The sequence below is a fragment of the Ictidomys tridecemlineatus genome, chromosome 10 (assembly GCF_052094955.1).
Source record: "Ictidomys tridecemlineatus isolate mIctTri1 chromosome 10, mIctTri1.hap1, whole genome shotgun sequence".
Taxonomy (NCBI): Eukaryota; Metazoa; Chordata; class Mammalia; order Rodentia; family Sciuridae; genus Ictidomys; species Ictidomys tridecemlineatus.
In genome coordinates, this window is record NC_135486.1 from 50018819 (window position 1) to 50595534 (window position 576716).

Here is a 576716-nt window from a genome sequence, read left to right on the forward strand (position 1 = left end):
CCTCTCTGAAACTTTAGTGACGCCTCACAAATCTTGGCCTTTCCTGGCCAGATAACGACCCTCTCTGAGGCTCTAATGACCTTCATAAATTCTGATGTTGGGGCCAGCAAAAATGTAAACTACCATTAGTGTTGTGCTCCTCAGAGTTCTGTTATCTGTAACCCCTCTTTGTGTAACTTTCTGGGCTATAAAGCTGGGCTGCAGGAAAGCTGCAGCTGCTGTCTTGTTCCTGTGGTTTGGGGTGGGAGAGGCAGCCCGGCCAGTCGAAATAATAAGCTTGCTTTAATTTGATTTTAATTGGAGTCAGTGGTCTTTTCTTGCATCCTGGTCTAACACTTCAGCCCTACTTTGTACTTTATTTAGAGACAAGGTCTCACTGAGTTGCTTAGTGCCTCTTTTTTGCTGAGGCTGGCTTTGAACTTTCAATCCTCCTGCCTCAGCCTCCAGAGCTGCTGGGATTACAAGCATGCACCACCATGCCCGGCCTTATTTTAAATTTTGAGATAGGCCCTCTCTAAGTTGCCCTGGCTGGACTCAAACTTGGAATCCCCCTGCCTCAGCCTCCTGAGTAGCTGGGATTACAAGTGTGTGCCACCCACCACACCCAGCTGGCCCCATTCTTTAAAATTCTTTACCGGGCATTTCATCCTTATTGATTTCTTTGGAATCTGTTGCTAGAAAACTGCATTATTTTGGAGACATTATATTACCTGATACCTGACTCTCTTCACTTTTTTGATGGTATCATTTACAACAGAAGAGATTTTGATACACTTTATCTACTTTTCTATTTCATCACTTGTGTTTTTGATATAATATATAAGAAACCATGAAAGCAATGAAGATGTACTTCAATGTTTTCTTTAGAGATTTATAGCTTTCTTCAGTTTAGGTCTATGATTCATTTTGAGTAATTGTTTCATATGATCTAAGGAAGACATCCAACTTCATTCTCTTGCAATGTTCATAACCAGTTATTCCAGCATCATTTGCTGAAAAGATTGTTCTTTCTCCATTTCATTATAATGGCTTCCTTGTACTACTGACTTTTATATACTGTTATTGCTTGTGAAATTTCACCACAGAATTGCTTGGGGTGAGACGTGATTCTGCAATCTGCATTTGGGGTAAAATTGGGAGTTCATAACCCACTTCAACTAATGTATGAAATATGATATGTCAAGAGCTTTGTAATGTTGTGAACAACCAATAAAAAAATAAAAAATTAAAAAAAAAAGAAATGATGGGGTTATAGCCTTAATCTAATCAGTGAATTAATCCTGCTAGGAATTAAGTGAGTGGTAACTGAAGTGATAGGGTGTGGCTGGAGGAGACAGGAATTGAAGCATGGCTTTGATGAATAGATTTGAATATATATTCTGCCCAGTGAAGTCTCTGTCTCAGCTTTCTGATCATGATGAAAATCTCTTCTCTTCACCATGATGTTCTGCCTCACCTTGAGCTGGGAGGAATGGAGCCTGCTGTTTATGGATTGAGACCTCTGAAACCATGAGCCCTCAAATAAACTTTTCCTCCTTTAAAAAAAAAAAAGAATTGCTTGGGGTGATTTGTCTGAGAGAATATAAAAATATAAGTTTCATAGTCTTAAAAATACCTGTAGAATATATATTGTGTTCTATCCTTTGTCACATGTGTTGATTTAATCATGTTTTACATAAGATAAATATGCTGGAGATATAACCAAAGGTAAGACATGTTTTAATACATGAGAATGTAGCACTTCTATATTTGGGGGCTAATTTTTCTTGCATGAATATCAAGTTGTGATGACATAGTATTTTACACACTTTACTATCAGAATACAATCCTTCCCTGTAGTAGGTAAACATTTGGTAAAGTCTTGAATAGAGGGAATATTATCATTTGGAGATGAAAAAGCCTAGTTAATGTGTTAATTATAATTCATTAGTAACTAGGTACTTTTCTACATTCCTGATTTTTTTTTATAGCAAAGTATCCAGAGATAAAATCTTTGATGAAACCTGATTCCAACTTGATATGGATTATAATTATAATGGTTCTCACCCAGCTGGTTGCATTTTACTTAGTAAAAGACTTGGATTGGAAATGGGTCATATTTTGGGCCTACATCTTTGGCAGCTGCATTAACCATTCAATGACTCTGGCTATTCATGAGATTTCCCACAATTTTGCCTTTGGCCACATAAGGCACTGTGGAATCGCTGGTTTGGAATGTTTGCCAATCTTCCTATTGGGGTTCCATATTTGATTTCCTTTAAGAGGTATCACATGGATCATCATCGATATCTTGGAGCTGACGGCATCGATGTGGATATTCCTACTGATTTTGAGAGCTGGTTCTTCTGTACCACTTTCAGAAAGTTTCTATGGGTTATTCTTCAGCCTCTCTTTTATGCTTTCGACCTCTGCTCATCAACCCCAAACCAATTTCTCATCTGAAAATTATCAATACTGTGGCCCAGATCATTTTTGACATTATAGTTTACTATGTTTTGGAAATTAAATCTTTAGTCTACATGTTGGCAGCATCCCTGCTTGGTCTGGGTTTGCACCCAATTTCTGGACATTTCATAGCTGAACATTACATGTTCTTAAAGGGGCATGAAACTTACTCATATTATGGGCCTCTGAATTCACTCACCTTCAATGTGGGTTACCACAATGAACACCATGACTTCCCCAATGTTCCTGGAAAAATCCTCCCACCATCAAATCCAAAAGGGATTTGATGCATATTTTGATTTCTGATGGGTATATAAGAAAATTAGTTTTGACTGACTCATTTTAAAGAATCTAGTATATTTTGTCAGTTTAAACTACTGGTCTACAAAAAAGAAAAAAGGGGAGTTGGGCTGGTATGTAGCTCAGTGGCAGATTACTTCCCTAGCATGTGTGAGAGCCTAGGTTCAATCCACACTACTGCAAAGATAAACAAATAAAAAGTAAAAACATAAATCCTGTGTCTGGGGCTGGGGTTGTGGCTCACTGGCAGAGAGCTTGCCTAGAATGTGTGAGGCACTGGATTCGATCCTCAGCACCACATATAAATAAATAAAATAAATATCCATTGATAACTAAAAAGAAAAAATATTTTTAAAAATCCTGTGTTTGAGCTGGGCATAGTGGCACACACCTGCAATCCCAGAGGCTTGGGAGGCTGAGGCAGGAGGATTACAAGTTCAAAGCCAGCCTCAGCAATGGTGAGGCACTAAGTAACTCAGTGAGACCCTGTCTCTAAATGAAATACAAAAAAGGCTGGAGATGTGGCTCAGTGGTTGCGTGTCCCTGAGTTCAATCCCTGGTACACAACCCCCCAAAAAAATCCTGGGTCTGCCAGCCTAATTTTTTTTTTTAACATTTGTTAGTTGGTCACAATATCTTTGTTTTATTTATCTTTTTTTATATGGTGCTAAGGATAGAACCCAGTGCCCCATGCATGCAAGGCAAGCGCCAACCACTGAGCTACAACCCCAGTCCTGCCAGCCTAATTTTGCAAAGGCTTCACTCTCATGGATCCTTAAAATTCATGGTACAAAAGTGTTGAAGGATATATTTAAATCTGTTGTCTGGTAAAATGATTCAGAAAAACTCTGCAAAGTAGGCACAGTTCATGGAACCTTCATTGCTATTAATCCTATATGCTTTGCTAAGAGTTATATATTGGTTTATGATAAAGTACAGAAACCTGTCCGGCATGGTTGCACATGCCTATAATCCCAGCAGCTCAGGAGGCTGAGGCAGGAGAATCGTGAGTTTAAAGCCAGCCTCAACAACTTAGCGAGGTCCTAAGCAACTCAGGGAGACTCTAATAAAAAGGGTTGGGGATGTGGCTCAGTGGTTGAGAGCCCCTGGATTAAAACCCCAGTACCAAAGGAAAAACAAAAGTACAGCTATTCTGCATAATTGATCTACAAAATTAATCGACAGCAGTTTCCAATACCATAAATTTCCCTAGGCAGGGACTATCTCTTTACCTTGACAACATACTTAGTATATTGTACTTTTACTGTAATGGTGTTTGTTGTGCTTTTTTTGGAGAATGCTGTTAGGAATACATGTTGAAATATTTAGGGGTGAAATATTAGAGGTAAGTTGTCACATAATGTCTGCAATTTATCTTCAAAAGATTTAGAAAGGAGAAAAAGTGTGTGTGTTTATTATAAATGATATAGTATACATAGAGAGAAAGCATGTCACCGGGTTAATCATTAGTAAAATGGGTTAGGGCATATGAGTTCATTATACTATTCTTTAAACTTTTCAGTAGGTTTTATATTTTCAGAATAAAAATGGGAAAAAACAGCACACTACTGTCTGAAATGATGATGCTAGCTCCCAGCTACTGGTTATCATATTGCCCTGAAGTGAAAATGTAGCCTTTGTTTGCCACCTCTGTGACTGGAGAAGTGAATTTTTTATCATTGTTTCGGGGGATATGGGTTAAAGAGAAGACCAGTAACCCTTAAAACAAAACAAAACTTTTCCATTATAAACCACATACTCTTACTCGTAATTTTCTGGAACATTCCCAATAGCGAAAACTTAGTTCCATCCACATCACTTGGCTTAAGTTCCATGGTACATCAATGAAGACTTCTCCCGCTCTTCCATGGTCTCTTATTCCTTTGTTAGTTTATAACAAACAGTGGTAAAGTTGCTAGTTCTGCCTTTCCAGATCGTTCTGTGCAATGTTTCAAGGAACATCTTGTTTTGTTTCCTCAGTTACTACCCTATGTTTATTGCATAGTTAAATTATAGTAGTCACCTTGTATATAGCTATTACATCATTAATAGATACACATAATAAAGTGGTTTCTTAACAGGTATACTGAATTATAGCTCATATACAATCTACCCATTAATAGTATATAATTCAGTGGGTTTTAGCATATGCAGAGTTACACAAATATTACTTATCAATTGTGGAACATTTTTATCACTGTCTTTCATTTAATATACTCATTTTTTAAAGTTAATTTTTTGCTTATTTTTACTGAGCATTGCTATTCACAAAACATTCTAAGTGTTTATCTTCCCATTTTCTCACAATTTTGTGACATATAGAAATATCAGGAATTTATTATCAATGTTTAAATTCTATACATGGCAGATAAATTCCTTAGGGTTTCTAACTCTTAGTATTTATTGATTTTTCACTTCATGTCTTTGAAATACTTACAGACTATCAAATTTTAATTTTATTATGATCATAGAACCACAGTATGATTTTAGTGTAAAGGGGTATCTCGACTACTGTTTATTCAGGGTCTAAACTGTCACTGTCATTTTACATTTTTGGAAAAATGGTATCTTTCTGTTCTAGCAGTTAAACTGATCACTTATGGCTTTGACATAAGTTCACTATGGATTATGATCAAAGTGATCTTATATGTGTATGGACTGTAGATCATCCTTATTTATAAAAGAATTTTAGGAAGTTTGGAAAGAATAGGATCAAAGTTACCTCCCCTTGGAGGGGGATTTGATATTTCATCCTTTTCTGTTTGTGTCAGACATTCACCAATCATCCTTGATAAGCCCTAGTGAAACACTTGCTATCATCTTGCTGTATTTTGTCCCTTCCAGGTGAGGAAAATAGCAGCTGAATACTATGACAACCTCCCCCAGTACAATTCCTTGGTGAGAGTACTGTACAAAAGGGAAGGAGGTACTGGAGTAAATATCCCCACAGCCAAAGGAATTCCTCTCTGAAGCTTTAAAATAGCTGACAAAGTGGAATTTTTGCGTTATTAAACTGAAGATCAGTGATGCTGAGAAGCTATCATGACACAATTTCAAACTAGGATCTTCTATTGTTAAGAAACGAAACTGGGGCTAGGGATGTATCTCAGTGATGGAGCACTTTCCTGCAGCATGCCTGAGGCCCTGGGTTCAGTCCCTGCCAAAAAGAGACAAAAGCAGCAGCAGCAGCAGCAGCTACTCAGGCTTCAACAGGCAGCCTTACCCCTTCACGCTTAGCTTTACTCACTCACTGTATTGTCATACCTGGAGGGTCTTCACCCACTTCTGTCATTTGTAAACATATCATAAAGAGTATTTCTAGTATGTTATTTTCACTATAAAGTTTTACTTTATTAAAACATCTAATGAACTGAGCTATTAATCACAATATATTCGTATTTGTTGCATTTTTGTATTTAAGTGTCTTTATAATATGGTTACCTGGGTATTAGGGGAAACTTTCTTTAAAATTTCACTCCAGAGATATTATACCCCAATTGATTCAAATGTATGAATTGCCAAGATCATTGTAATGTCATGTGTAGCTAATAAAAAAAATTTTCACTCCAAAAAGAAAAAAGCAATAATTTCAGAAAGGCCCAAGTTAATATAGTATAAAAGATTGAGATGGAAATGTCTTAAGCAATAAGATGAGCTACTTATTTTTTTATTGATTTTTTAAAAATGACAGCAGAATGCATTACAATTACATTACAATGTATGCAGCACAATTTTCATATCTCTCTATATAAAGTATGTTGAAACTAATTCGTGTCTTCATACATGTACTTTGGATAATGATGTCTATCATATTCCACCTCCTTGCTAATCCCCTTCTCCCTCCCTTTCCCTCCCACCCCTCTGCTCTGTCTAGAATTCATCTATTCCTTTCTGCTCCCCCTCCCTACCCCACTATGAGTCAGCCTCCTTATATCAGAGAAAACATTTGGCATTTGTTTTTTGGGGATTGGCTAACTTCACTTAGCATTATCTTCTCCAATGCCATCCATTTACCTGAAAATGCCATGATTTTATTCTCTTTTATTGCTGAGTAAAATTCCATTGTGTATTATGCCACACTTTTTTTAATCCATTCACCCACTGAAGGACCTGAACAGACACTTCTCAGAAAAGGATATACAATCAATCAACAAATATATGAAAAAGTGTTCATCATCTCTAGCAATTAGAGAAACGCAAATCAAAACCACTCTAAGATATCATCTCACTCCAGTCAGAATGGCAGTTATTATGAAGACAAACAATAATAAGTGTTGGCGAGGATGTGGGGGGAAAAAGGCACACTTATACATTGCTGGTTGGACTGCAAATTGATGCAGCCAATATGGAAAGCAGTATGGAGATTCCTTGGAAATCTGGGAATAGAACCACCATTTAACCCAGCTATCCCACTCTTCGGTCTATACCCAAAGGACTTAAAAACAGCATACTACAGGGACACAGTCACATCAAGGTTTATAGCAGCACAATTCACAATAGCTAAACTGTGGAGCCAACCTAGACGAGCTACTTATTTTATTTTTTTTAAAAGAGAGAGAGAGAGAGAGAGAGAGAGAGAGAGAGAGTTTTAATATTTATTTTTTAGTTTTCGGTGGACACAACATCTTTGTTTGTATGTGGTGCTGAGAATCAAACCCGGGCCGCATGCATGCCAGGCGAGCTGCTACCGCTTGAGCCACATCCCCAGCCCCATGAGCTACTTATTTTAAAATTTCCCTGTTGTACATGAGACCTAAGTTAGATTCTGCTGAATTCTGTACAGTCTAACTCATGAATAAAGTACTTACTGAACTTAATCATGGCCAGCATCCAACTTTCTTTCAGATGTACCTACACTCTCACACATTAGTAACGGCTTAACTGATAGAATTCCATGATCTTCATTCCAGGGGAGACTGATTGTAGGCTGATTGATGGCAGGTATTTAGTTTAAGGAGCCAGTATCATGGGCTATTAGACCAGCAGTCCTGGTTTTCTCAGATGGGTCACTTGGGTAAATATAGTATAATATGGGAAACTATTGTTAAAGTATATCAGCTAGGGCTGAGGTACTGTGGCTCATGATAGAGCACTTACCTAGCATGTGCAAGGCCCTGGGTTCAATCCTCAACACGACATAAAAGTAAATAAAATAAAGGTATTTTGTCCAACTACAACTAAAAAATAAATATTAAGAAAATATATATATATATATATCAGCTAATTGTGGTTTCCTGTAGTGGCAGGCAACTCCCAGGCAGCTAAGTGGGAAGAGTAGAATCCTCCAGAGACTAGCAAACCTGCTTTACATGACCAGTTTCAGCCCAAGTGCTTTGCTTTCCTTTCCTGACTCCCTAGCCTAGGGAAATTCCTAGCAACATTGAGTCTTAAATAACCATTGATCTAAAGTATAGAAGGCTAATAGAACCAACTTTGCAATTCAGATTTACTCTGTCACTAAAAAGGTATCTGTGAAACATATCCATGGATTTACTACTACATTTAAACAGATCGTATTCTCCCCTACCCCTCCATTCCCCTCACCTATAAAATTCTAGTCAATGGCAACAACTACCGTATCTCTGTGTGCTGAAAACTCCCAAATTTCTCTGAATTCCACCACCTGCTAGGTACATAGTATACGTTAGCATACCTGCCCATAATTTCTTTTCCCCTTACATTATCACTCTTGATGGGTGGAAGTTTCAGAGTTTCTTCCAGGTCTAACTAGTTTGGATCCCATGCCAACTCAAGTCTGCCAGTTGGGGCAGTAAGAAGGCTGGGCCCTGACACCTTTAAGGAACAAGGCTTGAGAAATCATGCAGTGGCTGTACACTAGTGCTCCCTTCTGTCTCAGCTTCATTCCCCATTTCTGGTTTGATTATCTTGTCTCAAGCCTCAAGGCCTTCCCTGGTCCATCTCCACCATACAGCAGGTGCCACATTTTTGGACCCTGAGGACAATGTTTACATCCCTTTTGTCTTGTCTTCAACCATACTTTCTGTAAATAGACATTGTTTGTTTTCCCCTGAGGTTGTAACTCCTCAAGGGCAGAAAGGATCTTCTGTTTCTCTATTTTGAAACCTTACAAGGTCAGTGCTGGACTTGGAGTAATTGCTTGATAAATGATTGAGACCACCAGAGAGAGTCCTTGAACTTGAGAAGCTCTATCTAAAACAGTCCAAACAGAGGGTATATGTATATATTAAAAACAACAGAGATTTCTGGAGAATCCATACTTTTCACCTATACCAAGTGATTACCTGCATAATCTTATTGAAGTCTCAACAATTCTATGATGAATTAATATTTTCATTTTGTAGATGAGAAAACCAAGGCTAAGAGAGATTAAGTAACTGGTCCAAGGTCACACTGAGTACATCAGATTCTGCAGAAACAGAATCTGAAAATCACACTGAAACTCCAGTATCAAAACTCTTGACCAGGCTCCCCATGGCTTGTCTGGTTAGCCCAGGGAATGGCAAAGAGAATCAAAACCTCATGTTCTGTTACTAAATAGGTGCTCACTCCCACTGCCTTGCTGACCACTGTAATCCCAGCGAGTATGATAGGAAGATCAAATTTTCGAGGCCAGCCTCAGTGACTTAGCCATGTTCTAAAATAAAAAAAATCTGAGGATGTAGCTCAGTGATAGAGAACCCCTGGGTTCAATTCCAAGCCCCAAACAAAATAGAAAGACAATCAAACACATGCCCCACTATCAAACAGGTACTCAGTCCACTGACTTCCCATAGAAAAACATTTCTGTATAGATGTCTGTTTTTTTCCCCAATGCTTAACAATGTTGTAAGCAAAAATAACCAAAACCGTTTCGATACCATAATGAAAGCACAAATAACCAGGACAGGAACAGACTTCATGGATCAGCAATGCCTTTTGTTCATCAGCAGAGTCAGACATCAGAGGGGCTCACTTTCTGGGTAGAAAATGGCCCCTGGTTACAGAAGGGGTCTGAGTTTTCATAGGTTACACTGAGAGTTAATCTTAGCAGATTTAGTTACACTAAACAGTGTAAATTAATCATTGGAGACTGCAGACATGCAATTAGGCAGTCAGGAATAGTTCTACAGATTAAAAATTTAATTCAGGAAAACAAGTATAAAAGCTTGAAACTTATTGTCACTGGGGTAAAAATTTAGAGTCCAGAGTTCATTTGTTTGCCTTCCCTTCAGGACTCAATGTTACTGGGAAAGAATAAAAGCCCAGAGCATGAAGCTCACGGCTTATCTTCTTCCTTTGGGATCCATTGTTACCCAGAGCTTCATTATTTGGTTTTCTCCTTCCAGGACTCATCAGCAATGGGAAAGGGTGAGAGTTCAGGGCCCAGTGTTCAATATTCACCTCCTTCCTTCAGGACTCGTCAATGGGAAGGGATGAATATTTGTGTTAATCCCCCCCCTCCTCCCAGGCCACAATGTTCTCCTTTCTCTCTGGGAGTTGTGTTTGGGGATGTTATTTTAATATCCTTCAAATATAAAATTCAACTATGAAATAGTCATGTTTGAATCCATAGTAAAAGCACATCCATTCATTCGTTCATTTTGTACATTCCTCACCAAATATTGCACTAGAGAATGAGAACATAAAGGGGGGTGCCAAACAAAGGAGCTGAGGCTTTAGTGCTGGGAAATGCATGTCCTGTTCAGAATTCAGCAATAAGGGACTTCATGAAAAAGGGAGAGATGATATGCGGCTATGATGGGGTGGAGGGTGCATATCTGGACCTAGTTCTCTGCCAGACAGTACATACAGATTAGCATTCTAACTCCTGTCAGACTAATAAACTAGCTCCACACTTTCCATTTAAAGAAACTGAAGCTCTATGGACAGGTGATTAGCCTGAGGACACAGGATGGGAGCCAGGGCCAAAACCCATGTTCGTCAAACCTTATGCTCCTCTTCTATGCTACCTGCCCTGCTGACTTGGAAGGACTTTCATTGTACAAGGAAATGTGCTATTTCTTGTTAGGCAAATCTTCCTGGAGCTTCAATAATTTGCAATAAAGCAAGAACAGTCTGATGACCTAAGGCTGGGAAGAAACCCAAAAGTGTTACGATCACCTTAGATCCTTTCTGTATTCAGTTCTGAGACTAAGGACCAGCCTGCAGAAGCCTGTAGAGGGAAGAGAGGGCACTGAACCATCTGGAGGTGAGGCTTGAGGCTGATTAGCTAAGAGCCCTGCAGTGGCTATAGTGTCAGCAGTGGGTGGGGAGCATTAGCAATGGAAAATTAGGACAGCTGGGGATTCCAGACTAGGGAATAGGTGTAGGATTGGACAATATGTGGATATACAGGTCAGATCAGGGAGGTACTGTTTGCTTGGAAAACTACTAATAATACAGGAACAAGAATTGGCAGTATCATCCAAAAAAGGGACAGCTTTAATTCTGCCAAGTTTCAGCTGTATTGACAGATGGCTCAGGAAGCCAGTAACTGGACTCCACCAAGGGGAGGTTTAAGGTGGCACTGAGTGGTCACCTCACTGTATTTCTGAAGGCAGTGGCTCTCACAAATGTGAATTGGTGACAAGACCCAGTGCAAAGTACAATTTGGAGATCCTTGGGAACTGTGGCCGGGTGGGGCTGCTAGTATAAACAGCACCTTCTGGGAAGGAAGGTGGAACCCAAGGAAACACAAGGTGCCCTACATCACAAGCAGACCTTTGGTTAGCAGGCACACATCTCTATCCTTGCAGTTCCTGGGGGAAAGGACTGAATGGACGCTGTGTGAAAGATGGAGGAATCCAACTGTCAACAGTGAGATGATAAATCCTTGTGGAGCAGCAATCTCCAATCCAAGCAGGGCCTCTGTAATCCCCTCCCCTGTGAGCTTATTCTCAAAGGCTACCCCAACAAACCTTTGGGGAGTTTCATAAGACCCAGAATGACCCTTCATTTGTCCAGGTAGTGGTGTGAGCCTCAATGAGCAGCCGAGAATTCTTTTAGCATAAGAGGGTGTCACACTCTCCACCCAACCCCCTTTTTCCTTCCCATGCTGAATAGTAATCCCCCACTTGGCCATAACCACACACTGAGAAACCTGTTTCCCCTCCAGGCTGGGCATTCCATATGCCAGAAAGTGAGTTCCTTTCTATCTTCTTCAGAAGAAACACACTCGTGTGATCTCTCCTATTTTTAAGCTCATGTCTGCTTCAGAACCAACAAGGAGAAGGCCCTGCCTACTCACACAGCCTATTAGAGGCCTCCCTGTCCACACTCACTGAACTCTGAATCCCCACCTCTCAGGGCGGAGTTCTTCCCTCTGCACCCACCTCTGCTTCCCAGAGTGGAGTCCCTGGGGAATCTTCCTTACACTTCACTATCCAAGGATTCTCCTCAACCCAAGGGGTCAGAGGTCCCAGGGAAGCACCCCAGATCATGAGGGGATTACTTTACAGAGACATGATCATACATCAGTCTGGCATCTCCTCACAATCCCCGCCACAAACACTTTGAGAACTCTTTTTGAGTGAAAAGAACAACTTCAGATTCTAATTTAATTCTAACACCCTTCAATTTTGTAATAGCAATTCTTTATTTCCTGTTACCTTCTCAAAAATACATATATGAAAACAAGTCAGGTTATCGAAATCACGTGAATATTGCCCCTCAGGCCTCATATCCCTGCTGCATGATGTTTTCTGTGTGCCCGGGTATGCTTTCCCTCAGAGCACCTGCTTCTGTCATTCCTCAGCTCCAGCCCAGCCCTGGGACCATCAGGGGAGATTTTGACTGCTTAAAGCAGTCTGCAGCCCTTTGTTTCCACTACGAGTTGGGGCTGGGCAGAGGAGAGGGTTATAGGAAAATCTCAGAAACATCAGTCCTTTGGGAAGTGAGTTGGCTCTTAGCAAATCAGCTTGGAGTTACCTGACTATGTTTCTGGATACACTCAGGCCATAATCCCCTGGACACTTTGGAGAAGCACCCTGAGTTGACCATAGGAGAACCGTATGGATGCATCCCTTTGATTCCTCTGTTGTCTCCTTTTTCACAGATTCAGACAGGTGTAATCATATACAGGAAAATGATCATCCTATTTCAATCCAATTTAGCACCATTATGTCCTTTTAATTTATATAATAGAAAATAAATTATCTTATCCCCTTTTAAAGAAAGAATCAAAGAATTTGCTACTTGCCAAAAGGTGAGTAGTTTGATCTGATGCTGGAGGCAGAATCCAAACATGAAGTGAACCACCCTGTTCTAAGCCCAAGCTCTTGCCAATACCCTCTTACATCACCCTTCAATTGCATCTACAAAGAACCTCTGTCTGTTCATGTATGCAGTGAGGAGTTGGGCAATAATGTATCCATGTGGGAATCGAGAAATTTCAGTCAGAAATGGTACAATTGGGAGAATATTCTGTGGTGAGGGCTGGGCCCCTTCACTCCTGTTTGTCTTCCCACAGTCCAGGAGATACAGTGAGCTATTCCCTGTAACCAGCTCAAGCCCATGGCTGCAATGGAGGAAAAACAGTGACATTGCTCCAGGCCTGTTTGGACTTGGTGCCCTGAAGGTTACCTTGGCTTTGGAAAAGTTTGCTGAGTAAATTCATACATAAACAAGGGTGTAGAGAGAACTTTAGCCTACCTCACAGAATTATATATTAAGGATCCAAACTATTTTAACTAAAGCACGAGGTACAGAAATGTGCAGCTTATCTTCAAAGAACTTTAACTGGGAACTCAAGTACCTTACTTCTACCCTGTGCCAACCACTGTGTCAGTCTACCTATGGTCTGTTTAACCCTCACACAGGTATTGTCCTCATTATGCAGCTAAAGAAAATAATAGGAAAGAATAAGCAACCTGTCTAAAGCCAAATAGCTATAATTCAAATCCAGGGTCGAAATTCAAACTATTAATTTGCAGAAAGGATCTGACAATGAACATTTTCCTCAAATTCAGAGTATTCTTCCTAAAGACTCCAGCACATGTGAGTTTTGTAGTCATAGTATCAGTTCCACCATCCCCAGGAATAAGGGAAGCAGGCAAGCCATGGCTCTCAGCAAGGGTGAGAGTGTGTCACGGGGTGTGCAGTCAACTCCCCAAGCTCTTTCCACACTCAACTGCTCAGAAAATGCTGAATCAGAAGCTAGGTCAGGAGCTTGTGGCTTGGAGCTCACACTTAACCAAACATTTTTCAGATCTAGCCTAGACACATGGGTCGTCCAAACCCCACAGGTCTGTAAAGCCAAGTTTCCGTCATCCAATTGCCATGCTAGGAAAAGGCCAAACCAGGGAGGCCCAGGTTGTCAACAAGAAAGAAAGGTGGACATCTGTACACTGTGAGATCCTAAACCAGATGACTCCTCATGACCAGGAGGATGATTAGCTGCTGTTTAACAAGCCTCAGCAGTCAAACCCAGTCACAGGGCACAGGAAGAGCTCTGGTCTGTGAGTGCAGTTGGAGGCAGAGCAGCCATGGGGATGAAAGACGGGATCTGCATGGCCTGTGTGACTGGAGCAGGTAGGTTCTCTGAGCTTATCTGCCAGCCTACTCCCAGGCTGTGTCCTGGCTTGGTGATCACAGGAGAAAGACACAGCTCTTTCTCCCCTGGGTGGACTTTAATGTGCTGGTTCTCATTGCCAGGGGATATTGGAGCTGTCATTTGGGACAGGTCCAGCAGCAAGTGGTTAGGTCACAATGGTTCCAAACTACAGCAGTTAATGCTTGATGTCCAAACTTTGGTCTGAATAATTTTGGAAGTTTTTTTCTTTTTTATAATATTGTGGTGAAATACATGAAACATAAATTATACCATTGCTACACTTTACTTATTTTCACTTTTTTAAAAGATATAGATGACAATAGAGTGCATTTTGATACATTATTGATATATGGAGTATAACTTGTTCTAATTAGAATCCCATTCTTGTGATTGTACATGATGTGGAGTTTCACTGGTCATGTATTCATATATAAACATATATATATATATATATATATATATATATATATATATCTCCAAATCATTCTATTGTCATTCCTATTCTCATTCCCCCTCCTTCCCTTTGACTAATTCAATTAACTTCTATTCTTCCCTTCCCTACCCCCATTGTATGCTAGCATCCACATATCAGAAAGAACATTTGGCAATCAGGTTTTTGGGACTGGCTTATTTCACTTAGCATGATAGTCCCCAGTTCCATCCATTTACAGGCAAATGGCATAATTTCATTCTTCTTTATGGATGAGTAATATTCCATTTGTATATATACCACATTTTCTATACCCATTCATCTGTTGATGGGCATCTAGGTTGCTTTCATAGTTTACCTAACGTGAATTGAGCTGTTATAAACATTGATGTGGAAGCAATGTTGTAGTATGCTGCTTTTAAGTCCCTTGGGTGGGGCTAGGGCTCTAGCTCAGCGGTAGAATGCTTACCTAGGACATGTAAGGCCCTGGGTTTGATCCTCAGCACCACATACAAATGAATAAATAGAATAAAGGTATTTTTTTAAAAAGTCTCTTGAGTATATACCAAGGAGTGCAATAAATGGGTAAAATAGTGGTTCCATTCCAAGTTTTCTGAGGAATTTCCATATTTCTTTCCAGAGTGGTTGTACCAATTTGCAGACCCAGCAGAAATATATGAGTGTGCCTTTTCCCTGACATACTCTCCAACATTTATTGTTACTTGTATTCTTTTTTAAGTATGTATATTTTTTTAGTTGTGGAAGAACCTTATTTTTAATTACTTATTTGTATGTGATGCTGAGAATCGAACCCAGTGCCTCACACATGACAGGCAAGCGCTCTACCACTGAGCCACAACCCCAAGTCTGTTACTTGTATTCTTGATAACTTCCATTCTGACTGGAGTGTGATGAAATCTCAGTGTAGTTTCCATTTGCATTTCTCTAATTGCTAGATATTGAAATTTTTTTCACATATTTCTCGACCATTTGTATCTCTTCTGTGAAGTGTCTGTTCAGTTTCTTTTGCCTATATATTGGTTGGGCTATTTGGATTTTTTTGGTATTAAATTTTTTTATTTGTTTATATATCTTGGAGATTAATGCTTTATGTGAGGTGAAGGCAGCAAAGATTTTCTCCCATTCTGTAGACTTTCTCTTCACGTTCATGACTGTTTCCTTTGCTGTGAAGAAGCTTTTTAGTTTGATACCATCCTATGTATTGAGTCTTGATTTTACTTCTTGCACTTTAGGAGTCTTATTGAAAAAGTCAGTTCCCAAGCCAATATGATAAAGAGTTGGGCCTATATTTTCTTCTAGTAGGCACAGGGTCTCTGGTTTAATGCCTAGATCCTAGACCCACTTTGAATTTTGTACAGAGTGAGAGATATGGGTTCAATTTAATTCATATGGATTTCCACTTTTCCCAGCATCATTTGTTAAAGAGGGATCTTTTCTCCAATGTATTTTCACGGCACCTTTGTCTAGTATGATACCTGTGTTTATGTGTTTGTCTCGGTGTCTTCTATTTTGTTCCATTAGTCTTCATGTCTTTTTATGCCAATAGCATGCCATTTCTGTTACAATAGCTCTGTAGTATAATTTAAGTGGATGCCTCCTGCTCCACTTTTCTCACTGAGGATTTCTTTAGCTATTCTGGGCCTCTTGTTTTTCCAAATGAATTTCATGACAGCTTTTTTATTTCCATGAAGAATGACATCAGAATTCCACTAGAAATTGCATTATATCTGCATAGTGCTTTTGGCAGTATGGCCATTTGGACAATATTAATTCTGCCCACCCAAGAACATGGGAGTCTTTCCATTTTCTAAGATCTTCTTCAATTTCTTTCTTTAGTGTTCTGTAGCTTTTATTATAGAGGTCTTTCACCTCTTCAGTTAGATTGATTCCCAAGTATTTTATTTTTTGAGGCTACCGTGAATGGGATAGTTTTCCTAATTTCTTTTTCAGTTGCTTCATCATTAGCATATCAGAATATAACTGATTTACTGGTGTTGATTTTATATCCTGCTACTCTGCCATTGCTACAGTTTATAGTGTACAGCTCAGGTATTAAATGTATTCACACTATTGTACAACCAATCACTGACTTTTTCATGCTGTAAATCTGAAACTTTGTACCCATTAAATACTTCTCCATTCCCTCCCCCAGCACCTAGAAAACATTTCACTTTTTTCTTTTACATTTACAGAAATGTATTTCCCATAAATTCGACTAGAGGATTTTTAATACAGTAAAACTCTCTAATTTTTCCTATTAATATACACAACAAACAGTCCATAGAAGTCACACACACATAGTAGCAAAGACAAATATTATTCATGGTTGGAGGCACAGCCTCCCCTGCCTTAGACAGGCTCAGGTTCAACACCTTGATTCACTGTCTGCTGGCAGCTGGAGAGACCTGTGGGCTGGCTGCAGGTGCTGCTGAGGGGGCTGGCAGGAGGCGCTCAGCTCACAAGGCCCTACTCTGCAGCTACCCCCACCCTCCTCATGCCTCCCCCTCAGCGGAGCTTCAGGCCATGAGCTTTGGCAATGGGAGCTGGGCTTCCATGATCAGCCAACACGACAGACATTAGAGCTGGATCCAGGCAATTCACACCTGCGCATTTCCTGAAGCCCATGTGGACAAGATTTGGTCTTTTCACTGCTTGATCTGCACAGACACTTGTCCAGGACTGGAATGGCCACATGAAATGGGTTTTCAAAACTGAACCTTCTGGGTGGTGAGAAGGAAAGAGGAAGAGAGGCCTTTCCTGCCACAGGATGCACACATCCCACAGGATGGGAAGCCCCAAGGACCTGGCTCCTGCCTGCCTCTCCCATGTGCCTGCCCCTCCCCACACAGTGTCCTAGCAAGGCAAGCTTCTTTTCTGTTGTGTACACACTCAAGGCCACTGAGAGTCAGGAACTCCACAGCTCCCTCCATGTGGACCCCTGCACAGCAGCTCCATCCCCACACTCAGCTCTCAACACCTATCTTTGTCCTCAGCAACTGGCTGAATTTCAGCTTTACCAGAAAGTGTTCACTGAGACAACCACTGGGTACAGTGACTTCTTTGGAAGATATCCCAAGACAAGGGTTAGGGAGTGGGAAGAAGTCAGAAGAGGTGGGTCAGTAAAGGAGCAAGTAACCATGGGGCAACCAGTCATCTAGACACCAAGTCCTGGAACAAGACACCCTGTCGGCAAGGGGGGACACTGAGGGGAATGCACCTCACAACAGTCCCACCAATGGTTATGCAAGTGTCACCTTAGAGTACTTCATGGGGCTGCACATTTGTGTATTATCATGTATCAGCACTTTACAAGATTCTTAAAATTAAGTCCTGAGGAGTGAGGAAGGCTAGGTGCACACTCACCAACTCCTGTCCATCTTTGTTGAGAGCCACTTATGGGGACACTTCTGGCAGGGAAAGTCCTTAGGCAACAAGACCCAGGAAGGCCTCTGCACAAGGGTCACTATCCAATGAGGAGAGGAGGCCCTGCAGATCTGCTGTGCCACTCCCTGATGTCACACCCACCTCTCTTGTGCCTTTCTGAGATTCCTAGGGGCCTAAACTTCAGGGTCCCTCACTGTCTCAGGGACGGAGGTGACACTAACCTCCTGTTTGCCCACTGACAAAGTGACATATAAGCAGTGAAAGGAACCTGTCCAGAGCTAGAGAGGCAGAGTAGGGCTAGTCCTACCACTGAAGCCCTTTAAGGAAACAGAGCACAATGTTGAAAAGGTTAGAGGTTTAAGTCTTACACAATAACCCCTGTGTGGCCCAAGGCAGAAGTGGGTGACCCTTGAAAGGAGAGAGGATTTAAATGCATATATAAAATATATATATATCTTTATTTTATTTATCTATGTGGTGCTCAGTATTGAACTCAGGGCCTCTCACATTTGAGTTGAGCACTCTACTGCTGAGCCACAACCTCAGCCCCCCAGACTTAAATGCTCTTAATGACAGGTTTTGGTTAGTACAGGAAGAAGTGCAAGGAACCAGGGACAGGTTGCCAATTTAGGTTCCAGAGAACAGTCTGCCGCAACCCAGCTGGGCACAGAATCATAAGCCGCTTGAGCAGAAACAAAGTTTTATTTTAAAAAGGCCGCCAGTGACCCGTGTGCGTCCCGCTAGCAAGCCGGTCCATACACGTGTGTGTTTCTACCGGAACCAGGGGCCCGGACCTCCCCCGGAAATTCCCTCCTACTATCCTTCCCCAACCAATGGGAACTCTCCGGGAGTCCCGTAACATGAGTCCCGTAGCAGGCTAGGTGAACAGCAGGAGTCCAATTTCCATATGAATGTAAATCTTAACATAATCATATCATCTCAATGGCTAGCTGGCAGTCACCTAAAACAAAGGTGCCATGTATCATAATACTTTTGCTGTGGCTCCTAGCACAGTCTGTTAGCCTGCTAGGGAGCAAGGGTTCACTTCATTTTTAAGTTACTAAAGTAACTCATCATATTCACAGAAAAGTAGCAAACAGGTGTACAAGTCATTGAGAATCCCACGGCTGCAAGACCACGACTCAAAACAAAAGAAAAACAAAAAACAAACAAAACAAAACAAAAAAACACATGGCTGCCCAGTCTGGCCCTCTATATCTGGACTCAAGCCATCTTCCCGCCTGAGCCTGCCAATTAGCTATGCCCCACTGCACTCTGCTCAGCTGGGGTGACTTTTGTCTGTCATCAAAGTTGGCGGTGAAGGAGGTCTTTCTGGAACCTCTCTTGTCCCCCCAGGTGCTCACTCTGATTGTAAAATCACTACCTCATGAGGAGAAAGGGCACCAAGGTGGAAAGTTCTGCACAGATGACAATGGCTGGATCCCTTCCCAGCTGTGCCACTTTCCCTTAGCCTTCCCACCAGCTGCTTCATCAGAACCACATAAAAAATACTGGTACCTGGCCTGCCCCCACCTTGTGCAAGGGTGACGTGCAGCTCCCTGACCTTCCTTTCAAGCCTGTCACAGGCCAGCATGGTGGTCTATAACTGCAGCTCTGTCCTTCTCACTGTACTGGAGACATCTCCCTGGTGGGACCTTGCCACTCACTGCCCAGCATTCAAGTTCTTGGCTCCTGTGGGTCACAGTGAAGGGCAGATGAGGGGTGGTGGTTGAATGATACTGCATGTGTCAGTCACCTAGGTGATACTGTAAATGAAGGGAAAAAAATCAGAAAATTCTTAAGCTTCATTTGCTTTTAGTTATTTGCTTTGTTGTCAAGTTTAGAGGTAACAGTCATGCAACATAGTCCCACTGCTTTACTACAGACAATATCTTTCATGGGTCAAGATGGTAACAGTTGTCCAACTTTTTATCAGGAACTTGGAAGTATCTCAAACTGGCTGAAACCACCCACCTCTCACACAGGTGTCCAAAGGGTCACTTTTGAAGTTAGAAACTGAATATTCCACCCTGAGAACACATAAACACACCATTTTCTGTGGATGTGTCCCAGGAAGATGCCCACACTTGATTACTCATATGCAGAACACTGATTACATCACTTTCCCCTACTGCCAATCACTTCTCTCCACAACTCACCCTGCTGCTTTATATCACAAATACCTGAAACTGTATCCTTGGAAGGTGTTTTGGAAACCTGGGACTACCATCTTCTAACATTTGACCACCTTGTGGATAAATATTCTATTCTTACTGTTTCAGGGTAGATCATACATCATACAAAAGGGATTCCATTCCTTAATAGTATAACAAATATCTAAGATATAGCAATTTGAAAAGAGGAAAGGTAGTTTTTTTGCTTGTTTTGCCCTGTTGCTTTCAGTCTGTGGAGGCTCAGTACATCATAGGTTGAGTTGACATACATCCATTTACTCCATGGCCGATATGAAAGGAAAGAGGAAGGGGTAGGATCCCAAATCCCTTTTAAGGACCTCCCCTATGATCTAACTTTTTCCAGGTAGGCCCACATCTTAAAGGTTTTACCATTTCCTAATAGCCACACATATGTACATTTGTGTATATATTACATACATATATATATAGACTGTACATGCTGAGGCAATTTATGTGACTAACACAGAAGAAATTCTTAGTGTGCTGACTCAACAAACAGCCAGCTAATTGGACTTGACTACAGGGGAAGAAGGAAACATGCAAAGCATGGGGACAAAAGGTATCAGTTTTTAGTTTTTCTTTTGTACTTCTTACATTTACCATGTGTATTTCATATTGAAATTGAGGTGAGCACAAATGCTTGTCTGAACTGCACTTGGGGGTGCGGGCCGGGGTACTGAGGATTGAATCCAGGGGATACATTACCACTGAGCTACATCTTCAGACCTCTTTTTCTTTCTTTCTCTCTCTCTTTTTCTTTTAATTAAGACAGGGTCTTGCTAAATTGCTGAAGCTGGCCTCAAACTTGTGATCCTCTTGCCTCGGCCTCCAAGGTGTGTGCCATGCTTGACTAAACTGCACATATTCCTGAAGGCAGATTCATTTGCTCAGTGAGTCAACGGTAGCAGAAATCCAAGGCTTACAGGCCCGACGATTGCTTTCTGCTAGTTGAGCTGAGTTAAAGCTGTCAGCGGCTCACATGAAACCATCTACACAATTGAATCACTTCTGACTCAGTCAATTATTTCAGTAGAAATAATTACTTGTATTTATTCTTCCAAAAGCAATATGCAACTTTTAAAAATTGCTTTTATTATGAGACATAAATACAAAAGAGTACAAAATACAAATGTACAGCTTAGAGAAGTAAACCCCATTTGCTTACACAGGTTCAGAAAAAGAACATTTCTTTAAATATTATTGTATTTTTTATACCTTTATTTATCTTTATGTCGTGCTGAGGATCGAACCAGTGCCTCACACATGCTAGGTAAGCACTCTACCACTAGGCTACAACCTCAGCCTCAAGAACAATCACTTTTAAAGAAAAAATCGCATGCCTCTTCCCACTGACCACTATCCAGATGTTACTTTCTTGCATTTCTTCTTAATTATCTTCCTTATAAGCAAATCTTAAAAACACTGTTGAGTTTTGAGAAGCTGAGCAGCAATCACAGACCTGGCTTGGTCAAGGAAGGGCAATTATGCTCTAGTGAGGTACAAGCTTCCAGAAGACAAGCTGAGCACAGGTGCGGGCTTCAGCTCTTCTCAGGTCTCTGGAGACCTTCTGGGAGTGCCAATATCCAGGGTGTGATGAGGTATTGCTTATCCAGCAAAAATGTGGTCAAAGGTCAGTGGCCACTGTGGATTTTTTGCCTGGAAGGAATATCAATGTCCCCAGGTACTCTTTGAGAAGCAGGGTATGTAGTGGACTTGGTACACCTGGGCATTTTGTCTTCAAATACCAAAGCAGTTGGATCCTCCATGGTCATAATCTTAAATGAGTCTGTCTCCTGAGACAGCACAGCCTGGAATGGTGGTCCTCCGGGGAAAATACTGCTATCCTCTGTCAATCTTCCTTATCATCTCCATCTCTCTGGAGATGTCTTTCTTTTCCCTTCACTGACTTTCTCATTTTAGTGGAGGCACTTCCTCCCATAGTTTCCTGGGGATGGTGGAAGGAGGTAGATAGACGAGGCTACCTGTATGCCTTGGATGGAGGGCTTCAACTACTTCAGACCACTTTTCTAAGGGCCTCTTGACTCCACAGAACCCATCAAAATGAATGAATTCTCAGAAAAGTAGGAAGGGCCGAAAATTAGGTGAGTCAAGGGTTAACTTAGGTTAGCACTTCCCTACTCTGGGGTAAGAGTAGAAAGACAGAAATGGAAAACCTAGGCTTTGCAGTGCAGATGCAAAAAAGTGGAATTTGGTGCAGCAAAAGTTTCCAGGCTAAGGATCTGGACATTAGGCCTGAGTTCCAGGAAAATAGAAGGAAAAATTTAATAAGTCCTTCAGTCTCACTTGATTCCAGGTTCTTGCTTCTATTGTCAATTTTACAGATCATACAGCTAACCAACATCTAACTTTAGGCATGCTATAGGTTAATACCTCTGATATATGGGTCTCAGTAATAATAAGTGCCTAAGTTCCTTTTCAAGAACTTCAAGGTTGCTTTTGTCTCTCTTAAAGTACCTGAAAGAACCAAATCCTCACTTGGGCCTGTGTGGGTATCTGGTAGGTTACTCTTAGAATTCAGAGGACCAGTACACCCCATTATCAAAGTACACTAATACTGTTCCCCACCCCCTTTGTTACTGGGGATTGAACCCAGAGGTGCTCTACTATTGAGCTACATCCATACCTTTTTAAATTTTGAGACAGAGTCTCATTAAGTTGCTTAAGGCCTTGCTAAGTTACTGAAGCTGGCCTCCTGGCAATCCTCCTGCCTCAACTCCTGAGAGCCATAGCAGGAATCTTGAAAGGTAATGACAGCCTATGTTAGGGTGGTGCTGTGAAAACCAATGGGATGGATTTCAGGAACATTTCTAAGTAATCAGTTTCTGAGGACAATTAGAGAAGCACTGAAGCTTTCCACTGGATGGATGTGGGAGGAGGATGTGGGAGAAGAGCCGCTGTGCAGATGAAGGTGGAGAGAAGCTCCTGAAAGTCCACTTACTTTTCCCATCCTGACATTTACCTTGGTCTTGGAAGACTGTCTGTAATATAACATGGGCATCCACTTCTAGGTCAGTGATGGAGCATGTGCTTAAAATGTATGAAGTCCAAATAAAGAAAATAGGTATGTGGGGGTGAGTGTGTATGCAAATGTCAAGGCAGAGGAATGTTTCCACATTATAAGACCAGAGAGACTCAACAACTCACTAAGATAGCTAGAGAAACTTGAGTAGGGCCTGAAGATTAGATGGCAGCAAACTGCTAATACTAATATCCTGATTTTGATGGTTGATTATGTAGAATATCCTAGTGTTTAGGAAGTCTACATGAATGTACTTGGCGAGAAGGGGCATTGGGCTGGACATGTACTTTCAGAGAATTCAGGGGAAAAAATGTGTAGCTTTTGGGTATACCGATTCAAAATAAAAATTCCATTTGAATAAAGTTTTATTTTGGCAGTTTTAAAAAAATTTGTCTTAAAGAGAAAATAGAGAATATTCCCACAAGGATTTGGAACAGATGAGAACAATCTTCAGCTCTAGCTTCAGTTCATTAATTTGAAAAATGTTTACATGAGACCACATCTGGGTCAAACTGAAAGTGGGTACTTCAGAGCAGGTATTTTTCTCTGCTAGCTTGATGTCTGGACTCCTGCAAGCAACTGCTTAATATGTCACCGGCTGAGGGAGTGATGAAGAGCTTCATACATCATTTGATCCTGAGAAGAGGAGAGAAACAGAATATACAGCTGATCACAAATATGCTGAATGGTAAACCCCTCAAATTCACAGGTTCAAGCCCTAACACTTAGGACCTCAGAATGTATCTGTATTTGACATGACTCTCATCACTGTCTACTAAGCTTTGCCTTGAAAAATCAATCAAGAGGGGCTGGGGTTGTGGCTGGGTGGTAGAGTGCTTGCCTAGTAGCACTTGTAAGGCACTGGGTTTGATCCTCAGCACCACATAAAAACAAATTTAAAATAAAGCTAAAATAAACAAACAAAGAGATTCTTATGCCCATATCTAATTAGTAAAGCAGGTATAATTCTAAAGTATCACAAATCCAGATGGAAACACAAGGCAAAAGTAGAAAATTCTTAAAGTGTAATTTACATTTCCAAGAAAGTACGAATGTTTTTCAACGTTGTTGAACCATTTTATGTTTATAAGTAACAATCTAGTTGCCTAACATCTTGGTACTGTTTGGTGCTGCCAATCTATAAAATTTTATTTCACTCTGAAAGGTGTGTGATGTAATCTCTTAATCTCTTAAGCTGGGTGGTAATTCTACTCCTATATATTTATCTGAAAGAAACACTTGCTGCATGTTTTTGTTTGTATCCTGGCCCTTTAAAATCTATTTTAAAAGTCAACTATGTTAAAGTTTTCATCTGGATAAGTATATAATATTTATAAGATTTAAAAATATATAAAAATATGAATGGAAAAAGACTCTCCTATACTTCCCTCCCCTACAACCAATGTAATTTATCTTTTCAGATTCTCCTTCTACATATATAAGCAAATGTCATAATTTATTATTTTATTTTTTTGGTACAAAAAATACTACAGTATTTTCTAAATACAATTCCTAAATTTTTTATTTAATGATATATTTGGGAGATATTCTTTAGGTTTTAGAAAAGTTATATCATAATTCATAATACAAATACTTAAAGTTTTAATCTTTACTATATTTTCTTGAGGATAAATTAAAGGAAAACTGGGTCATGCATTGTTATAATTGTGATTTTGGCAGACAAGCCAAACTGCTATCCATAAGGGCTGGAATGATGGATAACCCACCAACTGAGTAAGAGTATGTCTATTTCCTTATACCATGGCCAAATGCTTGTTGTTTATAAGCCAACAAGTTTATGGTATTTTTGAGACAGCAGCACTGACAGCCTGAGACACAGACAGAGTAAATATTTCATTCAAAATAGAAAAACATTTCCTGAAAGAAGTAAAATTTTCAAGTAACTTTCAAATTGTTTCAGAGGGAACTAAGAAAATACTGATTTAACTCTTAAATAGGACTAAAGGGCCTTTGTTTCTCAACATCACCACTAAATAACATAGTAAAGTTATCTTAAGCATCTTTTGTTTAATCAGACTAAAAAAAAATCCTTTTTTACAAGTAACTTTATTACAAAACTATATATCTATGCTGGGTGTGGTGGTGCACGTCTATAATCCCAGCAGTTCGGGAGGCTGAGACAGGAGAATTGTCAGTTCAAAGTCAGCCACAGCAACAGCGAGGTGCTAAGCAACTCAGTGAGACCTGTCTCTAAATAAAATACAAACTAGGGCTGGGGGTGTGGTTCAATAGTCAAGTGCCCATGAGTTCAGTCCCTGATCCACCCCAATCCCCCAAATCTATTACAAACATATTAGAAAATACAAAACAACAGAAATAAAAATAATCTTTCCCAGAAATAACTCTCATTACCTTGGTCTCCTTCAACTTACAACTGTGATTTTTAAAATATTTTAAAATTGTGATTTTAAAATATGAAATGTCATCCTCCACTCACTCAGTCTCCCTCCCCATGAGCAACCATTATGACTACTCTGAGAAGAATCTTTAAGATTAGTTAAGTAAGCCAAACAAGGAAAGAAGACTCTTGACCTTGATGATATTTCTTATTTTTAAAGGTTCAAATAATAATAATCCATTTAAGTTATCTTCTTTACATTATTCACTCAAAATTAATACTATGCCTTTTTCTAAATAAATAAATAGATAAATAGTAGATCCTTACTCACTTGATGCTTTCCAAAACAATATGTAAAGTGTAAGACATATTCACCAAAGATAGCGAAAAAACAACAGAAAGTCACATTTTACTAGAACATACATATACCCTTCCAAGGGATGTTCCTAAGTTCTTGCAACTGATCTACAGATTCGATAAAATGTCATTCAATATCCCATAAGGTTTTTTTTCTATAAAAATTGATAGGCCAACTGTCAACATTATATGGAAATTCAAAGGACCTAAAATAGATAAGGAAAAAAGGTGGGAGTACAAACTTGGGGCATGTACTCAACCTACTTTCAAGACTTATTATGAATCTGTAATGACTTAGACAATGGCAAAAAGACCTAGTGGTATAGAGATGAAGATCAATGAATAGAGAAACAGTGCCAAAATAAATTCATACATATACATATGTGATTAATAAATAGACAGCATGATAGTTCACTGAAGGACAGAATCATCTTTTAACCAGAGCCAGAGTAGATAGCTATGTGGGAAAAAGTAACTACCATCCCTACCTGACATCAAATACAAATATTATATCTCACCCCGCAAAAAAAGGAGTCTGTATGACATATGAACATATAAGTTCCTTAACTATACACTGCAATATCTATTTACATAGCATTTTGTAATATAAATGATCTAGATTTGATTTACAATATATGGAAGGGTGGTGCACAGTTTACAAACAATGTCATTTTATATAACAAACTTGATTTTGGTACCTATGGGGGTCTTGGAACAGGACCCCACACATACTGATGGATGAATGTAATTTGAAATGGAAATACATACAAACGTAAAGCTAAAACTATATTATTTCTTTTTTTTTCCACAATACCTTTATTTATTTATTTTTATGTGGTGCGAGGATCAAACCCAGGGCCTCACACTTGTTAGGAGAGCACTCTACCGCTGAGGCACAACCCCGCCCCTAAAACTATAGTATTTCTAAAGGAAAAAAATACAGGATTAAAAATTTTAACCATTTGGGATACCAGATTTTTTATGGCATAAGAGATTTCTTAATACATAAGCCATGCAAAACAAATAAAAATTGGACAGCATTCAAACAATAAAAATCCTGTTCTTCAAAGGTACCTTTAAAGAATAAAGATAAACCACACATTAGGAAAAAATGTCCTCAATGTGTATTTGATAAGACTTCAACCTGGGAAAAATTAAGAATCTATCTACAATTCATTAAGAAAAAAAATCTAATTTTTTAAAAAGAGCAAAAGATGAGAATACAAAATAAGATATACAAATGATCAATAAGCATGAAAATATGCTCCACAATTTAAATGAAAATGGAAATTTAAATCACAATTTGATACTAGATATTTCCATTCAGTAGAATGGCTAATGAGCTAAAATTAAAGATTCACTGTATCCAACTCTTAGTGAGAAAGGAGAGCAAAAATATAAAATGGAACAGCCACTGTGAAAAACAGGCTGATGTTTACTTTAAAGTGTATGTATAAAAACACACACTTACTACATACCCCAGCAATTCCATCTAGTTTTTTTACTTTAAGGAAATAAAAACAAATATTCATGTAAATAGGTGTGTGTGTGTAGGTATGTGTGTGCGCAGAATATCCACAGCTGTTTTATTTATAAAGGCCACATCTGGAAACAACCCAAGTGTCCACTAATAGGTGAAAGGATAGGAAAACTTGTGACATATTTATACAAAGGCATATTGCTCAGAAGAATGGACTCAACTACTGAAAAACAGAACAACAGAGAAGAATCTCAGAACATCACACTGAGTGAAAGAAGCTAGATAGGACTATTGGTTTTACCATTCCATCTAAAAAATGTTCTAAGACAGGCAAAGTGAGACTATGGTGGCAGAATCAGATCAGTGGTTGGCTATGGAGTTGGTTTTGACTACAAAAGAACACAGAAGTTTCTGAACGGATAGAAATGTTCTGTACTTTGACAGCAGTGCTGGTGACAAAGTCCAAGACTCAAGGAATGGTACAATTAAGCTTGTACAATTTCAATGTAGAAAGTAAGGCTAGAGCTGAAGAGTGACAAATGTGGAGCTAAGTCATATGTTCTAACAATGTGACAACTAAAATGCAGGATCAAAGTAAAAAATAATTTTCTTTTAAAAAAAAATGTACACCATCAAATCTTTGCAAGAAAAATTGTGACCTACTCTCTTGTAGATCAGAATGAAAAGGGCCAACAATATCCCCTACAAAACTGATTCTAATTAGTAAGACTATATTTTACTGAAGGATTTTCAGTAAAAGAAAAACATTTTCTCTAGTACCCAAGATGCTGAGAATTCAAAGCAGACTGTTGTTTTCTAGCCATGGTGAAAGTCTCAGTCCAGGTGAGGTCAGTTCTTACTCCAGCTGAAAAAGTCATATGCCCACAAGATACCACACCAGCGCAAATCCTTAACAGGTTACTCACTTCAGTTAAAGCCATAAGATGGTCAACTAAGATAACACGTAGAACATGGGGCATGAAACACAGCACCTCAATTCATACAATTGTTTTGAACCCTGATGTAAAAAGAGTTTCAATCAACAATCATAATGAGAATTGCTGAATCTGGGGTGATAAATGGCCAATGATTTAAGGGGAGTTTTAATACAGTCAAGAAACAGGTCCTCATGACTAAAGCAGATTCTGGAAACTTATGAATCCCAAGTGAACAAATAAAACATCACAACTGTGTCCAATTCAGACATTTCTTAGGGTTAGACATTTTTATTCCAACCTTCTATAATCACCACAATAACCTAATTTCACTTATAGCAACTATTTTAGTCTACTGCAGATAGAAAACCTGAATATAGGACAAAACATGTAAAACCTGGCACTTTATGGAAGAAGTCAGAGTGATTTTTTTTAACACTTTTTCTCCTTGTGGTGAATGTATTTCCACCTCCCTGAAATATAAGGGTACTCTCTAAGGGTTACTTTGGGTACAGTCCATCTCCAAGAAGATAAAAAACTATTTGTCAAAAATGGTGGGGTAACTGGGCACGGTGACATATGCCTGTAATCCCACTGACTCCGGAGGCTGAGGAAGGAGGATCTTAAGTTCAAAGACACCCTCAGCAATTTAGTGAGGTCCTAAGCAATTCAGTAAGACCCTAATAAAACATTAAAAAAAAAAAAAGGACCGAGGATGTGGCTCAGTGGTAAGTGCCCCTGGTTTTTTTTTTTTTTTTAAAGGGGGAAGGTGGGTAGATCAAATAATATTTGAATATCAATGAGTAAGAATTATGAGACTGTGGGAGCATACATGAGTACTTATTATCTCTGAAATAAACAGGGGCTGAACATCTAATGTGTAGAACTATGATTCGGTAAAAATTAAAATTTCCCCAAACATAAAGGTCATTATTTAGCTTGTTTCCAAGTCAAAATTTAACATGCAATTTCTTTCAGAAGAAATGATCTACAAAATATTTTATGAATCACGAGTTCAGGTCTACTGCTTTGACCTCAAATCTTTTTTTAAGATACAGAAGAATGTTTCTTACCTTTACTGATATAGATGGTTTCACTTTCTTGAAAGCTTCTTCAAAGTGTGTATGATTAATCTTGAGCTCACCTGTGAAGCAAATGCACAAATATATACTTCTCAGTAGAGAATACTAACTGTGAGTTATAACTTAGTTTCTCTTGGAAAATGTCAGCTTTCAAAGAAAATTGAGGACACTGAATGAGATGGGTTCTATTCTTTACCCAAAGAGTATTCAAGCAAGAAATATTCCACTCATCAGTTTATAATGCAGTGCCAACCAAAGAGACTAATTACTCATAAATAATCCTTTGTAGGCCATCCTTGCTCTGCTTAACTCAACTCAATGTTGACATTTATAAAGAAGGAGCAAAACTGTTCTCTTTCAGGATGATTCAAATATATTTGACTAGAAAAGGAAAGTAGAATGTCATAATATTTAAGAGTGTAGGGCTGGGGATGTGGCTCAAGCGGTAACATGCTCGCCTGGCATGCACGGGGCACTGGGTTTGATCCTCAGTACCACGTAAAATAAAATAAAGATGTTGTGTCCACCAAAAACTGAAAAATAAATATTTAAAAATCTCCCTCCTCTCTCTCTCTTTAAAAAAATTTTAAAAAGTGTACAACATAGTATGAGGTGACTTGGAAAATCATTTACATTTAATATACATATACCAAAGTATCAAAATACTGAATTACACACATTAAATAAGTAAATGAAATAAAATACATAATGTTAAAATACAGTTTGGTTTCTAATGTTAATATAACTCGTGTGACAATTTATAATTAGAAATAACAAGTTTTCTCCATAGAATTAGAATAGAATTATTACCTAAACAGAAAATAAAATGTGTTGCTGAGGGGCTGGGGTTGTGGCTCAGGGGTAGAGCTCTCGCCTAGCGCGTGCGAGGTCCTGGGTTTGATTCTCAGCACCATATAAAAATAAATAAATAAAATAAAGGTATTGTGTCTGACTACAACTAAAAAAAATTTTTTTAAATTTTCATAAACATATATAAAATAAGATACAAAAAAATTAATACTAGCAACACCAATATATGTGCTAGGGTCTGTTAGTCTTTAGTGACCAAATACACACTAAGAAAATGATCAGATTCATTTTTCAGATGGAATACTGATTTTTCATGTTACAAAATATTCTAATTAGCTGGGCGTGGTGGTTCATAGCTGTAATCCTACCAGCTCAGGAGGCTAAGGCAGAAGAATCACAAATTCTGCTAAGCAATTCAGTGAGACCCTGTCTCTAAATAAAATAACAAATAGGGCTGGGATGTGGCTCAGTTCAATCCCTGAAAACTCCCCCCACCCCCCTCCCAAAATTCTAATTTTGCTCACTGATATATTATCTATTTCCAAAAAGAAATTTAAAAATTCAGGGGCTGGGATTGTGGCTCAGCGGTAGAGCGCTCGCCTCACATGTGCGAGGCCTCAGGTCCGATCGTCAGCACCACATAAAAATAAATAAATAAAAGTATTATGTCCAACTACAACTAAAAAATAAACACTTTAAAAAAAGAAATTCAGATAAATCGTTTTTTTCCTTTTCTTTTTTATGGGGGTGGGGAGGTGGTACACCGGGTAATGAACACCGAGATGCTCTACCACAAAGCTGCACCCTCAGTCCTTATTTAATTTTGAGACAGGGTGTTGGTATGTTGTTAAGGCTGGTCTTGAACCTGCCTCAGCCCTCTGAGTACCTGGGTATACAGGTGTGTGCCACTATACATGACTAGATAATTTCATCTTAATGAAGATATGTGTGTTGTCAAATCTAATCTAAGTATGTGCTGCTTCAGCCATAAAAAGAATTCAGCTTTGAGATTCTTGCAATGCAAGAAAAAAAGAAAAATCAATATAAATGCATAAAGACATTTTTTAAAAATCTACAGTCAGGCATGCAATACACACTGGACATTCCCATGAAAGTACAAGTACAGAGGACAAAATACCTCTCGTGAACAAAGGTATTCTGCAAAATTGCAGAAACACTCATAAACTGCAACTGGCCAAACTACTATTCACAGCAGACCAGCAAAGTAAAGAGTACATGGCATGGCTGGAATGAAGGTCACAAAAATTTTCATCCATAACACACTTTTGTCAAAAGTGAAGGATGCTGCAAAGCTGTTGAAATGTTCCCAAATGAATGCATAGTGGACTACATGGATTGATTAGTAACAGTAGGTTTTCATTTTGTTTTGTTTTTTTGATGCTGGGATATAGTGCTGGATGAAATGTAGGGTCTACGTGCAAGCTAGACAAGGGCTCTGCCCTGAGCTATACGCCCAGCCCACCTTGTATTTTGAAAGGAAAGTCCCAATATGGAAAGGTCTCTAATTTCCACAACTTACATATATTTCTAACCTTTGCAATTCAGGCTGCATTTTTTTTTCTTTCCTACATTGTATTTTAACAGAAAAGGAGATGATACTTCAGCAAAAGGATGAGGGCTTCTAGAATTGATAAGTGAAACACTCATAATGGAGAGAATGAATAGATTTGCTTCTACTTAATCACTTGTGTATGATGATAAAATATAATTCTACTGATTTTAGAGACAATGATTAATTTATCATTATTATATTATCAAAGACAGAGGTTATATAATATTACAGAACAGCTTCTAAAGGTTCATTAGAGAATATAAGCATTATTGTAACAGAAAATAGATACTAAAAGCTGGTCATTTTCCAGGGCAACAGTGGTTTTAACTATTCAGTGATAAATTGAAATATTGTGGTGAAAATCATACATTTTCCATTTCCACTCTTCTGTCTTGCCATTTCCTGTCTCAAGGCACAGAGAGAAGCTTCTCGTACCAAAGCAGAGAGATCTGCACCCCTGTAATAAAAGAAGTGTTCTTATTTATTTATTCTTAGATACTCCAAAAACCCCTAAAGGAAAAGGTGACAATTTTCTAAGGCCACATATTAAGCAATTAGGAAAGACACTGTTTTTATAACTGTATGGAGTAAGCAATCCAATGAGAAATAATCATTCCTAACAGCCACAAGCAAATATTAATATAAAAGACCTTGTCAGAAGAAATTCACATGTATTTACCATAGTATTTTTACTTATAAGGGCTATGTAACTAGCCCTTATAAACTCATATATTATATAATATCTAAAGTAAGCTTGTATAAAAAGTCACTTATGAGCCAGGAATGGTAGTGCAAGCCTATAATCCCAACTACTTGGAAAGCAAAGACAGAAGGATCCCAAATTGAAGGCCAGCTTGAACAACTTAACCAAACCCTATCTCAACAATAAAAAATAAAAGGACTCTAGATACAGCTCAATGGTAGAGCAACCTTGGGGTTCAATCTCTAGTAGTGCAAAAAAATAAAGAAAGAAAAAAGAAAAAAAAATCCATGATTCCAAGTTGAAAAGGGGGAAACACAAAGCCTAGTCTTTCATGTAATTCAATGTCAAGCTGAGTGAAAACATCATAACAATACCTCATTTATGTGATTATTCTGTGGAATAACATGCTTACTTAGCACATTTACAGGATAAAAAGCATTGGTGTTAGAATTTTACCACGTTAAAAGCTTCCTTTCTTTGTGTTTTGTTTTGGTACTGAACATTGAACTCAGAGGCACTTTATCACAGAGCTACATCCTCAGTCCTTTTTATTTTTTGAGACAGGATTTCACTAAATTGCCAAGGTTGGTCTGAAACTTACAATTGTCCTGCATCAGATTCCTGAGTCACTGGGATGATAGGCATATACCATGGCCCATGGCCCATTATAGCATTAAAATAATTTATAAAGAATCTTTGAGAAAAAGCATAAATTTCATAATTTAAAACCTCATTTCCAGACATAATCTTTATTTATTATATGATACACAGAACACATAAACCTAAAGACCACCAGAGGTTAAATCACTAACCATATACAATGTGTTGCTTGGCTAAGTGTGAGGTTTTAACATTATTTGAGAATAATATATATCCTGGAGTATACATTCCTGTCCTCTAATGTTAAATCTACATTGGTCAACTAATGCAAACAGATAACTGGAGGCAATAGTAGTCTCTTTCAAAAAGTGATAATTATTATAATACCAGGTGTGGTGGCACATGCCTGTAATCAAAGGCCGAAGCAGGAGGATTGTAAATTTAAAAAAAAAAAAAAACAAACAAACAAACAAACAAAAAACTCAGTAGTTAAGCAGCCCTAGAATTAATCTCCAGTATCAAAAAACAAAACTAAATAAATAAATTAATAGATAAGTAACAAATAAATAAGCAACAAAGAAAAAGTGATGCTAGGGGGCTGGGGTTGTGACTCAGCTATAGAGCGCTCGCCTACCACGTGCGAGGTCCTGGGTTCGATCCTCAGCTACCACATAAAAACAAACAAACAAAATAAAAGTAATGTGTACAACTAAAAAATAAATTTAAAAAAATATTTTAAAAAATAGAAAAAAGAAAAAGTAATGATAGACCACGAAAATCTAAAATGTTAACTCATGAAAACCAGCCTCTTTATAACCTGATACCCTATTTGATGTTAATCCACAAGACCTTTCTGGGGTAAATTCTGCCATGAAAACTGTGTTTATCATTCACTACTTGTTTAAATCTTTTCTCCTCTCAAAGAAGCAACATCATGTACTAAAACAACATTATAGGTATGATTGTAATTAGACGGTGAGATGCATCCTACCTCAGTGGAGGGAGACCATTTATAACCCCACACAACCCCTGCCTGAGACTCTTACCATTTCCCTTCACTGAGAATCATTGTCTTTTGCTGGCAGCAAACTTCCAGCTGCCAGCAGTCTTTCACTCTATGAGACATGATTGCTGGCCACCATGTATTATGTCTCTTAGGATCACTGGGTTGGCAGAATCACTGAGATTCCCTGTCCTAGATGACCATACATGAAAAAACTGGAGATTAAATTGTGTATCCTAACCACACTCCCCAAAATCATCAGCATAATCTCAAGTAGAAATATCTGAATAAGAGAAGATTACATGAAATTCCACAATTAGAATTAGAAACAACTGGGCACAATAATCACTACTAGTGGATATGCTATTAGACATAAATTTACACTGCTGAATAACAGATCCCAGAAATCTTCGAAGATGAAGACACAGCTTGCCTTACATGGCTGGGAAAACTCCACATTTTGACCATGCCTTAGAGACATGTCCTAAAACCAAGCATATCAGGGACAATCAACGGGCTAACAGGTGGAGGCAATGTCTCTGTTAAAACATGTGTGCCATTTCCTTCCCAATTGGGAAAGTTAACAAATTTACTTTAAAAATATGAAGATCAGGCTGGGCACAGTGGTGCACACTAGCAATATCAGCAGCTCAGGAGGCTGAGGCAGATGGATCAGAAGTTCAAAGCCAGACCTAGCAACTTAGTGAGGCCCCAGGCAACTTAGCAAGATCCTGTCTCAAAATAAAACAAAAAAGAGATGGGGATGTGGCTCACTGCTAGCCCCTCTGGGTTCAATCACTGGTACCAAAAGAAAATGAAAAGAAAAACCTCAAAATTACCAAAACCATAAGTATATGAAAGCTGAGGCAGAAATGTCACGATTTTCCTTTTTATTTATTTATTATTGGTTGTTCAAAACCTTACAAAGCTCTTGACATATCATATTTCATTCATCAAATTCAATTGGGTTATGAACTCCCATTTTTACCCCAAATGCAGAATCACATTGGTTACACATCCACATTTTTACAAAATGCCATATTAGTAACTGTTGTATTCTGCTACCTTTCCTGTCAAGATTTTCTGATGGTATGGTAGGCTATGTAGCTATGAAGAGGTAGTGACAAGATGCTTTCTGTGGTTCTGCAGCATGAAGAATGTGGCACTTGTATATTAGTCACTTCCAAAGGTGCCTGGATAATTTGGCAGTCAATCATGAGTATAATATCTGCTCAAATAGTCTTAAAGCACAATGTGTGACAGACAGCAATATGGTTGGCACTGAAACTTGCCAAAAGGCAACATATGACCTGATTCCCCATTCCCAGGAATTCTATGAAGAAGAAGCAAGGACCAGCCAGACCCTACATTAGAAGCTTCATAGGACATCTCATTAACTTTCCCAATAACTGGGAGATGGACATCATTCCCCTCCTTCTGCAGGTGAAGAAACTGAGCCCCACAGAGTCTACTGACTTGAGATTTAAATACTTACGTATAGCAATCACAGCGAAGATCACCAGCAATTGCTTCCAAATTGACATTTGCATCCAGGGGAGGTTTGGTGCCATTCTGAAGAAGACAGAAACACGAGCTTTCATTGGGGCTTTAAAGACCCTTATGCATCCACATCACAGGCTCTTATGGAAGAGGAGTGGCTGCTAAACTCAGTGAAGAGAATCAACTCCCAAACCAGTGTGCCACAAGTTTCAATTCTGAGAAATGAAGGTAAGGAGCAGACTCCAAATGTGGGAAAGCTAGAGGAAAGCCATTTATGCTTATGAAGTTTCAAGAGTTCATGTGCAATCCTAGGAAAACCACCTCCCAAATAAGAACAACAAAACCCAGCAACACAACCTCTCCACAGGTAAAGCAACACCCATTCCATAGGTGAAGCAGTACTTCCACTTCCAGTCACTGGAGAAGTGCTGACTTCCGATCTGAGGCTGGCTGTAATGGGAGAATAATACTGAACCCAGGCAGGTGGGAATGATCACTAACCCACCTGCTCTCCACTGAAAGCCCCAAGGCCTCTGTGTACAATATGTTCTCTCTTCCTATATGGAAAACAACCCTGACTTTGAAACCAATTCCCATTCAGCTCATATCAAGAGATGCTAGAAATGACAAGGATCAGAATATCTCAGCATTAACACTTAGCAAAGTACCATGTTCACAATAGTACATATTCAAAAATATTTTTGTAGGTTACATGACAAAGTAAACAAAACACAATTTTAAATGATTTATAATGTATGGCAGCTAGACAGTATGCTCCTCAGTGTTGGCTCATTGTTCTGATTCATAACTAACATTTATATTGTACACATTCTTTCCTTTGTAGCATATATCAACTTGTGAAATAACTATTGTGAGAAGAATCAAGCATACATTTAAGTGCATAAAACATGCCATTAAGGTTATCTTAGTGTGAAGTGTGAAATATCAGCCCTGCAGATGCTCCCAATGTGGAGGCATCACCTTGTGCATTCACCAGTCACTCTGCCCACGCACATACAGGATCTCAGGGTTTCTGAGCAGGGCCTGTTCATGACTTGCAAAATCCATAGCTCTGGTAGTTGCTGTGATCTGATAAAACATGAAGCGTCTTGTATATCTACAATGGTGGGCAATCAACATTCTACATTTCCAGAACTTTTTCATGTCTTCCCAAAATGAAACTTTGCCTCCATTAGACATTAGTTCACCGTCCCTCCTGCTCTGGCCCCTGTCAACTACCATTCTAATGTCTCCCTCCATTAACACGAAGGGCAATGTTCTTTCCTGATATGAAGGCTTTCTTTGTAACAAATCGTGGAGCTATACACTTAATGATATGTCCACTTTTCCATATTTCCATTGTGCCTCAATAAAGAAGATCAAAACCACAGAGATAGCATTGGACCAGGCATCAGAAACCTGAGTTCCAAGGTTCAAATTTGCAACTGAATGCATCCTTGGGAAGTTCCTTAATCTCTATTATTTTTCAAAAGTTTTGATCATCTAATTTCATGCTACACATGGGAAGGGAGGGGGAAATGGTTTAAATAGTGATGGTGAACATATCACAGGGGAACTGCAATGGAGAAGAACTGGGACTTTCCCAACAGTTACTGAGCTAGAAAGGTCTTGCTAGAACACATCTCGTTGAGCATCTCTAGCCACCACTAGAGGAGGTATGGGGTGAAGGGTGGGTGCTATCAAGGAAGGCATGAGCTATTATGAAGGATTTAATGTTCTTTCCTGGACTATCACATAGCACATTGTTCTTCTAATGTATATGCTATGTGCTGTTGGAGATATTTCCCTCAAACTATCTACTGCCTTGTTTAATCATAAGGCCAATCAAAAGAAATAAATTCACGAAGGATTACCTGAGCACAATTCACTTATTCTTCTCAACATCTAAATGAACTATCACATCCTCATAGCTTACATAAGAGAATGATCTGGTTCATTCTGGCTCAATCTGAAAGGATTCTATGTTTACTTCAGGGATTCTGTTGAAGACCTAGTCATCACATGTTTGTGAGCTCTCCATGAGAACTCAGAGAAGGAATTTTTTACCATCTGCATATTGAGAACAGCTATAAGCTTTCAATAATTAGGGTCTTTTTAAAGTAAACTCTTTTATGAAAGAAAGCTCAATAGACAATGAGTCATAATAACTAAATGAGATGGTTTATGAACTTTTTAGAAAATCAACTATTATCTATTTAAACACAAGCTTTCTAATTCTTAGCAAATTAACCTTTAAAAGAATATCCTCACAAAGTAATAAACTGCCTTTTTCTAGGACCATGAGATGTGGTCTACATAGTATGCCTCCAAAAGTTTCCGAAGTAACATTATTTTCCCATTATAAGAAAAAAGGGCTGATGAATCATGTTTTATAATGACTTATATGAGCTATTTAGAGTAGGCAAATTCAGAAAAACAAAGTAGAATGATGGTTGCCATGAATTGCCATGGGGAGTCCAGTTTCAGTTTGGGAGGATGAGATGGTCCATGGATGGTGGTGATGGTTGCACAACAACATGGATGTGTTCAATGCCACAGAACCACATATTAGAAAACAGTAAATTTTATGTATATTGTACAATTTAGAGAAAAAGAATTAGTTAATTTCCACTAATACTTTCTATAATTCTGAATAAAGCAATGTGTTATGGAATCACATGTACAAAAAGTAATTAAAGATATAATACTACTTTTATACTTTTATCATTTTTAATTTGGTCACACAAATCTACTCTTAGTTACAGAGAATCTAGAATCAGTGATTAATTTTATTTACATAGCAGACTAAAAAACTGAAGAAGAAAAAATTAACAGGTCACATCTTCATAACATAATAATAGTAATTTTGCATTTTCTTCAGCCTTTGAACATATACATAAAACACAATTTTGTATCCTATTTTTTTGGCTATAGTTTGCCTCTCAGTAAAATATTTAAGTATTTAAACACTTCAAAGGGTACAAAGTGTAAACATATTCATAGATTAAAGCAGAAACAATACCAAAAGAAGAGTAAATACTTAATAAATGCTAGTTAATATTACATCAGGTTTTTAATAAGAAACTATTGCACCAGTCATAAGAATTTAATAGATAACATTTAGGTGAAATGTTAATACATGTTCTAGTCTTGAGATGATGGAGTTTTTTCTATTCATTGAGACAGGGTCTCCCCAAAGGCTGGCCTTGAACTCCTTGGCTCAAGGAATTTTCCTCCCTCAACTTTCGGGGTAGGTGGAACTATAAGAGAATGCCACTACCTCCAGCAGAAGTATGTTTAAAAAATACATCATTTTGTGAATACGGCTTTTTAGTGGTATTTTTATCATGACTTTAAAGCCTATATGCTTTCTCTCAAAGTATTTGCAGACATTAAATAACCTTTGTGAACGTGAACAACATGAAAAAACAAGGGAAAAAAGGATTACAGATAATGCAGGACAACTTACATCTATAGGAGGACCTAGAAGCATCAGAAACATGGACAGGGAAAGAAATCAAGGCATACCTAACTCAGATGGAACGGAATATTAGAGAAGACATGAGACAGCAAGTCCAAGCATTGAAAGTATATTTTGAAAACGAACTAAACAAATTCAAACTGCAAAGAATGAGCTTTACCAGGAGATAGAGATCTTGAAAAAAAAACAAACAGTAATCCTAGAAATGCAAGAAACCATAAACCAGATTAAAACTCTAAGGAGAATATTACAAATAGACTAGATCAAGTAGAAGTCAGAACATCAGATAATGAAGACAAAGTTTATCAACTTGAAAAGAATATAGTCAACACAGAAAAGATGCTTAAATCTCACGAGCAAGCTATCCAAGAGATATGGGATCTCATCAAAAAACCAAATTTGAGAGTCATTGGGATAGAAGAAGGCACAGAGGTTCAAACCAAAGGAATGGACAACTTACTAAATGAAATAATCCTAGAAAACGTCCCAGAGATGAAAGATGGAATGGATTGACAAGTCCTGGAAGCCTACAGGACCCCAAACATCCAAAACCGTAATAGACCAACTCCAAGACATATAATTATGAAGATAGCCAACATACAAAACAAGGAGAGAATATTAAAACCTATGAGGGAAAGGAGGCAGATTACATTCAGGGGTAAACCAACTAGGTAAACGACTGATTTTTCATCACAGACTTTGAAAGCGAGAAGATCCTGGAACAATATATTTCAAATGCTGAAAACTAATGGATTCCAACCAAGAATACTGTATCCAGAAAAATTAAGCTTCAGATTTGACAATGAAATTAAAATCATTCACGATAAACAAAAGTTAAAAGAATTCGCAGCCAGAAAACCAGCACTGCAAAGCATTTTGGGCAAAATTCTACAAGAAGAGGAATGGAAAAATAGTGCCCAAAACTAACAGTGGGAGGTATCTCAGTAAAGGAGGAGAAAAATAACCAAAAAGTAAAAACTAGCCAAACTAAAATAAATAAATAAATAAACATGACTGGAAGTACAAATCATATTTCAATTGTAACCTTAAATGTTAATAGACTAAACTCACCAATCAAGAGACACAAGCTAGTAACCTGGATCAAAAAAACAAATCCAACAATATGCTGCCTTCAGGAGACTCATATGATAGGAAAAGACATACACAGGCTGAAGGTAAAAGGTTGGGAAAAATCATACCACTCACATGGCCCTCGGAAGCAAGCAGGAGTGGCCATACTCATATCGAATAAAATCAACTTCAAACCTAAGTTAATCAAAAGGGATAAAGAAGGACACTATATCCTGTTAAAAGGAACCATCCACCAACAAGACATAACAATTATCAATTTGTATGCACCAAACAATGGTGCGGCAACGTTCATAAAACAAACTCTCCTCAAGTTCAAGAGTCAAATAGACCACAACACAATAATTATGGGTGACTTCAACACACCACTCTCGCCATTAGACAGATCCTCCAGACAAAAGATGAATAAAGAAGCTATAGAACTCAATGATATAATCAATAACCTAGACTTAACTGACATATATAGAATATATCAACCATCATCAAGTGGATATACGTTCTTCTCAGCAACACATGGATTTTACTCAAAGATAGATCATATATTATGCCATAGGGCAACTCTTAGTAAATATAAAGGTGTGGAGATAATACCATGATAATACTGATCATAATGGAATGAAACTGGAAATCAATGATAAAAGAAGGAAGGAAAAATCCTGCATCACATGGAAAATAAACAATATGTTACTGAATGATCAATGGGTTACAGAAGACATAAAGGAGGAAATAAAAAAATTCTTAGAGATAAACGACAATTCAGACACAACATACCGGAATCTATGGGACACAATGAAAGCAGTTTTAAGAGGGAAATTCATTTCCTAGAGTTCATTCCTCAAAAAAAGAAAAAAACCAACAAATAAATGAACTCACACTACATATCAAAACCCTAGAAAAGGAAGAGCAAAACAACAGCAAATATAGCAGAAGACAAGAAATAATTAAAATCAGAGCAGAAATCAACGAAATTGAAACAAAACAAAAAAAACATTGAAAAAATTGATAAAACTAAAAGTTGGTTCTTTGAAAAAATAAATAAGATCGACAGACCCTTAGCCATGCTAACGAAGAGAAGAAGAGAGACAACTCAAATTACTAACATACGGGATGAAAAAGGCAATATCACAACAGACACTACAGAAATACAGAAGATAATAAGAAATTATTTTGAAACCCTATATTCTAATAAAATAGAAGACAGTGAAGATATCGATAAATTTCTTAAGTCATATGATCTGCCCAAATTGAGTCAGGAAGACACACACAATTTAAACAGACCAATAACAAAGGAAGAAATAGAAGAAGCCATCAAAAGACTACCAACCACGAAAAGCCCTGGAGCAGATGGGTATACAGCGGAGTTTTACAAAACCTTCAAAGAAGAATTAATACCAATACTTTTCAAGCTATTTCAAGAAAGAGAAAAAGAAGGAGCTCTTCCAAATTCATTCTATGAGGTCAACATCACCCTGATCCCGAAACCAAAGACACTTCAAAGAAAGAAAACTACAGACCAATATCTCTAATGAACTTGGATGCAAAAATACTCAATAAAATCCTGGCCAATCGAAAACAAAAGCATATCAAAAAAATTGTGCACCATGATCAAGTAGGATTCATCCCTGGGATGCAAGGTTGGTTCGATATACGTATCAATAAATGTTATTCACCACATCAATAGACTTAAATATATTTAAGAACCATATGATCATCTCAATAGATGCAGAAAAAGCATTCGACAAAGTACAGCATCCCTTTATGTTCAAAACACTAGAAAAACTAGGGATAACAGGAACTTACCTCAACATTGTAAAAGCTATATATGCTAAGCCTCAGGCTAGCATCATTCTGAATGGAGAAAAACTGAAGGCATTCCCGCTAAAATCTGGAACAAGATAGGGATGCCCTCTCTCACCACTTCTTCTTTTTTTAAATTTAGTCCTTGAAATACTAGCCAGAGCAATTAGACAGACAAAAGAAATTAAAGGCATAAAAATAGGAAAAAGAACTTAAAATATCACTATTTGCGGAAAACATGATCCTATACCTAGAAGACCCAAAAGGGTCTACAAAGAAACTACTAGAACTAATAAATGAATTCAGCAAAGTGGCAGGATATAAAATCAACACGCATAAATCAAAGGCATTCCTGTATATCAGCAACAAAACTTCTGAAATGGAAATGAGGAAAACCACCCCATTCACAATATCCTCAAAAAAAATAAAATACTTGGGAATCAACCCAACAAAAGAGGTGAAAAATTTATACAATGAAAACTACAGAACCCTAAAGAGAGAGATAGAAGAAGATCATAGAAGATGGAAAAATGTACCCTGTTCATGGATAGGCAGAACCAACATCATCAAAATGGTGATATTACCCAAAGTTCTCTACAGGTTCAACGCAATGCCAATCAAAATCCCAAAGGCATTTCTTGTAGAAATAGATAAAGCTATCATGAAATTCATATGGAAAAACAAAAGACCCAGAATAGCAAAAGCAATTCTAAGCAGGAAGTGTGAATCTGGAGGTGTAGCGATACCAGATTTCAAACTGTATTACAGAGCAATAGTGACAAAAACAGCATGGTACTGGTACCAAAACAGGCAGGTGGACCAATGGTACAGAATAGAGGACACAGAGACCAATCCACAAAATTACAACTTTCTTATATTTGATAAAGGGGTTAAAAGCATGCAATGGAGGAAGGATAACATCTTCAACAAATTGTGCTGGGAAAAGTGGAAATCCATATGCAACAAAATGAAGCTGAACCCCTTTCTCTCGCCATGCACAAAAGTTAATTCAAAATGGATCAAAGAGCTTGATATCAAATCAGAGACTCTGCGCCTGATAGAAGAAAAAGTTGGCTCCGATCTACATATTGTGGGGTCGGGCTCCAAATTCCTTAATAGGACAACCATGGCCCAAGAGTTAAATACAAGAATAAACAAATGGGACTTACTTAAACTAAAAAGTTTTTTCTCAGCAAGAGAAACAATGAGAGAGGTAAATAGGGAACCTACATCCTGGGAAGAAATTTTTACTCCTCACACTTCAGATAGAGCCCTAATATCCAGAATATACAAAGAACTCAAAAAATTAAACAATAAGATAACAAATAACCCTATCAACAAATGGGCCAAGGACCTGAACAGACACTTCTCAGAGGAGGACATACAATCAATCAATAAGGACATGAAAAAATGCTCACCATCTCTAGCAGTTAGAGAAATGCAAATCAAAACCACCCTAAGATACCATCTCACTCCAGTAAGATTGGCAGCCATTATGAAGTCAAACAACAATAAGTGCTGGTGAGGATGTGGGGAAAAGGGTACACTTTGTACATTGCTGGTGGGACTGCAAATTGGTGCGGCCAATATGGAAAGCAGTATGGAGATTCCTGGGAAAGCTGGGAATGGAACCACCATTTGACCCAGCTATCGCCCTTCTCGGTCTATTCCCTGAGGACCTTAAAAGAGCATACTATAGGGATACTGCCACATCAATGATCATAGCAGCACAATTCACAATAGCTAGACTCTGGAATCAACCTAGATGCCCTTCAATAGATGAATGGATAAAAAAAAAAAAGTGGCATTTATACACAATGGAGTATTACGCAGCACTAAAAAACGACAAAATCATGGAATTTGCAGGGAAATGGATGGCATTAGAGCAGATTATGCTAAGTGAAGCTAGCCAATCCTTAAAAAACAAATGCCAAATGTCTTCTTTGAAATAAAGGGAGAAACTAAGAACAGAACAGGGAGGAAGAGCATGTGGAAAAGATTAATGTTAAACAGAGATGAGTGGGGGGAGAAAAAGGGAGAGAGAAGGGAAACTGTATGGAAATGGAAGGAGACCCTTATTGTTACACAAAATTACATATAAGAGTTTGTGAGGGGAAAGGGGAAAAAAAGACAAGGGAGAGAATTGAATAACAGCAGATGGGGTAGAGAAGGAAGATGAGAGGAAAGGGGAGGGGGAATAGTAGGGGATAGGAAAGGTAGCAGAATACAACAGTCACTAATATGGCATTATGTAAAAATGTGGATGTGTAACCGATGTGATTCTGCAACTTGTATTTGGGGTAAAAATGGGAGTTCATAACCTACTTGAATCAAATGTATGAAAGATGATATGTCATGAGCTTTGTAATGTTTTGAACAACCAATAAAAAAAAATAACCTTTGTGGTTTTATGAAATAAGAGTTAAGTTTTAGGGGCTGGGGTTGTAGTTCAGTGGTAGAGCGCTTGCCTCACATGCATGAGACCCTAGGTTCAATCCCTAGCACCACAAAAAAAAATAAACAAATAAAAATAAAGGTATTGTGTCCATCTACAACTAAAAGAATATTTTTTAAAAAGAATAAGTTTTAATGACACTTAAAATGAAAAAATAAAAGTTGTGGAAAAGGGGCTGGGGATGTGGCTCAAGCGGTAGGACATTCGCCTGGCATGCGTGCGGCCCAAGTTTGATCCTCAGCACCACACACAAAACAAAGATGTTGTGTCCGCCAAAAACTAAAAAATATTTTTTTAAAAAAATTCTCTCTCTCTCTTTCTTTAAAAAAAAAAAAAAAAACGTTGTGGAAAAATCTACTTGTCTAGAGTTGGGGTTGTGACCCAGAGGTAGAGTGTTTGCCTAGTATGTGTGAGGCACTGGGTTCGATCCTTAGCACCACATAAATATAAAATAAAGATATTGTTTCCACCTATATTATATATGTATGTGTGTGTGTATGTGTGTATATATGTATGTGTGTGTATATATATATATATATATATATATATATATATATGAAATCTACTTGTCCAAGGTGGTTTTCAACAACATGCCTCTTATTAAACATAACATTATGGCCAAAAAAATGACTGTGAATTAGGGAGAAATGAATATTGAACTGCATTTAACATATATTATTTTATACTTGAGGTAAAATTGCATATGTATATGGTCTTCTTTAAGAATTAAAATAACCCACATAATTCACTTCTCTAGTGGAATCTATGAAGCTATGGTAAAAATTCTTATAATTCTTTCATTTCAACATGGAGGAAAAAAGTGATTCTTATTTTTATGAATAGTCTTTACTTTTTAACACTTTCCATTTAAAAGTATGTTCAAACTTCCCTTTACTGTATGTCTAATACAAATCTTATGTGAAAAAAAACCAAAATCATCACCAGAAAATATCTACAAAGACTAGAATGTCATCCTTGTCCTTCCTAAAGAAACTCAGATTCTAAAAGATACCAAGAAGTTGATCCAATCCACAAATCATTTCATATTTTTAAGACTACACAATTTTAGTCCACTCTCTCAAATATTAATAGAGAAAAAACTACATACGATAATCTAGAGAATTAAAGTCAAAAGTCAGCAACTTTGAAACAGATTAAGCACTGAAAGGTGTTTTAAAAAATGATATTGCTTTTTCTCTCACTTTCACAAACACAAACATGCACATACACACATTTATTTATTTTGTGATGCTGGTGATCAAACCTGCAGCCTTGCACATACAAGGCTAGTGTGTTAACTAAGCTACATGTTCGGTCCATGAAAAACCAATCTGTATCACTTTCTGTTGATTTACTGAGAATATATGTGGACCTCTGTCCACATATGAATTATCCCTCTGGATGAGATATCTTTCTTCCTCTACTTGTGCCCTGCTTTTAGCTATCATCACATTCTTGGTGGGGTGGGGAGTACTGGGAATTGAACTGAGGGGCACTCAACCACTAAGGCACATCCCCAGCCCTTTTTTGTATTTTATTTAGAGACAAGGACTCACTGAGTTGCTTAGCGCCTCACCATTGCTGAGTCTGGCTTGAACTCGCAATTCTCCTGCCTCAGCCTCAGCCTCCTGAGCTGCTAGGTCAACATATTCTTTAAATAAACTCAATCATGAACTCTGGAGGGAGGAGGGAAGATGGGAATGTGGAGCCATTCTCCTTAGAGGCACCAGGAGGATGGGAGCCATCAGGGCAAAAAGGATGGCTGGATGAGGCTACTGCTCCTCCTGAGCAGGTCTGTTCAGCAAGGTTCCAAGGCTGAGAACAGAACACACCCAGGAAGTAAGTAAAAATACACTCTAAAGTAAAAGAGAATAAACTCCCCCAACCCAGCCTATGTTTAGCACACACATATGCTGAAACTGAGAAGGGCCTAAGCCACAATGCTATAAAAGTTGCTTTCAAAGTCAAATTGTTTTTCTATAAAAATGTCTCTTTTGGATTTTTCCTTCCTTCCATATTCACAACTCTGTGCTCAGAGGCTGTAGGCCTTTTCCATCTAATTCTCAGCTCCTCTCTAACCTCCACATTTATATCAGATGATTCTTCTTGCAAACAGACAGAATATACACATACACGGTCAAGATGGAAAAATCTACAAATGTAAAGCAGGTGACAAAGAGAAAAGGAGACCCTAACATGCAGCATGTGGCCTGAGATAATTAGGTGGACCCTGCTGGTGCTCTAGGCTGGCTGGGCCCTCACAGGAAAGCTGTGGCATTCCTTACAGGGAAGCTGCTGCTAAACAGAAATATTCTCTTAGAACGTGGACTTCAGACAAGGACACTATGTGACCCTGATGGATCAAGACAAAAAGCCTACTCTGTAAAGTCCGAGCACGGATAGAGCATGAACACTGTCCAAGAGAGAAATGATCAAATAATCCCCCACCCTAGCCAACAGAAAGAACTGCTGTTTCTTTACCAATCACAGGTCTTTCTCCCTTCTAGGTAATTTAAGAGGATACCAACCCACAGAATGACAGCTGCTTTCTAACAACAATTGAGAGCAAGGCTCCATAATAAACCTTTCCCAAATCTAACATAAACCCCAAACATTTAGTCCTTTCTTATACCCTCTTACTTAAATGCCCCCTTCCCCTGTTATCTTGGAGTGCATTCTCCCTAACAACAGGCCTCACCTGTTCAACTATATTCCTGGGGCTCATTGGCTAGACTACACTAACATAGCCAAAAAAAACTCTATAATCCCACCTCCACAGCAAGCACAATTAATATTTCAGTGTATTTTCTTCTTTTTTTGAGAGCGGGAATTTTAATATATTTTTTTTAGTTTTCGGCAGACACAACATCTTTGTTTGTATGTGGTGCTGAGGATGGAACCCGGGCCACACGCATGCCAGGCAAGCGCGCTACCGCTTGAGCCACATCCCCAGCCCTTCTTTTTTCTTTATACTTCTATGACAGAATTGGAATTGCTAGGGTACTTACTTTCCTTTTTTCCCCCTCCTCAGGAGTGGATTAATATGTCTGTTGTTTCATAAACATTCATATGATCTTTCATCTGAAGGCAAGCTCCTTACTGCTAAAGACTGGGTCTTATGTTTCTTGGTCTGCTCAATAGTACACACAGAATCAAGGATAGAATTAATTTTTGGTGAGTACTTGTTGACTAAGTAAAAGAGTGCTGGGGGCTGAGGCTGTAGCTCAGTGGAAGAGCACATGTGAGGCACTCAGTTCGATTCCCAGCACGAGTTCAATTCTCAGCACCACATAAAAATAAATAAAATAAAGGCATGCTGTCCATCTACAACTAAAAACACAAATTTAAAAAAAGAGTGCTAATTTTAGGTAAATATTGAATTACATTATTTCCATTATCATTTTATTCTTGAAGCAGATATGTAGAAACATTCGAACCTTAGTATGAGGGTTCATAATTTTTGGAATGGTGATGAAATTCTAGAAAAAGAAAGTGTAAAGTTGCTCCAAGTTGTGGGTATCATTATGGGAATGAACCAGTATCTGAAATGATGAGGTGATCATTCTTTTGGATCCAAATTTGTAAGGCTCCAAACAAATTTGTAAGCCTCTCATCTAGAAATGGACAGCACTCTATTCATTTCCTTTGATATCCACATGCAAGTGTGTCATTTTCATTTGTTACCATGACTACAGGAAATTCATATGGAGAAACTAGGAGTGTGTATATAGATTTACTTATATATACATGTATCTAAATACATACTAACCAAAATGAACAAAATCTCATTACTGAAGTTCTTAATGATGGAGCCAAGGAAATGGAAGGAAAATGCCATTAAATTTGCTTGGTAGAGATAACAAGTATATACGAATAAAGCAAGCTTTGTTAGCCTTGAGATATTGGCATTTTGTGTCAGATAAATCTTTGGGTAGTGTGTTTGGTTTTCCTGTTTGCTATAGGATATTTGACAGCAGCAACACTCCCTTTCCTGAAGATAAACATCTCATAGACAATTAAAAAATGTGGAGTGGGGTGGCGGTAAAACTGTCCTGACAAACAGTGAGCTAAGCAATGCGTTTTCACAGCTTTCAGCAGTAATATGACGATGACAGACAAAGCTATAACTCAACCAGAGGACTCTTCTGAACTCCCAGCCATGAATCCAACTTCCTGTTAGACATCACCACTTGGGTAATGCTCATGCAGAAAATTTACCTGCCTTCATGTTCTCCCTCAACTCTACAGTAATCCAATGTCCCATTAATTAAAAACTTTAAACAATTTCCATCTGAGTCCCTTTTGCTATTCTCTGATATTGCCTTAGTTCTGGTATGCTGAATTTCAGTTTTTGGTTGAACTATCTTGTCTTCCACCCCGTCCTTCATTAGTGGGAGCTTTTTAACCCACAAAGCCCGATCAGCCTTTTTTTCTCATCTGTTCCTCCCTCCTTTTGGAGATAGTTATGAATATTAGCCAATGCAGTTTTAAGTTATGATGGCCTGTGAAAGTTGGATCATGGTCTTCCTTTGTCATCATCCAAAGAATCTATTTTAAAAAGTTAAAAGTTTAAAAATCTACTCAAAGCAACCAAATAAAGAAAGGAGAAAACCTGCATCTTGCAAATGGTGAAAGTGGAGGGGAATGGAAAGAGAAACTTTTGGGGTAGCTCATAATCAAGCCTACATTGCCAGGAAGGAGCACTGAGGAAAGGTAAGGTGACAAAATCTTATGATGTCCACTGATACTCAAATATTAAGAGAAGTAGCCTGTGGAGAGGATATCCTTAGAGAATGTTAAAGAAAGTCCTCAGACACACTAATCAAGGGATTTCAGCAGAATCAGGAGGAATTACAAAGTTACACCATTTCTCATGGTGCTCTGTATTCCTGGAACATGGCACCAGGTGAGTGAGATCAACGGAGAGGCCTCAAACATCTTTACAGACACATTCAGAATTAAAAAAAAAAAAAACAAAACAAAAAACACACTGCAATATTTACAAAGACAATAGGGAAAACTGTGACCAATAAAAAATTATTTCCAGCTAACCTGTTATCCAGATATAAAGACAACAGACAGATATATTTTATCATGGAAAGAATTCAAGGAATAAAGTAGAATATACTTAATAAACAGAATAAAAGAATAAAGCTAATAAGGAAATACAGACAAAAAGATGAATCAAATTAAATAGAAAAAACTTGTGAAATTGCTGTTGTGAGTTCTAGATTTATTTAAATATTAAGCTAAGATTATGACTACTGGACATAATGTAAGTGTTATAAAACTGGCCACAGACATATATACACGCAACAAAAACTGTGCAGTTGTGGAAGGGAAGATAAGAATGTTGTAAATTACCTTTTTAACTGATTTGTCTAAAATGAAATCTGTACTTCAAAAATAATAACTTGGGCTAGGGTTGTAGCTCAGTGGCAGAGCACTTGCCTCACACATGTGCGGTGCTGGGTTCGATCTTTAGCACCACATAAAAAAATAAATAAACAAAATAAAGATATTGTGTCCATCTGTAACAATAATAATAATAATAATGACTTCCTCTGCTTTCTCAGTTTTCTAATCATTTTTTCCTTTTAACTCTCAGAGCAATGTTAGGAAAGAAAATCTTTTATAACAAAGAAATATTTATAAGAAGTTAATCTCTTTCAATTTGTTCTTTTTAATTCTCAAATAAAATTAACTTTCTTTAAATAATGTATTACGTTTATTCCCCCTTTTTCATTCACTCTATCACCTATCAACCCTACTGCATAGAGAGGTTTGCAATGTCTGCACTAAATGTCAATATACATCATTTGGCCATAGTACAACCTGGGATGACTTGCCTCCTCCTTTTTATTTTGTGTCCAATTCTTATTAGTTGTTTTTTTTTTTTTAAACAGAAAAATCAATTCTGTATAGGCATCTTTTTTCTTTTTTAGGATCCTGAGGATTGAACTCAGGGGCACTCAATCACTGAGCCATGTCCCTAGCCCTACTTTGTATTTTATTTAGAGACAGGTCTCATTAGTTGCTTAGCGCCTCGTTTCTGTTGAGGCATTTTGAACTTGCAATCCTCCTGCCTCAGTCTCCCCAGGCACTGGTGTGTGCCACCTTGCCTACTCTGTACAGGCATCTTAAAAGCTGGAAAACATATATAGCAACAGTTTTTTACTGGATGTGTTTATACTTACATTTGGGTCAAAAGTCAAGCCACTGTAATTTATGATTAAAATAATTCTTAAATATTGTACAGAGAAAAACTTTGGAGGATATTGCTCCCTAACTTACTGAAAAATATTATATTCTGCTAAAAATATTGTGAGTAAAAATGCATGTTATTTAATTTGAAAAATCACTGAGGAAATAGGTCCAAATAAGTCATTGATACCTATAATTCTGAGGGAAACTTGAGGAGAATGTGGGAAAATTGTACTCTCATTCATTGTTTGTGAGTCTGCAAATTAGTAAAATCGCTTTGGGAATCAGTATGGATTCTATTAGGAATGGAACTACCATGTGACCCAGCTATTGCATTTCTTGGTATTTATCCAAAAGAACTAAAGTCAGCATTCTATAGGGATACATGCAGGGCTGGGGATGTAGCTCAAGTGGTAGTGCGCTCGCCTGGCATGCGTGCAGCCTGGGTTCCATCCTCAACACCACATACAAATAAAGATGTTGTGTCTGCTGAAAACTAAAAAATAAATATTAAAATTCTCTCTCTCTTTAAAAAAAAAAAATTCCTTATGATAGGGATACATGCAGGCCAAGGTTTATAACAGCACATTTCACAACAGCCAAGTTATGGAACAAGTCTAGGAGCCCGTCAACAGATGAATAGATGAAGAAATTATGGTATTTACTCAGCAATAAAGAAGAATGAAACATATAAATTGCAGGTGAATGGGTAGAACTGGTACAGCACATCTTGCTAAGGAAAATAAGCCAGACTCAAAAGGCAAAGACCCAAAAGTTTTCTCTCATATGCAGAAAGTGGAGAGAAGTAAGGATTTTAAAAATCAAAAAAAAAAAAAACTCATGAAAATGGGAGAACAGTGGAACAGAGGAAGGGGACTGAGGAAAGGGGTAAGGATGAGAAAGGAAAGAAACCATAGAATAAAATTATAGTATGTGCAGGTATGAATAACAGTTACAACGAATTTAACTTTTACAAAACTATAATACACAAATTAATAAAATGATAAATACATAGAAGACAGAGCAGAGGAAGAGGATCTAGGGGAGGGGAAAGGGGAAGAACTAGGGATTGAATTGGAACAAACTAAGTTATATGTGGTTATAAATATGTCAAAATGAACCCGCTATTTTGTATAACTATAGTACATTAATACAATTTTTTTAAGTTGAAAATACATAAACGTGGAGGACAAAATTCAACATGGTATTATCAAACCTGAATTTTTCTCTGGAAGTTTACTTTGGACCTACATCTATTTACTTTTCAGCTCCAAATGTTTCTATTCCATTTCAAACATGAACTAATGTTAATTCTTCTAAAAGTAACAATCACACATCTAAAAAAATGGAAAATGTGATTTCAGTGATATGTCTAATATTAATTGAACAATATCTCCAAATATCCCTCTGCTTTTTCAGTTTTCTAATCTATTTAAGTTGCCTTCACTTTAAGCAAATAAAAATAAAAATGGAGAGGATTTTCAATGATAAAATAAAAGTTCATCTTCCTTTTTGGGAAATCTAGACTGGACAAATATTTAGAGTAAAGAAAGTATTCAGGCATCCTGAATTAATACCCATTGTAACTATAGTTATTGAGAGAAACATATCCAAAAATATTCCATTTCCTTTACTCACTTTTGTGATAGTTTTTAAGATGGCAAGACGGTCTGCTGGGGGTGGCAAACCCACAAAGAGTGTTTTGTCCAGCCGACCTGGGCGCAGAATGGCAGGGTCGATGATATCTGGAGAAGGGAGAACAAGTCTTAAATAAATGAAACAGAATAGATTTTTTAAAAAATTGAAAAGTCCATCCCACCTTCTAGCCCCAAACCTGCTCTTTCTCCAGGATTCCCAATCACACATAATAAACCCCCACCCCAAAACACCAGACTGGTTTCTCCCCTTCCCTCTAAACAGGTACAAGTTCCATCAAGTCTGTCTCTGATTACCTTAACCATCAGTTCAAGAAAACATAAGCCCTTAACTGATCCAGCTTGTAAACCTCCCCTTATAATGCTGCCAAGGTTATCTGCCTAAAACACAAGTCCATTTTTTCAACTCCTGCGCCTTCCTGCAAAATGGATGCTACAATTCTAACCATGGCAGGAAAGCCCTTAGGACCTCACCATCTTTCTTTCTAGTTTGATTTCTCCCAGCCCCCAAAACACTAGTTATCAGATGTCTTGCTGTTCCCTAAAAGATTCAGAAGCTTCAAGCCTCCTTCTCTGTGCTCTCAGCACTGTCTTCCTCTGAAATGCTCTCCCCCATTCATATCTATTGCAGTTCTCAAAGGACATTGCCTTCTTTCCTGAGTCTCCTCAAAGAAAGTCTCCTGCCTTCTTTTGTGCTTGGTCTCTGGGTGCCAGCAGCACTGCAAGCCTCACACCCATGCCTGACAGGAGGCTCCTTATGAGCATTCCTGACTTCTCTACAGAGTCTCCATTTTTTAGCTAAATCATTTCCAACAGTTAATTTAAGCGTGAAATTGAGAGCTCTTATAAGACACAAAGGTAAGACCACTGTTCATATACAAACCTAACTAGAAATAATGAAATTCATGTTTCTAATAAATATATTGCAACTTAAACAATATTTTCCTCCTCCACAAAGAGGCACAATTAGTCCTCTTTGTAGCTGACATTCCATCTGTTAGTATTACTGTTGAACCACCAAATGGAAACTATATCTTTATTCAATGCTTTTATGAATATTCAACTACTGCTGGAATTTCTCTTGGGATGATAAAATGTACCATTTGAAAATAAGTTAAAATGTGTGTGTGTGTGTGTGTGTGTGTGTGTGTGTGTGTGTGTATACACACAAACCTGCCTAGTGGTCATCTTGTCTATAGTATAGAAGTTCTTAAACATTTTGGTCTCAGCATCCCTTTGCATTCTTAAAAATTACTGAGGTTCCCTTCCTAAGCTTCCTTAGTTACACTTCCCATTCCTAGGTATGTATCTCAAGAGAAATTAAACCAAATTAAACCAAAAACTTGCACATGAATATTCATAGCAGTATTATTCATAATGTCCATCAATTGGTAAATAAAAAAACTTGAATAACTATAAAATGAATTATTATCTGGAAATAAAAAGGGATGACATACTGAGACATTCTATAGCATGGATGAACCTTGAGAATCTTATATTAAGTAAAAGAACAGACAAAAAGGCCCTCATTATATGACTTCTTTTATGTAAAATATATATAATAGGCAAATTTATAGATATAGTAAGTTAGTGGTTACCTAGAACTAAACATGAGGTAAGGAGAATGAATGCTAAGAAGTATAAGATTTCTTTTTAAGAATGGAAATATTTCTAAAATTAAATTGTGACGGCTGCATAACTCTGCAAATATACTAAAAATCATTAGAATGAAGGCCTAAAATGGGTAAAATTTTTAAAAACTTAAACAAAGATGGAAAACAGAATGAGGTATCTTCTTATGATTGATTAAACAATTATGAGTCTACTACATACCAGCTTACCTACAAATCAGGGCCCAAGTTAATTTTTAAAAAAGTAGTGCTCTGTCAAAGGGCAAGGTATACAGGCCTGACCACAGCATGTGTTCAACTGCCTCCAAGAAGCATTCAACCTTGATACAAGACCAGTCAGAATAAAAGTGAGGGAACAGGTCTGTTTAACTTAGACCTTAAGTGTCTAAATATCTTACTGTAAGAAAATAAACAGCTTCTTTGTTAGTCCTCTATTCTTTTATCTGCTAAATAATTATTTAAGGCTTAGAATGAACAAAAGACTCTGAACCAGAAAGTCTCAAATATAAAAGTGCAGACTAATTCTTGTCCAGGTGGAAGCTTATTTGCTTGTTTATTTTTTCAGCTGTGCCGTATCTAGAGGGCAGAAACTTTTTTCTGCTACAGGTAGGAAACAGACACCATCAAGTAGAAGAGAATGTTAAGAAGCTGGTTTGGCTATATGGGTTTCAAAGTCTACATACTCTGCGCAGGAGTATCTTTTTTTATTTTTTTTTTAAACAAGTTACACAGTGCACTGAGTGAGAACAGGTAATTCTCCTACTGAGAATTAGGAGGGCTAGCATTTGAAGAAAGAAATGCAAGTGTGCAGAATAGACTCAAACTAGGGTATCTGTGGCCTAGCAGTACAAGGAGCTGCATCTTCTCTAGCTAAGTACAGGCAGCTGGTTTAACTGTAGCTATACCACACATGAGAAGAGGGTTCAGAATAATCCGAGATGGAACAGTGGATAGTACTTTCAAAAAACTAATAGCTGAGGGATTGGGATTATGGATCAGTGGTAGAGTTCTTGCCTAGCATGTGTGAGGCTTTGGGTTCAATTCTCAGCACCATATAACAATAAATAAATATAGATCCAAGATGGTGGGCCAAGAGAGGCAGCATTCTGTGTCACTCCATGACCTAGGACTCAAGTAGTGAGAATACTGCTTCTCTGTAGTGATATTCCTGCTCCTGGGCAGGAATCACGATTACTGTGCCCGTCCAGGGCTCCAGGCCTCAGTGTCAGGATGCTGCTCCCATGCATGACATCTGGCAGCTTCCCACATGCAGGAACTCTAGCTGCCATTCCCTTGTAGACCCCCATCTACCAACATGGGGATCCCCTGGTCGCTGCCATCTTGGGACGCTGCAGCAGCAGATAGTCCCTTACACAGAGTAGCCTGCCTACACCAGGGAACTTCACATAGGCTCTGAAGTAAGCTGACAGCCACATACTGCAAGCCAGAGCTCGTCTCTGACCTCCTTGTCCAATGCCATCACTCGGCTCCCCCCACTGACCCGACACCCAAACAATGAAAGCAGGCACCTCCATCTTGGGTCACCTTCGTCACTTTCAGTGGGAGCAAATCCCAACTTGGAACTATGGCTGGCCAGGTACTCAGTTTCTAACTACCCCCTCTCCCCAGCACCCGCTACCCTGGCACAGTGACACCCTGGTTACCTTCACCATCCTGAGGGCAGAGATACTATCTAATATCTAACAACAAGATGACCTCACATAATAGATAAGAAGGAAAGCAGGAAAGATACTGATCTCCAACTAAAACAATCCCTAACCTTTCGTCCTTCAAGTTCTTTTTTTCCTCTCCCTCTCTATTCTCTCGCACTCACATCCATATGTGAAACCAAGTACTTTGCATGAATTAGGATTTTGAAGACTGGAACTTCTGAATAGTATATTACAGTTGTGTTGTATATTCTTTTTTTTAAAAAATTTTTTCCCAGCAATTTCTACTATTTTAACATTTTTTATTTTTCTTAATATATATTTATATTTGTTTTATGTGCTCTACTGTCTTCCCACTTACTTGTCTACTCAAAATTACTTTCTCTCCCTTCTCCTGCTACTAACCTTCCTTGTTAGATTTCTCTTCCACGCTTCCTAAGAAGTGTGAAATACAGATCTAAGATCGTGGGCCTCGTACCTCCTCAGCATATCATCCTACTCCTCACCTCTGGTTCTTTGTCCACCATTAGAAACTGTAAACACTTTTATAAACCTACTGAGTATATTGTAGATAATAACTGAATTCACCATTTCTGTACATTTTGACCAAACTATAAAAGTCTTAACAGCAAACATTTGTTTTTAGGGTGTATATTGGTTATATTGGAATCTGTTACCATTGTCCTTCACCTCAAAGGAGAGGTATTAGATCCCTACAGGGGCACTATCAGACTCGGATCCACAGTGCTAGAAGGGAAGACACACAAGCAATATGAAAAGACAAGGGAAGACAGTGCCCCAAACATATCAAGATATCACATTATTAGAATCCATGGCCAGCACAGCAGAAGAAATGACAGAGAAGGAGTTCAGGATGTATATGATTAAAATGTTCTGTGAATTAAAGAATGATATAAGAGAGCAACTACAGGCAGCAAAAGATCATTTTGACAGAGCTACATAAACAAATAAAGGAAGCAAAAGATTACTTCAATAGAGACAGAGGTTCTAAAAAAACAAAAACAAACAGAAATCCTTGAAATGAAAGAATAAACCAAATTAAAAGTTCAATTGAAAGCATCACAGACAGATTAAACCACTTGGAAGAAAGGACCTCAGACAATGAAGACAAAATATATAATCTTGAATAGAACGTAGCCCAAACAGTGAAGATGGTAAGAAACCATGAGCAAAACATTCAAGAAATATGGGATAGCATAAAAACTCTAAATTTAAGAGTTACTGGGAAAAAGGAAAGCATAGAACCCAAACTAAAGGAATGAGCAATCTACTCAACGAAATAATATCAGAAAAATTTCCAAACACGAAGAATGAATTGGAAAACCAAATTCAGGAGGGTAACAGGGTGCCAAATGTACAAAATCACAACAGATCCACACCAAGATACATAATAAAAATGGCTAACATACAGAATAAAGAGAGAATATTAAAAGCCATGAGAGAAAGGAATCAAATTACATTTAGAGGGAAATCAATTAGATATGCAGATTTTTCAACCCAGACTCTGAAAGCTGGAAGATACTGGATCAATACATATCAAGCTCTGAAAGAAAACAGATGCCAACCAAGTATCTTATGTCCAGCAAAATTAAGCTTGCACTATACAATATCCTCAGCAAAATACTCCATAAAGAGGAATTGAAAAACAACAATGAAAATCAGTAAAGGGAGGTGTTACAGTAAAGGAAAAACTACTAATGAAAGGAGAAACCAAGTTAGTTTAATACAAAAAATAAACAAAAATGCTGGGAATAAAAATCATGTTTCAATAATAACCCTGAATGTTAATGGCCTAAACTCACCAATCAAAAGATACACACAGGCAGATTGGATAAAAACAAAAACAAACAAAAAAAACAGACCCAACAATATGCTGCCTCCAAGAGACTCATCTCATAGAAAAAGACATCCACAGACTGAAGGTGAAAGGTTGGGAAAAATCAAAACACTCATATGGGCTGAGGAAGCAAGCCGGGGTTTCTATCCTCATATCAAATAAAGTAGACTTCAAGCCAAAGTTAATCAAAAGGGATAAAGAAGGATATTTCATACTGCTTAACGGAACCATTCATCAATAAGACATATCAATGAAAAATGTATATGCCCCAAACAATGGAGCATCTACGTTCATCAAACTCTTCTCAAGTTCAAGAGTCAAATAGACTACAACCTAATAATTCTGGGTGACTTTAACACACTTCTATCACCACTGGATAGATCATCCAAACAAAAGCTGAACAAAGAAATTATAGAACTCGATAATACAATCAATAGGGCTGGGGTTGTGGCTCAGTGGTAGAGCACTTGCCTTGCATGTGTGAAGGTCTGGGTTTGATTCCCAGCAACACATAAAAGTAAATAAATTAAATAAAGGTATTGTGTCCATCTACAACTAAAAAAAATTTAAGAAAAAAAACCTAATACAATCAATAACATAGACTTAACTGACATATATAGAATATTTCATCCTTCAATTAATGAATCCACTTTCTTCTCACAGCACGTGGATCCTTCTCTAAAATAGACCATATATTATGCCACAAAGCAACTCTTAGCAAACATAAAAAAGTAGAGATACTACCCTGCATTCTATCAGATCGTAATGGAATAAAATTAGAAATCAATGATAAAATAAAAAATAAAAGCTACTCCAAAACCTGGAGACTAAACAATGCGGTACTGAATGAACAATGGGTTGCAAAAGACATCAAGGAGGAGATTAAAAATTCTTAGAGGTGAATGAGAACACAGAGAGTATGTATTGAAATCTCTGGGGCACTATGAAGGCAGTACTACCAGAAAAGTTTACTGCATGGAGTTCATTCCTTAAAAGAAGAAAAAGTCAACAAATAAATGACATAACATTATATCTAAAAGCCCTAGGAAAAAAAGAACAAATTAACACCAAAAGTAGAAGACAAGAAATAATTGAAATCAGAGCTGAAATCAATGAAATTGAAACAAAAGAAATAATTGAAAAAATTGACAGAACAAAAAGTTGGTTCTTTGAAAAAATAAATAAAATTGACAAACCCTTAGTCATGCTAACAGACAGAAGAAAACCCAAACTACTAACGTATGTGATAAAAAAGGAAATATCACAACAGACCCTACAGAAATACAGAAGATAATTAGAAATTATTTTGAAAACTTGTACTCCAATAAAATGGAAAATATCGAAGGCACTGACAAATTTCTAGAGTCATAGGACTTGCCCAAATTGAATTCGGATGATATACACAATTTAAACAGATCAATTTCAAGTAATGAAATAGAAGACGCCATCAGAAGCCTACCAACCAAGAAAAGCCCAGAACCAGATGGATACATAGCCAAGTTCGACAAGACCTTTAAAGAACTAATACTAATACTCTACAATTATTTCAGGAAATGGAAAAAGAGGGAGCACTTCCAAACTCATTCTATGAGGCCAATATCACCCTGATTCCAAAACCAGGAAGAAGAAACCACATCAAAGAAAGAAAACTTCAGACCAATATCTCTAATGAACACAGATGTAAAACTTCTCAATAAAATTCTGGCAAATCAAATACAATTAGATTAGGCCCCTACTTCCTTAATAAGACTCCTAAAGCACAGAATTAATAAATGTGATGGGTTCAAACTAAAAGCTTCTTTTCAGCAAAAGAAACAAGCAGTGAGGTGAATAGAGAGCCTATAGCTTGGGAGCAAATTTTTACAACTTGCACTTCAGATAAAGCACTAATCTCTAGGGTATATAAAGAACTCAAAAAGCTATAACACCAAAAAATCAAATAACCCAATCAATAAATGATTCTAAAACTGAACACTTCTCAAAAGAGGGTATACAATCAATCAACAAATATATTTTAAAAAAATGTTCATCTCTAGCAATTAGAGAAATGCAAATTAAAACTACTCTAAGATTGGGCCTGGGGATGTGGCTCAAGCGGTAGCGAGCTCGCCTGGCATGTGTGCAGCCTGGGTTCAATCCTCAGCACCACATACAAATAAAGATGTTGTGTCCACCGAAAACTGAAAAATAAATATTAAAAAAAAAAACTACTCTAAGATATCATCTTACTCCAGTCAGAATGGCAGCTATTAAGAATACAAACAACAATAAGTGTTGGCAAGAATGTGGGGAAAAAGGCACAGTCCTACACTACTGGTAGGACTGCAATTTGGCACAGCCAATAAGGAAAGGAGTATGTAGATTCCTTGGAAAACTGAGAATGGAACCACCTTTACCCACCTATCCTATCTCACTCCTCAGTCTATACCCAAAGGACTTAAAAACAGCATACTACAGGGACACAGCCACATCAATTCACAATTGCTGAACAGTAGAATCAATTCAAATGTCCTTCAGTAGATGAATGGATAAAGAAAATGTGGTATATATACACAGTACAATACTACTCAGCAATAAAAGAGAATAAACTCATGGCATTTGCAGGTAAATGGAGTTACAGAAGATAATGATAGGGGCCAGGGTTATGGCTCAGTGGTAGAGCACTTGCCTAGCATGCGTGAGGCATTGGGCTCGATCCCTAGCACCACATGAAAATAAACAAATAAAATGAAGGTTTTGTGTCCATCTACAACTAAAAAAATAATTTTTAAAGAAAGAGAAGATAATGCTAAATGAAGTTAGCCAATCCCAAAAATCCAAATGCCAAATGTTTTCTCTGATATAAGGAGGCTGATTCATAATGGGGTTGGGAGGCGGGAGTATGAGAAGATTAGATGAACTCTAGATAGGGCAAAGGGGTGGGAAGGAAAGGGGCATGGGGGTAGAAAAGATGGTGGAATGAGATGGCCATCATTACCCTAAGTATATGTATGAAGACATAAATGGTGTGAATATACTTGGTATATAACCAGACATATGAATAATTATGTACTATATGTGTAATATAAATTGTAATGCAGTCTGGTGTCTACAAATTAGAATTAAAAAAATTAAAATAAATAAATGAATAAAAATAATCATTCATTCACAACCAAAAAATAGCTGAAAAATTAGGGAGGAAAAAATTGAAGAGAAAAGGTGGAAAATGGGAGAAAAAATTCTGAGGTAAGCACATAAATAAACCAAAAATCCACATAAAAAGGTTCAGAATGACACAGAACTTTTAAAAGAAAAATACAACTCTGGGGCTGGGGTTGTGGTTCAGTGATAGAGTGCTTGCCTAGCACATGTAAGGCAATGGGTTCAATCTCCAGCACCACATAAAAAACTAAAGAAACAAAATAAAGGTATTGTGTCCATCTATAACTCAAAAAATGCAACATCTGCAAATTATTAAAAAAAAAACTAATTTTCAACTCAAAATTCTATAGCTAGCCAAGCTCGCAATCAAAATGACTGTGGAATTAAGGGCATTTTCAAGTATATAAAAAATATCAAACAAGTAAAAAACCCCACAAAAACAAACCACCACCCATGTGATCTTTCTTGTAAAGCTTTCAAAAAACAAGCTTTAGCAGGGTACAGTGGCACACTCATGTAATCCCAGTGGTTTGGGAGGCTGAGACAAGAGAATCTCAAGTTCAAAGCCAGCGTTGGCAATGGCAAGGCGCTAGGTAACTCAGTGAGACCCTGTCTCTAAATAAAATACAAAATAGGGCTAGGGATGTGACTCAGTGGAGTGCCTGAGTGCAATCCCTGGTTAAAAAAAAAAAAAAAAAAAGCTTTAAAAATAAGTGAGTAAATGTGGAATGGTGGGGGGCATAAGATTAGTAACAAGAGGGTAAACAGTAAAAGAAAGCCCTGAAATAAGAACTATTTATAGCACAGGCCTAGACCAAGAAATCCAATTTGGGGTAGGCTGGAAAGCCCTAGAAGGAATGTCCCAAGACACAATCAATAGCTGGGTGAGATATAACCCTGCCTACTTGGCAGACTGAGACAGGAGGCTCACAAGTAAAGATTTAAATCTCTGAGATCATTCTGGGCAACTTGGTGAGACCCTGTCTCAAAAATAATTTAAAAAATTATATTGTGTATTTTGAGCACGTAATAAAAAATCCAATCAATGTAAAACTATAATGCATCAATTTTAAAAAGTGGGAAAAAATAAAAAGGGTTGGGGATGTAACTCATTGGTAGACTGTACTTGGGCTCAACTAAAAGGATAAGAAAGGACAAAAAGAAAGAGAAAAGGACAGAAGGAGAAAGAAAGAGTGAGAATAATAGAGAAAGAGATAAAGAAAAATCCAACCAAACAAATAACCAAAAGGAATGAATACATCATCTGGATAAATAATATTGATAGTTCTACAGCATACGTGAGAACATGAGCATGGAAAACAAAGAAAAAGATTAAAAAAAGAAAGAAAGAAAGAAAAAGTTATTGAATTCAAGTCTAAAAAGTTATATGAAAAAGGAAACCTAATCAGTGTCATGCTTGGGTATCCAGAGAGAAACACTTATAGTAATGTGGACACTTGGCTTTATCAAAAGTTCTGATAAAACTACAATATTGGGAGGATGGAGAAGAGGACAGACAGTGTGGGTGAGACAGTGAGGGTGAATGTGGAGTCAGGGTGCATGTGAGACACCAAATCTTCATCTTCCTTCAAAGGAAGTCAGCTAAAACTGAAAAGAAATATCATTATGAATATATATTACTTGATAATGTAGAGGAGACAAAGGGCAAAATAGTTCAGGAATTGATTGTGGTTGCCTCTGGGGCAGAAGATGAAAAACTACAGTTTTTGTTATAAGCTTTTCATGCTCTCTCATTTTTAAAATGATGTCTCCCTCTATGAGTTTCCCTTTTTCATACAATTTACTAATCAGATCTACAAACATGGAGACTTGATTCTGACCACTCTCTTATGCAGTTTGTCAATTTATAGAACCCAAGCAATAAAAAACAGATACTGCTCAAAAGTGAACACATAACAAATTCCATTATGTGAAGGAGACTATGGTATAGAATATCAAGGAAATGAACACATGCCTTTGAGCAAGTTCAATTCAGGAGATTCCTGGGGCAACCTGATAATGGCAAATTACTTAACTCCTCTGTGGGGCAAAGCAATTAGAACCTATTTCAGAATTTTTCTGTGAGGATTAAATGATATAACATGGGAAGTACTTATTGTAGTAGTTAGAACATTGGAGTCAGACAGATTGAGATTCAAATCTCTGCTCCACCACTTATCAGTTATGTACCTTTCCTTGGCAAATTATTTAATCTAACTGATCTTTAATTTCTGCAACACTAATGTTAATATGAACCTTTCTCACAGAATTGCTGTGAGGTTAACATGGTAAAGTACTTAACAAAACATATAACATTCAGTAGGTGCTCTAAGAACCTTGTTCTCACTATTGATGAGTTTTTAATATGAGTTTGCAAAGAAAATTGAATAGCATCTCCTTGAAGTTATTTTTATAGCTAAAAATAAACTTATCCCTTGTCAAGTCTTTCCCATCTCAGTGACAAAACTTTTTACCAGTTTTGTTGGCCAAAAATCTAACTGTAAGTACTACTTATTTACTTCCTTTTCATATCTCACATCTAATTCTAGTAACTGTTATTAATTTAGCCTTCAAAATATATGCAAATTTTACCCCTTCTGACTTTTTTTTGGAGGTATTGGGGATCGAACCCACAGGCATTTTACCAATGAACTACATCTCCAGTCCTTTTGTTTTCTATTTTGAGACCAGGTCTCATTAAGTTGCTGAGGCTGGCCTCGAACTTGTGATCCTCTTGACCAGCCTCCCACGGTGCTGGGATTATAGGTGAGGGACATCACACCCAGCACCACTTCTTACTTCTTCCACCAAGCCCCCACCAATTCTTCTCTGGACCATTTTTCTTCTAATTCGGGATCTTTTTAAGAAGACTTCTTTTAAAATAGTAAAGTTTATGAAATATTTTTAAATATATAAAAGGAAAATATGTACAAATGGTATAATATCTACTGTATCCAAAGAAAAGCTACAAAGACATATACTTAAACATACAGATACATCAAAATAGTATTCTAAAAGCTGTTCCAATAATCCACACTGAAACAGATAAAAGAAAAATGAGGATGAAAAACTGAACAGGAAACAAAATGACAATCTAAAGCCCTAATATATCATATGTACAATAAATGTACTGGTATAAACAAACCAGTTAAGAATAAGAATAAGCCTGGCCATTTCCCATTTCTATGACTTTCTCTCTTGTGATGTGATTTCTCCCTTTTCTACATGCTTTCACCACTGTAATGCCATCCACAATGCAGCCCTCGACAGTGTCATACATAAACTGATGCCATGCTCTTGAACTCCAGATCGCTGAACTAAATAAATCTCTCTTCTTTTTTAAAGTTTAAAAAAAAAAAATGGTACAGGGGATTAAAATAAATGACAAAAAAAAAAAAAACCAAAAAATTTATTTACAAAGAAAATCAATTCTATATAATTTTGTAAGTGTAGGTTGAAATAAGAGAATGAAAAAAGATATACCATATAAACATTTATCAAAAGAAAGCATGTGTGGCTATATTAAAAGCAGATAAAATGTACTTTAGAGGAATGAAAGACATTCAGGAACAGAAAGAGATATGAATAATCAATCCACCAGGAAGACAACAATTCTAAACAGGTATGTACAACAAAACAGAAAATGTATGAAGCAAAACTGACAGAAATGAAAAAAGGAACTGAAAAATTCACAATTATAGTTGGAGACTATATGATAAAAATTTGTTTAGTTTTGTTTGAAAAATCTGACACACTGTCTTCCAAAGTAGCTGAAACATTTTGCATCTCTACCAGCAACGAAAGGGAAGTTCCTGTTGCTCCACAGTCTTGCATTCTGAGTCATCTGTATTTTGGAAATTGAGCCATTCTAGTAGTTATATAATGCTATCTCTTGTTTTAATTTGCAATTTCCTAATGACATATGATATTGATCATTAGCATAAGCTTATTTACTATCCATCTTCTTGGGTGAGGTTAGAATTTTGGCCCATTTTTAAACTGGTTTTAGAGATCTTTGTATATTTTGACTTTTTAAAAAAATATTTTTAGATGGACACAGTATCTTTATTTTTTTATGTGGTGTGAGAATGGAAACCCAGAACCTCACACATGCTAGGCAAGAGCTCTACCACTGAACCACAACTGCAGCCCTATTTTGACATTTATAGATGCTTTGCATATATTTCCTCCCAGTTGGTGGCTTTTTTTTTTAATTCTCCTAATCATGTCTTTTGTAGAGCATAAGTTAACTAACTGTAATGAAGTCCAATGTATCAATATTTTCATTCACAAACTTCATTTCTAGTGTTGCATCTAAAAGTTATTAACAAAGCCAATGTCACTTAGGTTAGCCCATGTTACCTTCTAAGAGATTTATTGTTTTTCATTGTACACTTAGGTCTATGATCCATTTGGAGTTAGTTTTTGTGAAAGGTATAAGGTCTGTGTGTAGATTATTACGTTTCTTTTGCATGTGGGTGTGCAGTTGCTCCAGCACCATAAAATTATCCTTTCTCCACTGAATTGCTTTTGTTCCTTTGCCAAAGATCAGTTGACTATATTTGTGTGGGTCTATATCTGGCCTCTATTCTTTTCTTCATCTGTTTTTCCACACTGTCTTGATTACAGTACCTTATATACTAAGTCTTAAAGTTGGGTAACATCAATCTTCCAACTTTGTACTACTTAAACAATATGTTGACTATCCTAGGTCTCTTACCTTTCCACATAACTTTAGAATGTTTGTCAATACCACAAAATAACTTATTGGAACTTTGGTTAGGATTGTTTTCAATCTATAGATTAAGTTGGGAAGTACTGATATCTTGACATTACCGAGTCTTCCCACCCAAGAACACTGAATATCTTATCATTTATTTGTCTCCTCTGATCTCTTTCATCAGTTTTATAGATTTTCTCATACAGATGGGTATATATTTTGCTAGATATATGCCTAAATTTTTCTCTTTCCCTCCTTCTCTAGCCTTCACTCAAACTACTGCTAATGCAAATGGAATTGTACCTTGAACTTCAATTATTCATTGCTGGTATATACCAAGTGCTTTTTGACAAAGGTATAAAAATAGTATGTTGAAGGAAGAATAGTCTTTTAAACAAACGATGATGGAATAGTTGAATAATCATAGGCCCCAAAATAAACTTTAAACCTAAACCTCACATAAGTCAACTAAAGTACACCACAGATTTAAAAATATTAAGATGTAAAACCAGGGGCTGGGCTTGTGCTCAGTGGTAGAACGCTTGCCTAGCACATGTGAGGCACTGAGTTAGAACCTCAGCACCACATAAATAAATAAATGAATAAATAAAATAAAGGTGTTCATCTACAACTAAAAATATATTTTTTAAAAAATGCAAATCATGAAATTTGTAGAAGAAAACACTGGAGAAAAACCACTGAGACATAAGGTTTGGTGAACCATTCTTCAACATGAAACTAAAAGCATGATATATAAAAGAAAAACCTCAAAAATTGGATCTGTTCGGTCAACAGGATGAAAAGATGAGCTATATACTGGGATAAAATATTGCAAATCACATATGTGACATAGGACTTATATCTAAAATGTATATAAAAAACTCTCAAGGGGCTGGAGTGGTAGCTCAGTGGTAGAGTGCTCACCTAGCATGTGTGAGGCATGGGGTTTGATCCTCAGTACCACATAAAAATAAAAAAAAGGTACTGCGTCCATCTACAACTAGAAAATATTAAAATTAAAGAACTCTCAAAACTCAGTGACTCCAGCATATAGCCACAGTAACAACTTTCTCAACAGGACCCTTCAAAGTTCCGGAAATAATGCCAGGCGTTAATAAATGGAATGACACCAAATTAAATAGCTTTTGCACAGCAAATGAAACAATGAAGAATGTAAAGAGAGAACATACAGAATGGGAGGAAATTTTGCTAGCTACTCTTCTGACAGAATTGATATCTAAAATATATAAAGAACTCAAAAACCTTACAAAAAAACTTAAAAACCCACTTAATAAGTGGGCAAATGAACAAAATAGATATTTTCCCAAAAGAAATAATACAAATTGCCAACAAATAAATGAAAAATGTTCAACATCATTAGCAATTAGGGAGATGCAAGTCAAAACTACACTGAGGGCTGGGGTTGTGGCTCAGTGGTAGAGTGCTCACCTAGCGCTTATGAAGCCTTGGGTTCGATCCTCAGCACCACATAAAAATAAATAAAGGTACTGTGTCCAACTACAAAAATAAAAAATAAATATTAAAAAAAACTACACTGAGATTTCATCTCATAACTAGTCAGAATGACATTCATCAAGAATACAATAATAATAAACGCTGGAGAGGACATGGAGAAAAGAACATTTTTACACTGTTCATAGGATTATAAATGAGTACAAAATAGGGCTGACGATGTGACTCAGTGTCGACTATCCCTGAGTTTAATCCCTAGTACCAAAAAAAAAAAAAAGAAAAGAAAGAAAGAAAAAAACAAATAAGCAAAAAAATGTGGGGTAAAAAAACGAAACAACTGTAAAGGGTTGGTGGCACCCACCTATGATTCCAGCAACTCAGGAGACTGAAGCAGGAGGATTCCAAGTTCATGAAGTTCAAGGCCAGAATCAGCAATTTAGCAAAGCCTTGTCTCAAAAAATAAAAAGAGGTGGGAATGTAGATCAGTTATAAAGTATTCCTGGGTTCAATACCCAGTACCAAATCAAAAACACAACAACAAAAAACCTCAACAGTGAAAAATATATGCAGTTTAATTTTAGAAAGTAAGTAAAGGATATTAAGTGACTTTCACCAAAGAGAACATAAAGATGGCAAATAAATACATGAAAGAATTCAATCTCATTACCCACTAGAGAGAGAGAAATTAAAACTAGGATGTTTTTATTCACTATACAGCTTTTAAAACAGCTAAGGTAAAATACAGTGATGACATAAAACACCGGTGAAGATGCAAAGAAACTGGAGTTCTTATACCATTACTAATAGGAAATGTAAAATGGCACGGCCACTTTGCTAACCTCTTTTTAAAATTAAACATAATTATCATACAATCTAGTAATTATGCTCCTGAGTATTTACCTCAGAGAAATGAACTGCAGGTCTACATAAGAACTATCCACAGATGTCCTAGTAGCTTTATTTGTAAGTCAAAACCTGAAGGGGGAAAAAAAAAACCCACTATGGTTTAACAAACTATGGTACATCCACACAAAAGAATTCAACTCCCTAATAAAAAGGAGCAAATACCAATGCACATAAGAACTTGGATGGAAGGCAAGGGAATTATGCTAAGTGAATAAAGATAATCTAAAAGGTCATATTTTGTATCATCACTTTTATATAAAAATTTTTACATCAGTGTTTGTTCTGAGTTGGGGATGGCAAAGGATAGAGAGATAGTCATTAATATAAAGAAAGAGCATAAGGGAAATCCTTTGATGATGGGATAGTTCTGCATCTTGAATATTGTGGTGACTACATAAATCTATACATGTGCTAAAAAGGCACAGAAAGAGCAATATATAAAATACAAATATCTATTTCCTGATTGTTATACTGTATAATAGTTACATAATAGTCACATAATGTAACAATTGAGGCAAACTATTATATAGGACCTCCAAACACTATTTTTATAAATTCCTGTGGACCTATAATTGTTTCAAAAAGAGTTAAAGAAGTCACACTATTTCTTTCTGCATTTTTTAAATTAGTTATATATGACAGTAGAATGCATTTATGCTCTTTGATATTCTTACATAGATGGGATATAATTTCTCATTTTTATGAGTATACATGATGTAGAATCATATTAGTCACGCAGTCACATATATACATAAAGTAATAATGTCTGTTTCTTTCTACTATCTTTCCTATCCCCACATCCCCTCTCTTCCCCTCCCTTCACTTCCCTCTACCTAATCTAAGGTAATGCTATTCTTCTCTAGTGTCCCCTGCCTATTGTGAATTAGCATCCACATATTAAAGAAAACATTCGGCCTTTGGTTTTCTGGGATTGGCTTATTTTGCTTAGCATGATATTCTCCAACTCCATCTATTTACTGGCAAATGTCATAATTTCTCTCTTCTTTAAAGTTAAGTAATTTGATTGAGTATATACACCACATTTTCTTCATCCATTCATCTATTGAAGGACATCTAGATTGGTTCCACAGTTTAGCTATTGTGAATTGAGCTGCCATAAACATTGATATGGCTGCTTTACTCTAGTATGCTGATTTTAAGTCTTTTGGGTATAAACCAAGAAGTGGGATGGTTCCATTTCCAGTTTTCCAAGGAATCTCCGTACTGCTTTCCATAATGGTGGCACCAATTTGCAGTCCCACCAGCAATGTATGACTGTACTTTTTTCCCCAGAATCTCGTCAATATTTTTTGTTGCCTGTATTCTTGATGATTACTATTTTTTTTAATATGAAAACAAAAAATAAAACCAGCTCTATCACTCATCTGCTTTCAACACCCTCTGATGGCTTCTTATCACACCAGAAGCAAATCCACATCTCTTGCTGTGGCCTATACATCCCTTGCATTTGTCTCTTCATAACTTTTCCCCTCACCTACTTCACTTTGGGCACACTGGTTTACTTCCTGATAAGAAACCCACAAGCAAAGATAATGTATATATGTATTTTGAAGGAGAGGATTTAGGGAAAATCTAGTGACAATCAAGAATCTATTCTCTAATCTACTGAGATTAAATTAAAAGACAAAGTTCTTTACAATAAATAAACATGAAAAATTGTGAACACTGTTCACAATTCATAATCGGGTATATAGGAAACCAGACAATCTTTTTGAAATCTGTTAGAAGAAACATGTCTGCTCAGGAAAAGACAGACGTCATTCAGAACAAATTTGAGAGCTCTTCAATGTTTCTTTAGGATAAGTGTGATTTTAGGACCTAATGACTATTTCCATTATTATTATCAAAACTGCTCAACACTGTGATAATTATTGTATTTACCTGCTATCTACTATCAATGTAGTAGATACATTACCAACATCACTTAACCTTTGTGACAAAGCTGCCAATTAGACAGTATTACCCTTAAAATGATCAGCAAGATTAAGTAATATATGCCCAGTATTGAGTTCAATCCCTGGTACTGAAAAACAAACAAAAATCTGGCTGGTCATGGTACCCCAACACCTAGGGAGGCTAAGACAAGAGAATAGAAAGTCTGGGGGGGGCTGGGGATGTGGCTCAAGCGGTAGCGCGCTCGCCTAGCATGTGTGCGGCCCGGGTTCGATCCTCAGCAGCACCACATACCAACAAAGATGTTGTGTCCGCCAAGAACTAAGAAAAAAATAAATAAATGTTAAAATTCTCTCTCTCTCTGTCCCCCTCTCTAAAAAAAAAAAAAAAAAAAAAAAAAAGAAAGTCTGGGGACAGCCTCAGCAACTTCATGAGACCGTTTCAAAATAAAAGAAAAAAACAGTCCTGGGAATATAGCACACAGGTACAGTGCCCCTGGGTTAAACCTCTAGCACCATTAAAGAAAGAAAAAAAAAAGAAGAATACATCTGCTCTTTACTCTGGTTTCTGACATGGAGCTCCAAACATCCCTGCAATTTTCAAGTGTCCTTATGCTAATGAGATGACTCATGATGGAATTCTAAATAGCTTTGGAAAAAATACTGGTCAGAAGAAAGACCAAGTATATGATTAGAGGGTTGGAACTCTGAACTTCCTCTGACCTCTGGGGAAAACTGAGTTCAATCATGTTGCCAAAGAGTTAATCAATCATATCTACATAACGAAACCCCAATAAAAACTCGGGTTACCAAAGCTTGATTACACTTCCCAGTAGGTGAATACACTGATTTACAGGGAGGGTAACACACATTCTGATGCCATAGGGTGGAACATGGAAGTTCAATGCTCCTTTCAGACAACACCTTATATATATGCTTTATAATAAAACTATAACTGTAAATATAGCTCTTTCATGAGATCTATAAGTTTTTCTAGGGAATTATTGAAACTACGAGAGTCATGGGAATCTCCAAACTTGGAGTAGACTGATCAGAATTGCAGGTATCCCGAGAAGACCACTGGTACGTAAAGTCTTCCAAAGGATTCTCATTAACTGATGAATCTGACACAACTCCACTAGTGTCAGAATTCAACTGTAGACTACCTAGTTGGTGTTAGACCAGTTGGGGTTGAAATAGAACAGTTAATAAGATATTAAATGGGGGGCCAGGGTTGTGGCTCAGGGGTAGAGTGCTTGCCTTGCATATATGAGGCACTGGGTTCCATCCCCAGCACCAAATACATAAATAAATAAATAAAATAAAGGTATTGTGTTATGTACAAAAAAAAAAAGATATAAAATGCTATAGCCAGGACTAAAACTCTGTTCTGTCAGATCCAAAGACAGTTTTTCATTATTACCAGGGTCAAACTATTCCAACTCTCAATTTTTCATCATAAAATGAAATGGTAGCAAATTCATGAGTTTCTATAGTAATTTACAGGAGAGGAAAATATTACACCAGCTTGACAACTGGTGTTGTTTAAATCCATTTAAACAACTAATGTACCTTATCATTACTAACAGACTTGTTTACTACAAACATCATAGTATGAACAGCTATGAAAGAGTGGCTTATACCAAGGGCAAAGCATTAAGAAACATGAAGAGTATTTAGGATAAAAATAAAACCTATATTTGGCACTTTTGAAGTCTTGAACATTGTTCTTTTTCCCTCACAGAATGCTAAAGATTGAAAACAACTTTAAATCATAATTCAGGATAAGTATAGAAACATGGCTTCAGTTTAAAATCTTAAAAACCTATTTTCAACTTTACAGTGAGTGTGTGGTTCTGATTTTCTATAAGCTTGAGAGAAACCACAGGACAAACTTTTAGAATGCTTTTGGGGTCAAAAATGTGTTTCAAGAAACAATAATAAATGCTGGAGAGGATGTGAGAAAAAAAGTATACTCATAAATTGTTGGGAGGTCTGCAAATTAGTATAACCACTATGGCAAGCAGTGTGGCGATCCCTCAAAAAACTAGGACAGAAACCCAGCTATCCCACTCCTCAGTATTTATCCAAAAGAACTAAAATCATCACATAATACATATGAAGCCACTTCAATATTTATAGCAGCACAATTCACAATAACCAAATTATGAGATAAACCCAGATGCCCATCAATAGATGAATGGCTCAAGAAAATGTGCTGTGTGCATACACAAACACACACACACAACAGAGTTTTACTCAACCCTAAAGAAGAATGAAATAATGATAATTGCTAGTAAATGGATGGAGATGAAGAAAATCATTCTAAGTGAATTAAGCCAGACTGAGAAAATCAAAAGCCAAATGTTTTCTCTCATGTGTGGAAGCTACAGCAAAATGAGGGAAAATGTTGCAGAGAAGACTGAATACATAAAGATATAAGGCAGATCAGTAGAGTAGAAGAACAACAAGAGGTGGGGAGGAAGAAGGGAAAGGGATTGAAATATGGAATGAATTTAACAACAGCATGTCATATACATATATAAATGTACCAAAATGAATTTCACCTGTTTATATATAATAGAAAATATCAATAAAAAATAAATAAATAGTTGGGCATGGTGGCACACACCTATAATCCCAGTGACTCAAGAGGCTGAGGCAGAAGGACTGCAAGTTCAAAGCCAGCATCAGCAATTTAGTGAGGCCCTTAGCAACGTAGTGAGACCCCGTCTCAAAATAAAACTAAAAAATGGACTGGAGATATAGCTCAGTGGTTAAGCACCCCTGGATTCAATCTCTGGCACCAAAAATAAATCAATGAATGAATGAATAAATAAAATATTAATAGAGAAGAGGAGAGAGATTAGGGGGATGGAGGAGGGATGCAAAGGGGCAGATGGGAATTAAAATCAAATTCCTGGTGGTGGAATGTGATGGACATCATTATCCAAAGTACATGTATAAAGAATTGAATTGGGTGTCAACATACTTTATATATAAACAGAGATATGAAAAATTGTGGTGTATTTGTGTAATAAAAATTGTAATGCAAAAAAAAGTACGTGTATGAAGGCATGAATTGGCACGAACATATTCTATACAAAGATATGAAAAACTGTACTCTATGTGTAGCAAGAATTGTAATGCATTCCACTGTCGTGTATTTAAAAAAAAATAATAAAATCAATAAAACGAAAAAAAAAATCAAATTCCTTCCTTGTATGTATTTTGTCAAAATGAACTCAAATACTATGTATAATTATAAAGCTCTAATTTAAAAAAAAAAAGTGTATTTCAAGTGTTCTGCCAGCAAAACAACTTTCTGAGCACTAACAGAGAAAAACAATCTCATAGAATCTAGGCAATAATACTGTGGTTTACTGTAGCTTATAAAAAAGCTTTCTAAGGTTTTATTTCAACCTATGAACCAAAAAGGAATTGCTAAAATTTAAATATTCCTTTACTAAGATGTACATAAACTAAACTATAAACAAATGCTGTGAGTTTTTAGACTCATCTGTGTGATGTTCTTCTTTCTTACCTGGCCTATTAGTGGCTGCCATAATAAAAACCTGCTGACGTGCTTCCAGACCATCCATCTCTGTAAGCAGCTGATTCACCACCCGAACACTTGCACCTGTCTAAAAAATAAATAAATAAATAAAGTCCCTCTGTTTCCTGATTATCATATCATGAGCTGCTTTCCTCATGACACAATATACCCCTTATGTCATGACGTTCTGCCTCACCTGGGGCCCAGAGTAATGGAGTTGGCTGTCTACAGACTGAGATCTCTGAAACCCTGCCCTAGGGCACACCTCTCATATACTGATGAATAATGTCAGAGATTGTGGATATTTGGCTGTGTTCCTGATCTTATTGAAAATGCCTCTATTGTTTCCTCATGGAATAAAACACTGGCTTTAGAACTAAGATGAACAGTGTGATTTACTTACTATTGACACTCTCACATTGAATCCCATCAGAGAGACCAAGGCTTTATGACCTTGGAAATAACACGAGCCATCAATGTAGTACTTCTAGCCTCAAACCAAGGAATGTATATTTTGGGGTTTACCAGCAGCATAAGACAGAATTGTTCTTAGACGTATTTCTAAGCATATCTCTTTTCATAACCCTCAAAATTCCCACTGCAAAAAGCACAGAAATATCCAAATAGAAGGAAAAAAATTTAATTAGCCAACCAACCATTTAAACATTGTGGTAACTGAAATATGAACTCTCATAATATAAAAGAATAACTTTGTTGGGAAGCTTATAGAAGAAGATTCATAAGACTTCATCATAAAATTATTTCTATTTTCCTGTGCCTTTTCTCTGTCTCTAGGGAGGATAGACCATTTTCTGCATGGAGATAGGATGGTGGGAGAACAATGGATGGTGGGAAATCCTAGAACATCCTAACTTCTGAGATGTAAATCATACAGCTGATACAATTCCAGAGATAATTCCTGCCATACAGATACTGTTTGCAAAATCTCTACTAATACAAAAGCCATGCTTTCTATCCAAAGACTATACCAATAAAAGTGTAGCTGTAAGTAAAGTTAGTTTTCAACTTTAAAAAAGAAAGAATAGTTTCATTGGCCCTCAATACAAAGAAAGAACAACAAATGCTGAGGGCCATTGCCAAGTAGGAATGACGCATCGAAATTTCCTTGCCAGCGTACCCCATGTTAAATGGACTTGCCTTGGAAATTTGCTGTGACATTGCATGTGTCTTTGAGAAAGGTGACCCTGCTCAAGGACCAGGGTGGATCCAGGTTTAGGGTGTATCCTGCAGGTTTTAGGAAGTGTCCCGGTTTAGGATAATTTGGGTTTAAGGCGTCTGGTTTAAGACAATCTGGGTTTTAGGGAAGTTCCAGGTTGAAGGTTATTCCTGCTGGGAATGGGGCGTTCCTGCTGCCTGAGTTCCCAGTTCAGTTCTCGTGGAATTCAGAAAGTATTTTTGGAATGTGAATTGGCGGGCAGAACTTGAGTGAACGGGCAGAACTTGAGTGAACGTGTGTATAGAAGCCCGTGTGAGTTCCGGAATAAAGAATTGCTGTTTGAATCTACAAGGTGTGTGGTGGCTCCTGATTCTGTGCCCAGCCAAGACTGCGGCAAACAACTTTTCTGTACAAAATAATACATTTGCTAATCTGAATGAAGGCTTTTGCTACATATAATAATGGCTGGGCACAGTGGCATGTGCCTATAGTCCCAGCTATGCTGGGGGCAGGAAGACCACTTGAGACCAAGAGTTGGGGCCAGCCTGGGCAATATATTGAGACTTTTTCTCCTTAATTGGACGCAATAGTTTATGCTCACCTGGAATATCAGCTGTAATCCCAGATACTAGGGAAGCTAAAGCAGGAAGATGGCAACTTCAGAGTCAGCTTGGGCAACTTAGTGAGACCCTGTCTCACAATGAAAAATAAAAAGGGCTGGGATGTAGCTCAATCCTCAGTTTCAAGACAGAAAGAGAACAATGACCACTTCCTCAGGAGTCAATATATGGCAACACTGTATAAAACAGGTTGTAATCAGTGGACTCCCTAGCAATCTTGTTATTATTCACAGGCTAGATGAGGAAACAGAAGCTTAGAGAATTTGTTCAAAGTCTCATCACTAGATAAGGGGAGAGACAAAACTTATTCAAAGATCTAACAGGCACAATAAATATATTTGGGCAAAAGTAAACTCAGCTTCTGAATTCCAGATTCCCCAGTACCTCACATGTTCTAAATCTTTCAACACAATACAGAGAGGAGCATATAGGGCACTAAAGTTTTTTCCTCTTTTTCTTGAAGCAAACAGCAGTAAGGCTACTCAGGGCAATAATCCAAGAGAAAGGTTAAGGGAAAAATCACCTAAACATAGAAACAAATAAACAACAATAACAACAACAACAAAAAAAAACATGTACAATGAGGAAATGAGAAAAAATGGTGTTGTTTCATTTTGTCAGTACTGCTTTTTTTCAATATAACTTATGCACACAGGTGGTAGCTGGTTTAACCACTGATTATTCTAGAAGGAAATATTTGGTAAGCCTGCTTTTCATTCATTCCTTGGTGACATAATAATTAAAATATTAATAGAGTCATAGTCCAGACTCAAAAATATTAAGTGGTACTAGGTAAGAATAAGACCTAACATTGTCCTTTTTAAAAAATTTTCTCTATTTTTTTATTGGTGCATTATGACTATACATAATGGTGAGATTTGTTGTTACATATTCATAGGTACACACAATATAACTTGGCTAGTATCATTCCCTAGTATTTTCCTTTTCCCTCTCTTCTTCCCTCCCAACATTGTTCTTCTTAAGCAAGAGAAAAATATCAGAATCAATATACAATGGGGCTGGGGTTGTAACTCGGTGGTAGAGCACTTGTCTAGCACATGTGAGGCACTGAGTTCTATCCTCAGCACCACATAAATTTTTTAAAAATATAGGTATTGTGTCCATCTACAACTAAAAAAAAAAAAAACCCTTAAAAAAGAATCAATATAAAAATGGTTGATAGTTTATTAAAATTATTATATTTTATAGAAAAAAAATAAGATAAATGAAAAGACTGGGGTAAATGGTATCAGTACACATAACTGGACAAAGGACTAACACCATTATACATAAAAAGCTCCAATAAATTGCCAGGTACCAGTGGCAAATAGCTATAATCCTAGCGACACAAGGTTACAGCAAGAGGATCACAAGTTTGAGGCCAGCCCAGCTTCAGCAATTTAATGAGACCCTAAGTAAATTATAAAGACCATCTCAAAATAAAAAGTAGAAAGAGCTCAGGATGTAACTCAGTGGTAAATTGCCACTGGGTTCAATGTTTAATACCAAAACAAAAAGCTCTAATAAATCAATTTTTAAAAATTCCAGGGCTGAGGTAGTAGCTCAGTGGTAGAGCACTTGCCTACCACTAGGTATGTGAGGTACTGGGTTCGATTCTCAGCACCACATATAAATAAGTAAAAATAAATAAATAAAATTCCATCAACAACTAAAAAATAATTCCAATAGCAAAAGGGTCAAAAGATATAATAATAAGATTCATTTATAGAAGATGAAATACAAATTTATTGAAAATTATTAACCTCCCTGGTAATCAGGGACATGCATACTAAAGTTTAGTGTTTTGCCAATAAAACTGACAAAAAAATAAAGATCCTTTGTTGAAAAAAGTATGGGGAATGGTTATTTTCACGCAACAGTTGGTTGGCATATGTGACTGTAGTTTTGTGAAAGATGACAAAATATTTGTTATATTTTAAAATTTAACTCATATACATCTTCAACCATGATTTACACTTCTCAAACTCCATCACACATATTCATACATGTATACACAAATATATAACACAAACATTTAATAGTTCTATCTGTAAAAGAAACAACTACCCATGTAAATGTCTAAAATAATTAAGTAAATTCTATAATAAAGTTATTAAGTACATAGGAAAATAATCAAGATAGAATAACTACATTTACACAAAAAGTGAATTTATGGAAAAGGTTCTAGTTAAGGATATGTTTACCCTTAACACTGTATAATTAGCAGTAGCAACCTCCAAGAAAAGCAATAAGGAGAACAGAAAGAAAGGACTTCTTCCCTGCTCCCCACTTCTGTTTTTGGTACTGGGGATCAAACCATGGGGCACTTTACCATGGAGCTAGCTCTCCAGCCCTTTTTATTTTATTTTGAGACAGGGTCTTGCTAAGTTGTTAAGCTGGCCTCAAACTTGCCCTCCTCATGCTTTAGCCCCTTGAGTTGCTGATATTACAGGCATGCACCACTGGCATCTATCTGACTTTTACTCTCCAGACAAGGTTGTTACAAGTATGTATTCATGTATAATTAATAAAATTAAAAAGGAATACATTCAAACTTGAAATGTTTTTAGAATCCCTTCAGGGGGAAATGTTGAAAAAGCAACCATATACATCAGTGTACAGAAATGTATGACAGCAGATATCCAAGAGATAACCTAGAAATTAGAAATCCTAATTTACACTTTATGTGGCTACAGAACTCTTTTAAGAATAGTAATTGCCAATAAATCTTTCCAAATTTAGATATACCAGCTGGTAATAGCTGCAAACCATTGAAAGGCAATGGACAAATGAAATATTTATTTACACTAAAAGAGCAAAGAATAAACAGGAGCAAAATCCAGAGCAAGTCAAGCCCTAACCAGCTGGACAGATAACAGGGAACCATGAAAAAACTATAAGATGACCTGTTATGGTACTGATGATTATTGAATGAGGAGACAAAATTGTTACATGAGTCAAAATCATATTAGTCAACTTTTGTTTTTCCAACTTTTGAATGCTTTTGAAGATTTTTAGTGAAATGAGGTATTCAATGTTTCACAATCTAAAAATACACAGAATAACTATTTGAAATTAAATCACAAAGATGTCCCAGGTTTTAGAAGGGCAGTCACCTCCTCAGTGATCATGAAATACATGTACTTATTAATAGTTGTTTGCTATGTTTCAAAAGGTTATATATTCTTATTCTATGTTTTACGAAGCTTCAAATTCTTAAATTATAGTACTCCTGATAACAAGTGTTTCCTCTACTCTCTGTAGCAAAGTGTGTAAGAACTGTGATTCAGTGTGGTTTACCCAAGTAGTATTCAATGCAGGTCACTTATCTTCCCCCGATGGTAATGGTGTTCAGTCTTAAAAATTAATAATGAGGGGGCTGGGGATGTGGCTCAAGCATGCGTGCGGCCCGGGTTCAATCCTCTGCACCACATATAAACAAAGATGTTGTGTCCGCCAAAAAAACTAAAAAATAAATATTAAAAAAAAATTCTCTCTTTCTCTAAAAAAAAAAATAAATAAAAGAACTATTGCCTTTTCTTTAAAAAAAATTAATAATGAGACACTATTTTAAGTGTATGACGTCTTAAATTATATGTTGTCTCAAGAACCAATATAACTGAAGAGTACCATAATTACAAGATTCAAGGCAAAGTATCCAAGGCTACTATCACTTCCATTCCCAACTACTCATTTGTGTGAATTGGGATTACTATACACTGTGCAACCAAAAGAACATACATCATAGGGAAAAAAATTATTATGGAATATAACTGTTATCTCTAAGCTCTGATTTCAAATTACTACGTTTCTTCATTTAAAGAATTGTAATGTTCCCAAGAAATGACTTCATAAAAAGTACCTGACTTGGAAACTAAAAAATATTTATGGTATGTAAAAGAAAAAATCTGCAAACCAACAATCTATGATACTTACCTCTTGGTCTGATCTTCGAGGACATAAAGCATCTACTTCATCAAAGAATATCACACAGGGTGCTGAGTTCTTAGCACGCTGAAAAACCTGTCGTACAGCACGTTCACTCTCACCAACATACTAAACATACACAAAAAGAAAATAAAATGCAGCACTGTTCAACTTGGGGTTTGGGCCAAAATAGTAAAAGTAGTTACAAATGACATTGCTCCAAAAAAATTGTCCAAAAAAATTATTAGACTAAACATATGCAAATGTTGATATTAAACCACTGTTGACCTATAAAAATAACCAAATTCATAAAGTTCAACTTCTTACTAAAATTAAGGGTTATTTAAGTTTATTAGGAATTTCCTCATTCATAAAATGAAGACTAGGAAGGATGCAAAGTTTTCTCTAGCTCAAAAAATCCTTTGTATTCTACTGAACTTTAGAAGTGATTTCCTATGCTTTGCGCATATAAAATACCCAGCAATAATTTTCATTAATTCAACAGGATTTTAAATACAAGTCAATTACTGTTCTATTCTTAAAAAAAGAAATAAAGATATTGTGTCCAACTGAAATATATATATATATATATTTCAGTTGGACACAATATCTTTATTTATTTATTTTTATGTGGTGCTGAAGATCGAACCCAGGGACTCGCATGTGCAAGGCAAGTGCTCTACCCCTGAGACACGACCCCAGCCCTCTATTCTTTCTTTTTAGACAGAGAGAGAGAGAGAATTTTAATATTTATTCTTTAGTTTTCGGCGGACACAACATCTTTTTTTTTTTTTTTTTTTTTTGTATGTGGTGCTGAGGATGGAACCCGGGCCACAAGCATGCCGGGCGAGCACGCTACCACTTGAGCCACATCCCCAGACCTCTATTCTTATTTCTATACATCTTGCTAAAAAAAGGGAAAAGATGTCCTATAGCAACAGAGGAGTCAGTGAATCAGCTAGGCTTCTCACAGGTTTCACAATGTCTTAGTGTATGTTAAAACTAAATCAAAATATAAAGGTAAAGAAATAAGGCTGGGGATATGGCTCAAGCAGTAGTGCACTCGCCTGGCATGCGTGCGGCCTGGGTTCCATCCTCAGCACCACATACAAAGATGTTGTGTCCGCCGAAAAAACTAAAAAATAAATATTAAAATTCTCTCTCTTAAAAAAAAAAAAAAAAAAAAGACATAGAGCAATTCACAAGTAGCAATAATATTTGGACTAATTAATATACAAGTTATACATAAGTATATGATTTCAGTTTTTAGTTAGACATAAGAACTTGTTCTTATACAACCACAAGAATGGGAAGTTATACTCCAATCTATGTATGATATGTCAAAATACACTCTACGTTATGTATAACTAAAAAGAACAAATAAAAAAGTAAGAGGAAAATAAAGAACTTGTTCTCATAGGGCTACGAGGTACCTCAGTGGTAGAGTACTTGGGTTCAGTCCCCAGGATCATTATTAAAAAAAAAAAAAAGCAGCAGCAGCCTATAAGTCAAATACCATTAATTTCTTCTTTGTATATATTACAAACATTGAATGAGAGTTTTATACTTACATAGGAATGGACTAGAAATAGCAAATTCAAAGTCTCTTAAATTTGAGGCATAAACTGCTTAAATGTAGAAAGAAGATGTCACTTTAGTGACTTCTTTCCCCTGAAGTACTTTTATTTACTAATACTTATTTGAGTCACACAAGAACAGGATAAGGAAGCATATCAGGAACCAGACAACCTGGGTTCAAATCTCAGTTCTACTATCGTCCTTCCTAGCTGCCACCCTTTGGCAAGATACATAGCATCAGCATACCGAGGTTTCCTTATTCAGAAAAAAGAATAATTCATCTCACAGGATTTTTCAAGAATGATAAATGTGAAGCATATGACAAATACTTGGTGCTAGGTAAACACATGAAAATGTCAATAAACTGTAATAAATTATTTCTCTCTGTAGGTATGAGGATTCAGGGTCAGAGAGGTTATCAGATTCAATCAAGAAAGCATTTATGGGTTGACGTTGTGGCTCAGTGGTAGGGTGCTCACCTAGCACATGCAAGGCATTGGGTTCGAGTTTTAGTACCACATAAAGAATAAATAAGTAAAATAAAGATTTTTTTAAAAAAATCATTAAAAAAAAAAAAAAGCATTTATACACTCCTAGTAGTGAGCAAAGCTAAATCATCTCATTCCTTTAGCAGTGATTAAGATCTGAGGGGATTTCATACTGTAATTTTCCCAATTAAAATAATGGCTAATGCCAATGACTTACCATATTTAGTAATTCAGGGCCTTTGACTGATATAAAATTCAGTCCAGACTCATTTGCCACAGCCTAGAAGAGGAAACAAAAAGACATCACCAAAAAGACAAAAACTCAAAAGAGTAATAATAATTTGGCTTTAACTGTATTTCTTCCTTTTTATAGTTGCTTATTTCTCATCAGAAGGAAAAGAGAAAAATGGGAAAAGGAAAAATACAAAAGGAAAACCAAAGAAAGTAAATGTTAACCTACAACTTTCTAAGAAGTGCTAAGACAACTACAAATCAAATGGGAATAACAAAAATATTTATGTATATATTGTTTGTATAAACATGCTTTACGACACTGTAAATAAAAGTATTTAGAGTCCTAGCTTAGAATGTCAGTGAGATCTCAAGCTTTGCACTTAAGAAATGCCTTGTGCAATGAAAGCAATCACCCATGAATCTACAAACCAAAATATAGAAAAACTTCAGTATGATCCCAGCTACTCAAGGGACTGAGAAAGTAACATCACAAGCTCTATGTCAGACTTGGCAACTTGGCAAGATCCTGTCTCAAAATAAAAATAAAAGGGTTGGGGGCATAGCAGAGTGGTACATCCCTGAGTTCAATCCCCTGTATCATGATTAAAAACAAAAACAAACAAACACACAAAACAAAAGAAAAAAACCCTTAGAATCAGTCTTTACTGAGAAACACATATGTGTAGAAGAATCTAAGAATAAATAAGATAAAACTGGAATAAATCACTCACTGCAACTTCAAAATGACCACGAAACAGTTCTTTTCTATTCCTAGATCCTGGACTCTAAAATCTGAGCTCCAGATCTATATTAAACATATTCAGCATCTCTACTCGAATCACACAAGTATTCAAACCTATCATTTACACAACAGAAATCCTGGTTTTTTTCTCTCCCAATTTCCTCCAAAACTCACCTGCAAACTCTTATACCTCATCTTAGTAAATACAATTTTTGGGCCAAACCCTTGGTATTCCCCTGGTCTCATGTCGTGCTTGTCATGTTACTCCAACTATCTGTTAGTTCTATTAGCTATAATGCTAAAATATACGTGGGTCTGATACATTTTCTACATCTCTACATCACCACTCTCATCTAGACCACCCACCATCCTTTCTTGCTGGAACAGATTAGAAAACCCTTAACTGGTTTTCTTTCATTCTTGCTTTCCTCTAATCTATTTACTACACAGCAGTTAAAAGTACTCTGGTAAAGAGCTGGGCTTGATGGTGCATGCCTGTAATCCCAGCAGCTCATGAGACTGAGGCAAGAAGATCCTGACTTCAAAGTCAGCCTCAGCGCCTCAGCAACTCAGCAAGGCCCTAAGCAACTCAGTGAGACTCTGTCTCTAAATAAAATATAAAAAAGAGCTGGAGATGTGGCTCAGTGCCCCTGGGTTTAATTCCTGGTACCAAAAAAAAAAAAAGAAAGAAAAGAAAAAAAGAGTACTCTAGTAAAAATGCAAATGAGATCATATTATTTTACTACATGCCCCATTCATCTTCAATTACAATTTGAAATATTTACCATGGCTCCTGAGCTTGCATCTCGGGACATGACATCTCCTTAGTCTAACTACTTATTCCTTCCCTGTTTCTCAAACTCATCAAGTCCTTAACCATCTTACGGTTTCTATAACTGTTCTTCCTTCTATCTGAAAAATTATTCCCCTACTTTGCCTGCCTCTTCATGCTGGTTCTTTCACGCTGTTAAATGTCACCATTTATTGAACACCATTATCTAAAGTAGCTACCAATCATTATATAACAACACTATTTCCATAATAACTGAGTGAACCTGAAATTTTATTGCTCTACTTGTTTACTGTTATTCTCTTCCAAGTAGACAGCAATTTTCATTAGAAAAGTCATCTTAACTAGTTTATCCCTAGTACCTCAAACAATTTCTGACAAAGAACAGGATTAACAGATTCCTGGTGAACCAATGACAGGCATGAATGCTTTGCTATACAAATGCTGTTCAATACATGGATTATCTACATCTCTCAATCCTTCTCTTGTCTTCTGCCAGTTTCATAACTTTCCTATCTCTTGCTCAAAACCATAAGTAAAACAGGATACACAGCTAGCAACTCATGCATAGTAGGTTTTCAACATCTATATGTCAGCTAACTTGGGTTAAAACCATTGAAACCCCAAATAGTTCCTGATATTGGTGGAAATCTGTTCTAAATGAAATATAGTGAACAAAAATGTTTTTCACTATGATGAATTCTGCACATAATGAATCCTGCACTATGGTGTCAGCAGGTCTTTGCTTCCATGTTATATATCTCCAGACAACTAAATGGTTCGTACTATTTATTCTCTTTTCTATCTCCCTTTCATCACTCATTAATTTCCAGGGTGCTGGCTCCAGCAATTGCATGCCTTTACTTTATGCTATTTACTTACTTATACATGCTGATGCTTTGGAAAATTGTATCATTTTATTGTTAAGACTATCCAAGCACTAAAAATGTAGAACAGGCTTGGTGGCACATACCTATACTCCCAGTGGCTTGGGTGGGTGAGGCAGGAGGATTGCAAATTCAAAGCCAGCCTCAGCAAATTAGTGAGGCCCTAAGCAACTCAGCAAGACCCTATCTCTAAATAAAATATAAAAAAGGGCTGGGAACATGGCTCAGTGATTAAGCACCCCTGGATTCAATCCCTGGTACCAACAAAAATAATAATAATAATAATGATATGTAACTATATTGACATGGGAAGATGTTCAGAAAATATTGCTAAATGAGAAAAGCATATCTAAAAAACTTCTATTTGTAAAAAACAATATATATTATCTTTTATACACTCTTTAGATATGTATGTATAAAAAAATATGTGGAAGGACTGATACCAAAAGGAAACAGTAGTTGGTAGTAGGTATTAGTGGAAGAACTAACTATAAACAATGCTTTTCCCGTTTGTTTATTTATATTTCCTTCTATGAATAAAAATTTTAAAAATAACTTATAAGATACATACAGGATTATAGTAAAATACTTACCTACAGCATAGTAGAAAACAAGGTTGGCTATAAACTACAGTTATGTAAAAATACTTACTAAAAAGCTAGAATAGATGAGGTTCAATGGCACACACCTATAATTCTGCCATTGGGGAGGCTGAACAGGAGGACTGCAAGTTAGAGGCTAGCCTAGACAACACGGTGAGACCGTCTCAAAATAAATGATAAGGATATAGTACACGCAATATCCCCCTGCAAAATACTAGAATATTATACACAGAAATATGATAAATGATGTATGAAAACTGGTGAGGTTATAATTGATTTAAACATTTTCTTTCTTTTATTAAAAAATATTTATATTTTAGTTTTAGGTGGACACAATATCTTTATTTTATTTTTATGTGGTGCTGAGAATCGAATCTAGTGCCTTATGCATGCTAGGCATGCACACTACCACTTGAGCCCCAACATTTTTCATAGATTTAACTTTTGTAAAACTTCCCTGAGAAAAGTTACCATCTTTGCTAAAATGAATTTCTAATAGAAATTATGCAAAAGATTTATCTCATGGTAACATTTAAAGTTAAATTCATACCGTACCTTTGCCAGCAGAGTTTTCCCACAGCCAGGAGGACCAGCAAGAAGGACTCCTGCTGGAGTCACCAATCCAAGAGCTTTGAACTGGTCTGGGTTACGTACTGGTGCCTGGAAAGAGTAATGCAGAGACCCATGACAGCTTTCCCTTTAATATTACATGTTCAAATTCACCTCCAGACATGTATTTTCTTCAACAATGACTATGAGGCCTGAAGATAAGAGCAATATCTGGCTTAACTGTTTCAAACATGAGTTTCATGATGATAAACAGAAAAGTTATTACTCTTGAGAAATTTTCACTTAAGTATTACATTCTAAGAACATTTTATAAATAAAGATACAATATTTCAACTGGCTCACGCCTATAATCATAGCTACTCAGAAGGCCAACACAGAAGGATCTTAAACTCAAGGCCAGCCTGGGCAAATTAGTGAGATCCTATCTCAAATTAAAAAGAAAAAGTGCTGGGGATATAAATTAGTAGTAGAGTGCCCGTCTAGAGTGTGCCAAGGGCAGAGCACCATGGCAGAAGACATCAAGAATGTGCCTTTTTACGCATAAAGTTGAACATCTTTTTATGTTACCAGTCACTGTTTTTTCCTCTTCTATGAAATGTATATTCATTTTCCTATTGGTTCATGTGTCTTTTTATTATTGTTTTAAAATTATACAAAATACTAACTTTTTTTTGTTTTAACCAATGTGTTAGAAATCTATATTCTTCTTGTTTGTAAATGCCCCTTCTGACCTAGGCACAGTGGTACACACATGTAATCCCAGGTACTCAGAAGAGGCTAAAGCCAGAAGATCAGAAGTTTGAGGTCAGTCTCAACAGCTTAGCAAGATTTCTCTCATAAAAAGGGTTGAGGATGTAGCTCACAAATAGAAAACTATTGGGTTCAATCCCAATACTCAGAAAACACAGAAAATGAATACCCCTTGTGACAGCTACTTCCCCGCACAGAACCTCACCAGGAACTGCTGGCAGAACTACCTGAATTTCTACTGCCGTGATAAGGGAGTGATAGTATGATTTCTGTATGAGTGGTACCAAAACTTGTGCAAGTCCCTCTGCCCTCCTGGGGTCTCAACCTGAGATAACTGCCAGACACAAAGTTGTTTCCTGGGAAAATATGAACTGGCTCCATCCCACTGCCCCATCCTCTTACCTTTACAGGTGGTAAAGGTGTTCATGGTGATCCCTATCCTGGGACCATGAATCAGAATTTAACTAATAATAAAACTCATTGGAAAAGTAGGAAAAAAGAAAGAGAACATATAATCCAAGTCACTTTAGACATACAACCTGGTTAACATGCATGTAGCTTTATTTCCTTCAACTTATCAAACATACCAATAGCATTTAGCAGCTGATATACCTACCAATATTGCCATCGTGAGCTCTTCTCTAATATCTTCTAGGGCACCAATATCTGCCCATGTCACATTTGGGACAGTGACAAAGCCTTCTCTTTTGGCAGAGGGTTGGACTGAAGCTAGAGCCACAATGAAATCATTCAATTCAATGCATAGTCCTTGCATTTGCTCCTTTGAAAGGGGATCTTGGTCTCTTAATAACCCCAGAAGCCTTTGCAATTCATCCTTAAAAGGAACAACAGGGGTGGGGGATGGAGGGGATATGTTATAAGGTTTTGTCACAGTTTGTTAAAAAGTTACAAATTATACTTTTAAAAATTATTATTCCAATATTCTGTAACAAAGTCATAAATAACTTTCTCGCTTTGACAGAAGACATGTTCATTTATTCTAAACAGATCAAGTAAAGGTAAATCAACTATAATCAAATATAAGAATAATTTCCATGTACTATACTAGGGTTAGATATAACAATCACAAGCAGTTGGCAAATATCCATTTCACCAATCATGATATTCCCCATTCCATTTATAAATATTCATGAAGCAACTAAATTTTGATGAAATTAAAGCAAAGTTATTTACTCTGGTGACAGTATAATTTCATTATATAGTTCCCTGATGTTTTATCAACTAAATATAGAGCAGACTATTTTCCTAGTATTATGAATCTTGAACTTCAATGGCAGGATTCTTGATTTAGAAAAGTACATGAAAGGATAAATGTAAAAAAAAATGAGGAAATCTAAGGAATTCAATTTTTAAAATTCTAACTTTGAGTGGGGTGCAGTGGTGCACACCTGTAATCCCAATGGCTTAGGAGGATGAAGCAAGAGGATCATGAATTTGAAGTCAGCCTCAGCAACTTAATGATGCCTTGAGCAACTTAGAGAGATCCTATCTCAAAACAAACAAACAAACAAACAAACAAAAAAGAGCTGGAGATGTGGTTCAATCCAGGGTACAAAAAAAACTAAATTCTAACTTTGAGATAAAAAATCCTAACTAATATGCAATATTATAAAAAGAATGAACTTGTTGTGATTTTTAACAAAAACAATGTTAATTTCAAATATGCAAGGGAAAAAACAAATGATTTAAATAGGAAAGGCCTGGATTTAAGTCTCTGCTTTACAAAGCAGAGGCTATGTAGCCTGGGGCAAGTCATAACATATCAAGCTTAGTGTCTTGGATGATAAAATAAGGAAAATAATATTTTCTTCACAAGATTATACAGATCAAATTATATGTAGAAGTCATCTGTGCAAAGTATAAAAATGATATATATATATATTACACTAAGATTTTACTCAAAAGTGTAACACTGATCTTGGACTGATAAATATTCCTCTCATATTCACAAAATTGGTCTCCAGTGCTGAGAGCAGCTAGAAACAAGGATTTGGTTATGTCAGAAAACTATCATTTCCACCTACCGAAAAGGTAACTAGAAAATATATGCCAATGTCCTAACATAAGCTGGCAAACTTTTTCTGCAAAGAACTAAATCTCATCTATACTAGCACGTACTTGAATTTAATATAACACAAACATTTATAAGTACCTGAGTTTCAGATGTGGGTTCAGTTCCCAATCTTTCTTCTTGGCCTCCTTCAGATGACAAACATTCAATCTCAGTATCTTTCTTCTGCTGTTCATGTAGCTTCATCAAGACCCTGTTGACTGCACACATAGCTGCCTCCCGGCAGAGTGCCATCAGATCAGCACCAACAAAGCCTGGCGTTAAGTGTGCTAAGTGACAAAAGTTAAAAGTCTCAGGAAGTCTTAGTTTTCGGCACAAAGTTTGAAGTATCCTATAGAAAGGACAAAGAACAAATTTCAGATTCATAACCTAACAGAAAAAAAATTAATCAAATGTATTTATTTGAAGTCCTTTATCATGTTAAATTGGGTAAATAGTATCATAACAAGTAGTAAGATCAAGTAATTCCTTCATTTAACAAATGCTAAACCACTACTGCATGTCTGATATTATTCCAGAAAGAATTATAGTAGATATCTACTTGCTAAGAACTATCCTAAGTGTTGTGAGGAAATCAAAGACTTTTAGAACATTTTTCTTTTAGAATTTTACATTATAACAGAGGGAATAAGATAAATAACTTCTGGTGATACTTATAGAGTAGACTAAATGGGCATCTACCAGATATAAAAGCCTCCACACTCCAATAAAACATTTCTTCTATTTATCAATAAAAGTTATCTTTTTTTAAATTATTTTTTTTAGTTGTAGGTGAAAACAAATACCTTTATTTTATTTATTTATATGTGGTGCTGAGGATCTAACCCAGGGCCTCACGTGTACTAGGCAAGCTCTCTACCACTAAGCCACAACCCCAAACTATAAAATAATATATATATTACAACTAAAAGTCATCTTTTTTTTTTTTTTTAAGTTATAGGTGGAAATAATGTCTTTGTTTTACTTTATGTGGTGCTGAGGACTGAACCAGAGCCTCGCATGCCAGGCAAGCACTCTACCTCTGAACCACAACCCAGTCCCTAAAAGCTATCTTTTTTTTTTTTTAATATTTATTTTTTTAGGTGTAGATGGACACAACACAATGCCTTTATTTTTATGTGGTGCTGAGGATCGAACCCGGGTCCTACCCATGCTAGGCGAGGGCTCTACTGCTGAGCCACAATCCCAGCCCCTTTAAAAGTTATCTTAACATATACTTTAACATCCAGTTTTACATTAAAACAGTTACTTTTCCAATTTTACCTTTATCAACTGTTCATTTCTTGTATTCACGTGTTAAAATTTTTGTTCAACCCAAGTGGCAAGATGGTATGTGTTAAATAATATCTAGACTCCTAGATAATTATTATTAAAAGAATATCTTGAACAATTTCTGATAAGACATACTAGATAAGAATTTAAAACCAGTAAAGACTCTCAGGATGATAGATCTAAAGCCAGCTGCATGAGCTTGATACCAGTTCTGTCACTCTATATAACCTGGATCACTTTTTGCCTCTGTGCCTTGATTTTCTCATTTGTTAAATATGCATTAATCATAGCACTTTCTCATAAGATTATTGATATAAATGCATACATGCAAAATACTTAGAAGAATGGTTGATTAACACTGTCCGATGTTAATTATTAATTATACACTGATGTTATATATTAAGTGGGATAAGTAAATGTAATGAAAAATTTTGAAACTTGTATGGGACACTATTATTTTCAAATGTTAAGCTAATAGAGAATTATAAAAAATTATTTGGGATCATGCAAATAAACAAAATAGAAGCAGAAAAACATTACTGACAAATGAAAAATAATTTACTTAGATACTCTAAAAGACAGGAACCAAAAAGATTCCATTATATACCTATTTCCAAAAGACATAAACCCAATTTGCTATTGGATAGGAGTACTAAGAAAATTTTACATGATATAAAAAAATGGCTAACAATATAAATAGCATCTTTTCTTAGTTATAATCTAAAGAAACAAGAACAAGGAAAGAAGCATAAACTCCACAGATAATCTATAGCCTTTACTTCCCCTAGTCTATTCTGGAACTACTACAGAATATGTACGTCAAGAAGAGTGAAACAGGTGACATCACTATACCAGACCTTAAACTATACTACAGAGTAATAGTAACAAAAACAGCCTGGTATTGGCACAAAAACAGACTGGTAGACCAATGGTACAGAATAGAGGACACAGAAATTAACGTACAAAATTACAGTTACCTTATATTAGACAAAGGTGCCAAAAACATGCACTGGAGAAAAGATAGCATTTTCAATAAGTGGTGCTGGGAAAACTGGAAATCCAGATGCAATTAAATGAAATTAAACCCCTATCTCTCACCATGCACAAAACTTAACTCAAAATGAATCAAGGACCTAGGAATTAAACCAGAGACTCTTTCATCTAATAGAAGAAAAAGTAGGCCCTAATCTTCATCATGTGAGATTAGGCCCCAACTTCCTTAATAAGACTCCTATGGCACAAGAATCAATAAATGAGATGGCATCAAACTAAAAAGTTTCTTCTCAGCAAAAGAAACAATCTGTGAGGTGAACAGAGAGCCTACATCCTGGGAATAAATCTTTACCCTTCACACATCATATAGAGCATTAATCTCTAGGGTATATAAAGAACTCAAAAAGCTAAGCACCGAAAAAAACAAATAACCCAGTCAACAAATGGGCCAAGGACTTGAAACAGACACTTCTCAGAAGGAAAAAATGTTCATCATCTCTAGCAATTGGAGAAATGCAAATCAAAACCACTCTAAGATATCATCTCACTCTAGTCAGATTGGCAGCTATAATGAAGACAAACAACAATAAGTGTTGGCAAGGATGTGGGGGGAAAGGTACACTCATACATTGCTGGTGGGACTGCAAACTGGTGTAGCCAATATAAAAAGCAGTTTGGAGATTCCTTGGAAAGCTGGGAATGGAACCACCATTTGACACAGCTATCCCTGTCCTCAGTCTACACCCAAAGACTTAAAAACAGCATACTACAGGGACACAGCCACATTAATGTTTATAGCAGCACAATTCACAATAGCTAAACTGTGGAGCCAACTTAGATGCCCCTCAATGGGATGAATGGATTAAAAAAATGTGGCATATATACACAGTGGAATTTTACTCAGCAATGAAAGAGAATAAAATCATGTCATTTGTAGGTAAATGGATGGCGTTGGAGAAGATAATGCTAAGTGAAATTATTCAATCCCAAAAAAACAAATGTCAAATGTTTTCTTTGATATAAGGAGGCTGATTCATAGTGGGGTGGGGTAGGGTGGGGGGGAATGGGAGGAATAGATGAATTCTAGATAGGGCAGAGAGGTAGGAGGTAAAGGGAGGGGGCAAGGGATTAGCAAGGATGGTGGAATGTGATGGACATCATTATCCAAAGTACATGTATGAAGACACGAATTGTGTGTCAACCTACTGTATATACAGAGATATGAAAAATTGTGGTATATATGTGTAATAAGAATTGTAATGCAAAAAAAAACCAACTACATGTATAAAGACATGAATCGGCGTGAACATACTTTATATAAAGATATGAAAAACTACTCTATATGTGTATAAGAATTGTAATACATTCCGTTGTCGTGTATTTTAAAAAAATTAATTAAAAAAAAGCTATGTAGGGCTGGGGATGTGGCTCAGGCGGTAGCGCGCTCGCCTGGCATGCGTGCGGCCCGGGTTCGATCCTCAGCACCACATACCAACAAAGATGTTGTGTCCACCAAGAACTAAAAAATAAATATTAAAAAATTCTCTCTCTCTCTCTCTCTCTCTGTCTCCTCTCTCACTCTCTCTTTAAAAAAAAAAAAAGGCTATGTATATATGCATTATTTGTAAAGATATAGATATATATGTCTTGCTAAGTCACCCAGGTTGTTCCGTAATTCCTGGACTCAAGCAATTCTCTAGCCTTAACCTCCTGAGTTAAGTTGGCACCATTGTGCCAAGCTTCTAATCTTTAGTTTTTGAGACAGGCTCTTGCTATTTTGTCCCAGGCTGGCTAGTCCATAATATTAAGAGGTCTTTAAGCTACTAACATTATCTCAGATGGCACTAAATAGAGAGGTGTTTTATACTGATATCAGATACTCCAGGAAACACATATTATGAGGGTCCTCGTATATGCACATTTTACTTTGACCTTCAGTCTTTTCATGTCGGCTCTAGCTGATGTGCTAAATACTAGAAACACCAAGAAAAGTTCAAAATATATGGATTTCTCAGCCTAGATGTCCATTAACAATAAATGAATAAAGAAAATGTGCTATATGGAATAATGGAGTTGTATTCAGCCTTAAAGTATGAAATTATGTCATTTATAGAAAAATAGAACTAGAGAATATCATATTAAGTAAAATAAGCAAGACTCAGAAAGTCAACGGTCTTGTGTTTTCTCTCAGATGTGGAAGCTAAAAAGGGGAAAAAGAAAACCTCAAAAAAAAAAAAAAAAAACCCAGAAGATCAGTACAGTAGAGCAAGGGAAGCAGAGAGAAAAAGAGGAAGAAAAGGGGACATATTGTAGAATGAAACTGACCACATTATGCTATGTACATTTACGAATATATCACAATAAAACCCACTATTATGTATATTTATAATAAATCAAAAAATTTTAATTAGGTTTCCCAAATTAAATAATTGGTTTTATAACTTATTTAACAAGATGAATTTTAACTATATTTTTTAATAAACTTTTAGTTTACAAACTTATTGTAAAGACAGTACAGAAAATTCTGTACACCCCAAACTCCTCTTTTATTACTAAGGATAGTTTTTAGGATTATTGGTCTAATATTTTATAGAATGTCCTTCAACTGGGATTTGTCTGATATTTTTCTCATGACTAGACTAGGCTAAGGTATTTTGGGAAGAAGACCACAGAGGTCAAGTGGCATTCTTATAATATCACATTAAGAACACATACTGATTTATCATTGTGGATGTAACTGCCTGGTTTGAGATAATGTTTGAAAGGTTTTCTGACTGATGGGCCTGGCAGCACATGCCAATAACCCCAGCAACTCCAGAGGTTGAGGCAGGAGGATCACAAGTTTAAGGGCAACCTCAGCCACTTTCAAAATAAAAAATAAAAAGGGCTGTGATGTAGCTCAGTAGTAGAGTGCTCCTAGGTTCAATCCTCAGTTGGAGGAGTGGGGAGGATGAGAAGAGTAGAGAAGAGGTAAGGAGAGGCAAAGAAAGGCAAGGCAAAACAAGGCAAAAGGAAGCAAAGCAAAGGCAGGCCACTATAAAGTTACTCTTCCCTCCCAACCTTCCCAAACTATACTCTTTAAAAAGAAGTCACTATGAATAGCTTATAGTTAATAAGAAAGGAGTTATAAACCACATACTCCAAAGAGATGAATCTACAAAATTTATTTTAAATTCTTCTTCTTCTTCTTCTTCTTCTTTGAGAGAGAAAGAGAGAGAGATAATTTTAATATTTATTTTTTAGTTTTCAGTAGTCACAACATCTTTGTTTGTATGTGGTGCTGAGGATCAAACTCGGGCTACATGCATGCCAGGTGAGCGAGCTACTTACTGCTTGAGCCACATCCCCAGCCCCTATTTTAAATTCTTCTGAACCAGATATTCTCAATCACTTATTTATTTACTTATATAACTACAAACTAACAGACATTTGATTAACTATAATCCTGAACCACAAATTATAAAAGAGTATGGAGAGGGGTAAATGACCTAGCAGAGGGAACCAAGTGAAAATTAACCTTCCACAAAGAGATGCACTAATAAGACACAGATATTTGCTTGATGTAACTTCAAAGACTCAGAACAAGAGAAATCAATGTTAAACTACAGAAAGAAAAACCAAGGAAAGGAAACAAAAACACAAAAATTATCTGAAAATTGCAAAAGAAGTACCAAAGTGGCTAGGGATATAGCACAGTTGGAAAAGTGCTTGCCTTGCATGCACAAGGCTATGGGTTCAATCCCCAGCACCACAAATAGATAGATATCTATCTTTCAAATAGACAGACAGACAGACAGACGGATAGATAAACTGTTCTCGAAAAGAAAAATTCATTAAGAAAAAAAATTAAGATCCCACATGCTCTGCACACTTTCAACCAACAGAACACCAGAAATTTGCTCTTGGATATAACTTAACCAGTTAAGGGATGCTCCAGGTTTGTGGACAATAAAATCAACTCCATCAGGAAAATAGGTCTAAGTCTAATGTATCATGTGTATAACTCTTTAGCCTCCTTCCCTTGCACATATCAGAAGACCAGTAGTTAGATTTATAGTCCCATAGTATTGTCTGAAGATACTTTTCTGAAAAATTCTGAACCAACCTAACACAAAATGTCTACAGAAACTGATATTTTAAGCTTTCCATCTAAAAGTTAGCTGGTTATCAGACTGCTTTATAATAACATTCACCCTACAACAAAGTAGCTTGTATTACAGATGTCTAATCAGCCTTTTACAATATGGAGAGCAAGGACTGCCAACATGAGGAAAGCCACCAAAAAGATGTAACAATAATCATAACAGTGGTAAATTATCAAGACTTATTACACACCAAGTAATGCAGTTTGACTTTACATTTTGTCTCTCACTGCTTCTCAATAGAATGAAATATACAAGACAGACCAAAACAAACATACACACATGGAGTGGGGGAAAAAAGAAACTCAGGAAATTAAGAGAATGCAGAAAACAAAAAGCAACAGAAATACAAATTTATAAACATGGAAAAGACAAAAAAAACTAGAGAAAACAAAGTTCAGAATTGGAATAAGAGGAATTTCCAAAAGAGCAAATAGAAAAAAGAGTATGGAGAAAATTATTAAGGCCCTGTGTTTGATCCCCAGGACTGTAAAAAACAAACCAAAATAATAGTAATTAAAAGAAAAAATTAGGATTAAAAACAATCTGAAAAACTCCCAGAAGGGAAATCACATTATTACACAGTAGGACACTGGACTTCTCAATATTGACAATGAAGCAATGAAACTTTGCTGTCAAAATGATTAAAGGAAATTATGACAGTTTTTCTAGGCAGGGAATTCTACATTAAGCAAGTAAAAATAAAGGGAGAAAGAAAGGAGAGAAGGAAAGAAGGGGGAAAAAAAGAAAGAACAGAACTTTTTGCACAAAAAAAGTCCCACAATTTGGGCTGGGGCTGTAGCTCAGTGGTAGCGCACTTGCCTAGCTTGTGAGAGGCACTGGGTTTGATCCTCAGCACCACAAATAAATAAATAAAGGTACTGTGAAAAAAATTATTAAGAAAAGTCCCACATTTTATCTTCACACATCATATCTCATTAATAAAGATGTACTCTGGCAAAAAAAAATGGAATAAACTAGAAAAAAAAAAGATTAATATGGGTTGTAGGAAATAAGTAAACCAAGATAGAAAACAGACCAGTGGAATTCCCTGAATGACAGCCAGATATCAGGACAATTACTGAGCAGCAGGTCCAGTGAGCTATCACTCCAGATTGAACACAAAAACAAAAGCATTCTCCTAGGGGATGTCTCCAAGAGGGAAAAATGGAACCTGTAGTGGGTTAGTCAGCTTTCTGTCACTAAAACAAACACTTGAGATAATTAGCTGATAAAAAAAGAAAAAGTTATTTTAGTTCACAGTTTCAGTCTATGATTAGGTGGACAAAGTGCTTTCAGGCCTTTGATGTGTGACAGAGCACATCATGGCAAGAGCATGTAGTACAGAAAAACTGCTTCCCTAGGGCCATGAAACAAAAACTAGGAAGAAAGGGGAAAAGACCAGGATCCCACAATCCCATGTGAAGGCACTCTCCTTCAATGACCTTTAGACTTCAAACTAGCCCCCACCTCTTAAAGTTTCTACAACCTCCCAAAAGCACCAAGCTAGGGAGCAAGCATTTAACAAATGGGCCTCTGGGGAACATTCCATATCCAAATTGTATCACTGAAAATTATGATAAGTTTGACCAGGCAAAAAATAAAATGAATTGATATTTAATAGCAGAACAAGAACATCAGAGAATAAAATAAACAAAGGACAATCATGAATTCTAAAAAAAAGGTGAAGAGAGGGAATGTGGTCAGAATATTTTACTTGAATCTTTAGTAAACAATTACATAGATAAGAAAAGAAAATGCAAAATGTGGGTATAGTCAAAATTCATAATATATTTGAAAAAGGGGGGGAGGCTATATTTTGAAAAGGTAAGCTATTCACGTACCCTAACGGAAAATCAATGGGAAACAGCTAATGTTACTGGACAACAAGAAAAATGACAAGAAGGTATAACTTTGAAATGATTAATTCTGTGGTATAATAATAGAAGAAGGAAGCATGTAGGGAATTACTGTGTTTTGTTAAAAGTTTATTTTAACTGTTTGGCTTTTGACTATGTAAAAAAAGTACCTTCATTTTCCAAACAGTAAGTGTTGGCGAGGATGTGGGGGAAAAGGCACACTCATACACTGCTGGTGGGACTGCAAATTGGTGCAGCCAATATGGAAAGCAGGATGGAGATTCCTTGAAAAACTGTGAATGGAACCATCATTTGACCCAGCTATCCCACTCTTGGTCTATACCCAAAGGACTTAAAAACAGCATACTACAAGGTATACCACCACATCAATGTTTACAGCAGCACAATTCAGAACAGCTAAACTGTGGAACCAACCTAGATGTCCTTCAGTAGATGAACATATTACGAAAATGTGGTATATACACACAATGGAATACTACTGCTGAATAGTATTAAAAGAGAATAAAACACGAAATTTGCAGATAAATGGATGGAGTTAGAGAATATAATGCTAAGTAAAGTTAGGCAATCCCAAAAAACCAAATGCTGAATGTTTTCTCTGATATAAGGATGCTGATTCATAATGGGGTTAGGGCAGAGGAGCATGGGAGGATTAGACAAACTCTAATGGTGGAATGAGATGGACATCATTACCCTAAGTACATGTATGAAGATACAAATGATATGACTCTACTTTGTGTATAAACCAGAGATATGAAAAATTGTGCTCTATATGTGTAATATGAACTGCAATGCATTCTGCTGTCATACATAACAAATTAGAATAAAATTTTTTTAAGAAGTACCTTCATTTACAAAAAATCAATTAAGAAAAAAATTGTAAGAAAAAATATATTTTTATATGAAGCCAGGTTGAAAAATAACAATCCTTGTCCCTAATTCAATAAATATGAAACAAGAATTAACCGTGTGCTAAATGTTGGGCCAAGTGAATCTACAAAGGTGAGAAAAGCATGGTTTCTATATGAGACTCACATTCTAGGTCCACTGTAAAAGAGGGAATGGTAAATTTTGCATTAAATGTTAATATTAGCTTAATACTAAGGAAATAATACAAACACAAACTTTAAAACCTCTTCAAACTTAAGGAACATGAAAATATTACCCTCTCTTAAACTAATTGAACATTGCCAAGAATGAGCCAAGTGATTCTTTACCATATTACATAGTCTACAAAGTTCAGGGAAAATAAACTCAAACCAGATTATAAATACATTAGGAGTAATTTTTAAGTGTAAGTGTGGAGTATCAGCTTATCTTGAACCACTATTGGTCTAGGGTCTCAAAATATCCAGCTCCAGAAATGAGAATTTCTCAGATTTCCAAAATGTGGCTTGAAATAAGATCCATCAGAAAGGAATTCCAAGACTTCTTTACATTTTTCAAAGCCAGTTATCATCTTTATTTTTTTAATCAACCTACAAAAGACTGGTTAACGAAAAAGAAACCAAAGGACTCACATATTTAAAACCATAACCCAAACTAAGGTCACCAAATGCATGAGAACAGACTACTTCTGACATGATTCACAGGAAATACCAGTAGCACCTAAGGAAGAATGTTGCTAAAAGAACAAAGCTTCATCTAACCAAACCCTTGTATTTAACGTCCAGTTTGTAGGAAATACAAGAACAGAAGAAGAGGTTAAATGACATATTAACGATACAATGAGGGGCTGGCTGGCATTGTGGCTCCATGGTAAAGCGCTGGCCTAGCACATTCGAGGCCCTGTGTTTGATCCTCAGCACCACATAAAAATAAATAAGTAAAATAAAGGTATAAAAAATATTTTTAAAAAAAGGATACAATGAGCCAAATCCAGAAAATAGGAAATTCTATAGAACAATGACCTGTTTCTTCTATAAATAAAATGGTAAGGAAAATAGAAAGGGAGAAGAGAGAGAGAGAGAGAGAGAGAGAGAGAGAGAGAGAGAGAGAGAGAGAGAGATAAGGCTACATAGTATTTCTCAACCCTTACTTTCCAAGAATTTAATATGTAGATGACATAGTGGCATACAAACTTTGTTCTATAAGAATATACCTTTCTCTGGATGCTTCATCAGGGATACCTAGGCATATTTCTCGGTCGAACCTTCCTGCACGTCTCAAAGCAGGGTCTAACGAATCTGGTCGATTAGTAGCTCCAATAACCAGGACTTGAGCTGTAGCGGCCACATTATTCAAATCTAATAAGAACCAGACACAAAATAGTGGTGACAAAGACATCTATCACATTACACAAATCATTTAATGGTTAGAGATGAAGTATTACACACTTTAACTAAAAACTAACATTAAATGTCTCATAGAGACAGACATTATTATCCAATATACACGTATGATTACATTACTGGAGTAACTCTGCACCACGTACAGCCAGAGGAATGAGAAGTTGTGCTCTATTTGTGTACAATATGTCAAAATGTATTCTACTGTCATATATAGTAAATAAAAAACTTTTTTAAATTAAAAAAAAGTTTAGAGATAAAAAATGTCTTATATATAAAAAGTATCTTAGCAATTCATAATGTATTCAGAAATATTAAGTGTATAATTAAGAATACAGGCTGTAAGCCAAGTTTTATGAAATATAATTATTGGTAGTATAAATGAAACACCACAGCAAAACAAAAAAGATATTGTGAATTCCAACTGAGGAATAAGGGAGGGTTCGTGAAAGAGGTAATATTTCAGGAAATACCAGAGGTGAATATGATGTTAAATTTAAAAGCAGAGATAGATGCTAATTAAATTCTACGGAGAAGAAAAAGCTTGAGTGACAACACAGAATTGGAAATTGCATGGTACATTTAGGCAAGGTCATCAATCTAACCACAGGGAGTCTGGGGAGGACAGTAACATGGATTTCTGGGGATGAACAGAATGTAGGCCTTAAAGTTTATCATTCCTAAGTTTATTTCTCTTAATTGAACCAGGATTGAACAGCAAGGAGTCAGGTTATACTCCTTCACAAGAAATAAGAAGGTAGTAAGATACTAATTAAATCATGAGTTTATGCAGTATATTCTTTAGCTAGCAGAAAAGTAGTGAAGGACTTTCCTCAGAACCCAAACCTCAAAAACACAGCAGAAAAATTTTAGATATATATAAAATATAATAATAAGCAACTTGCAACCTAGAATGGCAAGAAACACAAAACATGTACTACTTCAAATTTTCTTGTGTACACAAAACGTGCTGTTTCAAAGTAGGCAGACTCTACTTTCAAAAGCTCTAGTTGATTCTTATGTAATGCTAGTGGAAATAAAAATTGCAAAGTCTTATGGAATGTAATGTGCATGAAAAACTGAAAATGTATAATTTTCAATTACCAATTCTACTTCTAGTATTTATCATGGAAACCTACATGTGCACCAAAAAGACTCTTTTAATGATATTCTCCCTTACTGCAAAAAATTGAAAACAAACATTCATTAATGTGGAAATGTTTAAGTACAATATAATAAATCTATCTTAAGAATATCATGACATGAGTTAAAAAAAGATTAAAATGGGAACATTTCTTAAGATGAACTGTAAAGGAACAAATGGTAAGTTGAACAATGTCTATGGTGCAATCTCAGAATTATAAAAAGCAAAATATGCTAGCATATACCTGTAAACACATTAAAAATAACGATAACATATACTTCAAGTTAAATTAATGCTATAATCTTTTGTGATAAAGATTTCTTAATTTACACTACGAGATTTATGGTTTAAATATTTTATCTTTGTGTATGACTTAAACTATTTTAAGAAATTTATTATCTTAAAATGAATTCATTATTTCAAACTGACCATCCATGCAGGTTAGGAGCTGGGCTACAATTCTTCGTTCCATATCTTTTGAAGCAACTTCTCTTTTGGGAGTAATAGCATCAATTTCATCGATGAAAACAATACAGGGTGCATTTGACTAGAAATAAAAATATCATAAAAAGATGACTATGAATACATTTCCTATATTGATGCATAGTTAAATACATACATCTTTTCTTTTTTTTTTTTTTTTGAAGTACTGGGGATTGAATTCAGAGGCATTCTACCACTAAGCTACATTCCCAAGGCTTATTTGTTTTGTAGTACTAGGGATTAAACTCAGGGGTGCTCTACCACTAAGTTACATTCCAGTTCTTTTTTGTTTGTTTTTTAATTTGGAGACAGGGTTTCACTAGACTAGGCTAGCCTAGAACTTGTAATCCTTCTACTTTAGACCCCAAATAGGCAGGATTATAGGCATGCATCTATATACAATTTTTAAAATCTTAGAGTTCAAGGACCATTCACCAAATGAATAACCACCCCTCAAGAAGGCAGTTCACAGTGTTATTTCTGACTTATCTATCTGAAGAAAAACACAATGTTTAAAAGAGGACAATAAATGACTACAGATCTGGTAGCACATTTATAGTCTTCATCAATTCATGTTATGTTTTGTGCTAAATTTACTGAAATTCTTTTATAAATCAGACATGTGTGCTATGCTATGAAACATAAACAGTAAGTCTAAAAGATTTAAATTAGAAAACCCAACTTTATTAAGTGTTTTATGTTTCTACCAATATAAAAATGTCCAAGCTTTTCTTTCAAATCTGCTATAAGAGGAAGTTGAGAAGCAGCAGAGCCAGGTGGCACATGCCTGAAATCCCAGCTATTTGGGAGGCTAAAGTAGTAGAAGAATCAAATTCAAGGCCAACTTAGGTAACTTAGTGAGATCCTGTCTCAAAATTAAGGAGTAAAAAAAAAAAAAAAAGGCTGGGGATGCAACTCAATGGTAAAGTGCCCCCAGGTTGAATCCCAAGTACCACCAAAATCTAAAACCAACCAAACATACAAAACACCCAGATAGGGTACAGACTGAATAATTTAGGAAATAAGCTAGTTACCGAATGTCAAATTCATTAAGGCCTAAGTTAGAATGTTTGTAGAATTGCAGTAGCAGTGGAATGGGGAATTATTGTTTATCAGATACAGCATTTCAGTTTGGAAAGATGAAAAAGTTCTGGAGGTAGATACTAGTGACGATTTACACAAAAATATAAATGTACTTCATGCCACTGAATTGTACACTTAAAAACAGCTAAAATGATAAATTTTGTTATATTTATCTTAACACAAAAAAGGAGACATAAATATTAGTTAAAATGAAAAATTTAAAGAAAAATATCTAGATGTTCAATCTAAATCATTCTCAATTATTTAATCCTGAGGGGTAACATTGACTATGCTCAATCAGTCTGGCTAAGACATCTCAAAACCACATGCTAGAATCATTCCTAGCTGGCTCTCTTCCCCAATCCCTGTCATGACAATGTCTGCAAAACATCATCTAAGACAACTGGAAACGTTACCCAGTTACAAAAGAGTAAAGTTACAGAGAGCAAAATTCTCAGAAAATAAACACATAAGTATTTGCCAGTGACCTAGAAGATTGGGAGAAAAGGAAGAATATGAGAAGGTCATCAGAATTAGCCTTTAAAGAAGCATATAGTTTTCTGCAAAGAACCATCTGATGTGATTTGAATCTGTTCTCTAAACCACATACTTTATTGTACTCACTTTCACTATGAAAGAGGAGACCAGGGAAAGGTGGTATGTATAGTGTTACACCATACATTCACTGAACACATACTGTCAGACATCATACTGGTTCAATACTGGTTTACAAAGAAACTTTTAACACAACAATCTACATGCAATTTACTACTGTCCTCTGGCTCTACGTAACAAATCAAAAACTGAATCAGACAGGTTTTGGAAAGCAGGTGACATCTGAAAGAATTAGCTGTGCACAATGCCTTTCTATCCTTTCTTTGCATCTTCCTTGTGTTGCCCACACCTTTTTCATTGTCAGTTAACAAACCAAGCAAACAGCCTCTGCATTCTTGCCATTTTAAAATACTTTTCTCAATGACTATTGAAATACAATTTTTCTTCTAATTTCACATCAGCATCTAGTAGTTGTATTGGTCACGTTCATCAGCCATCATATACTTTGAATATAAATAAAGACATAAAATTAAACCTTTCATCACTTTTTAGTTTTAACTACAGTGACTTATGTTTGCTCCAGTATACATAGTAGCATGTCTAATATTTACAGGGCTCTTGTGTATGTGCACAAGGCATTACATTAAAGGTTTTAAAAGAATTTTCAAGTGGACAGTGGTGGCTTATATCTATAATCCCTGTGACTCAGGAGGCTGGAGCAGGAGGATCACAAGTTCAAAGCCAGCCTCAGCAATTTAGCAAAGTTATGAGCAACTTAGAAAGACCCTGTCTCAAAATAAAAAGGGCTGGGGATGTGGTAAAACACTCCTGGGCTTAATCTTTAGTACCAAAAAAAAGAAAGAGGGGGTGGCAAAGAAGAATTCTCTCATTTAATACTCTCAACAATACATTTAATACTCCATGAAATTAAGGTATTATTATTACCCTATTTTACTAGTAAATAAATTGATGGTAGAGTGGTTAAAGCTCTAGTTCAATATCACATATAATAGCACAGGACTTGAAGTCATCTTCCTCACTGAAAGTACAGACATATAACTACTATCACATCTGAAAATAAAGCTTTAATAGGATGTAAATATCATCATCCAAATTTTAATAACACAAATTACACTTCAGAAAAAAAAATCAAATCTGAAATTTCTCTCTCTGGTAAAATAATTTTTTTTTCACAGCTTTCATATACAAATAGAGAGGAGTTTATCCTGCCATGTTTATGGCTGCTTTTATAATACAGTAATCCTAAATATAACAATTTTTATATTTCTTAGTAATTGTTTGGTATAACCAAAGTTGGGAAAAGTATGTTAATGAAAATATCATAAAGATAATATATTTTCAATAAATGACTACTGAGTATGAAAGCCCAAAACTTCCCATCAATTATCTTTATTTAATTTCAGATGAAATAGATTTTTTATCCAAGAGTCTGTATCATTAAATCCATTTCAAATATTTAGCCAACATGGATAACAAATTTCTAAGCTTATAAAATAATAGCAAGTGAATGAGTAACAAGTACCAGCATCAGAAAAGCAGGATCTTTAAATATAAGTTTATAAGATCTGACAATGATGTTAGTCATTAGCTGACTCACCACAGCTTGCTCAAATAAATCTCTGAGCTTCTGCTCGGACTCCCCAGAAACTCCCGACACAATCTCTGGAGCAGCTACTTTCAAAATTGGCAGGTCAAGTTCCTGTGCACAAACACATAAAAGAATAACCAAAGGCAAAGGGCTGGAGATGAGGTTCAATGGTCAAGTGCCCCTGAGTTCAATCCCTGATACCAAAAAAATAGAATAAACAAATATTCACATTGTAACCTCCCAACTTTTTCCTCATGTTCTCTACTTCATCAAAATCACATTTTCAAAATAACCATTTTCCTGAGGAACTTCATCTTTGTGTGTGAGCCTTATAAAAAGCACTATTGAAAAATCTATGGATTTATGCAAGCACATTAAGCAGATATTTTCTACTTGTTTTCACTTTACAGATGTCAGTATAAAACTCTTTTCTCTCTTGAATCAAGCCCTCCCCACCTTAGGGTTGAATCAAAACAATTGTATCTATCATTTACCTACTGGACAGGAAATAGCAAGAGCTGTAACACAGTTGCTTTCCATATATTCACCTAGCATTCCTCTACTTGCTAACCCAAGAGAACCACTTACTACTAGTCAGAAGAGGCAGACGTTTTAAGAAACAGAAGAGAAACTATTGTTGTTCCATCGATATGATTGACAACAAATCTGGCAAACTTGTACTCTTTCTTCTGGCTATGAAAATTTTACTTCTTCAACAGTATATTCTTTGACTCCAGTTATAACTTAGGTATCCCAATGGTCTACACAACATTCTGCACTTCTTTCTACCACTTTTTAGAATTGTTACTATGTACAACATTTATTCATCCGAATAACTTTAATGTCTCTCTCATATTAAAACTAGATTTGTGATACTTATCACTATATAACAAAGTCTGCCATGCAGGAATTATACAAAAGAAATATTCAACAAAAATGAGGCAAACAATCAAGTTCCCCTCTAAAAATGATTTTGTTTCACAAAGTATAAATTTGTTAATGATTAGTATGCTATTCTATTAACTGAAGTTACCTGGATATTTTGCATTTTACTACCCAATATAGTTTCTGAAATATCTGACAGGGCTAAAATAAGATTGCTAACTTTTATTTTGCAAAGCAAGTGTCTTTCATGACCATCAGAAAGAATATTTTAATACCACAAATCATATAAGAACATGACTCAATGGAAATTTTGAATTAAATGTACCTCTATTAAAAAAAAAATCAAAAATATGCTTAGCTGTTCTTTTTTTGTTGTTGTTATTGGAGATTGAACTCAGAGGCACGCAAACACTGAGCCACATCCTCAGCCCTATTTTTTTTAATATTAATGTTTTTAGTTGTTGATAGACCTTTATTTTATTTATTTATATGTGGTGCTGAGAATCAAACCCAGTGCCTCACACATGTCAGGCAAGTACACTATGGCTAAGCCACAGATCCAGACTGAGCCCTATTTTTGTACATTCTATTTAGAAACAGGGTCTCACTGAGGTGCTAAGTGCCTCATCAGTGCTGAGGCTGGCTTTGAACTCTGGATCCTCCTGCCTCAGCCTCCTGAGCCACTGGGATTACAGGCATGTATCACCACACCTGGCTATTTTACTGTTCTTAAGAACCATCAAGTTAAAGTGAAGAAGAAACAACTAAAGCCTAAATGACATATTTAAAAAGGGGGTTTATTTGCTTCCGACCCAACTTTTATCACATATACAATAAATGTATTCACTTATCTACATTTTAGTTTTAGTTATAGATGAACACAATACCTTTATTTGTGTTATTATTTGGGTTCAATACCCAGTACCACAAAAAAAGTGGGGGGGTATCATTTTTCATTGATCATATTCTCTTTCAAAGAGATACCAGGCCTGGCTAAAGTTGATCAAAGAGGAAAAAACAAATAATAACAAAAACAGCAAAAGCAAACGAGTGTCAGAAACCTCACCCCAGCAATTGCATGTGCAAGCAATGTCTTCCCACAGCCTGGTGGTCCATGAAGAAGAACTCCACGTGGGGGCACAACACCCAAGTGCTGGTACACTTCTGGATGACGCATGTGAATGAGCATCTTGCAGACTTCCTAGCAAGGAAAAAGAACAAAAGATGTCTTCTTCTGCCCAAGACAGAAAGAATCAAAGTACAATGAAATATCATAGTCTGCAGACCAGCAAAATACAGTAGGTAAGAGTACAAGTTTTAGGTCTTTACATTTGAATCCTGGCTCTGATACATACTGAATGACTTCAGCAATGGCCTCTTGGGCCACTATTTCCTAAGCTTTAAAAATACTTACCTTTAAGATATAACAAAAAGAAATTAGCATAGTAACTGGAAAAAAGAAGACACTAAAACAGTAAACCTAATTATTAGTACTATTAAAGAATATTATTTATAAAGCATGACTCTTAGGTACAATCTAATTTTAAAAGGTGAAAAGATAAAGGATAGTGTGCTTCTTTTCTCTCTCAATACCCTAAAAGGTGTAAGCCATGTCTGCCATTCTCACCTTTCCAATCTCCTTTTCTATTCCCAGTTCATATCAGAAACAAAGAGGTAGGCTTTATTTGTATAAGTAATTAGTAATATACCCACTTGAGGTAAAATTCTGAATTTGACCTAACTTTTAATGTAGTATCATTGCCTCCAACATCTTCAAACTTCACACTGGATATCTGCAGTTCTAGCGCCCTGGCTTTGGCTGGTAAACAAAAAGAGAGGAGATGAAAAGATTAATGATTGAATATAAACTAATAATTAAAGGTCAATTAGACAAATATTTTCCAATAAGTGTTTCTGTATACAGAAGGTCTCCTAAGCAAAACAGCTTGGGGAGAAGAGTGATGACTCTCTCAAAGCAAACATAACTTCTGCTACCCACAAAATATGCATTTCACCTTTCTTTTGCAGGACAGCTTCTATTTCTCCATCCACTTCCTGAAGATCTTCCTTCTTTCTTTTGTTTCCTTTGCCTTTTAGCCTACCCTTCCTTTTATTATCACTCTCCAGAAAAGAAAACTCTTTTGAATCCTAGAGAGAAAATAAATTTAAATATGCCACACTTTCAATCACCATGCATATATATAATTTTTTTGTGAGAAGGGATTTAAGGCTAGTGGTAGCTTGGTGGTACAACACTTGCCTAGCATGAGCAGGTCTCTGTGTTTGATTCCCAGGACCACAAAAAAGTCCATTCCTGCCTTCATGATGTAGTACTTTTCTGTTAATGATTCCCAATCTCACTGCTTAAGGATGCTATCTGCTGGTGATGGCCTTCTTTCCCATAACCTTACAGATAGGTTTAAATTCTAACATTGGAAAACCTTCTTTCCATATTCTTTTAATTACATTTAATCTCTTCCTTACATTCCCAGAATATGGTGTTTGTAACTATATTACAGGCTACCATAATCAGTTTTGTATTTGAGTGATTAATTTGTCTATGACTTGTTCCTGAATTATGAGCTCCTTGTTTTGACACTAAAATCATCTTTTATTCTCACTGAGTCTCCTTATAGTTGTAAGCCATGTCTGCCACTCTTACCTTCCCAAAAAAGTCCATTCCTGCCTTCATGATGTAGCATTGATTCATCCATCAATGGATAAAGTGAAAACATTTGGAAAAGGCATATTAATAAGTCAAAGTGAAATGTTTTCCCAAAATCAGTGGCTGTGTGTTTGGAAACCAATTAATGCAACATTGTCCAAAAGAAATATAAAGCAAGCCACATACATAATTTTATATAATTTAGTAGCCACATTAAAAATGGAGCTAGGTGGGGCAGTGCATGCCTGTAATCCCAGTGACTCACGAGGCTGAGGCAAGACAACTGACTGCAAGTTTGCAGCCATCCCCGGCAACTTAGTGAGACCCTGTCTCAAAATTACATAAAGGAAAATAGAACTATGTCAAATTCACTTAATAATCTTTTTTTTTTTTTTTTTTTGGTGCTAAGGATGGAATCCAAGGCCTTGTACATACAAAGCACTGGCTCTATCACTGAGCTATACCCCCCAGACAATAATCTATTTTATTTAACTCAGTATATACCAAATAATCTCATTTCAACACAGACTTAACATAAAAAATTATTAATGAGATGTTTTACATTCTGTTTTATAGTAAGCAACAAAATATAATGTGTACTTTTATGGCACATCTCAACTTTTGATACTAAATTTTCATAGGAAACACTTGATTTGTACTTTATAAAATTTACCCCTAAAATAGATTGAAATACCTACATTGTTTCAAAAATATTTAGAGACTTCCCAAAAACCAATTAACTATAATTTTAACTTTAAATTTACATTTAAATTAAAAATTCACTTCCTCATTTGTACTAGTCATGCCTCAAGGGCTCAATAGCCACATGTGGCTACTAGTACTACTTATACACTCAGTCACTGTATCATGGGATAGTTACTTTAAACCCTCTCTCATTCTACTATGCTTTAAAATAATCTTTAAGAAAGGAAGAAAGGGAGTTGGGGTTGTAGCTCAGTGGTAGAGCACCTGCATCACATGAGTGAGACACTGGGTTCAATCCTCAGCACCACATAAAAAGTAAATAAATAAAAAAGAAAGGAAGAAAGGTACCCAATGTGTTCATTTTGTGATAATTATGCTTTTTTTAAGTTTCATTTCAAAACTTTTAAAAAAGATATCTGCCTACCAGATGCAGTGGCATATGCTTCTAATCCCAGCCACTGAAAAGGTTAAGGCAGCAGGATCTCAAGTTCAAGATCAGCCTGGGCAACTTAGCATGACCCTGCCTCAAAATAAAAAATAAAAAGGGCTAGATATGTAGTTCAGTGGTAGAGTGCCTATGGATTAAGACAGAAATAAAAATGAACAAACAAACAAAAAAAAACAAAAACAAAATAAAGGCACCTGCCTAGTCTACATATTTTCACATACATCTATTTATTAGGATTTAAGGTGTTATCCTGAATTGAACATAAATCACATTGCTGTTTCAGCAGCAATCATCCCTTCTTCCTAAATTTATCACCTGTGCAACACATAACCAAAACACTTATTTTTAAACTCTCACTAGTAAATGTATGTTGGGAAGTTCAATTGGCACTATTAATTCAATAAACTGACTGGCTATCATATGATAAACATAATTTAGCCAGGGGTGCAGAACTAAACAAAACAAAGTCCTTGCTCTCCAAGAACTTATATTCTAGTGAAGGAAAACAAAAGGGTGAGTTAAGGAAAAAAAAAAAATCAGGGCTGGGGACGTGGCTCAAGCGGTAGCGCGCTCACCTGGTATGCGTGCGACCGGGTTCGATCCTCAGCACAATATACCAACAAAGATGTTGTGTCCGCCGAGAACTAAAAAATAAATATTAAAAATTCTCTCTTTCTCTCTCTCTCCTCTCTCTCACTCTCTCTTTAAAAAAAAAAATCAAACAAGCTAAAATAACTTTGACTTTAGGTAGGTAGTTAGTAAATAAATAAATAAATAAATAAATAAATAAATAAATAAATAAGTAAATAAATAAATAAATGGAGTAGGAAACAGAGTACCTAACAATGAGCTATCTCCTGTGTGAAAAAAGACCTCTCTACAAAGATTACATGAGAAAAGAGATGTGAAGAAGTGATGAAGTGAACCATAGAAATCTGAAAGTGTTTGATAGAAAGTTCAAATGCTAATGCTCCAAACAGGAGATGACTTAGTGTGCTATAGAACCAACAAGAGGTCACTGCTGCCAAAGTAAAGCAGGGAAGTGAGGGAAGACAATGGTAGAAGATGAGATTAAGAGACAGCAGGACATCCCAATACAGGGCTTTATTTTGGGGTTTGAGACTAAAAGAAGCAACTGAAGGGTTGTAAAAGAAAAGGGCAATGACCTGACTTAACTCAAAGAAGGTTATCTCTGCGTGAAGAATAAACCAAGGTGAACAAGAATGGATGGATTTCAGTTGCCTGTGCAATATATAACCAAAGCATTTATTTCAATACTTAAGGCAAGAAAGAGGCTCAGGCTAAGAGGGCAATGACAGCAGTAGTGCAAAGTATACTCCGTGCATTACAAAGTTCCTAAGACCCATAAAACACAAGTGTCTCCTTAATAATTCAATGAAAAGACTGTAACAAATTCCCAACTACATAGGGCTAAAAAGTTCACTATGAAAATACCTGGATATCAGATACTGGCTTCTTACGGTTACTTTTATTATCTGATAGGTCCAAGAAAAAACTGTCTCTTTTTCCATATGGGGTTTTATCAATAAACCATCCTCCCTCAGATTCTCTTGCAGGAGTCTTCAAAGGAATGGAACTTGTTTTAGTTAGTTGTGGTGCTGAAGTAGTAGTTTCTCTTTGCTCCACCTCTGGAGTATTTGAGACAGAATCAGGATTTCCTTTCCGATATAAAGAGAGCAGCGAACTGTTCATGTGATTTGCTGACTGGCAGAAACATTAATTTTACCATTAATTACTCAGGTATTCATGAAAAGTTCCATTAACCATACTAATAAGGTTTCTACATTTTGCTTTCACCAACTTCTGATATTTATAGTCAGAATATATGGGTGTTCACAATAAGATGATTCACAAACAAGCATTTAATATTCAAAAATATGTACACCCACCACCACTCCAAGTTAATGGAGGGCCAGTTCATATTTGATGATTAAATAAAATAAGCAAGGTTACTTTTAAAAATATAACAGAACCAAGTATGGAAATGAACAGGTAGTCACTGGGAGTCACTACTATTCCATCAATTCAAAGAAAGATCAAATATAATTGTGTGTCATCATTACTTGGTTAATATATCCAAAAACTGATTTATCAAGGGAAAAAACAGAAGGCAAATTATGAGTAACTTGATGTATTACCTTCATATCGCCTTAGTCAAGCCCATTCATTGGTAAATCCTAGACAGAAAATATATTCTTTGCTCCAATTTTATGATTAATTCTATTTCTATCTGTTTGCCCTTATTTCTGGCCACTCCCTTCTTTTTCTCTTTATAACTAACCATAAACACAAACACTGGTACGATGGGTTAATCCATCATCAAAAGAATATGTAGCAAGTATTCTATTATTTATTGATAAAAATGTCCAAAATCTCTTTTTCCACTTTTTTAATCATTATTTTTTCCTTAAAAAGTCTCATAATTTTAAGGAAAAAGAATCACAGTGAGTCTATTAAATGTCTGGCTTACCTGTGGATCTGGGTAATCTTCCACAATTGAATCATCCTCAGAATAGCTTTCAGTATACCTCAGTAAAAAGAGGGAAAATGCTTTAAATGCTTTTCTCCTAAAAAATTACTACGCAAAGCAAGTTAAATATACTATGATAACATATTATGGTGGTAAAGAGTTCAAGTTTTTAGGCTGGGTTGCGGCTCAGTGGTAGAGCACTTGCCTAGCATGCATGAGACACTGGGTTCAATCCTCAGCATCACATTAAAAAAAAGGGGGGGGGGCTGGGATGTGGCTCAAGCAGTTAACGTGTTTTCCTGGCATGAGTGGGGCGCTGGGTTCGATCCTCAGCACCACATAAAAATAAAATAAAGTTGTTGTGTTTGCCGAAAACTGAAAAATAAATATTAAAGAAAAAACCCTAAATAAACAAAATAAAGGTATTGTGTCCATCTACAACTAAAAAAAAATTAAAAAAAAAAGAGTTCAAGTTTTAAAATCAGAGAAACTGGGATACAAAAATCTAGAATAACCAGTTAGTGACTATATGTACCTAATGTCTCTGAGGATCAGTTTATCTATAAAATAATAAATAACATCCATCTCAAAGTTCTTAGTACATAGTAAAGGCTAAATAAATTGCAGTTATCTTTATTCCAGTAACAAATAAAAGTGAAATACAAATTCCCATCAGACCCAAGGGCCTCTTTTAAGAATATCAAACTCAGCAAGCTAATTAAGCACTTTGAATAATAAATTCACAATTCAAGCCATGTAACCAATTGCAACTTTGTGTTTGTTCAGAAGGGAAGTCGTGAAGAAATTCTTCATGTAATATATCAAACTAGTTTAGCTCCTAATAACTACAAACTGAGAATATAGTCTCAGTTCATTATAACTGAAAATTGATATCTAACAGTTTCTGTTTCTATTTAATGGTTTCTCTTTTTAAAAATATTTTTAGTTATAGATGGACACAATACCTTTATTTTATTCATTTATTTTTATGTGGTGCTGAGGATCGAACTCAGTGCCTCACATATGCTAGGCAAGCGCTCTACCACTAAGCTACAACCCCAGAATGGTTTCTTTCTTTCTTTCTTTTAATTTTTTTTTTAGTTGTAGTTGGACATAGTACCTCTATTTTGTTTATTTTTATGTGGTGCAGAGGATGGAACCCAGGCCCTACACGTGGGAGGCAAGTGCTCTACTGCTGAGCCACAACGCCAGCCTCCTCAGCATGGTTTCTTTAGATGATATTTAAATTAACAAAAAGACTATTCCTACTGGGCATGGTGGCCACATCTGTAATTCCAGTGACCATGAAGGCCGAAATGCGAGGATCGCAAGTTTAAAGCCAAGCTCAGCAACTCAGGAAGACCCTCAGCAACTTAGTGAGACCCTAATAAAAACAAAAAGGTCCAGGGATGTAGTCCAATGGTAAAGCGCCCCTGGATTCAATCCCTAGTACCAAAAGAAAAGGAGTTCAGAGCCAGCCTCAGCAACTTGGCAAGGCCCTAATCAACTCAATGAAATCCTGTCCTTAAATAAATACAAAAAAGGGCTGGGAATGTGGCTCAGTGGTTGAGTGCATCTGGGTTCAATCCCTGGTACCAAAAAAATAAGGCTGAGTGGTAAAGTGTTTACCTAGTATGCACAGGCTATAGGTGGTATTTCCAGCACCAAGAAAAGAGAGAGAATAAGAATAAACTGCAAAACATTATACCAATAAATTCCACACTTCGGATAAAAGGACAAATTTATTTAAAAACACAACTCACAGGGTATGGTAGTGCCTGCCATTATCTCAGCTACTTGGGAGGTTGAGGTGAGAGGACTGCAAGTGTTAGGTTAGCCTCAGCAATTTAGTGAGACCCCGTCTCACAATAAAAAATAAAAAAGCCTGGGGATATAGCTCAGTGGTAGAACATTTCTGGGTTCAATCCTCAATACCACTCAAAAAAAAAAAAAATCATCAAAATTGACATTTAAGAAAAAAAAGGTGGCTGGGGTTATGGCTCAGCGGTGGAGCACTCAGCAAGCACGTGCGAGGCACTGGGTTTGATCCTTAGCACCACATAAAAATAAATAAATAAAATAAAGGTATTGTGTCCAACCACGACTAGAAAAAATTTTTTAATTTTTTTAATGTAAATTTTTAAAAATTTATGACAGCAGAATGCATTACAATTCTTATTACATATATAGAGCACAATTTTTCATATCTCTGGTTGTATACATAGTATACTCACACCACTTCGTGTCTTCATACCTGTACTTTGGATAATACTGTCCATCACATTCCACCATCATTTCTAATCCCCCGCCACCTCCCTTTCCCTCCAACCTCTCTGCCCCATCTAGAGTTGTCTCCCATGCTCCCCCTCCCTATCCCACTATGAATCAGCCTCCTTATATCAGAGAAAACATTCAGCATTTGGTTTTTGGGGATTGGCTAACTTCACTTAGCATTATCTTCTCTAACTCCATCTACTTACCCGCAAATGCCATGATTTTATTTTCTTTTATTGCTGAGTAATATTCCATTATGTGTGTGTGTGTATATATATATATATAATATATATATATCACATTTTAATCCATTCATCTATTGAAAGACATTTAGGTTGGTCCCACAGTTTAGCTATTGTGAATTGTGCTGCTATAAACACTGATGTGGCTGTGTCCCTGTAGTATGTTGTTTTTAAGTCCTTTGGGTATAGAGCGAGGAGAGGGATAGTTGGGTCAAATGGTGGTTCCATTCCCAATATTCCAAGAAAACTTCATAATGCTTTCCATATTGGCTGTACCAATTTGCAGTTCCACCATCAGTATAAGAGTGTACCTTTTTCCCCACATCCTCACCAATACTTATTGTTGTTTGTATGCATAATAGCTGCCATTCTGACTGGAGTGAGTGAAATCTTAGAGTGGTTTTGATTTGTATTTCTCTAATTACTAGTAGTGATGAAAAAAAGTCACCAAAATTGACATTTAAGAGGAAAAGGGGTCTGGGGTTGTGGCTCAGCAATAGGGCATTCATCTAGCACATGCGAGGCACTGGGTTTGATCCTTAGCACCACATAAAAATAAATAAGTAAAATAAAGGTACTAGGTCCAACCACAACTAAGAAAAAAAATTTTATAATAAAAAAAAGAATAAGATTTGAGAAACCATATCTATTAAAATTTATAAAAATTCTTCATAAAAGGAAAACTCTAAGCCTAGATGAATTCTAACATTCAAGAAAATAATTTTCATAGTTCTTTTTCATAAAACCGAGAAAAACAGAACAGTTTCCAATTAATATCATGCACAGACAGGAAACAAATCAGTAGCTGCTTGGAAACAGGAATGGAAGGAAAAGTGAATTATAAATGAGGAGCCAGAAAACTTTTGAAGTTGATGGGAAATTTTGGCATCTTGCTTATGGTGATGGTTTAGTGAGACAAACATATGTCAAAACAAAACAAACACTTTTAAAATATACAGCTTATTCTATCTCAATGATAACTTAAATTACTTTAAAGCCCTCAACATTATTTCTTCCTTCTTTTTATTTATTTATTGATTGATTGCAGTAAAGGGGTTTGAACTCAGGGGCCACACTAAAACTGAGCAACAAGCTGGGCATGGTGGTGCACATCTATAATCCCAACAGCATGGGAAGCTGAGGCAGGAGGATTGTAAAAGCCAGGTCCTAAGCAACTCAGTGAGACCCTGTCTCTAAATAAAATACAAAATAAGGCTGGGGATGTGGCTCAGTGATCAAGTGTCCCTAAGTTCAATCCCAGGTACCCAAAAAAATATAAAAACAAACAAACAAACAACAATAACAAAAAAATTGGGCAACATCCCCAGACCTTTTCTTACTTTATTTTGAGATAGGGTCTGGCTAAGCTGCCCAGGCTGATCTTGAACTAGGCAATCCTCCTACTTCAGCCTTCTAAGTCACTGGAATCATAAGCATACCCACATGCATGGTCTTGACATTATTTCTTAAGCGATAAAATTAACTGACAACTTTTAATATATCTGGCATTATATTTGGGCAGAGAGAAGCAAAAGTAACAAATGACAGCTCTGTTGATAATGCTAAAAGGTACACAAATAATTTGAATGCAATACGATATACTAATGATTATAATAAGTATCTATAACCAGGAGATAAGGAAACACTAAACAGTGTTTAAGAACGCCAGGCATAGTGGCACACAACTGTAATCCCAGAAACTTGGGAGGCCAAGACAGAAAAATCACAAGGATAGCCTGGGCAACTTAATAAGACCCTATCACAGAATTTAAAAAATAAATAAAAAGGACTATGGGTGTAGATCAGTGATAAAGTACCCCTGGGTTCAATCTCTAGAACCCTCCCAAAAAAGAGTGTTTTAAGAACATCTTGCTGGGTATGGTGGCACACCCCTATAATCCCAGCAACTTGGGAGGCTGAGGCAGGAGAATCATGAGTTCCAAGCCAGCAAAAGCGAGGCGCTAAGCAACTCTCTGTCTCTAAATAAAAATACAAAATAGGGTTGGGAATGTGACTCAGTGGTCAAAGCCAGGACTTCACATATATTAGGCAAGTGCTCTACCACAAAGCTACATCCCCAGTCTCCCTTATAAAGATGATAAGACAGACTTGACAAATTGCCATGGCTAGCCTCAAACTTGTGATCCTCCTTCTCAACCTTCAGAACAGCTGGGATTACAGTTGTGTACCATTGCACCTAGCTTCAACTGACTCTTCAAGCTGAATAGGAACTTATGAAAGGAAAATGAATACCACACAGAAAATCACCCTAAAAAAGCACAAAGAAGATATGTGAAGTCTTTGGGGAGCTGTAAGCGTCCAATAAAACTAGAAGACAAGGTATGAAGAGATAAGTTAAGTATTATGCAAGGCCAGACTGGCAATGAAGTGCCAATGAAAGTTTTACAAGTATGAATATGACAATTCAGGGGGAAAACAATCCTCCATTTTATAATACATACTCCTTATCCTCTTCACCTTGCCTTGCTCTTTTTGCCAGATGTTCATCTTCGAATTCTGCCAGATTCTTCACTTCTTTCTCACTACTAATTATGCTAAATACTGAAAGAAAAAAAAAATGCCATTAGCCAAAACAGTTCTAATAACTATTGATTTAGCTCTAACAAGAAAAGACTCACCTTTTTCTACCTGAATCCTAAAAGCATTTCTTTTTCTTCGACCATAGTCTATACTAAAAAAAAAAAAAAAAAAAAAAGTTTAGTAAAGTGGTCTCCATCAATATATTTTTCATTAAGCTCAATCTAAATGGCCACATGATTTTTCATAAATATTTAATCATGCCACTCTTCACATTGCCATGAACCAATTTTTAAAGAATTTTTAAGTTCATATTTATACACTGCATTCTCTCAGTATTATTCCGTACTTAACTAGTTGATTTTGTTTGAATATTTTTAGTTTGCGATTTCAAATATCCCAAAATTTTGAAAGAACGTAATGAATATCCATATAATCTTTACCTAAAGTAAATCTTCACTTTGCTACATTTACTTTATTTCTCTCTGCACTGACAGAATCATTTGAAAATTAATTACTGGCATTTCACCTCAAAAATCAGCATGCCTCTTTGTAAAAAAGGATATTTAACTATATAACCATAGTAAAATTAGCACACACAAGAAATATTGGGACTGGTTATAGCTCAGTGGTATATCGTTTGCCTTGCATGCGTAAGCCACTGGGTTCAAATCTCAGCACCACAAAAATTAAATAAATAAAAATATTGTGTCCATCTACAACTAAAAAAATATTTTAAAAAGAAATTTAATACTGATAAAATATTATTTAATAGAGTCTATATTAAAATTTTTCAAACTGTTCCCCCAAGATGTTCTTAGATGGCTGGGTGCAGTGGTGCATGCCTGTAATCCCAGAGGTTCAGGAGGCTGAGGCAGGAGTATTGCAAGTTCAAAGCCAGCCTCAGCAAAGATGAGGCACTAAGCAACTCAGTAAGACCCTGTCTCTAAATAAAAGTAGGGCTAGAGATGTGGCTCAGTGGTTAAGTGCCCCTGAGTTCAATCCCTGGTACCAAAACCAAAAACAAGCTTTTCTTAGATTTTTATTTTCTTTTAATTAGAGTCTAATCAAGGTTCATGCATTCACTTTGTTCTCTTTAGACTCATTTAAATTATAATCATCTTTTCTTTGACAGATGTTTTTATTATTTTTTTTCTTTCACTTTTTTTATTGGTACATTATACTTGTACATATAATGAAATTGTTACATGCCTATACATGCATACAATATAACAATGTTATTTGGAATCACTCACTCCTCAGCACTTCCCCTACTTCTTCCCTACCTCCCACCCCCTATCTTTTTTCCCTACTGATGTCCCTTTTATCTTCATGAGATCACCTTTCTTTTTCTTTTTCCTCTAGCTTCTACATATGAAAGAAAACATATGACCCCTGACTTCTGAGTTTGACTTATTATGCTTAACATAATGGTCTCCAGTTCTATTCATTTTCCCGCAAATGACATAATTTCATTTTTCTTTATGACTAAATAAAACTCTATTATCTATATATATACACCACATTTTCTTTATCCATTCATCCACTGATGGAATACCCAGGCTGGTTACATAGTTTGGCTATCATAAATTGTGCTGCTATAAACATAGGTAAGCATGTATCACTGTAGTATGACCGCTTTAATTCTTCAGGATAAATATTGAGGAGTAGGAAAACAAGGTCATGTGGTGGTTCCATGCCTAGTCTTTTGAGGAACCTCTGAACTAATTTCCAACAGTGGTTATACTCATTTACAATCCAACCTATAGTGTAAAATGATCCTTTTTCTCCAACATTTATTATTATTTGAATTCTTAATGACTGCCATTCTGATAGGTATGAGATGAAATCTCTATAAAGTTTTGATTTGCAATTCCCTAATTGCTAATGATGTTCAACATTTTCTCATATATTTGTTGGACATTTGTATTTTTTCTTTTGAAAAGTGTCTGTTTAATTCATTTGCCCATTCATTAATTGGGTTACTTAATTTTTTGGTGAAAAAAAAAACTGAGTTCTTCATATGTTCTAGATATTAATCCTCTGCCAGAAGAGTAGCTAGATTTTCTTCCATTCTGTAGGCTTTCTCTTCACATTCTTAATTATTTCCTTTGCTGTGCCGAAGCTATTTAATTGGATGCCATCCCATTTATTAACTCTTGACATTATTTCCTGAGCTTTAGGGATTCTATTGAGAAAGTTGTTGACTATGCATATATGCTGCAGTGTTGACCCTACACTTTCTTTGATCCATTTTGAGTTGACTTTTATGCAGGATGAGAGATAGGGATCAAGTTTCATTCTTCTACATATGGATAACCAGTTTTCCCAGCACCATTTGTTAAAAGGGTTAAAAGGGCTGTCTTTTCTCCAATGTGTTTTTAGCACCTTTGTCAACAGATCAGATGACTTTAGATGGGTAGGGTTTTTATCTCTGTGTCTTCTATTCTTTACCACTGGTCTATATGTCTGTTTTTATGCCCATTCATGCAGTTTTTGTTACCATAGCCCTAAAATATAATTTGAAGTCTGGTATTATGATGCCTCTAGCATTGCTATGTTGGCTTAGAATTGCTTTATCTATTCTGGGTATTCTTCCAAATTAATTTCAGGATTGTTTTCTAGTTCTGTGAAGAATGTCATTGATATTTTGATGGGGACTACATTGAATCTGTATGTTGCTTTTGGTAGTATGGTCATTTTAATAATATTAATTCTGTCTATCCATGAACATGGGAGGTTTTTCCATCTTCTGAGGTCTTCAATTTCTTTCTTCAGGATTTTATAGTTTTCACTATAGAGGTTTTTCACCTCCTTGGTTAGATTCATTCCTAGGGGGTTTTTTTGTTTGTTTGTTTGTTTGTTTGTCTGTTTTGTTTTTATTTTGAGGCTATTATCAATGAAATGGTTTCTTGATTTATTTTTTAGCAGATTCATTGTTGGTATATAGGAAATATGTTGCCTACTACCTTGCCAAATTTGTTTATTAGCTCTAGCAGTTTTTTGGTGGACTTTTTTTGATCTTCTACAAACAGACGCTGACATTTTTGAAAGGCTCAGACCAGTTAATTCATAAAATTTCCTGTAATCTAGATCTATTTTGTATTTCCTCACTATTAAATTCAAGCTAAGCATTTCTAGCAAGATCATATAGTAAAAATGACAGATGAAAGCTTGATAAGGAAAAGAATATTTATATAACTTCAGAGTAAATTCTTAAAAATTATACACACACATATATATATGCATGCGCTGGGGGAAAGGGAAATGCAGAAAAAATCCAAATGTAGGGATTTAATATATAAAAACTATGTTGTAATCTTCAAGTGTCAAAATCATGAAAAACAAGGAAAAGCTGAGCAACCAGTACAGATTAAAGGAGACTAAAAAGACAAAACAACCAAATATGATCTTGGATTGTATTTTGGTGTAGGGAAAAAACCCACAAAACAATAAAGGACATTAATGGGACAATAGGCAAAATATGAATACAAATTAGATAATATTATCATATAACCATTATTTTTTCTAGTTTTAATTAATGAACTACAGTTATGTAATAGAAAGTCTTTGTACTGTGGTAGTAGAAGCCAATGTGACTCCATTTTGTTTTATGACTTCATCCTATAAAACAACCATGCCAAGTAAAAGAGTCATGACTGGGGCAAGATGTTCTTTTCCTTTTGCTATAGAAACCTTTAAGAACACGGAACTACCTAATGGGATATTGTTTCTGTAACTAGAGTAACAGGGCTCTGTTTCTCTAACTGGGGTGACTGGGATAACTGGGATTGGTTAGGCTTCCCTCCGCTTGACTGCACTGTCCCGCTTCCGTAACCTGGCTTGCTTGCATTGGCTAGACCCCCCACCCGCCACACCACCACCCGAAAACATCCCTTTTGCGGTTTTCAGGCTTATAAGGAGTGCCCTTGCAATTGTTCGGGGCTAATCAGGGAACACCTTTATGTTCTGGTCAGCCGACACCAGTGTGCTTCAATAAAGGCTTGATTCGATTATACATGAGTGGTCTGGAAGTCAGTTTATGAAACCCTGGGATGAAGCTTTAACTATAACAGTTCTACTAGAGGCACAGACCAGCTACTTAGCTGGTTGAAACAGGAGGATCCACATTTGAGGCTAGCAATTTAGCGAGACTACGTCTCAAAAAATTTTAAAAAGTCTACAAAGTGTAGGTCATTAATGTGTTTGCCTAGCAAAATGGAGGTCCTGGATTCAATTCCATATTACCCCCCCCAACCCCGAGCACACACACACACAAATCTTTGTTCTTTTGAAAACAGACAATAGGTAAGGAATACATGGGTTTTCTTTGTATATGCTATTCTTTCAACTTTAAGTTTACTATTCTTTCAATTTTTCCTCAAGTTTGAAAATATATCAAAATAAAAAGCTTTAAATAAAGCAAATATTGTACTAAATCATGGCCATTTAAAAAAGCAATTTTTGGCAGGGAGCAGTAGTGTACACCTTTATTCCCAGAAGCTGGGAAGGCTGAGGCAGGAGGTTTGCAAGTTCAAGACCAGCCTCAGCAACTTACAGGGCCCTAAGCAACTTAGACTGTCAAAAAATATATATAAATAAAAAGGATTGGGCATGTGGTTAAGGGATCCTGAGTTCAATCCCTGATGTAAAAAAAAAAAAAAGGCAATTTATCGGTTAGATTAAAACTCAGCAGTACAGCACCTACATACCATGTATGAGCATGTATGAAGCCCTAGGTTCAATCTGGAGAAATGCAAAAATAAATTAATTAATTTTAAAAGCAAGTTAATTGGGAGGCTGAGGCAGAAAAACCACAAATCTGAAAGCCTGGATAACTCAGTGAGACCATATCTCAGAAAATAAAAAACTCAATGGAAAAGGAACTTGAGCAAATTATGTTCAAGTAATATGAATATATCAATACAAAGTTTTTCCTTCCAAACAGGTTTATGCTTTTAAAAATCAATTAACTAATTTAAATGGGGAATGGGCTATAAACCAGTAAGTTGAAATACTTCTATTAGCAGCAAATCATATGAAAATTTGAGAAAACTGAAAACACAAACCTTAAGACAATAAAAAAGGCTAATAATAGTCACCTACTAAACCTTATATTAAGGAAGAAACACCTACCAAATGACAATCAATATTCAGAACACTAATCCTTACCTTTTTCAACAGAATTACTCTTCTGAACTGAACTTAATAAAACTCAATCAAAAGCATCTAGCAATCAACATATACCTAACACTAAAAAGAGAACTGGAAAATGATTGTAACTAAAAACACAAGGTACAACCATGAATCTAAAACAAAAGATCTAAAACAAAACCATTTTACTAACCTAATTTAAAAAAACAACTAAGAATATATATAGATAGCATAATTTATAGCACTGCTTATGTGATATTCAAATATCAAAAACTAAGGATTACATATTGATACACAAAGTTTTCTTTCCCTTCAATCCCCAAGACCAAAAAAAAAAAAAAAAAAAAAGTCTCCTCCATGCTGTCATGTAACTTAATCCATGGACCTAACCTTTGTTTTATAGTTACTGGTGACTGTTTATCTTCCTCCACTTCTGGACTGTGAATTTCTGATTTACATTTATTTTCATATCTACTATAGCATATGAAACTGCCCTTATATAAAATAGGCACTTAATAAGTATCTGTTATAATATGAAAAATCAAAAGCTCCCGATATCTGATAGGAATGCTACAGTATAAAATGGGAAAAATCTGCCTGACACACGATCTGGTATAAATCATATTATTCTGCTATATTTCACTAAATATAATCACTAACATGAGACAAAGCAATTTCAATGTCTCTGAAAATGAGCTACATTATTCTGCTTCTAAATGAAGATCCAAGAATCTACTTCTATTTTTGGCACACATTTTTCAACCTATCAGAATAAAATCTTGGTATGATTTGAATGACAAAGACGAAAGAGAAAGCCCTTTCCAGGGGCTGGGGATGTGGCTCAAGCGGTAGCGCACTCGCCTGGCATGCGTGCGGCCCGGGTTCGATCCTCAGCACCACATATCAACAAAGATGTTGTGTCCGCCGAGAACTTAAAAATAAATATTAAAAATCTCTCTCAAAAAAAAAAAAAAAAAAAAAAAAAAGCCCTTTCCATACTGAAATTAGCAATAATGGCTCTAATTTCTTTGAGATCCCATTTTTGAAAAGCCGTAAATCAAGCATGTAATTCTGCACCCTGCTGGCTCAGCAAATTTTTACTTATAAATTATTCATAGTAGGTGAGCATAATTTCAGAACTATGTAAATATATTATCTGGTAATAAAAAAAGGAAAGAAATGAAAGTACTAAAGAAAAACTTAAATGACTAAGTAAGGGCACAAGAATTCCTTATAAATGAGCACTTCAAATGCTCTCACCAAAGCCACTGTGCTATCTTACAATATTAACATGAAGTTCCTCAATAAACCCCTCCATCTGACCCCGTACCATTCTCTGAAAAGAACTAATCTTGTCCCCTCTTTTGATAATTTCACTTTGATAATTAAGCTGTCTAGGAACTGACAGTTATTTATTCACTTAGTCACTTATTCAGTCAACTCCTCTGATTTTATCAAATGAGTGTTGACCTCCCTTGGATAACTAGCCAAGAGCCTGGAATCCAAAGAAGATACTATTCAGGCACTATAAAAACTCTGCCTTTATGCAGGGCACTATGGTGTGCATACCTGTCAACATATCCTAGCAACTCTACAGGCTGAGGCAAGAAGATCTCAATCTGGCAACTTTGTAAGACCTTATCGCAAAACACAAAATTTAAAAAAGAAAGGACTGGGGATGTAGCTGAGTGGTAAAGCACCAAAAATAAAAATAACTCTTCCTAGTTGGACAAACATTTTACACACACATATTATGGTGACATGCAATAACAGATAGCAATCATGACAGTTATGGAGTATGTATATAAGAAAGAGAGGAGAGACAGAGAGAATGTGTATGTGTGTGTGTTTGTGTGTGTGTGTTTGTAGAGAAAAAGAGAGAGATTACAAATTGTTATTAGCTATTACATGTAATACAAGGCAGGCAGACAGGAAGAACTAGATCATGAGACCTTTTGTTTTTTCTTTCTCTTTTTTGGTACCGGGGATTGAACTCAGGGGCACTCGACAACTGAGCCACATCCCCACCCCTGTTTTGTATTTTATTTAGAGACAGGGTCTCATTGAGTTACTTAGTGCCTCAGTGTTGCTCAGACTAGCTCTGAACCCCCAATTCTCCCGTCTCAGCCTCCCTAGCTGCTAGGATTACAGGTATGTGCCACCATGCCCAGCCAGATCCTGAGACCTTTAAGCAGTTGAGAAAAAAAAAAAAAATCACTGATACATACAAAAGACAAGTGAAGGCTTATAAAATAGGGGCATAACAAGGTTGAATAAGCACTCTAAAGAGATTACTTTGAGACCAATGTGATTTTGCAACCTATACACTCAGAAAAATGAGAAATTATATCCCATCTGATTTAAATGTATGATATGTCAAGGTCATTGTACTGTCATGTGTAACTAATTAAAACAAATAAAATTTTTTTAAAAAAATTAAAAAATTTTAAAAAAGAGATTACTTTGATAGCTGTGGTGTGGCTGGTTTAGAAGAGTAGTTTTCAGTGGAGGTGGTAATACATCTAGAAGACATTTTGAAAATTAGAGGGATGATTTGAGGTGTAACATGTTGGGGAATAGTATGGCAATTTAGTGAGTGTGGTCATTAATTACTGGATACTCTATGTGCTAGACAACCCCACCCTTCTTCATGACTTTCAGTTGTTCTACCAAATATTTGTGATGGTGCAAAACTTGTTTATATGGTTCACTGAGACCACCAAGAACATTGTGGTCATGGTATCTAAGATGCCCACAGAACACATTTATATCAGTCTGCACTTGTTGTTATCATAGTCATACTTATTCTATCAATAAACTCAATGTTCTGACTGCCATTATATTTTCTATTGTCGCAATAGGCCTGAGCACTTATGGATTTGAGAACCAGTGTATTAAAGCAGGGGTCAGCAAACTCTGTAAAAGGGCCAGATGGCAAATATTTAGGCTTTAAAGGCCATATTGTCTCTGATGAAACTATTGAACTTACTTTTATAACACAAAAGCAAAAACATAAATAAACAAAACCACTTAATTTAATGGACACAATTTTCATGTATCCCAAAATATTCTGAAACATTTTTTCAACCATTTAAAAATGTAAAACTGGGCTGGGGATGTGGCTCAAGCGGTAGTGCGCTCGCCTGGCATGCGTGCAGCCCGGGTTCGATCCTAAGCGCCACATACAAACAAAGATGTTGTGTCTGCCAAATACTAAAAAATAAATATTAAAAAAAATATATATTCTCTCTCTCTCTCACTCACTAAAAATAAATAAAAATGTAAAACCAAATCCAAATGCAGTTACACATGCCTATAATACCAATTACTCAGAAGCTGAGGCAGGAGGATCACAGTTATAAGGCCAAACTCAGCAACTTAGCAGGACCCTATCTCAAAATACGAAATGAAAAGGGGTAAGGATGTGGTTCAGTTGTAAAGAGTCCCTGAGTTCAATCTCTCGTACAGTAAAAAAAATTTAAAATAAATACAGTAAAACCATTCTTAGTGCATTAAAAACATGGTAGGCTGGTCTGGCATAAGGGCCACAGTTTGGTAACTATGAATTAAAGAGGAAGGCAAGCTAAATGCATAAGAAATTGAAAACAGGCACATGCTGGTAATCCCAGTAACTCGGGAGGCTAAGGAGGTGGATCACGACTTCAAACTCAGCTTCAGCAACTTAGCAAGGCCCTAAGCAACTTAGAGACACACTGTCTCAAAATGAAACACAAAAAGGGCTGGGGATGTGGATCAGTGGTTAAGTGCCCCTGGGTTCAATCCCTGGCATAAAAAAAAACAAAAAAAAAAGCATGAGAGGTTGAAACGAAGTCTAAACAAGAAATATAGGGCTGGGGATGTGGCTCAAGCGGTAGCACGCTCGCCTGGCATGCGTGCAGCCTGGGTTCGATCCTCAGTACCACATACAAAGATGTTGTGTCCGCCAAAAACTAAAAAACTAAATAAATAAATACTCTTTCTCTCTCTCTCTCTCTAAAAAAAAAAAAGAAAGAAAGAAAAGAAAAGAAAAGAAAAAACATAGAAGCTCTGAATTAAACCAATAATGAGTGGAGAAGAGGGAGAAAAGCCACCACCAAATATTTAAAAGATAATAGAGCAAGGCTTGGTGACTTACTGTGTAGATGTGCACGTAAGAGGATGGCTAGGTAGAAACAGGAAGACAAAACAAGGTATTTAACCTGAGTGATTAAGTGAGTAACTGTACTATCAACTAAGGAAAAAGAAAAAAAAAAGAGTTACCTGGGAGTGAAGGTAACATTCATGATCTGCTCTCTTTTGCTGATACCCCAAACTCTGCCCTTTATGTTCTCTCCCAGTGACACCACCTGCTATTTTAGATCCACTCCCTCACTCCCATCTCTAGTTAAAAAAAAAAAATCTTTGTTTAAAAAAAAAAACACCAAGTGGCAAAGCAATTCATACATTTCATTGAATGAATGGTGGAAACAGCAGCAAGCTTAAACCACTCATGAAATAAATTTTGATGAAAAAAAGAAGAAATATTGAGCAAAAGCAAAAGTGGAGTATATAAATTTTTTAAAAAGTCTTTTTAGTTATCTTCTTTTCATACTTCTTAAAACAAGAGTTGGTACTGGGAAGCCTGCCTTCCTCTCTAATTCAGTTACCAAACTATGGCCCTTATGCCAAACCAGCCTATCACATTTGTAATGCACTAAGAATGGTTTTACTGTATTTATTTTTTAATTTTTTTTATTATACTAGGGATTGAATTCAGGGGCACTTTACTACTGAGCCACATCCTCACCTCTTTTCATTTTGTACTTTGAGATAGGGTCCTGCTAACTTGCTACTGTCAACAAATATCTAAAAACGTAGAAATGGCTTTGGGACCGGGCAAGGATAGATGCTACAAGAATTTTGAGGCATATGTTAGGGAAAAAAACCTAGAATGCTGACCAGGCACAGTGGCACATGCTTGTAATCCCAGCTACTCAGGAGGCTGAGGCAGAAGGATCACAAATTCAAGGCCAGCATGGGCAACTTAGTGAGACCCAGTATCAAAATAAAATTGCAAAAGAGCTGGGGATGTAGCTCAGTGATAAAGCAGCCCTGGGGTCAATCCATAGCATCAAAAGAAAGCCCAGAAGAACAGAATTTGGGGAATAACATGAAGAACTTGTGCAATGAGTTGAATGGGTTTCTCCTACAAACTCATACGTTGAAGTTCTAATCCCCAGTACTTGAGAACATAACTGTACTGGAGACAGAGCATTTAGAAGTGATCAAGATAACATGAGGTCACATGGATGGGCTACAATTCATTTTGATTGGTGTGCTTATAAGAAAAGATTAGGACACAGATAGGTATTCACAGAGGAAAGTCCATGTGAAGACAAACAAACTCTACTGATGTCTTCATCTTGGACTTCTAGCCTCCAGAACTGTGAGCAATTAAACTCATTATTTAAGTCATCCAGTCAATATACTTTGTTACAGCAGCCTATAGCAAACAAATTCATAGACTAAGGAAGAAAAGAAAATAAAGACACTGAAAACAAACCAGAGTCAATGAAAAATAAGAAAGAGAAGATGTGGAATTAAAAACAAAAAAAAAATTTAATCTTCAGTGGAAAGTCTGAGTGAGTGATATATTTCTAGATTAAAACATTGAAGGAGGGTTGGGGTTGTGGCTCAGAGGTACAGTGCTTTCCTAGAACACTTGAGGCACTGGCTTCAATCCCCAGAACCACTTAAAAAAACTAACTAAATAAAGATACTGTGAACATTTGCAACTAAAAATATTTTTAAAAACCAACAACAACAACAACAACAAAAAAAAAAACTGAAGGAGATCATTACTGACAGTTTTGCTTTTCTAATGAAGCCTGAAAGAAAGTAATATCTCTATCTCCTGATCAGACAGTGTGAGAGGCTGAAAGGTAAAAAGTAGCCATCACCCCTAGTGAAAAGGACAGCTCACTGCATATAATAGATGCTTACAGACATCATATAACATGAATTGAATTCCAAAGCATATGGATTGAAGAGGTAATGCTAGCCGTCATTGATGTCAACTGGAAATTTAAGCTGGATGAAAACTTTTACAATGGTAGAAGTGGGGAAGCAAGGATCTAGAAACTACATTTTTACCTGTACATTCTTTGCAAATCAGATGCTAAGATTCCAGTGTCCACATATTTGCCACATCTATTACTGGTGAGGTACTAAAACAGAAAATATGAAAAACATAAAACACTCAATATTTCAAACTCTGTAATTATCAAGAAACAAGAGACCAAGCTATTAAAACATTATACTTTAAATTCTTCATTAATAAAGTATACCAAAATAATTTTTAAAAATCACCAAATAATTGTCAATTTGAAATCAGAATTTAATCAACAATATTAATCACCATTACAACACAAGAATATTAATAACTAGACAGCTTTATAGTAGTGAGTCTGGGCTTACTATAACCAATGTTCCCAAATACAACTGAATACAGAAGTAAACTATTGGGAATGAGAAAGACAGTAGAATGAATCAGACACAACTTTCCTATGTTCATATATGAATACACAACCATTGTAACTCCATATTATGAACAAACAACAAGAATGGGAAGTTATACTCCATGTATATATGATATGCCAAATACATTCTACTGTAAAGTATAACTTAAAAGAATAAATTTTAAAAAAAGATTTTTTTTTAAGCCAGCCTCAGTTGCTAGGCAACTCAGCAAGACCTTGTTTCTAAATAAAATATTAAAAAGGGCTGGGAATATGGCTTAGTGGTTAAGTGTTCCTGGGTTCAATTCCAAGGCTCCTCCCTCCCCCAAAAAAATAACTGATTATTTAAGAATGAAATACATTAATTTTCATTTGATTTTTGTATATTGTTTTTCAAAAAGTTACTAAAGTTATTTGGACTAACTTCTTACTAACTTACTTGAACATCACTAATTAACAGACAGATTACCTATTATTGGTGACCTAGAGGTACTATGAAAAAACTACTGAGACCCTAAAGTCCCTGTGAACCAAAAGAGTTTGGGAACCTCTATCTTAGGCACTGTTCTCAGGCCTTTTATTTTCTCTTAAAACACTCTTATGAGGTAGATATTAGCCTCCACATTTTATAGGTAAAATAATTTAAATGAGGCTTAAAAAGTTGTCAAGCAGCATATAATACATCGAAGGGGCAGAATTTAAGTTAGACTATCAGCCTATGTATTTCAATATAATATCCAGTCTGACTTTCTTACTTCATACAACTTTTTTTCCAAGCACAGGGCATCAGATTCAGTACCCCAAACTGGATCATTCTAGCTCATCTTCTCCTTCTCTGGCCTCCTACAGCATGTTGCCATTTGCTACAGTTATTTTAAATTATACTTAATTGTGTGTATCTCATAGCTGCTGTTAAAAAAAAAAAAAAAAAAGCTGGGTATGTAGCTCAGTGTACAGCATTTGCCTACAACGTGAGAGGACCTGGATTTGATCCCTAGCACCACAAAATATAAGTCTAATTTCCATTTTAAAAAAAAGAGAGAGAGAAAGAAAGAAAAAAGAAACAGAGGGGCTGGGGTTGTGGCTCAGCGGTAGAGCTCACTCATCTAGCATGAGCAGGGCACTGGGTTTGATCCTCATCAGCACATAAAAATAAATAAATAAATAAATAAAGGTATTGTGTCCAACTACAACTAAAACAAAAATATTTTTTTAAAAAAGGAAAGAAACAGGGCTGGGGATGTGGCTCAAGCGGTAGCGCGCTCGCCTGGCACACATGCGGCCCGGGTTCGATCCTCAGCACCACATACCAACAAAGATGTTGTGTCTGCCGAGAACTAAAAAATAAATATTAAAAATTCTCTCTTTCTCCCTCTCTCTCCCCCCTCTCTCACTCTCTCTTTAAAAAAAAAAAAGGAAAGAAACAGAATAGAAAGATGTCTAAAATATGCCACTAAGTGGAAAAAAAATCAAGCAGAAGAAAATGTCTTATTAAAAAAAGAATATATAAGTATGTATAGGCATACAAAATCTTTAGAAAATATAATAGAAACTCTCCATGGTCACCACTAGAAAGAACAAAGATGATAGGACTTCTTTTCATTTTAAGTCCATCTGTCCCTTTTTTGTTTTGTTTAAAAGATGGAATCTCACTACATTGCCCAGTCTGGCCCAAAACTCCTAGGTTCAAATGATCTTCCTGCCTCAACCTGGTGAGTGGCTGCTACTACAGGCCTGGACCACTACACCCAGCTTTGTCCCTTTCATTTTAAGCTATAAGACCTATTATTTTTACAATGAACCAAAGTGAAAACTATAAATTTGATAATGTCAAGAATTAAAAAGCAGTCAACTGTGGGCAGGACTGAGAAAAGACCACTTGATTCAACAGTGTTCAGCGACCTGAATACAGTGAAGTAGTAAGTTGTGGGACTATCTATAGAAAGAGTAATTCAAGAGTGAGTAAACAGCAAGAACAAAGGTCCTGTGCTTGGCATCTATAAGAAACTCAATGTGGTTAGGACTGAGTAAATAAGGGAGAGAGCAAATGGAAACTACTGGGACAGGAAAAATAGAGGCACTTTTCTAGATTAGATTTTACTCCAGGTGTCCCAAACCCCATTAAAGCATTTTGTTTTGTTTTGTTTTTGGTACCAGGGATTGAACCCAGGGGCACTTAACCACTGAGCTACATCCCCAGTCCTTTTTTATATTTTATGTAGAGACAGGATCTCTCTAAGTTGCTTAGGCCCTTGCTAAATTGCAGAGGCTGGCTTTGAACTCACAATCCTCATGCCTCAGTCTCCTGAGCTGCTGGGATTACAGGTATACACCATTGCACATGGCTTATTGAATGGTTTTCAGCAGAGCTCTGACAAGCTCCAATTTAGCCTTTAAAACAATCTCTGGCTGCTCTGTGGGGAATAGATTTTAGGTAAAAGAAGAATCAAAGACATCAGTTAGATGGCTATTGCAATTATATAACAAGGAGATTGGTGGTTTGGAATTGCATGGTTGGAGGAAGAGACTGTAAGTGCTTGGATATGGAATATACACTAATTTAAAGGTAAAGCCAACCAAATTGTTGATGAATTGGATATGGGAGTGAAAGAAAGTTAGAATGATCCTTAAGGTTTTTGTTAACAAATGGGATGGAGGGTGGAGTCATTTCCTGAAATCCAGAACACTAACATACATTTGGAGGAAAAATCAAAAGATTGGTTTAGACATGTTAAGTTAGAGATAGCTATTAGACAAACATTCAAGAAAACAATCAACTAGGCAGCTGGATATACCAATCTGGAATCCAAGATAAAACCTGGACTGTAGATACAAATTTAAGAATCATGAATATGTAGATAATAAAACTGGATGAGGTAACCACGTAGTAGAGAAAGATAAGTGAGGAGAATGTGGAAAGAGGAGGAAAGAGGGGTAAGAAACCAGAGTGCAATGAGAAGCTGAGGAAGGAGGTCAGAGGTTCAAGGAACCAGAGGCTGGGGCCACTTCCAACATTTCGAGGGCAGTAGAAAAGGATCCAAAAAGGAGATTGCAGAGTGACTGATGAGGTAAAGGCAAAACAAATTAAGTATATAGATCACAAACTCTGATGTGAAAGAATATCTCTCCCTTCTTTTAACTCAGATTGTTTGCTGACCATACCATTTGCCACATATTGCTTTCGACTAATGGTTATAAAAATGAAAAAAAGTGGGAAGGGAAGGGAAGAGAGGCGGCATGGGGTTTGAAAGGATAGTGGAATGTGATGGACATTATTATCCAAAGTACATGTGTGAAGACACGAATTGGTCTGAATGTACTTTGTAACAACCAGACATATGAAAAATTGTGCTCTATATGTGTAATAAGAATTGCAATGAATTCCGCTGTCACATGAACAAAAATTAATTTAAAAAGTAAATAAAAATAAAAATAAAAAAGCAAGTAAGGAACCTATTATAATCGTCTAACCCGTGCTTCCTTTTTTACTGTTTCACAATTTGACAGCTACCTCTCTGAGAACCGCTCATTAACGTTTTCTTTATGACCCTCTGAGGCCGTCAGAAGAAAGTTTGTGTACAAGACGTGTGGTTATCACTGTCAGGCGAATTCCACTCTTCGCCCTACCGTAGTGAGAGAAAGCCGTGTCTCACCCTCAAAGGAGTAGAGCTGTCGACAGACCCCATGCCCGAACCCAAACTAGGAGGGAATAAGGCAGGAAGCTAGTCGGGTTCGCCCTTAAAAAGAAAAGCAACGCCCTGGGGTGGAGACTAGAGACCGCTGCGAGGCAGAAACAAGCAAAATACATACCTGGATAATTCGCTGCTTGAGTTTATTATCCACGAACGCTGCGGGTCTGGGCTTCATTACGTCTACCTCGAGGCCTCAGTTCCGGCCGCCAGTACCACATGAACCGGGGGCCTTCTCGAGGCTGTCCGCAGCAATCGCCACTCTCGCCGCACCCGAAATGTTCCCCGCCCGGCCTAAACTGCGTCGTTTTCCTCAAGACAAGAGTACTACGAGTGAGGTGGATGAGGACTACTATGGAGAAGAAAACGAAAACCTCAGGGAGTTCGTAATATTATTTTTTTCAGGCTTATCCAACATGCCTTGGACGATTAGGCCCCCTTTGAATATGCTCAACTTTATTGGTTCCCACCTAGGTGGACAAAGACCCGCGGCAGCGGAGGAGTGATTCCATCCTAGGCAGCTCGTGGTTAATTTGGTTTCTTTTGTCACATCCAGCCTTCCCAGCCACACTCTTTTCGAATACAGAATTAGTCTTAGGGGAGAACTCGAACAAAACCAAAGATACCATGGATGGTTAAGTTAGGATGAAAGAGTCTGGGTGTAAAAAGGAAAGGCGCTGGGGCGTGGTGGTGTACCCCTGTAATCCCAAATGTTTCAGGTCTTATTTGATTTAAGCAATATTAAGTGCCGCCTATTATGTTTGTCACTAGGGAAGCTGAGACCGGAGTATCGAAAGTTTGCGGGACCTCTCCGAGTTCGAGACTAGCCTCAGCAGTTAAAGAGATCCTGCCTCAAAATCTAAAAAATAAAAAGAGATTGGGATGTATCTCCATTGGTAAAGCTCCTCTGAGATGAATCTCCACTACCAAAAAAGGAAAGGACTAGTTTACCAAAATAACTAGGGATTTGGCTTTGGTGGTTTTAAAATTAGATAGATAGATAGCTAGATAGATGATATAGATTTTGTAGTTGAACACAATATCTTTATTTTACTTATGTTTATGTGGTGCTGAGTATCGAACCCAGGGCCTACACGTGCTAGGCGAGCATTCTACCCCTGAGCCACAATCCCAGGCTCCCTCCCCCCCACCCCGGCTTTTAAATTTACTTTTAGAACTCATTTGATCTGACGCTATTGTTAACAGATAATTTATTAAGCACAAGTCTCTCAGAATTTTCCTAAATGTACACATCTTCCCCAAGAAGTTTATCGCAAGGTTATGGAGACACAGAAATATGGGACAGTTATCATTTATGAAAAAGAAAAAACGTTGCAGGTTTTAGTTTCTATTTCTAAAATCTTTTCAATATTGTTTCAGGTCTTACTTGATTTAAGCAATACTAAGTGCTTCCTGTTATGTTTGTCACAGAAAAGCAGGGAGCTGAAACTCCAAACCTCCATTCTTATGGTATAACTGACAAAAAAATTAAAGTCATGAAAATGTAAAGAGAAAATGAGGTGAAAGTAAAGTAAAAGCAAAGTGAGGCTTAAGCAGAGAGCACTCTCAAGAGAGAGTGGGCCCTCTCTGAGCAGGGAATTGACAAAGGAGACAATAGCTGTTTCCAAATTTATTACTCTTTGATGTTCACTAGGAGAACTGGGGTCCACCCGCTGCACTCATTGCCAATCAGGTAGGTGTTCAATTCCTCCTTCTTGTTGGGACAGTGCAGTTGGGTTTTGTTGTTGCTGTTTTTGGTACTGAGGACTGAACTCAGGGGCACTCGGCCACTGAGCCACAGCCACAGCCCTATTTTGTATTTTATTTAGAGAAAGGGTCTCACTCAGTTGCTTAGAGCTTCCTGGCCACTGAGATGGGCTTTGAATTCTTGATCCTTCTGTCTCAGCTGCCGTAGCCATTGGGTTTACAGGTGTGCTCTGTGCCACCTGGCCAGTTTTTGACCTTAGTTGGTCCTCTCTGGAACTGTCATGATGGCCATCCTATTTAGGGGGACTTTATTCCAAATCAATCCCATATTAATGTGAGCATAGGGTCAATAACTGGTCAGAAGTTACCTTAGAGTAGCTGTGCTACTAAAGTAGCTGTGCTACTTTCTTTTCAGATGGAGACCTTTATATCTATGATTCCTAACTTCACATTAACCTCGGTGGACCCTGTCAAGAGTTAGTCCCATTAATCCTGTTCTCTTCTTGTGATTTCCAACTAGCTCTCTTGCTTTCATTTAGTTTCTACAGATTAACTGCCACCATTTGATTTCTCGTCCACTCTTAAAATAGTTTAAAGAAGGACCTTAAAGTAATTTAAAGAACACTTTGGGCCTGGTGTTGTGGCTCAGTAATAGAGTGCTTGCCTAGCATGCTTGAGGCACTGGAATCATCCCCAGCACCACATAAAAATAAAACAAAATAAAGGTACTGTGTCCATCTACTAATAAAAATAAAATATATTTTTTTAAAAGAATTTTGTGACCTTACCATGATTTCACTGCTTGCTCATTGCTAGCTACTACTTAACATATTGAAGAATACCAGATGTGAAACCATGTTAATAGATAATTTTATCTTCTCTCACAAGTCATTCATGACTTATCCTTCAAAACGAGTTCAGATCATATCCCTGCTCATTTCAATGGCTCTAAGCTGAACACTGAATTAAGTATAGATTTTTCCACTCTGATATTAAAATTATTGGTCCACTCATCTCCAACTTCATTTCCCACTTCTTCATTATCTGTTCTCTGTCTTATGGTGGTTTAACTCCTCATTCCTTTCTTACTCTTGACCCCTGGCAAACACCATTCTATTTTGTATCTCTATGATTTTGACTACGCCAAGTATCTCACATAAATGGAATCATGTAGTATGAAATTTTGATGGCTTATGTCACTTAACATGCTTGAGGTTCAGCCATGTCAAAGACTATATCAGAATTTCCTTTCTTGTTAAGACTGAATGATATTCCATTGTATGTGTATGCTACATTTTGTATATTTATTTGTCCATCCATGGACACTTGGGTTTTAGCAACTGTGAAGAATTCTACCGTAGGGGCTGGGGATGTGGCTCAAGCGGTAGCGCGCTTGCCTGGCATGCGTGCGGCCCGGGTTCGATCCTCAGCACCACATACCAACAAAGATGTTGTCTCCGCCGAGAACTAAGAAATAAATATCAAAAATTCTCTCTCTCTCTCCTCTCTCTCTCTCTCTTAAAAAAAATAAATAAATAAATCTATAAAAAAAAAAAAAGAATTCTACTATAAACATGAATAGACAAATATTTCTTTGCGATTCTGGGTTCAATTCTTTTGTATATATACTCAGGAGTAGAAATGCTGAATCATGTGAATTCTATTTTTAATTTTTTGAGGAACAGCCATACTGTTCCCATCAATAGCATTTTACATTCCCACCAACAGTGCATAAGAATTCCAATTACTCAATATCCTTGCCAACACTGGTTATTTTCTGGGGTTTTTTTTTTTTAATACTAGTCAACCTAAGTCGTATAAAATGTTATCTCATAGATTTTATTTTCATTTCCCTAATGATTATCAATATTGAACAACTTGTCATGTTCTTATGGGCCATTTGTGTATCTTTGGAGAAAAGTCTATTCAAGTTTTTATCTATGTTTGAATTAGCTGTTTTCATTATTGTTGAGTTTGGGAGTTCACTGTATGTTGAAAGGACTGTCTTTCCCCCATTGAATGGTCTTGGCATTCTTGTCAAAATCATTTGACTAACTAGACATAGTGGTGCACACCTGTAATCCCAGCTACTCAGGAGACTGAGGCAGGGAGTCCCATTAAGTTCAAGGGCAGCCTCAGCAACTTAGCCTTGTCACAAGAGCATATCTCCAAAGAAGCATCCAAGGAGTTTCCAGAGAGGGGTGGAGAACTTGACTCAGGATGGACCAGCTTATGTGACTGAAAGAACTTCAGCAAGTGTCCGTCAAAGACATTATTAGAAGTTTATTTAGGAAGTAAATACCTGTTTAAAGAAGAAAGGGGACAATCTCAAGAGAGAGGCCTTTGGGGTTAAAAGAAGAATGTAGGGCTGAGGCTGTAGCTCAGTGGTAGAGCACTCACTTTGCATGTGTGAGGTGCTGGGTTCAATCCTCAGTACCACATAAAAATAAAGTAAAGGTATTGTTTCCATCTACAACTAAAAAAAATTTAAGAAGAAGGAGAAGGAGAAAGAAAAGAAGGATAATAATAATAATAATAATAATAATGAGAATAATAATAATAATTAGGGTTATCTCCAGAGGAAGAGACAGCAACCCCTCCGGTGTGGGGTGTTAATGCTTACTGGGCTAGAGGTGGAAGCAGTGTGAAGCTACACACTTCATGCCAGTTTCCTTGTGCTTGCACTTTGCCCACAAGGGCATGGGTCAAGGGAACTGGCCTAGGTCCTGTAACTCAGGAGTTATAATTATTTTTGGATGCTTTCTACATTTCAGTCACTTATGGGCACTTCCTTTGAGACTTAGTATCTTTCCCTTTATTCTCAAATTCCTATCTCAACCCTGTCTCAAAAAATAAAATACCACTGTGTGTAGTACCCCATTATCACAAAACCAAACAATCTTTTGACTATATACGTAAGGGAACTTTTCTAGGCTCTTTATTCTTTTCCATTGGTCTATATATTTTTATTTATTATAGTATCATACTGTTTTAATTATTGTAGCTTTGTAATAAGCTAAAAATCAACAACTGAATCCTCCAGGGTTTTTTTCTGTTTCAAGATTGGTTTGACTATTCAGGGTCCCTTGAGAATTTTAAGATGGTTTTTTTCTATTTATACAAAAAAAACTGTGATTTTTGATAAGTTATGCATTGAATATATAGAAAACTTTAGGTAATATTGATATCCTAACAACATAAAGTCTTCCAATCCAAGAATATGGGATTTGTTTACATTTAGTTATATCTTTCAACAATATTTTGTAGTTTTCATAGTACAAATTTTGGCCTCCTTGGCTAATTCCTAAGTATTTTTATGCTATTCTAAATAGAATTGTTTTCAGATTGTTCATTGTTGGTGTATAGAAATGCAATTGATTTTCATGTGTTGACTTTAAATCCTGCGATTTTGATGAATTCATTTATGAGGTCTAATGTTTGTTATGGAATCTTTAGAGTTTTCTTTATATAGTAAAGCACAGTGGTACATGTATGTGATTCCAGCAACTCTGGATGCTAAGGCAGGGGTATTGCAAGTCTGAGGCCAGCCTCAGCCACATAGTGAGACCCTGTCTAAAATTAAAAAAAGAAAAGGGCTGGGGATATAGTTCAGAGGCAGAGTGCCTCTGGATTCAATCCCCAGTAACTGAAAAAGAAAATCATACATGAACAGAGATATTTTTATTCCTTCTTTTCTAATTTTAATGCCTTTTACTTATTTTTCCTTGCCAACCACTGCAGCTAAAACTTCCACTCTTATATTGAATAAAAGTGATGAAAGTGGGAATAGTTGGCTTGTTCCTGATTTTAGAGAAGTTAACTTTTCATCATTGAATTTGATAGTTGCTGTGATTTTTTCATATCTAACTTTTTTAATTGTTGTTTTGCAGATTGAACCCAGGAGCACTTAACCACTGAGCCACATCCCCATGCTTTTTATTTTATTTTGTTTTTGGTTTTGGTACTGGAGATTAAACTCGGGCACTCAACCACTGAGCCACATCCCCAGCCCTATTTTGTATTTTATTTAGAGACAGGGTCTCACTGAGTTGCTTAGCACCTCACCGTTGCTGAGGCTGACTTTGAACTTGCAATCTTCCTACCTCAACTTCCTGAGCTGCTGGGATTATAGGCCTGAGCCACTGCACCTGGCTTTATTTTGTATTTTGAGACCTTGTCTTGATAAATTGCTTAGGGCCTTGCTAAATTGCTGAGGCTGGCTTTAAACTTGCAATCCTCCTTTCTTAACCTCCCCAGTTGCAGGGATTACAGTCATGTACTACCACACTTGGCTCATATCTGACTTTTACTGTGTTGATGCCATTTCTTTCTGGTCCTAATTTGTTGAATATCTTTATTGTGAAAGGATGTTGAATTTGTCAAATGCTTTTCTCCATTAATTGAGATGATAATGAAAATTTTCCCCCATTCATCCTATCATATGGTATATTACATTGGTCAAGTTTTATATCTCAAACCATACTTGCATTCCAGGAATAAGTTCTATTGCTGTATAATTTTTTTCAATATCCATTTTAGTTGTAGTTGGACAAATATCTTTATTTATTTATTTTTTTTAATGTGGTGCTGAGGATCAAACCCAGCATCCCGCGTGTGCTAGGCGAGCACTCTATCACTGAGCCACAACCCCAGTCCCTTTTTTTTTTTTTTAGTTGTAGTTGTACACAATACATTTATTTTTATTTATTTTTTTGTGATGCTAAGGATCCAATATAGTCCCTCACACGTGCTGAGTGCTCTACCACTGAGCCACAACCCAAGCCCTTTAATCTTTTTAATATGCTGCTAAATTCATTTTGCTAATTTTTTGAAGACCTTTTTTGACCAGAGAGATTGAACTCAGGTGTGTCACTGAGCCACATTACCAGCCCTTTTTATATATACAAACACACACACACACACACACACATATAAAGAATATATATATACATATATATGGACTTTATTTATTTGTATGTGGTGCTGAGAATCAAACCCAGTGCCTCACACATACTAAGGCAAGCACTCTACTACTGAGCCAGCCCTTTATTTTTTATTTTGAGACAGGGTCTTGTTAAGTTGCTTAAGGCCTCACTAAGTTGCTGAGCCTGGCTTTGAACTTGTGATCCTCCTTCCTTAGCCTACTGAGCCCCTGGATTACAGCATGCTCCACTGCTCCAGGCTAAATATAGTATTCTAGATTGAAAGGTTTTTAAAAATTTTTTTAGTTGTTGACGTTTATTTATTTTATTTATTGTTTGTGGTGCTGAGAATTGAACCCAGTGCCTCATACATGCCAGGCAAATGTGCTACCACTGAGCCCCAGCCTCAGCCCTAGATGGAAAGTTTTTGTGTGTATATGTATGTGGTTCTAGAGATTGAACCCAAGGATGCTCTACCACTGAGCTATATCCTCAACCTTTTTATTTTCTTTTTTTAAATATTAAGAAAATAGCTTGCCACATTACTAAGACTGCTCTTGAACTTGCAGTCCTCCTGCCTCAACCCCCTGAGTTGCTGATGTTTACTTCTACCCTTAACTAGGCTATTTTTCCCACAACACTTTGAATATATAAACCTAGTATCTTCTGACTTCCATAGTTTCTGATAAGAAATTTGTTAAATATTTTTTTAAATATTTTTTGTTGGAGAGTGACACAATACCTTCATTTTATTTATTTATATGTGGTGCTGAGGATTGAACCCAATACTAGGCAAGTGCTCTACCACTGAGCCAAAACCTCAGCCAGAAATCTGCTAAATATCTTATTGAGGATCCCTTGAGTGTGATGAGTCTATTCTCTATTGCCACTCTTTTTCTTTTGAAAGTTTGACTACAATGTTTTTTGGTGTGGGTCTTATTGGAATTCCTTGAGCTTCTTGGTTGTGTGTATTCATGTGTTTAATCATAACTGAAGAAATTTCAGCCATTATTTTTAAAAATATTTCCTCTGCGCCTTTCTCCTCTGCCCCTCTTTTTCCTCCAGGATTCCCACAAAGAATATGATGATTTGTTCAGTGCTGTTACATGGATGAGTTCCTTAGGCTTTTTCACTTGTTTCAATCTTTTTTCTTTCTATTCCTCACACTCAGCAATTTCCATTGTCTTAGTTTCAACTTCTCTTATTCTTTTTTCTGCTTGCATGAATCCACCTGTGTATTCCTTAAGTAAATTTTCATTCGGTGGTTGTACTTTTTAGCTCCTTTTTGGAGTCTTTTGAGTATTTATATCTGTTGATATTTTCATTTTGCTCATACATAATTTTGACTTTCTCTAATCCTTTGAGTCCTTTGAACATGTTTTACACAGTTGTAGGTCTATTCCTGATAGATAAGCTATGAGATCTTATTCAGGGACAGTTTCTGTTTATTTACTTTGTTTCCTTTGAATGGGTCATACTTTCCTATTTCTTTGTGACTTTGATTAAAAACTGGATGTTTTAACCTAATAATGTGGTAACTGTGGAAATCAAAATTTTTTGCTCCCCAGTTTGCTGGTATTTGGTTTTTGTTTGCTTGTGTATTTTGTTTTTAATTGTTGTAGGCTGTCTACATGCCCAGAATCATTTGAGATGTACAAGTAAGGTCTTCTCAAGTCTATTCTGAGGTTACAGCATGTGTAGTCACTTTCTACTTTTCTCCATATATAATTGCTTTTAGATGTCCTATTTTAATTTCTGGCTCCCAAAAGGGGAGAAAAAGAAGTAGGGGGAACAAAAAGGGACACTGGCCCTTTAAATTTCCTGGAAGTCACTTGATGATGAGTAGTGGCTATTGTACTAAGAACTGAAATTGACATAAATTTCAAAATTTATTGCGCAAGTCTTCCCCTGGAAGTGCAATCCTTCAATAGACTCCAGTGTTCCAAAATATTGGTAGTGTGAGTGTGGTCTAGGTGGGGAGACAGTCCTGGTACTTCCTATTCTTTCATCTTCCCCGAATCCTCCTCCATATGTCCTCTGCTTTTAGCTTGGAAGCATTACCTGCATTGTGTCAACAGGTATTTATTAAAGGCCTATTGTGCCATAGGCACTAGGAAGAGCTATAAAGAAAGAGAACAGACTCCAGTACTCATTGGGCTTATGGTTTTATTGGAAGATAATCATAGTAAATAATTTTTTAAAAAATACACAACACTTTAATTTACTGATATTTCTTTTTGACTATAGTGCCCTTCCTGATCATCCTATGACATTCAGAATCTTAGCTAGCCATATCCCTTTCAACATTTCCTGATGTTTTCCTTTGATAAAAATCTCTGCCTATTGAACATTCCTTATACTCATTTGAAGAGTATCTATTGAGTACTTACCAATTCCATTTCCTGCCTTGCCCTTTAGTCTTGTGAGGAAAAGCAGAATAATTGAGAATAACTATAATTGTGCCTTGTGTGTGTGTGTTTGTGTGTGTGGTACTGGAAATTGATCCCAAGGCCTTGCACATGCTAGGCATATGCTCTACCACTGAGAAATATCTCTAGCTTCTCTAATTGTAACTTAGTAAAACATCATTTTTATTAGCTTATATATTATGTTCTTAACTATATTATACATTAGAAAAGATTCCCTTCAGCAAAAAGCACAAATATAACAAATACCTAGTAATTTTTTAAAATGTAATTTAATTTTGTGCATTTCAAAGTACCATATAGGGGCTGGGGATGTGGCTCAAGAAGTAGCGCGTTCTCCTAGCGTGCGTGCAGCCCGGGTTCGATCCTCAGCACCACATACAAACGAAGATGTTGTGTCCGCTGAGAACTAAGAAAAAATAAATAAATGTTAAAATTCTCTCTCTCTCTGTCCCACTCTCTCTTTAAAAAAAAAATCAAAGTACCATATAGATAAAAACACAGGTAAGAGGCTGATACCATCACAACTATATGCCAAGCAATAGTTTCTACCATTTTTCATTGGCTACTATCCTACACTTTGAATTGACTTCATGGATATGTGACCTAGGCATTCACACTGGGACATATGCCCAGAAAGGCATACACTTGGTTTAAGACTATCAACATCTTAAAATACTTAGTACTTTTTGAACAAGAGGCCGCCTCTTAATTTCATTTTTCACTTGTAAATTTTGTAATGACTCCTTCCCGCATGGACTTGAAATTCTCTGGAGTGCCTGCTTCTCAAAGGCAGGAGAGTGGGGTTTTTGTTTGTTTTTATCTTGTAACTCCATTAAGAGCAGTAGGCAACAATTAAGAGTGATTTAAAAATAGATACCAAAAAAGCTGGGTGCAGTGGTGTAGCATGCCTATAATCCCAGTGACATGAAAGACTGTCAGACTGAGGGTAAGGCTTAGGCCTGGGAAGCAAGGATCAGGGATCCAGAATTTGAAAGAATATGCAAGGCACAGGTTAGAATATTGGTCATCCTTTATTCAGAGGCAGCAATAGCCCATAGCCAATCCCCAGCCATTTCCCTAGGTCTTTTTTATATGCAGGCCAAACAAAGGAGGCACAGTGCCAACAGGTTACATAAGTGGGCATATGCTCGCAAGCAAACATTTATAACCTTGAGTACATATGTGGAATCCCGGTGTTCATTACATTACTACACACTGACCATAACATGGCGAATTCATGGCTTCAGTCACACGCTAAAAACATAACACAGCCTCAGCAAAGGAACTTAGCTATGGACATTTGGGACCTGCCCCAATAGAGGCTGAAGCAGGAGGCACACAAGTTCAAAGCCAGCCTCAGCAACTTAGCGAGACTTTCTCAAAAAATACAAAGGATTAGCTGGGTGCAGTGGCTCATGCCTATAATCCCAGCAGCTCAGGATGCTGAGGCAGGAGAACTGCAAGTTCAAAGCCAGCCTCAGCAAAGGCTTAGCAACTCAGTGAGACCCTGTCTCTAAGTAAGATACAATATAAGGCTCTTGTCAAGCGTCCCTGGGTTCAATCCCCAGTACCGACCCCACCAAAAAAATACAAAGGACTGGGGGGCTGGGGATGTGGCTCAAGCAGTAGCGCGCTCGCCTGGCATGCGTGCGGCCCGGGTTTGATCCTCAGCACCACATACCAACAAAGATGTTGTGTCCGCCGAGAACTAAAAAATAAATATTAAAAAAAGTTCTCTCTCTCTCTCTCTCCCCTCTCTAACTCTCACTTTAAAAAAAAAAATACAAAGGACTGGGATGTGGCTGTATAGTTAAGTGCTCCTGGGTTCAACCCCTGGTATCAATAAATAATAATAGATACCAGCAATAAAATGCTTTAACATTTAATATTGAAATTATTTCTAGCAATTATTGCCCTGAAGATAATTTCACATTATTTCCAATGTTCAGATTTACAGTACCATACATCTAAACCAGAAAGGTTATTGAATTGTAACCTATACACCTCACTTACTACAGTCATTGAAATGGTGTTGGTTCTTTAATAGTGCAACCCCACCTAGTGGTAGTGGCACATTTCACCTTCTATTCATACTTCTAAACTTTGTAATTACTAGCAAACTGCCTTTTGTTTAGTTGTATTTTTTAATTGGGATGATCTATGTCCCAATTTTCTCAGGAAAGTCCTGATTTTTGCCTTATTTTACACCCAGCATAATTATTAGTAGTATACTCTTTGTGGAAATAAATGAAAAACAACCAGATGGGAACAGGCACAGATAGAAAAGTTACAATTATAATTGTTCTGCTTTCCCCCATAAGACTATTTTCTATAATAATAAAGTCAGTTATCATCACTTGGATTTTGGCAGTGACTCAAAAGCAGGCAGAGAAATGGGAATGCTTTATAGGGAAAAAATGAAAGTTTTCAGGTGTCTGTAGTTGAAGAATATTGGCTAGATGTGGATTAACTAGAAGCAAGACACCCTAGGTTTTTGGTTAGGGATGAATACTTGCTCATATGTTTGGAACAGGGACAAAAATTAAGGAAACTATCAGTTATTAATGGAGTCTAGGCCCTTTTGGGCCAATGGATATAAGGGATACTGTTTGGCCTGTTATCAGTGATAGTGGTCTGACTTCAACATGTCTGATAGTAGTTTGGCTTTGCAGGCTGGTTACTACAGATAACAGGTTGGTTTGCTGGGATGGCTACTGCAGATTGTGAGTCTGAATTCTGTTTTTAACATATGGTCTGGCTTTTATTCACTTATATATTCAGTATCTTGCCTTTCTTTCTCAAGAGTTTCCAGTTTGGGCAAATAAATTATATGGCCACCCTATGTATAAAAGGAATCTGAGGAAAAAAAAGAGGAGAGTGTACAAGCCAGAGGTACTGAAGTTTAAAAGCAAGGTTGCCTCCTTGCTGGAAGGTAGATACAGAGTCATTGTCATAATCTTCTTCCTGTTAATTCTATTCAGGGATCCTCTCTCACTTAGGTATATTCCCAATCCTTTCAATTTTTTGTGTGAGATAGGATCTTGCTAATTGCCCAAGTGATACTCCTGTCTCAGCCTCTTGAGTAGCTGGGATTATAGGCATGTGCCATCTCACCCAGCTAGAGATATGAGTTTTCTTTTTTTTTAAAAAAAAAATTAGTTGTAGATGGACACACAATATCTTTGTTTATTAATTTATTTTTTTATATGGTGCTGAGGCTTGAACCCAGTGCCTCATACCACCAAGCCATATTCCCAGCCCAAGATATGAGTTTTCTAAGGTTAAGAAAGAATCTTTGAGGGCTGGGGTTGTGGCTCAGTGGTAGAGAGCTTGCCTTGAGTCACTGGGTTCAATTCTCAACACCACATATAAATAAAAAATAAAGGTCCATCAACAATGAAAAATAAATAATTTTTTTAAAAAAAATCTTTGATTTATTTAACTTGTTAAAGGGCACCAATTTCTTTTTCTTATCAAATTTGTTATTTGTGAGGCTTGCCTTATTCACATCCCTTTCCTAAATAGAATTAAAATTATATTTCTATCTTAGCATGTTATACACTCATTCTACAAATATTTATTGTCTGTCATGTGCCAGTTACTATGCTGAAGTCAGGAAACAGAAAGTGATCAAAACATATGGTCTTGGAATTTATATTCTAGTGACAGGAATACGACTGATGAGGCAATAAACATTTATTATAATTATGAGAATAAATGGGCTGGGGGTGTAGTCCAGTGGTAGAACCCAGTGGGGTTCTGAATTCTATCCCAAGCACCACAGTAACCAGAAGAAGGAATTAAGATTTCATTGCCCAGAGAATAGAATCTTTCACATAGAAGATTTTCAGTAGGTAATTATTAAGAAAATGAGTGAAAATTATGAAGTGAATTATCTGGGTACTCCGGTTGAAAATAACAAAGGGAAGGCTGGGGATGTGGTTCAAGTGGTAGCGTGCTCGCCTGGCATGCATGCGGCCCGGGTTCGATCCTCAGCACCACATACAGACAAAGATGTTGTGTCCACCAAAAACTAAAAAATAAATATTAAAAAAAATTCTCTCTCTCTCTCTCTTTAAAAAAACATTAAAAAAAAAAGAAAGAAAATAACAAAGGGAACCTACCTCAGCCCAAATGGACAGGGGAGGTCTGTCTGAGAATGTGATGGTAAGGACCATCAGGACAGCAGAAGAGAGAAAGGAAGAGGGTTTCTGCTGCAGTCTGGCTGGGCACAATTCAGGAGCCACTTGTCAAAAGAAACTAACTTTATTTTTAGAACTACAAACACCAAACAAAACAGCTCCTCAGGAAAAAACCCTCAGAGCCCAACTGCCACCACTGGCTTCCCACAAGCCTCTCACCCCCACCCCAGCCTCTCCACCTCCCACAATCCTCCTGCTCTTGAGGCCGATTGGCTGGGTGGTGTGGGCGGAGCCAAAGAAGTCCCCCAATGAGCAGCTCCCTGGTCTGAAAGGGCAGGAAAACAGCCCAATGAACATCACCGCAGAGGAGCCAATCAGCTAGATGTTGCTGGGCCGCTGTGAGCCAATTATCAGCCGGCAGCTGGAAGTTTGCTGGCAGCTGGAAGTTTGCTGGGGCCCCTTTGGCTGTGGCTCTCAACAGGTTTCAGGTATAGAAAGAAGCACATGTGCAAAGATCATAATGCAAGGGGAAAAATTGACCTATTCTAGGAACAGAAAAAGATAAAAAGGAATTCTTTGTTTTTATTTTGTTTTTGCTGTGCTGGGGATTAAACCCAGGACCTTACACATACTAGGCAAACACTCTATCATGAGCTACCTCCCAAATGTTTTTATTTTATTTCGAGACCTTATCTCACCAAGTTGCCCAGACTGCCTTGAACTTGAATCCTCCTTCCTTAGCCTTCTGAGTAGCTGGCTGTACAGACATGAGCCACCATGCCAGCTTATTTGTTGTTTAAAACATTATTTGAGGCCAGGTGCTTGTTGCACACCTGTTATTCAAACACCTTGGGAGGCTGAGAGAGGAGGATGGCAAGTTCAAAGCCAGCCTCTGCAAGGTAAGGTGCAAAGCAACCCAGTGAGACCCTGTCTCTAAATAAAATACAAAATAGGGCTGGGGTTGTGGTCAAGTGCCCTAACTTCAATCCCCTGTACCCAAAAAATAAAACAAAAACATTATTTGAGATCTCTGTCACTAAAACAATATAAATTGAACAAATTTAGGTTATTTGGAAGAATTTCAATATGTGAGCCTGAGAAAGGAAAGGGACAAGAGCCCAAGTATTCGTAAATACGAACCTTATGTTTTTACTATTTTTTTAAACTATGGAGGTGTAATTTATCTCTATTAAAAGGCATCCTTTTTAATTGTATAATTAAATAATAATTTTATTTATTTATTTATTTATTCATTCATTCATTTTTGTTACCAGACATTGAACCCAGGGGTGCTTAATCACTGAGCCACATCCACAGTGCTTTTTATTTACTTTTAAAATTTTGAGACAGAGTCTCACTAAATTGCTTAAGCCTTGCTAAATTGCTGAGGCTAGCTTTGAGCTTGTAGTCCTTTTGCCACAGCCTCCCAAGCCACTGGGATTATAGGTGTGCACCACCCTGCCTGGCAATTATTATTTTAAATTGATGAAAAGTTTATATATAAAATTCTCCATTTTAATCATTTTAAAATATAAAGTTCAGTGACTTTCAGTGCACTTACAGTGTTGTATATAAAGCTCCAGGACATTTCACTTGTATCTGTGGTCCTAAGAGTGGGAGTGCTATTACAAGTTCCCAAATACCAGATCTACCATCTCACTGGCTTCAGTGCTGAAAAGGTCCTCACACATTTCATGGGGTGGCTTCCAGAGTGGCTTCCTGCCGCCTTGCTAAGGTTATTACATTGATGAAGCTGGCTTCAAACTTGAGATCCTCTAATTTTTCTAAAAGTCTACATTTTTTTGTCTTGTTTGGCCACTGCCTCCATCTCCTGTCTTGCTGGAATTACAGGCATGTGCCACCACATCTGGCCTTTCTAACCCTTTCTTTCTTCTCCTTTTTTTTTCTTAGATTCCTATTATACACATGTGGCTACTTTGTGTCCCAAAAGCCTCATATACTCTGATCTTTTTTTTTTTTTTTTGGTACTAGAGATTACCCAGATATTTACCACTGTACTATATCCCAATCCTTTTTTTTTTTTTTTTTGAGACAAGATTTTGCTAAATTGCTTAGGGCATCACCAAATTGTTGAGGTTGAAATTGAACTTGCAATTCTCCATCTTAGTCTCTTAAGTCACTGGAATTGCAGGACTATACGACTGGACCTGATTCTGGACATTTTTATTCATTCTTTTTTCTTTCTGCTTGTTAGACTAGAAAATTGATCTATTTTCAGGTTTGCAGATTCTTTTGCCAGATCTCATCTACGGTTGAAATCCTCTAGTGAATTTTTAATCTTAGTCATGCTTTTTACATCCTGCGTTTCTATCAGATTCCTTCTTATAATTTTTCTTTATTAATTTATCTGTTTGGTGGGGCATTATTCTCACAATGTCCTTTATTTCTTTGCACATGGTCTTCTTTAGCTCTTTGAGCATATTTAAAATAGTTGATTTAGATTTTTTTGTCCAACAAGTCCATTATCTGGGATTCCTTAGGGACAGTTTATATTACTTTCTTTTCATCCTGTGAATGAGCCATGCTTTCTTATTTCTTTGCATTTTTTTTGTTGTTATGGAAAACTAGTCATTTTGAATATTGTAATATGATAACTCCCTCCACAGTTTCTAATGTCAATGCTAGTTATAGTTATCAATTCTTTTTGGTTACTTTTCTGAACTAATTTTCAAAAAGTCTACAGTTTTTGTCTTGTTTGGCCACTGAAGTCTCTGTTCCTTTAACTGGGCAGCTAGTGTTTCTAGATTTCCTTGAATGTTGAGATTCAGCTATTTTTCTCCATTAAGCATTTGCCTTGGTGCTGTAATCTTTTGATTCATTTCCAAAGCTCTGATAAAGTTGATTCTGATGGTTGTTCCTAGCTTGTTGTAAAGAAAAATTCTTGGAATTCTTTACTCCACCATCTTCAATGATATCAGTTCAATCTCATTAGTTTTTATAATACATATAATCCTGCAAAAGCAACACCAAGATGTAGAACATTTCCATTAACTCTGAAATATTGTCTTGTGCCATTTCCCGGTCTATCTACCATCCTCTATGCTTAGGCAACAATTGACAAACTTTCACTTACTATATATATGATTTTAAATTGTCAGTTTTTGTGTAATATGATCAGATAATACGTTCTCTTTTATTTCTAGTTTCTTTTGCTCAATTCAATATCTTTTGGATATATCCTTGTTTTGCACATATCAGAAGTTTATTTTTCTATTGCCAGGTAGTATTTCATTGCATGGTTATATCATAATGTGTTTACTCTATTTGCCTGTTCGTAATTGTTGGGTAAATTCCAGTTGAGATTTTCTCCACTGTTTTTATTTTATTATTTATGGTGCTGGGAAATGAAACCAGGTATATAGAATGCTAGGCAAGTGTTCTACCACTGAACTACATCACTAACCCTTTTTATTTTACTTTGAGACAGGGTCTCACTAAATTGCCTAGTATAACCTCAAATCTGTAGTCCTGATTATACTGGGATTATAGTCGTGCACTACCATGCCTTGCCTGATTATTGTAGCTTTTAGTACATCGTGAAATCAGGGAATGTGAGTCTTTCAACTTTTGTTTTTTATTTTTAAAATTGTCTTGTTTTAATTCCTTTGCATTTTCTATAAATTTTATCTTACTTTATTTATATTTTTGGTGTTTGGGATTGAATTCTTAGCCTTGCCTATTCTAGGTACATGCTTTATCACTGTAATATACCTCAGCAATGGGGGGTAGATGCCAGGGTCTCATGAGGGGTTCTTCTTCCTGCCAAGGGAATCTAAGCCATCCTAAAACTTAAGATCTTAAATAATTAGTGAATAACAAAACATAAATACTTGGAAACATATTTACAAAAAGCAAAGCCCCTGATCTAGTCTACTTGGGTTCTGGAACTAGATAGAGATGGCTCCAGTTGTTTATTTAAGAGGGTACATCAAAGGCAGGGGATAAAGTTTCAAGGGCAGAGTGTTGCTTTGTGTTGATTTGCAGTCAGCAGATTGATTGACATCTGGTCAGGTCACACCCATCTCAGGTGCTGTGTGGGATCTTTGGCAGAGCTTGAGAGGGATGTTCACCTGCATCAGGCAGTTAATCCCTGTGTGTATGGGGTGCCATGGGAAGTTCCCCATGCCAGACTTATTCCCTCATGAGGTTACTATATACAACAGTCCACACACAGTCCATGGACAGCTTGTGACACTCAGCCTCCATATAAAATTTAGAATAAACTTCAGAGTTCTTAAAAAAAAGATGCTACTATGGATTTGGATTGCATGAAACCTAAAGATCAGTTTGGGAAGAACTGATATTTTAACAATATCGAGTTTTCTAACCTGCAAACATAGCATAGCTCTCCTTGTTATTTAGGTTTTTGATTTATTTCATCAGTGTTTTGTAATTATCACATACATATCCTGAAGATTTTTTATTCAATTTATTCACAGGTATTTCATGATTACTGGGGATATTATTAGTGGCACTGTGGTTTTAAAATTTTGATTTCTGCCAGATGCCATGATGTACCTGTAGTTCCAGCTGCTTGGGAGACTGAGGTGGGAGGATTACTTGAGCTCAGAAATTTGAGACTAGCCTGGGCATCAGGCTAGTCTTTTTTTTTTTTTTTTAAATAAGCACTCTACTGACTAAGCTATATTCTCAGCCCTGATCTGTAATCTTTTTTTAAAATATTTTATTTACATTTTACTTTTTGGCAGACACAACATCTTTGTATGTGGTGCTGAGGATCGAACCCGGGTCGCACCCATGCCAGAGGAGCCCGCTACCGCTTGAGCCACATCCCCAGCCCTGCAAGATCACATCTTAAAACTAATTAACCAATTCATTCATTCATTTTCCTTTTTTTTTCCTTTTTTTCCCCTGATATGGGGCCTGAACCCAGGGAAACTCTACCACTAAGCTACATCCCCAGTCCCTTTTATTTTTTAAGACAGGATCTCTCTAAATTGCCAAGGCTGGCCTTGAACTTGTGATAGCCTTGATGACAAACTTGCTCCTAATTTAATTCTCCAAACCATCAGAATGATATTTTCAAGATGTAAATCAACTACGTATAATGGCACATGTCTGTAATCCAAGTGACTCTCAAGGCTAAGGCAGGAGGGTTGCAAGTTCAAGGGCAGCCTCAGCAATTTAGTCTCAGCAAAGTACTTTAAAAAGTAAATCAGATCAAGGTCTTTTCTTGCTTAAAATTCTCCAGTAATTCCTCATCATATTAGAAGAAAATTTAAACTCTTTGCTAAGGGTCTATATGCCCCCACCGTATGACCTTGCCCTACCTACTGCTGACTTCTCAAAATTCTCTTACCACTATTCATTGTGTTTTAGCCACAATGACTTTTTTTTTTTTTTTACTGTTTAAGGATATCAAACTTCTACTGTAATTGGTCCTTTGCAATCATTGTCTGAAACACTACATTCAAATCTTCAAATTGCTCTTATTCAGATTTCTGTGTAAATGTGTTTCTCAGCTTGGCCTTCTCCTAAGTATTTCCCCATCCCCTTCAATCAATCTTCTTCAAGGTACTTATAACTGCTTTTTCCCTTCTCCTCCTCCTCTTCCTCCTCCTCCTCCTCTCTTTCTCTCTCTCTCTCTCTTTTTTTGGTACCAGGTCTGAATCCTGGCACTCAACCACTGAGTCATATCCCTAGACTTTTTTATTTTTTTGAGACAGGGTCTCCCTAAATTGTTTAGGGCCTTGCTAAGTTGCTGAGATTGGTCTTGAATTTGCAGTCCCTGCCTCAGCTGAAATTACAGGCTGTGACACTGTGGATGGCCTTATAACTGCTTTTTTAAAAAAATATATATATTTTAATTGTAAATGGATCTTTTATTTATTTTTTTATTTATATGTGGTGCTGAGGATCGAACCCAGGGCCTCATACATAACAGGCAAGTGCTTTACCACTGAGCTACAACTCTAGCCCCATAACTGCTTTTAATTAATAGATTTGTTTTGTCTTCTGCCTCCCCCACTGTTATGCAAGATATAGACTTGTAGAGATTTTTCTTCTGTTGTTCATTTGTATTCCTAAGGTTTAAAATATGTAAGAGCTGTTCAGAAAATATTGGTTGAGACTCAGGAGTCTGAGGCAGGATCACAAGTTCAAAGTCAGCCTCAGCAATTTAGGGAGACCTTGACTGAAAATAAAAAATCAAAAGGGCTGTGGGTGTAGCTCAGTGGTAAAGCATCCCTGGATTCTGATACCAAAAAGAAAGAAAAAAAAAAAAGGAAAGAAAGAAAAATAAAATACTGGTTGAATGAATGAGTGGACGAGTGAATTTATTTATTTGTTTTTTTTGGTACTGTGAATTGAACCCAGGTGCAATACCACTGAGCTACAGCCCTATGTCTCTCCCTTTTCATACCTTGGGATTAAATATAGGGGTGCTTAACCACTAAGCTACATCCCCAGTCCTTTTGATTTTTTATTTTCAGACAGGATCTCGATAATTTGCTTAGGGTCTTGCTAAATTGCTGAGGCTGGCTTTGAATTTTCTATCCTCCTTGCCTCATCCTGCCGAGTGGCTGGGATTACAGGTGTGTGTGACCACCACCGTGCCCAGCCTGATTCCTTTTTAAAATTTCATTTTGAGACAGGGTCTCACTTAGTTGCCCAGGCTGGCCTCAAACTTGTGATCTTGAGCACATGCCTGTAAACTCAGGGACTCTGGAAACCGAGTCGGTTGCTTCGCAAATTCCAGGCTAACCTCAGGAAATTAGCGAGGCCCTAAGCAATTTAGGGTGACCCTGTCAGAAAATAAAATAAATAGGGGCTGGGGATGGAACTCAGTGGTAAAGCACCTTTGGGTTCAATCTCCAATAAAAAAAAAAAAAAAAAAAAACAGAACAAAACAAACTTTGTGATCCTTTTGCCTCATTCTCATCAGTAGCTGGGATTACTGGTTGGGCTAGCACTATCTCTCTATAAAGAATGACTGATTTTTCTGTAATTAGCTCATGGAGTTTATCACTGGCCATCTACCCCCGCCCCCATTTAGTTGCTATTATATATCCAACTCAATACTACTACAGAGGCATCTTGTTTGCCCTACTAATTTCTATATCTCTGGAGCCTAGATCTATTCTTGGCCTATAGTTAAGGTGTTGTCAGTAACTATTTGTTAAATAAATGAAAGGCTGAGACAACGAATTCAGTTTTTAAAGATCTTAACATCTAGAGAGGAGAGAAACACTACTATAAAGAGAATAAGCAAGCAACTGTGAAAGTTCCAGAGTAATTGAGATCAGGAACTGACTGATGGTTCTCAATTTTTAAGCCAGGCACTTTAAGGTTGAAACTGTGCTTTGAGGCATGCGAGTGGGTTGAGAGCAGACACTAAAGAAAATTTCATATATGGCACATAACTGAGTATCCAGCAGTTTACAGGCGTTCGGTAAATTCTCAAAGACTAATTGCTTGGCACTATTTCTGGAAATAATCAGATTGATGCTAGAGTTTCCGCTAACCTCTTCGGTTGTATACGAACCACTGGACTACATTTCCCAGCATGCATTAACACCACTGTGGTTGCGTTGAAAAGTGGACTACAACTCCCGGCATGCCGTGCAGGCGAGGACTACACGCCCCAGCAAGCCGGGAAAAGGGCCTATCAGGGGCGGGAGGGGCTCGGGAGCCGGTTTGACGGAAGGAGCGGCGGCGACCGAGGAGGCGGAGGAGGTGGAGGAGGAGGAGGAGGAGGAGGAGGATGGAGGCAGTAGTGTTCGTCTTCTCGCTCCTCGATTGTTGCGCGCTCATTTTCCTCTCAGTCTACTTCGTATCCTTGCCTGAGGCGGGTGGAGGGGGACCTGGGGCCCGCTGCCTGAGGGACGGGGCTGAGGGTGGGCCCGGTGGGCACCAGGGCAGGTCTGTGAGGGAGGTGCCCGGCGGCGGTCTCGGGTTCTCGGGACACTGGCCTGGCCAGAATGAGGCGTGGGCTCCCAGGACCGGGAAGGGAGCCCCGCTGCCGTTCGGTGCCCTGACCCCACCTTCTGCCCTCCCTGGGGATCCGAGCGGGCCTTGCTCCTGGCGCAACCCGGCCTGGCCATCGCGCCCTCCCACTGCAATACCCGCGACCGGCCCTGCCCTGAGCGACGGCTGGCTCTTGGCTTCCCTTTTGGCCCTCGGGAGAAAAAGGTTCCCTTTTTCTTGGGGAGCCCCGGCGCCATTCCCTTTTTTAGTATGTCGGAGGCCCAGGGGCGGTCTCTCGCGGACAGTCGGGCTCTGGGACGATCCGCGGCGATTTGCCGCCTCTTGTTTTTCCCAGGGCTACTGCCCGGCTGCCCGCCCCTTTGTTCTTGCTGGCTTGAGTGCTTGTGGGGACCTTGTACTTCCAGGAGTTAACTCCTTCTGAAACTGGCGACGTGCTTCATTCACAATGCCGTTTTTTATTGAGTGTTGGGAAGGAGTATTTAAAAAACCATATGTAGGGTGCAGTTGTGACTCTGGTAGAGCGCTCGCCTAGCACGAGTGAGGCATTGGGTTCCATCCTCAGCACCACATAAAAATAAAATAAAGATATCGTGTGGACTCACAACTTAAAAAAAAAAAAAGAAAAGAAAGAAATCTGCAGTGAATATTTTGGTTGACCCTGACAGTTGAAGATTGTAAATTCAGTGACTACATGTGATGTAGTTTCCAGTAGTTTCTCAACTTTACATTTTTTCAGTCAGTCCATGTTAAACTCCAGTATGTTACACTATTTAAATTGTGCATTCCAACCAGTAAATGGTTGTTCAGCAGCATAGCACTGTACTATTTGTGTAGGGTACAGTGCTTCCCTGTTCTTAAAGAAAACTTTTTATTTTCACTTTTTAAATAATAATAATTATTATTATGGTGATTGAACCCAGGGGTGCTTTACCACGGAGTTACATCCCCAGTCCTTTTTATTTTTTTTAAGAAGGGCTCACCAAGTTGCTGAGAGTTAATTTTCAATTCTTCTGCCTCAGCCTGGGATTACAGGTGTGCGCTACCATGCCAGACAAAATGCTTCCATTCTTTTTGGGGGGATGGGGTGGGGGGAGGATTGAACCCAGGGATTTGTACATGCAAGACAAGCATGCTACCAACTGAGCTATATCCCCAGTCATTTTTTATTTTGAAACAGGTCTTGCTATATTGCCAAGGGCTAGCCTTGAATTTGTGATCCTTCTGCCTCAGCCTCCTGAGTAACTGAGATTAAAATGTGGGTCATTGCTCCTGGCTGTAATCCAAATTTTTTTGTTTTTAATACTTAAAAAAATTTAAAAAAATTTTTTTTAGTTGTAGTTGAACACAATACCTTTATTTTATTTATTTTTGTGTGGTGCTAAGAATCAAACCCAGGGCCTCGAATGTGCTAGGTGAGCGTTCTACTGCTAGGCCACAACCCCAGCTCCTAAAAAAATTTTTTTAAAGATATATTTATTTTTTAGTTGTAGATGGACACAATACTTTTATTTTTATTTACCTTTATATGGTGCTGAGGATCAAAACCAGTGCCTCATATGTGTTAGGCAAGCTGTCTACCACTGAGCTACAACCCCAGTCCTGTAATCCAATTTTTGATACATATTCATTGCCAGCATGTGACCATGGGGTGTTTATAGTTTTTGTATCTTGTTTTCTTTATTTACATTTTAAGTCATCAAAGACATTTTCTTGATATATCATAAATAAACACTACTTTTCTAGTGGAAATTTATATTTTAACTTTTTTTTTAAGCTTAGACTCAAACTCAGGGCCATGTGCAGCTGTAACACTGAGATACATCCTTTTCCTTGCAACTAGGATTGCTTTCTGAAACTAAATGCATAATTTTTATAAAAAAGTATAATTCCTTATCTTGATTATCAGATAATTACATTGTCTGATTTAGAATGTGATTACATTAATGCTAGATCATGTTGCTCGAAATTAAACAAGGTAAGACATTTTCTTGCTCACTTTTTGCTATTGAAGTCAGTTCTTCATTTTCCATTTTAAAGATTTTTATAATCAACATGCATTTTTTATTTTAGAATGCATGTTGGTTTTAGAGTTCATTTTAGAGTATATATTCATTAGACTGGTATAACTGCTGCTTTGCAATATTTTAGATCATAAAATTATGCTATAAGATTTGACTTGAAATTTCACTTCTTTATTCTGTGTATTCCTGTCTACAGTAGGCAGCTTCATTATTCAGTCCAGGCTCAGGTTCATTATGAAGATAATTATTTTTGTTTTCTGTGTCTAAACCTCTTCCTCCCACTTATGGATAAAATTCTCAGTTTGTCTTTTTTTGGATGAAAGAAGACCTTCTTTGTGTGGCTTGCATAGAAGTAAATTGATTAGATTTGTTTTAAGGCCATTTACTTTTAGTATAGTCAGAAATTTATATTGGCACAATATTCTGAACTGCAGAACTCATCTAGATATAGGGAAACCAGTTGTCCCTAATTCATTTTACAATGAGTAGACAAACACTTTCTGGATGAGAGTTCAAATACAAATAGGATACTTGAGAGGTGTTTTTGGCTTGACCTAAAAACAATTTTCATGGGTCTTACATTTTCTGTATACTTTAGTTTCTCTGACCCATGAAGAAAATAAAGTTATATGTATTTTTTGAAAAGTGTATCTCTGAAAAGTTAAAATTAACATGTATTAATTTTACAGATTAATGGGTTTCACTGTGATATTTCCAAACATGGATGTGTTGTATGTTGATCGTATCTACCTTTCCATCTGCTCTCTCTTGCCCTCCCTTTCCTCCAACCCTCTTCCCAGCCCTCTTTGTAATGATTTCTCTTCTACTTTTAAGATTACTATATTCTTCTACTGACAAAGTTGCTCCTTGGATTTGAAGTTTAAGTAGTTTTTTAATGTTAATTTTTATGAAAGTTGTACATATGCATGACTAAGTCGGTGGTATTGCAAAGTTTATAGTGAAAAATAGTGGTCTCTTCCTGACCCCTTTAAGTCCTGTCTTGCTAAAAGGGTAACTGATTTTAATACTTGGACAGTTTATTTTTTTTCTGGTATTTATATTTCTGTTTCTTTTTCATTTGTTTGCTCTATTTCTGGATTTGTCAGTTTTAAATATTGACTTCACAATATGGAAGAAAAGATTTAATTGTTCTGTACTCCTTTACTTAAACATCTATTTTCCTATTATTTCATTTTCCTTTTTGGAAATATTCCATGTTTATATCATAATGTACTGTTATAAAACATAGATATTTTTTATTGCTGAACCTCAGTTGATAGTGATAGTATTTTTCTTTCTTTCTTTTTTTTCTGGGTATCTTTTCCAGAAAAATTACTTTTCTTTTATTTACCTGTAACTTAGTCTTCAGATACATCTCCAAACCCTTCAGTACTATTTTCTATATGGTAAAATGAATTAAAATAACCTCTGAGTTAAATTTTTCCCATGGGACCTGTCTGTTCAAGGCTTCCAGACTCTTACTGTCCCCTGGACTGATTTCTCTCTAGGTGTGTTTCACAGTTTCATTCTGAGACTCCTGTTTTGTATTCCCTGATTCTTGTTATCTTATGTATTCCTTTTTCTTGGCCCTTCTACCACATTTTGCTAGAATAGCTTCTTGACACACAATACTTGGGATATTTTTTAAATATCCATGTTTGAAAATATCTTACCCATACCCTTGATAGTTTATCTGAGTATAGGGTTCTAGGTTAGAGAAGACTTTAATTTCAGAATTTTAAAGACATTGCTGGTGGTTTTCTAGTGTTGTTCAAGTTGGAAAATCTAAAGCCATTTAAGCCATTTGCTTTCTTTGCTTTTTTTTTTTTTTTGATACCCGGGATTGAACTCAGAGGCTCTTAACTACTGAGCCACACCCCAGCCCTTTTTATGTTTTATTATTTAAAAAAAAAAATTTTTTTATAGTTGTATATGGACAGCATGCCTTTATTTGTTTCATTTTTATGTGGCACTCAGGATTTAACCCAGAGCCTCTCACATGCTCGGCAAGTGCTCTGCAACTGAGCTTAGCCTCAACCCCTTATGTTTTATTTTGAGACAGTATCTCACTAAGTTGCTTAAGGCCTCAATAAATTGCTGAGGCTGGCTTTGATCTTGCTATCCTCCTACCTTAACCTTCTGAGCTGCTGGGATTACACCATTTGATTTCTTATTTATTTATTTATCTATTTATTTATTTATTTTCTTTTCCTTTTTTTGCTATGCTATGGACTGAACTCAGGGCCTCATACATGGTAGGCAAGCATTTTACCACTGAAATGCATTCTCAGGCCTTTTATTCTTTTAAGTTTTTTTTTTTAATTTTAATTTTAATATTTATTTTTTAGCTTTCGGCAGACACAACATCTTTGTTTGTATGTGGTGCTGAGGATCGAACCCGGGCTGCACACATGCCAGGCAAGCGTGCTACCGCTTGAGCCACATCCCCAGCCCCCCTTTTATTCTTTTAATATGATCACTTTTTTTACCCACTGTCCTCTCCACAGAAGTTTTAGAATCTTTATCCTTAGTGTTTTCAAAGTTTGCAGTGGTATGTCTTTAGATATCTTTGTTTAGTCCCTTTTCATAGTTTTGGACATGTAATAGACTCTTTCAACAGGGAAATTTTTCTGTAGTCTTTTCTTTTTCCTTTGGTGCTGGATATTGAATACAGGGTTTGTGCACACTGAATTTGTGTTCTACTACTGAGTTATACTCTCAGCCTCTCTTGTATTTTTTCTTTGATGCTATCACTCTTTCTTTCTTTCTTTATTTATTTATATTAGGGATTGAACCCAGGGGTACTCTACCCCTGAGCTACATTTTTATTTTTCATTGTGACTCAAGGCCTCACTAAGTGACTGACTTTGAACTTGTCACTGGGATTAGAGGCATGTACTGCTGCTCTAAGGTGTTTTTTTCCTTGATCTATTAAATTACTCCAGAGAAGAATCTTTCAAGCTCCTACCTGGAGAATATAATCCTGGTATTAGTATTTTCTTATTCTTAGAACAAGTGAGGTGTAAGGCATACTCTTTTTTTTTTTCTTTTTAGAGAGAGAGAATTTTTTTAATATTTATTTTTTAGTTTTCGGTGGACACAACATTTTTATTCTATTTGTATATGGTGCTGAGGATTGAACCCAGAGCCGCATGCATGCCAGGCGAGTGTGCTATCGCTTGAGCCACATCTCCAGCCCCAGTAAGGCATACTCTTGAGGGAAGAGACAAAACAGAGGACTTAGTTAAAAGTCAGTAAACCAAACATAATAAGGTTAAATCTTAGTGCCTAAATCTTGTTTCAAGTAAGTGTTTGTGTGTAAAACAAAGATGAGTGCAGCCCACTGAAAGAAATCTAGAGTTTAAGCTTGAAGCAGGGGCACATACCTGTAATCCCAGTGACTTGGAAGGCTGAGACAGGCAGATTGCAAGTGTGAGTCCAGCCTGGATAAGTTAGCAAAACCCTGTCATTAAAAAATTTAAAAGGGATGGGGATATGGCTCCGTGATAAAGTGCCCCTGGGTTGAATCAAAAATACCACAAAAGTACCAAAAAAAATAAATGAATGAATGAAAGAAAGGAAGAAAAGAAAAAGAAATCCAGAGTTTGAAAACTACTTCTGTAGGGGTCTGATATTGTAATCTTTTAAAGGATTCTGGAGATAGGAAATTGTTTCAAGATTGATGTTCTGACTTAGAAGCAACCTGAAAATGCATATTAACCATCCCAAATTAGAATAAGAGGCTTTAGCATAGATATTGGAATAGAAAATAAATAATACTCTCTATTTTTGCTCTAGTTAGCATTTAAACCTTCTTAGTGATTGACTTTAAGCCTTTGCTTAGGACAAAACACAATTGAAATTTAAGTGCTTTATTTTTAAGCTGCTCCCTGATGCATTTGCATGGGGTCAACACTATGCAAATCTGGGACATCTGAGTCTAAAAATAATCTTGAAACAGTAGCTTGTAAACTTTCTTTGAACATTCATTGATTTAGTTTCAAATAACATGTATAGTCAGGAAAGACATGGTGGTGGGCATAATATTGTATTCTTTTTTCTTTTTTTTTTTTTTTTTAAGAGAGAGTGAGGGGGGTGGACAGAGAGAGAGAGAATTTTAATATTTATTTATTTTTTCTTAGTTCTTGGCAGACACAACATCTTTGTTTGTATGTGGTGCTGAGGATTGAACCCGGGCCGCACGCATGCTAGGCCAGTGCGCTACCGCTTGAGCCACATCCCCAGCCCATAATATTGTATTCTTTCCTTGCAGTGGGTAATTCCAGAATTGATTGGCCATACTGTTGTCACTGTATTAATGCTTGTTTCATTGCACTGGTTCATATTCCTTCTCAACTTACCTGTTGCTACTTGGAATATATATCGGTAAGTATAATTTGTTTACTATTTTGTCAGGGCAGTTAAACTTTTTTCTTTCTTTTTTTTTTTTTTTTTTTTTTTTAAGTGAACAGCCTTCTTTTCTCCATGAAAATGCTTTATTAAATCAGTATAAATTTTGTTGTTTCACTTTGGAATATTGGGCAAATGGTAATTGCATGTCTCAATCTTGTGGTTAAAGCACAAATTTACATGTCATGTTTATTTGTAATGTCTAAAGACTTGTGAAATGTTTTTTCATTGCTTTGAGTATAATTTTCTTTTAAGTATAGTCAAAAGTCTGAAAATGTAAGCCCTTTTTGTTTGTAGATAGTTTTTTTTTTAATTTTTTTAGTTGAAAATGGACACAATACCTTTATCTTATTTATTTATTTTTATGTAGTGCTAAGGATTGAACACAGAACCTCACACGTGCCAGGCAAGCGCTCCACCACTGAGCCATAATCCTAGCCTCTGTAGATACAGTTTTTAATTAGAGTGTACTATACTTAGAATACTCCAAGGAAAATTACATTTTTAAAACCTGCAAATTAGGTAACTTATCAGAATTTTTGACAATAAATTTAGGAAGTTTGTTAAAAAATAATAGAAACAGTGATTGGATATAATTTTATAGTTGTACTATTATGAAGCATATTGTCTTGTGAATAATTGTGGAAAAATCTTGACAAGCTTAGAGTGTTACTAAGTTGCTGAAGTTGGCTTTGAACTTGCCATCCTCTTGTCTTACTCTCCCAAGTTACTGAGATTACAGGCTTGCACTCTTGTGCCCAGCCTCTATATTTTTAGGTTTTATTTTATTTGTATCTATTTTTTTTTTAGTGTAAAACCATTCATTGCCAATACTTAAGCATGATATAAAGTACAATTATAATAAAAAGGACATAGAAAAGAACAAAGTGTTGGAGGAACATAAGAAGAATGTGAAAAGATAGTGGAAGGTAGTAGAGGTAAGTAAGGGGTAGATTTGCAGGAATGATCTTAAAAAGATAGTGAAACTAGAACCTGAGCTAGGGAAATGTGTCTCAGTCTGTATGGCTTTTCTATTTAGCAACAACATGCCCAACTACATGAAGTTTTAAGGACAAACAAAAAAAGAAAGAAAAAAGAGTGACACTCTTGGGGCTGGAGATGTGGCTCAAGTGGTAGCGTGCTCACCTGGCATGCGCGGGGCATTGGGTTCCATCCTCAGCACCACATAAAAATAAAATAGAGATATTGTGTCCACCTAAAACTAAAATATAAATATTTAAAAAAAAAAGAGTGACACTTTTCTTAGATAACTTGGAAGTCAGAGAACAATAAGACTCTTTGAGACTTCTCTGGATATATAAGTATAGGTGTGCTACTAGGATTTGGGAGAGAATTTAAGATTTGTGGAGCTCAGAAGGGCCTTTGCATTTCACAGAGGTGGTAATTCATTGTAGCAAGAATGAGGAAACCAGATTGTCCTAGAAACTTGGACATGAAAGCTAGAAGAGATCATATACAGTGCTGAGTTAAAACATGTATGTTACACAAACAGCACAGTCTGGATGTTGAAACCCAGACATATACAAAGTAATCCAGTTTTCTTAATTCTCCATATCCAATAAAGAAGTTTCTAAGAACTTGATGAAATTAGTTTGGTTTTAGAGCCTCCATTAACCTTTGTATATTGGAAAAGAGCTGTAGGGATGGATGACTGGATTGGTAGTTTTCTACAGGAGATGGATAAAAGGTTCTCAGTGCATAAAACATCCCTTTTTAGAATGTTACTGTATTTGTTTCAGAGGACAAAAAAATTACACTAAAAATTAACAGTATTATAATTTCCAGAGGAAGACTAAGTGGTAGCCCACAACACCATTTCTGTCTATATTTGATTTGAATTAAAAGCTGCAATGATGGGTTCACATTTAAAGGTTGATTATTATTAGTTATTTTTTTTTCAATATTTATGCTAACAGTTTGAATTTCTTTTTAATGTGTACATCCTTTAATTTATCAGTTTTATTATGGTACCAAGTGGCAACATGGGAGTGTTTGATCCAACGGAAATACACAATCGAGGGCAACTGAAGTCACACATGAAAGAAGCCATGATCAAGCTTGGTTTCCACTTGCTCTGTTTCTTCATGTATCTTTATAGGTGAGTTTAAAGTTCTCTTGGCATCATTTTTGATGCCATGTCTGCTTTTGATGGATAAGTTATTACTATAGTAGAAGATTTTGCATTGATATTGCATAACTTTGGGGGTTTTATGTGAATTTCTTATGTGGCTGTGTAGATTCTTTTATGTGTGTTATCGAATCAGCATTCTATTTAGTCTATAGTAGAGTTACTCTGTAGTTATTCCTTAGTCATTGAGGCTATCAACATGCTTAAAACTATCTTGGCTTTTTTTTAAAAAAATATTTTTTTAGATATTAATGGACCTTTATTTAATTTATTTATTTATATGTGGTGCTGAGAATTGAACCCAGTGCCTCACACATGCTAGGCAAGTGCTGTACCACTGAGCCACAACTCTAGCCCCTGTCTTGGCTATTCTTTTCCTGCCCTAGTGTTTAGCTGTGAGGGATTACTTGTAGCAGGTTTCACCTATCACAAGCATTAATATATGTACCCCTAGAGACCATCCCTCTTATGGGTTTCTGGGGAGTTAAACTGCTGGCAGCGGATCTCAACAACTTACATCAAATTGGGCTGATCTGGGCTGGGGATGTGGCTCAAGCGGTAGCGCGCTCGCCTGGCATGCGTGCGGCCCGGGTTCGATCCTCAGCACCACATACCAACAAAGATGTTGTGTCCGCCGAGAACTAAATAAATAAATAAATAAATATTAAAAAAAAAATTCTCTCTCTCTCTCTCCCCTCTCTCACTCTCTCTTTTAAAAAAAAAAAAAAAAAAAAAAAAATTGGGCTGATCTTTCTTGGCAGTAAGGAATTTAGATGTGATGCTGATTTTCCTTGGTTCTAAATGGTCTAATTGTATGTCTTCTGGTTATAATATATGCAAGTAAGAATTAATATGAAGAATTGACTGTCACACACTGAAAGCCTTGTGTAGTCTTGTTTAAAACTTAAATTTATTCCCTTATGTTTTAGAGATGAACATACCACATTTTCCTTTATCTATCATAGACTTATAGTACAGAGCAAAGGGGAGGGAAAAAAATGCCACTGTATGATTTGATTAAGCCTGTAGGAAGTTAGAAATCAGGCTTAACTTTAGTATCAAATCTTTAATTAGATGATTTCTACTTTTCTCCTTTTTAAAAAATTTTCATTTTTTTTTGTGGTGCTGGGTCTTGAACACATGGTCTTATGTGTGCTAAGCAAGTGTTCTACCACTGAACTATACCTCTTGCCCTTGAAATTTTAATGTTTTGCACAAGCATAAGAACGATTTAGGAAAAATTTATACTACTAAGCTTTTACCCTTGCAAGATTCTTAATAGCAATTATATGGAGATAATGCTTTTTTATCTGAAATAGTTTAAAGTCATAAACTTTGTCAGGCATCTGCCTGACAAAGCTGCCTTATGGACCTCCTTTACTGGGTTGAATCTACCCACTAGCAAAGAATAAATTAAAATTAGAGTTTAGGGCTGCGCCTGGTGGTAAGTGCCTGTAATCCCAGTGATTTGGGAGGTTGAGACAGGAGGATTGAAAGTTTGAGTCCAACCTTAGCAACTTAGTGAGACCCTGTCTCAGTATAAAAAAATCAAAAAGACTGGGGTATACCTCAGAGGGATAGTGCCCTGGGTTCAACTCCTAGCCCCTCCTTCCCCAATTCAAAAAAAGTTTAGGACGGGGATATAGTTCAGTATTAGTGTTTGCATAGCATGCATGAAGCCCTGGGTTTGATCCCCAGTACTGAAGAAAAAGAAAAAAGAGTTCAGTCCCTTTTCACCATTCATTTTATTTGCTTTTTTTGGAGTTTTATTTTGAAAATTAGGGCAAAAGAAATCACTGCTATCAGTTTCTGGTTCTTGTGCCCTACCTTAGTGCTAATAGGCTTAATTTTTAATCTAGGTATTAAAGATGAAATTAAAGGTCAAACAGTTTTAATATTAAGAACACAAGCTGGGTGTGGTGGTATGTGCCTGTAGTTCAAACTATTCCAGAAGCTAAGGCAGGAGTTTGAGCCCAGCCTGGGCAACATGTGAGACCCCCATCTCAAAAAAGAAAATAAACAAAAGAATACAATGATGCATATATTTTCATTTTTTTTAGGTCAAACTATGGGAAGGTATCTTTACTGTCATATGTTTCTTTGTATTTGTTTCTGAAGTAACAGAAACAAAAAAACTAGGTGGAATTGGTATAGCTAAGTTTATCCTTTTTCATTCTCCCCTGAAGGTTTCACACTGTTGGAGAGTAAACTTGAGCAGACATTCCCTGCATCTTGGTAGTGTGAGCTTTCTTGGATTCATGTTATAGACAGGCTTTTTGAGAATAAACATAGAATTGAGGAGCAGTCTTATGGCTTAGTAGACCTGAAGTGTTGAGATTCAAAAATGCACAAGAGTTTCTTTGTCTTGGTCACTGAATTTAAAGCAATGGGAAAACAGGCTGGAGGAATTGGGAAGCCATTAGGGGGACTGTAGCTCGGTGATACAACACTCAGTAGAATTGTAGCATGTGAAAGGTCTGGGTTGAATCCCCAGCACCAGGAAAGTAGTAGTAGTTTTAAGATATGGCTTTTTACAACTAAATGAAGGATAAGCAAACTGTATAACTGGTGTACCTGGTAGCTGCTCCTTTCCTTGTTTCTCTCTCTTTTCTTCCTTTCTTCTTCCCTCTCAGCTTGTCATTTTCAGTCACTTTGCTATTACCCATCCCTTAGTGTCACTCATAGTTACAGGGATCAGGATGAAAGAGAATAGTTTTAGAATATGACCTTGTAGCACTTTTTTTCTTGGTTTTGGTTGCTATTTTTTTAAGTGATTTTATTATCAAATTACCAGCTTTTATTGCAGAGTTTTTATGCTGCTCCTATTCTGATTCTGTTGTCTGCCACACCTGGCATGTTGTTCAATAGAACTAAAGTTTTGGAAAGAAGAAAAAAAATGTTCATCTTTCTTAAAGAATGGTGAAATTAATGCCTTTGAGTTTCGGTTAGGTGCTAACCAAGTAGAAGCTGGGCTTTACCACTTCCTGTGTGACTTGGGGCAGGTATATTTACTTCTGTGTGCCTCAGTTTTTCATTGGAAAATGGAATCTTATACCTTCCTCATTGAATTGTAGTGTTGACTAAATGAGATGGTGCATGTAGAGCACTTTGATTTATATTGATGTGTATAGTAAATGCTCAAAAGTCTTTCAAAAATACCAGCTACTACCATTAATCTGTGCTGTTCATTGTGTATATTTAATATTGTTAAATTTAGAGAACTAATCATTTATACCATTAGTATCATAAGGGTTTTTTTGTGCATGTTAGTCATTTGATCTCAGCAGAGCAAATCTGATCCCTGATAAATAAAAGGAAAGGATCGTTTTTTATTATTGTTCAACTGAGGTGATTTCATAAGATTATTTATTGGATGATTGCTATGGGTCAGACATTGTAAAGCACTGCGAGTTACACAAAGGAGCAATGCAGAATCCCTGCAGTGGAGAGCTCTGAGCTTCACAATTGCTGTCCTAGGGTGTCACATAGGACGTGAAAGTGCAGGTGTTGGGCTCGTGCTCTCATTTTGGAGGAGCTCATAGATCAGATCATGCAAGATGATGAGCTATGGAAGGAGCCATGCAACTGCTCTGGTCTGAGGCTGGCCTCCTCAGGAGGTGCTTCAGAGCACCTTCCTGATCATGGAAGCCCAAGTGTGTGTGTGGAGGGGTGGTGGGGGAGTAGGGCAGAGGGATTCCAGGCATACCAATAGCTTGTGCAAAGACCTGGTGAGATAATTAAAGGTTGTTCCCCGCCCTGCATATAGGCTCCTTTTTTTTTTTTTAAAAAAAAACATATACTCCCATATTGTTTTTAGGTTGTACTCCCACTTTCACCCCTAATTACTTATTATTTAGTGAAGAATTAGGCCATCAAGAATCCCTAGTATAAATATTCTTCCTTTTGGGTAAAAAATGATTGTCTTCTACTCAAATGAATGTTCTTTGATGACCCTCAGTGATGGAAGTCTGGACAGACCAGACTGTAGGAACATTTCTAAAAAGGCAACATTAGTAATATTAATTTCTTCTTTTCACAGTATGATTTTAGCTTTGATAAATGACTGAAACCGGAGAAGCTGTGGTTGGAGTTAACCTACAGAACAGTGCACAGTTGAGGAGCCAGAGACTACTTACATCATCCTTAGAACCGTGACCATAGCAGTATATATTTTCGTCTTTGAACAAGATACTATTTTTGCTGTATTTTTACCATATAAAGTATTTAAAAAACATGAATTGAGTTTTTGTAGATTTCTGGTTCTCAACATTAGCCTGAACCCCAACACATGAAAGTGTTTTTTATCATCTGAATGTTGAAGAAGGTTATTTATATGTAGAAGTAGGACTGTCCTGTCAGCCTTGCATGCCAAAGAAATAAAGGACACACCTTAAAAGGGAATACTTGATAAGCCAGATTGTCTTCAAGTCTACTGAAGAGTCAGAATATAAAACAACACTGTTAATCTGGACAAAAGAAAAAAAGAAAGTTACCTACCTTTTTGCCTATATTGTGGCAACTTAATAATAGTATGTCTTAAAGATTTATGGGATTGTCAGCTAAAAGTCTTTCTATAAGAATATTAATAGAAAATGACATTTCAAAAATTTATATTTCTTTGCAGAATATGTGAAATATTATAAGCCATTTGCCCAGATACAATGTAATTCTTGCTTATAGAAAGGGAAAATAAATTTAAAAAACCAAGATTTTTATCAGGAGCTTTCATTTAAAAGCTACTGTCTCCACAATCACCCCCAAACTCATACACTTTCTTTGGTGCTTGCAGGGTCTTATTTTTGTATTGCAATTGATTCAACTGTTTTTGATCTCTTTTTATTTAATGGGATTGGAGAAGTGATTTGGTAGAAGAATCTTCTATAAGATTATAAGCAGGCAGAATTGTTCTTTGTCAGTGAAATCGAGCCTACTAGTGCTCTGCTTGGTGCCGGGATTAACTGCATTTCTTCTGTTCTTATTGCACTGACTATTTTGTGAACTGAGAATCAATACAAGCCATTTTGTGCTCATAGCAATATCTAACAGAACTCAATTTCTTGGCGCTATTTGTAAACCCTGCCACATTGAGATCAGTTGCCCCCAGCTGTCTCTCAGTTTTCATGATGTCAAATGAGCCTGGTGGGTCATTCAGGCCTAGCTTATGCTTTAATATTGCTATCTTAAGCGTTGGCATTTAGGCAAACCATGATTGTTCTATGACAGAGTCCAAAGGGATTATTTATTCTGGCATGACAGAATTGGATGGCTGACACACCTTGGTGTCCCCAAAAGATTTAATGTTGCATAGACTTTTGGCTTTAGCTTTGGTTGAAATAGAAGCAAGGGAGCCACTAAGCTAAATTCCCATGCAAACAGACCATGTTTCAGGGATAGAAGTGGTGCTCTGGAAACAAACACATTTAAGGAAGAAGGAAGTGGAGGCAAAGTAAATTTGATCCTGCTGGCCTCTGAAGAGTCACAGAAATTCTCCTTATGGTAATCTTATTTCTGCTAGGCAAAGGGCCAAGAAGCTGTAACAGAAATTACTTTGCTTGCATCTCTTTCTTAATTTTTTCCCTTGGAAGCACATTCTGTTTAAAACATAATCCTCCCTAACTGCCAGTGCCTCTCAGTGTTCTGCCCAAGTTTTTAAAACAATGAAACTGTTGGAAAATTTAAATCCTGGAAACTGAGAGAAAATGGTTTACTTAAAGTAGCTCAAAGGAGTGGAGAACTTTTGACCAAAATCTTTCACCTTTTCATTCAAGTATTCTTAATAGCCCAAACTGAAACCCACATGGCTGAGAACTTTGGGGCTGCAATTCTACATGTGGCACAAGGTGCTGGGGCTGAGTGAATAGGTGCCTATTCAAAGAACCAGGAATGATTTACTTCTGAAGCATTAACTAGTTAAAAAAATAAAAACTCTCCCTTTCTTGTATTGCTTGTCTGTATCAAAGTCAAGAAAGGGGTGGAGGAGATCTAGCTTTTATTTTTTCAGGGGCTTTTCTATGAGAGATGAAAAAGAGGGGACAATAGCACTGACTTTAAAATAGCTATGGCTAAAATGCTAAAGGTTAGTTTATATTTTTTGATTTGAGAGTTCCAGAGAACCTTGGAGATCATTTGTTTTAATGTCTTAAAACTTGAGGCCTAAATATTGCCCAATATCTCATTAAGTATGAGCATCTGAAATCCTGATGTTTAGTCCAGTGCTCTCCCTTACTCACTCTACCATGTCCCTCTATAAAGGCAGTACTGAGGACCCAGCCAGTGCACACTACCATGAGGAGTTCCTGTGTGTATTTTAATTCGTGTATTGTCATTTTTCTCTTGGCATTCTTTCAGTGATAGCAGGCACCATTGCTAAATCACTGGAACCTCAGCTGAGAGAACTGGGGAACCAAAATCCAAGATGCAGTTCAGTTCATCAGAACTTAGCAGGTACTTTCAGCTGCCTTTTCATGCCTGCCACACAGATGACGGTGGAATTAAGAGTCCAAATCAGTTTCCTGTGACCTGGTCTTAACTTTGAAGTTGAGAACTAAGAAAGCTTCCTGCTGTACTTTATCTCCTGTGGTACTTTCTGTCTCTGTCTGGTATTAGTTATTCACCTGCAAATAATCTCACCTACTAGATTGTACGCTCCTGGAGGGCAGAGTCCACTTTTATTTGTATTTTCATCTTTTCTCTCCTGGCACCTAACTCAGTGCCTTGAACACAGAAACAATAAATGATTGTTGAGTAACTGATTGTGTTGTTCTATTGCTTTTCCAGCAAGAAGTCTAACTGATGTCTTTAAGTCAGGGAAAGTAAGAAGCAATGGAGCAACATAATCAAAGTCCACTGCCCTCTTTGTTTTCAAGGCAGTCATTTGCAAAATAGAAAATTCTAAGGCTTGCTGGGCTAGGAAAGAAAACTGCTATATCTGGTCCACTTGAGACTGTTGAAATCAGTTTTACTCTGACTGTAATACTTTGTCAGAAGTGGTTGTGAAAAGTACATGCACTTGATGCAATTAGTTGTCCCCAAAAATGTAAACTAATTTCAAATGTATAAAACTAGATAGCAAGATTGAGAAGCTTAATTTTAAATTCTGTACTTATCATCTAGATCTCTGCCACCTGAGTTTTTGTACTTTAAACCAAATATACTGTTTTTGCTATGCAGTGAAATAGATTGAAATATTTTGGGGGGCTGGGGATGTGGCTCAAGTGGTAGCGTGCTCGCCTGGCATGCGTGCGGCCTGGGTTTGATCCTCACCACCACATACAAAGATGTTGTGTCCGCTGAAAACTAAAAAATAAATAATAAAAAATTCTCTTAAAAAAAAAAAGAAAGAAATATTTTGGTATAATGAAGCTTCAGAAGGCCATTCAAAGAATGTCTGTTCAGGTTTTCTAAGGGTTTGTAAGTGAAGTCTTGGGTTTAAGCCACACTTTCAATGAATATTTTGAAAGGCAGAAACCAGTTTTCTGCTAATGACTGAGGCTCATTCAGAACCTTAGCATTATCATTCTGAACTGCGACTATCGCAATAATGATCAGAAAGGTAACTTGGTACTGCTCTTTAGAAAAAACTTTGGTAAAAGCTTATATTTTCAATTGCTTTCCTCTTGAGGATAGGTGGGAAAGTCTGTGGGTGGGTGGTCAAAATCAGCTAGCTGAGATCTTCAAGGTTTGATTGGCTTCCTTTATATTTGCTTTGCTACATCTGCTGTGAAATAATCTCGGTTTCATATATATCAATTCCCATTAAACATTACAATCAGGGCTGGGGTGTGGCTCAGCAATAGAATGCTCGCCTAGCACGTGTGAGGCCCTGGGTTCAATCCTCAGTACCACATAAAAATAAATTAATAAAAAATAGGTACTGTGTCCAACTACAAAAAAAAATTTACAATCTAGTCAAGATGTTGAATTCCTATTTTCTAATGGAGCACCTTGTGTGTCAAATACAGAAAATAAGAAAGATGTACTCCACCACTGTGCTATACACCCCCAGGCCTGACACGGTTAAGATTCTGAGTTACACACTAGTAGACCATCACTCTCCAGTCATCTTTTATTTCAGGTTTATGTTTCAGGACCCTGTGCTTGATCAGAATCTCCACTTTGTTGCTGACTCTGGATTTAATCTCACCTAACTATCCATTATTTTGAGAACCATGCACTCTTGATGTAAGAAACTGGCATGAAAACAGGAGCTTGAATCCTTGGTTCATTCCCACAGCTCAGTTCACTCAAATTTATAATCTTGGAAGGAGAGGAGGATATAACATGGAATTAAATTAGATGAAGTTTCTCTCTAGAGCCAAATGTCTCATCTTGATTTGATCAGCAACTTGTTTCAGAGACTAGACACATAATGAGTAGGAGCTAAACTTAATACACAACTGAAGGCTGAACGTTTGGCTGTACTATTATCTCCAACAAAGAGACCAGTGGGGCAAGGCTAGTAATCCTTTGGTTTTACAGTAGCTCTGAATAAATTTACTAACTTTTGGGAAGAGATAAACAGGTCTAAACCATGTTAATTGGTAATTTTGTATTTACCAGTTGCAATAATCAACTCATTATATGCATAACTTATTAAGTTCTCTGCCCCATCCTGCTTTGAAGCAAATTCCAGACATTACACCTGTAATATTTTCATATGTATCTGTAAGATGTAGGTTCTTAAAACACTTAACCAAGGGGCTGGGAATGTGGCTCAGGCGGTATCGCGCTCGTCTGGCATGCGTGCGGCCCGGGTTCAATCCTCAGCACCACATACCAACAAAGATATTGTGTCCGCTGAGAACTAAGAAATAAATATTAAAAAAATTCTCTCTCTCTCTCTCTCCTCTCTCACTCTCTCTTTAAAAAACAAACAAACAAAAAACCACTTAACCAAGACAGTAGAATAAATTGGATGTAACTTTCCTATGTTTATATGAATACATGACCAGTGTAACTCCATATCATGTATAAACCCCAAAACAGGAAGTTATACTCCATTTTATGTATGTCAAAATACATTCTACTGTCATGTATAACTAAAAAGAACTACAACAATGAAAAAACATAACCATAGTACCAATGTTGTACATAACCAATTTCTTTTTTTTAATATTTATTTTTTAGTTGGACACCATATATTTATTTATTTTTATGTGGGGCTGAGGATCAAACCCAGGGCCTCACATGTGCTAGGTGAGCGCTCTACTGCTGAGCCACACCCCAGCACCCCCATAAACAATTTCTTAGTATCAAATATCCAATCGATGCTCAGGGTTCCCCAGTGGCTCAAAAATTCTACAGTTGTTGTTCCCACTTAAATCCAACAAAGTCTGTTCATTTGGTTAATGTTGCAAGTCTTAACCTTTTTAGATTCCCCCCCCTTTTTTTCAATTTGTTTAAGGAACTGGGTTACCCAACATAAGTAATCAAATTATTTGTTGTGTAGAACCTGTAACATTCCAGATTTTGCTAACTGCATCCCCACTGGTACTTTTAAACCACTCTTACAAAAACCGTAGTTTGACTAGGTGCATTCTCACACAATACAATGCTGTTTGGTAGATACTGTTAGGCTTTTTTATAGATGAGGGAACTAATCTTTGACAGGTTAACTTGTCTTAAGACACACATTAAGTGATAGGATTTATATTCAGGTCTGATGACTACAAAACCTATGATTTCAATATGTAAAGATATTCAGTGTAAAGATTCAAGTTTCTTTTGGAGGTTTTCCTCTATAAAATTCTATTGTTTTAATAATGTGGAGAAAAGTCCCTTGAATTTCAAGTGCCATTGAAATGAGCAGTTAACTAGAATCAGTAAAGGGGGGCCTTAAATTTTCCAACTATCATTGACAAGTTTTAAGTCAAAATTTCCAGGCATCTCGTTTCTGCTCTCACAGCTATTGTGGTACACTGAGCTCCATAGAGACAGTGCCAGGGCAAATGAGACCCTGATGGTCACTGGGTGACTCTGTGCCTTGCTGAGGAAAATCGACTTAACGTGGGCAAAGGAGATGCTAAGAAACCAAGAGGCAAAAGGTCATCATATGCATTCCTTGTGCAAACTTGCTGGGAGGAGCACAGAAGCACCCAGATGCTTCACTCAACTTCTCAGAGTTTTCTAAGTACTCAGAGAGGTAGAAGAACATATCTGCTAAAAAGAAAGGAAATTTGAAGACATGACAAAGGCTGACAAGGCCCATTATGAAAGAGAAATGAAAACCTATCTATCTCCCTCCTAAAGGGGAAACAAAAAAGTTCAAGGATGCCAATGCACCCAAAAGGCCTCCACAGCCTTCTTGTTCTCTTCCTTGTATTGCCCCCAAATCAAAGGAGAACATCCTGGCCTAACCATTGGTAATGTTGCAAAGAAACTGGGAAAGATGTGGACTAACATTGCTGCAGATGACAAGAAGCCTTACGAAAAGTAAGCTGCTGAGCTGAAGGAAAAATATGAAAAGGATATTGCTGCCTACTGAGTTAAAGGAAAACCTGATGCAGCAAAAAAGGGAGATGTCAAGGCTGAAAAAAGCAAGAAAAAGAAGGAAGAGGAGGAAGATGAAGAGGATGATACTGAATAAGTTGGTTCTAGTGCAGTTTATTTGTATTGTCTATAAAGCATTTACACCCCACCACTCCTTTTAAAGAAAAAAATTGCAATGTAAGATTTGCTTTTAAACTATACAGTGTCTTTTTTTTTTTTTTTTGTATAATTAACACACTACCAAATGTGTCTTTAGAGAGCCCTCTCCTGGTGGTATTTTCAGTAGCTCCAACTTTGCCTGATACAGTATGGGGTTGTGAATTGGCATGGAAATTTAAAGCAGGTTCTTGGTGCACGGCCAAATTAGTTATATATGGGGACAGTAGTTTTTCATCTTCAGTTGCTTCTGATGAAAGTTATACAAAATAATTATTGTTCTGTTAACTGAATACCACTCTGTAATTGCAAAAAAAAAAAAAAAAAGAAAGAAAAAAAGTTGCAGTTGTTGACATTATGAATGCTTCTAAGTAAATACAATTTTTTTTTTTATCAGTTAAAAACAATGCCAAGTGGTGATCTCTAGACCAAGGAAACAATGGATGGCGCAGTATTAAAAACATGAGCTCAGAGGCACTTCAATTTGAATCCCAGCTTCTTCATACCAGTTAGTTTTTTAAATCCAATTTCCCTCATTTGTTAAAATGGGAATTAGAGTATCTGCCCCCAAAGCTTCTCTGTTATTCATATGACAGAACATATAAAGTGGCTCGTTCATTGTGACTGAACTACAGGTAAGTACCCAGCATATCAGCTCAAATGAATACCTGTCACATATTCACATTGTACAATATGTGTATGTATGAAATTAATGTGGGTGAGCCCCTTTCAATATATTTTTTGCTACTGCTATTAATTTGTGGCCTCATCACCAAAGTAATATAGCATAGTGTTATGGTGTTTAGACAACAATAAGTGGACTGGTGCTGATAGCATAAAATTACCTGGGGTATTAAAACAATTCCTTATCTCCCTTTAGACTCAAGATCTGAAAGGGCCAGGTGTGGTAATGCATGCTTGTAGTCCCAGTGACCTGGGAGGTTGAGGCAGGAGGACTGCAGGTTGGAGGCCAGCCTCAAGAACTCAGCACAGGGCTGGGGATGTGGCTCAAGAGGTAGTGCGCTCGCCTGGCATGCGTGCTGCCTGGGTTCGATCCTCAGCACCACATACCAACAAAGATGTTGTGTCCGCCAAGAACTAAAAAATAAATATTAAAAAAATTCTCTCTCTCTCTCTCCTCTCTCACTCTTTAATAAAAAAAAAAAAACTCAGCACAGCCCTGTTTAAAAAAAAAAAAAAAAAGATGGAAATGTGGTTCAGTGGTTAAATGCTCCAGGGTTCATTCCCTGGCACTCCTCCCCTCCTCGCCCCCCCCCCCCAAAAAAATCTGAAATGTGGCTTAGAAATCTGAAACTTAAAAGCCCTCAGTTGAGTTAGATGTACTTTGATTTAGGGGTTAAAGGCACAGGTTTTGGCATCAAATAGGGGTTATTTCTTTAAGCTTGAGTTTATCATCTGAAAAAAAGTAGGCAGTAAGCTTACAGAGGCACTCTACCACTCTACCACTGAGCTATATCCCCAATCCTTTTTGACTAAGTTGGCCAGGCTGGGACTCCTGCCACAGCCTCCCAAGTAGCTGGGATTATAGGTGTGTACCACAGTGACTGGCCTAAGGTAACAGTTTACATTAAATACTGTACATAAAATGCTTAGCACTGTGCCTGGCACTAGTAAGTCCCCTAACTGAATACTTTTACTAAAATATTAGTAAGTAGCAGGGCATGAAGCTCAGGGGAGAGAACTTGCCTACCTTGTATGAGGCCCTGGGTTCGATTCCCAGCACTTCAAAAATAAATAAATTAAAACCAAGTTAGTTGGAGCTGGGGATGTGGCTCAAGTGGTAGCGCCCTCGCCTGACATGCGTGCTGCCCGGGTTCGATCCCCAGACCACATACAAAGATGTTGTGTCTGCTGAAAACTTAAATAAATAGATATTTAAAAAAAAAAAACCAAGTTAGTTGCTCTCTACTTTTTTTTTTAAAGGAGAGAGAGAGTGAGAGAGAGAATTTTAATATTTATTTATTGGTTTTTCGGTGGACACAACATCTTTGTTGGTATGTGGTGCTAAGGATCGAACCCCGGCCGCATGCATGCCGGCGAGCGCGCTACCGCTTGAGCCACATCCCCAGCCCTCTATCTTCTTTGTGGACAAGTTAACAGACACTTATTGAAAAGGTCTTTTTATTTAAGTCCATTACTGGGGCAAGAGTCCAATTAAACATACTTATCAGGGAAATTTTCAGGCATGTTAAAGTCTCCTCCCTACTTTTCAAGCCATAGCATTAAGAACCAATATATTTTGTTTTCTATTAGAAGTGCATCTGTTTCTGATATGCAGATGCTAATTTACAATAAAGTGGGGGCAGTAGGGAAGAATAGTGTTACCTTAAATTAGGTAGAGGGGAGTGAAGGTAGGGAAGGGGCGAGGATATGTGGATAGGAAGGATAGTAGAATGAAACAGACATTAGTACCTTATGTACATATATGACTGTGTGACTGATGTGATTCTACAACATGTACAATCAGAAAAATGAGATATCATACCTCATCTACGTATGACATCAAAGTGCATAAATGCATTCTACTGTCATGTATAACTAATTAAAACACATTAAAAAAAGAAGTGCATCTGTTCTGTTCTCGTAAAAGGGCTTTCAGAGTTTTAAAAGCTGTTGATAACTAGGGATCATTGGTATTTTTCAGCTATAAGGGAAATTATTCAATATTTGGAAATCGTATAGAATACAACTTTCAATTCAATGTATAGTTCCATTTTATTTTTTAATACCATCGTGCTGGGGATCAAACCCAAGGCCTTCTTGCACATTCTAGGCAAGTGTTCTACTCGAGTCACATACCTGCTCAATTCATTTCTTAACTATATTCAAAACAGGCAGGAAAGGACTTAAATGAAGAACATTTTGCTTATTTGTTAATTTGAATTCAGAACACGATCTATCACCACACACCATAGCCAACTATGTTTCTTTTAATAATTATTTTTTAATTGTAGTTGGATACAAGGCCCTTATTTATTTTTATGTGGTGCTGAGAATGGAACCCAGGGCGTCGCATGTGCTAGGCAAGCGGCTCTACCACTGAGCCACAATCCCAGCCCACCTACTATGTTTTGAGGAAGATTTTTTTTTTTTAATAAATGCTTTTCTTTTCTTTTTTTTTTTTTTGAGAGAGAAAGAGAGAGAGGGAATTTTTTAATATTTATTTTTTAGTATTTGGCGGACACAACATCTTTGTTTGTATATGGTGCTGAGGATTGAACCCGGGAGAGAGAGAGAGAGAGAGAGAGAGAGGGAATTTTTTAATATTTATTTTTTAGTATTCGGCGGACACAACATCTTTGTTTGTATGTGGTGCTGAGGATTGCACCCGGGCTGCACGCGTGCCAGGCGAGCACGCTACTGCTTGAGCCACATCTCCAGCCCGGAAGATTTTTCTTAAGGCTGCAGAAAGTTTTATGTTGTATGTGAGGAATTCATGTACAGAGTTGTATCTTTTGTGTGTGTGTGTGTGTGTGTGTGTGTGTGTGTGGTGGGGATCAAAGCCAGGGCCTTATTCATGCAAGGCAAGCACTCTACCAACTGAATTATATCCCCAGGCCAAATAAATTTTTCATAGTGATGAAAGAAGCTACTAATTCTCACATAGGAAATTAAAACTTGTCCTTTTCTGTTTCCTACATCAAGCTCTAATTACATACTGATTTAATAATTTAAACTACAGGATTAGAATACGGTTTCATATATTGCAAGTTCACTTTAGGTTAATTCAAGTTTGAGGGAAAAGAAACAGACAAGATAAATCCAACAGACAAAAGACTACTGGAAGTAGTGTTTAGATGATGGAATCATTTGGTTTCACTGAATCTTCCTCAACATTTTTTCCTGATGAAAAATTTTTCCTGGAACCCTACCCCCTCCCCGCCTCCACCGGGGATGGACCTTGTTCATATTTTGATGTTTTAAACTTGCGTGGAATTCCTACTGGTGCCTTAAACTCACCCATGCCTGGCTTACCTTGACCAGATAACAACCCTTTCTAAAACTTTAGTGGCACCTTATAAATTCTGATGTTGGGAGCTTATTTTCTATCTTGAAATGTTAAGCCAGGTAGATCATTAATCTGCTATCTGCCATTGCATTATGCTTGTCAAAATCTTGTTAGCTGTAAGTCCCCAAGATACCCCACTTTGGTAACTTTTTGTGCTATAAAATTTTTTCCTGGAGAACAGGGGATCTGATCTCTAGCTCGAGGTTTTTGGGAGAGACAGTCCTAGCCAGCTTCAGTGTACACAAATACAAGCTTGTTTTAATTAAATTTAAAATTGGAGTCCGTGGCCTTTTCTTTCTTTCTTTTTTTTTTTTTTAGAAGATAGCAGCTCACATGGTGATAAGAGAGAGAGAGAGAGAAAAAAAAAGTGAAAGAGACAGAAAAGTGAGGGGAGGGGTAGGGAGGTAGGGAAGGAGGGAAAGAGAGAGAGGGAGAGACAGAGGGAAAGGGAGAGGGAGGAAGAGGAAGAGGAGGAAGGGAGGGAGGGAGAGGGAGATAGAGATCCCGTGGCCTTTTCTTTGTGTCATGGTTCAACACTTACTAGGAAAGGATCAGTGTTTGCCCTCTTCCCAGGGACTGCCACTTTAGGATTGATGTGCCTCCTTCCCAGGAATTGTCTTGTCATTTACTTTAACTGGGCCACAAACATGTTAACACTACCTATTTCTACAAGAGTTGATTTAGTGATTTAATTGTGAACATAATAAAAAATGGGAAAGGATTTAAAAAATTCAAGTATAAATCATTACATGATATGACTGTACATTTTTCATTTACATACTTAGAAGGGAATCAGTTTGTTGTTGCTGTTTGTACCTGGGATTGAACCCAGGGGTGGTTAATAACTGAGCCACATCTCCCATCCTTTTAAATATTTTTTGAGACAAAGTTTCCCCAAATTGCTTAGAGCTTGCTAAATTGCTGAGGCTAGCTTTGAACTTGCAATTCTCCTACCACAGTGTGTCACTGCATCCTGCTAGATTTTTTTTTTTTAATTGTAGATAGACCTTTTATTTTGATGTAGTGCTGAGGATCGAACCCAGTGCCTCACACATGCCAGGCAAGCATGCTACAACTCTAGCCCCTAGATTATGCTTTTAGTAAAAAAGTCTGCTCAGGTTTGTTAAGACAGGGACAATTTCTATACCTGGTGCTGGGACCTGACATTAAACTTTAAATGTTGTGTGAATAATTCAACTAAACTAGCTAAATCTGTCATTGAAGTAAATATATTTGAAGAAAAAAGCAGAAAACTTCCTTCTCTTGCCTGTTCAGGAGAAGCTGCAAACTATGATTTCCCCAACAGTGAGCAGGACTACAGAGGCACCACTGCTCACTGCTCCATCAGTGGATCTGCTATCCTTAGCAGACTCGCCATTACTTGACTGCCAAGTACTGTTTTTTTTTTTAATTTGTTCTAATTAGTTATACATGTCAGTATAATACAATTTGACACATTGTGCACAAATGGAGCATAACTTCTCATTCCTCTGTAGATGGTGCTGAGCCACACCAGTAGTGTAACAAAGGGTAATAATGTCTCATTCTACCGTCCTCCCCATCCCTACAGTCCCACCCCTCCCCTCACTCCCCTCTGCAAATTTCCTTCATTCTTCCCTAACCCCTGGGCCCCATAGGGATCAGCATCTGCTTATCAGAGAAAACATTTGGCCTTTGTTTTTTTGGGATTGGATTATTTTACTTAGCATGATATTCTTGAGTTCTATCCATTTACCTGCAAATGACATAATTTCATTCTTTTAAGGCTGAGTAATATTCCACTGTGTATATGTACCACATTTTCTTTATCATCTGTTGAAGGGCATCTAGGTTGGTTCCATAGCTTAGCTATTGTGAATCGAGCGGCTATAAATATTAAAAGCATCACTACAGTATGATGTCCTTTGGGTATAAACTGAGGAGTTGGGATGGCTGGGTCAAATGGTGGTTCCATTCCAAGTTTTCTGAAGAATCTGCATCCTGCTTTCCAGAGTGGTTGCACCAATTTGTAGTCCCACCAGCAATGTATGAGTGCCTTTTCCCCCATATCCTTGCCAACAAAATTATTGCTTGTATTCTTGACAATTGCCATTCTGACTGGAGTGAAATGTAATCTTAGTTGAATTTCTCTAATTGCTAGACATGAACATTTTTCCATTTGTGGATCAATTGTATTTCTTCTATTAAGCATCTGTTCAGTTCCTTAGCCCATTTATTTATTTATTTGGTGTTTTTTTTGAGTTCTTTGTATATCTTGGAGGTTAGTGCTCTGAAGTGCATGTGATAAAGATATTTTTTCCCATTCAGGAGGCTCTCTTCACATTGTTTACGTTGCTGAGAATCAGCTTTTTAGTTTGAATCCATCCTATTTATTAATTCTTAATTTTTCTTCTTGCGCCTTAGGAGTCTTATTAAGGAAGTGGGTCCTAAGCTGACATGATGAAGATTTGGGCCTACTTTTTCTTCTATTAGGCACAAGGTCTCTGTTCTAGTGCCTAAGTCTTTGATTTTTGTGCAGGGTGATAGAGGTTTAATTTCATTTTGCTACATGTGTATTTCCAGTTTCCCAGCACCATTTGTTGACTAGGCTATCTTTTCTCCAATGTATGTTTTTGGCACCTTTGGGTTCGTCTCTGCCTTCTATTTTGTATCATTGGTCTACATTTCTATTTTGGTGCCAATACCATGCTGTTTGTTACTATAGCTCTATAGTATAGTTTAAGTTCTGTATTGTGATGCCTCCTGCACTCTTCTTGCTAAAGATTGCTTTGGCTACTCTGTGTCTCTTATTTTTCCAAATGAATTTCATGTTTGCTTTTGCTAGTTCTGCAAATAATGTAATTGGGATTTTAATAGGCCAAAGTACTAATTCTTACATTTGAACTTCCTTTTATTATATAGAACTCTCTGCCCTTAGCTATAAAAAGTCTGAAATCTCTCTTCTGTAATAATTCACCCGGATGGTAGAACTGGCTTTTCCTTTTTTCATATATACAAATCTACCATGTCTCTACACATTGAATGCTTTCTCCAAGAAAGTCTCTGGGAGGGGCTGGGGATGTGGCTCAAGCGGTAGCGCGCTCACCTGGCATGCGTGCGGCCCAGGTTCGATCCTCAGCACCACATACCAACAGAGATGTTGTGTCCGCCGAGAACTAAAAAAATAAATAAATATTAAAAAAATTCTCTCTCTCTCTCTCTCTCCCCTCTCACTCTCTCTTTAAAAAAAAAAAAAAAAAAAAAAGAAAGTCTCTGGGAGAACATTTCCAAGGAAATCTTTAGAAAACTATATAATTCTATTAATTAGGAAATTAGTTTCCAAATAGAACTAATCAACATATTCACTGCTTAAATGCAGAAATTCAGATGTAGGTTTTTTTTAAAATAAGGCATATAATTCCTTTAAGATGCAATGCTTCTAAAATTCTTCTATATTTATCCATAATTGCACAATGGTCTTAAAAAGATACCCCAGCGCAGCTGTGTATGTGATGGTGGACACCTATTATCCCAGTGATTTAGGAAGCTGAAGGAAAGTTTGAGGCAGCCTCAGGAACTTAGCAAAACCTTGTCAATAAATAAATAAATAAATAGATAGGGTTGAAGATGTGGCTCAGTGGTAAAGTCTGGGTTTAATCCCCAGTTCCAACAACAACAACAACAAACTATCCCTGCAGATCCATTCATAAACCCTAGTTAAACACATGGAAGTCAAGTTCTGCAAACCAGTTATTTCAGGTAAACATAATACTATTTAATCACTCAGATTAATGGATATTAGGAGATTACACCAAGAATTAGTTACTCATTCTATTTATTAGATTGAAAGAAAGGAATACAAATGACTGGTTAAGTGCTGTGCACTGACATGAAAAAAGTGTATTAAAAAAAAAAAAAGTCCCAGTAAGGCAAATCAAAGTTAATGTAGTTTCAATGGAACAGAAATCCTGAAGACGTTTAATATATCACACATTTATAAAATAAAAGTCAACAAAAGGGTGTTTTGTAAATAATTAGTAGAACACATGAAAATAAATATCAGAGACCTGTTTTTATACTTTAATGAAATAATAAAGCAAAGAAATTGAAACTACTAAATATAATCTGAGGCAGTTAAAAAACCAAAAACACCCCTCCCCCTAAATTTAAGAACACAATCCTTTGAAACATTTAATCAGTCCATAGCAAATAGTTATTACATACCAAAATCTCTAAGTGTTAACTAATTCCATCACAATGCCATGTAAATCTTGACAATTTAGAAATCTTGAGATCAACACTGAAGTTCTTCTCTTGATCTCTACAGCTTGGTTTGTAAGTACATACATGCTTTTGTGGATCTATTCCCCTCGCCACACACACACATTTTCAAGGAGCCAAAAACATTTCTTTCCATCTGTGCCTAAAAATGTTAGGATTCAATTCTAATACATTGACCCTGATAATGAAAATGGGGGCACAATTTCAATCTTATAAAAATATACCAGTATTAACCAAACTTTAAACTCATTGAGAGAGCACTTCACATGTGCACGTGACTTTTAGTAAAATTGACAAGAACCTAGAATGGCATTTTCCGGACTTTTTATGAATTAAGTACTCTCTCTCCCACACATACATACCACACACACATACACACACATTTTTATACTATTAGCTTTATTAAATCCAGGTTATCTGGATTAAGTAAATATGAGGATGGGTTTTTATAGTTTTTGCTTTTGCAACTATAGAGCAGCTACTATAACAATAGCTTAACAACACTGAAAATTTTCAATTAAGTTCACCCTGTTTTTAGAAAGTGTCTAAGTGTAAATGCAAATTTACCTCTTCTTAAAGTTAGCAGTTTGTATTAAATTAGATATGGTTTCCGAAATGGAAGTAATGTTTTGGGCAGCAACTCAAGAGGAGAGTTGTTAAAGTTGAGAAATTAAAACTAAATTAAAATATTTATACATTTTAGAGATGGGACAAAAAGGATATTAAGACAAATGTCTTCTTTCCTCCCCATTCAAAAGCAGCCATTCTTCTGCTGTGAAAGAAACTGACATAGATATTTTCCCTTTCAAGAGATGTACGATATAGTTACCCACTGTGAGGCAGAGGTGATAGGGTCAGTTCTTGTTTGCAGGAACCAACATCCTAAAAAAGAAAATTTCAAGATGGGGAGGGGTGGGAAAGAAGGATTTTCTATTAATTTCATGGAATGCCACTCTAGAGGCAGAACACTCCTAATAATAAAACTCACCATATAACTACTTGTGTCTTTGCAGATTAAGAAAATATTGACAAAATTGATTTCTTTTTCCCTCTCAACTAGCAGTTATTTTAATTACTTAAAGTTAGGGAATCCCTTTTTGTTTTCCCACCCAGTAAAATGGGCCAATTTGTGGGGATATTTGCAAATAAAATTTCCTCTGCTTCAACTACTTACCTGGATTAATAAAACATATTTATCTGGCCAATTGAGCAACAGAAATGTAGCTGTCATGAATACTAATACAGAAACCAAAACTGAAGCTGTCATCCCTCCCAACTAACTCCCAATCTCTTTATCACCACCCACACCAATCTCAGTAACTCCCAAATCCAACATTTTACCATTAATAGCCACTTATTTGGAGGAAAAAGACATTTAATTTCATTCTTGCTCTAGCCCTTAATCAATGTATAACAAAAACATTTTTAAGCACGTGGAAATGAGCCTACTAACCTGATTTTAGGAGTCAAAATTCTCCACTCTATTTTGATCTATATGCAAAAAGTATTGGTACTTTTCAATTTGTTTTTACCTTGTGGCTGGCTTGATAGTATTCTCATTCTTAAGCGTATTAGAGTCTATAATATTATCAGAAATTTTCAGTTAACAGCTATAGATTAGAAAATCCTGTCATCAGTTATTTAAACCATATAATCCTAGGTTTCACCACCTTTCTAGCACAATCACTGCATGGCATATGTATGAAACAGATGTTTACAGCAAATTGGCACAGCAAAGTACCAGTATGTATAGGAAGCCGCCAGTTACAACAGATCTGGAAAACAAACTCACCTAGCTGCTGGAGAAACCTTTGCATAGTTGTTACTCCGTTTTAATAGGAGTTATGTTCTTGTAAAATGTGCCTCACTTTACTCCACTTTTTAAAAGTGTTTTGAAACTGCACTTCAGAAGTACTCTGAAGACTCAGATCTGGGGTGGCTGGGTGCAGTAGTAGAATCTGAGTGCTAAATTGCTCCTGAATGGGGACAAATCTCAGCAAGTGTTACAGACATACCATAGTACACTGTAACCAAATTTGTAAACAGCTGTGGAGTTTCCATGCCCACATTTTGTTAGTAATGTTACTGTGGAGACTGGGGTGTATTAATGGCTTCAGGGTATACATGAATCACTTAAAATATGATTTTAACTGTACTGAGGTAAAGAGAAGTTGCCACTTAATTATATACAGTTACCAATGAAGATTTTTATTCAAGCTTGAAGTAAAAATTAATTTTAGTCAAGAAAAATGAAGTACCAGATAAACTGTAACATAGTTATTTTAACTTAGAAGTATCAAAACAGGAATTCTTTGATTTCCTAAGTGGTGATCTCTGCAAAATGGAGCTTAAAGAAATCTTTTACATACCAATTTGAAAAAATAATCTGCTAACCACAATCTGTCATTTTCTCTTACTATGGGCTTTTGGGAGAATGCATGCTATTTTTAAGGCCAAATGTGTTTTTCTTTCTTCTCCCCTTCCCTGACTTTCTCCTTTCTGTCTGCTGCCATCTCTTCCTTGCCACCCCAATTAAAGAATTCCTGAATCCAAGCCTTTCTCTTCTTTTGTGGGTCCTGAAGGAATAGTCATGGTAATAATATATTATAGACCTGACTAGGCCTTAAAGGGGAACTTGAGTATAAGTTGCTTCTTTCTTCATCAGAATCTTACTTTGGGGGGTTTTCCCACTCCTCTTCCCAACATAACAGCTGTGGTCACCCTATTTATCCTCTAATGAAAAACAGGGAATTTTAAGGGATTCTAAGCATGTTGTATTTAGCTGTTATGAGGTGTAAAAACACAATGTGAACATCAGGCTTTTGGCTTATTTTAAATGTGAAAGTCTCAAAAATTAGAAGTTCTTTTCCATGAAGGAAACCTTTCCTTAAACTAAAAGGGGAGGGAAGAGGGAAAGACTATCCACAGCACCAATTTAGAATGAGGTTCAGTATGGCAATATCTGAAAAACTGTGAAGGAATATTCATTTTAATTTATGTCTCCCTATATGTCAAAATATCAAGGGCAATTGAGAGAAATAACTATGAGGTTTTAATCCCATTTATGTTTGTAATGGGCTGAATTCTTTTTATGGTCTCAATTATACTTAACACTTCCAAAGTGGTTATATCTGCCGATTTTTACTCTTTTGCTAGATCACACCAAAGTGACTTCTGAAGTTGAAAACAACTTGGAACAAGCTTTGTTGAAAACCTAGACTGACCTAACTGATCTCTCATGTTGGTATATTTAAAGTTCTTTTGAATCTTGAATTTCTTCAACATCAGGTACTAATATTCCTTCAGGAATAAAGCAAATGTGTGTGTGTGGGGGACACTTCAAAGTATTACTCTGAATATCCTGTGTAAAATGTCCTTCCAAGCACTGTTTCTGACCATGTCTCATGTCTCATGTGGTATTCCAGAAGAGCATCAGTTATACTGCGAATCTAAGTCATAGAGGAAACTGTTTTTAAGCTGGTTTAGATTCCAAATGTATACAAATGAAGTCACTTTAATCCTATAAATACTTCTTAATTTATTTTTAAAAAATTGTGCTGTTAACCCTTTTACGGGGCAACAAGCTATGTGAAAAGTACAAAACTTTTTGTCAAATGTAATATTGAGAGTGCTTTTGACATAGTTCACTGGTTTATCATCTGGATCAGTATATACTGCGCAACGGGCAAGGCTAGAATCCATGAACCAAGCTGCAAAGATCTCAAGCTAAATAAGGCGGAAAGATTTGGAGAAACAAAAGAAGGAAATTCTTTCCTATCCAATGTATACTCTTCAGACTAATGCACTCTTTCTATCAAGCCTTCTAAACTGTTAAATAAAGTTTTCCAAACAAGCATTTAAACTTCATTACACAGAAGAGCAACAAGAATGGTATCCTGCCAAACAAAAGGCAGGAGGGAAAAAAATATATATACTGAGTTCAATGGGTAAGCCTGAATGTAGCACAGTTCTTCACAACCGATGGGGGAATAATTCAACATGGTGTCCAACAACGTTCTAACGACGTGCTTCATCTCAACTGGTTACTATGAAGCAAGGTGTAAATGTTTGGCCCCAATCGGGCTTCAGAAATGGTTCGTTTTTTCATGACGAGCATGTCTGTCCAGCTATCAATCATGTTTGTTTGCACCAAATCCCAAGCCATTAAAATACGACTAATTTTAAGTTAAACAGAAGTCGTCTGCTCCAAATTCGCCATCAACTATCCATGCTACTGCATTCCTCTGAATGAAGAGAAGATGAAATGTATAAGGAAGAAAGAGAAAGAAGAAGGGAGGGAGAGAAAAAAGTGACTGATTAGAAAGTTTAAAAATCAGCATCATGACAGAACATAATATAGTGACAATATAAAATTCTTGATACTTTAATTACCATAATCATTAAAACAATATGTCTAACTCATTTCTTAGGCTATATATTTCTAATGTAAAGTCATAATTATTTTGAATACTGGAGAAACTCAAGTGAAGTAATTTTGTTGGAATTTCATACTTTAATTTAGACCATTGTGTCTGGCATCTTTCACTTTAATGTTTTCAAGGTTTTGTTCATATTGGACAGCATATTAGTACTTCATATCCCATTTCATTTAAACATTCCTCAAAACACAGAACAAAACCAAAATAAAACAAATCAGTCTTATAACTGTTATAAAATGTCAACAAATTATCTTTTGAAATAGAGTTGTCAAGTGACATACTTTAATACTTATAATACTTTACTCTGGTTTCTGAATATCATCTTCTTTAACTTCATCTATTTTTCAAAATTTTTATTACAAACAGGTATTACTTTAATAAGAAAAAAGTGTTTTCAAGGTAAGAGGAAAAGACCCCCAGACATCAGCAAAAAAGGCATATAACCAATTATCTGGTTAGAGAACTGGGGGAGTAGCTTAATGGTAGAGCATTTGCCTAGTATACTCAAAGGCCCCAGGTTCAATCCCCAGCACAATTAAAACAGCAAACAAAAATCACCCCCCAGATATCTGGTTATATAGAGGTTGTTTTTTCACTTCAGGTGACAACAAAAATATTTTTTAGAGCCATGCTGGAAAGTGCTGAATTGAGCTCAGATCTTACAACTAAGCCAAAATTTGGCTCACCCATCACATTAATCAGATTTCTCAAACAGAAATGAAATTCTTATTCATTTCACTGGAGTGAAGACACACATATCCTTGTCTGGGGTAAATCTGCTACTACTACACAGTTAAATATTTTCCTACTTCTTCAAATCAATCTGTTTACTTGAACAAATAGCTTCTGAATGACTAATAAAATTAGAAAAGCCAGACAATCACAGATGTAAATCTATCCAGACTATATCTTAGAAAGCAGGTCTTGAAATCTAAATAGGACAAGAAGATAAGGCCTTTTGGTCCTAGCTGACTTTTCCAGAGGATTGTTATTCTATTACATAGTGACCTACAAATATAAAAAGGCCCTTCAAGGTTCAGAGTAACTCAATAGTAGTTCTCCATTCCCACTGCTGCCTGCCCTTTTGGTGGCACTGCAGATTGAATCCACTCACTTTACCAATAAGCTACTTCCCAAACCCCTTTTCTTTTTATACTGAGACAGGGTCTCACTAAGTGTCCAGGATGGCCTTGAACTTATGATCTTACTACCTCACTTCCCAAGTCACTGAGATTGTAAGTGTATGCCACTGCATCCAGCTCTCAAACTTTATGATCCAAGGACTTTTAATACTTTTTTTACTTTGCATATCCTTATACCCCCATCTGGCAGTAAATGTGGCCAAGCCTTCTGCAGTTTGTACCACAAGATCAAAAGAAGAGATTATACTTTTTCAAACCATAAGCGCTACCTTGATAATCCTCCTCCTCTAGGAATCACTTAATTGAGAGCAGTCAGTCACCTTTCTTAGTATAACATTTGAACAAAAAAGCTCTGTTCATCTGTTTTTAGGTAAATTACTTCTAAGTAAATTAAACACTTGTTCTATTTGGACAAAAAAGATCAGTCATTTACATAAAGTTTCTCATTACCTCTCTTTTCTAGTACTGATATTATGTTCAATTAAGCTTTTGTCCTTAACTGCTTTATATTGTGGGCTTTCTTTATCTCCAAGCATCTCCAAGTGATGAGTAAAAACTTTTCAGACCTAAATCTGAAGACCCAGAAGCACTCAACAAGTCAATTAGCCTGCTGTGCTTTAGTTTCCTTACCTATAAAAATTAGGATAAAAATTCTTTTCTGATAGGATTATGAAGGTGTTATGCAAGATAGTGTATATAATAAAGGGCTTATTAGCATGCCATTGGTACATAGGTGCATGCTGAATTTTAGTTCCTTTCTCTTTTCCTATGCTTCTTATGTAGTATTAAATTACTATATTTATTTTTGTATTTTTTTAAATATTTATTTTTTAGTTATAGGTGGGCACAATATCTTTATTTTATTATTTTTATGTGGTACTGAGGATTGAACTCAGTGCCTCACGCATGCTAGGCGAGCGCTCTACCACTAAGCCCTAGCCCCAGCCCACTACATTTATTTTTACTAGTAAAATGCACAATCAAGATCATTTAAGGGGCTGGGATTGTGGCTCAGTGGTAGAGTACTCGCCTAGCATGGGCGGGGACCTGGGTTTGATCCTCAGCACCACATAAAAATAAAGGCATTGTATTGTGTCCATATACACCTAAAAAATAAATATAAAATAAATAAATAAATAAATATTATTATTATTATTTTTTTTTTAAAAAAAGATAATTTAAACCAGGGCTAGGATTGTGGCTCAGTTGTAGAGCGCTTGTCTAGCATGTGTGATGCACTGGATTTTATCCTCAGCACCACATAAAAATAAAGAAACTGTATCCATCTATTAAAAAAATGTAAAAATGTTTTAAAGAAAGATCATTTAACCATCTGAAGTTTTTCAAATTTTGTATACTGGCTAGTTCTCAAGTTCATAAAACACTTCCTGCAATAATAAAGCCAGATTTTCAATAAGGTTTTTACAGTGACAATACTGATTAGATAACTGAATATGAGGTCACATATTCCACCTTATTCTCTTCCCAGTGACCCTCTCTCTAAGACAAAAATCACCCTGAATCTTAGATTTCTTATGAGATAGGGTATAATAAAAGAGAAAAATTAGGTTTTCCTTTCCTTTCCTTTCTTTTCTTCTTAAACTTTTCAGTACTGGGAAATAAACCTAAGGTCTTGTGCATGGAGAGAGAAACTAAAGCATACTCCACATTTTAAATTACTGGTTCAAAGTGCTGCATCTTCACAGTAAGCAGGAAAATGTTTCATTTGGAGAAAACACAGAAACACTGTACAATGATATTACCTTCAATATTCTGGTGGTCTATAAAAGGTGCTGGTCCCCATATTCTAACAGTGCCATCATCTGAGGCGCTGGCCATCATGGATGGAATCTGTGGGTTCCAGCTCACACAGTTTACTGTACGCGTGTGCCCTGTCAGCTCCGCAATTGGCAGTTCACTACGTTTGTGCCAGATGTAAACCTTGTGATCTGAATGTACAGTAATTCGAAGGAAGAGTTAGGGAGTTGCTTAACATCAACAACATCACTGTTAAATTTATTAATTCACTACACATAGAACATGACTCTTCATTGCTAGAATTTAAAAGGGAGAACAAATATAATATGAATAGTTTAACAAATTACCTTATGAAAAGCCACGTTAATTAAAAAATACACATTTTCCCTATTAAAGGTGATCAGTTCTCATTAAGCTACAAAACCAAAATTATCTGCAATATTCTGTGAATATATGATTAATAAATAATTATAATCAATGTCTTTGAACATAAACAAGTCCTTGTGAGAGAGAATTTCTGTGGAAATGTGAGATGACAAAAAAAATCAATGTATTCATATACAAAAATAGTAACAATGAAGATGACAGCTATACCTTTACTGAGTGCTTACAAAATACTTAGGGACCAAATACTTTATATATATAAAATTTAATATTCACTACCATCTCATGACATGGGTACTATGTTTATCCTATATGCTTTTATGAATAATGATTGAAGTACTGAGAGGATAAGTGACCTGATCATGGTTAACAGCTAGTAAATGGTGAAGTTGGGATTCAAATTCAGGCAGTCAAGAGCTTCCTAACAAGTTCAGACAATATCTCCTCTTTGTACCATCTGCACGGCTATGTAAAAAACTATAATCTTGTGAATTGACCACAAAAAACAAAACCCTCTATAGCTTTGTTTCATTGTTATAAACTATTCTTGACACAAAAACAACCAAACTGTATAGAGTGGAAGTTTAAAGTATGGACTCTGGAATCAAGACTACCCAAGATCAGATCCTTCCTCCATCACCGACTAGCTGTGTAACTCTGGGAAAGTTACTCACTCTTTGCAACTCTTCATCTGTAAATGGGGATACTTACCTCCTCTTGTTGTTATGAGGACTGAATACATTTGTATATGAAAAAGTTTTCTGAACAGAATTGAACACCTTATATTACTGTGAAGAGATTAAGTTTAGGTGATGGTTCTAAATAGAAACAGAATCCCAGGGTAAATGAGAAAGGTGTTTAATCTGATAATCAATATGTGGTCAATGTGGAAACTCTCATAAATGTGCTGAGAGCAGAGGAAACTTTAGAGAATGTGTCCTGGTTTCAAAACTTTAGACATAAAGGCAAGAAGTCAGCATGGTATTTGATCTTTTTTTTCTCTAAGTCACTCAGGCTAGTCTTAAACTGTGATCTTCCTGTCTCAGTCTCCAAGTCGATGGCATTACAGGTGTGTGTCACCACACAAGGCATGAATGAATAATATCCCTAGTGATATCAAGCATTTTTAAGAGCAACTGAAACCTAAGCCTAAAGAATAATAAAATTAAGTCATTATATTCTGGTTAGGACTAAAAAATGAGAACTGTAAAGTAAAGAAATTGGTTTTCTTTCTCATTACTCAAGTGATTCACAAGATTCTAAAAATGTTTTGAACACCAATTGAATATAGTGAATATATTGTCTCCCAAGATGATCACAGTAATCATTAGCCATTTATTTGCAAGGAACATATTTTAAAGACCCACCAAAACTCCAAATATATATAAGCCAGTAAAAAAGAGCAATGAGTAAACCTTTCCTCCCAAAATTGCATCAGTACTCAAGCTTTTTCACTGTACTGGCAATATATAGAAAAACTACAATTATTTTTTACTGTTGTATAAGTAGTAGATTTCTAAGACCGATAGAGCAAGCAGAACTTAATCTTAAAGCTTGTCATTCTGACCTTACCCACTTGAAATCCTGTTTTCCCTATGTCTTCAGTAAATATTTTCTTGCAGTACGTTTACAAAAAGATTTTTTTTCTTCCAAATACAGAAATATTTCAGATAAGTTCAAACTTTTCAAGCCTATTCTCATTCTATTTTGTGGGCTTTTTAATTTTAGGAGGAACATAGCTAAACTTTTTTTTTTTTTTTCCTTTTCCTAATTTCCTTTTATACAAGGGGAAAAAAAATAATGTTTTCAAGGCCAGGCATGGTGGTGCATGACTGACTGACTTGGGAGATTAAGGTGGAAAGATCACAAGTTCAAGGCCAGTCTCAGCAATTTAGCAAGATGCCGTTTCAACAAAACAAAACAAAAAAAGGATTGGGGATGTAACTCAGTGGTTTGAAGCCCCTGAGTTCAATCCCTAGTACCGACTACCCCCAAATAAATTGTTCAACCTGTACTACAAAAACGTAGCCATTCTTATCTTTAAGCACCTCTAGGTTACATGTTTTCAGAAAAGGCATGGAAAATTCTGAGGCATAATTATTAGGGGAAAAACAAAACAAAAACCCCAAACACAAAAACCATCATAAACAGGATTGAATGGAGCATGGTGGGGAAGGGGGTGTGGGAAGAGATCTTAGAAAAGGAGGAACTAAAAGGTAAGTAAAGGGGCTGGGGCTCAGTGGTAATACACTTGCCTGTCATGTGTGAGGTACTGCGTTCAATTCTCAGAACCACATACAAATAAAAATAATAATTAAAAAAAGGTCTATCAACAACTAAAAAAATATTAAAAAAAAAAAGTAAGTGAAGACTTCATGTATTTAGACCATAGAAAAAGTCAACTGAAATCAATGAAGAATCCGGAAGTCTAAAGAAAAAAACCTCATGTGTCACTTTATGATTTTTTTATCTACTGAGGTCATGTTTTTATGTTGTCAAAATAGGGAAACATAAACATATAATAAATGAAATATAATCAAATATTCATAGGGCTATCTCATAAAGCTTGAATATTTAAGAAAGTGATTTGAATAAGTTACTGTTGCAGTACTTAGAATAGTATGGTGAGAATTAAAGAAAACATGTTGAATTAAAATTTGCAATAATATGCCACTAGTTATAATGTTATCTATCACCTTTAAAAGTACATTCAATTTTAATTGTGCTTACATATTTTAAACAATTCTATTTTATATTAGTCTGCATTTAGGCACAAGCTTGCCTAGAATACAGATACTTATATGGGAGAACAAGTTCATTCAAAAGAACATTAGGGACGATTCTGTTAATTTCAGCTTTTTGGAAGTCGCAAGAATTAAAAATTATTATTATTTAAAAAAATTTTTTTAGTTGTAGAAGAACAACAAAATTTTGAACAACAAATACATTTATTTATTTTTATGTGGTGCTAAGGATTGAACACAGTGTCTTACATGTGCTAAGCAAGCACTCTACCACTGAGCCACAACCCTAGGCCTAAAAATTATTTTTGATGGCCATGTAAGATACAGAGAAGATCTAATAACAATTAATTCTGTTCAAGTAGTAGGTAAGACATCATAATTAACCTTGACGTTTTAGATACTATCAACCTTTGAAAACTATCAGTCTCATGAAAAAAAAAAACAAGTCAACATTTGAAAGTATAATGATTTCAAAGTATAATGATTTGATTCATGCATGGGCCAAAAATGTTTCTGCAAGGTCAGAATAGGTACTACTGACTTGTGACAATAAGGAGGGCTTGGAACCAGGAGTGTGGTGCACATCTGTAATCCCAGAAACTCGGGAGGCAGGAGAATCACAAGTTCAAGGTCAGCCTTGGTGGGCTGGGGTTGTAGCTCAGTGGTAGAGCACTTGCCTTGCATGAGTGAGGTACTGGGTTCAATCCTCAGCACCACATAAAAATAAAGTTATTTAAAACAAAACAAAACAAAACAAAACAAAAAGGTCAGCTTTGGCAACTTAGTGGGACTCTCTCTCAAAATAAAATAAAAATAAAAATAAAAAGGGGATTGGAGATACAGCTCAGTTGGTCGAGTGCTGGCCTTGCATGCAATAAGGCCCTGGGTTCAATCCCCAGCACCACAAAAAACAAACAAATAAAAACAGGAGATTTAAAAAAAATAAATAAAAAGGGCTGGCAATGTAGCAGCAGAACACTTGCTTAGCATGTGAAGGCCCTAGGTTTGATGCCCAGAACTGGGGCAGGGGAGGGAAGGAAATAAAAGTGTATTAAATAAATAGCTCCAGAGACATGACTACTTTCATAAATTGAGACAGAATTACAAAACTTTAAACTCATCAATATATGCAAATTGACAATAACACAAACAATTTACCTTCACTGCCACTAGCGATGAAGTCTTCATTATGGCCTCCAAAACATGAATGAATTGTATAAAACCCTTGTGTAACACCTTGATACTTTCTTACTAAAACTCTGTCTTGCAAGTCCCATAAATGAACTCCCTGTAGGCAGAAGAGAACACAGGTGTTCATTCCATCTCAATTCAAAGAAATTTTTAAAAGTAAACTTTGCCTGGTGGAATATTTTCATTTTCTATTTATGCAGAATGCTATCATTCTTAGAGTTTATGATTGATTTCGCACATTTTAAGGATCAAACATATGCACTCCAATTTAAGAATAAGTAAAAAATTTTTAACATTCATACAAAGAAAAATCAATTAAAATTTTTACTGAGCTAAATTTTTCTGAAAGTTTTAGTAACATACCTGAGTTGCTACATTTAACAAAGCTAATCGGCCATTTTTTGAAATAGTAAAAGACATAATAGGATGATCTTCTTGTACTCTGTAATCAGAAAATGTTGGAAACAACAAATTAAGTCAAGATATTCAAATTATCAGAATATAAAATGTTCTAGCTTAAATACAACAACTTTGTCTACAATCACTTTTTTGGTGGTGCTGGGAATTGAACACAGGGCCTTGTGCAGCCAGACAAGCACTCTACCAACTGAGCTATACCCCCAGCCCTACAATCACTCTTATACACTATATTTCAATTAAGAATTTGAGTTAAGATGAAGTACCACCAAACCATCAATCCAAATTACCAATGAAATGAAAAGCAAAAAAACTAATAAAAACAAAAAAATAAAAATTGTTCTTTCTATCACATACATATTTTAATATCAAATAATTATTACTTAATGGAAAAAAATAGTTACATGTTCCTATCTGTAAGGTCCTCGAAGTTATATCCCCGAATTCGCTGGTGTGTATCTGATGCCAGAACAGTCTTCCCGTCACTCAAGCACCAAAGGCATTGCACTCTCACTCCTTCCCAAGAGTCAAGGAGATTACCATCTAAATCCTGGGCAGGAGAAAACCATTATTAACTCCATGACTGAACAGCACTCAGAAAGCAAAGAGCTGAAAGAATCTTTTGGCAGTATTTCTCTTAGAAATATGTCCCTCCCTGCCCACCCCCAGACTGACTTCAATTTAATTATTCTGTGTTTTAACCATAAGAACTGGAATACAAATCAAATTTCAAAACAATAATATTTAAAAGAGGGTGGGAAGTCTATCTTCTTTTCAATAACCCACCATGCATAAATAAATACTATTAAAATAAGCAAAGTAACAATCTCTAAGCTGTATGTAAGAATTTTAGTTTTAGTAAAAAAGAATTCAAACATGCCTTTAAAACTCACTTTACAGTCAGTCCTCCTAATCCTGCACCCAAAGGATTAAAAATATTTGAAGAAAACAAACACCCCAATAAACCCCAAACTGCGCCTGTTCTAAAGATGTATAGACTTTTCCTCCTTGTCATTAGTCCTAAACAATATCGTACAAGTATTTAGGTACCATTTATATTGTATTAGGTATTACAAGTAATCTAAAGAAGATTTATAACATATGGGAATGAGAGTATGTGTGTAGGTTATAATGCAAATATCAGGCCATTTTATGTAAGGGACCTGAGCAACCAAACAGTCTGGTATCTGTAGGGATTGCTTGAACCAAAACCCCTACAGATACCGAGGGATGACTATATTAGGATTTGTTTTATAATATTCAGAAATTGTGATTGGAAAAAGATTACTAAAACATCTTATAGCTTTATATAGAACTCAGGAATCTTTTATGACCTTTTTCTTCTTCTTTCCCACATTTTTTAATAGGTGCATAAAATGTTACTTATAATAATGGGACTTGTTGTTACATATTTGTACATAAACATGATGTAACGATATAATTTGGCTACTTTCACTACCTTGTTTTTATGACATTTTCCAAAATGTCACCAAATTTGTAATAGGCTTTACAGATCAAAGCTCTTACAGACATTATCTCACTGACTAGTCATAGCTCTAAGAATTATCATTTCCATTTTTCAGATTAGAGAACCAGGAAGTCTATATTCTGAAGATTTAAACATCATATGGGGTAGCAAAATCAGTGAAACTTACATGGTTATCCTTTGCCTAGAGAACTAAGATCTAATGATTAACAGCCATATGTAGATAATACTATATCCTATTAGTTTCAAGCCATCTCTGTGTTTGTGTGCTTACACACACATGTTGCTGGGGATTAAATCCAGGGCCTCCCAAATACAGGGCAAGTGTTCTACCACTGAGCTATCAAGCAACTTTAATAACTTGTCATGGTACATAAAAATCTTTGTAATAACTGATCTTTAGGTACATTAAGTACATTTACTATCTTGTTTGAGTCTTAAAAATAAATCTACTGAAATCATGAAAGGCAATGATATGAAACACAGAATCCATACAGAATGGTAAGACATGGCAATTCTATCATAGGTTACTGTGTCATAGAACTTTTAACCTGCTACTTCTTTTCATCATTCTAATAATTCAAGATAATCATCAGAATACACCTCAAATACTGACAAATTCTCCAGTAGTACTTATCACCCCTTTTACTCTCCAAATGTTTATGATTGTTATAATTTGGATTTGGAATGTCCAAAGGCTATGTTTTGAAGGCTTGATCCTCAAAGCAACAATATTTAGAGGTAGGGATTTTGGAAGTGATTGATCATGAGGGCTATGACTTTTCAATGAGTTAACCCAATTAACAGGGATTCATAGCTAGTTTATCAGGAGATGGTGGAAAATGTAGTGGGTGGAATCTAGTTGAAGAAAGAACGGTCTTAAAAGGCATGACCAAGGGGACTGACTACATCATGTTCCTGGCTCCTTTTACTGCCCTCCTCTCTCTGTTTCCTGGCTGCCATGATATGAGAAGCTTTCCCCTGCCATGCCCTTCCACCATGATCTTCCATCTTCCCTTAGACCCAAAGTAAGAGAGCCAGCTGATTATGGAATAACACCTCTGAAAATATGAGCCAAATAAGTCTTTCCTCCTCCAAGGTTTTTCTTCTCAGGTATTTTATCCTGGCAATGGAAAAGTGACTAACAAGTGACTTAACACACATGAAATTCAGCAAATTTTTATTACAAAATTTCAAAAGGCTGAAAAGCTCAAAAGAAATTAAATCCTAAATCTGTCATTCCAAAATATTAGAAACTTTGTTCTTAAAACAAAAATGTTTAGCAAAACTTTTTTTTTTTATTATTTTTAAATATTTTGCTAAACTCAAGGTCTACACTTTTACAAAATTGGCATGGTAATGCATGCCTATAATCCCAGATACTGGGGAGGCCAAAGCAGGAGGATCCAAGATTGAGGCCACTCATACCAACTCAGTGAAACCCTGTCTCAAAAAACAAAAAGGGTTGGGGATTAATGAGTGGTAAACCCCTTGGGGGTTCAATCCCCAGTATTGAATAAACAAACAAAACTCAACAACAACAAAAGAATGAAAGAGCAATAATATACATAATTGTTGATGGACCTTTATTTTATTTATTTTATTTTATATGCAGTGCTGTAAATCAAACCCAGTGTCTCATATATGCTAGGCAAGTGCTCTACCATTGAGCCAGAACCTCAGCCCAATAAATTCTATTGGATAGTGCTTATTTAGGAGGATGGCAAAGTAGATCTTCGTTTAGCATATTTTATAAAAGAAAAGGAGTAAAGTAAATTATTTATTTAAACAGAACTAAATTAGCTTTTAAACAAGTAGACACTGGAAAGGGGGCACTGAATACTCACACACTGATAGAACTGCCCGCGCTGACCTCCAGTCACAAAGCGTTTTCCATCTGGATTCCAAGCCACACTTGTTAAACTGTCCTCATGAGACTGGCTCATTTTTGTCCTTAGTTCTCCTGTCTACAAGGAAATAAAACTGTGGATAAGACCTTCAAGATACCTCTCTAAACAGAAATGTAAAGAAAAAAATGCCCTTAAACTATATATCATAGTCAAATGCTTACAATACAGTAAGGAAACAGAAATGAAAATTGTTTTTCTGATACGTAACCTTATTCCAATTAAAAGTTGCAGAAATAAAGAGGAATCTCTGTTCTTTTAGGCATAGTCATGCTACATTTGTTTCCAACTAAGTAAACATATTTAGTGATTGTAACCTTCAGATATTTTCCTGCTATAATTTTATAAATTATTCAACTTAGAAGGTATTCACATACCATTTAATCTAGTCCTGGTTCCGTTTTGTTCAGGGATTAGAAACAGGATCTGAGAGATAATAGCTGCCCTTGGTATAATAAAAGTACATGGGCATAAATTTCCTGTGAGAAATGGGCAATCAAAAGTAAAAATAAAAGGGTGAAAACAAAGGGTAAGATTAGGAACTGGGGCCAACTAATAAAGGCAGAGGGCACAAAAACAAGAAAACCAGATGTTTTCCTTACACTAAAGGGAAAAAAAGTTCAGCAATCTTAAATCCTTTCCCCCAAATTGTTCAGCTGTTCTCTTTTTTGATTACGCTCAAAACAGTTAAGTATTATGAGGTTATCAGATTATTAGAAACCTTCCTAAAAACACAAAGAATAATTGAGAAAGTGATTAAAAGACTACTCTTTTAGAACAAAAGTAAAAAGTATAAAGTAGTGCACACAGTAAAACAGACTAGAACACAGTTTGTCCAGAATTCAAAATTGACTCCAAGGAAATCTATATAGTTGCTATAAATGATGTTCCTATTATAGAATTAAAGTTACATATTTCCTATCTTCGAAGAGGAAAAAAAAAGAAATTTTAAAGGGAAAAAATTTCTTTCTTTTGTCTAATCAGATTTATTTACAGCTCTGTTTTATGGGGAGAAAATCATCTATTTTCTTCTCTGTTTTTCCAACTTCCCTGAACTCAAATCACAAATATACCACTGACTAATTGCTACCTTGCTAAAAATAACACGATTATACATTTAGGGAACTGGAGATTTTGATGAAATGAATATTAGATATAGTTAATGTCAGCTATCATAGTATTTAATTATGTAGGATAATGCTAGTTTTTAGGAGATACATACTTCAATATTTAGGAGTAAAATATATCTGCATTTTCAAATGCTTTCTACATGGACATATTTGAAGGTATTTATATATATATGTACATATAAAACAAAAAAGTGAGAACTATCAAACCTACGATGGTGGGCATATGGGTCATCATTATGTTATTCTTTCAACTTTATTAACATTTGAGAATTCTCTGAATGAGCATAAGGAAACCTTACTATTAAAACAATAGAATTAGAATTATGTCATTTCATCTAAGATGCAGGTGCATCTTAGTATTCATTCTGTTCTCTATACCATCTTCATTATTTGAATTATCTGTGTGGTTTTATTTTCACACTCATTAAAAGTTCCTGCATTCAAAATCCTGTCCCAAGTTATACTTTTTTTTTTTGATACTGGGGATTGAACCCATGAACACACTGAACTCATGGTTGCTTTACCACAGAGCTACACCTCCAGACATTTTGTTTTTTATCTGACAGAATCTTGCTAAGTTGCTTAGGGCCTAAGTTGCTGAGGCTGGCCTGAAAATCCAACCTCCCAAGTTGCTGGGATTACAGGCATGTACCATCAGGCCTGGCCAGGTTATTCTTTTATACTCAAACCATATTCTGGACCATTCATTTCCTGAGATGTTAAACAAACAAAAATCACTTTATCAGTCAGCTTATACATAAAAAAAAATTTTAAACTATCACCACAGGTATTCTAAAACATATAAATAATGGAGCAAATCTAATGCTGAGTTTTTCTAAAATGGGACCCTGGATAAAGTTCAAGTTTTTAATTTAGAAATAATAAAGCCTTTATAAAAATAAGTACTGAAAATATTATTCAGTTTTGCTAAACCAGCTCAGAATATTAAGTGTAGGTACAGAGATGAGGTAATTGCCATTAAAATGGAAAATTTTATTTAATGCTGATATTTTACACTTAGAAGTTAAGTTTTGTGTACAACTGTGAAAATATGCAACAAATGTAAAATCTTTTCTGAGGCACCACAGTAGTAGTGTTCCATGGAACAAAAAGAAAAACATTCTGAAAGTGCTTACTGATCCATTCTTCCCAAAACTCTATCATTCAGCATATTTAAATTTATAAATCGGACACTTAAGTTTCACTTTCAGAACTATCCTTTGTAAGATACACTATAGTAATTTAGGTTGAATGGCTTTGTTCTATAAATCCAGAATGAAGTTTTTTCAAGAATATGTTTATAAGGAGGATGCTGTACTTAAGCTAAATAAAGAAAGAATGGAGCTTGCTCACTTGTACATTCCAAAGCCAAAGCTCAGAGCAGTCATCAGGACCACAGGCAACAAGATAGTTGTCATCTGGACTCCACGCGATATAAGAAACACCATAAGCATGTCCTTCTAACGTTTTAAGCAGTTTTAGCAGGTGTGTATCCTAGAATGGAAGACATACAACTCAGTTAAATCCCATCCCTATAAGAACTTAAACAGCTATAAAGATGTGCTTTGAAAATATTATTTAATCTAAAGAACTTTTTATATCAATACTTCCCCCTCATCAAATAGCTTGTTTCCTAAAAAATTGTTCAAATTTCCACATCCCACTATATACAGTGGGTATATAAGATACTGTGTACTAGATGAGAAATATGAAGATGACACAGAATTTGTCCAAGGGAACTAAAAACATATGGGCAGAACAAGAACTCACTCTTAATTTAATAGCTTGAGATATAATTTAGCACAAATTAATCTTTAGAAAGTGAGCAATTTATGGGCTTAATATATTCACAGAGTTGTGCAATCATTACTATAATTTTATAATACTTTTACCATCCCCAAAAGAAGTCCCTTAACCATTAGCAGTTACTCATTTCCCTTCTTAAAGGTTTCTGAAAACTACTATATCCTATTTCTATGGATTTGCCTATTCCAGACATTTCATATAAATGAAACAATATGTAATCCAGTCTCTTGCAATTGGCTTCTTTCATTTTCAGGGTTTATCCATGATATAGAATGTATTATCATTTTTACTGCTGAATAACATTCCATTTTACAGATACAGTACGCTTTGTTTAACCATTCATCAGTTGATGAACATTTAATTTATATTTTTTGACTACTATGAATAATATGACCAAGAAGATATATGAGTTTTCATATGCATCTGTTCTTCTTTCTCTTTGTTATATAAATGGCAGTGAAATTCCTGGGTTATATGATAACTCTATGCTTATCATTTTGAGAAACTGCCCAGCTATTTTCCAAGTGTCTATACCATATTTTATTTCCATCAGCAAGTTACCACTTATTTAGCATTAATATTAACATTTAATACTAACCCATAAACAATATTTCATTTAATCCTCACAAGTATAGGAGAGGCTCTTACCCCTCCCTCATAACATTAAAATGAGAAATTTTATTTAATGCCATTAAAATGGGAAATTTTATTTTTGGGAAGGAAATGAGGCTTTATAAAGGTTAGAAACTTGCCTGTTTATAGCATACAAGAAGAATTTGAATCTGGGCTGCCCAACTTTAAGACCCATACTCTAAAGCTCTGTAAGCTGCATGGACATGAAAGTGGCAAATAACAAGGCTGGAAGGGTTGATATGTTCATTTTAGAAAAAGGTTCAATTTTATCCAGTGAGTGAAGAATCACTCAAAAATGTCAAGGTAGAAAATATATAATAAGATATTAGGTTTTAAGGAAAGGACTGGGACAACAAAATGGAAGGTAAATTGGAATGAAGAGACAGGATAAAGAAACCTATAAAGAGCCAACACAACAGTAACAGTTCCCTAAAAATGAGGCTCTCATAATGTAATCAGGACTATATGTCAGATGAAAAGATACTTTGGAGATAAAAATGACATGACAGAAAGTAACAAGAAAGTTCAAAGACAACCTCCAGATGTCTGGTTTAGGGAAAGTGGATGAATATTGGCAGGGGGAGGGAAGGAGGAAGGGGGGGAGGGAAGGAAGGAAGGAGGGAAGGAAGGAAGGAAGGAAGGATGGATTGATTTGGCTAAAGGTGAAAAGAAATGAGTTAAGTTTTAGACTTTGATGTAAAGACTGATTGAGCTTATTTTTGAGCCTGGTACCCAGAATGGGTGGTGGTGGAAGTGGTATTGCAATACCAATGACATCCAAGCAGTTACAAATGGGTCTGAAATAATCTGATAAAGTTAGGTGGTTCCCTTGTTTAAATGTCACTGAGAAGTGGTTATGTTTATTACGTTCTGTTTCTTCACCGGTGGGACTTTAATTTTATCATTCATATAATTGTCTAGTCCAAATATCCACTATTTTGACATAATTAAATAATTAATAATGCAACTACTTCTGATTCTTGGGAAGGAGACAATGGGCACGAGGTATTTCTATTAGATGGACAGTATTAGGTCAAAGTGATATGCAACATTTACTATTTCTGACTAGCTTAACATCTTCCAAGAACAAACTCTGAGTTATAGTAATGGTTTGGAGCAATAAAAAAATTTGCTTCTAAATTGACTTAACTACTTTAGAAATATTTAACTCAAAGCCTTTTTTTCAGGGCTGGGGCTATAGCTCAGTGGCAGAACGCTTGCCTAGCATATGTGAGGCTCTGGGTTCAATCCTTAGTACTACATAAAAATAAACAAATAAAAAATAAAGGTATTCTGTCCATCTACGACTACAAAAAACAAAAACAAATCACAAAAAGCCCACCTTATTTATTTCATGTACCTTAATGAAAAAAATCATCCTATTAAAGATGAAGTGGAAAACAAGAATATACCTTCACAAGTACAATGTCTTTATACTAACTTATTCACATGGAATTCATATGATTTTGCTTGAATTTTGTGGGGAATGGGGAAATTCTTTTTTTTTTTTTTGGTACCAGGGATTGAACTCAGGAGCACTCAACCACTGAGCTACATCCCCAATCCTATTTTGTATTTTATATAGAGACAGGGTCTCACTGAGTTGCTTAGCCCTTCACCATTGCTGAGGCTGGTTTTGAACTCACAATCCTCCTATCTCAGCCTCCCAACCTACTGGGATTACAGGTGTGCGCCAACATAACCAGCTGTGAAATTAATTTTTTGGACAAAATTAAGAAAAACTGTTAGAAGAAACTAGGCACTGGAATAACATAAGATTAAATCTCATGGTTCTCTTTTTTTCTATCCATTAAAAAAATAAAACACCAGCCAGGCATACTGGCATATATCTGTAACCCCAGCTATTAAGGAGACAAAGGCAAGAGTATTATAAGTTTGAGGCCAGTCTAGGCAACTGAGACAGACCCTCAGCAACTTAGCAAGATTCTATCTCAAAACAAAAAACAAAAAGGACTGGGGATGTAGCTCAGCAGTAGAGTGCCTCTGGGTTCAATCCCCAGTAACACAACAAAACAAAAACAATAACAAAAAAACTCCTTAGGAATGATACATTAGAGATCTTTCTTGATCTGCTGCTACTTGCTTCATGAATCTCAGTCTACACAAAATTCTTCCACCAAGCTGCCCAAATGCTAAGTCATATTTTCTTTCACCCAAGGGCCACTCCTAACTACTTTTGCTTAAACAGTTCTTTATCCCGTACTTCATTTAAGATTTAGTTTTCTTACTTTCCTCAGCTGCCCAGTTTCTAGAGAATTAATTCTATGAGCTATTAAACAATTATGGTTTATCATCATATACTTAGTCTGTCTAAAGCAAAAGTACAGTAGGCACTCATTTTATGATGCTAAATGAAGGGGGACTTTCATATATATAGCCACCAGGAAAAAAGTTAAAAAAGCACCCTTTTGATATTGTTGCCTTCCTTTTCAGATACCTTGTAAACAACTAAGTGAAAACAGAACTCCTTAGAACAGAATTCCAAGGCCATGATTTGATCCCACTTCTCCGTTTTATTTCCCATTCTTTGACATTATCGATTCTATACTTTTTTGGAGTGGGAGAAAATAAGAGATGTTCCTTCTCTTCCTAGAACGTTTTCTTTTTTTCTCTACCTATGTGATATACAGTCAGGCTTTAATGAGGTACTACCACCTATGAAGCTCCTTTTTTTTTCATAATACTTCATATGTATTTAGTATGATGCTTACTTCACTGCATTTTATTTCCCTTTCTAAACTTATATCCCCCCTTTACTGGGGTTCTTATGCTAGGATGTATGAGGAAGAGTCTAGGGATACCTCAGGGGTCTTTGAACACTTAAATGGGAAAAAGACAAATCTCTATTTTCATTTAACACCCTGAAATTCACCATTTTCTTCAATCTTAATGAGGGCAATTAACAAAATAGTGTTAGTATATTATATTAGGTAGCAGAGGGAGTACTAATATATAATATAGTACTAATTTACTGTATTAGGTAATAGAGTAAATTAGGTAATATTATGTGGTTCTTTTTAATATTTATTTTTTTAGAAGTAGTTGGACACAATACTTTTATTTTGTTTATTTATTTTTATGTGGTGCTAAGGATGGAACCCAGTGCCTTGCATGTGGCTAGACGATCGCTCTGCCGCTGAGCCATAATCCCAGCACCTATGTAGTTCTTATCATTAAAGAAAACAAATACTCTCATATAATAGTTACAAGTATTTATAATATTATTTTCATATAATATTATAGTTACATATATTTATGATATTATTTATGCCCATCACTAATTTAAAATTCTGGCAGTTTTTAGATCTGCTGCTCTTATTGTGTTAATATATTGCTTCTTTCTCTACATAATGATAACTATCTTTCAGCATAATTGGGTTTCCTAAGAAATCTGAGTCTGTAGGCTTGCTGGACTACCAAAAGGGTATATGGTAACAACAAAAAACCCAAACCAAACCAACAAACAACACCCCCGCCCCAATTCCTGCTTCACATTAAAGAATGTACCTTACCTCCCATCATTCATTGCATATCACAGGTATAAGAATTGCTCTCAAATTTGATTCTTTTTAAAATTATTTCCCTTGTGGCTTTTATCCAGTTTTTCAACATAGGAGTGATCCCAAAACTTAATCCTGAGCTAATATCATATTTTAATTCTAAACTTTAAAATGAGTTTATTTACTTCATGATTTTAGATGAACAGTTCCTAAATCAAGTATAGCTCCTCAATCATGTACTTCTCTGATTACTCAGTAAATGTGAGGTTGAAAGAAAAGAAAATCTGTATGTCACCTGGTAAAAAGATAAATCTGATATTTTATTTATTTATTTTTAAGTTCCGGGGGATTGACTCCAGTGGTGCTTTACTACAAAGCTACATTCCCAACCCTTTTTATTTTGAGTCAGGGTCTTGGCTAACTCACCAAGCTTAGCTTTAAACCTATTATCCTCCTTCTACCTTAGCCTCCCCGTTTTGTACAGGAGTACAGAGGTGCACACTGTGCTTGGCTGTAGATCTAATGTTAGTGAGAACTCAGAATTTTAAATTCAGTATCCAATATTTTCATGTATACCACTGGGAAAAGGGGGAAAAGGTTTTACACAACAAGATCCATGAATTCTGCAAGATAATGAAGGATTTTAAAAGGCAAAGCAGTAATTAAGTCTTTTCTAACTTATAACAGAACGTACACTGTATTAATCTATAAAAAGTACTGCTAACACACAAATTAGCAGATATTCTCAGTTTCCTGAAAACAGGAGATATTAGCACCTCACAGAGTTATTCAGGGAATTGAATAATGTATACAGAGTTACCTATCACTAGTACCTAATACTCAACAATTTAAAGAATATTAATTTACACATTATCGAAACAACACAGGAAGAGGTAAGAAGTAATAAATATAATAAAAAATGCACTTGGAAAAGAATATTATCTATACCTGCACACTTTAAAATAGGTAACCAATGAGTTATATTCAAAATTATCTACTTTTATAATCTAACCATTCATACTGGAATACATACCGGATCAACTTGCCATATGATAACTGTTGTATCTTTTGATCCTGTTGCTAGTTTTGTGCCATCATTAGAGAATTTACAGAACCATACTTCATTACAATGCTCCGTAAGTATCTGCTGAGTATAACAGGGGAACTGTCTCCTAAAACAAAGAAGTCCACACACAAACATTATTTCAAAACATTTCTGGAGATCACATCATAAACTTTAAAAATATAATATGAATGCACTTGCACATCTTAAGAATCAAGTTTACACTGGCACATTAAAATACAGAAACCTTTTAGTCAAGGAAACCTTAGTGGAAGTCAGTAATCTAAATCTGCTTCAACTTAAAATTTAGTTCTTCCCACCTCTTTTGATAATTATTTAATCTGATTTAAGTCAGTTCATAAAAGCAATAATAAGGTATCATGTAACTTGAATGGCATTAGCTGTTGTTCCAGAAATGAATAAGGAATAACATAACATCTTCAATTATAAAATCCCAGTTAAGCTTATTTAGAAAAGCAACTTGGTATCATGAAAAGAGAACAGGCATGACAAAGAGTTTGGGTCCCTTCTTAGTCACAAGCTTTAATATCTTTAGCAAGTCATGTAACTCCTTCCTCTGAGCCTCAGTTCTCTCATTTATGAAAGGAGATTAATATCCATCTGACAAGGTTCTTAGGATTCTTGTAAGAATTAGAAAAAACACCTAAAATTCCTGGAATATTGGATACTAAAGTGAGATAAATGGCATTATTTTGGAGGAGCACAGAAGTACAATATATGCAGGGGCTGCCATAGTTTAAATAAAGCATTAAGAATAGGGGAAGGAATCTGACATATGCTCAAAACTAGCTCAGCCACTTACTAGCTATGATTCCTTAATTTTTATTTAATTTCTCAACCCAATTTTCCAACAATAAAGATAATGGTGCCTGCCTTACAGAATTCCTTATATAAAGAGGATATAAGAGGATGAGATAATGAATATAAAGCATGTAGATTGAGTCTGATACTTAGCTAGTACTTCATAAATGGCAGCTATTATTATATGGTAAGAGCAAAGAATTCTGACTTATGATTAAGTCTAACAAGTTAAAAAGGCAAAGTTTTAGTATAAGAATGACTATTCCCATTAACTACTCACTTTAAAAAATCATTTCATCCTTTTTCAATCTGCCCATTAGCAATGTCCAATAGAACTTTCTGTGACAGTGAAAATGCTATATACTTGTGCTGCCCAACAAAGCTACATATAGATATTAAACAATTTGAAATATGGGTAGTAACTTCAAAGAACTTAATTTGAATTATTTTACACTTAAAGTTAAATGGTCACATACAATTAGTTGCTACTGTTTGGATAGCATAACTCCGTATATAATCCATAAACCTGAAATGTTCCAAAATCTGAAACTTTTTGAACATTAACATGACAACACAAGTGGAAACTTCCATCCCTGACCTCAATATTGTACAGAATTACCTTTAGGATAGATACATGAAAAATTCAAATCTAAAACACTCTTGGGTCCCAAGTATTTTGGATAAGGGACATTCAAACTATATTATAAATTCTCTGTATTATTAAAAAATTACTTAAATATTAGTATCTAAAATTTTAAGTTTATCTTAAAAAATGTTCTTCCCTATTTTTTCTCCAACTACTAAATCATTTAGAGGCCTCACATGGTGATATGCACTTAGAGTCCCAGAATTTAGGAGGAGGTTGAGGCTGGAGGATTGCTTGAATCCACAAGTTTGAGCCTGGCAACATAGCAAGCAAGACCCTATCTCAAAATAAACAACAAACCCCCACAAAACACACACACATATTTAAAAAATATATTTATTTATATGTTGATATACTTAGTCAATTCATCAACCTGATAGGTAATAATATATTTAAAAATATATTACTATTCTTTACCTGGCACATATGACAATGACAATCTGCCTCAATGGCTGCCTATTTGGAAGCTGCTTTAACCTTTCAGATTAACTACAAATTGCTTCAATATTAAATGAACTATTATTCTACTCTAACCTTAATCAATATGAAATGAACTATTCTTCTACACTAACCTGAATCATAAGCAATATAAGCTGGTATTATTAAGCACATACTAGGTGCCAAACACTGTGTAAGATGCTCTACATACAACATTTCTAGTTCTCAAAACTACCTTGTAAGAGAAATTCTATCATCCTGGTTTTCGTGAGGCTCGAAGAAGCAAATAGTTCATCAGATACCATAAAAATGATAAAGGAAGTGAAACAGTTTTTCTGGGGGGGCACATAGGGGGGACAATTGCGGATTGAACTCAGGGGTGCTTTACCACTGAGCTATATACCAGGCCCTTTTTATTTTATTTTGAGATTGTCTTACCAAATTGCTGAGGCTGGTCTTGAACTTGTGATCCTCCAGCCTCAGCCACCGAGTTGCTGTGATTACCGGTATGCACTACCATGTTTGACCTGAAATAGGGTTTGAACCTATGGCAAGGCTTTCTTTGCATTTGTTCCTTTCAAATAATATTTTTCAGACTGGATAAAATTCCAATCAAGTAATTCAAATGGCTTAAACTGATCATGACTAAAAAGTATCTGAATCAGGGTAGTAAAATATCTTTAAGGAAGGACTGATTCATAATCAAAATTATAGGCACAAGTCATCTAATCTGACAATCAGTTATACCTGAGTAACACTGAAGTGGCATTTAAATAATCATTATTATCATTATTTAAACAATCTTTTAAAAAGACTAATAACAGCCCAATTTACTACAAGCCTATTTTTAGGTATATACAAGTGATAGTTAATATTCTATTGCTATCAAATATACTTAAGATGATGTTAAAAGCAGTACTTTCTGATATAAGACTGATTAAAATGTATCATTTTAACCAAATGAATCTTCAAAATGTACCTATATTTTATAACAATCCTTTACTAAAAAATTAATACTTATAAAAACTATCTACAGACATCCTTCCATTGGTTGTTGGTAAAAAAAAAAAAAATCCACAGAATTATTTTTTTAGGTAAATGACTGTTTACTGGTCAAATTCAGCCTCAAGTATGTGTATACTAACGATGTGAAGAACAGAAATTATATGCAATATCTAAAGAAAACCTTTTAATGTTGATCAGGATTTTTAAAACATCCTAACTGGTTACTCATAATCAATTCTTTATATACCAGAGAGAAGAGAAAAAAGCTGGTGGTTAGGTTTCAGTACTAAAATTTCACTTCAGAAAATAGTTTTCTAATTTCAATGCTAAAATCTAGTTTCTAGAAGAATGTAAAGCAGATAAATATTATCAGCTCTTCTTTTGAATCTCTAACTGAATATTAGGAATTAAATCAAATTCAGGTTCTATTTTCCTAGTTCAGCAATGAAGGGTATAATTCATTCTCAAGACTGCAGATACTGACTTAATGCCTTAGGTCACCCCCTCAGCATCTTGAAAAATTGAACTTGAGTGAACAGTTAAGACTGACTCCTGCATTTCAGGTATGGGGAAATTGGGTAGATCCTCACAGAGGATTCAAGAAAGGAAGTTCGATTTTGAAAATGCTGTGCTTAAAATATTTGAGCAACAAGTATTTGTTATTACAAATTGTTGTATTAAGTCTAAAACTTAGGAGGATTCTGTAGCTCTAGTCTATTTCTATGAGTCACTGGATCCACACAAGTATAACTTAAGTAATAGAGAAAGATGAGAAAAGAAACAACTCTGGAATACACACTAACTAAAGAAAGAGGTAAAGAGGAGGAACCTGAGGAGGAGTCAGGAATACAACCAAGAGTCTGGAATATGAATCAAAGAAGAAAAAGGTTCAAAGCAAAATGGTCAAATGCTATAGAAAGCTCAAGATACAGCTTAGAAGTATCCAATGAATTTGATAAAGAGGTTGTTTTGCATCAACATCAGCATCTGTTCTGATGTGTTAGCTGTTACAGAAATCTGGAGTGAAGAAAAAGTAAAGAAGTGAACTCTGTAATGCACAGTTGGGCAATGATTTCAAGAATTTAGCTCTGAAGGAGGGAGATACAGTGGTAGTAACTATGAGGAGCAAAAAGTTTTTGTTTGTTTTAAGATTACAAAAAAAAAAAAAAAAAAAAGACTGTCCAGGGGCTGTAGCTTAGTGGTGGAGCACTTGCCTCGCATGTGTGAGGCACTGGGTTCGATTCTCAGCACTGCATATAAATAAATAAATGACTCCATCAATAACTAAAAAAAAGAGACTGTCCTACCAATGGTTCTTTCTTTCTTTCTTTTTTTCCATTTTAGATGGACACAATACTTCATTTATTTTTTGGTACCAGGGATTGAACTCAGGGGCACTCAATCACTGAGCCACATCTCCAGCTCTATTTTGCATTTTATAAGAGACAGGGTCTCACTGAGTTGCTTAGCACCTCACAGTTGCTGAGGCTGGCTTTGAACTCACAATCCTCCTATATCAGCCTCCCAAGTGGCTGGGATTACAGGCATGCGTCACCAAGCCCCGCTACCAATGGTTATTTCTGAAGAACAACTCTTTCAGTTCTATGTAAAACCTTGGAATGTTTTCTACATTGGATTATGAGAACCTGACCCAATTTTGGAAGACAGAAAAAAATTAAACTAAGTATTTACTATCATTTAGTTTCACAGGAACTGATAGAAAAATTAAAGTAATTGGGAAAAATGCACACCACATTCCCATACATTTCAGTCTCCAAACAGGAAGGTGAGCTCTTAACCTTCTGATGCCTCTAGCTATCACAGCAATACATTTATGAACCACGAAAATGATATGAGGCCACAATTGCTTTCATTTTATGTTGTTCTCAAAACCCCTAAAAGAACTATGAAACATGAAACTATAGCTTTTTAATCAATTATCTTCTTATTTTTCAATTTAAATGAAAAGATTTAAAAATTCTCAAACAAGTCAAAGAATAATATTTAAAAAGAGTGAAAAGGATCTCTAGTCACATTGTTAGAATACTTCAGAGATGTACCAAGTAATAATCTAATACTTTAAGATGACTAATACTTTTAAGTAATTTAAGACCAACAGTTCAGATAATTTTATTTTTTAAATTTTAAGTGGGGAGACTAGGGTCAAAATGACATCCTCAACTGGGTTGTGTGGCTTAGGTTTAGCTTAATGGGAGAGTCCTTACCTAGCATTCATGAGGTCTTGGGTTTCACCCCTATATCAATCACCCTACAAAAACAGTAGTTTATACATACCTAAAATATTATTTTATGGTTATTCAGAAGTTCTTTGTGTTTATCCAAAGCTGTCACACATGGCTTTTTTTTTTTTTTTTAATTAGTTTTGGAGATTGAAACTCAGGGTTACTCTACCAGTGAGCTACCCCTCTAACCCTCTTCATTTAAAATTTTTAACACAAGGTCTATATTGTGTAGGCTGGCCTTAAACTTGCCATCCTCCTGCCTCAGCCTCTGGAGTAGTTAGAATTACCTGTGTTTGCTACCACATGTGGCACATGTACACCTTTGTCCTTTTTAGTCATGTTACTTTCACTAGGTCTTTGATTAAGCTTTACTAAAAGCAATGTAGCATGTGTACTACAGCTGTTCACCTTTCTGTCTGGTTTCATAAGAACCAAAGTAATTTCCTTCCTAGTTTGATAGACTTTCAATTTGTTTTTCAGTATTTTAAAATTAAAGCTCTGCTTTAATTTTGGAGATCATTATTAAAATACAAGGAAGACTTTTACCAAAATACTCCTGATATTGGAAGACAAGCCTGCATTCTTATAAATTTGGTTATATATGTAGGTAAGTATAATACCAAAATGCACACTAGAAAATTAATAACCATTATTCTAATTATTTTGAGAATATCTCTTGTCTAAACAAAACTTTAAGCCAGAAAATAATGGGTCAAAGTTAAACTGTTAGATACAGAAAATGACTAACCAAACCCATAGATAAGAGGAGAAAAAAAAAATGGCTAATTTCTGATCTTGAATATAGTTTACTATATAGGCATGTACAAATTTTTCTTAATTTTCAATTTTAGTAGTTTTAGCTTTACTTATGAACAAATGCTAAATCAATTTGTTATATAGCTACAGGGTAAAATTCTAAAAAAGAATACATTCTATTGAAAAGTTCAAAACTGTGTTTGTAAAAATATTAGCATTTTCCAGAATATAGGAAGTTTTTCTCTTACCTACTACAAACATGATCTATAAGTAGAGACACAGAATCTAGATTATTATCAAGTTTGGTATTGTGATATAGGCACCGATCCCTTTGTAGTTCCACCGCCTGCCGCAGGAGAGTCTGTAAACGCCGTGGGGGAAGCATCACTGATGGTGGTAAATAGGCTTTAATAAAAGATATTTTAAAAAAGAGAAATAAAAATAATAATAAACCGTAAACTTTAATTTAGACATTTACTCATCATCTGCTGTACTTGTCCCTATCTCAATGATATTGTGTTTCTTAAACAGACAAGTTCTAGAGGGTGTGATATAATGTGAATTCTAAGAATATTTATCAAAAGTTACAGTGATGATGCCTCTAGATGGGCATATACTTGGGTAGGAGGGCTTTATTTTGTAGGTGAATCTTCTGAAAACCCCAACAAAAACAAAGAAAAGTATAAGATGATCAAAAGAAAATCTAATGATGATTGTGTATTAGTGGGAAGTCAGTTACACAAAAACACTCCAATTAGCAAGTCAAACTGCTGGAACAGGTTAAGTTCTAGTTCCCATCAAATGGCTCCTAATGCCAAGGATACTGTGGTAATTCAGATAATAACTGGTAATACTTTTTTCCCCCCTTTTTTGGTACTGGGGATTGAACCTGGTGGTGGTGCTTTATATTCATATCCCTTTTCGAGAAGGTTTCCTGGATTGCCCCACTAACTTCAAACACAGTCCTCCCGTCTCAGCCACTGGGAATACAGGCATGCACCACCAAGCCCCCAGCTGAGGTGTTTTGAAATCAATAACAACCTATTCCTTCAATACCTTATGCCTTTCCAAACTCACAGTTTTCTGATTCTCAGGATTTCTACCCCTACTTCAACATAAAAACTACATAATAATACATAATAATTTAAGCAAAGAGAAGGTCTTTTACTACAATTTGTAAATTATGTAACACAGTGGGGTAAGAATAAAACAATGTACCTAAAAAAATTCCAGACCTCAGTATTGAAATTAACAAAATTTGAAAATGCTTGTGGCTTAAGGCTATGGTTTACATACTTTTCTCTAACCACTGTACTTTTCCTCCAAAGAAAACTTAAGAAAAGCATCACTATATAATACAAATAAAAGGAAAACTGTTATGGGTCAAGCACCCTCTCACTGACTCCTGAGGTTAGATATGGCAATTTGAAAATCTTTGGTTTAAAGGTCTTCTCAATGGATTCTCATCATCTTCTATAACCACTCAAAAAAGTATGTCTAGATATAGATCTTCCTAATTAATCTATAATATCTATTTCTAATCTTAGAAAAAACAAAAAAGCAGCGAATATTAAGATTCTTACTCTGGAGTTTGTCCAACAGTTTGGATCGGGAAGCTGTCCCTTTGCCTTCCCATTCTGCTTTTGCACGTAGGTCTTCTGCATGACTACACATCAGATACCTAAAAATCAAAAGAGAAAGCAACAAATATCAAACCCTTTTCTTTGGAATATAATTAAAAAATACTGACTATATTTTGGTTATCCAGTTCTTATTAATACATATCAAGAATGAATTTCTACAGTGGACCCAACTCATTCATATAACCTGGAATCTATATATAATTACTAAAATGTAATGCAATAATTATAGCTAAATATACAATACTGCTGTTATCCATTAGATTTTACTCTTATAAATTATGTATATGTAGCTCTTATTGTGTGCCAGGCTCTATTCTGAGCCCTCGACATGTTTCACTGAATGTTCAAAACAATCCTGTATGAAATAAGCACCATTATTATTCTACTTCTATAAATGAAGAAATCTAGGTACAAAACTAGCCTGGGGGGAGGTTGGGTATCTTTACCCAAACCTGACAAACTGTAATGTAGAAACCTAGGCATTCTCATGGCAGGCCTTACTTTTAACCACTGCTAACTTCATGGCTTCTGAACAATAAATCAAAACAAAACATAACTACAACAAAAAAAACCCTTAAATGATATTTACATTAATTAAACAAAAACCAACATACCTTCAAGGGTTTATAACAAATAATCACTTAAGAAATGGTATAAATAGATAACATCCTTGTCATCCTGTGAAAGGCACTGAAATCCTAGAGCACAAAATCTGGGATTTTTTGACTCACTCTATGTACAAAGTGGCATAACCACTGGAGTTCATGGATTCTGGAGAATACATAAGAGTCCCCTGCTATGTGGCTCTAACTTGGTTCTGGCTCTTCTAAGAATGGAATTTAAGAATAAAAGCAGTGAAGGCACTTGATTCAAACATGGAAATTAGACCTGGCAACTAACTCTCTTGCTGTTTTGTCTGGTATTCTGCCAAACAAATCTGACTTGTAAAAAGGTTATTCAACAGGGCTGTTAGGATTAAGATGAAGTATATGAAATACTTGCTCTACTACCTGCTGTATGGGCAAAGCTCAATAAATGATAGGTATCAGAAACCTCTCAGTTAATATGAGCACTGTTACTTCCTTTACTTTCTGTATTCCTTCCCCACCCTGATAATGGAAATTGAACCCAGGGATGTTCTACCACTCAACTACATCCCAGCTCTTCTAAATTTTTATTTTGAGACCGGTTCTTGCTAAATTGTCAAGGCTGGCCTAGAATTTGTGACCTTTTTGCCTTAGCCTCTTGAGTAACTGGGATTACAAACACGAGCCACGATGCCAGGGTGCTCCCTTCTCAACTGCAAAACACTTATCTCACTTAAGAGTACAAATAATTTAATGGCTTCTTACCCAACAGAATTATCTATTCTCTTGCTATATAGTATATAAATAGTGACTTAGATGATGAAAAGATCTTACTTTAAACAAAACAAAGTGCTACATATACATGTACAAAAAAAAAAAAAAAAAAAAGCCCAAAACAAAACAAAAAAAACACCCAATCAGAAGTTTTATAAGTAAAAATTTTGTTTCTAAAATAACTTTCTGGGCTAATTCACTATTCACTATCAATAATTGTATGAGGTGGGGGTGGGGTGGGAGCTGGCTGGGGTTGTAGCTCAGTGGTAGAGTGCTTACCTAGCATGTGAGAGGCACTGGGTTCAATCATCAGCACCACATTAAAAAAAAAAAAATTATATACACACACACACATATATATGCACGCGCACACACACACACACACACACACACACACACACACACACACATATATAATTTTTTAAAGGTATAAAAAAATTGCATGGGAAAATCACTAACTTTTTAAACTTTGCAAAAGTGACTTGTGGTTGCTTCTGTGCCCTTTGGAAAACATAAAGTAAACCTGAGGTTTTAAATGAATGTCTGTTTATGTAAAGTCACACAGTATAAATGAAAAGACAAAAAGAAATCAAGAATTCTGATCCCAGCTCCACATCTTGTCATCCCTTGGTCAAAAATTCAGGGAATAAACTTGACACTGAAGTCTACTTTAGAATAAAAGCTAAATACTAAATTATAAATTCTGTTATCAGAGCAGACAAGATAAATCCATTATGTGAATGATATTTAGGTGACAAAGATATCAGATACCTTATAAAAAAGATAATCAGAACAAAGTAATTTGTAAACCACAATATCAAAATATCTAGCAGAATTTTTTTGTTTCAAGACTTATGACTTTGGAATAAGTTAAACCAGGTTTTGAGAATTGGCTCTTTGATTTATTAGTTTTATTTTGGGCTGATACTTCTATAAGACTTGGCTTTCTTATTTGTAAAATAACGATCTGCTTCCTTGGCCCATTTTTTGGTCTAAAAATTTGTTATGTATATTCTCTAGATGTTGGGGCCAGACGGTATAGTGAAATATGCTATAAAGAAAAACATTTCAAGCCAGGCATGGTGGCACATGTCTAAAATCCCAGCTAATTGGGAGACTAAGGCAGGAGGATCACAAACTGGAGGGCAGACTCAGCAACTCAGCAAGACCATGTCTCAAAAAATACCAAGGGTTGGGGCTGGAGCTGTGGCTCAGTAGTAGCACACTTGCCTGGCATGCATGAGGCCCTGGGTTCAATTCTTAGCACCAATATAAATAAATAAAATAAATGAATAAAGGTCTATCAACTTAAAAAAAATAGATACGTATATATAAAACACAAAGGGCTAGAGGTACAGCTCAGTGATAGAATGCCCCTGGGTTCAATCCCTAGTATTGCAAAACAACAACAAACAACAGTGGACAGTTGCAAGAGAGGACATTTGGGCTGGGACCTGAGGAACTAGTAGCCAAAGCTTAGGGAAAATGCATTTAAGACAGAGGGACAGGCTGTGCAAATGACTTAAGGTTTGGCAAGTTAAGGAAAATAATTAGTGTCACTAGAAAGTAATGAATAAAGAAAAAGCAAGAAAGGATGGGGGTGTGGATTTTGTGTGCTTAAATAGAGATTCTGGGTTTTATTTTAAATGTTCCAGAAAGCTAGGGGAAGGTTTTAACCAAGGGAGTGAAATGGCTTAATTTATGTTTTATTATGTATTTTTCTGGCTGCTATGTGAAATATGCATGGTTAAGGGCTTAAGGAATGCAATAAGGTAGGAAGTTACTATAATATTTTAGGAGACTTGAATCTTAAGGATTAACCATGATAGAAATTGTGGAGCTGAAGAGAAATGGACATATTTAGAATGTTTTTGAAGTAAGGCCATATGTGTCAAAGTTAAGAGACAAAGAAAAAGCAAAGATAAGGCTTAAGATTTTTGTTTGAGCAACTAGGTCTTCCGTTTACTAGAGGCAACATGAACTAGGTCTGTAGGGGCATGGGTGGAAGGTAAAACTGCAATCAAGAATTCTGTTTTGAATATATAACTTTGAGATTCATATTAAAATCCAAGTGGAGACTGTTAAGTAGGCTATTAAGAGTTCAGATGACAGGGTATATTTAAGAGCCGTTAGCATTTAGATGGTACATGAAAGCATATAATAGAAAGATTACTTTTTCTAAGTTTATAGACCAAGAAAAGAAGAGGGACCCAGAACCAAGACTTTGGGTATTCTAACATTTAAAGGATTATCCAGGCATGGTGGTATACACCTGTAATACTAGAGGCTTAGGAGGCTGAGGCTGGAGGATTGCAAGTTCAAAGCCAGCCTCAGCAACTTAGCAAGACCCTGTCTCAAAATAAAAAGTAAAAAAAAAAAAGGGCTGGGGATGTAGCTCAGAGGTAGGATGATCCTGGGTTCAATACCAAAAAATCTGCAAAAAATGTTGTATGCACTTCATTGTTTACTGTGATCCAAGCCACAGAGTTTGTAAAAATTTTGAAATAGCATTTCACAGGCATTACTTATTTCTTTTATTCTCTCACCCATTTATATATCTTCCTTTCTAGGATGATAAAAATAGGTTGTACACACATCAATGAATTTATCCACCGAATTTCCAGGTGTTCACATGAAAAAATGTTACTACTTTGGCCAATGGTAACTTTTGTAAAAATAGCTTCTTCGTCAACCTGGAGTCTTAAACTCAGCTTCCTTACCCACTAAGAACATGAATGCGTTCTGTATTGTATTTCAGTGGCGTCAATTCACAGCGTAGAACTTGAAGTGCCTCCAGGACCTTGCCATCCTCCAGGTATTCCAGGTACTTCTGCTGCAGCAGCAAAAACTTCATCCTCTGACATGACAGAAAGCAGCAGTCAGGGGAAAAAAGTTGATGGAAGTTTCAGAAAATGTTTGTGCCTAAACAGAACAGTAGAAACCATTCTACTATGCCCTTTGAAAGTATTTTTATAAAGCTTCAAGATGACTCAAAATATGTGGCTTAATAGAGTCATAGCAGATTAAATCTGATTTTGCTCAATTTTACATCTTAGGAAAATTGCCTTGACTCTTAAACCAGACAAGACCATTAGTGACCAAGGCTTCATCAACACAGGAAAAAAATGAATTCTGCCCTACATGTTCCTTCAGAATTTTATTTCTTGTATTAAAATTTTTAACTATTCCAAGAATTCCAAATTTGCTTTTTAAAAATGTCTGACTTTTATAATAAGGTACTGAAGGGTTTTATGCAACAAGTTTCGAAAACACTGGAGAGAAACCAATTAACAGAAGAATGATTTAAAAGCCATGACGTGGTAAGCTAAAGGTGTAGCTTAGTGTAGAGCACTTGCCTAGTATGCCTGAAGCCCTCAGTTTGATTCCTCATACCACAAAAACAAAAATTATTAACACAACAACAAAAAACCCAAAACAATGTAAAAGATGAATTAAGCAGTTCAGAAAGTAAGAAACAATATCTAACATATGAACTAGAGGTTGGTATATGAAATACTGAGCTTCCTATGACTAAAGCAGGCAAGTACAAAAGCTCATTCTCACTCTCTTTGTAGGCAGCTATAAAGGGATGCCTACCTTGAACTTAAAGGTTTTTAAAAATGTTCAATATTTATATTTGTGTATTTGTAACAATCTGATCACTGATCAAAGTACAATTATTATCAGCTCTTTTCTTCCAAAAGGCTAAATCACTTTTTTTTTTTTTTTTAGCTTGCTGTGAGGCACTTTCACATTTAGTTTTTTTCTGAAATGTGTTTTACTTTTAACACCCTCCCCCAGAACCAATCATGTCATTTTTTTTTGGTGGGGGGGAGTTGTTTACTTGTGATTGAATCCAGTGGCGATTTACCACACTGAGTTACACCCCTAACCCTTTTTATTTTTAGACAGGGTCTCACTAAGTTAGTTAGGGCCTCCCTAAGTTGCTGAGGCTGGTCTCGAACTTGCAATTCTCCTACACTCAGTCTTCCAAGTCACTGAGATTACAGTCATGTACCACCATGCCCAGCTATTTTTTTTGTTTTAATTCTTTTAATGTTATTTTATCATTTAATGTTTTACTTGAAAGTGATTATCATCACAATTTTAGCAGCTTTTAACTAGAGAGGAGAGATAGTTGTGAATATCATATCTGTGAATTCCACATTAAAACTTCTTTTAAACTTCATAATTAGGGACTACTGCTAGGAGGGACCCTTTCATCATATTTGTTACTTGTGATACTTGAGCAAGCCAATCAATGTAAGCAGAAAAGTCAGAAGATAGACAATGTTCATTGTTTAGAGACTCCAAAGGGTATAGTTCTAAAGATCTTAAGTCCATTTAAAATAAAAACCTAAGTTAGAGGTTTTTTTTTTAAGATGTTTACTTCAAACTCATTTTTTAAAAAAATGCTGTCACAAAATAGTATAGAGAAATTACCATATATTTACAGAATTAAGAGTATAATAAATTGGTTTTATAAGATTTTCTATTAAAAAGTATTTAAAGGCATAAACTATAAGCTTCTAAAATTGTTTTAGAGAAAGCAAACAAAAATAAAACCTTTTATATATGTTAGGTAAACATTTAAATACATTCTTCATAAGACAAGTTGCTTATGTTTGAGAATGATCTAACCTTACATCTATAGTTAAAGTACAGAAAAAATTTCAAACTGAGACAAGATCCAAAACCCCAAGAAAATTACACATAAAATTTTACACATAAAGATAGATTAATGAATCTGACTAATCACCAAGGTTCCTTGAAAAGTATGATGCTGTACATGTACTCTGAAGTTAACCTTTATATGTTAAACAAAAAATACTCTGAAGTTCATCAGGTGAGAAAAACAAAAAACTAGACAAAAAACAACAAAAAAGGATTTTATATTTGAAGTTATTGTGGATATTCTCACCATTTTATCTTCTGGAAAAAAATTCAACTTTTTTCTAAATGAAGAGCTCATATATTTCCATATATCAATACAATATCAAAAGTTTAGTGTATTTCTGATTTAAACATGAGAATCATCTATTTGCAAAATTTTTTCATTCAAATGTCATGTGGAACTGGCCAGCATGTGATTGAATTTCTTCACTAAATTTTCTTAGTAACTAAGAATTTGAGGTGACTTCTTTCTTTCTTTTAATTCAGGACAAATCCTTCCCCCATTCCAATGTGTGTAGGGTAAGTACTCCAAATGCTATTTCCCCCTTATTTTCCCACTAAGAGCTTTGACTGAACATGTTATTTTCATTCTATGGGGCAGAAGAGAAGCAAACGGCAGACTAAAACTTTGACAGAAGCTGATATAAACACCTATTTATGTATGTACAAGGAATAGTAGTAGTGCAAGAGCATTTCTCTCCGAGTCATTTTTCCAGATTAGATAAAGAATACCCTCAATAGACATCAGATTTTGGTACTATGCAATTGACATGTTGCTAGTAAAATATAGCTGGAGATCTGATTGAAAGAGAAAATGATTTTTCTCTTAAAAATCAGTTCAACTTAAGTATTTGATACATAATAAGCATAGAGAGCAAATCTGTATTTTATCTCCCCAAACTTAAAGCATAAAAACATAAGTATAATCAAGAAAATAAGGGAGCTGGAGTTGTGGCTCAGTGGTAGAGCTGGCATTTGTGAGGCACTGGGTTCACTCCTCAGCACCACACAAAAATAAATAAAAATAAAGATATTGTGTCCATCTACAACAAAAAATTATTTAAAAAACAAGAAAAGTAAAGACCTTTTAGTTCACAAATAATATTAATTATTTACTGAGAAAGTTTTTAAAATGAGGTAAAATAAGAGCTTGCTTAGATGGAGACAGGACCCTACTAACTTATAAACTTTATTTTTAAGATCACTAGCTTCTTGAAGAATAAAAGAACAAATGAGAAAAAGAGGGTTAAATAAGTCTTTTTTATATCTTTTCCAACTTCGAATTAGACCTCTAAGAGATTATTTCTGTTCTTAAATGATTTTTCAACACCTTTGGGCCTGGCAATATTTCTTTCTCTTAACATCTAATAAAATCCGGAAACTGATAAATGACTAGGATATAGATTGACAGCTTCACATTGCAAATTCTGCTGTTGCCTCACACATTTCATAACCCATGCTTGGACTCTTTATTCTTTTCTCTCCTATTGTCAGAATGAATTTTAATGTGGAAGAAAAGGTCAAAAATGATATACAGAAAGTCAAGTTATGGAGGGCAGTTTCCTAACTTTGTAATGGTCCTAATTCTGGGATAAAGTTCTAAGCAAGTTATATCAATTAAATCAAGACTCTGAGGAAATGAGAAATGAATTATATTTAAGTCATGGCTCTTAAAACTCCTCTTTTTTGACTTTAAATTATACTAGTTAATTTTTGTACATCAAGTCAACATTTAAACATTTTTGTTAGGCATATTCCTGTTATATTAAAAAATTAAAAAAATCAACCTTTTTAAATATACAGAAATTTTCTGTTATTGGTCTCAAATATCCATTCAAATTCCTCAGACATGGCTAAGCATATTTGAATCCAAACTAAAAACTTGATTCATAACATCAGCTTCCAGAAAATCCAGAGCAACTTCTACTATTCCTAGTATATCACATGACTGAAAACCATTTAAAAATGAGGATGAGGTGAGTAGTTTGGGTCAATAAAAACATTCAGGTTTAAAAAATAAAGTGCAAACTTAGTCTAGACTGTCATCAAATGTGTCTGAGTATACAATTAAAATAATTATATTAAAAAATCCAAATAGTTATCTTCTAGGTATTATTACAAATTTAAGCTTACATTAGATTATTTTCTGGAGATGAGGTGGGGGAGAGGAGTAAGTGTGAATACAATTAGAAGGGTGAAGAGCAACTTCAAAAACTGCTGAATTGAATTTTTAAAAGCAATTGATTCATCAATGCTGAAAGTGAGATAAAAGTTGGAACCCCTTTCTTTGTATAAATACCTAAACAGTTTGATGGTGTGAGGCTCAGCCAGAGATTTAATCTTCATCTTTTATTAGATCCTAGAATGTTCTACAGACTGAACAGGCTGTAAAAAGAAAGGATTCCTCCTTATTATCTACAACTATCTTTCCTCAGTTTACATGTTGCTTCTAATGAAGGTTTCTAATGAGAGTCATAATCTAAATCCAATATAGAAGTCTCAAATTACTATAAACAAATTAAAAAAAAAACAGGAAGTGAGTCCATTAAAATTTTAACTACTAAATTACAAGTATAATCTGGGTAAGGAAAACAACCTCTAAAAAATCATATACACTTATTTTTAAAACAGTCCACAGGCAAGTTCTTTATGATCATCAAGTAAGTAGTGCTAACTTGCCTATGGGAAGGGAACCCCAAATCTTATTTTGGCCCTTTTACTGTTTGAGTTTAGCTTATTCAGTTAGAGCCAAAAATGTATGAAAAACTGCTCAATTAAAATATCATTAAGTTTTAAATCACAAAAACACTGGTTGGGAAAACTAATTTGGTTACTAAAAAACCTGTAATCCTTTTGAATATATTTAACTATTTTAACTTCTATTTTTAAATATTATTGCAGAATTGATTATTCCCTAAGTTATCAATCATCTGACTTGATAGGTGGTTTAAATTTTTTAATCTTTGGGTATTTTGCAAGAATAGAATGTACTTGATCAATTTAAATGAATCCGTGTTTGTTCATATGTGTTTGCATCTTTAATTCATCTGAAGCCTATTTTCTAGGATCATATTATTGTAAAGAATGATATTAAGAATTTGAAAACTCTTTTGTAATAAGGTCTTTGAAAAAAGAAAACAACAACAACAAAAAAACAACCCATCAGGTTCTATTAAGTTTATAGAAAAAGGTTAATGTTTGACCCAATTAAAAAAAAACACACCCAAATGTTAACAGTCATTTACTAATATTTAACAAACAGCTGGTTTCCCTACTTCACTTCCTATTCCCCTTATTTCCCTCCCCCACCGGACAGGAAACTGCTTTTGACAACAAATGAATCAGCTAGAAGTTAAAAAGCCAGCAGCCACCAGCTAGCAGCTGATTCTTCAGGGTTTCCAATCACCAGTACTTAGAAAAAACTTCTTCCCTCCTCTCTCTCACCAACATCTACTGAAGAATTAAAGCCCATTAGTATAAAAGATTTGTCAAAATTTATGGAAGAGGCGAACAGGTTAAACTACTAAATTGATCTTGTCAGGAAAATAAGGACAGTAAGCAAGGCCCAATGGTCAAATCTACATACAAACCCTCTACCAGAGTGATACATATTTATATAAACTTTGACACTGTCAATTCACATCACTCAGAATGGAAGGACAGAAAATGGTGAGTACACCAATGGTGTTGAATTAAATTAACTATAATTCCCAAAAATTTAAAAAAAAAAAGACATTACTAACTTTATAAGGCTGTATGGATATATATACACTCCCAAACACATTTTCTCTTTAACCAGAACATTCAATATTTTGAGTAGTTATAAACGTATACTTTATCCTTAACTCTATAAATGTAAAATTCCTACTAGTAGCACTGAAAGCATGAAGGTCTTTCAATATAATTTTCATAAACCTTAACTAATAAACTAGGTTCAAATGACACATTTATTCATACTTAAAAAATCTTAGTCAACTCATCCTATTTACAAATTTAATTATACGAAATTTTTACTTTCAAGCCTTATCTTTTATAAGAGGCAGATGCCTAGAGTTATCAATAACCTACTAAAATAAGCATAAATGTGAAACTAAGAACAAAAGTGTATTTACCACAATTATTCCCAACAACGTTTGAGAGATTTCAAGTGCGCCTCTTACCACAATAGCATGAGGAGAATGCACTAAAGGCTTTAGTTCATTCAGGTCATTTTCTGCCTGCAAAAATTGGTATAAAAGAAAAACAGAAATGTCATAAAATGCACATCAAATATATAATTTTAGCAGCAGTCACACAGCTCTATATGCCCTACTTTACCTTATCCCAGTCTCCTTCCATGACATGATTTCGGAATTTGGTAGCAGAAGGATGTTCTAAACGACATCCTGACTCTTGCATGAGGAGATCAACAGTCTGGCTGCAGGAGAGATACAGTGTAAAAAAGACCTGACCAACTTCAGGGTTTTACTCTTCCAAATAAGCTAATGTCTATGAAAACAGTTGCAAAGTTTTTAAGCTAACTTCACTGTGAAGGGGAAAAAAAAAAAATGTGCTTGGTTGAACAAACTTGATTTTAAAACTGCAACCTAAAATTTATTTCTAATAAAGTTAAAAATTTTGAAGCCAGAATTAAGTTCTTTCTACTTTTGCTATTTAATGTAATGTATCAGAATCTTAATGAAATAGATAAACTTTCTAAAAATGCATTCTAACCAACTGGTCAAATAAATGAAGCAAAACAAATCAACAAAATCCCAGGAGCGAGATACTACAGATGGTTCTACATTTTGAAAAATAAAATCTTTAGTACCATACAGGTAATAGATGACCTGTCAGGCAGAGTCTTCCGCCCAGATATTATGGTCACACAGAAATTCTACTAGGTCAATCTCTAAAATTAAAATAAATCCAGCATCAAAAAACATTTCCTTTCTCTCTATACTAAAAATAGCAAATTTACTATGGTGTAGGTTCCAAAGAGTCACGAGTTATTTCCTCCTGCTGCTGTCAGCTTGCTTCTTGTCTCAGTAATATGTTCTGTTAGCATTTACAAAATCTGTTTTCATACTAATCCTTTTCCTTGGGGAATAAAGTGAAATCTTCCTACAATATATTTCTCTTTGAGAGCTTAAAAGATTTATCAAATGTAATTTCTCCTATCACATACTTTGAAATCTAAGAACTCCATTTATCCGTCTTATATATTTTGTTTCAATGCAATGCTTTCTTCAGTTCTACTTATTTTTCAACCCAATAGTGCAACGATCTGCCTGAGAATCAAAATACTTGAATCATTTTCAGAAAGTGTGGTCTTCTCCCACTCGCCAACAAATCCATAAGTACAAAACTACTTATTGGCTAACCTAAGAGTTTATTTTAATCTATGCTTTGAAGCTAGGAAACTGTTGCATGGTTTCCCCTTCATATCATTCAGATTCTGGCTCCTCCATTAGGCTTCAGGGCACTCCCACCAATCCTACCTTCCACCCTCTTAATTTTTCTTTGTGTGTATACAGAATGGTGGGATTTGGTAAAACCTCATGTCTATCTTCATCCTATGTTAGTTACACAAGGCCCCTTAAACTGTATTTGGAAACAAATGATTCACCAGTTCAGATGTTCCTTTTTCAGAGGCAATCATCTTGATTTTTACACTGGGATTTCAGCCTAGTGCTAGGCCTCTTGTACACACACATATGGGTCTTTAAATGACATCAACACAATATCTTACTTCATTATTCCCATCAGATTTATTCAACCTCTTTCCAAATTATTCCAGCCCCCCAGTTTCCATAAACACTTGTCGGTGATTGTCTTTCCTGATTGGTAGTTTGCCTGGGTTGTTGTCATGGTTGGGGGTGGGGAGGTGTCCCACAAAGATGCCTCTGAGATATACTTGAAAAACAAATCCTCCAAGGTTCATTATTTCCACCAGCTCTAATCCACCCCTCCCCCAACACATACAGAGACACACTCCCGCATCTGTCTTTATTGACAGACAATTAAGCTCTGAAGGTGCGTGGAAAGGGATCGTTATTTGGTTGCTACTACAGCTCCCCAACCCCTCAAATGCCCGGCTAGTCTCACAATTTGTCAGACTGACTGATATTCCTCGATTTCCCTTCAGTTCTGCTCCTCCTCCCCGGGTGGGCCTGTCTGGGCCGTGTCCTCCTCTGTACTGGGCTCTGCGTGTCCAGCGGCATTCTCTTTGAGCAAGCTCTTTCCAGCCTTCCTCTCCCACTCCCCCCTCCCCTGTGGCCTCAGTCCCTCGGTCTGTCCATCACCAGCTGCCGGCAAGTGATACTTACTTGAGCCCTAAGCCATTCAAGTGCTGTCCTATTAGCCTAATGACATCCTCATCTGACTGGGAGAGCCGCTTCTTCTTCTTGAGGCTGCTGCCCAGTTCTGGGGTGGCCAGGGAAGAGGAGGCGGCGGTGGTGGCGGAGGCAGCTGCGACGGTGGCGGAGGCTGCGGCGGCCGCCCCGCCGGGAACCCCGTTATTGACATTCAGGCTGTTGCTATTGTTGCTGGCGGCGGAGGGGGCGGAAGGCAGGAGCCCATTGGCGTGGGCCAGGTCCCCCGCGGACGACGACGACGAGGGGGACGACTCTCCGTTCTGGGCCGACAAGCAGGCGAGTTCCTGGGTCTGTCCCTGGCCCCCGCCGCCCCCTCCTCCTCCACCGCCGCTGCCACCACCTCCTCCTCCTCCTCCTGCCCCGTTGGCCTGCATGATGCTGCCGCTGACCAGGCTGTGGCCGCTACTTCGGTGGGAGACGGCGGCGGCGGAAGGGGCAGCAGCCGGGGGGAGTCCCACCACTACCACCACGGAGGAGGAGGAGGAGGAGGAGGACGACGACGACGAGGAAGAGGACGACGAGGACGGAGGAGAGAGGCCTGCTCTGCCTGCCGAAGCCCCGGGCTCTCCTGCTCCCTCCGCCGCCGAGGCTCGGGGTTTCTTCCGCGGGGGCGGGGAGGCTCCGCCGGTGTCCGAGTCGGAGGAGGAGGAAGCGGAGGCCAGAGTTTCCTCGCCGAGAGAGGCCGTGGTGGGAAGCCGGTGGGGCGAGGCGGGGGAGGGGAGACGGGGGCCGGGACGAGGGTCGGGGTGAGGGGGGGCCGGGGAGGTGGGGAGGGGGTCAGGACAGGAGGGTGGGGGTGAGTGGAGGGGAGGAGGAGGGGGAGAAGGAGGATCCGGGCCCTTTCCCCCCCCCCTCCCGGAGGCAGCTCAGGGTGCGCGGCCCGGGGGTCGCGCCGGGGGGCGCCGCGGGGCAGCTGCGGGGGCGCGGGGCCCGCCGCTGGGCTGAGCCCCGACGGTGGCGGCGGCGGCGGCGGGCGGCAGTGGAGGCAGCTGCCGCCTCTGTCCTCGGGTCCGCTCCGCTCTGCTCCCTGGTGTGTTGATTCTTCCCCCAGCTGCTGCCTAATGGAGTCCAGGCGCTCGCGTCACAGGAAATGCCTATACTGCCCTCCTCACTCACTTCCGGTGGCAGGTATGGAACCTATAGGGGGCCTGTCACTCGGCACGTGTGCCGGGGGCTGGCCCGGGGGTGAGGAGAGGGATACCTGCGGGTCGCCAGGGTCCGACCCGACCCCGACCCTTACCTCGGCTTGCCGCTGGTTTCGGCCCCGGCCCCGCTCGGGCCTCTCCTCCGGCGCCCTGGCGGGGCCGGCTCGGCGAGCAGTAAGTTCGTGGCCGCCCTCCGAGGCCGGGCGTACACAGGATGGCAGAGTTCGCGTGCGTGCGTGCTTGTGTACACCAGTGTGACCTAGAAATGTAAGATGTGCGGTGGGACTGCAGTTTCACTGTCACAGGCCGAAGGTGTGGGTCGAGCAGATGGCCAGGTTTGGTAGCAGAAACTTCCAGGCACCGGGATGTGGTAGGCCTCTGCCGACTGGCTTAATGCATTATATCCAGGACTGAAACCAGGATTAACCAAGTTTTTCATAAGAGGATGGGAAAACTTGAATTTACACAGACAAGTGCTACTACACACAGTTGCTTTACCCGCTGCCATCCCAGGAGGTTTGAGATGTTGAGCAAAGTAGACTCTGCTCCACCGTTGGAAGATAAAATCTTTAGGAGCCTAACTGATGGCAGAAAAAGTCACAGAAAGGCAGAGAGTGTATGGAGTAGGGGAGGGACTTTGCTTTATTCTCCACTCTTTGTTAGCATTTTCCCAAGCACCACCTCCTCCCTTCTAGCTACCTCTTATTGAGTCATTGCCCAGTTCAGGGAGCAGTATCACAGACCAAGCAGGTAGTACCTCCAAAATATGCGTTTAGATCCAAGCTTGAAATTTTCAAGTGACCGGTGAGGCTTCTTTGCCCCTGTGACTTACTAAAATGGAATGTAGAAATGAAGTAACATATGGCTGAATCTTAATAATTGGTGAATAGATGGTCTATATGACCCCCAGTTTACATGTATGTTGTTATACATTGTATAAAATTTCCCGGAAGTTTGAAAAATCTTTCTTTAAAGTGGTTTCCCTGTGGAAAAGACTGACTGAAGTAATACATCTTATATCCCCAAATTTACAATATCAACTTTAATTTGGAGGTCTTTGGAAGTAGTTCTTTTTAAATTTAGAGGTATAATTCAAATGATGCTGATGAGAAATTAGTAAAGAATTCTTAGCTCTCTCGGACCTTTAGATTGAAAGAAGGGAGAAGACAACAAGGCAGGATCTTACAGAGATTTAGCTTTGCAGTTCTCATCTCTTAAATATTCTTCCAGGTGGCAACTTTAATTGCAAGGTGACTCATGTACAATATTTATATTCACCTGAGACAGACCTGAGTTCTAGTCAAGGTTCACAGGGCACTGTCACAGTATCCAGCAAAGCCAGAATTACTAGAGAGTTAACACATTTAGAGATCTCTGTTTGTATATTAACTGTAGAGGCCTTATTATTAAAAGGTTGTTATTGTTTAGGCAAAATATATTTTTTGCAGAATGGTTTGTAGTAATTTATTAGACCCCTAGCAACACTGAGAATGAATAAAGTCTGTAGATTTATTCTGAATAGTCTATAGCTTTCCTATAAAGGAAATAATCACTTAGCTACATACCAGGCCAACACTTCATTAGCAAAAGAAAGAGGAAAGGAAGAAGAAACTGGATTCTGTTGCTATCTAAACTCAATTTGTATATCCCGCTTTTCTTACTTTTAGATAATAAGATTGCTTTTATTAGAATTTTGAATTTCTCAAGTCCATGTGTGCTTATATTTTTCTTTAGACAAAAACAGACTGGGAACTTTTTGTCTGAATTCTAGGTCTTTTCAGAGCCAGGTTTCAGGTCTACTTGCAAATGGATAATTTTGAAATACCATTCTACACACTCAGAAACTTTCAGTAATACTGTATTCCTGCAAGATAAAATCCAAATTCTGTCTTGCTCTCCACAGATTGATTTCAACTTTAGTCTTTTTGACTAAAAAAAGACTCTTTAAAGACTTCCATTATTTTTTCTTTTTAATTAACACATGATGATGGTACATATTTATGGAGAAGTTTTATCTCTTATTGATCTTCTTTATGAACCTTTCATTACTGTTCCCCAAATATGCTGGGCTTATTCTTCTGAATCTTTGGTTCCACCTTCCCATCTTTTCTCCACTGTCTGATTCCAGTTAATCTTTCAAAACTCAGCTCATTTCAGACCTCTTCTGAGAAGCCTTTCCTGACTTCCAGCCTCCATCCGTCATTGAGAGTATCATATTAGGAACCACAATCATGAAGACTGCTTGTAATGTAACTTGCTGAGACCTATTCTCCAAGCCATCAGAACCTTTGGATACCTTTGTTCCCCTGACTTGCTTTCCCCTTTTTATTCTCCTCCTGGAAAAGATTAAGTTGGGTTTGGGAATAAAGGTAAAATTGTCTTGTAGGAAAAAGAAATTTAAGATATATTTAGATATTTGATTAAATTCATTTCTGTACTGTTTTAACAGAACTCTATCTGACCAACCCTATGCTGGTTTCAAATAAGAACCTAAATATCCAAAAATATTTAGGCAAAGGCTTTCAGGTGTATCACCCTCCTCCAGGGATGCAGTATCCAATTGAATTCTGTTGCTTTTCTACCTCTAAAATATCTGTGAACTATGTGTATATGAGATTCCCAAGTAGTGTATAAATTCCGTGAATGCAGGATCTGTGTACTCATCCAAGCCAGTATTTTTCAGACTGTGGGTTATGACCCATTTGTGAGTCATAAAATCAATTTTTATTTTAAGAAGTAAAATGGAAAAGTATAAAACATAGAAAATATTCAAATAAACCACCCATAGGAGGGATGATTATTATTTTGTGAAACTTTTTTCAATATATGTCTATGCTTTACAAGGTAAAATATGTTTCTTTTGTAGGTCATTCTCAAAGTTTGAAAAACACTCATCTACAGTCAGTCCTGATTGACTCAAAGACAGCTCAAGAAATAGGTGTTAGATATATACATGACACTTCATTGGACTGTTCATTGTAAAAAGTAAAAGCTATTAGATTTTAAAAAGTGAAGATAGTGTGGGTGTTTATAATAAAACGTGAAGCCAAATTTTCACAAACCTTTGTAAAACTTATAGAGAGTTATTTTTCTGTTAAGATATAAGTTTAAAGCCTGGGAATATATACCTTAGTGATAGAGCACTTGCCTAGCATGGGGGAGTCCCTGGGTTTAATCCCCAGCACTGCAAAACAAATAAATTAATTAAAAATAAATATAATTATATATAAAATAAATATATATAAAATATTTAAGTGTATACCTCAGCCTAGCATTTAGTACCAATTTATTTAATTTCTGTTAGGAAGAGATGTTTTTCAGAAACTCAGGTATCCTGAGAAGGGATATATTTATATATAGTTTCATTTCTAGTTTTTCTTTAAGGTAAAATTGGCAAGCTAGACTTGTTGGACTTGGTGGATTTGGAAGTATTAGGGAATGGATTTGAGAGCATTCTTAGAGTCAGAATACTTAGTCAGCTGATTGTCCTTTGGCAAATCATTTAACTTTGTTGCTCCTCAGACACATCATGTTTTACATAGGGACAATGACACTGGGTAGCTTGTCTGATAGTTGATGTGGGGGTCAAGTGAAATCACAAATAGAACAAATACTTGTAATATTTCACTATGTTGAATTGTTTCAAGATAAATTTAAGTCCTTCAAAATTTAAAAAGAATTTGAGAGGGCTGAGGATGTAACTCAGTGGTAGAGTGCTTTCCTGCATGCTTAAGGCCCTGGGTTCAAGCCCAACTGTGCAGTCAACCAGTCAATCAATACATGATTCGACACAGCTAAGTGCAAAGGTATGAGATAGTTTTAATATTATCAGTATTTCTGAGCTGTGGACTGTAGTCACTTTCCTATTCTGTTACTTAGCTGTGTTCTTATGTAGCTTTAGGCAGACAACTCTGAATGTCATGCTTCATATTGGTCTTCCATGAGGGGATAAAGGCACAGTAACCTGGCAATTTTACCTACTGTTCCATGCATCTCTCTTGCTCTTTCTTACCTCCCAAAAACATTTGATTCATGCCATGAGCATTCAGTGTACTCCTATACTCAGTAGTTGGGGTGGCAAACCAGGTAATCTCTGTGCAAACCCAGGACAAATTTCTGCTTTACAGTCAGAAGTGAACAGGTATTCACCTCCCTCTCATCTGAAAATGGTCCTTTTCTCAATAGCCATCTCAAGCTGTTCCTGAGATCCACTTGGCATAAATAACAATGTCTTGGGAAGTTTTTTGAAGGAATCAAAATGGACCATAGAAATAAGATTCATTTTTTCCTACCATACTGCTGGTATAGACTGCTTGGAGTAGTTTGTAATTGCTGGACTGACTTTGTGGTAGGGTTACACTAAAAAAACACATGTAACATTAACCTCTGGGTACAAAGATATTCACTGAAGCATTGTTTGTTTGTAAGAGCAAAAAGAAAATGGTAATCACCATGTGCTGATAAGTACATAGTGGCAAGATATGTTATTAAGTAAAAAATGCATGTTACAAAACATTGTGTATAATATGATGCATTTTGGTGACTGAATAAATACATATGCCCATATTTTTTCCTGGTAGGACAGAAAAGCATAAACAGTGGTTTACCTTTGGGTAAAGGACTGGGATAACAAAGTTCTTATTTTTCATTTTATACTTTTCCTCAGTGTTTGTATTTTCCACTATATAAATGTATTTTTAAAAATTGTCAACAGAGTTTATTTGAGTTATGAAGATTACAGATAATTTTACTTTCTTTTTTGTATTAATGTTATGCTTTTAAAGCCCTCACCTTTTTAAAAGAACACTCAAAAAACCATCCAAATATTCATGAAAACTTATTCATAATAAAAACACGTCAGATAAAGCAATGCTGTGCATATTTTATTGACATTAAGTGTATTTGTTTTTTAAAAAAAATCTCCTTTTTATCACCTGTACCTCCTATATTCTCAGACTGCTGTCTCTATACATATATAACCCATCTCTCATTTGGTTAAATTCATCTGGGGAATAAAGGGCAAAAAGACATTCCTATTTATTAACTGAAAAGTAGGTAAATAATTAATAGCCCTGGGAGTCTCTGCATAGACTGTAGACAACAGGCCCTTTGGGCAGTCATCCTCATTCTTATTTTCAAATGTACTAGTTATCCCTCTGGAATTATGATAATCATAAATAATAATGGAAAAATGCAATTATGAATATTAAGTTCTAATTATTATGAAGAAAATATGTATACACAGGCCATATAGAGACGACAGACCAATGATTAGACACTTTTTGAAAAAATTTAAAGACTGTAGTAGATAGTTACATATAAAAAATTATTGAAAGGATATCTGGATTTCTTCAGTTCAGCCTTTTTATCTTGTTAGGGGTGTAACTCAATGGTAGAGTGCATGCATAGCATTCTAAAAGTTCTGGAGTTCAATCCCCAGCACCTACATAAATTAATCATTTTAAATTGTGCTCTTTAGTAAGTAATAGTAAATATATAGGCAAGTATGAACTATAATAGCCTAAATTTGAAAAAAAAATTGTTGAATGAAAGGCCACGAATGCCAATATTAACAACATAAAAGTAAAACAATACTATGCTTCCTGAGGCAAGTAGAACAGTGTTGGGCTAAATCAGACGTGGAATTTTAGCGACTTTTAATACTAGTGGAGTTTACCTCTTTACACATAAAAGCCAGCTTTCTCCTTACATTTCTGAAAGATGAGGATGTCCATTTTTTGTTATCCCTTTGACCTCTTATCTCAGAATGTCTTTTTCTCATATCCCCAACTTATCAACAAATGCTATGGCATAGAAATAGTTGTGTTCATAAGGTTTAGCCAGAGTTTCTACACTGTGCTTGTCACTTTGTGTTTTAGTGGCCATTTGTACCATTCTTATCCTTTCCTGTGATGATAGATATCCACAGTGGAGCTTCTTAGTATAAAATAATACTAAGAGCTAACACTCTGGGGCAGGCATTATTCTACGTGTTTTATACATATTGTACTATTTTAATTTTCCATCAATCTTGAGGGTTCTACAATATCTTAACCTCTACAGATGATAAGTTGAAGCACAGAAAATTTGAGGTCGTATAACTGGTTGTGTGGCAGAATTGGGTGCACAGGCTTCAAAACAGGTGCTCAACCCCTCCAATACATTACTTTTCAGAGATGGCTGGTGGTAGACTCTGAAAGGAAGCTGTTATTTAGTTCTGTAGGTGTTAAAAGAAGAAATGGAACAAATTTTGTAAGTTAAATTTTGAACTTAGCCCTTTTGTGTGCATGAAGCCTTATCCCCTTACCTTTGAAGCCTGAATCATTTCATCAGCCTAATTAGTAGTAGATAAGTTAACCCCTAAGGGATACTAAAAGGTTTTCTTTCCTTCAGAAGCTATCACATGGGGGTGCCTTATCAAAGATATAGTTTATTTCTCCAAGAAGTCCTTGTTGAAATGCAGACATTCTGCCTAACAGGGGTAGTAGAGCAAGTTAGGTATAACCTGGAGATTTGTTGATTTAGGACACTACATCCAGATGTGGCAAATGACAGCAAGAAGGAATAAGTGAATTTTCTTTCCTTGTGAGTTAGGAAAGCACCCAAAACTGGAGTTCCTGAGAGACACATTACATCCCGAGGCCCTAGCCAGGTTTATTTTTTGCAACCACTTTCATCTATCTAATGAGGATTTCTAAACTATAATAGTCGAGGATCCTGGAATAAGAGCCAGACTTGATTTATTCAGGGATTTCATACTTGGTTATTTTACTCTGCCAGGTCCATTGTCAGGGGAAGCCACCAATACCTAACTGAGATGAGGCTAGATAGTATGAGCTTGATATATAGGGACATGACAGTAAAGGTCAGCTTAGGGAGGCTGTAGGAGTCTACTGCTTGCTGGGGGGAGGGCGTGAAAACTAGGCTACAAGGTATTATTTTAATTATAACATACTTCTATTTCAATATGCAGCTCTAAAAGATAATAACTCTTTAAAAACATTGTTGCAATACCCTTGTAACCCCTAAAAAATTAATAATCCCTTAATTATCAAATATGCAGTTACTGCTCAAATTTCTCCAACTGTCTCACAATTTTTTTTTAACAGTTGGCTTGTATGAAGTAGGAGCCAAACAAGGCCCACACATTTCATTTAGTTGAAGTGTTTAAGTCTCTTTCTTTTTTAAGTTAAAGTAACATACATAGAGAGGAGTATATAAATTTGTAAGTGTACAACTCAGTTTCCTGTGAAATCAGCACTCAGGTCATGAAATAGAATGCTGCCAGGATCCAGTGGCATCTTATTGTAGTTTGCGATGACTAATGATGTTGAGCATGTGTGTGTGTGTGTGTGTGTGTGTGTGTGTGTGTAGACACACATATACTTAATTTTTTCCATTTGTATGCTCTCTTTTATGAAGTTCTTTTTCAAGTCTTTAGTCTCTCATCATTTTTTTTTTTTTGGTACCAGTGATTGAACTCAGGGGTGCTTATCTACTGACCCACATCCCCAACCCTTTTTTTGTATTTTATTTAGAGACAAGGTCTCACTGAGTGGCTTAGCGCCTCACCATTGCTGAGGCTGGCTTTAAACTGGCCATTCTCCTGCCTCAGCCTCCTGAGCCACTGGGATCACAGGTGTGTGCCACCACACCCAGCTCCACTCATCCACTTTTAAGATTTCATTGATTTGTGGAATTCAGTGGGGATATGAGTCCTTGGTTAGATGTGTATACTGCAAATTTATTCTCCCACTGTGTGGTTTGCTTTCATTCTTAATGGTATCTTGATGAGCAGAAGTTCTCTAATGAAATCCAATTTATCAATTGTTCCCTTTATGGTTTGTGCTTTTTGTATCTTACTTTAGAAGTCATTCCTTGTCCTCAAGGGCATGAAGGTATTCTCCTATGTTATCCTCTAGAAGTTTCAGTGTTTTGCCTTTTACTTTATGTCTGCAGTCCTGAGTTTTGTGACCAATGTAAGGTAGGGGTCACTCTGCATTGTTTATCCATAATGGATATCCAGTTGATACACCTCACAGTAAAAAACAAAACAAAACAAAAACACTCATTCTGTCTCTGTTCTGTAGTGAGGTCATTAGAGGACTGTACAGTATACTTTTATTTCTAACCTCTCTGCTTTATTCCATGGGTCTATTCAAGAATCTATATGCATAAGTAAGGAAAAATGTGTGCTAATTCCATGCTGACCTCATTACTGTAATTTTGTAACTTTTACTATCTGGTAGTATAAGTAACTTTTTCTTTAAGATTGTCTTGGCCCTTTCTTTGTGTTTCTTTCAAATGTAGAATCATCTTATTGATTTCCACAAAAAAAAATTGCTGTGAATTTTATTGGAATTGCAATAAATTTGTAGCTCAATTTGGGAAGAACAAACATCTTTGTTTTTTATCTAGGAGTTTTTGTATCTGGGAGTAAGGTATATTTCTCTACTTTGATAGGTCTCCCATAATGTCATATTTAATTTTTCTCAGTGATGTTTCATGGTTTTCTGTGTAGAAATCTCACACAATTTTCTAGATTTATTCCTAGGTATTGGGATTTTTTTATACTAATGTAAATGTTATCATGTTTGAAATTTTATTTTCCTCTTCCTGTTCTAATGCTAAGGCAATTGACAAGTAATTTCATCATCAAAGGCAAACTAAAAGCTCATAGCAGGGCTATTCTTTAGTTTTGAATTTAGTATGTTTTGACAAATTATATTTGCTTTTCACCTCCAAATAACAATACAGCTGATATCTCATTCTTTGTAAGTATTAGACTTAAACTCTCTCTTTGGCAGAATTGGGAAGAGGGGGCTCCAGAAATCCATTTAGAAGGAATGAAGGAGTCTCCTGGGCAGAGCTCATCCTCTGGGAGCTAGAGCCAAGCTGGACCCACTTGACCTTGTAACAAAGCCCTAAAGGAGAGAGCTCTAGAGACCGTGTGGTGTCTGTCACTCATTTGTCTTCCAGTCTGGGTATCTATGGACTCATGTCTCATTGCAGTCCTTGGAGGCTGATCTTATAAGAAGTGTGGGGAGGGGGCTTTGAGTAGAAATGTAAAGAACTACTTGAGCAGTAATTTCAGAAAACACTGGATATAAGCTTTACTGCTTTGTTACCCTTTGATATCGTATCGCAGAAGGAGGGAAGACATTGTCCTTTACTTTGTACAGAACTCTTATAGTTTTGACACCTTATTGCAGGACTTACCAAAGCCACCGCCAGGGCCAGCAGCAATAGTGATTATGGGAATCTATTTATTGAGTGATTGCTAGGTACCAGTCATTATTCTAACTGCTCTATAAATATTAACTCATTTAATCATCATAACTACCCCCATGATGAGGTTAGATAATGTTATATAGAAAAAATAAAAGCAGAAATTGAGGCACAGAGAGGCTAAATAGCTTGCCCAAGGTTACAGAGCCCATATGTGGAAAAGCTGGGATTCGAACCTAAACTGGCAGGTTACAGAGTCTGTGCTTTTTACATTATATAGCCTTTTAGGTGATCACAGCAAGTGAGGGCCACAGGAGAAAGAACGGGATAAAGTGGGGGGTCCTTGCAGAATGCCTTGCTAGGTAGCCAGTTGTATTTGATCTTCAGCACCTTTGAGATATCCTTTGAGGACAGAAATATCTTGAGATAGGGATGGGGCTACTTTAGAAGGGGCTGGGGGCTACATTAGCAGTTAAGATCCAGAGAAGTGAAACACAGGTGAGATAATCATAACTTGATCTTAGAGCAGATTTATGGACTTAAGAAATGTAACATCCATTGATTTTTCAATTTTATCACCTTAAAATTTCCTTAGAGTAAGTGGAGTCATGACTTCTTGTCTGTTCTTTCTCTGAGGCGACAGGCACATCTATATTTAGACGGATAGTCATGCTTCTGTGGCGATGGACCAGTGTGTGTCTCCAAAAATGGCCGTGCGTTGAAACAACGAGTATCTCCCTGGACAGAAAAATTATCAACATTGTAGATTGGATGTACACACAGCAGAAGGATTTCTACACAAATTTACTTATGAAGCAGATAAACTAGCATTTGTGCTAGGAACATAGATGACCACTTAGGCCACTGTCCATGAGTTTATGGAAGCAAACAAGCTCAGATTTGGCTGCATCACAAATAGAATGAATCTAGGGCTTCAGAGGCCTGATGCACCAGAACCATTTGTTCTGATGAAGAACATCAAAATTTTCCCCACTGACATGAACCAGAAACTTGGATTTTTTTAACCCCATCTTTTCTTTCCCTCCCACATCTCATTTGTCACCAAGCTCTATTGATTCTATCCTTTAAATAGCTTTTAAATCTGGCTCCTCTTTTCTACCTCTGTTGCTACTAATAGTTCGTATCCTTTACATTTTTTTTTCACCTGCATTAGACAACAGCCTCCTAAATTCTTTGTTCTTTTCTATAATTAGTTACTTTCACTGCCACCAAGATTATCTTCATAAGGCATATATCCATTATGTCACTTCCCTACTTAAAACTGTTTTGATGGCTCTCATTGTTGACAGGATAAAAACAAATGTCCAGGGGTTTAAGAGCTATCCATGCCTCACTTTCATCACCCCCATCTTTTCCACTTCCTCTAACCAGTTATTCTAGACCTCTGGGGCTCTGGGAACCCAGGGACCACTTTCAGACTTGGTGCCTCTGTTGTGATTTTCCTCAGTGCCTTGTCTGCCATCCCTGCCTCACTCTTGTCCTTTTGGCCAACTCTGCCTTTCCTTGGAGATTGTCCTCACACTCTCTTGGGGAGAAGTCTCGATACCCTTCCACAAGCATTCTCACCCTTGTACCCTGAGAAGGTCTGGCTTCCCTCGTAGACTGTGGGGCTCTTGAGGAATATCTTACTCCTCGTCATATTCTCAGTTTGCTGTGGGCACTTTGTGGATATTTGCTGAATGGTTTCTCCATCCATCCAACCCTCCAACCATTATTTCAACCAATATTTTTGAGTACTTCCTGTATTCAAGGCACTGTTCTAGTAGGTGCTGCAAATATGCGGTGGACAAGAAACATTCTTAATTCCATGGAGCTTATATTCTTAGAAATTCATCCAAGTTTATATTCTAATCTTATATTTTGTCTTCTAGGGAACACAGGCAATAAAGAAAGAAATAGGAACTATTTCAGGTGGTGTGGGGTAATAGGCAGAGGATTAAGGTAGGGTCATAGGACATAGTGTGTGGATAGGCACTTTATTTTAGAAAGTCAGGGAGAACCTCTCTAAGGGGGATTTTTGAGCCTGAGTTCTGAATGAATTATTCTTGTGAAGATCAGGATGATCTGCATTTCAGGCAGAAGAAACAGATAATGCAAAGGCCTTATGATAAGGACAAGCTGACTTTTGGAATAAGCACTCTAGTTAACTAAAGTTAGGACAGGAATAGAGCACAGTGAAGAAAATGCCTGTAAGGGAGATGGAACCAAACAGATAGATAGTAGCTGGTTTGGGGGCCAAAGGTAATTTACTGTTTAAAACATACTAGATATTTATTGGCAGCTGTCAGTAGCAAAATAAAAAGGCCCTGTTGTTCATAACTGATACACAAAAACACTTAGGAATGTAGGTGCCAAATACCTTTTTCAGTGTCACTTGGAGCCAAGCTCTCTGTGTCAAGATGGCCTGTGTGAAGAAATCACCTGCTTTTAATTTGCTTGGGTTTCCATTGTTCTTTGGGCCTTCACTTTGTTTAAGCCACAGGGTTGATAAAGCCACAAGAATGTGAACACTTTCATTTGTTCTGAAATGTGCTCACTTTAACCTTTTAATTTACCCATCCTTCAGTATTTGCCTGCTTAATATTTTTATTTCCTTTCTTTGCTTCCTGAAGCACATGTGCCAATCAGAAATCCTGTGTACTCTTGTGCAGGGCAAGCCATGTGCTTGTGTACACACAGGCCATAGTGGGGTATCATATCAGAAAAGCTGTTCCTAGTATAGTTGGCTCAAGTGGGAGGCCACTATGTGGCAACTGCAAAGCTCATCACAGGTAGGCTGAACATTGAACTTGCCAAGCAGGAGTTGTGGCTTGGGACAACCTGTTGATCAACTTTGTTCTGACCCACAATGTTCCCTTGAAACCCTGGGGTTGAGTTCAGAAGACCCAAAAGAGTTCTGTTTCATAGAGAGGTTCTCCTTGCTACAGAGGTAATGTATGGGAGATACACAATTTTTATTTCCTCCAGTGGAAGTGTGGGTGTCATATGGGAAAGCTGGTCTGATAAAAATGTTCATATTATTGTGGTTATATTAATCAAGTAGCTTGGCCATACCAAGACCATATCTAGACAGCATAATAGAACCCACCATGGCTCAACTGTCTGTTTTTTTTTTTTAAATTTTATTTTCCATTGTATTATATTCTTGGTTATTTTTGTGGGAATTGACCATCTAGAAAAGTTATTTAGTCATATGTTATAGTAATTTAGGATTAAAGGGAATTTTGAATCTCTAAACTTTTATACAAGGTAAATGAGGCCCAGAATGATTGAGTATCTTGCTCAAGGGAAGAGATTGGGTTGCTGTCACAGCTGGCTCTACTAGTCTGGGGTTCCTGACTTCCAGGATGGTTTGTCTATCCCTAGTCATGTTGCCTCCAATTAATACAGGGAGGTAGAAAAGTGGACCAGATGAAAAAATATTTAAAGCTCATAGTCCATGTTTAAAAATTCAGAGATTAAGGGCTCGGGTTGTGTGGCTCAGCGGTGGAGCACTAGCCTTGCTTGCATGTGCAAGGCGCTGGGTTCAATCCTCAGCACTGCGTAAAAATAAATTAATAAAATAAATATTTTGTGTCCAACTACAACTGAAAGAGAAATATTTTTTAAAAATCTAGAGATTACACAAAAGAATCTGAATTTCTAGTTTTTTCTTTTCAAAGATTTGGGTCCAGACTTTCGCAAGACAAACTGTTGATATTGACAGTAGCTTCTGATTTTAGGCAGAATGTGCACACTCCAGTTTATCATAGTCTCCACTACTTACTCCGTATTGCTTCCTAGATATGGAGGTTGACTGCCAGTTACCACTACTTAATGGTCAAACGTGCACTGTAGAGTTTCTGATAGAATTAAGAAAAAAGTGAAGTATTTCTCATACCCATGTAGGCAGTATTTCAAGAAGAAATGAATGTTTTAAAAAGTAAAGTATTTCAGGGCCAAAGAATACAGCTCAAGACAATATTATGAAACAAATCTATTTAGCACCTGTAGGCATTAAAAGTTGCAGCTTTTGTCAAAATCTTAACAACATAATCAGAAGAAATTTGGGTACATCTTTTTACTGTGAGATTGTGGTACACCTTTGACAAAATTTGAAAGTACATTTTTCATAGTGTGGAGAGGAAACAGTGGAAGAAACAGAAGAAATAGGACTCTTGTCTGTTTTTCCCCTTATCCTAGAACTATTAAGACATGTGATCAGTTTGCTTAGACACTGAATCAAGTTACCCAAAAAGTTGTGTAGTAAGAATCTTTTCATGTTAACTACTTTCAATGGGGTCATCTTGAAATGTTCTGATAATCATGGCAGCACAGCTACTGGCAAAGTCAGAACTGAGAGCTAGCTCTGTGCCGTTTGCTGAAGTAACAGTGAAATAGCTTGAAGGAAATGCACCATATTACTCTAGAAATAAAGTACAAATAACGTCCCACAAACAGCTCCTTGAATAAAAGGTGTCATTCTTTCCCCACCCCACTATTGTGAAAAATATACCATTTATAGACCCATTTCTATTCATGAGTTTTGGGTTTTTTTTTTTTTTTTGTCTCCAATTCTGCCTATACTTAACCCCCACCAACTAATATTTCTGTTGCAAAGCCAGAAGTCTCTGTAAGGTTAAAAATAATTTTGCTATATTGTGTTGAACATAATTGAAATGTCATGAGCCATCTAGAGAGCAGAAGAACCAGTTCTCTCTTGTTGCCATTGGTGTAGTCTGTTTGCTTTTCTCTGCCCTCACTGAAGCTTGAGCTGAGAAACCTGGTGAGGAATGTTTCCTCTGGCGTTTCGACAGGCACAGCTATTTGTCACTGCCTCAGAAGCTGCTTGGCTGCAGGTGACGAAGGCTGCCCTTATGGGAGGGATAATTATGGTCAAGGACCTGTCTGAACTTTCAGCTGGCCTTGCTCTGTGCCCAGACTGATATCTGATGCAGGAAGTCTTCTCTTAAATTCATATTCATGTTCATATTCATGATTTTCTTACTCTCTAGAAGGGACATTATCTCAGGTCCTGGTGAAGAGACTGGATATTCTGAAGCAGGCCTTTGGCTTGGCTTAATGCAGGGTTGGGAGGTGGTGTCTCTTGTGGAAGAAGGATTAAGTAGAGGGAGGAGTCATTGTCATTAGGATACCCATACACAAAACTGAACATGACTGCTCATCTCTGACTCACTATCTGAAGCATGATTAACCTGGAAGGGGAGGGGCAAGCAGATATTTGATTCAGTGGAGTGGGTACCAGAATTCCTTCCCTTTCCACCCCCACACCCTATTGATTACTCCTTTTCCAGAGGACCTGGAGGCCTAGAAATCCTGACTGGTAAAGTCGGTCTTGGCCTGGTGAAACCCTTGTCATTTGGTCCCACAGAGTAGAACTTGTGATTGAGAACAAGAGGTCTGGATGCTCTTTGACTTAGCAGGAACCTGGTAAACAGTGACTAAACAATGACTTCAGTGCCCAGAGGGGAGGCCCGTCATTAACTTGGCCTCTTTGAGAAACTCAAAGATGGATTAGGGTGCTATTGGATTGGCTTAGTGTAACCTTCATCAAGAAGAGCATGTCCAAGGAATTGGTCAGGGATAGAATATGGATAGCATTATGAGAGATTATTTTTTTTGTTCTATACTTTGTATATCATAAATAATCAGATAATTGCCATATCTGTATTGGCCACATCGAAGCAACAGTTATTATTCCAGTCATGGTAAATTAATGTAGATCCCAATATAAACATTGTTTTACCCCCTTTTTATTTTTATATGAGGCATTTGGCTTGTACATTATGTTTGAAACATCAAACATCATGTGTAGTCATTTGAATATGAATACCACTTATGTTTTAATAATAATTGGCATTTTTAATATGTGTATGGCAGCACCACAGGTGTGTCATTTTAAATTATGGTATAGCATTTAAAGCGTGTAGTGACTAAAATAATTACTGTTGCTTTATGTGGCCTATATAGGATATACCAGTTTAGCAGATGTGGTCATTTAGCACACATAAAAAGGTTACCTTAATTTGCCTGTCAAAAACCATGGAGATCACAAGTCTCAAGTAGAATTAAAATTTCCTTAACATTGTCCATAAAGTCTTTTATCTCTTCCTGTCTCCTTACACCACATCCTTCCCTTTTCTGCAAGGGTGGTGTTTCTACACAGTAAAGTTCCATCCATGAAAAGCCCCAACACGTAGTGGGTCTGAATCCTATCTAATCCTTTTCCCAGCCCTGTGGCCCAGAAGTGGGATGTCGTCCAGGGAACAGCCTAGATAAGTGCCAGCTGTGACATGGTGCAAGAATTCTCTTTTCTTTTTGATATTCTTCTGTTATGCCATCCCAAGGAAGAGGTTTGCTCATTCTTGAGCCCCTCCTTGCAAGAGGCTGTGTTGTAACCACCTCCCATCCCCCTCTCTCCTGGGATGGAGGTTGGTGATCCTAGAAGATACAGGATGAGGCTTTTCCAGGAGTCTCCTGGCGTCCTCCACAGTGTGTTGACTCCAGAGGAGTTTTGGGTGCAGGGAGTCAACCAGAGTGAGCAGCAAGGGAAGAAAGCAATGTAACTCACCCTGGGCGACAGCCTGTGAAGGGAACATCTCTTCCCTGTGCTCTAGTGTAGAGATTGGATGCTTCTAGGTCAGCAGCTTGTCAGGCCTGGTAAAGAAAGTATGTGAGGAGTCAATAGGAAGTGAGCAAGAGGCGTGGCGTTTCAGGTTAAATAGGAAGAGCTTCTACACATAGAACTGGATTTTTAAAACAAAGATGGCTGTAGCTGAACCTCCTATTGTTTGTGTCCCACTCATCTGATCTCCCAGCTTGGTATAAGAGAAATGGCTCTGGCTTCCATAAGTTGCCTTGCAGCTAGCTGTAGGAGGACTGACCATGCATAGCCATTTTTATATTTCCCATGTAAAATTTAACAGTGTTTTAACAGAGCTTTTCTTAAGATCAAAGAGTACCTGACTGAATAAGATTCCATGTGTGGTCTGAGAATTTAATATTTGTTTCCTGTGGCTCCTTTTATACTCTCCCCACAGTTCCAAGTAAGTGAAATATTGGGCCAAAGGGCCAAAGAATCCTGTTTAGGGAGGAATCTTGCCTTCCTCTCAAGCCACGCACTTTTCCCTTCTTGTAACTTTCCAGTCATCATTTGGGTAATACTGTTGGTAATTCTGACACCTGGTGGTCGTTTAAAAAACTGCTCTCTGGAAGAGCTGAATGTTTACTTTTATTGTTTTTAGTTGTTTTAGTTTTCTGCTTCCAAATTCAATGTAAGACACATTTTATAAATTAGAGAGTATTATTATTAATTAAATTACTTATAAGTAAATAAATACATTCCATGGTATACATTTGGATAGAAAGAAATTTTAAATATTTTTAGTTGTAGATGGACACAATACCTTTATTTAATTTATTTATTTTTATGTGGTGCTGAGGATTGAACCCAGTGCGAAGCAAGTGACCCACCACTGAGCTACAACCCCAGCCCGTGGATAGAAAATTTTTAGATAGATTAGAAACTATATATGGTGGTCCCTGGAGAGTGCAGCTAGGTGAGGAGGCAAGGAAAACTTATTTTTCTTTGTACTTTGTAGTTCTCTCTGAAATATGTCTTAAGCAAAAATAATGTATTGTTCTAATAATTATAGTTAAGTACCACACTTGAGCAGGAGGCCTAGAAGTCTAGTATGTTCCCCTCCAAGCTCCTAGACTCTCCTTCCTTTATATCCAAGGACCTGTAGTATACTTGTGTATTTCAAGGGAGTGGAATGGCTGGAGTCACTCTGCTCATTCACTGATGGTGCAGAGGGGGCCCAGAGCTGAGTTGGAATGATATTTGGGGAGTAGTGTGGCCAGAGTGCCAACGCCCAGTCAAGCTCCTTGGGTGGTCAGTAGCAAAGGCATCCATGCTCCTCTCTGTGTTGACTTCTCAGGATTGGGCTGCCTGCTCTGCAAAGGGCTCCCATCCCTCCAAGTCCTTGATGCCTCCCAGGTATAAGGCCATCAGGAGCTAGTCTCACCAGGCCTGGCAAGGTAGTTGCTTCTGGCTCTTGACACCAAGGAGCAGGGTTAAAGGCGGATGTGGCCTGTAGTTGGCTGGCAGGAAACCATGTCTGATGAAAGCAACCATCCTTTGATTCCCTGTGTGCTCTGTTTGATTCCAACAGTATTGGACAAACTTTCCACTACCATTTCTTACCAATGATAATACTTTTATTTTGTTGAAAAATTACCACTTTTTTTTCCCCCAGTACTGGGGATTGAATCCAAGGTAGTTCTACCCCTGGGCTACATCCCTGTCCCTGAGACATTACCACTTTGTAAGTGTGTGCTCAGGGACAGCATGCCTTCTTCTTGTCCCCCCACCCCTAAATTCCCTGGCTCACTCCAGGTATCCCATAAACACTGGAGAGTGAGAGGCTGAGTATACTCAGAGGAAACTGAAGGTATTCTCAGGCAGAGCATTAGTAGGGTCTCCCAGGACTTTTCTGGGGCCACAGTGAGGAGAGGCCCTGCCTGTGCTTGTAATGCAGTCCCTGAAGGCTGGGGCCAGAACACAGGAGGGGGTGCTCTTTTGTAGCAGCTTTTCAGGAAAGGAAAATCTCAGCACCAGGCTCAATAATGGGGTCCTCATATCCACATTTCAGCTGCAGGAATCAGCTCTTTTCATGTTATGGGAAAGGGTCCTGGTTTCCATCATCTCTGACTCCAAACGGCCATGTTCTTGTTGAGGTGACCTACCTCTCCATCTTTCACAGCCTGGCTTTTATCTTCCAGGATGATCAGGGCAGCTCCTTGCCTCCCTCCTACTATTCAGATCCAAGAGCTTTAGCAGATATCATGAGACCTTGAGGATGGAAGTCACATGCTAGAGGAGACAAGAAGGTTGAGATCCTGATGACTTCATAGACCTGCTAAAACAGTTCCTGACTGTTCACTCCTGGCCTTTATACAGTGAAGAGAATGAGTCCTTGCATGTAAACAACTGGGTTTTCTATTCCATGCAACTGAATTTGATTAAAACAGATAATGTGACCCTTAGTGACATCCAAGTGTTCTTCTGTTCTCATTAATACTATGAAAAAAGGAGCAAATATTTCTTAATAAAGAATAGAAATAACATGATTTGAATCTCTGGTGAGGCATTTCTTCTGATAGAATTCTACACAGTATACAGTAGGTCTGTTTGTACTATCTTTCTTAGGATTTTCGAATTTGAAGTCTTTTCCAGGGTGGGAGTAGGGTGAAGTTGGATTTTCATATAACTTCTGTTTATGAAAATAGTGTAATAAGAGGAAATAAGGACTCAGAGGGGAGAGTTGGATTCTCTGATTTCTTTTATAAAATGCATATTTGGAGCTTGTGCAGAGCACTGGTCCTGAGTTCAGAAAAAGCAGCTGGAGTAGGGGACCCTAGGTTCAGTTCCTCTGAGCATCCTGAATGGCAAGGCAGAGGGTACCTGGAGAGTTAGTCATGTGACCACACTTATTGTAGTCTTCTTTTCTTTCTTTCTTCTTTTTTTTTTTTTTTTTTTTGGTGGTATTGGGGATTGAACTCAGAGGCCCACTAATACTGAGCTACATCCTGAGCCCTTTTTGGGCTTAAATTTTTAAGAAGCATCTTGATAGTTTTGGCAAAGTGGTTATACCATTTTAAATTTCTATCAACTATGTAGGATGGTTCCAGTTTCTCAACATCCTTGTCAATGCTTAGGATAATCATTTTTAATTTTAACCACCATAATAGGTTTGTAGTGAGATTTAATTGGGACTTTAATTTTTATTTTCATAATGCATTTTGTGCATATTTTCCATATAAATATCATCTTCAGTCAAGTATCCATACTGTATGGTGAAAAGAATTTTGTTAAAATCCTTTGCCTACTTTTACCATTGAATTCTTCTTGATAGTTTTTTTTTTTTAAAGAGAGAGTGAGAGAGGAGAGAGAGAGAGAGAATTTTTTTAATATTTATTTTTAGTTCTCGGCGGACACAACATCTTTGTTGGTATGTGGTGCTGAGGATCGAACCCGGGCCGCACGCATGCCAGGCGAGTGCGCTACCGCTTGAGCCACATCCTCAGCCCTTCTTGATAGTTTTTGAATTATATTTTGGTACTGGGGATTGAACTCAGGGACACTGGACCACTGAGCCATATCCCTGCTCTTTTTATATTTTATTTTCAGGCAGCATCTGACTAAGCTGACTAAGTTGCGTAGGGCCTTGGTAAGTTGCTGAGGTTGACTTTGAACTTGCAGTCCTCCTGCCTCAACCTCCTAAGCCTGGGATTACAGGCTTGCACCACTGTACCAGGCTTGATAAGAATAAAAAATATATTTCATGTGTTAATTTCTTGAACATATATAATACAGTTATAATAACTATTTTTATGTCTTTGGCTATTGATTCTAACATCTGGGCCAGGTCTGGGACAGTTTTTCTTGATTGATCATTCTCATAAAGGGTCAGCTTCTTCTATTTCTTTGTATGCCTGGCAATCTTTGATTGGATATTACATTGTTAATTTCACCATGTTGAGTGCCAGATATTTTTATATTCCTATTAATACTTTTGAGATTTGTACTGGGATGAACTTAAGTTTATTGGAAACAGTCTTTTGTTATATACTCATCCTTGGTTCATAAGCTTTGTATGAAGCCACTCTCAGCTTCTTCATATTGGGCCAGTCTAGTGCATCTTTAAAACAGTGGCTTTTCTTTATCATTCAGAACCCCTCAGTTTGAGCAAGAATGCTCTTAGGTTGTAACAGGAGGATCTTTCTCTTTTTTTCCTTGAGCCTTTTTGGAATCTTATAGCTACTGATCAACAGCAGAAAAGAAGCTCCTTCATAGATGATTTATTTAAAAATTATTTTTCTTTGTATGTAGGCATTACCCTTCTTCCATCCCAGGTAGACTACCATATTTCATTTTATTTCTCTTTTTCCTCTTCTTTCTTTTCAAACTTTTAATGAAAATATGGGTGGGGATGGTGGTAAGGATTGAATCCAGGAGCACTTTACCACTGAGTCACACCCCCAGTCCTTTTTATTTCTTATTTCTAGGCAGAGTTTTGCTCAGGCTAGTCTTGAACTTGAAGTCCTCCTGCTTCAGCCTCCTGAGTTGCTGATTATAAGTATGACACCATGACTAGCTATTATGGAAAGTTTTAAGTGTGCAAAAAATAGACTGGTAAAATGAACTCCCACATACCTGTCAACAATCATCAACTTGTGAAGCTGAATTTTTATGATGCTTCTGTTTTGCAAACATTAGAGACTTGTTTTCAGGTTACATCAAGAATCATGCTGTAGGAAATGCACAGTCCTTTTTGGTTTGTGGGCACTTTATTGTCTAGGTCAGACTCCATACAATCCAAAAACCAAGTTTTGCCAGTGTTTTTCAGGGGTTACCACAAGCATCTCAAATATTCTGTTACTTTATGTTTTTTATATAGTCCTTAAGTTTCACTCTGAAGAGCCAGTTTTCACGATGTGCTTTGTTAATAGTTCCTGTTTGATTTGGGCCATGTCTCATCATTCCTCTGAGTTTATATTCCTTGAATGCAGCTCCCAAATTTTCCATGTATGTGTGTGTGTGTGTGTGTGTGTGTGTGTATTATATGTAACATATATATTATACATTTAATATATATATCTGTATGTACACATATGAATATACATACTGACCTAGAGTACTCTATATATCAACTATGCTTAAAAGCAAACTAGTGGGCTAGGGTTGTGGCTCAGTGGTAGAGTGCTCGCCTAGCATGTGAGAGGCCCTGGGTTCGATCCTCAGCACCACATAAAAATAAATAAATAAAATAAAGGTATTGTGTCCAACTATAACTAAAAAATAAATATATATTTTTTAAAAAAGCAAACTAGCATAATGTAGTGAGAAGCAATTGATAGAATGATGGAACTACTACTTACTAGTTGGTATAGCTTTTAAAGGTTGCTAAAACTCCCTGAGATTCAGTATCATTATCTGTAAATTGAATAACACCCACCTTCAGGATGATTGTTAGGATTAGAAATAATGTAACTGAAGTGCTTATTCTGGAGCTTGATGCACAGTAGTAACTCAATAAATGATAGCTATTATGATTATGACAGATGTAGCCCTGCTGTGGAATGGAAAGCAAAGAGTATTATCCCCAGTTTGACTGACTAAACTGGCACCAGAGAGACTCCAGTACTGACTGAAGTAATTTCAAGAGCCAGTGACAGATTCAGAACCAAATTCACAAATGCCACTTCCTGGACTCGGAGGCTCCTGTAAACATACCAAAATCTAATTTTTGCTTATATCTTTATAAGGGAATTCTGTTTTATGACAGAAACAAGACATTTGTATCAGCTCATTTCAGGGGGATTTACTAAAATTTATGGTTTTGGGCATCTAGTTTCAGGCTTTGTGTCTGAAAATGTCCTCACACCTACAGTAATAGCAATGAGCCTGTCAGACCAGCACATCTCTGTTGGGTGTTGTGTTGGGTTTATTTGTAGATAGATAGGTTTTCAGAATCACAGACAATTAGTAGATAGTTTACAAAGACAGACTGAGGGCATCCTTTAAGGGTTCACACACAAAGGAATGATTTCTCTCTCTCTCTCTCTGTCATACACAGAGCCCTTTTGATCTTACACTCCCTAGGTTCTGAAGTTTGCACATCTCTACGTATTCTTCCCAAAGTGGAGAAATAGCCTTTCTTTGCTTTTCCTCATATTTTACTGACATAAAAATATGCCATTGTTTGTGATCTGTAGATGTCTGGAAGATGCAAGTTCTACCTAGAAGACAAAGGTAACTTCAAACAAAAGTAGTGACAGTTGTATAGAACGGTCTTCCCCTTCTGTCCTGAACACAATTGGGTGAGAAAAGTGCTATTTGAAGGGGGCTCTAGGAAGATATACTTGTAATAGGACCTACTCATAGAAGATCCCTTCTTCCTCTGGATTCACAGCTTATATTCTCCTTTCAGCAGTGATCACTGTAAGCAGTTTAAGTCAAATAATGAGGAATTTCCTAGGAAAGAATGAAAAATAGAGACTATTGGAAATACTTATATTCTTAAACAAACAAAAACCAGTAAGTCTTCTAAATTTTTTTTCAAAATCCTGTTCCTTTATTAAGTGTATCTTTGTGTCTCCACCACCATCTGTAGTGCTTTAATGTATTAGGTATTCAATAAATGATGATTTTTGGTGCTAAATGTATGATAGATATTAGTTGAGAGTCTACTGTGTGGCCTAATTTTGTTAGGTGGTGTGTGGGTTCCTAAAGATGTTTAAGTCAGGATTACAGGTCTTCCTTGAGTTTACAGTATAGATGGGGACAGAGCAATTTTCAGAAATATTTGACCATTATGTCCTCAAATATTTTGGCTGCCTCAATATATGGAGATTCCAATTGTACTTAGGTTAAATCTTTTTATTAAGTACTACATCCCTAAAGCACTATTATTTTTTTCCTTTCTGCTCTTCAGCTAGGTTAATTAATTTATTAATCTGTCTTCAATTCACTGACTTTTTCTTCTGCCTTTTTTATTCTGTCAGGTTCAGCTAGTAATTTTAAAATCTCAGATGTGTACATTTCAGTTTTAGAATTCCTTCCTTCCTTCCTTGCTTTCTCTTTTTGTACTGGGAATTGAACCCAGGGCTTCATATGTGCTAGGCAAGCACTCTACCACTGAGCTATATCCCCAGCCCTTCTTAGTTTTTGTTCTGAGACAGAGACTTGCTAAGTTGCCCAGGCTGACCACAAACTTGTGGTCCTGCTTTAGCCTCTGGAATAGCTGGGTTTGCAAGTATGCACCACTGTGCCCTTCAGTTTTAAAATTTCTTCTTAGTTCTTTTTTATGGTTTCTACTTACCTACTGACATTATTTTTTCATTTATTACAAGTATTTTTTTACTTGAATGTCATTGACCTTAGTTTATAAAAATTGTTTTATAACCCTTGTCTGCAAATTCAGTATATGAATCATTTATAACCCTTCTCTACACATTTAAGTATATGAATCATATGATCCTCATTGATTTTATTTTTTTTCTTGATATGGTTATATCTTCCTGTTTCTTTGAATGTTGAATAATTTTGATTTGTATCTTGGGCATTATGAATAATATGTTATTGAGATTCTGAATTCATGTTTCTCTGGAGAGTATTTTTCTTTTTTTAATGTTAGGAGGTTATCTTGGCTGAATTCAAAAGAAAATTTTGTTTTCCTTGCTGTGTATAGTAGCTTACATTTCTGCTCAGTTGTTTTAGTCTTTACTGGATTGCTTGAAGTTTGCCTCATGTATGTGTGGTTCTGACTTTAGCCACACATTTGGTTAGAATTTTATACATAGTTTGTGCTTCTCCTCTTTAGCTTTCTTGGGGCTTCCCCTGGGCTTTCCAGCAGCTGCACTTCCCTCAAACTCTGTCTTCTGGTTATTCAGTCAGTAAGACTTTGGGTTTTCTTTCTGACTTTAAACTGCCCTGCATAGTATAATTTAGGGCCACCCCTCAGGATAAAAGCTATGAAAAGTGTGAAACTCCCTCAGGGCCTTTCCTTTCTTCCAAATATTACTTTCAGTATCTGCATACTTCTGGTTGTTCTCCTGCATCTTCAGAGAGTTATTTTTATATTTTGTCCAGGGTTTGTAGTTGTTATTTGTGAGAGGCTTGGTCTAATAGGAACTACATGGCCATGATTCGGAACAGAATCTAGATATGTGTTAATCCATTTGTGCTGCTGTAACATGGTATTGGAGACCATATAGTTTATAAACAGCCAACATCTATTTCTCACAGTCCTGGAGACTGGAAAGACAAAGGTCAAGGTGCCAGCAGATTTGATGCTTGGTGATGGCTTGCTTCCTTAGAAGTAGTGTCTTCTTGCTGTGTCCTCACGTAGTGGAAGGGGCAAGGAAGTTCTCTGGGGACTCTTTCACAAGAGTACTAATTCCATTTATAAGGACTCCACTCTCATGACCTCACTACCTTCCCAAAGCTCCACCACTTAATATCATCATACTGGGGACTAGGTTTTCAGTATGTATTTTAGAGGGATACTGACATTCAGACCATAACCATAAGTATGTAGGACCAAAAATAAAAAAAAATTGGGACAAATAGGTTGCATGAAAAGAAGACTCAGAGACAAGAACATTTAGAAAAGAAAATAACTTCATTTGTAGAGAGGTTTTCCAAGGAGTTCTATGCTTGAGAAAGACAGATTCACCTAATGAAAAAAACGAAGTAGATATAAAGGAAAAAAAAATTACTAAATAAGTGGTTTAATGTTCGTTCATTTGTGGTAGAAAAACAAAAATTTTCTTGATGATTTTAATATTTATAAATTATATATTGTCAGATATTAGCATTCTTGAGATTGGGGTTTGTTAGGGTCATTACCCTACAGGAACCAAAGTTTCGTATTCTGGGGACTAGAAATATACAAAGTAATCCTGTTTTTTTTTTTTTTGTACTGGGGATTGAACCCAAGGGCATTTAACCACAGAGCCACTTCTCCAACCCTTTTTTTATATTTTATTTACAGACAGGGTCTCACTAAGTTGTTTAGGGCCTTGCTAAGTTGCTGACTTTGATGTTCCTGCTTCAGCCTCCCTAGCTGCTGGGATTACAGGTGTGAGCCACTGCACTGGCATAATCCTGGTTTTTGTGGTTTATTTTGTCCATGGGTGTAAAGTAATCCCCTGTGCTCCACTGTGGGATGGATGAGGTTCAGCAGATTATTAGTTATGTTTTCAGTTTCTCTTTATGGTCAGTCCTTCTCTAACATGCAGATTTGACTGCATATATTTTGAGATTTTTCTGACTGAATATAACTTGCTTGAGATTTTGTTTATTTAATTGGTTACATAGTGTATAAGAGATGTCAATACTCAAAAACATCTTTGTTAGAGATTAATAAAACAAGAGCCTTCCAGTTGGAGACTTGACTTGTAAATCCTCTACAGTTATAATTTACTTTTATGTATTGGAATTGTTTTATGAACTTTATTAGCTCATCTTTTGAGCTAAAGAACAAGACACATTGCATTTGCTTCTATGAGGTTTTGTCTGTAGTACCTACCACTATAAGTGAATCCTGTTTGTTGGAGACCCCCAACTTTGTTCCTGACTTGCTAGGAAATTCTTTACCACTCATAAAGCTGATATTCTCTCTAAGCCACAGGACAGGTTCCAGAGCAATGTTCTCGAAGTGGCAAGCTGGAACTGATTCATGATGGCTTGAAAGCTCCAATTGTTAAATTTGCAGGATTTGTAAGCTGCTTGTTAAATATGGTCATTATTAGAAATTCAATTTTATAACTTTTAATTAAATAAATTGTATTTAAAACAATTGGCGGTGAATACTCAAAACCTATCCTTTACCAAACATTGTACTTTTATTTTATTTTATTTTACTTTTACTATTCTTTTGAGGTTATTTATATCTACTGTATTTTTGTGGTATGAAAACTTCATAATGATGTGTGATTGTACATCTTTTCCCAACTCTACTAACAGTCAACTCACGTTGAAACTGGCCGTGATGTGTGTGTTTACACCATACAAATTGGCAAATGGTAGAAAGCAATGCTTTTGTTTTCTTTGCAGAACCAGTTAAACACTTGCCAATTCATTACTGTTTTTAGGCATCCCACACCTGCAAAGCACTGTTCTTGTTTCCTCAGAGTGATCATATTCAATTAAATGATGTTTGTGTCTTGGTTATTGTTGCAAATTTGATTTATCCAGTTCAGTCTTATAGTAAGGAGGGTGGAGTTTTATTGAGCCTAAGTAAATAGCTACATGATCATGAAAGGTAAAACAATTACGTAAAAGGACTTTGAATGATATTTGATCATTTTTACCATTGTTTTTGGTAGTTTGTAGTCCTTTTTATTCTACAGAAAATATTTTAAAGTTTTTCTTTTAATTTTCTAGTTTGAAATATATACCAATAATTTTCATAAGAAGTTTCCCCTAACCTAAATTCTGAGAAAGGATGATGGAATAATATATCATTTAGAGATTGTTTCATTCCCATTTGTACAAGCAAGTCCTGTTAAATTGATGGTTAGCAATAAAGAAGAAAGAAAAGATTTTTCGTCATATACCTACTGAACAGAGAACATTAACCACAATTAAATCAGTTGATTTATCCCAGGAAATTAATTTTTATTTTGCTGGTCTTGGATAAGAAGTCTGTGTTCATGAAATCGTGTTCCTGTGCTAGGAGTCCTGGGATCCTTAGTTCCCCATACAGGCTGGCAAGTGTCTGTGGTAGTGACAGAGCCCCTTCTGGCAAACCTGCACTGAGTCTGTTCACTGAAACATCAACAGTTATGGGTGCCTACTACAGATTTTATTACATCTCTTTTTGAGGTTTCTTTAAAAAAGTTTCTATTTTCTGAGTTTATAGTAGAGGCCTTTAGTCAAGCATAAGGAAAAGCAGAGCCCATCTGTTGATAGTAAACTGAATGGTTTGGCTACTTGTTATAATAACGAACAATATGGGAATGGAGGAGAGTGAGTCATCTAATCAGTGTAATAAGATTTTCATCAATGATTTCCCTGGAGAGTGAGGGCATTTACTCCAGGCTCTTTAATCATACCTTAAAATCTTGTTTTATTTGTCACCAATTGACAAGGATATTTTTTGCTTAGAAACAAAAATCTTCCTTGTTTCCTTTTTTAATTATTTTTTCAAAAGGAATCAATTTTTTGAAAGTTATTTGGTTAGTCTTGGTGCATAAATTTGATATGGTGGGTGATAAAGAGGTTGTTGGGTAGGTGACTGATTTATATAATAGACACGCAGAAGCATTTTATTTACAGAACATGAAGGAGGTTTGCAAGCCATTTTTTTACTTTAAAATTTGTACTTATGGGCTGGGGTTGTAGAGCACTTGACTAGCATGTGTGAGGCATTGGGTTTGATTCTCAGCACCACTAAATAAATTAATAAATAAAATAAAGATTCATCAACAGAGGTGGGGTTGTGGCTCAGTGGTAGAGCGCTTGCCTAGCACGTGTGAGGCCCTGGGTTTGATCCTCAGCACCACATAAAAATAAATAAATAAAAATAAAGGTATTGTGTACAACTAAAAGAAAGAAATATTTTAAAAAATCCATCAACAATTTAAATTCTTTTTTTTTAAGAGAGAGTGAGAGGAGAGAAAGAGAGAGAGAGAGAGAGAGAGAGAATTTTTTTAATATTTATTTTTTTTTAGTTCTCGGCAGACACAACATCTTTGTTGGTATGTGGTGCTGAGGATCGAACCCGGGCCGCATGCATGCCAGGCGAGTGCGCTACCGCTTGAGCCACATCCCCAGCCCCCTCCATCAACAATTTAAAAAATATTTTTTAAAAAAGTTGTTCTTAGGAAACCAAAAGTTCAAGGAAACCAGGGCAGTGCATATTGTGTGTGTATATATGTGTGTGTGTGTGTGTGTGTGTGTGTGTGTGTGTGTATCTTGAGATGAGATAGGGAGAGTTGGGATGCTTCTTTACATGTACTTTCAGTACTTGAAGGAAAGAGATGTGATTGCTGTTAGGAAAAATAATGAAAAGTAAACAACAGGGAGTGGTGGAGAGAAAAGTGATGGTTTCCAGTGCAGAACAAAGCACGATGGTGAGAGATTTCTTTTTCAGCTTGTGCAACAAACCATCTGTGCACAAAAATGACTTCGGGATTTGTACCCAGACAAAAGTCCTTTTCTAGTTTACCAGGACTTTTCTTCTTCACATCTTAATTTTGGTTGATTTTAGGGTTGTTCTATTTGTTAGTATTTAAAATTTACTTAAATGGGAAATAATAAAGGCTTTAAATTCTTTGAAATACAGTTTTGCACCAACTTAAGTGAAGTTCAGCGTACAAAGACTCAGACTGAGGGCATATTTTAATAATTGTCCAACTTCTAAAATAAGAATTTATTCCAGAATTCTTTTTTTTTAATATTTATTTTTTATTTTTCGGCGGACACAACATCTTTGTTTTTTTGTGGTGCTGAGGATCGAACCCGGGTGGCATGCCTGCCAGGCGAGCGTGCTACCGCTTGAGCCACATCCCCGGCCCCAGAATTCTTTTAATTTACATTTTTTAGTTTTAAAGATTAAGATAGAATATAACATTCTATAAAGTTTGAAATGTAGGATGAGAAATAAATTATTCATATTCTATTACTGTAGTGATTTTTATTAAAATCTATTTCAAAATCGTATATACATGCCTATGTTATTTGAAAATTTTAACTACAATTATGTACAATTTTGATTATGATTTTTTCCTCTTCATATCAAGCCATAGCATTTTTCATGCCATATCTTTGTAGTCATTCTTTTCTATATTTGCTTAATGCAGAATTCCTTTAAAGCTCTCTAAGTGCCTTTCAAATATGGTACTGCTAACAAAAATCAAAATGCACACAAGTTTTCAGGAACACATCTATTGTGTTAAGTGAGAAAGAGCCACAAAGAGGTTGAAAGTAAGCCAGATCATACCTTTGTTAGGGAGTGATAAGGTGTAAACATGGGCTAGAAAACAGGAAAGCAGTCAACCTTAGTTTCTCCATCAGGTGTCCAGACAAGTTGCAAGGAATATCACAAGTGATTTGTTTCATTTATAGTAAAAATATTGGAATTTGGGGTTCGATCCTCAGCACCACATAAAAATAAATAAATAAAAATAAAGGTATTGTGTACAACTAAAAGATAGAAGTATTTTTAAAAATCCATCAACAATTTTTAAAAAATATTTAAAAAATTGTTCTTTGATGGTAAACTGGAGATAATTCAAGTCACTCCCATTCACTGGTATTCCTGTGTGCTTTCAGGAGCTCAGTAACAAAAGTAGGACTAAAACGGGGTATGTAGGTTAGAGGTGAGGAGATCAGGGAGGGGAGAATACAGTTCTTTCCTCTTCTCCTGTGCTGTGAGGAATCACAAGATTTCCTTTCAATCTGCAGAGGTCAGGCTTGGGTACCCTCATTAACAATACTTTGTGCTTATCTCTGCCACAGAACCAATAGGGTATGTAAGTTTCCCATAGCACTGCAGCATTTTAACAAACTTGAACATATTGATCTGTTGAGAAAGGACAATACAAGAACAGATGTGGTTCTTTAAATGAACTGTAAAATCAGTAATTATGTATTTCAGTCTTTTCATCATAAAAACCACCAAGGTTGATTTTTAAATATGTTTTATCATAGGTGTCAGGTAAAAAGCTGTGGTAATATCATTTCTGAATGTTCTATTGGCTATTTTGTTGTTTCACATCCCTTATTGACAAATCAACCCAAGAACCTTGAAATTTAAATCTTGTATCATTTTCATACAGAATTTCAAAAATCACCAAGACCCTCAAAGTATTAAACACAATCAGTGATTAAAATTCACTGATTGTGTTCACATCTTCCTTAGCATGCCAAGTCCTCCTAATTTATTCCAGTGTCCTACTAACGTAGGTCTGATGTAATCCAATGTTATGTACTTGGATTCTCCTTTAGTCTATGTCTTGAAAGCAAGGGGAGAGACTGATAGAGTAGACCAAGGGGAGTAATGTTTTATCAAGCTCATTCATTACCTGACAATCCCTAATCTTGAATCCATGTTCCTGCTAGATCTTTGCTTGATGGTTTGAAATACTGGTTTCTGCAGTTTTACTCCCGTGATTCATCTAGGTCTTTGTTTTGTTTTATTTATGTATGTATTGTTTTATAAGACACAAAGTCTTACTATATTGCCCAAGCTGACCTCAAACACCTGGGCTCAAGTGATCTTCCTGCCTCAGCCTCCCTGGTAACTGCAGGCATGTGCCACCATGCTTGGATTTTGGGCTTTTTGTTTTTATTTGCAGCTACTTTATGCTAGAGAACCCTTAAGGATTCTGTTCTAATCAAAATTGAATTCCATCTTCCATTGACTGCAATAACAGATGGCACAGGCTGGAGCCCTGTGTGAAGAGTATTTTTGAGTCCTCAGGTACAGACTATATTGGTTCTCAACTGGATTCATGCTACCATTCTCTGGATGTTTATCACACAAAGTCAGATTGTTACACTAACCTCTTTCAGAGTTTTTTTTTTTGTGTGTGTGTGTGTTATTATGTTAGTCAGTTTTCCATAACTATGACAAAATATCTGTGATAAACAACTGAAAGGAGGAAAGATTTATTTTGGCTTGTGGTTTTAGACATTTCAGTCCATGGTCTGCTGACTCCATTGATTTTGGGCCTATGATGAAACAGAACATCATGACAGGGAGCACTTGGTGGATCAAAGTTGCTCACCTTCTGAAAATTAGGAAGCAAAAGAGAGAAGGGGCTGGAGTCTTGAAGTCTTCTTTAATGGTACACCCCCAGTGACCTGCCTTACTCCCACTAGGACCCATCTCCTAAAGGTTCCAGTATCTCTCAACAGTGCTAGGCTAGTGTGCTGTGGGAGGTGCCTTGAGTTTTCAGCCCACTCTGACTTTTTTTTTATTACAAGATCAATGTCAGGGGCCTCTATCCTTAATTAAAACCTGACTTATTTTCTTTCTGGAAAAAAATCAGAATTCATTTGCTCATCAAATAATTATTGCCCGGCTAGATATCAACTAGTGTTGGGGATACAAAGGTGAGCCGAAATAGATAGGGTCTCTGCCCTGATGGAGTTTTAGTCTAGTTGGGTGTAGACATTAATGAAGTGATCGCACTATATATGCAAAAGTACAGCAGGGATGTTCCAAAAAAGCCATGTGTGATGCATCTGGGAAAGCACAGAAGAGGCATATTCTGTTCCAAGGGGTCTTTTCCAGGGGAGTGATATGGTGCTGAGGTCCCAGGAGCTGAGGGATGTTAGCCGGGTGAAGAGCAACTGGAATTGAGTGTGGAGGTGGGAGAAACGGGCAGTGGCAGCATTCCATGTGCAATCTCTCTGGGCAAGAGGAGCAGAGAGAGCTACAGGAAACAAAAGGATGAAAAGATGATGAATTTGAAGGACAAAGACAGAATGGGAGGTACAGGGAGAGAGGAGCAGACCCTGAAGAGAAGAATGGAGAACTTTAGTTTACATTTGGTCAAATTCAAGATGTTTATGATATCCGTGGGGAGACAGAGCACCTAAGCAGTAAGATAGGCTCTTTTCATGCACAGTGGAACAAAATGTGGGAAATGAAAAATATTTGAGATCTCATATAATTCCAGAGACTCAGCCCCTTATCTTTCTAGCTGCAGGGATTTATTTCTGATCTTCCTGGCCAACACAGTGGCTACCAAACAACTACCTGTCTTTCTTGGTACTTCAGAACATCTTGTTCCTGAGGACTACCAATTATTCCTCCTCTCATATGTCTTTTGGTTTCTATCAACTACCATCTACCTGAAAAGGAAAGTCTGATCAAGTCCTTTCAGTCCGCTTGAGCCTCTGGGGAGTAATTTCAAGTCTGAGCACTTCATGTATTGCTGGATGTTTTGAGGTCACATGTTTAGCCACAGGCCATTCAGCTCTGATAGGGCACACATAAACATGGTGACTTACATGTTAGAAATTATTCAGAGTGATCATAGGTATGCTCTGCTTTATCTATTATGTGCTGCTGTAACAGAACACTTGAAGCTGGGTGCTTTATAAAGAAAAAAGGTTTAATTAGCTCACGTTTTGAAGGTAGAAAGTCTAAGATCAGTGACTCCATCTGTTTGGCTTCTGGTGAGGACCTTCTGTCATAACGTGGTGGACAGCATCATGGTGAGGGTGCATGCAAGAGGGAGAGATTAGTCGCATGGTGAGACAGGAAGCAAGAGGAATTCAGGGGCCAGGCTTGCTTTTTTTTAATAACAGCTCACTCTCATGTGAACTTAGGGCGGTCCTACAAGTACTACATTAATCCCTCTGGATGTAGCACCTCCAGTGATCCACCAATCTTCCATTAAGTCCCACTTCTTAAAGGTTCTATAAGCTTTCAGTACCTCCACACTAGGAACTAAACTTCCAGCATGTGAACCTTTGGGGGAAAACCATATCTAAACCATGGTAGTCCCATCTTTTAAAGAATGCACAGTGTATTTGTGGAAGCAGTATGACAGATGTTGCAGTATAGGTAGTTACAAGATATATTGGTGGAGGAAATACCACAAATCCTTGTTGAAAGCAGACATATTATATCATAAATACATTGTAATGAATACAGTACCTTAACTGACACTCATTTATTTAGCTGTATCTCAAATACCCCAAAACTCTAGGAATCCCCAAGGGAATTGTAAACAAATGTTCACATGAATGTTCTTAGCAGGATTCACAATGGTCAAAAGGTGGAAGCAACCCAAGGTCCATAATACTGCTAATAGATATAGGGTTTATCTCTGGCATCCAGAATGGGAATATTCTGGAATTAGTGGTGATGGTTGCACAATATAGCAAATGTACTAAAAACCACTTTAAAATGGTGAATTTTATGTTATGTGAATTCTCAATTTTTACAAGGCCTAGGAATTAATTAATTATGCTGTGATGTAATATGGCATTTTAAGTTAGAAAAAGTGGGTCAAATTTACAGTGAGAGTCATCTTTACCCTCCATGTGTAGAATCAGGAGAAGCCATATTTTCTAAGTTGTTGTGAAGGTTAAATGAGATAATGCGTAAGGCTTAGCAGTAAAGACATTAGAATAGAAGCTGGGCATGATGGCACAAGCCTATAATCCCAGCAGTTCAGGAGGCTGAGACAGGAGAATCGTGAGTTCAACGCCAGCCTCAGTAGGATGCTAAGCAACTCAGTGAGACCCTGTCTCTAAATAAAATGAAAAAAAAAAAAAAAGGACTAGGGATGTGCCTCAGTAGTCAAAAGCCTCAGAGTTCAATCCCTGGTACCGCCCCCCCCCACCCCTCCCCAGCAAAAAAAAAAAAAAAAAGACATTGAAATGATCTTTCTTGTAATAATTATGACATAGTTTAGAACCCTTTTGTAATTATTGATGCATCTATAAAGTAGCTTTTATGTATGTTGTTTTTGTTGAAGCCCACCAAGAAGTTCTTGGAATTGGGAAAAATCCTTAACTAGAGTTGGCAAAAAGGTGAAGGATTTTCCCAGGATCCATTCTGCAGTCATGCCTGATCCTGGGCAAAACTGAGAAGTTGTGGGAACATTTGTTTCTTTCCTACCTTTTTTTTTTTTTTTCCTGTTCTTGTAGTCTTTTGGGTTATTGTTTTAGCACCTCTTCCTTCTGCTTCTCTCAAGTGATTAATATTTTCCCAAATGAATTCACATTAATCATTCATAGGGTTTGAGTGGCCCCTTTAAACTATATTTGCATCTTACAGGAAGACTAGAAAAAACAGAGAGAGGAATCTTCAGGCCCTGTGAAAAAGCAGGGTGGGGAGAGAGTAAGTTACCCTGTAGTAGAGCACTTTCCTGGGCATCTCCAAGGTCACCGAGATTCAAGGCCTCCCTAGCTAGACTGTGGTCACTGCTGGTGCTGATTCCTTATGAGAAAACCAGGACAGTGACATACTCGCTCTCCCAGGCTTAGGCTATCTTGGAAGTCAGGGCACCTCCAGCAAAAGGAGCAGTGGTGGTGGTGGAAAGTGGTGATGGTGGTGTTGGTGGCAGGGAGTCATTAGCAACACTAATGAATCACCGATGGGTCTGGTTCTCTTCTCTGACTCAGCTCGAAACTTCTTTCAGTTAACAGGAAGCCAGTAACCAGTGAAGTCCAAAGCACATATGAAACTCTCTGGATTGGAAGCCACTGGGTGTGTCTTAAGCTACTATTTCTAAAATAAGAAGGGGAACCACTGGACAGATACTTCCCTGTCATTTTGGATGCAGAGAGACTAGGTTGATAGAGGGTGATTGTGAGCTGGGGCTCTTGTTTCTTAGGAAACTAAAAGACTGTACAGGAGTTTACAAAAACAGGAACCTGGCAAAGAAAGCTATTGGAATTATGTAAATGAAACAGGCAATTTGGAATGCAGGTGGGAGTCCGCCTGTGGGAAAGACTAGGGAATGACTCAGAATGGGAATAGCTATAGTACAGAGAAGATGTTGGGTGGTGTGTGTGTGTGTGTGTGTGTGTGTGTGTGTGTGTGTGAGAAATCTTTGCTGCCCTGGCATTATCAACCCAAGGGAATGCTGAAACAGTATGCTGCAAGGGCAGAAGGAAGGCAGTGAGAGAAAACAAGATGCTTACATTGTTCTGGCGTGGGGCTGGGGGATTTTATATCTTCTGGCAGATCTAAGGGATGGAGTGTGTGAGCTCTAGAGGTCCCTGACTGTTCACAGGTTTTAAAAGGCTATTGCCACTGGCAGCTGCTGAGAGGCTGGGAACTCACACAATGACTGGCACCCCACCAGGAAAAGGTACTGGGACACCATGATTTAACCAACCTTCACAAACTTTTAGAAGTGGAGACACTTTTTATAGCTTGTGGTTTTGTAGTGTATTCTCCCATCCTTTAAAAGTGTTGTTAAAATAACATACATTAAAATTGTCTTTGTCCTAAAATTTAAAATGAGTCAGGTGCTATGGTGAACACCTCTAATCCCAGCTACTCAGGAAGCTGAGGCAAGAAGATCACAAGTTTGAAGTCAACTTAGTGAGACCCTGACTCAAAATAAAAAAATAAAAAAGGCTGGGGAATGTAGCTCAGTGTGGGGATAGCCCTGAGTTCAATCTCTGGTATGGCAAAAAATAAAAAAATTTAAAAAATTAAAAATTCCTATCCTTTGATATGTCTAAGACATTTGGTAGCCTTCTCAGGTTCTGCAGTATTAGGATTTGGACTCTGCTGTGTACTGTAAACTCTTAGGGGCAAAGGGAAGGCCTTGGTACTGATAAGTAGTTGCCAAAGGAGTAGCTCTGCCTGCTTACTCCAGGCTATGTTGACATCTGGGGTTATTTGATAAAATGACCTTTCCCCAGACACATTGCTAATCAAAAAAAAAAAAAAAAAAAAAAAAAGAATCCTCTTCCCTCCAGTCTATCATTCATTCTGCTTTCAGAGTTAATTTTCTAAAACATGTTCAAACATGCTATCCCTTTCTCAACAATTTCCAGTGGGACTTCCCACTGTTTACATAAAGTCCAGTGCCTTAGCATGGGGCAAAGAGAACCTTTCATGATTTAACCCTCTAATCCCTTGCCAGTTTCAACATCTTTTATATCTCTCCACACCTCCCGCTATACCTGATTTTGGGTCATTTTATAAATATGAAGAAATTGGAAAGCAGAGTTCTAATTGGCTTATATAATTTAGGGATTTGTTTATTCCTAGATTAAAGAAAGTTCAGGGCTAGAGTTGTGGCTCAGTGATAAGAGTGCTTGCCTAGCATGCATGAGGCACTGAGTTCGATTCCTGGCACCACATAAAAGTAAACAAATAAAATAAAGGTATTGTGTCCATCTACAACTAAAAAAAAAAAAAAAAAAAAAAAAGTCTAGTGTCAGCTGAACAATTTCCCGAAGGACCCATTTTTTTTTTTCTGATTCACATAGTCCCCAAATGGTTGCAATGTAGGTCTTGGGCTTTGCACTACTTATTTGTGCCTCTAAAGAAAAAATGACTTTCCCTAGCATTCCTTACTGATCTTCAGTGTGATTAAATGTATGTGTGTCTACCCCTGCATCAACAATCCCCAAGGTTGTTATGAAAGGAGGTGCTGATTGGTGGCCTGCTACAAGCTTTCCCTTTACCTTAGGTTTTACCAGAACTGAATAGACACCCAAATGGACACTGGGGTTGACAGCAAAGAGGAAGGAGGGTTGGGACCTGGGAAAGCATCTACTATTTGTTCACTCCATGCTCTGCAACTTCACATTTCCTCCTTCTACTTCTGGGGATGTATCACCTGCTTCTGCTGATCACAATCCTACACAGGCTTCAAAGCTTAGTTCCAGGGCTACTTTTACTGCTAATGCCTCTTCTGTTCTTCTGGTAGTATTAATCCTCCTTCCATCTCTCTACTCCCTAAAGCACACCAAGATTCTTTCTCATGTGCTGCTAAACATTATAATTCTGCTAAACATTGTCTCTGGTTGTTTATATGTTTACCTCTCCTCCATTGAACAGAAAAACTCTTTGAGGTAGGGGAATTCATACTTTGTTTATTGTAGGGCCTTGAGAGTATTGCATAAATGCTCATGAGTAATCATTATTGAGAGCTTACTGTGTGAAAGGCACTTTGTTAAAAATTTCTCTCAAGGGCTAGGAATGTGGCTCAGTGGTGGAACACTTGCCTAGCATGTGATACCTTCAGTTTCATCCCCAGCACTGAAAAAAACAAAAAACAAAACACCAGTTCCTACATAATATTATTTTATCTCTTTTAATCGTGGCAAGAGCACTATAAGGTAGACATTATCATTACATCCAATTTTCAGATGAGGGAACCTGGAGTTTGGAGTGATGTGATTTGCCCAAAGTCACATAGATAGCAGATGTAGCATGGAGGCTTGAACCTAGGTTTTTTTTTTTTTTTTTTTAACTCCAAAGTTCATATTCTTAAATATTATAATGTTTAATCCAGAGACTTTTCTGTGATCACATACTCTCCTGGGAATTGAGTCCCTGTTTGAGATGATTCTCTACACAGGAGATTGGAGGAAGTGTGGGGACTTTGGGCCTTCCTTGTTCAGGATGGTTTGCAGTAAAAGGCTTCCCTTAGGATAGCAATTGCAGAATCCTGGAGAGCTGCCAAGAATGGTGCCCAGGGATTGAGGGCTTTGGTTTCTTGGAGTCCTCAGAAAATGAGGGAATCAAAAAAATGAAAACAAGTATACATCTGCTAGGATAAAATAAGTGGTGTAAGACAGCGGGCAGAAATTACCCCTGAGAATGTAGCTGGTTGTGGAGAGTGTCCTTATAGAATCTGCAGGTGGACCACATGGAGGAAAGAGAAGAGGGCAGCTTGCAGAGCAGGAAGCCTGAGTCTCCGGAGAGGCACAGCTGTGAAGCAGCGTTTGAGAGCCTCTTATATGGAGGCTAGCCCATTTCTTCATAGCTGAACCTCACTTTGGTTGCTCCGAGGCCTCTCCTGGCTTAGGGGAACAGAAGGAAAAGCTTTCCTGCTGGTCTCCTTAACCTTGCCCTGGCCTAACTTGCCCATCTTGAGGGAGGTGGGTTGACATTCCAATGGAAAGAGTTAGTGGTGGGGCTGGGCTAGAGTGAGGCAGGTGTATGGAGCCCACAAATACTGAGCCATCCCTGCTTACTTTCCCTACTAAACTCTACATAAACAATTCCTTGGAAAAGACTGTCCCCCTTTTCACAGTCTTTACCACTGGGTTTTTCAGAAGCCAATTGAAACACTAGCAAACATAAAGGAAAGCTTTTTATCCTTTCTCTAACCACTGAAAGGAAGTGGTTCATTTAAAACATACCAATGGCAGGAACAGAGCCAGGGAGACATAAAAGTGGAAGGAAGGGTAAGATATATGATGAAAATATGTGGTTTTTCAGGGGGGTGGAATACAGGCTCAGGTGCTGGAATAGGGTCCACGGCTGGGGGAGGGAGGAGAGAAGGCACAGCTGGGTGCCAGCCTCACAGTCAGGGGAAGGCAAACAGCTCTGCCTGGGAGAGAAGGGGGCGGGGAACCTGGGAGACTCTGCAAGGATGAGGTCACCACCCTTTTGGGAGGAGGATAGGAAAAGACGTTTCCTTCATTCCGTATTAAAATCCAATACACTACCTAGAACACAATGTACTAATTTTGGGTCATTAAAATCCATATTTGTTAAGCAGACTGTAAGGCATGGGTTTCACACTTGCTTGAAATCTAGGACCTGGAGCATCTTCAGCCTCTTTCTCCCGTGTTGATCTTTTGGCCCTCGATTCCTCTGCCTTTCCCTTCTGTTTCTTTCATCATTCCCTTTGTGTCTTGTCAGCGTCCTCCTTTTCATTTCCTTCCTCCTTCTATTTTAACCCCAATGTGGCCAGGACTCTGCAGCCTGTCTCAGGCCCCACCCCCCACACCCAGGCAGCCCTGCGTGCCCTGCAAGGCAAGGCTATTGCTGCTGCCCGCGGCCCCGGGCTCTCCCAGAGTCGAGGTGACGCCCTCAGGAAGCCCGCGTCACAAGGGAGGTTGCCCAGCACACAACCCTGCGCAGGGGCGGGTCCCCCTCTAATCTTATCCTCACACAACCCTGGCGACCGCACTGGGCCGCCTAGTGTTTAGTAAGGGGAGTTGGCTTGCGGTCCTCCCCCAGGAGAGGCAGGCAGGCGACTCTCCCTATTGAAAACACAGCTGCAGCGAGGGAGATAGACAGGAAGCCCGACCCAGCCCTCTGGCAGGGCGGCTGCGGGCGTGCCAGCCACCGAGCAGCCACAGGACTCGCCCAGCAGGCTGGGCTGCAGCAACCTTTAGGCGCTGAGTCCGAGACCCCCTCAGTCTGGGAAGACACCCAGCGGGTGGGGTGGGGGGGGGACGAGGTGTCACAAAGCCTGGTTGAGTGGGGGTGGGGGAGGACACCAAAGTTCCCTTGTTCTCTTTGAGACTCCATTCTTCGTTTGAAAAATGGAATAATACTTGCCCTGCTTACTTACATAGGTTGTTTTGAGGATTGTATGGTTAAGATAGATACCCTCCCAATTTAGTTCTGGGCTCATATCCTACTGTTGCCACATGTTAGCTGACCTTGGCCTCTGTTTTCTCATCTGGGCGGGACAGTAATAGAACCTTCCTCATTGGGCCCTGTTGAGGCTGCAGTGAACTCTCTGCAGCGCCCCCTTTATTATAAATTGCTCAATAAATGTTACCTGTCGTCATCATCAAATGGGACAATTTTGTGCAAGCATTTTGTAAACTATGGTGTTTGTGATTTTTTTTTCAAACATATAACGTCACTTGAATGCAGAGTTGTTGAAATTCTGGGCTTCAAGCAACAGTTTGTAAGAGGATTTTCCCCCAGTTTCCTCTCCCCACTGAGAGAAAGTGCCCCTTTCTTCTGCTGTCCTTTGCAAGCTGCAACAGGAGGCTGCTCTTGTGATTTACTCACTGTTTCCTCTCCCTTCCCCTTTGCCGGTACAAATAGCATTTTTTCTTTAGAGCTCAGTTCTCCAGGAAGTACAGGCTGTGTCACTAGTCAAACCCCACCTTAACCTTTCTCTGAGTTCTCCTATGACAGTTGCAACTAGGCCTCAAATGCCAATGGATGCATTCAGACTATTTGAGTCTAAAGCTCAAATATGGGCTCTCTGACATTAGGTAAGTAACTTAACCTCAGTTTGTTCTTAAAATGGGAAATAATTACCTCTCTGGGTTGCTAGGAGGATCTGGTGAGACCCTGTTTAGAAAGAGGGTCAACATGATGCTAGGCACATTGTAAGTGCACCTTGAAGATTCAGTATGGTCTTTGTGCCACCAAGTGTTTAATATGAACATTGGTCTCTGTCTTGAGTGTAAACTCTTTAGAGATGGGTTATGCAGCTAGGTGCCTGAAATCCTAGCAACTCTGGAGGTTGAGGCAGGAGGACCACAAGTTTGAGACCAGTCTTAGCAACTTAGGAGACCCTGTCTCAAAATAGGGTTGTAGCTCAAGAGTAGAGCACTCCTGGGTTCAATCCTTAGCATGTCTTCTCTTACCACATCATGAATTGTGGTGTAGAGGTATTGAATACTCAGTAAATATCTTGAGTACACCCATCTCTCCATTTTTGTTGTCTGAAAATTTGCAGGCTCTTTCTTCACAGTGATGGCATATTGCGTCCCTGTATTTTCATAGGGAAGGGAACTAATATTTATAGATTATTTGCTGTACATGGTGCTGGTCACTTTTATATGTTATCTCATTTAACATTCACAAGAAAATTAAATCCCTGTGGCAGGTATCATTATCCTCATTTTATCAATGAGAAAACAGACTTAAAGATATTAACTTGACCAGGATTACCCAGCTGCCAGAGTTGGGATTCTAACTCATCTTGATTTGACTCTAAGATTTTATTATCTTATTTACATTGTTTGAGCCTTTCAGTTACACTGTCTTTGCAGAACAGATTCTGAACTTCAACTTTATTTACTATTTATACTGAAACTATATAAATCCTTGGTAAATATAAAATTGATAAATGGCAATTGATGACAAAAAAAATCTAGAGGTGCAAAGTACTTTGAACATGCCAAAGCTTTAACTCAAAGTAGTTCTTTGATCCCTATGATCTACTGCACTCAAAGTTGGTTATTTCTCTTGAAAGGATTGGTTTAAAGGCTTAATCTCATTTGCCACTTTGAAAGTACACTCCTTCCCTCTCCCCCAGTTGGAAAATTTGAGCCTAAGCTCTATAGGCAGTTTCTTTATTTTAAGGAATCTCTACTTCAAGAATTTTGAACTATAATGATCTTTTGGAAATGAATCTTTTGGGACTAATGAATTTCTTGAGAATGAAATTTCTTTGTAATAAAGGCAGCTGATGTTAAAAGAAGCCAAAAAATTTGCTGTGTGAAGTGGTGTTGGTGTGAGTCACCAGATAGGGACCACATTCCCACTCGTCACACGCTATGTGCTCACTAGTCACTCCTCTTTGTCCAAGAACAGTGGAATGTAAAAGACTTCAGGCAAAGTGATGAAGCTAGCACATTCTGTCTTTACTGTCTTCCCTCCTTCCCCCATCAGTCCTGGCCTCTACTCTGTCAGGCACCAGAGCTCTGTTCTGTAACACTCTCCTCTTGGCCCCAGTAACAGAGGACCTGCTGACAGCTGTCTACTGTGCTGCTCAGCGGACCAGGGTACAGTCCACATTTTACCCTGTGGAGCCTTTGCAAGTCGGGGGGACAAATGAGATGAGGATCGCATTGTCCCTAGTTAAACCTGATTTAGCCCTTTTTGGGTAACTGAGATTAGAAGGGGAGTAAGCAAGCCCATGTCTAGCAGCTATATTTGGGAAGTGAAATTTGCTATTTTTACATTAGATCCTTTTCTAAAGTGGAATTTTACAGGAATTAAGCATCAGACTATGCCCAGCATTGAACTAGGAAAAAATGAGAAGTACTCTTACTCATAAAAGAAGGAAAACACCAGTTCTTAGAAACATATCAAGCAAATATCCTTTCAGATAGAACAAACCAAATAAAGAATTGTTGTAGGACCCAGAAAACAGGTATGTGTAAAACCAGGTGTTGCTGAAAAGATGCATTTGGAGCCAGATAGATCAGGTTCAAATCTTGACTGTCACTTATTAGCAATGTGATCCTGGGCAGAACAACTGTCCGCATTGTGCCTCAATCTTCTATGGAGGACGATATTAGTTCCTATCTTGTTTGTTATGAGCATTACATTAAATGAGTTAATATTTTTAGGGTGTCTAAAATAGTGCATAGACTATAATAAGTTTTATTTAAGTGTTTGTCAAATACTTATATGATCTTTCTGATATATACTGTAGCCTGAGTTGTCAACTCTGGTCCATGGTTTAACTAAAAGATATTTTGAGTATAATGTAGTCTGAACTCCCAAACTCATCCTGTCCCTGCTCTGTTAACAGGGTATCAGCAAAGGTTCCTGGTGTTTTTTTCCATGGTTGAATTCTTATAGAAATGCCCTAGGCTTACCATTGTGAAAAACTAGTTTATGTTTATATCTCAAGAGTTGAGATTCTCATTAATCTGGTCATATATATGTTCACATTTAGAGGCAATTACTCTCCATGCACTGTGGAATCTGAAGATGAAGAAGACAGGTCTCTATTTAGGAATGCTGTTTATAGTTCATAAACACATTTGATGCCTGCCTGTGAGGGGTTAAGCCTTTTTGTATATCCTGGACAATTCCTCATGGCTTTCTTCTCCAAAAGCAAACTTCATTTTCCTGAATATCAGGAGAAGGCCATATGCCATACCCAAGCAATGAAAGAAAGGCATTTCCATTTAGGGACCTATTTTCTGGTATATGTAAGCTTTGTGAGAATCTGGGTCTGTAATGTGTTTGGCCATGGAGAAATTTATATAATAGAAGCTAAATAGTTTGAGATAAAACATATCCCTTTTCTCTTTCCCCTTAAACACAAACCTTCCTTTCTCTCCAGTTTTCCAGATACATTTTTTTTTTTTTTTGGACAGCAGTCATTAAAGCCACATGTGGGCCTCTTCAAATTCACAATATGGCAGAGGCTCAATCTTGGGAGACTTGTAAATACTCCTGGCATTTGTGAGAGTAGGCTTTTCCAGCAAAGACAGAAACATTTGAACTAGCAAAGTTGGATTTTATATTGTATTTGTATCTGTCTTGATTGGAATTCCTGAGATATATTTTTAACTTAATGGTCAGAGGCTTAGCTATAGTCTATGGAATGGGGCCATCCACTATTAGTTATGCTCTGTGTAGGAATTCTCATGATAAAACATCTATAGTTTTCTGCTGATCTTGTTTCTAGTTCTTTTCTGCTTTAATCCAGTCTCTTTTTAAAAATATGTATTTTTTAGATGGACACAATATCTTTATTTATTTTTATGTGATGCTGAGGATCGAATCCAGTGCCTCACATGTGCTAGGCAAGTGCTCTACCACAGAGCTAAAACCCCAGCCCTATTCATTATTTAATCTTGGCCAGTTTAGTTTTCCTAAGCATACCTCTCAGATTACCCTCCTTCCTATAAAACTTTGGTGACTCCCTGTTACTTATCCTTAATTCAACATCTTCCAAAATATGGTTTAAATTCTCCCATTAATCATATATGCTTAGTTATAATTATATATGTATTTATATTCCTGAATTCTAGCCAATGAGACCTTATTTATTAAACACCTGTTATATGTGAGGTACAGTGTTAGATCCTGGGGGGTTGGAAGATGATATAGTAATGTACAGCTAGTAATGGAACTAGTCATTTGAGCAAAGTTGGAGGCAAGATGTGTTAGATACTCAAAGACGAAAAATAGTCCATACTGTCTACTCCTGGGCAAACCTTATAGTAAATGAAAGCCCCAGTGTCTATTTATGGGCTATTTTTCCCTGTTTCCTGTCTGTTTCAGCTCCACATTTCCTTCCACTTCACATATGGTCAGTCCTCATCAGGAACACTCAACTCCACTCAACACTGCCCCCCACCGCCACTCAGCCTTCCCTTCCCCAGTTCAGTCTCTTGCCACTTTTCCCTCTGGTGCTGGTTTTTCTCTCCCAAGTAATCCTGACCCCAAATAGCTGCCAGTGTGGTCTTTTCATAATCCCCAGTCTGATCAAGATCCTTCCCAGGGGAGATCCATGGATGAATCCTCAAATCCTCTTGCCACAAGATGGATCCAGACTGGTAAGTGTGCAGTGCCTGGTCTGTCACATTGAGACTTGTGCTCAGGCTCTGGTCCTTCCTGTGCTGCCCTCCCCTGAAAGTCTCAGAGTGCTTGAGGCATGACAGAGCCTCAGCCTGGTCTGCTGGGGACAGTGATGGGCCTAACAGCAGTCCTGAAAAGTGCTTCCACCCTCAGCTTCCATAAGCTGTGTTGGTGTCTTCCAATGGCAACCCCAGGGAAGTCCTGGCCACCCCACCTGGGAAAGGGACCTGAGAAGGAGGTGGCATCTCTCCTGTCTGCCACAGGAACCATTGAGGAAGTCACTTCTGCCGCTTTAGTCCTTGATTCTGGGCTTTAGTCCTTGCTTTTCTAGTTCCATTCACACGGTTCCTTGTGGTTTAGAACTCTCTTGGTGTTGCTACTTGCCCATGCTTCTCATCCTGCCTTGTAAACCTGAAAACAGAACTCTAGACACCGCTCTTGACTGACTCTGGATGCCCTGCTAGTAACTGCCCTCATGCCATGGTTTCAGTATGGTTTGTTCCTTATGAAACTCAAGTTGAAATTTAATTTCTATTATGAGATATTAAGAGATGGGACTAGGTAGAACCTTTCAGAGATGCTTTACCCTCATGAATGGATTGAACTGCTCATGCAGATTAATGAGTTGATGGGTTATCTCCAGAGGGTCTACCATAAAAACCAGTTTTGTTAGGTCTCTTGAGTGCTCCCTGTGACTTTCTCTGTGATGCCCTGTGCTGCCTTTGGACTCTGCCAGCAAGCCACCAGATGCAGCTCTTCCACTTTGGACTAGAACCATGTGCCAAAATAAACCTCTTTTCTTTATAACTTACCAAGTCTATCTTATTGTATTATTAGTAGTAGAAAATGGACTAAGGCAGAGTGAGGGAGGAGAGACTGGAGGGGAAGCAACTGAGAGCCAAGAAGCTTGGATTTCATTCTTGTCAGTGGCATGACACAGGGTTTCAGTGGTCAGATTTGTGTTTTAGAATGACAATTGTCAATAGTCAGGAGTCATGAAAGCTAATTGAAAGACTAAGAACCAAAACTTATTAATGTTGCGGCCAGTCCTTGACATTGATGCCATGGAGATCAGGTTGGCAGTAAGAGAATTAGAAGAGGAACTGGGTCCTACGATCTCATAATCAGAGTTTACTGACACTCCCAAAGAGGATTCTGGAACAAGTGGTCTCTGTCTTCGTGGACTCGGCCTCCCCTGAAGTGGAGGCCTCATACTCACAGGGTGTCCTGTTCCTTCCTGGCCTTGTCTGCTGAGAGAAGGGAAAGGAGGAAAAGGAAAGGATGGTTGTTTCACTGTACCTTAGGCCCAGCACTTTAAAAAGTTTGGTTGGATATGTACAATAAAAAGCCAGAGGATGTGGTTTGGGTTGTCCCTGAAAAATATGCCTGTTTATGTATGGAAGGATATTTTCAGATGAAGTTTAATGTGAGGAAAGAGAGGCTGTCCTCTCTATGAGGGCTGCTCCTTAAAATCCTGGAACATTGCAGAGCATGGGAAAATGCACGTGAATTGTGCATGGTGAAGGTTTCCTCTGTATCAAGACGTGTCATAGTCTGTCACAGTGTGGTTAGGCCAGAGGCTGCTTGTCAGGTTTCTAAAGCTCCAGTCCCAATTCAGTCTAAAACTTGTGGTGTGATGTGTTTCACAAGACACTTCATTTTCCCCAGACTCTACTTATGACAATTTATAAAATACTCCTCTATCTTTTCGGAGGTGACAGGAGGTGCAATTAATTTGTGCTCTTGAAGTGCTCAGAAGTCCCCAGATGAAAGCCCCTATGTAAATAGCTGCATATTCTGATGGCTTGAACCTGTGTTCAGAGTCAGATTCCTATGTAATCACCAAGTGGGTAGATTGTTTTTCATGATTTCATATTTGGATCCTTGGAAGATACTCATTTCCTTCTTTAAAATATGATCTAGGAAAAAATTTTTAAAATATCTAGCGATCCAGAGAATAAAATAATGAAGATCCATGTACCCATCAATTTAAATGAACAATATTATATTTCCCACAAATAATGGTTTTTATTAGCCTTAATTTGTGTCTGTATGTGTGTGGAGGGGGTAGGGATCAAACCCAGGGCCTTATACATGCTAGGCAAGCACTCTGAGCACTCTACCACTGAGCTACACCCCTAACCCTTAAAATATTTTTATCTACAACATACCAGCAATAGAAGGTGTATGTGGGCTTTTAAACCTTGTTAGTTTTGTTTTTCAATAATTGTTTTTTTTAAATATCTTTATTTATTGCATTTATTTTTATGTGGTGTTGAGGATGGAACAAAGTGCCTCACATGTGCAAGGCAAGAACGCTGCTACTGCTGAGCTATAACTCAACCCCAAACCTTGTTAGTTAAAAAAAAATAAAATTTATAGTTGCAAATGGACTGTATGCCTGTAAATTTGTTTAGTTTTTTATGCGGTGCTAAGGATCAAACCCAGTGCCTCATACATGCTAGGCAAGCGCTCTGCCACTGAGTTATGGCCCCAGTCTAAACTTTGATAGTTTTTAAAAGGAAAGAGACAAAACATTTGTTTATCCCCCATTCCATCCTACTTTTCAACCTCCAGACCCATTTTCCTTCCTCTATCAACTGAGGTGACCACTGCCATAGGCATATATATGTCCTTCCTGTCCAGTTGTATGCCTCAATGTGTCCCCCATCCCCCACCATGTATAATAAAAGCAAGCCATGGAATGATGTGAGTAAACACAGTATGGAGTTCAGAGCCAAGCTGACCAGTTTTGGAGACCTACCTCTCCCACTTTTGGCCTCTTTGAACATCTGTCTCCCCATCTGTAATATAACAGTTTTTAGCTGACAACACTGTTGTTTACCAGTAAAGTGGGTGGGCTCAATAATGGGAATGGATATTATTGACTATTTATATTTTATCTCTTTTTTACTATATGGAAAGCCCCAGAGAGCAGGGATCCTGCCCCTAGCCTATATACTTTTGTGTCATTCGCCATGCCTCCTAGTTCTGTTTAGTGGTTTGCTGCTTATTTCTTAAGGAATGCTTAAAATGACTTAACCCTACTTTCTAGCCTCAGTTTGGATGCACATGGTGCCTGTAGAAAAGCTAATTCTGTTCTCAGTGAACCCAGAGAACATAGGAGGTGGTCTAGCTAAGGAGAGTGCCAGTGATCTGCTGTCTTTTCAAGTTGCTGGAACCACTCCATAAGATTTGCTTTCTTGATAATCATGGATTATACACTATTGATGTTGTAGGTATGTTTTTGCAAGATGCGTTCTCACCCAACTGTTATAAAGCTCAATTGCAGTGGCCTTTCCTGGACCTCCAGGGTTGGGTTGTCTGTCTCTGGCAGGGAAGGGACAGCAGGGGGCACCAAATCTTCATGGTTTTGCCAGGAGTAGGCGCCTGGGTGAACTGCTGGGCCTGAGGCTCGGCTCAACACCTCTCTTTCCTGGCATTTGGACTTTTCTTTCTATAGTAGTTCTAAATCCCCACAGTGGCACAGCAGAGAGCATTCTTTACGAAAACAGTAAACAACACTTGTGTCTCCTAATCTTTGCCTGCAGAAACCTTCACAAAAAGTTATCTTGTTTACCTTTGTACATATGTTCATCTTTAACCAGGGGCCAGAGACCAAGATAGGCCAAATGAAACTGAACTGAAACATATTTGTCTAAGACACATTATTTGCTGTAAGTAGTTTATTTGCATATGAGTGAATAATAACGATGGAATTTCAGACCTGGGCATTAGATAAAGATCATCTAGTCCAGGGTTTCCTAAACCAAGGTCATTTACATTCTCCCTTCCCAGGTATTAGCATATAAGTCTACTCTCCAGCTATATTATATTTGCTTAGTATTTTAACATCCACTCTTGTAAAACTTATATAAATTGATTTAAAAAAGACCACTACAAAAATGGACAATTAGTATTTCTGAATACATATTAAAATGAATAATTATATTAAATCAAAGTTCTCCCCTAGGTACTACTTCCTATCATTCCTTTATTTTGCACATGTGGGACCCATGCCAGATAATTGATGTGAATTCAGTTCTTTCAAGTCTTGGGGAGTTGCAGAGCTGAAATTTAGCAGGGGTGTATATTCCTCTTTGACACATGACCTGAGCTGGGATAAATAGTTTGGATAAGCCAATAGGCCTTTGGGATATTTCTTTGACAAAGTTGTGAAGTTATCAATACATAGACTTCCTCTTCTCCCACCTTTTTTTTCAGTGTTTGCAGTAACTTTTATTTTTGGACAGGTAAGAATCGTCTATCTTTACAGAGTACATTGTGATGTGTCAGTATATTTGTACCTTGTGCATTGATGAACTCAGGATATCTACTTTACCCAGCATCTCAAGCACTTCTTTTTGATAACACTCAAAAGCCTCTCTTGTAGCTATTTTGAATTAAACAATACAATATTGTTAATTATTATAAATATTGTTCTATATAATAGAATACCAGAAAGTATTCATCCTATCTGGCTGAAACTTTTTATCCATTAATCAACATTTCTCCATCACCCTGTCCCTGCCCTTCCCTCCCCAGGCTCTGATAATCACTTCTGTTCTCTACTTCTATGAGCTCAGCCTTTTTAGCCTTTCCACATATAAGTGAAATCATTCAGTGTTTATTTTTCTAGGCCTGGCTTATTTTACTTAACATTATATTTCTAGGTCCATCCGTGTTGCCATAAATGACAGAATTTCATCCTTTTAGTGGCTGAATAGTATTCCATTGTGGTATGTGTTCCATTTGAATACTATTCCATTGTGTTCTGTGTGAATAGTATTCCATTGTGGTATGTGGTATGCCACTTTTCTTTATTCATTCACCTCAGTTGATTTCATATCATGGCTATTGTGAATAGTCCCACAATAAACATAGGAGTACAGGTATCTTCTTGATATACTGATTTCATTTCCTTTGGTTATATATCTGTAGTGAGATTGCTGTATCATACAGTGGTGACCTTTGTACGCCAATTTCTCTAATTCCTAAAGATGTTGAACTTTTAAAAATATATTTGTTGATCAAGTGTACTACTTCTTCTGTAAAGTGTCTATTCAGTTTCTTAGCCCATTTATTGATTGGGTTATTTGGTTTTTTAGTGTTAAGTTTTTTGAGTTCTTTATATATCCTTGAGATTCATGCTCTATCTTTTTAGTTTTATTTTGAGACAGGATCCTGCTAAATTGCTGAGTGTCTCCCTAAGTCCTCCTCTCCCACCTCAGCCTCCTGAGTTGCTGGGATTATAGAAGTGCACTATCATGCCTGGCATGTCAGTTTTATTATAACCATTCTAACTGGGTGAAATAAAACTGCATTGTGGATTTGATTTGCATTTTCCTGATGATTAGTGATGTTTTTACAGTTTTTCATGTTTGCTGGCAATTTGCATATCTTCTTTCGAGAAATGTTTATTCAGATAATTTGCCCACTTTTTAATTGGATTTTTGAGTTTTTTTTATATGTTCTGACATTAATCCCTTGTTGGATGAATAGTTTGCAAATATTATCTCTCATTCAGTAGACTGCCTCCTCACTTGGTTGTTTTCTCTGCTGTGCAAAGTTTTTTAGTGTGATTCAATACCGTTTCTCTCTCTCTTTTTTGGGAGGAAAGGGTGGATACTGGGAATTGAATTCAGGGGTACTTAATCACCAAACTGCATCCATTTTAATTTTTTAAATTTTAAGACATGGTCTTGCTAAATTGCTTGTGGGTCTTCTAAATTGCATAGGCTGGCCTTGAACTTGTGATCTTCCTGTCTCAGCCTCCTGATTACTTGGATTACAGCTGGGATTACAGGTGTGTGCTATGGTGCTTGGCTCCATTTGTCTCTGTTTGCTTTTGTTGCCTGTATTTTTGTGTTCTTCTGCAAAAAAACCCTTGCCCAGTCCAATATCATAGAGCATTTCTCCTGTTTTCTTCTTGTAGTTTTAGATTTGGGGTTTTACATTTAAGTCTTTAATCCATTTTAAGTTGACTTTGTACATGGTGAGGATTAGGGATCTGGCTTCATCCTTCTGCAAGTCAGGTAGTGTGATGCCTCAAGGTTTGTTCTTTTTGCTCAATATGGCTTTGCCAGCCTCCCAACTGTTACAGTTTGGATGTGAAGTGTTCCCCAAAAGCTCACATGTGAGACAGTACAAGAAGGTATAGAGGAGAAATAATTGAGTCACAGCCTTAACCTAATCAGTTGATTAATCCCTGATGAGATTAACTGAGTGGTAGCTGGAGGCAGATGGGGTGTGGTCAGAGGAAGTGGTTAACTGGGGGTGTGTGGCTATGGGGTATTTATTTTGTATATGGAGAATGGATTCTCTTTCTCTGCTTTCTGATCACCATGTGAGCTGCTTCCCTCTTTTATACTCTTCTGCCCTGATATTTGGTCTCACCTCCAGCCCTGAGGAATGGAGTTAGCTTTCTATGGAGTAAGACCTCTGCAACAGTGAGCCCTCAAATAAGCTTTTCCTCCTTTAAAATTGTTCTGTTCAGATCTTTTAGTCACAGCAGCAAAAAAGCTGACTAAAATAGCAACTCTGTTTTTTTTTTTTTTGCCTGTTGCTGAGGGCAAAAGGCTAAGAAGTCCTTGGGAGGAGTGGGACACTCTGGGTGGTGGTAGAGGCTATTTCTAAGTGGCATTGTTTAGAACAGTGCTTCGATGCAATTTTCCCATTGTTAGCAGTGAAAAGTGTTAGTATGCACTCATAGCAGGTGTATACTCATTTATTTATAATTTTATACATCCATTATAGTACCCATGTATTATACTTATTATAAAACATGCTTAAATATTAACTAAAAAAGACATGATAAAGATGATGTAAACAGTATTTTTAAATGTCTTGTTAATTGCAATGGTTTTATTACTGTCATTAGTTAATATCTTAATCACAGTTTACAGGTAGGATTAGATTTTTCATTGCCAACAGTATATGCAAAACTATATTTCAAAGGGTCTTCTTGGGAATTTAAAAGTTTTAAGTTCTGCCCTTATTCATCTTGTCTTACATTATTACTTCAATCCAGTTTCTTTTTAGAAAAGAAATTTAAATCTCTTGCCCATTTTAGGGATGATTAGTTTACTTAAAAACTAGATCTAAAGGGTAGATCAGTTGTGTAGAAGAAATAGATCAAGGGGCAGAGTGGAGGGATGGGAAAGGGGAGGCAATATGGAATGAATCCTTGAAAAAATGATGTTATATGCATATATAAATATACCACAGGGAACTTCAACTTTATGTATAAGTAAAAAACCCAATTAAATATAAATAAATAGATAAGTGAAAAGAAGTCAAGTAGAGTAGAGGAAGGAATATGGAAAGGGGTGGGAGAATTCGAGGTAAAGGGAGAAGAATAGAATAGAATAGAATAGAATAGAATAGAATAGAATAGAATTCCATGCATGTATGAGTTTGTTGGGATGAACCCAACTACTATGTGTAACTATAAAGCTCCAGTAAAAAATGAAACTAGATCTTCTCTATAGTTCTACTTTATCAGGCTCATCTATAATAGGTCACACTGTGCTGAAAAAGAACCAAGAAACCAAGTTGGTGCTCTCAATCCTTCCACATTGTAAAATATCCACTCATCCCCTAAGATCCCCCAATATCCTTGATGACTTGTGAATGGATTAAATGAAGGTTTGAAAGTCATTGCTTACAGTGAATATTAATAAAGTCTAATTTATTATGTATTTAATTGCATAGAAATACACAGAAATTTTAATATTTTCTTCCTGTACCTATGGATCATGTTTTGCCACCCTCACATGTAGAGATCACAAATGTGGAAATGTACTTCAGGTATTTTGGCTTGGCTCATAAAGTCCTTCATAATCTAGCCTCAATTTACCTTTCTTTTTTTAAAAATATTTTTTAATTGTATATGGACTCAGTGCCTTATTTATTTTTATGTGGTGCTAGGATCAAACTCAGTGCCTCACATGTGCTAGGCAAGCATTCTACCGCTGAGCTACTACTCCAGCTCCCTCAATTTAACTTTCTAACTTTATATTTAACTATAAGCCCTACCATTTGGCCACATCCATGGGCTTCATGGGTTTTCTGCCTTTTGAGATGGGCCTGTGCAAACACTTAGGCCCCAGACAGTGAGCTTGGCCCTCCTTGTCTCTATAAACATCTCTAGGCAGCCTGGCCCCCATATGGGTCTGCTTGGCAAGAGCTAATGAGCCGTTAAGTGCCTGCCGTGGACAGAACAACGAAGAACAGATTGGGCAGATTGCAAACTTTGCAGCACATTTTCCTACCCTCTGTCATCACTGCATCATCCTACCAGACAATCTGTCTCTAGGCAGTGCTATGGTGAGGCCTCCCTGGGCCGCCTCTAGGGTGTTTTTTAGGAGTCATAGGTATAAAGCCAGATGGCTCCACCTACTCCCCCAGCCCTGCTTCTGTTTCAGTGACAGGGAAGTGGAGAACTATTTTTAGATTGGGGGTATGGGTGGGTTTCACCTGGATCCAGGAGATGGGGACATCATATATTTTGTGATAGCCAGGCATATGGCTGTGGGATATGTTTGGTTTTTGTATATCTCAATCTCTTGCATTTCTCCTTTGTTCCTCTGCTTTCCTGACTGGTGTAGGTTGTTGTTCTGGGGGGTGTGGTGGGGAGGATTGATCCCATAGATCCCACAGACTTGAGTTGCTGTGGAGAGTGGATGGTGGTGCTGAGTAGATCTCAGAGAGGGGCCACATTCTCAGGACATTAGCTTTGGTGTATGTAAAAATGTTGGATTGGGAGCCTATTATCAGAGCTGTCTTAAAAACCAGGATGCTTAAATTTATAGACTACACAAGGCATTTCTGTAGACTGAGACAGGTCTTATCTCAGTTCCACTAGGACTTATTTATGTTTACCTGGTGGATTGGTTTTTGGTGCCTTGCTTTTCAGAGCATTTTTCTCTGAGGGGAAATTCTCTCTCTCTCTCTCTCTCTCTCTCTCTCTCTCTCTCTCTCTCTCACACACACACACACACACACACACACACACACACACAGACACACACACACATTTTTTAAATTTTTGACCAGAGCTTTGCTGAGGAGAACCACTAGGATGTCATTAATGACAATCTAGTAAAAATGTTAAAACCATATGCTGGGCCTTGGGGACAATGGGTGGGTTTGAGAGAGGCTAAGGAATATAGGATAGACCAGTTCATCATAAACTTTGATGAACTGGAGCCATCCTTTGGGAAGAGCTAGTCACCATGATTATGGTTACCTACTGTAGTTTAGAGAGTTGGTAACTGAAGGGTTGCTCATGTGCAGGATATGAAGTCCTGAGGTTTATGTGCCTGAGAAATGAATTCACAAGCTGTCCTGGGGAGGCCACACAGCAGAGGTTGCCCTCACCAAAGGTAGCTGCAGACTATAGCAATTTATGAATCTCATACATTTATATTTTATGATGCTCTCCAGCTTTCTAAGCACTTTTGGTGCATTATTGCTTCAATAAACATTTATTGAATGTAAAATGCTGGGGATGCAAGGTAGATGTAATTCCTGCCTTCAGACACAGTCTTACTCAGTCAGCCACCGTCAACTTCATGATGGAGGTAGGCAGGAGAACCAGCCTCGTTTACCATGAAGAAATTGAGATTCAGAGACATGAAAGAACTGTGCACATTAAAGAGAGGATAAGTGGGAGAAGCCAGCCTTTGAACTCCAAATTCAGTCCTCTTTATGCTTGATATAGAGGAGTAATAGTTAAGAATGGATCTCTTGAGATCCAGATTTGATGTTATGGGTTGAATCAGTGCCACCAATAATGATATGTGTGGGTTTGGTATGTTACTTTACCCTCTTAGCCTTGATTTCATTGCCCATAAAAGGAGGTAATAGTAATATCTACTCCTTTGGGATGTTTTAAAGACAAAATGAGATAAAGTTTATAACTAATTTAGGACACAGTATTTGGCATATAGTAAGTACTAAATGAATAGCAGTTATTAAAATGATGATTATAGTAATAGTGACTCCAGACTTGGAGATGCCAGCTGAGCCCTAGAGACTTTGTATCTGTAGTGCTTATGATTTACCATTAAATGGCATTTCACTGTTCAATATCCACTTCAGTGAAACCCTTCAACACTTGTTGAAATTGATTACTTTGTTGACTATGGTTATGTGAGGAAAGCAAAATACCTTATTATTATTGTTTTTATTATTATTAATTGTTATGACAACAACTACCACTATTATTACATTATTTTTTTTTACTTTTTTTAATGGCCACTACTAATTCTTATTATTTAACTTTCCCCACTTGTTACTCACAGGGTGGGAGAATACTGCTGATGTTTTTATTGCAAGCAGTAAGGGCCAGGAGAGGTTAAGGTGATGTTTTTATTCAGAGTCTATGATTTTGGATTTATGTCATAGATGGGGCATCTTTATCCTCTGGTGGGGAATGGGCCTTTGTGTTCCTTAGCTTTCTATTTTTATGACCAAAATACCTGGCAAGAACTACTTAGAGGAGGAAAGATTTATCATGGGTAACATTTTCAGAGTTTCACTCCATGGCCAGCTGGCTCCATTGCTTTGGACATCAGGTGAGTTAGATCATCATGGTGGAAGGATGTGGCAGAGGAAAGCTGTTCAGCTCATGGCAGCTAGGAAGTAGGGAGGCGAATATGAATGCATCACAAACAGATATAGTTCCCGAGGGCATGTGCCAGTAATCTATTTCTTTCAACCATGCCCCACCTATTTCTACTATCTCCCAGTCGTCCATTCAGCTATCGATGGATGAGTCCACAGATAAGGTCAGAACCCTCATGATCCAACCATTTTCCAAAAGCCCTACCCCTGAAGATTTCTGCTTTGGGGACCAACAAGCCTTCAACTCATGAGTCTTTGGAAGATTCTTTATATCCAAAGTATAACAGCCTCTATAACACCCTCTCTTTATCCTTACCCTGTAAAAAGAACTCTGAAGTAAACCACAAACCCCAGAAAGATAACACTAATAATACTAAAAGTTGAGGAGACCTTGCAGAGGGATTTAAAATGGGAAAACAGGTGCTTAATAACTAAGAATTCTCCCTAAGAAGAAAAGTTACTAAATAAGAACCTCATGGACAAGTATCCTTCATGGTATATGTACATACTCATTTTGAGGCAAGTATGGGAAGAAGATGAGGGTGAAAAATGTTAGCATCTTTATAGGGACTGCCTCATAGGTAACTAATGCCCTGGCTGGGAAAGAGATTCCTGGCTGTGGGGGCTGGTCAGGCAGGGGCTGCTGGTCAGGCAGGGGCTGCTTCTTCCTCCTGTATCTCTGCACAGTTCATTCCAATATTACAATTTCAGTCTTCTTTTGGCTGTGGGCCCTCGCTGTGGAAACAGAGATTTCAAACAACCTAATCCACAGGGCTAATCCTGGCTGGTAAATTCTATTTTTGTAAATGTGCATGATATAAAATAGGAAGATGAATATGCTGGGTTACATGCAAATTCTTTCTTTTTTGACTTCTTCATATACTTATTCCTCCTCTCTTCACTCCTTCCTCACTCTTCCTTCTTTCAAATGCTAGATGTTTGTTTGCAGTTAAGTGGAATTTCTCTCACTGGGGAAGAGAATAGGGGGCAAGAGAAATGTTCTCATTTGGCTTGAGCTCTCTCTGGGGTGTTGTTTGGATAATTCAGGGCTTCTATTTCTTTCCCTGGTTATGTGCTGTCCTGATTTAAGGCATAGATCAGAATTAAGTTTGAAGTACAATACATTTCCTCCAAACAAAGGAGTTCAGGCTTTCCTGGAACCATTTAATTTCTGCCACATTTCCCCCACTCCCAGCCACATAAATCACTGCTCCATTGTTTTGTCTTGGTCTTGCTAGTGGAAGTGCCTATTTGGGGATGTAAAACAGTTACTTTCTTCTGCTGTACTGAATCATTGTGATGAATCTGAACTATAGTTTCTTTGATTCACTTTAATTCTCCATTGGAGCCATGCTAACCTGAGAAAGTCTGTCATCAGGGAGGCACCCCTTGCTTAACTTGCAGCTGGAAGAGCAGTGGATTTCAGCTGTGGCTGCACATTAGAATCACTTGGAGAGCTTATTTTTTTAGTTGCTGATGGACACAATACCTTTCTTTCTTTCTTTAGAAAAGAAAGATGAAGATCGAACCCAGTGCCTCACATGTTCTAGGCAAGTGCTCTATCACTGAGCCACAACTCCAGCCCCACTGGGAAGCTTTTAGAAACCACTTACACCTGCATCTCACCTTCAGAGGGTCTTGTTAAACTGGCCCAAAGTGATTCTGATATGGGGTGGACTTTGAGAGTCTTTGAAAACAACACCATGTTCAGACCACCCTGAAAGACTCAGCTATTTGGATTTCCCCTGAGAAGCTTCTTTGACCTGGTCCCCTTTAAGGCTTGGCTCTGGGCTTTTTCTTAATGCTTCCAGATATATCTAGTCTCTGTGTTTCTTGTTCGGTAGTTATCCCCTTGTATTGTAACATACTATTATTCTATCTTCTTCAAAAGCCTTTCCAAGTTGAGTAACATATATTTAAAAGTCATCATATCTATTGCACGTAGTATGTTTCTGGGCACTTAAGCACTAAGTAAATGTTGGTGAGCAAGTGAATGAATACAATTACACAAACTGATCAAGAAGTTATGGCAGTCAATTTATAAGGCACGTTGTACCATAATGGTACATTTTGATCTATACTAATCATATCCATGCAGAACAATCCACCTCATGATTTCTTTGAAACTCTAGACTAGAAGCCCAGTCTGATAGCCCAGGACTGATTCTGGTGTTGAAAGGATTGCACACAAGTAGAGTAGAGGCCAAATTACTCAACGTCTCCTCCAAAGGAGCCTAGTTTTTAATCGAAAGTTACCAAATTTCTTTGTTCAAGAATCCACTTTGAGTTTGCAGGCTCTTCCCAGGAATTACTTATAAAAGAGCCTTCTTAAAATGAGCCACTCAGAAGTAAACTATATGTACCCAAGGACCTTGATTTGCATATTTCTATATCTTCAGGGCATATAGCAGAACTTGGTCCATAGGAGACAATATATTACATTAATATGGCTAGATGAATATGACTTTATCTTTGTCCCATCTCAGACCTCAGCTCCCTTGGCTTTTTCTTGCTTCTTCTCTTGCTGTGGGACCTCTTTTCCACTTTTGGCTGTAAGCACATTACTAGAAGCAGAGGTGATGTTAGTGCTATACTCTTAGATCTCCTGACTCTGTGATAAATAGCACCTCTTGTCTTATAAATTATCTAGTCTCAGTTATTCTTTTATAGCAACTGAAAACCGATGGAGACATTGTTTTATATCTGTCTATACCAGTATCTTATCTATCTCTCCCTTATTGGCTTTATTTCTTGGAAGAACCCTACCTAGTACTATTGCCAGTAACCATACTAGGAAAATTTAAATTAAATACAGTTAAAATTAATTATCATAGTAATTCTAGGCATATTTCAAGTGCTTACTTAGTCACGTGTGGCTAGTGATTACCATGTTGGACATAACACAATAGAGTGTTTAAATCATTGTACAACAGTCTATTGAATGATGCCAGTCTGGAGTAATGCAGAGACCAAGGATATATGAGTTTATGATCAGGATGCTTTTTTCCCAGGGTGACTCAACAACAGCTGCACTTTTGCCACATCTCTAGTACCACTTACTGTTATTATTTTTTCCTGTGTTACTCAAAGATTCACCATGGCTCAGAGATGAGGGAAACAATTTCTCTGCTTTTATACTTGTTGACATGGAGATACCCTTCTAAAAGGACATAAAAGGGCATCCCTACTGGTTAAAAGATTACAGTAGGTTGAACCATATAGAATGGCCTTTTATATAGGTCAGAATGTATTGAATATCATCAATTTCACAAGGTTCAACCTAATAGAAGGTTAAGGAAGAAGAACAGAAAATCTGGTTCAGGAGGAACATCCAAAGCTTGTGCCTTTTTTGGTCTTGTATTGGTATCCTTTGGGATGGCAATAATTCAGGTGGTTTTATCTCAACAAAGGGCAATTGACTGTCTCCTTTTTCTTTGCCTGCCACAACTTTGTGAAGAGAAGCTCATAGCTGTTTATAGAAAATAGTAATGAAAGAGGGTATATACAACTGTCAGAAACAGAAAATCTGAACACGTGTGGCTTTCTAATACTGTTTTCTGAACAAGTTGCCTGGAGGTGGTAGCTCTAGAGCTGATCAGTAGTTCCATGTTGTCCAGACTCTGAGTTGGCATCAATACCATTCTCTTGACCTTATCCTCACTGTTCATAATATTGCTGCAGTAGCTGCAAGTATAACATCTTCAGATAGCTATGTTCATAGGCAGGAATTGGGAATGGGATTGGAGATGGCCAGGACAGCACAAACTCTTCTTTTCAGGAAGGAAAATCACCTTTCCAGCAGATTTTTTCCTCCATCTAATTGACTAAAGCTTGTTATGAGTCTATCCATTAAATAATCAGGAAAAGGAGCATGTGATTATTAATATTGGTTTAGACTAGTTATGATTCATGCCCTGAAACTGGGCATATTGCCAAGTAAACAAAATTGACATTATATTAGCCGGGGAGAAGAGGTAGGAGAAAAAGGAAAGCAAGTGATAATGTTTGACACAAGTTTTTAAGATGCTATCAATTAGTTAATGACTGTTGAGACAGTCATTTTAACCTGCTCAACTTCCACTGTGGAAGTTTTCCTTTGTGTGTGGAGGGGACTCTCATCTTCATTGTTCTGAAGTGGGTACATGATTGAACCAGGCCAGTGAGGCTCAATTTCCGACTTCTGTTGGAATTGTTGAAAAAGTCAAGTTTTCCCTACCCTGGAGCATCTAAGAAGATAACATGCTAGCCTGGAAATCTTGGGGGCTAGTTTGCCTGTCTGCTTGCTACATGAATGAATAAATGAAGGAATGTATGAATGAACAAACAAAGTTAACAGAAGAAAATAAAGTGAGGGATGATGAGCACTTGGGTCCAAATAAAATTGCTTAAACTCCTATATGCAGCTGTTACTGATTTATACCTGGATGGTTCAGTTACCTGACCTAATAAATTGGCTTCCCCTGTCCCTCACCTTCACCCCCTCTTTTTTACATAAGCTAGTTTGAATTGTGAAAGATTCCTGCTAGGAATCACTACCTAGCAGTAGGTTGTTATAAGTAATAGACCCTAAAATGTAGAATTGGCTTATTCAAGGTAGGATAGAAGGCAGCAAGGATCTTTCAATCCCCAGCTGAGAAGTTGGCAGTCTTTGTTATGCTCTAATAAAGCAATTAGATAAATTGTTGCTCATCTTCTCTGGGGACTCAGAGCATGTGCCGTTTGAGACTGGATCATTAAAGTACTTGGCAGAACTTTTCAGGCTGTGAAGTGTGTAGGCTACTTCTTGAAGTTCACAGTGAGTTTTTATGAGAAAGGGACAAGTTTCTGTCAAAGTTGGTCCATGTGAAACTAAGAATAAAAATATGTCTTTGATGAAAGAAGTCCTTTCTGCCTTTTTGTGGCTGAGAGCCAGGTAATGCTGTTTCTTGCAGGGCTGGAAAAGGTGGGTTCCTTCTTTGTCATATGATGATGTGCTTTCCAGCAAAGACAGGGAGGCTAGGAACAAAGCATAAGACTAAAGCCATAGAGGAGCCAAAACCTGATTCCCATTCCTCCAGGACAGAAGGTGGCAAGCATCCTTGTGTACATCAAAAGGCATCATTGCAGAGTGAAAACACAAACCATAGGGGGAGAAGGTACTGCAGTGCATGCACCTGACAAAGGGCTCATATATGGACTATATAGAAAGAGCTCCTCTAAATAATAAGAAAAAGACAGTCTGAAATAAGTGGTAAGAGAGCTCAACAGGCATTTCACAAGAGAATATTCAGCCAATGGTAAACATGAAAAGATGACAATTTCATTTGTCATCAGGGAAGTGTAATGAAAACAACAAAGAGATCCCACTACACATTCTTCCCCCCCCCAAAAAAAAGACTGACCATACTGTGTTAAAATATGTAACTGTTGGAAATCTCATACTCTGCTGATGGGAGTAGAAATAAGTACATAGACTTTGGAAAACAGTGTGACATTAAAGTGTGCATATTCTACTACCAGGGAGATCTGCTTTTAGGGGTGTGTGTGTGTGTGTGTGTGTGTGCATGTCAAAAACACTTCCAGAAAATGTTCTTTGCCATGTAATTTGTAATAGTCCAAAATTGGAAAAACCTAAATGCCCATCACCAGCAGGATGGGTAAACACGTTGTGGTGTAGTTTTACAGTGAACACTGTGTATCACAAACAGAATAAACTATCACTACCTGCAACAAACAAACAAATAAACTCACAGAAGTAATTTTGAGTGAAAAAACCTTGACACAGAAAAATATAGATTATAGGGTTCCATGAAGCCATTAAGAATCAATATCATACAAAAGTAATATATGGTGTTCAGAAGTCAGATGAAGAATGGAGATCCTTGGGAGGAAGGTAGTGATTGGGAGGGGATCCATAGGGCTTCCAAGGTCTTGGTGTGGTTCTCTTTCTTAATCTTGGCTATATTGCACAGATATACTCACTTGTAAGAATTTCTGAGCTGGGGTTGTGGCTCAGCAGTAGAGCGCTCGCCTTGCAAGTGTGCAGCTCTGGGTTCAATCCTAAGCACCACATAAAAGTAAATAAATAAAATAAAGGTATTGTGTCCAACTACAACTAAAAAGTAAATATTAAAAAAGAATTCTTTTGGCTGTGTCATATGATTTTTACACTTCTCTCTGTGTGTTGTATGTCATTGGAAGTTTAAAAAAGTCTTTTAATCGTAGAGGAAGAGAGGAAGAGAGATGGCTATGAGTACAAATCCATGACTCATTAAAATAATAATTATCCCTGGGCTTCAAGGCAAGAGGCAGACTGAGCGAGCCCAGCCTCCTCATTCCAGGCTACAGTTTTGAGTTTCACTGATGCAGAGCTTAAAGGGGAGGCCATTAAGCTGAGAATGAGGGTAGAGCCCTGAGGCTGCTACTAAAAAACAGAACTCCCAGGCCAGAGTCTAGATGAAGGACCATATCTTTTGCTTTGGTTAATATCCCATGAAATGACCAGATGCAAATCGACTGAAAGAATACCAAGTACTAAGCTTTTTAGGAAGTTGCTTTGCCAGAGAGATCCCAGCATGGTTTAATAAGGGCCTGTGGCTGCTCAGCACAAAGGCAAGCCCCATGATCCCCAAACCTGCACCACTTGGAAGTAGGTCACTAAATGATTCTCCCCAGGGTCCCACCTCAGTTGTGGAAAATGGAGGACAATAGACAAGGGGGGTCCTCTGAAAGAAGAGACAGGATGGTCAGATAGGCCATGGATTTCATTTTACTACTAAGAACAGAACCTGATGTGTGTGAAGGACTGTTTTCTCATTTCCAGATGGGAAAGTCTATTGTATTTTCCTGTTTTCACTTTTGTATACTGTGTTGGGGGCATTTATGTTTATCATTTAGTCTATAGGGTAGCTAGGAAGTGCTATAGACAGACCTCACTGAGAATTATTTGTGTGAATGCAAAAACAAGGTATAACTCTGGCTTATCTCTGATTGAAAAAGGAATGGGTGATTTTTTTAGCTGTTTGTGGTATTGATACATTATGTCATTAGTGATATTATTGAAATCGCACAAATGAAAAGCACATTTGGGGAAAAGGGCTCTATCTTCATGAATGGTTTAAAAAAGCACATTTCCCACTTCCCACCATGTAGGAGGCAGCGACAAGGTGCCATATTTGAAGCAGCAGACCTCACAAGATACCACATCTACAGGGGCCTTGATCTTGGATTCCCCATCCTCCAAAACTATGAACAATAAATGTCTGTTGTTTATAAAGTATATCCACCCAAAGTGTCTTGTTATAGCAGCAGTGCTAAAAAAGACTTTGAGCTTGGGTGATCACTATGTGTGTGTGCACAGTGCATGTGGGATGGGTGCCTGGGTAGACTGGAAGATGAATTCTGCACAGATCTTCTCACTGGGGATTTGTGCTGTCTAGGGGAGGCATGATAGAGGGCTCTAGCCTGCTGTCAATCCTGTGTCTGACTGACATTATAAACAACCCAATTTATTTATAACCCATCTGTTCAAGGAATCTTGTGAGCCACTAATTTTTTAATTTCAAAAGAGAGAAAGGACTGTTTCTTACTAAAGGAGACTTAACTTTCTTCATTTTACAAAAGCACCAGTGAAATGACTGTTGGATAAAATTGTGAACTTTGTCTAATGGTTGTCACAAAGGCAGCAAACCCAAAAATGGGCTGGAACGTGCTGATATCAGGCTCAATTTGATGAACATTTTGTTACCAGTAACTCCATTCTATATTTATACCACAACATGGTTTTACTAAGAGCCTGTAATGGAGTGTTAGATAGAATTTCATGCAAGGTATTTCTAAAAAGACTTAAGGTTGTGTAAAATTAACCTTGATATGTGAGGCAGTAAAAACAGGATATAATAGAGTTTATTAAAAAAATCACATTAACATATACATATACCTGTATCTGTATGCTTATATACACATATGGCTAAAAGGTTACCTTTAGGTCACGAAGTTATAGATGACCTGAATTTTCCTCTTTTATATATTGAATTTTTCTATAATGATTATGTAAACTTTTCTATAAGATTATATTTTATGATCAAAATATAAAGATAACATGTTTTTTTGAAAATAATGATTTGAAACCTATAAAGAGTAATAATGTATTAGATAATGCTGCTTGTAGGGTATGTCACAAAAGTCCCATATTTTAGATTATTCAGTTTATTCAAGGTCATCCAGAAAACTTATGGTAGAATTAAGAATTAAACTTGGAGAAGTTTTCATTTTGTGCTGTCTTCACAAGAGCCCTTGCCCAGGTGTCTAAGGTGGGTTGATTGCCGATGTCACTTCTTTCATGGTCCATGTGCCATTTGGAAGGAGAAGAGATGGAAATTTCAGGGGAAAGCTGGAGATATCTCTCAGACAGCTCTTCTTGCTTTCACCTGAAACAGGGAGGCAGGGTGAGTCTAATTGGTCAGATGGCCTCCTGGATCTTGGTTGCCAGCTTGTTTAGTTCAGAATGGCTGCTATGGTTTTTCTTTGTGTTACACTGGGATCCAATCATCCATCCATTGGCACTGAGAAACTGAGTGTTTGAATTTTCATACATTAATCTGTTCAACCTGCCAGAGTATTTATTTATCAGTACATTTGTAAGAAATGATAGATGGAAAAGAAAGTGTCACAGAAGAAACATCCAGTTATGAGCAGTGGAGTAATAGGTAATTTTATTATTTTACTTTTATAAGGGATTTTGCTGTGAGGTGAGAGCATGAGCCAAGTGGTAAATATTAACAAGAAGAAAGGATTATCTTAGAGATGGGCCACAACTCCAGATTCATGTGGAATCAACATACACTGTTCCTTAAAGGTGAAGCTCTCATGCAACTGGGGGACAGTTGTTAGGATGTGACATAGGGCACCTTGGGGTGTGAGAGATAGTGAGGAGGTTATTTTCCGGTGCCAATGGGAACTGCAAGAGACTCCAAGGGCAAAAGGAAGAAATGCTTTGCATGCTCCTTGAAACTTGTTAGAATAGGCCTAACTTGTTGAAAATAAGGTGATCTTTCTGATAATAAACTCTATCTTCATGGCCTTCCAGGTTTGATGGACATAATGCAAGGTTAAAGGTATAATCCTAAATTTCTACATGCTGATGTAGATGTGGAAACCTAGAATGTTTCAGCCAAAGTAGACCTGAACTCTGCAGAGGGAGCCAGCTTGGCACTGCTGTCTGTCTTGTGCTGGCATCACATCAAGCTGTCTCTTTTCTGGGGCAGCAGAGGGTTGCAGTTAAGTCTGGACCTGGCTAAAGCATCTCCCAGATGCATCATCTGTAGTTCTTCAGAGCCTATGGTCTAGAGTAAGGTTGTTTCCAGGGGGAACATCAGAGGGGACTTGAGATTATGCTGTAAGACTTTGTTTATATAATTATGTGGTAGTATATTTCGTTTGTCATATTTCTATGTGTCTTTTTTCTGGAGTGATTGTTGAATTATTTATTGTGTTTTGAGTAAATTAAATCCCATAAAGCAAGTCCCAAATATCATTTGGCTGTTTACATGTAATTATTTTTTTATTTTTATTTTTTTAAAGAGAGAGGGGAGAGAGAGAGAGAGAGAGAGAGAGAGAGAGAGAGAGAGAGAGAGAGAGAGAGAGAGAGAAAGAGAGAGAGAGAAAGAGAGAGAATTTTTTAATATTTATTTTTCAGTTTTCGGTGGACACAACATCTTTGTATGTGGTGCTGAGGATCGAACCTGGGCTGCATGCATGCCAGGTGAGCGCGCTACCGCTTGAGCCACATCCCCAGCCTCTACATGTAATTATTATATGCTTCTTTATCAGTATTAACTAATGTTTGTATGTTACAGGTTTTAGATCTTATGTAATATTTTTGCATGTAGTATTGCATGTCATACAGAAAACACAAGTTTTCTGTATGACATGCAATATTCATTCTTTTTTTTTGGCACTGGGGATTGAACACAGGAATACTTAACCACTGAGCCACATCCGTAGCCCTTTTTATGTTTTATTTTGAGACAGGTTCTTGCTAAGTTGCTTAGGACCTCACTGAATTGCTAAGGCTGGTTTTGAATGTGCAGTCCCTCCTGTCTCAGCCTCCCAAGCTGCTGGGATTACAGGTTTGCGCCATCATGTCTGGCTTCATTATCCATTCATAACAGATGAGAAGAGTGAGGGTGAGTCACATCCCAAACCACACAGCTATCAAGATGCAGAGCTGGAATTTTTAGCCTTCATTTATTATTGCAAACCCATCATTCTTTCCATCATTCCATTCTTTTTAAAATAACTTTATTTTATTTATTATTTACTTTTATGTAATGCTGAGGATTGAACCCAGGGCCTTCCATGTGCGAGGCACGAACTCTGCCACTGAGCCATAACCCCAGCCCCTTATCATTCCATTCTTCTACTCCTTTACTCCTTAGGATGAAATAAAGTCTCCCCTGGTAAGACTTTTTAGGCATGGAATTGATGACTCAGAGCTTAGGTATCTCCGCATCTTCCATTTTCTTCTTCCTGTCATGTTGATTTGAAGATGTCAAGGAGAAAGATTCAGGATTGGGAGAGTGGAGAATGATAGCCTAGTGTACCTCAGCTGTATGTACATCATATATTATATATTCATATGATAAATATTTACTAAATACCTACTGTATGCTGAATATGGAGCTAGGCACTGGGGTACAGTGGGACACTGCCTTCATTAAACCTAGAACCCCATGGGGAAGACATATTCAGTGATTCACTATTCACTCTACTGATGTTATGAATGGGTGCAATGTGCTTCTTCAGACAACATGGAGGTCTAAAACAGGAAGAACTAACCTAGGTGGATCTGGGAAGATTTCCTGGAGAGAGTAAGGTTAAACTGGAAATTGGAATTAGCTAATAAGCAAAGTTTTAGGTCATGTAGAATATGGTACTTCTGAAGAATTGAGATAAATCTAGTAGAATGAGTAAAGGAAAGAGTATAGGCCCATGAAGGTGGGTTTGGACCAGGTTTTGCAGAGAATATAAGAATTTCAGTCTTTATCCTAAGAATAATGCAAAGTGACTGAAGATTTTTTTAACAGATGTGTGACATGATCACATTTGAATTTTCCAAGCATTATTTTAACTGGTACTGTGGGGAATATGCGTGTAGGTTATATGGTGAGTTTGAGGTGGCTGTAAGACATACAAATGACTAGATGGGCAGCAAGAACTCAGGAAAAAGTCTGGTTTACACAGGCATATAGAAGACGATTTGGCACAAGTGAAACCAAGAGGGTGGGGAGAAGGTAGAGAGGGTAGATAAGGCATTCATTTATTCTGTTAATGTTAATTTAGTATGAAGTGCCAATAGTGTTTTCTAGGTATCATTACTGCAGAATGAAAAAGCCAAGATTTCTGCTCTGTGGGGTCTGTATTCTAATTCTAGTAAGGAAATGTTGGGGGGGGTTCATGTCACACAATAAATAATAAATTTCTCATAATATGTACTTATAAATTATGTTGTGACAAAGTAGAGGAGGGTAAGGGGATTGGTAACTTGTGGGGTGGAATGCAATTTTATGGCTGTCAGGGTAGATCCCTCTAAGAGGGCGAGGAAGTGAATCTGAGGAAGAGTATTTCCTGCAGAGGGAATGGCCTGGACAAAATCTCTGAGGAGCATGAGGGACAGCACAGAGACTCACACCTAGAACCAGATGAGTTCAGACAGATCACAGGAGATCTGAGCACAGTGTCTGTGAGATTTGGAGTTTACTCTGAGTTGGGGACCAATAGGAGACTTTTTGTTGTTGTTGTTGTTGTTAATTTTTATTTATTCTTTTTAATTATAGATGACAGTAGAATGGTTGTACATAATATGGAGTTACACTGGTTATGTATTCATATATGAACATAGGAAAGTTGTTTCTGATTCATTTTACTCTCTTTCCCAATATTCTGTCCTCCACTTTCCCCAATCCTCCCGTCCAATCTGGTGAATCTCTATTCTCCATCCTCCCACCATCTATTGTGAGTCAGTAACCACATATGAGAGAGAACATTGGCCTTTGGTTTTTTGGTATTGGCTTATTTAATTTAGCATGATAATCAGTTCTATCCATTTACTGGCAAATGCCATACTTTCATTTTTCTCTATGGCTGAGTAACATTTCATTATGTATATGTACCACATGTTTTTTTATCCATTTGTCTGTTGAGGGGTACTTAGGTTGGTTCCCTAGCTTAGCTGGACCAATAGAAGATTTGAAGAGGAAGGTTGACAGAACATGACAAGTAGAAAGGACTACCACTCTTGTTGCTGCCATGGGATTAGATTGTCAGGGCAAGGTGGAAGCACAGACACTAGTAGAGGGGACTGCAGTCTTCCAGGTGAGAGGCATTGGTGCCTCACACCTGGGTGGTGGCAGTGAAGGTGGGGAGAAGAGGTTGGATTCTGGGCTTGAGATCTGGCCTGGAATCCATAGGTCTATCATTAAGTATTTATTGAGTTATGATTTGCTAAGTTAAGTGAAATAGAGTCTACCTAACTTATTAACAGTGGCAAATAATTTAATTTTTGTTTTCAAAACCCTTCAAATGGTCTAATTTGGAAGATAAAACTAAAACATTTGAGCCAAGAGTAAAAAAAAAAAATGCAGGAAAAACACCATCCCCCAAATTGTACTTGATTTATGCCAATTGCTCTGTTAAAGACTTTATTAGATGGCTGTTTTACAGTTTTGTATGGTTCAACCTAATACCATCTGATTTAATCACCACAATCACCTTGTGAATTGAGTTTTTTTTTTTCCCACTGCACAGAGAAGGAAGTTGAGGCTCAGGAAGATTTAGTTGACAATAAGTGATGGTGAGGACAGTATAAGAAAGGTGTAGTGGAGAACTAAATACTATATATATTTATATAGTTAAATATTACAATAAATATTTATACTAGTTGACTCAGGAGATGTTTATGTGGGGTGGAATCATCTAGGGAGCTTGAAAAAACAAACGTGAATTAAGTTGTAAGAAAAGGCTAGATGTTATTGATTTGCAGCATTGGAGGGGAGAGGAGGATATTCCAAATAGAAGGAATTCTCTGGCTAAGTCACAGAGATGGGATAGAAATTAAAGTATTAGAGAATGGCACTAGTCTGGCTAAACTTGGGGTTTACCTGGTATTAGTTTACCAGAGCTGCTATAACAAAGTACCCCAAATTGGGTGGCTTAACACAACAGAAAGGCATTCTTCATGGTTCTTCGGGCTGCAAGTCCAAAGTCCAGTTGTCAGCAGGGCTTTGCTCCCCATGAAGGGTCTAGGGAAGAATGCATTCCGTACCTGTCTCTTAGCTTCTGATGTTGCCTGCATTCCTTGATCTTCTTTACCTTGTATGTGCATCTTAGTCTCTGGCTTCTCATCATGTGGTGTCTTCATGTATATCATGTATATCTGTCTCTGTTTCTCTTCTGTTTTTTGAATTAGGATCACCCTAATTCAGTAGGACCTCTTCTTAACTTGATTACACATGTAAGTTCCTTGTTCCAAATAAGGTCATGTTTACAAGTACCAATGTTAAAATTTCAACTTATCTTTATGCAGGATACAGTTCAACCTGTCATACTTATTAGGCAAATGTTAAGTAATTCATTACAATTTGTTGAATGAATAAATGAAACAAATGATGTGGTTGGCTGTAAATGTGTACATGGTTAAGTGAGATCAGTGAGGCTCTTAGATGTCAGGTGGAGGACTTTGGATAATGCTTTACCCAGGTTGTTAATTGAAATGAGGAGTTGATTTTATAGGGCCAGGCAGTGGAGAGTTATATAGTTTGAGATTTAAGAATTTTAGATCTTCAATCTGTCTATAGATGTCTCCAGATTTTTGTCCCTTGATTCTATAAAAGATGACTGTTAAAAATACCAGTTGCCAGCTTGATACACCCAAGCAGCAAGTCTGGTTTCAGAACAGAGATTATTTTTCATGTGTTAAAGTCTCTGGAAGTAGCAGTAATGGACTCAGGAAAGTAAACTTGGAAAAGGCCAATGGTAAGAGCAGCATGAATGTGGTGTCATTTTCCATAACAGAAAACCTATATATAGCCTCCAACAGTATATGTCACTATGAACAGCATCTTCTCTCTGAGCTTCTTCAAGTTTTTCACAAGCTTGACCCATTTCATTTCTCACAACTTCCTTAGAGTGGCTGGTATTTTGGCTCAGAAGTCTGCAATGATCTAACCTTAGAGACCAGTTTCTTGTTGTTGTTGTTATTGTTTTGGTACTAGGGATTGAACCCAGGGGTGCTTCAACACTGGGCCACATCCCCAGCTCCACACTTTAAAATTTTTTAAAATTTTGAGACAGGGTCTTGATAAGTTGCTTAGGGCCTTGCTAAGTTGCTGAGGCTGGTTTTGAATTTTGTGATCCTCCTGCCTCAGCATCTCACATTGCTCATTCCAGGAGTGCACCACCATGGCTGGCAGAGGCCAGTTTCTTCTTAAGTACCCCCAGTGGCAGATGTGTGTGTTGGTGTCTTGCATGCCTGTCAGCTGTAGACAGCGTGCTTTGTAGATTTACCAGGCACACACAGATGCCTAGCATCTTACCTTCTGAACCTGCCTATTATGGGCTAAATTTTTTCCCCCTCGAAAAAAGAGGTTGTATTCCTAACACCCAGGACCTCAGAATAATACCTGATATGGAAATAAGGTCTTTGAAGACATAACATTTAGGGTGGGTGCTAACCCAATATGACTGATGTCCTTATAAGAGGGAAATCTGGGCAGAGGCACAGAGAATAGCATGCCAGGTAAAGAGACGAACACATAGGAGAACACCACGTGATGGCAGAGGGGAGTCTGGAATGCTGTGGCCATATGTCAAGGAATGCTCAGGATTCTTGACAATCTACTAGAAGGTGGAAGAGGCAAGAAAGGATTTTCCTCTGAATTTAGAGGAAGCATGGCCTGCCCTCAACTTGATTTCAGGCTTCTAGCCATTTATTCTGTGAGAGAATAAATTTCTAATATTTTAAGCTACCTAGAATGTGCTACTTTGTTACCACAGTCTTAGGAAACTAATACATTGTTCCTTTAATTAAAATTTACTTGTCTTAAAATTTTATTTTCGGGCTGGGGATGTGGCTTAAGCGGTAGCGCGTTCGCCTGGCATGCGTGCGGCCCAGGTTCGATCCTCAGCACCACATGCCAACAAAGATGTTGTGTACGCCGAGAACTAAAAACAATAAATATTAAAAAAATTCTCTCTCTCTCTCTCTCTCTCTCTCTCTCTCTCTCTCTCTCTCTCTCTCTCTCCCCCTCTCTCCTTTCTCACTCTCTCTTTAAAAAAAAATTTTATTTTCACTGTAATGAATTAACTTAGCAACAGCTATTTATAGCTGTTTATGGCATAATGGGGTGTGATGTGTGGAGTTTCTAGGCATTGCATATTCCATAAAGGGATCCAGTCTGGAAGGTCATCCTCAAATGTAGTAATTGAAGGGACACCACATAATTTCAGACGGGAAAGGGAACCAAGTGGAATAGTGAGGGGTGGCTACTACCCAGCGGGCTAGTAATATGGGTACCATAACCACCTCTAGGCCCGAAGGAGGCAGGGGAAGGAGCAACTCCCAGAACTGGGAGAGTCATAGCTATGGCTGCAGGGGTTGGCTGATTAACAGGATTTTTGGCCAGAAGTGGGGACAGGTGCCCAGTGTCACTTGCAACAAGGTAGGGGGAGCTACAGGCCCGAATACCTGATCTTATTCTTTCTTCACCCTCTCCGATTTCTGTTAACTACACCTTGCCAGAAGCTGCAGGGTGAAGGAAACTGAGGATGCAGCCTGTAAAGGTAGGCCTTGCTGGGGTACAAAGAAGGGTGGAGAAGAGTGCAGTCCTCAGGCAGGAGGTAAGGATGGGGAATGCGTTCTGATGGTACTAGATAGGGCAGGAACCAGCTGTCAGAAGCTTTGATTTGATTCTCCAGGGGTGAAAGGTCCCCCTTCCAGGCTGATTTTCATTTTTGTGGAACCCATTTGTGTGTGTATGTGTGTGTGTGTGTGTGTGTGTGTGTGTGTGTGTGTGTGTGTGTGTGTTACATCCAACTCTGAATGCTAAGACCTAACAGATTCTTTTAATGTTCAAGGGTGATGGGGCGGAGGTTGAGGGACACACAATGGTGGTTTTTTTTTAGCTTTGAAGTAAGGATTGGCAGAAGCAAGATACTGACCAGTGATAGGGTTAGAAATAATCATGTTTTAAAGGAAAAGAGGTGAGTAGATTCCAGTAAGTGGGGACAAAGACTTGCAAAGATGACCTGTACTCAGTCCTGAGAGAGGGAGATGAGTGCGAGATTTCTCAGGATAGTGGTGAGAACATGAGCTAAAACATAGGAAAAGTGCTCTTCGGATTATTGCTGAGTCCTGCTGATCTTGTGCCTGGAGTTGCTGTCAGAATGCCTGAGATGAGGCCCACTAGTATTCCAAAGAAGGAAGCACTAAATGCCAGGTAATAAGTCCAGAGCATTTATTAGGGGAAATCAGAGTGCTACAGTGTCCTCATGGTGGGCAGTGAGAGAAAAGGGGTATTCTTCCATAGGTGTGTCCAGAGCAAGGGGTCAGGGTATGGAGCTTTTACAAGGTCTTCAGGAATTGTAACTCAGAGCCACAATGATGTTTTGGGTAAAAACTTAAAGCACCTTTATTGGTGCCTGGAAATGTTTAAGGGCTGGCCTGGGTCCGATCCTGGGAAAAATCTTCAGCTGGCTGGGCCAACCGAGAGGCCAACATACCCTGATTTTCAAAAAGGAGGCAGAAAGAACATAATAAAGTGAGGGGGGGCGGTCCTACAGATCTAAAGCATTGTATATATACATAATGAATAACTACAATAGCCATTATAATAATAAGAGAAGTCACCTAGTTTGGGGCACACTGAACAATTTTAGCTAAGCTTTTGGATTGCATATGACTACTCATTGTGAACACACTCAAAGTGAAACAAAAGGCACTTCATTTCCTCCATTAAAAGTAGAGTACCTGGGGTATAAAGTAGGACAGAACAGAAATCAGACATATCAGTTTGCAACTTAAGCTTTGCCAACCTTCTGAATTTGTTCTTTGCTTAATTTGTCCCATAGTTGTCTCAGGATCATAGGCGTTTTCTGCTTAGTAACTGACTGACTTCTGAGTCTCCCATGAGCAGGTATATGTAGGAGAGCTGGGGGCCAGAATTCCACTCTAAAAAGAGACACTTTAATTTTTCAGGTGTGGCCACAGCAAGGCCAGGTAGCAATCACAAGGTGCTTTCATTTGAGAGAGTTTTCAAATCCTGACCCTTTCCATTCTCTTTTCTTTAGCTTCCAGGAAGAACAACTCTGGTTACTACCTCTTGGACAAGGCCTTTTCTACTTTCTTCTTTATGTATTTAAGTATTGTTTTCCTCAAAATCTTATCTTCCCATCTTTTCTTGTTCAGGTTTTCTTCCTGAGGGAATCTCATCTGTATTTACCTGCACACTTTTCGGGGTTACCACGATTGCCAGCAGACTCCTGGATATTTCACATACACTTCTTACCCAGAGCAAAAGCTTATCACATCTAATTGAGCAACCCACCCTCCACCCCACTGCTCTTCTTGCCATATTTACTTATCATGACTACTGGGATTTGTACCCTTGTTGTCACTTGAAACTTCAGTCATCTTCCACTGTTAGTTCTCCATTCTCTCTAGACTCCAGCATCTCTTGATATCCAAATAATCAGTTGTTAAGTTCTGCCCTCTTTTCCTTCTCGAGATACACTTTGATTCTCCTATAATTTAAATACTTATTAAATCTCTTCTAGATTATTTCAGTAGTTTCTTGGCATCAAATTCACAGCACATTTCTTTTATTGATACATAAATTATCTCCCTATCTGACACAGGTCAAGTAGGTCAAAACTTTCAATGGCCCCTGTTGCCCAAGGTGTCTAGTTCAATCTGGTGGTGACTTTGAGACCTTCCAGAATTTAGCCCCAACCACCTTTCTTACCTACTGTGCCTGTCTCTGCTCTTCCACTTGTAACACTGTACTACTTGGATCCCCTGATCATGCCATTCATACCTCCATGATTTTGCTTATGCTATCTGTGAAATCTCTTTCATTTACATTCAAATCCACATATCTTTTCCTGAGCCACTTGACATTAACTAATCCCTACTTTGTCTTTTATACTTTGCTTATTCCTCTGCTATAGTATTTTTCATTCTGCTTTATATTATCATTAATTGCCTTCCTGCTGCCTTTCAAGGTGTAATCTCCTTGAGGGCAGCCACTGAATTTTATTCACTTTTGTATTCCTGCAGTCTCCACCACACAGGACTTTACCCTTGGTAGATTCTTGATAAATGTTAGCAAATGAGTAGATACTATTCATATTCTTACAATGTGGGTAATTGGGAAGCTGGCCTTGAAGCTGGTAGCAGAGCTTCCAAATTTCTGATCTTTCTTCATCACAGCCAAAAGTTCAAAAGAAGATAATCTAGTTATGGGGAAGAAGTTATGGGAAGTCTGCAGCTGCACTCTCATTCCATTCGCTCCTGTGGTTTTGCCTCATGGCCTTGACTTGAAATTTCAGTTGAAAACTTGAAATGCAACCAAAATAGTTCCTTCTGTGTCACCCGATAATAAGGCTTTCTAAACCCTTCATTTTCACTCAAACATTTCTCTTGAAAATCAGCTCAGCTACAAAGTGGGGCTAATTCAACTGCCACCCATGCGGATGTAGTTGTGAGGATGAGTTTAAGTGAGACATTTTTAGACTCTCCAATATGTCAACAAGTTAAGAGTTTCATTCATTTAAAAAATGTAAATAAATGCAGCTGCATCTGGCTGTATGGACAATAAAAGTGAGATCGTGGTGTTAAACCAAGTGAGAAGATGCTTTAACTTGACAGAAACTCCCAGCTTTGAGGATAATTTAAGAGCATTAATAAATGTGTTAGAAAAAACATACAACAAAACCCATACCTCCAGCTCATCTTTTTTCACTCTATGAGCTAGCAGGATTCATAATGACAGCTTAAGAACCATAAATAAAGAACTGGCTACTTACCAAAACCAATTAAATTGTGAGAAAAGAAATCACATACATTAAACTTGCATGTTGGAATTCTCCATTACTACAGTTAAATAATTATATAATTTCATATTTCTCATTGGGATCTTTTTATTGAGTTAAGCAGTGTTCAACTTTCAAAAACTAGATTTCCAGAAATCAGGTTGAAAAATCTGTTTTGTTTGAAGATATGTATTTTTTCCAAAAAAATACCATTACAAATACAGTCAGGTACTGGGACTAGCCCATGAAAGCCATTTAAACTATGATATTGATGCCATATTGTGTATTTGAAGAAAATATAGTAAAAGAAAATTTCCATCATAATACTAGCATTCATGTAAGTAATTTAATCTCCCATCTCTGAAATTTATTAAGAAGGTTTTCATTTTTACTAAATGATGCTGCCTGTGGAAAAGCAAATTTAATTAAAGGATGAAAATATACATGAGTACTGTGGTGGAGATTCTAAGGGGAAAATTTGGGCCCTTTCCAAGGCTTGGTAATTTGAAGGTTTTTTTTTTTTTAAAAACTACATTAAATGTTATTTTCAAATGTGTAGCCTTCATTTCTCTTATATGTATATATTACTGGCACCCTTTTACACTTATCATTCATGATTAGGGTCGTCATTTTTCTTTGGCTTACAAATGGAGAAAAGAGACAAAGAAAGGAGGATTAATTTTCCTGAAATAACTGAGTAAAAAGTTAGATGAAAGAGGGTGAAAAACTCTTAAAGGGGATATACAGCATATGAAAATGGATTTCCCATATTGTTTATTTAACCTGAGCTAACTTAACAAAAATGCATGAGCTCCTTAAAGAAGAAAGAACTCTTTGTTAGATTTGAGAGGTCCCTGCAGCAACAGGCCATGCTGTTGTCCCACTGCAAGGGCAGGGCTATCAAAGGAACAAGCACAGAAAGAGTACAGTATGCAACTGGCTATCCTTTTTTTATAAAAGGCTCACAATTGGGTATCTGGAGCTTTCTGACTCACTACACTCTGTCATTAACGATGTATGAATTTTGTGAGTGTAATTATGACTTATTCTCTTCCATTTTTCCACACAGGGTAAAATACTGTATTCTATCCTTAAAAATTTTGCATCTGAAAAAGAAAAAAAAATTCATCTATCTCTCTCCATCACCAATCTCATCCAATGCACTATAAAACCTGCAGTCCCTCCATTTCAGTTTGCTAACACTGTTTAGAGAATACTTTATCAGACTTTTCTCCAGCCAAGAAAAGTTCATTGACTTCTGTTTGATTCACGTGTTGAAATCTTTCTGCCAGGTGTTCAGGACCTCCATAGTGTGTCCTCAATCTTCCCAGCTAAGCCCAGATGGCCTCTACTTCTATCAGATGCCTCTACTCTGGTTTGGACAGAATCTTTTCTGTTGTTTGAAAGTACCACAACTCTTCCAAGCTCGATGCATCATTAGTTCATGTTTTTCTTCTTGAGAATCATACTTTTTCTTTCCTGGCTATCTAAATTCTAAATTTGGAGGAAACAAGGTTTCTAGTGTTTCTTATACATATAATAATTTTAGGCACATGAGGCCCTAGCAACCATGTTTTCTACATGATGCTGTCTTCCCAGCCACACTTGACTGGGCTAAAAGAGGGCATAAGATCCCAAATGGAAAGATCAAATTGTCTTCCTTAGGAATTTGGAAATTGAAAATCAGTGTGCATCTGAAATGGGAACATGTAACGTAGTTACTGTGGTTCAGCCATAGTCTATTTTGTGGAAAGAAATCAGGGAAGTTGAATGGTGGAAAGGGAAAGATAAATTATGTAAATTAATGTTCTTGGTAGAAAATAATAGAAACCAATTCTAGGTAATTTAAGTAGAAAATATTTATCACAGGGACATTGTGCAGCTCATAGAATTGATGATAAAGCTAAAGGACTAGATTTGAGAAATGGACCAAAGAAAAATAGGCAGCCAGAAGACAGCAAAAGTGTCTCCCTAGGAACAGTTTAGAAAGAATGTCATCACAAGCTCTAGCCATTCCTCCTACCCGATAGTCCATCCTTCCATATAGCAGCTGCAGTAATCTTTCTAAAATTTAACTTAGATTATAATATTCTCCTGCTGTCATGTACTAAAGAATTTGTCTGTTCTTTGTCTTGACATGCAGATTCTAAAACCACTGGAACTTCCCAAGTGATAAGATGTCTTTGTTATTCATGGTGGGTCCTGATAATTTATGCTAGTGAGATGATTCCTGGTAGAACTATAGATAATTAAAGGTGTGAATTCTAAAAGACCAATGTTGTGACTTAGAGGACTGGGTCTGCCTGACCTGACTTCCAACCTCTTGGGGGTAAAATATATCTTGTAGCTTCTATGAAAACCTAAGGTAATTAATTACAAATAAAGTAATTAATTACAACTATTGTCCTTCTGTGTTCCTCTTGGAATACCTTTTCTAAAGAGATAGTGATGGGGCAAATTTGATATGAGACATAGCAGGACTCTTTATGGAGCACATATGTTTTAGTAACAAAGCTTGTGATAATCATAGTCCAGAAATGAGACAAACTGAATTAGGATTTTTTTCATATTTATTATTATTTTTTAGTTGTACTCAGTATCTTTATTTATTTTTATGTGGTGCTGAGGATCGAACCCAGGGCCTTGCACGTGCTAGGCAAGCGCTCTACCGCTGAGCCACAACCTCAGCCCTGCATTAGGATTTTTGAAGTAGTAATTGATAGTGGTAAGATGGGTGAGTACCTAATGTATGCCCACCTGCATTCAGACCTGCCAGGTTCTCTCTATGCTGGACACTGAAAGAACAAAATGATATAGATCCCTAGAGATGCAAGATTTCCTGACAACTGGAGATGTATATTCCAGCTTCCCTGGCAATTTGATTAATGGCTGGGGGGGGGGGGGAAATAGAGAGGACCTTGTAACCCTGACATTATCTGGAAACAATGTCAGAGGTTTCTGATGTTAAGAGAAAGTCTTCTTTTGCTGGACTTTGCCTGATAATTGTGCCATAAATCCAACCCGAAAGAAGTGGTGCTGAGAGTTACATAGATCCCTCTAATCTAGAGGAAGACTTCAGATTTGAACAAGAGGGTCTCCTCTGCTCCTCTGACTAAATATTAATTCTGACCAAAGTTTATTAGAATTTATATTAGTTTTTCATGGTCCTATTATGTTTGGTTAATGATTATCCAGTTCAAGTTTGATTTTACAGATTTGTTATTAATTACTGACAATTCAGAGACCCCCCGCCCCCTAAAGAATTGCTCTTCTATCTCCATTGATGGGTAGTGCTCTTTTTAAAGGAAAACCCATAGGTAGGACATATCATAGATTTTTCAGAATTAGTTCAGCTATTTCTCAGACTATTCTAGTGGGGTTCAGTAGAACTCCATCAATTCATTCGTCTCTCCATCTTTATGCATCCAAATAGACGAATATTTCATGATTTATCCATTCACTAAACCTATATTGAACACTGTGCTAATGCCAATTTTGGGGAAGATCAAATTAGGTATCTGTGGGGGGGGCAATCAATGCATTGAAGAAAGACAATGAAGGTTAGAGGTGATTAATTACCAATTAAAGACTAGGTGAAAGCTGTAGCCAGATGGCAGAAAAATCTGAGGATCAGACTTAGAACATAACTGTAAGAGTAGCAGTGTCCCAGGGAAAGTTGAATTCACAATTTTGGCAAGTTTGCTCTTCTAAATTCTGAGTCTTGAGTAGGACAGAGTGGAATCCTAAGACATTCAATGGGGACATCTGTAGATAGGAATATGAAATCTTAAATTTCTAGATCCTTCTGAACCCTCTGACCTACAGAAGTGGCCCATTTTTCCCTGTTAAAGGCTAGAGCCTCTCTTAGTACAAGACAACTCCACTAGACCAATAAATAGGATTGAACCATAATGTAACCTGGCTAGAGAAGTATTTGGGCCTGCTAAATGAGAAAAGGGACTATATCCCAAAGGAACAATATGAGGAACAATATGACCTCAACAGCACATTTTGATAAGATCTGGGAGAATATATTCAGGGCAGGGTTCTTAGGGTTCTAGGAACATGAATTTGGACAATGGAAGTTTATTAATATGGACTACTCTCATAACATAGGACTTACCAATTTAGCAAACTCTGGGAAATGGTTCTAGTATGTTGCTAGGTTGATTCTTGGAGATTTGGAAAAAAGGAATGGCTCATTTTAAGTGAGGTAGAAGCATCAGAAATGTTGTGGCAGACAGGGAAAGAAGGGATCAAAAGACTCAGAGATGTGGAAATGCTGGAGTGAAAATATTGCCTCATACTGGAAAGCTCACCAATGACTGTATGTGAGGGACAGGTGTGGAGTACACTCTGTTTACCAAAGTAACAAGAACATGCTGAATCAAGGAATATCAGAATCACTGAAAGACTTGTGGTGATTTTCCTCTATATGCTGGGGCTGATATTAGGTGCTATTACAGGACTGTGTTCTCTTATAGCAATGGAGATGATAGGATCTGAAAATAATAGAGGCCAGGTAGTGGCACTTGTTTGTCAGAAGCAAAGGGGAGCATACTTACTATTGTAATGAGAGAGAGTGGAGGCCTTGAAAGCCTGGCCCTCAGGGGGCTTTGGAGATGATCAAAGGAACATAATATCTCTAGGGACTTCTTGGCTGTCAAAGGTATTGCTCAGTATATACAATCAAAACAAATCAATGATTGATGATCAAGAAGCTGAGGGCAACTGTTCCAAAGTAAAAAGTCATATAATCTTTTACCTAGTTTCCAGACATGAGCAAGTTTTCAGACTTAAAAGTGATTGAAAGAGAGGCCAGCTCTCACGGTCTCTGCCATGGAAATACCCTGCAACATCATGGCAAGGATTGTAATAATTCTCCCAATCTTTCCTCAAGGGAACTTATTGTTATATACTTGGGTAATTGTTTTCTGAAGAAAGGAAATATTCTGACATTTTCAAGGAATGTTCTATGTAGGGTTGGAGTAGAAACTTAGTTCTTGGGAACTCAAAGTACTGTCAGGGCAAATAAAAATTTAAGATTAGGAAGCAAATGGAGGGCTGGAGTTGTGGCTCAGTGGTAGAGTGTTTGCCTGGCATGTATGACGTACTGGGTTTGATCCTCAGCACCACATAAAAATAAATAAATAAAATAAAGATATTGTGTCCATCTACAACATCTATTTATCTATCTAGAAGTAAAAGGAGGCCAGGTCATAAATATATCTTGGTCCAGGGGTCTGGCTCATAGCATCTAGTAAGGAAGGGGCCCTAAACAACCTGTTAGGTGGAATGACTCAACCAGTTGATGTCAACAAGCTTTCATTGGTTACTCAGTGTGTGCACAATGGGTACATGAATGGTGTAGTCATGGTGGCAAGATGGAGGCAACATGCATATAATAGCATGACTCTTGCTTACCAAGGCTGACATAAACAGTACCACTGCTGAGTGCCCAGTCTTCAGCCACAGAGACCAGTACTAAGTTCCTGCTATGTTATCTTTTGAGAGGAACAACCAGATGTTTGGTAGCAAATTGATTACACCTAACCCTCTTGTTATGGTTTGGATCTGGAATGTTCACTCCAAAGTTCATGTGTTGAAAACATGATCCCCAATGCAGGAAAGTTCAGAGGTGGGGCTTTTAGGTAGCGACTATGGCTCTGACCTCATCAGCAGATTAATCCCTTGGTTGATTAATCTATTGATAACTGAACGGACTTCTGTGGAAATTGTAGACAGGTGGGTGTGGCTGCAGGAAGTAGGTCACAGGGCATTTGGCCTTGGACTATAGCTGTCCTTGGGGCCTCTTCTTCCCCTACTCCCACTTGCCCAAACCTGTTTCCTGGCTGCCATGAGCTGAGAAGCCCCCCTCCCCCCACATCTCCTTTCACCATGATGTTCTGCCTTACTTCATGCCCACAGCAATGGAGTTGGATTACAATGGTCCGAAACCTCTGAAACTGTGAGCCCAAAAGTAAAATTTCTTCTCCAAGTTGTTCTTGCAAGGCAGTTTGGTCATAGTGATGAAAAACTGACTAACACACCCATCCACTCAGGAAAGTAGGGAAATTCATTTTGCCTGCAATGGATATATATTTCAGGTATGCGTTGTTGTTCCTGCCTTTAGGGTTTCAGCCAGCACCACCAGAGGGGCTTTGTGTTTGTTTCAACACTGTGGGATCCCACATGACACCACAGTGGATTAAGCAGCTTGCGGAATAGCAAAATAAATATAACAATGGATATGTGACTGTGGGATCCACTGTCTTGTTACATATTTCTTTGCTAGAAGTTGCCAGCCTGATAGAACAATGGAATGTCTTTTTTGGAGGTACAACTCAAATAAGTCCATAGTTACTTTTTTATCTTAAATTATATATTTAAATTTGTATTTTGTAATCTACCAAATTTCTTAAGAGAATGAGAATGGGGCACCCTCTCATAAAGGCGGAATACAACCTGTAATAGTCAGCTTTTTTGCTGCTGTGTCTAAATGACCTGACCAGCACAATCGTAGAGGAAGAAGAGTTTATTTGACGGCACACAATTTCAGAGGTTTTAGTCCATAGAAGACTGTTTCCATTCTTTGGTGCTCAAGGTGAGACTGAGCATCATGATGGAAGACTATGGTAGAGAGAAGCAGCTTGCATGGTGATCAGGAAGCAGAGAGAGACTCCACTTTCTAGATACAAAATATATATGCCCTAGCGACGCCCCCAACTAATCACTTCCTCCAGCCTTACCTCACCCATCTCCAGTCAGCACCCAGTTAATCCCATCAGGGAACAATTCACTGATTAGGTTAATGCTGTCGCAATTCAATCATTTCTGTTCTGAACCTTCTTGATTTTGTCTCACATGTGAGCTTCTGGGGCACATCTCACATCCAAACCATAACGCACCCTAAATGAGTGAGCATTATATAGCGCTGGGTCGCCACTGATAGAATATATGGTCCTAGAGATGATTGGTTGAAGCAGGAATGGCTCCATTTATCATCACTTTTCAGGTTGTACTTTTAAAACCATTGCAGTTAATATGGTTATTGATATGGTTGGGTTCAAATTTTTCCCTCTTGTTACATGTTTTCTATAAGTCTCATCTATTCTCTACTCCCCACCTTTTCCTTTTTTTCTTCCTTCTTTTAGGTCAGTTGAATATTTTAAAGATTCAGTTCTATTTCCTTTGATATATCCGTATCTGTGTCCTCATATATCTCTTCATTCTTTTATTTTTAGTGTTACTCTAAGATTTATAGTATTCATCTTTGACTTGTTACAGATTACTTTCAAATGATACATCACTTAGCTTAAACTTTCAACTGTATGCAACTTTATCTCTTCCATCCCTTTCTGATCTTGTTGTCATACATTTTATTTGTGCATATGTTATGAACACAATATACTGCTGTTATTTTTTCTTTCAATAGTTATAAAGATATTTACTAAAGAGTAAAACATTTTATATTTATTTTAGCAGGGAGAATTCATTGATGGTCTCCAGGAGTCCTGCCTTCTGGAGTATACTAGCCTTATAATAATCTTCTCTCCTTGAGGGTATGTGGGACTTGTGAATGTGATAAGATTTCACTCTGTTATTAAGCTACTAATCAATTGACCTTGAGTAATCTAAAAGGAGATTATCCTGGATAAGCCTGACCTAATCAGATGAACCCTTTAAAGGATGTTCTGTGGTGGTGTGCACCTGTAATCCCAGCTATTTCATCTTTGTTGCTCTGTCCTTTAAACACCAGCTACCTTGGCCTTATTGTATTCCCATATCTGTGTCCTCAGTGCAGGGTGATCACAAAGCTTCCTTTGGGTTCTTCTTTCTCCCTTCCGAACCACACCTAGAAACTCTGTTAACATAGTACAGTGGGCCACTCTAGGACTTGTTCATTTCTGCCTCTCAAGGATTACTGACCTTCTTTAGTTTCCTGATGTCTAGAGCTTTGAAAACCACTATTTTGCATTTCTTGTCTTGTTAAGTCAGTTTAATCATAAATTAAATCTGGTTCCTACTCCATCTTAATTTAAGTGAAAGTCAAATAAGTCCATAGTTACTTTTTTATCTTAAATTATATATTTAAATTTATATTTTGTAATCTACCAATTTCTTAAATAAACTGTCTAAACTCATCCTAGGAAATGTAAAAAATTGCACTGTACTGCAACCTACCTTTTCTATCTTCTGGGTCTTTTTTTTTTTTGACACACTCTGAAAATTCTATCCTACTATGTTATCATCAAATCATTATTATTTTAAAATTGTAGCTCTTTTCCCAAGATTTGTAATGAATTCATCATGTTTTATAGCTGTAGTTACCAGTTATTTAGATTTATTTCTATGTTTAATTGAATTTAGATCATTACTAGCTTTTAAAAAAATATGCCTTGGCTTCTTCATTCTTGCATTCATGAACTATTTTTATTTATTTTTATTGCAAAGTTCATTGTTGAAGGCAAGTGCTTCTGCTCTTTGGTTAAATTTCATTGCTGCTTATTCCTTTCTAGACTCAACCCACTTAGAGTGGATCAGTTGCTCCAGGATTGATTCATACTGCCTGACTTTTTTGTTCATTTATGAAAAGTTTGTCTTTTTTCAAGACCAAGAGACTTACAGTCTCTAGTTTGTATATTGTATTACCAAAGGGAAATTTACATAGTAGGTCATAATTTAATCCAAAAGCTTCTAGGTTCTTGTTCAATCACAGCAAATGTGTGTGTGTGTGTGTGTGTGTGTGTGTGTGTGTGTGTGTGTGTGTAGGTGGTGGATTATACTTTTCAAATATATAAAAACATCAAGTTCAGAGCCATCTCTACTGTAGAGATACCTTCATGATATGTCTCTAGTGTCCCTGTTCCTGGATATCTTGAGTGGGTGCTGCCAACAATCACCTCTGACTTTCATTGAGTCTGTTTCATTGTTATTAACTGGATCCTTCTTACATTATTTTCTTCAGTTTGGAAATATAACAATTATAGCAGGAGTTTGCTTGTTCATCCAATGCTTGGTCCTATAAATGTTTTTTAAGATATTTTTTTTTTCACTAGTATTGGGAATTGAATCCAGGGCTTTACATATGCTAGGCAGGCACTCTACCACTGTGCTACATCCCTATCCCTTCTTATTTTTTATTTTTATCTTTTATTTTGAGACAATGCCTTGATAAGTTGCCCAGGCTGAACTTGAACTTGGAATCCTTCTGTTTCATTTCCTTAGTAGTTGGGATTACAGGTGTGTGCCACTGCATTTGGCCTCTAAGATATTTTTAATACATGTCAAATCTCATCCATTAAAAGTTGAATTCTAGGGGCTGGGGTTGTGGCTCAGCGGTAAAGAGCTTGCCTAGCACATGCGAGGCCCTGGGTTCGATCCTCAGCACCACATAAAAATACATAAATAAATAAAATAAAGATATTGTATCAACTACAACTAAAAAATATTTATTAAAAAAAAAGAGTTGAAATTCTACTCTGGCTGGGTATGGTGGTACATGCCTGTAATCTCAGTGATTTGAGAGAGTGAGGCAGGAGGATCACAAGTTCAAGGTCAGCAAGCCCCTCAGCAACTTAGTGAGACCCTGTCTCATAAAAGACTGGGAATATAGATCAATAGTAAAGCACCTCTAAGTTCAATCCTCAGTACCCAAACCCTACCCCAAATAAGTTGGGTTCTAGTCAAGCATGGTAGTGCCTATCTGTAATCTCAGTGACTTAGGAGTCTGAGGCAGGAAGATTGCAAAAGGAGGCCAGTCTCAGCAACTTAACAAGGCTGTCTCAAAATAAAAAATAAAAAGGACTGAGATGTAGCTCCATGGCAAAATACCCTTAGGTTCAATCTCCACTTCCAAAAAACCAAAACAAAACAACCCTGATCTCCTGTTCTTTGATGCCCTAATGACTGGTCCTAACTCATGTCCTTCATGTTCTAAAAAAGAGAGGATTTGGTAATGCCAAGAGTTAATAAATAGGACAGCATCAAATTAAAAAGCGTCTGCACAGCAAAGGAAACAATTAAGAATATAAATAGATAACTCACAGAATAGGAGAAAATCTTTGCTAGCTACTCTTCTGGCAGAGGATTAATATCTAGAATATATTAATATATTATTAATATAGAATTAATATATAATATATTAATATATAGAATATATACACAAAAAATCAAATAATCCAATTCATAAGTTGGCCAATGAACTAAATAGTCATTTCTCAAAAGAAGAAATAAAAATAGCCAACAAATACATGATATTTGTCAAATTGTATTGTTATATTGTATAAATGTATAATGCACACAATATAACAATGCACATATAGCAATATGCACATGAAAAAAAATGTTCATCATCTTTAGCAGTCAGGGAAATGCAAATTAAAACTACACTGAGATTTCATCTCACAGCAGTCAGAATGGCAGGCATAAAGAATATAAATAATAATTAATGCTGGAGACCATATGGAGAAAAAGAAACATTTTTACACTGTGGTGAGACAGTAAATGAGTACAACCACTATGGAAATCAGTATGGAGGTTCTTCAAAAGACCAGGCATAGAACTACTATATGACTCAGCTATGCTATTCCTCAGTTTTTATCCTGAAGAATTAAAGTCATCTTACTACAGTGATATATGATACCCCTGTTTATAGTAGCACAATTCGCAATAGCCAAACTATGGAATCAGCCTAGTGTCCATCAGTGGATGAATGGATAAAGAAAATATGGTACATATATATAATGGAGTTTTATTCAGCCATAAAGAGAAACAAAATTATGACATGGAAAGTGGATGGAACTAGACCATCATGTTAAGCAAAATAACTAAAACTCAGAAGGTTAAGGGTCTTATATTTTCTCTCATATGCGGAAGCTAGAGAGGAAAAAGGAAAGGAAAAGTAGGGGTGGATCTTCTAAAAATCAAAGGGAGATCAGTAGAAGAAAATAACCAAAGGGTGAAGGAAGAGACAGAGGGGGATGTACTGGGGAGTGATATTTGTCAAATTATATTGTTATATTGTGTGTATGTATAAATATGTAACAACAAATTCTGACAATATGTACAACTCTAATGCTGTTAGTTAAAAAAAAAAAGAGGAGGATTTGTAAGCCTATTTGCATCCACTCAGTATAACAAGGACTGAAACCACAGCACAGGGGAATCATGGGAAGGAAGGGAGGATATTAAAGAAGAAAAATACATATCAATAAACACAGCATACAGATTATGAGTTTTATGACTGGATTAAGTATGATGACTTCTCAGAGCATATCTGAGCAGTATGAAGCCCCAATTGATAATATAACCCTATTACTTCAGCTATAGTTTATTGGTGGAGTAAAGTAACAAGATTTTATTAGGGACTAATCTTTTTTTAATATTTATTTTTTAAGTGGATACAATATCTTTATTTTATTGTTATGGTGCTGAGGACCCAGTGCCTCATGCATGCTAGGCGAGCACTCTACCACTGAGCCACAACCTCAGCCCCTAGGAACTAATCTTTTTCTACCCACAGCCCTACATGTGTGATGGTAAAACTCAAATGATTCTGCTGTTAATTAATAGTGAGATACTGCCTAATGTCATGGATAGCAAAGAGAATGGAGTCTAACCAGCCATCCAAGAGGTCTGCCCTCCAGACTGTTGGCAGTGGGGAACTTGGGTATATGGACATGTATTCCAGCTTGTCCATATAAGCTCAGCCTTTTCCATTGTTCAACCCTTTCCAACTTTCAAGGCTCTGCTCAAGAGTGGTTGACAGGTGCTCTTGACAACTCCTCACTCCAGGCTAGATTAGGTGCACCTGCTGTGAGTTCCTATACTGCTCTGCTCCTCATCCTCGATGACAAGGATGCTGAGACTTTCTTCTGCCAGAAAATATTACACATTTGGAGTGTAGGGTGAGTAGCTTGAGTACAGATTACCCTGATATTTTTAGCATCTTAGATATCTCTCAGTTGGAGAGAGATGTGAAACGTGCTCACTTTAAGGGAATTCTCATGAGCCTATTTGGCCATTCTGGCCGAGTGGGAATCTAGCCAGTTGGCCTATCTCCTTATTTCTTAGCCTGGTGATGCTACTTAGCTTAAAAGATGCAGAGTGGGTTTCTTCTTCCCTGGCAAGAATTCCTTGCTGCTCCCTCTCACAGCAAAATCTGGTTGGGAGACCTCCAGTGGTGTGTGGTCATACTATGAGTTTAGCTTGAAGTTTGGGGAGCCAGCGGATTCACCCAGTTTTGTTCCCTTTAGATCGTGGACAACTCTCCTGGCTGTTTGTACCCTTGGCCTCCTATTTTTCTCCTGTCAAAATGCCCTGGGGAAAATCTGCTCTCCTGTCAGAGGAAGAGCTGCAAATCAATGTGCACCCTTTCAGTCTTTTTTTCTGTGCATTTATATATATAATGTATACAAAAGTAGGGTTGAGTCTTTTCTTTCCTTTTTTATACAAATAAGTTTACATTACAAATTTTTTTTGGTTCTAGCCAGCCTTCCTTCCTTCCTTCCTTCCTTCCTTCCTTCCTTCCTTCCTTCCTTCCTTCCTTCCTTCCTTCCTTCCTCCCTCCTTCCCTCCCTCTCTTCCTCCCTTTCTCCATTTCTCTCCAGCCAGATGGATGTTTATAAAGAGTTATCCTGATCCTCTATGGATTATAAAACACTGAATTTGTATTAAAATACTTCATGCATCTGTAGGAAGCTTCCATTTGCTACAGATCAACTACTCAGTTGTTGAGGATTAACATAAAAATTCTCCTTTTTTATCTAACTGTAAAATTCTCCTTTTTATCTCCATAGGCATCAATAAATCCAACATGAGGATGTTAGAAAGCTATTTTAGAACCCATACAAATAAAGAATTCCGTTCTGAAAGTAATGCTTGTGTCCTAGATTTCTAGCTCTCTGATCAACAACTCTCTAGCCCCCTGACCTTGAATGCCATTGGTCTTTGCCTGACAGACTGGCCCTGACCTTGACCATGTCAAACCTGTTTGAAAAAGCATCTCTGCCTTTGTACATGTTCACCTTGGGAAGATGTAATAATGATTGAACAGTGAGGCTGTGGGTTGGAGTTCCCTTGGCAGATCCAAGTTTCTGTGAACAATTAACATTTCTCCAGTACTCTCTAAGTGGCAGGCAGAGTTATAAGTTCTTTACTTGCTCTGTTAATTTTCCCAACCATTGGATGTGGACTCTGTTAGTCTCCTTATTTTACAGATGAGGTAAATAAGGCATAGAAAGGTTGAACCACTTGCCTCAGGACACACAATTAAGTGTGGAATGGGGACAGTGATTTCATATCTTCTGCTCAGAGTCACAAAAGTGTTGCCTCTCCATGCAATTAAGATTTAGTGAAGAGCAATAACATTTGATGCCTTGTGGGATGAACTTGATTCATTTATGGCTTTAGTGGTCCTTCTTTGCTTGTTCAGGATGACGTTGACCTGTTAATGGGATGTTAAAGGATTGTAAGAATTTTTTCTTTTGGGGCTCTCACCCTGCATCATTTAAAAAAGTAAAATACTATATTCAACGTAACTTTTTTCCTATATATATTTTGGAAGGCTTTTAAAAATAATTTTTCCAGGCTGAGGATGTAGTTCAGTGGTAGAGCACTTGCTTAGCATGAGGGAGTCCCTGGATTCCATCCCCAGCAACACACACATACACACAAATGTGCCCCTGAAGTGATCTGGCTATAAACAACTTATTTAATTCACAGTTGGCTCTGATTTCTTATTCACACTTGGAATTCATGTGAAGAAAAAATGTCTAACAAATAGATTTTTTTCAAATGTAATGAAATTCTTATTTTAACAAATGAAGTTGACATGTTAGTTTTGTAGCTTAATTAATCAATTAAACATTTATTGATTATGAATTTGCAGTGTTCTTTTCATGGTTTTGAGCCAATACTTTCTTTTTTCTCCAGTCTCAAACCTTCTCCTTATCCTTGAATGACTCATAGGCCCAGTATTGAGACTATGGGACTTCTTGCCATATCCCATAGCTGCTGTATCCTACAGCTGCCCTAGGTAGACAGAACATTGACTCCTCCACAGCAAGATGCTTTTAAGGCCCCTCCTGCCCCAGATTGCTTTACTAAGTGGCTGCTGTCATGTTTTACTGGGGGTTAGGTCAACCAGGAGGCATTGGCATACATTATAGCTGGTACAGTATATTGTTGTTATCTCTAAGTGCTCCCTCATTCAGTTGTTTTAGTCCATGACCTACAAGGGGCATCAGTTTTGTTCCTGGGATAATAGAGAGCCTACCATGCCTCTGGCTTGGTTTTTCTTTCTCTTTGTATCACTTGTTCTTGGTTCTGTGCTGATGCCTGTCTGATTTGCCATGCATTCTACCAGGTAATCTGGAGCAGCACAGTGATTAAGAATCTGCTTTTGGAATCACACATCCTATGGTTTTCATTCCCAGCTCTGGCACTTACTGTATTACCTTGGGCAAACCACTCAACCTCTCCATGCTTCTTCCATTTCTACTTTGTAGAATGATCATTATAGTGCCTTGTTCATTGGTACTATTCTGAACTGGTTGTCTTTGTACTTTTTAGAACTGGCAGCTGTTCAAACCTGATTGTTTCTTATGAATCTCCACAAATCCTGGATATGGAATTGCTATCTAGACCTCCAGCTGCTGCTACACTCTCCACACAGTTACTCCCCAGGAAAGTCTCTTCACCTTCTAGGTAATCTTCCTGGGTAGAGGTTAAAATGGCTCCAAGACAGTGAACATTGGTTCTTGAATCCTTTCTGCTGCTTTCAGAGGGAGTAGACCTTATGTCCTCAATGCAGCCCCCCACTGTACTCCACTGTTTTACTTTCTTAGGTGCAGATCTAAGTGTATTGGAGGACAAAGAGAACATCTTGGACTCTTTGAGTAGTTTTGTGTTCTGGGACAACCTGGTCCCAGAATTTGAGAACTTGCCCCAAGTTTCTATGAGGCCAAATACAGATCCAGGTTTGCACAGAGAGCAATTTACTGGGGATTTACTGACAGAACTATGGGCCGGGGTGGCAGCAAAACCAAGTGAATCCCTGTAATTGGTATCAGAAAGAAGGGGCAAATAAAGCAGTCAGGACAAAAGTGACTTTATCCAGGCCAGAATGTATCTGGTTTATCTCAACCTCATAACAAAAAGTGTTAGGCCCAATCCTGGTGCTCAGGGTTCAGTTATAAACGTCCATATATCACTCTAATGGTTTTGTCTCTTTATAGTGAGCTGGGAAAGTATGCAGGGAAATCTGATCAGGTTACTCAGGAGTGATCATGGCAGTAAGTCCTTGACTGGTAAAGATGCCCTCCTCTTGTTGGGAATAGCAACAAGGTCACATTGCAATGGTGCAAGTGTACAGGGATGGGAAGAATTATTACAGCCACTTTGTAAGCAATCATGGAGGTGAGATGTGGGAAGAGAGACTGAAATGAGAACAGCTTTTCCAACTTCACATTTTCACTTAAACCTAATGCTGAAACTTTTAAAAGATGGCAATATCATTTTCAGCTTTTGGAAGTCAGTTAATTATATTGCTATGAACTAGGAAGATAATTAATAAATGTTAACATTTGCATGTCATTTTAATTAAGAAATAAATGTCTTTGAATGAGAAAATGCCTGCCAACATACCCATTAATTATCAGAGTACTGAAAGCATCTTTTGCAAGGTGGCATCTAAAGTACCTTGGTAAAATTATCCATCAATCATCTTTTGCCATTATGAGTCACGGTGTTGTCTTTCCTTGCAATTCTAACTGCCAGCCAGGTGAAGAGGCGAGAAAGGGGAAGCCCTTACCTGGTAGGAGTGAGGCAGAGTCATCTCAACTCTCTTTGTTCAAATGGGGTTCTAGGCAGACAGTTTTGCATTAAAGGATGTTTCTATCCTTCTATTGCCTACTTCTTTTGTTAAAAAAATGAAAATACCTTAATTAACTTATTCATGATTGATCTTTTATTTAGAATATTTTGCTACAGTTTTCACATATTCTGTATTGGAATAGGTAAGCTCTTACAAACAGGAGCTAGGTCTATCTGTATTGTTTTCCCCTTTCCTTTCCCTTTTTTTTTTGAGAAGTGTTAAATATTCTTTATTTAATATTGTCACCCATTTTTAATTCATTTTTTCGTTGCTAGTGCAAAGAAGGTTCTTATTCAGAAGCTGGACTCTCTGCTTTCCTTTTTTTTTAAAATTCTTTTTTTCCTTTTTTCATCATTTGTTTGTTGCTTTTCTTTTTTTTTTTTTTAACAAAATGTCTTTATTTTATTTGTTTATTTTACGTGGTGCTAAGGCTTGAACTCAGTGCCTCACACGTGCTAAGCAAGCACTCTGCCACTGAGCTATAGCCCCAGCTCATCTTTTCTTTTTTACTTTTATTTATTAGTTCATGTTTTTTGAGACAGAGTCTCATTATGTTTCCCAGGTTTTCCTAGAACTTCTGGGCTCAAATGACCCTCTTGCTTCAATCTCCTAAAGGCTGGGACTACATGTGCATGCCACTATGCAGGGCTCTCTTATGAAGAATTTTTTTTTTGAGAGGGAGAGAGACGGGGGAAGGGAGGGAGAGAGAGAGAGAAAATATCTTTTTTTTTGTAGATGGATACAATTTTTTTTTATGTGTTGCTGAGAATTGAACCCGGGTCCGCCGTGCTAGGCGAATGCTCTACCGCTGAGCCACAATCCCAGCCCTATGAAGAAACATTTTAAAAACACAGCTGTAAAAATAACAAAATTAAGAAAAATGCATAAAATATAATAGTTAGCTTTAAAAATTATTACAAAACAGATATCAGCTAAAAACAGACTCTTGCTAGCATCCCACAGAAGCACCCACCCCTTCCCAATTATGCCCTTTCTCTCCCTGTAAAAGTAACCACTGCCCTGACTCTTACTACTATCATGTCCTTGAATTTTTCACTAGTTTTACCACTTAAATATGAATTTTAGTTTCACTTGTCTTTGAACTCTGGATAATTTTAGAATGTGAGTCCCTCAGCAATTTGTGAAATTGATTCATATTTTTGGGTATGGCTTTGGTGCATTTGTTATCACTATGGTATGTCACACGATGAACATACCACAATTTATTTATTGATTATACTCTTGGTGGATGCTTGCTTCATACCAATAATGATGACTAATGCTGCTATAGAATTCATGTGCATGTCTTCTATAGGCACATATCTGTTGTGCAATATCAGTTTTAGGTACTTCTACATCTGGAACTTCTGGGTTGCAAGGGTAAGCAGATATTCAGCTTAATAGTTGACATTCAGTTTTCCAAAGTGATTGAACAGTTTTGCACAGTGTTCAGTCACCTTTGTGAACTTGTGTTGCTCCATATTCTTTCTAGGATTTTGTTAACAGGTTAGAAAAAAATTAACCATGCAATTGAAAGTATACTGATATTTTATCATGGCTTTAATTTGTGTCTCTTTCACCAGTGCTGATATTCAACACCTATGTTTATTGGCCATTTGGAATTTTTTTTTTTTTTGAACACCTGTCCAAATCTCTGTTATACTGGGTCCTCGGGGTTTTTTTTTTTTTTTTTTTCTTTTTCTTTCTTTTGATGATGCTTGGGATCAAACCCAGAGCCTCATGCATGCTAGGCAAGTGCTCTACCACTGAACTACACCTCCAGCCCCTGCTGTTTTGTTTTTAATTATCTTTTAGTAGTTTTTATACAGGTTTGTTATGAGCCTCTTCTCAGTTACATGTGTTAAAGCTCATTCTCCCACTCTCGTTTATCTTTTCACTCTCTTATCAAAACAGAAGTCCTTAATTTTGATAAATGAACTTCTAAACTTTAATGTATTTCAATTTATCCCTATCTTTATGGTTTACACATTTCCTTTCTGTAAGCATGGCCTTAGGCCTGAGCCTAAGCAATCCCATTTTAAAACCTGCAGTCTCACTAGGCACACCTAATGGAGCCTTCCAGTATGGTCCTCAGGCACAAACAAGTCACTTCTCCCCACCCTGACAAACTCAGAGTGAAGTCTCTGGCATGTTGTCCTCACCCTGATAAGGGGAAAAGGCAAAAAAATCAGGGTGGGGGTCACCAGACCAGATGCTTTAATTTACCTCAGGGTAAATGACCTCACTGAAAGACCCGATGACAGTGGATAGGGAAATTATATCCCATCTATGTATGATACATCAAAGTATGTAAGTGCATTCTACTGTCATGTATAACTAATTAAAACAAATAAATAAATAAGAAAGAAAGAAAGAGTGGTCAAAAGCCCCCAAATTTAGTATAAATGAAGGAACAAATCAATATTCAGCTAGCCGACACCGATGCATACAAGCCTGAGAGCCTAATGAGGACCTGGGCTGACATCCCAAATCTTCTCATCTGCCTGATCCTCTGTGTTGTTTGTTATTCTCACTGCTTTTAAACTCTATAGCACACTTGACTCTGGTGAGAAAAGAACTTCTCCCTATGACTGCCTCCTCAGCCAGTCATCAGCTCCACCCCAGGAGAAGCCTGCCTTGGTTCCTGATCTGATCATCGTGGTCTGAGTGTGCATCTGCTGGACTTAGAGCCTAAGGCTTGAGACTTTTGATCTGACACTTGACTTACATACAGAGGGAATGTCTGTCATGAGCCTGTCATGATTAAGTGTGTTTGCTGTGCTTAGAATTAATCTAGAATTGTTTGCTGTGAATTAATTAATCTAGAATTGTTTGCTGTGAATTAATTAATCTAGAATTATTTGCTATGAATCAATTAATCTAGAATTGTTTGCTGTGAATTGATTATGTCTATTGCAGTACCTAGCATTAAGGATTGTCATTTTCTTGATTAGGAACCTATAGTGTGAAATTGTATTGGGTGATTTGAGTGAATAAAGCATTGACAAAGGCAGAAGCGTGTGGACATTCTTTATTTCTCCCCCTCGACTGCATAAGTTGCACCTTTTGCCATCACAACACTTTCTTAGCCATGAATTCTCCTATATTATTTTCTAAAAGCTTTATAGTTTTTGTCTTTCCTATTTAGATCTCCAGTCTACCTGGAACTTATTTGGACGAATAGTGTGGGAGGGAGTCAAGTTACATTTTTTTTCCTTATTTATCTATTGTCCCTGTACCTTTGTTGAGACAGTCTTTTCCCCAATATTCTATGCTGAAGCCATGGTTGCCCCAGGATGTCTCTGTCCCTGATCAAACACAGAGTACTATTTCTGCTGGATGAGGGGCTCCTCTAATGGGGAACTTATGCTTGGATACTGCCCACCAGTCCACTACTGACCCAAAACTGCAGTATGGTTTGATGCTCTTCCTACTTTATTTTCCTGACACAAGTGTTACTCAGGTGTGATCTGAGGGCCCTCCCTTGCTCCCCATTCTTCCTGGGAATCTGTCCTAAGGAGTATTTTATATGGATAATCCCATCCTGGTGTCTGCTTCTTGGAGGATCCACAATGACAGAGTAGGGACAGTTCCTAGAATAAGAGAAAAGTCAAGCCTCAGCTTTCTGTCAAGAGTGATAGAAAGCAGGGCTAAAAGAGAATAGGAAAAGAGAATGATTACATGTCTTTCTGAAAGTAGAATGAGTGGAAACTTGTATCTAACAACATGGAGGATAGGGGAGTGTGGAGCAGAATATGACTGAGTGGACGAATTACCTTGTCACAGAGGAGGAGCTCATTTGATGGAGTAACCAATCATACTAGTTCTATGATATTAGAGTATTTTTATGCAAAAATAACAATTTTAGATTATATTTGTGTTGTAAATTTAACAGTTTACTGAGTGCATTTACTTTTCTGTAGGCCTTTTGAATGGGGGAGAAAAGGGACAAATTAAGGAAGGTTTTACTGGCTTTTCCTTTCTTAGGGTCTTTACTACCAACCCTCGCACTCCAGCCTCTTTTTACTTTTGTTTCCAAGATATGAAGATTTTGCTGAAGAAATTAGTTAGTTTCGTTAGGTTACATCATCTCCAGTCAAGGGAGGGTTAGCACATGGCAAACCTGTATGTGGTGGGAGAGGTTTGAAGGTCATGTTTGCCCAATTGGAAAAGGGAATTTGGGTGAGGAAGATCTCAGATGTATGTTGATTTGGGACACCATGTTTCATAGTACTTAGAGGTGGTAACTTCATGCAGGGAGTGACGTTTTGATATTTTGCGGGTCACAGATAAATTATATCACTATCAGAAAAGGGGAGGGAGAAATTATAGAAAATGGAGAGGTGTAGAAAAGGAAAGACTAAGAAACTGATGTGACTCCATTTTTGAAAACAGCTTCTACCTCAAGGCCTGTCCAGAAGGAGGGGGTGTGACCCTTGTCCTTGGAAAAACCCACAGAGCACTCCTAGGCACATAGCCACCCTGCTGAGTTGTTTGTCTGTAAATAACAGGAGAGATCTTCAGTGCCAGGTGTCCCAGACTCAGTTACACTAGGTGAGGACCCATAGCAACCTCTAGCAACCACCAATCAGCATGAGACAGGGAAAATACCTGGGATGCCAGATGAAGACACCGCGCCCCCCGCCCCGCCCCCCATAGTTTATGGTGGTTGGTAACATGAAAGGAAACCATGTAGTTTAGCACAAACACCCCCTCACAGATTAAACCAATAAGTTCAAAGGAATCCCCCTCTTGTACTAACCAATCACCCCTACCCAACATGTTCCCACCAGAGAATGTGCTAATCAATGTTAAGAGTTGTTGTTTGATTTTCCCGAGGTGTGGAATGATTTGCTGTGTGATGTTGTGACGCATAGAGTATACCTAAAAAACCTATAAAATCTCATTGAACAAAAGGACCAGGACTCCTCGTGACTGTTGGGCCAGAAACGGTTGTGAGTCCAGGCTCCAACTTGCAAGAAAATAAAGACTCTTGTGTGATTGTATTGGATTCTGCTCCTGGAGGTCTATTGGGGTCCCCTGAATCTGGCATTACAAGAGACCATTATGGGTGGGTTGTTGGAAGGACAGTAATACAGTGAAACATTTTAGATAGGGGTACAGTGTGTGTGTACATGCATGTGTGTGCATGTATGCATGTGTGTACTTGATCCTTTGGTGGGAAGAAAAAAAAAGTGAAAGAGATGTTGGAATCAGAAAGATTCCAAAGAACTTTAGAATCCTTAGATTGGCAGCCATTAAAATAGTTTTGGTTAGCTAGCTTGTATTAAGCTTCCCCTAGGTACTAAGGATGGACCAGATGTTGTGTCTGAGGAAAGGAGCTAGACTTTGAGGATTGGACAGACAGGTATTTATTTAAAAGATCCAGATGGTTCAAAGGAGTTTCTAATTTTACATTGTTGGGCACCAGGTTTCAAACTAAATTTGGGATCTGCCTTCCAGCTTTCCTGTTGGCCCTGGGTTGAGAATAGCCTCCTGTTTTACCAGCCATCTGGTCTCTCAAGTCTCTGTTGCTGAGTGGCATCTCCAAATGTCTTCCCACAGAGAGGACAAAAATCTTTAACAAAATCTACAGGGTGAATATATTTTTCTAACAGGAGATTCCCAGATGGGATTCTAGAAATGAGTAGGTCCCTACATTAATAGAGTCCATATGTGAGTCACACTTACATATGATTAGGCATCTGATTGAGCAGGAATATATTGAGAAGTGTCCTATACTGGATAATTCAGGCCTGTGCTTCTAGGTCTTGATTTCTTGGAACTTCCTTTTCTAAACAAGCAGGCACAGGTGCCAGTAATTAATGTGCTAGGCATTGTTAGCATTTGGTGATAGGAGAAATAATCACTATTAGTTTAGAATACATCCGTATTACTCAGCTTTCCATTACTGTAGCAATTATCTGAATCAACTTATAAAGAAGAAAGTTTTATTTTGGTTGCCAGTTTGGGAGGTTTCAGTCCATGGTGGGTTGGTCCCATTGCTTTTGGGCCTGTGGTGAGGCAGAACATCATGCTGGAGAATATGAGGTAGATTAAAGCTGTTCACAAAAGAAAAGGAAAAGGCCAGAGTCCCACAATCCCCTTTGAGGGCATGCCCCCAGTGACCTGAAACTTCCCTTTAGGACCCACTTCTTTGTTTTTTCTCCACATTTCTTATTGGTGCATTGTAGTTGTGCATAAAATGGTGGGATTAGTGGCTACATATTTATATATGCACACAATATAGCAATCTAATTTGCTCAATATCATTCCTCAGTATTTTCCCTTTCCCTCCCCTTCTCTCTACCCCTAGTGCCTTTCATCTACTCTACTGGTCTCTTTGATTTTCATGAGATTCCTTCCACCTTTCTTTTCCTTTTATCCCCCCTAGATTCTACATATGAGAGAAGAATATGACCCTTGACCTTCTCAGTTTGGCTTATTTCACTTAACATAATGGTCTCAAGTTCCATCTATTTTCCTGCAAATGACTAAATTTCATTTTTTTAGTGGCTGAATAAAACTCCATTGTGTATATATATATCACATTTTCTTTATCCATTCATTCGTTGATGGACAGACTGGTTCTATAGTTTGGCTATTGTGAAGTGTGCTTCTGTGAACATGGGTATACATGTACCACTATAGTATGATGACTTTAATTTTCTTTTCTTTTTTGGGGGGGCGGGCAGAATACTGGGGATTGAATTCATGGGCACTTGACCACTGAGCCACATCCAGCCCTATTTTGTATTTTATTTAGAGACAGGCGCTCGCTCACTGAATTGCTTAGTGCCTCACCATTGCCAAGGCAGGCTTTGAATTTGAGGATCCTCCTGAACCACTGGGATTACAGGTGTTCGCCATTGCACCTAGCATGATTTTAATTCTTTTTTTATATATTAACTTAAAATTTTTTTTAATTAGTTATACATGACAGCAGAATGCATTTTGTTGCATTGTACACAAATGTGGTACAAGTTTGCATTTCTCTGGTTGTACAGGATGTAGAGTTGCATTATTTGTGCAACGTCTCATTTCACCATCTTACCTATCCCATGCCCCTCCCCTCCCCCACTCCCCTATGACTTTAATTCTTTAGGATACATACTGAAGAATTGTATAGCTGGATCATGTGATGGTTCTGTATGGAACCTCCATACAGATTTCCATAGTGGTTGTACTAATTTACAGTCCCATCAACAGTATTAAAGTGTTCCTTTTCCTCCACATTTCTCCAGCATTTATTATTGTTTATATTCTTGATGACTACCATTCTTAAAGATGTGAGATTAGGCCACACATCCTACAGGTTTTTCCGCCTTCAAATAGCACCAAACTGTAGACTAAGCCTTTAACACATGGGCCTTTGGGGGCACATTCCAGATCTAAATTATAGCAATACTTTTTTTTTTTTTTAAGATGACAAAAGTAGAGAATGATTTAGCTTTAGCCTTGACATTATTATTATTATTATTATTATTATTATTATTATTATTTTGGAAAATAATCCATTGTTATTTCTAGCAATGTTGCCTCTGGACAGGATATATTCCAGTTAAGGCTGACACCAGGACTTGTGGAGACCTTAAGACAAATCATACTATGGATTTTCTTTGCTTCCCACTCTCAGTCCCTCCCCTTGACCTGGCATTTTTATCCTGATGATATCAGGCCAAAATGAGTATCAAGGGCTAATTTGAAGAGAACGAGAAGTCACAAAATGAATCCATGTGACTAGAGGGGCTGAACAGAATTGGATGGAGGTGTAACTTACTTGCTTTGCTTTGATGAAGTCTGGGGCTTAAAAGTTGGGGCTGTGTGAGCCTCAGGGCCTTTCTTCTAAGTACCAGATGGTAGAGCCACCTCACTGAACTCTGCCAGCTGCCGGGCCCATGTGCCTGGATGAGATTGCCCTGCTTTGCAAACTGCAGACTGGTTCTGTCTGCAAGAAGGTATAATTATGGTTGAAACAAATGTATAATAGTACCTGGACAGATATAGCTCAGTTGGCTCCTGACACATTCTGGCTTAAAGGGCCAGAGAGCTTCCATGAGAAGGTGGGATAGTGCAGGACTAAATAAGTAGGAAGCAGATATTGGCCACCTTTCTTAGTCCTCTTCAGAAGTCTCTTATGATAAACAAGTCTAATGCTCTTTGTGAGGAGATATGGAAATCTAAAAAGCCTAGCTGATTCACTTCATCAAAGCTTTTCTCAATAACAGGTAGGCAATAAAACAGGCCATTGTTTCCCAAAATAGATTTTGCAATGCTTGGGGCCCCTCTTAAAGTAATGGAGGAGTTTGTAAGAATAGCAGATCTGAGTGTGTGGGTATGTCTGTCTCTGATTTTTCTTTTCTTGTAAAAAAATCTTGCAATTGTGGTTTGTTTTTATTGTCTGTGTGCCTTGAATCTCTGTCCTGTCATAACCAGACCTTCTAGCCCTTATGATATCTGCAGCTGAATTATGCAAGAGTGCAAAGCACTATGGGAAACACAGATGGGGTGGATGACTTCTGAATTGGGCTCTGAAGGTAGAAGGCTGTGCATTTTCTGGATTTGTCTTGTAGAACTTAAACTATGGAGCACATGAACCTGGCACCAATTGCCCTCCTTTCATTCTTTGTCCCGGCCTTCTGAACTAGATGTCTTCCTGTTTAATGAGCCTCCAAATCTGCCATTCTTTAGATTGGGACTTTCTGCCCCTACATCATATTCCCCTGCCTCAGCTGGCAGAATCAGGCTAATTCTTACCTCTCTTTAGAGTTTGGGACTAGATGTTACCTCTCTGGGAAGACTTTTCTGAATGCTGCCGGCCTGGGGGTTGTGTGCTGCCCTGACAGACCCTGCTTCCTCCTCACATGAGGTAGTACCAATTTGCTTCTTGCTTTTCCCTGCTCAGCAGTATTCTCCACAGAGACAGGGACTATGTTTGTTTTCCCTAGCACAGAGCCTGGCACACAGTAGATGCTTAATGATTGAGCAATGAGTGGACCCTGTTACTTATCATTTGCCTCTCCCACACTGCAAAGATCGGGTGAGCTCATTTTCCTTTTCTCTTCTCTCTTGTTACTACCTTCCAAAGCCAGCAAAAACTATCTTTGCCTGTCTTTCTGTTTTGTTTTGTTTTTTTTCCTTCCCCATCATTTTAATTAGCTTAAAAATTCTATTGTCTGGATGCCACTTCTCTAAAGTCTGTTTGGATGAAATAATAAAACCTGTATGTTTGTTTGTTTGTTTTCCAAGCTGCTTCATGGTTATGGAAAGAGAAAAAGCAAAACTGGAGACAGAAGACCAATGTCAGAGCCTCCATTACTAAAATGTCAACATTGCCTGCAACTCTCCTTGGTTTGGGGCTCTTTTGTGTAACAATTGTTTTATAATATTAGGGCTTTATAATATTAGGGCCAGAATATATTCCAAGAGCAGTTTGAGCAAATCATTATCTTTACTCCTTTTCTGCCTGTTATATATCAGGTAGTGATGCAGGACACCCAAAGTGGACAGAGTATACTACTTTGCAGGTCTCCATTGTTCCTTGATTTTTATTTCTTCCAGCATAGGACTTTGGCTTCTCTCATGGTTTTCACAGAAGGATTATTTTCCATTCAAAAAGGGAACCATAGAGGTAGAAATCAAGAGGGAGGAAAGAACAAAACACCTCCAGATGTCTATTTTTAGCTGAATTGGTATAAATGACCTTGATGGGTATTGTAAGTTTGGGAACCAGGAGTAGAGGGGCCTTGGAAGTTCTTCACTTTGAACAGACTTGGAATCCAATCCTGTGGCATTCTTCAACCTGCCAGCAATTGTTGGAGTTGAAAGAAAACCACTATTTACTATTGTTCAGATTTGTTTTAATATATTTATAGTGAAGCAAGAATTAGAAGAATAGGCACCTAATATATGCCAGCCACCAATTTGAGTGTTTTACTTAGTCATTGTCTCATTTAATTGTTTTGATTAGGTATTCATAAAGAATATTCATAAAATATATGTGATATGTGAAGAATTCTGTTGGAGGAACACCTGCATTTAGCATTACCTTTGGGTCCCTTGTTTCTTTCTGGAGTCCATTTTTTTCTCTTATATATAGCCTTTCTCCTGAATTTTCCATTTATTGTTCACTTCCTTTCTAAAGTATCTTTCCATTGTTTCCTATATTCTAAAAACAATACATTGCTGGGTTTTGCATGGCTTTGGACTGTAGGCAAATGAAATCATATTGTTTGAGTTTTCTGCAACTTGCATTTTTCACTCAAATATTTGAACCTGAGATTCATCCACACTATTATGTATCACTCTAATTCATTTTCATTATCATTTGGTATTAGATTGTGTGAATATCCTGCAGTGTGTTTATTTATTCATTCTGACATGGATGGACATTTGCTTGGTTCCATTTTTTTGGGGGGGATACCAGGGATTGAACTCAGGAGTACTCAACCAATGAGCTACATCCCTAACCCTATTTTGTATTTTATTTAGAGACAGGGTCTTACTGCATTGCTTAGCTTCTTTCTATTGCTGAGGCTGGCTTTGAACTTGCAATCCTCCTGCCTCAGCCTCCTGAGTCACTGGGATTACAGGCATGTGCCACCACACCCAGCTGCTTGCTTCCATTTTTAAAAACAATTACAGTTAGGGCTTAGATAATCATTCTTATATGTGTTCCCTCCTGCTCTTGGGCAGAAGTTTGTTTTTCTTTATTCAAAGAGTTTAGAAAGTTGCAAATATTACAGACACAAAACCCAAGAAATTGAAAAAAGTTTACCAGTATAGTTGGAATTTTTTTCTTCCCTGCAAGCACATATGCATGTATACAATAATAGCTTTTGCTGGTGCTTCTGATTTCTTTAACAATATTTGTTTTCCATATTTTATACTAATGCATTATAGTTATCCATAATAGTGGAATTCTTTGTCACATATTCATACATGCAAACAATATAACAATATAATCAAATCAGTATTATTCTCTAATAATATTAGTATTATTCCTCTTTCTCTCCCCTCTTCTTCCTCTCTGGTCCCTTTTCTCTACTCCACTGGTCTCTCTTTGATTTTCATGAGATCTCCTTTCCCCCTTTCTTTCCCATTTTCTCTCTAGCTTCCACATATGAGAGAAAACATATGACCCTTGACTTTCTAAGTTTGTCTTATTTTGCTTAACATAATTGTGCTAGCTCTTTGTAGCTGTGACCAAAAGATCTGACAAGAACAACTTTGAGGAGGATAAGTTTATCTTGCCTCATAGTTTCAGAGATTCAATCTGTGATTGACCAACTCCATAGCTCTGGACCTGAGGTGAGGCAAAACATCTGGTGGAAAGGCCTGGCAGAGGGAAGCTGCCCAATTCATGACAGCCAGGAAGCAGAGAGAGTTTGAGTACAAGAAGCCAGGGACCTACTTCCTCCAGCCACTCCCTACCTGCTTACAGTTACCACCCACTAATCCAGTCAAATTATCAACCCATCAAATGGATTAATCTACTGGATTAAATTATGACTCTTATAATATGATTATTTCACCTTGGAACATTCCTGTATTGCCTCACATATGAACTTTTGAGGTCACCTCATATCTAAACCATAAAATAATGCTCTCAAGTTCCATCCATTTTCCTGTAAATGACATAACTTCATTCTTCTTTTTGGCTTATTAAAACTCCATTGCGTGTATGTGTGTGTGTGTGTGTGTGTGTATATATATATATATATAAATATATATAAAATGTTTTCTTTATCCATTCATCCATTAACAGACACTTAGATTGGTTCCATCATTTGGCTATTTCAGTTGGGCTGCTATAAACATGAATATCTATGTATTTCTATGGTATGATAACTTCAATTCTTTGGGCTAAATACTGAGAAATGGTATAGCTAGGTCAAATGATGGTTCTATTCCTAGTGTTTTGAAGAATCTCCATACAGATTTCCATAGTGGTAATACTAATTTTCAACCCCACCAAGAATCTAAAAATGATCCTTTCCCCCAAATCCTCTTCATTATTTATTAGTGTTTTATTCATGTTGACTGCCATTCTGACGGTTTGAGATGAAATCTCAGTAGTTTTGACTTCCATTTCCTAATTTGCTAAATACAATGAAAAATTTTTTTCTTATGTTCATTGGCTACTTGTATTCTTTTGAGAAATATATGTTTGGTTCATTTATTTTGGGATATTTTAATGGTATTTTTGTTTATTAAAAGCATGTATACTAAGACCATGTGCTAGTTTAGTCTCTTTGGGTATTCATGGTTGGGGAAAACCCAGTTTGGTGGGTCCCTGTGGCCATAACCAAAGGAACTGCTTCTTCCAGTCACTAGACAATAAGTAACATTTCACCTATAGGCTTTGCAAATCCAAATCTACTAAATAGCTTCACTGTCAAAGTAAGATTATCTTATAGTTGATGAGACAAGGCATTCCTAAAGACAGAGCTATTTTAATATATTAAGTTATTTAAAGAGTTGCTGAGGCAAAATTATAAGGATCTGTTTAAAGCAAAATGGAATGTCCTTGGACTAGTTTCAAATCTTGTCTATTATTTACCAATTGTGCATCTATGCACCTTTGTGTAGTATACCTGTTTTCATTAGGGTATGTTAGACACTTAGTCAGACCAGCACATATAAAAGGGACTTTATTAAAAAGATGGATCTTGGGCTGAGGTTGTGGCTTAGTGGTAGAGCGCTTGCTGAACACATGCGAGGCACCAGGTTCGATTCTCAGCATTACATAAAAAACAAACAAATAAAATAAAGATATTGGGTCTACCTACAACTAAAAAAATTAAAAAAAAATAGCTGGAAATCTTGGAACCCAAAGAGAAAATGAACAACCATGCCTACTCTTGACACCATATATGGGAAACTGAGGCTTAGTGAGGTTAAGTTTTAACTATTAAAGCAAATTTAAACATGCACTAAGCACCATCTGTGAATGAATCATTACATGTTTTGTGCTTACATGGTAATCTATTTTTTCATGGTATATAAATGCCACTCTGATTAATGAAGTTCAAGGGTATTTTAAAATGTATTATTGATAAAAGTTTTTACTAAATTCTTTTTCAGTACAAGTAAATACACAGGGAGGTATTCATAACATTCCTTTTTATTTAAAAAATAGTTTTGTAAAAACAAAATTAAATATGGACATAGTTTAAGGAATCAATAGTAAGAATGAAAAACTTGATAGGGGTTTTTCTTTCACTCCCAACTTCTCCACATTTCCTGCTGTTTGCAAGTAAATTTCTTAAAATCTTTTGTTAGTTACCTCCATGTTTCTAAACAGCATGCTTATCTTTATTGATGTTTTGGTGTTAGAAATAATCTGCATATTTTCCACTAAGGAAGAGAGGAATTTAGTTTTATTTACATATTACCTCTAACACTTGATTATATCAATATTCAGTTTTTGCATTCTTAAGACTTAAATAATGCTATTCACAACCAAACCATGTAGTATACTATGATTACTTTATTTACCTTTTCTATTTGGTTGTTTTGTTTAGTTTTTTCTTAATCAACATTTCCCCAACCTGTTCCTAGTGTATAAATCTGCTTAGTACCTAAATGCTTAAGACAATCAAATTGATTGTTTTGCTGATTCTAGAATCTCATGACCTGTTCCACACTGGGATGATTATAAGCCATTCATTGTGTTTAGTCAACTTTCCATTATTGTAAGCAATACCTGATATAATCAATTTATAAAAAGATTTATTTGATTCATAGTTTTAGAGATTCCAATCCTTCATTGAGTAGACCCCATTGCCTTTGTGCCTCTAGTCTGGTGGGAGTGCATGGAGGAGCAGAACTGCTCACCTCATGGCTGGGATGTGAAAAAAGAGAGAAGAGAAAGAGGCTGGGGTCCCACCTTCCCCTTCAAGGGCACAGTCCCGCAGTGACCTAAAAACCTCATACTAGACCTCTTCTCCTTCCTCCTCCTCCTCCTCCTCCCTCCTCCTCCTCCCTCCTCCTCCTCCTCCTCCTCCCTCCTCCTCCTCCCTCCTCCTCCTCCTCCTCCTCCTCCTCCTCCTCCTCCTCATCTTCTTCTTCTTCTTGTTAGGATACAATATCAGGATATACCTTGACATAATCACAAAAGCATGGAATCCAATCCACTCTAATTCAGTACTCAGCAATTCCTCCCATTCCCATCCACTGCTTCCCTCCCTCCAATTTCACTGATCCCTCTTCAATCCATTTACAGTTTACTTTTTTTTTCTTTAGGAATTTGCAGTCCTACCAGCAATGTATGGTGTGCCTGTTTCCCCACATTCTCACCAACATTTATTGTTATTTGTATTTTTGATAATTGCCATTCTTACTGGAATGAGATGTGGTTTTAATTTGCATTACCCTAATTGCTGGAAATATTGAACATTTTAAAAATATATTTGTTGGCCATTTGTATTTCTTCCTTTTTTAAAATATTTATTTTTTTAGTTTTAGGTGGACACAATATCTTTATTTTATTTTTTTATGTGGTGTTGAGGATTGAACCCAGCAGCCCGCGAACACCAGGCGAGCATGCTACCGCTTGAGCCACATCCCCAGCCCTGTATTTCTTCTTTTAAGAAGTGTCTGTTTAGTTCTTTTGTCCATTTATTGATTGAGTTATTTGTATTTTTGGTGTGAAGTTTTTACAGTTCTTTGTATATTCTGGATATAAATGCCCTATGTGAGGACCAGGTGGCAAATATTATCTCCCATTCTGTTGGCTCTTCTTAAGCTCTTATGTCCTTTGCTGTGCAGAAGAATTTTAATTTGATGCCATCCATTTATTGATTTTTAATTCTATTTCTTGTGTGTTAGGAGTCTTCTTAAGAATTCAGTTCCTGTGCTAACATATTTGAGGGTTGGGCCTACATTTTCTTGTAGCAGTTTTATGGGTTTCTAGTCTAATTCCTAGGTCTTTGATCCACTTCAAGTTGACTTTTTTTTTAAATATATATTTTTAGTGGCCAGTGGGTCTTTATTTTATTTCTTTATTTTTATGTGGTGCTGAGGATGGAACACATGCTGGGTTCTACCACTGAGCCACAACCCCAGCCCCTCGAGTTGACTTTTGTACAGGGTAAAAGATAGGGATTAAATTTCATTCTTCTACATAGGATTTCCAGTTTTCACAGAACCATTTGTTAAAAAGGTTGTTTTTCCCCCCAACATATATTTTTGGCATTATGTCTAGTATCAGATAACTATATTTATGTGGGTTTGTCTCTGTGTCTTCTATTCTAGACCTCACTTCTTAAAAATACCACCACCTCCCAATAGTGCCACCATGGGGACTAATTCTTTAACACATGAACCTTTGGGGAACATTCTAGATCCAAACAATAACAACCTTCACTATCATCCCAGAAATTCCCTTTGCCTCTCTTCTGGGTTTGATTACCCATTTCCTGGATCCAATGTCTTTTTCTTTGTTGATTCTCACACTTTGGTGGGGCACATCTTCTAATATCTCATACTTTCCTGAGAAAGTTAGCACAGGAAGTGTTTTGAGATCTTATGTGTCTAAAAATGCTTTATTCTACACACACACTAAATTGTAATTTGACTGTATAAAGTTTGGATTGAAAAACATTTTACCTGCATCATTTCCAGGGTTGCTATTGAGAAACACAAAGTCTTTCTGATTCTTTATACTTTTGTTGAAACTTGGTTACTCTCTTTTTTCTTTTTCTGAAAGCTTGTAGAATTTTTTCTTATTCCTAATTGTGTAAAATTCCACAGTACATATTCCTCTTTTCATCTGTTGTCCTGGGATCTCAGTGGGCCTTTCAGTCTGGAAATTCTTTTCTTTCACTCTGGGAAATCTCAATGAGTTCTTGGCTGATTTCTTCTTTTCCATATATTGAGTAGAGAACAACGAATGGTTTATTCAAAATACTTTTGTTCAGATATTAGACTTCCTGAAGGGTTCTGTTTTTGTTTTCATATCTTTTTTCCTTTGCCACTTTCCTATCTCTTTGCCTTGGCTCTATTTCTGAAAAAGTTCTACACTATTAACTTCTTACCCTTGGGATTTCAATTTTGTCATCATACTTTTAATTTCCAAGAACATAGGGTGTTTTTTTTTTGTTTGTTTTTAAATTCCTTTTTCTCTTTTCATAAGCTCTGCCTTCTCCAGGTTGCTGTTTTCTGCTTATTTGTTTTGGCCTCTCTCTTTCATCTTAGAAGTTCTTCTTTAATGCCCATTCCTAGGCCCTTTGTGTATATTTGTGAGTGGGTTTGCTTCAAAGTCAATGGCTGGGTGATGAGGCCTGTCAAATGTGGACCTAATTAGAGTGATCTGGCTGGAGCATTTCTTTTGACATAAGTATATTTAGGGTATTTTTCACTAGGACCAGAATTCTATAGGGAAGATGCCTCTAGTGTCCTGTCTAGAGGAAAAAAGTCTGGACAGTGTCTAGGAAATGAGTGGAAATAGGCCTGGGGTAGCAGAGAAGGTAGGGAAGGTCTCAAAATCAGTCCGGAAACCTTCATGCATGCTCTGCTCATGTTTTCAATATGTCATCCCTACTCTTGGTCAGAATAAAGCTTAACTGCCTCTCAAATAGCCTTTCTGTCACCCCACATTCACCCACTCCCAAGGGTACCTGGAGCTGGTTTGGAATGTTTCTTTTTTTCCTCTTCAGAGTTGGGGATTGAACCTAGGACCTCATACATGTTAGGCTAGTGCTCTCCCACTGAGCCACACCTTCTCTCTCTCTCTCTTAGGGTTTATAAGTCAATTATCCATCTGCTCATCCATCTGTTTTCCAGTTTCTCTTACCATGTTGCTTCTGTCTTTGTCCTGTTCTCTTTATGGTTTTTGTGGGATTCACCAAGATAACAAAGGCTGAGTGTCTTTAAGCTGCCATCATTAACTAGAACTCTAAAGTTTATTTTAAAAAGGCATTGTAGGGAAAGGATCAGAAATCATCACTCCACTTCTACTCCCTTCAGCCCTTCTTTTCAAAACCCTTTACTTTTCTGTCCCAATTTCACAGGTCTTTATTATCTTCTAGTTAATCTGTGCATCTTGACTGACTGGTACAAATAATACATAACAAATTACTTATTGCTCCAATGTGAAGATTGCTCCATGCATTTGGTTACCTCCTCACAAGTTTCCTTTAAGAAAAGTAAACTGTACTAAAGTAAATTGTACTACTCTTTTGAAAACTGTGCTACTGCATATAGTTAGTGTCATGTGGGAAAAAAGAATTGTCATTCTTACGTGCTCATTATTTGTTATTGACTAGTTGCCTTTTTAAAGGTGACAGGCATCATTTTTCTTTTCTTGGAAGATGATTTGTTAAGGTCATTTTTAACTCATCTGCTTTGCTAAGGATTTTCAGGAATGACATTTAAGTCACTCATAATAAGCTTAGAATTTGAGAGACAGACTGCTCGTGTCCAAATTACAATAGGATAAGGAGGACTCTGGGCACCTGAGAAGAGGAAGCTGGAGTGCATGTCCTGGATGTTTTTTCACACCTCTGAAATCAGACTGAGCATGTGAGGTTTCAACATTAAACATTTATCCACAGAGAAGACAGGTGGGCATGCCCCATATAGGAATGAGTAATGATGAAATAAATTGGGGAGAAAGGCTGTGGGACCGGGGAAAGTGGTTTTCCTCTAAATGATCTTTGCTTTTTCATTCACAAAGTTAACACACAATTCAGCTGTTTGGCTTTGATATGCTGAGGGCTTGAGACATCATGTCTTCTCTTGATGTTTCTTCCAGCTATCTTCTCTTATGTTTCCCCAGTTCCTGGGTTTATTTATTTCTTTTTACTGCTATTTATAATTCAGAGGTAGCCACACATAGTCAGGACTTAAAGCTTGTTCATATGTTAACAAAGTTTTAGAGGAAACACTTTCTTATTATGTGTAGAGACAGATGTGACTGGCTTTTTATTTCATAGGGTTTATCTGTGTCAAGCAGGTTACACAAAGAAGTATTTATTACTCTATGAGGTAACAACCAACTAATTTTTAATCTAAAATAATGAACACATCTCACCTGGTTAAATCATCACAGAATTTCCTTCTTATGGAAATATGTAATGAGGTGGAATTCACCTGAATTCCTCTTGAAGAGTGGGAGTATGTGTCTGAAAAAAAGATTTTGGGAAACCTGTTGAGGTCAGGATAGGGGACTCCAAATGACAGGCTCAGGAATCAGAAGTGTTCCATATGCCTTCTAAGGAGACTGAATCTCATACTGAGATGGTCAGGTCTACAAGCTTAGAGGGTTAGAGACACCATGCACCTAAACTTTTCTTAGCAATAGTGGGAGAAGAATTTGACTTTATTCACGTTTAGTTATTATTTTGGATATCTTTATTGAACCTTCTCTGTTGATCAGCTATGTGACTCCAGCTGATATGTAGCTGGGGTACATACTATGTGCTGGGCCACTGGTGGTCTCCATAAATAGATTAAGGAGAATTTAAAACTCACTTGTGTTTTTAAAACAGTCCACTTTAAATAAATTGCTCTGGATCACTTGAGGCTGGGTTCCTTGAGCCCTCCACTGGCCTTTCATATTATTTACTTACCTTTTGCAGGGACACAAAGTGCTGTAAGAACTCAGAGGATGGAGAGACCATTCTAGCATTGGACAGAATTACCAGTGACTGCAGAAGGCTTTATGAAGGCAAGACTTGACGTGAGTTTCAAAATATTGGGAGTGTGTGCCAAGGAGCAATTGATGGATGTATGCTTTTGTGGGAATATGAGGTGAGGGGATGGCATGAGTCCCAGATCAAGGGTGGAAATATCAGCTAGAAAGTGAAGCATTTTGGCTGATTTATGGAATAATGATGGATAAAATCTGAATTGCATACCAGGGTCAGTGGGTTGAACTTCAACTATCAACTGTTCAATTCATTGTTGGAAATTTCTGATGATTTCAGACCATACTTGCTGGGTTCCCCAACTTACTCACAATTGCATCAGCCTCATTTACAACACTTTTCCAGGAAAAAATTCCACTGACTACACAGTTCTTTGAGAACTTTGTGGATAATTTTTAAAAAGGATCTTTTCATACATTATTATTTCAGATATTACCAGTTAGTAATGTCATAAAAGCTATTCTATTATAATTTTCCAGTTTCATTTTTGTTCAATTCTCCTCTTTGAAAGAAGCTATAATATATAAAGTAAAGACATTAGAAAAAAAATCCTCAAGTTTTATTGCGTAGAGGTACACAATACTCATAAACAATGCAGGTCTGATTTGTCTTTGAACATCTGTAGAATAATTAGACACTCAGAGATAATATGATGCCTGATGGTATTTAAGATAGAAAGGTATTTCTTGATTTTGAACAAAGTAGATTTAGGTCTTTGTTTGGGGGACCAGGAAGAAAAACTGGTTCCATCACAAATCCTTTTTGCTGGAATAGACAATGTTTCATTAAAAGGCAGAGAAAAAGTGCTGATGTAAAACCTTCCTTTTTGGGAAGCTGATTCTTTTTGTCATGGAACAAAGACTGGCAAAATTATCCACATTTGCAGTTATCAGGATAGCAAAACTTTAAATTTGATGAACAAATGTATCTGTCATTTGACATATTTTTTTTTCGGTCTCATGATTCAGCATTTTGATTCGCTTTAACCATTTTGAAAAAAAATGAAGCATTTCTTGTTTGTGAAATAGTTTGTTTCTTTGAACTGTTCCTAGTTTGTGGCCTAGTTGACTGTATGGCATTTCCCCTAGGCTTAGTATAAGTAAAAACATGGGAATCTCAAAAATGCCACAGTGAATTGGCCCAATTTGAAGTCCATGAGGATAGGAACAAGAGGGCATATTTAAGAATGGAAATGATACAGTTATATCTGCTGACATCAGTCTCCAAAGGACCGGGAAGAGTCCCCCAGGCATGCTGGTTTCCCCTGGGTTACAGATTAATAAAACATGAATTTCATATGAATGACTCTCCAAGCACATTCTATTTCCAGCCTGTATGGCCTCTCTCCATTTCTTTCCCATTGAAAACCCACCTCTGCAGCATGTCACCCAAGCACATCAGTGATTGCCCAGCTTACCTTTCTATAGTGGGAGTTGCTTCTCCCACTATCCCAGTCATGCAGGATTCACCAGTTCTGAGATGCCAATCTCTTTGGCACCTCCAGTCTTTGCCCTTTACTTATAGCCTTTCCTGCCTACTTCCCTTGATCAAAATCCTACACACTTATTTTTCAAGATCTCTAGCATGAAGCTTTCTAGACACCCATAGTCATTCAACATAGTATATAAGGAAATGATACAGTTACATCTGCTGACATCAGTCTCCACATCAGCCAGGCATGATGTGACTAAAGACAGGACACAGCCCCTTCAGAGGACCACATGTACCACGTACATGCTTCCATAGACCTCACAGCTGATGTGCCAGGGAGTATACTGGTAATGTTAAACCATGACACTTTTCTTTCATTCTTTTTTAAATTAATTTTTAATTTATATATGATAGTGGAATGCATTACAATTTTATTACACATATATAGCACAATTTTTCATATCTCTGGTTGTATACAAAGTATATTCACACCAATTCATGTTTTCATACATGTACTTTGGATAATAATGACCTTCACATTCCACCATCATTTCTAACCCATATCCCCTGCTTTCCCCTCCGACCCCTCTGCCCTATATAGAGTTTGTCTATTCCTCCCATGCTCCCTCTCCCTACCCTACTATGAATTGGTCTCCTTATATCAGAGAAAACATTTGGCATTTGATTTTTTGGGATTGGCTAACTTCACTTAGCATTATCTTCTCCAATTGCATCCATTAACCTGCAAATGCCATGATTTTATTCTCTTTTATTGCTGAGTATATTCCATTGTGTATATATGCCACATTTAAAAAAATCCATTCATCCAATGAAGGGCATCTAGCTTGGTTCCACAGTTTAGCTATTGTGAATTATGCTGCTATAAACACTGATGTGGTTGTGTCCCTGTAGTATGTTGTTTTTAAGTCCTTTGGGTATAGAGCGAGGAGAGGGATAGTTAGGTCAAATGGTGGTTCCATTCCCAATTTTCCAAGAAATCTCCAAATTGCTTTCCATATTGACTGCATCAATTTGCAGTTCCACCAGCATTGTATGAGTGTACCTTTCCCCCCACATCCTTGCAAATACTTATTGTTGTTTGTGTTCATAATAGCTGCCATTCTGACTGGAGTGAGATGAAATATTAGAGTGGTTTGGATTTGCATTTCTCTGATTGCTAGTGATTATGAATACTTTTTCATATATTTGTTGATTGATTGTATATCATCTTTTGAGAAATGTATGTTCAGGTCCTTGGTCCGTTTATTGGTTGGGTTATTTATTTTTTTGGTGCTTAGCTTTTTGAGTTCTTTTTATAACCTAGAGATTAATGCTCTATCTGATGTATGAAGGGTAAAGATTTGCTCCCAATATGTTGGCTCTCTATTCACCTCACAGATTGTTTCTTTTGCTGAGAGGAAACTTTTTTAGTTTGAGTCCATCCCATTTATTGATTCTTGATTTTATTCTTGTGCCAAAGGAGTCTTTTTTTAAAAAGATATTTATTCTTAAGTTTTAGGTGGACACAATATCTTTATTTTACATTTGTATGGTGCTGAGGATCAAACCCAGTGCCTCGTGCATGCTAGGCAAGCACTCTACCACTGAGCCACAACCCCAGCCCCCAAAGGAGTCTTATTAAGGAAGTTGGGGCCTAATCCATGATGATTAGGGCCTACTTTTTCTTCTATTAGACGCAGAGTCTCTGGTTTTATTCCTAAGTCCTTGATCCATTTTGAGCTGAGTTTTGTGCATGGTGAGAGATAAGGGTTTAATTTCATTTTGTTGCATATGGATTTCCAGTTTTCCAAACACCATTTGTTGAAGAGGCTATTTTTTCTCCAATGAATGTTTTTGGCACCTTTGTCTAATATAAGATAACTGTAATTATGTGGGTTAGTCTCTGTGTCCTCTATTCTGTACCTTTAGTCTACCAGTCTGTTTTGGTGCCAATACCATGCTGTTTTTGTTACTATTGCTCTATAGTATAGTTTAAGGTCTGGTATAGTGATGCCACCTGCTTTACTCTTACTGCTAAGGATTGCTTTAGCTATTCTGGGTCTCTTATTTTTTCAGATGAATTTCATGATTGCTTTTTCTATTTCTATGAGGAATGTCATTGGGATTTTGATTGGAATTGCATTAAATCTATATAGTGCTTTTGGAAGTATGGTCATTTTGATAATATTAATTCTGCCTATCCATAAGCAAGGTAGATTTTTTCATCTTCTAAGGTGTACTTTGACTTCTTTCTTTAAAGTTCTGTAATTTTCATTATATAGGTCTTTCACCTCTTTTGTTAAGTTGATTCCCAGGTATTTTATTTTATTTTTTTGAGGTTATTGTAAATGGGGTAGTTTTCCTCATTTCCCTTTCTGAGGATTTGTCATTGATATACAGAAATGTCTTTGGTTTATGGGTGTTGATTTTATATCCTGCTACTTTGCTGAATTCATTTACTAGTTCTAGAGGTTTTCTGGTGGAATTTTTAGGGTCTTCTAGGTATAGAATCATATCATCAGCAAATTGTGCCAATTTGAGTTCTTCTTTTCCTATGTGTATTCCTTTAATTTCTTTCATCTAATTGCTCTGGCCAGTGTTTCAAGAAAGAAGTGGTGAAAGAAGGCATCCCTGTCTTGTTCCAGTTTTTAGAAGGAATGCCTTCAATTTTTCTCCATTTAGAATGATGTTGGCCTAGGACTTAGCATAGATAGCCTTTATGATATATTGAGATATGTTCCTGTTATTCCTAATTTTTCTAGTGTTTTGATCATAAAAGGGTGCTGTATTTTGTCAAATGCTTTTTCTGCATCTATTGAGATGATCATATAATTGTTATCTTTGAGTCTATTGATGTGATGAATTACATTTATTGATTGACATATGTTGAACCAATCTTGCATCCCTGGGATGAATCCCACTTGATCATGGAGCACCATCTTTTTGATATGTTTTTGTATTAGATTTGCCAGAATTTTATTGAGAATTTTTGCATCTATATTCATTAGAGATATTGGTCTGAAGTTTTCTTTTTTTATGTGTCTTTTCCCGGTTTTGGAATCAGGGTGATATTGGCCTCGTAGAATGAGTTTGGAAGTGCTTTCTCTTTTTCTATTTCCTGAAATAAATTGAAGAGTATTGGTATTAGTTCTTCTATAAAGGTTTTGTAGAACTTGGCTGTGTATCCATCTGGTCTTGGGCTTTTCTTAGTTGGTAGACTTTTGATGACATCTTCTATTTTAACACTTGAAATTGATCTGATTAAATTGTGTATGTCATCCTGATTCAATTTGGGCAAATTATACGACTCTAGAAATTTGTCGATGCCTTTGATATTTTCTATATTATTGGAGTACAAGTTTTCAAAATAATTTCTTATTATCTTCTGTATTTCTGTAGTGTCTGTTGTGATATTTCCTTTTTCATCATGTATGTTAGTAATTTGAGTTTTCTCTCCTCTTCATTAGCATGGCTAAGGTTCTGTCAATTTTATTTATTTTTTTCAAAGAATCATCTTTTCATTCTGTCAATTTTTTCAATTGTTTCTTTTGTTTCAATTTTATTGATTTCATCTCTGATTTTAATTATTTAATTATTGATATTAATAATATCAATTATATTGATATTTAATTATTTCTGTCTTTTACTGCTTTTGGTGTTGATTTGTTCTTCTTTTTCTAGGGCTTTGAGATATAATGTTAAGTCATTTATTTGTTGACTTTTTCTTCTTTTAAGGAATGAACTCCATTCAATGAACTTTCCTTTTAGTACTTACTGCCTTCATAGTGTCCCAGAGATTTTGATATGTTGTATCTGTGTTCTCATTCACCTCTAAAAATTTTTTAATCTCTTCCTTAATGTCTTCTGCAACCCATTGTTCATTCAGTAGCATATTTTTTAGTCTCCAGGTATTAGAGTGGATTTTATTTCTCATTTTATCATTGATTTCTAATTTCATTCCATTATGATCTGATAGAATGCAGGGTAGTATCTTTACTTTTTTTATATTTGCTAAGAGTTGCTTTGTGGCATAGTATATGGTCTGTTTTAGAGAAGGATCCATGTGCTGCTGAGAAGATAGTGTATTCTCTTGTTGAAGGATGAAACATTCTGTATATGTCAGTTAAGTCTAAGTTATTGATTGTATTAATTAGTTCTATAATTTCTTTGTTCAGCTTTTGTTTGGAAGATCTATCTAGTGATGAAAGAGGTGTGTTAAAGTCACCCAAAATTATTGTGTTGTGGTCTATTTGACTCTTGAACTTGAGAAGAGTTTGATGAACATAGATGATCCATTGTTTGGGGCATATAAATTTATAATTATTAAGTCTTGTTGGTGTATAATTCCCTTGAGCTGTATGTAGTGTACTTCTTTATCCTTTTTGATTGACTTTAGTTTGAAGTCTACTTTTATTTGATATTTGATATGATATGGAAACTCCTGCTTGCTTCTGCAGTCCATGTGAGTGGTATGATTTTACCCAACCCTTCACCTTCAGTCTGTGGATGTCTTTTCCTATGAGATGAGTCTCTTGAAGGCAGCATATTATTGGGTCTTTTTTTAAAATCCAATCTACTAGCCTATTTCTTTTGATTGGTGAGTTTAGGCCATTAACATTCAGGGTTATTATTGAGACATAATTTGTATTCCCAGCCATTTTTGTTTATTTTTGGTATTTAATGTGACTTGGTTTCTCTTCTAATTAGATTTTCCTTTAGTGTAATGCTGAGAGCCATTGCCAAGTAGGAATGACGCATGGCATGACCCAGGTCATTTGCAGTGACATTGCATGTAAGGTGACCTTGCCCAAGGACCATGGCAGATCCGGGTTTAGGGCAGATCAGGGTTTAGGGCGGTTCCAGGTTTAAGGTGTATCCTGCTGGGAATAGGGCATATCCTGCTGCCTCAGGCGCGCCTGCTCCTTGAGATCCCTGTTGTGTTCTCCCGGGATTCAGAGAGTATTTTGGGATACAGAGCCCAGTGGAAGTGTGGATTTTCCCAACGTGTGTGTAGAGTGCCAGTGTGAGTTCGGGAATAAAGAATTGCTGTTTGAATCTACAAGGTTGTGAGTGGCTTGTGATTTTGTGCCCAGCCAGACTGCGGCAGTGTAATACCTCCTTCTGCTGATTTTCATCATTGTTTTTCATTTCCTCTTCATGGAATATTTGCTGAGGATGTTCTGTAATGCAGGCTTTCTAGTTGTAAATTCTTTTAACTTTTGTTTATCATGGAAGGTTTTTATTTCATCATCAAATTTAAAGCTTAATTTTGTTGGATATAAGATTCTTGGTTGGCATCCATTTTCTTTCAGAGCTTGGTATATGTTGTTCCACGATCTCCTGGGTTTGAGGGTCTGGGTTGAAAAATCTGCTGAGATATGAATTGGTTTCTCCCTATATGTGATCTGATTCCTCTCTCTAGCGGCTTTTACAATTCTATCCTTATTCTGTATGCTAGGCATTTTTATTATAATGTGCCTTTGTGTAGATCTATTATAATTTTATGCATTTGGTATCTGATAAGCCTCTTGGATTTGGTTTTCCAACTTGTTCTTCATGCTTGGGAAATTTTCTGATATTATTATTGAAGAGATTGTGCATTTCTTTGGTTTGAAATTCTGTGCCTTCCTCTACCCAATAACTCTTAGATTTGGTCTTTTGATGCTGTCCCATAATTCTTGCATGTTTTGTTTATGGTTTCTAACTTTCTTCACTGTGTGATCAACTTTATTTTCCAGATTGTATACTTTGTCTTCATTATCTGACGTTCTTTCTTCCAAGTAATCTAGTCTGTTGGTATGCTTTCTATTGAGTTTTTTATTTGATTTATTGTATCCTTCATTTCAAGGACTTCTGACTGGGTTTTTTTTTCAGAGTTTATCTCTTGAAGTAATCTTTTGCTACCTGTTTTTGCTCTCTTATCTCTTTGTTGGAGTGGTCAATTTTTGCCTGTATTTGCTCATTTAGGTCATTCTTTAATTCAGAGATTATTTTAATTATGAACTTTCTGAACTCCTTCTCTGACATTTCATCAACTTTACTGTCCATGGATTCTGTTATTATAGTATCCTGGTTTGTTTGGGGCACTTTCCTCCTTTGTTTTTTCATGTTGTCTATGTGTCTTCCTTTCTTGCAGTGTGGATCTGAGATATTAAAGTTTCTTCCCTTTATTCTTGTAGTGCCTGTACAGATTGTCTGTACCTCACCTTGATGTTGGGCTTCCAGATCCTGCTGATGTCCCTCAATGTATGATACTGCATCTAAAGGTGGTGGTGGCAATAGCTGAGGTAACTCGAGATAATAGTTAAGATGCCCCAAGATGGAAGCAATGTCTTACAGAGATGGAGCTGAAAGGGTGGGCCTCACACTCTCTTTGGGATGCCTGCACTGAGAAGCAACTTCTTCTAGGCTCTGTCTATTGTCAAAAAGTTCCGGGCTACTGTGTGGGGAAGGCTATGGTGATGACTGCAGGGTCCAAGAAGGAAGTGGGTTAGGCTTAGGCTCCCAGGTGGGGGAAGGGTGAACTCGACCTACCCTGGACCTGGGTTCTGTGCAAGTCAGTGTGGTCAGATCTGGGTGGGGCCTGGGCTCCTGTGGTAGTCTGCTGGTCGGAAGAGGTGACCCTGTGCTGGAGGCTAGGCCCTGGCAGGTGCCTGTTGGTGGAGGGGTGGATCTGGGCCCACTGTCAGCCTGGGTCCCACACAGGCCAGTATGTGTGGATCTGGGCCACTAGGCTTGACCTCTTGCGATATTCTACTGGTCAGAAGAGGTGGTCCTGTGCCAGAGAGTAGGTTTTGGCGGGTGTCTGCCCCATGGGTAGAGGGGAGGACCTGGGTCTAATGTGAGCCTGGGTCCTGCTTGGGTTGGTGTGGGCCTTTTCTTTCATTCCTGAAAGTCCCCAGTTCCTGGTTGTCCAGTAGCTGCAAACATATGAATCAGTGGCTCCAGGGATGGTAGGAATAACGTAGGACAGAGGAATCATGGTTCACTTTTAAACTTCAAATTAGATTAGTTTTAAAAAATCCATAACCAGGCACTAGTCTTGAAAGCAGACTCTGTTGAAAGAGAAAAGGGCTATCAAGAGACTCAGATCTTAAATAACGAGAGCCAAGCTAGGCCTTTGCAGATTATAAAATGTTTGCTGTGAGTGTAGAGAGAACTCAGGAAAAAGAGAAGCCACCCTCCCCCAGTGCTGGGGGAGAAATGGAATATATAGTGAAGTTTTCATGGGCATGATCTGTTCTACTGGTGGAATCAGAACCCCTGAAGAGGATTCGGTAACAACCAGATGGTCTGGGTCTCTGGAAAGTTTAGGGTAAGTTCTCTGCTTCTCCTGGAGTCTGTGAGCCTCTTAGAAAAGATTTGGCATGACTGTTGTGACAGCATGGTGTGTGTATTGGGCTAAGTAGACCCCTTTCCCCAAATTTGCTTTCATCTGCATTTGGAGTGGGCCCTAAATCCAATGACTAGTATCATCATAAGAAGAGGAGAGACATGAGTCTCCAGACAAAATCAGAAATACCTCACTTGTGTCCAGGGGACAGTGTGTGGAGCACAGAGTTCATGCTTGATGCCGTCAGGATAGGAAATTCCCCCTGTACCCAGGCACCATCTGGGGAGGAAACAGGTATATGGCCAGAGCTCCTTTGGAAAGAGGAAGCAGACCTAATGAGAAGTGTGAACTTGTAAAATGAGTGACTATTTACCTAAAAGAAATGGAAAGAAGACCATGTGTAGATGGAGGCAGAATTGGAGTGATGCTTCCCTGAATGAAAGAATACCAAGAGCTGATAGAAATGGGAAGAGGCCAGGAAGGGTCTTCCCTAGAGATTTTGGCAGGAGCATGGCCCTGCTGACACTTTGAGACTTCTAGTCTCTAAAACTATGAGAGAATAAATGTCATCTGAGGCTTCCTGGTACGTGGTACTTTGTCCAGCAGACCAAGCAAATGGAAGCAATGTGGGAGCAGGTGGCTATGCTGTCACTTTGGACCATGCTTCTGGTGGCCGTTGTCCATATGCTACCAATAGGAATTTGATTATGTATGGCCTGAATGGGAATGCAGATATGCTGAAGGAGCAGATGATCTAGACAAGGGAGGATACTGAGGGGGGCCAGGGACCCAAGGCTTCAACCCTAGGGGCCAACCTAGTGTTCCAGACACAGAGGGAGATCAGCCACACATCAGCAGACCCTGTGACAGGACATCAGTCTGTAGACCAGACCAGAAATACTTCATTTGGATGGAGTACACAGTTCATGCTTAATGCCTTCAGGATAGGAAGTTCCCTTTGCACCCAGGCACCATCTGGGAGGAAGCAGGTGTATAGCCAGAGCTCCTTTGGAAAGAGGAAACAAACCTAATGAGAAATGTGAACTCAGAAAATGACTATTTACCTAAAAGAAAATTTTCCAATTCAGAAAGCCTGAGTTATTTTTTATTGAAAACTTGAAGATTTGTGGGGTGTGTGTGTGTGTGTGTGTGTGTGTGTGTGTGTGTGTTTTCACTAGGAACTGGGTGCAAGATGAGAATAGATATAGAAAATATAGCTATAGTTCTTGCCTATTTGAATTGTAAGACATAAATGCCAACTCTAATCCCACCCATTCCTTAATATTTTACATATTGTGTTGGGTTTTCCTTATGTTTCTTTTCCTGAACTGTTGGCTCCCTGTGAGTTGAGATGACCTCATGCACTTTTGGACACATCTTCAGATATCTGTGTCCCCAAGACCTAATGGGGCTATCCTGAAATATAGGATAAAGTCTCATTGAATATTTGTTGAATAAATAAAAAATTAAAAATGTATAAATAATATTTCCTTTTATTTTTTTATCAAGATCTTTTTCAAGTTTTATAGAGTGTCTGGATTTTCATAGGGTCTTTTGTCTCAAACACATGCTCCGCAGGAATGTGAGTCTGGGGAGCAGACTCAGGGTCAGGGAGCTTGGAATAAGTTAGTGGCTCTAAATATGATTCTGGGTAAGAATTCCAAGTTAGAATCTTTCCAACCATAAGAGTCATGGCCTTGTGTCAGAGTCTTCTATGTCTGAATAAATGAGGGGAGAAGAGGAGGAAGTTTTCAGAAAGAGATTAGTTCCTGCTATGATCTTTATTTCTACTTAAAAAAAGTTATTTAAAACTCACACAGTATAAATTAATTCAGATGTAAATAACCATTCAGACAACCAGGAATTTGACAGGCAGAGGTGTCTGCCAACATGTCCTGAGTAATTAGCTAGATTTTTGCACTTTTTTCATTTGTTGGCAGCACTAGGCAACACTTACTTATTTCTTCTCTCTGACTGGATGGTGCTGATTCTAGGAGTTAAAAAAAAAGACTTTGGGTTTTGGTGATCAGCCTCTCATGCTTTGGAACCTACCTTGGGGGCTCTCCAAGTTCCGTTCTTTGAAGATGATTTCCTAGTTCTGAAGGTGATTTAGCATTAAGCCTTGGGCCAAGCCACTGACTGATCCCTGACCCATTTCTTTTACTTTGGAGCCATTTTACTGAGGATCATAATATCTATCAACTTCCCACATCCTTGTGAGAATTGATTAAAGAGCCTGAGCTGTGGAGAGGAAAGTGGCCAAGTGAGCACAATTATGGCTTTTAAGAAAACCCAAAACACACCAGTCGATTTTCTAAGTTTGGATCTGCTTCTGCCTCACCTCTGCCAGGATGTTAGGGCAGCTGAGTAATTCTCAGGGGCAGAGGCTCAAGCCCTGCCACAAAATGTCATTAAATTCACAACATCTCCAATCACTTTCTGTCCAAGTCTGACCCCATGGATGTGGAAGCACTTTGAAGTTATAGCATGTTATAGAAATAGGCATTATCAGTCACCATCATTATAAGTATACATTCTGAATCAAAATAATGTTTTTCTCTTTTCAGGTGACATGGAATATCTGGGGTTAAATGAAGGTCACATCCCTTTGTATGCACAGGCAAAACTGATTTGTTCTGGGGGAGCTGTAGGCTGCAGCCTCTTTCCAAGTGACCCCTAGGGGGTTTGATCAGGGTTGCTGTTTGTATAAATTGTTTGCTGACATTCGGCCACTTTTATCTCTGATGGCTGCCTTATGGCTTAAAGTAGTATTTCTGCCCCACATTCAAGTTTTGGCAAGGTGAACACACTCATATAACTGCCCAGTCCCAAAGAAAGGACTCTTGGCCCTTTGAGTGTTCTTTGAGTCTCTCTGTCACTTACCTCAAGCTGGAGAAGAGATTGAGAAGCAAGAAGGGAGCTGAGGGTGGTGAGAATGGAGGTATAGGTTGAGGGTTCTTTCCAGTTCCTCCCAAGTGAAGGCTTGCCAGTGGGGACCTTACTGTTTTGCTTAGAGGTTTGAGAATCACCACTTAATCAGAATACTTCTAAATGTCAGTGCAGTACTGCCCTTGGGTCCAAAAGTCATGTTCTTCCCTCATGTAAAATACATTCATTCCACCCTAATGTTCCCTGAAAGTCTTATTCATTCCAGCATCAACTTTAAAGTAAAAGTCAAAAGTATTATCGAAACGTCATGCAAATGAGACTTAAGGTACAATTCATTCTGAGGCTTTTTTTTTTAAATTTCTGAGGCAAATTTCTAGACAACTTATCTGCTTTCAAAATATAATGGTGGAATAGGCATAAGATAGACATTTCCATTCCCAAAGGGAGAAAAAGGAAATAAAAAAGGAGTCACAGGCCCCATATAAGTTCAAAACCCAACAGGCTAATCAATACTAAAGTCCAAGTCTTGAGAATAATCTTCTCTGCCTCCATGTCCTGCCTTCCAGATGTAAACCTCCCATGGATTTGCTGGACTCAGCTCTCAGCAGCTCTTCTGTGTTGGCGCATCTTGTCTGCAGCTCTCCTAGGCTGGTGTTGCATGCTGGTAGCTCTGCAGTTCTAGGCATTGTGGGTGACTCCATTCCCATGACTCCACTAGGCATTGCCCTTATGAGGACTCTCTATTCTGACTCCACACTTGCTGTAGGTTTCTGCCTGGACCTCAGACCGTCTGACACATGTTTTGAAAACTAGGTGGAAGTAAACATTTCTCCATAGCTCATGGGGTCTGTGCCTTGCATAACTAGCTCCACATGCATGAACCTAAGTTTTATGGTTTGTGTCTTCTACAGTGTCAGCTGGGGTAGCACCTGGCCTTGCTTGAGCAGTGGGTGGGGTGGCTGAATGGTGCTACACTGGAATGCAGGCTGCAGATACCTTAGGTGGTACAGGCCTGAGGGTGTGAGGACTCCTGAGACATACTCTCTTAAAACCTTCCTGCTCTTAAGACTCAGCATTGTGGACCTGTGATGGCAGGGGCAGCTTGAATGATTTCTACATGTGTTTGGGGTCATTCTCCCAGCTGTCTTTTGCTACACCTTGCCATGCACAACAAGACACAGAGGTCCCAGCTTGAGAACTTCTGGTTTTATAGATCTTAGAAATTATACTATAAAAGCCCATTTTTATTCTCAGAGGCTTAAGCTTCTATAACTTTCCAGAGAGGCAGCAACTCTGGGCCTTCTCCTGTGGGGTATATAGAGAGAGGATTAGACTTCAGGCTATAGAATCACATAGATTTGAGCATGAATTGTATCCAACACTGCTATTTGCTGTGTGACCTTGTGGCAAGTGCCAAGATTCTCTCAGTCTCAGTTTCCTCACTGGTACAATGGGAATGATAATATCAATATGTCAGAATGTGAGAATTAATGGAGATAGTGCACAGCAAGTGTTTGCACAGGATCTGGCACCCAGGAAGCAATCCACATTGATTATTAATAGCGACTATTTATAAACTACTTTCATGGAACACATAGGCATATAAGCTGTCATTAGCTGGTAGGGTCATGATGACATCCCGTGCTCATTCAGAAGAGACTTCCAGGACTTGTTTTTATCCCACTGTGAAAGCTTCTTTCATTTCCTGTTCATGTGTGTGTTTGTGTCTGTGCCTATATGTGCTCACTCTGATCTTTACAACAGTTTCAGGCATCTTTTATATGAAATGAGATAATAAGAATAATTAAGTGTCTCAGATCTTTTAAAAGCTGAGATTTTGGTAGAGCACAGAGGAGTAGAAGACAAAGACGACAGAAATCAGTGAGAGCAGAAGGGACTCTCAGAACATACTGAAGTCAATGTTAGACATGAAGTTGGAAGGGTGTGGGCTTCCACATCTCCAGCATGAACCATTAAGGCCCTCCCACTCAAGCTGTGCCATTTCTAAGCCAATTTCCCCTGATGAGGCAGCTGCCTCTTAAGCAGTATTGTTAAAATAGACGACCCATCTCCAGGTGTGGGAGGAACCAGGGCCCCAAACTAAATGGAGTATTTGTAACAAAAGCTCATTGTTTGCTATCTGTTTAGTGCCTGTTTAGTGGTGCCAATAATAGGAAAATCACTTGATTTCCACTGGAAGGCAGTGTTTAGGTAAGATGACATTTAGAAGAGTGGGGAATGCAAACATACCACTGCATTCCATTAATCCATCTTCCTAGACATGAGGATACTCTGAAATCGTCATTCCCAACTCATGCTCCATTCCATCACTTCTTTGACAAAAGTGTGGCTTCTTCATTTGCAGTGTCCTGTCCATCCTGTGTGCACTGACCGAGCTGGTACCAGGTGTGGTGGAGCAAAGCTGTTCATCTCATGGCAGCCAGGGAGCAGAGAAAGAGAGAGAAAGGGGCCAGGGTCCCAGTGCCTCCTTCAAGGGCATACCCCCCAGTGACCTAACTTCCTGCCAGTAGGCATCACTCCTAAAGAACCCAAGACTTCCCAGCAGTGACCAAATCTTTAACACAATAGAGCCTTTGGAGGACACTTCAGGAACAGAACCAAAAATGGTTGTAATGTAGTGGCACTCCCTCCTCCACAAAGAAAATCTCAACTAAGCTTCTCCAGAAATCTTCACCATAATTGATTTTTAGACTGTAAGCAAAAGAGTCTCTACAAAAAAGTTCAATGTAGTTAAACTTCCTATTTTCCTGTTGCTCTATTTCACTTGGCCACTGTCCTGGAAGAAATCAGCACTCCAGGTGCTGAATGCTCCTTTACTAGTTTTCACAAACATTTATCCAGTATAGTAGTTTGTAGAAGTGTGTTTGCAAATGCAAAATGTGATTAAAAAAAATTCTTTAACAAGGCCTGTGGCCTTGAGCTGGAGCTTCACAGAGATGTCTACATTTTTAAGATAAGAGAAGTTACCATTTAGGCTCCATGGTAATAGCTGGCAGGAGGAGGAAAGAAAGGGGAGAAGAAGCTCTCCCCTTCTCAGGTGTTATCCTTGAAGGGTTAACTTACCCAGAAAAGTGAAAGAAAAAGCTGCTTTATGTGAACTTCTGCAGACTGTGAACTTCTGAGCCCCTCCCCTTACATGCTGGGTATAAAGTTCTGAAACTACCTGAATTCGGGGTTCAGGGGATTAATTGATTACAGCAAAAGCTGTGCCCTCTAAACCTGGCTGCAGCCAAATAAAACTGTTTCCTGCTATCTTTGGTGCCCTGTCTCGTCTGTCCCTACAACAGTAATGGTAAACTTTATTTTGTATATTTTAATATAATAAAACTAATCAGGGTGGTAAGTGAGTACTCCAAAGCACGAGGACAAGTGACCCCTAAAGCCCAGACCTGGCCCAGGTGTCCTTTCTAGACATAGCCCCCTGACCCCATCTCCAGAGCCTGGGTGCCTCTGCTATGTAAAGAGGCTCAGGAAGGTGTGGGATTAGAGCAAGTAGAGGTACCAGATCTGGAGGCACATCTTACCCAACCTCGAAGAGCAAGAATGTCTGCCTCATTTCCAGAAGAGTTCTGTCCTCAATGATTCAGGTGCAACCACCCAGCAGGGGGTCAGGAAAACAAAGTTTATTATACTCACAGGTGCAAGGAACAGGAGCCATGGCATGTAGGGCCACATGAGCAAGTACCAGTATAGGTCAGGAGGCAGAAGGGGCAGGAGAAAGGGAGAGTCTAGGTCTTTATTGGGGCTCCCATGGGAAAGGCAAGGTAGGGCAATTTGAAGAATTTAGAACTGGCTAATTTAAATAATAATTGGTGGCCTCTAGTTGCCTGGTACCTGGCTCCATGATGATTTAGAAGGTAGGATTTTGCCTCAAGGGCATTCAGGACAGAGAGGAGATGGCTGTGCTCTAGTTAGTCTGTATATCAAAGGTATGCTGTTTGCTACCCTGTACTATCTTCAGGATTGGCTAGTGCCAGGAAGGGTAGTCTCACTGGACATAAAGGTGTTGTTAAAACATCAAAATAGATGGAATACAAAAATATAAGCCAACAAAGGTCTTATGGTTTAAATATGAAGGGTCCCCCAAAGGCTCATGTTTTTGAGGTATTGTCCCCACTGCAGCAATGTTCAGAGATGGGTCTTTTGGGAAGTGATTGGATCTTTTGGGAAGTGATTGGACCCTTTGGGAAGTGACTGGATCCTTTGGGAAGTGATTTGATCCTTAGGGTGCTGACTTCATCCAGGGATTAATCTATTGATAGCTGAATGGATTACTGGGAGGTGATGGAAACTGTATGCAGGTGGGGCATGACTGGAGGCAGTAGGTCAGTGAGGGGTTGCTCTTGGGGACTATATCTTGTGCTTGTCCACTTCCTCTCTCTCTCTTTCTGTTTCCCAGCTGCCATGAGGTGACCAGTTTTCCTCAGCCATGCCCTTCTGCCATGATGTTCTGCGGCACCTAAGCAATGGAACCAGCTGACTATGGACTGAAATCCATGAAACCATGAGCCCAAATAATTTTTTCTTCCTTTAAGCTGGTTTTAACAGGTATTTGTCATAGTGACGAAAAGCTAACACAATAGGTATCAAATAAAAGATCACTTATTGATTAAAGAACTTTTAAGGTTGTCTATTTCTGCATAACAAACAAGCCCTAAGCTTGGTTGTTAAAACAGTAGCCATCCTTCATTTGGTAGTGATTCTGAGCTGTGGGCTGGGATTAGCTGAGGATTTGCCTCTGTCCTGCTAACAGGGCCAGTGTGGCCTTCCTCACATGTGTGGCAGTTTGGAGGCATGACTGGGACAGTTGGGGGCTGGAACACAATATTTAATAAATCTATGGAGATTTGTAAACAGCTTCTGGTTCAGCTGAAAGCATTTAATAAATAGAAACAACTTAAAAATTCATTATGCTTTTTATGTATTTTTAGATCATTTAATAATTTATCATTTAAATTATCATAATTATATTTAGAGATTATATATTTATATACATTTATTTGATCATAATTTAAGAATTTATAGAACTTAGATATTCTAATAACTTTCTTACAATTTATAATTTTTCTTGTTTCAAGTAGAATATATTTCTTGGCTTCTATACTTTCTTTTATTTGTACTTATATACTTAGTTATTTTGCTGAATTAAATTATTGGTTTAACAGACAAATTTCTTGTAAAGTATAGACACCACTTGTTATAATTTGGATCTTGAATTTCCCCCAAATTTCCATGTGTAAAAGTTCATGTGAAAAAAGGCTAGCTTGGCTCCATAGTTTAACTATTGTGAATTGTGCTACTATAAACATTGATGTGGCTGTGTCCCTGTAGTATGCTGTTTTTAAGTCCTTTGGGTATAAACCAAGGAGAGGGACAGCTGGGTCAAATGGTGGGTCCACTCCCAGTTTTCCAAGAAATCTCCATACTGCTTTCATATTGGCTGCACCAATTTGCAGTTACATCAGCAATGTATGAGTGTACCTTTTTTCCCCACATCTTGGCCAAAACTTGTTGTTTGTATGCATAATAGCTGCCATTCTGACTAAAGTGAGATGAGATCTTAGAGTGGTTTTAATTTGCATTTCTCTAATTGCTAGTGATTATGAACATTTTTTCATGTATTTGTTGATTTATTGTACATCATCTTCTGAGAACTATCTCTTCAGGTCCTTGGCCCATTTATTAATTGGTTTATTTCTTTTTTTTTTTTTTGGTGTTTAGCAGCCACATCACTGTTTATAGCAGCACAATTCACAATAGCTAAATTGTGGAACCAACCTAGATGCCCTTCAATAGATGAATGGATAAAAAAGATGTGGCTTATATACACAATGGAATATTACTCAGCAATAAAAGAGAATAAAATCATGGCATTAGGAGGTAAATGGATGGAGTTAGAGAAGATAATGCTAAGTGAAGTAAACCTATCCCAAAAAACCAAATGCCGAATGTTTTCTTTAATATAAGGCTGATGATTCATAGTGGGATAGGGAGCAGGAGCATGGGAGGAATAAACAAACTCGAGATAGGCCAGAGGGGTTGGAGGGGAAGGGAGGGGGCATGGGGTAATTAATGATAGTGGAATGTGGTGATCATTACTATCAAAGTACATGTATGAAGACATGAAAAAAATAAAAAAAATTTAGTCTTTAAAAAAAAGAAAAGACTAGCTTGGTTGCCAGCCTGTGGTGCCATTGGGAGATAGTGGCATTTAGGTGGAGCCTAGTGGAAGGAAGTCATGGGGATTGTGAATTCTTGAAGGGGATATTGGAATCCTGGTCCTTTCTTGTCTCTCTTATGGCTTTCTGACTGCTATTGCCTTCTAGGCCTCCTCTGCTACATGCTCCTACCATGCTGTACTATGATGCTACAGGCCCAAAGCAATAGTGATCAAGGACCTAAACTGAAACTGTGAGCCAAAATAAATCTTCTATCCTTACAAGTTGATTAAAATCACGTATTATGAAATAGTGACAGAAAGGTGAGTAGAACCTTCTATTAATTTTTATTTATTAATCTTTATGAAAGTTAATTTTTATTTTTTATTGATTAACTTTTATTCAGTTTAATTCTCTACTTTAAAAAAAAAATTCCAAATGTTTACTCCTATTTTGCAAGTTATAATAAAGTGAATATAAAAATTTTAAATCTTTTTTGCATTAAAGCATAGGTTGTCCATTGGTGTTCAAATATTCTTTAAATTTTTAATTTCAATTCCTAGATCATCAGAGATATTACTTAATTCTGTTTATTTCACTTATTGTAGTTTTGTGGACTGAATTGTGTGTCCCTCCCATCCATATGTTGAATACCTAACCCCAATGTAACTATATTTGGAGGAAGGGCTTATAATGATATAATAGAGGTTTAGAGGGTTCCTAAGGGTGGACTTTTCATCTGATAGGACTGTTACTATATAAGAAGAGAAAAAGACACTAGAGGTCTCTTTTTCTCTCCACAGGTGCGCAGAAGGCCAATTGAAGACATGGAGAAGGCAGTTGTCTACGTGCCAGGAGAGGGTGCTTACCACAAGCAAAATTGTCCAGTTCCTTGGTATTGGACTTTCAGCCTTCAGACCCATGAGAAGATAAATTTATGTTGCTTAAGCCACTCTATTTGTGGTATTTTATTATGGCAGCCTGGGAACACTAACACCATAGTAAATATAAAACTTATGAAGGAAAAAACCAGAGTGAGTTATTGGGTTAACATTCTTCATTACATCATCTAGGGGTAATTAAATACAGTGACTTAGTGATAAATTAAAAATATTCAGAAGTGTTTCCAAAATTTTAGCTGAAATGCCAGACTTTCTCTCTAGCATAGAGATACCAGCACAGTCTGAACCAAAGGTTTCCATGAACATACTTCTCACTGATGCTATTTTTTCTCAAATATTCACAATAAAGTCTAGTACATTATTTTAGATATTATTCTTTTTAACACCACAAGATTCAAAAAAATTTAAAATTTCTCACTTTAAATAAATTATTAAAATGCCTTATATGAAACAGTTTCATAGAAGATGAATATTTTACTGTCTCGATTTATAACTTGTCAAATAAGTTGCTTTCTCATTTTAGAAGATATATGTTTTCCAACAAGTGGAACCATAAATTTGGAACACAGTGTATGCTCATATAGATATAATTATTTTTTAAAGGCTATTGAATATTTCATGTTTGAAAATGCTTGACTATATTTAAGCACTGGATAGTTTTAACATTTATAAGGATTCTTAATATTTTCAATTGTTTTATTAAAAACAAATCTAGATTTTATTTTTTCAAATGCATTATTATAAAAAACTGATCTTCTGATTGCTTTTGTTAATCTTTTGATGGATAATTACAATTTTAAAAAATCAAACCATGATTTTTGACAGAATGTCATTGCCATTCTGATGAATACGTAAGTTGTAGGGGAAGAATATCTTTTTCAAACTTCAAGTTTTTAGTTGGAAGGGACCACTATCATAAAAGACAGATTTACAAGAGAAAAGCAGAATTTTGTTAACGTGTATTTAATATATACATGGAAGATACTTAGACAATACATAGTTCTAAAATAGGTGGCTTTGAATTTTTGCATATACATGTAAATGTATATGTATATATGAATATATAATCTTTCATAAAAAACAGTTAATTTTTAGAAAAGTGATAAAAAAGGGAAAAGTACTTTGAATATCTAGGGGTGGCAACTTGAGGGATGGCAAATAATGGCCGATAAAGGCTAGTTAATAAAGGCTAGTTGATTCCTCTGGTACCATCTGTAAGCCAATACAGGTCCAAAATTGTCTCCTGTGGCCAACCTTTGTTTCCCCTGGTAGAAGAGGAGGTAGGCTTTTATCTTCGTAAATCTATGTCCTGATTGTTTTAGTCAGCTTATATCACTGTGACCAAAATACCCAACAAGAAAATCTTACTGAAGGAAAAGTTTATTTTGGCTCATGGTTTCAGAGGTTTAGTGCCTGGTCAGCTATCTCCATTGCTCTGGGCCTGAGCAGAAGGCAGAACTTCATGGCCGAAGGGCAAGGCAGAGGAAAGCAGCCCAGGACTTGACAGCCAGGAAGCAGAGAGGGAGCTCTGCTCACCAGGCACAAAATATAAACCCCAAAGGCACACTCCAATGACCTTCTTCAGCCACAGGGCACTACCTGCCTATGGTTGCTATCCAGTCAATCCACATTAGTTTAGGTTACAGCTCTTATGTTGTAATCAGTTCACTCCTGAACATTCTTACATTGTCTCACACATGAGATTCTTGGGGGACACTTAATATCTAAACCATGACACTGATTTTAAGCAGTTAGAGGAAGGGAAGAGAGCTTTCCTGTATCTGGTTCTTAATTGCCTTCAGCTCAGAAATTCTTCATATTTTGGGGTGGGTAACATATTCTGGTTTCTCATGAAGTCTTTTAATGATGAACTCTGAGTACCATTTACCTCCAAAGTAGCACTGGTGGCATATTTTTGTTAAAATAATAAAATTATTACTATAGAAATAAAAAGTATTGTATTATTTTGTAAATTTCTTGTAGTGTGAAAGGTGTTCCGGTCACTGAAGATCCTTTAGGCTGCAGTTTATTGTTAATATCACTGCTTGTTCTCTGTAGACTCAGATACTTGAGGTATATGATATTTAATGGAAAATTAATAAATGTATCCACTATTGGTTATCTCTTTATTCTGAGTTTGTTTTAATGTTTTATTGATAAATTTTTAAATTTGTAAATATTGAAACACTATACTTACATAAGAATTATAGTGTATGAACAATACAACTAAAGTAGCAACTATTCAGAATCAGTGGCAACCATGTGAATTCAGTATAGTGATAAAAGTGTCATACATTATGAAGTGCCTTGTGATAAATAAACATATAGGAAGTCCATTTATCAATGGTCTTTGTGGCATCCCATATGATTAACCTGAATGAATGAGTTTAATTTAGAATTTAATTATTAATTGACTTTACTGCCTACTGCTATAGCCATTCTACTCTTCACCAATCAGAACAGAAATCTTTTAACATTATAAGAGTCACTGCTGCTACACTAATGAATATTGGCTGAATAAATTATAAGGTAAAAAGTAAAAGATCTTTGAAGACAAAGGTTCTTTCTGGTTTGAGGAAAGATTTATCTTCTAGTAGAGATCCTGGGAGATGTCCCTTTGGGGGAGGAATGAGAGAGAAGAGAGAATGCTTTTGCCAACAGCCAGAGGGAAGCAGGAGGCAATTTCTTGCAGGCTAGAAAGAAGCCAAGGTTGAGGTCCTGGAGAAGAAGGGACTCATACATTACTGCATGCCAGCAATCTGAGGAAGAGGCAAGACCTGAGAAGTATGGCTGTGTGAGAGGCCAGAGCCAAGGCACTGGGACTCCCAGGCTTTCCAGCTAGTAGAGAGCAGACCAGAGGGGAAAGGACTAAGGACCAGTCTAGCAGAATGTCTCAGCAGGATCCAGTGTGAATCCATGAACAGGAGCTGCCCTAAGCTTTAGTGTTATGTAAGCCCCCCCAGCAGCTTTGCAATCTTGTGGGGAGCCCCAGTGAAGGTGGATACTAAGTTCCTTACCAGTCAAGCCAGAATGTGACTCAGAGTTAGATTTAAATTATTTTAAAGAAAATAAAGAGGCGATTTATACAACACACATAAATTTGCAATTCATAGCTTCACACGTGAATGTGTGACAAACAAGGAAACACTGTCCGAAGCCAGCCAGAGCCAACTTGCACATATGAGGGCACAGAGGGCAACAGACATTGGCTACCAGTGAATAAAGTCACTGTGCTCCACACGGAGCTAGCAATGGCAGGCACACAACTTTTTAAATAGTTATTGTTGCATAAATTATATACAAGAAAAGGGTTAAAGTGTCCAGGGTATGCGGAGTGAGGAGAAAAAAAATCTTTAGATCCTAGTTTGAACAAACCAGCTGTAAAATACAATTTCAGGACAACCAGGAAGCATGTATGGCAAAATGCTAGCCACTGTTGAATCAGATAATAAATGAGTGTTTTATGTCTTTTAAATTTTTATAAATAAAGTAACTTTAAAAAAAACCTTGATTCTTAGGATATTCCAAACATCCAAACACCCATGAGAGGAAAACAAAGATCTTAGGGCACATGGCTCAGCCTGGGCAGTGTTCTTTTCTGGATGGGATTCAAGGGGGTGTGTGAATACAGGTTGGGGATCCTGGGGGTGGCAGGATGGAGAACTCTGCGAGCTGGAGTTCACCTGGAGACTGGGGAAGCTTTCTGGCTTTCTGATAAGACCTAGCTGGGAAGCAAGGGATGAATCGAATATGCCCTATGGACATTGAGAAACTCAAGAGTTCATTTATGGAGAAAATGCCAGATATAGAGACACTCAAATTCTATATTAAAGGAAATGTCTGGTTAGATGTTCCTATGGGCATAATGGGTCAGTGATGGGCCAGGAGGAGGCTCACAGCCTGGGTAACTAAGCTTCCCAGAAATTCAAACTCATTCCTCTTCACGCACTGATCATTTCCCTGAGATGCCCAAGGCTGGAGATGGGACAGGAGTATAAGGCAAAGAAAGAAATGGGATAATGTTGAAAGAAACTTCATGGTGAACCAAGTTTTTCATTGTATGGGAAACACTTTATTGGCCTTCACTTGGAATAAACTGAGGTGTTAACTATACATGGGTAGGAAAAATTAGAAAACAAAAACTAAACTATGTATAAAGGAGGAAATCTGGGTGCAGTGGCATGTGCCTGTAATCCCAGCTACTGGAGAGGCTGAGGCAGGAGGATTGCAAATTCAAGGCCAGCCTGGGCAACATCGAAAAACCCTGTCTCAAAAACAAGCAAAGAAAAAAATAAGCAACAGATACAGAAAACCACCAGAACAAAAAACCAGCTCAAATTACTTGAATTATTGAATTTTCCTTTGATAATGTCTTATTGTTTAGGTGTCATGAAATTTTATGTGGTATGATTACAACAATGAAAATAAAGGACTGTATGTATGTATAAAGCAAAAAAAAAATGAAGCTAAAAATAAAGACCACTGTTTTGTTTCTGAGAATGGCTAACTATGCTATTTGTTTGATCTTCTTCATTTCTATATTTTCTCAATTTTCTTTTAAGGGCAATTTATACTGGAAGAAATACTTATGTGTTCTGGAATGACCTGGTCCTAGGGTATAAGAACCAGCTCCACAGTGCTGTGAGACCCAAGCAAAGAGGTGAACAGATCCAGGATTGCACCCAGGGCAGGTTATTGGAGAAATTACTGATGGAAGCATGGTCATGGGCAGTAGCAAGACCAAGTGGATCCCCACAATTTGGTCAGAAAGACAGGAGTTTATAAAGTGTTCAGGACAAAAGTGATATCATCCAAGTTAGAATATACCTAGTTTATCTCAAGTTAATGTCAAAGTGTCAGGCACATTCCTGGTACCTGGGTCCAGTTGTAAGTTTCCACATACTACTATTTATAGTGTGCTGGGATACTATGCCCTGGAAACTGATCAGGGCAACTCAGGGGTTGATCAGGTTGGTTATGACTCAAGGTGGCTGCAGATTTGTCAAACTGAATTTATACATTATGTAAATGTAAAGGTGAAAGTGATAAGGGGTGTAATCCAGAGAAGGGCTGGATTCACCAGCGTGGGATTTGTACAGTTGCCCAGGGTCTTATGCTCCGAAGAACCTCATCTTGGTTTAATGCTCTACTGTTGCTGTCTTAAATCATTCTTAATTTTTAAACCAGAAGCTTCATATTTTCTAAGCCCAGAGACAATTAAATGCAGATCTATTGACAACCAAGGTCAACAGTTCCTCGACATGGTACTGTTTCTCCACGCCAGATGAAAGGCACCTTCTAAACTGGAGGTGTGGCCAGACAGGCATCAACTCTGAGATTTAATAGAAAGAGCCCTGAATTAGGAATGTTCATATCTAATTCTAGTTTTGCCACTGGTTAGTTGTAAGGCTAGCTCTATAACTTCCCTTCCAATACTAAAGTCATTGGATTCACAGGGCAATTAGCATGCCAGCATTAGAATCAAGCAACAAGTGTTTTATCTAGTGCCTTTCTGTGCAAGGTACTATTCCAAACCGTGATGTAGTTCCACCCGAATTCATCAATCATCTTTTAGGGCATTGCTCATTTTTTTCCTGGATTGACTTATCTGAAACCCAAGTTCTTCTTTAAAAATTTTTTGTTTGTTCTTTTTAGATATACCTGACAGTAGAGTGTATTTTGACATATACACACACATGGAGTATAACTTATTCTAATTAGGATCCCATTTTTGTGGTTGTACATGATGTGAAGCTGAAACCCAGGTTCTATTTGGAATGACTGGAATCCCTTTCATTGATTCCTTACAAAGCAAGCATGTGAATTTCCAAGGTACTGGGTCACTGGGAGATAATAATCCCTAACGTTTATGGAATGTGTGTAGAAAGGCCAGGCTCTGTGCTAGGTTCTTATTCCCTCTATTTCTTATTTAATCCTTTTCATTGGTTTGACACTTTTTTTTTTTTTTTTTTTGGTACTGGGGATTGAACCCAGGGTGCTTTACTCCTGAGCCACACCCCTGCTCCTTTTATTTTCACTCTAAATTGCTGAGGGCTGGCCTCCAACTTGTGATCTTCCTTCTGCATCCTCCCATGTAGCTAGTACTACTTTTATCCCTGTTTTCTCAGATAAGAAACCGACGTTTTGAGAGATTAAGAAACTTAAGCTAGAAAAGGGTCTGTGTCCAAAAAGCACATGTTCTCTTCACAGTGCCACTAGGCCAATACCAATAATAATGGAACACTGTTGTTGCCTCTTCTACCCAGCAAAGTCCTCAAAATCTACGTTTCCCCAATCCCAAGGTCAAACGGTGGTGGTGGTGGTGGTGGGATGTGGAGAATGTCAGAGAAGGACGATAATGGAGAATTTTAGAGTCTGGGAGCAGGGCTATAAACGCAGTACAGTGTACTGAGTGCGGTAGAGTTTGGGACAATCCATCTAAGCAGCCACGGGGTACAACAGTCGTCATCTATCTCCAACCAAGATGAGGCAACGCTCCCCCGAAACCCAGTCCCCACACTCTTCGCTCTGATAGGCGAAACTGCTAGAACTAGAGGGGCGGCTGTGGGGTTTAGGCGCGAAGCACGCATCATACTCTTCCGCAGCTACCCACCTCCTTCAGACGCACGTGTTTAAAAAGAGTCCCTGGCTCACCCGGCCCGCTCCACCTCTGCTGGGTCGCGGGCCCCGCCTGCACTACTGGCCTCAAGTTTCATCCGAAAGGCTAGTGCGCACGACTGCAGTGGCGGCGGCGACCAAGCGCCCAGCCGCGTTTTGCCACCCACCTTTCCCAGCCCCCGCCGCCGCAGTCTCCGCCCGCCGGGGAGGGCGTGCTCGGCGGAGCCCGAGCGAGGGTGGGGCGCGGAGAGGGAGGGGATCCCGGGCCGCGCCGCTACATTTCTCCCAGTGGCAGAGGCAGAGGCAGCGGCGGCAGCAGCAGGTGGAGCGAGCTCCGCCTCAAGCAGCACTTGGCCAGAAACCCGCTGCTACAACCGCCCGGGAGGGAGCTGGTCCGCTGGGCTGGAGTCCATACCCGCCCCGGTCCGACCCCCAGTTTCCCAGGCACTGGGGTTACCGAAGCCGGTATCCCTGGGCCGCGGTTGGGGCCGGGGCCGGGGCCGGGAGCGCCTCGGAGCGCACAGCTGCGCTGTTCTGGAAGCCCACGTCCGGGACGCAGGATTAACGGGACCTGGCTTTTCTGGGCTATTCAAAGACGTGTTCTCCCGGAAAAGAGTCATTGTTGACTGTGGGTTTTGGGAGAAGCTTGGAGTCCTCCTGGACACCTCGCTGGACGCTCTCCATTTGCGCCTGGCTGGCGCGGGAGGGTCCTGAGCAACGCGCTTGCCTTTCCTCTTCAGCTTAGGCGCGGAAAGCCGAGAGCTCTTTCCTGGGGAACGGGACCTCCTCATTTGGTACTCCGTGGAATCCTAGCATCTCTCCTCTTGTTGGTCTCCAGGGCCTCGCTAGTTGGCACTAATCTGCAGGTGTTCTCTACCGATTTGGTTTCTTCTTCGATTTGGGGACACTTGTCACCAAGGACTCTCTACGCACCTTTCCCTGTCTTCGCGGGTGGGCTGGGTCTTAGGTCTCCAGAGCCTGCGGGAATTCTATCCTTATTCGCTGACTCTAAAGCCTCTCACCGCTAGCGGTGCCAACCCCTAGCCACTGGCCTCCAGGGGAGTGTGCAGACGGGACTCTGTTCTTCCCCCGTTTGAGGGAGTGCGGCCCTCTGGGGGCATTCGTCTTTTAGGGCTTCTTTGTGTTTGGGAGATTGGGATCCCTTGGCCATGGCCTTCACTTTCGCCGCTTTCTGCTACATGCTGTCCCTGGTGCTCTGCGCTGCGCTCATCTTCTTCGCCATCTGGCACGTGAGTAACCCGCAGCGGTTTCTAACTCTTTTCATTCGCCCCAAACACGCTCCTGTCCACCTCCTTTTCTGATTGCACCTCACTTTCTTCCCAAAGCGGTGTGGGTGGTCTGGGAAGCAAGCCAGGCGCACCTGCGTGTTACTCTCTGCAGATCCCATGTCCCGGGGCAGGAGACAGTTCGCCGAATTCTGAGGCTCTGAGGCGCAGCAACGAGGGGCGCGCCCTGGGTACCCTAACTGGAGGCAGAGGGATCGTTGGTGCCCGGGATAGCGCACCCTCCCCAGGGTCTAGCGGAGAGTCCCTGGCAGGGGAGAAGTGGCTACCACCCCATCCTGCCTACTCTTTCCTCCTCTCCTCTCTTGCCCGCGGGAGAGGAAGGAGAAGTGCCTCCGTCGGACCTGGCAATTAGTCAAGTAACTATAACAACTAAACATTTAAAATGTCAGCATCTGTGGTGGGTTGCATTTAGACATAATTGGAGACAAAGTGGAAATACAATGGGAGCTCCTTGTGAGAGGAAGTAGGGAGAGGCCGGCCTGGAGAGGGGAGGGAAACAAAGTGACTGTGGAGGGCGGCGGGAAGGCAATGAAGAGGACCAAGAGGAGGCAAGGGAGACTGGGGAAGGAAAAAAATAAGGCCTGGGAAGTCTGTCCTGCTGGGGTTCCCAACCAGAGATTTCCCACAGGTGACACACCTGGCAAGTTCTGTCATGCGTAAGTGGTGCAGAATTTACCCCAGGACTCCCCAGCAGACACGAGTTTCTTGCCATCCTTTCATTGGACTAAGCTGGTTGAAAGCAGTCCTGAGTCATGGGTCTTCAGGTCTGGGGTGGTGGTGAGATGTGGGTTGAGAACCAGAAGCCCCCAAAGAGAAAAAGTAAAGAGGTGAGTGAGCAGGACTGAGGAATCTGGTCTTATAGATATCTGTGGGACGTTTTGCAAGTCCACTGAACTCTCAGAGTTTCCTTCTCAGAGGTTGGTTAAACTGCCCATTCTCTTTCTGGGAAGGTTGGTAAGAAAAAAGGCCAAGGTCAGGTGCTTTAGAAGGAGCACCCACCATGAATAGCCTGGCTCTACCAGCAAGCCCAGATGACAGGGATGGATTCTGAGGCCAGTTCCTGGAGGCACGAGCTGGTGAGCCTCAGAGAGATTGCATGCAATGGAAGATGACCCAAAATGAAGACCTGAAGGAAACTTCCGGGTGGGTGAGATGCTGGTGTTTTGTATGAGTGGTTTTTAGTATGAGAGGGTTTATCTTAAAAATAGAACGCAGCAGCTCCTGCTACAAGGCACTGTGACAGGGTGCAGAGGGAAACCTGGGGTGGAGGAAGGCTTCTATCCATGTAACCTTTGGAGAGATGCTTGCTGGCTTCCTGCCATATCTGTAAAGTGAGAAAGTTGACCTGGATAATCTCTAAGCTTTCCCCCATTTCTCAAATTGTGTGAATCCATTTAGTTGATTTGACAATCTAGGGATGATAGACGGATTCACACACAGCAATTGAGGGACTGATTAAAAAAAAAATCCTGCTAGTCAGAAGTGGTGGAATTTTGAACCCTTTCTTTTTCTGCCCTGAAATTCTGGGTTTACTCTCTGGCAGGACATTAAGCCTTGAAGTTGTTGATTATTTTAAGGAAAAATGAAACTTTACCTAATTTAGAATAAAATAGGATATAGAATAGACTATGCCTAAATGGTGCAGCAAACCTCTGCTCATGTATTCTAAAGAAAAAAAAATTTCAGCTTCTTTGGATTTGGGGAATTAGTTGCATTCTTGGAGGCTAATGTTTCACTTGCTGTTTCTAGTTTGGTCATGTCCAGAGGGTGGCAGTTACCAGAAGCTCGCTCAACTCTCTCAGGCTTGGAGTTCTCTGAACTAGCTCTGAAGCAGAAGAGGAAGAATAATTCTTTCTCCCTTGGGGAGACACTAAATAATTCAAGAACAGGTTAATGAAGTGGGTGGTTTGTGCAGCTGTTGACTAAGAGACATTTGAACGATGTGTTTCAGTGACCCTGGGTTGGGCTCTACTCTCAAAGTTCCCAACATGCACCCCTAATCTAGGGATAGCTGGATGCAGTCAAATCTCAAGTCAGGTCCTGTCCAGATTTTTCATGGAAGTGACAAGATTTTTGTTTTTTCTTTTTAAATTTTTTTATAGTTGTAGATGGACAGCATGCCTTTATTTTATTTATTTATTTTTATGTGGTGCTGAGGATCGAACCCAGTACCTAGGCAAGCACTCTGCTACTGAGTTACAGCCCCAGCCCAAGATTTCTGTTTTCTAAAAATCATTTGTACACTTTGAATTTAGACTACAAAATTCCTAAGGTTCACGTCATCCTTTTCTAGGCTCCCTTCTCTGTAAATAAAACAACTCAAACCTTACTGCGCTGATTTGGTTCCTGAACACTGAAAGAGGAAGTCAGAGACATGTTGATTTTTGGGCACACATTACATGTTTGTGGATGTTGGTTATACAGTGGTGATTTCAACCAAAATTTAGGAGAGTTGATTCTATGTTGGACTGTGTGTTTATCTTCTCTCCAGCTTCTTATATTCTTTTTTTTTTTTTTTGGTACCGAGGATTGAACTCAGGGGCACTTGACCACTGAGTCACATCCCTAGCCCTATTTTGTGTTTTATTTAGAGACAGGGTCTCACTGAGGCTGGTTAGAGCCTCACTGTTGCTGAGGCTGGCTTTGAACTTGAGATCCTCTTGTCTCAACCTCCTGAGCCGCTGGTATTACAGGTGTGCCTCACCATGCCCTGCTTCTTATATTCTTTACACATCTCTTGTGTAAAGAATAACTGTGATGAGCTCTATCAATTGTTCAGCCTACTGACACCCCAAGTAGAGTTGGACATGTAATATACAACATTTGGAAAGCTTTCCCCACTCCCATACTTGAACTGTACAATAGGAAGGTGAAAGAATTTTCTTGCTTATTTGCATGTACCTACTTAGGAGCAATAATGGATGTTGTTTATCCAACCTCTGCCCTACACTTTATAGAGGCCCTCTTAGATGTATCTACAATTGTCTACCTCTCCCTTCTTCCCACTGGAAATCTAGAAGCAAGGATGGATGAAGCCAGCCATAAGTACATTTAAGACTTATTTTTTTCTTGAAAATTTATCTGTGTTTGTTTTCAAATGAAATTATTTCAAATCTGCCACCATCTTTGAGTACATCTGTTTTATTTGGAAGAAGCAGAATAATCTTTTTTCCCCCGCATGGTTTTGCCTACCTCCTAGGCAATCCTTAGTCCTCACAATTGACATTTCACAAATGAGGGATGATGGATCAGAGAAATGACACTTGCCCAAGGTGGCACAGTTGCTAAGTATTGGAGCTGGGATTTAAACAGAGTCTGTGAGACTCTTAGGTTCACGTCTTTTTTCCAACTGTAGTCACTTTTTGTTTTGGGTTAAAGGCTTACTTTTTTCCCCCTGAATTAATTAAATTTTAGAGTTGGAATTTCTGATTGGAATTATAACAAGACTAAGCACTATATATTCCTTTTTTTTTTAAATCAGATATTCTTTTTCTTTTTTTTTTTTAGGAAAATTAGGCTTTTGCCTATAAAATTATACAGGTTCATTGCCTCAAATTTTGAAAATACAATGATATATAATGAAACAAAATCACTATTACTCCTACCATCCAGAAAGGATTAAACATCTTTTGCGTAATTTAAAAAATTGCATGTGAATGTTTAGAACGAAAACAAGTGTTCTAAAGGGTTTCAGATGTGAAGTGTTGTCTGTTTTCAGCCAAAATGAAATGAACAGTGTTTACTCACAGGAATCTTCTTAGCTCCAGCTTGGTGGAGCCTGTTTGCAGAGTGTCTCATTACATAAACATAGATGAAGCCATTCTTTAAAAGATCAAAGATTCATTACTGTTTATTTTAGGTTTTTAGTTTTTAAAATATTTTTTTTAGTATATGGAGGCACTCTTATATAAATTGTCTGAGTTTTGACTATTTACAAATAAAATTCCCAATAATATTCCCTAGAAAGATTTGATCCATTATGTCATCTTGAAGTTTCTATGGATTCACAGCAGCATCTGATCTGCCCTTGGACAGTTTTAATGGATCCTGAAAGATGATAACAAATACATGTTTATGGAAAGACCGTCTTGCTAGACAGAATGTCTTATGGCATAACTTTTTGGTCATTTCTGGCCTGTCACAGATGTAGCTTCTGGGAACGAAGTAAATGGTTCAGTATCTCAAAATTATCCATCTGGAAATAAAAATGGGTTTATGTGTAATAGTAGGATGCTTGGGGTTGACTGTAGCCTCCCTCTTTCCTTCCTTCCTTCCTTCCTTTTTCTTCCTTCCTTCCTTCCTTCCTTCCTTCCTTCCTTCCTTCCTTCCTTCCTTCCTTCCTTCCTTCCTTCTTTTCACGAATGTAAGATTAAGACTTATTCAAGTGTGAATAGCAACAGAACTTCTGTAGGTGAGAGGGTACCCAATAAGGGTCACCCAATAGCCTTCTTTTTAAAAACACTACTTTGACCTACTCAGATGGGGTTCTCAGCTCTTTGCCAGGCCTCCTCTTTTTGTTCTGTTTGCACCACCGCCATCCCACCTTCAGAAGTGATGTCTGCAACTCCAGCCTGTTCTGCCCCCCTCTCCTGTCACTCCCAGCCCTATCCTTCTTTATCTCCTCACAGCTAGAGAGGGGAGGAAGGTCCAGGAGAGTAGGGACCTTTGCTGCTTCATCCATGTTTCTTCAGAGCCCAGAACAGTGCCTGACATGTACAAGATGCCTGGTAAATACTTGTAGAACAAATTCTTGAGCCCTTCTTGATAAGTACTTTTCTGGCAGAAATAGTAACTCACATCTGATTTGGCTTCTGGCCAGTTCTCAGGGACTACTTCCTAAGAAGTTTGGGCACAAACATTTTTTTTTTAAATTTTTAAATTATTTTTTACTTGTTGATGTACTTTTATTCTTTATTTATTTATATGTGGTGCTGAGGATCGAACCCAGTGCCTCACACATGCTAGGCAAGCACTCTACCATTGATCCACAACCCCAGCCCCTGGGCACAAGCATTTTTCTCTGTCCCCTGACACTTTGAAACTTTAGAAGCTATAATTGCTGCAAAGAAGAATGGCCAATACCAGTGGGTACAGGGTTCTCCTTGATGGCAGTGGAGTGAGTTTTCCCTCAGGTGGACAGTTTGGGGAGAGGTGCTGGCCGTACCTGCACAGCACCTCCTTTAAGGTGTAATGTCTGTATTGATAGTCACCTTACCCTCACTTGCGTTGGGATATTGGCTGGCCATTTTCTGTAACTGACCCTGGGAAAGAAGACCAAGGTCACCATTGTGTTTCCATCATAGTCATGTTGAAAGAGAAGAGAGGATGTAGGATTCAGAGATCATGTGAAACAAGCCAGCACTGGGCTCCATCCCAACCATTTGGTGAGGTTTCCAGGCCTTATTAGCGTGGGATGTTGCAGAGGCACCAAAGCAACTTCTCTTTGACTTTAGAGTCTCTGAACACAGCCAAAAGGCAGTGAGTGTTGTAAGCCGTGGCCAGGTAATTAGAACTTCCACCTATACCAACCCTAAAGCTGGGCCTGACATCACCGCTGTCCTGTCCACCCTGTTGGTCTGCCACCACCTTTCACATGGTTCTGTGATTTTTTTCTCTGAACTTGTTTTCTGCTCCTGATTTTCTTCCCAGCCAGTCTGCAAACAAATCCCGCCGTGGCTTCAATCTCTTGTAGTGTGTTCTCTGGATAGTCCTCTTATCACTCTTCCTTGTCACCATCATCTGCCTCTGTGGGAATCCACCAGGGACTCTGCACCTGTTCACAGTCACACCCTGGTTCTTGGGCATCGTCCTAGGTGCTGTTGGTGACCTGACCCATCTCAGCGATTACTGGCTCTCCTGCAGTTCTGCAGCCCCTCATCACAGCCTGACCCTGCCTTTCCACGGTGAGCCCCAGTCACTCACTCCCCTGCTTCGCTGCCTCTGCCCTTTGCCCTTGTTTTGACTGCACCTTTTCCTTTCTTCTCGAGGATTCTGTTTTGTTCTTCCTTGATGCTGTCAGAGCTCATCGTCCACTAGGCTCTTACTGCTGCTCTCAACTGCTCTGCCCCCTGTCCCCTGTTGCTCCCACCCTAGAAGCCATAAATCACAGAAATTCACTCCTTTCCCCCTCTGCTCTCACCCCAGCTGCCTGAGAGCCTCTGGTGCCCAGGTGAAAGCATAGTTCAACCTCAGCTGGCCGTTGGCACTGCGATCATAACGCACCAGCATGTTATAGATCAGTTTCTCCAGCTTCCATTATTCCCTTCTGGATCTTTGTCATTTTCTTAGAGCCCCAGAAGCTCCCCAAGATCCCCTCCCCATCCTCCTCTGAGCAGATGACTCCACCTCCAACTCTTGGAGAAGATAGGTTATCAGACAGGGACACTTCACTACCCTGCTGTTTTAGTCTGTTTTCTGCTGCTATAACAGAATCCCATGGGCTGGGTAATTTACAAACAAAAGAAGTTTATTTGGCTCACAGTTCTAGAGACTTAGAGGTCCAAGATTGAGGAGCTGCATCTGGTTGAGGGCTTTGTTGCTGCTTCACAACATGGAGGAGGGCATTGCATGATGAGAGATTGTGTGTGGGAGAGCAAGAGGGGCCCAAACTACTCCTTTTTATAACCATTCCCACGATAACTAATTTCGTCCCATGATAACAGACTGAATCAATTCATGAGGGTGGTGCCCCATTGCCTAATCACTTCCTAAAAGTCTTTCCTCTTAATACTTCTTACTCCCATCATGATGGCTTAAATGTCAACAAGAGTTTTGGGGACAATAGTCAAACCACAGCACCTGCCCTTCCCTGAACTTCTCCAATTATGTTCCAAATCATTTCTCTTTCTTTTCCAGACTTAGAAAAGGCAGTGGTGTCTCCCTGCCTGAGGCTAATTCCTCTTGGGACAATGCTCCATCACTTTTCCCTGCCTCCTGTGTCTTTAGCTCCTGCCCTTCATCGGTCCTCTCTCCCCCATCAGCCAGTGTCTCTGAGCTTAAAGACAAGCCCTTTGTCCCCCAGGCTCCTGATGCTGCTCAGTCCCTCAGGTTTTGCCACATCCTGCCTCCTATTCCCTCTTTATATTCTTCCAGGAGACTTGGATGACTGTGGGGAATAATCATGTAACCAAGCCTTCTGCATCCACCACCTAGAACTGGTCAAATACCAGTATTTCCCACGTGTACTTATCTATTTCTCTAAGGTACCTTTCATTTCTGACTCCTGTGCTTCACAAGGGCACCAGCATCCTTCTGCTGGGCAAACTTCAGGTATCAGTTAGTGCGCATCTTGAATGGATCTGTCTGTGGCTTTGACCCTGTTGTCCAGGTCCTCCTGTGTCTCCCTTTTGTTCCTGGGATCCTGCTCCTGTGTTCCTTGCCCATTTCTGAGCATTTTGCCTTGATGGTTTTTCTTTTCTTCTGCCTCCTAGAGAACAGTCTCCAACATGGATGTACCCCAACCCCCACAGTTGGTTCCACACTGAACTTGCTTGTAGTCTCTGGGGATCTACTTCTCACCTAGAGACTCTCTCTGTTCTGTCTGTGCAATTTTTCCCTAGTTAGCAGTAGCATTAGTCAATTTCTGTTGTTATAACAAAACATCTGAGATACTGAACTTATGAAGAGAAAAGGTTTATTTTGGTTTATGGTTCTGAAGGTTCCAGTCCATGGTCCAGTGGCCCCATATGGCCTTGGGCCTTTCTCTAGGCAGCACACCGTGGTGGGACCAGGTGATGGAGCAAAACAGCTCACCTGATCAGCCAGGAAGCAAAAAGGAGGAAGAATGAGAGACTGGGATTGTACAGTTTCCTTTGAGGGCATGCCATACTGACTAATGACTTCCCTTCTAAAGGCATCACCACCTCCCCACAGTGCCAAGCTGGGGACCAAGCCTTTAACACTTGGACCTTTGGGAGATGGTCATCATCCAGACTAGAGCACTAGTCCTATCTGTCTCCATGCCTCATGGCCATGCCTTGGTTCAGGCTCCCATTTGTTCTTTCTCAGATTATAATCCTTTATAAATTGGGTTCTTTGGTTATCATCTCACCAACCTCATAACCATGGAGAGAGATCTTACTGAAAGAATCTCTGCACATCATTCCCAGACTGAAATTTCTAACTTCCTACTAAGGTTAGAGGGCTGGCAGGACCAAGTCCCAGTTAGCTCTTAGCCTCATTTGACCTCTTCTGTATTCCAGGTAGTTCCCAAGTGGGCTCTTCTCTTTCCCAGGAATGCTATCTGCCCAGCCCTTTTTTAATTTTATTTTTTACTTGAACTGATTCTGCTCTAGTCTTACGTCACCTAGGAAGCTCCACCCTCCTTTGATATCTGAGCCCCTGTCCATGTCACCTGTCCCCTAGTTTGCATCCCATGGTTGCACTGGTCACATATAATTGTATTTGTGTCTGTGCTTAGACCATATGCTTGCAGAGGACAGGAACTGCTGCCCTCGTGTGTAGCCACAGGGGTGGTTTGATGGTTGGAGAGTTATAGAATAAATAAATTCAGGCTCTGGCTAATATACTGTAACTAACCCAAATGAATAGTTAAACAGACTTACCTGGTCACAACAATCCTGAATAGTTCTCTGATACCAATGCAAAACTTAATGAGGAGGCTGGCAAATATTTTTAATTTGGCAAAGAAAGAGAGGCAAACATGAGACTTTCTTGCATATGCTAAAATATAGCCAAAATGTTAAACAACTAAAAAAAGATATCTGAATCAAGAGCAGGTTGACAGACTGTAATGAGGCCACCAATATTTCTGTGTGCACTGCCGGTGTCGAAGGCATTAAAAGACTTGAGAATCTTGATAAGGATGAGGCTGCTACAGTGCATGGGGATTGGGGACTAAGCTTGGGTATCATGGGGTTGATGAAATTGCCTGTAGGATAATGTCCAAACCCTCAGTTGGGGGTTGGAGGCCAACTGCATTGCAGCATCAACCTACTCTTGTAGTCAATCTTCTGTTATTCTCTATCTCTGGTCCCAGTATCATAGGTAGACTTTATTTCCCCTTGGGTATGTTGGTCTATTCCTCTTGCCAAAAGGAAAATCGTCTTCACCTTGGACCTAAATTCTCCTCATTCTTTCACTGGATAGCTCTAATCACATTATTAGCAACTGCTCATTTTAGCCTGTCGCAAGCTCCTATGACATGACAAGCCTGTGCAGCTCACCTGCACTTCTACACATTGAACCTGCATTCCCCATGCACGTTCCTAAGCATGCCCCTGAGCTCTCTAAGTGAAGTGGAAGCTGATGGAAAGCAGGGTCCATATGGTCCAATTTATGCATTGATGGAATTTAGGGGACATGGTGACTGCATGCTGAGCACTTGGCTGACTGATGACTGGCTGCTCTCAGATTGCCCATGAAAGGAGTGAAAGTCACCTCTTTGGCAGCTTCATTTGGTTTATGAACCCACAAGCTATGGGTCTCATTCCTCCAAAGAAAAGAGGGAGGCTGTAGCTTTGGGGACAGTGGTGGCCCCCGGCAGGAGCAGTGTCTGGCAACTGGCCCTGCTGGGGCAGGCTGTCTGGCAAGGTACTGTGTGCACCGTGACTCTTGGCAGTGGAGAACTGCTTTTGCCACCCTCCTTGTGACTACGGAAGGAGAGTCAACCCATGTGTCAGTCTGATGTGAGGCTCAGAGGCCCAGGATGCCATTGTCAGTGATAGTGACTTCTCCTTCCAGGGCTCTCTGTGGGCTGTGGCTGTCACTTCAGGCCTTGGCACTCCTGCCTGTAATGGGGGCTTTGAGACCAGAACCTTCCATCACCAATGACTCTCTGAGGCCAGTGTCTTAAAAATTAAATTCCAGTGGCTGAAGGGTTGGTAAGGGCCTCAGTCACATGCAGGCATATTAAAGGACAAGGACTGGCTATTTTACCTTTGTCTCTAGAACTTGGACAGCCACTAATTCAGTATGTAATTCCGCTCAGCCCCCATCATTTAATTAATCTAGTCCAGGTCTAGACTCAGGCTATCTTGTCACCCGTTTTCTGTCATTCTATTGTGCTGCTATCCTTTGCTCATTTTTTTTTTCTGAGTTCCTGTGGCAAGAGAAAGGGATCTTACCTAGTCCTGAGGTTTCTATATTGAGCTCTCTCTCCCTCCATTAATTTTTAATGGATTGATTTTAATGTGCCAAAGTGTGTATAACATGACATTAATTAACTGTCTTCACAATTTAAAAAGAATATATTTCTAGGTAGATGGACACCATATACCTTTATTTTATTTTATGTGGTGCTGAGGATTGAACCCATTGCCTCACACGTGTGAGGTGAGTGCTTTACCACTACCCCTGTCTTCACAATTATCAAGTTTCAGCGACGTTAGGTACTTTGAGGTGTTGTGCAGCCGTTACCACCACCAATTTCCAAAATGTTTTCATCTTCCCAGACTGAAGCTCTGTCCCCATGAAACAATAATTTCCCATTTCCCTTCAGCACTGGCAACTGCCATTTTACTTTCTGTGAATTTGACTACACTAGATACCGTATATAAATGGAATTGCACCGTATTTTTCCTTCTATGTATGGTTTATTTCATGCTTACGGGTGTGTCTATAGAGATGCTAGAAAATTGGTAAATCACTCCTATGGATGGGTCTTTAAGAGTGTTCCCAGAGATGATTGGCATTTGGGTCAGTGAGTGGAAGACCTGCCCTGAATAGGGAATAGCACCAACTATAGCCTGGGGGCTCAAATGGAACCAAAACTGGAAAAAGGGAGAAACTTGCACATGTGTATGCTCAACTCTTCTTGAACAGATGCATTTTCTTTCTTTTTGCTGCTGCCATTGGCCATGGATCTCAAACTCTGGATTCTTCAGCCTTTGAATGTGAACTTGTACCAGTGACTTTCCAGGAGGCTTCCAAGTCATATCTTCAGACTAGGGCTGCATCATCGTTCCCTGTTTTCCCTGGGGCTTCCAAGCTCTTGGACCGAGCAGCTACTGGTTTCCTTGGCTCTCCAGGCTGCAGACGGTTGTGGTGGGACTATTCAGCCTCTGATCATGTAGCCCAATCCAATAACTCCCCTCATAATTATATATAAATATAAGTTTACACGCACAGAGCACAATAATTATAGTATTCTATTGGTTCTGTTTCTCTGGAGAACCCTGACTAAATACACTTGAGTTACTTTCATCTTTTGGCCAGTGTGAATGATGGTGTTACAAACATGATAGACACACACCTGTTGAGGTCCTGCTACCTCTTCTTTTGTGTAATACCCAGAGGTAGAAGTGCAAGATCAAATGGTAATTCTATGTTTAACTTTTTTTTTTTTTTTTTTTTTTTGTGGCTCTTCTAATTATACAAGCAGACGCTCTCTTGGTCCTCAGTCTCTGTTTCACCCACTCTCCTTTTTCTCGACCCTCTGGCCCTTGGCAGGTGCTACCTCGTTAGCCTTCCTCTCTAGGATGCCTCAGACATTTCAGAATTAGACATTTGCTTGTATCTGGTCTGTTTTGTTACATTGCTTGGAATCGTGAAATCTTTTAAGTGAATAAAACAGAATCTTTAAGTCTTAGCATTACACTCTAGTTGTCAGAAGTTATAAATGGTCCTTAAAGGGAGATTTTACCAAAGACAACTCTTGGGCTTTGCCAGGGAATTTCATCAGGCAGAGATTTAGCAGTTTTCCATAATTTTAGGGCTGAGAGCATTCGGGGTGTGTAAGAACTGAGAAATGTACCTGCTATTAAGAATAAAGGGTGCAGAGCATGGTGGTGCCCACCTATAATCTCAGCAGCTCAGAAGGCTGAGGCAGGAGGAACACAAGTTCAAAGCTAGCTTCAGCAACTTAAGCTGAGGAAGTAGGTCAGTGGTTAAGTGCACCTGGATTTAATCCCTGGTTGGGGGAAAAAAAAAGAATATCTTGCCAAAGAATTTGTTTTATTATTTATTAAAACCTAATTTGCATTTTGGATCTCAAATCAGTGCAGAGGTCTAGTATGTCCTTGGCCGTCAGGGGTGGGCCAGGCATTCTTATGTGGGCTACAGAGGAGCCAAAGGTTCACACTTCCATTTTTTGCCCCTGAACTGAGGACTGTTTGGAACAAGGGAATGAAGCAGGTTGTCAGCTTGCTGGGAGACAGATTAGAGGATGACTTCATTTCTAGTTTCTTTAAGCTGTCTTAAGTCACAAAAGTAGCTTTTAAAAATAAAATGCAGATTTGTAAAAGGTAATTTTTTTTCTCTTTCTTAGACACACACACACACACACACACACACACGAATACTACCACCACACACACAAAAAATTCATAGCCATGTAAATCCCACGCTTACCCTGTTTTTCTCCCCTCTCCTGGGATAAAGGTGGGTTGTGGGGGATGGAAGGTAGGGAAGCCTTATGGACTCATTGCTGTCACCACAGTTTGGGTTGAGTGTCTCAGCAGGAGCAATCAGCCACATTCATTTGCTCAACCAGCGTTTGCCTCTCAGCACCCAGAGGCTTGCAGCTAAGAGCTCCGGCCTCTATCTGCATGGTATCTGTCCCTGAGTGTGACCAGCACCTAAAACTGCCCTTTTAGGCGGCTGTTCAGCTGTAATGGAGCTGATCCTTTGCAGCATACATAAAAGTGTTCTTGCTCAGGATGTGGGTATGACTGAATGAACCCCTGATCCCCTTTCTTTGGACCCCTTTCCTCCCAGGGAGAAAAGACCCACGGAGATGGAGTGTGTAAATGGCTTCCTGTTTGTATCATTGCCCTTCTCTATCCAGCAATGTCATGCCCAGAGTTCAGCTCCCCATGGTGGCCCCCCAGGTCCTCTGGGCTGTGGCTGGTTCAGTAGAAGTCTGTGGTTATTGGTGAGTCCTGGAATTAGGGACTCCAGGCCTTGGCTTTCTATTTCAATCTCTTTCTCCCTTTCTGTCATTTCTTTTTTCTTCCTTGCCTTGACCTCCTTTTATTCCTTCTCCTGTGCATGTGTCTTAGATCTGTCGGAGACTGCACAGTGTTACTTAGCCCAGCTGGTGGGCTCCCAGGCTGGGAAGTAAGTTGCTACCACCTCCCACCTCCATGGCGTCTAGAACCGTGGGCTGACATTTCCAGAGCATCAGTCGTAGGTATCTTTTCTGTTTTTGTGTTCACATGGTCCATTTTGACTATAGGATCCAGTTCTCCTGCTGGGGAAAAATGCAGGGGAGGAAGCAGAGTCTTGGCACTAATTTCTTCTTCTTCTTCTTCTTTTTTTTTTTTCTTATTGGCAACTGATTCATGAACTCTAAAAAAAGAGTTGATAGCAACATAGCCAGCTAGTGGTGGCAGCCCAGATGGCCCCCTATATAATAGAGACATTTGTATCTTGGATTAAAAAAATTATTTAAATGAGTTCTGTGAACCTTATTCAGGAAAGAAATTAGCAACTGCTTTTAAAGGTTGTGGGTACGGAAATAGTTAAAATAGTTAGCTAGTCACTTGGAATGCCAAGATTTGGGAAACAGGGATTGAGGAGTCTAGGGCCAGGATTTTAGGGGATTGCTGTGTGGGGAGTTGGGCTCTGGAGGTACTACTTTGCACCGCAGAAGACCCCCAAATGACCTGTTCTCAAGAGTGTCACAAACAGGGATCCAGTTTGAATGTGAGTGCATGTGGACCTGAAGGTGATGTTGGTGCCTCTGTGTACCCTGTAGAGGTTCTACAGACTGTAAACCGGCACAGTGACCAGGCCCAAGAGAATCCATTTGTGCCAACAGTTTCCAGATTCCATACTGAACCCATCTCTGGATGACCCTGTTTCCCATTTCTTTCCTTTCTCTCTGGACACTGGGACCTGGTACAGGTTACATTCTGCTACAGTGAGTCCATGGGCTGCCTGAAATCTTGAGCAGGCCTTCTTTGTTCTCATTGTCCTATGTCATCAGCAGGCCATTGGGTGGGGAGTGGAAGTCCTTATTCGATGGGGGTTTTGAATTGTGGTGCCATCAAGCTGGCGTTGGCTGTTTCATGAGTGGGAAGTAAGACGGGGGACGGATTGTAAAAGCCACGGAGATGGTGTGTGTAAATGGCGGTGGGTGGGGAGAGATGGTCTCTTAGAGCAAGCAGAATCATTATCTGGAGCTTGGATATGAACCAGATGCGGTAGAACTTAAAGCCACTCCGTCATTTCTGGACCGTGACTTAGCCTGGGATAATTTTTCTTGGCATTTCTGGAGAGTGACAGGGAATTGAACTGAGGCCAACAAAGCATATGTGCTGACTGGCGGAAAATGTATTCCATCTTGACATCCTTTTCTCTCATTGATTGGCAGTTTTAGAACCAAAAGTCGTGCCCTGGAAAGGGACTGGTGGCTAATGGGGCACTCTCAGCAAAGCTCCTCATGGCTTTAGCCAAGTCTGCATCTCCTGGGTCTTTCTTTTTAATGTCTATTTTTAGTTATAGATGGACATTTTATTTTCATGTGGTGCTGAGAATCAAATCCAGTGCCTTCCACATGCAAGGCGAGTGCTTTACCACTGAGGCACAACCCCAGTCCTCCTGGGTCTTTGTTTTCTTGTGTGTGAGATGAAGGAGCTGGACAGAGTGGTCTCTACGCTCCTATCCAGTTCTGGAATTCTCTGATTCTTCCAGTGCTCGATACCTGCATCTCTTGCTTCTTTTCCTCTTATTGTGTTTTTTTCTTTTCCTCTCTGGGTATTTAAGATCAGGATTCTGTGTAGGGAATGTATCAATTAGGGTTCTTAGAAATGAAATCAGCCCAGCCTCCTTAAGAAAAAAAAAAAGGAAAAGGATTTCCAGAAAGGGAAGCAGAGTGCTTACAGAATGGACCAAAGTCTAGAAATTAGACTCAAAACAACAGAATAACTAGATTTAGTCTCTGCCCTTGCATCACCCCTGAAGGAGAGAGTCGTACAGGTTGGTGCCACCCAGTGGCTAAGTATGGCAGGATCCGCAGGCCCCCCTGGTGGCTTCCCCAGTGGAAGGAGAGGCCACTGGGTTACCCTCCCAGCAACATTTAAAGGAGAAGAGAGAACTCTCCAGAGAAAATCAGGCTGGTGTTGGAATGGGGCATAGAGGTGGTGACCAGGAAGTGCCAGGTAGTCACTCCCTGGGCTCTTTGGTTTAACTTTTTTAGGCTGTTACCTCATCTATATGTAGAGAAAAGCTTTTCTCTAAAGCCAAGGTGAACCTCTTGTTGCCCTTTGATGTTCAACACTCACATGAGTGGCAGAAAAAAAAAAACTTATTTAATATCTTCATTCTTCACTTGATAACCAGCTATGATCTGGCCAGGAGGACTGATTTACTGGACTGGTGGCCCTGACTATGATTCCCCATAAGGCAATGATGGCCCTCGGCCCCTCAGTGTACGGTTTCCAACTTCTCATCATTAAAACTTCCTGGCTGTGGAGGCAGTGAGGCCCACTTTTGCATGTTCTGTAGTCCGTTTTTGTGTTGCTGTGACTAAATACCTGACAAAATAACTTAGGAGAGAAAAGGTTTATTTGGGGTTCACGGTTTCAGAGGTCTTAGTCCAGTGCTCTGGTCCCAAGGTGAGGCGGCACATCATGGCAGAAGGGCCCAGTGCAGGAAAGCTGCTTCAATCAAGGCAGGCAGGGTCAGGAAGCAGGAAGAGGCAGGTGGGGGTGGATAGGGAAAGAAAGTGCGATGTGGGGGCGGGGTGGAGAGAGAGAGAGAGAGAGAGAGAGAGAGAGAGAGAGAGAGAGAGAGAGAGAGAGAGAGAGAGAGAGAGAGAGAGAGAGGTGGTGGGGAGGAGAGAGAAATGAAGAGAAGGGACTATGGGAAGATGAACCTTTCTACAGAATGACCCCTGTGACCCACCTCCTCCAGCCATGTCCCACTTCCCTTCAGCTACCACTCAATCCATTCATTCAAACTAGGATGGACTGATTAGGTTCAGCTGTCAATCCAATCGTTTCACCTCTGAATATTCCTGCAGTAACAGGAGCTTTGGGGGACACCTCCTATCCAAACCCTAGCAGTACACGTCTTTCCTTCTGGGCCTTCAGGTTTTGGAGTCCACTTGGATTGAGGGCTTCCCAGTTCTTAAGCAAAACACCTGGTCACTTAGATGAAAACAGCAACCATCGTGTGAGTCAAGAATAAGAAAGGGGGCTGGGATCATGGCTCAGTGATAGAGGGCTTGCCTTATATGTGTGAGGCACTGGGTTCGATTTTCAGCATCACATATAAATAAATGAATAAAATAAAGGTCCATCAACAACTTAAAAAAAAAGAATAAGAAAAAAGTTTTCTTACCAGTTTTGGTGTCCCCCAGCCCATTCAGCCCCAAATTCTGGAAGACAAATGGTCAAGTGAAACTTAGCTTTTCCTTTTCCCCTTCTTGTTAGCTTCCTCTTTGGACCATAAACCCCTGCCTCTGACCCCACCATGGCCCCCCATGTAGCCTGTGCAGAGCAGATGTGCTCAGTTTCAGTTCCCTACTTTGCACAGAGCCAGGGACAAGGAGCGCTGTCTGTACCACTTGGTATGTTTTCCTGCATTCCCACAGGGGCTACTGTCTTATAATTAGCAAAGTTGGCAACTTCCGCCACCGTATGGAGGAAGTTATTTTGCTCTGTAAATGGGAGGCAGTGTCAGTTGTGTCCCGAGGGGAGAGGTGATGTTATGGCTCAGAGCTCTGCTGTCTGCTCCCTGGCACCTTCATTAAAATCAGTTCTTCCTTGCCAATCTAGGAGGGGTATGAAGGAGCCAGAGGAAGTTTGGTGTGGCAAGATGATTAGAGCCAAGAGAGAAAAGACTCTAGAAACAGCCTGGCCTTTTCAGAAAGTGCATTCTGCTGAGCTACAGGGTGAACGATAAAGTGCCTGGGTCTGGGATGGGAATGCTGACCCAGATCACCTAGCATAGACAGCTGCCGGCTGCCCACTGCCCACAACATAAACAACCATTTCTTAGTCCGCTTACTCCTTCAGTTTTCCCTTTTTTAAGTCAGAACACCAAGTGGAACATTTTGTGCAATAAAAAAAAAAAATCAGTACAATGCACCAAAACACAAGACAGTAAAAACTTTGGGATCAAGGGCTCCACCAGGAGCAGCTATGGCTGCCCCCTGGCCAGGCATGTGTAGATTGCTCCCCATGGGCCCACCAGGCCCAGCTTCCAGCATCCTTCCAGTAATGGAGCATGGTTGGTTTACTATTTGCTGTTTTGACACTGAAGAAAGGGAATAGAGTAATACAGTCGTACAGTCCCAGAATCTTGACCTCTACCATCATCTGGCTCTATCTTCCCATTTGGAAATGAACGTACTTTAACCTCAGGGGTAAAGTGACTTGGCTAAGGTTACAGCCCATTTAGGGCAGAACCCAGAAGGGAACTCTCAGTTCCCTTAATTCCCAGATCAGTGTTCTTCTTCCAGTACCAGGTGTTTCCATCAGACAACCCAACCTATTGTGTTTTATAGCAACATAAATTAAGAGTCCCAATGTGTCTACTTGATCTTGACAGTTGGGTGTACCGAGTATTCCTCCTTTCTCCTCAACTCATAATTGGATTTTGTGACATTGGTTTGTTTTGTATGTGGGCTAAAGAGAACGAGAAAATTGAACGACAAAAACAGGTAGGCATAGGATATTTGGCCAATCTCTATGCTGAAGGTAGCGCATAGCTTCAGGGAAGATGTTAATTACAGGGTTGTTCTAAATGCTTCATTTATTTATTCTATCTATTTATTATCTATCTATCTATCTATCTATTTATCTATCTCATCTAATTACTTCTGAGAGATGCTTTCTCTCTGAACAGGTTTCCATCCAAAAGGGCTCATACATACTTGTAGTCTTCATTCAGAGTTTTGAGACAGAGAACATGCTACACCTGGGTTGTGTGGCTCCAAACCACAGGACATGACAAGCCTGTTCACCTTTCCCTAAGTTGTAATGACTGTAACTCTCAAGCAAGGGGCGAAACAGTTGCTTCCCTCTCCCAGATTCTGAGTTGGGTGTCACCTTCTCTCCTGCCTTGACAGTTTTCATGTAGGGCCTGAAGGTCATGCATTTGCAGGACTGGCTTAACCTGCCACCCACCCCTTTAGAAGGTCTTTATAAATCATCAAGGAAGCCACACCCTTTCCCCCTGTGTCATAGTGTCATCTGACTCAGTGCAATGTTAAAGGACAGGTGATCCTGTGCAAGGTCATGTTCGAGGTCATGGTTGGCTTGTCACCAAGTGGTCAGTTGGGGTCTTATCACTCACATTGCCATTGTGTCATCACCAACCTCTCAGCCAATAGAGCTGGGGTGCTGTGTTCTCTGGTGGTCCCTCAGAGGCCCTTTCTAGCCTATCTGTGATCCCTGTGGTCCGTGGACATTCTCCTTCTGCACCCCTATTTCCTCTGACTCCCCTCTCTGCCAGCGGCACCTGTGACCCTCCCCTTGTGGAGGACAGTCAGATTTGCTGGTGGCTTCAATGTTTCTCAAATGGATGAAGAAGAAAGAAAAATTAAGCAAGTATCATTTCCTGTTTATACAGTCTCCAAGATAGAAACCCTGCTTTTGAGCACAACTAAAGATTTCCTGCCCTCACAATTAAGGAAAGAAAAGGCCCACATCATGAGATCTGGAAGAACAGCCGTGCTGGTGGGAAGGTGCCAACACACTGGGGCCTGGGCAGTGCTAGCCTACCTAGTGCACCTTAGACTCTGAGCTCCTGAGCATCTGATCTACCTTTGGAAGGCTTCACAGTCTGCCCAGGGGATGCCGGGTTCTCTGAGAACATCTGAGAGATGTTATGGGTGAAAGGCAGTGTTGGCAGAAGATGCTGGTGAGGAGTTGAGTTGGGGACGAGGTTCCCGAGGTGCAAAGGACGTGGACAGAAGGTTGATGCAGCTTGCTGTCAGGCTGAATAGGTTTAACCCTTTTCAGGGACCTCCCAGAAACTCTGCAAAATGAAGACCACCTCTGAGCCCAGCTCACCAGGATACATGTCCTGTCAGTCCAGTGACTTCTTTGATTTCCCATGTTGTGTTAGGCATGATATTCTGAATTTAGGCTGCAGAACCTCCCTCTGGTTTGTCTTATCCTGATTTGACCAGCCCTGCTCCAACTTACTGGGCCTCGGTTCCCTGCTCTGTAAAGGAGAGGTGTCATGGTTAGTGGTCCTCATAGCCGAATGGTCCGTAGACATCATTTCTTAGGCCTTGATTGGGTCAAGGACCCTGAATCATTAGCTCCCAAGTGATTTGAACAGGCAGCAGCATTTGGAAGCTTCAGGAAGCATCATCCAGGGCATCTCTCACATTCCATAGGTCTTCCTGTCTTTTTCCCTCATTATCCTTTTCCCAGATCCCATATTAAATAAAGTTCATCACCTTGTACAATTTGGTCCCACGTCTGTACCTTTAGCATGTCATTATTTCCTTCATTTGCATTTCTGTTTTCCAACAATCCATTATTTCTAATTTCTCTCCTCGTTCAGGAAGTTTTTTCATAATTTGCTTCTTACATACCAGATTCCCATTTGACTTGGGGCTTCCTGACATCCTCAAGATGATAGATATCTCTCACTAGGGTGGGGCGATCCTGACTGTGTTGCACAGAAAATGAACTCTCCTACTTGTTAGAGCTGTGAATTTTCTTTCCCCAATAAGAAGATGGATTCATGAATAGCTTCTCCCTTCCCAGCCAGACGTCCAGGGGACTGGAAGGGACCATAAGTGCTGTTGACCTTCAAGCTCTGTCTTCCATGGGGAACTGACAGGTGATGCCTAGTGCTCCCCTGTAAGCAGGTTTTCAAATGTAAGAACCCTGCTCTCTGATGATGATGAGATTGAGACCTGGATGGGGTTCCCGTGTCCCCTTTCTCCTTCAAATCCCACTGAAGTGATACCTGGTGCTTATCTTGGGACCCTCTGTTTCCTCTTGCTGTTCTTCTGTGTGTCAACATGCTTGGATGGATGCCCTCACCCGTGACACAGGCGTGTGCTCCTCTGTTTGAGCGGTGCTTTTCTCATCTGTAAAGCAAGGTGACTGGGCCCGTGACAGCAGAAGCCCCTTCTAGCTCTGGTGCTGTGGAGAAGCCCTGACAGCTTCAGAACTCCTCACTGCTCCGAGCCCTTCAGCAACAGTTACCCTGAGAGGCAATTTGAAGAGCGCTGCTTAGAAAAGCCCTTTCTTTGCAAAGAACGTTGGTGTCAAGTTCGTCTGGAGAAGCCATGCGTGCTCTTGGGTGATTCAGAGCTTACCAGACTCTCCTAGCCCTTTGTGTCTCTTTGGTTCCTATGATCAATGAATAATTTATTTACCCCTCAGCATCCCCACTTCCTGTTCTAGCTATTCTCTGCTCATTAGTGTCTGTACCCAGAGTGGGCAAGGGTGGAGGAGCAAGAGAAATGAAAAATCGCTGTCCTCAGACTTGTATATTGGTGGCAGGGGGTGGTTTTTAAACCCAGGGACAAGAAGTCAGGGTGATGACAGGGAAGTTCTGTCACTATCTGCTGAGATTCCTTTTGTGTGTGTCACCACCCTAGAGATGGCCGAGTGGCCAGATGTCAAGGGGCAGGAGCTGTTTGAAGCAGGCTGCAAGCTGACTGGTGGTCTCTTTTCTAAGCAACAGATGTGAAAGCGAGGGAAGAAGGAGCACTTGATTGTGAGCAAGAGTGGAGGTGATACGTCTCCGTGGAAGAGTTGACATTCGGCCAAGATGACACTGAATTCTTTTCCTTTGCATGTGCTATATTTACTTCCCTGATCAGGGGCAAGTGCAATTCCCCAGGGCCTCTGAGGCTTGTTTTCAGTGTAATTGGGATGTGAAGATGCTGCGATTTGTCTTTGAGGCTGTGCGTGGTGGCAGAGTCCCTGAAGGGAGGTGCCTAGGGAGGTGCCTGGGTAGCCGTGGCACCTGCTGGATGGCAAGTGGTCCAGCCCCACCGCAGGACAGACCTGCAGGGAGGGCAGGAGGTTCCCTTGTGAGGGAAGGCAACTCCTTGCCCATCAGTCATTTCCCTGGATAGCGCCTGCACTCCACCGTGTGTGATCAAGCTGGGAACCGTCCCCTTCGTCCTTCCCCTGCTGGCCTCTCCGGATTCTCTGCTTTTATTCCTTGTGCTTTCCTTGTCCTGTGCACCCAGGTGCAATGCCCTGAGGCACCTCTGGAGAACTCTTCTAGTGAACAATCAAGATTTTGTCTGTATTTTTCCAGCCTTTGCTTCTAGCCCAGCCACCAGCCCAGCCCAGGCCCCAAAGGAAGCCAGAAACCACCAGCCCCGTAACTAACCCAGGGATGAGGTGTGAGTGGAAAATGTTGCTAAGAGCACAAACTCCACAGGCATGTCCTCTGCGCAGGCAGCTGGATTCCAGGGTCTATTTTGAGCACTGCTGCGTCTTGCAAAGGAAGGATGGCCGGCACTTCAGAGATGCCACCTGTCCCCATGACACATTTCCTTTTTTTTCCTCTCGTGTTCTTTGTTATGTTCTAACTCCTTAGCATCTCTGTCATATGATGGGGATTCTGACCACATCCCCAGATTCCCTAAAGCTTGCAGGTTCCCATTGGTAGTTAAAAGAAAAATAAATGTGTTTTTATTATGAGAATCCTGGGGTGGTGTTCTTTGTCCAGCAAGGTAAAGAAGAGGTGTCATCTGTACATCACATGTGATTAGGATGATGAGCTCTTCCTGCTGTTCCTTCTTTCTGTTGTGTCTCTCCTCTCCTTCTGTCTCCACTGAAGATGCATAATTGATGAGGGAAAAGCAACTGAATTGTCTCTGTGAAACTAGCGGAAGCTGAAGGTCTCTTCCTCCTGCGTCTTTGCATTTCTGTTCGGGGCACTCTTTATCCAGAGGTCTGCTCACTTTGGTGAGCTTGTGAACCACCAGGAAACATGGACATTCAGATGTTAACTCCTGCCCTGGGGATTCTGGTTTGGGAGAGCTGGTTATGTGTGGGTTGAATACAGAGAGATTTGCTCGGTAGCACTGTTTCACACACAGTACTGTTCTGTTCCAGGCTGTTGGATAGACATCCCCCAATAAGGGCTAGTATTGCTTAAACACTTACTTTATTGGGTACTATTCTAACTGTAGCAATTTGTTGAATACTGACTGTGTCTTGTTATTCAGGTACTACCACTACACCCATTCTTCAGATGGAAAAATGTAGGTACAGACAGCAAGATGGCTGAACCAGAACTGGTTCCAGGCAGGTGACCCAAAAGCATGGGTTGCCACTACACCTCTCTGTGATTGTTTCAAGAGATATATTTTTCAGGATATGGCTGGTAGTTTTGGTGTCTCATCATCTTAGAACCACACACAAATATCAGAGTAACTTTGATGACAGAAAACCTAAAGATGACTGGGTCTTCCATCTTGAGATAGAAAGCCTGACCCTGTGAGGTAAGAGGATAGTGAACTGGGCCAAGGAAAAGCCAGGATATTGTGAACTGAGGGTGCTCTGAGCTGCAAAGTGTTCTAAGAGAGCTCTTCAGGGAAGTTATTGTGGGGCTGGGGTGTAGCTCAGTGGTAGAGTGCTTGTCTGGCATGTGTGAGGCCCTGGGTTCCATCCCCCTGCCCCCGACATCTAAAAATACAAAATGTATTGTGGCTGAACATACAAGTCAAAGTATGGTCCTCCTCTGAGGTTCCAAAGGGTCTATCCTTTCTACCTGTGTCAGCCAGCTAAACCAGGCAGCTTGGATACCTCCACAGGTCTTCTGTGACCTTGGTGGCTGAGGAATGTGGGTATATACTTTAGTTTTAGTTCCCAAGGTTCTACTTGTTATTATCCCATGCCCACCAAAGATCCTGGGCCCTGAAGGAACAAAACAAGCTTTGCCCTGAAAGAGAAAGTCACCTAACAGAGAAACCAAAGGCAGTGTGAATAATTTCAGTCCCACAGAGTGGCTTTGATAACCACGCTGTTCCTGCGTTGGGCCCTGAAGGCCAGTCAGCTTGGCTGGAGTGACACGGGCAGGACAGAAGTGAGTCGTGGAGGCAAGTCCTGGGGCGTGGGTTTGGTGAGTGAGTGGAGAAAACTTGTCTTGGTGAAGGCCAGCCAGTCCTCTCCCTGTGGCCTGGACTTGGCACCTGGGAGAGAACTCAGACTAGGCCAAGCAATCCTGGGGGCTCCAGAACTGGGAGGTGGGTGTTGGCAGCAACCCTCGAGAATCTAGTGGGGTGTTTGAATTGTTGTGGAGGCTGAGTGACATTTGGGATCCCTTAGACAGAAAGCTCCATGAAGACGGGGCCAGAATCTGCTTTGTTTTCAGCCATGCTCTGGCCCCTAGCCAGACCCTGCAGGCTCAATATGCCAGTGGCCACTGAACCTATGGAAGAAATTAAGAATCTCTTGTGGTTAATTTCACATGCAAAGTGGTCGCTATGGAGATGGGCTACAGAATATCAGAGAGAACGGGAGTAGGACTGTTTGATGTCTGAGGGGCCTTTCAGCTCTCACAGTCGGCCTGGTGTACAGCAGATGTATTTGTTGAACTGAAACAAATTCTACAATTTTAAGGAAGAAGAGAAGAATCCCAGTAACACTTGCCCATTGAGCTTTGTCTTCCTCCATTCTTATTTCAGTATCTCCTGGCTGCAGTAAGTGATGACTGTCCTTCATCCTGCAGTTATGTGGCTCTTCTGGGCAGTCTTGTCTCTATTTGATAAATCTCTCTCTCTCTTTTTTTTTTTTTTTTCTCCTCTATTGCTCTGTAATGCTCAGCCACCGCCACTAGAGGGCCGAGGTTTTGCACAATGATGAGACCTCTCCAAATTCAGAAGTCTGGAGAAATCTGGAGAGGCCCAGGCAAAAGCTGATCCTGAAATCTTGCTCAAACAGCCAGTGTGTGAACAGCTGCTCTGAGCTAGCTCATGGGAGGACGATGGCTTCTGCACTTCCAATGCACCTTTGGTGGACAGTGGCTGAGGTCTTTGTGGGGTGGAGTAGGGCTGATGGAAACACTGGGTCCTGGTGAGAATGTCTGTGAGTGGTGGTGGGGGCTGCGGAGCAGTGACCACCAAGAAAGGCAGAGAAATACGCAGGAAGGAGTGACATCTTTTCCAAGAAAAACTGTATGTGGACGTTCAATTCTCCTTACCATGTTTGATCTGCCCCTTTTCTCTCCTCTTTCTGCTTTCCTCTTTACCTTGCCTCTCCTTGCTCTGTCACCCCTCCTGTGTTACTTTGGGAGATCTTGCTTGTTTTGAGGTCTGATCATTGATTGGTTACCCCAAAAGTAACTGACCCAGTTCTAGAAGGAAAATTCAGAAGGAGGTGATAGAGAGACTTGGTTTGGCCCACCTCTGCCCTTGCTCTTTGTTCAGCTCTGTACTGGATCGTTCGCTTGTGGCAGAGTCTGCTGTGGAAGATGCAAAGCCAACAATGCCCAGCATGTTCAACTGCTGTCAAGGTGGGGCTGCACTGCTCCCCCCATTATGCTCCCAAATGTGCCTGTTTCCAAAGTATGGAGATTAGTGAGGTTTAGGCCCTGATTCAATTTAGGGCATGTGTTAGTCAGCCTTTTGTTGCTATAACAAAGTACCCAAGATAAACAACTGAAGGGAAGAAAGGTTTATTTTGGCAATTCTTTTTAGAGATTCCAGTCTTTGATCTCTTGGTGCCATCCCCTTTGGCCCTGTGGTAGCCTGTCATGGAGGGAGCATGTGGTAGAAGAAGCTGCTCACTTTGTGGTGGCCAGGAAGCAGAGAGAGAGAGAGAGAGAGAGAGAGAGAGAGAGAGAGACAAGAAGGGGTTGGGGTCCCAACATTCCCTTGAAGAACATGCCCCCAATGACCTCACTTCCTCCCACTGGCTTCATCTCTTAAAGGTTCCATTATTTCCCAATAGTGCCACAGGCTGGCAACCAATCCAACACATGGGCCTTTGGGGGACACTCAAGATCTCATTCTGGAGGGCGCATGATGGCAGCATGGCCAGAAAATTTGTAAATATATTGTAATCTAGAAAACTAGAGAGAAGCACATCCTGAATCCGGACATTTCTACCACTCCCCATGCCATGCCCCTCCTGCCAGTGGAGGAATTTCTGTCATAGCTTGTTCTTTCTCCACTCATCCTTCCCTGAAGGAGTTAATAAGGACTGAAGTGGCCAAAGGGCAAGAAGCCACAGGGAGAGGCAAAAGAGAATCACAGACCATGTTTAATTCATGAATCAGATAATCTCTTGCCTTTGGCCGTGTGCAAGATATTTTTGGCCTGTGCTAGGTAGCCCTTTAGGGAAACCAGTTGTGCTTAGTTATATTCATGTTTATTGAGCACTCATTTGTCAGCTACTGTATACTGTATACTACTACCTGGTAGAGAATAAGATGAAAGTCTACTCTTCAGAGATCTCACAGTTTAAGATAATAACTTTAATATTAAAGACAGCAAAGGTCTACAGTGGAGCTTTAAATCAAGGTCACATGTTTTCTCTATGGTACTGAGCATTGAACCCAGGCACCTCATGCATGTGAGGCAAGTACTGTGCCATTGAGCTACAGTCCCATCCTGAGGTCACATATGATTGGGAGCATGACAAAGAAATGCATTTATATGAACATGTTGACACATTGAGACCAGGGGCAAAGATGGATTGATCCAAACTGTCAGGATGTGCTGGGCAGGACTCTTAGGTAGCCTGGCTGGGCTTGTCCATGGAGTGTGAACATGGAGTAGGGAATGTTGGGTGGTACAAGAATAACTGACCAACCCCTTACTTGGGCCTGGGGAGCTCGAGTGGGATTCGGGAAGGATAGAAGTTGAGTAAACAGTCTCTGGCAGGGACTGGGTTCTGGGTGTCTAAGGCTGTGGTGGGAAATTCTTACCCAACACCAAAGGTCATGAAGAAAACCAAGCAGTGAATTGGGTCAGAGCCCCGAGGAGAATGTGAAACTCAAAAACTTGGGAGAATATGTGTTAACTCCACTTTTGAAAGGATCAGAGGCTGGGAAAAGGGAGGGGCCCTTAGAGCCAAAAATTTATTTCTGGGTGACACAGAAGTGAATGGGAAGCAGGCTGGAAGCCAACAGGGTAGTGGGGCGGGGAAAAAGAGTGTCCCAGGAGAGGGACAGAGCATCCGCGGGTGGTCCCAGGTCAACATATCCCAGTCTGCAGGTCCAGGGGCTGGATGGGCCAGGTAGTTTGACAAATCAGATGAAAAGAGTTAAAAGGTAACTCTTTTGAGGTTTGGAAACTTTCTCCCTAAGGGGTAGTGATTTTGGAAGAGTTTTGTTGATGAATTCTATTCTGGGCATGTTGAATTTGAAATTCTGGAGGAAGCAGGGGAGGAACCTGGGAGTCTGAAGCTCAAGTAACAGTGAAGAGCTAGCGATGTCCAGGTAGGAGTCATGACATAGCAGTGGAACTGGTGGGAAAGGACGAGTTCACCAAAGAAAATTGTATAGCTTTGGCGGGGACGGGGTGGGTGGGGGGGGGGTGTCATGGATACCATCCATTCATTTACTGATTGATCAAATGTCTACTTTGCACTTGTATGGCAGTATGTCGTTGTTCTTCAGTTGTTTAGGAGCCAAAGGCTTGTTAGGGCTTGGGGAGAAGTGTGCATGTTGAGATGATTTTGAAGCTAGAGATGGGGGAACACATTTTGTAGTTGACCTTGGCCCAGTCACTTCTCCTGCTTCTGAAGGACATCTGGATAATAAAGATCAGAGATTAATAAGGGGTTATTAACCTTTTAGTACAGAGGAACCCTGCCCACCAGGAAGTAAGACTGGCTGAGGTTCTGCAGTCTGATTAGTAATTCTCTCTTTTTGGTGGGGGAGGAGTAAGGCTGCTCTGAGTTCTGCAAACATGAGCTCCAAGTACCTGTACAAAGTGCCCTTAGTGGGGACACAAATAGAAGACACAAAAGTTGTGACTTATCACAAGTTGTGAATGATCTGCTATCCTTTTTTTGAGGGGTACTGAGGATTAAATTCAGGGCACTCAACCACTGAGCCACATCCCCAGCCTTATTTTGTATTTTATTTAGAGACAGCGTCTCACTGAGTTGCTTAGCACCTCGCTCTTGCTGAGGCTGGCTTTGAACTCACGATCCTCCTGCCTCAGCCTCCCGAGCTGCTGGGATTACAGATGTGTGCCACCTCGCCTGGCAATCTACTGTCTTTTGTATCTAGAATTCTTTCCTTTCTGAACCCACAGACTCTGCAGCCAGCCCATAGCTGGTAGTTATTTCCTTGTTTATGGTGCTCACCAATTGTGCAAGGACGAGTAGTGGCCCTTTAAAGAGTTGGTGTCCTAATCCCTGGAACCTGTGAATGTGAGTGGCACGTCAAGGATCTTGAGAATGGGGACTTTATTCTGGATTATCTGGATGAACAATGTGATCATCAGGGTCTTTATTAGTGAAAGAGGGAGGCAGAAGATCCAGAGGAGGTTCGACGACTGAGGCAGAGGTTGGAGTGATGTGATTGCTTGCCTGGAAACACAAACAGGTCAGGGAATACAGGCAGCCTCTGAGAGCTGGGAAACGAAAGGGAACAGATTTTCCTCTGATGCTTCTAGAAGGAATGTAACCCTGACATCTTGATTTTAGCTCCATGAGACCCATTTTAGACTTCTGGCCTCCTGAACTGTGGGATAATAAGTTTGTGTAGCTTTAAGCCACTGAATTTGTAATAATCCATTATAGCAGCAATAGGAAACTAATACCGCAGTGTATACTTACTTTGTAACACAGAGTCTGCTGCATAATAGGGGCTGAATTTAATTTATAACATGAATGATGACTCCCATACTCAACCGTAACCCCCAAGGTGGGGTTCTCTGCAGTGCTTTTTGAAATTTATTTAGCTTCATTTGGATAGCTAGAAACTTGGAGGAAACTTTGCCCAAAGAAATCCCCAGGGGTCTCATTGTAGCTATATTCATACATGCACACAGCACAATTTGGTGGACTTCATTCCCCATTCCGCCTCCCGCTTTCTCTTGCCTCCTCCCACCCCCTCCACCCCCTTCTCTACTCTTGTTTTCCCTTATATTTTTTTCCATTTGCTTCCATTTTTATTTGGTGTTTCCAAATATTAAAAAAGACAAGCTCCTTGCACCAGTTATCTCAAATACACCATGCAGAGCAATTCAGTGTGTACTCTTCTCCCCTATATATTTTGTGAGATCCCCCTTTTAAAATCATCTTTGCATCCACATAGGCGAGAAAACATTTGACCCTTGACTTATTTCATGTCGCATGATGTTCTCCACTTTGCTATATAATTATAATGCACCAATTAAAAAAATAGATACAAGGGTGATCAGTAGAAGAGGAAGAGGATTAGTGGGAGAGAAGAGGGAAGGGAAAGGGGGAGTACTGGGGAATGAAATGGAGCAAATTATGTTATGTGCATGTATGAATATATTGCAATGAATCCGGCTATTATATATAATTATAATGACTAATAAAAACATAGAAAAGAAATACTCAGGGGCTCCTTCTCTGTCGATTGCAAAACAGCCAGTGCTCTGGTGCAGTTCATCAGATATGCTGTCTGCCTGGGCAGTATTTGCTCAGTGAAGACCGAATCCACTGCATTGACAACAGCTTGTTCTCTGCTGCTTTTTTATGCTTCCTGTTGCAGAATCCAAATTGAGGAGAATTCTTGCAAGTTTAAAGAGCCAGGTGGAATGACAACTGCACATAATTGTTGTCCCTAACAGAATCTAAATGGTCTTTGAAATAGCAGGAACCATGAGCAAGCAAGGTGTGGTTTTGTTTGAAAAAGCAGAAACCATGAGTAAGCAAGGTTTGGTTTTCGAGGGGTTCATGTGGATTGGTGGGTATTATGTACGGTTATCTACGGAGGTGCCCTCCCTTGGGCACCCAGTGTTATGTGTTGGGGGCAACAGCTGAAGCTCTGCGTCCTATCACCCAAACCATACCCTCACTGTAGCTTCTGAGTCTGGGAAGCCGCTTCCGGTGACTGGATGAGCTACTGCAGGCTAAAGCAGAAACTTCCCTGGGAAGCACTTTCAGGAGTGTGGGGCCAGGGCCCTCTGCCTAAGAAGCACTTTTCAACAGGGTAGAAGTTTCCCTGGGCTCAGACCAAGAAGGGAGGCCAACTGGGTACACACTTCCAGGAGGTTGAACAAAATTTGATTTTAAATACTCAGAGTTAGGGCTCTTGAGGCCAACATGTAAATTTATGGAAAAGAATATGCAAATAAGTACCAGAGCCAAATAGCCTGGCTCTGTTCCCTTACACAGGATAGCTGTCCCTGCCCCTCCTGCCCTTGTATTGAGTTCTGTTTTTGGCTCTGGGACTCTGGGGCTGTTGTGTTGGCACAACTTGGCGGAGGTTGGGGGGGGGGTGCTATGGGCAGTGGAAGGAAGGACAGTTCCAATTTAAACAGTCACAACAACAAAAGTTCTTTTAGCAAATTGGCATGCTGTTCATAAACAGCTTTCTGTTCACATGAGGACTTAGAGGCTCTATTAACTCGTTGGAAGGAAGACGTTAGGAGAGATTTGTTAGAACCCAACTCCTGAGATGATGATTGAGCAGACTCCTCCTCTCTTGTGGCACCCCCATTGTTGCTGATGGAATTCAGGCAGGTGGCTCCCAAGCCCAGGCTCAGAGCCCAAGTGTCCAGGCTTGATGTGGTCTTCTGGAGCAAGACCTTGGCTTTCTATGTGGATGTTTAGAGAGGGAGGCTCAGTTTCCCAGTGGACATGGGCAGGAATGGAAGTGAGAGGCAGAGAGAGGAGAGAGGAGAGGAGAGGAGAGAGGAGAGGAGAGGAGAGGAGAGGAGAGAGGAGAGGAGAGGAGAGGAGAGGGAGGAGAGGAGAAGAGGGAGGACAGGAGAGGAGAGGGAGGACAGGAGAGGAGAGGAGAGGGGAGGGAAGGTGAGAGGAGAGGAGAGGGGAGGGGAGGAGAGGGGAGGGGAGAGGAGAGGAGAAGAGAGGGAGGACAGGAGAGGAGAGGGAGGACAGGAGAGGAGAGGAGAGGGGAGGGGAGGTGAGAGGAGAGGAGAGGAGAGGAGAAGAGAGGGAGGACAGGAGAGGAGAGGGAGGACAGGAGTGGAGAGGGGAGGGGAGATGCGAGGGGAGGGGAGGGGAGAGGAGAGGAGAAGAGAGGGAGGAGAAGGGAGAAGAGAGGAGAGAGGAGAGGAGGGAGGACAGAGGTGGAAGAGGCAGAGAGGGAGAGGGAGAGGGAGAGAGCGAGAGCTTGTGCACATCTTCAAAACTGGTGAACCTGGAGCCGGTGCAGGGGGCAGCTGTGTCTATGAGGTGACTGGTCTGGTTGGAAGCAGTGAGTGACAGTAGAGTTAGAAAATCAGGGGGCAAAATCAGTACAATAGCTTTGGGGAGTATTTTCCCGATTATATGAATAATTTGCAAATAATATAGGACAGGGTAAGGAAACTGCCTAGGGCTCACCTCCAGTAACCTTCTGGTGACTTCATGTGTGTTTTACAGCCACACGTATGTACGATTTTACACAAATGAAATTATATGGAATTACACTGTGTGCTCTTTTTTGCTATCACTTTTCTTTTTAAATATTTATTTTTTAGTTTTCGGCGGACACAACATCTTTTGTTTGTATGTGGTGCTAAGGATCGAACCTGGGCCGCATGCAAGCCAGGCGAGCGCACTACCTCTTGAGCCACATCCCCAGCCCCTTGTCATCACTTTTAAGAAGTGATTTTAATTGCTTACCTATTCCCTCCAGCCATGGGCACTTGCCTTCCCTTCCCACCACTGTCCCCTTCAGCCTCAGAGTCACTGGTGTTAGTGGCCTGGTGTACAGCCTTCCTGTGTTTCTTCCTGTTCAAATAGTCAGATGCAAGCACAAATACCTTTTTGGAGCATGTCTTGGTTATGGCATTACATTTCTCTGCATCTTAACCTTTCTCACTGACCAAGTTAATTGGCACAGATCCAACTTAGGGCTGCATAATATTCTACAATTTGTATTTATCAGTGTTTATTCAATTATGTGCTTATTGATGGACATTTGTGTATTTCCAGTTTTTTTTTCCATCTCAAACAGTGTTTGAACATATGTCCTTACCTACTGATGCTTTTATTTTAGTGGGATAGGTCCTTCAAGAAGAGACTGCTGGGTGAAGGAGATTTTATATATACATATGTAATTCTTATATAATAGATATATGTATACATATACATACATCATAATATAATATCCATATACACATATGTATATATACATAATGCACACACACATATACATTATATATAATACAATATATATTTAATTTTTTTCATTAAAAATAGGTATTATCAGATTGCTTTCCAAGACTGTATCATTTTACATTGTATCAGCAATGGGTAGAAATTCTTTTCTCTGATTCTCCCATAGTAATTTAGTATAATAAAATGGGTTTGATGTAAAATACTATCTTATTATTACCTCCATTTACATTCCCTAACCTGTCGGTGAGTTTGAGAAACTTCCATGATGTTATTGAATGGTTGGATATTCTGGAGGAGCAGGAGTATTGGCTTAAGAAGTTCAAACTATGATTTCTGGGTTTGGGGGCCCTAGCAGATAATTGACATGTGCCCTGCCCTCTTGCAGTCCCTTCTCCCTGGTGTGCTGCTTCTGGCCAGAGGCAGGACCAGATGGGAGCAAGCACCTGGTGTCCATATGGGAGGCTGATCAACAAGAGGGATTGGGGTCACTCTAACATTCCTGGATTGAGACTAGGCATAAGGTGGGGGAAATTAATCTGTTTACAGACTCAGAGGACCTGCTGCGTGGTCTTTGCACAAGAACCAACAGGTCTGGTGCCTTTAGCAGGCAGGACCCAGCAGTGGGGAGTGATTGGTGGAAGTGTCCATTTCAGGTAGTCAAACAATTGCAGTCAGTTGGATTCCAGCCAGTTATTCGTGCAGTAAGAAAAGAGATGGTTTAAGGGTAAGGGGCTCAAGACCCTAGGGAGGCACAGGTAAAAGTTAAGCAGAGTATGGGGTCCCCAACATGTAGGTTCCAGTTACAGCAAGCAAGACCTATATTGGGCTGGTGGCTGGGGAAGGACCTAGAAGGAGTTGGAAAGATGGCAGAGGGCCTCACAGATGCCCAGGACTTACCTGAGGACTTCTAGAGACCAAACCCAGGGGAGGCAAAGCTCAATCCAGGTTGTGTCAGCTGGTGGGTCTGGGCTGCTAATGTGCTTCCTGACCCCAGTGAGGGTTGGCACAGCATACTTGGTCTCCTGTGCTCTGCTAGGCCTGCATGCGAGGGCCTCAGCCGCTCTTGCAGGTGCTGAGAGGACATTGGCTGTAGAAAGAAGCAGAACTCACTGGAAATTTCCATATTCCCTTCATGGTGAAGGCCAACTCAGGGAAGGAACATTTTGTGCCAGCCTAGTTGAGTGGCCAGCCAAGTTCTGATAGCTAAAATAAATGATGGATTGGGCTACATTTTCCTTCTTCATCACGTTTTCGCTAATTATACTTCAAACTGGGAGGACCGCACCATTAAAAGTGACTTTAGTTTATGAGACATTGTGTCTCAATTTCATGTCTTCTCTCTTGAATTGCGAGGAATCTGTATTTCGCAGGCCAGTGTCGTATGTGGGGTGCAAGTGGGTTTTAGGTATTTCTCCATTGTTATTGATCACTCTTAAACACTTCTCTTATGAGTAAGTCTGTTAAGGACAATATATAACACATATGTAGTCTCTCTAGTTTTCACTCTGAGAAGAGGTGTGAACTCTCAGTTACCGTAGCTTTTTATTTTGTTTTATTTTTGCTGTGCTGGGGATGGAATCAAGGGCCTTGTGCATCCTAGGAAAGTGCTCCTCCACTGAGCTCACCCCAGCCCTTCTTGTTGTCTTTTATTTCTTCTTTTCTTTCTCTTTCTCTCTCTCTCTCTCTCTCTCTCTCTCTCTCTCTCTCTCTCTCTCTCTCTCTCTCTCTTTTTCTTTCGACCTCACACATGCTAGGCACACATCCTACCACCAAGAGCCATGTCCCCAGCCCCTTATTGTTTCTTTTCAATTCACCTCAAGAATCAGTCTGACTTCCTAAAAAATCAGCTCTCCATTTTGAACTGTTATGGTTTGGGTATGTGTTTCCCCCAAAAAACTTGTATGTGAGACAATTCAAGGGCATTCAGAGGGTAAACTGATTATGAGAGTAGTAACCTTATCAGTGGATCAATCCACTTAAATTGGTTAACTGGATAATAACTGTAGTCAGGTAGGGCATGGCTGGAAGAATTAGGTCATTAGGGGTGTGCATTTGGGATTTATGTTTTGTCCCTGGAAAGTAGAACTCTCTCTCTGTTTCCTGGCTGTCATGAACTGAGCAGCTTCTGCCATGATATTCTGCCTCACCTTGGCCCAGAGCCATGGAGTCGGATGATCATGGAATGAACCTCTGAATCTGTAAGTCAAAATAAACTTTTTCTCCTCTAAGTTGTTCTTGTTGGGTCTTTTGGTTACACAGACTCAAAGCTGACTAAAACATGAAGGCAGCTGCGTTCCTTTTAAAAATCTAAGCTTAAAGATTCTAAATCGCTTTTGGATCATTCAGGTGCACACCTCCTTGTTATAGAGTTTATTTTTGTTGGTTTGTTTGTTTTAAATAAACTAGATTTTCTGGATGCTGATGATCCAGGGTTTTTTTCTACCCCCCCTTCATTCTTTTACTTTTTTGGTCATAAACTAAGAGCGGCCTCAATAGACAATTATTTTAGCCACCGTCTGAAACCTAGTTCTAAAACAAGAATCAGCAAATGTCCTGCAAAATTTAATTGGTTATATCCAGTAACTCCACACAGCAGGTCACTTCCTGTAGTTATATTTAGGGACACACTTTGCAAATATTCATTCTGGAGAAGTCATGAGCAAGTTGCATTGCTTAAAGCCCGACATTTCATAGGAGCATTACTGAGATAATTTTCTTTTAATACCTCTGCTGAACAGCTAGGCAGAAACTAGTAGAGCTTCCTTTGTTATTTTTCTAGGCCAAACTGATTCCAGAGAAGTGTTGTAGGGAGCCGAGGCTTCATTAACCATCCCTTGATGTGCTAGACTCTCTCCAGAACATTTAGGGAAACGTGACTTGAACCTAACTTTCAGGTCTCTTGTGGGCTCAGGTAAGGGAGAGGGTAATTGAGGGCAGTGTAAGGAAGGCAATGTAATGAATTTGAGAGGAGGGGCAGGGTTAAGGCTCCAGAATCTAGAGACTTGGGAGGGGGGCGGATTGCCACCATGTGTTAGGTTTTCATCACTGCGAACAAAATAGCTGTCAAGAGCAACTCAGAGGAGGAAAGAGGTCTTTGGATCTTGGTTTCAGAGGGTTCCATCCATGATCAGCTGGCTCCCAGGCAGAAACATGGCAGAAGGGCATTGTGGAGGAAAGCTCATGGCAGCCTGGAAGAAGACGGGGGAGACAGACAGACAGACAGACACAGAACTGGGAGGTCACATCTCTAGTGACCTTCTTCTCCAACTAGGTCCTAAGTCTCAGCAGTCGGTTGGCAGCCATTCATATAGTAATCCACGGATGAGGTCAGAGCTCTCCTGATCTCTTCTCAAAGGCCCCACGTCTGGACATTGCTATGTGGGGGAAACATGAGATTTGTGTCGGGGGACATTCCAGATCTAAACCATATGCACCACTAGGTATGAAGGAGCAAAGGGAGGGAGAGCTGTTACCAGAACTTCATGGGAGCTGTTGTGGGTGGGTCTCTCTCCTGAAAGAAGCTGTGGCTTCATATGAGGAGCAGAGAAGCGTCCAATCCATAGTCCAGCTGGAATGGAGCAGGGGAATAAGTAACTTCCCGAGACCTTTCTACCTTCTGCCGATGCCTTGTGTTAGCCTAACCTATAGGAGCAAGAGGACAAAAAAGGCTAGTTGGTGCATCCTTCAGAGGTCAGCCTTCCTGTGCTGATGGAAAGGTAGAAAAGGGCGAAAAGGGAAGTGGAGACTTTTCACCACACCTTTGGGTTGAAGGCAAATGAACATCCAGGCAGGAGGGAGAATCCTATCTGGACTCCTCAGTTTTCACCACTAATGATTAACGTCACTGAGGGCACACTGGGCTTGCAAGCCGTGGGGAGTCATTCCTAACGAGCAACACAGACCCCTTGCTGCCTAGGCCTTTGCCAGAGAGTCTTGCCTTCACCTCTGTGTTCTCCAGCATCCCTAATGCCTAGGTGAGGTAGGTTAATGGAAGATGATTTGAAGCATATTTAGACTACAAGCAAGATTTAGACTACAAATGTGGTATGCATACACAATGGAATATTACTCAGCCTTAAATAAGAATGAGATTATGGCATTTGCAGGTAAATGGATGGAGCTGGAGAATACCATGCTAAGTGAAATAAGCCAGTCCCAAAGAACCAAAGGCAGAATGTTCTGTCTGATATGCAGATGCTAATTTACTATAAGGGGTGGAGGGTAGAGAAGAATAGAGGTACTTTGGATTAGACAGAGGACAGTGAAAGGAGGTGAGGGGAAAATGGATAGGAAAGATAGTAGATTGAATTGACATTATTACCCCAAGTGCATATATGATTAATGACCTGTGTAACTCTACATCATGTACAACCTGAAGAATGAGAAGTTATACACCATTAATGTATGATGTGTTAAAGTGCATTCTACTGTCACTGTAACTAATTAGAACAAATAATTATATATATTAATTATGTATATATACAAATTAAGCAATGTTTAGAAGGTTAACACGTTGAAATAAAGGAATTCTCAAAAAAATAAAAATGATTTAGATTATATTTTTAGGTGTTGCCTCCTCCTCCACAGGATGTTTTCATGGGATTGCACTTTGTGTAGAGTCTAAATAATTACTGATACTGTGGTTGCTTCCATTGTTACATTAGTCTAATGCCTGTTGTTGTATTTACTACATTGTTCCTTGTGGTAGTTAAGAAAATGTGAGGCCTTGGGTTCTGTACCTAGCACAGAAAAACAATTGGCTGTGTTTTGTGTGTGTGTGTGCAGTGCTGGGGATTGAACCCATGGCCTTGCACATGCTAGGCAAGCACCTGTCACTGAGCGACACCCCAGCTCCATGTGTTTCAGATATGAATATTTGGAAAAATTTGTTTCCTCTAAGGAAAGGGTACCTGTTTTCTTTATGGACCTGGAGACCTCTGTAACTAATTTGTTTCTCTTTCTACTTGAGCTTCTGAGAAACTTATACCCTCCTCCCCAAAGGTTTTTTTTTTTTTTTTTTGCCTCTGGATTTATTTGTATAAACTGCACAGGAGGACACTAGTTCCTGTAGACAGGGGCTCAGAGGTCACACTGGTCCTTCAGTCCTCACATTCAGAGCCTTTTACTATGGAGCATTCATAGAACCTGGGCACCCTTGAGGGTCTGGGCACCTTTGGGAGCAGGAGCTGCAGCCAGAGCTGGAGCTGATTCTGGAGCTGGAGTTGCACCTGGGTCTTTTCTTGGGCTTGGCCTTTGGCCTTTGGCCAGCTGAGCCTGCGGTTCCTGGCCATGTGGGCACAAGCATGCTTCCTGTGCTTGGGATGGGCAAGCAAGGCAAGGCAGTCAAGCTTGTGGCTGGCATCCTTTTTGGCATCTTGGTCTTGACCTCCTTAGGCTTTACCAGGGTCCTGATGACCTCAGTATGTGGACTCATGGCCTTGGTGTTGTTTCCCTGCATTTTTTTTTTATGTACTTCTGTTGTGCTTCTTTGGCAAAATGCATATTTCTCAGGAACTTGGGGTCTGTCTCCTTAACAGATTCATATCTTTGTGATCAGGTAGTTCTTGATGCCATTTCTGAGCCATCTTCAGGACTGGTTGAATGTGGTGTGGATCTTGAATTTGGCTGTGTCTGCACTGCAAGCCGCTGCTCCTGGAGCCATTGAGACCAGAAGAGGAAGAGTAGCTCCAAAATTTTGAGCCAATGAGTTTGACTCTTTGGGGCCCTATGCTGTGTGTGTGTGTGTGTGTGTGTGTGTGTGTGTGTGTGTGTGTGTGTGTATCATATATGTTTCTTTCATGGTCTAATTTTTATTCTCAATTATTTTTTGATAATTCATGTACTTTTAGTAAACCATGTATGTTAATCAGTTTTCAATTTCTATAACAAAATACCTGAGATAATCAACTTATGAAGAAGGAAGATTTAATTTGTCTCATAGTTTTGGAGGTTTCAGTCCATGATTGGTTGATCCCATTGCTTTTGGGCCTGTGTGTGGGGGAGCAAGGCTACTCACCTCATGTCTGGGGAAGCAAAAGAAAAAAAGAGGAATCCTGCTCTCATCCTATGCAGGTGGCAGAATTGAGGTCCCTCCTCGTGGAGTAGGCTGGCTGTGGAATAAAAGCTAATAAAACCCACAGTACATGGAAAGTAATTTTGAAAAGCAGGGGCAGGACAGCTCTTCTATCTTAGGGATTGAGTTCCACACTGGAAAGAGAGAGAGAGAGAGAGAGAGAGAGAGAGAGAGAGAGAGAGAGAGAGAGAGAGAGAGCGCGCGAGCTGGAGCCTGCACTTGCTTTAATTATATCGGGGGACATCAGAGGTTTTCCATGGAATGTTCTTTGCCAAACAAGGTAGGGGGTGGGCTATCTAGTTCCCAGTGGGTTATGCCCAACTCCGGAGCTGTGAGAATTGTCTCCCTAGTAAAGACAGAGATCTCAGGCCTTGGGTGGTCTGATATGCACCAGAAAGCTGGAGTAATTCCCAAGGAAAAACCTAAGTCTTCATGGCTCGGTACTGAGTTAAGTTATTCCCTTCAAGGGCATACCCCTTATGACTGGAAGACCTATCAATAGGCTTGACCATCTCTTACAGTTTCCACCACCTCCCCATAGTGTGAAGCTGGGAACCAAGCCGTTAACACAAGGGCTCTTGGAGGACATCAAGATGCAAACTATAGCATCATCTAAAATGATTTTTTATAAGGCAGAGTGTTAGAGTCTTCTGAGTTGGGTCAGTTCAGTGAGTTAATTTGTAGGTTTTCAGAGTGGCCAAACTCTGGTCCTGGCGCATGAGGGATGAACATGTGATAGTATCTCAGGAAACTGCCCACACATATTAGACACCCCCGGGTACCATCTTTAGCACAGGGATCATCAGCCCCTAAGCACATGCACACCCACCTAGGAAGGCAGTGTAGTGTAGACAAGGAGCTGCTCCGTGTTATCTGTTTGAAGAACTGAGTGGGTGGTTGTGATCAACTAATCTCATGAAAGAATTTTGAAAAGTTTAAAAAATCTCATATCTGCTCATGTGTTCATTTGACATTCATTGCAAGCACTGGGTCTAGAAGGCAAAGATGGGTAAACTCATTCATTCATTCATTCTTCCAATAGACATTTATTGAGTAACTGCTATGAGCCTGGTCCTGATCCTGGTCCTGATCCTGAAGCTGAAGCTAAGGATGCAGTAATGCTCCCCTCATGGAGCATTACGTGTGTGGCACTCAGTCTCGTGGGACTCTTTGTATTCTTGTTGCATTCTTTTCATATGCGTGTTTGAGGTGTAGGACTCACTTTTGAGGGCTTACGGATCTAAATTATTATATGAAAGATATTTGTAATTGCAAAGATATTTGCACTTAACCACCCTCCATTTCCTCAATACCATGGAATTACATCTGAAGGTACAAGTCAATATATTTAGTGATAAACTCAAGGATGCTGTGGGCACCCAAGGAGGCTGGCATGTTGAGAGATGCTTTGGGGATGTGATAATGTTTCCTAAATCAGTCCACTGATAGCTGAATGAACTCCTGAGAGGTGGGACCTAGCTGGAGGAGGTAGGTCCCTGGGAGCGTGCCCTGGAAGGGTTCATCTTCTCCCCTGCTCCACCTTCTGCCTTCTCTCTCTGCTTTCTGGCTGCCAGGAGCTGAGCAGCGTTTCTCTGCCATGTCTTCCCACTGTAATGTTCTGCCTTGGAGCTGTCCAACCGTGGACTGAACCTCTGAAACTGTGAAAATACATCTTTCCTCCTATATTTTGGTCCCAGCCGTGAAAAACTGAACACCATCTCTGTCCTGTTCAGAAGTGCTGATCCAATCCTATGTATTTATTTTGCACGTGAAGAAACTGAGATGAGGAAGCCAAGGGATTGCTGAAAATCACACACACTCAAGGGCAAAACCAGGATCCAAATTCAAATTCTAGGCTCGCACACACAATTCCCTTTCCATGAGCCCAGACTATGTATCATTTTCTGCACACGTAGATGGCTACGGTTGTGAGACGGGGCTGTGAAATGCGCAGTGAAAGAAGGTGTCACTGCTTTTGAAGGGTCGAAGAAGGGTCCCACCCTGTGTACTCCGATGCATCCTAATGTGGCATTGTGGTTGCTATTCCTCCATCAAGGCATTAATACGTTTGTAATACCTGACTCCTAAAACTTCTCAAGGCAAATGGTACTATTTAGAAAAATCTTAAAGTGTATGGGTCCCCTGTGTATGTGTGTGTGGGGGGTCCTATCCGCAGGAGATCATTAGAGTGTGCACTTATCTTAGGAGCCTCTGTGGGTTTCCACAGAGAGCTACAGCTTGGCCTCCAATTGTCAATTGATGGGTTTGTACAGGATGGGAGGAAACCAAATGGCTTTAAATGGAGGAGTCTGCCTGTGCACCACGGGGACTAAATTGGTGGCATTTTATGATTTTTTTTTTTTTTTTTAGGCATTGAAGCCACATTTCGTTTTGAAGACTTGAATGTTAAAGCCTAAAATTCAAGGTCTAGTACACATTTCTTCTAGACTGGACAAGAAGTTCAGGACCCCCAAGTCCAGTCTTCTTGGGCTTCTCAGATGTTCATGGGGTCATTTCCACCTTGCTTGGATGTTGTGTACATATGTCTGCGGGGACTGTGGTCTCTTTCTTCCAGGCAGTTTGAAAGTTGAAATTTCATTCCTTCTATTTGGCCCTTTCGTCACTCCTGTCATTTCCTGCCACATGCAGTTCTTACCCCACTCCTGTCCCTGAGTCCAGGAATCATGTCTTGTCTTCTCTCTGTACAGTGTCAACACCTACGACATGCTCATTAGATATTCAGTGAAGGAAAGAACTGATCAGTGAGTTGACCCAGCAGAGCCCCAGACGCTGGTATCTGAGGACAGGGGAGGACTAATGAATGCCTGGAAATTTTTAAAAAGAAAATACAACATAGTGTAAAAGTCCATCTTTTCATGGCCAAGGAAGCACCTCTTAAATAAAACTTCAAAAATAATCCAACATTAAGGCAAATACAGATGACTTTTATTCAATGAACACTGTGCATAGCCATAGATAGTTAATTCATGGGTGACAGATGAGAGAAGGTATTTAAAATGTCTAAGTCTGAAAGAGGATTCATATCTACAACATCAGCAACAAGTGCAAGCCAAAAAAGAAAAGAGAAGAGAAGGCAGCAATCCCACTGAAAACCGGGCAGAGGATCTAAGCAGTTTACAGAATAGGAATCCCTAAAAGCCAACCTTCCCACAAGTGATTTGTCCCTAGAGAAATGCAAATTCCGACAACAAAGAGATTCCATTTCTGCCTGTTAGACTTCAAAAACTAAAAAGCTGGCTGTTGCCAGATGTGGGTGGAGATGTGGGATGCCAAGTTCACAGCCACCTCTGGGGAGTGTAGTCACCTCACAGGGCAGCTGGCAAGCTCTAGTCCAGTTCACCCCTCCACCCCCACCCCACCTCATGACCCACCAATTCCATTTCCATTCCTGGGTATAAATCCCAAAGAAATTGCCACACTCATTCCTCAGAAGGCATTCATTACCTTATTCCAAGTGATAAGTGTCAAGTCTCTGTTTCCTGCTGGGAACTCAATAGACAAAGTGTAGTAGTCCTCCCATGGAGTAGTTACACTGCCCAGTGCAGAAGGTAAGAAAGAGACTGAGCTGCGAGCTAGGCAGACTAAAAAATATGCACACACACAAATGACTATATATTTTGTAAGAACATAAAAACCAGAAAGATGCACATTAAACAAACATCAGTAGTTACCTTGGATGGCCAAAAGGGGCTACTGGGATAAAATGTAATGAATGAATAAAGTAAGAAAGAATCTTTCTCAGCTCATAATGTGTCATGAACCAAGGGGCATGTTTAATTCCACTCTCTGCCCCTGAGGATCTCAAAACAAACCAAAAACAACCTATCACCAATTGCTTTTCTGGACCTGTAGCCCAGAGCTGGCATGATAATTCTCCTTTGTGCACATTATCTTCAGTTTGATTGAAAGAATCCATGTTCAGGTGAGCAATTGATATAGGCTCCCACTCCCAGAAGCTGTTGTGTTTTCTTAGTTAACAGAATGAAGAGATTGGCAAAGGCCAGCTCCCATCAGCCCTTGCTTTCTGTAGTCACTCTAGCTCCTGCTTCAGGGCCTGGCCACTGGTAGATGCTCAGTACTTACAGGAACGACTGATGGTAGCTTTTCATGGAAGAGCCCTTGGGTGGTGGCATGTCTCCACTCCCTCTTGGATGCACAGTCCCTCAGATCTTGAGCTGGCCTGGCCATGGGCCACTTTGGGCTTGGATGTTGGAGGAAGCCCTTGCTTACACAAAGGAATAGAAGTCCCTGGAATCAGAAAAAGACCCAAAAGTGTTTGGAAGGTGAGCAAGCCATTTGAGCCAGAAATTGGTCGTACAGTCTCTTATTAAGAGTCAAGGTCTGTGGCTGTAGCTCAGTGTCAGAGCACTTGCTTACATGTGTGAGGCACTGGGTTCAATCCTCAGCACCACATAAAAATAAACAAATAAAATAAAGGCATTCTGTACATCTACAACTTCAAAAGAAATTAAAAAAAAAAGAGTCAAGGATGGCCTGGTGCATTGGTGCACACCTGTAATCCCAGTGGCTCAGGAGGCTGAGGAAGGAGGATCGTGAGTTCAAAGCCAGCCTCAGCAACAGCGAGGCACTAAGCAACTCAGTGAGACTCTGTCTCAAAAAAAAAAAAAAAATACAGAATAGGGCTGGAGATGTGGCTCAGTGGTTGAGTGCCCCTGAGTTCAATCCCTGCTACCTGTTACCCCCAAAAGAGTCAAGGATGGAACGGCAAGGGCAAGCTTGGGGGGAAGAAGGGGGACAGTGGGTCTGGGAATGGTTACCAGGGCAGGTTCTGTGGTTCCCAACCTGCTTGATGTGCTGGGCTGCTCCAGTGCTGGGGTCTGTGTGAAGTGGGGGGACCTCTGGTCCCACTGAGCATGACCAGGAACACTGCAGGCTGCTACCCTCCTCGTGTCCCCTCCCTCACTGGTTGTGCTATTCAGAATGCCACCTTACCTCTTCCTATGACAAGGCAGCAGAGCACAGGCCTTCTCATGATCCTCTCCTGTCTGGATTTTACCCTGACCTGGGTGGCTGTTGGCCAGAGTCAGGGATGGCTCTGTTGAGTGTTGGCAGGACCAAGTCAGCTGGGGCGAGCCCCATCCCATCTCCTCTCCTGCTCCTTTGGCTTCAGTCCCAGAAGTGCCTGGCTCTGGGTTGCCTTTGTTTTCTGTTAACTAGACGGGGACCAGGAAAACAATGTCAGAACCAGCTGTGTCTGCAGATTCTGGCTCAGACAGTGGCAAAAAAAAGCCAACGTGTCTATGTTTCCCAGTTTGTATTATCATCCAGGTCTAGGGACTGGGCAGCCGATGCTTCCCTTCTCAGCTTGCCTACTGATCCCCAACCTCCTTCCCAGGGTCCCGCACTCAGTCTTCCACCTGCAATGGGGTGGGCGTGGCCGGCTTTCTCACCCCTCTGCATCCTCAGAGCAGCTCTGTCCTTGGCTCCTCCACCCTTGTCCCCCTACGATGATATGGTTCTGGATTCAGACTGTCTGATGCTAAGGACTGTGCCCAAGACCAGCGAGGGGAGGAGAGTTATGGAAAAAGAGGGACGGGGTCATCATGTCAATTATAGTTATAAATAAATTATGGCTATAAAAGTAGCAATTAACATATATTATTACTTACTATGTGCTAGACTTTGTGCCCAGTTCTTTATGGACATTATTTTATTTAATCTTCGTAGCAATGATATGAAGCAGAAACCATTACAACCCCCCCTTTTATTATTAGTTTTAATTAGTTATACATGACAGCAGAAGGTGCCACGACACATCATACATAAATGGAGTATAATTTCTCCTTTTCCTGGTTGTACATGATGTAGAGTCCCAGTGGTCATGCAGTCATATATGTACATACAGCAATAATGCCTGATTTCATTCTACTATCCTTTCTACCCCCATACCCCCTCCCCTGTTTTCGCTCCCCTCTACCTAAAGTAACAATTCTTCCTTAGCTCCCCTGCCCTTATCGTGAGTTAGTATCTGCATATCAGAGAAAACATTTGGCCTTTGGTTTTTGGGTAGATCGGCTTATTTCACTTAGCATGATATTCTCCAGCTCCATCCATTTAGCAGCAAATGCCATAATTACAGTTTCTTTATATACTCGTCTGTTGAAGGGCATCTAGGTTGGTTCCATAGTTTAGCTATTGTGAGTTGAGCTGCTATAAACATTGATGTGGCTGCATCCCTCTAATATGCCGATTTTGCCCCTTTTGTACTTGAAGAAACCAAGGCCAGGAGAGGTTGAACATCTTGCCCACAGTCACACACATCCATGAGGCAGCGATTGGGTTCCAGTGGAAACCTGCCGACTCAGGTCCTTGGCTAACCATTACCCTGTGTTGACCCTTTGGCACACGGTAGTTCACCTTCTCCTCATCCTAAGGAGACTTTGTTTCTCTCTGCTCTGAGGCACAGTCTAGGTCTCCTCATTTCCTACTAACTGCAACCAGCTGAGGGTTATTATTGCCTTGTTATAGTTGAAGACAGCCTGGAAAAGGGAAGTGCCATGCTCACGGTCACACAACTAGGGACTGGCGGGTTGAGAGGGGTTGAGACGTCCTCCTGGGGCAGGACTCTTCACTCTGCAGAGGCAGCACCTGTCAGGATCGGGGTGGGGGGGTACAGGGACAAGGGTGGTTCACCTTGTGACGGTGGGAGGAGGGCCCTGTGTTGGAGCAGATATGAGAAGGCTTGGGTTGCCTTTTGGTGGCATTAGATCAGGTAACCATGGGGCCAGATATTGGGGTGTTGGTGGACAGGCCAAGCCTGGCTCTTAGAAGGGTGGGAAGGTTTTGTTGTCTCCCTGATCAGTTGTCTCCCTGACCAGTGGCCCTCCTGTACTGAGTCCCAGGGGCTCTGGTCCTTCAGGCACTGGCTTTGGAATTAATTGGCCGAGCCTCATCTTTTTGTGGAGCTGCTTCTGGGCAATCTACACCACAGGGAGTCCTTGCTCATGAGAGGGGACCCTGTTCTTGTGACAGTGTCAAGCTGCCCCTGTGTGTGCTGTGGGGCAGATGGTGTCAGGACAGATCTGTTTCTTCTCTGGCCCCACAGGCACCTCATCCCTAAACGGAGGAGGCTGGTCACTCGCTATCTCCAGCTTATTTTAAGGCAGCTTCCTTCCTAAGATGAGCTCACGGATGGATGCCAAAATGTATGACGGTTTCTCATGTGACAGAGGAACCCACTGGGACTATGACTCTGTTATGTTCCTCCAACCAGACCCAACCGACAAGGGTCCAGCACTTCTCAGAGCCCTTGAGTGTCCCTGGTATTAGAGGGTTGTGATGGTTGATTTTGTTTTAACTTGGGCTGGCTATGGTGCCTGGATATGTGTTCAAACATGATTCTGAATGTGTCTGTGAAGTGTTTTTAGAAAAGATTAACAAATTAAATAGTTGACTTTGAGTAAAGCAAATCACCCTCCCCAATGGAGGTAGGCCTCGTCCACTCAGCTGAAGGCCTGAATAGAAGAAAAGACCAATCTCCCTTGAGCAAGAAAGAACTCTACCAGCAGATGGCCTTTGCAGGTGAACTACAGATTTTGGAATTCTCAGCCTTCATAATCACTGGAGGCAATTCCTTGAAACAAATCTCTTTATATATCTATGTCTATGTCTATATTTATGTATCTATCTATCTATAGAAGGTAGATAGATAGATATATCCTATTGATTCTGTTTCTCTGGAGCACCTGATTAACACAGAGGCAAAATGGGATGCGGTTAGGATAAGACTCAGATTTCTTTTGCTGGTTGGAAGTTTTCTTTCCTTTTCTAGGCTCTTGAGCATACAGGGTTAAGCAGAAAATGTATTTTATTGGGAACCCTTATAAAGCAGGCTCTGGTGGTAGACCTGCTGTATCATGTCCAGCCTGTCCCTCAAACTAATAGGTATACTAATAAATGCTCCTCATTCCACCTTACAAAGATGGTGAAACTATATGCCTTCCCCAAACAAAAGATTGTCAAGATAGAGAGGAGGAGAGGTAAGTTCTGGTTCCAGCTCTGCCCCCATCAGCTAGGTGGCCTTGGTCATTCATAATGGCCTCTCCTTCTCCTTGATGTTTCATTTAGAAAGTGGGTGTCATATGTGTAAAATGAATATAAAATCTACCACATGGAGACACCCGGGAGAGTTTCAACCACCTATGACTTCCAGTATTGTACTTTTTAGGAAAGGGGGTAGGCAGTGGGTGAAGGGATAGAAATTAATCATGAACATTTTTATATACCATGAAAATCTTTGGTGGCCAAGCAAAGACCTGGAGAAGTGTTTGGTAACTATGTAGAGCCCCAGAGGGGCCTTTGGAGTTTGAAAGCAATGCTGAGCTCCTTCTGGGGATGTGGAAGCCACAAAGCATCTGCCTGTGTCAGGTTAGAATTAGTGAACAAGGGGGTTGTGGGTCTCATGTCTGCACTGGTTTCAGATGAAAACTAGGACTGAACATAAGCCACACAATGGTTCCCGTCCCCCATCTTCTCCCTGTCTGTGGGAACTCCAGCGTGGGCTGTGGTTTGGAGGCACAGCTCCCAGTGGGACGAGACATGGAGCACAAGTGTAAAGCAGACCTTTCTGAGTGTGGGATGTGGGACTCCCAGGGAGGCTCAGGGTGAGTACAGAAGCTGATTCCCTGGGGAGGGGACAGCTTGGTCGCTTAGTTCTCTCCTTTCACACTTAGACATTCTCAGGGGGGCACTGGAAGCTATTCCCTCTGGAGAACATCTTAGATTACGGCAGCAACAATTTCAGAAATTTTGCAAAAGGAGCTCATCTGTTTGCTTTGGGCTGATGTAACCCAGTACCATGAACTAGGTGGTTATGGCAATGGGAATTTTTTTTTTTGCCCTCAGAGTTCTGGACCTGGATGTCTGAAATCTGCCTGGTGGCAGGGCCACAGTCACAGGGGAGTCCTTCCCCAGCCTCTTCCTGCCTAATGACTCCTGCCCATCCTGCTGTTTCTTGGCTTAGAGCTGCACCACTCCCTGGCCATGTCCCTGGTCACATGGCTTTCCTCTGTGTGTGTCTTTTTCTGACTTTTATAAGGACACTGTCATTGGAGTTAGGGCCCCACTGTAGTATGAACCTCATCTTTCTGAATTACATCTGCAAAGACTCTATGGCTCAGTCAGGTCACATTCTCAGGTGCCAGGTGGAAGTGAATCTTGAGTCCATGGCATGGAGAAACCAAGAAAAGGGTCTGCTCTAGGAGGCTCGGAGTTGAACGCAGAACTGGCTGAGTCTGAACACAGAGCTAAATCCTTGTTGGTAGAGCGAAGTCCTCCAGGCAGAGTTTCAAGGGGACTTGGGGCACGATCCCACCTATTAGAAAACTTTGGTGGCTTTTCTCAAGGCCCAACAGTTCTCTGAGATAGATCAGCCCAAGTTCATGCTCTGGCTTCCTGAGTCTGACTTGCTGGGATTCGTGACCTCTTTTCCCATGGCCTCTGAACACTGAGTTTTCATTTAGGTGCAAGGACCTGAAAGCTGTCACTCACCATCTGTTTCTAAGTCTGCACAATCAGTACTGGTTTCGTGCTTCCTGACCTGTGTCATCAATGTCCCCCTTGGTCATGACCATGCATCTCTTTTTATTCGAAGGAGGGACCTCAAGCTGCAACTGTACTTAGTCCCACAAGTCAGGTAAAGGCCACATTCCCAGTGGAAGAGAGGGGACTTAATAGCTTCTTGCCACACTGGCCCAGTTTTTAAGAGCTGCAGTGGGATACATCCCACCCTGGAGGGGGATTCCAAGCCAGTCCTTGCCCTTGCCCTGATCTCTCACCCCTGACTGTCTGGCCCACCCTTGCTGCTGTCTGTGAACTGACTTTTCTGGGCTTTACGTCTTCCAAGCTTGTTCCACACCGGGAGCTTCTGCAGGAGAACTTCCTGACCAGGAGCTTTCTTACCTCAACCTTTCCACATCTGACTTCCATGTTCAGGTCTCTTAGCTTAAATGACACCTCCTCAGAGCAGCCGTTCTTGATCCCTGTTATGGTTTGGATCTTGACCGTTCCCAGAGGCTCATTGGTTCCCAATGCATCAGTGTTCAGAGGTGGGGCTTTTGGGTAGTGACTGGATCCGAGGGGCTCTGGCTCGTCTGTTGACGGGTTTATGATTGAATGACCTGTTGGGAAGTGGTAGGAACTGTAGGAGGTGGAGCCTAGCTGGGAGAAGTAGGTCACTGGAGGCATGACCTGGAAGGGTATATTTTGTTCCTAGTCCTTCCTCTTTCTCTTTTGCTTCTGGCCACCATGAAGTGAATGGTTTTCCTCTTCCATGCCTTTCAGCCATGATGTTCTGTCTTACCACAGTCCATAGCAATGGAACCATCTGAACAAGGACTGAACCCACTGAAACTATGAGCCAAAAGAAATATTCTCTTCTTTAAGTTGGTTTTTCTCAGGTATTTTGTCACAGCTAATACAATCACCTACCCCATTCTAACGTCTTCATATCACCTATTTTATTTTTGTCACATATATTACCCTTTCCTGATACTTTTCTCATTTGTTTGTTAATTAGCTCCTCCATCCTTGCCCCTGATTACAACCACTATGATAACAGGGACCTTATCTTCCTCATTGCTGTATTCTAGAGCCAAGAACAGTGCCAGATACATTATGGGCATCTAGTCAACATTTTGGGGGGCATCTTTAGTGACTCAGTACTTCCTTTCTTGCCTCTGTAAGTCACAGAGGGGTGGTACCGTGAACTGGATGGAGCAGTAACTGATTCAGGACTCAGAGATCTGGGTCTGTGTGGGTTGTACTTCACTTATCAGGCAATGTGGAGAGTGTCATTCAAATGCTGTGTCTCGGTGTTTCTTGAATTGTACGCTGAGGGAAATCCCCATTCAGTCCACAGAGTTCTCATGTAGCTCAAACTACTTCAGTAAGGTAATGCAACATGAATGCAAGGTAGTGGTATTTCAACCACATAAGATCTTTCCAAAGTAGGGGGATGCTGTGGAGGAAACACAGGAGGAGAAGGTACCGGGGAAAACCAGTTCTCCTAATGCTACACTCTCTGCTGTGGTATCCCTGGGGACTCATTAGCTAATGGAGGCTGAAGTTGCAACTTCATTTCTTCATCTTCCAGGAGGGCTTTTGCCATAGTATAGCATGCCTGTTTATAGCAAATTAACTAGTTCAGACAAGCGAGGTGACTTTGCATCTCCTAATTATAAGTGATTTGGACCTAGAGAACTAAGCATCCTGGGGTGCTTTCTAGAGGGTTTCTAAAATTCCCTGCCTCTTGAGGTGGGTCCAGGCTGCCTCCCCAGCTGGTGTTTGGGCTGGAGGTAGTCTGGATTGAGGGCAGGCTCAAGCAGTGACTGGCATCCCTCTGGTCCTTGATTGGGCTAGAGGGGAATCATGCTTCATGACCGTGTGTGTGTGTGTGTGTGTGTGTGTGTGTGTGTGTGTGTGTGTGTAGAACAGGCTGAAAGGTTGGCACAGGTTCTTTGGGGTGGGGTTAGTCTGAGCCTAGCCGAAGCCCAGAATTGGAGGAACAGTTTCTAGTGTGTTCCTGCGGTGGCTCCCTGCCTCTCTATACTTCTCTATGGTTTTCCCTGGACTCTCAGCTGTGCCTCTTCTAGAGGGTCCTGTGTGGTCCTCCACCAGGTCCTGGTGTCTACCCTTCTCCTCCCTCCATCTTACTGTGGCTCCTGAATTCCCACCCAGAACCTCACTTTGGTCCCATTTTCTCAGGCTGGGCTGAGCCCCAGGCGGCTCCTAGGTGACCTGACTAGTACCTGTCTCTTGCTTTGTTTCTGCTTCTCTGCTGCTGGTGTTCCCAGCCCTCTCTGCGCTCACCCAAACCTCCATCTCAAGAGTTTGGTGAGAAAATAAAGCAGGAAAGACGTCCTTGGAGGGAGAGTGAGATAAACAGAGAGGAAAACTCTGAGAGCAACACATAAATTGGACAACTTGGATGTGATGGCTGGTTCCTTGAAGCCACAAACAATCAAAGCTCATGTCATAGAAAACATACAACCAGGACAGTCCTAAATCTATTCAAGAAATTAAACTAGTAGTTTAAATCTTCTCACAGAGAAAACTCTTTTAGGAAAAAGCACAGAAGAAAATCTTGTGGTCTTTGGAGTTCTTAGATCTAAATGAATTCTTAGGTCCAGTACCAAAAGTATGGCTCATAAAAGAAAAACTGATAAAACCAATGATTGTCAAAATGAAAATCTTTTATTCTGAGAAATGTATTGTTTAGAATGAAAGACACGCCGTAGAGGAGAAGAAAATATTTGAAAATTAAATATCTTACAAGAAACTTGTATCTAAAATATATGAAGAACTCTCAAAAGTTATTAATGAGAACACTGATAAATTTTTTTAAGAAAGGTCAAATGATTTGAATACGCTTCATCAAAGAAGATACCCAGATGGCAACTAAACCCATGAAAAGATCCTCAGCATCATTTTTCACCAGAGAAATGCAAATGAAAACTACAAAGAGATACCTCTAAATACCTAGTGGAATGTTAAAAAAACAAAACAAAAAAAAACCCAAAAACCAACCAAACAAAAAAAACACTGATGATAAAAAGTTTTGGCTAGGATGCCAGGGAACTGAAACTCTCATCTCTTGCTTGTGGAAAAGCAAAATGGTACAGTCACTTTACAAGACAGCTTGTTAGTTTCTTAGAATCTTGAACAGCCCCTTACTTCATGAGCTGGTAATTCCCTTCCGATTTACCCAAGGAAATTAAAAAATAAAAAAACACAAAAAACCCTGACATTTAGACAAAAATCTTTTTACACGTGTCTCCAGCAGCTTTATTTATAATTGACAAAATCTAGAAACAATGCAAACATCTTCTAACAGGTGAATGAATAGTCAACCTGTAGTTCATCTATAGAATGGAATTACTCAGCAGTGAATATTACTATTGATATAAACAACAATGTGGCAGAATCTTGAATACATTAAGTGAAAGAGAGCAACCTCAAAAGCCTACACACTACATGATTCCATTTATGTGACTTTCTGGAAAAGATAAAACTATAGAGATACAGAACAGATTAGCAGTTCCTCTGAAAGGGTTTGGGGGTTAGGGACAGGAGAGGAGTTGATTCCAAGGGGCAACAGGAGGGCATTTTTTTTTGGGGGGGGTGATAGAACCACTCTATATCTTGATTATGCAGATGTTCATATGATTTGTTTTATGTATTTGTTAAGATTTGTGGGAATTTCCACCAAAAGAGTAAATTTTACTGTAATAAAATTTAAAATAAATTAAAAAACAAAAGTGAGATTTGAAGTGGTCTGATCATCAGCAGTTAGAATTCGCCTACGACTGTCAGCGAAAAATCATTGGGCTGCACTGTGCAGTGGAGTCTCAGAGGACACACAGAGAAACTGTGTGTGCAGCTGGATTAAACCATGCAGACCAGTCCTTGCCCACACTTGGATCTCGCTCACAGTCTGTCCCTGATGCAGGCGGCTTGGCTCCAGGTAGAAGTGTGCAGCACCCAAAGGACGATACTGGCTCGTGCTGCCTGTGGCTGCTGTTCTCAGACGCAGGTCAGGAGGTTGGGATAGACAATCTACTATGAACCAGGACCAAGCAGAGGGTACCTTCCGTCTTACTTCTTCAGCTTGCTCTCGTATTATGGGGTGTTTTCATCAACTTTCTCACCGGCGTGACTAAAAGACCCACCAGAACAATTGTAGAGGAGGAAAAGTTTATTTGAGGGCTCCCAGTTTCAGAGGTCTTATTCCACAGAAGGCTGGCTCCATTTCTTGGGGCTCAAGGTGAGGCAGAATATCATGGAGGAAGAGTGTGGCGGAGGGAGGCAGCTCACATGGTGATCAGAGAGCAGAGAGAGACTCCACTCTCCAGATACAGAATATCCACCCTCAGCCATCCCCCTAATGAACATCTTCCTCCAGCCACACCCACCTGCCTCCAGCCACCACCCAATTAATCCCATCAGGGATCAATTCACTGATTAGGTTGAGACTCTGACAACCCAATCCTTTCTCCTCTGACCCTCCTTGCATTGTCTCACATGTGAGCTTTTGGGAGGCACCTCACCCCATCCAAACCACAACATGGGGTCTGCTGCTCATTCTCTGTGTGCTTAGAGGGCTTCTCTTCTTGCTGTATGCATTGGGAGGCAGGACAAGGTAAAGGAAACTGCTTGGGCTTTCGTTTCAATGAGGCCTTGCTTTGAATCCTGGCACCAGAGCTGTGATCGTGGTCAAATCATTTAACTACGTTCAGCCTCCTCCGTTTCTTCAGTTCTAAGATAGGGACAATAGTCGTACCCAGCCCATGACGTGGCCAAAGGATTAAATGATATTTAAATCGCGTGTAGTCCCACGTCTGACGTGGTGAGCATGTGATAAATGGCAGCTGTGATTATAGTCATCTTGATTCTATCCCTAATCACATTGTCATAGGACTACCTGTTGACACGCTCCTCTCCCGCTCTGGATCAGGAACTCGATGAGGATTGGAGCCGTGTCTTGTGGATTTTCATGTCTCCAGTGACTCACCAGCCTAGGGATTGGGTATAGATGATGCTCATCAAGTGACAGGGGGTGCGTTAGGGATAGATGCTGGGATTCGATGCTGAGACTGTGTCCTGCCATTGTCCTCACCACCACCATGTGGCCAAGAAGAAAGAAAGCAAACAAATAAACAAAAAACAAACCAGAAAGCACCCAGGAAGGGCCCTTACCCGATTGGAGCCCATAGGGAGAGAGACATTTCTGGCCTTTCTTTCTCTGCTCCTCCTGGTCAGGTAAGGAACCGAGTGGCTGTTTGCTCCCAGCATGTACGAGCGGCTCAGAATCCTCAGTAGCTCCTCTCTCTCTGCTTTAAGCACCAGCTACCTTTCTCTATTTAGTCCAGACCCTCCTGTATGCACTCACACAGGGACCCCGGCACAGGCACAGGACTGGGATAGGAGTCGTGTGGGTGTGTTTCAGTCACAGCCACCGTGCGGCCCCCAGCCTCTCTGGGGGAGCTTACCTATGGTGCACTAACAATTACAGAGTATGACAGCTGTTGAGAGACTTGCTTTCAGTGACTGGATGAAAATATGGTGGATTGTCTTATAACTGGATGAGCAATAGCCCAAAGAGTGCTGATGGCAGTCTTGCAGGAAGTGGGATGACACGCTTGGGGCCCTGTCCTTGGTCCTGCTTGGTTTACATTGACACCAGGGGGAATGAGGATGTGAATAGTGAGGACATCATGGCTATTAGGATGGTGGTTGGGAGACAGATTGTGTCTCAAAAGATTGGTCTTCTGGACTGAACTGAGTAGGGAGGGGTGAGTCTGGATACAGATTAGTTCCTTTTCTTAGGCTTCTGAATCTGAATCCTACAAAACAAGGGGAACCGTGTTTAACTGATGCACATGAAAAAGACTCAGGGTTTTTAGGTAATGAAAATTTAGTATAAAGCCAGGGATGGGATATAAACATACATACATACACACACACACACACACACACACACACACACACACACACAGAGCTAATATGGTGAGGCTCCATTAACACAGACCTAGGATTCAAAGCAGAGGAGGTGAGTGATGCTGTTACTCTTCTGTGCCAGCCAACCTCACCTTGGATATGGTTCTGATAGTCACATTTTAGTAGGGACATTTGAAACCTGTCATTTCAGTGGAAGGCAATTTAGCACTAGTTTGTGTAAATAATGGTTAGAGAGATTTATCTTGGGAAAGAAAATTGTGCTTGGACCACAGTTAGCTGACAATACTTGAAGGGGTTCTATGTGAAAGAGCATTTGACCCATTCTGTGTGCCTCTGAAGCGGCACTGTCCAATGCTGTTTTCTGCAGGGACAAAAATGTCTTATACCTGTGACACTGAATAGCTATTATACCTAAAACATGATGACAAACTGAATTTTTAATTTAATTTTAATTAGTAAAAATGTGGCTTGTGGCTACTGTATTAGACTGGGCAAAAACTTTAGAGGGCAAATGAAAGAATAGACCAGGGGCCAGCAAGTGTTTTCCTATAAAAAGCAAGACAGGCCATAGAGTCTGAACTCTGTCACTGCAGTGCCAAAGCAATAGAGATTAAAGAATAAATGTGGCTGAGTTCCAATCAAACTTTCTACGGACTCTGAGGATTGGATTTAATGTAATTTTCACACCACAAAATCTTTTTTTGATTTCTTTTTTTGACTCTTAAAAATGTGAAACCATTCTTAGCTCAGATCCATACAGAAGCAGGTGGTGAGCTGGGTTTGGCCTGCAGGCTGTAATTGGCTGACCCCTGGCTCTGACTGTGGATGGAAGTGTCCTATGTCCAGGCAATGATTAAGTTGAGGGAGCAAGACACGAAATGAGCATCCTCAGGAAGAGGTGAGTTTCTTGTTACCAAAGAGTCTAGGATGGGCAATTAACTACCCGACAAGGGATGATATAGAAATGGGTCTTGAATACAATTTGCACTGGCATTTTCCTCTTTCTGTGGACACATTGAAATCAGGATGACCTATGACTGCTTTAAAATTATACTTGCTTTGAAGAGGGAAATTGCTTTCCCTTACTTGCTACTCTCAGCCTCATGTGGCTGGGTTGGTGACACTCGGGAGTGCCCAGCCAGCTTCCTGGCTTCAGGAGCACCGCCATGTGTTCAGAAATCCCCTCAGGATGTGCCTTAGTTGGTTTTGCCCATTTATGTTCAGTAGGTATGTTAGTCAGCTTGCTTTCCGCCCCCCCACCATACCAGGGATTGAACCCAGTGGTGCTTCACCACTGAGCCACCTCCCCATCTCTTTTAATATTTTATTTAGAGACAGGGCCTTGCTAAGGCTGGCTTTAAACCTGCAATCCTCCTGTCTCAGACTCCTGAGCTGCTGGGATTTCAGGCATGTGCCACCGAACCTGGCTTGTTAGTTAGCTTTCTGTCATTGTGACAAAATATCTAAGATAAACCACTTCTAAGGAGGAAAGGTTTATTTGAGCTTATGATTTCAGAAATTTCAGTTCGTGGTTGGTTGGTCTATTGCTTTGGGGCCTGTAGCAACACAGTATATCATATGGTAGCAGCAGGGGGTGGAGGAGGCTTGTTTATTTCATGGTGGCCAGGAAGAAAGAAAGCAGCAAACAAACAAAAACAAAACCCAGACCAGAAGGGTCTGGGGTCTAATATTCCCTCAAGGATCTGACTTCTCCCAGGAGGTCCTACCACCTCCCAATAGCACCACAAGCTGGAGACCAAGCCTTTATGGGGTAGGCCTTTGGGGGTTACTTCAGATCCAAACGATAGCAGTGGAGAGACTTTGCTGAGCATAGTTAAGTCCTCTACACTCTGAGAGGCCACTGCCTTGACCAAGTACCACTTTTTTTCTGTCATTTGTGCTGCAGACAATGAGGGTGGGGTGAGGTTGTGGGTTTGAGAGCCTAGTACCTGGATGGGTCAGGCCTTATTCTATGACTGGAGAAGGTTCCCTCCATCATTTCCCCTCCAGACACATGGAGAAACCATTGCTCTCTTGGGGGAGTTCTGAGGTTTTTGTTCAGAATGAACTTCAGGGTCAAAGTCTGAAGGACTAAGCTGTGAAGGACTACCCAACAGCTGACTGACCCTCTGTGGACGGTTATCTGGAGACAGGGTCCTTTTTCTTCTTATCATCTCTGCTCCATTGTGTCCCCTCTTTCCCTTTTACTTCTAATTAGCATCTCTGGCTAAACACACACACAAAAATAAAATAAAATAAACATCCTTTCCTGGGAAGAGCTGAAAGTACTGGTTTGAAGTCTTGAATTTTTGTGTCTTTATTAAAATCCTAAGGTGACCCCACCAGGGTAGAGTTGCTCTACATCTTTGCAAAGAACAGGAAACCAAAAAAAAAAAAAAAGGTTATTTGGGAATTTTAAAAATATATACAGTAGATGGAAGAAGATAATCACCCTCACATGCACATTCCCAACTTCAACAGTGACCAACTCCTGGCCAGTCTTGAGTTGGTTGCCTGGGCCCACTTCCTGCCTTCGGTATTATTTGGAAGCAAAACTCCAGGAAGCTTTTGGGGTGGTGCATCGACTTCCCTGCGTGCTAACATCTTGGTTCTCTGTTCTGTTCCAGATCATTGCCTTTGATGAGTTAAGGACGGACTTTAAAAGCCCCATCGATCAGTGCAACCCTGTTCATGCGGTAAGTAGCGGGTTCTGGTGACCAGAAGGTGGTGTCACCATAGGCCACCCAGGACTTGTGCAGGAGGCCGAGGGTTTTGAGGGTAGGATAAGTAAAGAACCCACTTGCCCTGACTCTGCCTCTGTGCCTGGCTTCTGGCTGTTGAGGAGCCTTCTTGCTCTTGAGGTTGCTGAGGTATCATGTTAACTGAGCGTGACTGTCCCCATAACCCAGGGGGAGGGTCTGCTGTGTTGTGGCTGCTGGCATTAGTCTTTTTTGGTTCCTCATCTTTGACCCAAGAAAGAGGCTCCATGTCGGCCAGCATGTCTGCAGTTTATGTGACGCCATGAATGGGTGTCCCCTGCTGGATGTGGGTGCCAGTTTCTTACGGAGGGTGATACATGGAGTTCCTAGCCCCACCCCTATCACCTGGAGTGAATTCACATTCTGTAGCCTGAGGTCAGCTCACCTCCCACTGGGAAATCGGATGCAGTCTGGTTCCCTTCAGGGCTGGGAAGACACCCTGCCAAAGCACAGAGAGCTTCCAGAGTCTTCCTGCTTGATTTGCTTGGAAGGCCCTGCATGCGTCCCCTCCCTCTGTCCTGGCTACGCCTTCAATTGGGAGCATCTGCATGAATGTGGAAAAAGAGGCCTGGGTGCAGGGAGAAGGGGAGATGTCATTTCTGTCAGGTGGCAATGGGTCTTGGCTCTTTGCTTCTCTGGTCAGAGAAGCCCATGTTCCAGAGCCAAGGACCAAGAGCATGTGGTCAGAACCTTTTCCAAACGTATTCCAGGCCAGACTGCTGCCTTCAAAGAAGAGAGCATGCACTGTGTCTCTTAATCCAGATTCACTGGCTCTGTGTTGAAGATCCTTCCAGCCATGGTTTCCAGTGTGAGGATGAGTTTTCATGTGTCTGAGTAGCTCTGCTGAGTTTTCAGTCAGAAACTGTAGAGAGAACCCGGGTCTCTACCAGCGTGATTCCATTTTAACCTGGGAAGGTTAGGGTGTCATTCTTTTGGAACAGGACATAAAAGTCTCTTCTCAGCTGTAGGACCCCCAAAGAAGGATTTGCTCTTGAGAAGGTCCCAAATGACATGTGGTGGGACCCAGCTTCAGCATCTCCCCCTGTCAAGTTAAGGGTCACTTCTGGAATTGTAATTTTGCTTTGAGTCTTTGCTGTGCCAGGAGCTTTGTATACATCACTGTAATCCTGGCAGCAGCTCTGCCAGACAGATCCCATTTCCCCAATCTCTAGTTCGTAAGGCTGAGTTTCTTGTCCAAGGACTCAGCTCCTGGGTGGAGGAGCCAGGTCTCGACCCTAGGTGTTCTGACCACTACTCCATGCTGTCCCTTTAAGAGGCTTGGTTTTGTCGTCTCTGAGGCCTCCTTTGGTACCATAGTCTTTGATTCTACGAAATAGAGCCAAACCCTTTCGAAGTCCACTGTGTCCAAAGCAAACCTGGTTGCAAATTGATAGTATCTTTAAGATTCACTTGAAAATTTAGTGTCTTTCATAAGGGTTATAATCATTAAAATCCATTTTGTTTTCATCTGCTGGCCTTACCCTCCATCCACCCATGAGAACTTGGATCGATCGGGCCTGGAACTGTTTCACCCGGGGTCTCATGTCTTTTTTTGGATGTTGTGGGTTTGGCACCAACATCACACACCTGGCTTGTCAATATCTACCAGGTGCACAGAGCAGCTCTAATTTAATAGAGAGGGCACCTCCATGACGCGATGCCAAGGGAGTGGAGTGTTTGCTTTCCTACCTCTTTCCTACCTTTTTGGACTCAAAAAGGAGCTTATGGGGGCTTGAGATCAGTGGTAGATGCTTGCCTAGCATCTGTGAAGCCCCGGGTTGTTTTATCCCTAACACATACACACACACACACACACACACACACACACACACACACACACACACAGAGCAAGCAAAGCTTACTTACAGCTTTATTGTATGAATGAGTCATGCTGGGTTTCAGGTCGTTGGTGAAACCTTGAGGTGTTTCTGCAGAGCTCTTTTCCAGTCCACCATGGCAAGTTCCATAGTTTAGACAGAAGAAAGAAAATCAGGACTGATCTAAGCACCAGGGGCTTCCATGAAAGGCCAATGTGAGAATAGAAATTGCACACAGTAGGCTTCAGTAACTATTTGTTGATAAAAAGGGATGAATATTGAAAGATGAAGTTGTGTGGCATAATAGCTGGATCTCAGCTCATTATTTATTTGATCTGCTTTTTCGTTTCTTTCTTTCTTTCTTTCTTTCTTTTTTTTTTGTGTGGTTCTAGGAATAGCACTGAGCCTGTTGCATTTTAGGCAAATGCTCTGCCGCTGGGTTCCACCCCCAGCCCTATTTTTTTAATCTGAAAATTAGTTAATTAGTTTTAATTTTTAAATTCCTAGTCTAGCTATACTTAAAGTTGGTTAACAAATTAATTAAAGCGCCTGGGCTTTTCAAAGCCCAAACATCTCACGGGGGAAGATACTCTTATTTAGGATTAAAAACATCACAATAACATAAAAATGCTAAATGGAAAAGCATTAGACATGTTTCCCAGTTCTTGCAATGTTACTCCCTGGCAGGAAATGAAATGCTTGGTAGATCTCATTGAACTCATCGCACACTAAAGAAACCTCATAGAAGCCTTTCTGTCTCAGAGTTTGAAAAAGCACTTCACTGGTTGGTGACTCTGGCCCTGGAAGGACTTGAGTGGCAAATACTTTCTGATCTGTATGATGATCTCATTTCTCAATGAGGACAAGCAGCCCATTTGATGTTTACTCCTCCTCCTTCTCTTTCTTTTTCTTTTTTGCAGTCCTGGGCCTGGAACCCAGCGCCTTGCTCATGCTGAGCAAGCACACTACCACTGAGCCATACCCCCAACTCCCATTTGGATTTTAGATGCCCAAAAGATTCAAATATTGTTGGGCCTCTGTTGGATCTGCCCCCTCTTAGAGGGGGTGGAACAGAAGAGGTGTGTTGTGTTTGGCTCCTTGTTTTTCAAGGTTTCCTTTCACCAGGTGGGCATTCACTGTCATTTTGAAGTAATGAGAAATGTCATCCTTCAGGGTCTCCAACTTGAGAGTGCTTCCAGGAGCTAGTGTGTGCCCTGTAGCAGCCTCTTTGGGGCACGTGTGTTCTCTCTTGCCCACGTGTGTGTTGAGGAGGATGTGACCTATCTTTCTAGCCGCGTGGACACTAATCTGTCCTGATGTGGGCTCCTTCCTCTGGGCGTACAGGCTGCACAGGAATCACTATATTTATGATTCAATTAGGGAAATTGAAGCGTCCCAGCCACCTGTCCTCTGCAGATCCACGAGGCTCTCATTACCGTTACATCTACAGCAACCAAATTGCCTTGGTAATGAAGCGCTGGGAGATGCCGCAGCTGTGTTCAGTGTGGTTTCAGAAACAGGAAAGTCACTGTAGGAAAAGGAAGCGACAGCACTTAGTATGTGCTGTGGGCAGCATCACCTGCCCAGCCTCAGGACATCTTCTCTTGGTTGTGAGCCAGGCTTCCAATATGGACTTGTCTTCTGGAAAAGTCTTAGTCTGGGGGCACTGTCGATGTCTAATCAGTGGCAGGTTGCTCCCTCCAAGTACATTCACTTTAGAAAAAGAAAAGCAACGGGTGGGGAACTTATTTGCCTTAAACATTATTGGGTGTACTTATGCTCTTGGTGACCTAAGCGGGGCATCCTTCCTGGGCTTTAGGATGCTCAGTGAGCATGTGAGGTCCACGCTGCAGTTGGACCGTCTGATGAGTACATGCAGGAAAAAGTATGCTGGGCTGGGAGGGATGCTGAGCCCATGACGTTTGCTGTTAGAGCAAATGACTATGACAAGGTAGATGGAAGAAAGATGGAAATTCTGTTAGAAAAAGCCACTGGGTGGGAACCCGTGGGCCGTGTGCCCAGGAAGGATCTCTGGTGGGTTCTGCTTCCTCTACTGGGTTGGATTGTGTGGGCTTCTCAAGGGTTTTCAGCAGGACCTCTAACCTCCTATCTCCTTTCTCTCCTGTGCATCCTGATAGAGGGAACGGCTGAGGAACATCGAGCGTATCTGCTTCCTTCTGCGAAAGGTCAGTGTGGTGCTCCACATGGGAGGATGGAGGATTACAGAGTGGTGGGTGGGATCCCCAGTGAAAGAGGCTGGTGAGGCTCAGTGTCTGCCCCTGTGCTGTCTACCCGGGAAGGCCAATGGCAGCCTGGGAGGAGGAGGTGGGAGCTAGCCATCAGTTCTTGAAAACCACCAGAACCAAGAGGAGCTAATTAAAAGGGGTGGCCATCAATCAAAGTGTCAGGAAGACACTGGATATTTGCAAGTGCCCTCTGGTTGGATTTAGAGGGTCTTTATTTTTGCATGATGATGGATGGCATTTACAGCAGCTGTTGCCTCCTAGCCTTTGTTCCAGTCTGGTGCTGGGCTCACGAACACTCCCTCCTGACTTAGGGATGTCTTTAACTGGATGTTGGGTTGCTTTTGAGGTTTCAGCTTGTCATTCAGCTTTGCAATTTGATTGACAGGATCATTGAGAGTGTTGGAGGGGTGGGATGGGGAGGTATTATTAAAGGGGGAACCACGCCATTCAAAGAGTTGCTCTGAATGGATGGGCAGTAGACCTCAGCTGCCCTAAACTCATTCTGCAAGCGTGCGTGTGTATGCACAGCTCAAGCTGGGTGTTTAGCACACTCCATCTGCAGACCCTGTCATTCTCTAGTTAGGGAAGTGTGTCAGCAAAATTTAGAGAACAGGAACTTGCAGGTGAAATAAGCAGTGTCCATGTCGTTGAGCCAAAGGACCTCCCTGACCTCTGTACTGAGTGGACAACTACAGGACCTAGGAAAACCACCTGTATACCCCAATGAGGTTTTTTGAGACTTATGTGAATAGAAGAAAAAAACCAAGTGCTAGGCCAACACTGACAGAAGGGAAAATTTTTTTTTGCAAGGTATTGAAGGTTTTTTTTTTGGGGGGGGGGATTTCAGCAATTATACCTTTCATTGGGAGAGAGAACATAATCAAGAAGCCAATTATTTTTTCTAGCTAATTACTTGTCCTTTAATGTTTTCTAAGAAGCTCAGCATGTTAGAATTCCACATCTTGTATGTCACAGTGGGAAAGTGTGCTCAGATAAGACATGCATTTGAAAATACTAGTGATCCAAGGAAAAAAGAATGATTAAGAAAATAACATATAATTTGAATCATGAATATGTAAATCACTTTCCTAGATAATGTTGTAGTCAACTTATAACCTGTTACAGCCATCACTTCCATCGTCTCTAGTTTGCTCTTTAAGACTGACGTGTAAGTGGCATGGACTGGATCAAGATAAAATCAAAGGTTTGCCTCTCAGACTCCCATGCTTCCTTTTTTTTCTTCCCTGTATTTTCTGGCAGAGTGATGATCTGTATCCATGCTAAGTAGCCTTGTTCATACTTCTATATTGCTGGTCTTGGGCTCTGGCCAGACAGCAGACAGTGGCCTGTGGCTGTCTCTGCCAAGGTTCTGTTGTCCACAGCCTTAGAGTCCTGGACTTCTCTAAGGTCAGTGCCAAGAATACAAAAGCAAGCAAATTATGCAAGAATTAGCATTGCCTTTTGCTCGTTTGCATACAGTTTGCATAAATTTCTAGGCATTTTACTCCAGGAAACATGGTACTCCAAGAACCTTTTCCCTTTTTTTTTTTTTTTTTTTTGCCCTTCCTCTCCTATGCTACTACCACTGGTTCTGTGAGATTTAACACAATTGCTGCTCATCATAGTGGAGAATACCAGGGAGAGTAGTTCAGGGTAGACATCAGAGGGCATGAAGCCCTGACTTCAGGAGTTCACCTTCTAGTGCTTCATGGTTTTCTAACTTGAAGCAGAAATAAGCCACATGCCTACAGCTTTATTCCTTCAAGGAATCTTTCTCCTACTTATCTTCTTGTCAGAAGCATGTCTACTTTCTTACAGTTCGATTGTTAGTTCTTCACCTCTGTGTCTCTGTGCCCTGGATACCTGAGACCATTTTCACTGACCATTTTCCTTTCTAAATGTAATTTCTGTCTTTTTTTTTTAAAGATATATAGATAGAGAGAATTTTAATATTTATTTTTTAGTTTTCGGCGGACACAACATCTTTGTTTGTATGTGGTGCTGAGGATGGAACCCGGGCCGCACGCATGCCCGGCGATCGCGCTACTGCTTGAGCCACATCCCCAGCCCCTCTAAATGTAATTTCAACTTGTTGGTGCTACTGATCGTCTGGCCATTGGCATCTTGCTATATCTCACATACTCTTTTGCTTAATTTGGTAACTTCTTGTACTGTGTTCTCACAAATGTATTTAGGTACGGGGCCTGTCCTCTGTCTCCTTCCACCAGAATGCCAATTCTGGAAGGTCAGTGATTTTGTTTAGCTCACTGTCACATCTAGTGACATAGAATGTAGAACAGAATGTAGCCTGTTGAAGATGCCCGATAAATATTTATTAAGTGAACCAAATCAGTGCTGCTTCAAGCACTTGTGCAGTCTAAATAAATCCTTCTTCTTGGGAACACTGGGATAGTCAGTAATCTTTTCATTCTTCATTTCCGGGGTGTCCATGACATAGTAAAATTTACATATTTTACTATGTTTACTAGCTACATACAGTCTGAATTTTAAAATCAAATTTAACTCAAGATTGTGTTCAGTCTTGACAGGGAAGAGCTCCAACCTACAGATTCTCCTGGCCCTTTCCTTTACTTGATGTGTACGCCCTGAACCCTTTCTTTAGTCTGTGTTTAATCTTCCTAATATCTTCTCTCAGCCTTCAGACCCAAAGGGTGGGGGTAAAGCCAGCAAACTTTGGCTGCTTACACATCCTGTCTGTGCCCTTATTATCTGGCGTGTGCCTCAGTGTGACTCTCCATGGGGATAGCAATCCCAGTACCCCCTTAAGGAGTTGTGAAAACTAAATGAGATAAAATATATGCACAGCACATAGGTGCTCAATACATGCTAAATATTAATGTTAATGTCCTGATCCTTCATTCTTGCCTTAAATCCTTTATAATATTCCTGTGCCCACATTTGTTGCTGAAGGGGGTTGCGATCATCTGTGGCTGGTGGTGTTCCCCGCGACGCCACTCATTTTCTTAGATGAGTGTCATGTGATGTTCCAGCAGTATCACAAGGGTAGGATGGCCTGGGCCTCCTCCTCCTGTCTCTCTTGTTTTAAATGTCTCCTCCTGTCTCTCCTGAGTTGAGAATCCCAAGCTAAGAGCATGAGTTGGGGATGGTGGGGAGGTTTCATGGGTCTAGTTATCATCACCACCTTCTGGGAACTGTACCTTCCAAGAAATTTCTTGGAACTAGTCTCCCAAACACCCCAGAATGTGATGCATCTCAGCAGCTGATTGTTGTTAAACCACCTCCTCAGCTTTCTCTGGAGAAAGGAAGGGATTTTCAAAGTGGATCCATTTTTAGCTCTATAATTATCAGAAAATGTATTCCTTGGGTAATTGTCTGAACTGCAGGATGCTGGTGTCGACTTGTGCTTATGATTCATTTTTCTGTAGCAAGAGCCACTTGCTTCGTGCAAGGCTGTCCCCACCAGGGCCTGTCGTAAGGTCTGAGGGCTGCTATAAAGTACGGGTTTGGGAGAGGGACGCATGGTGGAAGGTTTGATGGATGTTTTTAGGCACATAAGGGGTTCTTGCGGGGCAAAGACTGCCAAGGGGCCTCCTGTTGCATTTGCAAGTTGAGGGAATGGTTCCAGGGAAGGAGTTGAAGTGCAAGTCCAAATGAGGGGCAGGAGAAACTTGCTTTAAGCTGTGATGATCAAACCTTGGCATTGGTTGCCCTGGGGGAAGGGGGGTGGCTAGGAAATTCGCACACTCCTTAGACCAAGTCAGATGAGCTCATGGCTCTGAGATGATTTGAGCTAGACTGAGCATGCCCAAGTGGGGGACAGCCTTATTGTCTAGTTGGGGATGTCCCTTTTTGCTTGACAATTCTGGGGTTCTCTATTCCATGTCCCAATTTCTCCTAGAATGTATCTGGTTTCACTGCAGATTCTCTGGCATTCATGGGTGGAAGAGGGTCTCGTGGAGGATATTTTTCATTCTCCATTAAGCATTCTCATAGAGACGTGGAGGGGGAAGAGGAGGAGGAGCTGGTGAGAATTAGGGGTTGAGTTCACTGGGGAGGATGGAGGTGGGGGGGGTGGGGGGTGGGGGCAGGTGCTCCAGGTTTGATGCTGGAAAGGACACAGTGGTGATAAGTCCTCAGGTGCTCCCACTAATGGCCACCTATGCCTGTCGCCCTTTTAAGCCATGCCCCTGTGGTAGAAAGAAGTCATATAGTGAAGCTGTGAGGAGCTGCCTGCATCCATTGCAAAAATTCCATAATGTGGTTCTAAAAGCAGGGGTCAGAGGGGACAACGGGAAAGAGATATGACACTTTCACAGTGAAAAGTCAGTTCTGTTCAGTGAGATAATCGCATGGCTAACCCATTGATGTGAGGAGGATAAGAGGCATGGGGAGCCCCCCTGAGCAGATCCAGGGCTCAGAGCCATGCCCACTAGCTCTGGCGAGCCCATGGATCCTTTAGACATGCACAAGTATAAGGGACTGGTGTTTTAAGGCACTGAATTTTGGAGTGAGTTATTATATAACATTATTGTGGCAATAGCTATATTAGTCAGCTTTCTGTCACTGGAGAATACCTGAGGTAATTAACATCTAGAGAGAAAAGGGTTATTTTGACTCATGGTTCTGGAGTTCAAGATTGAGTGGCTTCATATCTTTGGGCTTCCAGCAAGGGCAGCATGTCCTGGCAGGAGCTCATGGTGGGGCGAACCACTCACCTCATGAGCCAGGAAACGAGAGACAGAGAAGAGACAGGGTCCTGAAATCCCCTTCAAGGATTTCCCATGACCTGAGGACCTCCCGTTAGGCCCCATATTCTAAATGTTCCACCACCTCCGAATAGCACCACCCTGGGACCAAACCTTTAACACTTGGGCCTTCAGGGAACTGTCAAGGTCCAAACTATAGCAATGGTAAACTTGATATCATTAGCATGTGCCACTTTTATAAGGGGGAACATCTTTCTTTTTAAAGAAATGTTATGTTATGCCAAAGTTCAGTCATTTGTTGATTCTATAAATTTATAAATAGATGGGTTTAAATTCCATCCCAATTTATTTGACCTAAGTGGGAGCTACTAAATGCATTTCTATACCAGAACCAGAACCTCATGAAAGATCCGTGTTCTTCTGGTTGTACATGATATAAAATCACACCAGTCGTGTAGTCATATATGTACATGGGGTAATAACGTCTGATTCATTCTACTATTCTTCCTATTCCCATACCCTCCCCTGCCTTTACTTCTCTCTACCTAATGCAAAGTAACTGTATTCTTCCCTAGCCCCATCCCCCCTTATTGTGAATTAGTATCTGCATAACAGAGAAAATATCTGGACTTTGTTTTTTTGGGATTGGCTTATTTCACTTAGCACGGGATATTTTCCAGCTCCATCCATTTACCGGCAAATGCCATAATTTCAAGCAGAAGAATGAGAAACTATACTCCATTTAGGTATGATGTGTCAAAGTGCATTTTACTGTCATGTGTAATTAATTAGAACAAATAAAAAAGAAAGTGCTATAAAGTAAAAACCTATAAGAAAAAAATGGATAGTTTTATATTATGTGAATTTTGCTTCAATAAAAGTACCATTTTGAGCATGCAATTAATTAATGCCTAGTTAAGAGACTGCTTGAATGATAGTAGGCATTCATTGAGAAAAATAAAGAAAGAAGAAAAGAAAGAACAAGCGAACCACGTTGCTTTGGTGCATAATATTTGTCATGCATTAACTATGTAAGAATGGGGAAAGTGGCACCTTCTCTCTAGCTACAGCATTCCTTGCCACAAAAGTGATTGCGATTGTCTTGGTTTCAAAGCTGTTAGTACAGTCTTCCTGCAGGGCTGGAGGGAAAGGAGTATTTTAAAGGCAAGACATAATGCAGTAAAAAGGGACACATAAATTCAGAGGCAGTTGTGTGGTATGCCTAGAGAGACCATCCCTGATGCAGAGAAGTCTTCCAGATTAGAATTCTCTTTCCTTGGGGCATTTCTACACCGTGACAATAATAATAGCTGTTTACATTTCTTGAGTGACTACACTAATCTTTTAAAAAGTAGTAACTCTTTTAATCCCCAGAACAATCCTAAAAGTAGTCTCTATTAATGGTCCCACTGAACAGTTAAGGAAATTGAGGCATAGAGGTTAGTCTATATCCCAGGGTCTCACAGTTCATAAGTGATAGATGTGGGATCTGAAGGAGAGATGATCTGATAAGACTCCACATTTTATTATTATTATTTTTTAATGGTGGATGGACATAACTTTATTTTATTTATTTTTATGTGGTGCTGAGGATCGAACCAATGTATACATGTTTTAGACAAGGGTTCTACCACTGAGCCATAATCCCAGCCCCCCCCCCCAAGAGCCTACATTTTAAATCTTCACATTATGGAGGAAATTATTGGTTCTCTTTGAAACACACTCCCTAAGGACCACCACTATAGGAATACGGCTCAGCTATTTTAAAGGGAAGATACAAATCCTGAAAGCCATCTATGGCCTCAGGGACCATATCTTATTCTTTACTCACCACTGATGGGACCAAGTGGATTCCTTTAAGCCTCCTTTCTAATTCTCTTTAACTTCTTGGTAGGATAGTTCACCCCTGAAGGGAATGTTTAAGAAAAGTAAAAATATCCTGGAACAAAACTTGCAACTGGTTCAGACACCATGTCTCATGTATAATTTATTTTCAGATGCTTTCTGAGGCCGACTCTTTGTTAGTCAGAGGGAAAGGTGGAGCATTTTCCTCTCTGAGTAAATAGCAGTGCTGTCATGGGGTTGCTGAACCGGAAGCTGGCGGCGGCCAGAGACTGGGCCTGTCCTCACTTCACTTCTCTCCCAGGGCTGCAGCAGGGGACATGAAGGGCTTGTCGAACAAGTCCCTAACAAGTAAGAGGGCACTGGCTTTTCACTGCTATCTAGATAGCTGCTGGGTCCTCTCCTTCTGTTGCCACCACTGTAAGGCATCAAATCAGCTTACCATAAATGCCATGTTGTGTTTCTCATGAGTCCAGGGTCATCTGGTTGGTTGTGGGCCTTGGGTTGGGCCAGGGGTAGAGGAACATTCTTCGGGTCTCTGCTGGGGCTCATTTGCATATTTGGTGGTCACATATATAAACTAGCTAATCTAGTTTGGCCTCTGCTGGGAGGTTGACCTCTGCTGGGATATTGGCCTCTGCTCCACATCTCATCCTCCTGTGGCCACCCCAGGCTTGTTTCTACTTCATAGAGGAGAAGTGGAAAAGCACAAGAGATTTTTTTTTTCAAGCTTCAGTCTGCATCAAATCTACTAGTGTTCTGTTGGCTGAAGCAAGTCATGAGGCCATACCCAGGGTCTGAGTGGGAGGGACTACACAGTTACAGGGCAAAGCATATAGAGAGCCTTCAGGGAAACGTTGGTGTCCTTATTGTGGAAATTCACCTGCTAGCATAGCACCAGGAGGCAGCCAACAGAGCCTGCCATTCTTTTCTATGTGTCCTTAGTGGACCTGTGTGGTTTCTAGTCTTTTGTATATTAGAGTCCCTTGTGGAGCATTTTTAACACACATCTGCTGAAGACCCACATCCAGCAAGTTCTGTTGCAGGAAGTCTTGGAAGGATCTAGGTATCTAGGTATCTGTATTTTGAAAAAGTCCCATGGGTAGCCAGGGTAGGGAGACCAAGATGGATGATTGGAATGTCTGGAGGATGTAGTGGTGATTCATAAGCAGCTCCCAGAAAAGCTCCCTGTGGTCTGGAGAGTTAGATCTGTTGAGGGAGAAAGGAAAAGAAGAGCTTCAACCAAGAGAAGTTGACAGTAAGTAGGCACTGTGGCCAGCTGCCAACTCCTTTGGAGGCGGCCCAGGAGAAGCAGATCCCTGGGCTGCAGGGGCATCTCCACGTCCTGCTGTGCTGTGGCCCTGTGTGGAGGGAACAACTTCTCACCCCAAGATTGACAGAAAGTTGGCTTTGAGATAGATCAACGTGCAACTGGGAACCCCCCCCCCCAGCCTCAGAAAGGGAAGAAGTCCATCAACCTTGGAGGTAGTGGGAGGAGAAACCCTGAAACTATCCATGAATGTAGGATGGAGTATTGAGAGTGGTCTATACACATTGGGGTAGATTATTAAATCTCAGATCCTGAAATATAGATTCCTCTCCATCCATGATGGCTAATTCTATGTGTCAACTTGGCCAGGCTATGGTCAAACATTATTCTGGATGTTTTTGTGGTGGTGTTTGGATGAGATTGACAATTAAATGGGTGGATTTTGAATAAAGCAGATCATCTGGTTCAGCTCATTTTCTGTTGATAGAACACTTGAGGCTGGATAATTGGTAAAGAAAATAGGTTTCTTTTGGCTCATGGTCTTGGAGGCTAGAAATACCAAGAGCATGCATCGGCATACATTCAGCTTTCTGGTGAGGGTCTCATGCTGTTTCAACTCACGATAGAAAGAAGACGGTCAGGTGAGTATATGCAGAATACAGAAAACATAAAGGGTAACTTTGCCATATAATAGCCCACTCATGTAGTAACGCTTCCTGTTCTTCTGGGTGAACTACATTAATTCCTTCTTGATCTAAACACCTCTGAAAGGCCCCACCACCTGTTAGTACCATTACCTAGGGCAATTAAATTTCAGCTTGGGCAATTAAATTTCAGCAGGGATGACCACATTTGATTGACAACACCCTCTGTAGTGTGGGTGGGCCTCATCCAATCTGTTGAAGGCCTTAATAGAACAAAAAGACTGACTTCTCCTGAGCAAGAGGGAATTCTGCAGCAGATATCAACTGTAACACCAGTTCTTGCTGAGATTTCCAGCCTGTCCACCATGCAGATTCTGGACTTACCAATTACAATCGTGTGATCCAATTCCTTACAATCAATCTCTCACTCTGTTTTTCTTTCTTAGGGAAGAATTCAGCCAGCAGAGCAGCCAGTGCAGGGCACACAGGTACTGATGTACTCCCTGGAACTTCAAGGGCAGTTAGAGGAGAAAACACAAGTTGAGTTCTATTAGATGGAACCTAGAGGAAGCTGGACATGGTGAGGGAAGGAGGGAGATAAGAAGTCCTGGGGTCAGCCTTGATGGGACACACTGAGTACCCATCTGAATCCGTTCATTCATTCAACTGGAATCCATTTAGCTCCTACCATCTACACAGTCCTGTATTATGTGCTGTGGTGTGTGTGTGTGTGTGTGTGTGTGTGTGTGTGTGTGTGTGTGTGTGTGATAGGTTGGTTGTGAAGGCATGCTCAGGCCTTGCTTTTTCTCAGCATGCCTGCCTGAGAGTCCCTCAAAGCCCTAATCACATGAAGCCGTACATGGTGGTTGCCTGAACCCATGCATCACACACTTGTAATCTCAAAGGCAAGGATCATGTCCTCTTTGTTTCTGTACCTGCTGCATTACCTAGCAGATTCTGATGTATGTTAATTCGATAAACAGATTAATGAACATGAGACCAGCAACCACATAATCCCACTGACTATCATTTCCATAATGCACGAGGCAGAATTTTCACTGCTGAGCATGCAGTTAAGACACGTGGAAGAGACCGAAGAAAGGTCAGTGGCAGGTGTGATATACTTTGTCCCACAGAGCATCCCTCAATCCCTGTGGGTGAGCATTATAATGGATGTAGTTAGAGTTCTGGTTTCCATCCTTGGCTGTACATTAAAAATACCCGGAGAGCTTAAAAAATATGGTTGCCTGGGTCCCACCCCTGTGGTTTCTGATTTAATTGGTCTGGAGCCCAGCCCGGGTCCTGGGATTTTAACAACTCCCTGGGTGATTCTAATGTGCAGCCGGACTGCGAATCACGGAGTTGAAGGGTAGGCAGGCTTCAGCCACACAGGTAGGGAGGCATTTTCACGCTCTCTGTCCCCAGGGTATGATTTAGAGAGCCATCATTTTCTAAATGGCACTGGAGTAAAAGCAATAATTTGCCCACGGGGGCCAGAGTGGACTGCAGAAGTCAGAGCCTCACTTCGGGGGGGAGGGTCGGCCCAGCAGGATGACTCGTCTCAGACAACACAGGGACAACTTGTTTTTCTTGGAGCAAACTTTGCTTCCAGATGAGCCCCCAAATTCTGTTTTTCAAACCCCCAGATGTTTACCCTTCCAGATCCTCATTCTTGCCCTTTTTTTCAAATTGCTGAAGAAGCAGGAAACATTTGTAAGTTATGTTTCTGGGCCACAAAATGAGCCCATCTTACCAAATCCTAATACCCTCTTATTCTTGGCTGCTTTACCCAGTCTTTGCCTCTCACCATCTCCAACTCCTCTGCCCCTCCCTAAAGCTAAAACCAGGCATCAGCCTGTAGTGAGAAAGAGGCTGCTGAGAGAGCCCTGGAACGTGGATGAGAATTCCTTTGGGCCCCAACTTGTGCTAAATTGATTTGCTTGCTCCAGATGTATCTTCTCCCCAAGGAAAAGCTGCATCTCCAAGTTATCATGCTGGCTCTATTTGCAACTTGTATGGGACTTGTTATTCTTTAAGCAATTTAGGGCATTGGTCCTCTTCCAGCACCAGCTTCCACTGGCTCCGATTCCTAAACTGTCTCTGTGGCACAGACAATTATACAACACATGGAGTTTTGTTTCATTAGGGTAAGACCCAGCAATAGACAAGAAAACGCACTGAATAACTTAAATGTGCTATACAAATGCAAAGTGCCATTATTATAAGGGGACAGAAAAACCATACTGTTCCCTTTCTGTGTCTGCCAAATGGTCAGAGCAGTGATGAAATCCTGGACAATGATCATCGGTTATAGCACAGGGAGGTGGGCGGGGAGCACGCCTCACCAGAACAGCTCTGCCATTGTGGCCCTTCGGTGGTGACATCACTGCTGTTACCACTCAGCGCATCAGCAAAAGGTAGTGCCAATGTTGCTGGTGTCCTGGTGGGAACCAAATCAAGAAGCCACTTGGGCAAGTTCCTGACCTCATTTAACCTCAATTAGTTTTTTAAAGACTCTTTCTCTGCGTACCATCACACTCTGGGGCTTAGGACTTCAACATAGGAATTTGTTGGAGCGGGGAAGATGTGGTCCAGATTACATGAGCAGGAGGTGTTAAGGATGTGATCAATGATACATCTTCTGAGAGGGCCAGTAAAATCCTCTGCATGTACTAGACTTGAATAGGTACCACTTCCAGTGTTTTTGATAGGGATGATGTCACCTGGTGATAGAAACCAAGAATGGTGGATGTTGGGTTGTTCTGGTTACTGATAAAGAAATTCAGTGCACAAATATTCCCAACTCTAAAAGGAAGGCAGGTGTGGAAGGGAAAAGTCAGAAGGTAGACTACTTTGTGAAATGTTTGCTTTCCTCAGCAGACTGCAGAGTCAGTGGAGGCATTGACTGTGATTCTTGTTCACTGCTCAGTGTTTTGCCGAGAAAGCAGCATGTGGCTGGTTAAGGCTTTGTGGACAGAGAGAGTGAACGAGGGAGTGAGTGAGTAGAACAAACTCCATAATGGCTGCACCGGGCACTTTTCCCGAATATTCTTATAATGCCCTTTGAGATGGGGGAGCTGGGGCTCTGAGGGGTTACACTCTTGCCTTGGTCCCTAACAACAGTTATTCATTACAGTTTACTGATTCTGGATTCAATTTGGCTTCTGCCCCCCAAAGGCCTGCCCTTTCTAGTAGTCTCTGAGCCTCCATGCAAGGGGTAAAGACATATTCCCCTACTTTCTCCAGACATTTCAACATCTTCAGGATTTTCAGAAGACACTCAGTGCCACCCTGGACATAGCAGTTTTTATCCAGTCCCACAGTCTTCTGCCTCTTATCCTTCTCTAATCAGACTACCTACCATCCCTTAGTTAACGGAGTTTCACCCTCCAAGTCAGAAATGAGATAAAAGGTTTTGAACAAAAGCATCTTCTCAATTTTAAGAGACTTGGGAAACTGTCTTGGGAGAAAGAGCCTGTGAGGACACGATGCCCCTTAGACTGTCCCTCTGGGGAGCTGTTTTAGTCACGCATGGCCACCCTGATTCCATTCCCTAGACTGCAGGGTGGGGAGGACTCTTAGACATCAGACATGTATTGTCTCTCAGTCTGGGAGGCTGGAAGTACCAGACCCAGGTCTCTGCAGGGTTGGTCCCTTCTGAGCCTTTCCTCATTGGATTTCGGATGGTGTCTTTTCCTTGTAGCTTTTCATGACTTGTCTTTCTTTTGTGTCATCATTTCCTCTTCTTATAAGGACACCAGTCGTATTGGATTAAGATCCTCCATAATGACTTCACTTAACCTTAATATACTTTTAATACTTGGCTCAAAGTTATTCCCAGATGAAGGAAAACCAAGAGAATCCATGATTAGCAAAGGAATCAAAAGGAGGTCCTCAAAACAGGAGGTAAATGACAAAAGATGGGATAATAGTGTCATGGAGGAAGACATGTCTCCGGAGAAGGAGCTCCTGGGGACAAGGGGAAATTTGACTCAGCATCAGCAGAGTTCTTGGCTACATGATGGAAAAGAATTTCAGCATGCTCCAAAGGTATAGACAGAGGTTTATTTTGTAGATACATATTCAGAGAGAATGCGGGCTACCTCCAGAAGGAGAGAGAGCCACCCATTGGTGTGGGATGTATTATAGGGGGTCAGCTACTGGGGTCTGGACTAGAGGTGGAGCCAGGGTGGAACCTCACAGTTTTGTACTGGTTTTCCCTGCCTCTGCACTTTGCCTGCATATTACAAGGGCATAGGTCAAGGGCACCAGCCAAGGGCCAGTCGCTGAGGAGTTGCAATTGTTCATTGATGTTTCCTGTATTTCAATGGTTCCTGGGCACTTCCTTTGAGCCTAGTATCTCAAATTCCTATCTCATATAGATATCAGGAAGGAAGAGCAAATAATGGAAAGAATAAAAGTATGTGTAATCAGAAGATTTTCCTTCTTCTGTTAAATACATGAATAAAAGACCTTGACTCCTAACACCTCAAGATGAATTTGGGGGGAGAGGGCATGAGACAACCCATGGGAGGATGCATGCGCCAGGAAAGACTGTTTTTGGAAACAACATCCTCTTGGATGAAGGGAGGTGGACTCAGTGGTGCATGCCTATAATCCCAGCTACTGGAGAGGCTGAGGCAGGAGGAGCAATAAAAAAGACTGGGGATGTAGCATTGCCTAGCATGTGTGAGGCCCTGGGTTCAACCCCTGGTACTAAAGGAAAAAAATAAAAAGGCAACGATTGGATGAAAGGAGACACATTGGTCTATCCTTGAATGCTAATTCTGCTCCTTGGCAAATAGGGTGAATAGTGAACTCCTGGGTTTGGATTTCTTGCATTTCCCCATCATCACAGGTGTCATTCAGAAAAGAGGGAGCTGTTTATCAGAATAAAAAGCAAACTTATTGTGAGCAAAGTCTGTGAAGAATTTCCCCCATCATTGTCTAGGGGAGGCAGCACAAACAAAAGGAACTGGGCTCTGCTTCTTGCAATCACACTCCTTTCAGGGAGCAGCGCAGAGCCAGTCACCCACGCCTAGATGGTTAACTTAGCACATTGGACAAAGCATGGGTCATTCATCATCTTAATTAGCTCCAGTTCCTGTCTCCCCAGGAGGCACAGGGTCAGGACCAAACCCACGTACACAGATATGAGCTTCCACAGAAGTGCCAATTGCTGAGTGGGGCTGAAGTTATATAATTATTGTAACTATTTTTGTTTGTAGGACATCCCTTCCCAGGAGATCCCAGGCATGATGCTGCCCAGAAGTTGTCACTTGGAAGCAGGACAGCATGACCCATTCTGGAGCTGAAGGAAATCATAAAGAACACTGACCACTCAGAATATTCTGCAGGATGTGCCAAAGAAGTCATTCCTGCAGAAGCTTCTGGGAGGCCAGTGAGGGGGTCACTATTGTATATAGAAGGTGAAAAGGGGACTTAGATTCTTTTCCTTTGCTGGAGGAAGCAAAGTTACCTAGACCTGGAAGATAGGTCTTCAATGCAGTCTTAATCCATCTGTGCTGCTGTAACAAAACACTGGGTGGCTTAAATAACAAACATTTAGTTCTCACCGTTCTGGAGGTGGAAGTCCGAGAACAGGACACCAGAAAGGGCTCTATTAAGTGAGACAGTCTACCCAAGCACTTTGTGTAACATCTTACATATTATATGCCTTATAAAGTAATTCAATAAGAGATGTTATGGAAATATTTTAGCCATTCTCATGTGTTCAATGCTGTGACCCTCCCCCTGCTGATTCAGGGGTAAGATTTCAGCTTACTAATGTGGACATCATTGGGATTCCCCCCCACCACCTATTTTTTTCATAAACAATTTATTCCATAATTCTCAGAATATATAGTACTTACAGATAGTTTTTAATATGGAAATATACTCTGTGTCTTTTTATATAATCTGAGTAAACACAGGAAATAAGGAATATCTTTTCTATACTCCTAAACATATTGATAGATGGAAAAATTATCATTAGGGTCCCATTTAGCTTTCAGCATGAAATTATATGTGATGTGTATATGCATATATACATATACTTTCATATAGCATATGTGATACACATATGTGTGTGTATATATATACATATATACACACACATATATATCAGTTTTTCATCACTGTGATTAAAATATCCAAAAAGAAACACTTAGAAGAGAAATGTTCATTGTTCCTCATGGCCTCTCAGGTTCAGTCTACGGTCAGCCAACTCCATTGCTCTGAGCCTGAGGTGAAACAGAAAGTCATAGCTAAGGGATAGGGTGAAGGAAGGCAGCATACTTCATGGTGGCCGGGAAACAGAAATACAGGGAGAGAGGAGCGAGGGGACAAGACACAATCCCCAAGAGCATGTCCCAGCAACCGACCCCCTTTAGCCATCCCACCTTTCTATGATTATCACTCAGTCCATTCAAACTAGGATGCACTGATTAGGTTACAGTCTCATAGTCTATCAGTTCACCTCTTAACTTATCTACCTTAGCATAGAAACTTTTGGGGGATATCTCATATTCAAGCCATGGTATTTCATCCTTGACCCCTCAAAGCATCTCACAATATAAAATGCATTTAGTTTATAATCAAGAGCCTTTACAGTCATCACAGTCCAGCATGGCCTCAAAATCAAGTCCTAAGTCTCATCTGAGACTCACAGCCAACTCTTGACTATGATCCTGCAAAAATAAAAAACACTAGATACATATGTACAATACACAGTGTTGCAGAGCAAGCATTCCCTTTTCAAAAGGGAGAAATAGGGTCATAGAAAGAAGGGATGGAAACAAAACAAGATCAAAACCTCACTGGGCAAACAAGTATCATAAATTTATAACATCTAGAATACATGGAGGTGAGATGAGTTCTCTAAAGGGATTGGGCAGTCCTTTGACTTTGGCCTTGCTAGTTGCAGTGTACGAGGAAAAGGAGTGGCAGAGAGATTAAGTAATATAAGCGAGTTCACTCAAACCCAGAATTTGAATCCAGGTCTTATCCCAGAGCTTGCTCTTTGGCTTTCCTTTATTCATTTTTAAAATTTATAAAAGTAGTTGAGTGAAATTGTGAAGAAAGGAAAATAAACTCCTGCTAGTTTTGTGGATGTACCGCAAGCTTTAAAACTTATAGCCACAATACATAATCAGTGCTTAGTTAAGATGGAAAAGGCACGAAATAATAGGGTTGGATACCATGGGAGGTTTCAGGCATCCATAGAGGGTCTTGGAACATATCTCCTGAGAATAAGGATGGGGGAATGCTGTAACTGGTTTGTTTCTCCCTGTGCCATTACATCATGGATACTCCAATAGGTCAAAAGCTATAGATGTCTCTTAAAAATGATTGCACAAACTTACATAGTATTCCATAGTACACATAAAATTTTCAGTAATTTCCATATTTATAGACATTATGTGTTTTCAGTTTTGTTTAGTTGGCCCCTACCAGCAAACTTGCAAAACCATTTTGTGTGTGTGTGTGTGTGTGTGTCCTCCTATCCCAAGAAGTAAGATTGTAAGGCTAGAATTTGTACTTTTTAAAAAATTACCAATTACTTTCCCAATAAGTTTGAAGCAATTTGTATTCCAATCAGCACTGTAAAAGGGTGTCTATTTCCCTGTACAGCATCATCAATGACTAGATGGTCTTGGGGGCCCCTGCAGCCTGATTTGTTGCAGAGGGGGGCACCCTAGGCTCCCCAGCTAGACACAGAATTGAGCTGTCAGAAATTTGTCCTCACAGATTGGCATTCCTCAAATCTCAGCACCACATTCAAATCTTTGGGGGCTAGGGAGGGTGGCTTCTAAAACCCAGGGATCCCATCCCCAGTCTCACCTAGTTAGTCAAAGAAGCATGTGTTTTCAAAAGCTCCCTAGAGGTGGATTTTGAATGGCCTGCTGAGGTGGAGACTGCTGCTGGAGCCCATGCAGACACCAGGACTTGACTTCCCACTCCTTTCCTTTCCCTCACTGTCCTGCCCCCTCCATCCTTGAGCATCTCCTATCCTCAATTGGAAGCTTCAGGAATTCTCCTTCAGCCAACAGCCCCTCCTTCTCCTTCTGGGCCTATAGTAACACACCAGTTGTAAGGGTTTACTTTTAATTTCCATGCCCAAACCTCATTACCTAATTGGAAACTCAGGAGGTCAGGCCTGGGCCTCAGCGTTTTATGCATGCCACCAAGAGCAGGCAGGGGCAGAGCACTGCCCTGTTTCTTTCCACAGCTGGAGACTCCTCTGACTTCTTAAGGCCCCCTGATTACAACTGGTCAAAGCCTATTTCCATTGTGGGAAGGTCAGGAGACTTTCGAGAAGCCAATGATCTGGTGTCTGTGCATCCCATATGGCTCTGTGCACTGAAGAGGAGAGGTGAAAGCCAACCTCCAGATCAGCCACCAAGTCACCAAGGGCGGCTTGTATGTGCTAAGGAATGTGAATGATGAAGCTAGCTTTGCAGACAGCCTCAAGCCTTGCTGTACATAAGACTCATCTAGAGGAAGTTTTAAAAATCCTGATGCCTAGAATTTATCCCTAACAGATTAAGTCAGAATATCTGGGCATGGGACTCAGCATTAGTATTTTTTAAAACTCCCCAAGCAATCACAGTGTGCAGCCAAATTGGAAAGACAGTGCCCCAAAGAGCACTTTACAAATGTTAGAACTGCACTTTTAATCGTTCTGCGGACCTGGCAATGATAATGGCCAGTTACTGATTTCCTATTAGCACAAGTTCCTTGACCTGCGTGGTTGACTCTTTTAAGCATCCCCACCTGGTTCTTGAACTAAGAGTTTCTGAAACAATTTGTTTCCTAAAAGATGAAAGTTCATCCTTTTTTCACAAGGCAAAAATATTCCTAGTATTTTTAAGCAGAGGGACTATTTCCGGGTTCTGTAGGGGTCTAGTAGTCCTACCACCAGCCACCAGCTGGATCAGCAGAGGGTGGATATTTAGGCAGAAGGAGGGAAGCTCCTGCATGCCCTTCCCCTCAGTGCGCCGAGTCGCTGCTGCCCAGTAGGCTTTCCTCATTGGTCTCTGGTGCAGTCTAAGTCAGGGTGAGTGAAGGATGGCAGTGAAAGCAGTGCTTCCCAGGCCATCGATGAGGCCAGCTTAATGAGCTGCACTGTGTCCACGGTCTGTATGCCTCTCAGGGTGAACTTGAAGTAAAATGAGGGCTTAGATGGCTACTCAGAAGGCAGCCACATGGGTTACACCTACAGTGCCCACTGTGGGTGCCAAGGGGCAGGGCGGTAGGTGGAAGAGTGGCTGGTGTGTGTCCTTATGAGGTGAGGAAACTGGTATCCCCTACACAGCAGGACACTGCTGAGACTGGCAAGTGAGTCCTGGTCTTCAAAGAAGAGTGCATACCTGTCCCTTCTCTCTTAAAAGCAGCAGCTGGGTCAGAAGGTGTTTATCAAGGGTGTGTGGCTCTGCAGGATCCTAAAGGCTCTCACAGCTAGCAGGGGACTTTCTGCAAGGGTTAAAGTCAGCAGTAGATAATATGATGCAGGATTATTCATATTTGTATCCCCTGGGGATGCTTTATAACTCAGGGATCCAGATGCAAGGTCCCACCCCCACAGAGTCTCTCTCAACTTTTTCTTTTGAAAAATATCAAGTGCAAGGGAATGTTGAAAGAATAGAATAATAATAGAATAAAATTCATCACTTTTATCAGCACGCTGTTTGCTTTATCAGCTTCCCAGCCCAATATATGTTGGACCATATATAATTGTACACGTCATAGATCTTCATCCTTAAATACATACTCACTCAACCACAATATCATTATTACACCCAAGAACTGGTTATAATGATGATAACTTATTGTACTTCATATTCACATTTTTCTTATTTTTCCAATAATATTTCTTATAGTTTTTTTTTTTTAAATTCAGGGCCTAATCAAGGATCATACATTGCATGTAGATGTCATGTTTCCCAGAGTCTCCTTTAATCTAGAACAGTCTGTCCAATCTTTTAAAATGACATTGACCTTTTTGAAGAGTCCCTGAATGTGGATAGATTTCAAAAGTTCCCCAGATATTTCCAGGGTGCAGTAGGGTTGAGAAGCACTTCAATAGAGGACTGTGTATTTTGTTTACCCCATATAAATATTTATATGTAAAAATAAGCATACAGGATGCTGGCCTGGGGGCTGCCTCTTCCAGCTTCCCTGATGCTTCCACTCTTTGGAAGAGCCCCAGTTTGCATGTGACTTCCATGCATGGCCCTGGCCCCCCATCATATTTGTTATTAATTATTCACAGTCACAAGCCACTCTGATCCCTACTTTTCCTAGTAAGTCCATTCCCTTAGGTCTCTGACAAGGCAGCATGTGGTGGAGCAAACCTTTTACCTCATGACCCAGGAAGCAAAAAAAGGAAGAAGAAGAGACCAAGGCCCCAAAATCCCCTTTGAGGGCCTTCCCCCAATGGCCTAAGCCCCGCCTCCTAAAGGTTCCCCCACCTCCCAGAAGCACCACCCACCCTGACAAGTAAGCCTTTACCATATGGACCTTTGGGGACACTATCCATATTCAAACCATGGCAGTTCCCATAGCATCATCTGCATTTTAACAAGATCTTCAGATGCACATTATTTTGAACAACATGGCCAATGAGTAACAGGGGTCCTGGACATCCCCTAGAATATTGCTGTTCCAGTGATCCATGGGCCAGCAACTTTGGCATCACCCGAGAGCTTTTATAAATGCAGAATCTCCTGTCCCACCCAAATCTATGGGGTCATATATCTGCATTTTAACACGATCTTTATATGCCCATTAATTTGAGTGTCATGGCCAGCAAGAACCCTGGCTGCCAAATACAGAGCTGGTGAACGGTACCTGCTCCTCAGGACCACCTATTGTATACAGCAGTGTAGGAAGGCACAGAAGGGAATGTTCTGCCCTTATTGTTATCCTGTCTTTATTGACCTGTTTTTCCTCTCTGCTGTGGAACCCCAGGCACTGCCAGAGACCATCCCTGTCCTCAAGAATTCTCATCCTCTAACTACAGGATCCTTCTCCATTCAACTGTCCCCTGACTTACCTATTCCGGATCATCCTGCCTCCATGAGCTACCCCTGACTTCCTTTACCTTCCTTAAATTTCCCAACAATTCTATTTCCCTCCAATCCCTTCTTTCTCATCTACTTACATCTCTCTAAACCTTCTTTCCTTTCTCAGGGCACTTCTTTCTGAGCCCATTCTTATGCTAATCCGTGATTCAGTGTCCTTCTAACTCACACTGGAGCAAATCTAAACCCACGCCCTCTCTTCCGAGGACCTTTTCTCTCTCAGCTCTTTTTCTCCCATCTTCAAATACATCTTATTTTCTTTGTTCTAAAAACATTTCATTGACCTTGGTAACCCTTCACGCTACCAACCCACACACTTCTTTCATAGATTGCCAAATTCTGGAAAGAGTCATTTGCACTTCTTGCCTGCTCTTCCTCACTCCTACTCATCTCAGAATCTCTTGCAATCTAGCAGATGTTCCTTTCATTCTGGTGAAACTGATATTTTGAAGGTCACCAATGACGTCCCAATTACCATATCCAATAGACCGACTTCTTTGTTGGATTCCTCTCTGACCTCTCTGTAATATGACACTAGCACCTACTTCTTTTTGGTTTCCTGGGTGTGACAGTATCATAGTTTTCCTGTGATTTGTGCACATTCATCTCTGTCACTTTTTCATCTCCTTCTCTTCCTTTACACCCCAAATGCAGGTAAGTGTAGGCATCAGTTTTACCCTTGACTTTGTTTTCTTCTTGTTTCATACTAAGAGTTTCAAGTGATGGCCTGTGGGTCAGATACAGTCTTCAAATTTGTTTTATTTGACCTATTTAGTATTTTAAGAATCTGAAAAACCTACACACACACACACACACACACACACACACACACACACAAATCTGGATTTCAAGCTTCTTTTGAGAAAAAAATGCACAGGATCTGGCAATAGTGAATTCATATTCTTCAAGACAGCAATTAGCTAAAGCTGGGTAGTTGATGATCCATTGGATGGGACGTTTGTCCTTCAGATCACCTCCTCTCCTTCCACTCTTGGTCTGTCTAGCGCCATGTGGGTTTGTAAGTAAGACTCTGCTCTCTCCAGAGTGTGTCTCCTCCAACACAGGAGATTGAGTCATCATTCCTTTTCTGTAGCCCCCAGACCCATTCTTCATATCTTTCGATCTCTTTATAATTCCAGGCAACAGAATCAACCCTATTGCACACTGGAAATATCAGGGAGGAACTTTTGAAATCTATCCACAGTCAGGGACTCCTCAAAAAGTTCAATGTCATTTTAAAATGACTTTGGAATTGTAAAGAGATAGAAGGTTTTTAACCATTGATTGGGAATCTTCCTCTGTCTACTCCTTAAGCCTCAAACTCACTATTGGGGGTAAGGAGGGCTAATGAATCACACTTCTCCATCAGTCTGAGTTTTAAACTAATCTAGGATAGACAGTAGAGTCCAGATGAGGTTTTAAAATACAATGTCACATCCAGCCTGCTACATGAAAGGGATGGTGGCACCCTGCACCTTCAGGTACGGGAAAGAGAGTGAATATCAGAAAGGTGTGGGCTCCGAGCTGGTGTTGCTGAGGAGGCAGGCTCTGCACCCTGGGCACAGGAGCCTGTTGCCTGCCTGTAGGAATCAGAAAGAGAATCCATGCAGCCTTGGGCATTCAGGTCCCAGGCAACAGGGTTCCTCCCTATTACTCCCCCAACACGTCAGTGGATATTCCTGTGTTGTGAGTTGAAGTAGGCATAATGAGAGGGGAAAAGAGGGTCCTGGGTTCTCCCCGAATTCAATCTGCCATAAACTCATCATTGCTTTAAAGCTGCTTTTTCACGCAGTGTGGTGAATTGAGACACCACCTTCCCAACACCACATGTGTTGCTGCTGGGTGGATTTCATCTTCCTAGTTCTCCATGAATCAATCCTTCTCCTCGAGGCCACTGATGGAATAGCTTTGACTCTCATTTCTTTTGCTGAGACTATCACAATGAATTCCTAGTTTCTCTTTCCCTCTCTTTCTTTGTCTCTTTGTGTTTGTTGGTTTGTTTTTGTTTTGGGGTTTTTTTGGGGGGGGGATCTTGGGTGGATTCCTTAGTCCTCTTTTCCATTCACCCTGCCCATTGCTGTTGGAATTATGATTTCCTTACCCTGAAGACTCTGGATCCCAGTTTTAGAGGATGAATGACCAATAAAGGCTAAAGCATTGCTTCTAAGGCCTTCTGTGGTGTCCTCTGAATCTATCTTTTAGCCTTACTGACATCTGTTTCCTTTTGAACACTCATCTGCTTACCCAACATTTACTGAGTACCTACTATGTCACAGATTGTGCCAAGAGCACCACAGAGATACGTAAGACACAGACTCTGCTTTGTGATTTCTTGTTCTATTTTATCATCTGGAATGTGTTCTCTTGGCCAAAATGCTATCTTTCAGTTTAACCCAGTTGCCTTCTCTTCACAAAACCTTCTCTATTCCACTAAACAAGATATAACCTCTGCCTTCCCTTTCCCCTCCACCTCCTTGTGTGACAATGCCTTGTTTTTCCCAACTGATCTGCCTTATCTGGCTACGTCTCCTTCACCCTTGAGCACTTGTGCAAACCTTGCACGCATGAGGCACTCTAGAGGTGAGTGTCTATGAATCTGCATCTTCTCTGAAGTAGAAAATGGAACCAACCCAGGGAAAAAAATGCTTTAGAACACAAATAAATTAAGCACGATCCTAGGTATGACTAAATATAGCTGTACAGAGACAAATATGTCATGATTAATTAGCAACACATTTGTGAGCCACCTACAATCCATTCTGAAATACAGCAGTATTTGAAAATTTTAAATAATGTTTCTTCATCTCTTCCTTTTTCATTCCTGCTACAGCCAGCATAAGTTTTTTTTTTTTTTTTTTTTTTTATCTTTGTACTCTTAAGATCCAGAGGTTTCCTTATTGGTTTCTCTAAAACCAGATGCCAACCTTGGTTAATCCATTTATCACACTTCTACTGAATTATTTCTGCTAAGACTGTGGTGTGTGTGTTTCTCCCATGCATAGAGGCCTGTGATGACTCCTCACTGCCTCAGTTCTCCCAGTTGATCTTCATGACCCTCCCCTGGGACCTCTCCCAGGCTGCAGTCCTGCTCCTCACCTGCTAGAAACTGGGCCAGCCAGGCAACAGCCCCTCCACTTGGAGGCTCTACTTTCTCTAGATGATAAAGTCTTGCTAAGGCTTCGCCCCAATTTGCACAACATCTTCAATGACCATTTCAGGGAGGAGTAAGTCCTTCATTTAAAAAACCTGGATGCCTGTGTACAACATTTAAAATATAGATCCTTGCTATCTGTGGTGGTGCACACCTGTAATCCCAGCGACTTGGGAGGCAAAAGCAGGAGGATCATAAGTTCGAGGCCAGTCTTGGCAATAAGACCCTAAGCAAAGGAGTGAGACCCTGTCTCAAAATAAAAAATAAAATGGGCTGGAGATATAGCTCAGTGATGAAGCACCCCTGGGTTCAATCCCAGTACCAAAAAAATCAAATAAAATACAGATCCCCACACCCCACCCTCTTGAGATCTAGTGAAACTTGGAAGTCTGCATTTTATGATGATCTACCAAAGAATTCTGATGTGAAAGTTTGGGGAACCAGTGAATCTTTGGACCCTATAATCACAAGATGTTGTCTCATGATGCTGTGTGTGTATATCTTCCCCATCTCTCCTTCTGAGCTGTATTCTTCCTAAAAGCAGGACTCATCTCTCTTTTGGATTACCTGGCAGGATATCTCACTCATGGTAATATGATAAGTTAGTGAGTAGGTGTTTGTAGAATGAATGAATGAATGAATGAATGGTAGAAGGAACTTATAATGAAGCTAGGAGTTGAGAGTAAATGCACATAGGAAGTGAAGCTTTTAATTTCAATATTTTGTGCAAAATGCAGGTGATAATCAGAGCTCTGGGGAGTCACTTTGAGAGTTTTTACTTTCAGGGTCAAAATATTCCTCCCAGATTGAATTATTTCCAGTTTGGGAAAATGCTCATCTTTATAAGAATTTTCAATATGTACCTTATTATTTGGTTGTTTCATTCTGGCTCTCTGATGATCAACTGGGTGTTTTTAAAATAGAACATTTCAGCTCTTGCAGAAACTGGTCCCTGAGGTTGCTCTGGCAACCACCTTGAAAACTCTGGAGAGCTTTATCCTAAGTTTCCAAACTTCTCAGGTCTTCTGGCTGGCATAGCATTTTCTACAGTGCCTTGATTGAAAGGTTGCCATTAAATAATCTTAATTAGTTAGCCAAATCACCTAAAACTATTTTTTTAAAAAATCCCAGCATGTTTAGTACCTTGGTGCATATGTATTTCTTGACTCTACTGTTTTTACACTCTAGATTCAGGGAAATATGATCTTCTGCAGCATGTTATCAAATGACACACTGCCTGGGAGACCCCCCCCCCCACACTGCAGATCGTTTAAACCATAATCACTGCTCCTACAACTTCCAGGAAGTATCTCTGGTTTTATTGGAAAGCTAAACAGGGAAAACAACATTTATCTGCTGAGAAGTGTGTTTTGATTGTCAAAGCCACAGTTGCACAGTTGCTAGGATTATTGCTGACCCCACATCTCTCGATTTGCTCCTTGAGTTTCTCCCGTGTGTATGTGGTATGTGCCGGTCCAGGCATGGGTACCAGTGGTCAGAGTGGTAAGAGCTTCAGTCCCGGTTAATCACTAATGGACCTTGGGAAACTTTACTTTGACTTTTCTGAGCTTCAGTTTCATACATCATAAAGTGGGGATCATAAAAGCATGTACTTTCTATACTGTTTCAAGGAATAAATGAGGTAAGGCAGTAAAGCACTTATGGTTGGGGCTGAATAAACATTAGCCATTATTTTTTATTATCAACCAGCTTATATGCACATAGTCCAGTTTTACTGAAAGAAAGGAGGAAAAAAAACATGAGCTACTTTTTAACCAGAATGAAATATATTTTAGTACTTTGCCCTCCCTGAGTTTTGTTCTTCTAGTTTAAATGCAATTTTTAATTGACCTATAATACATAGAATATATTATATATCTTCTAAGAAGTCTCCATAAGGTCTGGCCTCTCTGAAATTAATCTGAAATTAAAGCAGTCTCTAGAAACTTAGAAGTCACATACAAGATGGTACCAGTAGTTCCTATTTTTGATTCTAATGTTTCTGGAATTTTCTATCAGAACGGTGTCACAAAAACATGTACTTTTGTACATCCCCGCTCTACCATACACACCCCTTAAACTCACTGAGAATCAGCTTATTGGTGAGCCACCTACAATCCATTCTGAAACATGGCAGTATTTGAAAATTTTAAATAATATTTCTTCATCTCTTCCTTTTTCATTCCTGCTTCAGCCGACATAAGTTTTTTTAATCTTTGTACTCTTAAGATCCAGAGGTTTCCTTATTGGTTTCTCTCAAACCAGATGCCAACTTCTACTGAATTATTTCAGAAGTAAGAGAGAATGGAGAATCAATAGCCAGTGGCAAGAAAAGAGAGGAAATGTGTGTGGACTCCTTTCCCTTTTTCTTTTCAAGGGAGTTAATATGCATAGAGCCTCACTTTGCAGGGAGGGTGGGGGAGCTGCCTGCTCTGCACATCCCGGGGTGCACAGGGTGCACAGGGTGCACATAGGATATGTTTTATAGGTCTTTTCTGTGTCTTTGCACACGTCTGCTGGGCTGTAGTTTGAGGTGGTATAAATTCTGCCCAGTTCAGGTCTCTGGTACTCATTCAGCCCTGAATACTGTTGACAGTATCCAGGTATCTGTGGGGCCCTGAGAACTTCTTTGTGTGGAGTGTATGAGATGGCCATGATTGAAATTCCAGGGAGCAGTGATTAATCAGACCCCAGGATGTTCCACTCATCCACTTGTTGGTTGAGTTACTATTGGATGCCCTACTCTAAGACGTGGCAATATCATCTCTGAGAGCTGCGGGGCTATAGGAGATTCATGGACGGTCTCCAATTTACAAACAGCTTGTTTGCCTTGTACAATATCTCCTGTAAGTTGACTGTTTTATGAAATGAAAACCTCATCTTCAGTCTTCAGGTCAACCTGGAGTTGGGACTACCTTCTATAGTGATGGGTGGGATCAAGATTCTGGCAGGACTGTCCAACTGCATACCTCCACAGAGTGCTCATTCCATATACTTTCTTGAAAACAAGTAATCAACAAGAACAAAGCCCCTTATTTCCATTCTTCTTCCAGGAGCTCCCTGTGCGCCCCTCCTTTTCTCTATTGTACTTCTCAATACAGTATGTGAAATGGTAGTGACTTCAGTGTCACTGAATCTGTGGGCGTTTTTCATTCCACATGACGTTCATCTCCCTCAGCAGTGTCTGGCTGTCTGCATCTCTTTTGACTTGAACACAGATCCCCCTGGCTTTCTTGATGCTATGCTCTCTGGTTTTCCTTTTATGTGCTTGGATGGTCTTTCTTAGGCTCCACAGTCTGCATTTCTTTCTCTACTTATTGCTTGGCTGTTGGTGAAACCAAAGGCTCAAGCCTGGACTTGTTCTTCATCTTGTCTCACTCTCCGCTCTCCTACCAGGAAATCTGAGTAAAGCCCAGGGTTTTCATTTACCACGTGACGGGAGACTTCTATGGCACTCATCCCATTCATGGGGGCTCCACTCTCAGGATCTAGTCACCTCTGGAAGGCCCCACTTCCTAACACCCTCACCTTGGAATTAGGAAGTTAACATGTGAATTTTGAGGGAGACATTTATTCCACTGTACTCTGTACCCTTGTAAGAGCCTGGACTGGCAAATCTACCTCCTTTGAACCTACAATGCATATACTTTTATTTCACATCTGCCCGCATTCTACCTTGGTATCTAGTCACTTAGGTGTTCAACCTACCTTCCCTTATGTCTTTGGGTCATTCTCATTGCTGGGCCTCCTGCCGTATTTAAGCTAGCGAGTTGAGTGCTCAGAGCTTGGAGAACTGAGTCAAATTCAACTGAATTTGCACTGATTGTTCTTTGCCCAAGCCCTTCATGACCAATGGTACACACCTGTAAGGGATCAACCAGGACTGGGGCTACTGTTTGTATATGTGGGACGTATTGATTCTAAAGTGGGGTTGGACCCTCTGAACCCAAACCTTGCTAACTTCATGTTGAATTAGCACCATTTTTCAGTCTACTGAGATGGCTATTATGGTTTTTCGTAGTCAGAATGATTCTTGAGATATTGATAGCTATTTTTGAGTGGGGAAATGACCCGTTTATTTGCTGACTCAACAAAAAGCATGCACTGTATGTCAGATGCTGTTCTAGGCATTGAGGGTAAAGTCATGAACAGAAAAGCTGCCCTTGTGGAACATTCTGGTGTGGAAAATAGGCAATAAATAAGTAAATGAGTACATGCTTAGTATACTTCAGATAATGACAAGTACTCGACCTTCAAGTCATTAAAGCAAGTAAGGAGGGAGACACTATTAGATGGACAGAGAAGGCTCATCTGAGGAGGTGACCTTGAGTGGATTTTTGAATGTAGAGGTACTGGCCATGTGAATGTATGGAGATGGGTTCTTAGTCAGAGGCACTAGCATGAGCTAAGGCCCTGAGGTGGGAACAAACCTACTCGATTTGAGGAGTGAATGACAAGTGTGGCTGGAGTGGAGTGAGGTGTGGGGTCAGAATGGCCCAGAGGCCACATCATGAATATCCTGATAGGTCATTAAAAGGAGTTGGCTTTTATTCTAGGAGCAATGGGAAGACATTGCAGGGTTGAACAGAAAGGTGACATGATCTATTTATCTTTCAAAAAGATCACTTTGCTTACTGGGTGAAAATAGAACAGGGGTGGATACAGCAATAGAAGGGGATTGTGCTGGTTCCACCGTGAAGTGATGGAATCTGGAACTGGGTACAGGAGAAGGAGAAAGAGGTGACACTTCATGACTAAGTGACAGTTCCCTCCTCACATGGAAAACCTGTTCTTAAATTTGGGGGCAGAGGGTTTTGTTAAGCCTCTAGTGATTTGCCATAGTGATTCTCCAGACTCAGAGACTTCTGCGATTCTACTGGGGGAGATAAATTTCCCCATGGCTGCCTAACAGCTGTGCGCTTGCCTCTGGTTTTTTTCCTACCCATAGTTTAGCTATTGCTTTTGACCCCTTGCTTGACATTGTGTAAGTGTAGCCTGCAGCATGTTCCATTGTTCAGTGGTCAGTCCCCCCACCAGCCTGGGAATGCCTGGAACACATCATGGTGATCACCTAATTCACTCTGGCACCTCTAGTGCCTGCCATGGTGTTTCACACTTCATTGAAGGCATTTAACACATTTTGTTGAATGAATAAATTAACATGATGTCACTCCTTATGTAGACAGGACAATTTTATGGAAGAGGCCCACCCATAAAGACACAATAGACAAATGGAGCAGGCACACACTGGTACATAGTAGTGATCCAAGAGCTTTGTAAGTTAGGAGTTGTATTAGTTCACTTTTCATTTCTTTAACAAAATATCTGAGGCAAGCTACTTTATAAAGAGAACAGGTTTATTTTTGCTACAGATTGTTTCTGGAGGCACAAGTTCTAAATAGCATGATGCAAGGTTCTGGTGAGCGCCCCTCACCTAAGTTACATCATGGTGGAAGGGAGCAGGTGTCTCTGTCAGTATGGTCTCTCTCCTTCTAAAGCCACCATGGTTCAAACATGGGAAAGCCACATAATGATCTAATCTAATCACTTCCAAATATTCCATCTCTAACCACGACAGTCGGATTAAGTTTCTACCCTCTTAATACCATGAGCATAAGATTTGGGGGGACTAAACTCTTGCATGAGCTCAGGAGGACAAATCATCTTCAAACCATAACAGGGGTAGTTATTACTGATACTCAAAATGACCAAGTTCCCCTAAACATGTGGCATTTCTGGGAATAGAATTTAGTCTGGAGTGGAAGGGGAAGAGGGAGGATTTTAAAAATTTGCAAGAACTGGAAAGAGATTGGAGAAGGAAAGGGAAGATACATTGGTTTGATTTTCAAGGAGCTCAATTGCTACATTTTGCATAGTGTGTGGAATCTTTGAGCTGAAAAACAGTTGTGGAGATGTGTGGGTTAAATACCTCTTCTTACAGATAACAGTCATTATTCATGAAGTATTGCTATGTGTCAGATACTATTTTAAGTGCTTCACACAGGCTAAGGGATCCAATACTCCTAACACTCCTATGAGATAGATACTATTGTTCCCATTTTATAATTGGAGAAACTGAGCCCACTGACATTAAATAATTTACTCTTTTTAGGAGCCAGGGATAGAGTCCAAATCTCTTGTTTCTCAACTACTTTCTTCACTAAGATGCTGCCATTCAAGCCCTTGCTGTCAGCAGAAAAAAATATAATACTATTTTGTGGTTTCCTCAAAATGTTAATTTGCTCAATCAACTCCTGGTAAAGCTTGGGGTGCACCAGCTGATACAAACCTTAGATGGACTTTGGACAAACATATCGCGTATGCTTGGATTCAGAGAACTTGCTCTACCTGGGCCATAGGAGAGGGCCATACTTATTTGTCTTGTTTCTGCATTTAGGGCTGTGGATCAGGGAGGTCAACAAATAGTCCACTTCCCTGTTTATGCACCAGTGGGTATGCAATAAGTACTAATTGATGATGATGGTGACGGTTTGCACTCCTTGGCTCATTCAGTTCACCCTCTTTTATTTGTTTTGAGCAAATTTTTTTTCCCCAACCTGCTGAATGTAACAGGTAATTAACACCACTTAATAGCTGTTAAGTGGGATGATCATCTGTTTTTTTCCTGGAAAAGGCTCTCCTTTGGAAGCTAATAGTGCTGCTGAAGACCCAGGCTGATACTTGGCTCCCTCTATTAAGGAGTATTGTGTGGAGCAGTGAGATAAAATCGATTCTCAGAAAACAGCAGTTCAGTAAGGGTGGTGGTGCAGGCCTGTAATCCCAGCAGCACTCTGGAAGCTGAAGCAAGAGGATCCCAAGTTCAAGGTCAACCTCAGCAATGTAGTGAGACCCTTAGCAACCTAGGGAGACCCTGTCTCAAAATAAAAAATAAAAAAATGCCGAGGGATGTAGTTGTTGGAAATCCCGGGGTGCTGCAAGAAATTGAACAATGTGCTCAGAAGTGGGTGGGCAAGGCAGACTTGATTTCTGCTAGAAGGGCATGCTCTAGAACCTGCCCAGCAAGGGTGCCTGGGTGGGCAGTTGTCCTACTTTTATCCTGAATGCAGTGCTCCCCTGGCCCTGATAGGTGGAGCTCAGGCTTACAATCTATGCAGTTAGCTAATTTTAGTTAAAATGGCTACAATTGGATCTAACGTCCCAATGAAGGCTAAATACTATATTCTGAAAATGGACCACTGAACTTTCTGGTTCTCACATCGTTCAGTGGTAAAGTGCCCCTGGGTTCCATCTCCAGTACCAATAAGAGGAAGGAAGGAAGGAAGGAAAGAAGGAAGGAAGGAAAGAAGGGGGTAAATAGCAGGTTTTTCTTACACAAGAGGCTGGCAACAGAAGCCTCACATGGAAAACACAAGACTAGGAGGGCAGCCAATTAAGAAGGTGTGGCCTCGGGCCAGCATGGGTGGGTCATTTGGGGGAGGGTAGCACTAGCAGCTGTTCCTCAATTCACTAGTAATCTGTGGGTGGGGGGAGCCCAATGTCTAGACATTGTCATTGACTCCGTGCTAAGTAACCAAAGGCAGAGGAGGACTTGTTTCTGCCCTTGGCTTCCTTCCTGTCACCAGGATCATCCTTGTTAGGTGACATCATCAGGATGTTCTCTGGAAGTCGCCCTGGTTTTAAAAGAGCCTGGGGTGAGGGGTTTCCAGTCTCCATGTCATTTCTGTGGAAGATTAGTAAGGAACAGCCCAAGTGATGGAAAGACGAGTTTCTTTCCAGGACATTAAGAAAGAAGTGACTGTCTCATACCCTCAATGAAAGGACAACACCGAGTAGCCATTGGGAGTGCCCCTTTGTGTCCACATCCTGCCTTCCGTAAGACGACTAGTCCTGGGAGCCTCACTCAGAGGCCTGCTCCTCCAAGGAGCCCTCCTCCCGTGCCTCAGTCGCGGTCAGTGGTTTCTACTCTCCTTTCCTCCTGCACAGTGTTGCCGAAGGGCCGCCGGCTAGTCCTTGGCTCTCTGTTGTTGTTTATAAACCCTGTTGGCACATGCTTTATCCGCACTGCAATCCTCCCTAGCTGGACTTCTTTGAATTCACTACCTGGTAAGTGCTTGTCATAAATATTTCCTAAATGGGTTCATAAATGGGGCTCTTTACCACTGGAACGAGGCTTGTTAAGCCCTTAACCCTGTTGCCCTCTGCATTCTGGAACATTTCTTCTCTGGTTAGTGTCTCTCCAATAGTCTGAACCCTTGCCTCATCAACCCCTCTATTCTGAACATGATTCCTACTCCCATTATCCCTGGCTTAAAGAAAAGAAGAAAAGGAGTGGGTAGCTACAAGTGTTAACTTCAGCTCTCTCTCAATTGCCAGCAAGTTGTAGGAGAATTTTGTCCCTTTAAAAATATGGCATTATTTGAGAGAGTGCTTTAATTCTCTTCTCCTCCCTGAGTGGGCTATTAGGTAGTTCAGTAATTTAACAAGTGTGTGAGGAAACTGGCAGAGAGGCTTTTGAAATTCAAGTGACTCTTGTTGGTGCATGAAAATAATTATAAAAGGCAGGCTGAGAGGAGTAGGCAGGGTGAGGCCAGCACCCAAAGGTTTGGTCCTAAAAGGAACCAGTCACCTGTCAGATCTAGACAATGTTCATTGAGACACCAGGAAGGCCAGAGTCAGTGGAAGGAGCTTGAGGAAGGTGAAGGGAGAGGTAGCCTGTGGAGAATTGGCAGAATAAGCTGAAGAGGGAATTCTGGAGGTAGAAGATGCCCCAGAGCTTTGCCTCTAATCCTGGAAGATGCCAAAGCTAACCTTCCAAGACTAAAGACCACTGGCCCCAAGGAGCCTCCTGAGTGTCCTCCCACATAATGATGGTGGGGAGAACAGGGAGCCAGCTTCAATGGTCATTGATTGTAAATGCTCTCCACCTAGACTCAAGTCCCCCCAAGCAGTAATATGCAGGGCTCCAAGTGCACAGGTCTGTCACAATGAGGGAGATGCCACATAACCCTGCTGGACAGTTGGGGATGAGATGTTGGGATCCAACGTCTTCAAAAAGGATGTGTTTGCTTGGTTTATTTCTCAAACCTTTGGTCTATAATCTCTGTTTCAATTTTATTTTTTAACCAAATCACTGGAAGATTATCGGCTTCTCTTGAAGACTGGCCTGATCCCCTAAAGTCAGCTACGATGGTGTCCTTATGACCATGGGTGGTCAAGATCAAAGCAATACTTGGTTCAGACATTTAAGAGAGCTGCTGACTCTGAGCCACATTTAAGTTTTGGTTTTACATAAAATTGGCAGGTGTCATATTAGTTTTATGGAGACTTTAAAAATGATAATTCTAGATTAGGTGATTCTGTGCTAAATTGCTTTTGTATCAGAGTCATTGGCTTACCACTTACAATATTTGATAAATGTTGGTGCAAAATTCCAGGAGATCAAAAAATTTAGCATGCCAGCACCTTGAAATAGGGAACATTCAAGTCACTCCAAGCCTGGGTTCTGGCTGAGGTTTTCCTGCTTTGTGCCCTTTATGCCCCTGAGATTGGCATGCTGATCTCTAATGAGGTAGGGCCTAAGGGGCTGGGCTGTCCTTCCTGAAGGTCCAGAAGCCCATAGTGAAGCATCCTGTGGCAGTCTTCACCTGGAGTAATTCAACAGAAAGTAGCCTCCTTGGAGTAACTCAGAAGGCCTCAGGCTGAGGTTTCCTGACAGTGCTCAGATATACTTTTTTTGTAGTCTTATTGTTTAGTAAAATCATAGTTTCCCAAGTCTTCCTTTGCCTCTCTGTGTTAGTCAGCTTTCTGTTGCTATAATATAACACCTGAGATAATCAACAGATAGGGAGGAAAGGTTTATTTTGGCCCACAGTTTTGGAGGTTCCAGTCCGTGCTTGATTGGCCCTATTGCTTTGTACCTGTGGCAAGGCAGGACATCACAACAGGAGTATGTGACAGAGAAAAGTGGCTCACCTCATCTCCAAGAAGCAAAAACAAGATTGAAGAAGTGGCCGGAAGTCCCACAATTCCCTTCAAGGGCTCACTCTCAGTGACCTAAAGACCTCCCACTAGGCCCCACCTATTAAAGGTCCCGCCCCCTCCCAGTATAGCACCTGGGGACCAAGCCTTTTAAGACATGGGCCTCTAGGGGACATTCAAGATCCAAACTACAGTACCCTTCTTCCTGCTGTCCCCTCGTTCTGAGTCAAATTGACCAGGGGCTGACTGTATGTCGGTGGGCATTATTGTGCATTGGAGAACAAATAATACATCTGCTGGCTGCACATTTATGAGAAAATTGTCTTCATCTCCTTCATCTTGCTGGTCCCAGGAGGGAGTCTCTGTTTTAAGGTCAGCTTAGTGTGGGCTTGGGAGTCCAATAAAAGAAACATTATCCTTTCCTTTTTCTTCATGCTCACTGGCATGGAGGCTGGGGAACCTTAGGTGACACACAGGGGACTGGATTACTGTTGCTGAAAGTAGGCAAGGACTGGGGTGTTGTGGGCTGGCAGGAAAGTCTGCTGAGAAGCCCTGGTTTCTCTTTCCAGTTGGGGATGCTGAAAGCTGTGTCAGTCCAAGAGGAACAGAGGAGACTAGATCAAGAACTAGGAAGCCAGGGGCTGGGGTTGTGGCTCAGAGGTAGAGCGCTCGCCTACCATGCATGAGGCACCGGGTTTGATCCTCAGCACCACATAAAAATAAAATAAAGATATTGGAAGAAAAAAAAAAAAGAAAAAAGAACTGGGCAGGCAAGTTTGGCTCAGGGCCATTCCACCGGCTTTCCTGGGAATGACAATTCACTGGCATATGATCATTCACAATAGTAACACTTGTCACAGGAGTGGTTTCTTCTGTGCTCCATGCTCTCACCTTTGAGAACAACGTCATTCATAGTAGAGCCTAGGTCCCTCCCTGGTAGGTGTGGCATTTTACAGATGAGGACAATATGGCTCAGCGTGGGTAACTCATCTCAGTATCACACAGTCCCTCCTTATGTAACTGGCAGGGATTTACATAATGCTTTGAGAAATTGTGCTCATCATTTCAGCCCAGTGTGATTACGGCTGAAAAGCTTGTTGTCTGAGTTGAAAGGGTCCATTCCGAGATGGGCGGAGACCCAGACTCAGAGCTTCCACTCTCTCCAAGCTAACCTCAGCCCCGGGATCTTCCCTGTGCCGCCGGTGGCTGTGGTGCTTATTGTGTTTGGTCCCAGATATACTCAGGTCCTCAGAAATCCTGTCTTCCGGGATGCTGGCCTCCTCCCTAAGGAGTCCCCTTTCTCTCCCAGGATGCATCATTCCTTTGCTTCAATTTCACTAAGAAGAATCTCTTCCTATTCCTGATGCCCCTCTGTTCCATAGCACTGAAAATAAGACTGAAGTTATCATATCATTATATTATTCTCCCACGGTATATAAAGGTTGCCCATCAGTTGCAAATTATTTGTGGGATAAAGAAGGAGCCGGGCGCTGTGGTGCATGCCTGTAATCCCAGCAGCTCAGGAGGGTGAGGCAGGAAGGTTCACAAGTTCAAAGCCAGCCTCAGCAACTTAGCAAGGCCCTAAGCAACTTATGGAGACCCCATCTCTAAATAAAATATTTTAAAAAGGGCTCAGGGTGTGAAGCAGTGGTTAAGCACCCCTGGGTTCCATCCCCCAGTATCAAAGGTGAGTCGGGGAGTAAATGATTGGATATGTTACCAGACCCAGGTTTGGGGTCTCATTCCATTGGAAAACCAATGTCCCAGAGACAAGTGCTGGGGAGAAAGAAAGGCCTTATTCTGTGGCCAAAGAATGTAGGAGAATTAGCTTCACTCACAATCAACTTCTTAACTCTGGTATAGGATGGGAATAATGGGGGAGAGAAGCAGCTTCATAAAGGTGAGGAATGTTTGTGTTTATTTTAGAAATAGGTGTGTGTCTTCCAGGAACTTGGTGCCATCTCTTTTCACTTCTTTTTGTGGTCTAGTGTTTCTGGTCATGGAAGCTGATAGGTGTTGTTAGTCTTGAAAAGGCAGAGGGAGAAAGAGATTAGGCAAGTCTAGGGCAAGTTAACCTTTTATTATAGTTTTAGACAAAACATTTCTCAAGTGTTGGACAGGTCTATAGGCAGAACTTAGTCGAATATGACCTTAAGGTCAAGGCAACAAAGGACAGACACAAGATAAAGACAGAGATGCTAAGTGTTTTCATCTGTACCCATTGGACATCTGTAGGCCTAAGAGTCAGTATTTCAGCAGAAGCGGCCTTCAGGTCCCGGAAGAGTAACCTCAGCAACCGTTATCATCATATCCTACACATCAGAGGTCTTATCTACAGCAACGCTAGTGAGAAACTAATAATGTATCATTCAGCTGTGTGACCTCCAAAATTAGTGATTTTGAAAAATCGCTAATTACGAAAAAGTCTTATGAAAAAGTTAATTAAGAGCAAGCTAAGCTAGAAGGTTTATTTAGGTTTTTCCTTGGTAACAGATACATGAATGAATGAGAAGTTCATAACCAGAAATAAAAATATTTTGAACATAAATAAAATCAGTTTGAATTTCCTTGTTAAAAATGAATTTTAAAAGTTCTTGGAAAATCAAGGTTGTGGATGAAGGCTCAGAGCTGAGCTAGCATGGCAGATACAAGGGAAAGGAGGTGGCTGCCGAGTTGAACAGAGGGAGCAGGGGAACAGGGATAGGCACCTGCTAGAAGTGGGCAGCAGGGGGCAGTAGAAATAAAAAGGGAGGAGAGCTGGGTCAAATGGTGGTTTCATTTTCAATTTTCCAAGAAATCTCCACACTGCTTCTCCATATTGGCTACACCAATTTGCAGTTCCACCAGCAGTGTATGAATGTACCTTTTCTCCCACATCCTCACTAACACTTATTGTTGTTTGTCTTCATAATAGCTGCCATTCTGACTGGAGTGAGATGAAATCTTAGAGTGATTTTGATCTGCATTTCTCTAATTGCTAGCGATGATGAACATTTTTTCATGTATTTGTTGATTGATTGTATATTATCATCTGAGAAGTGTCTGTTCAGGTCCTTGGCCCATTTATTGATTGGGTTATTTGCTTTTTTTTTTTTTGATGTTTAACTTTTTGAGTTCTTTATATACCCTAGAGATTGGTGCTCTATCTGATGTGTGAGGGGTAAAAATTTGCTCCCAAGACATAGGCTCTCTATTTTCCTCACAGATTAAAAACAGCATGCTACAGAGACACAGCCACATCAATGTTTATAGTAGCACGATTCACAATAGCTAAACTGTGGAACCAACCTAGATGCCCTTCAATAGATGAACAGATGAAAATAATGTGGCATATATACACAATGGAACATTATTCAGCAATAAAAGAGAATAAAATCATGGCATTTGCAGGTAACTAGATGGAGTTAGAGAAGATAATGCTAAATGAAGTTAGCCATCCCAAATAACCAAATGTTGAGTATTTTCTTTGATATAAGGAGGCTGGTTCATAGTGGGATAGGGAGCGGGAGCATGGGAGGAATAGATGAACTTTAGATAGGGCAGAGGGGTTGGAGGGGAAAGCAGGGGGCATGGGGTGATTAATGATGGTGGAATGTGATGATCATTATTATCCAAAATACATGTATGAAGACATAAATTGTGTGAATATACTTTGTATACAACCAGAGACATGAAAAAGTGTAATAAGAATTGTAATGCATTCCGCTGTCATATATTTAAAAAAAAAAGAAAGAAAGAAAAAAGGAGGAACAATGCCTGTGGCTGTGAAGAAGCAATGACAAGATTTGAAAATGGACTCAGGTGGAGACTAATAGGAAAGATGGTTTTTAATGAAATTGGAAATGTAAGCCATGACGTTTGCAGCTCCTGGGAGGAGCGCGAGAATCCAGCACAAAGCTGGTGGGGAGTTTCCCTGTGGAAATGTTGGCCGTAAAATGGAAATTGACTACTAGAATCCGGGCGGGTGGCCAGGAGCAGTGGAACAGAATTTGCATTGATCCACTTCATACCTGGTATCAGGCCTGGCCTACATGCCATTAAATAAGTGGCCCTTTAGGTGGCATCTGAAGGAGCTCCCTGGGCCAGTGACTTCTGTCTGTCTGTTTCTTATTCCCATTGTTTCTCTTCTAGACAGCTGACCTCCAGTTTTCACACACAATTAGGTTCTACTCATCCTTTCCAACGTCCCTTGATTCTGCCTTGATTATAAAACATCTTCCATGATCCCCTTGGCTGGAATGAATCGCAGCCTTGTCAGCAATCCCACAATACCTACGAGGAGGCCACTTATTTAGTTATTTTGACTATAGAAAGCAGGGCATAGCACGACACAGGGATTCCATGGCCTGCATGAAATGTTTTGTCCTTTACCATTTGGTAAATGAAAGAGAGAGATTGGCACCATTCAACCATTTTTCTTATGAAAAAAAACAATGTATTCCAGTGCTGAGGAACGATGCAGGGTCATGGGGTTGTGGTCCGTGATTCAATCAACCTCTCCCTGTGGCCTGGTAGATTTAGGTAGGCACTCTTAGACTTGGGAGGGGCTTCCCAGTCTAACTGCCCACACAAATGAATAAGCATTGTGTCTGCCTGGTGGCAGTGACAGGGGAGTGTGTCACACCAGCCTTGATGCTTATTAAAGAAAAGGCTGGATGGATGGTCAGGAGGAGGACAAAGAAGGAAGAACACAACTGCTTTTCCCATTGATTCCTCCTTCTGGAGCTTACTGAGCGTATCAGACAAGATAGATTCATGGTAAGAAAGATTTATGCCATGGTAAGAAACAACACTCAACTCAATAGCTTAAAACAACAAGTTCCTCTCTCATGTTCCAAGTCTATCACAAGTTGCCTGGGGGCCTTTCTCCTACTTAGGGTTTCAAGATGATGAAGTGCCCACCATGCTAAATGCTTTTGACTATGTCTGAGTGGAAAGAAAGAGGCTCTGGAGCATTTTGTAGGGGTCATTAAATCCTCTAGCCTTCTCATCTCTTCTGCTCAAAGTCCTGAGGCCCCACCTAACAACCAGGGGCTGGGAATTGCCTTCTTCCTATGCTCCGAATGCTGGGGCTGAGTGGCAGGTACAGCGACAGCCATGATTCAAGTCTTGTGCGAGTGGCCTGGCTGATTTCCATTTGGTCTAGAAGGAATAAGTTCCCTACATTGTTCACTCGATTGTGACAAGGAATGCCTAGGGACATAGGAAAGACAAAGTATGTGTGTGTTAAGGACATAGTCACTCCCAGAAGTGTCCCTAGATTAATGAGAGGCACCTATCCCACTTGTGAGGATCCTGTACAGAGTTCCAGATAGTGGAAGGCAATTGGGAGAAGCCATCAGAATAGGATAATTTTTAAGCATTTCCCCCCTCAGCCCTCAAAAGACTGGAGACCTCTGAGACCAGCTGGCCTCTATTAAGTAGTTTTCCTCTCCATAGGGACAGTGACGAATCCTCCCTGCTTTGAAGGTTGCTACTTCCACTATAAATCAAGCCCTGGAGAGAGAAGCAACGGCGGTGATTAATAGTGGAGCCTGAAATCCAAACTGTAATCAGTCAGAGATTTGTCATTGGCATTAGAGTTGGGGATGGAGCTATAATGGATGATTTGGACCCAGGGTGGCTGTCTCTAAATGTGTTAATTACCTTGGTATAAGTGGTTGAAAGTGATGATTAAAAAATGTAGAGGTAGGCATAGCGGAACTGACGGCCATTACCCACCCCTCCTGCCCTGTGCTGATACATTCAAAAGAGAAAGCCAGCGGCAGGGTGGTGCCCTGGCCCAGTGCAGATGGAGTTGGTAAGTGCAGCTCTGAGGTCCTCCAGGAGAAATGACAGAGACCTCCCACTAGGTGGCTGAGACTCATAGGGGCAGACTATGCCTGGTTTACCCATCAAGGGTCAACAACCTCTTGAATGATGGCTCTTATGCTTTGATTCCAAGATTACTGTGTGGCAAATCTAAGGCAGATGCAAATCTAAGCAAATGCAGTTCATTCTATATCAGATTTTGAAAATAAAGAAGATGCCCTTTAGTTACAAAATGCATTTCTTACACGTGTACCCGTGCATGTATTTATTTTTAATGTGTGCATATGTGTTTCTCCCTCTGTATCTGCCATATGGGGCAGTTAGCTCATCTGCCTAAAATGAGAGACCAAAGCCATGTTCTGTACCTACAATAGACAGTCCCCTGACCCCAGAAGTCTGGGCTTGTGTTCACAAACTGTATTTCCACTGCCAGCTAACCTTTGGCAAATGCACACATTTAGTTAGTTCAGTTCATTTTATCAAATATTTGTAAAGTCTCTAGTGTCAAGCATTGTGCAAAGCACTTTGCAAAAAGAGATAAGTATAGACTTTGACCCAGTCAGCTTACAGAGAACTGTAGTATATCCATGCGCATTAGAAAGAGGAGGATAATGGCTCAGTATGGATAGATTGGGGAAAGTTCCCCTAAGAGAGGGTCAGGAAGCATGTGGAGGGGCTAAGAGATACAGGATAGGGTGAGCAGAACTTTATTTTGAAAGTGGAATTTGAGTTGGGCCTTGAAGGACAGAAAGATATTGATAGGAAGACCAAAACATTCATAATGAACTAAATATAAGATGCTGAGGACCCCCCAACACACATAATATGATACAGTTGTTCCTTGATATCTGTGGGGGGTTGGATATACGATCCCCTGTGAAGACCAAAATCCACAGATGCTCAAGTCCCTTATAGAAAATGGCATAGTATTTGCACATAACCTATGACATCCTCCCATAGACTTTAAATCATCTCTAGATTTGTCTGCATTAGATATTTGTAATATTGAATATAATGTAAATGCTAAGTAAATAGTTATTAGGTGGTATTGTTTAGGGAATAGTGACAAGAAAAACGTACATGTTTAATACAGAGGCAACATTTTTTTTCAAATATTTTCAGTCTTGGTTGGCTGAATCCATGGATATGGAGGACCAACTGTGTAATATATAATATAAATAACAATTTATATATTAGATATAATATCATGTAATTTTTGTCTCTGTATTATATAACATAAACATAATTTATATTATATAAATAAATTATATATGTAAACAAAACAAATTGTAATATATGAATTTTTTATAAAAATTTTTATAAAAAATTTTATAAATATAACATTTTATATTTTATAAAATATAAAAATTATTTATATAAAGTGTATATATTTTATATAAAATGTATATTTATATTATATTCACCTATATATACACACACACATACATACATATATATAAATTCTCCCCACATGTCTGGGTAAGATGATGTATTTTGCATAGTTGTAGACTTCCCCTTAATATTGTCTTAGACACCAAATTTCTCCCTTGCAAATCACCCTTTAGCTTACAGCTTTCATTTCTGGTAAAATGTGAGCACTCTTCAGAGGGTTCATAATTATTTTAAGCTCTTTTTACCCTGTGTGGCTGGATTGGGAGTGGGGGAGCTTCATCTTCCTGCTGATGGCTCCCTCCATCTGGCCCTTCTTGGTCTGGGCTGGTTTCTTTTCCCTTGTCCCTTGATCCCAAGGTTGCACTATCCCTCTTTATCACTGTTCCTTGATTTTTCTCTGGGATTCTTATTTATCATCAAGCCAAATGCTATTTCTCAATTTTTTTCTGGGCCTTCCTGGATTTGAAAGAGATACTAGAAAAGGATGCACAGAGGCTAGAAAAACAAGAACAAGGCAGTTAGCGGATCAGTAGGAGCCCTAGGACTTTTGTCCTTGTGGTCCTGCCTTGCTTCAGATATCACAGTGCTGGATGGCCTGCTCCATTCTTCAAAGGGGTCAGTGACTCACAGGAGCAAGCATAGAGGGCCTGAGTCCATTTGCAATTGAATGTAAAACATGGAGAACTTCCCATAAATGGTGACCATCCTGGGGCCGTGACTCCAGGCTGCTGCAGGGAGGGTGTGGTGTTACCAGGGCGTAAGTGGGCAGTGTCCAGGCAGAATCACTTGCTGGGGGAATTGGATCCGCTTTTCCTCTCTCTGACCCAGGCCTGTGTCTCTGCTTCCTCTTCAGCTGGTGCTGCCAGAGTACTCCATCCACAGCCTCTTCTGCATCATGTTCCTGTGTGCCCAGGAGTGGCTCACCCTGGGGCTGAATGTCCCTCTACTGTTCTATCACTTCTGGAGGTAAGTCTGTCAGAGGCTGGCCCATCCTTCTCTTTTCTGCCCAAATAGCCTGCTCTCAAATGACAGTGTCCCACGAATAGATCAGCCACTTAGTGCCATCCCTTCATCCCTTCCTTTGGAGGACTCCCTCTCCAATTTCCCTTTCCCAAACTGCTCTTAGGCCGCAAGACCATATAAGGGAAGGTCCTTTTTATTGGCTCCATTGATCACAACCCCAGCTCTTATAGGTCAGTATTAAAAACAGCTTCAGTGTTCTTCACAATAGCCAAAAAAAAAAAAAAAAAAAGGAAACAACCCACGTGCTCATTGGCTAGTAAATGGATAAACTGTGATATATCTATGCGATGGAATATAATTTGACCAGAAAGAAATGAAATATTGATAAATGCTACAACATGGATGAATCTTAAAGAAAATATAAATGGAAAGAAGCCAGATACAAATGGGCACATATTATGATTCCATTTATTTGAAAGGTCCAGAATACTCAAATCTATGGAGACAGCAAATTAGTGGCTTCCCGGGGCTGGATAGGAGCAGGAATGGGGAGTGACCACAAATGGGTTTAGAATTTTCTTTTTAGGATGATGAAAATGCTCTGAAATTAGTGGTAATGGTACACAACTCTCTAACACACTGTAACCCACTGACTTGTGCACTTTAAAAGGGTGAATTTTATGGTATGTAAGTCATATCTTAATAAAAAAAGCACCTACCAGATGGGCCAAATTTTCTGGGACAGTTCTGATCTCACATATTCTTTTCCTTACTAAAGCCATGTGTCAAATCATGTGATTTGGGCTTTTTGTAAAATATAGCTACCATATGGATATAGGAAGCATGGACGAGAGAATTTAAAAAATGGAAGAGAAAGTAATTGTGCAGATAAATTGCCCTCTGGACCTCTTGCTCCCAGAGCTCTGGACGCCCAAACCATCATTAGTTGACCATGAAATACTTAATCTTCATTTAGTTTTTATTTTGTTACATCAGGAGCATTTCACTCTTTCATTTAGTGAATGTCCAGGACACATACTACCTGTTAGGCATTGTGGAGGATTCCAAGATGAGTTTAAAATATAACCCCTACTCTCAAGGTATATATCCTAGGGCAGAGGAAAGTACATTCTTTTCTTTCTCTTTCTGACTTTCTTTCTTTTTAAGATGTAGATGGACATGATTTATCTTATTTTATTTATTTGTATTTGTATTTATTTTGATGCTGAGGATAGAACTCAATGCCTCTTGCGTGCTAGGCGAGACTCTACCACTGAGCTACATCCCTAGCCTGAAAATATACTCTTAACAGACATATGATGAATATCTATAGGAGAGTAGAGAAAGAAACACTTAAATTAGCCTGAAGAGTGACACTGGAAAATCTGGAAAGCATTTGCAAAGGCCCAGAAGTAAGAGAGCACTTGTGTGTTTGGGGAGCAGTATTTGCTTGGTGAGGTTGGATGTAGGGTTCTTGGAGGGGGTAAGAAGAGATGCCATTGTAAAACAGGCTGGGAATCTTATGTGGGGTGCCTGAGAAGATTTGATGAAAGAGTTGGAGGTAATTTATTTTCTAAGAAAGGGAAAGCTAAAAGAGGCTTTGGTGGAGGAAAATGGTATTTCCTGATCTGAGTTTTAGGAGGGTAGCCCTGGTAAGAAGTGCAAAGAAGTAATGAGCTAGAAAGTGAAATATTGAGGATGAAAATTAATTTCAGGGTCATAGTGAAATTCCAGATGAAGAAGATCTGACCCTTGGAGTAGAAGTTGAAATAATGAGAGAACAGGAGAACACCTGTGGGTAAACTGGGCAGGACTTGGCCAGTAATTGAGTAAAGGAGTGGGGTGAGAGGGACCTTCTAAGCTGGGAGGCTGGGAGGCTGGCAGGATGATGATGCCATTGATCAAACACAAAGAATAAGAAATCAAAGGTTTAGGGAGGAAAGGAAAGTGACTTGGTTACATAGAGAAGTTGTTCATTGTGTCAGTCGGCTTTCTGTTACTGTAACAAAATACCTGTATTTATCACCTTAGAAAGGAAAAAAGGTTTATTTTGGCTCATAGTTTTGGGGGTTTCAGTTTGTACTTGATTGGTCCCATTGCCTTTGGGTTGTGGTGAGACAATACATCAGGGCAGGAACACTTAGCAGAGGAAGCTGCTCACTTTTTGGCAACTGGGAAAAGAGAGAAAGAGAGAGGAGGAGGAGGGACATAGAGATACACACACACACACACACACACACACAGAGAGAGAGAGAGAGAGAGAGAGAGAGAGAGAGAGAGAGAGAGAGAGAGAGACAGAGATAGAGACAGAGACAGACAGAGAAGGAGACTGGGGTCCCATAATTCTCCTTGAGAGCACAACCCCAGTGACCTAAGACCTCCCACTCAGCCCCAACTTCTTAATGGTTCTACCACCTCCAATAATATACCAAGTTGGGGACCAAGCCTTCAATACATGACTCTTTGGGGTTAAGTAAAAGCAATTTGTTAAAGAGAGAACACAGAACACAGAGAGTAGCCAAATAGAATAATTACAGTGTTGTAATTACACCTTTTACCACCTTTTACCTGGATCAATATCTGCAACAGCTGACTGAGGTGGGTGTAGTTCTCCCTGCATCATAGGAGGGAACACAGAGACTCATCAGGGTGAGTCAGCTGCCCAGGGTCACTTACCCTGTGCCTGGCAGGACCATGGTTCCACCTCTCCGTGGTGTGAATCTCAGTCCACTTCCTGGCTACCTCACATGTGGCCCAAGGGGCTGTCTCTTCTCCCCCTAAAGGAAGTTTATCCTGAGGTCCTTTAAGTTGGGAGCTGTCGATGGAGGGTATCAAAAGTGTGGTCATGGGGTGGGGATGTAGCTCATGCCGCACGTGCTTACCATGCTTGAGGCCCTGGGTTTGATCCCCAGCACCACCAAAAAGAAAAAAAAAATGTGATCAATGTGTGAGACTTTGATTGTTGTACTGTTCTTAGGGCTGGGACTGCTCTAAATGGAAGAAAATGGAAAGTACCAGTGCCCCTAGGCTCAGAATCTGTGCATCCGTGGAGGAAGAGTAACTGTAGTCTTGCCAGTAGGGACCTTGACTTACTTTTTTGGATCCCTGATAGGATCTCGCTATAAGATCCTATATACTATACACTGTTACTAACACAATTAGTAAATGCCCAAACATGAAAGAAAAAAATAAAAAAAGAATGAGAATAAAGAATTCCTTAAAAACCAGAGTCTTTGCCGTGTGTGGTGGTGCACACTTGTAATCCCAGCCACTTGGGAGGCTGAAGCAGGAGGATTGTAAGTTTGAGGACATCCTCAGGAACTTAGTGAGGCTCTAAGTGATTTAGTGAGACCCTGTCTCAAAACAAAAAAATGAAAAGGGCTAGGGATGTGGCTCAGGGGTAAAGCACCCCTGGGTTCAATCCTCAGTACCAAAAACAAACGAGCAAAACATCAGAGTCCTTGAACACCTGGTTTTCCTTTTCCAACTGACCCACGTCAGGGATGTTTCTCATGCTGTTAAAGTCCCTCTGCTCTCACTCTCAATTTGCTTCAGTAAAAGTAGAGCTGTCTGCCACCGATTCGGTGCCCATTCTTTTTGCAGGTTATTTGCATACGTCACTTCACACAATCATCACAACTGTCCTTTGAGGTGGGCAATTTCATCCTCGTTTTATAGATGAGAAGTTAAGGCCAAGACAGGTTAATGACTGACCTAAGGAAGATCATTCTGGTGACCAGGAAACAGAACCCTGGTTCTTTCCACCAAAACATTTGGTCACCCTGTCCCTCTGCCTCCACTTAATGAGGTCACCTGGGAACAAAGCCACAGTGAAAGCAAATAGGTTTTGAAATTTCCTCCCGGAAAGAGGAGAGGTGAGTGGCCCAGAGGGCTATGATCTGGCAGGTATCATTGAATCTGGCTTGTGATGTCCTCTCTGCATAGTGTCGGTGACAGATCCCCTCAATGCAATTCTTTGAAGGGGAAGGAAAAGGGAACTGAGACGCCAGGTCTGCAAGTTGCTGTGTTATAGGGATGGTCTTCAGAACCACTAGGATGGGTCACCTGGTCCTTCCTCGGGATCGAGAACCACTGGCCTGTCCCAGAACCTAGAAGGAGCCATGAATTCTCATTCCTGCCTCCTCCCGGGATTCCTTTTCCAGAGGAATGAAAAGCAGCCTGCTGGGTGAATTCAGCTGCCCTGTGTTCTTGGGCTGAGGTGGTGCAGCCAGTGTCCTGGTAGGAGCTAAAGGTCAGGTCCTGAGGGCAGCTAATCCAGGGGGTGCTCTCCTCCCTGGCCTTGGCCACTGGTGTGACGCTTGTGTGGATTTGGGGCTTATGAAGCGGACAGCCTGCTGTGGTCTTTCTCCTCCACCCATAGCTCTTTTACTCTTCCAGCTTCCCCATGGATGGAGAATGTTCTTTCTGCTCTTTGGGTCTTTCTATCAAGAAAAGAAATACCTAAAAATTACTCTATATCCAAATGGGAATATGATGTCCCTCTTAGAGTTCTACCTCTGAGGGTTTGCATAGAGGGAAATACTTAATTCAAAATAGTTATTATTATTTGCTGTGCTGAAGATCAAATTCAGGACCTTGTGCATGCCAGGCAAGCTCTCTGCCACAGAGCTACATCCCCAGTTCCAAAGTAATGAACTTTAAGGCAGAACGTAGGTACAGTGGCCCAGAGGCCTACCTCTACCACAGTTGCGTCTGTACTGAAAGGAAGCTCTTCTTAGCACTTCCAGAGGACACCAGGTGACGCATTTTTTTTCTTTCCGTCAGAGTGTCTTTGTACATGGGAAAGTCACTCTGATCCTAGTGGATCCGAGTCCTGAAGGACTTACCACCTGCTAGAAGGTGGTGGCAGAGCCACACTTGAGTGGTGCCCACCCGGCAGAAGGAAGAAGACTGGTAGGGATGACGGGAGGGAAGTCCTGGATCAGGAGGGCTTGACCCAGGTGATGTTGGAAGTCCCAGAGCCTCTGAGCCAATGATGCCATGTCCTCTTCCCCTGCAGGTATTTCCACTGTCCGGCAGATAGCTCAGAGCTGGCCTACGACCCACCGGTGGTCATGAACGCAGACACCTTGAGTTACTGTCAGAAGGAGGCCTGGTGTAAGCTGGCCTTCTACCTCCTCTCCTTCTTCTACTACCTTTACTGGTGAGTTTCCGCCCCTCCAGGTGGATTTGACTCCTGCAGAAAATGGAAGGGAATTTTCCCAAGGGAATTTCTACCTCCTTTGGGAGGCTGCCTCCAGGGGCTTGGCTGATGAGGGTGGGAGTCACGGTCCGTTGTGTCTGACTCTAGTTCAGGATTGAGGACTTCTGTATAAAGGAGTAAGAGGCAGAAGGTCCTGTGCACACCCCTATGGACACAGTTAAACACATTGTACCACCTTCTTTCAGGAGATCGTTGGTGAATTGCCATTGGCCACTCCTTCCCAGAACACTGTCGCTCTACCCATCCAGTTACCTGTGGCCCTAGGAGCACAGCCTCATCCCAAGACCCTTTTCCCCCAGCCTGTTTCTAAAGATTCTTGGGCACCATAAGGGCAACCCCCAGAGGCAGTCATGCTCTGCAATGTGGCACATTGGGTCATTAAATGCTTATGCTCACAATTTTCCCACATTATATAACACCACTCTGCTGACTTTGCAACTCCCTGTTGGGAATCTCACCTTTTCACCTCTTCCTTCACTCAGAATGTCCTAGCTAAGCAGGTAGCTATAAACAGACTGTCTTATGGTTTGATACCCCAGAGTATCTTTTTTGGAAACATCTCCTTCCTGTTTCTCTTTGTGGTTATCTTGGGGCCTCTCTCCTGTTACCTTGCCACCTCTTGTGGACCCATGGATATCCCCCAACATCCCAGTGCTGTTTCTAGGCAGGGTGATAGTTGATTAGAGGAGAAGTGGGGATGTTAGACTCTTTAGACACCTCTGGGTTTGAATTGGACTGTGGTAGGCTGGGAAGTGACTGTGTTGTCCAGCATTTAAAAATGAGCCGGGCTCTGAGCTAAGAGCTTTGTACGAGATAAATACTATCCTTGTATTAAAAAAAAAAGGGGGGGGACATCGGCTCTGAGAAGGTAGATAATTCCCCAAGGTTACAGCTAATAGCGTCACAGCGGGAAGTCTATTCCCAGGCTGATGCCAAACCTCAACTCTTAACTTACTGCCTATTTTAGAGAAACACTAGACAAGTCTTTATCAATGATGGATGGGAAGTGCAGAGAACATCCTTCTTAAAAATGCAAATTTCTGGACCTAGTTTTACAAGTCAGACTTTCAGAGGCCTAGGTGTCTGCACTTTAAATGCGCCCCTGGTGGTGGTGGGGGTCAAATGCATACCTCAGGGTGAGCACTGCCCCTGGGGCAGCTGCTTTGTTGGCCTTCTCCCCCCTCTCAACCCCCTGTGTCTGCAGGCTCAGCTTCTTCCAGGATTCTGGGTTCCTCTAGCACTTTCTTCTTGGAGTCAAGAGTTGCTTCAGGCTCAGAGTTTCACCCCAGTGGAGTTTCCTGCTTCAACTTGCAGGGAACCTAGGGGTTTTTAATGCCTCTGGTGATTTCTGAGATGCCCAGCAATTCACCCAAGTCTTTCTGGCTTCAAGTTTGAGCTTTTTAGCAACTCAGGCTGGTTCCTGTCATGGGGACAAAGCTCTCATGGCCTGAGGGACTTCATACCTTAGTGGTTTCTTAGGTGACCTCCTTCTTAGGTCTTTTCTCTGGAATGTACCCAATCTTACTTTATTCATGGGGGGCTGCAGACCACTCTTCTGCAGAGTCATAGGCTGAGTGGCCTGACCCCAGAGACAGCCTTGTCCCTCTTTTAAACCGGCAGAACAAAGCTAGTACTTCCCCTGACTCCTGCCCCTGAGCCTGGGATCCACCCTAGTCCAGGAGACTGAGTCAGGCCAAGTGCCCTCATTTCTGTTTTGTCGCAGTAAAGGCTGGAGTCTGAAGCACCTGAATCCCCAGACAGAAAGCAATGCTGCTCTGTGTCTGCTGGGCTGTGGGGGCGGGAGGGGGTGGCGCAGGATGCTGTTGGTGGCTTCCGGGCCTTTCAGTAGACGTGATCATTCTGTAACTGAGTATGTTCCTGACATTCTGCTTCACGATCTGTCCTCGAGTCCATCACTCCAGCTGCCTTCATGTTAACTACTTGGTTTCCAAAACAAACTTGTAAATAATGCCACCTTGCCCCACCAGGCCCACGGGTGGTGGGCTGAGTGTGCCCATGTTCTTTGTGAAATCTGACCTCTTGGAGTTCTTCGGGCCTCTTGGAAGACCCTGTTTCTCCCACTTCAGGAGCTCCCAACCTAAATCCAGAGCTGGTAGAAGACACAGAACTGTCAGCCTGGGCTGCTGTCAGAGGGACGAAAGGGCACATGTGTGCAGAGCTGCCTCTGAGCTCAGCACTGGGTTAGAGACTCACGAGAATGCCCTTGAGGACCATGTGAAGGTGGGGTTGGCATTTTACAGTTTGAGGTTCCTGAGAGCCCCCAGAGAAGTTAAGAAACATGTCCAAATAGGCTGCTCATAATTACCAGTTCATCTGGCTCCAGGGCCCAAGCTTGTTCCACTCCATGGTGCTAACAATATGGCTATATGGCATATAACTATATGGCAATCCCTTCTCGGTTTATGTTGTGGGCCAGGAGATGTTTGTGGGTGTGTGAGATAGAGACGAGGCTGATGCTAATAGTGGCTGGTGAGTTCAGTGTCACTCCAACCCACTCAATAGAAAGAGCTTTTGAAATCCAGAGTATAACAGGGCCATATTATCTTCCTAAGCTGCACCATCCTCCTGCCCAGTTATTCTGGATGGTGGCTGCCTCTTTTCAGGTTTATTTCTCTCACTCTCTAATTACATTATTTCTGGCTAACTTGTCCCTTGATAGCAGTGAACTTTTCTGTTTTGTTCACTTCTGAATCTGCAGTGCCCTGATCAGTGTCCAGCACATAGTTGGTGCTCACTAAAACCTTGTTGTTTGTTATTGCAACTTGGCTACATGTTTACTTGAGGCAGGGACGAGGGTTGCACTGAGAATGAAGCCTGGCATGCAGTAGGCGCTCAATCACTATTGAATAAAAGGATGAGTAGAAGTGAATTAAAGACGTCCACAAGGGAATGTCATAAGGGAAAAAGGACTAGACTTGGAGTTAGTGTCACTAGCCATATGGTTTGAGTGAGTCCCTCTTGCTCTAGCCCTGGCCAGCAGTGCTCTGTGAACAGCAGGCCCATCATGTCGTGGAAGATGGAGCGTGGGCTGCTCAGAAGAGCTCGTTGTCCTCACAGCTGCAAAGGTTTAGAAAGAAACATTTTCATTTCTTTGCCTGGGTTTTGCTTCTTAGACTATCCTGTTTGCTTTCTGTAATGTGAAAAGGTGATTTTCTTTTTTGGTAAATATTCAAAAAGTGTTTTATTTTGGTGTGGATCATTCAGTAGCCTTGCAGAATTAACTTGAAGTTTCTTCTAAGAGCACAAGATGCATGCCCCTCCACTCTTGGTACTGTTGGAGCACCACCTTAGGAACTATGCTCATAATGTTTGGAGTTCATTAACACAGGAGGGACGGGGAGTTACCCAGTGTTGAATTCACATAGTTCATATGCCCAGTGGCGGTGGCGGGGAGCTGTGTTCACACACTGGTGCTGATAGTAGCGATGGTGATCTTTACTTGAGATCTGTGGTGCTAACATATTTTGCATCACCATCTGGGAGCCCCTGGACACAGCCATCATGTAAACATGTGACAGCAGCTGGTGGCATAAAGTATCTGCTGTACCCCCTGCCTCCCCCAGCGACCTGCCCTGTAATTGCAGGAAAAGAAATAAGAACCATAATAAGAACCCCCCCCCCCCATGAGAATAATAATAGGTACTTATTGCAATCACATCTTTTATCCAAGGGACACAGTATGTTGTCCTAACAAATGCTCATTTCAGCATTATGGGAAGTCCAAGGGGCACAGTAGGGGGTAGACCAGATGCTCTAGTGACGGGAAGGATGGAGAAGCCGAGGGGACCAGTCTTTTGGAAGCTCCTGCTAACACCCGCTTGCCCTTTTCTTTTTGCATCCAGCATGATCTACACTTTAGTGAGCTCTTAACCTAAAGGCCACGCACATCATCAGAGACCGAGATGGGAGAGGTCAAGGCTGAGAAGTCCACTTCTGCTGGTGACTGGAGGAGAAACCAGAGTGGGGACACGTGAGAAAGAGACCTGGAAGGCAGTGATTGAACAGGCAGGAACTGAAACCACACAGCGGCGGGGGCCTGAGCTAACTGTGCAAAGTGTCTGTCATTGTCCTGGGCGTCTCCGTCTTTGGCGTTCAAATCCCCCGCCCAGGTTGAGCAGCAGGGCACCTGGAAGTAGGTGCTGAAAAACTAAACCTCTCCTGAGAGATGCTGGCTGCTTCCTGAATCTACTTCATCGAATGGCACCTTGCAAGTTCACATGGAGTTCCCGGATGGTGGGAATGAGGCCAGAAGGCTGGAGGCTGCCTACTAAGGAACAAAGTGACCCAGAGTCAAGGCCGAGTCTACGAGGACAGGGGAACGATGGGAAGTCTCCAGGATGTCCTGGCCATGCCCAAGACTCTTGTTGTACATCTTCTCAATTGTTGCCACACCTCAATGGCAGGGGCTGGAAGACTGCAGGGTTGGCCTTGGCCAGTAACCAGCCATGAGCCTGCCAACATGCCATTTTCATACCACGCTTAGTGAGAGTCTGAGCAGTAACTTTATGAATGGGGCTTGGGGCAGTCTATTGGCAATAAGTTATGTCCAGTGTCACTGGGTGAGCTATGGAGGGGGAATATGGGAGAAGTGGATTTTTAAAACATTTGTCACACGTTCAAGGTGTTAGTCCTTCACCATCCCAAGGTGGATTCTTCCGCTGCCACCAAAAACCATTGGAGTCATTTAATGCGAACCAATTGGTCAACACTAGTCAAAGCTACCTTTTTGTAAAAAAAAAAAAAAAAATCCCAAAGCCATTCCAAGCCCAGAAAATTCTGTCGAGTGGCTGCTCTGTACCGTGGGCATCCGGCAGCCAGGAAGTGAAACAACATAATTATAACTTCATTTTATGATGCTGCATCATTTGTACTGTTTAGTTCAACGTGAGGACATCAGCTTATTTAGAATTTTCCACTTGGCTTTCTCTCCATTTTTTTTTTTTCCTGGTGGGAGGTGTGCGGGGGTTGTAAATAATGACAAGGCTGAGATTTTTATGATGTTTAAATTGGGCACAATGATTTTGACCCTCTTCCCCAAATTTCCTTGCTTTTCTACTGTTTAACATACACAGGCTATTTATATATGTACCCAGCTCCCGTCTGAAACCTGTGAGTCAGGTTTATGAATGGTGTTTGTGTAATGCGTGTGTGCTATGTTTAAAATGCAGCGACAACTTGGGTGTCTCACCTCACTGACTCATTCATTTCAACCCCATCATGGGCGGGGCTTGTCTCCATAGGGTTGGCAAAGTGGTAGGTAGAAAAAGCACATTTTCAAAAAGACATTGTGCTTCTAAAAATTCTACAGAAAACAAAATTCAGGCTTCTGCTGGGAGGCTAATGGCTAAAAACTGGAGAATCGGAGGTGGAGTTTTTAAGAAGACTTCCGTTGGCCAATACTCTTCCTCCTGGCTGGGTAACCATTGGCGGGAACAATTACCTTCAGGACTGCTTGGTCTCAGCATGGCTGTGTTCCTGAGAAGATGAATTATCCTCATCCAGAGAAACAAGCCTCAGCTGGGTGTGGTGACACACGCCTGTGATCCCGGCAATTTGGGAGGCAGGAGGATCACTAGTTCAAAGTCAGCCTCAGCAACTTAGCGAGACTCTGTTTCTAAATAAAATATAAAAAGGGCTGGGACGTGGCTCAGTGGTTAAGGCCCCCTGGGTGAGATCCCTGGAACAAACAAACAAACAAAAACACCCAACATAAACAAGCCCTGCTGCATTCCAGGCCATAGACAGCAAATCTCGCCCACAGCTATTTCATAAATGCAAGTGAATTGCTGAGGGTAAAGGGCCCATGCTAATTCTCACCATAAAACTGTTTCGTTTTTGTTTTTTTATCTCCTTCCAAAATAATTTGAAATCCCTGTTGGGGGTGGGTGGCAGGTCTGGCCATGAAGGCAGCAGCTCTTGGTGCCCATGTCCTCAGACCCAGCAACCACTGCTCTGGCATCAGGGGTAGGGATGCTGCCCTTGGTGGTCCTGGATGCCCAGTGCCACTCTGGTCACTGGATCCTCTGAAGCAGTCATGCAATGTGCCAGAGCTAGGGACAGTGTATACCAGTTAATGTTTGGCATGTGGGGAAGGGAAGAGGGTGGGGAGTGAGGAAGAACATGGGGCCTAATCTGGAGCATTTACCAATTTCTATGGTATAAACACTACCATCATGGCCAAGTTCAAGCTATTATTGGAACATCACTGAACTTGAAGGTGAGAAGAGATGCACAGTAGCACACCTTCCACAGATACAACACAAACCCACAAAGACCATTTAAATAGAATTAGGAAATTCATGATTCCAACTTCCAAAAGCTCTCTATTTATTGAGCATTAAATTTGAAGCCACCTCTCTCAGTAGTAAATGATAACAATTCACACTTAGATAGCACATTACGTTTTATAGATGGCTTTCACATCTCATTGGATCCTCCTCACAATCCTGTGAGGTCACTACTATTCTTTTTCCCATTTTGTAAGTGAGGAACTTAGGTTCAGGGAGGGTCAGTGACTTGCCTATAGTCGCACAGCAGTTGCAGATCTGTCTTTGAACCCATCACCCCTGAAAGTCAAATGCTTATATCATGATCTCACCAGACTCTCAAAACGTTCCTAGGAAACAGATGAATAATCTTTTTAATTTTATTTTTATTCTTTTGGGTGCTGGGGATTGAACTCAGGGGTACTCAATCACTCAGCCACATCCCCAGCCCTATTTTGTATTTTATTTAGAGACAGGGTCTCACTGAGTTGCTTAGTGCCTCCCCGTTGCTGAGGCTGGCTTTGAACTCGTGATTTTCCTGCCTCAACTTCCCAAGCTGCTGTGATTACAGCCGCTGGAATTACATCTGCATGTCCAGGGCAGATGGAAGATATTATCCCCATTTTACTGGTGAGGATGACAGGCAGTCTTCAGGAGGTGAATCCTTTAAGGTGAACTAGCCCAGGGCAAGAGCTCAATAAGAGGCCAAACGATCACAAGAGTGACAGACTAAGGGGTCAGGCATTGTTCTAGATACTTCATACCCTTTTTGGGGGGCCTCATCACACCCCATGAGATAGATATCACCTGTTTTGTAGAAGAGGGAACTCTGAGCAGGTGAATCACCTGCAGATCCCCAGTGAGTGGTTACAGCTGGGATCTCAGGCCACGTCAGCCTCTTCCCTCATAATTCTGCTTGCTTGGGTGTCTGTCTCTCAGTGTATTCCACAGAATTGACCCAAAATCAGACCCACATAAAGCAAGAGAAACTCATTAGAGTTTTCCAGAATCTTAATAACCAGAAAGTGAATATTTTCCTTGAGCAAGGGAGAGCTCACCATTCCCAAGAATGCGTTCAGGAGAGAGCTTCTCCGGGGGACACGGTTGGTGAATTGATTCTGTTCCTATAGACAAGGCAGAACCATAGACATTGTATGGCTGGGTCCAGAGGCACAGGGGAGGGGAGTCATTTAAGCTCACGTTCACTTTGCTAGGTGGGAAAATAATAGCACCCACCACACTGGTTTGTTATAAAGAGTACATGAATTGACATCTGCAAATACTTAGAACAGGGCCTGGCACATGGCAAGTGCTCCCTAACTCCATAGAGGGCAAGTCTTCCCTGCCATCCACACTCTGCCCTGTGCCCATGCCCAGGCAAATTCTACCCTTTGGGGGATCATGGAGACCACTGGCCATATGGGAATGGAGGGAAGATCCCTGGACCTGGCTGCTCTCCTGACCCCCGATAGTACCCTGAGTCGAGGGGTCAGGCTAGGACCTAACTCCCTGTTTCAATGCCATGTCCTCTAGCCAGTAATGATAGCAACTGCAGCTGACCATGCACTGGGCTCTCTGCAAAACATTTGATTAAATCCTCATGGTACTAATTCAAAGTAGGACTGTCTTCAGTGGGTGCTTGGAATTCCTAAGGCTTATGGGGGCAAGCACATGAGCTAAGTTCACAATTGCTAATAAGTAATGCAGATTCCAATCCAGGTCTTTTTGACTTTGAACATACTTGTATTCCTGAAAGGGTGATGCACATCCCCAGAGATGGAGGATGGGAGGTGATAAAGACAAGAGAAGGGAAATAGAGATGAAATAGGAGGAGGGCCATTGCGGGACTGTGGCTCTGCTCACCTCCTGTGTTTCACAGCAAGCAAGTCAGCATGAACGACATTATAATCATAAGCATTTGGGTTGCTGGCTCTTGTACCAGCTTCTTAACCTTTTTGAGACTCAACTTTCTCATTTGTAAAATGGGGTAATAGTACCTTCCTTGAATGTTGTGATAATGAAATGAATCATGTGTGCACAGAGGACTTGGAGCAGAGAACCTGTCTCCACAAATCTTGAACCAATTAATTCTGCTCTTCAGTGCCCTATTCTGCTGCCCCTCTCTTCACAGCGTTGGAGGATTATGCAGATGAAGCGGGTAAGATGCTTCTCATAGTAACACATAGCAACCCTCAATGAATCCAGCTTTCTTCCTTTCCTCCCTCTGTCCTGGGGGCGTACTGTCCTCGGTTTGCGACATGGGGAACAGAGCTCAGCTCCCCCTTCTTAAGAAAAGTCTCCCCTTAGCTTCCTATTTTTAGGCTTGGTAATTGCACCGATGTTGAATAAAGTTGTCATCGTTATGACAGTTTTGTTCTCCTACAGAAGAGATGAATGCAGCCAGCAAAATGCTTTGACAACAATTAATCGCACCCATGCTGTGTCATTACACAGATCTAGTTCATAACCCTTTCTTTTTTTGGACTTGGGCTGCTGGTTTCACTGTGCTCTGGTAAATGACTCTTTGGGCAGAGCCTCCTCCAGCCCTCAGAGCTGCTGGTCCACCCTGGACCCCTCAGGGCTGCTTCTCCTCCCAGGCTTGGGCAGAAGGTGGTAGTCACTGCGGCTGTTTGAGGAGGGTGGCATCCTGGAACATGCCCCATGACCTGTTTCATCGGGGTGGAGGAGAAAGGAGCAAACCAGGGACTGATTCTGCAGGACACGACAGGCATTGCTAGAGAAAGGTGGGGCCAAGGATTAGTTCGGTCACAGGGTAAGGCCAGAGGGCCCTCTTTCCTTTTCTGCACCTGGAAATATTTTGCACAGGTGCGTTTGAAGAGGGACAAGATCTCGGTGTTGACACCTTGGGTTAGATTTCAATTGCTACCCATAATCCAGAAATAGAAACAGGTCAAAACAGCCACAACAAAATAACATCTTCTGGGCTTGGACCCTCCGGCTCTCTGGTATTTTCTTCCCTCATTCAGTTCTGCCAGACATCTCCAGTGGCCCCAGGAGTACCTTCCTGTACTGTGAACTTGGACTCTTGGCTACTACCTGGGCCCACATTTTCTTCCTTTTCAGTTAGGTATGTGCTAGAACTGGTTTGTACAGTCTTAAGAGATCTGACTGTTCAATTTTTTAGGGATTTTGTTCCACACTAGTTAAATACAGCCATGATTGAAATAAAAATGAAAGGCTGGTGATGTGGCTCAGTGTTAGAGTGCTTGCCTAGCATGCATGAGGGCCAGGGTCCAATCCTTAGCACCATCAAATGACCAAAACAAAAACAAAACCAAATTATGTAAAATCTGAATACATTGTATGAAAAGAAGAGGTGATATACAGTCAAAACCATTACTTTTTCATCATTTTAATATAGTTTGATATTAGCTATGCTCTCTCTGCTGTTGTATCTGTGATCTCTTCTCACCTTCAAGTTCAGTGATGTTCCAATAATAGCTTGAACTTGGCCATGGTGGTAGTGTTTATACCACAGAAATTGGTAAATGCTTCAGGTTAGGCCCCTTGTTCTTCTTCCCTCCCTCCCTCCCTTTCCCTATGTTGGAAACATTAACTAGTATACACTGTTCCTAGCTCTGGCACATTGCATGACTGCCTCAGAGGATCCAGTGACCAGAGTGGCACTGGGCATCCAGGACCACCAAAGGCAGCATCTCTACCCCTGATGCCATAGCAGTGGCTGCTGGGTCTGAGGACATGGGCACCAACAGCTGCTGCCTTCATGTCCAGATCTGCCACCCACCCCAGCAGTCAAGCCGTGGTCTGCCACTTTTGTTCCATAGAGATGATAGGTATCAGTCAGCTGCCTATTACTATAATGAATACTTTACATAATCAACTTATAAAGAGAAAAGATTTGTTTTGGTTCATAGTTTTAAATTTTTCAGTTCATGATCAGTTAACCCTATTGCTTTGGGCCCGTGGGAGTGCATCATCTCATGGCCAGGAAGTGAAAAAGAGAGAGAAGAAGAGTCTGGGGTCCCACAGTTCCCTTCATGGGCACAACCTCACTAAGCCTCACCTCTTAAAGTTCCCACCTCTTCCCAACAGTGTCACCATAAGGACGAAGCTGTTGACATGTGGACCTTTGGGGGACATTGGAGATCCAAACCATAGCAGAGAAAGAGCCTTTAATTTTTCTGCACGGTGTAGGGTTGCAGGTAGGATCAGTGCCACATACTCTGCTAAGCATGAAAATACTTTGATACTTGACCCTAGTCCCACTGTTCTTTTTTGGGGGGGGCAGGGGTACCAGGGATTGAACTCAAGAGCACTTGACCACTGAGCCACATCCCCAGCCCTAGTTAGTATTTTATTTAGAGACCGGGTCTCACTGAGTTGCTGAGCTCCTCATTTTTGCTGAGGCTGGCTTTGAACTCATGATCCTCCTGCCTCAGCCTCCAGAGCTGCTGGGATTACCGGTGTGCACCACTGCGCCAGGCAAGTCCCACTGTTCTTGAACTGACTTGGAGGTCCTCATTCTTCCTTCATGATGGGTCCCTTCCCAGGAGGCTCCTCATACAGTGGGATCCAGGTCTCTTGTCTGTGCTGCGGTGGACGCAGACTGCTACATCACCTACCTCATGAGGTAGTTCTAATGAACAGGGTGATCACGTTTGTGAAGTGCCTAGTCCCGGGCTGGGCACATCACATAAGCTCCCTAATTGTTCTTTTCTCTTTCTCCAATTGGCTTTTCAGATTGTTCACAAATGTGGGCATCCCTCTCTCTCCCTGGTCTTGCGGATCCTCTTCCCCTCCGGGCACTGTGTCCTCCAGGCAGGGCAGTCTCCCCGCTGGACCCCCAGGTACCACAGGGGACAGACACATGCTCTTTGGTTTAGAGGCACAAGAGTTCCAGGAGCTTGCCGTGTTTCCTGGTGTTTGCCCGACAGCCAGTGGAGAGAGACTTCCATGCCGCTGCAGGGTCTCCCTTCAAACACCATACAGGGGTCTGAAGCACAAACCCTGTCCTTTTCACAAACGCTTGACACATCCAAAAAAAAACATCACCACGCTTCTGGCAGGAGTTATGTGTCTGATATTCTTGGGCCAGGGAAGTAGAGAAAATGAGAAGCCAGTTCAATATCAGCCCCTGCATTAAATTATAATGAACCACATCAACCGGGTCCCCAGGCCTGGCCAGTCTGGCCTGCAGCAGTGAAAACAGCCGGCAGCAACCAGAGGCTTGTGAGTGATTTTTGCCCATTAGTGGCACCATAAGGCAGGTCTTGGGGTGCTGTTCTTATTTTCCCAGAGCTAAATGGAGAAGCCACTTGATGCTAAGGTGAATCTCTAGACTATACAAGATCCAGAGAGCCATCTCAGTGAGATGAAGATGTCAGAGGGGGACATGGAATCCTGTGCCCTAGGTGTCTGGTCTTTGTTGTTGTTGTTGTTGTTTTTAAAGATGGACACAATATATTTATGTGGTGCTGAGAATCCAACCTAGTGCCTCACATGCTTGAGGCAAGCGCTCTATGTCTGAGCTATAACCCAGCCCCTGGTCTTTGTTGTTGAGTAGAGTTTCATGGTTGTATTAAAACAAGATCTAGCACTTACCCAGCTGTGTTATGGGTGCAGTGGAAAAAATAGGTCATAAGTACTCAGCACTAGCTCTGGGAAATGACCACATCTAGGTTAAAGGAAGAGAGTGCATGCAGGTGGCTTTATTCCTTTGAGACACATGGCTCTTGGTTTGGGGTCACTGAGAAACCCAACATAAGTTTTCAGCCTCACAGTCTGGGGAAGCCCGGCTGCTGCCAGATGCAGATGTTCAGCACCATTTTGATGCTGATACTTCCTAGAGAGCTCTCTAGAGGTAACCCAGGGGTGAACATCAGCTTGGAAAGTGGATGTTCATATGGAATGGCTGCCATGTCCCATTTACTGTTTATTACCAGTGAACTTGCAGGTGAAGATAACCTGTCCATTCTGGGAGGACACAAAGCTGAAAAGGGTTAAATCAGGCTAAGGGGAGGAGGTTTAAGAAAAATATCACAAACCCAGCCTCACTATAGGAGATTCAATAGACTTCAATGAAAGGTCTTAAGGTTGGACTCAGAAAAATGAGCAGCAAAATACAGAAGGGGTGAGGGCAAAAGAAGAGCAATTGGTGACAGGTAGTGGGGGATGGGTTTTAACAGACTCTAGACTCATGTAATTGACAGTGTGATCTGCCCGCTCCAAAGCTACCCCAGAGTCAAGCCCCATTATAGAAAGTCTAGAATCTTATCGGGGCCTGATGTTCTTGGTCCTCACCAGCTCACACGAGGAGCACTGTTAAGTTTGTAGGCACAGGCCCTAAGAGGGACACTGAGAAGTTTGAACCTTCCCAGAGCAGGGTGCCTAGAGTTCACTTCATGGGATTGGGGAGAGAAACTTCCAGAAGACTATATTTAAAGAATCAAGGCTTCAAGAGGCCAGAGGACAGAAACTGTGTGAAGACAGCTTCCTCCTCCCCTTCCTGTTCAGAGGATCTTGGAGCCCTTGTTTTCCAGTGGAAGAGGTGTGAGCATAAGCAGAGGTCTGCAGTTGAATACGTGTTGAACCGCTGGCCTCTGCACCTAGGGCTTTCCCAAAGTGTCTCAGGAGGAACCTTTAGTCACAAGCATTGAGAGGGATTGTTTGCGGGGCACGTTCTGCAGAAGGCTGCAGTGGAGGCTCAGCAGAGAAGGGTGTGGCAGAGCTTTCTGCGGGGGCAGGTAGACTGAGGGAAGAGTGTGCACTATGGGATGGCATGAGTTCCACTTATGGAACCAATCATCAGAAACATTGTGAAGAAGTATCAATTGGTGCAAATTGAACAGTAGCTAATTATAATCAAATAATCCAAAGACAGGAAAACAAAAAGGACTGAAGTCAGGACACTATGGATTAGAAGCTCTTTAAGGACGGGTATGTATTTAGGTAGTTCAAGAGTTAGGTTTTGTCTTTATTAGGCCCACCATAGATATATGTTGAATAAAATTGAGTTTGGGATAGCTTTTGGAATCTGCAGGAAGCAGAAGTAAACCCTCCAGTCATCAGTTAAAATCAATGTCCCAGGGAGAAATTTGGAAGGAAGAATGTTCCAGCAATATGAAAGCCTCCTACAGAAACATGTGTTTGGGTTCAGTAGCAGAAAAACAGGCAAAGGCATGCAGAAGATGGTTGTTTACTACTGTGAAAATCACCCTGGACTTCTTATTCTCTGGATCACTAATGCCTAAGACCCAAGGAGCAAAGGCGACTGGCTCTCCAGAGACACAGAGTAGCTAATACTGAGCTCATTATCACCATTTGTGCAAGGAACAGTTGAGAAAACCTTGATGGGCAGGGGAGAGGACAGGTCTTTGGATGTTTGTTTACTGGCTTAAGAGCATCTTGCTGCTGGCTGGGGCAGGATCCTCTGGAGAGTGACACAGGACTTGTTCAATAATGCTATATTAAAAATTGTTCCTCCAGTGCCTTAGGGGGTCTGAAGTTAGTGGTAGTTCTGCTCTTGTGTTTCTGGCAGAAACGGGCTCAGTGACTCCCACTCTGCCCACAAAACCTTGGAAGTTCTCCAAGACAGGGACACAGAGGGGGTAGGAGTAAGTGAGGGTAGTTGGTGGACAGGGAGATGACTCTAACCCTGATTATCTCCAAGGATTCTCTTTGTTCATGCTCAAATTTTTTGAGGGGGTCCTCTGCAGAGGCTGAAGGTGAGATGTTGGGGTTCAGGCAAAATGGAGGGTGATCTGACATGTTCAGAGTTGACTCTGTGGTCTGTGCCTATTCAGGAGTGATTGGGAACCCTGGGCTTCATAATCAGCTGTCTTGTTCAAGTTCAGTTTTTAGGTGGGGTTGTGATGCTAACCTGGTGATCCATGAACTCTCACCTAATTGAATGAGTCCTGGTCTTGGAGTTAAAAGGACCTAAACTGGAATTCTGACCCTATCTCTTGTCAGTTGTGTGATGTTGGTCAAATTTCTTAACCTTTCTGAATCTTAATTTACTCAACTGTAAGATGGGAACACTAAAGTGTAATTTGCAGGGATGATGTGAATATTAAGTAAGATTATTTACATGAAATCCATTTCCAGTATGGAAAAATACAATGCAGATGTGAGGGATTATTACTACTATCATCACAGAAGGAGTTGACTTTTCTTCTGTTTTAAGGGTGTATTTAAAACATAACTGTATCTGGGACTATTAGATGGAAAGGCTAAAAGAATTAGCCTTTAGGACCAGAGGAAGATAAATGGTTGCCCAATTCTGCTTTTCCCTTTAAAAGGCTGTTCTTGGCTTGTACACTGTCTCATCCTCAAAAAGGGAGTACAGGATATTTCTGACATCTCAGTTTTGACCCACTAGATCAACTTCTTACTCCATACCTAAAAATACAAATACTTGAACGAGAACTTTTATCAATGTTGATAACTTTTCACCAAGAAAGATATTTTCAGAGTGAACCACATTAGGCTAGTTTAATTCCCTAGACAATTTTTAATATAGCATTATTGAACTAGTCCCAAATTTTTCCATTTCATTTTCCTAAAATTATTTTTGATGAGATCAATTATCTTCTGTGCAAAATTTATGAACAAGATTAAATTTATTAGCCAGTTTTCTAAAATTACATCTTCTGACATTGTGAATTTCATATGGAACCACTCATTGTACTAAGTCAAAAAGTTCCTAAATCAGACTTTGCAACCCCAAAATCTCATATTAATGTGTAGTCATTAGCAAATGTTATTACGAAGAACTTTTACCAATAGAACTTTTATTTGGTGATGAATGTTTTCTGTTTTATTTTCCATCTCAAATTCTGCACTTTCTGCTGTTATCAATGCACTTATACTATGTAACAAGCATTACTCTAAACATTTTATAAACTTCATCCCATTTTATCCTCACCATAACTCTGTGGGGTAGATAATACTATTCCCAATTTACAAATGAGGGCACTGAAATACATAGAGATGTAATGCATTGTCTAAGATTACAAACTACAAGGGGTGGATTTGGATTCAGGATTCAAACCCAGGGAGAGAGGTTTTAAGACTAAACCCTTGACTTCTCTATAGTTTTCTGATCCAAGGAAGAAGATCATGGAAAGAGGAGGGATTTTGAGAAGTACTATGCAAAGATAGAAATTGTGGGGTTTGGTAAAAAATATGTGTTTCTTGCTTTTATGTCTGGTAGGTGATGAGGCTATTTTTTGAGAAAGGGAAGTTGTTTAGAGAAAAATAATGAATTCGCTTTTGATGTTGAATGGCACATCTCACTTCTGCGCACTCTTGCTTAGAACTCAGTTGCATGACCATGCCCACCCACGTGGCAGATTGGAAATATAACCTATGTGAGTTGGGATAATTTTAGTTATGGAATAACAAAAAGGTTGACTTCTTTTTTTTTTTTTTGGTCCCGAAGATTGAACCAGGGGTGCTTAACCACTAAGCCACACCTTTTTTAATTTTGAGACAGGGTCTTTCTAAGTTGCTTAGGGCCTGGCTAAGTTTCTGAGGCTGGTTTTGAATTTGTGATCTTCCTGCCTCAGCCTCCTGAGTGGCTGGGGTTATAGGTATGGCCACCAAACCTGGCGCTTGACTATGGATGGCTTTTGAGTTTTATCACTCTCCGTATTCTTTTTGCCCCACATCTAGGAAAGCCACTAAGACAGTATGCATGCTCCCTCCCTTGACACTAGCTGGATGTTAAAACCACATAAAATCCTGGCCTGAATGTGGGAACCCATACCTTGGCCCCAACCTCTGACTATGATAAAAGAAGTTAGTTACCACTCCTTGTTCTCTCAAGCCATTTTTGGACCTGCGTGGGAACCCACCATATTATCTTTGAAAACCTCACCTGATGATGTACCCTTTGATGCAACATCAATCTCAAAATTCCCAGGGAGGCCAAACATAGTAACAGATAAACCTTGAACACAGTCGAAGTTCTTTTTTGGTTCACATCACAGACCAGAGCAGGAGTTTCCAGTCAGGCAGTATTCCATCAGCTCATTCAGAGACCCAGGCTCCTTCCATCTCATAGCTCCACCTCCTCAAGATCTTCAGAATTCTCTCATGGGAAAGGTTTTTGAATGGTCCAGGCTTGGAAATGGCACATCTCACTTCTGCTCATTCTTTTGCTTAGAACTCAGTTATATGACTACGCCCACCCACGTGGCAGGTTGGAAATATAATCTATGTGGGTTTTGGTGAGTGTGTAGCAGTCCTTACCATGGATATGTTGAGTTTCAATACCATTTGGTAATGGAGATAAAGTGCTTAGAAGTAGTAGGATCAAGGGGTCTGAGGAGAGAGTTCTGGACTACATCTGTGCATTTATAAATGGCTTTCTAGGTGATGAAAGGAAAAAAGTAAAGAAAAGAAAAATGACAGGGACTAATCCTATCCCTAATGTCCTTTGGTTCAATTTTCACGTTCAAGTATTGCTTTCTGGAATGTTGAAAGCAGGAGTGAGTGTTGGGAGGTGGAGAAATCTAGCAGGAAGATGTGGAGTATCATTCCCTTTGAATTAGAATAAGCAGCTTGTGTACACACACACATTTTTTTTTTAATGATCTAGTTCTTCCAGTTTCTTGCCCTTCTGAGCCTCCAAGGAGAAGAAGAAGGAAGTAGCAGGTTAATTGGGGAGAATAGTAAAGGAATGGCAGACTGAGAGAGGGAGAGAGGAAATCGGTCTGCTATTTTAAGGATAAGAAAGTCGTCCCATAAGCCATTATGGTCTCCTTGCCAGTTAATTTCATCTCAAGTGAAGATGAAAGGTAATCTGATAAATTTTCATTATCTCTGCAAATAATTCATAAATTCAGAGGGACTCAGAGCTATGGCATACAATGTAGGAGGATTTCAAGGTCTGACAAGGTGATAATTACCAGGTCCGCACCAGAGCTGACAGCTGGCGTTGGAATGATCCCTTTTTTATTGAAATTCTCTATGTGATTAGGGAAAAAGACAGTCAAATCAAGTTAATCTGCAGCAGCCAGCAGATCCACATTGCCCCATTGCAGACCAGTGGCACTGATGTGTGTGGAGATGGCAGACTCTTTGTGGCCGATTTAGAACTTCAGAGGTGGAGGAATTCTCACATCTCATCAATGACAAGAGCAGTTCAGATATGCGGAGAGGAATGGCATGTTCAGTTCCAGAATCCTGGAGCAGCCTTTGAAGGGATTTGGAACTCTCAATGCACAAGCCAGCTCATTTGTAGTAGTGGCCACTTTGCTCAGGTGGAGACATAGTGGTTCATTTTCTGGTTATATCCATTCCACAATCCACTTCCCTGTCACCGCCCCCAGATGGGTGGCAGAAACATGAAGACAGAACACAAATGTTTGTCTGGTGGGCCAGAAGGCAAGATTATGCCTTTTGTAAGCATTAAAGTCCTGCTTTATGGAAAGAACACATAAGCTGATAGAATATCTTCTGTGATCATAAAATATGTATAAGCTCATGAAATAAACTCTTATGTTTTATGTTGACCATAACAGTGAATAGGTAGATAGAGTGCTTATATTAGATTACTGTTTGCAAGTTATTTTATCTATTCATTCATTCATTTATTATTTATTCGCTCATTCATTTATTCCATGAAAATAAATAAAACCTCTGACACATACAAGATTGAATGTACACAGATCAATAAGAGGAGGCTATTGCTGTCAACCCTCAACTTCTCTATTTCTGTCTCCATCCATCCATCCATCCATTCAAGATACCCACTAGAACCTTGGAGGCCCTCAGAAATTTGGACCTTGGAGGCCCCTGTAGCTCTGTGAAACTCCAGAGTCCTCTCTGTGTTTTCTGTTTTCTTTTCCCCCTGCTCTTTGCCTCCTTTCTTTGGAACTGCCTGAAGAGTCCTTTTTTCAAATATATCAGTAGAGATGCAAAGGCTTATCCCTTCAGTGGTTCCTATTTTTCCAAATCATGTATCTCAACTATTTTATGAGTTTAGGAGGAGCAAAGCTCTCAATCTTTGCCCCTTTCCTCTGCCCTTCTTGGGTGTTTCTTTTCCAGATACACAAACTTGGCTTCCAACACTTCTCTCTTCATACACTCATCCTCTCCCTTCTCACACTGAATAAATCGTACCCAGGAGGCTCAATTTTTACCCCAAGTTATTTGTCAAAACAATAGTTTTCTGAAAAAGCTTTCCTATAAAGGAGTTTCAGAAAGGAAAAGGATTTCTCTTCTTCTGTAGTGTATTATTTATCACCCTAGTCTTATGGCATGGCATGGATAGATGATTGACAGGTAGGTAAACAAGTAGCATACTGGAATCAACTTTCACATACCTAAGGGGAGGGGGAATGAAAACTTTAACAACTATAGTTCTATTTGCATTTCTCTTTCTTTTAATTTTCCTTGATGCCGGGGAGTGCTTAACCACTGAGCTACATCCCCAGCCAGACAGCCCTTTTGCATTTCTATTTCTTAAGCTAATGTTTTTAGAAAAAGCATTACGGTCTGAGATCATGGACTGCAAGGTACAGAAATGTATTCAACCAAGGTTAAGCAAAAGGTCATGTGTTAGTTATCTATCGTGTAATAATTTATTCTAAAATTTAATTGTGTGAAACAATGAACTCTCATTATCTCACAGTTTCTGAGGACCAAGAATCTGGGAGTGGCTTAGCTGGGTGGTTCTGGCTCAGGTTCTTTCTTGAGGTTGTGGTCCAGATGTTATCTGGGGATTGCAGCTATCTGAAGTGTTTGCCTGGGCTGGAGAATCTGCTTCCGAGATGGCACCCACACAGAATGTTAGCTGGAGGCTGCAATTTTTCATGTCGGTTTCTTTACAACATGAGTTCATGGCTTCCACCAGGATGACTAGAGAGGGAGAAATCACAAAGCATTTTATGATCCAGCCTCAGAGGTGTAAGGATCTGCACATGGCATGAAAACACAGAGGGGCATCTTTGAGGCTGACTACCAAGGGCATCTGCATATGGGCACCAGAGTCAGTTTTCCAAACATCTGAGAGCAAAACATCAGTGGAACCAGAGGTTGGGAAGATAAGAGCTTCTAGTCTCTTTCATGTATCTCCTTGTCCTTTCTCTCCTCCCACAGGTGTTCATGACCTCACATGGTCACTTCAGGCTCCAACTTCTCATACTATTAGTTTAGCATTAACAAACAACACCATGTATATATTAGACAATAATATAGTTTACAATGATCATTTTTGCAATGGCTAACATTTATTGTACAGTTGTTACTGTATGTCGTATGCTAAGTGCATTATACAAGTGATTACATTTAATTGCAAAATCATAGGCCTAGTTTACAAATGAGGAAACCAGGAAGGTTACTTGGCTAGAGTTTCTGTGCTATTCATTAAAACTTTCTTGAAGCAGAATCTCACTGGTGGCCAGGAAGATGAATATGATAGAACAAGGGATGCTCATTCTGAGGCTCTGGGTACAACATACAAAGCTAGATTTAAAAATTCAGCATGGCAGGCGAATTGATTAGCATATCTGCTTGAGTAAGCAGTTGCTTTGTGAAGCCTAAGACTTCGCCTTAATTACCACCATTAGTAAATAGAAACCTAGTTGTGCAGATAGCAGCTAACAACATTAAAAGAACTATGCAAGATTTTTATCTCAGAATATCAGCAGTTTAAATGTATGCTACTGTCTTTTCATATTAAATCTTGCCATCCCGTGGCTTGCTTTACAGCTACCGAGGAAGCAGGGGGCTTTTGAAAAGTGATACAAGTAAAAATTTTGGAGGATGGGCCTGTGGGTGGATGTTTTTCAAATATGCATCCAGCTCCCTCTACCAATAAATGTGAGGATAAGAAGCCAGGAATCCCCATAAAAAAGTAGAGATACCATTTAAATACCAATCCCACTCTATTATATTTTTGTCTCACACTATGCTTTTAGATTTTTATTATTTCTCGGGAAACCAGGCTGGTGAATAAGATGAATGTGGATAAGGAGAGGACAGGAGCCTTCTTTCATTCAACAGGTACGTGTTGAGCTTTGGTGCCCAAGATGTCATGCTGGGTGATGGTGTGTTCCGCATCCATTCATTACCCTCTGATTGTATTTAGCAAGTGCTTTTAGTTCCATGATACCTCCATGGAGCTTGCAAAGCTTATAAAACAAAAGTAACAGATTAAGATAAGTACGACAAACTTCTCAGTCCCAAAAGATCTTGAAGTGCCATTGGAAAAGAGAATTCACATGGAAAAGGGAGCAAAACAGAGAGCCAGTAAGTGCAAAGTTTTATAGTCCAGTCCCTGAGAGCAGCAGGGGTTTTTAGAAGGGGCTGAGGAGGAGTGAAGGAGAGCTGGGAGGCTTTTCAGGGACGGTGTCACTGGAGCAGGGCTCTGGTCATGCCTGTGTGCTGCTGTGGAGGGTGGGGGGCTGCTTCAGTGGGCTCTGGAGAGTGAGGTGAGTGGTAAGTAGCAAGAGGAGTGGTCTGGAGAAAGCCTCATCAGTCTAACTTGCTTTTAACCTGAGCCAGACATTGTCCTGCTGTGGGTCTCACCTTCCCATCTCTTCAGAAAGGCCAGAGATAAACTGGATGTGTGTAATGAGCCCTCAGACACGGCCTGGTTAGAGTTTCATGGGCCCTGGTCCTGAAACCTGCACTTCCTTGTGGATTTTTTTTTTCTTTTTGGTACCAGGCATTGGGCTCTCGGGCTCTCCACCACTGAGACACATCCCCAGCCCTATTTTGTATTCTATTTAGAGACAGGGTCTCACTGAGTGGCTTAGCACTCTGTTGTTGCCAAGGCTGTCTTTGAACTCACGATTCTCTTTTCTCAGTCTCCCTAGCCACTGGGATTACAAGCATGCACCACCACTCCTGGCCAGAAGCTTTTTTAGATTGGATATTACTCAGGTGTCTTGAAGTCCATTGTTTTTGGTACCAGGGATTGAACCCAGTGGCACTTAACCACTGAGTTACATCCCCTGCCCTTTTAAATAATTTATTTATAGTCAGGGTCTCTCTAAGTTGCTTAGGGCTTTGCTAAGTTGCTGAGGCTGGCTTTGAACTTCTGATCCTCCTGCCTCAGCCTCCCTAGTTGCTGGGATTACAGGTATGTGCCACCAAGCCCCGCTCCCTTGTGGGTTCTAAAGATGAGAATTTGACCCCAAGGAGGGGCCAAAGCTCTGGAGTCTTTGGTCTTTCTTTGAGTTTAAACTGAAGAGTCTGGGGCCCTCATGGGAAGGACTCTGAGGAGCGAGACAAAGGTATTTTGGTGTGAAAGCAAAACTGAAAGGACTGTCATTGTTCAATCTGGAGAAAACCGAAGGTGAAATAAAAACGATTTAATACATCAAAGCTCTTACAGGTGAGGGGCTGGTGTTAGCACTGGGTTCACTGAAGGCATTTGAATAAATCAAAAGGGCCAGTACAACACAGAGGTTTGGGGTGAGCTTTGAGGGCACCTCCTCACCCCTGGCGCGACCCCACACCACTTCTGCACAGACACCAAATCTGAGGGGACCTCCAGAGGATGACCAACTCCTGGTTGGCCTAAGATTTTCATTACCAAGACTGAGATGGGTCCTGGAAAACCAGGGACAAGATGGCACTGCTGGGGACTTACCATCTTGGTCCTACTGTGCCTGGGTCCAACAGGCTCAGATAAAGGAATTATGACCCCCAGATGGGCAGACATGTTGAGCTAGGAGAGAGTCCATCCAAGACCATGCAATTTGGTTCATTGAAAGAGAATCCTGGTCACAGCCAGAACCACTGTGCCATGCACCTGGCCTGGAGGGTGCCATGGGAACAAAAGGCAGGAGATGGACAGAGATCTGAACTCCAGAGTGTGAACACAGGAAGATGGCAAAGAGTCAGTTCTTAAGCCCAGTATCTCAGGGAGGGAAGACCACCCCTTGCAAGACAGGTGCGTCCACAGACTCTTTTTCACCTTCACACAAACTTACAGTTAACCTTTCGGATCTGGACTCTGCATTTGTGGATTCAACCAACTGTGAATTGAAAATATTTGAAAAAAAAATTGCATCTGTACTGAAAACATACAATTTTTTTTTCTTATTGTTATTTCCTAAACAATACAGTGACATCTATTTACATAGCATTTACATTGTATTAGTTATTACAAGTAATCTAAATATGATTTAAAGTGTCTGGGAGGATGTGTATAGGCAAATGCTATGCAAATTCTGTGCCATCTAATTTTTGCTGGGGATCCTATGTCATTTTATATAAGGGACTTGAGCATCCAAAGATTATGCTATCTGCTTGGGGGATTCCTGGAACTCAATTCTCCCTCGAGTACCAAGAGACTACTGTATTTACGAATCTGCAAGACTCGCCAGACACATTTCTGACAGTTAATAAGACTGACTTTCTGCTGACAGAGCTAACTTTTTAAGCGGCAAATCTCTTTGGAATAATTTTATCTCAAACAGGAGCGATTCTTTTAATTGAATGGTTTTAATTACACTTAAACGTTTCTGCCTGCTTGGCACCATGCTGAGGTCTTCACTGGATTATTTCAGTAAACCCTCACGATTATCCTATAGGCAAGTACTAATGTATTACCTATATTTGCAGGTAAGGAAACTGAGGTCAGGGAAGTGAGGTCACATTTCTGATAAGCTGGGGACCCAGGAGTGAGTCTAGCTTGAGTCTATATCTGAGCTACCCTAGGCCTGGGTTAAACTGTCAGCAGAAATGAATGTTAGGGATTAGATCTTTATCTTGGTGTCCAAGGATGCTCTCTTCTCCTAATTGGCATAGGCAATCTGGTTAATTACCAATAATACTTATATTTAGCTAATTTCATAGAAAACTATTGAAATTCCTAAGTAATCTCTCTTGGTGGTGATGTTGATTGTCATTTTTTAAAGGTAAGCTTATTATGGCAAAGAAAGGCAGCTCTATGATTCTATTTAAAGGATCATTACTCTGGTTTTGAATAATTTAAGACTTTGCTGGGGATGAGCATTTATTAGTTTAAGTGCTATTTTTCATGCATATAATTGAAAGGAACCAAGCTTAGGCTGTCAGAGGAATGAGAACAATTTGTGACCTAAGCTGCTTGCTTTCGGAAACTCACAGCCACATCTTCCATACTGAGACTTCAAGTTCCCAGACAGGATGGGGAGAATGAGTTTGGCCTGTTTACGGATTTATCTTTAAAACATTTTAAGTGGCTTGAGCTGAACTAGCACCCTAGTTTATATCCCAGTTGATGAAACTTAACTAGATTGCCTGAAGCAGACTAGACTGGAAGAATCCATGCTGTGCCTTGCAGACTCCAGCTCTCCAATAGCTAATGGCTGGGTGATTCCAGCCATTCTGAGCTTCAGAAGAAGGTGCCCCCTAGGTGGATATGACTTCAGGCCAGCTGAGTAAAGGTGACATTTCAGCTGCCACCTGCCTCTTTCACTGTACACAAGGCTGGCTATAGGTGGTGGCCCCAACCTCTGAGAGAGCCTAAAAGGCTTAAGATTCAGCACCACTATGTGCCAGGTTCTATATGGGGGAACAAGGACATAAAATAAATGACGAAGTTCCTGCTCTAGAGAGTCTGAGACTCTTCTTGTTCTTCTGAGGAAAGCACACCCCAAAACAGAAGAAACAGGACAGCTGTGACCAAGATTTGGGCTGCAACCAGGGGCACAGAGGGGAGGACTCCCAAGCCATCTGTGTCTATCCAGAGTAGAACTGAGTTTAGGAACTGAGGTTGAATCTTGGCTCTGCACACAGAAAATCTTGGCTCTGTCACTTATTAGCCATGTAACTCAGGTGAGCTGCTTGTCCTCTCCAGGTCTTGATTTGCCCTGTGGTTTTAGTATGGGCATGTCCCCCGATCACCCATATGTTGAAGGCTTGGCTCCCCGGGTGGTACTATTGGGAGGTAGAATCTTTAGTGGGTGGGACCTTATGAAAGGTCTTTAGGTCGTTTGGAGTGTGACCTTGAAGGGGATTGTGGGACCCTTGTCTCTTCTTCTTTGCTTCTTGGTTCGTGATGTAAGATGTTTTGCCCTACCACAAGCTCCCACCATGATGTACCTCCCTTACCAGAGGCCCATAGAGTAATAGGGCCATGTGATCTTGGACTGGACCCTCCTGAACTGTGAGCCAAAATAAGCTTTTCTCTTTATAAGTTAACTGCCTCTGGCATTTTGTTATAGTAACATGAAACTGTCTAACACAGTTTCCTTCTCTGTAAAATGGGAAAACAATAATACCAACTTTTGCAGGGATGTTCTGAGAATTAAACAAAATAATGCATGTGAAGCTTTTAATTTGATAGTGCTCTTTTGATAGCATTATTACTGTTGTGATACTTTTGCCCAAGGGTCCCATCTGATGTGTATGCTGATGTGACTAGAAAGGCAAGGGCTGCTACAGAGGTCATTCAACTTCATAGGTAGCCAGATTGTGATTTCAGGAAGGTCAGGGTCACCAGAGCCCTCTGAAGCAACTGGGCCTCTCCTCTACCTTCTTGATGTTGGAATACTATCTACACAGGACAGAGCCTTCCATCAGATGAGCATTAACTACCAAGACATCCAAGAGGGATGTCTTTGCAGAAAAGAAAAAATCCACTCCAGGCTTCTTTTCTTAGAGCAGTTTCGGTAGTAAAAGGTGAAAAAACCCAAAAACCATAAAACAGTGAGAAGAAAGGCCATTGGGGGACACAGAATAAAAATTCTCTGCTTCCTTTTATCCAAGTGAGGGTTTAGGAAGAGAACAGGCCAGAGCAGCTGGCAGGGCCTCTTTCTGTGGCTTTAGTGGGAGCTTGTCCCCCAAGATACCACTCAGGTCTCATCCTAAGACCCTTAAGGTGCAGTAAGCAGCCTGCTCAGTGGGCTTGGAAGTCCAGGCTCCTTGGGATGCCCCCCTTCTTGTCTTGCTCCAACCATTGGCCAGGCCCATTTCTCAGTTTTTCCAAGCTGAACCTTAGGGATGTCAGGGCACAGTGATTCTTCAGCCAAAGATTCCATTCCCAGCAGAAGCCTGAAGGATATGATGCCAAAGGGCTGGGCAGGAGTGTGGCTTTTCCCTGATGGAAGACTTGACCATTTATTTATCTAATGCCCTTGCTCTTTTCTTGAATTTTCTCTTCTTGGGGTGAAACATTTTTCCTGAATTACTGACTTTGTTTTCCTGCAGCGAGCTCTGAGGAAATGGCAGGTGACTCAAGAATTGCAGGTGAACCTCATTGCAAAGTCCTAGCCAAGATCCCAGACCAGGCATATCACCATCTCTGCCAGCTCCTAGTCCCGGTCTTCTGGTCTCCCATTCTCACATGGCTTTACATTGTGCCTTAGCGTCTCTCTTCATTTGGAGCTGATTGCTTCTGCTCTGTGAGGAGTTATGTAACTTGCCCATTGCAGGTGAGCAGGAACAACACTAGACGAGGAGGGCTGACCTGTATCAAAATAGCAACGTCTGCAATGCAAAAGGTGTGGATAAAAATAAGCCATGCTCATTAGATGGCTCCCTGCCCTATATAGCTGCCCAAAAGCCTACATCTTGTTCTGCCCAAGTGTAAATAGTCTCCCTATTTAGAAATGGCACAGTAGGAGGTAAATGAATTGGCTAGAAGAGACCAGTCATAACTCATCACATAGAGAAGCTTAAAAATTCTTTTTGTAAAAAATACTAATGCCTATGGGTTATTGAAAGCCAGGTTCTGTGCTAGGGGCTTTACATACATTATCTTATTTAAGCCTCCCGCCAATTCTGCAAGGTTCTCATTCTGTTTTACAGATGAGGAAAGTAGGCTCAGCAAAGTTAAGTGGGTTGCTCAGGGTCATACAGATAGTGAGAGAGAAATTAGGGATTAAACATTGGATACTTTTGTCCCAAAGCTCTCATTCTTTTCATTGGACCCTCCTGCTAAGGAGTGGCTGGGAGGAAGAGGTTATCAGGTGCATTTTAAGACCTTGTCCTTCCTTATTGTCAAGTGATTCTGCTGTCTGATTCTCAGCTAAAAGGTGCTCTGCAGGGAGGCTATTTAGGGAGGCTTAATGCCTGAAATTAGATTCCCTCTTTCAGTGGGCAAGTCTACCCCTGGCTTCCCCAGACCCAGTACATGGCAGGGTTCCTGTACTGTCAATGATGATCCACACAGTAGTGACCCTGCTTGTGCCTGCCTGTTTCTGTGTGCAGGCCTTCCCTGGATTTTCTAATTAATAATGGACAATGGGATTTTGAAACAGTCCAATAAATAATTTTCCCATTCCCTGTCCAGATTTCGAATCAAGAAATAAAAGAAAGAGTAAGGAAGATGTAGCTGAATATCATCTTAGTTACAGATTAGGTACCCAGGTTGGGGAACATTGCTTAGTGTGAAAGCATGGTGGGGTTCTGTTGCAGTTTTGTGGGAAGCAAAATCTGGGATGGAGATTAGTTTGCACAAGTTTATGAGGGAGTTCTTCTGAGGTCTGTACCATAGGAGGAATGGAATGGAAGCAGGCTTAGCAGTGGTATAGTCTTATCAAAGGTTTGAGCCAATGCTGGGTGTGGTGGTACATACCTGTCATTGCAGGGGTTTAGGAGGCTGGGCAGGAGGATTGTGAGTTCAAAGCTAGCCTCAGCAACTTAGGCGCTAAGCAACTCAGTGACACACTGTCTTTAAATAAACTACAAAAAAGGGATGGGGATGTGGTTCAGTGGCTGATTGCCCCTGAGTTCGATCCCTGGTACAAAAATAAAAGGAGGGGTGGGTTTCAGCCAATTCCAAGGGGCATGCTACACTCCTATAGGGGCTGGTCATTGGTTCAGGCTGTTTCTGAAAAGGGGGTGTGACCTTGGTGGGTAGCGATCTTCTGTCAAAGGCAATTCCCAGAGAGGGCTAGAGACTGAGAGCTGTCAGTCAGCAAGTGGTCGTAGTAGAAGGAGAATAAATCCCGAAGTCCTCAAGGTGGATCCTGGTAGTTCACGAGAGCGTCTGCTGCATGGATCTACATCTCCGTGTGATTTCTGGAAGCAGATTCTCTAGCATTTTCACAGGCCTCTGTTAAAGGGCCTGTTAACCTCTAGCCCCCATTACAGTGGCTGGTCTTGATACTCATCGTCTCATCCTCAGAAAACACCTCTGCTGGTCCAGGGTGCTTGTCAGTTGGTGTGACTCAGACACTCATCCTTGAATAGTCTTTCCCAGGTTCCCCATGCCTTCCTCAGGACTTAGGCCTTGGTTGCTGAACTTGTCCATCTACTATCAAAACTGCTCAGTGGGGTGACAACTGGGGCAAAAAGAGCCAGATTTCTCCATCTCCCCATGGCGTTGGCAGCCCTCCCTCCACTTGTTGGTCGGTTCCATTTTTTCCTGCCAAGATGGTGCCTCCATTTCTTGCCAAAATTCCATGGCAACATCTATAATTTATCGTTCAAAGAATTTATCTTTTTACTACATTTTCTGGTGGGAATTTCCGCTCCCCTAGAACCTGAACCTTTCTAACCAAAAAGCCTAGAATCGAAGAGTGTCCGTCAATGGGGTCATGCCACACACCTTCCCACTCCTGAGATTCAGAGTTAGGTGCAGTAACTCACCCAGTTACCGCCGAGGGGGGCCTGGGAAGGGTGATTCAGGGTGGATCAGAGTTGCATGGTCTTCCTCCTCCTCTGGTCCCCACTCTCACATTCTCCTACAGATTCAGGCCCTGGAGGAACACTGAGGATGTAGATTCTTCTGGGTTAGTTTCATTCCCCAGAGGAAAAGGAAGCCACTGAGCCAAGCATGCCCAATTTACTCTTCCTAAATTGATCCATGAGCTGTCCTTTCCTGTGGCAGAGCGACGTGGTGGAGAGACAGTGGCTGCTGGAGTCCCCTCCGCTGGGAAGGAAACATCAGAGGTTTCCAGGCTGCACTTGCCTCTTCAAAAGCTGTTGTTTATTAAGCTCTTACTCTATGCCAACGCCCACAGTTGGTAATTTTCTTCACTTATCCTCACAACAGTCCTTTGAAGTGGAGGCTAGTTTTTTTTCTTTCATTTATTGATGATAAGGTGAAGTACAGAGAAGTAAAAAAAAATCCAAAACCCCAAACCATGACTCCAACACAGTCAGTTCCTGTATTAGTCAGCTTTCTATCTATATGAAGACACCTGAGTTAATTAACCTACAGAAGAGAGAAGGTTTATTTTGGCTCACAGTTTTGGAGGTTTCCGTCTATGATCTTTGGACTCTATCGCGTTCAACCTGTGGTAAGTCAGCACAGCCTGGCAGAGCCATGGAGGGAGAAGGGGCCAGAGTCTCACAATCCCCTTCAAAGGCACACACCCCATGACCTCAGGACCTCCCACTAGGACCCACTTCCTGAAGGTTCTTTTTATGGTTTGGAATGTGAGGTGTCCCACAAAAACTTACATGTGAGACAGTGCCAGAAGGTTCCAAGAAGTGACTGGGTTGTGAGAGTCTTAACCCAATCAGTGATTTAATCACCTAACGGGTAATTGAATGGTAACTGAAGGCAGATGGGGTGTGGTTGGAGGAGGCAGGACATTGGGGGCATGGCTCTGGGGTCCATATTTGTATCTGGTCAGTGGAGTTTCTCTCTGATACAGAGTCTCTCTGTGCTCTCGGACCATCTTATAAGCTGCTTTCCTTCATCACACTCCCACCATGATGTTCTGCCTCTCCTCGAGCCCTGAGGAATGGAGCCTGCCGTCTAGGGACTGAGACATCTGAAACCGTCAGCCCTCAAAGAAACTTTTCCTCCCCTACAGTTGTTCTGGTTGGGCCTTTTAGTCACCGTGGTGGAAAAGCTGACTACAACAGCTCCACTTCCTCCTCATACTGCCAGGGTGGGAACCAAGGCCTTTAACATATGGACCTTCAGGGGACATTTGAGTTCCAAACTATAGCAGTCTCCAAGACTCAGACTTGAAACCGTTATTCCAGTAGCTCATGAAATGATGTGCCTAAGAGTTGCCAGGTTGTCTGTTAAATCTCAATTCTGGAGCCCTCCTACAGCCTCTGCTGGAATTGAGGCAAAGTCCAGGAATGTGAGCTGCTAACAGGTTCTCATCTACTGCCTGCCAGGAGAACATGACTTGGGCGACTTGAATACCAGCTCTGAGGAATATTTGATGATGCTGTACTTCCTTCTTATTTGTAAGCCCAGTGCACAAAAATAAATGAATGCTAACCCTTAATGGAGCATCTTTTCTGTTCCCACCACTGCAGGGAAGGCAGAGGGGTTGAGGGAGCACTGTGTGAGATAAACAAATTCACTTTGCTTCTGTGAAACATAAGTCATCAAAGGTAATACAGCATATCATCAACTCAAGGGCTAAACCAAATGGCTCAGGTTGTAGAAGCAATAAGAATTTGGATAATGGCACCCCCACATTATTCGGCCCTTAATGGTTAGTAAAGGATTTATTTATTTATTTATTTATATGATTTTTTAATTTGTTTTAGATTTTTTAATTTTAAAAAAAAATTTTAATTTTTTAATTTGTTTACACATGACAGTACAATGATCTTGACATATACATTTGAATCAGATGGGATATAATTTCTCATTTTTCTGAGTGTACAGGTTCAGAATCACATTGGTCATGCAGTCATGTATATATACACAGCAATAATAACGTCTTTTATTCTGCTGCCCTTCCTATCCCCCCTTCCCCTCCCCTCCCATCACTTCTCTCTACCCAATCTAATGTGACACACTTCTTTTTTTCCCCCCTCACATCGTCATATATGTATTCTGTATAATGATGAGGCTCTCCATCCATCTTCCATGCAATTCCCCTTCTCCCTCCCTTTCCCTGCCACCTCTCTTCCCTATCTAGAGGTAATCTTCTTCTCATGCTCTTCCTCCCTACCCCATTTTGAGTCACCCCCCCTTATATCAGAGAAGACATTCGGCATTTGTTTTTTAGGGATTGGCTAACTTCACTTGGCAAAATCTGCTCTAATGCCATCCATTTCCCTGCAAATGCTTTGATCTTTTTAGTGCTTTAGGCAAGTGGGGGCAGTGAAGAGGAGATAGCATGGAGGGGTGGAGGTAAGAGGATGAGTTGCTGTCTAGCAACTAAGGGTCTAAGGGAAGGAGTTTAGTCATTGGGATCTGCCACATCCTGTCCAGTGGTTTATTCAGGGGTATCTGAACTAGATGAGAAAAGACAAACACACACACAAATAGAGAAAAAGCCAGAACCCGGTCATTCAGCCAATCTCTGATGGAAGAAGACTGATGAGCAAGTTCAGCGTGTGTATTATATAGATTTAAACATCGAAAGGACTTGTTGTGAGAAAGTTTCTTCAAGATAAATAGAACCAAAGCTGAGGGTAAAAGCAACCCAATTAGAACTTATCAGCTTGCGCTCATAATTCTGTACCTCTGGGGAGCTGGCATTTGAACCCAAGATTACGAACTGATAAAATTCCTTGGCTATCAAGGAATTTTCCTTTGAACCATAGTATATGGGGAATCTCTACTGGTGCCTTGGCACTGAGAGCTTTCCAGAGGGGTGTCACCTCTTCTCTGGGCAAAGACTGTCATTCATTCACCACTCCCAACAGGGATCTGTAAATAACATGATATGAGAAGAAGTGGAAAGAGACGAGCATCCAGTTACGGTGGTATAGAGCAGCACAGGGGATATTAGCTGGCTCCTGGTGAAAAGCATGAATCTCCAGACCCAAAACAAGTGACCACAAGAATACAAACCATCTGCAAAGAGTCTGAGAAACCACCAATGCCCAATTAGAAACTGTGCCTCAGCAACATCCAGCCAGATAGCCTATCAGCATTGACTTATGCGTCAGGCATCAGGATCCCAATCTCCTTCAATATGGCCAAAATCTTAGGGAAAGAGCTGGAACATATTCATTTATTACATCTATTTAACAAAGTATCTTTCTTTTTCTTTTTCAAGTACATAAAGCATACTTTATCAGCCTTCCTTGGAAATCTGGAAATCTGTGCTGGGTAAGGAGGTGGTAAGGAGGGAAAGGGAAATTGAGGTTTCTCCAAGTTCATTCATTCTTGAATAAAAGTGCCAAGACACAACATGACCACAGAATTAAAATTGGTGTTTGTTGACATTTAATTCCCACTGTGATGGTATTGGGAAGTGGAACTTTTAAGGAAATTAGGTCTTGAAGGTTCCACCCTGGATGGGGTTAAGGCTGTTATCATGGAAATGGATTTAATTATCATGGGAATGAATTACTATAGATGTGAGTTTGGCTTCCTCCATTTTTTCTTGTTTCCACCTTCTTGCTCTCTTGCCATGTGACATGTTCTGCTAGTTATAATGCAGCAGGAAGGACCTTGCCAGATGCTGATACCTTGATACTGGACTTCCCAGCATCCAGAACTGTGAGAATCAAACTTTTTTTCTTTATAAATTACCCAGTCCATGGCATTCTGTTATAGTGGCAGAAAATGGACTAAGCCAGTCGGATTCCAATCTTCTAGGGTTCCAAGTTTTTTCCTGAAGACAATGACTGTGACTCAACTCCTTACCTCCACCTAACAGATTCAGGGTTGCTAGAGCCATGCATGGTGTGGGTTGGGGGGAGAAGGTGTCAGATTCCCCACTTTGCAGTCATTGTTGGACAAAAAGGAAGGCAGAATTTGAGGGCGGGACAACTCTGGAGGTCCTGGTTGATTGTCTTGCCTATCCACTTTTGAAGGTGGGTTTTGTCTTGGCCTTTCAGACCTGAACAAATATTTCAAGTCAAGAGGCAACTGTTGGTTCTAGAGGATGGGGTATCCTTGAAGCTAAATTGTGAGGTATGGAATTCATATTGCTTAACTTTTTTTTCTGATCTATGTCTACTTTCTTGCGCCCTATCTTAGATCTCAGAGTGTCCCCAGTGCCCCTGTTCTGGAGACTTCCTGCTTCATTCCACCTCCCCATTCCTCAACAAAACTGACCTCTTCTCTTTTTTAGAGTCTCTGTCTCTTTTTGTAAGCAGCATTCTGAACTTGAAGGCTAAAAAGGTATTATCATGTTCTTTGGAAGCTTAAAGTCCTACCCTTCCCAAGGGCTGTACATTTTAACCCAGCACCCCAAACAAATGAAGTGTCTCTAATTTGGAGTTTTCATCATTGAGGCTGGTGAGTCAGTGTGCACCACATCTCAGGAGAATATTGTTCCAGACACCTTTAAAATGCTCCAGAGGGGCCTTACTTCCCCCATGTTGTTGTGTGTATGCAGTCAGAAGCTTTAGTCTGAGTTCTGCCTTGGACAAGTTGCTAAAACTCTCCAAGCCTCACTTCTGCTATTTGTAGAATGTAGAGGCTATCTCTTAAGTCAAGTTACTGAATCATTCCCAAGTAAAAATGAGTTGGAAAGGTGCTTTGGGAACCAAATAATTCATGCTTTCCTTATATGCATGGGGGATGCGGACAATGACTGTGAAATGTAAGACCTGGGAGAGGGGAGAGGATTCTGGTAGGTGGGGACCTGCAGGTGCAGATTAATCACCTGGGAAAGAAGCAGCAGGCATCTTACCAGAAACTGCTTTTCTAATTGCTCAGAAAGGTGGAACTGGAGGAACGAGAAGTTTATTTCTGCTTCCACATCTCTTAGCACTCAAAAAGAGCAAATAAACTTCCAGAAAAATTACTGTGGGCAGGGGGTGCTTGGTTCACCTGCAGACAAGGAGGCTGCCAGAGGAACACTTCAAGAGAGGTGATTCCACATGCAGGGATCTGAGGACCTGCTGCCACCCTAGGGATGCTGCATGACTGTCCCATTTGGGCTGAACTTAGCAAAGACCAGCTTGTAATTACTTGGAGACTATTAAGCCCATATTACTTTTGAATTAATTATTCTAGAAGAAGGAAAAAAATTGAATGGACCCTTCATTCACATATGGGAGGCTTTAAGATGTTCTGAATGGCAATTAACCTAGACTCTCTGGTGAATTTGTAAGCACTCTTAGTAGATAATTGCATCAATGATAATGGCAGTTATGGCTGGAGGTAGCTGTAAGTGGTCTTGACACAAGCAAGTCACAATCCCAAGGGTGTGTTATTCACATCAAATGCCCATGGCATGTTTCAGATCTATAGGGAGCGAAGGAGGAGGGAAAGAGCAGGAAGAAATGATCAAGAAGAAAAGGAAGAAAAAGGGCATAACAACCTTCTTTCCTCTACTGACTGGAATTCAGGAAAGCAGTGTAAAAAACCAAAACCAGATTGAAATGCTGAGCAGACAATAAAGATTTAATCCCTTAATGAAATTAGTAAACAGATCTTCCATCAGCGGTGAATGCAATGAACCTGTATTGGCTTTGGAAATTAATTTTCATCTCAGATGAACAAAAGCATCCGATTTTTTACCAGGTCATTCTGAGATGACGCACATAATTACCTTCGCTGGTGTTGTATTGATTCAGGATTCTGGAAAGTGTGTCCCAACTCACTTCAAAGGATTAGTGTTTCTCCCGTGACATGGAATAGAGGATCTGTTCAGCAGGACAAGGAGAAAGCCTTGCCGACTACTGTAGGATAATGTTGTTGAAGGTCCTTCTAATAAGCCATCTCCTTTAAGGCTCCATGGAACCCAAAGGAAAAGGCAATATAATTGGAATATATGGTCTCTCCCTTGTTTCCAGCCCGTGAGATGACATTAACACTCTTAATTGATTGAGGAGTTTCTCCTTAAGAATGTGTAGTTTTCCATTAGAGTCACCTAGGGAATTTAAAATACACTAAATGCTGCATGACCCTATCCCTCAAAGGTTTTGATTAATTGATCTAGGGTGGGTCCTGGCCATGAATATTTTTATATTTTCCTGGGCGATTTTTATTATGTGGCTAATGTGGAGAGATACTGATTTATAGAGTTTGCCTTCTACATTCCTTAACACTAGATGCTGGGCTCATTCTTAAAGTTTCATTTTCAGTAGGTCTGGGACAGGGCCTGACAATCTGCATTTCTAACATGTTCCAGGTGTCACTGATAATGCTCGAGCTAGGGACCCAACTTTAAGATCCTAAAACCACTGAATTGTTACAATTTAAAATGGTTTACATGGTGAATTTTATGTTACATACATTTTTTTTTTCTCAATGAAAAAAGTAATTGTGCATGTTAGTTGGAGTGGTTGCTGAATTAAGTACTTGGTGTTTCTTGGTGCTAATGTAGGCTGGCATTTTATCTGCTGTCTTTATACTGTCCTATAGCATTGCTTACGAGCCCTGGCCCTTCCTTTTCCTGATTGTTAAACATGGCCAGGTCCAAGGTCCTGTAAAGATGAACTGTGGCTACAGTTCCAGCATTGTTTGGAGAAGCTCCCAGGATCCTCCTTGATGTGCTCCATATTGGCTTTGTTTCTTTTCTGGGTTCTACCTGACTCAGAACTATGGCTTTCTTTTCCATTCACCACCAGCATTTGGATCTGGCTTTTGGATCTGACTTGTCTGGCTCTGACTTTGGGCACTCCTTTAGGTCTTGGCATGACTTCCCTTTTCTGACTTTTTGCTTTTGGACAGAGGAGCTAGGAGTGGATACCTATCCTAGGCTTCAGTCCCTAAGACTACCTTACAGCATAGGCTTGGTTGTCAGGCCTCCTGGGCTTCTCTGAGGGCTGAGAGGAAGGTGGATGGAGACAATGTAAGCAGTGAGAGTGTTGATGTGTCTCCCAACGTCGTTTTCAGGTTTCTAAGCATAGCCTTATATTAGCAATGGCAACCATCATAACGTGTGGGAGCTAATGCTCTTTGAAACCACACCTCCTGCCAGGCATGTGGTATGCTAAATACTCCCCGGATCATCTTGTTTGTCTGACTCCATTGTAAGCCGTCTGGGGCTGCATATCATGTCCTACAGAGGTTGCTACTGTAATCTAATGGAGCTAATGGTCTTGTGTGGCTTTCAGTCAGCCTTATCACTTTATAACATGTAGTTCTTCTCTGACTGATTTGAAAAGTTAAAAGAGAGAGGGAAAATATTGAGCTATGCAACTGGGCAGTCATGTGCTACTTGTCATTGCTGTGAATGTCCACACAATTGTGACCAGCTAAGGACATCGGCTGATCTTCTTTCCTGGTATAGTTGCTCTGCTGTGAGGCTGTCATGCTGGGTACAGGTTGGACTTTCATACCTTTGTAGGAATGTGTACACTCTGCAGCACACCTGGGGGAGTGTGGGGACTCATCAGACCCACATCTCAAATCCTGGAACAACTGAAACACAGAGAAAGCCCTTATTGAGAGAATTGTGTGGATTAGCTGGTCGGCAAAGACTCTCAGATTATTTGGCATTAAAGCTTTCCAGAATCACTTCTAATAGCCCGTAGGGTTGCAAAATATCTTATTCTAAGATATAGAGTGAGTTCCCAGTCTAATTCTAAAATCATGTTTACATATTTGACACGAGACTCATCTTGTAATGGATTCAGTTCTTCATGAGAGTAGTTTCTGAAGGATTTTCTTATAGAGGTACTTGATGAAAATTGGAGAGAATAAGATTATGCAAGTTTCAAGTTAACAGGGTTTGATTCAAATTAAAAAGGGAGTATATATAGGGGCAAAATTTGATTCTTCTTTTAGACTAACATGGAAGTGACTTCTTTCTGGCTCAACAGCACTAGTCCTAACATGTTTAGGGAGGATTGTGGCTGATTCCATTTTCATTTTCACTTTGATCCAGTAAGAGGTATACATAAGGGAATCTTAGGATGGAAAGGACTGGTGACATGTCTCCCAGCCAATCCAGAATTCTGGAAGGAGATTGTAGGCCTTCTCTTTAGCATGCTCACTCAGTCTAAGCAGAGTAACAGGCCTCCCAGGCACAGGACCAGCTTCTGGTTAACAAGACGGGACTTATAAACTAACTTGTGAGCACCTTGGGAGTTAGATGCTAAGGGAAGACTGGACACGGGTCGGAAAGGAGCACCTTAATCAAATTGTTTTTGTATTCAATGTTGGCTAGAATAAGTGAATAAACAGAATGGAAAAGATTCTAGAGAATGACAAAAAATTGCATGTATTTGTAAAAAAAATTACTCTGTGACTTCCTTACCTTCCTACCTATGTTTGTTTTGCTTTATCAACTTAAGACTCAGGTTAAGTTAAAAACATTTAAAAGGCAGAGATTTCTTTCTAACATTTAAGGTACAGATAATAGCCATGCTATCAAGGTTCTCTGAGTGACAAAAGATAGCTAAGTGTTCAATCTGTTCTATAAAGCAAAACCAAAATAAGATCACACAGAAAGCCAAAGGCCAACTTCCACTTTTTATATTATGAAGATTCTATACAAAACACCAGCAAATAGGATGCAACATTATTCCCTATCTTCATTAGGGTTGATGCCAGGAAGGATAGGGATCATTCCCATTAGCAAATGTATTAATAGAGCTGATAAGAACTGGTGTTGAGGGGCATGGAGTCTATAAGGTGGGAACTATCAGAATTGCTCTTAAGTTGAATGATCAACTTTGGCTGCTGTGTGGAGAAGAGACTGAAGTGAGGCAAGAGCGGAACCTGGGAGCCAGTTGGGAGGTATGGTAAGAGGAGTAGTGGCCTCCTAGGGATGTTCACATCGTAATCCCTGGGAAGTGTGAAAATATAATTTTACTTGACGAGAGGGAAAGAAAGTTGCAGATGTGATTATGTTTGCTAATCAGCTGACCAAGAGATGGGGAAATAATCCTGGAAAATCCAGGGGGTTCCAATATCCTCTCCTCAATGAAAGAGAGAGGCAGAAAAGAGGGAGGAAGGGTGTTGCAGCTTGAAAGATACGTGATAAACCCTTGCTCACTTTGAGATGAAAGGTAGTCCACAGAAGCTGGGAAATGCAAGGAAATGGATTTTCCCCTAGAACCTTCCAGAAGGAAGGCAGCTTTGTGAACACCTTGATTTTAAAAGTCCAGTGAGATCCATTTCAAATTTCTGATCTTCAGAACTCTAAGATGAGACACTTGTGTTGCTTTAAGCCACTCAGTTTGTGGTAATTTGTTAAAGCAGCAAATACTGCTTTGCCACTGCAGCAAACCAAGTGGGACTTGGTGGTGGTGTGAATAGGAGTGATGGCCGTGAAGGTGTCAAGGAGTGATTAGAATCTGGACTCATTCTCAAGTAAAGTCAGCAAGATTTGTAAGTAAACTAAGCACAGGATTTGAGACCTTGGGAGGCAAGCTGATTCTCAGTGGAGAGAAAGGGCTTAGTATTTCTATGGAAGGCATGCAGAATTCAGATAAAGTCTCTCTAGAGACTGTGAGCACTCAATGTCCCCATCACACTCCTCAGCCAGTGATTTGGACTAAAAGTGTGCCAGAAGGATTTTGTAGACCATTTGTTTCCAGATCTATATCATAATCTTGGTCCTGAAGATATTGCTACATTAATGAAAAGAGTCATAATTTTTTTTTCTTTTTTTATTGTTGGTCGTTCAAAACATTACATAGTTCTTGATATATCATATTTCACAGTTTGATTCAAGTGGGTTATGAACTCCCATTTTTACCCGTATACAGATTGCTGAATCACATCAGTTACACTTCCATTGATTTACACATTGCCATTCTAGTGTCTGTTGTATTCTGCTGCCTTTCCTATCCTCTACTATCCCCCCTCCCTCCCCTCTTCTCTCTCTATCCCTTCTACTGTAAATCATTTCTTCCACTTGTATTATAAGAGTCATAATTTAAAAAATTGAATTATGAGATTCACAGCATCTCCTCCACCCCACTGACTGTGTGAGAAAGAGTCTTTGGACCTCCCTTCTCATTCTCTTTCCAAGGGAAACTTGAATTTGTCAGCTCAGTACCTGGAATGGAACATGTAGTGAGAAAGGCCAGAACATTTCTGTCAGAGAGGAAAGGAATATCTGGTGAGAGGGGACAAAAAAGAAATAGACCTAGGAGTTGGGGTGGAGGGGGTGGAAGAAGTTGAGAGTCACTTGAATGGGTTATTGGAGGAGCCTTAGCTGCAGAGAACTGAAATAAAATGGAGAGAGAGACTTTGATAAATCAGGTGCCAGAGCAAGATTGAGCAGGGAAGAAAGGGGAAGAGGATCTTCAGACACGTGGCTATGGTTTGGAACTGTGTCCTCTGATGCTCTTTGAGGACATCAGTAAGAACTGGAATTGCTCTTAAGTTCACAGATGAAAAAGGTCTCAATCTGTGTAATTTGTAATTTGTTAATACCACTGTGCTACCCTCTCCTTTCCAATTTGTAAGTCTTCAAGTGCTCAGCCTATTCTCTTTTTCTTGAAATTGAAATTACATCACTTAGGCCTTAAAATGGTGCATCATTTCCATTACTGATGGAAATCATCTCAACAAGATAAAAAATTCTCAATCTTTTTGTTACTCTTCTGTACCATAAAAACTACTATTTCAGATGTTATCTCTAAAAAGAGGAGACTTGTAAGAAATAAGCTTCTGTAATTCTTAATGGTTATCTTACAGAAGAGCTAGCTGTCTTTGTCATGAAATAATGTTTAATTTGATATTTCCAGATTTTTGCATGGTGACAGTGTTGTGAGATTTCTTTGATAAGCCAGAAGAATATCACTGACAATTTTTTATTCCATATACATGGACATAGAAATGAATGGAAATTTAAGACTTTATATTTTGAACCCAAAGTTTGGATGTCTGGATCTCACTCTTCATTAAGAGACACTTGGGTTTGCTGAACCATATTTGTTGGTGTACGATGCTGAGCAGGGACTGGCCTGTGTGGTCGATGGATGAACCTATGGAAAGAACAATTTTCTGTAAACTCTAAAAAAGCACGGGCTTGAGTTAACCTCTTGTGTTAGTCAGCTTTTCATTATTGTGACCAAAGTATCTGACCAGAGAAATGTAGAGGAAAAAAAATTTTATTTTGGGCTCATGGTTTTAAAGGTTCGGTCCATGGTTGACTGGTTCCATGGCCCTGGGTCTGAGATGGCAGAGCAACATGGCAGAAAGGCAAGATGGAAGAAAGCTGCTCAGCTTGTAGCCAGGAAGTAGTGGGGGTGGGGGGCACACAGGGACAGATATAGTCCAAGGCCACACCCTCAATGGCCTACTTTCTCCAGCCCCACTGCCTGCAATTACCACCCAGTAAGTCCATTAAAATCATGAATCCATCCAATGGACCCATCCACTGATGGGCTTGAAGTTCTCATAATCCAGTCTTTTCACCTCTGAACATTGCTGAATTTTGTAAAACATGGACTTTTAGAGGAACATTCTGAGCTCCAAACCATAAAACCTCCCTATACCTGGGGAGGTAAAGAAAGCATCCTCAGCAGTAGACTTCTACCCTTATTCCTACCCTAAGCCTGACAGGAAAAGAGGGTTGGAGGGGTCCAATAGCCATCGGAAGGACCAGTTGTTAAAAGGGACCTGCTCCATCCAGCCTTGTTGATATGCTGTCCCTGGAGGGTCCTTTTCTGGCATGGGGTCCCTCACCTCTGCCCTTGAAACTCACTCTCTCTCTCTCTCTCTCTCTCTCTCTCTCTCTCTCTCTCTCTCTCTCTCTCTCTCTTTAATCCATTTTAAAGAAGAGTAAAGTTAGGGGAGTCAAAGCTTGTCACTCCTCCAAAGGTTAAAAAGTGCAGTCAATTTTATCATATTTTGTTTGTTCTTCTGTTAATTTGCAGACTTAACAGCCTGGCTTGTTCTTGTCCCATTTAAGAGTCGTCAATGGAATATCAGGAAAATTTTCCCAGTATCTCCGTTCTTTCTCTGACCTTTCTCATGGCTTGCTCTGTCTCTCGTTCCTGCTGTGAACTATTAATTATGCATTAATCATGCCTTTTTGTTTTCTCTATTTCTAATATTTTGATATCTGTGGCCTCACTGATCCTGGAGAGACTGATCCTCCCATGGGAGTAATTCCTTGAGATAGTAAAGGGCAAGTTCACCTTTCATGTAGCAACCAACCAATCCAAAGCCCATCCTCCCCCAAGCTCCTCATTTATCAGGCACTCATGGGGCTCTTCTACTCTGGGCCAACAATTCCCTGTCCTTACTCCTGCCAGGATCAAGTACCAAATAACCTGGGATGGCCCCCTGAGCCCTGGAGGCCACTGAAATTACCCAAATGAACCAAAGAATGCCTTGCTTGTTTCCTCCCATGGAAACTGCAATACAGGCTCTTGTCCTTGTTTGTCCTTCTCCCTTTTCCTGCTGACCTATGCCGGTGCTTTTCTGTGGGTCCTGGGCAGTTAGGTGTGCCACCACCTATTGGGAACTATGGGTACCAACTGTCTTTTTTCATAGCAGTTGTTTCTTTTTTTTTTCTTTTTTTTATTGGTTGTTCAAAACATTACACAGCTCTTGACATATCACATTTCATACATTAGATTCAAGTGGGTTATGAACTCCCATTTTTACCCCAAATACAGATTGCAGGATCACGTTGGTTATACATCCACATTTTTACATTATGCCCTATTAGTAACTGTTGTATTATGCTACCTTTCCTATCCTCTACTATCCCCTTTCCCCTCCCCTCCCATCTTCTCTCTCTACCCCATCTACTGTAATTCATTTCTCTCCTTGTTTATTTTCCCATTCCCCTCACAACCCCTTATATGTAATTTTGTATAACAATGAGGGTTTCCCTCCATTTCCATGCAATTTCCCTTTTCTCTCCCTTTCTCTCCCACCTCATGTCTCTGTTTAATGTTAGTCTTTTCTTCCTGCTCTTCCTTCCTGCTCTGTTCTTAGTTGCTCTCATTATATAAAAGAAGACATTTGGTATTTGTTTTTTAGGGATTGACTAGCTTCACTAAGCATAATCTGCTCTAATGCCATCCATTTCCCTGCAAATTCCATGATTTTGACATTTTTTTAGTGCTGCATAATACTCCATGGTGTATAAATGCCACATTTTTTTAATCCATTCATCTATTGAAGGGCAACTGGGTTGGTTCCACAGTCTAGCAATTGTGAATTGTGCTGCTATGAACATCGATGTGGCAGTATCCCTGTATTATGCTCTTTTAAAGTCTTCAGGGAATAGTCCGAGAAGGGCAATAGCTGGGTCAAATGGTGGTTTCATTCCCAGCTTTCCCAGGAATCTCCATACTGCTTTCCAAATTGGCTGCACCAGTTTGCAGTCCCACCAGCAGTGTACAAGAGTACCCTTTTCTCCACATCCTCGCCAGCACTTGTTGTTGTTTGACTTCATAGTGGCTGCCAATCTTACTGGAGTGAGATGGTATCTTAGGGTGGTTTTGATTTGCATTTCTCTGACTGCTAGAGATGGTGAGCATTTTTTCATGTACTTGTTGATTGATTGTATGTCCTCCTCTGAGAAGTATCTGTTCAGGTCCTTGGCCCATTTGTTGATTGGGTTATTTGTTGTCTTATTGTCTAATTTTTGAGTTCTTTGTATACTCTGGATATTAGGGCTCTATCTGAAGTGTGAGGAGTAAAAATTTGTTCCCAGGATGTAGGCTCCCTATTTACCTCTCTTATTGTTTCTCTTGCTGAGAAAAAACTTTTTAGTTTAAGTAAGTCCCATTTGTTGATTCTTGTTATTAACTCTTGTGATATGGGTGTCCTATTAAGGAATTTGGAGCCCAACCCCACAATATGTAGATAGGAGCCAACTTTTTCTTCTATCAGACACAGAGTCTCTGATTTGTATCTAGCTCCTTGATCCACTTTGAGTTAACTTTTGTGCATGGTGAGAGGAGGGGATTCAGTTTCATTTTGTTGCATATGGATTTCCAGTTCTCCCAGCATCATTTGTTGAAGATGCTATCCTTCCTCCATTGCATGCTTTTAGCTCCTTTATCAAATATAAGATAGTTGTAACTTTGTGGATTAGTCTCTGTGTCCTCTATTCTGTACCATTGGTCTACCCGCCTGTTTTGGTACCAGTACCATGCTGTTTTTGTCACTATTGCTCTGTAATATAGTTTGAAATCTGGTATTGTATACCGCCTGATTCACACTTCCTGCTTAGAATTGCTTTTGCTATTCTGGGTCTTTTATTTTTCCATATGAATTTCATGATTGCTTTATCTATTTCTACAAGAAATGCCATTGGGATTTTGATTGGCATTGCATTAAACCTATAGAGAGCTTTTGGTAATATCGCCATTTTGATGATGTTAGTTCTGCCTATCCATGAACAGGGTATATTTTTCCATCTTCTAAGATCTTCTTCTACTTCTCTTTTTAGGGTTCTGTAGTTTTCATTGTATAAATCTTTCACCTCTTTTGTTAGGTTGATTCCCAAGTATTTTATTTTTTTGGAGGATATTGTGAATGGAGTGTTTTTCCTCATTTCTGTTTCAGAAGTTTTGTCGCTGATATACAGGAATGCCTTTGATTTATGCGTGTTGATTTTATATCCTGCCACTTTGCTGAATTCATTTATTAGTTCTAGTAGTTTCTTTGTAGACCCTTTTGGGTCTTCTAGGTATAGAATCATGTCATCCACAAATAGTGATAATTTAAGTTCTTCTTTTCCTATTTTTATGCCTTTAATTTCTTTGGTCTGTCTAATTGCTCTGGCCAGTGTTTCAAGAACTATATTGAATAGAAGTGGTGAGAGAGGGCATCCCTGTCTTGTTCCAGATTTTACAGGGAATGCCTTCAGTTTTTCTCCATTCAGAATGATGCTAGCCTGAGGCTTAGCATAGATAGCTTTTACAATGTCGAGGTAAGTTCCTGTTATCCCTAATTTTTCTAATGTTTTGAACATAAAGGGATGCTGTACTTTGTCGAATGCTTTTTCTGCGTCTATCGAGATGATCATATGGTTCTTATCTTTAAGTCTATTGATGTGGTGAATAACATTTATTGATTTCCGTATATTGAACCATCCTTGCATCCCAGGGATGAATCCTACTTGATCATGGTGCACAATTTTTTTGATGTGACTTTGTATCCGATTCGCCAGAATTTTATTGAGGATTTTTGCATCTAGGTTCATCAGAGATATTGGTCTGTAGTTTTCTTTCTTTGAGGTGTCTTTGTCTGGTTTCGGAATCAGGGTGATGTTGGCCTCATAGAATGAATTTGGCAGAGCTCCCTCTTTTTCTATTTCCTGAAATAACTTGAAAAATATTGTATTAATTCTTCTTTAAAGGTTTTGTAAAACTCCGCTGTATACCCATCCAGTCCTGGGCTTTTCTTGGTTGTTAGTCTTTTGATTGCTTCTTCTATTTCATCCATTGATATTGGTCTGTTTAAGTTGTGAGAATCCTCCTGACTCAGTCTGGGCAAATCATATGACTTAAGGAATTTATCGATGTCTTCACTATCTTCTATTTTATTGGAATATATGTTTTCAAAATACTTTCTAATTGTCTTCTGTATTTCTGTAGTGTCTGTTGTGATATTGCCGTTTTCATCCCGTATACTAGTAATTTGAATTCTCTCTCTTCTTCTCTTCGTTAGCATGGCTAAGGGTCTGTCGATCTTATTTATTTTTTCGAAGAACCAACTTTTAGTTTTGTTAATTTTTTCAATAGTTTCTTTTGTTTCTACTTCGTTGATTTCCACTCTGATTTTAATTATTTCTTGCCTTCTGCTACATTTGCTGTTGTTTTGCTCTTCCTTTTCTAGGGCTTTGAGATGAAGTGTGAGCTCATTTATTTGTTGGTTTTTCCTTTTTTTTGAGGAATGACCTCCAGGCGATGAATTTCCCTCTAAAAACTGCTTTCATTGTGTCCCATAGATTCCTATATGTTGTGTCTGTATTTTTATTTATCTCTAAGAATTTTTTGATTTCCTCCTTTATGTCTTCTGTAACCCATTGATCATTCAGTAACATATTGTTCATTTTCCATGTGATGTAGGATTTTTCCTTCCTTCTTTTATCATTGATTTCCAGTTTCATTCCATTATTATCAGATAAAATGCATGGTATTATCTCCACCCCTTTATATTTACTGAGGGTTGCCCTATGGCATAATATATGGTCTATTTTTGAGAAGGATCCATGTGCTGCTGAGAAAAAAGTGTATCCACTTGATGATGGTTGATATTCTATATATGTCAGTTAGGTCTAGGTTATTGATTGTGATATTGAGTTCTATAGTTTCTTTATTCAACTTTTGTTTGGAGGATCTGTCCAATGGTGAGAGAGGTGTGTTGAAGTCACCCATAATTATTGTGTTGTGGTCTATTTGATTCTTGAACTTGAGGAGAATTTGTTTTATGAACATTGCAGCACCATTATTTGGTGCATAAATATTGATAATTTTTATGTCTTGTTGGTGAATGGTTCCTTTTAACAGTATATAATGTCCTTCTTTATCCCTTTTGATTAACTTAGTCTTGAAGTCGATTTTATTCGATATGAGGATGGCCACCCCTGCTTGCTTACGAGGACCGTGTGCGTGGTATATTTTTTCCCATCCTTTCACCTTCAGCCTGTGTATGTCTTTTCCAATCAGATGTGTCTCCTGGAGGTAACATATTGTTGGATTTGTTTTTTTAATCCATGTTACCAGCCTATGTTGCTTTATTGGAGAGTTTAAGCCATTAATGTTTAGAGTTACTATTGATATATGGTTTGTACTGCCAGCCATGTTTGATTATTTATCTTTTTTTTTAAATTTAGTTTGTTTCTCCATGATTAGCTCCCCCCCCCCCCGCCTTACTGAGCCACTTCCCACTGATGGTTTTGGTTGTTGTTTTTTCATTTCTTTCTAGTGTAGTGTTTTGCTCAAGACACTTTGCAATGCTGGTTTTCTGGCTGCAAATTCTTTTAGCTTTTGTTTATCATGAAATATTTTTATTTCGTTGTTGTACCTGAAGCTTTATTTTGTTGGATACAGAATTCTTGGTTGGCATCCATTGTCTTTCAGTGTTTGAAATATGTTGTTCCAGGATCTTCTCGCTTTCAGTGTCTGTGATGCAAAATCTGTTGTTAACCTTATTGGTTCACCCCTGAATGTAATCTGCCTCCTTTCTCTTGTAGCTTTTAATATTTTCTCTTTGTTCTGAATATTGGATATCTTCATAACAATGTGTCTTGGCATTGGTCTACTGTGATTTTGTGTGCTCGGTGTCCTGTATGCATCTACAATTTGTATATCCGTTTCCTTTTTTATTTCTGGAAAGTTTTCTGTAATTATTTCATTCAGCAGGTTACTCATTCCCTTTGTTTGAATCTCTGTACCTTCCTCTATCCTGATGACTCGTAAGTTTGGTTTTTTTATGTTATCCCATAACTCTTGGATGTTTTTCTCATGATTTTTTACCAGCCTTTCTGAGTTGGCTAGACTCTTTTCAAGATGATATATTTTGTCTTCATTATCTGACGTTCTGGTTTCTACTTGCTCCACTCTGTTAGTGATACTCTCAATTGAGTTTTTAATTTGGTTTATCGTTTCCTTCATTTCTAGAATTATTGTTTGATTTTTTTATAATCTCTATCTCCTGATAAAGATGCTTAATTTCTTCTTTTATCTGTTTATGTAATTCATTTTCAATGTGATCTTTAAGGTTCCTTTCCATCTGTCTAAGGTGTTCCTTGAGTTCTTTATATGACCATTTTTCTGATGACTCTAGGTCCTCCTGAATATTTAGGCTGTCCTTCATTGTTTGTACTCCTTTTCTTCCTTGCTTTTTTATGCTGTTTATGTTACTTCTTGTTCTGTTTGACTGCTGAGTTACTGTTTACTCTTATAAATTTATTTGATGCTTGGGAGGAAAGATATTAGAAGGGAAGGGAAGAAGTCACTAAAGAGAATGAGAGTAGGCAGGTAGAATTCAAGGAAGGGGGAATAAGAAAATTGAAAAGAAATGAAAAGATAAAAGAGAAAAAATAGAAAAGAAAGAAAGAAATAAAAAAGTTTTAAAATAATAATAATGATGATGATAAAAAATGAAAATTAAGAAAAATAATAATAATAAAACAAAAAAATTTTAAAAAGTAAAAACATTTTAAAAAGCTAAAAAACAATAACAACAAAAAATGAAAATGAAAGGAAAAAAACCCAAATTAAAAAATAATAATAATAATAATAAATGCAGTCATAGAGTTTGATTAACTTCTCTTCCAGTAGGTGGAGCTGTGCCCACTGGGCCAAGCTTCTCCTCTCAATAGGTGGGAACCAATCACGGTGCAGCAGCTCTTCCTCCCAGACTGGGTGAGTCTCCAATCCTGAGTTTCTAGGGTCTTCTCTTGTGTTTCCTCAAGCCAGGCCCCGCTCACCTGTGACGTTCACCACAATACTGGCTACATGCCAGGTCTGCTGCTCCTGGGAGCCCTGTTTTCATGAATGCCTGGGCACACTCTCCCTGTTTGCCTCCCTCAGACCCTAAGTTTATAGACCTTGGGGATGAGAACCCCCAGCGAATTTGCTTGCCCTCCGGTAGCCACGCCCCCGGTAGCTGGTGCAAGAGACCTCAGTTGTCAGTACTGGTGGGAGCGATAGCCGGGAGTTCCATGCCGCTAGTCCCGCACCACTCCTGATTCCCTTGGTCTGCCTATCACGCTCACGGGAGAGCTGGGAGGGGCCCTTATGGGAGAGCTGGGAGGGGCCCTTAAGGTTTCCCCGCTGTGTGGAGAGGGATGGCTAGGGGATTACACACCTGTAGCCGCTGGTTTCAATGAAGTTATCTCCTCCGCCCGTGAAGTCAGTTCTCTGCCATGGTGGTATCCCATGCAAATGGTGACCGTTCGTTCCCTTTGCCGGGTGACCAATGCAACGGGTGGGTCCTGACTATCTCTCTCAATCCCCGTTTCAATCCTGTGGCCTCTGCCTATGAAGGCTCGGTTGGTTTTTACCTCTGTAAGTTTAGAAGGGCCAACCAGTTATTTCAGCGGGATCGTTAGTGCTGAGTCACGAGAAGCAGGCGAACGGGAGCTTGAATGCAGCCAATCTGGGCTCAGTGTGTGTTCTGAGAGGCCCAAACTGTTCGCCCCAGATTCACATCAGCTCAGCATTGCCTAGTGATCCTGAGCAAACAGCATTTAGACAGTTTATGACTCCCTATGCCCACGCAGCTGAAGAGGTCAGAGACTTGATCTCTCCACGCCCGCCACCTTGTTGGATCTCCCGCAGTTGTCTCTTGATCTGTTGGCATCCCTAATCATATATAATAATACAACTACATTCTAAAACACTATTAGCACCATGCTTAACACCTAAATGTGGCTTAGTAAATGTTTGTTGAATGACTGGCTAATGAATCAGACAACTTGGTAACTTGAGCCTCTGGGATGCTGCTGTTGGAAGATGCCAACAATAATCGGTAAATCATTTCAAAGGAAGCCTCCTGTAAAATGACTAAATGCCAGGTGCAAAAATAAGAGCCAAATTTATTTCACATTTCAAATTATGTCCCACCATGTCTTTTACCAGGTTTTTCAGACCAAACTATACAAAGGTCCACGTAAGAGCAATGCATGCCAGGAGGAGGATGTGTCCCAAACTCTATGACTCTGAATACTGCACTACCTCTTCCGGTAGGAAATCAATTCATTATTCTCTTAGAGATTGAGCCTTTCTCAGGTGCCCAGTGTGGACTTTTTTTTAGGAGCCTGGAGCATCTTCCATTTGAATTCATAGAACTGTTTCTGCATTTCCCAGGTAGACTCATTCCAAATTCAAGCTTATTTCCAAGGCTCCAGGGTGCTACCATGGCACTTGAGAATGATGTAGCACTCCATAGGAGGAAAAGAACCACCAAGCATTTGATTAAATGGGAACAGCACCACAGCTAATAATCTGAAGAAATAATTATCTTACATAAGAGATTGTTAAGAAAAGACATAGTGATTGCAGAAATGATTAGATTCAACATCTGTTCCTAATAAAAACTCTTTTAAAAATTAGGAATAGATGGTAATTTTCTTAACCTGATTAAAAAATGTCATATGGGGGCCAGGAATGTAGCTCAGTAGTAGCTCACTAGCATATGTGAGGTCCTGGATTCTCTCCATAGCGCTGGAGAAAAAAAAAGTCACACTTAAGCATTAGCTAGCGTCAAAGAAAGGAAGATAATGAAGGACTTTTTATTAAACCAGGAACAAAGTATAGATGTTTATGATGCCCATTATTATTTATTTTTCTAAGTGTTCTGGCCAATTTGATAAAAATAGACAAGAAATGAGTACAGATATCATTAAGGGGGAGAGAAAAGGTTATTATGTGCAGACAGAAATTCCTGTATAGAAAACTTGAAGGAGTTTTCTCAGCCACTCAGTAAAATGGTTGAATACATAATAAAAGCACAAAAATCACTAAGCACTCAGTGAGACCCTGTTTTTAAATAAAATACAAAATAGGGCTGGAGATGTGACTCAGTGGTTGAGTGCCCCTGAGTTCAATGCCTGTCACTTGAAAAAAAATCAATAGCTTCCTCTGTAACATTAAAAACAAGTTATAAAAATATAATAAAAGCTGGGATCCTGATTATAGTGAGAGTTAAAAGAATGAAATGCCTACAAACAACTTTGACAATAAAATTGAGCAACTATTTGCAGAAAATTACAAAAATGTTACTGAGAAGTATAAAAGAAAAGTTGGGTAGAGTTACAGGATATATTTAAGACATTGATACTTTACAGTTTAATTGCTTTATTTAATTCAATAGTATAATGTGGTATTTTCATAAGTTGAAAAAAATCAGGCTTACTTTCACTTGGCAGAGAGGACTCATTGCTAAAAAATAGTAATGAGTTAGGGAGAGAATATTAATTTATTAAATATTAATTCAGAACAGCTTTTAATTAAAAGTATGATATATGTGCAAGAATAAATCAAGTACCCTTGGTGTAAGCTATCATATCACCTTACATATGTCTTGTTCATAGCAGGTGGAAAATTATAATTAATTGCTGATGTAGTTATTTGTTTAATAACCTGCTATCTTCCAAAGCTTAATCTAAAACCTTAGACAAATAACTAGTGTATAGCAGGCACTGGATAAATACTTGCTAAATGAGTAAGTGGATAAATGAGAAGATAAAGCAAATGAACACATCTCATTATACCTAAGAATCTAACATCTGTCCATGGAAAAGAATCATTATCTGCAACAAATGGATTTAGGTTAAGTGGTTAGAAACTGAGAAATTAGTTTATTTTTATTCCACATACAAAACTAAATTCCACCCCTGAATCCACAGTCTAAACTGAATTCTTCACAGAATAAGGAGTTAAATATTTTTTAAAACAGGGGTATTTACCATTTTTGAAGACTAGAATAGAGGCAAACCCCATTTCTCAATATAAGTGACAATTTTTCTAGGTCCAACACTCATGAAAACAAGCATAAATAGATCCACAAAATTAGAAATTTCCAAATTAAGGTAAAGGTGACAGAAGCATTAGGAGGTAATCCTCTGACACCGCATTATACCAGCCATTATACCAATACCATTTTTGGAACAGAGAGGGTTTAGATTTAATTGCTGTATTACTTTTGTATCTTAAAATTAATTAATAAGATGGGGATATGATTATTTGCCTTAAAACATTTGAATGGGGCTGGAGTTGTGGGCTCAGTGGTAGAGCTCTTGCCAAACATGTGTGAGGCACTGAGTTTGATTTTCAGCACCACATATAAATAAATAAATGTGGGGACAAGTGCATGGAGTACTGCATACATGTCATACATTTAAGAGTGTCTGAGTGACAAACTACTCTCCAGTCCTAGGTGCATGAGCAGAAGGCCGCTTACCCCGTAGGCACAGCTCTGGGAGTGAGGCCATGTGTTGCAGTCCCTGCACTTGCTCTGGTCCACTCCTTGATTGGTCGCTGAAAGGACAGTTGGCAGAAATTGCATTGGTGGCTGCCTATAATCTGCTTAGCTACTGCCTGAGTGTATATACATGGTAACTGCACAATAAAATCAGACCTGCTTCCTGCTTGGTCTCCAGAGGTCTTGATTAGTGACTCCACAGCCATATTCTCCTCTACCCTGTTCTGTGGACCTCCTCGATGGATGAGAGCCCATGCAAATAAAGGCCCATTGACAACTAAAAAGATTTTTTGAAAAGTTTGAATGGTTGTATATTGCAAGTAAAATTCCTAAAGAAGAGTTAAGTGTTCAGTAAATGGTCACTATTCTTATTAGCTCTTATGATTATTTTATATCTAAGAATCAGTCTTAGATCAAAGTCAACTGTGAAATTAGCTTCATGGACAAAGATATTGACATGGATTATTTATAGTGGGAACCCTCCTCAATGTCCTATTGGGAAGAACAGTTATATACATTAAAGCCCATCTTCTCTTTGGAATGTCATTTAGCCACGAACATGGATGTATGTGAAAGTTATGTAACATCATGGGAAACTTCTCATGGCAATGTTTACTGGGAAAAACCTGAGCAAGAAACTATATTGTAAGCTATATGTCTGCAATTTGTAAGAGAAAAAATAAATATGCATAAATAAATTTCTAGGAGGAACATAAAACTGTTAACAATATCCTTAAAGACTGGGGATGATTTGTATCTAATACTACTTTCTGCACTTCCCATGTTTGAAAAAACTGAGCGTGGAATATTTTTGAAATAAAAATCTACACAATTAGGGAAGGAAAAATAAGGATGCTCTGAAAATTTTGTTTTTGTAATCTGAATATTATTTAAAGTATCAGGCTTGGGCAATATTACTCAGGTTGTTGGTCAAATCTCTTGCCATCTGAAAAGACCTGAAAAGGGAGAAATTACTTAAGACGTAATACTGAAGGCTGGACTTACAAGTGACTTGATATATCATTAGATTCTCTGAAAACGCTAAAGCAACCCCCTTTATTGGTCAGCTTTCCATTCCTAGAGTGAAGTACCTAAGATAATTAACTTATTATTACTAATAAAGTGAAAAGGTTTATTTTGGTTCCTGTTTGTGAAGGCCTCCTGGCTTTTTGCCTCTGGCAAGGCAGTAAGTACATCAGAGCAGAATCACTTACCTCAACAGCCAAAGAGAAAAAGCCCAGGGACCAGGGCTCTGGAATCCCCTTGGTGGGCACGCCCCCAAGGACCTAAGGACCTCCCACTAGGCCCCACCTCCTGAAGGCTCCATCACTCCTAATAGTGCCACCATGGGGATCAAGCCTTTAACACATGGATCTTTGGGGACATTTCTCCAAATCATAGCAGCGCAAGAGGAAGAATCCTGAAGCACTATTTTTGTTTCTATTCCTGGGAACCAAACTTAGGAAAACTGACTAGTACCTGTACTAAGGTGTACTTGAGGAGGGACAAGTTCCAGGATTCATAATGGCTAACTCAGCTGTGTACTATCTGCATCACAATTCCACCTTTTCCCTGCTTCCTCTTCCCATTTGCCCCCCCCCCCACCTCTCTGTATTATCCTCCCCCTCTTCACAGTGGGATAGAGAATGTGAAACCGTAAAGTGGTTCTGAAGGGCCACTCAGAAATATATATAAATATATATATATACCTTTTAACCTAGTAATCCCACTATTGTCACTCAATATCAATGGAACAGAGAGATGTAAGGGAAAGAGGTATGAAAACAGATGCTGATCATCAAGCTATTTACCAGAGTGAAAAACAAAACCCAAGGTAAGGGAGGGCAGGTGAAACACACTACTGTGTATCTATATGATGAACCAATGCATAGCCATGAAAATTGTTTTATTATTATCATAAACATTTAAAAAAGTAGTAAAATAAATTCCATGGGCAAGAGGACTCCAATTAAGTAAAAGAAAGACGCAGGGGCTGGGGTTATGGCTCAGTGGTAGAGTACTTGCCTTGCATGTGTGAGGCCCTGGGTTCGATCCTCAGCACCACATAAAAAAGACACAAAGCTGTGTGAGTATGTGAATATGAGTTGAGCAGAAAGAATACCCCAGGAAGTTAACAGCAGTTTAATCTGGGTGGCATCTGATGGACCACTAAGTTAGTCAGCTTTATATCACTATAACAAATAGCTGAGATAATAAGCTTATAAAGAGAAAAGGTTTATTATGGCTTATAATTTTGGAATTTCCAGTTCATGATCAATTGGCCCAGTTGCTTTTGGGCCTATGGCATAGCAGTACATCATAGTTGGAGCAGGTGGTGGATCAAATTCACTCTCCCCTCATAGCCAGGAAGTGAAAAAAAAAAAAAAAAAAAGAAAGGAAGAGACCAGGGTCTCACATTCCCCTTCAAGGACACCCTCCAATGACCTGAAGATGTCCCATTAGGCTCCACCTCTTAAAGGTTCCATCACTTCTCAATAGTGCCATATAGGGGAGAGAGATTTTAACATGAGGACCTTTGGGGGACACTTATCTAAACCACAGCTATGATTAGTAACTCCTTTATAATTTTGACATGCTTTCAAAAATTTTTTCACAATAAGTATATATTATTTTCAAATACAGCCCAAAACTAAATAATAGTCAATAAAGAAACAAACTAGTAATTATTCATGGGAATAGAATACTTGTGTTTAAGATTATTTCCAGGAGAAAATTGTGGTTATCTCTTGTTTTTAAGTTATTATCTTCATGTCCTTATCATCAACAATAGCATCACTGACTCATGAGAGTAAATTAATGCACAGAGGGACCTGGGGAAGCAGCTCAGTGGTAGATCAAGTGACTAATATGCTTGAGGTTCTGAGTTCATCCCCGTCACTAGAAGAAAAAAAAAAAGTGGATGAGTATCAGATGATTTCACTTTTAGTTAGTGAATTAATTTTGAATGAGTGGATAGATGAATAGATATCTGTTTACCAAGTTAAGGAAAAACAAACTAGAAAGATGGTGAATTAGCATATCATTGCTTTTTTGAAGTGGTAGACCATTCTCTATGACTCTCTCATACTTATTCACATTAGGCAGAAACAGCCAATTTACTGAGAATTATTTATATTCCAGAAGAGTAAAGATAGAATGTTTCCCTCTCTGAGATAGTGCAGGACAGTAGAGATAAAGGCCCCCCCTCCTCTAGGAAGACTTGTTTACATTTCAGAGTAATGAAGATAATGTCTCCCTGGAGGGAGGATGGGCAGATTTTCCAGAAAACCATTTATAATATGGGGTCACCTAAGGTCAGGGTTCCAGCTAGGACACTGCCATTCTGTACTAGTTGTTCACCTGTGCCCACCTCTGCTGCACCCCGTGGGACCCACGGGGTGAGGTAAACTGATGTGAGCATGAAACTCATACTTCTTCTGTGCCATGAGTAAATCCATTGGGATTGCTCTTCTTGCTGGTGAAGTCTATGGAACTGGAACAAGGCATAACAGTTGTCAGCATGCTTCTGCATAGTGACCCTTATTTTTGACATACCTATTATAGTTTTGCTTAGCATCCATGACCCAAGTGTGATGAGTGGCTTATGGACATAGCCTAAATGTGGGCTTCATATTTAGACAAAATTCTACTGTGCAGTGTTACGTAAATTACCTAACATCCCTTAGCCTCAGTTTCCACATCTCTAAGATAACATTCTTATAGGGCTGTGGTAAAGATTCAATATAAAGAGCCCAGAATAATGGTAGGCACACAGTTTTATTTTACCCAACAGAAATAATTCATCCATTTCCCCATAAGCCCAGAAAACATATATTATAATTTGTTCAGCCAATATAGAGTATTTTTGGTAACTTTTATAATTTCCATTTAAAATAAAAGCTCTTTTAAAAATAAAATAATTTCATTAAAAATTTTTAGTAAATGATATTATATATAGATGCCTTTTCATAGCAATTTTAAAAATACTTGTATAAAATAGCCTCTAATATATAAAATCATACAGAAAAATACAAACTAGCTTATTGCACAAGCAGAAATTGTATTTATCTTAATTCCCCAGGGGAATGGGGAAGGGAAACATTTATTAAGCAACAATTTGCCAGCTACTTTCCATGTATTATCTTGTTTCAAACTGTAAGCAATTTTCTTTTTTCTTTTGCAAATGAGGAATCGGAGGCTTAGAGATAGTAAATAACTTGTGCAATATCGCACAGTGCTGGAAGCAAAGCTTGAACCCTGAGTCTATTTGATGCTAAAACATGAATTCTCTTCCTCACAGATTCTAGGAACCTTTTATGGTTTGGATGTGAGGTGTCCCCCAAAGTCTCACGTGTGAGACAATGCAAGAAATGGTTGGGTTGTGAGAGTCTTAATCCAATTAGTGAATTAGTCACCTAATGGGATTAACTGAGTGGTAACTGAAGGCAGGTGGAGGAAGTGGGGTTTGGGGGGCACGGCTCTAGGGGTATCCTTTTTGTATTTGGCAAGTGGAGTCTATCTTTCTGCTTACTGATCATCATGTGAGCTGCTTCCCTCTGCCACACTCTTCTGCCATGTTGTTCAGCTTCCCCTTGGGCCCTGAGGAATGGAGCCAGCTGTCAATAGACTAAGACCTCGGAAATTGTGAGCCCTCTAATAAACTTTTCTTCCCCTAAAATTGTTCTGGTCAGATCTTTTAGTCACTGCAGTGACAAAGACAATTAAAACAGAATCCAATTGTAGAAAGTGTCTACTCTAAGCCTCTGCCTGCCTTCTTACCTTCTATTGGGCTTCTAGCTGCAATCAGTCCTTCATGAATTATCACGGAGGGCCCTGGGTCCTCAGCATGTCAAGGTTTCCTGGCATAACTAAATCTGGCATACTGAGTCCCCTGGTGTGTGGGATTTTGCCTCCTCCCAAGTACTGAGTTGTATAATTTAATATGTAAATGGAATTTTAATATTTACTTATAAGCTTGTTTTTGCTCAAGGGGGAGAGAGGAGTTAGCAAAAGAGCTGGGAGTGACAGATATCATGGGGAGGCTACATGTCATCTTGGTGGAGTTTCTTGTGGTTTTTTTTTTTTTTTTTTTTACCATTTTACTTCTGAATCCTCTTTGTGTATCTGGGACTCCCACAGTATGAGCTGATAAGCCCAGACAGTTGTTCTAACCCTCCTGCAACCTGGGTGTAGCACATGACTGCAGTCTGAGCAATCTCCACAGGACAATGAATTGGGAACTAATGGGCAGGAGGAGATAAGGGCTAGAAGCTTGAAAGAACAGAAAGAGCAGTGCTTCTGCAGGCTAAGTTAATGTCTGGGACCTTAGCATGTCTTTAGAGTCAAGGAATGCCACGAGCTGCACAGCTGAACCCAAGAAACCGGCAAGGGGTGATGGGGGATTAAGAAAAACACTCATTTAGAGAGCAAGCTGGGAATCAGGTGGGACACTGGTCTCTGGTGGAGAGCAGTGACACAGAGCTGGCTCAGTATGAATATTATATAGGTTTTATCATCAAAAGGTTATTTGTGGGAAAGTTTCTGTAAAGCAGTCAGGCTTGAAGATTGTAGCACTGATGAGACATTATGGTTATCTTGCTGTGCTCAGAATTCTCTATCCCTGGGAGCTGGAGTCTGAGCTCAAGGTCAAGAGAGATATAGTATAGCCTCTGCACCTTTGCCTTCTCAGGCAGGACAACGCCATAGCAACTGGGCAATCTCAAATCTGTACTCTTACACAGGGAATTCCAAGTGCAAGTGTGCCACAACCATGAGGCCATCAGAGACCTTGATCCAAGTCACCGTTTTTCTGCAAAGAAACAGTATACAAGGTTGGAGAGAGACTACCCTTCCACTCTGTTCCCAGACTTGAATTTGCTATGGTCTCTAGGATCCTGAGGGTTCTAGGTGAGGCAGGAAAATAGGCCTGAGGTTTTTGGGTGTTATTGAGTGTTCCTGGAAGTCACTGGCAGCAGAGGGGCCAGACACCTTCATAAGGAAACTGAAGCAGAGAACATGGCAGACATACTTCTGACTACCAATGAGGTACTCTCCCAGAGTGAATGGGCATCCAGACAGAATGGGTTTGGGAGGATCTGGAAGGGCTTGCTTTCATGTAAGCAGGTGAGACAAGGACACTTTTAGGAGACATGATGTCTGGGATATTTAGTGACCTATACAATGAAGAGCTCTCCCTCAACAATCCTGTCAGTGTGGGCTTAGCGCTATAAAGCTGTAAATTTCACCACTCGCCTTCAATACAAATAAGGTGTGTCAGTGACATGTCACAGAAGTGGAGTTGCAGTGTCCACTTCTGTGACATGGGCATGGCAGCAAACCTTTATCCAATTTGCCAGGAAATCATGAATAAGTGAGAGTCTATAGGTCAAAAAGCAAGACTTCTGAGAGGGAGGCAGGACCCAGGTACCGTTGTATCTTAATACCTTACTCAGTACTGAGAAAGTGAGAGGCATAAAATAGTGCTATGATTAGGTAAGTGACCCATAGGGCCCTTGGTCACCAGCCCATAGCTAAAGTTGAAACTTTTAGAGGCGGAGCCTTGTAGGAGGTCTTCTGGTCATTGGGAGTGTACCCTTGAAGGGGCCTCCAGCCCCTTCCTCTTCCTGTCTTTCACTTACTAGCAACTTTGCTCCACCAGAAGCTGCCTCCATGATGTGCTGCCTCACCAGAGTCTCAAAAGCAACAGGGCCAAGCAACCATGGACTAGAACCTCTGAAACTGTGAGCTAAACTAACCCTTTTCTCTTTATAAGCTGATTTTCTTAGGTATTTGTTATAGTAACAGAAAGCCAACACAAATGGTACAACATTGATATATTTGCTTCTCACATATTTTTATTAGTACTTCTGTCCTTTTTGGCTGTGAGTTCTTTGTTTAGAAACACAGTAGAATGGACATCTGTTTTCTTGTCTTGGTTTTTAAAAAGACTGTTGTTGTTTTGAAAGGGGTGCAGCATTCCTTACTTAGGCAAACTGCCTCCCCAAATCCATGTGGTTCTGACGAGGTTGCCAATGTCAGTGCTCAGGACTCCTGACCATAAGAATTGGCCTGTGGCCTAGAAGAGTTCACCACCCTCTCTAGAATTCAATCTAGAACAGAGACACACAGAGGTATAAGACCTCAGTACCACATACAATGGCAATGCCTTGGAGAGGGGACACTGCGTTTCTCCCCTCCAAAGTTCAAGAGATTGCCACGTCTCCACCTTTCTGCAACCATTGTTCAAGGTTTTTATTTCCAATTATTCTCTCTTCCTGTTTATGTTAAAATTTTCTTCTATTGATCAAAATAAAAAAATATCTGAAAGTTTCTAAATTTATGTCATGGAAAAAAGTCACTTAAATGTTTTAAAGTCTTTGAGTTGATAGGGGAGGGAGGCTTTAAGTGAATGGTGACATAATTCTAAGCTGTCCCCTTCCCCTTGCAGACCTTGGTGGAGGATGAGAGGATGGAGGTGGTTCCTCTTGGAGCAGGGCTGTGCAGAGGAAGGCATGGGGTGTGTTGAGACAAGGGCTCATTACTATTCATGACAAGATGGGGGAAGTTTCTAGAAAATAGGCTGCCAAGAAATATGTCAGGAGAATAGAACTTAAGGAGAATGATATTAAAGGACTTTTGAGACCCAAGATAACATTCATATAAAGTAGTTTGAATTGTTTCAGTGTAAATAAATACATCATCCATTTTCCCTTGGAGAAGTAGTGGACTAATGTTAGGTCATGTTAATGCTACACATTAATTTCTGTATGAATTAAGACGTGTGTGTGTGTGTGTGTGTGTGTGTGTGTGTGTGTGTGTGTTGTATGTACAAGTGCTTTTTGCCTCTGTGTGTGTGCATGCATGTGTGCACCTTAGGGAAAAGGGGCTAGTATCCATCTGGTATGATGTACTATGAAAGAGAGATGGAAAATATAGGAAGGCAAGAGGATCCACAAACTAAACCACTTTAGCAGTGCAGGTAACTTCATCCAACTTGGACAGAATGGGTGGCACACACACCTCTACTTGAGGTTTCATTTCAATCTCAGAGGGCAGAGTACTCCAGCTAACATCTGGTTTACAAGATTCTATGTTCACCATCAACACGTGTGTGTTTTGAAGGTGCAGAAAAGAACTTGAAAAATAAATGGGAAAGAACTTTATTCTCCTAGAGCAGAGGTTGGAAAACTATGGCAGTTTGTGTAAATAAAGTTTTACTGCAACACAATCTGCCCATTCATTTGCATATTTTCCATGACTGCTTTTACTCTTTTTTAAAGGGCAAAGCCAATTAGCCACAGAGGCCATATGAACCACAAAATCTAAAACATTTATTCTCCTGTTCTTTAAGGGTTTTTTTGCCTATTTCCCTCTAGAAGTCAAAAGCAACCTTACAGAAATCGGTCAGCTTTATCCTACAGGGTGGACAACACAAAAAAATGGTATTTCTAGCTCAAGGTGCAAAGTGGAGGCCCTCAATGATCTGCTTGTAATGATCTGAGGTGAGGTTGCACTAAGTTACACTAGGTGAGGTACAAAAGGTGAAGTTATTACTAGAGAAAATGGAGAAAATCTAAACTAACCATAAAAATGCCATTAAAAAAACTTACCTATGTATTTCCTAATTTTCTCTTCTGTTCTACTGTCAGACATAGCATGGCTTTGGAACTATGGTAGTTCCTCTCTTATCTGTGCTTTCATTTTCCACAGCTTAATTTACCTGTGGTAAACTATCATCTAAAAATATTAAATGGAAAATTCTAAAAACAATTCATAAATTTTAAATTGCATGCTGTTCTGAGTAGCAATATGAAATCTCACTTTGCATTTCTCCTCATGCCCAGGATGTGAATGTACCCCTTTGTCCAGTGTTTCCATGTTGTATATGCTACCCACCTATTAGTCATTTAGTAGCTATCTAGGTTAATTGACAGTGGTGGTATTACAGTGCTAGTTTTCAATTACTCCTTATGTAGTGGACTAATGTTAGGTCACCATGTCTATGTCATTCACCTCACCTCATCTTATCACATAGGCATTGTGTCAGCTCACATCATCAAAAGAAGAACGATTATAGTACAGTAAGTATTTTGAGAGGGAAAGAGACAGATATCATATTTACAGAACTTTTTATCACACTATGTCATTATAATTGCTCTACTTTATTATTAGTTGTCATTAATCTCCTGTGACTAATTTATAAATCAATTAGTCAAGTTTATAAATCAAACTTTATCATAGCTATTATGCATAGGAAAAATCGTAGTATATATTGGCTTTGTACTTTCTGAAGTTTCAGGCATCCACTGGGATCTTGGAAAGTATCTTCTGAGGTTAAGGGGGACAGTTGTAAATGGTTATAGATCTGCATCTTAGCTCTTCAACATACTGATTGTGTGACCTTGAGCCAGTTATGTGTGACCTCAGTTTGCTTAATTGAGAGACTTGGTTTTTTTGTCTACCAAATGGTAGAATAAAGTCCATTTTATAGTGCAGTTCTGAAAATTAAATGACAAGATATGTCTAGAATTTTGAAAATTCTCAATTAATATTATTATCATCCACATCCCTCCTGCACCTTAATCCTAATTACTTGTTGTTCTTTGGGCATAGAGTGTGGGTTTCACACTCATCCAAGTGTCCCCATGGTCATTTTTTTTTTTTTTTTGCTACTGAACGGTTGTAATCTCAGTTGTTGGGATCATTGTTAGCCACAAAATTCTGGCAGGCTGAGGGAGTAGTGTTTAAGTTCATTTGGAATCTTCACGTTATTCTAAGTTAGAAAGAAAAATCAGACCCGCCTGGATCCTAAGAGTTCTGGAACCCACTGAGCCCATATCCCTGAGTCTGGGCCTCTGTGTGTATGGAGAGAAGAGGCAGCTGGAGTCAGGGAGGTCTTTCGGCCAGGGCTATAGGAACCAAAGACAAACAATATCCTATAAGTTTTGTGAGCTAGGTTTAAGATGCCAAAGACTGGAAATGAGACTTGGTCTACGTGAATACAGGGTTCCTATATTTGGGCAAGGGGATACCCCAAGTTATCCCTCACAAGAAATTGCCTGCCTTATGATTGAAAAGAGCAGTTCACTGACAAAAATGGGCAAATATCTTGGATATCAGTGTGGCTTAAGAGTCTGAACTCTTGTACTTGACCATGTCCACAGAACTTCTGTGTCTTCTCCCTTGTCTGTGTGAGACAGCAAAGGCTGTCGGACACTATGGAGCTCTTTCCAACAAACCAGATCCAGTGGTGCTGCAGTTAAAGGAAATGAAGTCTCTTGTGTGAAATTCAAAGTCTCTTTATTCCTGAACACAAACGAAGACCTCTTTGGGGCTCCTAAAAATCATTGTCTCCATAATAATGCCAATAGCTGCCATTGGCTGAGCTCAGGCTAAGCATCAGTGTTCTCCATAAATCATATCTGCACCCTGAAGGCCCTGAAAGATTGGATTTGTTATCCCCTTTTTAGAGAGGAGGAAATTGAGGCTCTAAAAAGAGACATCACTTGCCCAAGACAAGCAGTAGTCAAGTCTAACTCCAAAGCCCCTCTCCCACACTCTCTTTCCAAAGCTGTATTAGCGCTCTCACAAAGATCTAGGTCAGCATTTCCCCAACTGCCCTGATGACGGTTACAGGCTGACCCTTTGAGGAAGTCCCTCTTGGCCCCATTCCCCTTTCTTTCTATTTTATTTCTGAAAAGACATGTTATTTGTTTGGGGATGGTCATTATTTTATGATTTTGTTTTAATTCTTGTAATTGCCTCAACCTTTAGGTCTTCTTATAAGTTTCAATATAAATCAGAGGTTCTGCAGTCCCGCTGGGCACAGATAACCGGGAGGTGACAAGCCACTTGAAGGTTGAAACGGGAACTACTTTATTGCGAGTGAACTCAGTGGGAACTGAGCGAGAACTCAAAGTATCGGGCACCCAAGGTAGCAGGAGCCGCTTCTCTGCCGGACAGCAGAGGTATATATACCTAACGAATTACACACAGCTTGACTCAATTAACATCATCTAGATACAGCAGTCAGCCAATAAGGAATCCTCATCATCTTAATGACTCGCTGGCGTTGCTTCACAAACCACTCCTCCTGGCAAACTGCCAGGTGCCATCTTGACTTGGTTCGCGACCCTCAACAAGTGGTATCTCTAAATCTTCTGTTTCCATCCTTCCCACTGATGTAATAACATCCTGTAGAACATCTTTAGGGTCTTGGAAAGATGCTCTGAGAGATTCTGATTTGGTGAGTCTGGGCAGGAATCTGGAGATAAGCAGATGGTTCTTGTTGTCAGGGAGTCTGGGAAACACTCGTAGTCATGCTCTCCTTCCACAGCTGCACACCGTGGCCTGCCTAAGGCCAAGGTGTAGATGTGTGTTGGAGACATGCAGCAAATAAGCTTCCCAAGACACCGTCCCTATAAGCTGGACATAAAGGGATGAAAAGGCCCAAGTTGGGAAATGGCTCCATTTCCTCTCAGATGCCTTGATATCTTGGGGTTTTGAAATATAAGACATGGACTAATAACTATAACCAGGATGAATGCAAAATAAACTGATGTCGACTGGCTTTAACAGATGCCAGATGTGATAAACAGCCAAAAGAAACCAAATAGAGTTTTGGAGTGACGGAGACAAGGAGACTTCTCTGACTGAGGACACCCCCATTGCACACTTGAGGATTGATTGTAGATTGTTGTGATGAGGGGAACACAGAGAAGGTGCTGAGCCACAGACAGCCACGGTATGGACCAGAGTGGGTCACAGGTGCTCAGGGCCACCTCCCTCAGAGCATCTTACCATACCACTAGAGACAGTCTACAGAATGTTACTACATCAATGGGCAGGACTCAAAGTGAAGATTTAGAGATGCCTTTAATTTATACTTAAACTTATGAGAAGTCTACCATGTTGAGGCAATTGCAAGGATTAAAACAAAATCATAAATAATGTCCATTTCTGGCAGATAACAGGCTTTTCTAGAAATAAAATAGAAAGAAAAGGGCATGCCAGGCTCATGCCTGTAATCCCAGGGATTTGGGAGGCTGAGACAGGAGGATTGCAAGTTCAAAGCCAGCCTCAACAAAAGCGAGGTGCTAAGCAACTCAGTGAGACCCCTGTCTCTAAATAAAATACAAAACAGGGCTGGGGATGTGGCTCAGTAGTCGAGTGTTCCTAAGTTTAATCCCTGGTTAAAAGGAAGGAAGGAAGGAAGTGTGTCTTACATTCTGAGTGTGTCTTACATTGTGAATTGGCATGTAAAAATTGAAATCTCTTCCCTGATTGTCTAGAATGAAAATGTTTGGTCCTACAGCTGAGCTGATAATCCTCTCTATTGCTATTTGTTTTATGTAGTAAATTCTTCTGATTATTACAATTATTATTATTTAGAAGATGTATCTGTTAGGATTAGATTCAAATGTATATAATGAAAATTCAAAGATAAGTAAAAGTGACTAAAGCAAGATAGCTAAGTTCTATCATGAAAGAAATCCAGAAGGATAATTCAGGGCTAATGTGACCATTCATAGCCTCAGGGTCCCAGTTTCCTTCTATCCAGGGGTTTCTCCATCAGCATATGGCTTCTATTCCAAGCAGGCTGCTTAGACTCCAACTATCACCTTTACATTCTAACCCACAAAAATGAAAAAGGGAGAAAGATGGCAAAAGGCATGTGTCAACTCTCTTTTAAGGAAGTTTCCTGGAGGTTGCTACTCAAAACTTGTGACATCCTCTAATTGGCCAACACTTAGCCACATGGTGAGGGAAAATGGAAAATTGGTCTTCGGGTACACGTGTGCATGACTAAAGATTAAGGATGCTTTCAATAAGACAGAGGGGGAGAATGGATAGTAAAGTAAGAAAATTGTTGTTTTTGCCCCAAAATGTAATGGCTCAGCCCCAAGGAAACATGTCTGAGGTGCTCATGCTACTGAGTTTGTGAAAGCTATATGGGCTGAGTGACCACGAGGACCTGAGAAGAAGTCTTCCCTCTCTGTTCTCTCTGCCTCAGGCTGGGGGAGCTTAGGGTAAGGTGTTCTTCTTTGTCTTTTCTAAACCCCCCAAACATCTCTTCTAATCAAGTGCCCCAGAAAAACTCCTGCCAAGAACTCTGGGAGGCTACCTATATCATTAAGTCATATCATTTGAGCAAGTCACTGATTCATAAAGGAAGGGACTATCTGTGGCTCACCAGGTGAGTTCTGGAAGTCAGGTGCTGCCCTGCACCCCACTGAGTTCTTCTTGTACAGATGCTTTCCATGTACTCTGGAATTCACCCTCGCTCTGAGGCAGACATATACTCACCTGTCTCCCCTGGCCCAGAGTGTAAGAATAGATCATTTAGCTACCTCTGTGGGCTGAGAAAACTCTATGTTGGAGTGGCTGGAAGAGAAGATTGCACAGCTCAAGCAGTTGAGTGTGTGGATCAGTAAGAACATCCAGTGAGCCTTTACACTGTGCCATTCATAATTATTGTGAGGACTACAGAAGTATAATAATCTTGGAGAGAACAGGGACTCGTTAAACCCATTTTACAGATGGGAAAATAAAGGCTGAAAGAGGCTCTTAGTCCAATGTGAAGTCAGCTCGTAAATAAGTATGGCAGTCAAGTTTTTGGATGAGGTCCTGCTAATACCCAAGAGTGCCCCAAATCCCTACATGGTGCCCTCTAGCCTCCCAAGCAGTTTCCCAAAAATATTCATGAGGCAGGCAGCCCCCCCTCCTGATGCTGTTCCCAACTAGATGCAGTCAGAGCAGAATTCCATGGCTGTGAGTGCTGCAGGGGTGACAGACATCCTTTCACATTGCCATATAAGGATCAGGGGTGGGGTGGGGGGGTGGGAGGACTTTTGTGCAGCAATTAGATGCTGGCTAATTGCTCCAAATAAGAATCTGTCCGATGGCAGCTGAAAAGTGGAAAGTGTTTTTTGCCCTTTCAATTCCCACCTCTCTTGCTCTTGCTCTTCTTGAGCAGTTGTCAGTGATGCTAACAAGCTGGCATGTCAAGAAAGGGATAATTTATTCTCCCTTTCCAGCAGCTGAGGAGATCACCTCCCTGATGACAGACACTCTCTTCCCACAGGGAGGAAGAACAAAATCCGGCATCCTAATGAGTGGCCACCCAGGGTGGCAGGCCTGATGCTCCTTGTGCTATGAAGCGAAGGGAAGAGACAAGTCTTACTCCCTGGTACATTTTTGTACTGTCTGAAGGATGTTGGCTAACGATGCCCCAGGGCTGGGTCCTGGGAGCACTGCAGGTACAGACCCAACTGCCTGGCCAACTGCCACTGAAGAATTCTCTGGCTCAGCCAGCTCTGGATTCTTCTTGGAAACCATAGAAAGGGGATTGGCTTAGAAAACCGGATGGTTTTTGTTTGTTTTCTTGCTTTTTTTAAAAAAAAATTGATAATAGAGTCTGTTTGATATATACAGCCGTTCTCTTCGTTGCCTCAGTACCACCGAATCTGTGGTGGCTTTGTCAGATATAGAACAATGAGTAGGCTTTATAGGAATGGCAACTTTTTGCTAATAATTCTTCAAGCCAGATCAATTAGTTTGCAATGTGCCTATAAGGGGAAAAATGTGAATTAGTTCTTCAGGAGAGAACATAACTCTTTCTGAAAGATTTGAAAGAAATTTCTTCTCTGATTCTTTATAAAGTAGCCTCCATAATATAATGAACCAGACATCTAGTGAAAGGCTCTTATCATCATTAGGGGTGCCAGATCTGCAAATAAGAATACAAACACTGGTTAAATTTGAATTTCAAACAAATATTATTTTTAGTAGAAGTATGCACCATGCAACATTTGGGACAACCCTACCAAAACTTAAATTTTTTTCTAAAGAGAGAGAGAGAGAGAGAGAGAGAGAGAGAGAGAATATCTTTTTTGTAGATGAACACAACACAATGTCCCCATTTTTATATGGTGCTGAGAATCGAACCCTGGTCCTGCTCATGCTAAGTGAGCGCTCCACTACTGAGCCACAATCCCAGCCCCCCAAAAAAAATTTTTGATGAATATCTGAAATTTAAATTTAACTGAGATTTCTGTATTGTGTCTAACAATCTGATATGATAAAAGCAACACTAAGACTCTTAAGGTTGCTTTTATTTTGTTTAATATTTTATTTTTATCTACAGTATATATGCACACAGTTCAGAAAGTCAAATAGTTCCAAGTGATTAACTGTAAAACAATGCTTTTTCCATTATTCCCTCTCTTCATTTCCCACAGTTCTCAAATGACCACTTAGCTCCTCTGATCTTTTTTTTTTTTTCCTGGCAAAGGAGATTTAACGGCTTTTCTCTAAATGCCATGCTTGTATTGTGACATCTTGAATCTTAATTTCAGACATTATCTGTTGACTTCCTTGTAAGGGAGAATTTAAGGTTTTGAGAACTCCTCCTCAAGCTTACCTCCCTTATCCACAACCTTTCAATATAATTATATGGTTATTTTGATCCATTCAATACTCAGAGACTTATATTTCTTTTGTGGCATAACTTACTGTAGTTTTTTTTTTTAAAAGAGTGAAGTATTGTCTTTGTTTGCTTAGCTTTTAAGGTATGTGGCACTGACTTGTCCCCAAACTTTCTCCCCATTGGGTAAATCTCTAAATATATTGAAAACACATTGGGTATTCTATTAACTGGATCCTCTTGAAGAAGTCTCACCCTGTTCTTACCATATCCTGTTTGAATTGGTCGATCTCTTGGCCAGTTGCATAGCTTCATCCTGGAATTTTCTTTCACTGCTGTGTTAGTTAGCTTTCCATTACTGTTACAAATATCTGAGACAGATACACCTAGAAAGAAGAAAGGTTTGTTTTGACTTACAGTTTTGGAATTTTCAGTGCTTTGAACCTGTGGTGGCATAGCATTTCATGGCAGGGATTGTATGATGAAGGAAACCTGTTCTCATGACAGGGTAAGGAAAAGCAAAAGGGGAAGAGACCAGGGTACCACGATCCCCTTTAAGGACAAACCCCTGATGACTAGACCCCACATCTCAAAGCTTTGACCTCCTCTCAATAGCACTCCACTCTGGGAACCATGCCTTTACACAAAGGCCTTAAAAAGGACATTCAAGATTCAAACTGTATCAAACGCCATTTGGGACATTCTCTGGGCCTCTTGTCATGCATGGATCATCTGCTTCCTGGAGGTAATGTCCCCATATTTTTGGGGTCACTTCTACATGTCGATGTGGTGTACCTTTTAATAAGACCTCAATAACACTCGTTAAGGGAAGAGTAGTTGAGTGTAAATGAAAACCACCATTCTGTGGTGAGGACTGTGGCCCCTAAGGCCACTGGGGGCCCTTTACCTTGCTCTGCATATTTTGCAGTATCAGGGTAACCTCTAGATCCTGCCTTCCTCCTCCTCACCAGCCCCCTCATCCTTCCTTTCTCCCCAAGCCCGTGTCAAGCTCATATGTCTTCACTTTCCATAGGAGATGTCAGGGCAAACAGTACTAATGAGTTAATTGATGAGAGGACCCTGGGTGGCAGGCAGGATGCCTGGATGTCTTGCTGGGTTGGACCCTGCTGAGGGATGCTCAGCCCCTCACTTCCTCCCGAGCAGGAGTGGAATCTCATCTCATTACTGAATCAGCATGTTGAATATTGACTGATTCCTCCTGTTTCAAACAAAACCGTCTTGAGTGAAGAGCCATTAAAATGTCATTAGAAGCAGCAGGCGCTAGGTGCTGAGGTTTATGAGACTCTACCAAGAGTAACGAGCAATCGAGGTAAGAGAACACTTGCTTTCAGATTTGTTTTTTCTTCACTAGTGATTAATTAAATAAAATGCCTAGCAATTTAATGGCTTGCCTCTCTTCTAATTGAGTGTGGATTGTTGTAACAATTCATTCTCTTTCTCCAAATTGTGGCTTGACAGAGAATGTGTCTGTTTTCTGACTCAAAGTCTAATTTTCTCTTTCATTCATTTTTCCTTACCGAGTTGGATAAACATGATGCAGAATGAGAATCCGAGCATTTCTCTCTCTCCATGTGCCAGAGATGTGACCCCGACACCCACCCAGTCTACCAGAAGTGTTGGCTTCATTTATCTAGCTAGTAAAAGTAACATGGTGTCTCTCCAATGAAGATGTTACATGGTCCAAGCCACACACACAGATCTCTCTCTCTCTCTCTTTCTCTCTGCCACATACTCACACTCTCTCTTTTATAAAAGAGTTAAAGAGACTTTCATACCTGGAATTAACATATTGGTCATAAAAGACAACAGGCATCCAAACAGCTGCATTTATTCTGCACTCTCAAAATAGGAGCAAGGGCTAGTCCAGCCAATTGTGTGGGTGAAAAGACTGAGGAAGAGAATTTACATCTGGGTTGAGGAGAAACATGAAGAATTTACTGGAATAGAAAGAATGTAGCTGGAATAGAAAGTAGTACCCTGCTGATGGCTGAGATGGTACAACTTGAAAACTGTGTTAGTTAACTTTCGGTCACTGTTAGAAATAGTGAGAAAGTCAACTTAAAGGGAGGAAAGGTTCACTTTGGACCATGATTTCAGAGGTTTCAGACCATGCTTGCTTGGCTCCGTTGCCTTTGGGCCTGTGGAAAGGCAGCACACCATGGCAGGAGGTGAGTGTTAGAGGAGGTCTGTTCATCTAGTGGTGGCCAGGAGGGAGGGCCTGGGATCCTCAATCCCCTTGAAGAGCACACCCCTGGGTTCCTCAGGGATATAACTTCCTCCCACCAGGCCCCACCTCCTAAAGGTCTGTGCCACAGACTAGGGACCAAGGCTTTCGTGCATGGACCGTGGGGGATGTTTAAGTCCAAACCAAAACAGAAACCATATAAAATGAACAGTTATGATGAATACTATAATTTTCCACCTATTCAGGGAAAAAGTTCACTTTTTCATATACTGCTTGTGTGGAATATTGTTCTGGCCTACTTGGAGAAGAGCATCTGTGTAAAATTAATTTCTTGTATTAGAAAAAAGCTCAATTAGGAGGGTTCTAGCTGCCCTTGGTTGTTAATAATAAAATTCTAAGCATGAAAACAATACTTGTTGAGGAAAGCATTTTTCAGTTCTTCAGTCGGTTTCAAAAGTTGAGTCTTTTAAGGCCAAGTAGAAAAAATGATCAAAGATATTTCTGATGAAAGAGGAAGGGAAAAATTTTGAAAACTGAAGAAATGTGATAAAGAAAGAAAGATGTATGATAGCAAATATTGGATGGCAAAGAATATTTAGGCATGGAATTCTTTAAAATAGCAGCAAATCAGTAAAGATCAGGAGATCGAGAATGATGGATGGACATAGGTAAAGCTGATAAGCCAGCAAACCGCGGGGAAGCTGTGAGCAGATCTCTGCTTGAGGTGGGTTTTCCATTCTCTCTCTTTGCTCCTACCATGTCTTTGGTGAGCCATGTTTTTTCCTCTCCTGCTCAGGTGACAGGGTGAGACCCATTTTTGGATGCCTATGTCAAATGCACTCTCCTCTGGGACTCCTCCCAAGGTGTGCCTTGGGTGCTGGTGCAATATCTGTATTCATGTTAGATTCTATTACAATTGTTCGCATGTCTGCTTCCTGCTAAGGAGTATACTACCTTTGAGACCTTTTATTCATTTTTATAGTCCTAGATCCTGAGAAAAAAAAAAGCAGTATGTATTTAGTAAACAATTGTTGAATGAGTTAATAAGTGACTGTTTAATTGTTATTTTACAAAAATAGCTTGCTGCTGAATTATAATTTATAGTTTTTGAAGTACAACACACACATTATCTCATTTGCTTCTTGGAGTCTACGCTAAAGTAGGCAGGGAAAGTGTTCGCATTACATAAGGCCTGGAAAGCAAATTCAATCACTTCCTTTTAAGCGTTTAGATATAGCTTGATTTATAGTGGCTATTGTACAATGAGAAAAAACTGAGGAACATTGTGTGCTTGTTCAGAATCTTTCTTGAGATTCTAAAAAAAAAAAAAATTCTAGATCACTTCTGTCTTCCTTTTAATTATCTTTATTATGGTTATTATGGTTTGAGTATGAAGTGTCCCACAAAAGCTCACGTGTGAGACAATGCAGAAATGTTTGGAGGTGACATGGTTGGATAGTGAGAATCATAACCTAATCAGTGAATTAATCTACTGATATGATTTAACTTTGAGGAAGTGTAGACAGGTAGGGAGTAGCTGGAAGAGGTGGGTCACTGGGGACATACCTTTGGAATAGACATTTTGTCCATGCTGAGTGGAGCTCTCTTTTTGGCTTCCTGGTTGCCGCATCCTGAGCTTCTTTCCTCTGCTGGGCACTTCTGCCATGATTGTCTGCCTCACCTTGGGCCCAGAGCTATGCTTTTGGCTGACTCTGAACTGAATCTCTGAAACCATGAACCAAAATAAACTTTTCCTCCTCTATTTTGCTCTTGCTAGGTCTTTTGGTCACAGTGACACAAAGCTGACAGAAAAGGTCTTTACAAAAAAAGTATGAAATTATGGCATTTGCTGGTAAATGGATGGAACTGGAGACTATCATGCTAAGTGAAATAAGCCAGACCCAGAAAGTCAAAGGTAGAATGTTTTCTCTGATATATAGAAGCTAGTCCAAAATAAGAAAGAATAAATAAAAGAGAAGAAAAAATAATTGAGGGGATTCCATCAAAATAGAAGAAAGATCAGAGGAGTAGAAGGGATTATGGGGGGACGGAGAGGAATGGGATAAGAGAAGAACAGTGGAATGAATCTGATATAACTTTTCTATGTACGTATATGTAGATGCCACAGTGAATCTCACCATGGTGTTCATTCACAAGGCACTACTTTGAAAAAAAATTTATAAGTGAATAGCAGAAAGATTAGTGGCGTAGATGGAAGGGAACTGGGGAGGAAGGAGGGGAGGGAAAGGGGAAGTGCTGGAGACTGAAATATAGCAAATTATATCTCATGCTTTTATAATTATGCCAAAATGAATGTTAATGTTATGTATAACTGAAAAGAACAACAACAGTAAAAAAGGGCCAAGTCACAATCTAGACATGCATACAGAACGACAACATGTGTACATTGTCTTTTATCTCTTGAGGTGCTAATTCCAGTAATAATAACATAACACTAGAAAATAAATCTATGCTCCTGTCCAGGGTGTAAGTTGTGGAGAACATTAAGTCGTACTCCCATTCCATCATTTGTCTCTCTGGGTATCCAGGAATTGTAAGATTCACCTCTTAAAGTCACACTTGACCCTAGAGAAGGTTACTATTAAAATGGAGAGCTCCTCAGGATGTGAGTTGAGCTCTGTTTGCTGTGGGGTATAAGAAGATGCTGTAAAACTGATTCTAAGAAGATAACAGAGGAAAAAACAAATGTCAGTTGATAAGGTCATGGGCATTTGTGTTTTCTGTATATTTTTTTGTATTTTTTTTATTCCTTCCTTCTGACAATAGCTCTGATTTTTCATTGAAGAACCACCTTTCACTCCATATGGTTTTGGTAAGGCAGACCCACTAGAAATGGGTAGTTGTGGTGGACCAGTTACAGGAGCAGCCACATGACCTCAGCCTGGCCAATGAGTGTTTTCCATATCTCCAGACACAGTGATTGGCTCAGAATCATGCGTTATAATTTAAGGTCCCCAAATGAAGCTTTGTTGGAGCTATTAGAATGGACAGGCTCTCCTTCTACTGGAGATGCAAAACCAAACCTGGAAGGAGATCACTACAGATTTGTCCTGAGACGAAGCCAACTAGTAGAGTTGATGAGAGACATGGGCTTGGTTTAGTTGATGTTTTCTGAGTCTCTGGATGCAGTTGTACCTAATGTCAGTTCTACTTACCTTGGACTTTTCAGTTATATAAGCTAACACTTATGTAATAAGCCAATAATTCTTTCAGTTGGAGTTCTATTTCTGTTTTGGTTTGTTTGTTTTTGTTTTGTATCACTCAGAATCCTCATCAATGTGCAACCTGGGATGGTATCATGGGAAGGTAACACTACATAGATGAAAAAACATGGTTAGGAAATTGTTCACATGAGGTTCCATATCTCACAGCATCCAGGTGGAAAATAGGAAGGGAAGGGAGATTAGAATTCACACACATCTTAAGAGGATAGCGTGGGTGTATGTAAGTGCAGAGGCAGTAGCAAGCAATACAGCCAAACAGTCACATGAAACGCTATTTGCTGGCACTGCAGGTGGGCACTGTGCTCAAAGAAATGTATAGGGATGGTTTGTAGAGGCACACGGTTGCCGTAGTCAATTAGAGATAGAACATAATTGCTGTAGCTGTGCCTGTATCCAAGGAGCATTTTGTTATTATACAGATATAAGAAATGCCTCTGGTATATGATTTACCTTGTGCAAATATGTGTGACTCACATTTCTGAATCTTTCACACATGGGAGTGATAAAGAGGAGGTGAGCTTTAGCAGTAAAGCTATCCTGATCAGAGATTCTTCACCAGAGGTCCATGATTTATGTTTATGCTTTAAATGATCTCATGCCCCTTGAAATTATGTGCAAGACTTACACGTCAGTGCATTTTTCTGAGGAGAGGATCAATTCTCCAAAAGATAGAACAAGAGAGTTGATTGGGTCTGGGTGAGCACCCGTGCTGTTGTCCAATCAATTGCTTCTTCCTGTGAATTAAGATTTCAAAGTGAACAACTTCCTGTCAGTCTTCAAGAAAGGCCAACACTGGGGAATGTGGATCAGGATCTCTGAGGCTGCCATAAGAAGGGAAGGCAGACATGGCCATGTCCAACTGCAGGGGAAGAAAGGTAGAACGAATGTCACAGAGAGTAGGACATGAAGACGTGGGCCCCCAGAGACAGACTGTGCAAGCTGCTCTCTGCATGGCAACAGCTTTCCAGTTCTTGATTCAAGTGGTGTGTGATGCCCTGAAATCTAACTCTTCCCTGTCCTGCCATCTGTGAGATGGTCCTGTGTATTTGCAATACATTTGCTTCTCCTCTTTGTTTTCTCTTGCTCTCTTTGCTTAAACTACTTGTGGTTGCTTTCAGTTATTTGCAAATGAAAGAATCTGGAATAGAGCAAAAACTTTCAGTAAAAAGATTGGCAAGACTCTTGTTGAAAGGGAAAGGGGAGCAAGTGGGAGCTGTAGATGCATAGTCTCTCATTTAATCTCCACCAAATTCCTGCCATTTGACAGTAGAGAAAATGCCATCTTTTTTTTTAAAGAGAGAGAGAGAGAGAGAGAGAGAGAGAGAGAGAGAGAGAGAATTTTAATGTTTATATTTTAGTTTTCTGCGGACACAACATCTTTGTTTGTATGTGGTGCTGAGGATCGAACTCGGGCCGCACACATGCCAGGCGAGCGTGCTACCACTTGAGCCACATCCCCTGCCATCTTGCAGGATTAAAAAATCTTCCCAAGTTAAATAGCTCAGGGGAAATTGAAGATGTGCTATCATTAAGTGTTATGAGTATTTTTTTAAAAAAAAACTTTAAAAACAATGACTCAGACATGCATGTTGTCTCCTTCCTGGGTAATATAAGCACAGATTGACGAGTGGCAACTTTATGGATCTACCTCTCCTGGAATTTCTGGTTCTTTAAAAAAATTATTTGTAAAAATGGGCACAATACCTTTATTTTATTCATTTAGTTTTTTTTTTTTTTTAAATGTGGTGCTGGGGATCGAACCCAGTGCCTCATGCATGTTAGGCAAGTGCTCTACCATTGAACCACAACCCAAGCACCAAATTGCTATGGTTTTTTTTTTTAAAGAACTTTTCAACTCTCTCTTCAATACAGAATCATTGAATCTCTTTATGTATTTTACAATTAATATTGTCTTTTACCTACTAGCTTTAATAACGACTTATTTTTCATTATTAAAACAATTTATATAGTATTTACATATAGTAACCATACAAAAATTTGAAAAATGCAGGAAAATAGAAATAATGGGAAAAAAGCCACCATCTTCTTATCCTGAGTCAATTACTGCTAACATTTGAAATTATTTCCTTCTAACATTTTATTGTGCATAGTTTATATGTTTTGTGTTTTATTTTGTCTCTTGGAATTGAGACCATTACTTGAGACTGTATTATAATTGACTCAGATGGCAATTGAACTCTGAGCCCGTAGAAAGCATTGGCTGTCACCATTTTCTCCTACGTTTGCTACTACTCTTCTGATGAATGCTACTACTATTATCTAAAATGTGAAATGTGCCTTATAATTATACAATGCTTTCACAATGCTTTCACTGATATGATCCTAACTAATCCTTAGAATTCTTTAAAAAAAATGAGTCCCCCTTATTTCCATTTTGAGAGGTGGAAGCTGGTGTTTGCGGAAACCAAATGACTGGTGTAGAGAGAGAAAGAGCAATCCCTTTCTCTAGTGCAGCACTGTTTCCACAGGCTCTCCCATCACTTTTCTCCATCCCATCCTCTCCTACAGACCCAGGATGAGTTACTGAATGCCCAGGGCTCCTCAGAGGTAGGTCACGAATGGAAATTGAAGAATGTGGATTCAGGTGTAAGGGCCACATGATGCCTTGTGTCTCCTGTCTTGAGTCTTGATGATTCCTATACTAAAAGGCTTGAGAGCAATTTGTTTAATATGTTACCATGACTTGGGGCTCAAGAGTATCAAGTGGTATTATCCATCGTTTTCCTTGTGTCATTTGTAAACCTAATATTATTGATATCAAAAATTAATTGATTTTTCATTCTGTCTTGATGGTTACCATGGAGCTTAATTGCACATTTCTTTAGGCTGGTAAAATCAGTTGAAGCTATCCTACTCCTTGGTACTTATCCAAGAGAACTAAAATCAGCATACTAGAATGATACAGCCATATCAGTGTTTAGAGTGGCACAATTCACAATAGCCAAGTTCTAGAACCAGCCCAAGTGCCCGACAATAGATGAATGGATTAGCAAAATGTGGTATATATACACATGAAGTTTTACTCCTAAAGAATGAAATAATGGCATTTGCTGATACATTATTGAAATGGAGAACATCATGCTAAGTGAAATAAACCAGATTCAAAAAATCAAGGGTCGAATGTTTTCTCTCATATGGAAAAGCTGGAGCAGAATAAAGTGAAAAGGTGGGGGGAGATCAGGTATCATAAAGATATAGGGAAGATCAGTGGAGTCTAAGAAGGAGATTGAGAAGGACTGAGGATGAACAGAAAAGGGGAGAAAATGTGTAATGAATTTTACAAAATCATGCAACATGCATATGTAAATATACCATAGGGAATTCCATGTTTATGTATATGTAGAAAGCATCAATTAAAAATAAGTAAATAATTTTGATGTGATGGTGCATGCCTATAATCCCAGTGGCTTGGGAGGCTGAGACAGGAGGCTTGCAAGTTCAAAGCCAGCTTCAGCAAAAGCGAGGCACTAAGCAACTCAGGGGACCCTGTCTTTAAATAAAATACAAAATAAGGATGGGGATGTGGCTCAGAGGCTGAGTGCCCTGAGTTCAATCCCTAGTACCCCACCCCCGCCCCTCCAAAAAAGTAAATAAACAAGTGAAAGGAAGATCAGTAGTGTGGAATGTGGAGTACGGAGATGAAGTGGGAACGAAGTGTGGAGTGGGAATTAGGGACTGAAATGGAGCAAATAAAATTCCATACATGTATGATTTTGTCAAAAACAACCCAACTACTATGAATAACTATACTGCTTTAATAAAAAAAATTAAAACTTGCTCTCAATTTAAGAAGAAATCAATTGAGACAATAGTTGGGTGAGGAGGAGCTGCCTGTGAGTGCCAGCATGGGAAAGAGCTCTTCAGGAAGTGACCGAATGATGCTTCAGGCGGGAGGGGGAATGGGGGCATATCCACCCTGCCAGAGGCTGGTAGAGTCTTCCAAAGTGAAATCAGGACCAAAAATATTCAAGGAATTCTCCAAAGAGCCTTGGAATAATTTGGCACATTTCTTTCCTTGAAGAGGCAGTACAGAGACTAGAACAGCTTTGGATTTGTCATGTTTTTGGACATGCACTACAGGAAAAAAAAAATGTGACTGTGTGTGTGAGAAAGAGAAAGAGAAAGAGAGAGAATATAAAACAAAATTTCAGCAAATAATAATTTTATTGCAAACTATGTACTCTGATAACTGTATTCCAAAGCAATCCATTAAAGTAAATGGATTGCTTTGGAATACAGTTATCAGCTAGGGATGTAGCTCAGTGGTGGAGCGCTTAGAACTTACATAGCATGTGTGAGGCCCAGGGTTCCATTCCCAACAACATAGATCGATTGATAAATAGATAGATAGATTGATAGATAAATACTAGTGTCAGTAAACAAGTTCTTTTAACTACCCACTGCCCAACAATAGGAAGTGGAATTCAAATGGAAATATATTGAGAATTTTGAGAATTCAAGTTCTGCTTCTCTACAACTTTTCCAAATAAGATGATGATGGCTGTTCTCTAGGTGGTTAATATTAATGAAATGCCAGATGTGCTCACTAGCTACATTTTGTACTTTGTTCATTCACTGCTGAACTCCCAGCAAGGTGTACAGGACCTACAATACACTAGGTGCTCAATATTTAGTAGTTGTTTTCACTAACGCTCAGGTGCTGTTGGAAGCATGTGGGCCATGATAAGATACCCCCAGTGAATACAGGGCAGGAGACTTGAGGTTAATAATTCTATGGGATATTATAGAGGCTGTTGCAATCAACCAGTCAGGCAATCCTGTAATTATAACTGTAACCAATTAGCTAATACCTATTAGGTGTAAGACCTGGGAGCAGGGCCAGGAAGGACTCAAAAGAAGCTTCATTTTTTTTTTTTTTTTTGTTTGTTTGTTTGCAGTTCCACTTACTGGGAATTTACACTGTTGAAGAAACTATACACAAAAACCTAAGAGATAAGTAGTTGCATAAGACAAGCAAATCAGTATTAGGCACACAGTATAGGTAATAGCTGTAGGACAGACAGATGGCCCCAATATTTGATAAAATTTTAGTACACAATCAATTGAGAATGAAATGAAAAATATCCTAGGAATTTATTAATGTTTTTTAACTGAGTCTGCACGTTATTAATCTCTGAAGCATGTGTATATATTTCTTAACCCACAGACAGTGGGTTTGGATACTTTTAACAATGCCAGATGGATGTTATTCTTATTGTTAAGAGAAAGGGCTTTGGAGCCAGACAGAAGGGGAATTGTTCCCACTCTGCCACTTTGTAGTTCTTCGGCCTTTGGCATTTCTCTGCTAGCAAACTGGGGATGATCCCTCTACATCCTTACACCGTCTTTGGGAAGATTCAGTGAATTAATTTATGAGCACAGGTTCTAGCCAAGGGCAAATACTCAAGAAAGCTATCTGGTCCTCATGTTATTGTACCATATTTTGGGGCCCAAGGCACCTTACAGCAGATTAAAGAGAAGAAAAATCACACAGCAGCGTGGGTGTGACCTGCAAAACACTTGTCTCTTGCAGAAGTCCCACAGCTTCTCCAAGACCTGACTTGATCACCCTGTGGTGATCAGCAGGGAGTCAGGGATTGTTTTCAAAATGGCAGGAGTCACCAAAGGTTGTCCTGAACTGAGGTTTAATGTCTTAAAAAAAGCAAAATAAATAAATGAAATGAACTACACTGAAAAGAGAACAAAACAAAAAGAGACTTACATTTAAGCTTTGCTATGATTTGGGTAAGTGTCTCCCAAAGGCCCACATGTTGCAGGCTATTGGAAAGCAGTGGAACCTTTAGGAACTGAGGCCCAGTGGGAGGAAGATGGATCACTATGGGTGTGCCCTTGAAGGAATATTGGGATTTCAGCCCTTTCTTTTCTTTCTCTTGTCTCATGGCAAGACACAAAGAGCAGCTTCCTCTGCTATGCATTCCCACCATGATGTGCTGACTCACCACAGGCCCCAAAGCAACAAGACCAACCTACCATGGACTGAAATTTCAGAATCCATCAGCAAAAATAAACATTTCCTCCTTTTCAGTTGATTATCTCAGGTATTTTGTCACAGGACCAGAAAGCTGACTAATACAATCTAACTCCTTCATTTTGTGATCTCTGGGGTTCTTAAAAAGTCCTGGAATCTCTTTGAGGTCCAATTTCCTCATCTATAGAGGGAGGTTAGCCCCTTCCAAGAACCCTTTGAGGGTGAGAAAGGTAAGGAAGATGCAAGAACAGTACAATACACAACTTTATTTATGGTGACACAAAATGCTCATTATCAACCTGTATTTTTTCCTGGAATGAGACACTATGTGTAGTGCCAACCTGGACATATATGAGTCCTCCTGATCTACATTTGCTCTATGTCTCTCGCTCTCCCTCCTACTATACCAAATGTCCCCTTCTCCATATATTACCTGTCCCACCCTTGGGAGTCGCTCTTTAATCACTTAAGCTACTAACTCTGGGCTGTTTTCTTTTCATTCTTTCTCTCTTTCATCCCTGTCCCCCCACCATTTGTGGTGCTGGGGATTAAACCCTGAACCTCAAGCATGCTAAGCAAATTCTCTACCACTGACCTTTACCCCTAATCCTTTGGGGCTGGTTTGTACGTAGTGATAGATAACTGATACGACATGTGCACATGTAAATTAACAGAACATTGTGAAATTTGGGCCTAGTTAGGAGTCCAGAAGTTTTAGGGGTAGGACAGTCTCTGAAGTGTACATAGTAATGTCAGGGCCATATTATATTTGTAGGATCTTCTGGTTTACTAAGATCTTTCATATACATTATTAATTCTCACAGCATTTTTGGGAAGTCTGTGGATGTCTTAAGGTCCCCAGACATAAAGGTTCCAGGGCATGTACTTAATTGTGGATGTGGCTACCAGGGAAAACCATTAAGGGACAATTGGGGTTAGTGAAGGGGAGAGATGAAGCAGAGGTATGGGATCTCAGGCAAAATTCCATAGAGAAGCTTTGGTCTGATTCTTCAGGGGAAGCTCTGGAGCATACATTTTGCTTCTCTGGAGCAAGGAAGCCAGAACTAGAGCTTTTATGCTTCTGCACCTGTTAGTAATTGTTTTAGGGCCAAATCTTTAAGGAGTTGTAGGTACTGTCTGTTGGAAGCCCAAAGCATACCCAAACTAGGAATGCAGAAAACAGCTCCACTCTGGTGCCCTGGCACCGTGGCACCCTTGCATATGTGCTCTTAAACCACATGACAAAGCATCGACTGCAGCGGAGCCTAAGCCTTGGAGGAAGACTCTGTGATCCTTCTGGAACATGAGCACACAGGATGCTTGTGAGGAGCTGCTATAAGACCAGACCCACTCCTTTGCTCTCCACCTGGGAAGCTGTCCTGGCATCGTTTTATTACCCTCTGCCTTGCCCCAGCTAGGCTGCTGCAGGCTGCAAAACAGCATGACTGCCGCATGGCCCTGGCTCCTCAGCTGTAGGGTGTCCCACTATTTTGTGTCACAGTCATCCAGTCCCTTTTGTTTCAGTGTTACCCTGTGCAAGGGCCATGGGGAGCTGGGCTCTCTGGGGAGAGAGTATTTAAGTAACAAGCTGTCTGATTCTAGAAAGATCCTATTGTTTTTTTTTTTGTTGTTGTTGTTTTGTTTTTGTTTTCTTTTTGGCTAAATTTGTCAGCCTTGGACTTACCTTGAATTTCACAAGGAAAGACACATAAATTAGTGAACATGACGCTGGATGATCTGAGTGGAGCCCTGACATTATCAGCTAGGGCAAGTCCCATATTATCTTCCTCTTGAGCAGAGAACATTGAACATTTAGCCCCAGAGAGACTGGATTACCCAGGGTAACAATGTGGTAAATGGGGAGATATGGAGTAGACCCCGAGTCTTCTGTTTTCAAGGTCATTGCTCTGCCAATAGACTATGTCAAGCAAGGGTTACTCAGATAACCACGAAATACCATAAATTCAAGGACATACCCAGGTGATAGACTCTTCCCTCTGCCAGAACAACTAAGACAGTTTTCCAGCTTCATTTAGGGGATGCAGCTATTGGTTGGATCTGGTCTTAGTTTCTATCTGGCATTTCTTCGGCATGGGCTTGGATCAACCTCAATGGGTCAGCTTCTTTCATTGTTAAATAAGGATGATGATGATGGCGATTTTCCAGTTCTGCTATGACCTTGGCAAAGCACTTTGGTTTTTTGAGCTTCGGTTTTCTTATTGTTAAAAATGAGAAGTTAGACTAATTGTTCTTCTAGGTCCCTTTCAGCAATGAGAGTCCATGGTTCTTTGATTTCGTGACAGGAACATTTTATGCCTAATCATTAACAAACTTAAAAAAAAAACCCACATGTCAAAATGGCAAATGGTGCAGAGAAACTACATTACACCTCAGTTTTAAAATCGTTTTATGTGCTGTTTGTCAATTTAAATGTTATATACCAATCAATTTGAATGGTAGTGCTTAAAAGGTAGCTTTGTCCTTAAAGTTACAAACTAACACTTGTGTTATATTTTTTAACGGTTTATTTTGAAATAATTTCAGGCTTAAAAATACATAGCACAAAGAATTCCTTTATGATCTTCTCTTGGATTTATCCTAAATTAACATTTTATTATACTTGCTCAATCATTTGTTCTCTCTATACACACATACACACACATACACACACACACAGATATACACACACACTCACTCAACATTTTTCTAAATGTTTGAGGATAGTAATGACCTCTATATATCTGAGTGTACAGAAATCAATATTTTTCTAATTTAGGTGGTTTTCCCACCTAACCACAGTGCAATGATTAAAATCATGAAATGAGCACAGTTACAATCTTAATGGAGGACCTTAATTTAAAGTTTGGCATTTGTCCCCCAATGTCCTTTTTCTGGTATGTGATCATGTTACATTTACTTGTCTTGTTTCTTTAGCCATTTTTAATGTGGAAGAATTCTCCAGTCTTTCTTCATCTTCCATGAACTTGAAACTTTGGAAGTATATTGGCAAGTTATTATGTAGAATAACTAACCCTCCATTTGGGTTGTTCTGGTATTTCTTTATGCCCAGATTAGGTCATGCATTTTGGGCAAGAATACCAAGGAAGGGATGATATGTCCTTCTCAGAGTATATGAAGAGGCTTATGGAGGAGCTGAGGTAGAATGTTTGACTAGTATGCATGAGGCTCTGAGTTCAATCTCCATCACCACTCATAAGCAAAAGAGGCATATGATGTCAAAACTTTTAATAACAAGTTATGTGATTTTGATGGTGTGTTTAAGATGGTGTTGGCCGGATTCTTGCACTATTAAACATTTTTACTTTCTAATTAATGACATTTTAGGGATAAGTACTTTGAAATCATAAAATAGTTCCTATTTCCCCTACCATCCATATCACTTATTAGTAATTCCAGCCTGAAACAATTACTACCATGGTAGCTTCCAAGTGATGATTTTCTAATTCTCTGCTGCATGTTATGAATTGGAGGAGCTTTCCTATCTCCTTGTCTATTTGCTTATTTATATCAATAGAGATTCATTAATTCTTTGTTTTATTGGATGTCCTCCATTGTTATTTTTTGGTGCTCAAATTGCCCCATATTTGGCCAATGAGAGTCCTTCAAAGCTGTAATGTGGCCCTAGAGCAATAAAGATGGACTGGAAGATTTTCCATTCTGCATGCCTAAGCCAGGTCAAGATCAGACATTAAACTTCTAAGTCTTTAAAAGCAGGAGGGGAGTGGCCATTGGAGCCACACCTGAGACTACCTTACAGGGACCAGGAGACCCAAAAGGGGGAAGGAGCCTTTCCCACATGTAATAAAGGTCTGTCTTAATTCCCAACACATGTGGCATGGCCAGGAGCCTGAGGATCCAGGTGAAGGGTGTGTGGGGGAAGGGAGGCCAGGTTATGTCAAAGGCCTGTTTACCCAACTTGTGCTTTGAGTAGATTCTGAACATTTTTTTTAAAAATCCACTTAAGATCGAGATAGTAATATTTCCCTTATAGAACTGTTCAGAAGATCAGATGAATAAAGTGATATGAGTCTTTTTTCTTTTGTTGGTTACTCTAACAAAATACCGGAGGCTGGGTACTTATAAAGAAAAGAGATTTGTTTAGCATGAAGTTCTTGAGGATTACTGTAGTTTGGATCTGGAATGTCCCCCAAAGGCCCATTGTCAAAGGCTTAGTGCCCAGCTTGGCATTCTTGAGAGGTGGTGTCTTGTGGGAGGTCTTCAAGTCACTGGAGACACGCCCTTCCAAGGGATCCAACCCTTCTTCCTTCTCCCTTCGAATTGCAGCCATGATGTGTGGTTTCCCCATGTGCTGACACCAGGGTGTGCTGACTCGACACAGGCCCCAAAGCAAAGGGCCACCAACCATCAACTGAAATGGGCCAAAACTGACTCAGAGCCCACATAAATCTTTTCTCTGTATAAGCTGCTCATCTGAGGTTTTTGTTGCAGAAAGCTGATTCACACAAAGTCCAAGGGTATGGGGCTGGCATCAGCTGGGCTCAGGTGAAGCCCAAGCAGATGGTAGCACATTGGTGGAAGGGTGTGTGAGAGGGAGAGATCACACTATCAGATAAGAAGACAGAGGGAGACGGATTCAGGGTTTGGCCTCAGTCTAATAACTGTTTCGTGAAAATGAACTCAAGGTCCCATAAGAACTCTCTGAATCCCTCTGAGGACAGACCTCTGATGGCCTAAGGACTTCCCAGTAGGAGCCACCTCTTAACATCACCACCATAAGGACCAAGGCTTAACATATGAACCTTTGGAGAACACACTCAAACATACCCAAACCATAGCAAGGGAGTTAGATCCAGGGTACTCTTCATTCACGGCAACTCTTCTCCTCCCTCCTGTGTCTATTGCAGACTGAATATTTTTCCCTTATCCTACTCACGCTCTCTGGCAGCTTCCTGAAGCTGTCTGTGCTGAAATTATATTACTTTGGCAAGTGGAATTTGAGAACACTGCTGGATTCATTTTGGATTGTAAAGAAAATTATTGAAAAATTTTTTCAAGTCTCTTGGATTTACCCCAGGAGTTTGTTGCAGAAACGTGTTCCTCACATAATAGGACATGATAATGGGAACTAGAGCCTAAAGAATAAGCAATCATTTGCTGCAAAGAACCAGAATAACCATGTCAGGTAGATACTGAGGACTTTTAAGTTTTAATTCGCCTTTTTTGGGGTGGTGGAGTGTAAGTCGTGATTATAAAGGTAACATCATGTAGTTTGATGCTACTGCTCCCCACACCTTTTGGTTGAGTTTTGGCTCTTTGATTTATGTAAGTGAGTGTGACAAAGCAAACCTGAAATGAGATACAAGCAGAGGGGACCTTCTCCCTGCTCTGGTGCCTGGCTAGGTAAGACACAGTAGCTGGCTTGGGCCAGCCTGCACCAGGGCTCAGTCAGGCAATCAGCCTCTGTGATCCTCCTACGTCAGCCTGAATGACACACTCTCAGGAGACAGAAGACTGATTTTCTGTGACTTCACTGGAAGGCAAGAGTGAGTGACCATCAAACAGGCGCTCCTTAAAAGAAGTGTGGTGTTTTCCCACCAGGAGATATGAAACCCAAGCTGGCATGAAGCAGGCAGGTCAGTCCTGCTGACTCACATAACTTCTTTCATCGGCCCAGATGAAAAAAAGAGCAAAAGGCAGGCAGAGAAGCCCCAGGCTGACTCCTGGGTCTCCTCATACCCCAGTAATTGGCTCGTCTTCCACTCTGAGCTGTTCATTCTAGGAAGAGACTGGGAACACTAGAGGAGGATTTGAATGGCTTTGTTCTTAGTCCAAATTTAGCTTCTTTAATTAATCACAGGATGTCTCGGCCAATCCTCCTGTCAAATGGAGTTTTGTCAAGTTAACTGAAATATAGAAAGTAATCCACAGTTGGGGGACATCTCTCTGTCTTCCTGTGATTATGCTCCTGCATTTGGTTTAGGGACTGTTTCACCCTCATCTAAACAGGTAAAAATCTGGCTCCTTCGCTTGTGCAAAAATAGCCACTCCCTCCATGCACTGGGAGAGTGCATCCACTCTCTTGAAATTCAAGGGCCCAGGATGAGGTGTCCAGACAGCACACAGCACTCCTGCATCATATAGGACTGCCTCCTTCCTTCTCCCCATTTGTTTCTCCCTCTTGTGAAGACAAGATCTATATCAACCTTTGTGGGGTGGGTTCTCCATCTTCTCAGACTCTGAGCATCATTAACATCAATGCCATTTGAAGCCTTTGCTCCTGATAAGAGCCTGCTTATCAAGATTGTCCTCCCTAAATACATAAGGGCTCTTTTCCTTTGCAGACATCAACTGCTTTGAGTTTCATTGTAGCTCCTCTTTGGCTGTGTCCAACATGGGGGACCACTTGTTCTTCAATATAAAGACAAACATCACATGATGAATATAAAGTCTAGTTGGATGAGTATAGCATTATGCATTTTGAATCCAAAAATATGAAGGTTTGTAACAATCATGTATCAAATGAGCTAACTGTGATTTTAGTATAAAAACTTGGGAAGAAACTTAGAGATCTGTGTATTTTTCAACTTTTTGTTTGCAAAAGCAATTAGTGGGTCAAGGACAGCATTTTTTAAAAAATGAAAATGGAATAAAACAATACAAAATAAAAGAGGGTTATGGTTGGAAGGCACCCCTCCCAAATCTAAACATTAAAACCTTGTCTCCAATGTATTTTAAGATGAGAGGTGCTATATAGTTTGGATCTGGAGGCCAGTTATTAAAGCCTTTGTCCTCAGGGGGTGTTATTAGAATGTGGTAGAATCTTTGAGAGATAGGACCTTGTGGAAGGACATTAGATCATTTGGGGTGTGTCTTTGAAGTGGAGCTGGGAGACTCTGAGACCCCTCTTATTTTGGTTTGAATATAAGGTGTCTCCCCAAAACTCCTGTTTATGTAGGAATGTTCAGAGATGTTAAATGATTAGGTTTGAGAGCTGTAACCTAATCCATGTTAGTTTAAATAGGCTCCCTGGGTGGTAACTGTAGGCAGGTGGGGCATGGGTAGAAGCTGGGTGACTGGGGACGTTCCCTGAAAGGCTTTGTCTTTCCCACAATCCCATCCCCTTCTCTCTCTCTGCTTCCTGGTCACCATGAATAAGTGCCATGATGTTCTGCCTCACTTGGGCCCAGAGCAATGAAGTTAGCCAAGCATGGACCAAACCTCTGAAACTATGAGCCAAAATAAATTTTTCTTCCTCCAAGTTGTTCTTGTCATGTGTTTTGATCATAGTGATGAAAAGCTGACTAACACGCCTCCTAATCTCCTTTGCTTCTGGTGATAAGGTGAGCTGTTCTACTCCCCCACATACTCCCACCACGCTGTGGTGTCTCATCACAAATCCAAAGCAACGGCCAATCCACTATGGACTGAAATGTTCACAAATGTCAGTCAAAAGTTGATTGTATCAGGGATTTTGTTATACTGATGGAAACTGACAATATAGAAGTGATTAGGACATCAGGAAAGAGCACTCGTGAATGAGCTTAGCTTAGAGGCTCATTTGCTCCTTTGTACCCATGAAGACACAGAAAATGAGAAAACTGGCTCTTACCACATACTGAATCTGCTGGTACCTGAATCTTGAACATCTCAGCATCAAGAACTATGAGAAATAATATGTTTTCCATTAGCTTCCCAGTTTATGGTATTTTAAAAAATAGCAGTGCAAACTAAAACACACTGAAACACAGTTAAAACTGTAAAACATTTCTAAAAGAAATCAAAGAGGATACAAATAAGTGAAAAGGCATAAATGGAAAGGCATAAATAAATCATGAAGTGATCTACAGATTCAATGTAATTCCTATCAAAATACTAATGACATTTATTTATTTATTTATCTATTTATTTATTTATTTTGCAGAAATAGGAAAAGCATCCTAAAATTCATATGGAATGTCAAGGCACTCTGAAAAGCCAAAACACAAATTTGAAAAGGAAGAATAAATTTGAAGGTATCATATTCCTTAATTTTAAAACACACTACAAAACAATAGAAATGAAAACAGTATGATGTTAGGATTAAGATAGTTTTATGAAAGATATAGTATAATATATATATATCAATGAAACAGAACATAAATATCAGAAATAATGGCTTACATATACAGTCAAGAAATTTTTGGCAAGAGTATCAAGACTACACAATGGCAAATAACAGTCTCTTTTTACAAAGATACTGGGAAAGCTGAGTGTCCATAGCAAAAGGGTGAAGTTGGACCCTTCTTACACCCTATACAAAAATGAACTCAAAGTGTCTTAAAGACCTAAATAAAAGACCTAAAATTATTAAACTCATAGGCAAAAACACAGGGAAAATCTTGGGGATTTTGTATTTGGCAATAATATCTTGTGTATGAGGCCTAAAACAGTCAATGAAACAAAAAAATAGACAAATGGGATCACATCAAACTTAAGAACTCTGCACATCAAAAACAACAGAATGAAAGGGAATCAATGGAATGGAGGAAAATAATTTCAAATTATATATCTGATAAAGGGTCAATATCCAGACCAAATAAAGAATGTCTACAACTCAATGAATGGATAAAGAAAATGTGGTATATATACATGACGGAATATTTATTCAGCATTAAAAGAGAATAAAATCATGGCATTTGCAGATAAATGGATAGAGTTGAAGAATATAATGCTAAGTGAAGTTAGCCAATCCCAAAAAACCAAATGCCAAATGTTTTCTCTGATTTAAGATGCTGATTCATAACGTGGTTGTGGGGGGCATGGGAGGATTAGGTGAACTATAGATAAGGCAAAGGGGAGAGAAGGGAAGGGAAGGTAGGAATGGGGGTAGGAAGACAGTAGAATGAGATGGACATCATTACCCTAAGTACATGTATGAAGACACAAATGGTGTGAATATATTTTGTATACAACCAGAGATATGAAGAATTGAGCTCTATGTGTGTAATATGAGTTGTAATGCATTCTGCTGTCATATATAACAAATTAAAATAAAAAAGAAGTTAAAAAATAAAATAAAATAAATAATAAAAAAGAATGTCTACAACTCAACATCAAAAAAGATCAAACAACCTGATTAAGAAATAGGCAAATTATTTGAATAGGTATTTCTAAAGAAGATACCCAAGTAGTCATCAAGGACATAAAAAGATGTTCAACATCATTAATCTTTAGGAAAATGCAAATTAAAACCACAATGAGAGGGCTGAGGCTGTAGCTCAGCGGTAGTGCACTTGCCTGGCATGTGTGAGGCACTGGATTCGATTCTCAGCACCATGTATAAATAAATAAAGGTCTATTAACAACAACAACAACAACAACAAAAAACCTTAAAAAAACCACAATGAGATATCACTTTACACTCATAACAATGGCCACTAACAAAAGAACAGAAAATACCAAGTGTTGACAAGAATGAGGAAGATTTACAACCCTTGTGCATTGTTGGTGAGAATGTAAAATGGTGCATCCATTATGGAAAACAATGTGAGGTTTCCTCAAAAAATTGAAAATAGAACTACTCTATGATTCACCCACATGACCCACTAATAGGAATTTTGCAAAATAGTCAGACTCATAGAAACAGAAAATAGAATGTGGTGTCCAGTTACATTTGTGTTGCTATAACAAAATACCTAAAAGTAGGTCATTTATTTATTTATTTTTTATTTATTTTATTTTTTTTTTAATTTTTTTTATTGTTGGTCGTTCAAAACATTACATAGTTCTTAATATATCATATTTCACAGTTTGATTCAAGTGGGTTATGAACTCCCAATTTTACCCCATATACAGATTGCTGTATCACATCAGTTACCCTTCCATTGATTTACATATTGCCGTTCTAGTGACTGATGTATTCTGCTGTCTATCCTATTCTCTACTATCCCCCCTCCCCTTTTCTCTCTCTACCCCCTCTACTGTAGTAGGTCATTTATAAAGAGCAGAAATTTATTTCTCACAGTCCTGGAGGTTGGGAAGTTCAAAATCAAGTCACCAGCAGATGCCATAGTCTGATGAGAACTGCTGTTTCAAACATGGCACCTTGTTGCTGCATTCTCCAGGAGGAACACTGCGTCCTCACATGGCAGAAGATGAAAGGCAAGAGGGCTGCACACCAGATGAAACCTCTAAGGGCCTTACTCCCGTGTTTGAGGGAGGAGCTCTCCTGGCCTAATCACCTCTCAGAGGCTCCACCTCTCAGCCCTGTCACATTGGCCTGAATTTTAGAAGGAACACACTCAAACGATAGCAGATGATTTCTAAGGGTTGAGGGAAGAAGGGAGGGAGAATTAGTATTTAATGGTCACAGAGGGTCAGTTTTGCAAGATGAAAAAATTCTAGAAGTCATGTTGCACAATGTGAATATACTTAACATTACTGAACTATATACTTAAAAATGGTTAAAATTGTACACCTAATGTAATGTGATTTTTACTGTAATTTAAAAAATACAAAATAGATCAGAACACCTTGCATAAAATGAGTCTTTTTGTTGTTGTTGTACTAGAGATTGAGTCAAGGGATGTTCTACCACTTTGCTATTTCCCCAGCCCTCTTTAAAAGTTTTATTTTAATACAGGGTCTCGGGCTGGGGATGTGGCTCAAGTGGTATCGCATTCACCTGGCATGCGCAGGGTGCTGGGTTCAATCCTCAGCACCACATAAAAATAAAATAAAAAGAAGTGTCCACCGAAAACTAAAAAATAAATATTAAAATCTCTCTCTCTCTCTCAAAAAAAAAAAAAAATACAAGGTCTCACTAAGTTGTTAAGGCTGGACCAAACTTGCAATCCCCCTGCCTCTGCCTTCTGAGTAGCTATGATTATGGAGTGTGCTCCCTGCCTAAATGAGCCTTCTGTTTTGATTGTGTACAAGTGAATTATATCCTTATATGTCAGAATCTGATATAAAAATCGATATCTTACTGAAACAATCCTCAGAAAATTTGAAAAACCACTGATTCTATTTCATCATTTCTCAAACTTGATAGATAACTTGCATCACAATTACATTAAAGGAGGTGTTCTTACAATGGAAGGTTCTAGGGCCTGCCCTGTGCAATCTCTGTGAATGGGGCTTAGGACTCTTCACTTTCAAAAAAAATTCTCTCAGTTGAGTTTTATGTTTATGCACCAGAAATCTATTGACCTCCTTGCTCTGTGCAGGAAGCAGATCCTTGTGCTTCAAGTATAACATCAACTCCATGCAGATATGCGAGGTCAGATGTGGGAGGCTAAGCAGCTGGCTGTTATTTGAACCAGCAGCCTGGCACTCAGTGCCACCCACGTTTCTATCACAGCCGTTTACCACCTCTGCTTGGCGATGTGAGGACTCAGGCTGGTGATCTCTTGTTTTGCTGTGGCTTACATATTAGGTATCCCCCAGAAGTTCATGTGGGAAGCAATGCAAGATTTTTTCAGAGGTTAAATGATTATGAGAGATATAATGTAATCGATGGATTAATCCATTGATATAAATTAACTGTAGGCAGGTAGAATGTGGCTGGGGGAAGTAGGTCAGTGGGGGCATGCCTTTAGGGTTTATATTTTGTCTTTGAGAAATTGAGTCCTCTCTCTGCTTTCTGGTTACCATGTTCTGCTTTCCTCTGCCATGACGTTCTGTCTCCCCTCAGGCCCAAAGCTATGGAGTCAGCTGACCAAGAACTGAACCTTGGAAAATATTAGCTGAAATAAACCTTTCCTCCTCTAAAGTTGTTCTTGTGAGGTCTTTTGGTCACAGTGACAAAAAAAAAAAAAAAAGGCTGATTAAAATGCACTTTAAAAATCGAGGAGACCAGAAGAATCTTATGTAGCAACAATACAGAGTCACCTAAAGAGTTAACAGAAGAGCCAAGACCATGACTCAGATTACAGGGCCCCCTCTCTGATCCCAAGGGGCTGTCACTCCTCCATGTTTGGCTGGCTCCCTGCCTGGGACATTGTAATCTTTGATAACTCAAGGGATGTCAAAACAGTGACACTTTCCCCTTCCACACTCAGCTGCTATATTGGATGACACACTCATTTTTGTCCCAGGAAAAGGCATTTATCCAAGATCCATCTACAGAATGGTCTCATTATCCAACACCCCAGCAGCCTTTTGGAGTTCCTGGAAACTAGCAAGTGTCTGAACTCCAAGAAAGCACAAAATGCATTTCCTTTTCAACCCTCGAAATGGATGCTGGGAATGGTCCCCTTCATGTTCACACCCATGATTTTTATTTAGCTCCAACTCCCTGGGAAGATGGACTGAGTCATGGTAATTTATTCAAAAATCTAAACCAAATTCTCCACTGCTCAGTTCATGTGATTTCCACTGCTTTGAACCAGTATGAATATGCTAGAGCCAACTGTGAGTCTTTAAATTTCCCCTAAAACTGAATTCCTATGTTGCATATAAATTTTGTCCTTGAATTCAATCAGCCCTGGTCCCTACCCAGTTCCCTTCCCTTGCTCTCTCCTGCCCATCAGACATGATGTCCGCGTGCTTTCAGGTAACCCTTCACCAAGCATCCCAAGGCCATGAGCCACTTGAGCTCCTTAAGAAGAGAAATGAGATGGTTTATTTTATATGTCAACTTAGCTGAGCCACAGTTCCCAGATATTTAGCCAACATTATTCTGTATGCTTCAGTCAGGGTGTTTTTGGATGAGATTAACATCTAAAGCAGTAGGCTTTGAGTACTGCTGATTGCCCTCCCTAACGTGGATGAGCCTCTTCCAATCAGTTGAAAGTTTGAAAGGAACAAAAGAATAACCTCCCTCAAGCAAGAGACAATACTCCAAGGCTCCTAGAGTCCCCTGCAACATTGCCTCTTCCTGGTACTATAATAGACCACTTTGAGGTTCAAACTGTGCCTGTTTCCTGAGTCTGCATCTGTCAGCCTCCTCCATCAGATTTTGGACTTGCCAGTTTCCACATTGCATGAGTCAATTCCTTATAATAAATGTCTTTCTATATATACACATGCTCTTGGCTCTGTTTCTCTGGAGAACTCTGACGCAAACAAGGGATAAGGGTCTTTCCACTGCTGTAGTCTCCTCCGACACTTCAGGAATGGGGAGGGTCCTTGTCCTTTCTGTGTTTTGCATGTATGATCAGTAAAACAGTAGGTTCTTCACTTTTCCCAAATAAGCCTGACTTTCCCAGGCCTCACATCCCTAAGAAGAAGAAGATGAACTGAAATTGCGGGGTGCCCTGATTTGTGTCCCTGACAGCACAAAGACTCTCTGCTCTGATTTGCCAGTTATTCCTGGAGGATCCTCAGGGATGTCTCAAGAAGTCACTCAAAAGTCATCTCACGTCTCCTTTTGTTAGCCTGTGAGGCTTGTATCTCACGGCTCTCACATTGGGCAGGACCCACTTAGGGGGAGAACACGCTGTCTTGGAGGTCCACAGGCTGCCTGCCCTCAGGGGGAGAGATGTCTCTGCTGTCCCCCAGTCTTCACTGAGCTGAAGTACCCGAGCTCCAGGCAGAAATGAAGATGTGGCCTTTGCACCTTTGCTCCGTGTGCTTTCTCCTGTGTCATATAGAAGCCCTGGAAATTGCTTGCTTTGGTTCTCCCTGCAGCAACTCTCCATAGTCATGGAGTCCATGTCTCTTCCTATCCCCCCATCTCCCCTAGGCCCTCTCCACAATCACGGGACACATCAGCTTTCCTTGCACGTTCATTCAGGCAAAGCGAGGCTTACAGACCCTGGCCCTCAGACATACTTAGGGGTCTGCATCTATGTTTCCAGGGTACTCATATTTGGCTCAGAATAAATTATCTTCTCATTTCTTTTATAGCCAAATTTTTATTGTATGTCAACATAATATTATCTACCACAGTTGTAAGGATTCAAGTAAACAGTCTATAGAAGGCACTTTGATTAAGGTCTGCCTCTGCATGCAGAAAGAGAGTGATACATGGCAGCCATTATTATTCTAGTTATTCTGAGAAGGGAGTTGTGGTAGCAGTTTGGGTAATGTGATGAAAGAGCCCTTGCAATATTATGCATCAACCAAATACTTTTAGAGAGAGTTGGTGTTCTGGTTATTTGCTTAAAATAGTCAAAAAAAATCATGGTTTAAAAAATCATTTCTTTTGCTCAGGATTCTGGGATTTGGCTGAGCTCAGCTCTGCAGATTTTATAGCCAGATGATGGTCTCTTCACTCGTGCATCTGAGAATCATCAGAAATCTCTTTGCCCTTCTTTTTTTGTGGTCTCACTGTGACCCTCCTACAACCATGGTGGCCTCAGAATAGCTGAACCTCCCTACAAGCTATTTGGATGGGAGATTCTCAGAATGGATGTCACAAGAAGTATGAGCAGAAGCTGCAGGGCCCTTCTGACCTGGAACAGTAGGAAGTGACAGTGCCATTCTGTGTATTCTATTTGTCAGGGTGGCCATAAAGTCCTGTCAGGACTCAATGAAAGGGGCCATTAACTCTACTGCTTGATAGTGAGAGTGTCAAAGAACTTGCAGACATGTTTTGAAACCTCCCCATTAGTGGCAGGCATAGAATATCCCCAAGTGGGACCCATAGGCTCTAGGTATTTCAAAGATGTCTCCCAGTTAAACACCATAATATGAATTTACTATTTCAACAACCCTAGACATTAGTCATAAGAATGAAACTCACCTATAAATATTCAGAGACTTCATCAGATTTTAAATTGGCAAACTTTTCACCATCAGGCCCTAGGTCTTGGTGGGACCATCTTCCATGCTTAAGAAGGACACACAGATTTCCATTGAGTACATTGTTTCATCTGAGAGATGGGTTATTTCCCATCATATAAAATGGGTTATTTTTGGTTGCTTCTTTCCTTAAGTGAGAAGTGTCCAAAAGCATTTGTAACTCTTGCACATGAGTGTGCTGGTAAACACAGGGCTGGAGAGAGCTTTGGAAACACATATGAGAGATACAGTTATAAGGTTGTACAGAGAACTGAGCATGGAGATGCCCTTGACAGGGTCTGATGGATCATGAGCACTGGGGCAGAAAGCTGGCAGGCAGTAGATGGACATCCAAGAGCCACTTCCAGTAGACAATGGTACTTTCTTCTTCCATGATAAGGCACCTGCTATGGTTTAGATAACTGTTCCCTAGAGGCCCATGTGTTAAAAGGCTTGGTCTTCAGTCCATGGTGCTAGTGGGAGGTGGTAAAACCTTTAAAAGGTGGGGACTAGTTGGAAGCCTTCTGGTCATATGGAGGCGTGCCCTTGAAAGGGATAATGGGATCCTGACCTCTCCTTTTTCTCTTTTTCTTTCTTGGCAGCCAGGAGGTGAGCAGATTCCTCTGCCCTGTGCTCCTGCCATGATGTTCTATCTCACTGCAGGGAAAAAACAAAACAGGACGGGGGACAAATGACCATGGACTGAAACCTCCAAACCTGTGAGACAAGATATAAGCCTTTCTTCTTTTTAAATTGATCATCTCAAGTGTTTTGTTATTTTATTGGAAAGCTGACTAACATAACAACAAATGCAATGAAACCTTCAGCTGCTCTGGGAATGCACAGAAATGTTTCAGGAGAATGCAATCCAACTCTGGGGGATTTGATTAAACCTTCTGTGCATCCATGATGTTGGGAACTGTTTTCATGCACTTTTATCACATGTAAGGTCTTAGTTTGCTGAAAACAGTGAGGAGAGTCTTTGGTTCATTGATATTTCCTCCATAGCATGATCTGGATGTAGGGGTATCTGGCTCATTAAAAGTACTACTGAACACTCCATCTGAGTGAGCAGGAGAATACTGTCAGAGGCAACAGGCCTGATTCTTCCCTTGGAACTCTTATTCAGGTTGGAAAAGACATATAATGAACTATTAAATCTATCAACAAACAAGATAATTTTAAGTAGTGATAAATCATGTTATAGAGAGAGGGTGGGAAGGGAGGAGGGTGTTGAGAAGTTCTTTAGAGTTTCTTGGGAAGATCCCTTGGAAGTGGGGACTTCTGAGACTTGAAGAACAAGGAGAAAGCTGTTCTGTGGAGATATGGGGGGTGGGGTTGGGAGAAAGAGAACATCAAACATGAAGCACCTGAGGACTGGCAAGGAAGCCAGGTGGCACTGTAGTGTGTGGAGCAGAGGCAGAGGCTGGAGGTGAGGTTGGAGATGCTGAGATCGAGTCTTGATTTTATGCTAAGAGGAATGGGAAGGTTTTGCAAGGTCAGAAACTGTCAAGTTCACAGCTGTGTTTAGCTTGGAGAAAAGGAGGCCCAAGGGGAGACTGAATACTCCTTTTCAGAAAGGCACTTTGGCTCATGTTGACTCTTCTATATGGTTTTCCCCCCCCACTGAGCAGATCTCATGATATTAATATTGAGAGATCTCAGATGTGCATCTCGTATGTGTTTATATTTCCTATGCACTTCAAGACCTTAAACATAGTAAGTGTTTAATAAATACTTTAAAAGCTGTTTAACTCAAGAGGACAGAACCATGTGGTAGTTAGCAGTTGATATTAATGACACATGGGCACTATGCCACAGCTACAGTTGTCCAGGAAAGGAGTTGGCTCTCAAGGGAAACGAGGGGTTCCCAGTGCTAGCAGAGTGGGAGTTGAGTTTGGGACCTCCGTTTTCAGGGATGCTGCAGCAGTAATTTGAAAATGTATAGTGTAGAGTAAATGCAGTTACTATATTCCACTATTTATCAGAATGCCTTTTTCAGGCTTGAACGTAAGCAACCAAACACTTGCTTTGTGAGTTGTGGGGTGACTCACCTCTTCAGATGTGAGACCAGAAGGGGAGATCTCCTGCTCATTATCTCCTGGTGGTCTGACCTCATGGGATTTTTGGCTCAGCCTGCTTTAGGGTGGTGTTACTCATCTGGCTTCCCAGAATCCGAGATTGAGTTTCAACACAGAGATTCAGTAATGTTCAAAGAATATATAAATGGATACAGTTTACTTTCCTTCTGGAGATCCTGATTCCCAAAGAAATCCAAACAAGGAGTTCTTCTGTTTATTCCTTCATGTCAGAAATTTTAGACCCTGGTTCATTTCACATTAATTCTTGACCACAGAAGCAGGATTCCTGGAACATGTACAAAATTAGACACTGACTTCCTTACAGAGAATGGCTAAGGGCAGGAGGATTAGCTGGAAACCTGTAAAGAGACAGAAGTCTTGGTCAGAAGGGAAGACCCATGAAAGGCCTCCCATTTGAAATATAGAGAGCTTCCCCAGTACAGATGAACCAGGTATGCAGGTAAATGTAGGGCCAGAGTTGACTGCTTTGATTTCGACCTTGATTAATTGCTAATAATTAATAATGTTAGGCCATTATTACACTAAAAACAAATTCTGTATCATTGCCTTCCATCTTACATAGTTTGAATGACATTTGTAAAACCTTTATTCTTCCTTTGGAATCACAGGGCTTTCTTTCAGGGGGTGCAAATGATTTCCCAGTGTTGCTTTTTACTGTATGCCTTTATGACATGATCTTTACCCAAGGCTTTTGACTTCGCCTTCCTGATTGATAGGTGGTGTTGATTTCAGGATTTTCTTGTCTTCTATAATATTAAAACAAGTAGTTTTTTTTCCCCAAAAGGAATAACCCCCCTCCCCACTGAGACTATAAAGACTTATAGCACTTAAGAGAAATTGTTAAATTAAATATATCAATTTTTACTTTTCTTCTAGAACTCTTTCCAAGTAAAACATACACATTTAGGGAATATATGGGTTCAAAACTGTTCATTTGTATTCTGAGGTACAGTAATGATTTTAAAGGAGTCCCAAATATTTTGAGAAAGAGATTGGCATTCTTGGGAAAACTTCTAAAATCTCTTTGGGAATGTATAACTGGAAGTGCCGGTTAGATTCAATTAAAACAAATGCTGTTTATTATTGAATCTACAGTGTAACTGAGTTAGGTCCTGTGGGGGCAACAAAACAATTAAATAACATTGTTTATTGGGTGCCTATAGTTTTACTGGGGAGATGGCCAAAAGATCACCCAACATTAAATGATCATCCAAGGCACATGAAATAAACCATTCAATTCACTTAACTGGAGTAGGGCCCCATTTGTATTCTAGGCACTTGTTAAGCAAAGGTACAGATCAAAATCATTCGTCAATGGAGACTTTCCATAATATACCTGCTCTGGCTTAGGAAAAAATTTAAACTTCTTATTTTGAATTAGTTGTAGATTTACAAAAATACAGCAAAAATAGCACACAGAGTTCCTGTATTCCCTTCACTCAGCTTTCCCCTAACATGTCCCCGTTGCACATTTATTAAAACCACAGAATTGATGCTGATATGATACTATTGATTAATCTATAGACCTTGCTTAAATTTTGCAAGTTGTACTGCAAATGTTCTTGTTTTAGTCTAGGTCTTATGTTGCATTAAGTTGTCACATCTCCTTCATTTCTTTCAATCTATAACCCAAGTCATTCTGATTTAGCGGGTCTGTGGGGGACCCCAGGAAATCCTTCTTTTTCAAGAGCTTTATAAATGTATGTCTCCTGCTAAGGAGTCTCTGCTTTGGCATAAAGTAATCCCAGCATTAATCCTTATAACATTGTTATTTCTAATAGTAGTTAATATTTATTAAGTGCTTTCTGTGTCAGATGCTATTTAATTGCATTGCATTTTCCACTCATTTTTAATCCTCACGCACACAAAGAACCCTTTTGAGTTAGGTTCTATTATCCAATCTTTAGAAAAGGAAAGAGATCTTTAGTTGTCTCAGCAATTTGCTAAGTATTGGGGCTAGCATTTAGACTCAACCCTCTTTGCTCCAGAAGTCATGCAAGATCTTAACTGCTGCATTATACTTCTTGGTGGAAAGTGGTCTTTCCTCAAGAACAGCATAGCAGACCAGATATGAGATATAAATAATCACAGCTGTGCTGTGAAGGAATGATATTCACGGAGAAAGTTTCATTTCTCTGACCTAGGAAAAAGTAGTAAAAATTTCCTAGAGCAACTAACAACTCAGGCTATCAACCTCAGGTGAGGTGTTTGGCTCCGAAGGGGGATAAGGGCAGTGGAGGGAAGCCATTCAGGAGAGAGGCAGAGGGGAGGAAAAGCCTCTCTGCTTCCCATTAGTCTAACCCAGGGATGTGAGGGAGAGTTATTGGGGATCAAGTGAGAGAGGCAGGCATGAGGAATGGTCAAGAGGCCTTGAGTACTATCCCAGGGAGCTTGGTCTGTGACTGCAGGTGAGAGATCTGAAGCAGGGGAGTTTTATAAGAATCACCCTATTGGCAGACTGGAAGACATATCTGAGGGGTAGGTCTGATGAATCCTACTGATTGAATTACATTCCAAAATGTGATGATGGATCATGTCAAAGAAGGCCAGAGATGGAAACTACTCTCTCCACAATAGAGAACTCATTCCCATTGTTGGTGAGGAGGCCAAGGAAGAGAAAACTATCTTCATGTTCATCTGGAACTTTGTATATGACTTCCTTATAGGAACTTGTTGCTTCTCTTGTGGTGAGCACTAGCTCTCTCTCATGGTGTTCCATTTTGCATTCCCTCAGAAGTAGACCCAGAGGCAAGGACTCAAAGCAAGTAGTTTAATTGGGAGGAGCAGGAGGCATTAGGAGGGAAGGTGGGTGATAGGAAAGGGAAGCGGTAGCTGCACATTGTGTTTTACCAAGCCAACTACCTCTAGGGGTAGATGGAGCTTAATCCCTAGGGAGAATGCTGGACAGTTGTGTAAAACATACTCCTCAGATTTAGCCCACCTGAGGAGTGTGGGACCTGGGGTATGTATATAAAAGCTCCTGTCAGTCATTGGTCGAAGGTTGCTCCTGGAGTGTGTTAATCCGCTATTCCTGCTCCAGCCCCCTTGGGCAAAGAGATGCATGTTCTTGCCCTTGGAAGTTGGTGGGAGTCCATCCCAAAGAAATGGGTGAGAGCATCAAGAGGGACTGCTATGGGCTGGCTAACAGCAAATATGCCATGCTGAGTGAAAGGAGATTTATGAGCAAGGACATGATGCTTATTTAGAAATGGCTCATTACAAGGGCATATTTTAATAATCCTACTTACAAACGTTTAACTTGTTAGTCACAGATTGTGATGAAACTATAAAGGGTCACCTTGCAGGAAAGTTCCTGTAAAAACTTTTCTGAAGACCACCAGGGAAAACTGGAATATTCAGTGAGAACTTCTGGCCAATAGGATCTGAGAAGACCTTGTGAGGATATGATATTTGACCCAGAATCAAGGATGGTTAGGATTCTATGAGGAAAAGATGGAATTTATTACTATTTTGGATGCAAAGATAGACTGGTCCAAATGATGAGGGTGAGGTCAAGTAAGGAGCCTTTGGTTAGAGGAAAGGGTCCAGTGGAGAAAAACTGGGAGATAAAGCTGGGAAGGTCAGTGTGAGACTGGGAAGGACTCTTAAAGGCCAGCTTATGGCATTCAGACTCGTGTGGAAAGCAACCAGGAGTCCTCTGAAGTTTCTGAGAAGTGGGGTGTGCTCACATGGAGCAGTACTGGATTTTTGTGAAACAGATTTGGGGATGGAGATGCTGAATGCCAGAACACCTTACAGTGGCTCAGGTCGTAAGAAATAAGAGCAGGCAAGTAGCAATTGGGGGAAATGCAATTAAAAGAAAAAAAAAACAGATGTAGGATTACATAAGAAAGATCAACAGAAAGGGGGTTTGGGTTTGGTTTGGTACTGAGTGTGGAAAGAGGGTGGCATCATTAAAAGAACAGAGAAATCAGGAGAAGGCACAGATCTGGAGGGGAAGCTAATGAGTTTGGAGTGAGAAACGCTGAAGTTGAGCCCCAGCCCCAGCTAGGTGTCAAATGCTGTGCTAGATGCTTTAGCAGTTTCAAAAATGAATCCCGCATATACTCCATCCACAAGAAATTCCTAGTCTGATAAAAAAAATTAGGACATATTTTTAAACAACTATAACACAAGGTAGAAAAAAAGGAAACATGTGACTATCTAGAGAGAAATAGATAGTAAAGTACTTTGATGGTTCAGAGAAGGGATAAGTCCCCATCAGCTGAAGGGATTAGGGAAGACTGTATGGAGCCATTCAGTTAGATCCCCCAAAAATAGGTAGGATTTGTTCAGGTCAAAAGAAGAGTACTCCAGGGCAAAGGGAACATCAGGAGCATAAGTGCAATAATTTTTAAGAAGTGAGTTCTCTTGGGAGAATCCCAGTGGCTCCTTTTGAAGGGAAGTAACAGGAAATGAAGTTGAACAGTCCAGGGTTAGATATGAAAGGTTTCTAACGCTGAATGAAGAAAGGTAGGTTCTAATTCATAGCCATCACAGGCTCTTGAGCTGAGAATCATCTTTGTCAGAGTGTGGGTTGGAAGGAGGAGACAGAAAGTCCAGTCATCTGATTACAAGAGGCATCAGAAAATGAGGCCTTTACCTGGGTGGAAACAGTAGAAATTAGGAACGGGATCTATTTCAGGAAAATTAATGAGCAGGAGTGTTCAAAAAGAGGAGAGAGCCAGAAGAAATCTACATGAGATCAACAGCCCACTTCCAATTTCTCAGTATAACTTTGAAGCATAGAGCAAAGTTTTGGCTTCATTTTTGAGGCAAATTCAGTAGAGTTGGCCAATCTTGAATATGTCACATTGGGTTAATTAGTTTGGGTTTTCTTTCTTTCCAAAGCTTTCATTTTTTTTCTTCTCCTTGTACTGGAGATCAAACCCAGGGCCCCATGTGTGCTGAGCAAGTGCTCTACCACTGAGCTACATCCCCAACCCCCAGTTTTCACCAGCTTGGCTAGGGACTATGCTGAAATGTTCTCTGTGTGAGACTTTAAGCATCCAAGAGAGCTGCAGGTTGAAGGGCACTGAAATGCATTCATCCAATTAATCTGTAAGTAATTTTATGAAGTGAAAATGTTTACTGTGACGCAACAAAAGTTTGCTTTCATTGACCTTGAAGAGAGTTGGCCCACCCACCTCATCAACCATGAACAGATGGAAATGTGTGTGCCAACAGCAAGAGAAGAGTTTATTTTGAAAGCTTTTGAAAAAATCATGTCTCCTACCAGTGTCAGAATAAGCGTCATTGTAAGATCATGCTCAGTGCCAGCAAAAACAATAAGAATCTTATTTTGCTCCTGACCAACTATTTTTCATGAAAGCATATGGATGCATTCCTTGCATTATTATCTGTTTTCTCTGTATAATTTAGGATATTTGCTTCAATTTTGAACACATAACTCAAAGAGCAAGACATTTAAGTTTGCAATGCAAGGTATAAAGAAATAAAAAAAAAAATCTCCTGACCAGGAGGGTCCACACCTCACAAGGATCCCTCTCATGGATAGTGTTTTCCAGAAATGGCACAGAAATATTTCTGCTTCTACATGTGCTTCCAGATACTGCCACTTCCCCAAGAGATGGAGTCTACTTTCCATTTTCTTAAAGCTGGAGTTAGGAGGACACTGTAAATGCCTTAGTTAATAGAATGTAGTGGAAGCAACTCTGTGGGACCCTGTAAGGTTAAGTCAGAAAAAACAATATGGCTTCCATTTGGCTCACTCTCTCTCACAATACTCACCCTTAGGATCCAGCCACCACATTGTGAGGAAGCCTAGGCCACAGGAAGAAACCACATGTAGTTGTTCTAAACATCAGCTTCAGACGAGCAGAAAGCCAGCCTTAACCACCAGACATATGAGTAAGTTCACCTGCAGTTGATTCCAGCTCCCAGCCTGGAATCACCCCAGCTGAAGCCAACTGGAACAGAGGCAGAGCTATCTGCATGCCCAAATGGAAGTTTCATGAGCAAAATAAATGTTGTTATTTTAAGAAGCTACGTTTGGGAGTAATTTGTTATGCAGCAATAGGCTGTTGGTCCAAGATCAGGCAGCCACATCTGGTGAGGGCCTCGTGCTGTGTTGTAGCATGGCAGATGGCATAGTATGCTAGGAGGGAGAGATCACATGGCGAGAGAGAGAGAGAGGGGGGGGGGGAGGAGGGGGGGGGAATGCCAAGAAAGCCAAAGTTGCTTTATAACAACCCACTCTTTTATTAGCAACCAGTTCTGTCCCAAGAGACATAACCCACTTTTGCAAGATGGAAATTCATGAATCTCTTCCAAGGGTGTGTTCCTATGATCTTATTACCTCCCACTAGGACCTGCCTTTTAAATGTCCCATCACCTCTCAATACTGATACGTTGGGAACCTTGCTTCCAGCACATAACCCTTTTCGGGGGGCGGGGGAACCTTATCAAAATCATAGCAAGAATAATAAGAGAAATCCATGTAGATGTTGAGCCCAGACCTGGGAATTTGAGTTACTAAATAAGCAGCAGCCCTTTGGGGAAGAGGGGAGAAGCAAGAATTCTTGGAAAGGGGCTTGGTGAGAGGAGCAATTGTCTCTGAGGTGGGAGGCCTGGATCCTTAGTGTGCCTCTGCCACCAGCCAAATGATTTTAGCCAAGTCATTTACTCTGAGCTTTACACTCACTCTAAGTCTTAATTTTCTTACCCGTGAATTGAGAATTTGATCTTGCAATGCATACATCTTTGCACTTTCTACTTTGCATTATTATCTGCTTATGCTTTGGATTGCTAGTCTCTACTCTGTCAAGGACAGAGACCATATCTTTTATCTTGGAACCTAGTGCTGGGTTGACTTTCTGCAAATGGATGCTTTTTCTGTTCTCCACGCCATCCCAATCCTAGGTCCATTTTGTTATCAAGGTCATTCATAGTCCTGAAAAAATCATTTGCTACTTGCCATCCTGTCATCAAAGTCCTCATCTCAACTGGGTTCCCTTTAACCAAAAGGTCTGAGGGTGAAGCTTAGAGTACGTAGGGACAATAGTATCCTTTAAGTAAAGGACCTTCTAGAATCCCTCAAGCTACACTGCAGAGGCCTTCCCCCTTGAGGTAGCAAAGAAGGTGTGCCCCAGAGGACCATCAGCCTGCTATGGGAGTAGATTAACTCTGCTTTTTTTTTCTTTTTTTTCCCCCAATTTATGTTAAAAGTAAAAAGAGAAATGTTTTTGGGTAATCCTGAAGCCCTGGTCCCCCACCTGCCTCCTCCTGCTTTTCTGACAGCCCCATCTATGCAGCCAAGTTATGGAACAATAAAACCAAGGCCATCACAGGGACAAACTTTAGAGTGTCCAGATGGTTCACCTGTGTATACGTGTGGCCTTTCCTCCTGGGCCTAGAATCCACAGACAGAATAGAAAAAAATAACAAAAGGGCCGAATACAAACATTCATAGTAGCTGGTTCCTGATTTGTGTGAGACTCATTTTCCCAAGGGAAATGTCTTCTCCTAAGCTCATCCCACAGGCAGGGAGGAGGGCTTCAATGAGCCATAATAACTACATTATTTTACCACTTGCAAAGAGTGCCTTCACATCAATTATCTCCCTTTTTAGGACACATTTGCAAGGAAACAGGCCTAGAGAGGTTGTGACATGCCCAGAGTCACACAATTCACACATGGTCTAGCCTCTGGGCTTTTGGTTTCTGGATTTAGCATCTTTTTTTGTGGGCCCAAAAACTAGTTGAAAATACAGTCATTCAAATTAAAAAAATTCATTTCTAAACAAAGAACGGATCAATGATGTAGAAAAATAGTTTAGGCTTGTTGGCAGAGCTTCCCACCCAAATTCATCCTAAACACAGTGTTTATATCTAGAGAGTCAGCGGCCAGACTGACAGTATTTCCTGCAAATTGTAAGTGTTTCCACCTGCTTCCTAACTGTGCCCGAGAAACCTACACGATGCCATTGTCACGATTCAGTTAACAACCACTGTGAGGTCTACTCCGGACCAGGCTCCTCTCTCTGTTCCTCACCTTTTCTGTCTTCTTCTTTTACTTCATGTCAGAAACAGGAAGTCGGATTATCAGGTAAAGCCATCAGATGGGAAGGCAGCATTTGCGACTACAGCTTTCATTAAACTCCAAAGTTCAAATAATTCATGCAGATGGCAAGGTCATCCGGGCTCTTCCAGTTTATTTTGGAACAGTCATTTTCTACACTTCAGAGGCAGGACTAAATGTCAACTCTAATAAGATAGAAAATTCTTACAGTGGAAAACTCTGTGTGTGCGTGTTTCTACCTACAAACTCGGGGTTGAGGGGTACCGGTGCACTGCCTTATTTAGAGGACATTTGTATTTTATTTGCAACATAATGAATAGGTTTGGTTCCCATCTCAAAGGTAAATGCATATGGAGATATAAAGAATCAAAAGGATGAAGGAGAGAAGCAATCAGAAAACATGGCAGAGTCTCTCTCAGAGAATCATTCAATTTCACATTTGTCTTCCCACACAAATGGTAGTATGGGCAGCTGCTGAGGGAAGTGTGACCATAGCGTGTTGATGACAGGTTAAATGAAACATTGTCTTGTTCTATTATTGCTGTCTGAGGCTAGATGCAAGAGCAGAGAACCTGCTCACTGGAGGCAGAGTGTTCCAAGGGGATTAAGGTGCATTATAGTTTTGTGACCTTGTATTGCCACTGACTGGAGACAAATTTCTATTTTGTTTTATTATTATTGTTATTTCTCCCTCTTTCAATCTGTCTCTTTCTCTCTCCATGTCCCTTTACAGCCCTCTGTGATTATGATTAGATTGGCTAAATTCAGGCATGTTGAAACACTTTGATCTTTCCCTTGAAGGCAGATAAATTAATAGTTTAGAGAATAAGAAACTTAGTGCTACATTTCATATGAACTGTTTTGTATTAATAGTTAATTGGATATATCACAGTATCATTCATAGTAACCCCAAACTGGAAACTACACAGATGGAAGAACAGATAAATTATAGCATATTCATCCAATGGAATTATATGCACCAAGGAGAATGAATGATTTTTTTCCTAGAATATGGATGAGTATCACAGTCATAAGATTGGACAAAAGAAGTTGAACTTAAAAGAGAATATAGCATGCAAGTCTCTTTATGATATAGAATACAGGCAAAACTTACTTCTTCTGTTACAAGTGAAGGTTAGGCAGATTAACAGAGACCAAGAGGGAGCATACTGATAAATTCCTAGGTGCTAGAAATATTTTATTTCCGGATTTATACAATGGTGAGCCAGTTTGTAGAAATACATTGGTCTATTTACTTCAGTGTCTTTCTTCTTTATTTGTGTGTGTGTGTGTATGTGTATAAGAGCGTTTGGGCGGGAATTGCACCCAAGACCTTGCCCATGCTAAGCATTTGCTCTAACACTTCAGTTCTTTTCTATATGTATATTTCAATTAAAAATATAAAACTTCCCTGAATGGACCTTTGACAATGAGTTTTATAAAAGACACAGCAAATTATATCCTATATTTATCTGAGACCCCAGATGGATCAGCAGTCTAGGTGCAAACACAATCTAACACAGAAATAGAGGTGAACAACCCAAGGTCATTACAATGAAATTCTGGTCTTTTCCTTTCTCTTACTGCTCTGCTCTGTGCACTTAAACTCAATCCCTTTTTCCTCTCCAGTTTGTCCCTCAGTTTCAGGCTCCATGGCCCTCATGGATATTCCCCTCCCTCTCTATCCCCTTTCCAGTTCTATTTCAACCCATTCTACTTCTTATCATTTGATATTTTCAAACTATGCTCTGATTTTTCTTTATTAAGTAAGATGGGGCTGTGGTGTAGCTCAGTAGTATAGGGCACACTTAACATGTGCAAGGCTCTGAGTGTGGTTCCTAGTGTTACCGCTGTTGACCGGTGACGAGTTCTTGCTCCCTGATGTTGAAGAATAACACCAAAGAAGCACGCCGAGGCAAGGCCAGAGTAGAGATTAGAAATTTATTAAAGGACAGAAGAAAAGACTTCTCCAGGAGGAAGAAGGGGACCCAAAAGGTGGAATCCAGTTAGCGGGCAATGTGTTCCCCTTTTATAGGTTTGGTGATGGAATGTAGGTGGGAAGGGTTGGGACACAGGTGAGCCAAAGAAGTAATCTAGGCATTTCCGAGTCAAGTTTGCTGTTCATTAACATTTCTTTGGGATGGGCTATCTCCAAATCTGTTGGGGGCTGTATCCTGGGCTTCATTAACATTTCTTTGGGATGGGCTGTCTTCAAATCTGTTGGGGGCTGTTCATTAACACTTCTTCCAGGTGGACTTTGGCCTAGGGCCTTTTCGGAACTTCATTAACATTCCATGAATTGTCCTGTTTTCCCTGAGTCATTCCCAGCATGGCCTCCACTTTAGATTTCACTCGATATTAGACCCGATTTACCTAACTACACTGACTACCTAACTTTAAATTTGGCTTCACTAGGACCAAAAAATGAATGTTAAAAATGTAAGATAAGTCATTTTTAAATCATTCTAATGATCCATTGGAGGTGAGCATTCTGAAGGTCTAAAGCAAGAAGTTGGGAAATAAAGACTTTGAAAGTTCTCATCTTATGAAGGGAGGCGGCCCTAGGGAGGACTAAAAGGACGTATTGTGTGGATATAGTTTGCATCTTATTTGACCAGAGAAAAAATGACTTCACTTATGACCTTTGGGTGAAGGAAGATAACCATTAGTACAGTAAGCGCGAGCAAATGAACCAGGAAGAAAGGGGGCTGAACAGGGATAGGATTAAGCCAGCAAAAAGAAAAAGAGGGAACACAATAGACGTTATGTTAGAGTAAACAAATTGGAGGATTCTTGCCTGAATGAGAGCGATTGATTTCTAATTGCTCCCTCTGCCAAAGTCTAACCCATCACATAGTCATATTCCACACTGGGGCTGTGGAGATCTGGTCAAAAAAAAAAAAAAAATGTTATCCTAAGACTCCTTCCCAGGTGTCCTGCCCCTGTGCCCTGAGCCCATCACACCAAGTCCCCTACTTGCCTTCTGCCACTCTTGGAAATTGTTGCCTTTCTGCTCAGGACTTCCTTTCCGCTGGGAAGTGCCACTGTAATGCCTGATTTGTGGGACCCCAACAGACCGCTAGGAGCTGAATCCGATGCAATCACACAAGAGTCTTTATTGCAAGCTCCAGCCTGGACTCACAACCGTTCCCAGGGAGTCCCAGGGAGTGAGTCTCAGCCCCTTGTTCAGTGAGATTTTATAGGTTTGGGGGGGATACTCTATGTGTCACAACATCACACAGCAAATAATTTCACACTCCAGGAAAGTCAAACAACAACTCTTAACATTGATTAGCACATTCACTGGTGGGAACAAGTTGGGTAGGGGTGATTGGTTAGCACAAGAGGGGGATTCCTTTGAACTGATTGGTTTAAGCCACGAGGGGAGTATGTGGTGAACTACATGGTTTCCCAACATATTATCAACCACCATAAACTCCTGGGGGGTCATCTGGCATCCCAGATATTTTCCCTGTCTCATGCTGATTGGTGGTTGCTAGGGGGTTGCTATGGGTCCTCACCTAGCCTGACTGAGTCAGGGACACCTGGCACAGCAGATCTCTCTTATTATTTGTAGACAAACAACTCAGCAGGGTGCTTAGGAGTGCTCTGTGGGTTTTGCCAAGGACAAGGGTCATGCCCCCTTCCTTGGACAGGCTTTGCCCTCAGGTAGAGGCTGGTTTCTCAAAATTGGAGTCACAGCAGTTTCTCACCACCTTCTCACAAGCACACAGTTACCTACAAGTTGTGTTGTTACTTTAGCCTCTGGCCAGTTGATATGTTCTGGAATGAGCAATTGATCAAAGAGAGATCAATTGTAGTCTCTTCCCTGGATCAGTCCTCCCCTACTGCAGGCGATTGGTCCGTCCATTCAGAAGTGTGCATCTGGTCAAAGTGAAGAAATGGCCATCCTTTTCCAGGACATTTTGGAGCTGGAATGAAGAAGTCTTTTTTCAGGACTTGTAGCTATCCTAATTAAATTTTAATTTTAAAAATTAAACATTTTAACTTTAATTTTAAGATCTATGTTTTCTAATTACCTAGAACAGAGGCATCGTTAGGAGAAAGAGAAGGAGAGAGGGGGAAAATGAGAGAGAGGAAGAGAGAGGGGTGGGGGGTATCAGAAGGAAGCAGGGTTGAAATCTGGGACAGTAGTCAACTTCTTGGTAACATCCCTTCCTGAAGGCCGGCACCTTCCTTGGAGTCCACAAGGCATCCCAGCATCCTTAGTACAGAGTCCTGTTACTTGTAAACAAGAGTTCCATTACCTCTAGAATTAACAAACTGCTTTTGATTGCTTGTGTATATGGTCATGTATAATGGTGTGCTGGTCAACTGGCTCTTCCAATAATTGAAAAGTCCTATGTTGCACCATTTGCCAGTTTTTGTGGCATAAATACTCTCACTGGGGCCAATTTCAGGCTATCAAAGATTTATTAACCACTGGAAATTCCTGAATATGCAGCAAAGAGCCAGCACCAGCATACCACTGCCCTGACACAAAGTTTCCCACTTCCTGTCCTGGTTTGTGGAATTCTCTCTTCTAATGCCCTTCCCATCAAACTCTCCCTTGGTGTGGTCAACTTTTCCAAGGCTCATTTCCTTTGCTACCTCATTCATGAAACCTTAAACTCTGTCCTGCTTCCCTGGCTCCCAGTGTTTGCAGCTATGATCATACTCACTCCACTAAACTGAGTTTATGGTGAAGACTTTGTGCCCCTCCAAGCTACAAAGACCATGCTTCATCATCTCTGTGGTCCCCATGCCAGTCTCCATGCTTGCTGTCCAGGACTGAAGGAGAAGGAGGTTGGAATAGCTCTGGGTTTGGCAGCGGATCCCTGGCTGAGACACTGCAGTAAGAGACCAAGGAGACAGCCAGCAGGGTAACCTCAGCCCTATGCCATACTTCAGTTTGGGACAGCTCTGCTGAAATGGATGGGGTCACTAATGATTCTAGTAAATAAATTATCCTCAGATGGAGCTTGGCTACTCTCCTTGGGAATTGGCCATGCTTGTAATGTAAGCGATTGGTCCATCCATTCAGAAGTGTACATCTGGTCAAAGGGAGGGTCAGGCTCCAGATATCAAAAGACAACCTTTGGGACCCCCCAAAAGAAGTAATACTGTCAATTCCCAAATCCACCTACCTTTGAGGGCTGTCACCCCACCTCCTCTGTGAGGCCAAGTCAGGTTAGTATGACTTTTGATGGCTCTATTTTCTACATTCTTAGGGCTTTTCATCTATAGCATTCAGTTACCAAGTACTCATTAACTTATCATTAGTATTTAGATCATTCAATTTGTTTTTACAACATAATTATTTTACTTTAAAAAAATAAAGCCTAATTTTTTTGTGTAGCTCTCCACATCAGTGCCAATTTTTAAAAAGACAGGAACGATGATTGTATCTTTCTATACATAGTATTCTTCGGCATCTTTCAATATGCACTATAAGCAGGTTTTCCTTGGATGCTCACCTGAGATTATGTGTTGAAGGTCTTCTTCTTTGTGTGGGATAGACTGCTGGGGGCCCAGAGGCCATGTAGCTGAAAAAAAAAAAGTATTCTCGGAAATTCATTCATACTTCAAAGTGGCTGAAATTTTTGAAGTCTGAGTTGGTTGTTCCTTCACATATGAATTGAGTATTTTATGGGACCCCCTAACCCATGCTCCCTGAGTGGTGAGGTGAAGCATCTGACCATATGTGAGAGTAGAATTCCCTTTATTGTTCTCAAGGATGTCATGTTATGATAATGTGCTTAGTCTCATGGTTTTAGTTCTGAACTGTGTTCCAGGACAGGAGGCACAAGTCTCTTTAGTCATGCTAATTATAAAAAGTTATCACAACCTGAGATTTTTACCTTAGGGGAGAACTTTTCACATGTGGGCTTTTTGTGATAACCACTTAATTGTCCTGGAAACAGAATCTCAAAAGAGAGAGAGAGAGAGAGAGAGAGAGAGAGAGAGAGAGAGAATATGAGTAAATTAATATAGCCTTTATGGAAAACAGTCTAGAGGTTCCTCAATAAAGTAAAAATGGAAATGCTCCATAAGATCCAGCAATCCCACTACTGAATATGTAGCCAAAAGATTGATATCAGTATGTTAAACAGATATCCGCACCCTGTGTTCACTGCAGTGGTTTCCACAAGAACCAAGGTATGGAATGAACTAAGGTGTCCATTGACAAATGAATGGATATTCTCCCTAGAATGTTATATATATACACAATAGAAGAATATTAGCTTTAAAAAGAAGAAAATCCTGTCATTATGACAATGTGGATGAACCTGAAGGTTATCAGGCTAAGTGAAACAAACCAGAAACAGAAAGACAAATACTGAAGATCTCACTTATGTGTAGAACCTAGAGAAGTCAAACTCATAGAAATAGAGAGTAAAATGGTGGTTTCCAGAGGATTGAGGGAACATTGGTTAAGGATGCAAGCCATTCCCATAGTAAACATTATCAAAACATTATGTACACTGTATTCAACTTTTATTTGCCAATTAAAACATAAGTAAAGAAAAATAGAGAATGAATCAGCAATCATAACCTGGAAGCATTTCCTCTGGTGACAAGGTCATTTTCTAAAGTAAATGGTAGTAACTTTCCATTTGCAATATAACTCTAGATGGAAGGTGAGCTCCTCTGAAGCCTTTATCTACAGGTCATACCTGACTCTTGCCTTTGCGGAGTCCATGTGTGATGACAGAAGAGTCATTGTGTTATTCTGCTCCCACACACAGCTGAGATACAGCCCAGGTGGTGAGGACCCTGCCTAGTATGTTGCTGAAGCTCAAACTCACATATGGAGTTTCTATTTTACATTGGGGCCATTTAAGTGAATTGGAAATGATAAGCAGGCCACCAGAGTACTGAACTTTCCGGTGGGGATGTCACCCCCTCTATGCACGTGTATCTCATTGGTGTGAGGGTAAATGAGACACTAAGCTTCAAAATGACCTCAGTCTGTACAAGTGTCTGCCCTTATAAGATGCCTTTAAAGTGCTAAAATACTTAAAGAATACCATAAAGATAGGTATCATCTTTGGGAGGGTTATAAACCTGTGGGATGAACATAAGCAGAATACAACTTCCTTCACCGTTCCCATATTCTTTTGCTCAGGGAATAATTATTGAGAGGTGCCTCTGTGTACTTGAGAAAGCTGAGAGCACATTAAGTATAGAGCCAAACAGAAACAGCACAGTATCTGTGGTTTTCACCTAGCAAGCAAACCTTCACAGAAATGAATGTTCATTCATTTGTTTGTTTTTCCTTTCTACTTCATATTGAGCTCTGATACTGGGGGCCTGGTCCCTTTCAACCTGCACTCTATCAGCACCCAGCCCAACACTTGGAGAAGTGAGTGCTGAGAAGTTGACTGTATAGACCATTCTCAGGCTGTTCAATGTCAGCTTCTGCTTAGAGTCTCTGGATCCCAGCACCAAGGCTAGTGGTTACTATGGTTAGCCTACCAACATGAACTCCTCTGAAGTGGCCATTGGGAGAAGGCGAGGTCCTCTCAGATCTCAGACCTCTCTATAACCTACTCTTATGGTAGGGTCATAGCATCTCTTCCCCTGTTGCTGCAAAGGTTGGTAACACAAAGTATTAGTCTTCAAACCTGTATAGTTGTCTAAGTGAGGCCTAATGCACCACCCATCTGGTCCCTGTATGGACTGGGAGTCGTTATGAAGTGTCCATGGTTGAAGCATTGCCCCCAGGATGGCTGAGAAGATTCAAAGAGATGACACCCAGAGTGCTTGATACTGACATCTGGTTAGTGACAGTGGCCGTTATCCAAGGCGGACTGTGGTCCAAAAGATAGGTCAGGTTACTTTTGTAAAGCACTTTTAATTTAACTGTCCCAAATAAGCTCATTAGCAGGAGCCTTAAAACCCAATGTTTTCTAATGGGCATAATAAGAAGGTGCCAGTTTTGAGAATTTTCTTATAGTTGTACCTGCAGGTGCCTCTGACAACAGCCAGCTCAAGCACAGCGCCCTCTGCTGGTGAAGAGGAGACGTGCCCAGTCAGCCAGGGAGAAAAGCAGGTCAAGACAGTTTTGAGATTCTTTCCCAGGCCACCACATGGATGGTGTTTAATTATTATTATTACTTAAAGTAAGAGAAGTGATCTTTGGCTATCACCTGGGAACCAAAGAAAAGCGGTGGGGAGGAGCTAGCGAGGGCAAATGGCACTCCAAGGTCAACCAGTAGATCAGTCATTCCTGTTCTTGGCCCCTGGCTCCTCCTGAGTTCTCTCAGCTTGCAGTCTTGACATCTTTTCTGTCTCCTTTACTGGACTGGGAGCTCAGAGTGCAGGCACCACGTTTACTCATCTCCACAGGTACTGAATTAACATTTGAGGAAGGGTTCATCCCTGGCTGTGTCCACTCCCGTTCCATGATCAACACCCCTGTCCAGACTATTGAACAGGGTGGTGGACTTCATATCTGGGCACCTCTCACTGCTTTTGTCTGTCTCCTTGGGAATGAGTCAGCCAAAGGTACCAAAACAGGGAGTGGAATGGAGTCCCCTAAATTCAGCTAGGGTACCAGAAGGCAACTGAGCTCTCAGCTCAACCCTTTGGAGGCCCAGAATCCTTTCTGAAGTGGTTCTGATTGCCCACCATGTTAGGGGCAAACAGTGGACAATAGCGCACCTTGGTTCTGGTAAGATCTGGGTTTCAATCCCTGCACTTTCACTTACTCTCTGAGCCTCTGTTTGCTCATCTAAAAGGGGGGGGGCTGATGATTAAATAGATTTTTTCTAAAAACTGGGTGAGTTGAGGAATGATGCTCAACACATAAAAGATGCTCCCAAAATGGTAGCTGTGGCTGGTGATATGGTTACTGACATACTTCATAAGCATGTAGAAGCTTCAGATAATCAGAAATTTTAAATTCTGGCCTACTGTTATATATAGTCATTTTTCTTTAGCACTTCAAATGTATTTGTTTATTATTTTTAATTGAAACATGAAAATTATATATATTATTTTTTTCCAACATGATGCTTTGGTAGCTCTCTACATTATGGAATGACTTTTTCAAGCTGGGCATGATGGTGACATGGTTTGGCCACCAAGTGGTGCAGCCAGCCCACCGGTCCCATCTAAGAAGCGGCAGAGGAAATGGTGCAGTGGCAAAGTGGCAGCTCAGGAGGGCTGAAGTGCAGGTGGCAAGCACAGCCAGCATGAGCTATGGCCCTTGCAGAGCACACCCTGACTGTGCAGGCCTGAGGCACAGCAGGCCTGAGACAGGGAGAACTAACACTGCAGGGAGCCAAGGTGCACTGACCTGTCATCCTGCCATGGCTGGGCTAGGTCCAGTGCAGACACCAATTCCACCCAGTGCTATTGCTCCAGACCCTCCCTCTCACTGAGCATGTGCAATTCACTGACTTCAACTTCCTGCTTCCCAAAAGTGGAAAAAATGGAAATAAGGCCAAATTTGAATGGAATTTAGGGCTCATCAATAGCCTGTTATTACTTTTCCAACCCTAATGAGCATAATTTTGGACCAATACCATTAGTACTTTTTCAAACCCTGATTAGCATAAGTTTGGACCAATAGAGTTGACCCAGTGGTATATAAACCCCTCGACTTGGACACTCAGGTGGCAATCCTTGTTGAGTCCCCTCTCTGATTCCATGCACACTTGAATAAATTATGCTCTTACACTCACTTCATCTTTCATCTTGGTCTCTGAATTTCATTCTGGGAATTTGCAAGACTAGAACCCAAAAAGGACTTGGCAGTGAGCTGCTGGGGTATGCTGCAACACGGGAGGGATAGCCCAGCACATTTTGTGGCTGCTACAGCTTACTACCTGTCATCTGAAGCGGAGAATGAGTTTTATTTCAAAACTCCAGTTTCAGTGGGATATGCATGTAGCCTCAGGTACTGGGGAGGTTGAGGCTCGAGGATTGCTTGAGCCCAGGAGTTTGAGGCCAGCCTGAGCAACACGGTGACTCCAGAGAGAGAGAAAGGAATGACTAAATCAAGCTAATTAACATATCCATTACCTCACACTTTCTTTTCTGGTGAGAATGCTTAAAGACTACTCTCTTAGCAATTTTCAAGTACACAATGCATTGTTGTTAAATATAGTCACCAGATTGTACATGTATTAATTGATAAATGATAGGTATCATGAAAAAGAATATAATAATTTCAAAATGACACATAAAATTTAGTTTTTAACCTTCAATAAGCCACTTCACATCTGTGGGTCTTGATTTCTTCATAAAGAAAGTGTCGAAGTCCATGATTACTCCAATGGGCTAATTGTACATCATATAATCACAGATCATATAATACAAACCAAACACAGGCAGCTCCTTGGAAACCTGCAGTTCACCTACCCACTTACTCGGTTCTGCATTAATGTGTGTCTTACTGACTGTTGCCTTACTTCCTGATTTATAAACAAAGTTTCCTCAGCCTGGAATTTATCAGATTCCTGGTTCCTCTTAGGTGAGTCAGCGCTTCCTCTTACAATCATAAGAGCTCCATCTAGTGGTAGTCAGAGCCAATTGCAAGGCTGCGAGTCCCCTTTCCTCCCTTCTCAGGAAGAGTAGAACAGGTGTAAATGACTGCTGATGGGATAAATTTGGCAAACCCAACTCAATATCTGAGTTCTCAGTTGGATCCCGGAAAAGGTGGCAAACAGATTGCTTTAGAAGAACCGGATGTTCTTTTTAGTTTGGAAGTATGTCATGCACTAAAGTTCTAAGTTGAAAAGGAATTGGGGTTGGCATTCTTGGCCAATAAGGCCAATGTGTGGGGAGGTGTTTCCCTGTTGGAAAGTGGGGATTGGTGAATGACTTAGCTTGTAGGACAACTGAGTAGCTCTCTTCTCAATGGTTTTCATAGAGTTGGCAACCTCCCTCCCACCCAACTTCTTCAAAGGCTGTGTGTTATCGGGGGTTAACTGTGTGGGTTTGGGACTCAGATGAGTCACCTTGTGTTCTTGGGGAAAGTATTAACTTCATTTTCCTTATCTATAAAATTACAGGAGGGTGCACACTGCACGCAGGAAAAGCAATACCTCCCCCACAGGCTGG

The 576716-nt window shown here is 39.7% G+C and overlaps 4 protein-coding genes, 3 long non-coding RNA genes, 1 other non-coding gene and 2 pseudogenes across 23 annotated transcripts; 6 read left to right on the forward strand and 4 right to left on the reverse strand.

Annotated features, from left to right (window-relative positions):
* Nucleotides 1-2732, forward strand: part of LOC101955297 (sphingolipid delta(4)-desaturase DES1-like) — a 3914-nt pseudogene extending 1182 nt beyond the window's left edge.
* Nucleotides 2733-23674: 20942 nt separating this feature from the next.
* On the reverse strand, nt 23675-131043 carry Nvl (nuclear VCP like). Of its 9 annotated transcripts, none has more exons than XM_078022901.1 (24): nt 130894-131043; nt 126719-126792; nt 115534-115586; nt 115357-115456; nt 110379-110436; nt 109343-109612; nt 108463-108531; nt 106085-106217; nt 105812-105888; nt 105136-105270; nt 103194-103295; nt 99884-100001; nt 98124-98268; nt 87817-88066; nt 86260-86478; nt 84879-84983; nt 81286-81348; nt 79012-79131; nt 73267-73366; nt 52394-52500; nt 35725-35801; nt 32292-32380; nt 29532-29602; nt 23675-23963 (listed from the first exon to the last, which is right to left on the reverse strand). In XM_078022901.1, exons 1-24 carry the CDS (start codon nt 130948-130950, stop codon nt 23919-23921), a joined length of 2637 nt encoding a protein of 878 aa, XP_077879027.1. In that variant the 5' UTR covers nt 130951-131043; the 3' UTR covers nt 23675-23918. The 9 variants fall into 9 exon arrangements, 6 of the variants coding, with proteins under 6 accessions (XP_077879027.1, XP_005326574.2, XP_040132755.2 ...); XM_078022902.1 differs by lacking the exons at nt 23675-23963; nt 29532-29602 and adding exons at nt 66880-66948; nt 67265-67349 and having other exon boundaries at nt 32293-32380; XM_005326517.5 differs by lacking the exon at nt 108463-108531.
* Trnav-cac (transfer RNA valine (anticodon CAC)) lies at nt 44534-44606 on the forward strand. The gene has a single exon. It is a non-coding gene; the product is annotated as a tRNA-Val (tRNA).
* A 20588-nt stretch (nt 131044-151631) lies between the features above and the next one.
* On the forward strand, nt 151632-167268 carry Cnih4 (cornichon family member 4). The gene is made up of 5 exons (XM_013359223.3): nt 151632-151785; nt 153847-153915; nt 158235-158347; nt 160350-160490; nt 164560-167268. The coding sequence occupies exons 1-5, from the start codon at nt 151717-151719 to the stop codon at nt 164585-164587; spliced, it is 420 nt and encodes a 139-aa protein (XP_013214677.2). The 5' UTR covers nt 151632-151716; the 3' UTR covers nt 164588-167268.
* A 1782-nt stretch (nt 167269-169050) lies between these two features.
* LOC101955587 (high mobility group protein B1 pseudogene) lies at nt 169051-171481 on the forward strand (annotated as a pseudogene).
* Nucleotides 171482-179239: 7758 nt separating this feature from the next.
* Wdr26 (WD repeat domain 26) lies at nt 179240-223804 on the reverse strand. Of its 2 annotated transcripts, none has more exons than XM_005326521.5 (14): nt 222972-223804; nt 220981-221080; nt 220776-220880; nt 214710-214846; nt 210569-210666; nt 209234-209390; nt 203046-203184; nt 197406-197546; nt 194863-194982; nt 191934-192079; nt 191476-191554; nt 191080-191209; nt 186799-186984; nt 179240-183698 (listed from the first exon to the last, which is right to left on the reverse strand). In XM_005326521.5, the coding sequence occupies exons 1-14, from the start codon at nt 223391-223393 to the stop codon at nt 183673-183675; spliced, it is 1986 nt and encodes a 661-aa protein (XP_005326578.2). In that variant the 5' UTR covers nt 223394-223804; the 3' UTR covers nt 179240-183672. The 2 variants fall into 2 exon arrangements, with proteins under 2 accessions (XP_005326578.2, XP_005326579.2); XM_005326522.4 differs by having other exon boundaries at nt 220824-220880; nt 222972-223534.
* Nucleotides 223805-224154: 350 nt separating this feature from the next.
* On the forward strand, nt 224155-352759 carry LOC106144923 (uncharacterized). 4 transcript variants are annotated; one of them, XR_013426576.1, is made up of 7 exons: nt 224155-224338; nt 287975-288040; nt 311941-312075; nt 331828-331928; nt 347970-348118; nt 349897-350051; nt 350532-352759. It is a non-coding gene; the product is annotated as an uncharacterized LOC106144923 (long non-coding RNA). The 4 variants fall into 4 exon arrangements; XR_013426575.1 differs by lacking the exon at nt 311941-312075; XR_013426573.1 differs by lacking the exons at nt 287975-288040; nt 311941-312075 and having other exon boundaries at nt 224155-224431.
* On the reverse strand, nt 233903-240627 carry LOC120887257 (uncharacterized). Its single transcript, XR_005730401.2, has 3 exons — nt 240376-240627; nt 239985-240070; nt 233903-234130 (listed from the first exon to the last, which is right to left on the reverse strand). It is a non-coding gene; the product is annotated as an uncharacterized LOC120887257 (long non-coding RNA).
* A 4731-nt stretch (nt 352760-357490) lies between the features above and the next one.
* Nucleotides 357491-469282, forward strand: Cnih3 (cornichon family AMPA receptor auxiliary protein 3). Of its 4 annotated transcripts, none has more exons than XM_040277331.2 (6): nt 357515-358498; nt 413872-413940; nt 417959-418006; nt 458741-458853; nt 463871-464014; nt 467938-469282. In XM_040277331.2, exons 1-6 carry the CDS (start codon nt 358418-358420, stop codon nt 467963-467965), a joined length of 483 nt encoding a protein of 160 aa, XP_040133265.1. In that variant the 5' UTR covers nt 357515-358417; the 3' UTR covers nt 467966-469282. The 4 variants fall into 4 exon arrangements, with proteins under 4 accessions (XP_077879034.1, XP_040133265.1, XP_077879033.1 ...); XM_040277330.2 differs by lacking the exon at nt 357515-358498 and adding an exon at nt 382341-382571; XM_078022908.1 differs by lacking the exon at nt 463871-464014 and having other exon boundaries at nt 357491-358498.
* LOC144367245 (uncharacterized) lies at nt 424716-427012 on the reverse strand. Its single transcript, XR_013426577.1, has 2 exons — nt 426895-427012; nt 424716-425805 (listed from the first exon to the last, which is right to left on the reverse strand). It is a non-coding gene; the product is annotated as an uncharacterized LOC144367245 (long non-coding RNA).
* Nucleotides 469283-576716: the final 107434 nt, after the last annotated feature.

What these genes read in the sequence shown, in the direction of transcription:
- Nvl (XM_078022901.1), bottom strand. Translation starts at nt 130,950, where the DNA reads ATGAAGCCCAGACCCGCAGCGTTCGTGGATAATAAACTCAAGCAGCGA. An exon ending in TAGGATTCAGGTAGAAAAAG is followed by an intron (nt 115,457 to 115,533) that starts GTGAGTCTTTTC and finishes TTTTTCTTTCAG; the next exon opens with TATTTAGCATAATTAGTAGT. An exon ending in CTCGAAGATCAGACCAAGAG is followed by an intron (nt 73,367 to 79,011) that starts GTAAGTATCATA and finishes TTTATTTTTTAG; the next exon opens with ACAGGTGCAAGTGTTCGGGT.
- Cnih4 (XM_013359223.3), top strand. Translation starts at nt 151,717, where the DNA reads ATGGAGGCAGTAGTGTTCGTCTTCTCGCTCCTCGATTGTTGCGCGCTC. An exon ending in GCTACTTGGAATATATATCG is followed by an intron (nt 158,348 to 160,349) that starts GTAAGTATAATT and finishes TTAATTTATCAG; the next exon opens with TTTTATTATGGTACCAAGTG. An exon ending in TTCTTCATGTATCTTTATAG is followed by an intron (nt 160,491 to 164,559) that starts GTGAGTTTAAAG and finishes TTCTTTTCACAG; the next exon opens with TATGATTTTAGCTTTGATAA.
- Wdr26 (XM_005326521.5), bottom strand. Translation starts at nt 223,393, where the DNA reads ATGCAGGCCAACGGGGCAGGAGGAGGAGGAGGAGGTGGTGGCAGCGGC. An exon ending in ATAGATCATGTTTGTAGTAG is followed by an intron (nt 203,185 to 209,233) that starts GTAAGAGAAAAA and finishes TCTTTGTTTTAG; the next exon opens with GAGACAGTTCCCCTGTTATA. An exon ending in TCATATGGCAAGTTGATCCG is followed by an intron (nt 197,547 to 203,045) that starts GTATGTATTCCA and finishes CTTCCATTCTAG; the next exon opens with GATACACACCTGCTAAAACT.
- Cnih3 (XM_040277330.2), top strand. Translation starts at nt 382,371, where the DNA reads ATGGGAGGACGATGGCTTCTGCACTTCCAATGCACCTTTGGTGGACAG. An exon ending in CATCTTTTCCAAGAAAAACT is followed by an intron (nt 382,572 to 413,871) that starts GTATGTGGACGT and finishes GTTCTGTTCCAG; the next exon opens with ATCATTGCCTTTGATGAGTT. An exon ending in TTCTTCTACTACCTTTACTG is followed by an intron (nt 464,015 to 467,937) that starts GTGAGTTTCCGC and finishes TTTTGCATCCAG; the next exon opens with CATGATCTACACTTTAGTGA.